This window comes from Gorilla gorilla, chromosome 10 (genome assembly GCF_029281585.2).
Source record: "Gorilla gorilla gorilla isolate KB3781 chromosome 10, NHGRI_mGorGor1-v2.1_pri, whole genome shotgun sequence".
NCBI lineage: Eukaryota > Metazoa > Chordata > Mammalia > Primates > Hominidae > Gorilla > Gorilla gorilla.
This window is the reverse complement of record NC_073234.2, coordinates 116065575-116557500: the sequence shown is the minus strand read 5'-3', so window position 1 is coordinate 116557500 and position 491926 is coordinate 116065575. Positions and strand designations below refer to the sequence as shown.

Here is a 491926-nt window from a genome sequence, read left to right as displayed (position 1 = left end):
AATTCTATGCTTAACCATTTTGGGAACTGCCAGACTATTTTCCAAAGCAGCTGCACCATTTTACATTCCTATCAGCAGTGTATGAGGGTTCCAATTTCTCCATATCCTGGACAACACTTATTATCTGTATATTTTATTATGGCCATTCTAATGCATGTGAAGTGGTATCTCATTGTGACTTTGATTTGCATTTCCCTGATGGCTAATGATATTGACCATCTTGTCATGTTTATTGGCCATTTGTATATCTTCTTTGGAGACATGTCTAATCAAATCCTTTGTGCATTTTTAAATTGGCTTATTTGTTTTTGTTAATTATTGAGTTGTAAGAGTTCTCAGAAGTCTTATGTTTATGACTTGCAATTAATATATTTAAGATATAATCCCCTTAGATACATAATTTGCAAGCCTTTTTTTCCCATTCTTTGGGTTGGAGAGGTTTTTTTAATTGAAGTTCTCTGAGTTACAGAGAAAAGTCACAGAAGTAAAATATAATGGGACTTTTGAAGTACAGAAATATAAAGCCTCCTATTCATCCATTTAAGTCGCAGTAGAAACATGACATTTTAGTAAATAAGACATACAAAATACAGTGCAATTTATAACAGGACCAGTTGTGGAAGTGGACAGAGAAAAAAAGGAAAGAGATGAGAGAGGTGGAAAGTTAAGAGGAGAGATAAATGCATAGTTCTGCCTTTTTGCTCAAACCAAGGATGGCATCATTATATGACACTGGGTGGAAGCCAGGATACCCAGGAAGAGCAAGACTGAAAATAAATGGTAGGAGAGATTCAAGGAATGCCTTGTTTTATATGCCTTTGGAGAGGCAAGGGTCTGGCCCAATGAGGTGGGAAGGGAGTCTACAAGGGAAATATCAACCAGAGAAGAGTGTGAGAGGGTTCAGAGGAAAGTATAGTGGTGGGATATTCGGAGCATTAACCAATGATCCAAAGTCTAGCCTCTTATGTTGACAATAATAAAACAGCTTGGATGGTAGGAGCTAGGTTTCCCAACCCTAAAGTGGAAATGGATTTCCTGTGCTGGGAAAGTTGGAGGGACCAGGTGAGCACCAATGTATTATCAAGTCTCTGAGGCCTATATCCCCACTGGTTCTTTGTGTCCTAACACCATATGCTGAGCTCTGGGATGGTGGCAGCAAACCACCATCGGTTTGTGGAATTTAAAAGCTGACAAAATCTGTTCCCCATCTTTTGGATAGAGCTTACAGTCACAAGACCCCAGGAAAGACACAGCTGAGTGGTGTTTCTAAGCAAACATAGGGCCTTGGAAAGTTAGAGAGACTTTACCATGTTTGGTGAGCATTAGAAGAAGAAATTGCTGCCTGAAGTATCCAGGGGAATAGGTCTTTAAACAGCCTCACAATTTTCCACCACCCATGGTAGTGGAAAAACAGTATAATGACTTTCAAGTTCCCAAGGGCAGCATGGAGGTAGGGAAGGAAACCTGCATGGCAGTAAAGCTCAATCAGGCTGAGACATGCTTAGGAAATCAAGAATCTGTGGTTGCAGAATAGAACATGAATATTATAAGCTGAGGCAATTTTAAAAAGGCGGATGGGGAGTGGTGATGAGAGGAAGAGATACTATTCTTTTATTCTCTTTTTATATCAAATAGTCAATCAATACTGTACCTAATGATTGATTTCAACCTTAATGCTCTTCCTAATTGTTTCCCTTCAAGTTAGACACCTGTGTTCACTGCCGTATTCTTAGCATCCAGAACAGAACTGGCTGGCTCAATAAATATTAATGAATGAACGAATCCATAGGATTCCCGCATCTTAGAGTTTTTGTCCACTTTTTAAAAAAAATTAATGTTGCAGGCTTGATTCCCTGGGAAGCAGACTCTAATAGGGAGGGTAGTGTGCTTAGCATTTATTTAGGATCAATGTCTATGGAAGAAAGAAGAAGGAAGCAGGTTTGGGTAGAGGTGGAGGTTGAGCTACAATGCAGGCTCAAGCAGAGTCTCCCCACAGAGAGCTCTGAAGTGAGGGAGCCTTTCACAGTTGTCCTAATATTGCCAGGCTTTCGTATTCATGCATCGATTAGTCATTGACATGGGCTGCCACAGAAAGGGGCAGGTCTCGGATCAGGTGACCCTCTGCAATGAAACAGTCTTGAGAAGCCTGACAGCTGGAGGGAGTCTACCAACAGCACTCCCAAAAGCTTGGGCAAGACATCTTTCATTGAAGAGGGACCTTGGCAGCATACCATGGTGTCCACCCCATGAAGCAACTATATCTTAGAAAACTTAAGTCCTTTGTCTTACACCTTGGATCCAAACTTAGTTTTGTCTGACTCCAGAGCCCATAATCAGAATAGAGTTTCTCTATTGTACATGTTGATGTAAACTCAGTCCTAAACTGGCGAGGGTGCTGGTTGGACTTGGGAAGAGTTATTCTCAGTGTTCTGGGTTAATGCAAAATGCAGGCCAAGGTGAAGGACCTTTGTGTGGCACTGACCCAATCCATCAAGATGAGTTCATGTCCTTTGTAGGGACACGGATAAAGCTGGAAACCATCATTCTGAGCAAACTATCACAAGGACAAAAAACCAAACACCGCATATTCTCACTCATAGGTGGGAATTGAACAATGAGAACACATGGACACAGGAAGGGGAACATCTCACACTGGGGCCTGTTGTGGGGTGGGGGGAGGGGGGAGGGATAGCATTTGGAGGTATACCTAATGTTAAACGACGAGTTACTGGGTGCAGCACACCAATATGGCACATGTATACATATGTAACTAACCTGCACGTTGTGCACATGTACCCTAAAACTTAAAGTATAATAAAACAAAACAAAACAAAAGAAACGCCCTATGCTCCACTCAGCTGGGAGGCCTGCACAGCAGTGATCTGTATTGAATGATATGATTAACTGATAATTGCTACTGTAACTAAGATTACAGTTTGACATTGCTGCCCACCTGCCTTTCTACCAGGGTGGTAGTTCACTAAAATATTATACAATCAGATAAAATGAATTAAACTCAGCTTGAATTGTAGAGTATATTAAAGTGATTCAAATTATGGCCATAAGATATTGATTAGATCGGTAGTTTGCAGAATGTGGACCCCACCCAATACAATCAACATCATCTAGGTACTTTATCAAAATTGAAATTTCCTGGTCCACCATGTACTTACTGAATCAGAAACGGTGGTGGTGGTAGGGCCCAGGTGATTCTAATGTATGGTAGAGTTTGAGGAATACTGGACTACATGAAAATTAGTAGGAAAAAATAAAAATTGGGTTTATAATTAGCAAATAAATGTTAAATAAATGATTCTTTTAAAAATGATTTGTAAAATGACTACTCAAGTCAAGAAATAGTACATTGCCAGCACCTTGGATGCCTGTTTATCCCTTCTCACTCACACCCCAAAGCAAACACTTCGTTTTATTTTATGCTTTTAATATCTAGGAATATATCCCTGAGTACAAGTTTTTGAAGTTTGTGTCAATAAAATAGTAATAAATATTAAAAAATGATTGAGGCCACACGCAGTGGCTCACACCTGTAATCCGAGCACTTTGGGAGGCAGAGGCGGGCATATCACCTGAGGTCAGGACTTCGAGACCAGCCTGGCCAACATGATGAAACCCCGTCTCTACTTAAAATACAAAAAAACTAGCCAGGCTTAGTGGCGGGTGCCTATACTCCCAGCTACTCGGGAGGCTGAGGCAAAAGAGTCGCTTGAACCTGGGAGGTGGAGCTTGCAGTGAGCCGAGATCAATCGCGCCACTGCACTCCAGCCTGGCCAACAAGAGCAAAACTCCATCTCACACACACACACACACACACACACACACACACACACACACACACAGATTGGACTATTTCCTTTACTTTGTTCATAGAACTTGTTTTGCATAACGGACCTCAGGCTATCCAAATGATCACAACTTCCTCATTAGGAAGGTCTGAATTAATGAAGGTTCAAGATTGCCTCCTTGGGGGCTAATGTGTATGCAAGCTGCGACCCACTGGTAACAGCTTTACTATTTACTCTTTCCTGCCAGGGGATTAGTGGAATCTAAATTGAACAGTTAAGTATTTAAAACCACTCATGTGGTTTTAACCACTAAAATGGTTGTTAAGTAAGTCTTCTTTTTTTGTTGAAAATATTATAAAATTGGTGTCTAAATGCTGACAGTCAATGGGCAGCTTGGGAAATTACTCAATGTCTGTTTTGGGAAAACAGTAACTGGCACTTACATATCACATGTGATCTGAGTAGCTTTAACTCCTTCTCTAGAGTAGAGGATTGTATGAAGTTGAGGTCCTACCCTTAATTCTTTCACGTTGAAATATATAGTTACAGGAAAGTGAGTTTAAATTGATTGCATGTTGCTGTCTCCCTTTTAGAGTCATTTATTTTAAGAAGCACTGAAAGGCCGGGCGCGGTGGCTCACGCCTGTAATCCCAGCACTTTGGGAGGCCAAGACGGGCGGATCAGGAGGTCAGGAGATCGAGATCATCCTGGCTAACACGGTGAAACCTCGTCTCTACTAAAAAATACAAAAAATTAGCCGGGCGTGGTGGCGGGCGCTTGTAGTCCCAGCTACTCGGGAGGCTGAGGCAGGAGAATGGCGTGAACCCGGGAGGCGGAGCTTGCAGTGAGCCGAAATTGCGCCACTGCACTCCAACCTGGGCGACAGAGCAAGACTCCGTCTCAAAAAAAAAAAAAACACTGAAAAAACTTGCGTAAAGGCATCACACTCTGTTGGGCAATGGGGGAGGGGAAGGTGGGTTTCTCGCCCTCTGTCGCCCTCTGTCACTGATATGGTTTGGCTGTGTCCCCACCCAAATCTCACCTTGAATTGTGATAATCCCCACGTGTCAAGGGCGGGGCCAGGTGGAGATAACTGAATCATGGGGGCGGTTTCCCCCATATTGTTCTCATGGTAGTGAATCAGTCTCACGAAATCTAACGGTTTTATAAAGGGCAGTTCCCCTGCACAAGCTCTCTTGCCTGTCATCATGTAAGATGTGACTTTGCTCCTCATTTGCCTTCTGCCATGATCGTGAGGCCTCCCCAGCCATGTGGACCTGTGAGTCAATTAAACCTCTTTCCTTTATAAATTACCCAGTCTTGGGTATGTCTTTATTGGCAGCATGAGAACAGACTAATAAGTCACTTACAAGCTACCTGGGGCTATAAGATGGATATGCATGTCCTAGGTGAGGAATACTGCACAGGGTAAAGAGTCTGAGTGAGTAGGGCAGATTGCACAATGTGAGGCTTTAGGGGATCCCAGGGACAAGACTTGGGAGACAAATTTGCAGAAAGGTTGGAGTTTTACAGTGATGCCACTGAATTATCAATGGAAGGATATGATTTCCTTCGTATAAGAAATCCGGAAAGTATATGGCATTTATAGACAGGTTTCCACTTAAAAAAATCAGGCAACATATTATTTTGCCAGTTTAAAAGTTAACCCTGCTTGCTCTTTGTTTTGTCTTGTTTTGTTTTGAGACAGAGTCTCGCTCTGTTGCCCATGCAGGAGTACAGTGGCACGATCTCGGCTCACTGCAATCTTCAACTCCTGGGTTCAAGTGATTCTCCTGACTCAGCCTCCCAAGTAGCTGGGACTACAGGTGCCTGCCACCACACCTGGCTAATTTTTGTATTTTTAGTAGAGGCAGGGTTTCACCATGTTGGCCAGGCCTGTCTCGAACTCCTGACCTCAAATCACCCACCCTGGCCTCCCAAAGTGCTGGGATTACAGGCATGAGCCACCATGCCCAGCCTGGTTGCTAACTATTTGGATAACTGTTTGGAATCATTACATTCCTGAGTGATTCAGACAACAGAGGTTTTTTTTAAAAAACTTACTTAAAAAAATTTATCTTAATAGTTTTTTTGGGCACAGGTGGTTTTTGGTTACATGGATAAGTTTGTTAATGGTGATTTCTAAGATTCTGGTGCACCTGTTACCCAGACAGCATATACTGTGCCCAATATGCAGTCTTTTATCACTCACCCTCCTTCCACCGTTTCCCCTGGAGTCCGCAAAGTCCATTTTATTATTCTTATATCTTTGCATCCTCATAGCTTAGCTCCCACTTATAAGAGAACATACGATATTTGGTTTTCCATTCCTGAGTTACTTCACTTACAATAATGGCCTCCAGCTCCAACCAAATTGCTGCAAAAGACGTTATTTTGTTCCTGTTTATGGCTAAGTAGTATTCCATGGTATATATACTACATTTTCTTTTTCTTTTTTTTTTTTTTTTTTGAGACAGAGTCTCGCTCTGTCGCCCAGGCTGGAGTGCAGCGGTGCGATCTCTGCTCACTGCAAGCTCCACCCCCTGGGTTCATGCCATTCTCCTGACTCAGCCTCCCTAGTAGCTGGGACTACAGGTGCCCACCACCACACCCAGCTAATTTTTTTGTATTTTTAGTAGAAACAGGGTTTCACCGTGTTAGCCAGGATGGTCTCGATCTCCTGACTTCGTGATCCACCCGCCTCAGCCTCCCAAAGTGCTGGGATTATAGGCGTGAGCCACCGTGCCTGGCTATATACTACATTTTCTTTATCCACTCCTTGGTTGATGGGCACTTATGTTGGTTCCATATTTTTGCAATTGTTAATTGCAGACAGCTGAGGTTTTAATGAAGATTATAGTGTTGAAGTAGGATATTTCTAATATTCTAGTCTTATGAGGACTTATAAAATTGGATAGATTATCAAATCCTCAAATTATGGCGTATTCATTATGGCTTATATTTAAATATTCCACCATCAAGACTGGGGAAAAAAGTTCATCAGAAACATACGCTGATATTTGGCTATATTGTTTGTTTTTGCATGCATTTATCCAATAAACATCTGATTTCTTGCATAGTCCCTCAGATATTCTCCTCACATTAAAGATTCCACTTATTCTGTGATTTCTCTTATTCTATGAGACAAAAATACAACAGAATTTCAGAAGAGCCAGCTGAAAATATTCCATGTGCATAAATTTATTTTAAATTTTATTGCATCACATTATACAAGCATTAATCATGGCTTCATATTGATGACTATTTAAATGTGAAAATTCATTCATGTCAGTTCTTTTTGGCTATTTACAAGTAAGGAATTTCTATGTACTTTATATATCTCTGTATTTGTATGTACATATGCAGGAATACGTGACTATACATATGTACACACAGAAATACATCTATGGCCATACACATAGCTATAGATATGTCATATATAATAATCTTCTCAGAAAGGTCTAAAATTAAAAAAAAAGGAAAGAAAAAGTTGTAAACAGGGTCTTGTCTGTGTTGTTGGTGACATGGAATTAGGACCATATGATGACATTCTAGGAATGTGTGTCCATGTGTCTGAATACCCTTTATAGCCCAGTGTCTGTAAAATTCACATGGGATAGAATGCAAAAAAGGTAGCAAACAGGCTGAAAAACAGGCCCAGTATACAAGTTCCCCTTGATTTTAAAAACTTGAGAATGTAACTGCCCATAATGTGCATGCTTGCTTGGTCAAGAATGGTCTATGGATAGATAGCAATTGTGCGCTGGACTGCAACGTGATTTCACAGCAGTGTGACTCCAACGCCAGTCCTCTACTGGATGCTGACCCTCCTGCGGCCGCCGGTATCTGCAACATGCACTGCGGTTGCATTTTTAGTCATTCACTTGAGTGTGCTTTTGCACAGCCAGAAGAAGTAAACAGAATTCAGGTCCTTGGCCTGGAAAGGGACTATTTTCTGGAAAGAGAAAAGAAGGCATAAAGATCTTATGCATACACAATTGCTTTAAAACATGAGGTGCAATGGTTTGTACTTACCATGCACCAAAGGCATTCAAAGAATTTGTAACCCCAAATGGAGTCAGGGATGGTATAAACATTTTTATGCTTGCTTTATGGGTGAACAGACTGAGTCAGAAGGGCAGTCTGAAGCAACATCACATCCTGCCAACTATCGGGGAAATAGAAACAGACAGGCAGATACTATGCTTTCAAGCAAAAATTAGAAATGGCCTTTTTGGGAAGAAAGCAGCCAGTAGTGGTGGAGCCAGAAAAAATTCTTCATCAGTTACTGGTCCTGCAGCCCAGGACAGCCCTGTTGCACCTTGGTCTCTGGCCGCTGAGGCTTTCAGGAAGAATTCTCTTTGCTAATGTCTGCCTCCCACCCACCTAGAAAGAAGGGGCATGTTTCCCTGGGGATATTAAAGAAAACAGCCCGGCTGGAGGAAAAGAGAGAGGACGCTTTGTTTCAGGGAACTCCTAGGCCAATTCATGAAGACCTTGACTGATAGGCCAGAGTCTGGCAAGAAGGCAGAGAAGTGTTGCAGAAGGTATGTGGGAGGGGAAGATCAAGCAAAATTTGCAACGATTAAAGTAAAAAACAAGCTTCTTTTGGATTGGGAAGCTTCTAAGGAGTTTATTTTGATCCCTGTTACTGCAACAATGGTAAGCTTTGCTTCAGGGAGTTTAAAGCACCCACTCAACCTCGGACTGGCCTCAGACGCTGAGCACACCTCTCACCTACATGGTCATGGCCACTCGTTGTGGTGTGCTTTTCCATTCTTCTTCCTCTCCTTTCGTTCCTTCTGGAGACGTTCCAGTTCTGCTTCATACATCATCTCCTGAATCAAGTACTTCTCTCTTCTCATTCGATCCCTTAGGTCTTTTGGGAGGTCTGGGATCAGATATGAAATGAGGTGCTTTATACAAAACACGAGGTGCTAAAAACACAGAGGAGAATGTAACAGCGTCAGGTCTACTGTGCATCCTGAATGAGGTTAGAGAGTTGGCTGAAGAAGGATGTGGACCCTCTGGGATATGTGGAGAGTGGAAAGCGGCCAGGGGAGGCGTGTGTAATGCAAGATGATAGGACAGGTGAGGCCTGAACTGGTCTGATGGCACCACCTAAGGAATAGAAAGAGGAGTCTGGAAGGAAGGTGGGAAAAGAATGGTCAGATAATTAATTCAAAGGAGAGCCAGAAGAATGTATTCTGTGGAGTCAGAAAACCCAGGTTGAAGCTGGTAGCTTTCACTGCTTAAGGGCTGTCTGTCTACCCGAGGATGAATTATTTAATTTATCTGAGCCTCATTCCACTCATCTATAAAGTGAGTATTGTGAGAATTATGAGAAAATGTTTAAAAATGCCTTGTAGACTGTCAAGTGCTTTACAAATCTTGGTTATAAGAATTATCAGTGGGCCTAGGGAAATGATCATTTCAGGAAGAAGCTTTTTTCTTTTTGGTAAACAGTCACAAATTCTTTACTTGAAATACTAATAGCTGGAATTCTAGAATCACTGTCACTTCCGCCCGTCTATATAATGGTGACCAATAAAGTACTAGATGACAATTTAAGGGCTATTACAATTCTAAAATATTAAATAGAGACTAAATCATGTTCAAATGATACTGCTAAGTATTGTTCATTTTATTTAAAACTTGATAAATTTGGTGATGCATGGATGGCACAAAATTAAGAAGCTTTTCTGCATAGTTCTCATATTTTCAAATAGTTAATAACAAAATAATAAAAGAAAATGGAAAATTCTATTTGAAAAGCCAAATAACTTAAGGCAACCTTTTAAAAAGTTTTGTCTGACAGATTTACAGCAGAATTCTACCAGAGGTACAATGAAGAGCTGATACCATTTCTATGGAAACTATTCCAAAAAATTAAAAAGGAGGGACTCCTACTTAACTCATTTATGAGGCCAGTGTCATCCTGATACCAAAACCTGGCAGAGAGACAACAACAACAAAAAAACTTCAGGCCAATATCCCTGATGAACACTGATGCAAAAAGCCTCAATACAATACTGGCAAACCAAATCCAGCAGCACATCAAAAAGCTTATCTACCATGATCAAGTTGGCTTCATCCCTGGGATAAAAAGTTGGTTCAACATATGCAAATCAGTAAACATCACATAAGCATAAGTAATTCATCACATAAGCAGAACTAAAGACAAAAACCACATGATTATCTCAATAGCTGCAGAAAAGGTCTTTTTTTTTTCTCTCTTTTTTTTTAATTATACTTTAAGTTTTAGGGTACATGTGCACATTGTGCAGGTTAGTTACATATGTATACATGTGCCATGCTGGTGCGCTGCACCCACTAACTCGTCATCTAGCATTAGGTATATCTCCCAATGCTATCCCTCCCCCCTCCCCCCATCCCACCACAGTCCCCAGAGTGTGATATTCCCCTTCCTGTGTCCATGTGATCTCATTGTTCAATTCCCACCTATGAGTGAGAATATGCGGTGTTTGGTTTTTTGTTCTTGCGATAGTTTACTGAGAATGATGATTTCCAATTTCAACCGTGTCCCTACAAAGGACATGAACTCATCATTTTTTATGGCTGCATAGTATTCCATGGTGTATATGTGCCACATTTTCTTAATGCAGTCTATCATTGTTGGACATTTGGGTTGGTTCCAAGTCTTTGCTATTGTGAATCATGCCGCAATAAACATACGTGTGCATGTGTCTTTATAGCAGCATGATTTATAGTGCTTTGGGTATATACTCAGTAATGGGATGGCTGGGTCAAATGGTATTTCCAGTTCTAGATCCCTGAGGAATCGCCACACTGACTTCCACAATGGTTGAACTAGTTTACAGTCCCACCAACAGTGTAAAAGTGTTCCTATTTCTCCACATCCTCTCCAGCACCTGTTGTTTCCTGACTTTTTAATGATTGCCATTCTAACTGGTGTGAGATGGTATCTCATAGTGGTTTTGATTTGCATTTCTCTGATGGCTAGTGATGATGAGCATTTTTTCATGTGTTTTTTGGCTGCATAAATGTCTTCTTTTGAGAAGGGTCTGTTCATGTCCTTTGCCCACTTTTTGATGGGGTTGTTTTTTTCTTGTAAATTTGTTTGAGTTCATTGTAGATTCTGGATATTAGCCCTTTGTCAGATGAGTAGGTTGCAAAAATTTTCTCCCATTTTGTAGGTTGCCTGTTCACTCTGATGGTAGTTTCTTTTGCTGTGCAGAAGCTCTTTAGTTTAATTAGCTCCCATTTGTCAATTTTGTCTTTTGTTGCCATTGCTTTTGGTGTTTTGGACATGAAGTCCTTGCCTGTGCCTATGTCCTGAATGGTAATGCCTAGGTTTTCTTCTAGGGTTTTTATGGTTTTAGGTCTAACGTTTAAGTCTTTAATCCATCTTGAATTGATTTTTGTATAAGGTGTAAGGAAGGGATCCAGTTTCAGCTTTCTACATATGGCTAGCCAGTTTTCCCAGCACCATTTATTAAATAGGGAATCCTTTCCCCATTGCTTGTTTTTCTCAGGTTTGTCAAAGATCAGATAGTTGTAGGTATGCGGCGTTATTTCTGAGGGCTCTGTTCTGTTCCATTGATCTATATCTCTGTTTTGGTACCAGTACCATGCTGTTTTGGTTACTGTAGCCTTGTAGTATAGTTTGAAGTCAGGTAGTGTGATGCCTCCAGCTTCGTTCTTTTGGCTTAGGATTGACTTGGTGATGCGGGCTCTTTTTTGGTTCTATATGAACTTTAAAGTAGTTTTTTCCAATTCTGTGAAGAAAGATATTGGTAGCTTGATGGGGATGGCATTGAATCTGTAAATTACCTTGGGCAGTATGGCCATTTTCATGATATTGATTCTTCCTACCCATGAGCATGGAATTTTCTTCCATTTGTTTGTATCCTCTTTTATTTCCTTGAGCAGTGCTTTGTAGTTCTTCTTGAAGAGGTCCTTCACATCCCTTGTAAGTTGGATTCCTAGGTATTTTATTCTCTTTGAAGCAATTGCGAATGGGAGTTCACTCATGATTTGGCTCTCTGTTTGTCTGTTGTTGGTGTATAAGAATGCTTGTGATTTTTGTACATTGATTTTGTATCCTGAGACTTTGCTGAAGTTGCTTATCAGCTTAAGGAGATTTTGGGCTGAGACATGGGGTTTTCTAGATATACAATCATGTCGTCTGCAAACAGGGACAATTTGACTTCCTCTTTTCCTAATTGAATACCCTTTATTTCCTTCTCCTGCCCAATTGCCCTGGCCAGAACTTCCAACACTATGTTGAATAGGAGTGGTGAGAGAGGGCATCCCTGTCTTGTGCCAGTTTTCAAAGGGAATGCTTCCAGTTTTTGCCCATTCAGTATGATATTGGCTGTGGGTTTGTCATAGATAGCTCTTATTATTTTGAAGTACGTCCCATCAATACCTAATTTATTGAGAGTTTTTAGCATGAAGGGTTGTTGAATTTTGTCAAAGGCTTTTTCTGCATCTATTGAGATAATCATGTGGTTTTTGTCTTTGGCTCTGTTTATATGCTGGATTACATTTATTGATTTGCGTATATTGAACCAGCCTTGCATCCCAGGGATGAAGCCCACTTGATCATGGTGGATAAGCTTTTTGATGTGCTGCTGGATTCGGTTTGCCAGTATTTTATTGAGGATTTTTGCATCAATGTTCATCAAGGATATTGGTCTAAAATTCTCTTTTTTGGTTGTGTCTCTGCCCGGCTTTGGTATCAGAATGATGCTGGCCTCATAAAATGAGTTAGGGAGGATTCCCTCTTTTTCTATTGATTGGAATAGTTTCAGAAGGAATGGTACCAGTTCCTCCTTGTACCTCTGGTAGAATTCGGCTGTGAATCCATCTGGTCCTGGACTCTTTTTGGTTGGTAAACTATTGATTATTGCCACAATTTCAGCTCCTGTTATTGGTCTATTCAGAGATTCAATTTCTTCCTGGTTTAGTCTTGGGAGAGTGTATGTGTTGAAGAATGTCTCCATTTCTTCTAGATTTTCTAGTTTATTTGCGTAGAGGTGTTTGTAGTATTCTCTGATGGTAGTTTGTATTTCTGTGGGATTGGTGGTGATATCCCCTTTATCATTTTTTATTGTGTCTATTTGATTCTTCTCTCTTTTTTTCTTTATTAGTCTTGCTAGCGGTCTATCAATTTTGTTGATCCTTTCAAAAAACCAGCTCCTGGATTCATTGATTTTTTGAAGGGTTTTTTGTGTCTCTATTTCCTTCAGTTCTGCTCTGATTTTAGTTATTTCTTGCCTTCTGCTAGCTTTTGAATGTGTTTGCTCTTGCTTTTCTAGTTCTTTTAATTGTGATGTTAGGGTGTCAATTTTGGATCTTTCCTGCTTTCTCTTGTGGGCATTTAGTGCTATAAATTTCCCTCTACACACTGCTTTGAATGCGTCCCAGAGATTCTGGTATGTTGTGTCTTTGTTCTCGTTGGTTTCAAAGAACATCTTTATTTCTGCCTTCATTTCATTATGTACCCAGTAGTCATTCAGGAGCAGGTTGTTCAGTTTCCATGTAGTTGAGCGGCTTTGAGTGAGATTCTTAATCCTGAGTTCTAGTTTGATTGCACTGTGGTCTGAGAGATAGTTTGTTATAACTTCTGTTGTTTTACATTTGCTGAGGAGAGCTTTACTTCCAATTATGTGGTCAATTTTGGAATAGGTGTGGTGTGGTGCTGAAAAAAATGTATATTCTGTTGATTTGGGGTGGAGAGTTCTGTAGATGTCTATTAGGTCCATTTGGTGCAGAGCTGAGTTCAATTCCTGAGTATCCTTGTTGACTTTCTGTCTCATTGATCTGTCTAATGTTGACAGTGGGGTGTTAAAGTCTCCCATTATTAATGTGTGGGAGTCTAAGTCTCTTTGTAGGTCACTCAGGACTTGCTTTATGAATCTGGGTGCTCCTGTATTGGGTGCATATATATTTAGGATAGTTAGCTCTTCTTGTTGAATTGATCCCTTTACCATTATGTAATGGCCTTCTTTGTCTCTTTTGATCTTTGTTGGTTTAAAGTCTATTTTATCAGAGACTAGGATTGCAACCCCTGCCTTTTTTTGTTTTCCATTTGCTTGGTAGATCTTCCTCCATCCTTTTATTTTGAGCCTATGTGTGTCTCTGCACGTGAGATGGGTTTCCTGAATACAGCACACTGATGGGTCTTGACTCTTTATCCAGTTTGCCAGTCTGTGTCTTTTAATTGGAGAATTTAGTCCATTTACATTTAAAGTTAATATTGTTATGTGTGAATTTGATCCTGTCATTATGATGTTAGCTGGTGATTTTGCTCGTTAGTTGATGCAGTTTCTTCCTAGTCTCGATGGTCTTTACATTTTGGCATGATTTTGCAGTGGCTGGTACCGGTTGTTCCTTTCCATGTTTAGTGCTTCCTTCAGGAGCTCTTTTAGGGCAGGCCTGGTGGTGACAAAATCTCTCAGCATTTGCTTGTCTGTAAAGTATTTTATTTCTCCTTCACTTATGAAGCTTAGTTTGGCTGGATATGAAATTCTGGGTTGAAAATTCTTTTCTTTAAGAATGTTGCATATTGGCCCCCACTGTCTTCTGGCTTGTAGGGTTTCTGCCGAGAGATCCGCTGTTAGTCTGATGGGCTTCCCTTTGAGGGTAACCCGACCTTTCTCTCTGGCTGCCCTTAACATTTTTTCCTTCATTTCAACTTTGGTGAATCTGACAATTATGTGTCTCGGAGTTGCTCTTCTCGAGGAGTATCTTTGTGGCATTCTCTGTATTTCCTGAATCTGAACGTTGGCCAGCCTTGCTAGATTGGGGAAGTTCTCCTGGATAATATCCTGCAGAGTGTTTTCCAACTTGGTTCCGTTCTCCCCATCACTTTCAGGTACACCAATCAGACGTAGATTTGGTCTTTTCACATAGTCCCATATTTCTTGGAGGCTTTGCTCATTTCTTTTTATTCTTTTTTCTCTAAACTTCCCTTCTCGCTTCATTTCATTCATTTCATCTTCCATCGCTGATACCCTTTCTTCCAGTTGATCGCATCGGCTCCTGAGGCTTCTGCATTCTTCACGTAATTCTCGAGCCTTGGTTTTCAGCTCCATCAGCTCCTTTAAGCACTTCTCTGTATTGGTTATTCTAGTTATACATTCTTCTAAATTTTTTTCAAAGTTTTCAACTTCTTTGCCTTTGGTTTGAATGTCCTCCCGTAGCTCAGAGTAATTTGATCATCTGAAGCCTTCTTCTCTCAGCTCGTCAAAGTCATTCTCCATCCAGCTTTGTTCTGTTGCTGGTGAGGAACTGCGTTCCTTTGGAGGAGGAGAGGCGCTCTGCGTTTTAGAGTTTCCAGTTTTTCTGTTCTGTTTTTTCCCCATCTTTGTTGTTTTATCTACTTTTGGTCTTTGATGATGGTGATGTACAGATGGGTTTTTGGTGTGGATGTCCTTTCTGTTTGTTAGTTTTCCTTCTAACAGACAGGACCCTCAGCTGCAGGTCTGTTGGAATACCCTGCTGTGTGAGGTGTCAGTGTGCCCCTGCTGGGGGGTGCCTCCCAGTTAGGCTGCTCGGGGGTCAGGGGTCAGGGACCCACTTGAGGAGGCAGTCTGCCGGTTCTTAGATCTCCAGCTGCGTGCTGGGAGAACCACTGCTCTCTTCAAAGCTGTCAGACAGGGACATTCAAGTCTGCAGAGGTTACTGCTGTCTTTTTGTTTGTCTGTGCCCTGCCCCCAGAGGTGGAGCCTACAGAGGCAGGCAGGCCTCCTTGAGCTGTGGTGTGCTCCACCCAGTTCGAGCTTCTGGGCTGCTTTGTTTACCTAAGCAAGCCTGGGCAATGGCGGGCGCCCCTCCCCCAGCCTCGCTGCTGCCTTGCAGTTTGATCTCAGACTGCTGTGCTAGCAATCAGCGAGATTCCGTGGGCATACGACCCTCCGAGCCAGGTGTGGGATATAGTCTCGTGGTGCGCCGTTTTTTAAGCAGGTCTGAAAAGCGCAATATTCAGGTGGGAGTGACCCGATTTTCCAGGTGCGTCCATCACCCCTTTCTTTGACTCGGAAAGGGAACTCCCTGACCCCTTGCGCTTCCCAGGTGAGGCAATGCCTCGCCCTGCTTCGGCTCGTGCATGGTGCGCGCACCCACTGGCCTGCGCCCACTGTCTGGCACTCCCTAGTGAGATGAACCCGGTACCTCAGATGGAAATGCAGAAATCACCCGTCTTCTGCGTCACTCACGCTGGGAGCTGTAGACCGGAGCTGTTCCTATTCGGCCATCTTGGCTCCTCCTTCAATGTGAGAAAAGGTCTTTGATAAGAATCCAACATCCCTTCATGTTAAAAACTCTCAATAAGCATTCCCCTTAAAAACCGGCACAAGACAAGGATGCCCTCTCTTACCACTCCTTTTCAACGCAGTATTGGAAGTTCTGGCCCAGGCAGTCAGGCAAGAGAAATAAATAAAGGGTATTCAAATAGGAAGAGAGGAAGTCAAATTATCTTTTTTTTTTGCAGATGACATGATCCTGTATCTAGAAAATCCCATCATCTTGGCCCAAAAGCTTCTTAAGCTGATAAGCAACTTCAGCAGAGTCTCAGGATACAAAATCAATGTGCAAAAATCATTAGTATTCCTAACCACTAACAACAGGCAAGCAGAGAGCCAAATCATGGATGAACTCCCATTCACAACTGCTGCAAAAGAACAAAATACCTAGGAATACAGCTAACAAGAAAAGTGAATGACCTCTTCAAGAACTACAGACCACTGCTCAAGGAAATCAGAAAGGACACAAGCAGATGGAAAAATGTTCCATGCTCATGGATAGAAAGAATCAATATTGTGAAAATGGCCATCTGCCCAAAGTAATTTATAGATTCAATGCTATTCCCATTAAACTACCATTGACACTCTTCACAGAATTAGAAGAAACTCTTCTAAAATTCATGTGGAACCAAAAAAGAGTCCAAATAGCCAAGACAAGACTAAGCAAAAAGAACAAAGCTGGAAGCATCACACTACCCAACTTCAAATTATACTAAAAGGCTACAGTAACCAAAACAGCATGGTACTAGTACAAAAACAGACACATAGACCAATGGAACAGATTAGAGATCTCAGACATAAGACCACACATCTACAACCATCTGATCTTTGAAAAACCTAACAAAGCAATCAGTGGGGGAAAGGATTCCCTACTTAATAAATGGTTCTGGGAGAACTGGCTAGCCATATGCAGAAAATCGAAACTGAACCCCTTCCTTACACCTTATATAAAAATTAACTCAAGATGGATTAAAGACTTAAATGTAAAGCCCCAAACTATAAAAATCCTAGAAGAAAATCTAGGCAATGCCATTCAGGATGTAGGCATGGGCAAAAATTTCATGATGAAAACACCAAAAGCAATTGCAACAAAAGAAAAAAATTGACAAATGGGATCTAATTAAATGAAAGCACTTCTGCACAGCACCAAAAAACTATCATCAGAGCAAACAGTAACCTATAGAATGGGAGAACATTTTTGTAATCTATCCATCTAACAAAGGTCTGATATCCAGAGTCTACAAGGAACTTAAACACATCTACAAGAAAATACCAAGCAACCCCATTAAAAAGTGGGCAAAAGACATAAACAGACACTCTTCAAAAGAAGACATTCATGCAGCCAACAAACATATGAAAAAAAGCTCAACATTATTGATAATTAAAGAATTGCAAATAAAAATCACAATGAGATACCATCTTACACCAGTCAGAATGTTGATTATTTAAAAGTCCAGAAACAACAGATGCTGGCCAGGTTTCAGAGAAAAAGGAACACTTTTACACTGTTGGTGGGAGTATAAATTAGTTCAACCATTGTGGAAGACAGTGTGGCAATTCCTCAGTGATTTACAAGCAGAAATACCATTTTACCCAGCAATTCTATAATTTGTATGGCAAAGGACACAAACAGATACCTCTCAAAAGAAGATATACAAGCAGCCAACAAGAATATGAAAAGATGCTCAGAATCTCTAAGGAGATTAGAGAAATGCAAATCAAAACCACAATGAAATATTATCTCATACCAGTCAGTATGGCTCTTATTAGAAAGGAATATAAATCATTCTATTATAAACATACATGCATGCATATGTTCATTGCAGCACTATTCACAATAGCAAAGGCATAGAATCAACCCAAATGCCCATCAATGATAGGCTGGATAAAAAAATGTGGTACATATACACCACGAAATACTATGCAACCATAAAAAGGGATGAGATAATGTCCTTTGCAGGGACATGGACAGAACTGGAAGCTGTTATCCTCAGCAAACTAACAAAGGAACAGAAAACCAAATACCACATGTTCTCACTTATAAGTGGGAGCTGAATGATGAGAACACATGGACTCGTGGTGGGAAAACAACACACAAAGGGGCCTGTTGGGGGTGGGGGTGGGGGAAGGGAGAGCATCAGAAAGAATAGCTAAGGGATGCTGAGCTTAATACCTGGGTGACGGGTTGATCTGTGCAGCAGATGACTGTGGCACACGTTTACCTATGTAACAAACCTGTATGTCCTGCACATGTACCCTGGAACTTAAAATAAAAAAAACCCCAAACAAACAACAAGAAGTTTTGTCTGAAAAATTTTAAGACAGTGATGGGTTAAAAATATCTTCTTTAAAGAGAGAGTATGCCATTGGTAAGATAATTTCCAGGGAAGAGCAGCTTAATATTTTCTTCTTTTGGTTCCCTGGACTGAAGGAAAAAGCAGTGATAGAATAGTCTTGAAGAGGTCTAGGAAACTTTAGATCCAAGCCGAGAGGCAACCTTGGCTTTTATTAATCTGGCTTTAATATATGTGACAAGAGATGAAATTTCCATTTATGACTAGAGTCATAGAAATGCAAACTATTTTTACAGCAATTTTCTTAAACCCTGAAAGAAAATAGATAATATATTTTTATTGACATATAATATAGATAATTGCTACACAGATTTTACTTTATAATTCCATTTTGAGTCTTAGCTAATAAATACTTACTTGGATGCTTGAATATAAATAATTCTGTGATGATACACAACCAGAAGTACCACTTGTAATACCCAGTCCCATTGGAAAATGCTTATGATCATGTTGGGAAATCCTGATAACTATTTGAAAATCATAAATTAACTATATGAATCAGTATATTTCAATATGTGTGGTAATGATGGCAATAATTGGAGACATTTAGAAAGAGTGAATCTCCAACTTGACAAAAACAAGCAATGGGGGAAGGATTCCTTGTTCAATAAATGGTGCTGAGATAACTGGCTATCCATATGCAGAAGAATGAAACTGGACTTCTACCTATCATCATAAACACAATTTAACTCAAGATGAATTAAAGACTTAAATGTAAGACCTCAACTATAAAAATGCTAGAAGAAAACCTAGGAAATACCCTTCTCAATACTGGCCTGGGCAAAGAATTTATGGTGAAGTCCTGAAAAGCAATTGCAACAAAAACAAAAATTGCTAAGTCAAATCTAATTAAAGAGCTTCTGCACAGCAAGGGAAACTGTCAAAGAAGTAAACAGACACCGTACAGAATGGGAGAAAATATTTGCAAACTATGCATCCAATAAAGGTCTAATACCCAGAATCTGTAAGGAACTTAAACAAATCAACATGTAAAAAACAACCCCATTAAAAAGTGGTCAAAGGACACAAACAGATACTTCTCAAAAGAAGATACAGAAGCAGACAACAATAATATGAAAAAATGCTCAGAATCTCTAAGGAGATTAGAGAAATGCAAATCAAAACCACAATGAGACACCATCTCACACCAGTCAGTACGGCTCTTATTAGAAAGTCAGGCCAAGTGCAGTGGCTGACGCCTGTAATCCCAGCACTTTGGGAGGCCAAGGCGGATGGATCATGAGGTCAGGTTAAGACCAGCCTGGCCAAGACAGTGAAACTCCGTCTCTACTAAAAATACAAAAATTAGCCAGGTGTGGTAGCGGGTGCCTGTAATCCCACCTACTCAGGAGGCTGAGGCAGAGAATTACTTGAACCCGGGAGGCAGAGGTTGCAGTGAGCTGAGATTGTGCCACTGCACTCCAGCCTGGGCGACAGAGTGAGAATCAGTCTTAAAAAAAAAAAAAAAAAAGAAAAAAAAGTAAACAAATTAACAGATGCTGGCGAGGCTGCAGAGAAAAGGGGACACCTGCACACTGTTGGTGGAAATGTAAATTAGTCCAACTACTGTGTAGTCTGGAGATTTCTCAAAGAACAAAGGGCTTAACTACCATTCAACCCAGCAATCCCATTTCTGGGTATATACTCAAAAGAAAATAAAGCATTCTACCAAAAAGACACATGTACTAATGTGTTAATCACAGGACTATTCACAATAGCAAAGACATGGAATCAACCTGGGTGCCCATCAATGGTGGACCAGATAGAGAAAATGTGGTATGTATACACCATGGAATACTATGTGGCCATAAAAAAGAATGAAATCATGTCCTTTGCAGCAACATGGATGTAGCTGGAGGCCATTATCTTAAGTGAAATAATGTAGAAACTGAAAACTAAACACTGCACGTTCTTATTGTACGTACTTAGAGTGGAAGCTAAACACTGGGTACACATGGACATAAAGATGAGAACAACAGACACTGGGGACTACTAGAGAGGGGAGAGGGGGAGGGGACAAGGGCTGAATAACTACCTATTGAATACTATGCTCGCTACCTGGGTGGTGGGTTCAGTCGCACCCCAAACCTCAACATCATGCAATGTAACTTTGTAACAAACTTGCACATGTACCCACTGTATCTAAAATAAAAGTTGAAAAAGAAAAAGAAAAAAAGAATGAATCTTACTGGGCTGATGTTTTCCAAATGTTTCCAAATTATGGTCCCAGAATGCCTATAGTCAGAATCATTACAGCGAGCTCATGAAAAACAAGCCACAGACATGGTATGTCAGAATATCTGGGAGTGAGGATGGAAAAACTGCATTTTTGCTAAAGTTTAAGAACTATGGCCCCAGAAAATTACATTTAGGAGCAACGAGTTCAGATTTGTCCATTAAAAACCAACTACGGACTTTCAAATATGTCTTGGAAAAATCAAATACTTCAATTAAGAAAAAAGATCAAAAAGAGGTTACATAATATGACACTACTACTTCTGGAAGTATAGATAATCACATTCAAAATCCCCATCACTTATTTTTATTCATTACTCCTACTGACTTCATTATATCAAAGGAAATAAAGAATTTGGCTGAGGAAACTTACCTCAAAGACAATGATAAAAGCTAATCGAGCAGCTAGGACATGCCAAAACTGCAGTGTGTAGCCATAGGGCACCAGTGAATGAGGCGGGTCACGGTAGTCCCGGTATCTATAAAGACACAGAAAAATGTTGCATTCAAACTATGATTTTTCTGATTCTCAAATCTCTTCCATTCTCATTATATAGTCCTCATTCAATAGGAGGGAAGTTTGAACAGTTTCTCTATACTAGATATCTGTTGTTTTGCTTGTCCAGGATTTTTCTTCTGATAAAATAATATCTCTTCTCTGGGGAATCATCTGTGTGGGTTGACTAGGACATCCCCCTCCACCTGCCTGATCTCAGCTCAAAAGATGAGCCAGACCTGATCAGTGACATCATCAAGATGTCTGCCAGAACTATCACTTAGTGAATGATCACTAAGTCCACAGAAGGCAAAAGCCTGGGACTCCTGGTGGCCTTGTATGGAGAGAGAGAGCCTGCTTGAGAAGGAAGTCAAGAAAGCAAAGCAGAGACAGCAGAGAGGCAGCATCCTGCTGACACTGCTTGAGGCCTGGGATCCGGCCATTACTGAAGCTCATATCACCCCTTGACTCTCCCAGTTAACTGAACATTTTTTTGTTGTTTAAGTCAGTTTACCCTGGATTTCTGCCACTTGCCACTAGAAGAGTCCTTCCTAATGTATCCTCCAGCTATCACTTTTGAGTCGGCATAAAATTCCACAAATGTTTGCCGAATACCTGTTGGGGGCCAGGCACTATTCAGAGAACTTTAATCCATGTGACTCCATTAAAGTAATACTTTAATAATACAACAAGCTCTCATAAATCCACTATGAAGCCCAAGAACTAAAACATTACCAGGAACTTACATCAATTGCTTCCCTTACCCTGAATTTCATTTTTATTTTTAACTTATATGTATATGCATTTGTCTGAATATTGTATTATTTAGTTTGTTTTTGAACTTTATAGAAAGGGTACTATACTATATGTAGTTTGCTGGGGCTTGCTTTTTTTACTATTATGTCACTAAGATTCATTCACATTATTGCATGTGGTTTATTTTTATTGCTGTATAATAGACTCTAGTGTGACTATATTATGGTTGTTTTATATAGTATATAAGTATACACTTACAGGCTGGTCATTCCTATATTTTCTTTTCTTTTATGTTGAGACAGAATCTCGCTCTGTCACCCAGGCTGGAGTGCAGTGGTGCGATCTTGGCTCACTGCAATCTCTGCCTCCCAGACTCAAGTGATACTCCTACCTCCCAAGTAGCTGGGACTACAGGTGTGCACAAAAATGCCTGGCTAATTTTTTTGTATTTTTGGTAGAGACAGGGTTTTACCATGTTGCCCAGGCTGGTCTCAAACTCTTGACCTTAAGCTATCTACTCACCTCAGCCTCCCAAAGTGCTGGGATTACAGGGTGAGCCACTGCACCTGGCCTCTATATTTTCTTTCACTTTCCCTAACCATGGAAAGCTTTGAAAAAGAAAGCTCCATCAATGATAGACCGGATTAAGAAAATGTGGCACAGATACACCATGGAATACTATGCAGCCATAAAAAAGGATGAGTTCATGTCCTTTGTAGGGACATGGATGAAGCTGGAAACCATCATTCTCAGCAAACTATCTCAAGGACAAAAAACCAAACACCGCATGTTCTCATTCATAGGTGGGAACTGAACAATGAGAACACTTGGACACAGGAAGGGGAACATCACACACCGGGGCCTGTCGTGGGGTGGGGGGAGGGGGGAGGGATAGCATTAGGAGATATACCTAATGTAAATGATGAGTTAATGGGTGCAACACACCAACATGGCACATGTATACATATGTAACAAACCTGCATGCTGTGCACATGTACTCTAGAACTTAAAGTATAAAAAGATAAATAAATAAAAAGAAAGCTCCAGTCCACTCACTTCAGCAAATTCCCTTTGGGTAAAAGTTGGCTGCAATGCTCTGTGTACCACTTCTTTCTGCCTTAGAATACCAAATATTCTTCCCAGGTGATTAATGTATTTGAGAAGGTGTTTTTAAATTTTTCTCTACAAGTTTAGATATTTTCAGCCCGCAAGCTGATCTGGGTGCCTCACCTACTATATGACTGAAAACAAACCTGAAAATATTATTTTACATGATTTTAATTAGAAATTTAAAAATGTTTTCTTTGGGGGACTTTTAAGAAAAATGCTAAACAAAACAATCATAATTTAACTTAATGGTGCCAGCATTAATACCTCCATTCACATTAATAATTTCTGGAATATACTTTTATGTTACTATGTGAGACAGGCAGGAAGAATTACGAGCCAGGAAGCAGAAGAGGAGAAAGACTCTGTATTTTTATCTTATTTTCAAATGATTACAAAGTTTTTAACTGCAAATAATAGTTGGCATTTTACTTTGAAGCATTTCATACTTAGGATCCTGTATATGTCTAACAATGCTTGCTAAATAATTTCATGTACGAAATGGTCTGGACAAGCAAGTGGAAAATCTACTGAAGAAAGTATCAATTGTTGCTTAATTGCTTGCTTCTCCACCAGACCCCAACAGAGAGCGACACTAGATTATATTCCAGCCAGTCTTTCTTCCCATCTTACTTGTTACTCCATGTGGGAAAGGAAATAAGCCATCTGATGAGATGTGACAGCCAATGAGACCTGGGAACTTGGCATGAGTGTTTAAAGGGGTGGAGGGTATGCTGTCACTGCACAGAAATGGGGAGCCCCTGGCTTCTCTCACCTTCACCTTCTGTAAGATGAGGGACTGAAGTGGATCATTACAAAAGTCCCTATGTCAAAGCATCTAGGACTCCATGGCTGTTCTTCCTTGTGGCTTTGATTACAGGGAGAACATAGAATGTCATGATGGGGAATCTCCAAAATTCTTTGTTTTGTTTTTGAGACAAGGTCTTGCTCCATAGTTGAATACAGTGGTGCTATCATAGCTCACTGCAGCCTTGACTGCCTGGACTTAAGTGATCCTCCCACCTTGGCCTCCTCAAGTGCTGGGATTACAGGTGTGAGCCCACAAAATTCTTATAACGTCAAAGTATTAAGAGAAAAAGGTGCCATCTGGACTCTTCAAGAACTGTGCACAAGTAATCTCATTGAGCTTTTAGTGAATGGTTTTATCATTTGTCAGATGAGATAATATTGCCTAACTTAGAAGGCTGATGTGACGATTAAATGGAGTAACAGTTTCTGGCACAGAGTAGGTGCTCAACAAATTCTCCTTCATGTATGTTTGTACAGATACACATCAAGAGGCACAGTTTAATTAATTTCCTTTTAGAGGGAGAGAAAGAAAGAGAGAATGAGCACATGTTGCAGAGGCTACTGTGGTGGAACCTGAAATGAACTGGGCCTCTTTCCACAGGCTTCTGAGTTGTTCAACATTTAGAAATGTGATGTGATATACTCTGGGCAAGAGAGAGAAGCAGAACAAAGACAAGTGCCCTCAACAGCTGTCACTCAACCTGCCTGGGGATTGTCTGTCCCTGAGTCCCTGGAGCAGGGGTATAACCTTCACTACTATATTTTTAGTTTTTCCCTTTAAGCCAGCAGTTCTCAATTCTGACTGCACCTGGTTTCTGAGTTCCACCCCCTGACATTCTGTTTTAATTGGTTTGGGTTGTATCCCGGGCAAGAGAAGGCTTGAAAATTCTTCATGTGCTTTTAATGCATTGTTGAGATTGACAGTCACTGCTTTAAACACACTCAGCCAGAAGGGGCCTTCGGAGTAAAACCTCCCCACGGTGGAGCCAGCCCAGCTCAGGCAGAGCCACGCTGGGTGCCACACTCACCTGCAGTACTTAAGAGGAGTCCCCGAGAACTCACTGCCATCAGATTCAGGCTCAGATCGGTTCTCAAAGTCAGAAATTTGAAATACAGACAAGCTGGCATTCACATAGCCAACCATGCACCTATAAGAGGAGGCACATTCTACCATTAGAACACTCATCACCTTCTCTGTATCCAGTTCCCTGAAGACCCTGCTTCCCAGACATCCCTGCAATTGTAAATGCCTTTAACTGGCCCTTCCTTGTCAACCAGGACTCAGGTTGGGATACGCTGGAAAGCCCTGGGCATGTTGAATCAGGAACAAGTTGCTTGTTTTGGTTCTCATCCTTTTTCTGCAGAATCATCATATAGAACAGCTCTACCCCAATTAATGTTTCGGTGAAATAGGTAAAAAGCAGCATTACATGATGGGCATAAATTGTATGTAAGCCACAGCTTCTTTTGTTGATGATACACATAAACACAGTTCCTCATTAATGGTTTCATATATATTTATAGATATTCTCAAAATGTTCCAAATATGATTGGTGTGCATATGATCCCCCCAACTCATATCCCATGCTACAGTCCTGTTAGACTATATTCCCTGAAAGCTTCTGATGTTTTCATGCCTCTGCCTGTTATCTTTTCTGTTAGAATTCCCTACCTCTTCCTTTACAAGTGGAAATAGTATTTATCCTTCAGCGGCCAACTGAAACACCACTCCTACTAGGAAGACAACCTAATCACTCCAGTCACGACATCTCACTCCTTTCCCTCTCTCTGTAGTGCCACCATACTTACTTACTTAGTTCACCATTACCAGATAGCTTGTACTAGAGTTGGCAGCATATATGTATGCCCTCTCCTTTGGACTGCAATTTTTTGGGAGCAGAGCAGGTATCTTAGGTATTTGTGTATCCTATGACTTAGGACAATCTTGTGCAGTGTAGGAATCCCATAAATACTGAATCGATCTGATTGGAGGAAACTAAAGTATGAGATTCTATTGATCATTCTAGATTGAATGGGTAGATAAAATCAAGATTTAATCATTCTGTCAATAATTCCATTCAAGAAAAAGCCCATTTTAAAAGTATCATAGCAAGTAGCACTCTTAGAAACATCTTTTCTCCAAGTCTCTAAACAGTTTTACATATTGAACATTGTGGTGAACACATGCACTTACTGAAATAACAATGTTTGGAACTTTGGGTGAAATTAGCACTTAGATACATCCTGTATACATTTTTCTTTAAATAGTGTTTTACATACAAAAGCTTGGGTTTTGGGGTCAAATCTTAGTTCTGCTGGTTTCTAGTCATGTAATATTGGCACGTTACATAACTTCTTACTTCTTCTTTTTTTTTTTTTTTTTTTCTGAGACAGGGCCTTCCTCTGTTGCTCATTGCTGGAGTGCAGTGGTGTGATCATGGCTCACTGCAGCTTTGACCTCCCAGGCTCAAACGATCCTTCCACCTCAGACTCCTGAATAGCTGGGACTACAGGCATGTGTCACCACACCCGATTTACGTAACTTCTTAAAGTGACAGAAGTTCCCACCTCATAGGGTCCTTGAGGGGATTATATTAAACAATGAATGTATAGCATGTGATAAGATCTTAGCCTATAAGTAAGATAAACATGAGTGGTGATTATTCATTTTATTTATTTCTTGCATCTAGCAGGGGGTCAATAAGTAATTACTGATTGAATGAATAAATCATGATCTTCAGATTCTCTTCATTAACAAGTCTGGCATGATTATTCCAAGCTGCTGAACACTAAACCAAAATGATGACATGAACACAGTTCTGAGAACACATGGGTTCTGCGTGTTATCGTGCTCAAGACAAATCACTGGCTTTATCATGGCCTTAAAAATTATCATGGCCTTAAAAAAAATGAACCAAGCTGAAGGACCCATCTGTCAAGTCACTCGTGGGTGAAAACAAATGGTCAGGGAGTGTGTAACATGCCTTAATCCAACTGGCAGCAGGACTCCCCTACTGAAAGGGTAATTTGGAATGATGTCTCCCTTACCTAGGAACTGTCTAGACCTGGACATGAAAATAAATTAGTGCCTTGAGGATGATTAGCTGTCACAGAGAGGGAGTAAGTTTTAGCAGAGTCTTTCTAGAGATCTGAGCTGTGGGAAGGGAAAGGTGTTCTGGGAACTGGTGAAAAAAAAAGGCCCAGCACTGAAATGGAATATTCATAACCCCTCCTGCACTCTTATCTCACAGACCAGCCCCGAGGCTTTATCAAGACTAACGCTACTGTCCATTGGTTGTTCTGCTCAAAAACTCCATTAAGAAAATTTAAATTTAAATAAAACACCTGTTTCACGGACCTAATGCATGTAATGACAGTCATAAATCCAAGTTGAAAATGTGTCTTTACAGGGTGGTTACTCCTGAGTGCAAAGCATTAAATGTGTACCTAGTACAGGAACACACAGTTATCAGCTGTGTACATCTTCCTTCCATATCATTTCCATAATGGGGGAAAAGATGGACGGACGGCTAGACGTTTCACTACTTCCTTTCACCTTTTGTAGACTGTTAGCTATTGTCAATATCAAATAGTGGAAGTTGTCATCAATTCAGGCAAGTGAGATTTATCACATTTTGCTGTATAAAATTCAGCTAGTGGCATGCAAGTGTCAACTCACTGACCCATTGTTATAGCAGGAAGGTCACAGGTAGTAGAGAGCCCATGTCTATCACTGGGTTTACCGGCAGGAATGCTATATACCCTCACTGTGACCCACCACCAGCTCTCAATGAGACAGAGGGAGATGAGGCTACACTGATGATCAGGGAGAATTGAGAAGTACCAAGAAAAAAGTAACAGACGAAGGGTTTCCTGTGAATATAAAGTCAGTTTTCTTAAAGGAATGGTAGATGGCCTCTGTAGGCACTTCCAAGAAAGATCCAGAAAATGTCTTCTACAGGGTAGTGCCATTTGGATTAGGATGCATATCTCTTCCATGTAACTTCTGAGAAGACCACACACTCATTTAAATGTGAGAATTCTACCGTAAAAGCCACTCACCACTTATTATTTTCAATCCTTTAATACATAAGAAAGGGATGAGCCAGCAATCACTGTACTACCCTAAAGGCTTATGACTTTCTATACCTTGACAATTCTGCTACTCTTATGAGTTCAATAATTTCTAAAGCATTTCTAAATTGGAAAAATAAAAAAAATCTGAAAAGTAATAGAGTGGCCAGTGAGGCAGAAAATAAGATTCATGAAGAAACATACATAAATTTAACTACTTGAAAACATGAAAAATGACTAATGGATTAGAAAACAAAAGGCAGATCTATAAATTGAAAGTGGCAGAAGGCTCCTAAGTCAAAGAGAAAGGTTAAAAAAGAAAGAAAGAAAAGAAAAGCTCCAAAGAGCCCAGTAAAATTGATATAAGGAGGCTATGAGATACACTTTAATCACTGTGGACATTGTCTTAAATCTAACAGGTTGTTAAAATTCTAAAGCTTTGATTCACTATCAATTGTGCATAAAGGTTCCCATTTTGTTTTTGGTTCCCCCTAAAACAAGGTAGATTTCACCATATTTGAATTTGGGAAAGAATTGAAACACCATTACGACGGAAAATCCAGGGGGTTTACTGTTAAGGGACAGCCTCAAGGGCTGTGAGGTGCGGGATGGAGAGTGAGTCGAGGCTCCACCTTCACATGGGCTCCCAGAGTTACTATGCCTTGTGATTCTGGACTTAACCTCTTTTAATCTCTTCCTGCTCCTCAAAGTGAAGATTATAATGCACATCCCACTCCCAGGGCTGTTTTGAGAATCAACTAAAAACACATGTGAAAGTGGTTTGAGTGAAGGTAAGCTTTTTCAGGCTAAGCCAAGCAGAGAATGTCAACGATAGTTGCAATTAGAAAGAAATGCCTGGGCAAAATAACATGTCTTTACATTTGTCTTAAAATGGGATGGTATGCTCACTAAAAGTTGCTAGATAATTAGTGTGTCATGGCCACATGCTTATAGTAGTCAAGAACTTTATAGAAGCCTGTTCAAATAACTGGATTGTGAGCTTTATGACATTCCTCAATCATCCACGCCTTAGCCCATTTATGTAGGATTCATAATGAATCGGGCCCAGGCCAGGTTTGCATGAGTTCAGTTGATTTGCTTCGGTGGCACTTAACTCCTTGGGGTCGATCAGCTACAATGGCTGTAGAGGATGAATCAATCTGGCTCAGGCTAGTAAACCAGGGCTGCTTGTATAAGTAGACAGCAGCCAATGTAGGGTGATTTCTGGGTTATTAAGAAGACCCTGTGATCCCCAAACACACCTCACTCTGACCTATAGACATCAAAATCCCATAATAAGAGTTTAATTATTTTGGCTTTAACCAAACAGGGATTTTTAAAGCATATTAAGACTTCTTGCCCTTTCTCCAAGGTACAGGAATGAAACTAGCGGATGTTATAATTTTGACTTATCTTTATCTGAACATATATAGCGTGCCCTGGCTTTGCAAACCATTGAGGCAATGCCATAGAATTGATCCTCCCAAGGAGTTTAGTCCACTCAACTTGCTTGGGGTAATATAGGCATTGGTCAGGTCAATACCCATGAAAAAGTCATTCACTTACTTATTCCACGAATACTTATTGAGGACCTACTGGGTACTCAGTACCTAGTTCCGTATTTCCTATGTAAGATCTACAGAGTCTACACATAATGACACAATGTAAATCAGATTGTAACTGTCCTTTTGCAAACTCATAAAATGATATAACTATATATACATCATATACTACTGTTTTGGTATACACATTAGCATATCACACATTTCTAAATTCATAGTGGGCAGAGGTCAGGGGTGGGGAAAATGATTAATTGCCACTCTTACATTGGATTCCATCTAAAACCTGTCTGACTTGTATGTCCTCCAACTCTTTGGTAGATGAGGACATGTTTTCTTTGGCTGACAGTGTTATTATTATTATTTATAATAAATCATAATTCCACCTCCCCTATCACAGGCCTCTCCTTCTGGGCATGTATTCCATATTCTCCAGTGCAGTCTTCTGTCTGAGTGTCCAACCTCAAAAAATGGCTAGGAAATAGAAACTGTATAGTGGTTTTATAGCAAACTTACTTTTGCCCAGCTTCTCCTTGGCCTGCACAAGGTCCATACTTATAAGCATACACCAAGCGAGGGATAAAGTCAGATGTTATCGCTATGACAAATGCATTTGTAATAACAGAGAGAATTCCAATGCCTTCAAGAATTCCATACCAAATTCCTATTCAAATAGAAGTGTTGTATTAGTTCCATACACAAAACAGAGGTGATAATTATGAAAAAATGGAATTAATTTTTAAAAGTCCTTTTCATGGGTCCTTTCTTCATCTTTCCAAATACTGACAGTTGCAACCAGGAGGAAAGATGTGTGCAAACAACTTGGCATTGAGGGAGTTTCTATGGGAGTGTCTATATGCTTGTGACTTAATAGGATCAGACATGAGGCAGAGAATTCTGGTTAATGATAAGGCACCAAAATACCATCTGATAGGATCAGCACACATAATGTCAAGCCCCACCAGACTGGGAGCTCCTTAAGGGTATGGATTTGGTCTCTTCTGTTCATCCTTGTGGGCCCTGCCAATGACACACTGACCCAGGGTAGGTGCTCACAGAATGTGTGCTTGTTTCATGTCGAGGTTAAAAGATGTCATTAACAATAACATCCACATGCAATTCTCTTCCACACGTATTGGCTGGGTGACTGCCTGCTCTGTGCTAAGCACTGAATGCAGAAATGAATAAAAGACAGTCTTTGATCTCAGGCAGCTCTCATGGGAGCTGCATCTGATTCAACTTAGCATCTCTAGTCAAAGACCAAAGTTCATCTCTGCCGTTAGAAAAACTGGATTATACTTCATGTAAATCAGGCAAACATTTAGGAAAGAACAAATCAAGGTTAAGCAAATGGAAGATCTATTTTAAAAAGGATATGTGATAATAAATCTAAATTTTAGATTCTAGAATCTTAAGGTAGAAATAATCAAATTGAGACTCTATTTAAGCACAAATTCTCTAGCACTGGAAATTATAAACTTCCAAATAGACAGCTTTACTTCTTGTCTAATATTATTTAAAACTAATATAATTATTCTTTGCAAAAATTAGGTGAATTACATTAAATGGAAAACATAATTAAAAATCTAAAGTTTGTGGCTTTTAAAATTTTATCCACCAGATGTTTAATATGTTTTTTAAAAACATACCCAAATCCAACTTACCTATGTCTTTGGCCCTTGAAGCTAAAGGTCTCCTCCACTGTGTGACAAATTTGTAAGCATCAAGTCGAATTTCAATTATGTTATTCAGTAAGGCCAGAAGTGGTGCTAGGGGAAAAGCTGCCACAAAGATAGTTGTGAATCCAAACTGAAGAACTAGAAAAGAAAAAAGGAAAAAGAACAGAGAGTATTGGTTTTCCATTACTATTTTCAAAGGGATCATAATCTGAATATGTTATTGTCTTAAGTCCCATTTTTCCCAATACACATGCACAGGGGATATCTCTTCCAGAAAGATGGCCAGGAGACTGGAAAAAGAGGCACTTCCTGGGCCTGGAAGCAATGGAATCCTGGGAGCTATGAGCACACCTAGGATCCAGATCTTGTTTCCTAAATATCATTCTCTAACCAAAGGAATCAGTGTTCCTTGGAGGACGGTTTGATTCCAGAGCTACGGTAGGGACAATACAAGAGAAGCCTGGGACATCTTGTGATGCCAGAAAGGAAGGAAATGCTCAAAAAATGATGGGGACATGCCAATAGGACACAGAACAAACTTGAAGGCACCCCTAATGGCCAAATCTAGAACAATTTGTACGAAACAATATTAATAATGAAAGCATGGGATTATGACCCAAAGACTAAGTATCTAAGTCCAGACTGATGTAAATATATACTTACATAAATAAGTGATTAAATAAATAAATGGGAGATAAGGGGTGGCTCTTCCTTATGGCAGAATTCTAATTAATCAACATAGGAGGAATGATGAAAATTAAAAAATCACCATTAGTCAAACATCACCATAATAATTTTTGTAGGCAAGAAATATCAAAGAATGCTAAAATTAGTAGGGGGAAGTGTATTGAAGAAACTAGGATATTTGTAGATTCTCAAAGTATCTCCTCACATAACTTTTACTAATTACAAAACAGAAACTTTTTAGCAGAGGAACCTGGAAAACATCTTTTTTGTTTGTTTGTTTTGTTTTTTGTTTTTTCTGAGACAGAGTCTAGCTCTGTCCCCCAGGCTGGAGTGTAGCGGCACGATCTCGGCTCACTGCAACCTCCACCTCCTGGGTTCAAGTGATTCTCCTGCCTCAGCCTCCTGAGTAGCTGGGATTACAGGCGCCCGCCATCACAACCAGCTAATTTTTGTATTTTTAGTAGAGACAGAGTTTCACTGTGTTGACCAGGCTGGTATCAAACTCCTGACCTTGTGATCCGCCTGCCTTGGCCTCCCAAAATGCTGGGATTACAAGTGTGAGTCACCGTGCCCAGCCGAAAACATAATTTTAACCAAGTGATCAAAGTAAATATCACCAGTAACAAGACATAATGATGTTACACACCCCGATATGATGCACTGAGGCGGGTATAACATCACTTAAGTGGTATTCTTGCCGAAAATGAATAACCCCAACCCAATTATGCAAACACACTAGACAAACCTGAATTGAAGGAGCTTCTCCAAAACTACTGACAAATACTCTGCAAATATGTCAAGATCATGAAAAACAAAGACAGACTGAGGAATTGTCATTGATTAAAAGAAACTAAGGAGACAACATATCTAAATGCAATGCTGGATCTTGGAAGTATTGTGAACAAGAAAAAAGTTATTACTGGGAAAATGCAAAATTCAAATAAGGTCTGTAGATTAGACAATAGCATTGTATTCTTAACTTTTCTTGTTTTAATAAATATGTAAGATGTTAACATTAGCAAAAGTAAGGTATAGAAACTACTCTTTTTGCAACTTTCAAAATAAAAATTTTTTTAAAAGGAGGTGGTTTCTGATGCAAAACAACCAGTCATCATAATGGAAAATAAAAAAAATAAAATTTACTGGGCATCACGGACAAAAAGTATTTGGCTGTTTGAATGACTATGTATATATACATATATGACTGTAAAAATAGTAAAAAGTATATTTACAAACTTTATTTTAGAAAGTAACAACAACAAAACAATGACTACATATATATAGCATTTTCTATGTAAAAACAGGCATTGTTCTAATTACTTCATATACACTAACTCATTTAATTTTCATGACAACCTTATGTGGTGGGTACTACTATTATCCTCATTTTACAGGTAAGGAAACCGACGCACAAAGAGGTCAGGTAACTTGCCCAAAACAAGTTAAGTAAGAAAGGACTCTAATCCCAGCGTTGTAGCTCCAGAGTTCTGCAGAGTCCATCTACCTCATCTTGGTTACACTGCCACCTCCAGGTGTCCCCTGTCTTTGGTCACATTCTCACTTAGTGCTTGTGCTAGGTGGTTCTTTACCCACCAATAGATGTGAGCGTTCCCTTCTGTTTCAACCTGGTTTTATTTTTCTCCTGCCTTCTCTTTTTCCTTGGTAAGTCCATCTACTCCCGTGACTTCATTATTATCTCTCTGATAAGGGTTCTCAATTCTCTATCGCTAACCCTGACTCTTTTCAGGGAATTTCCAGTTGTCTGTAATGCTACAGAAACAGCACTCCCCAAACCAATCTCTGAACCTCATCCTTGAACGTATTTATCCTTTATGTCCCTTCTCGTTTCCTCCCTTCAGAATCAACTTGCATAAAAACCAGGTCTCAGCTAGCTTAGCCTTCAGAACCATCAGCCCCCTAGTCCTGACAATTACTCTTCAAAAATGTCTCTCATTTCTCCCTCCTCTCCACTGTCCCCACTTGAGTTCAGACTCTGATTTTCTAACTGACTTTTTTGCCTCCAAACTTTCAGCTCCCTTCCCTATCATTCTGCTGTCAGTGTGCCTAAAATGTTGGTTCAACCCCATCACTCATCTCCCTACACAAAATGTTTCAGTAGGTTCTCACTGGCTGCAGAATAAATCCGAAACTTTTCACCATGCCATTCGAGGATCTCAATAAATTGACTCCAAGCAAACTTCCAAGCCTCATGTCCAAATACACCCCATACAGAAAACAGGTTTCCCAAACAATCCTCTACTCTGGCCACACTAGTCTTCTGATTTTATGGGGATACAGCATATATGCACTTAGTGTTGCTATGACTATTTTGATGAAGTAGTCATTCTACCTTCAAGAGTACTCAAATGTACCCTCTTGAGTCTTTCATAATTGTAATTAACTACTACCTCCTCTGTAGCCGCCACAACTCTGCTCACCACCATAAAACTTATTTGTCTTGATTTTACGGCGTTTTGCCTTTTTCTCCTTTTGCAGTGAGCTTCATGAAAGTAGAAACAGCAACTTCTTTATGTTTCTTTTTCCTACATACTCACTATAGGGGTTTTGTGTATGGGAAGGACTTGTCAGGTACCAAATAATGCTGGTTCAGTGACTGACATGTAATTACAATGAAGGCCAGAACACAAAGAAAACCTATCAGGTAGAAATAAAACTGACAGAGATAATTCTTACAATCACTAACAGTACTGGATGTTATGGACAGAAAAAGCAACTAGAGTTTAGTTCTTTCAGGTTGTATTTATAATGAAAATAACTGCAAGTTTAAAAAGAAAATGTGTTTAATTCACTGGTAGTTTTTGTTTATCTGACACCTAATGAGTTTCATTATCTAGTTAAATATTATGGCCTAAAACCAAACAAACCAATCATTTTTACACAGCACAAAGGTGACCCACATGATATTGGTCTTGAGGTGATTAATGCCCATTAACTGCTGCTTTTTTTTTTTTCAAGGGAAGAGACTTGTAGCATAGAGGTAGATTAATTTTTAAAAATTCTTTGGAAAAAAACTTTTAAATATTGGAAAGCATAAAGAATGATATAACAAACTTCCATATACCCATGGAAGAGTTAGTATTAACTCTTGGTAACATTTTGTCATACCTGCTTAATATCTTTTTATAAATAAAATAAATATTATATAGATAAAACTGAATTCTCCTCTATTTTTGCTCTTGAGTGGTTTCCTCTCCATAGAGACAATTGCTGACATGAGTTTTGCATGCATCCTTCCAGTTCATTTATATATATATATATATATATATACACACACAAACACATGAATATCCATATATCAATAAATTATACATAGTGCATATATCATGTAAATACTTTTTTTGTGCCTAAACTTTACATAATGATATCATTATTTACAATTTTTTTGCCCTGTTCATATCACATGATAATTTTGAGATATTATCTTGATCTATATAGACCTAGTTCAACTTTTAACTGTTTTATATTCTAATATATAAGTTTACCTCCTTTTAATTTACCCTTTCTCAGACATTACATCTTCAAATATCACTTTTTCTCATTCTTTATTCCTTTCTAGGACTTCTCTTACAAATATTTCAGCCTTTTTGGCTGTTTTGCATGTTTCTTATGTTTTCTGCTCTGTTTTTCTGTTCTTTTCTCTGGGCTTGTTTGGATTTTCTTTTTATTGACTTGTCTTCAAGTTCACTAATTTACTGTCTTACGCTAAGTCAATCTGCTCATTTTTCTTTTTCTTTTTTTTGAGACAGAGTTTTGCTCTTGTCGCCCAGGCTGGAGTGCAGTGGCATGATCTCAGCTCACAGCAGCCTCCACTTCCTCAGTTCAACTGATTCTTTGCCTCAGCCTCCAGAGCAGCTAGGATTACAGGCATGCACCACCAAGCTAATTTTTGTATTTTTAGTACAGACAGGATTTCGCCATGTTGGTCTCGAACTCCTGACCTCAGGTGATCCACCAACCTTGGCCTCCCAAAGTGCTGGGATTACAGGCGTGGGCCACTGTACCCAGCCTCGATCTGCTATTAAACATATCAAATGAGTTCTTAATTCCAGATTTATATTTTGCAATTCTAGAATTATTTTATAGATTTTAATTCTCTTTCAAAGTCTCAATTTTTCAATCATTTTTGTCAATATTTTCTTCTATTTTTATATGTAAATCGTAGCTATTTGAAAGTCTCTGTGTGCTAAACCCAATTTCTGAATCATCTTTGGGTCTCCTTTTTCCTCTTGATTATTAGTCACATTTTCTTGCCTTTCTGCATACCTAGTAATCTTTTTATTGTATGCCACACATGTAGAGGCTCTAGATCAAGGGTCAGCAAACTATGGCCTGTGGCCAAATTTGACCAACCATCTGATTTTCTTTTTTAACCATCTGTGAGCTAAGAATAGTTTTTACATTTTAAATGGCTATATTTTAAATGGCTGTAAAAGTGTCTACAAAATAGCCTTGATTTTGCCATTGGCTCAAAAAGCCAAAATTATTTACTATCTAGTTCTTTAGGAACAAATTTGTGATACTCTGCTTTCAGTGATGTTCTTTTCTACCATAAAGAAAGAATTCCTCCTGGTGATGTTAGGCAGATAAGAGAAATCACTTAAAGCTGGTCACAGATTAAGCTGGGCTAGTGCTGGCATAGAGTGTTTGTAAAGCTTACTCCACCTTTGATTTGTTCTTGTTCCTTTGCTGTGATTGAGAAACTGCTGGGTCCCTATCTCCTTAGCTCTGAGAGGCAATAAGAGGCTCACTTCTGCCCTTTGAAAGGTTTTAAGGTTAGCTCTTCAGCCTCCTGCCCATCACATCCTCAAAGTGTTGCATTATTCAATAATTACTTTACATAATGATAAAAACATCAATTCAACAGTAAGTCAGAATAATCCAACTTGTATGTATATAATAACCTAGTTTCAAAATACATAAAGCAAAAGTTGACAGAACTAAAAACAGAATAAGACAAATCCACAATCATACTTGGGGATTTCAAGTATGTAACTAGTAGATAAGAGGCACAATATTTAACAAGGACTTAGAAGATTTGAAAAACACAATTAACCAATCTTGCCTAATTGACATAAAAATGTAGACCATTATACCAAACAACTAACTGCAGAACATACTTGAAACATATATCAACATAGATGGTATAAAGGAGCATAAGGTAAATCTTTATATATATATACATATATGTATACACACACATATATACACATATATATACATATATACACATATATATACATATATACACATATACATATATATATACACATATACATATATATACACATATATATACATATATATACACATATATATATTATCAAAAGCCTGAAATAACATAGAGAATATACTCTGATAACAGTGTAATTAAATTAGAATCAACGACAGAGCAATATATCAAAACTCTTTAGATGTTTTGATACTAATGCATTCCTTCAAAATGCATAGTCGAAAATAAATTACAAGGGAAATGGAAAATGTTTTGCTAATAAAATCAATATATAAAAACTTGTGGGATACAGCCAAAGCAGTATTTATAGAGAACATTATAGCTCTGAATGCCTATATTAGAAAAAAAGAAAATCTGAAAATCAGCATCTTGAGATGCTGAGAAAAAAAGTGAAATTAAGCCCAAAGGAAGTAAAGGAAGGAAATAAAGATAAGAGCAGAAATGAATGAACCAAAAGGCAAATGTGTAGTAGAGAAAAATCAACAAAGACCAAAGTTAATTTTTCTTTTGAAAAGATTAATAAACCTCTAAGGTACTGTTTTAAAAAAGGGAGAAAAGCACAAACTATGAAATTATAAGTGAAAGAAAGGGCATCACTATACACCCTAGATACATAAAAAGTTAATAAGGAGATATATAAACAATTTTATGCTACTAAGTTTGAAAATTTAGATGAAATGAACAAGTTTCTTGAAAAAATACATGACTAAAACACAGCTTATGAAAACAGATGCTAGAAGAAACAAAAAAATGAAATAGTCCTATATCTATTAAGTAAAATAAATCTATAATTAAAGTTCTTCCTGTGAAGAAAATTTCAAGTCCTTCTACTTCATTGTAAATTCTTCCAAGTATGTAAGAAAGAAATAATAGTAATCTTATGTAAACTGCTTAAGAGAAAAATAATTACCCAATCATTTTAAAGGGCTATCATAAAAATGATACCCAAATCTAAATGAAACATTACAAGAAAGAAAAACTATACTATAATATCTTCCATGAATTTATATATAAATATCATAAGCAAAATATCAGCAAATTGAACTTAGTAATTAAAAAAATGCATCGTGACCCAAGTGGGCATTTTTTCCAAGTTTGCTAGGTTAGTTTAACAACTTTTTAACAGCAAAAAATAATCAATGAAATCCACCACATTAGTAAAAATTTTTAAAAATCACATAATCATTTCAATAGATTCAGAAAAATGACATGATATAATGTAATACTAGTCATGATAATAACTCTCAGCAACCTAGGGATATATGAAAACTTCTTTAAGGAAATAATAAAAAGTATGTACAAAACAATACAGCTAGCACCACACTTAATGGTAACATATTGAACACTTTCACCCTCAGGTCAGAAACAATGATGTCCAATATCATCAATTTTATCCAGCATTATATAAAAGGTCTTAGTGCATTTAGGCAAGAACAAAAAGATATATATATAATGACTAAAAAGGAAAATGTAAAGTTATCATTATATGTGGATGATACAATTATGTATATATGGTAGAAAATCTCAAAAAATATATAAGCAACTCTAATTGATATTAGATGCTAGCAAGTTTGCATAAGCAAACATACAAAACAACAATATTTCTATATATTAATATTAGTAACAAAACATTAGAAAATAAAACAATAAAAACATCATTTGCAGTTGCACAAAGATTCCTAAGGTGCCTAGAAACTAATCTAAATTTTACAAAACCTATATACTAAAATCTACAAAAGTATTGCTGAGAAAAATGTAAAAAGACATAAATAAATGCAAAGGTATACCATTTTCATGGACTGGGGAAACATCAAATATCTTCAAATTGATGTAGGAGTTCAATTTAATCCCAACTAATATTTCAGTAAGATTTTTATAGAAATTAGAAATCTGGTTCTAAAACTTATATGGCAACAATTTTGAAGAAGAATGAAGCTGAAATTTCTTTTCATTTAAACACACCATTAGAATGAGAAGTCAAGCCAACCACTGAGAAGTGATATTTAATTTTCAACATATATATCTGACAAATAATTGATATCCAGAATATATAAATAACAAATCACTAAGGAAAAGACAGATACCCACAAAAAAAACATGGGCTTGAATATAAATTCACAAGTTTATCCAAATAACTATAAGCATATGAAAAGGTGCTCAGCATTATTAGTTATCATAAAATTTCAAGTTAAAATCATGATGAGATACTGCTGCATACCAACCCAAATGGCTAAAATACGAACGCAAGTTTTAGTAAGTTTGTGGAATAACTGGAACTGTTCTACTATTAGCCAGAGTATAAACTGGCACAGCCCAGTTTTGAAGACTGTTTTCAAGTGTTTATTAAAGACAAACAAATGCATATCTATGGCCTCCTACCTCCACTTTTATGTAAATTCTTAATAAAAACATCTACGTATGTTAATCAAAATACATGTACAAAAATGCCATAAAGGTATTATTTATAAGAGCCTAAATTTGGAAACAACACAAGTGTCTATCAGCAGTAGAATGGATGGATAAATAATAGTACATTCTTTTTTTTTTGAGACGGAGTTTTGCTCTCTCTCCCAGGCTGGAGTGCAATGGTGCAATCTTGGCTCGCTGCAACCTCTGCCTCCTAGGTTCAGGCAATTCTCCTGCCTCAGCTTCCCAAGTAGCTGGGATTACACACGCCTGCCACTGCGCCCAGCTAATTTTTGTATCTTTCAGTACAGATGGGTTTCACCACATTGGCCAGGCTGGTCTTGAACTTGTGACCTCAGGTGATCCACCTGCCTTGGCCTCCCAAAGTGCTAGGATTACAGGTGTGAGCCACCACGCCTGGTCAATAATAGTACATTATTATTCAGGAGCCTAGAAGATCTGCAAACTCACAAAATAGCTCATCTTTTGGCTCACTGATGTCTTCACTTCTACAAGTGAATTTGCCTTTTTTTTTTTTTTCCTGACTCAAGCTTGGCAGAGGCTTTGCTTTTGTTAAAATGCAGTTACCTAGCATATTATTATTTAGAGTGCTCAGGAGTACATTTCATGATATGTGGAGGGTTGAGGGATTGATGGTGGTATGGGGGTCTGTGTGCTGTGTCAGGGCAGCAGGGGACAAAGTTGGGGCTCATCTGGGAGTGGAAATGCAAACAAAACAAAACAAACAAACAGAAAAACCCACATGACTAAGGAAAGATGAGGGTGGGTGTCAAAGACAAACTCCTGTTTCATAATTTGGCTCCTGGTCTACATTCTAGGAATACTATACAGCAATAAAATGAAGTTCTACTACCTGTAGCAAAATGGGAGAATGTTAGAAAGATGATGTTGAATGAAACAAGCCAACTACAAAGGGTATGTACTTTACAATTACATTTAAATGGAGAATAACAAAGGTAAAGTCAATCTATGGTGTTAGAAGTCAGGGAAGTGGTCAGAGAGGGTGTTATAAATGGAAGAGGGGACAAAGAAGTCTTCTTTGATATTGATATTCTATTTCTTGATCTAGCTCACTGGATAGCAACATTTTCTAGAAATAAAGAAGGCTTTGCAGACCAGCCACTTTCTGACACAACTACCCAACTCTACTGTTGCAGTGCCAAAGCAGCCACAAATAATATGTAAATAAATGGGAGTTGCTGTGTTCCAATAAAACTTTATTTACAAAAACAGGCAGTGGGCTGAATCTGACCTGCAGGCAATAGTTTGCCAACCTCTCATCTACATATATTTGGTTACATTTGTGTGTAAATTTGCAAAAACTCATTGGTCTCTACACTTATATACACTTTTTCACTATTATACTTCAGTGAATACATTTTAAAGTATATAACAAAGTGGGGAAGTTATTAAGAAAATAGCAAAAACAAAAGAACAGAAGTGAGCAGTTACAACTCATCAGTCTGCTTGTGATACTTCTGAGATTTGTTTTGTGTTGCAAAGATACTTCAGGATTTGGAGCACTACCAAATTCTAGCCACATAAAAGGTTCTTTTTAAGCACTCAATATACCAACATTATTGTTCATTGTCTTCTTTATGGGAGAAGAATCCATTAAGGATCTCAAAGTGGTTAGTTCTCTTAATGAATTCTATTTATTAAGTTTTATTTTTAATGTCCAAATTGATTTCTTCCCTAGGTTATATCATTCTGCCATTCTATAATTGAAACTCTAAAGACATAAGTAGATACTTAGAATATAAGCAATTTAAGAAACATTAAGCATCAATTCTACTATTCCTTTAAATTTCTAATTTGACCAGAAAGAACTGCTACCTTTAGAAGAAATGGATCTTGCCCAGCCCTTCCCTCATTTCCACTCCTATGTTAGAGCTTAAAATGAAAGGAAATATATACATATTCAATTTAATAATGAAAGAAAATATATTCATACTTAATTTATCTAAGATATTTTATTTGCCTTTCCCTCCAGAAGACAAAAAGAATAAGAGAATAATAATGATATAAGTAACATGTACCAAGTACATAGTGAGCTAGGATTGCTCTAAGTCATGTTCATGCATTAACTCATTTAATCCACACAAAGACTTTATGAAATGGTTCCTCTTATTATTATTCCCACTTTAGAGATGAGGAAACTGAGACAAAGAGAGATTAAGTAATTGCCCAAAGTTTCACAGTTAATAAATGATAGGGCTGGGATTTGAACCCAGATAATTTACTTCCAAAGCCCATGGTCTTAGATACGTGCTAAGAGAAATAGCTTTGGTTTGATTCCAGAGAAATCTGATTCCTTAAATGTAAGTGTAGCATAGTTTAAGCAGGACATGCCTTCCTCTCTGTTTGGCTTAGGAATCCCTACGCACTGAGGACCTTGATGATAATGGGTATATGTTTAGTTGAATATACCTGGAGATCTAAAATTTATAATTAATAAGATAAAGTAGAATATTTCCATACTCATTTCTAAGTATTCATCGAAGAGTCCATAGGCATTCATCGGCTGAAGGTTATAGTCCTTTTCCCATTGTGGGAAACTTATTTTCCTTTCAGGTCCATGTTCTTGTCGTACTTTTCTTCTAGTCCACCAATTCTGAATTAACCTGGGCAAAAAGATCAATTTCTTACAAAAAATGTAACTGATCATATGACTTAGGTAATAAGAAAAAGGAGAGTTTGAATACAGAAACAATAGTTTGAAAAATTCAGGACAGGCTATCAAAGAAATAAAGCCTCAGGTTAGGAAGAAAATAACAATGGAGTCTATACTTCAAGTATTTATATTTGCAAGTAAACAGAATGATTGATGAACTTGTTTTAATCATTCATGAAACTGTCTCATGTTTGGCATTGCCTATGAGGGTTGAATAGAGGACTGAGAATATCTATAAATGGATACCCCAGTACAAAGGCAACACCAAGATATCTTGAGGAATATCTGGCTTAAGTGGCTTGATTTAGGACCCTTGAGCAGTCTTGCTACATGGGTGCTGAGCTGTATACTCTGACATCAGGGGCCTAAAGATCTGCAAACCCACAAAATGCTTCCTCTCTTGGCACACAAACACCTGCAGTTCTACAACTGGACTTGTTTGCTTTTGGCATGAGCTCTCCACAGGGACTCTGACTCCCAGTAAAATGCACCCGGCGTTGGTAAGGTTAGCACAGGAACCCTTAGCAGTGTTCAGGAGTGCATTTTGTAATATGAGAAAGCATTGAGGAAATGACAGATTGGAGGCAGATCTGTGTTCTGTACAGGACAAGGAAAAAGTTGAAGGATATCCAGGAGTAGAAGGGCCAAAAAACAAAACACATGGGAAATAAAGCAAATAAAGGGATGAACATCAAAGACAAACTGCCTACTTTACAATTTTGCTCTATGTCCTTATTATCAGAAGATAAAATATAATTCTCTTGATGTCTATGACATTTTAATTGTGATTTATATCTTAAAGTAGAATACAACGCTGATAATTTTTGTTTAATGTTTTATTTTTAAAAAGTTTTATAGAAAACATCAAATACTTGGAACAAGATTTCTAAAAATAAATCTAAGAACAGAAAATTGCTGGCTTTGGTTCTGACAGAGAGCTAAGAAAAGATTTTCTGAAGTGAACCAAGTTCCCACTAATCGTTCTGGCTGAGTGGTCCTCTCTGAAACCTTGAGTTTTCTTTGTCTCTACAGAGACATTGAGCTGACATGGAAACCAATAGGTGTGGAATTAAAGCAGAATAGAAGCACTGTTGATTTATGTCCCCATGAAAACTTAACTGACCATAACTGAGCAAACACAGCAGAATTCAAGGTCATCCTTGCCAAGTTGATGCAAGGTTTTGCTCATTGTTGTCAACATCTTATCACCAGCCTTACCATGAGGATGGGAGAGTGGAGATGTAGTTAATGTGTCATACATAGCTAAGGACTTGCAATGCTGGAGCCCAAAAGGTCAGAGGTATTTAAAGTGGCTCACAAGCAAGTATCCAATATTTAGGGGCCTAAAGAGTCTCCTTAAAGAATATTCACGTTTGTTCATGTGAATTGTGCTAAATCTCCCAGAAGAGCCAATGTTTATGATTTTCATGGCTGCCTTTGGATGTCTAAATGTGAGCACTTAGTTCCAGGTGCACGCACTGGCTTAACTGCTGAGTCTGCATTGCTTATCTTACTTGCCACACCTAGAAAAGCCAATAATGAGCAATGCTGCCTCTCAATTATTGATACTAAGGTACTTACGGGTAGCCAAGTTCCATGAAATTATTCCAGGTCTGCTTTAGCACCATTATAATACCCATTTGCATACACAGATCAATAAGGCATCCACTAGGGTGGCACTGCAAGGTAAGCAAACACAGAAATTCCAGAATCAATGGAGAGGAAGAAAGGGTGTCTGGTTTATAATCTACACAAAGTTGCCCTAAGGCTGTTTAATGCAAGTCTGTCAGAAACAAGGAATGATGGGAGAATACAGACCTCTTCTAGTCTCCACCTGTTTATCAGCCTCAAGTAGGCACCTGGGTGTCCTGTAAATCTTCAACACACAGAGAAAAACAAGCCATTAGTGCTCTAGGTCCAAGCTTTCAGTGAATATTACATTTAGTTTAGCACATTCTCCAATGTGAATGACTGCTACTATAAGTAGTAGGTCTGGGGGAATTAGGAAACCATCCAGATCTGTCATAACCATAGCTTCTGGAATTCTCCAGGGCACATGTCTCTTCTGGACTTTCTGTCAGGCTGCCTAAAGCACAAGCCAGTTCCTGCTGCTTGCTGTGGACTTTCAACATTTTCTGCTGCATATCAGTTGCTCTGGCCTGTGTAAGCAGAAGTTTTACTCCTGGATTTAAACACATTTGATCTTTCTGAGTAATAGTCATGCTGTTAAAAAAATTATTGAACTATTTGCCTAGAGTTTTGTGCTGCTGGAATAGCTAGAAATGAAGGAGAGACTGCTGTGTTGATCTCACCAAAACCCTATACCTGGTCCTTCCCGGGTTCCCATCTCCTCTGAAATGCCTCCACATGTAAGGGAATTCATGCGACATTACCACTACCCAGGGAATCTTTCCCAAATCCTCATAACTGCTGGATTTAAAAGTTACCCAGCATCCTCTGTATCCCGTTTTTGCCCCCTTTCCTGTCAGGATGTCCTTCCCTTTTAAGTGAAGTCAGGAATCCAGGACATGCTACAGCCCCCTCCCCGTTGTACCACCTGCCGTCATAGGTGGGAAAGCCAGGGGCCTGATTCAGGTGCAGACAGAGGCCAGAAGTTTTCAATGCATCATTCACATGCACAAACTATTTTCCTCTGCTTATCTTAGCAACAAAAGGTGGACAGACAATTTTGAGTGGAGATGATTTCCCTGGGATGCCAGGTGGTTTTGAGATTTGGGAAGGGAAGGGAGGAGGATGCTCGTCCCTTTTTACACTTTGTATAAATCACCCTAAGGGAGGGCTTCTCTGTCCCCATGAGTCAGTGACTTCTAAGTGTTCTGTCCTCAGCTTGGGGAGGTGTGCAGGGGTCAGGTTCTTACCTTCCGAGGAAGAATGCGATGTAAAATGTGGAGCTGTTCAGATTGACAAACTGAAAAAGAAACATTTTCAGGGTGAAGCTGTTCTCCCACTCAGACTCTGTGCGAGGCTGTTCTGTGGACAAAAGGTGAGCAGAGTTTGAAAGGCTGAATCTCATCCCCTCTCAACTCCCTCTCTTTCCCTCCCCACACACACAGGGTGGGGACGCAGGAGTCCTGAGGAGGCTGCAGGAGACTCCAGTTTACCCACGGATGGCGTGTGGTGGAACAGACCACTCATAGGATCCTCAAGCTCACAGACCAGACCCAACAAGGGTCTCATGAGAAGTGGCTATGGAAGAATCTGAGAGAATTGAATACCTAGACTGTTCCACTCTTACAGGATACCCGGAGAGCCAGCAGCATAGACAGCCAGGCTGTCGAGGCCTCATTCCCAGTCGTGGCTCTCTGCAGTAGCCTTTTCTTTTCCTCTTAATCTATGCAGGCTTAGTTCCTCCCAGCTCCAAAGAGTTCCTTGGTCTCAACTTCTAGTTCTCATATTATACCAACCTACTGCTTAAGAGGGAGTCAAATGCCTATCATAGAATGCTAAGAGCATTTGACTCATTTGCTTTTACCCTTATCCCCCATTTTCCATTCTCATGGACAAATATCAAGGAGGTGGCATCATCTTTAGAGCTTTTAATTTGTATCACCATCTGTGTCTTATAATTTCCTGACCTCAGTCAGGGGCCAATCTCATCTCCATATATTTCAACCTCCATAAAGCAAATGCTCTCTGGACATAATGGTGTGAACCAAAACATGGATCCATTTGCCCTCAAGACCAAACCTCCAGCTAGAAATCTCATGTCGAATGAATTTATCCTTTCACAGGAGCTACATTCTATGAGCAAGCAATGTCTAAGGAAATGTATTTAATACAGTAGCATTTTGTCTGCTTCCATATTCCCTGAACTTCTAATTTCTCATTTAATACTTCACTTAATCAATTCATTTCCACAAATTATAACTCAAAATGCTTTTTGGGAGCATGTCTGAGAAGGGAAGGGAGAATGAAAGTAAATCTGATTTAAAATGGTTTAAAATGTCAGTTTTAGGACAAGGCCATACTGTTGTTGAGGGCCAAAAAGACACAGGATTCTTAAAGGGTTTCTTAAAGGGTTTCACTTCTGCTACTGAACTCCTGGTTACATGGAAAGGTCTCCTGGTCACCAGCTAGGTTCCCAGGTGTCCCCACCGTGGATGGACCAGGACTGTACCTCCAATGGCATTTCTGCTAGCCTGGATCAAGCTACCACAGGGTACATTGTCTACCAATGGGCAGTTATCTCTTCCATGGACATAAACCTATCTTTTTGGGCAAGAACTGGTGGTGATGGAAGATTTCAATGACATTAAAAGAGATAAGGTAAAGTGCCTAGCTCTGTATCCAGCTCATAGAAAGTTTCAGTAAATGCTATCTGTTGTCATAATGATGATTAAAAATAGGAACACTTTTGTGAGTTTTTTCTCCTCTGGACAAGCTTCTTATGGAATGCATTAAAGCAAGTTGTGGATGGGAGCATGTAATTTTCTCAAACTGCAGAGAGCACAATGACCAATACCTTGTTAATAAAATTGGGACAATTTCTTTATTTTGAAAATGTGATAAATGTACAAGTTATTACTGGTTACCAGATTGTTCTGGAGTGCAGTGGCATGATCATGACTCACTGCAGCCTTGACCTCCTGGGCTCAGGCAATCCTCCTGCCTCAGCCTCTGGAGTAGCTGGGACTACAGGTACACGCCACCATGCCTGGCTAATTTTTTAATTTTTTTGTAGAGACAGGGTCTTGTTATTTTATCCAGGCTGGTCTTGAACTCCTGGACTCAAGGAATCCTCCTGCCAAAGCTTCCCAAAGTGCTGGGATTACAGATGTGAGCCACCATGTCTGGCCTTCCAGTCTTCAAAGAAACTAACTTTGCTGTGAGTTTATATACCATAAAAACTTGATATATTTTTAATTAAACAAAAATTATAGGCAATAGCAAATGAACACTTTCCTAAATTATACTGGATACTTTACACAAATGTACTTTTGTAATGCTATTTTTTGTGCATGAAGAGAAAATCTACCTTAAATTACATTAGCTCATGACAGATAATGTTTGTGACAGATTTTAAAGCTTTATATAGAAAAATTACTAGACATATTTAAATTATTCTGTTGAAGGCAAAGAAAAAACTTGTTGCATGAATTTTAAAATAAAGGGACTATTTCTTTCCAGCAGTATTAGAGAAAGGAATCTTTGAAACATACTCTCTAGCCCACAGTACAGTTCTATGAAATAGAAAGGATTCCACTCACCTAAATTCGTCAGAAGCAGGGCAACTTTTTCATAGAGCTGTAAAATAAATTTCATGCATTTAATAAATGAACTGCACGTATTATAAAATCTATAATCACAAAGGAAATAGGGAGTCAAATCACAAGTCAAAATAATTTCATTAAGCATCCATTGCTCAACCAATGAAAACACTGTGTATAGAAATCTCAGACTCTTGGAGTCCATTGGTAATGGAGATTAGCGTAATTTTCAGGGCAAGAAAGAAATGTACAAGGTCCTATCTAACTATTTATAAAATCTCACTTCTTATTTTGGGGCAAATAATTTTATGGCAACAAGGCTAGCTGCTATTCATTACCAGCTTTCTAGGCAGTGCTGGGCAGTCATAATATTGCTGAACCTCTGCATCTTGAACGTAAAATCTCTAAGCCCGCTTCTGATGGTAAGATCCTGCAATCCTATTCTTTATGGACTGCTGTAAACTCTAGATTACAGCATTCAAAAGCACTGAAGTGATTAAACATTACTGGAAATTCCCAGAGCTTATGGTACTCCACTTTTCCATTGGTGGACCAGATGCCTCCTTAACTCACGCATCCTTAACTCACCCAGCCATCTGGTCAATAGATGGTTCTGAGGGTGGGGTATATGTATGCATGTGTGTATGTGTGTTTGTGTGTGCGTATGTGTACCAAGGAGCAGAGAGTATAGTCTAGGGTAAATCCAGCTCTAGGAGATTCCCCAGAGTGGGTATAACTGAAACATCAAGTGCTGTTTCTAAAACAAAAGACGGTAAGTGAAAATGAAAAGGAAAAGTAGTTTAATAGACTGGAACAATATGAAGATTAAGAACACATTTAGATTAAAGTAGTGAAAACACACTGGTTAAAATTGCCCAGGCTGGAATTACAGCTTGACCATCCAGCAAACTACAGGACTTGGGCAAGTTCCTTATCTCTTCTTCAGACCATCCTTTTCTTTATATGTGGGCAGGATGGGTATTGAACTTACTGACCTTCCTGTCCTGCTTAATCTTTGAATATCTGAGATTTCTGCTAATTACAGAAATAAACAACATAATCTGTATGTATGACTCCAAACTTTCAGCAACAACTATGGTTTGCTATATTAGGATATATTAATATGGCATAGGAACAAATCTTGTGTCTAGAAATCTCAGACTCTTGGAGTCCAGTGGTAATGGAGATTGGTGTCATTTTCCATAAGAAACCTTGTGACATAGGTTAGTCATACCCATTTGATCATAAAAATAAAATCCTAGTAAACAACAGATAAGAAAATATTACAATGTATTACGAAGGCACTGTAACATTACAATTATTTAATTATGTAATTATCAGGGAAAATTAATTTGACTGATGAGACAACCTTTCTCAAAAATACAATTCTTGATTAACTGGTTTATCTTTTATGTCTTTCACAATGATGTGTACGTGTCACAGTACCTCACTTTGCACACTTGTCTAAAAGGCCCTCGGAGCTGAGGATATGCCTTTGTTACATGGGTGTGAACACTGAAAACATTGTAATTTTTAAAAAAGGAATAACATAAGAGTCAACATATGAGTAATATTAACCTTGTGAAAAATAAGGTAAAACATATGGGGACACAGTAGGGATCCATGGCATCTGTGACTACTTCATATATATGTTGAAGGATATGGACTGTGAGACGTTGGACAGGATGCAGGAGGGAAGGGCACACACACAGAGGGACTCACAGCCGCTCAGAGATCTCCACATGAGTGGTTTCTGGAAAAAGGTCTGATTTCTCATTAGACGGTTGAGAGATAAACCACGGGAAGTTTGTTCTGCTAAGAGCAGTGGAAAATCTAAGTTTCCAAACTAGATGCTGCAAATTCTCATTGTGAATATCTGTAACCGGCAGAAAGCTTTCTGATCTTACAGATATGTCCAAAAGGAAGCTTTGTGTACTTCTACTTTTATCTTGCCAGGCTGATCAATAAATGTGGACTTGCTCTGATGCAAGCTATATTATCTGGTTTACTTTTTTTTTTTTTGGAAGATGAGATGTGTTTATAGTATAATTAAATATCTGATTCAGATTGGCATGGCTGGATAAAAAGGATGATAATAACTTTTTAGTCTATTCCTGGGATATAGCCTTTGTTGGCCTATTTGGCTTGCAACCACCATATTGGGATGTTTTTTGGTCACTAGTGAAGCAGAACAGAATTGAGACAATATGATCACGAACAAGAAATTCCATCCTATTCACTTCTATTCACTCTATCTTTGAAATATTTATTTTTCAAGACATGGAATAAAATGTAAACTACTAAGTGCCCCTTAACCAGCCATTAAGAGGCATAATATTTCATTAGGACCTAGAGGGCTTTTGTAAAATAGTATAAATTTTAAAGTAAATACTATATAAAAGTAAACACATGTCATCAAATCTATCAGAAACTTGGCATCTGATAAAGATCTGTTATTTTAGTTAGCACTGGACAAATCTAGCAAAAAGTCAGAAAAGGGATATGTGATTTATAATAATTATGTTATTAAAAAATCAGAGTCTTTAATCTAGCTCTCAAGGTTTTTATATTTAGTTGATAAAAATCATTAATAATTATGTCTAAATAATGATTACCTTTGGAAGAAAAGTATGGTCAATATGTTAAGTAGTTGAAAACAATAGACAGCTGTAAAAAAATCTATATTGGGTCATGATAATATCTCACATTGAGTAATTTCAGAAGCCACTGGAGAGTTTACTTCTGAACTGGTCAAAGCTATATTACAACCATTAGTCTGTCATCCCTTATGCTGATAGAAAGGACTTAAAAATTTTTTAAGATATTCTGATGAAACCATTCCAACTATATTACACATTTGGTTGCCCTCATAATGGTACCCACAAAACCTCAGGGGACAGGAGTGTAAATGTGTGTGTGGGGATGAGATATCATCACAGATAGCTGAGGAGAGTAAGGTAACTGGCCCCTGCACAAAGAGGTCCTGGCTGATGCTGCTTTTAGAGTTCTTATGTACATTTTTTCTTTTCTTTCCTTCTCTTTGCTATGGCTTGTCATTCCCTGTTCTCGTCAGTATTCTTGCATTAGCAACCTTATGTTATTCTAGTTTGATGTTGGCTGAAAATCAGAGTACCAAAGATGTTCATGTTATATCTAAAATAAATGAAAAACCACAAGGGCATCCCTAAGAATAATATGTGTTAGCTTTAGAGTGTGAACTCTACCTCATCCATGTTGGCTAGTCTAAAACGCTCTGGCAGACAAAAGATGTAAAATGCCTAGCAGCCTAGCTCCCAGCATATAGCAGGTGCTTTGTAACATCAGCAACTACGTACTTTTCCCACTCCCTATGCTCCCGTCTTCATTTTGAATTTGTTTACTTCCTCTTATCTAGGCTGTGTCTTGAAGTAGATATTGCTGGATCAATGATTTCCAGTTAAATGAAGTGTTTTACTCTGACAACACTGGCACCTGCTCGAAACATATGGGCAAGTGTGTATTTACAGATTCACTTCCTGTACATAGGCATTTCTTTCTTTCTTTCTTTCTTTTTTATTTTACTTTAAGTTCTAGGGTACATGTGCACAACGTGCAGGTTTGTTACATATATATACATGTGCCATGTTGGTGTGCTGCACCCGTTAACTCGTCATTTACATTAGATATATCTCCTAATGCTATCACTCCCCGCCTCACCCACACCCCCAGCAGGCCCTGGTGTGTGATGTTCCCCACCCTATATCCATGTGTTCTTATTGTTCAATTCCCACCTATGAGTGAGAACATGCGGTGCTTGGTTTTCTGTCCTTGCGATAATTTGCTCAGAATGATGGTTTCCAGCTTCATCCATGTCCCTATAAAGGACATGAACTCATCCTTTTTTACGGCTGCATAGTATCCCTTGATGTATATGTGCCACATTTTCTTAACGCAGTCTACCATTGATGGACATTTGGGTTGGTTCCAAGTCTTTGCTATTGTGAATAGTGCTGCAATAAACATATGTGTGCATGTGTCTTTATAGCAGCATGATTTATAATCCTTTGGGTATATGCCCAGTAATGGGATGGCTGGGTCAAATGGTATTTCTAGTTCTAGATCCTTGAGGAATTGCCACACTGTCTTCCACAATGGTTGAACTAGTTTACAGTCCTACCAACAGTGTAAAAGCTTTCCTATTTCTCCACCTCCTCTCCAGCACCTGTTGTTTCCTGACTTTTTAAGGATCGCCATTCTAACTGGTGTGAGATGGTATCTCATTGTGGTTTTGATTTGCATTTCTCTGATGGCCAGTGATGATGAGCATGTTTTCATGTGTCTGTTGGCTGCATAAATGTCTTCTTTTGAGAAGTGTCTGTTCATATCCTTTGCTCACTTTTTGATGGGGTTGTTTGTTTTTTTCTTGTAAATTTATTTAAGTTCTTTGTAGATTCTGGATATTAGCCCTTTGTCAGATGGGTAGATTGTAAAAATTTTCTCCCATTCTGTAGGTTGCCTGTTCACTCTGATGATAGTTTGTTTTGATGTGCAGAAGCTCTTCAGTTTAATTAGATACCATTTGTCAATTTTGGCTTTTGTTGCCATTGCTTTTGGTGTTTTAGTCAAGAAGCCTTTGTCCATGCCACACAGGCATTTATTTGTTAAGAAGATGTATAAATTAAATTTTAAGACATTGGAGGAAATAGATGATAACAATATAGTAGGCATTAATTCATTCCATCCTAATGGGATGCAAAACATTTCACCTATGGCTGTTTGGTTAATTTCACTAGGAATCACTCTCCACCTACAATGTGTATTCCACAGTTAACACTGAGACCGAGTCCTGGTGGGGGGTCAAAAGGGGGAGGTACAGGAAGTGCTAACCATCTACTTTCAATCTCCACTTGCTAAGCTGTCACACAAACATCACGTCAAAATGATCAGCAACTGCCCTTTTTTTTTTATTACTTCTGAGTCTTGAAACTTTTTTCCTAAAATAATAAAGATGTTTTATGTATTTTAATACTAATAATGAGCTACCTGTATTTAATTAGCTCATTGATTACTAGTTAACCTAGTGATCATAAATTATTTGTTATTGGGTAGGTTGAATTCTCTTAGGAATCACTCAAGTTTTATTGGTGATGGAACTCAGGATTGTTTAAAGAACTAGAAATGATAAGCTAAATAGATAAACCTGTATGGATAATAGTATTAAATTAGTTGGCCTTTGGAAAATCTTTTTTCAAAGATGTAAGCATTTCAGCATTATGGCCCAGATTTAAGACGCAGTATAAATAAGGATAGGAGAACTATAATTAATTGAACATCTACTCCATGCCTAACAACTGTCCTTGGCACTCTATGTACATTGTTTTACTTATTTACACTACAAACCTTTAAGGTCAGCTTTTAAAATTTTTTTAATTTTTTACAGGTCCTTGCTCTGTTACCCAGGCTAGGGTTCAGTGGTGCAATCATGACTCACTGCAGTCGTGAACTCCTAGGCTCAAGTGATCCCCCCATCTCAGCCTCCCAAGTAGCTGAGACTACAGGTGTGCCACCTGGCTAATTAAAAAAATTTTTTTTTTGTAGAGATGGGGTGCTGGGATTACAGGCATGAGCCACAGTGCCTGGCCATATTTTTATGTATAGGTTGACCTCAGCAGCTGACCATGTCAGGCACTACTTTTGTTCTACAAAAAATAGCAACAACAATTTACAGAGCATCTACTATGTGCCAGGCCCTGTTCCAGACACTAGGGAATAACAACAGTGAAAAACAAATAAACAAACAAAATAAAGAAAAGCTTCTGCCCTTATGGGCCTACATTCCAAAAGAAATGGCAGATAAACAAAATAAATAAGTAAAATATATAGCATATTAGATGGTGATAAATGCTATAGAAAAAACACAGGCAAGCAGATGGGAAATTGCCAGATAGCAGGAGTGGGCTGCAATTTAAAACAGAGTGACCAGGGAAGCATTTACTAGAGAAGTGACATTTGAACAAAGACTGGAAGGAGGTGAGGGACTAAGCGATGCAGACCCTGTGGGAGGAAAAGGCTCCAGGCAGAGAGAACAGCAAATAAAAAAAGTCCTGGGGTGAGAGCATCAAAAGGACAAGTGCGGCTGGAGCAGGTGAATCACAGTGAGTAAAAGAAAAGATGAGGTCAGAGATGTCACACAGACCAGATGAGCGAAAGCCCGTGAGGCCACTGTGTAGATGTGGCCTCGCAGGCTTTTACTGTGAGAGAGAGGAAAGCCACTACACCTTGTGAACACAGGAGCCATGTGAACTGACTTACATGTAAGAAGCTCTCTCTGGCTTCCATGTTGAGCCTAGATTGAAGGGAGCAATGTGAAAGCTGGGAGACCAGTTAGGAAGCTGCTGCAATAATCTCGGCAAGAGACACTGCAGACTTGGACCAGGGTGGGACTTCGGGATGTGCAGAAAGTGATCAAATTCTGGATACATTTAGACAGCCAGAGAAATAGACGAGTCCAGTAGAATGCCAAGACTTTTAGTCTGGGCAAGTACAATTAGGAAGGCTGTGGGAGGAGCTGATTCTGGAGGGAAGATGGGGAGTTGGGTTTGAAAGTGTTAGGTGGAAATGGTCAAGCAGGCAGTTTAACGTGTGAGTTTGGGGATTCAGGAAAGAAATCTGGGCTGAAATATGCTATCTGAAAAAGCCTGGAAATCAACAAAAGCAATATGTACCAGCTTGACGGTTTCCTTGCAGGGTTATATCAAGGAACGCTTTGGTTTTTGTTTGTTTTTGTGTTTTTTTTTTGAGACAGGGTCTCCCTCTGTCACCCAGGCTGAGTGCAGTGGCCCTGCCACTGCTCACTGAAGCCTTCACTTTCCTGAACCAAGTGACCTTCCCACCTCAGCCCCACAAAGCAGCTGGGACTACAGGGGCACACCACCATGACCAGCTAATTAATTTTTTTTTTTGTAGAGACAAGGTCCCACTATGTTACCTAGGCTGGTCTTGAACTCCTGGGCTCAAGCGATCCTCTGGCCTCAGCATCCCAAAATGCTGGTATTATAGGCATGAGCCCCTGTACCTAGCCAGGAATGCTTTGGATACTGTCTATCTTCCTATCATTGATAATCAAAAAGAAACAGGAACCAACATTGCAATGCTGTGTCACAGGTTCTGAGTGTTCTAAATTCTTTCTCTAAATTTACTTAAGGGGTGTACAATATAATCTTATTGGATAAATAAGGGAACTAATGTTCAGAGAGGTTATGTGCTTTGCCCAATCTTATACTGCAGAAAAGCCCGGAGTCTAGATTTGAATCAAGACTTTTAAGCACTCAGACCCAACTGCATCTTCATGCCAGGCACTTTGCTGCCAGGACATCAGTGCTATGTGAACGGCCCACCTCTCTGAGGCCAGATCCCCTTAGCAACAGAAGAAAACTGTCACTTGCAGCCCACACATTTTGATCCGTTTGGCTAGCCACTGCAGCTCACTTACCACGTTCAGCAACATAATGATACAAAAGTTGATGCACACAGCAGTCCCTGTGGTTGCAACCTGAGAGTTATTCCTGATTAACGCCCATTTAAAGGCAGCGAAAGTGCTGACAGTCACCACCCGGTAAATGACGATCCCGAACACGGCAGCAATCACCACGCAGATCTGGCAGGAAGACAAGAAACCCGGTGAACCTCTTGGTGGAATGTTACAGGAAGAGGATTCACATTCCTGGAACATCCTCTGATGGGAAAAGGAAGTAACACCATGGCAGTACTGCTCAAGAGATCACAATCAAATGCATACTTTTCATTGCGGTTAATACTTTCTCTTGCCTTTTTATTTTTTTTTTAATTAAAATAAAAGAACTACATGCTTGAAAGTTGAGAATCTGTGTAAGCTATGGGACAACACTTTTTAATGCAGAATATGCATTGAGCAGATGGACAAATATTCATATGGAAATCCTATCATGTCACTCTTCAGTTTAAAATTGTTTATTAGTTTCCTATTATTCTAGGATAAAAGCAAAACCTTTACGCAGCCTGCAAGACCCTCTCTCTAGCCCCTTTGGGCACCATTCTTCCTTCCCTCTGGGGTCCCCACAGCTTCTCTCATTACATCAAACGGGCTAAGCACCCTTAATCGTCAAGACTATTTCCTTTGCCTGTAATACCTACCCACCCAATCTCTTGCCGAACACACACACACACACACACACACACACACACACAGCCTAGTTAACACCTACTCATCCTTCCTCACTTCTCAGCTCAAACACCACTTCATAATAAAAGTTCTTCATGACTCCCAGACTATTTGTTTTTCGTGTTGTCATGTGGTAGCCATACCATATGGTTACATCTTTTTCAGGACACTACTTATAATTTCTAACAATCTGTTTGACTATTCTCAGGCTCCCCTACTAGAAAGTAAGCTCCATAAGGACAGGGAAGGAGTCTTTTTTGCTCACATGGTTTCTACAGCACCTTAGCATAATTACAGGTGCATAGTAAGTGCTCAGTTATTTGCTGTTGAGTGAACCAACTATGTGATAGGTACATATCTTGTTAATCTGATATTCACACAGACTGAAGCATGTTTCCCTGAAGATTTCATGGCATTTGAGAACAATACAGCATATCTTCTTTCTCTACGAAATGCAGTTGTCCCTCAGTATCCTCATGAGGGATTGGCCCAGAACCACCCCCCAACACCATGATACCAAAATCCACAGATGCTCAAGTCCATTCTATAAAATAGTATAGTATTTGCATATAACCTGTACACAACCTCCTATATACTTTAAATCATCTTTAGATTACTTATAATACCTGATACAATGTAAAAGTTATGTAAATAGTTATACTGTATTGTTTAGGAAATAATGACATGTAGCTGTACATGTTCAGTACAGCTACAACTAACCTTTTTTTAAAAAAAATTTCCATCTGTGGCTGGTTGAATTCATAAATGCAGAACCCACAGACACATAGGGCCGACTTTAATGCAAATCTGAGACTCCAAAAAGTTTTGTGACTTTCATTAGGTGATTACCTAATATTAACATGTCTTAGAGACCTTAACCCACTTAATTTTCAAAGGCTAGACCTTGAAGCCAGGCCTCAGGAAGGCCTCTGCTGATTTAGAGATTCCTTTCTTCACAAAAGTATTCCTGTTTTGCACATAATTTATTTTCTGCTTACTTTTAAGGGAGATATGTTCTAAAAGCTCAAGTACAAGTCCTAGCTTAGACTGGCCAAAATAACAATAAAATAAACAAAAACTTGTCCAGATCTTAATTGTAGTGCTGTTGATCAGGAGACAGGTAAAATCTATGCTGAAATTCAGACAAGGATGGCAATGAGGTAGGATGGACAGCTGGCTGGATTCAAAGTCAGAGGAGAGATTAGAGCCCTAGCTCAGCTATCACCCAGCAGTGTGACCTTGGGCAAGCTTGTCCTTTCCATAGCTCCAGCCTCCTGTGTTCCAAGTTCCCCATCCATAGAACAGGAAAAGCTTAATCTATGTCTATGGGTCTTTGTAAGAAACAATACAATAAATATGAATATGTACATAGAAGGCAAAGCATGACACAATTGCTTAAAAGCAGTATCTGTAGACAGGCATGGATTTGAATCTTGGTCTGAGCCAAGGAGTCTGGGTAAGCTGCCCAGCCCTTCATCTCCCCAGTTTCTTCACTGGAAAAAGGGAGTAGGCTGTCTGAATTTGCTATAGTCTTGTCCTTCCTACTCTAATGGTCTAGGCATATATTTATATACTCATCATTTGAAAAAAGGAAAGGAGGATCCTAATCGTCCTTTATTGTTCTAAAATGACATTTCAGAAACATCTGCATATGTTTTGTTCAGTAATTAACAGTGTTAAAGTTAATTACTAAGACTGCTTTTTAGGAAAAGCTAAAAAACTGAGGTCTGTTTTTCAAACTGACATGATCATTAGTGAGTCAGGAAATTAATTTTAGGAGGCTAATCTGTCATTAAAAATATACTATAATAAAACAAAATCAGAGCTTATGCATATTATAAAGGTGAGCACTGTTTTACTTACACTGTTTTATACATCTATTTGATTGGCATATTCGGGGTTATGACAGAGAATATATTTCTTACTGTATGGGCATGGTGAAAAGTTTGAAAAACACTACTGTAAATCCTGTCCCACATTTTTTACTCCTTTCAGCATCACATAGTAGAATATGGCAAGAGGAAAGAATATCAGATTAGAGGGTCTCAGCTCTTAGCTACCTACTGGCTGACCTTGGGCAAGCCCCATAACCTGTTGGAGTCTCAGTTGTTCTATCTGTAATATGGGGATAGCAATACCATCCCTGACCACCAGACGAAGTTACTGTGAGGAATAAATAACAAAGTGCAAAAATATTTTGTAGAACAATGCAAATGTCCAATATGATTACTGTTATCATGCTATAGGTTTGTATTTTATGAAACAAATATTTTTTTAAAAGTTTCAAACCATAAAAAATATTCCAGATGCAGAAACGATAAGTCTGCTGCATTTATCTGTAAATGCTTGATAAGGTTCTGGCTTTCCAGAAATTGGATTCATCCGCTCTTTCTTGGAATACTTGGCTTCAAACTGGGGTCGTATTTCTTCCTAAAGGACAAGCAGACACATTTTAATGCACTAAAGAGGTGCTCACACAATAAAAAAAGAAATATCATTTTACCCCACCATAAAACAGAGTCAACAGCTGCCACACTAATTAGTCAACCAATGAAGTGGGTTTGGGTGCCCAGGCTTAAATGTTTGAAAATTGGCCACTTGAAGAAAATCTAAAGAGTGAAGATCAAGATTTACTATCATCAAAAGCAAAGAAATTTGGACTAACAGTTACATTTATCTGTTATCTTATAAAACTATGCTTGAAAAAAAAACCACCCTGAGAATGTTATTTTAAAAGGGACAAGCTGTCCTGTCCTAATGGTTTGGAACAACTAATAAGCTTTTACTTTTATTACCAGAGAGTGATAAGAAACACCAGGACAAAGAAGGCTTCTCTACAGGAAAATGTTCAAAATCCATTTTGTAAGTTATAATGACAATATAATTCTTAGTTTTCTCCAGCAATTTTTTTTTTTGCATTTTTAGATTTAGTTCACTAAAAACATGGTGAATCTACTTTTTAATAAGTTCCAATAGGAGTCATTCATCTTTAGCCAATAGACTTTAGGTATATTCTTAATTCTTAATTGAAAACAAGGTAAGGACCTTTCAAAACCAGTTAAAATCAAGGTTCCTCCAATTCTAAATCAAACTGAGATTTTATTTCATTTAGCTGAGCCTCCTGAATGTGAAAAGCTTCTGACTAAAAACCAATTATGAGATTAGGAAAAGGCAATCAGCAAGATGGTACACTGATGTGGTTCCCGTTAATTAAGCATGCATTATGTTTGAGAGTGTTGGGAGAGGATGGCAAATGAGCAGAAACTCTGCTGAAATGGAGATTGAGTTAATCCAGGCAGAAATGGTCAAGATTCAGATGAAGGTACTGAAGAAAGCAAGGAACGAGCTGACAGAAGAGAGGTCATGGAGAGAGAGCCCAGTTTGGCAGCAGCCTGCCCATGTAGCATGAAGGATGGCCTTCACATGGCTCAGCCTGGCTCCTGCCACTGAATTAGCCCAAGGCTGGACTTCCCTCAGGGGTAGGTCATGGGTAAGATCAGCAGGAGATACATTAGGAGCAGGCTCTGTCTTTCACTTATTTTAGGCAGTTATACTTGAGGAGATAAACATAGCAGACCTAGAATCTTCTGCTTCTTTGGGAAACTTTCAATTTATTGGGCCATAAGTGTCATCAAGAGCCCTTGAGCTAGTCATCCGAGAAGTAAGGCCAATCATGGAGACAGGTCTGTGTTCCTGGATGTATCTGTCCATTTTCATACTGCTATGAAGAAATACCCAAGAATGGGTAAGTTATAAAGAAAAAGAGGGTTAATGGACTCACAGTTCCACATGGCTGGGGAGGCCTCACAGTCATGGTGGAAGGTGAAGGAGGAGCAAAGACACATCTTACATGGTGGCAGGCAAGAGAGACCATGTGCAGGGGATGTCCCCTTTATAAAACCATCAGATCTCACGAGACTTATTCACTATCATGAGAACAGCACAGGAAAAACGCACCCCCATGATTCAATTACCTCCCACCGGGTCCAACCCCCAACACATGGGGATTATGGGAGCTACAACTAAAGATGAGATTTGGGTGGGGACACAGCCAAACCATATCACTGGGTGTTATAGGCCAAATTGTGTCTTGCTTCCCCCAAAATCATCTGCTGAAGTCCTAACCCCCAGTACTGAATGTGACCATATGTGGAAACAGGTTTTTTTTATAGCGGTAATTAAGTTCAAATGAGGTCATTAGGGTGGACCCTACTCCAATATGACTGGTGTCTTTATAAGAAGAGGAAATTTGGACACAGAGACACCCAGGGGGAAGACGATGTGAAGACACAGGGAGAAGATGGCCATCTATAAGCCAAGAAGAGATGCCTAGAACAGATCCTTCCCTGATGGTTCTCAGAAAGAACCAACCCTGCTGACAACTTGGCTTGGACTTCTAGCCTCCAGAACTGTGAGCGTGTAAGTTTCTATTGTTGAAGCCACCCAGTCTGTGGTACTTTGTTATGGCAGCCCTGACAAACTCATGTGCGAGGTTGCCCCAGAAGGTCTGCAGTGAGTCTGGGTTTTTCTGCACAATAAGGTGGAAACCATGGGCTAGAAGTGAGGCATTTCCACAAGGAATCCCAAGCTGGGAATGGCTACGTATGTAGGCTCCTGTACAAAGGTATGCAGAGTGAGAGGACAATTCAGCACTCCACGCTTTTTATCAGGGGCTGGGAAGACAGAAGGCTCCACACTTATAAGGGATACATACGTTCCCCAGAAGGGTGCCCACATCAGGGGCCCACCACAAATGCCAACAATGATTGTAGACTGGTTTGGTCAAAGTTACTCAAATAGGGCCACACTTTACAGATAGAAGGGGAAAGTTTAGTCCCACTTCTTTTCATTAGAGATTTTTAAAGTCCAAAGGTGAAGTAAATTGCCCAAGGTGATTCCCAGGAAAGAACATTTTCCATCCCACTGGGAACTGTTCCCATGAACACGTGTAACCAGAAACAGTAGAATGGCACCACACAAAAGGAATTTCTGAATGCAGTCCGGCTGCTACCAATAGATGTCATAGTCAGCCTGGGAAGCTTCTTCAAACCTAGAATATATATGTATACACACACACACACACATATATATATATATGTATATATATTTTACTAGGTTCTAGGTATATATATACATATATATATGTTTGAAAATTGGCCACTTGAAGAAAATCTATCTATATATATGTATATGTGTATGTATATATATATAATATATATATATATCTCTAGAACCTAGAAAAATATATATATATACACATTATTTATTTGAGACAGGGTCTCACTCTGTCACTCAGGCTGGAGTGCAGTGGTGCAGTCTTGGCTCACTGCAACCTCCACCTTCTGGGTTCAAGCGATTCTTGTGCCTCAGCCTCCCAAGTAGCTGGGATCACAGCTGCGTGCCACCACACCCAGCTAATTTTTGTGTTTTTAGTAGTGATGGGGTTTCACCATATTGGCCAGGCTGGTCTCGAACTCCTGGCCTGAAGACACAGGGAGAAGATGGCCATCTATAAGCTATCCTCAAATCCTCCTCCTGGCCTGAAGTGGTACCCCTTCCTTGGCCTCCCAAAGTGCTGGGATTACAGGTGTGAGCAACCGCACCTGGCCTGGAGAATATTTATAAAAACATGAAAGAAAGCCTTATCAGGAGAACAAGGATTGCTGAAAATCTCAGTGTCATGTATCAAAACCTCCTGTTGTACACCTGAAGTACATTCAAAACCAAACCAAACCAAACCAAAAAACTACCCAAACATGTTCATGGGAGAAGGGGAACAGGCAGCCATCGAGGAGGCATAGTGTGAAGGAAACAAACAACAACAACAAAAATACCTCTCAGAATTACTTCCCCCACCAAGCCTACCACAGGGCTAAAATTCACATCGTTCATATTGCTGAAAGATTCTTTTTGATACATGAAAATATATACATGTGTTCCCTTCAAGGAAAACACATATTAATAGCCATGATCAAAAAAATATTACACATATGAGTAGTTTATCTGATTTACTGGCACGGCAAGGCTCTGAGGAAATGAGACTCAGGAGGGGTAAGAGATAATGAACGAGAGGGAGGAGAGTGGGGCTGAGGCCTGGACCAACTGTCAAGGGAAGCAGGGTCCAAGAGGGGACTGTGGTGACCACGCCCAGTGTGGGTACTTCAGACTTCCGACAGGAATAGGGGCAAGAAGAGAGTATTAGAACAAGACAGGTCAGGAGGAGAACAACGGACTGGCCTAGAAGACGCTAAGGGACAGTGGTGGGGCTGAGTCTGGCCCTCCTTCGCAGTTTTGTCTAGAGCTGGCCCTCCATTTAACCACGTCTCCCAAGGTGGCCGCTTCAGAGTGGATTGTCCCCAGCACGGGACACTTGATGTCATACTTCAGAGCCTGTGCACACCTGGGCACTGTCCTGGGTGCTGCTCACAGACACATTGCCTTTGGGTAATTCTCTTGGAAGGATTGCTTCCATGTACCTGGAGATGTCAAATGAATGCTCTTTTTCTGCTGAAGTTAGAGAAAAAAGGATGATTTTTAAGAAAATGGAAAAAAAAAAGCTACACCACCAATTCTTCTGGTGCCTCTACCTACAAGTGGAATTCTTCACTTAATCAAGGGATTTGATTCCCCTAAGGAATCAAAAATTAAAAAAATTGTCAGTCCATTTTTATACTGCTTGAAATTTTCTGAAAAGGCAATTTAAAATGCTTTATGAGTACACCTGACTTCCGTCACAGAACAGAGAGTGACAATTATGGGGGGGGGGGTCGTGTGGTTCTGGGTGATTTGCTTTTTACAACATTCTGAGGTAAATGATACAAACCTCCTCTTCTTCCCAGTCTATCAAATCCCAGTCATAAGCAATTACTGCTCGCCGTCTTTTCCAAAACTCCAGGAAAACTGTTGCTGGAACAAGCAGAGAAAGACAAAGACATTTTTGAATAAAAGTAAAACAAGGCTCTTAACTGTGTCACTGAATAATGAAGCCATTGCCAAGAATGACAGTTGTTAGTGTAAGCATCATCGAATATCAGAATTTCCAGCTGAACTTCATTTCACAAGGACTATTTTCTGAGAATTACTAAGCTTGTGTCAGACATAATGAAAAACGAGAGATTTCACTTAGAATTGAATTAAGCTGATTTACAAGTTGAGGCAGAACAGACTTATTAGAATGACAAATTCTTACATTCTGGGATGTCAGGATTCAGAAAACTGGGTTACCGACATCTATCTAATTGATACAGCATTTTTTTTTATTTTATTTTTTCTATTGCCTAAACATGGGTAAGCAAGCACTTATTTTTTAAAGTGAGAGGCAGGTAGGAGCAGAAAAGTCAAAATGAAACTTGGCAGTTCACATTTATTTGGTAGTGATTTCCTGTCCCTTCAAATCCTCTTCACAGCAAATACCTATGTAAAATATATTTTCCTGTTTTACTGGAAGGAGTCCTGTTGTTTCTCTTTTCTCCAAACCATTTCTTTGTTGCCACAATGAGGGTAAAAGTGGGTAAGTCTATTAAGAACTTTCTCCAGTAAGTGCGAGGTGGCTGGCCTCCCCATGCAGAGAAATCTGGGAGTTATCTTCATTCAGCCAAGGTAGTTTTCTACTTAATTCAATGAAAGCATATCAACTTAAATGAATTATTGAGCATTATGCAATAAAAGAGAAACAGAGAGAAAATAAGACACAAGACACACTCCTGCTGCCTTGGAAGGCAAAATGCAAATACAGGGGCACACACACACACACGCATACAGACACACACACACTCTCTCACTCACACTCTGAGAATGACTATAAGGATATAACAGACATACCCTAGGAGAGAGAATGGGTGGATATTTCTCTTTTGGGCCTTGTCATGCAGTTAGACTTACAGAAGGTAAAAATAAATATATATTAGGAATCCATTTCATGAAGGAAAGTAAATTATGTAAATGGCCATGTCAAAAAAATATAATTACTTTCTTCTTTTCTATTCTCCCTTGTTCACACATTACTTCCCCCTTAGTAGTATGCAGACACTGAAGACATATTCTTAAAATAAGTAGCTAGAAAGACAGTATAGAGTGATAGATAAGAGTTCTCGGGCATGTAGCCTAGACAGTCCTAAATTTGAAATCCAGATCAGATACAAGCTGTGCTACTGTTGGCAAATCAATTAACTTTTCTAAGCCTTAATTTCCGGATAAGCAAAAGAAGGAGGGTAATACGGGTCCACAATCCCGGATTATCTGCAATGCGAAAATTCAAAATGCTCTAAAAATTTTAAGTGTTTTTCCCCTAAGTTTGGCGGAAACTCATCTGGTGGTGAGCCCTGACCTGGACTGATGTGAGGCTACATATAACCTCTATTTATTCTTCTTAGTGAGACTTTTCATGTATTAAAAGCAGCTATACTAATGAATTTGAGTACATTAGTATGTATTCCCCAGGCCTCCTGGGGCATTTAATAATATATGGTATATTCAGTGCCTTCCTAAAATCTGAAAGATTCTGAGTAGTTACAGTTGTTAAGGAAGATACACCTAAAATAATCAAATGTCTTATTCTGGGAGATAGAAATTAAAACAAATATATGTGTTTATCTGTGTCAATGCTGAGCAGCTGTTTTCTACTGGAGTCCTTCCAGTGAGTCTTGCTGTCTCAGGAATCCCCGAGACCATCCCCAGGTTTGATTTACTAGGAAGATTCACAGGACACAGAATACAGTTGTACTGATGGCTAAGATTTATTACAGTGAAACACTATAAAGCAAAATCTGCAAAGGGAAAAGGTGCATGGAGCAAAGTAGGGAGGAAACAGGACAAGCTTCCAAGAGTCGTCTCCCAGTGAAGTCACACAGGATGTACTTAATTCCTCCGCAACGAGCTGTGACAACACATGTGAAATGCTGTTTGACAGGCAAGCTCGTTAGAAACTCAGTGCCCAGGGTTTTTTTGGGGGGCTGGTCACATAGGCACCAGCTGCTTAGCACGTACTAAAATTCCAGAGTTCCAGGGAGAAAGCATAAATTGTATTGTTGGCACATGTAGTTTATGCATCACGAGTTACCCTTAGCAGTCAGGGTGGTGGAAACTGTCTTGAAAGCCAAGTTCCCAGACACCAGCCAAGGGCCACCCTTGCAAGCAGGCCTTTCTAAAGCAGGCCTGCTGTGTTAACTCTTTTCTGCACGCTTGCCCTCTGCCTCACCAAACTGTCTTTGCACAGAGTCCCTGGGATATTTCCTTTATCAGGTCCTCTAGCCCCTCAAGCAAATGCCACTTTATAAAGACTTTCCCTCCTTGGTCTCTAGGGTCTCCCTGTTCTTGAAGAGACAAGTAGCCCAGCCCCTGAATATGTGGCTATTTTCCATAAAAATCAGGAAGGTACCTCCATGAGCACAAAGACACTTGATGGGGGACCATTCTGGGACAGCCTCAGGCCATAGGATTCACATCCAGTCTGTCTTACTGGCAGCTGCTGCTCTCACTACGCCCTACCAACCCTCTATGGTTCTCATCTGAGGGAACTGACTTCTAAGATGAGCCAGTGGCTGTCACAATTATTCCATCACCCTTCTTCAGTATTCCTGCTGAATCCTGCCTGGAGGAAACAGAGATTCTAACCATTAATTCCCTGTGTTAGTCTGTTCAGGCTGCTGTAACAAAATACCATAAACTGGGTAGCTTCTAAACAATAGAAATTTATTTCTTACTGGTCTGGAGACTGGGAAATCCAAGATCAAGGCACCAGCAGATTTGGTGTCTGGTAAGGGTCGCTTTCTGGTTCTTAGATGGCACCTGCCAGCTGTGCCCTTACATGGTGGGAGAGGTAGTTAGCTCTCTGGGGTCTCTTTTATAAGTACAATAATCCAACCATGATGGCTTTGCTCTCATGCCCTAATCACTTTCCAGAGGCCCCCCTTACTAATACCTTCACCTTAAAGAACAGGATTTCAACATATGAATTTGGGGGAACATAAATATTCACACTATAATATTCCCTTTTTTGGCTAATAATCCTCTCCTTTCTTCCATTATAGTACTCAAGAGGAAGAGAAGAAGAAATTAGCTGCTTGTGCAACTGCCATTCCCTTGTCTGTATGTTTGGGTGAAATGCCCATTCATTTGAGGAAGAAGAATCTGCCTCTATTTGTACCTATGAAACGTAGTCAAACCAAGACAGGTTGTCTCTTTTCAAGGCAAAGCTCCAATCCCTCATTATGCCATGGTTTAAACTCCCTCCTCTGAATACTCACAGCCTTGGGAGCCCCTGCACTTTCAGTGTGCCTAGTTATACACTGTCTTATGTCATGAGCTCACACTTTCTTGTCTCCTTCAAAGGTGGTTTATGCTATACATATTTTTGTTTTATATATATATATAAAGATATATATATCTTTGTTTTATATAGATATATATATCTTTGTTTTATACAAAGATATATATCTTTATGTTTTATACAAAGATATATATATCTTTGTGTTTTATATAAAGATATATATATCTTTGTTTTATATAAAGATGTGTGTGTGTGTGTGTGTGTGTGTGTGTGTGTGTATATATATTTCTCTTATACTACCTGGCACTATGATAAGCTTGATTAAAAAGTGTATTTCTTTTATGACTTTGTTCTCAAAAGACGAAATTCCTAAGAGTTTTGTCAAGTGTTTTTTTTTTTTTTTCTTTTGGCACATGGAACTCTTTCCACAAGAATTTTCTCAGCTAAAGCATCAGCATGTTTAGCCTTACTGCTGGCATTTTGAACTCCTTAGATTCCAATCTATCATTTTACATTGCTAATGATTTCTCTAAATCCAGATCCAACCAGGTGTCTTGGGAATCAGTGGAGCCACATCACCTATAGAATAAAATCTGTTAGCAGCTCACGATGCAAAGCTCATAAGCCCAACTCGCTCTGCCCTGACTTGCACCTCAGACTCCAGGCTAACTCACTAACACTTTCACACATGAGCTGTTTTATACTTTCTCAGTTTGCCCACACCATTTCCTTAGCGAGTAATGTTTTTCCCTATTTGGGTCCATCTGGTCAACTCCCACCCTCACTTTCAGGTTTAGCCCCACGTGTTCTGTAACTACGCCCCCTGAACCATCCCTGTGCACCCATGCTGAGTTGTGCACACAACTCTAGGTCAGCGCTAATCACACCATTCAGCACTGTAAAAACAAAACCAATAAAAACCCAAACCTGGATCATATCTATGACTAGTTTGTGGACTTCTGGAGAGCAGAGCTGTATCTTAGTTGTCTTTATACCTTCAGAGTCTAGCACAGCAACTGGCATGCAGAGAGGCTCCATAAATGCATAAATGAAATGCTGTCCTGAGAATGAAAGCAAATGTGGAAAACTATTCTTAATTTTCTAAATATTTTCATATGCTTATAAGAAATTAAGATATGAATTTGAAGAATATGCAGCTACATTTTCTGAATGCTTTACACACCAGGGCCTATTAAATAACTTAATAATAGTATCAACGTTTGAAGCTTATTATGCTTCTCTTTTGTCTTGCAATAAAAGTGTGATTCTGTTCTAACTATCACTCTCATTATTTGGTTGTATGGACCCTGTGGCAGAGACTACTGACTGTCCTCTAAGATTCTTTCTTTCTTTCCTCCACAATAAAATGATTGTTGCTGAGAATATGGTTGCCTACATATATTGTATTTTCCAGATACCCTTGCATTAGATGTGACCAAAGGATAGTTCTCAGCAGTGAAATATAAGCACAGGTGATATGATGTGTAGTACTTGCCTGTTGACTTCTTAAAACATTGCGGGGTGCTTTTTCCATATCTACTTTCCCCTTCTGGATGGGTAGAACCCAGGTGACCCAGTGAGACCGTGAAAGTGATGACAGGCTCTGGGGTTATGGGAAACAGCTCTTTTGTAGGAACATGAGTCCCTGAGTGACCATGTGGAGTGGAGCTGTCTGCCAGCCTGGAATGCTCACTTCATACTTATACATGTGATAGAAATTAATTTCTGTGTTTTTCAAAGCCACTGAATGATGTTAGGCCTTTGTGCTACAGCGATCTAACCTTATCTTAATGAACATAGGCATTTTACCTTAATGGAGATGAAGTCACCTGGTCACTGAGACATTGCATTGAAGGCATGAAGATGAAACAACCTGTCTACCATTTCCCTCACAGATCTTAGAAAAGGACACTCTCAAGCCACAACATCTGACACTCGATTAATTGTATTTACAAGACAGAGTTTTGCATGCTTTTTCTGCTCCATTTTCTACCTTCACCTCCACCATGTACCTACCTATCCACAAATAAAATCTACCCACAAATAAAAATAAAAACCTACCCACAAATAAAGTTCATCTGAGGTGTTAATAATGCCAATCCCAAATAGCAATCTTCTCACAACGTTAGTCGACATATTAGGAAAATCTGAGGATTCCACTCTCTAAGTAAAGGTAGGATCGGGGTAGTGTTCAGGCAGGTTAGTGTTCAGATACTGGGACACTCTTGGTTCAGAATCACAGACCGTTGAGAAGGGTGTCTCATAAGGCCCATCATAGACACAAAAGGGACAGGGCTGAATGTTCTTCAGGCCACACCCTATTATTTTCTTTTTATTATTATTATTATTATTATTATTATTATACTTTAAGTTCTAGGGTATATGTGCACAACGTGCAGATTTGTTACATATGTATACATGTGCCATGTTGGTTTGCTGCACCCATTAACTCGTCATTTACATTAGGTATTTCTCCTAATGCTATCCCTCTCCCTGCCCCCCACCCCACGACATGCCTTGGGGTGTGATGTTCCCTGCTCTGTGTCCAAGTGTTCTCACTGTTCAATACCCACTTATGAGTTAGAACATGCGGTGTTTGGTTTTCTGTCCTTGTGACAGTTTGCTGAGAATGACGGTTTCCAGCTTCATCCATGTCCTTGTAAAGGACATGAACTCATCCTTTTTTATGGCTGCATAGTATTCCATGGTGTATATGTGCCACATTTTCTTAATCCAGTCTATCATTTGGGTTGGTTCCAAGTCTTTGCTATTGTGAATAGTGCCGCAATAAACATGTGTGCATGTGTCTTTACAGTAGCATGATTTATAATCCTTTGGGTACATACCCAGTAATGGGATTGCTGGGTCAAATGGTATTTCTAGTTCTAGATCCTTGAGGAATTGCCACACTGTCTTCTACAATGGTTGAAATAGTTTACACTCCCATGAACAGTGTAAAAGCGTTCCTATTTCTCCACATCCTCTCCAGCATCTGTTGTTTCCTGACTTTTTAATGATCACCATTCTAACTGGTGCAAGATGATATCTCATTGTGGTTTTGATTTGCATTCCTCTGATGGCCAGTGATGATGAGCATTTCTTCATGTGTCTGTTGGCTGCATAAATGTCTTCTTTTGAGAGTGTCTATTCATATCCTTTGCCCACTTTTTGGTGTTTTTTTTTTCCCTTGTAAATTTGTTTAAATTCTTTGTAGATTCTGGATATTAGCCCTTTGTCAGATGGGTAGATTGCAAAAATTTTCTCCCATTCTGTAGGTTGCCTGTTCACTCTGATGTTAGTTTCTTTTGCTGTGCAGAAGCTCTTTAGTTTAATTAGATCCCATTTGTCAATTTTGGCTTTTGTTGCCATTGCTTTTGGTGTTTTAGTCATGAAGTCTTTTCCCATGCCTATGACCTGAATGATGTTGCCTAGGTTTTATTCTAGGGTTTTTATGGTATTTTCTTAAATAGAACGATTATTATCAATTTCAAATAAATTTGTGGCAGGCTGCTGTGCATTTACCAAAATGATTTCTTATCCTCCTAGGTATAGTTCGATTATATTGTTGCAGCCTTTATCTCAGATGTGTCCACAAACCAAGTTTAGGCTAATAGAAAGTAAGAAGTGATATATGTCATTTTTGGACAACGAGTTAAGAAGTAGGTATATCTTCCCTGTGCTCTCTTTATACTTTAGCTGAATGAAGAGAGAGAATGCTGAAGATCCAGAAGGGGATGCAGCCACAAGATGGAAGGAACTCATCCACCCATATGAAAGATCATAAGGAAAACCATCTGCCAACCAGGAACATCTGACTGGGCTCTATCAAACACCAGGTTGTGTTGTTTGTGTATTATAGCAGCTAACTTTACTCATCCTAACTAATATAGGGTTTTTCTGGAAAACATAGCAATGGTTAACATTCTGCAAATAGGGAGGAAAAAACACTGAGTTACTACAATTCATCACGTTACTAAGGCATTTAGACAGACTTATACAGTTAAAAACTCCCCTTTCAGATGCACAGCTTAGGTTCCAAGGAAGGGTTAAAATGCTGTACCTTTTTAATTTAATTTTTTTATTTTTAATTTTTGTGGGTACTTAGTAGGTGTATATATTTATGGGGTACATGAGATATTCTGCTACAGGCATGCAATGCATTATAATCACATCATGGAAAATCGAGTATCTATCCCCTCAAACATTTATCCTTTGTGTTACAAACAATCTAGTTATATTATTTTAGTTATTTTAAAAAGTACAATTAAATTATCATTGACTATAGTCCCCATGTTGTGCTGTCAAGTACTACATCTTATTCATTCTATTTCTTTTTGTACTCATTAACCATCCCCCCTCCTCTTCAGCCCTCCACCCCCAACCACACTATCTTTCCCAGCCTCTGGTAACCATCTTTCTATTCTCTACCTCCAAGAGTTCAATTGTTTTCACTTTTGGATCTCACAAATAAGTGAGAACAACATGTGAAGTTTGTCTTTCTGTGCCTGGCTTATGTCGCTTAACATAATGACTTCCAGTTCCCTCCATGTTGTTGTAAATGACAGGATGTCATTCTCTTTTTTTTTTTTTTAATGGCTGACTAGTACTTCATTGTGTATAAGTGCCACATTTTCTTTATTTACACATCTGCTGATGGACACTTAGGTTGCCTCCAAATCTTGGCTATTGTGAACAGTGCTAGAGCAAGCATAGGAGTGCAGATATCTCTTCAATATATTGATTTCCTTTCTTTTGAATATATACCTGATAATGAGATTGCTGGATCATACAGTAGCACTATTTTTGTTTGTGAGGAACCTTGAAACTTTTCTTCATAGTGGTTGTACTAATTTATATCCCCACCAACAGTGTAGAAATGTTCCCTCTTCTCCACATCCCTGCCAGAATTTGTTGTTGCCAGACTTTTGGATAAAAACCATTTTAACTGTGGAGAGATGATATCTCATTGTAGTTTTGAGTTGTATTCCTATGATGAGCAATGATATTGAGCACCTTTTCATATGCCTGTTGGCCACCTGTAGGTCTTCTTTTGAGAAATGTCTATTCAAATTTTTGGCTATTTTTAAACAGTATTATTAGGTCTTTTTCCTACAAAGTAGTTTGAGCTGCTTATATATTCTGGTTATTAATCCCTTTTCAGACGGATAGTTTACAAATATTTTCTTCCATTACTGTGGGTTCTGTGGGTTGTCTCTTCATGTTGTTTCCTTTGCTGTGTAGAAGCTTTTTAACTTGACGTGATCCCATTTGTCCATTTTTGCTTTGATTGACTGTTCTTGTAGGGTATTACTCAAGAAATCTCTGCCCAGTCTCATGTCTTGGAGAGTTCCTCAATGCTTTTTTTTAGTAGTTTCATAGTTCGAGGTTTTATATTCAAGTCTTTAATCCATTTTGATTTGAATTTTTGTATATGCAGAAAGATAAGGGTCTAGTTTTATGGATATCCAGCTTTCCTAGCACCATTTATTGAAAAGACTTTTCCCCAATGTATATTCTTGGCAACTTTGTCAAAAATGAGTTCACTGTAAGTGTGTGGATTTGTTTTGGGGCTCTCTATTCTATCCCATTGGTCTATATGTCTGTTTTTTATGCTAGTACTTGGCCTTTTTGGTTACTATAGATCTACAGTATAATTTGAGGTCAGGTAATGTGATTCCTCCAGTTTTGTTGTTTTTGCTCAGTATAACTTTGGCTATTCTGAGTCTTTTGTGATTCTGCATAAATTTTAGGATTATTTTTTCTATTTCTGTGAAGCACATAATTGGTATTTTTATAGGCATTGCATTGAATCTGTAGATTGCTTTGGGTAGTGTGGGCATCTTAACAATATTGCTTCTTCCAATCTATGAACATGGACTATTTTTCCATTTTTTGTGTCCTCTTCAATTTCTTTTTTTTAGTAGCGTGATTATTTTATTATATACTTTATAAAAAAACAAACGCCAAAGACGTACACCATTCCCTCTCCCCCCATCACCTCCCACAAACACTATGGAAGGAGCTCATACTTTTCCTAATGTAGATCTGGCCATCCTATAAAGTAGACCACATTATCAGTTTCCATATATACCTGTAGATACTTTTCTCCCCTCAAATATTTATATCTCAATTTAAAAAAAGGAGGTGCAAAGAGTACATAAAGACAAATGAGATTTTCTTGCTGTTGTTATAGTACAAACACCAGATGACTACCAGGGGAGTAACAGGGGGAAAAACAAAAACACAAACCTTACCTTCAGTGAGGAATGGAAGGTCTGTTACCTGCCTCAAGTTACTGAATCACCTGCTGTAACTGGCACCTCCCTGACATTCATGGGTTTGTAGGACATGGGCCAGATGATTGCTTCTACTTGTTTCCAGAAGGTATATGTCTCCTACATCCTTTCTTAGTAACTAAAGACATACTACAGGAGAACTCAGTATTTAGATTCTGCCCAGAGGTATTAAATGCACAAGGAAAAATTAGTTATGTCCAAGTAGCAAGCAATAATATTTTTAAACCAACATGGTTAAATGTTAAGATTTGTAGAAATCAAAATATTTATTCACATAATTTTAAACTAAAGTTGAAGACAATAAATCTTCCGCTGGTAATGATTTAAGTGCAAGTGATGCTTGGCTTTCTTTCACATTAATTTCTTTTCTTCATAGTGAAGGCATATCAGTTATTCTTGAACAAGTCAATACAGCTCTGCAAAAGGGAGACACTGTTCCTCGCAATGTTTTATTTCCAGTTCAGACATTTCAATTAGATTCTTTCTAAATGCTGCCACTTTCTTCCGTTTGAAATTTATCAGTTCTTCCTTTGCAGATTTGGAAAGCTATTCAAATTTCTGGCAGCACTCCTCCTAGTGTACCTTAGCCAACTTGACATATTTGCTCTTTAAACTGGGCCTTATCCAGAGCTTTGTTTGATTTTTCATAGTCAATGAGGGCTTTGGTGCATCTGTGTAAGAGATCCTTAGCAGCTTCTATGTTGAGCATGTAGTATCGGAGGAGCTCTGTTAGCTTTAAATCTTCATCTGATGAGATTCAACCCTCTACTTTCCTAAGTTTTTCAAATAGCTCAGCAACCTTCAATAGATACTTTTTGATGACTGTGGGCTCTTCTAAAGCCAGGCTATGTAAGCAGGCTGCAGTGTGAATATAGTCATCGGCAACATTTTTATGACATCTGGTCATTTTGCCAGCTTTCACACAAGAATCTTTGATCCTACTCTAATAGTTAATAAGGAAGTCATTCTCTTGCTCAAAGAAGTCATCTACCTCCTTAACTCCAGTAAAAAGGACTGCATCAGCACTTTCACCACACTTTTGAAGAAGCCACCAAACATCTCTCTAGTATTTTTCCACCTAACACTTAGATCCTGATCATATTCCAGGAAAACATGAAAGTTGCGATCTTTACTGAGAACAGGGTGAGAAGAAAGCCACTAAAGAAAGGCTTCATGGGAGGACACAGTCTTCTTAAAAACAGCGAGATACTCAGCTTCCAGTTCTTATTTCATCTTGGCAAATTCTTCTTTGGTCAAAGACCCTTTACCTTCTCCCAGTTTCTGCATCTTCTCTCAAGGACCATTGAGGTCAGCCTTCGTAGGAGCAGGCGGAATCTGCAGCAGAGGCAGGAACTCATGAGCCTCTTGTCCCAGAAGCGATGTTTTCTAGTTGGTGCCTCGTTCTACTCTTGCTGGTCCACAGGAGACAACCACTCCACTCCTATGGGGCTATTTAAAAGTCAACTCCTGTTTTTTCTTAACCTTCCTTATTTCTTCTGGCCATTTAAAAGGAGGTATCTTCCTGTATTCACTTTGATGGCAATCATTTGCCCAGTTTATCCATTACAGACAATCGTTCAGAGCACAACAGTGTCTATATTGCTTCAATGCTGGCCTAAAACTAGTACAACAAATGCTAAACACCAATGATTAGCCATCAAGATTATGAAGTCTCCAGTATTCCAAAGGATTTTTTTCCTAATCCCAAAGGATAATCAAGGACTCTGATTTTGAATGAACAGAACATATCTAAATATAAGCTTCAGTACTAATTTTGTTCAATTATTAAGAAATTGTCATTTGGACAGATTCTTCAGTCTGCATGGCAGGACAAAATGCATGGAAATCTCCTTTAAAGTCAGCTAAGCCTCTGTTCCTGCAGCCAAGAATTAACGATCAAGGGCTGAAAACTGCCTCCTTGAGCACTTTTTTGTTTTTGGGAGACAGAGTCTCACTCTGTCACCCAGGCTGGAGTGAAGTGGTGCAACCTCGGCTCACTGCAACTTCTACCTCCCAGGTTCAAGTGATTCTCATGCCTCAGCCTCCCCAGTAGCTGGGACTACAGGTATGTGCCACCACGCTCAGCTAATTTCTTATATTTTTAATAGAGACAAGGTCTCATCATGTTGCCTAGGCAGGTCTTGAAATCTTGAGCTCAGTAATCCATCCACCTCAGCTTCCCAAAGTGTTAGGATTACAGGCATGGCCTCCTTCAGCACTTTTGAGAAATCTTATCACATACTATTACCGATACTAATGTTTCCTAGAAATCAATTCTACTGACATTGGAAAGAACATACCAGAGAAAAACCAAACCTAAAAGTAAATAAGACTAAAGTCATTACACTGTTTATACCACTTTACAACATAAATAATGTAAGCCTGTATGCATTACCTCAAAGCAGTAACACTATTCCTTCACATATTTTCCACTTACCCAATAGTTAGCAAATACTCTAGTAGGTAGATGAAATCAAAATTTTCACAATCCATTATAAAAAGTGGATATAAGTCTCTTTAAACTAAATGAATAGCAAGGCAGAAAGAACTAGCTTATTTGATTTTCTAAAACACTCACAATAAGCCCAGCATGGTCTGTTCTTTCTTTCTTTTTTTTTTTTTTGTTATACTTTAAGTTCTAGGGTACATGAAGAGTGTCATGTAGTCACACAAAGTCCTCATGTTGCCTTGTAACAGAAAACTCTGGACTCTGAAATGTGGGCAGTGTGGTCTTTGTGTGCACTGTAAATTTGACCTTCTCTCTCTCACTGAGCGCATCAGGTATGTCAATCTGAAGTGAGGGATCAACATTCAGGTCCACAGATACAGATCTCAGCTTCCTGTGGTCCTCCTCCTGCTGCTGCAGCAACTCAGGAACTGTGGCCATGGCAACGCAGGACTCAAGCAAGTGCCACCTGACCTTGCTGTGCTCCAGGAGGAGGCCGCCGACCGCAGGGCCACGATGGGGACGCGAAGCCATGGATACTCTCCCAGCAGGGCATCTCTAGAAAAAGCCTCTTCCATTTCTTTCGTCAGTGTTCTATAGTTTTCATTGTGGAGATCTTTTGCTTCTTTGGTTAATTCCTAGTTCTTTGATTGTATTTGTAGCTATTGTAAATGCGATTACTTTCTTGATTTCTTTTTCAGATTGTTCACTGCTGGCATATAGAAATGCTACTGATTTTTGTATGTTGACTTTGTATCCTGCAACTTCACTGAATGTATCAGCTCTAATAGATTTTTGGTGGAGTCTAGGTTTTTTCCAAATATAAAATCATATCATCTGTAAACAAGGATAATTTGATGTCTTCCTTTCCAATTTGGGTGCCATTTATTTCTTTCTCATATTTGATTGCTCTAGCTAGGACTTCCAGTACTATGTTGAATAACAGTGGTGAAAGCAGACATCCTTATTATGTTCCAGATTTTAGAGGAAGTGTTTTCACTTTTCCCCACTCAGTATGATACTAGCTGTTGGTCTGTCATATGTGGCTTTTATTATGTTAAAGTATTCTCCTTCTATACCCAGTTTTTTGAGGGTTTTTATCATGAAGAAATGTTGAACTTTATCAAATGCTTTCTTTGTCATCAATTGAAATGATCATATGGTTTTCATCCTTCATTCTGTTGATATGATGTATCACACTGGTTGACTTGCATATGTTGAACCATCCTTGAATCTCTGGGATAAATCCCACCTGGTTATAATGAATGATCTTTTTAATGTATTGTTGAATTTTGATTGCCAATATTTTGTTGAGGATTTTTGATTCAATATTAATCAAAGATATTGGCCTGTAGTTTTCTTTTTTTGATGTGTCTTTGTCTGGTTTTGGTATCAGGGTAATACTGGACTCATAGAATGAGTTTGGAAATATTCCCTCCTCTTCCATTTTTTAGAACAGTTCAAGTAGGATTGCTATTAGATCTTCTTTGAATGTTTGGTAGAATTCAGCAGTGAAGCAATTGGGTCCTGGGCTTTTCTTTACTGAGAGACTTTTCATTATGGCTTCTATCTTGTTACTCATTATTGGTCTGTTCAGATTTTGGAATTCCTCATGGTTCAATCTTGGTAAGTTGTAGGAGTCTAAGAATTTGTGCATTTCTTCTAGATTTTCCAATTTATTGGCATATAGTTGCTCATAGTATCCTCTAATAATTATTTGAATTTCTGTGGTATCTGTTGTAATGTCTCCTTTTTCATATCTGATTTTATTTATTTGGATCTTCTCTCTTAATAATCAATGAAATTTAGATAACACTATAATTAACAACAGCAGAATATACACTAGTCCCCTTTTATCCACAGGTAATACATTCCAAGACCCTCAGTAGATGCCTGAAACCACAGATACTACTGAACCTTATATATATATTGCACAAATTTCTGTTTCCTTCTTCACAATTTCATGCATAGAAGATTCTTACCAACTTTAAGAATATATCTTACAGTTGTGTATCTTAGCAACTTCAGTGTAAGATTTTTTCTTTTCTTCTTTACTTATTAAGTTGAGAACTTTCACCTTTTCACTTAAACAAAGCACTTTACGGCTTCTGTTTGGCATACCCAAATTGCCAGCATCACTACTCCTGCACTTCGATGACGTAATTAAGTAAAATAAGGGTTACTTGAATACAAGTACTATGATAGAGTGGCAGTATCTGATAACCAAGATGGCTACGAAATGACTAATGGGCAGGTAGTGTGAACGGTGTGGATATGCCAAACAAGGAATGATTCACATCTCATGTGGGAGGGAGCAAGACAATGTGAGATTTCATCATGCTACTCAGATTTGTGCACAATTTAAAACTTATGAATTGTTTATTTCTGGAATTTTCCATTTAATACTTTTGGACCGTTGTTGATAGTGGGTCACTGAAACTGTGGAAAGCAAAACTGTGGAAAAAGGGGAACTACTAATCTTTTATTATTATTATTATTATACTTTAAGTTCTGGGATACATGTGCAGAATGTGCAGGTTTGTTACACAGGTATACATGTGCCATGGTGGTTTGTTGCACCCAATAACCCATCATGTACATTAGGCATTTCTCCTAATGCTATCCCTTCCCTAGCCTCCCACCCCTCAACAGTCCCTGGTGTGTGATGTTCCCCTCCGCGTGTCCATGTGGGGAACTACTAGTCTTTTCAAATGTGCTTGGAACATTTTCCAAGATATCATACTGTGGGTCATAAAATATTTCTCAGTAAATTTAAAAGAACTGAAACCACACAAACTATGTCCTTTGAATGAAGTTAGAAACTAACGGCAAGCGGAAATTTAGAAAATCTCCCAAGCATTTGGTAATTAAACAATACGCTTCTACATAGTAACTCACAGATCACAGAAGAACTCACAAAGGAAATCAGAAAATATTTTGGACTGATTAAAAATAAAAATACAATTTGGGGGATATAGCTAAGCAGTGCTTAGAGGAAATTTATATCATTAAACTCATATTTGAAAATGAGAAAGACCTCACATAAATAATTAGGCATTCACCTTAAGAAATTAGAAAAAGGAGCAATTAAATGCAAAGCAAGCATGAGGAACAAAATGAAAGATAACAGCAAAAATCAATGAAAAATGAAACATAAAAACAATAGAAAAACATCATTAAAACCAAAAGCTGGTTCTTTAAAAGATCAATAGAACTGATAAACTTTTAGACAGAATGAACAGGAAAAGAGAAGACATTAATTACCAATTTCAGGAATGACCAATATGATATCAAAACACATCCTATAGGAATTAGAAAGAAGATAAGAGAATATTATAAACAAATTTATGCCAATAAATTTACAAATTGACTCTTTCAAAGGCAAAAAAAAAAAAAAAAAAAAAAGATAACCTGGACAACCTTCCATCCATTAAAAGACTAAGATTGCATTAAAAGCCTTCCTGCAAAGAAAACTCCAGGCCCAGGTGGAATCACTGGTACAATTTACCAAACATTCGAGATGGAAATAACACCATTTCTACTTTCTAGAAGAAAGTACATTTCCTAATTCACTTTATGAGGCCAACATCACCTCAATAACAAAAAGATACTAGAAGTAAAAAGTTACAGGCCAATAACCCTCATGAAGATAGATGGAAAAATCCTGAAAGTATTTTAGCAAATCAAATATTGCAACACCCATAAAAGGTAATATATTATGATGAAGTGGGATCCTTGGAATGCAAGATCATCCTATTATTTCATAATGAATCAATTTAATTAATATATTGTCCAGCTTTTAAGAAACAAGATTGAGAACAGAAGATGGCCGAATAGGAACAGCTTCAGTCTGTGGGATCAATGCAAAAGGTGGGTGATTTCTGCATTTCCAACTGAAGTACCCAGCTCATCTCATTGGGACTGGTTAGACAGTGGGTACAGCCCACGGAGGGCAAGCCAAAGCAGGCTAGGGCACTGTCTCACCCAGGAAGCACAAGGGGTCGGGGGACCTCCCTCCCCTAGCCAAGAGAAGCCCTGAGGGACTGTGCTGTGAGGAATGGTGCACTCTGGCCCAGATACTATGCTTTTCCCATAGTCTTCATAACCTGCAGACCAGGAGATTCCCTCAGGTGCCTGTGCCACCAGGGCCCTGGGTTTCAAGCACAAAGCTGGGCAGCCTTTTGGGCAGACACCAAACTAGTTGTAGGAATTATTTTTCATACCCCAGTGGTGCCTGGAATGCCAGCAAGACAGAGCTGTTCACTCCCCTGGAAAGGGGGCTGAAGCCAGGGAGCCAAGCAGTCTAGCTCAACGGATCCCACCCCTACGGAGCCCAGCAAGCTAAGATCCACTGGCTTGAAATTCTTGCTGCCAGCATAGCAGTCTGAAGTTGATCTGGTATGCTCAAGCTTGGTGGGGGGAGGGATGTCCACCATTGCTGAGGCTTGAGTAGGTAATTTTCCCCTCACAGTGTAAACAAAGCCGCCAGGAAGTTAGAACTGGGTGGAGCCCACTGCAGCTTGGCAAAGCCACTATAGCCAGACTGCCTCTCTAGATTCCCCCTCCCTTGGGCAGGGCATCCCTGAAAGAAAGGCAGCAGCCCCAGTCAGGGGCTTATAGATAAAACTCCCACCTCTCTGGGACAGAGCACCTGGGGGAAGCAGTGGCTGTCGGGGCAGCTTCAGCAGACTTAAATGTTCCTGCCTGCCAGCTCTGAAGAGAGCAGCAGATCTCCCAGCACAGTGCTCGAGCTCTGCTAAGGGACAGACTACCTCCTCAAGTGGGTCCCTGATGCCCATGCTTCCTGACTGGGAGACACCTCCCAGCAGGGGTCGACAGACACCTCATACAGGAGAGCTCCAGCTGGCATTTGGGGGGTGCCCCTCTGGGGTCAAGCTTCCAGAGGAAAAAATAGGCAGCAATCTTTGCTGTTCTGCAGCCTCCACTGCTGATACCCAGGCAAACAGGGTCTGGAGTAGACCTCCAGCAAACTCCAGCAGACCTGCAGCAGAGCGGCCTGGCTGTTAGAAGGAAAACTAACAAACAGAAAGGAACAGCATCAACATCAACAAAAAGGATGTCCACTCAAAAACCCCAGGTGAAGATCACCAACATCAAAGACCAAAGGTAGATAAATCCACGAAGATGAGGAAAAACCAGCACAAAAAGGCTGAAAATTCCAAAAACCAGAATGCCTCTTCTCCTCCAAAGGATCGTAACTCCTTGCCAGCAAGGGAACAAAACTGGATGGAGAATGAGTTTGACGAATTGACAGAAGTAGGCTTTAGAAGGTGGGTAATAACAAACTCCTCCAAGCTAAAGGAGCATGTTCTAACCCAATGCAAGGAAGCTAAGAACCTTGAAAAAAGGTTAGAGGAATTGCTAACTAGAGTAAGCAGTTTAGAGGACATAAATGACCTGATGGAGCTGAAAAACACAGCATGAGAACTTTGTGAAGCATACACAAGTATCAATAGTCGAGTCGATCAAGCAGAAGAAAGGATATCAGAGACTGAAGATCAACTTAATGAAATAAAGTGTGAAGACAAGATTAGAGAAAAAAGAATGAAAAGGAACAAACAAAGCCTTCAAGAAATATGGGACTATGTGAAAAAACCAAACCTACATTTGATTGGTGTACCTGAAAGTGATGGGGAGAATGGAACCAAGTTGGAAAACACTCTGCAGGATATTATCCAGGAGAACTTCCCCAGCCTAGAAAGACAGGCCAACATTCAAATTCAGGAAATACAGAGAACACTACAAAGATACTCCTGAGAAGAGAACCCCAAGACACATAATTGTCAGATTCACCAAGGTTAAAATGAAAAAAAAAAGTATTAAGGGCAGCCAGAGAGAAAGGGTTGGGTTACCCACAAAGGGAAGCCCATCAGACTGACAGCAGATCTCTCTGCAGAAACCCTACAAGCCAGAAGAGAGTGGGGGCCAATATTCAACATTCTTAAAAAAAAGAATTTTCAACCCAGAATTTCATATCCAGCCAAACTAAGCTTCGTAAGTGTAGGAGAAATAAAATCCTTTACAGACAAGCAAATGCTGAGAGATTTTGTCACCACCAGGCTGGCCTTACAAGAGCTCCTGAAGGAAGCACTAAATATGGAAAGGAAAAACTGGGACCAGCCACTGCAAAAACATACCAAATTGTCAAGACTATTGACACTATGAAGAAACTACCTCAACTAACAGGCAAAACAACCAGCTAGCATCCTAATGATAGGATCAAATTCACACATAACAATATTAGCCTTAAATGTAAATGGGCTAAATGCCTCAATTAAAAGACACAGGTTGGCAAACTGGATAAAGAGTCAAGACCACCCATCTGTGTGCTATATTCAGGAGATCCATCTCCATGCAAAGACATATATGCGCTCAAAATAAAGGGATGGAGAATATTTACCAAGCAAATGGAAAGAAAAAAAAAGCAAGGATTGCAATCATAGTCTCTGATAACAGACCTAAACCAACAAAGGTCAAAAAAGACAGAGAAGCGCATTACATAATGGTAAAGGGATCAATGCAACAAGAAGAGCTAACTGTCCTAAATATATATGCACCCAATACAGGAGCACCCAGATTCATAAAGCAAGTTCTTAGAGACCTACAAAAAGACTTAGACTCCCACACAATAATAATGGGAGATTTAACACCCCACTGTCAATATTGGACAGATCAATGAGACACAAAATTAACAAAGATATTCAGAACTTGAACTCAGCTCTGGACCAAGCGGACCTAATAGACATCTACAGAACTCTCCACCGCAAATCAACAGAATATACATTCTTCTCAGCACTACATTGCACTTATTCTAAAATTGATCACATAATTGGAAGTAAAACACTCCTCAGCAAATGCAAAAGAACGGAAATCATAACAAACAGTCTTTCAGACCACAGTGCAATCAAATTAGAACTCAGGATTAAGAAACTCACTCAGAGCTGCACAACTACATGGAAACTGAACAACCTGCTCCTGAATGACTACTGGGTAAATAACGAAATTAAGGCAGAAATAAATAAGTTATTTGAAACTGATGAGAACAAAGGCACAACGTACCAGAATCTCTGGGAAACTGCGGAAGCAGTGTTTGGAGGGAAATTTATAGCACTAAATGCCCACAGGAGAAAGCGGGAAAGATCTATAATTGACATCATAACATCACAATTAAAAGAACTAGAGAAGCAAGAGAAAACACATTCAAAAGCTAGCAGAAGACAAGAAGGCTGACTAAGATCAGAGCAGAACTGAAGGAGACAGACATGAAAAACCCTTCAAAATATCAAAGAATCCAAGAATTGTTTTTTAAAAAAGATTAACAAAATACATAGACCGCTAGCCAGACTAATAAAGAAGACAAGAGAGAAGAATCAAATAGGCACAATAAAAATGATAAAGGGGATATAACCACTGATCCCACAGAAATACAATCTACCATCAGAGAATACTATAAACACTTCTACACAAATAAACTAGAAAATCTAGAAGAAATGGATAAATTCCTGGACACATACACCCTCCCAAGGCTAAACCAGGAAGAAGAAAAAGAAGAAGGAAGAAGTCGAACCCCTGAATAGCCCAATAACAAGTTCTGAAATTGAGGCAGTAATTAATAGCTTACCAACCAAACAAAGGCCAGGACCAGAAAGATTCACAGCTGAATTCTACCACAGGTAAAAAGAGGAGATGGTACCATTCCTTCTGAAACTATTCCAAACAATAGAAAATGAGGGACTTCTCCCTAACTCATTTTATGAGGCCAGATCATCCTGATACCAAAACCTAGCAGAGACACAACAAAAAAAGAAAATTTCAGACCAATATCCCTGATGAACATCTATGCGAAAATCCTCAGTGAAATACTGGAAAACTGAATCTAGCAGCACGTCAAAAAGCTTATCCACCACAATCAAGTCGGCTTCATCCTGGGATGCAAGGCTGGTTCAACATATGCAAATTAATAAACATAATCCATCACAAAAACAGAACCAATGACAAAAGCCACATGATTATCTCAATAGATACAGAAAAGGCCTTCGATAAAATTCAACACCGCTTCATGCTAAAAACTCTCAGTAAACTAGGTATTGATGGAATGTATCTCAATATAATAAGAGCTATTTATGACAAACCCACAGCCAATATCATACGAAGGGGCAAAAGCTGGAAGCATTCCCTTCAAAAACCAGCACAAAACAAGAATGCCCTCTCTCACCACTCCTATTCAACACAGTATTGAAAGTTCTGGTCAGGGCAATCAGGCAAGAGAAAGAAATAAAGGGTATTCAAATAGGAAGAGAGGAAGTCGAATTGTCTCTATTTGCAGATGACATGACTGTATATTTATAAAACCCCATCGTCTCAGCCCCAAATCTCCTTAAGCTGGTAAGCAACTTTAGCAAAATCTCAGGATACAAAATCAATGTGCAAAAATCACAAGCATTCTTATACACCAAGAACAGATAAACAGAGAGCCAAATCATGAATGAACTCCCATTCACAATTGCTACAAAGAGAATAAAATATCTAGGAATACAACTTACAAGGGATGTGAAGGGCCTCTTCAAGGAGAATTACAAACCACTGCTCAAGGAAATGAGAGAGGACACAAACAAATGGAAAAATATTCCATGCTTATGGATAGGAAGAATCAACATTATGAAAATGGCCATACTGTCCCAAGTAATTTATAGATTCAATGCTATCCACATCAAACTACCAATGACTTTCTTCACAGAATTAGAAAACACTACTTTAAATTTCATATGGAACCAAAAAAGAGCCCGTATAGCCAAGACAATCCTAAGCAAAAAGAACAAAGCTGGAGGCATCATGCTACCTGACTTCAAACTATACTACAAGGCTACAGTAACCAAAACAGCATGGTACTGGTACCAAAACAGACATATAGACCAATGGAACAGAACAGAGGCCTCAGAAATAACGCCACATTTCTACAACCATCTAATCTTTGATAAACCTGACAAAAACAGCAATGGGGAAAGGATTCCCTATTTAATAAATGGTGTTGGGAAAACTGGCTAGCCATATGCAGAAAATTGAAATTGGACCCCTTCCTTACACCTTATTCAAAAATTAACTCAAAATCGGTTAAAAAATTAAACGTAAAACCTAAAACCATAAAAATCCTAGAGGAAAACCTAGGCAATACCATTCAGGACATAGGCATGGGCAAAGACTTCATGATTACAACACCAAAACCAATTACAACAAAAGCCAAAATAGACAAATGGGATCTAATTAAACTAAAGAGGTTCTGCACAGCAATGGAAACTATCATCAGAGTGAACGGGCAACCTATAGAATGGGAGAAAAATTCTGCAATCTATCCATCTGACAAAGAGCTAATATCCAGAATCTACAAGCAACTTAAACAACTTTACAGGAAAACACAAACAACCCCATAAAAAGTGGGCAAAGGATATGAACAGCAACTTCTCAAAAGAAGACATTTACGCAGGCAACAAACATATGAAAAAAAGCTCATCATCACTGGTCATTAGAGAAATGCAAATCAAAACCACAATGAGATACCATCTCATGCCAGTTAGAATGACAATCATTAAAACGTCAGGAAACAACAGATGCTGGAGAGGATGTGGAGAAATAGGAACGCTTTTACACTAATTACACTTTTGGTGGGAGTGTAAATTAGTTCAATCATTGTGGAAACCAATGTGGTGACTCCTCAAGGATCTAGAACCAGAAATACCATTTGACCCAGCAATCCCATTACTGAGTATATACCCAAAGGATTATACATCATTATACTATAAAGACACATGCACACGTATATTTATTGTGGCACTATTCACAATAGCAAAGACTTCGAACCAACCCAAATGCCCATCAATGATAGACTGAATAAAGAAAATGTGGCACATACACACCATGGAATACTATGCAGCCATAAAAAAGAATGAGTTCATGTCCTTTGCAGGGACATGGATGAAGCTGGAAACCATCATTCTCAGCAAACTAACATAGGAAGAGAAAACCAAACACTGCATGTTCTCACTCATAAGTGGGAGTTGAACAATGAGAACACATGGACACAGGGCAGGGACCATCACACACTGGGGCCTGTTGGGGGATAGGGGGATCGGGGAGGGAAAGCACTAGGAGAAATACCTAATGTAGATGACGATTTGAAGGGTGCAGCAAACCACCACGGCACATGTATACCTATGTAAGAAACCTGCACGTTCCGCACATGTATCCCAGAACTTGAAGTATAAAAAAATAAAAGAAAGAAAGAAACAGGATTGTCTTAGTTAATACAGGAAAAGCTTTTGGCAAAATTCTATACCCATTCATGATTTTTAAAACCCTCAGTTCCTAATAATAGAAAGAACGTCCTTCAACTTGATAACAGACATATATGAAAACCTGTGGTTTCTATCATACTTAATGGTGAAAGACTAAACACATTCCCCTAAGACTGGGCATAAGGCAAGGATGTCTAGTACATAACTTGTATCCAGCATTATTCTGGAGGTCCTAACCAGTATATGGCAAGAAAAAGAAATAAAACTCATACAGATTAGGAAGAAAGAAAACTTATTTATTTTATAAATTTCTTAATCATCTATGTTGAAAATATTAAGGAATCTATAAAAAAGCTAGAAGCACTAATAACTGAGTTTAGTAAGTCACAAGATATATGGTCAATATAGAAAAGTTAATTGTATTTCTATGTAGTAGCAATGAGTAACTGGCAATTGAAATTACAGAAAAATACTATTTGTAAAAAACTCAAAAAATCCAATATATAGGCATAAATTTAACAAAATATCTGGAAGCCTTGTAAATTGAAAATAAGAAGACATTGCTTAGAGAAATTACAGAATACGTAAATAAACAAAAAGCTAAATGACACTCAATCTTTCCAAACTGATATTGATTCAACTTAATCCCAATCAAAATATCAACACTTTTTTTGAAGAAATTTAAGTGCTGATTCTACAATTTTTTTGGAAATGCAAAGAACCTAAAACAGCAAAACAATTTTTGAAAAGAAAAATATGATTTTAACAGTTATTATGCCATAATAATCAAGACAGTGGATTATTGCCATGTGTACACATACACATCAAACATAATAAAAATTCTGAAAACAGACCCATACATATATGGCCCATTGATTTCAACCAAAATGTACCAAGAAAATTCAAAAAGGAAAAGAACGATGTTTTTGACAAATGGTACTAGGAAAACTGGATATCTACATGGAAAGAAATAAATCTGCCCCTTACGTTATGCCATATACAAAAACCAACTTGAAATAAGTCATAAACCTAAACATATGAGCTAAAACGAAAAGCTTTTTAGAAGACAATATAGACGAAAATCTTAGAAACTTTAAGTTTGGCAAAGATTTCATAAATAAAACAAAAAATGAGTGCAGAAGAAAATTTAAATTAGACTATATAAAAAGAAAAAACTCTTGGTTTTCAAAAGGCACCATTAAAAAATAAAAATGCAAGACTCAAACAGGGAAAAATATTTGCAAACACATGTAAGATGAAGCATTTCTATCCAGAATATATAAAAGTACTCTTTTAACTTAAAAATAAGACAGACAACCCAATAACAAATGGGCAAATGATCTGAGCAAACACTTCACCAAGTAAGATGTGCAGATTGCAAATAAGCTCACGAAAAGATGTTCAACATCGCTACTCATTAGGGAAATGCAAATTAAAACTGCAATGGGATAATACTATATACCCATTAAAATGACTAAAATTATAAAGACTGACAATTCCAAGTGCTTGTGAGAATGTGGAACACCTGGAATTCTCATATCATGCTGATATTGACTACAAAACGATATGGCCACTTTGGGAAACAATTTCTTACAAAGTTAGGCATTCACTTATCACATGATCCAGCAATGCCACTTTTAATTATTCATCCAAGATGAATGGCTACAAAGGCTTTTATGAAAATGTACAAAAAAAAAAAAAAAACTAGAAGAGCCAATAGTTTCTAGGTTTATTTATAGTAGTTAAAAACCATACTGAACCCAAATATTCATTAACTGGTAAGTAGATGAACAAATTATGACATACCCAGGCTCTGGAATACTACTCTGTACTAAAAAGAAACCAGCTACTGACACATGCAACAGCATAAATGAATCTCAACAGCATTAACTGAAGTGAAAGTAGCCAGACACAAAATGCTATATATTGAATAATTTAATTTGCATGAAATTCTAGAACAGCTGAAACTACAGTGGTAAAAAGCAGGTTTCAGGTTGCCAAGGGACTGACTGCAGAGGCATGAGGAAACTTTTGAGAGGATAAAAATGTTCTCTTAGGCCGGGCACGGTGGCTCACGCCTGTAATCCCAGCACTTTGGGCGGCCGAGGCGGGGGGATCACAAGGTCAGGAGATCCAGACCATTCCGGCTAACACAGTGAAACCCCGTCTCTACTAAAAATACAAAAAAGTTAGCTGGGTGTGGTGGCGGGTGCCTGTAATCCCAGCTACTGGAGAGGCTGAGGCAGGAGAATGGCGTGAAGCCGGGAGGCGGAGCTTGCAATGAGCCGAGATTGTGCCACTGCACTCCAGCCTGGGGGACAGAGCGAGACTCCGTCTCAAAAAAAAAAAAAGTTCTCTTATATATCATCATTATGGTGATGCTTCCATGACTATATATATTTGACCTAATTTGTTGAATTGTTCACTTAAAGTTGCTGGATTTTATTGCACATAAATTATACTCAAAGTTGAAAAAAATCTTCCCACAATCCCACCACATAAAGCAAACCACCATTAATATTATAACATCATTTCTTTCTGTTTTCATTTACATTTAATATACTCAAAATCGTGTTTTACTTGTATACTTTATACCCTACTTTAAAAAAAATTTAAATACAAGCTTTGTATTATCACATGCTTTGAAAGAGCAATTTATAATAGCTGCTTATAATTTACCAAACTGTTCTTCTATTGTTGGACATTTACGTTGTTCACAAATTTTGCATATTATAAATAACTAAAGCTAGGAAAACATTTTACACATGTGGTTTTTATTCTGGAAATTGGATCTTTTCTGAAGCCAAGTTCTGCGTGATATTTTGACTGAGTACTAGAATGCCTTCTAAGGGGCCTGCCTGCCACCAGTTGGCCTCCACTTTCACCTCTCCCTGCACAGTTGCCAGAGTTATTTCCCAAATACAATTGATGATGTCCCTTCCTGGATTATAACTCCAGTTGGCTTTCTGTTGCTTACAGCATGAAGCCATGTTCTGTTGTAGCACAAGTGGCCTGTGATAAGTAGCTCTCAGCCTTCAACAGGTACTCTGCTATGGGTTGAACTGTGTCCCCTCAAAAAAGGTCCCAGTACCTCACAATGTGACCTTATTTGGAAGTAGGATCAGTGCACATGTAATTAGTTAAGATGGGGTCATAACTGGAGTAGGCTGGGCCCTTAATCCTATATGACCAGCGTCTTGAGAAGAAGATAGCCATGTGAAGACACAGAGACACGGGGCAAATGCCAGGTGAAGACAGAGGCAGAGATAGGAGTGTTGCATCTACAAACCAAGGAAGGCCAAGGACCATCAGCCATCACCAGAATCCAGGAGACTGGCATGGAACAGATCCTTCCCTCACAGCCCTCAGAATCCTGCTGACACCTTGATTTTGGACTTTGAGCCTCCAGAACTGTTATGCAATAAACTATTGTTTTAAGCTACCCAGTTTGTAGTACTATGTTACAGCAGTCCTAGGAAACTAATACATACTCAACCTCCCTATCACTCTGAACAGCCAATTCTTCCTTTTCAGAGCTTTACAAATACTCTTGTCACCTAAGAATGTTATCTACATCTCCTTCCAACCCCACTACTTTGCCTGGCAAAGCTAAGACTTCTTTCCAATATCTCTTCTTGGGTGAACCTTTTCTGCTTTTCCTTTTGCCTCAGGAAGTTGACTACATAAACCCTCACTGGCCTATTGTAAATTGGACTTGCCCTGTATTATAATTATCAATGCTTCTTTAATATACTGAGATTTTTGAAAGCAGAGATCACATCTAACTCATTTTTGTGTATGAGTTAATGAGATCTCAATTGACACACTTCACAGAAGATGCACAACATGGCGGACACACTTTGGAATGACTCTGGAGTGAAACAGACCAGATCTGGTTTAAAGTTTAGGCTCCACACCTTATCAGCTACTGGAATCCTGGGCAAGTTGCATAACCTCTCTGAGCCTCAGTATCCTTATCTATAAAATGAGGTTAGTAATTTCTTTCTAATGGGTGATGAGAAATTGATGAGGTATCCTATGTGAATGTGCATACAAACATGGTAGGGCTTTAGTAAATGTGTACCTTTTTCAACATACAATTAGCATTTTTTTGTTGAACATGTAGATAAGACTATAAAACATAAAGTTAGCATAAATATCTAGAAACAAAAGGCTGATTCTTGCAAAATTTATTTTTTTAAATGAGACATACTTCATTCACCAATTACTAACAGGATCACACTAAATAATTACCATCTTGTCATTTTGATTAAAGAGCTTTGTGGATCTTGCTTGGTGTGTTTACTGGGGATAACTTAACTTTTGGCAATCCTAGAAGTAAAAAATGAAAAACAAGGGGGAGAGAGAGAAAAAAAACAAACCAAACCAGAAACAGAACAGAGGGAAATAATCTGCTTCCCTGACAGGTCTCTGCCAACATCTAGTTCCCTGATGACTCATTTTTTTCCCTCGGGAGAGGAGTTATTTAGTCCATAATCATTCTGCCCCTTGGACCTTTCTGAACAAAAATGAGCATTGAGGAATGGGCCACACTGTAATTCCAGCCCAGACCCAGGCTCACAGCATACCTCAGGGATCCCGAGGGAGCCCCTGCACTCACACAAACGTGACCTGAACAAAGGTAGTAGAGTTCTGTCAGGATTCCTAACCCAATGCCAAGGCCCTCCCAGTTGCTACAAACTGGTTACAGATGGAGCCTTATTATTTTTTTCCGGTGAACACACAAAGCAAAGGTAACAAAATGAACACATCAGGCCCAGCCCTTCAGAAGTCTTGTAAACCACTTACATCTGTTCTCATCAGCTCCATATCTAGCAATTTCCTGAAAATAGAGTGCATTTGTTTTCTTTAATGCTGTAACTTGTCAATCATAAGAGATGATCCTGAGACCATTAAACTGAGCTCCATTAGAACTGACACATTTTTACAGAACATTACTGTCTCAAAGCAGGATAAATGAGGTTCAGGACAGGCATAGCAGTCCTTTATTTTAAGGTTCAGGTCTCTAAAACAGAAGGAAATGGTAACAAACAACACCTGATTCTAGCAGTAGAGCAGAGGAGCTCACACTGCCCAGTTTAACTCTTGGCTTTGCCACTTTCTAGCTACTGCTGCAGTTTCCTTATCTGTCATATGAGGATAAGAACAGTACCTTTTTAAAAGCTTGCTGGAGAGATTAAATGAGATGATACATGGGCAATGCTTAGGACTGCATTTAGTACATGGTAATCCCTCAGAAATGAATGCTATTAATATAACTGTTAATATTGTTGACTCTTTCAGATTTCTGCAAAAGGCATTATCTCTATCTACAAAGAAACACTTGGGGCAACTCATTCTTTTTCTCAAACTAGCACATTTCTGGGAATAATATGGGATTTAAGCAATAAGTTGTCATCTAAGACAAAGCAATTCAGAGAGTGAATTATTCCAGGCATGTCTTGCCTGGAATGGCCCTAAAATGTTCCTTTGTGCCCAAAGTTTATTATAAAACATCCATCAGAGTCTTACAAAGTATACTCCAAACCACAAGGGCTGTTAAATCTCCAATCCACCCACTTTCAACCTCAGAAACTTCTCAACTCCATGCTCCAGGCAGCCAGCACCAATCAGCTGAGGTTGGCAAGGGGATAAAACAAAACCTATTTGTCATCTATAACATAAAACACAACTTGCAAAGAGGGCATGCAATCCATTTTATAATGGAGGTAGTGGGGGAGAGTAATAACCTCTGCCTTATGAACAAATGTCATCATACCAAAATTTACTTCTATGTAGTCTCAGGAGGTAAACTGTGAGAAGAAACCATTATTTAATTCAAAGTATATTTGAAATTGGTGAAATATTGAAGTGGGTAACGAAGTTTTGTGTTTTAATTCTTCCAGGATACCACCAGGATACCACTCTTATATAGAAGCATTAACTCATTGCACAGTAAATTAGCAGCCCAAGGCAGAACTTCCAAATGACTATGCCAGGAATAATAATAATGCCCCTTTCAACCCTTGTGGCTTCTGAGGCTAGGGTGTTTGGGACAGCCCTATCCATGGCCATGAGGAAGCTCCTCCATGTACAGCAGCATGCTGTGTAAATATTTTCATTTTTATGTGTGCTATGACCTGAAAAGTTTAGGAAAAGAATACATTTAGGTTTACAATATACATTTAGTATTTAGGTTTACAGAATACTATATACATTAAGGTTTACAGAATACATTTAGTATTTATAATACTGGTTTAGGAAATGAATACATTTCCAAAGTCCCCTCATTTGTGACCATGGCAAAGCTTAAGCATTATATGGCTTATCCGAATCACGGTGTATGATACTAATAGAGTCTAGTAAAACTATATACGCATTCTTTATCTGAGAGCTCAGGCCTGTAATCAAAATTCTGGTAGGGTTAGTTTGTTTGCAAGGGATAGAGAAGCATTAAGGGTAGCATGAACAGTGAAAGCTTTTCACAAGGTCCACCAAGGGAGGCAGGAATCCTACAGGAAAAAATACATGGCCTATTCAGAGACAGGATATGGAAGCCCGAAGCTTGAGAGAGGCCTCAGCCACAAGAGAGTCTGGGTCTTCATCCTGACACTCCACTAATAACATGACTTGGCTATATTCTCTCTTTGCTTCTCTCTGGTTGTCTTACATTTTCTCCCAGTTGGCTTTTTCGCCCTCTAATTTTTCCACTAGTTCTTTGCTTCTATCTATTTCTAGGTTCTGATTCTCATAACTTCAGCCTCCTAATTCCTCCTGGTCCCTACTTCTACTCAATGGTCAATTTTAATCTTTCTTTTTTTCCCTCCCTCCTGCCCTCTGTATTTTTCAGTGTCCGTTCCTGCTGCTAACTCCCTATTTCCCTTTACATTTTCTAGTCCACATTCTGGAGAATAAGAATCTGGGTGGCCCTACCAGTTCTTGTCTGGGCAGAACCTCAGGCCTTTTGCCAGGCCACTCATCAACCTGTGGTTTGACTGATCTTGGTTCAAATGCTTACTGGCTGAGAGGGACTGGAGTCATGGGGTTCAAAACATGCCCCTTCAACAGAGCTGTGATGGGTGGGACAATTTTCCTTTGACAGTCTCTAGGTAGAAAAGACACAATATATCAAGAACAAGCTCCCTCAAGTGAACAAGGTTTTATGTTTCCACTTATCAAAAAAGACCTCTTAAATACATTCACTGTATCATAAATAAATACTTTTGGTAATTTCTTTTTCTTTCTTCTTCTCTTTTTCCTTCTTTCCTTCCATCCATCCATCCATCCATCCATCCACCTATCTATCCATTGACCCACCCATCCATCCAACAGAAACTTACTGATTCCATCTATCTCAAAAAAAAAATATGAGATCTCTGATAATCATAATGGTCCTCAAGGACCATAAATCTACTATGCAAGACAAGTTATGTGTGAAAATAATTTTAAGTGCCCTAAGAACAAAATGCCATGGAAATTCAAAGGAGAAAGACATCTTTTGGCTGGAGCAGATGACATTTCAGCTGGGGCCTGAAAGATGGGGAAGATTCCAACATTCATAGCAGACATAATGAACAAGATGAGCCTAAGTCTAAAGTTAGTAGAATTTTGTTACATCAAAATTCAGATTTTGGCAATTAAAGTTATAGGAGAAAAATATAATTGTAAAAAATTCAAACCAGACTAAAAATATATAGCATAAAGTTTGTCTCTCCTCGTTGTTCACTTACTCTTCCATGAATCTTCCTTTCCAAAGGTAACTGCCATTAACTGCTTTCCATGAATTTGTGAGATGTTTTTCTATGTCACTAAATTGAAGCTTTATAATTATTTGACTATTATATATTAGTTAACCCATTTTACAAAGAGGTAGGTTAAATAACTTGCCAAAAATCACACAGCCTAGTGTGTAAAGGGAGTTGAGATTTCAATCAAGTCCTGTTACTTCCAAATATTTGACTGTTTCCATCACACCTTGTGTGATGGGGCTGTTAGCTTGAAGTGATATCAAAAAGCTCAGTCAGTCCTGTGAATAGACCTTGTTTTTAGGGGTAATTTTGTACAGAGCTAGAAGAAAGCTAAAGGTGGGTACTCACACATTAGCCACTTACAATAGAAAGTCCTATATATACTGAGATGGTGTTTCAGTTCTCCCCTGACCTAAACTAAAGTTGTACCATAAGCTTTATTTCTGTGTCCAACAGAAAGTAAATTCTACTCTAATAACAGAGTGCTAATGACATTGTTGAAGGTTTAAGAGAAATCAGACATGTCTCTCTTCTACAATATCGTTAAAATAAACCCAATAAATTATTTACCAACTTTCTACTAATAGGAAAGCTAATTCCATTTACTCAAGCGTCTTTCTTTCACATCCAAAGTGAAACTTCTAAAGGAATATATCATAGGGCATATGAGGAAAACTCAAGTTTTATGGTTATAGAACACTTACCCCAGACTGCCATGAAAACAGCAAAGAAGACAGTGGCTCCATTGTCAAAAAGGTGGGTTACCTGTGAATAATAAGAATCAGTGCTGAGTTAATTTCTCATATATGATATTCCAATTCAAATTTTTTCAAGCTCTGTAAAAATAGCTGTGATTATATGATGAGTTTTACAGGCTTTGTTTTGGGTGGGGGGAATATTCCTTTTGAACCATAAATAAGAAAAGGCTTCCTCTAATTGCAAGGTAGTTCATATATAGAGGATACAATTTGTTCTCTTTATGTGGTTATCATCTAGTTGAACATTTATCAGCATCCCCAATAGTGCTACTAACAATTCCCTTTTGTGCACAACAAAACTCTTATACACATACACATGTGTATGGATATAGTTATATTTAGGACCAGGAAGGTATTGTTAGTGCTGCTTTAAAGGTTTTCAACTTCCCAAGCACTGTTTTTAATGCCTCATTTATTCACTTTGAAAACACGGCTATTTTGTTTATGCAGTTTTGAGCAAACATTTTCTGGGCTGCCCTCTGGATTTCAGCCTTATAAAAAAGAGCAGAACCATTAACTAAATCCAACTCTACCCTTATTAAAACCTTGGGTAATCACTATATTTACCTACTGCACATAACACAAAGACAGCCAGCAATACTTTATTGCTAGAATAATATATTCTATTGCAAACACCACAGAAGAAAGCAAAAATATCCATTTTTACTGCAAAACTGCCAAGCTCATTCCTGCCTCCAGTATAAATAATACCAATGTCCATGACAAATTGAAATGATGACTGATAGGTTCATAAAGAATAACCTTTTTTGGGGGTACTTTATAGCTACCTATAAAGTATACTTTATTGTTCCTTCGAGAATGCACCAAATATAAAGAGGTTTTTCATGTTATATCAGAACGTGAAGTATTTCAGATTATTCCAGAAGTTTCTCTTTCTTTGAATAGAGGAGAGATGGGCAGCACTCAAATACCTACTGTGAGACAAATGTCTGAAGCTTATCTATCTCATATGCCAGAGGGAATGTTAAGCTGTATATTGGGCACTCAGTATCAAACCAAGCTTGAAGGTTCTAGTGGTATTTGACTGGACTGTGCTCTCTATCAGAGTTTGTTGTTGTTTGTTTGTTTTTGAGATGGATTCTGACTCAAGTGCTGGGATTACAGGCATGAGCCACCGTGCCCAGCCTCTATCAGAGTATTTACTGAGAGTTGCTAGAAAATGTAGCTTGCACCATCAGTGTCCATTCTGGAATGGACTGCAGTTATCATTGTTTTGGCTACCCAGATCATCTGTCTTCCATTCTCCTTTCTCTAGGTAGCTCCTGCTGGTCCCAAGGGACACATGGCTCAAAATAGAACCAATCAGAATACTGCCCTGGGGCTGATACACAAACATTTGGAGACAGACAGCTTTCTGCTGCAGTTATCAATTTGACAATATATGAATTAGGAGGGGTAAGGTTATAGGGGCTCCGGTTCCCAATGAGATAGTCAGTTAGCTTAAGCTGATGACACCTTCTGCCAAAATCAGTCCTGGAGAAGCAAGGTAGTAGATTCCAGGAACTAACAAAACACAAAAACAAAAAACAAAGACCCTGAGAAACCTCAGGGGAGATGGGAGGTTATCTTGAACTGGTATGTGTGTGATGGTGGTGGTGTGTGGGGAGAGGTAGGTTGTAGATACCAGGCAGAGTGAGAGCACAGGTTAGAGAAATACATAAGCTCTACTCTAGCCTCTCTCCCTCAAATGGCCATTGGACAATTAGTTTCCCCTCCCTCAGAAATCAGCTAAGCAGGCCACACCACAGGTGCTGGTGTTCCTGGAGCAATATCAGGGAATGCTCAAAGTCCTGCTCTGTTAGACATGGGTGAAAAGCAGGTGCTACCTGGATAGCTGCCCTGGGGCATTCACTCCATAGTCCATCTCCTCTTAAACCCCAGCATTGGCAGATTACAATCAAGGGAAAGTGCCCAATTCTGCTTTGTTCTAAGCAGGTTTAAAAATGAAACTGACCAGAAAAGTCCTCTGATAGAGAAGTAGCACTCAGTCGTGCCTGGGGCATGCTGTCCTCTCTGTAACTCACCAGGACTGACAAACTTGGCCTTGGCCTCTGACCCTTACTCAAAGTGGCTGACACCTCCAGAGGACAAGTACACAACAGGCCAAAATAATGAAATATATGGGGAAGACAACAACCCCTCCCCTCCAAAGAAGATTCCCATAGACATAGTGTAGCAGCAGACCAGGAGTTTAAAATAAGCACAAAAATCCACTTAAGGAGACAAGGGAAGGAAAACGTAAGCCTGGAGCCAAGGCAGCTGGTAGCCGTCTTTTCTGTTGTACAGAGAACTAGTCTACAGAATGATCATGTGGGCAGGGACACCGGGGTCCCTGGAGGACCAGTTCCAGGCTGTGAGACCCTCATGATCCCACAGTGTGAGCCACCCCAGTATCTGTTCTGGCAAAATGTACCATTACGTCACTTTCTGCCTAAGCCAGTTGGAGTTGGGTTTCTGATTCTTGCAAACACAAGAGTCAAGGATACAGCATCCCTATCAGCAGAACAGCCACTGATTGGACTAGATCCCAGCTCCAATCTGATCTAATATTTCTGTGTATCCACAGTCCCATGAAATCACTCTGACATCTCTAATAAATATTTCTAAAGGAAACCCTGTATAACTCCAATTCTGTCATTCTAAGGCTTTTTATCTGTCATTTTACTAAGTTTCTAGGCAAGGCCAAATGTTAAATTCAGAATCTAAACATCTTGTGGCTCAGTAGGGCATAGTGGTAAAGAAGGCATGTTTTGCAATGCAATAAACCAAGGCCCAGCTACTTATTGCTGCATGACCATGCATGAGTAATTTTTACCTCTTTGAGTCTCTGAATAAAATGGAAATAATAACACCTATCCTGAAGTTGCTGTGAGAATTAGAAATAATCAATGTAGATTGTCTAGCTATTATTATAGCTGTAACTACTATAATTATTATTGTTCTAGGTCTTAAGTTAGGGAGAATAACTCCCAAAATAAGCCCCTATAAAATCTGAGCACTCATAAACTATTCATGATGATTCTTTAAAAGAATTATTAAGGATCTCCTAAAAAGAGAATTTTACTCAAGCATATCTTTCCACATTAAAAAAAAACTAGGCTTCTGCTTTTGGGGTTTCCCCAGAAGCAGAATTTTAAAACCTGAGTCATTCAGGCTTATATCTGACCTTTAAACAAAATTATATTACTGACAAAGCTCTTGATGCTCACCAAATCTCTATGTCCTAAAGTCACTCTGTTAAATTTATCCTTATCCACTCAGGTCTATCTGAGTGTTTCCTAAAGATAGGGCTCAGAGCATTTTGTGCTTTTTTTGTCCCTTGCAACATAAGAGCTCAAATCTTTCTAAAACCACAGCTCACTGCTGCAGTCTGGGCTCCTCCCACACAGACCGGCCACCTGCAGTACTAAAGACATTATAGATAGGCGGGATCCTGGGTTGCCTATCAAATGTTCCCTCGTTTAAAATGAACAAAACTCTGCAATGCCAAGAGAGTAATTAGATAGATCCAGGCTTCAGTGATTACAAAAGCTGGATAAAATCTGCCAATGCCATTTATATCTGAATCTGGGTAAGCCAAAAGGCAGTAGCTCTTGGAAAAGTCTTCACAAACCCAAACTTCAGCTATTGTTTTGTGTTAGGGACACCACCACCTAAGTATCAAAAAACTCTAGGAATGTGACGAATATGTCTAAGAAATAAAGTAAGACATATCACGAGAAAGAGGTATGCAATAACACATAATAGAAATAGTGGTGCCATGTATTTTTTTTTCTCATAGCACTTTCACATATATTCTCTTCTTTAGTCCTCACGTCATGCCAATAGGGTAGGACAGAGAGGACACATATTTCCTGTATTTTAGAGACAAGAAAGCTCAGAAGACTGAGCTTCTTTCTATGAAAAAAGAGTTTCTTAGAAAGGGGGCACATTTCAGGGCTAAAGAGGTAAGTGGCTGAGCTAGCCTTAAATGGAGGTCATTTTGACAAAAATGATGATGAAGAGGAGGCAAATGATGATAGCTGTCATTTACTGAGGTCTATTTACCAAGCACTATGCTCAGTATACACCTTAACTCCGTGTGAAACAAGCATCATGGTCTCCATTTTGCAGATGAGAAAACTGAGACTCAAAGAAGTTAAATATCTTATTCCCAGATAGAGAAATGGTAAACAGCAGAGTCAAAATTTGGACCTAACTTTCTCTGACTCCAGCACCATGCTCCTCACACTGTGCCATGCTGCAGCTCCATGGATGATGTCTAGAGCCATGCCTTCCAAATACATGGACAATTAACAAAGATATGGGAATTAGAATACTGAATGATGGAGATAAGTCTATCCTACAACATTCACTTGAAAATCAAAGACTGGAAATGACAGAATAGAGTTACCCACCATCCCTCAGGAAGGTGTATGTTAAATTCAATTCATCTAAAATGCTACAGTTTGAAATTACCTTGGCATATACACAGCTGTCTGACAGCCTCATGAATGGGCAGTATTTATCACACACAGGACACATGATGATATCTGTAGCTTGGCAGACTTCTTTACTGGAAAAGAGAACAGAAAGGACTGCTTTTTGATGACATGGAACATTTTTTTCTAACTTCACCAGAATGTTCAACTAGTAAATAAGATCCAGTAGGTTAAATGTTTGCCCTTAGAAGCATCTTAGCTTTATCTGTTATTAATGTAAACAAGTTCTTGCCCATTTAAATAATTTGGTAAACCTACTTATGAGGCTGTTCCTTATCTTCATGTATTAATAAGTTAAACTCAGGAAAATACATGAAGCCAAACATTGATTGTTATATCCCAAATTATAGAAATGTCCTTCACTTTTCAAAGGTCTGAAGCAATTTCATACTGAATTAAGGGAGTAAGAAGATATATAAAGATACTTATCTTGATCTCTATGTGTATGATAAGTTAAAACTAATATGGAAAACAAAACATAAATGACTAGAGATTCTAGCCCTATCCTGGGGGAAAACTATATTTAACTAACACATTAACAATTTCACCAGAAAGTAAAATGTTTTCGTAGGTGGGAGGCTTAATCACTCACTTTTATTTTTGCAATCACATTTAAAAGGCACATTTACAATTTAAGATCATTGTCCAGCCTTGCAACAAGATCTCTGTGAGTACCTTGACCTATATTCTGGTGAGACAACCAAGATAATGGTCATCGACACTGAACCGCTCCCAAGATACTAGCAAGCTGGTGAGATGTCTTTCTGGCTCAAGTTGTAAAAACACACAATTCATAAGAGAGAATTGTTAGTTCACTATTTTGCAGTATCAGCTGAGAAAAAAAGTGAAAAAGTAAAAAAAGAGAGCACTTATAGCCAGTGAATGAAGCTGGCTTGTTCTGTGGATATATAGTGGCTTGCATGTCTGAAAAGGTAACTTTTACTTGCATGGTATCTGAAGACCATGGCAGCAAGGACAATGGATGGAGAGGTCCTAGTGAACTTAAACTTTGAGTTTTTCCATGAGAGGGTAGGAAGTTTGAGTGAAAAGCTAAATGTCTCCACAATCTGTGAATACCCCCAAAGTGCAAACAGCCACCTCTAAGTACTAAACAAAGGCAAACTCATCCAAGAGCTCCCCGTACCTGACTTGGCTGTGATCCAGAGTGGTGACGCCATACAAAAAGACAAACAATCCAATGAAGGCAGCTGGGAAGAGCATGCCGGTGTACCAGCCCAACCAGGCAAAATATAACCCAATCTTCTCTCCAAAGTACCGCCTGTTAAAGACACAACGGCCTTGCAAATTACAGTGCAGTGTGTAAAGTTAAGCATTATGAAACTTCGTATAGTCATTTTACTTTGTAGCGGCCTTACGAGGTAAACTGCAAGCAAGGTAAGCCAAGATAATAGAACATCCAATCAAATCTAGGATCTGGGCTTACATTTCTTCTACTACTACTCTATAGCAGAACTAGAATTAGCCCTTTCATAAAATAACATGGTTGTATACAAGCTTATTCTGAGAAGACAGAATGGACGGGAAGGGGCCAGAGTGGGCAAAGGGAGACTAGGCACACAGCTGTCATAGTCCAGGTAACAAGTGAAGGCAGTGGAGATGCTGAGGTGGGGCCCGATTTGAGAGATACGGTGGAAGTAAAACCTATAGGATAGGAACTGTTTAAGAGATGACATTCCCTAGATGCTCCACAACTTTCATTCTACTCAAGGCTTGGTTGTGCTTTTCATCCCCCTTTATTTGCCCAACATAAATGCCACTGTTCTTCAGGGCTCAGCTCTCCAGAGACTTCCACAGGGGTGCTGCCACATCCGTTCTTTCCATTTTTCTGAATTACTGTAAAACTTATGGCCTCTGTCACACATTTTACCTAATTATGCATGGCCTTGTATTTTCTTTTCCCGATGTTTCAAGTATGTGGGGCCTGTGTTGCTGAGGAAAACTGAGTTTTTCAGAGCCAGAGACCATTTGGCGTCTGTTTGGCTTTGCCAATAGTACTTAGCACAGTACTAGATACACAATAGACAGTTAATTAATATGCATTGACTAACCAAAACTGCAAAATCTTAATCAAAATACTGTCATGAATGGGAAATGTGTTGCCTACAGCAATTATCTGTGATTTCTAATCAATGTAATCCTGTAACATGGCACTGAGGCTGGGAAGAGAATTTACTTTTGTTTTTCCCCCCACTGTTTATCATACACTGAGTCTGACCAAAGGAAAATGATCTTATCTCAGAAAATATTTTCCATTCACTCAGGTTATCTGGATTATTTGTTACCAACACAAGGAATGGATCACAATTCATCAATGCCCTTGGAACACTTGGTGATAAGGGCTCAAATACAAAGTGCATTGTCTTTTGTCTGTCCTCCCCTCTGGGCTCATTTTATTTTATGGCCCTGGTATTTAAGTGAAACAACACATCTAGCTAGTCTAGGAAATGAGACATGACTTTCTCTTTAATAAGGAATCCAGGAAATGTGGGTTGTTATTACCCAATCTTAATAACCAGCCTCTAAATAAATAATGAGATGTCAGAGAATAATGCTGCCAAGGCAGAAGGTTGGGCAGATATAGATGGTTAAAAAAAACACACACACATATATTTACACACATATACACCATGGGATACTATGCAGCCAAAAAAAGGATGAGTTCATGTCCTTTGCAGGGACATGGATGAAGCTGGAAACCATCATTCTCGGCAAACTATCATAAGATCAGAAAACCAAACACCACATGTTCTCACTCATAAGTGGGAGTTGAACAATGAGAACACATGGACACAGGGAGGGGAACATCACACACCAGGGCCTATGGGGGGTGGGGGGCTAGGGGAGGGATAACATTAGGAGAAATACCTAAAGTAGGTGACGGGTTGATGGGTGCAGCAAACCACCATGGCACATGTATACCTATGTAACAAAACTGCATGTTCTGCACATGTAACCCAGAACTTAAAGTATAATAATAATAAAAAAACATACATTTCCACTTCACAATTATCATAGGTTAAAAGCTGATATACTTTTTGATCTGCAGATTAAAACAATCTTTAAAGGTTATTAGTTTTGAATGAAAACTAAGCCTGAAATGTATTGGAATGACAGTACTCCATTTGTCCTATTTGCTAACAGTAGTAAATATTTCACTTTGTCAGTAATATATGTAAGCAGTGTTACCTTTGTACAAGATGGTTTGTCAATAAGACTCACATGGGTGACTCGCTTCTTACGAAGTCTTGTGACAGGCCTGGCTGATCTCACATGCCCATTCCTGGGCCCCTCTCTAAGACTCTTTTTGGGGGAAATTCCATCCTCATCAGAGGAATGGTAGGTTTACCAAGAACAGCTGATGTCCTCAGATGAGTTTCCCCCTTGTAAAGAAGCCAGATATGAGTGAGAGCTGTACACTTCAGGCTCTTTTTGCTTCATTGAGAGCTTGTCCCAGCTGACAGTCTGCCCTAATCATTCTGTGCAAGCTTTATATTTGCAGCTGATTAAAAACTCACCTTACAAGATCCAAAGGTTGGTATTTATACCACACGCCCCAGGAGGCCCAGCACTCATAGAGTAGATGTCGGTGGTTTTCTGCTCCATGGGTTCGAATGGAGTTTTTACTTCTGTAACTTCCCTGGGATAAAAACACCACTGCCAGTGAGGTAGTACTCACAAAAGTCACAAGGAAATGCTGATGGTAACGTAAGTGTCTTACAGCAGGTGTTGTGATAGGAGTGGTATGAGAAAGAAATGAATCCTCTCTATTAAAGGGCAGGCAGTTTGATGAGTTATTCTGGACATTGTCTTGCTACTGCTGATATCTAGTAAAATGCATGTGCTTGCTATAATCAGGAAGGTTTGAACTGAGTTCAAATTCAATTCTGCTGCTTTTCAGCTAGAAGATCCTGGACAAGTTCCCTAAATGCTCTGAGCTTTGGTTTCCTAATCCATAGTGGAACTAATATTTGTCCCATTTGGTTTCTTACGGGGTTTGAATGAATAAAGTGTCTGGCCCAGGGGCCATGCCCAAGACTTATTAGTTCTCTTCCCTACTTCTTTTTATTTATTTATTTATTTATTTTTTGAGACTGGGTTTCACTCTGTTGCCCAGGCTGGAGTGCAGTGGCGCAATCTCAGCTCACTGCAACCTCCGACTCCCAGGCTCAAGCGATCCACCCACCTCAGCCTCCCAAGTAGCTGGGACCATAGGCATGTGCCACCATGCATGGCTAACTTTTGTATTTTTTGTAGAGATGGGGTTTTGCCATATTGCCCAGGCTAGCCTCGAATTCCTAGACTCAAGCGATCTGTCCCCCTCGGCCTCCCAAAGTGCTGGGATTACAGGTGTGAGCCACTGTGCCTGGCCTCTCTTCCCACTTCTTTCAAGATAGGATAGTTGGTAAACAGCCATAGTTGTAACCTTGTCACAATGTTATTGACAAGAAAATTCTAGAATGTAAAAGCTGGAAGTCACTTCAGAATTCTTGTAATTCAAATTTAATTCAACCTCCTCATTGAAGAAGTGAGGAGACAAAGGGCCAGAGAGGTGCATGTTTTTCTGAGGTTAGTTTGTGGCAATGATAGTTTCACAAAGAGAAACGGTACTTTCTGGAGGCAAGCTAATTATTCATATTAAGCAGAGAAGCCGTTTCTTATTTATTTATTTATTTATTTTTGCTAGAGACAATGTCTCAATATGTTGCCCAGGCTGGTCTCAAACTCCTGAACTCAAGCAATACTTCCACCTTGGCCTCCCAAAGTGCTGGGGTTACAGGCCTGAGCCACCACACCTGATAAGAAGTCTTTTCTTAATGGAAAGAACACAGGGCTAGGAGAAAGAAACTCAGGTGAGTCTCAGATCAACCACCAACTCATTGTGTGACTTAAGGAGGTTTCACCTTTCTCTAAACCTCTATCTAAATCTTTAACGTGAAACAAGAGCAGCAGTATCTGACCTTCTGCCTTTTTGCCTCTGAGGTTAAATAATATAATCAAGTTAAACTGAGAGTAAAAAGTCAGAAAAGCAATGATGCAATGATTGCTGCTGCTATTACCAATTTGGAACTTCTCATAGAATACAGGGCTTTACTGAGATAGGAAAGTCATTGTGAAAGGCATGAGTCACTCTGTGGGGCTTTGTAGCTGCATCTCCTCAGACACCCCCATGCCCACCCACCCACTCCCCTGCACAGACGCTTCTGCCACTTACCGTCTCAGACACTGCCCATACCATGAGCTGGGGCTGAGAGCAGGGAGGATGCAGTTCTCACAAAACCCTTTTCTGGGCAATGCCAACTAACAATGACATGATGAAGCCACATGATGTTTTGGGGAACAGTATGTCTTTAGAGTTCAGAAACACCTGCGTATGGCTCTAGCAAACCTTTGTGTCAAAATGTTTGCTTCTGTCATAGTAAATGGAGCATTCCAAACACGTTTCCTGGCAGTCTAAACAGAGTTTCAGATGGCAGCTTCTGGTTTTCTTAATAAATAAGGTTCTGAAAATTCTACCTCATCTTTTGTACCCTCTTGGTGTTTAAATTTAAGAGAAGTACCACTGTAAGCCAAAAAAAAGTATGTTTTGGAAAGACTTGCCATTTACGGAGAGTTGGAACCATCTTCCAAAGTCTATTGACAAATTATTACCATTGTTTCCAACAGAAGGCTGTACTGAACATCAGCTAACAGTTGCTGCATATTGGCTACTTTGTGAGGTCCCAGAGGACAGAGGCTATGACATTTATCTTTGTATTCTCTGTGCCATAGTGACTACAGTAGGGGTGCAACACCATGAAAATGACAATAATCTCTCAATAATCATGAGGGATTATGTTCCTAAAAACCCAGGTGTAGGGGAATTCTGGATTAAATAATTCTGTGGAAAGTAGAGCTGGGGTAATCAGTTACACTTGCGAAAGTAATTTATATGATGGAGAGTATGTAGGAAATAGAGTCACAGTATTTATACATCTTAGGTGAACAATGATGAGTACAACATTAATTTTTATTTGTCACCCGTTGGTTACCAGAGACTTTTCAAGATGGCTTCCTCCCACTCTTTTAAGGAATAGCTATACATTTATTTGTTGCAAAGACTATATATTTCAAGATCATTCTTCTTGTGGATTTGGTGCCTCATGCAAATTGTCAATGCCTTTTTAATTTTATGACTTGAAGTCTCTAAGCCATTCCTATGAATTCATGCTGCATGACTATTGATTTAAGTATTCTCGCAATTACATAAAAAGATATATAGAAATAAATCTATGCTGAGGAAGAGATATAAAAATTGAAGTAGACCCTCCCTAATTACCCATTGAACAAATTAAATTCATTCTGAGTAAATGTCAACAAATTCAATTATTGACTATCTCTAGAAGCTGATTTTAGTAACAATTGAAAGAAAGATAAGGATTAAAGACAGCACAATACCTCATGCAGGGGAAACGCAGCTTCATAGGAGCCATTGGTAAGCAAACGATTCAGACCTAAAACAGCACATAAGTCCATTTGAATTAATACAGAGTTCGAATACTCACAATGTTCAAAACAAATGTAAGTGTGGTGCTTTTTGGAGGAAACAATCTAGGCTATCAACCCTCTTAGGGGCACCAAGAGTTAGAAAAAAAGCTCTGCTGCTGTGAAATTGGGATCAAGGGCTGGGAAATTCACTAAAAAAATTAAAGGATTTGACCGTCAAATAAGATTGAATATATTCGAAGTGTATAATGTGATGACTTGATATGCATATACATTATGTAATGATTACCACAATCACATTAACACATCTATCTCCACCCATGCTGTACATTAGATCCCCAGAACTCATTCATTTTATAAATGAAACTTTATACCCTTTGATCAACACCTCCCCATGTTCCCCATCCCCAGGGCCTGGCAACCACTATTCTACTCTGTTCCTAAGAGTTTGGCTTTTTAAGATTCTACATATAAGTGAGATCATGCAGTATTTGTCTTTCTGTGTCTGGTTTATTTCACCTAGCATGATGCCTTCCAAGTTCATCCATGTTGCAAATGGCAGGATTTTCTTCTTTTTTATGGTTGAACAATATTCCATTGTATATATGTACCACAATTCCTTTATCCATTCTTCCATCAGGGGACACTTGGCTTGTTTTCATATCTTGGCTATTGTAAATAATGCTGCAATGAACATGGACGTGCAGATATCTCTTCAAGATACTGATTTCAATTCCTTGGGATATGTACCCAAAAGCAGGATTGCTGTATCATACGGTAGTTCATTTTTTATTTTTTAAAGAACCTCTATATTGTTTTTCATCACAGCTGAACCAATTTACATTCCTACTAACTGCACAAGTGTTTCCTTTCCTCCACACACTTGCCAACACTTACCATTTTGATAAGAGCCATTCTAACGGGTGTGAGATGATACTTCACTGTGGTTTTGATTTGCATATCTCTGATGATTAGTGATATTGAGCACCTTTTCATATACCTGTTGGCCATTTCTGTGTTTTATATGGAAAAATGTCTATTCAGTTTCTCTGCCCATTTTAACTTTTAAAATTTTTTTCCTTCTAACTTTTATTTTAGGTTCAGGGAGTACACGTGCAGGTTTGTGACATGGGTAAATTGTGTGTTGGGGGATTTGGTGTAATTATTATGTCACCCAGGTAATGAGCATAGTACTGACAGGTAGTTTTCCAATCCTCATCCTCCTCTCACCCTCCACCCTCAAGTAGGCCCCAGTGTCTCCTGTTCCCCTCTTTGTCCATGTGTACTCAATGTTTAACTCCCACTTATAAGTGAGAACATGTGGTGTTTGGTTTTTCTATTACTGCATTAATTCACCTAGGATAATGGCCTTCAGCTCCCTGGAATTACACCAGGAGCTCTTCTATTTTCATTCAGAAGCTTCATTATGGACAAACCTAATACCTCTACATTGGACTAGTGATATGACTTTGGAAAAGTTCTCTTGTCCTCAGGACTCAATTTCCTCATCCATAAAATGGGAAGGGATGTGCAGATCTTTTTAAAAACAGCTTTATTGAGGTATAACAATCATACAATAGACAGCATAAGTTGTTTAATTAGATGTTTCGACATAAGTATATACTCATAAGACCATCAGTACAACTAAGAATCTAAACATATCCATTGCCTCCAAAGTTTTATCATGCCACGTTCTAATCTGCCACCCTTCCCTGTGCTATCTCCAGGGCAAACACTGATCTGCTTTCTGTCACTATCAATTAGTTTGAAATTTCCAGAGTTTTATATAAATGGAATCATATAACATTTACTCTTTTTCATCACTCAACATAATTTGAGATTCATTCATGTTGTTGCAAATTCCTTTCACTCAATATAATTTGAGATTCATTCATGTTGTTGCAAATTCCTTTCACTCAATATAATTTGAGATTCATTCATGTTGTTGCAAATATCAGTAGCTCATTTCTTTTTATTGCTGAGTAGTATTCCATCACATGTAATAATTTGTTTATCTATTCTCCTGATGATAGACATTTTGGTCCTTTATAGTTTGGGGGCTATTACAAATTAAGCTGTTATGAACATCCATATACAAAACTTTGCATCAATATATGCTTTAACTTTCTTAGCAAATACCTAGAGGTGATTCCACTAGATCATATAGTAGATGAACATTTAACTTTTTGAAAAACTGCCACACTGTTTTCTTAAGTGGTTGTACAATTTTACATTTCCATCAGCAGCATATGAGAGTTCAAGGTCCTCCACATGGTATGGTCAGTCTTTTAAATTTTAGCCACTCTCATGGGTGTGTTGTGATATCTCATCGTGTTTAATTCTCATTTTTTAATGAATAATATTTAAAATCATCTTGTGTGCTGTTTGCCATCTGTATATCTTCTCTTGTGAAATGTCTGTTCATATCTTATGCTCAATAAGATTTTTGAATTCACTGAGTTTCGAGTGTTCTTTATGTATTCTAGAGGCAAGATATAGATGTCCTTTACTAGCCATATTTTTTGAAAACTTTTTTCTCCTAATGTGTGGCTTCTCTTTTCATTCTCTTTTATTTATTTATGTATTTAAGCTTTGGGATACATGTGCAGATGTGCAGGTTTGTTACATAGGTATACGTGTGCCATGGTGGTTTGCTGCTCCTATTGACCTGTCCTCTAACTTCCATCCCCTCACCCCCCTACTCCCCAACAGGCCTCTTGTGTGTTGTTCCCATCCCTGTGTCCATAGGTTCTCATTGTTCAATTCCTGCTTATGAGTGAGGGCATGCAGTGTTTGTTTTTCTGTTCCTGTCTTAGTTTGCTGAGGATGATGGTATCCAGCTTCATACATGTCCCTGCATAGGACATAATCTCATTCCTTTTTATGGATACATAATATTCCATAGTGGATATGTACCACGTTTTCTTTATCCACTCTATCATTGATGGGCATTTGAATAGGTTCCACAACTTTGCTATTGTGAACAGTGCTGCAGTAAACATATGTGTGCATGTGTCTTTATAGTAGAATGCTTTATATTCCTTTAGGTATATACCCAGTAACGGGATTGCTGGGTCAAATGGTATTTCTGGTTCTAGATACTTGAGGAATCCCCACACTGTCTTCCACAATGGATGACGTAATTTACACTCCCAAGAACAGTGTAAAAGTGTTCCTATTTCTCCACAGCCTCACCAGCTTCTATTGTTTCTTGACTTTTAAATAATCGCCATTCTGACTGGCATTAGATGGTATCTCATTATGGTTTTGATTTGCATTTCTCTAATAATCAGTGATGTTGAGCTTTCTTCATATGTTTGTTGGCTGCATGTATGTCTTCTTTTGAGAAGTCTCTGTTTATATCCTTTGCCCACTTTTTCATGGGGTTGTTTTTTCTCTTGTAAATTTCTTTAAGTTGCTTGTAAATCCTGGATATTCGATTTCTGTCAGATGGCTAGATTGCAAAAATTCTCTCCCACTCAGTAGATTGTCTGTTCACTCTGATGATAGTTTCTTTTGCTGTGCAGAAGCTCTTTAGTTTAATTAGAACTCATTTGTCAATTCTGGCTTTTCTTGCAGTTGCTTTTGGCGTTTTTGTCATGAAGACTTTGCCCATGCCTATGTCCTGAATGGTATTGCCTAGGTTTTCTTCTAGGGTTTTTACGGTTTGGGGTTTTACATTTAAGTCTTTAATCCATCTTGAGTTAATTATTATTATTATTATTATTATTATTATTATACTTTAAGTTTTAGGGTACATGTGCACAATGTGCAGGTTAGTTACATATATATACATGTGACATGCTGGTGTGCTGCACCCACTAGCTCTTCATCCAGCATTAGGTGTATCTCCCAATGCTATCCCTCCCCACTCCCCCCACCCCACAACAGTCCCCAGAGTGTGATGTTCCCCTTCCTGTGTCCATGTGATCTCATTGTTCAATTCCCACCTATGAGTGAGAATATGCGGTGTTTGGTTTTTTGTTCTTGCGATAGTTGACTGAGAATGATGATTTCCAGTTTCATCCATGTCCCTACAAAGGACATGAACTCATCATTTTTTATGGCTGCATACTATTCCATGGTGTATATGTGCCACATTTTCTTAATCCAGTCTATCATTGTTGGACATTTGGGTTGGTTCCAAGTCTTTGCTATTGTGAATAGTGCCGCAATAAACATACGTGTGCATGTGTCTTTATAGCAGCATGATTTATAGTGCTTTGGGTATATACCAGTAATGGGATGGCTGGGTCTAATGGTATTTCTAGTTCTAGATCCCTGAGGAATCGCCACACTGACTTCCACAATGGTCGAACTAGTTTACAGTCCCACCAACAGTGTAAAAGTGTTCCTATTTCTCCACATCCTCTCCAGCACCTGTTGTTTCCTGACTTTTTAATGATTGCCATTCTAACTGGTGTGAGATGATATCTCATTGCAGTTTTGATTGGCATTTCTCTGATGGCCAGTGATGGTGAGCATTTTTTCATGTGTTTTTTGGCTGCATAAATGTCTTCTTTTGAGAAGTGTCTGTTCATGTCCTTCGCCCACTTTTTGATGGGGTTGTTTGTTTTTTCCTTGTAAATTTGTTTGAGTTCATTGTAGATTCTGGATATTAGCCCTTTGTCAGATGAGTAGGTTGCGAAAATTTTCTCCCACTTTGTGGGTTGCCTGTTCACTCTGATGGTAGTTTCTTTTGCTGTGCAGAAGCTCTTTAGTTTAATTAGATCCCATTTGTCAATTTTGGCTTTTGTTGCCATTGCTTTGAGTTAATTTTTGTATAAGACGTAAGCAAGCGGTCCAGTTTCAATTTTCTGCATATGGCTAGCCCATTTTCCCAGCACTATTTATTGAATAGGAGATCCTTTCCCCATTGCTTGTTTTTGTCAGGTTTGCTGAAGATCGGATGGTTGTAGATGTGTGGTGTTATTTCTGAGGTCTCTCTTCTGTTCCATCGGTCTATGTGTCTGTTTTGGTACCATTATCATGCTGTTTTGGTTACTGTAGACTTGTAGTATAGTTTGAAGTCAGGTAATGTGATGCCTCCAGCTTATTCTTTTTGGTTACAATTGTCTTGGCTATATGGGGTCTTCTTTGATTCCATATGAAATTTAAAGTAGCTTTTTCTAATTCTGTGAAGAATGTCAATGGTAGTTTGATGGGAATAGCATTGAATCTATAAATTACTTTGGGCAGTATGAACATTTTTACAATACTGATTTTTCCTGTCCATGAGGATGGAATGTTTTTCCATTTGTTTGTGTCCTCTCTGATTTCCTTGAGCAGTGGTTTGTAGTTATCCTTGAAGAAGTCTTTCACATCCCTTGTTAGCTGTATTCCTAGGCATTTTATTCTCTTTGTAGTGACTGTGAGTGGGAATTAATTCATGATTTGGCTCTCTGCTTGTCTATTGTTGATGTAAAGGAATGCCTGTGATTTTTTCACATTGATTTTGTATCCTGAGACTTTGCTGAAGTTGCTTGTCAGCTTAAGGAAATTTTTGGCTGAGATCATGGAGTTTTCTATATATACAATCATGTCATCTGCAAACAGAGAGAGTTTGACTTCTACTCTTCCTATTTGAATACGCTTTATTTCTTTCTCTTGCCTGATTGTCCTGGCCAGAACTTCCAATACTATGATGAGTAAGAGTGGTGAGAGAGGGCATCCTTGTCTTGTACTGGTTTTCAAAGGGAATGTTTCCAGCTTTTGCCCATTCAATATAATATTGGCTGTGGGTTTGTCATAAATAGTTTTTATTATTTTGAGATATGTTCAATCAACACCTAGTTTATTGAGAGTTTTTAGCATGAAGGGCTGTTGAATTTTATTGAAGGCCTTTTCTGCATCTATTGAGATAATCACGTGCTTTTTGTCTTTGGTTCTGTTTATGTGAGGGATTACATTTATTGATTTATGTATGTTGAACCAGCCTTGCAACCCAGGTGTGAAGCTGACTTGATCATGGTGGCTAAGCTTTTTGATGTGCTGCTGTATTCGGTTTGCCGGTATTTTATTGAGGATTTTCGCATCGATATTCATCAGGAATATTGGCCTGAAATTTTCTATTTTTTGTTGTGTCTCTGCTAGGTTTTGGTATCAGGATGATCTGGCCTCATAAAATGAGTTAGGGAGGAGTCCCTCTTTTTCTATTGTTTGGAATAGTTTCAGAAGGAATGGTACCAGCTTCTCTTTGTACCTCTGGTAGAATTCGGCTGTGAACCTGTCTGGTCCTGGGCTTTTTTTGGTGGGTAGGCTACTAATTACTGCCTCAATTTCAGAACTTGTTACTGGTCTATTCAGGGATTCAACTTCTTCCTGGTTGAGTCTTGGGAGAGTATCTGCGTCCAGGAATTTATCCATTTATTCTAGATTTTCTAGTTTATTTGCGTAGAGGTGTTAGTAGTTTGTATTTCTGTGAGGTCAGTGGTGATCTCCCCTTTATAATTTTTTATGGTATTCTTCTCTCTTTTCTTCTTTATTAGTCTAGCTAGTGGTATTTGTTGTGTTATTTTTTTCAAAAAAACAGTTCCTAGTTTTGGAGGGTTTTTGTGTCTCTATCTCCTTGAATTTTGCTCTGATCTTAGTTATTGCTTGTCTCCTGCTAGCTTTTGGATTAGTCTGCTCTTGCCTCTCTAGCTCTTTTAATTGTGATGTTAGTGTATCAGTTTGAGATCTTTCTAGCTTTCTGATGTGGGCAATTTAGTGCTATACATTTCCCTCTTAACACTGCTTTAGCTGTGTCCCAGAGATTCTGGTATGTTGTCTCTTTGTTCTCATTGGTTTCAAAGAACTTCTTTATTTCTGCCTTAATTTCATTATTTACCCAGGAGTCATTCAGGAGCGAGTTGTTCAATTTCCATGTAATTGTGTGGTTTTTAATAAGTTTCTTAATCCTGAGTTCTAATGTGATTGCACTGTAGTCTGAGAGACTGTTTGTTATGATTTCAGTTTTTTTGCATTTGCTGAGGAGTGTTTTACTTCCAATTATGTGGTCAATTTTAGAATAAGTGCCATGTAACACTGAGAATGTATATTCTATTGATTTGGGGTGAAGAGTTCTGTAGATGTCTATTAGGTCCACTTGATCCAGAGCTGAGTTCAAGTCCTGAATATCCTTGTTAATTTTCTGCCTTGTTGATCTGTCTAATATTGATGGTGGGGTGTTAAAGTCTCCCACTATTATTGTATGGGAGTCTAAGTCTCTTTGTAGGTCTCTAAGAACTTGTTTTATGAATTTGGGTGCTTCTGTATTGGTTGCATATAAATTTAGAATAGTTTTTTTTTTTTTTTTTTAAGACGGAGACTTGCTCTTTCACCAGGTTGGAGTTCAGTGGTGTGATCTAGGCTCACTGCAATCTCTGTCTCCCGGGCTCAAGCAATTCTCTTGCCTCAGCCTCCCGAGTAGCTGGGATTACAGGGACGTGCCACCATACCCAGCTAATTTTTGTATTTTTAGTAGAGATGGGGTTTCACCATGTTGGCCAGGATGGTCTTGATTTCCCGACCTCGTGATCCACCCGCCTCATCCTCCCAAAGTGCTGGGATTATAGGTTTGAGCCACCATGCCCAGCCAATAGTTAGTTCTTCTTGTTGAATTGTTCTCTTTATCATTATTTAATGACCTTCTTTGTCTTTTTTGATCTTCATTGGTTTAAAGTCTGTTTTGTCAGAGATGAGGTTTGCAAACCCTGCATTTTTTTTGCTTTCCATTTGCTTGGTAAATTTTCCTTCATCCTTTATTTTGAGCCTATGTGGGTCTTTGCACATGAGATGGGTCTCCTGAATACAGCACACCAATGGGTCTTTAGTCTTTATCCAATTTCCCATCTGTGTCTTTTAATTGGGGCATTTTGCCCATTTACATGTAAGGTTAGTATTGTTATGTGTGAATTCGATCCTGCCATCATGATGCTATCTGGTTATTTTGCATACTAGTTGATGCAGTTTCTTCATAGTGTCATTGGTCTTTATATTTTGGTGTATTTTTGCAGTGGCTAGTACCAGTTTTTCCTTTGCATATTTAGTGCTTCTTTCAGGTGTTCTTGCAAGGCCAGCATGGGGGTAACAAAATCCCTCAGCATTTGCTTGTCTGGAAAGGATTTTATTTCTCTTTCGCTTATGATGCTTAGTTTGGCTGGATATAAAATTCTGTGTTGAAAATTATTTTCTTTAAGAATGTTGAATACTGGCCCTCAATCTCTTCTGACTTGTAGAGTTTCTGCTGAGAGGTGCATTGTTAGTCTGATGGGCTTTTCTTTGCAGGTGACCTGACCTTCCTCTCTGGCTGCCCTTAACATTTTTTCCTTAATTTTGGCCTTGGACAATCTGATGATTATGTTTCTTGGGGTTGATCTTCTTGTGGAGTACTTTAGTAGTGTTCTCTGTATTTTCTGAATTTGCATATTGGCCTGTCTTCCTAGGTTAGGGAAATTCTCCTGGATAATATCCTGAAGTTTGTTTTCCAGTTTGTTTCCATTCTTCACGTCTGCTTCAGGTCCAATCAATTGTAGGTTTGGTCTTTTTATGAAGTCCCATATTTCTTGGAGGTTTTGTTTGTTCCTTTTTATTCTTTTTTCTCTAATCTTGTCTGCATGCCTTATTTCAGTGAGGTGGTCTTCAAACTCTGATATCCTTTCTTCCTCTTGGTCAATTCAGCTACTGATACTTGTGTATGCTTCACAAAGTTCTTGTGCTGTGTTTTTCGGCTCCATCAGGTCATTTATGTTCCTCTCTAAACTCTCTCTAGTTATCAGCTCCTGTAACCTTTTTTCAAGGTTCTTAGCTTCTTTGCATTGGGTTAGAACATGCTCCTAGAGCTCAGTGGAGTTTTTTGTTACCCATCTTCTGAAGCCTACTTATGTCAATTTGTCCATCTCATCCTTCACCCAGTTGTGCCCTTGCCAGAGAGTCATTGCAATTATTTGGAGAGGAAGAGAATCTCTGTCCTTTTGGGTTTTCAGCATTTTTTCATTGATTCTTTCTCATCTTTGTGAGTTTGTCTAGTTTCGATCTTTGAGGCTGCTGACCATTGGGTGGGGTTTTTGTGAGGACTTCTTTTGTTATTGATGCTGTTGTTGTTGCTTTCTGTTTGTTTTTCTTTCACTGGTCAGGTCCCTCCTCTGTAGGGCTGCTGTGGTTTGCTGGGGGTTCACTTTAGGCCCTATTTATCTGGTTTGCTCCCGCACCTGGAGATGTCACTCAAGCAGGCTGGAGAAAGCAAAGATGGGTGCCTGCTCCTTCTTCTGGGATCTCTAACCTGGAGGGGCTCCAACCTGATGCCAGTAGGATCACTCCTGTATAGGGTATCTGACAACCCCTGTTGGAAGGTCTTACCTATTTGGGTGACAAGGGAAACGGGACCCATTTAATGAAGCATTTTGACTGTCCCTTGGTGGAGGGAGTGTGCCTTGCTGGGGGGCAATCTGGGCTAAGTCTGCTGGTCTGCAGAGACTGCAGCCACTCCTCCCACTAGGGGCTCAGGCCCAGGGAGATCCAGGTTCTGTCCCTGAGCCTCTGGCTGGAGTTACTGGAGTTCCTGTAGGGAACCCACCATATAGGAAGTGAAGAAGGATATGTCAGTGCCTGAAGAGGCGCTCTTGTTGCAGTCTGCCACAGCCAGTATGTTGAGCTGTCGGGGACCAAGCCATCCAGCCTCCCTGGCTCCAGCAGGGGAAAAGCATGGCCTGGAGTTATAGAGATGGATGCCATCCTTTCCCCCACAGAGAGCTTAGTGTATTAGGCAGTTATGAGTCCCGGTGCTGGCTGCTGCCCCTCCCCCAAGGAGCTCAAATGGCTTAGGCAGCAGGCAGTAGCAGCTGTGGCACTGGTCACCCCTCCCCCCAGGAGCTCCGCAGGGTTAGGCAGATTCCAGCTGAGAGGTTGTTGAGAATCTGTGCAGCTCTGCGGTTGGCATTCTAGGTCCCAGTGGCGTGGGTTCCTGAGTGGGATCTTCTAATCCGTGGGTTGCACAGTTCCATGGAAAAAAGCACGGTTTCCCCCGCTGGGTACTACACTCACTCACTGCCTCCATTGGCTGGGGAGTGGGGGCTCCCCTGCCCCGTGTGGCTCTCAGATGGGTTGCCGCACCACACTGCTCTTCCTTCCTCTCTGTGGATCAAGTCTAGCCACCTAGTCAGTTCTGATGAGAAGATACCTTGGTTGCCAATGAAGGATTCACACACTAATGATGGTTCTTTTTGATGGGAGCCTCTGATCACTTCTGTTTCTAGTCAGCCATCTTGGCCCCACCCTTCTTTTCGTTCTCTTGAAAACGGGAAGTTTTAATTTTGAAGTCTAGGTTATCCATTTTTTTCTTCTTTTATGAATTATGCTTTTACTGTCATATTTAAGAAACCCTTGGTTAACCCAAGGTAACAAAGATTTTCTATTTTCTCCTAGAATTTTTATGGTTTTAAATTTTACACTTTGAACTATAATCCATTTGAGTTAACTTTTGTATATGAGTTTTCCTAAATTCATTTTTTTGCATATGGGTTTGAATTCAGTATCATATGTTGAAAAGTCAATTCTTTACCCACTGAATTGACTTTGACCCTTTGTCTCAAGTCAAAGACTTGACTTTTTGTTCTTTTTCAGAGTTGTTTTGGCTATTCTAGGTCCTTTCATTTCCCTGTGAATTTTTGAATTCATTTGTCAATTTTCACATATACACACACAAAACACCTTCTGGGAATTTGACTAGATTGTGCTGAATCTATAGATCAATTTGTTAAGACTGACGTCTTAACAATATTGAGTCTTCTGACTCATAAACATGGTATATGTCTCCATTTATTAGGTCTTCTTAAATTTATCTCAGCAATGTTTTGTAGTTTTCAGTGTACAATTCTTAAGTATCTTTTGTTTGATTTATCCTTAAGTATTTAATATTTCATATTTGGGGGCTAATTATAAGTGATTTGGTTTTTAAAATCTCAATTTCTCACTGTTTGTTGCAGATTGACAGAAATACAATTGAGTTTTTATATCAATCTCATTTTTTGCAACCTAGCTACATTCACCTATTAGTTCCTTTTTTTGGATTCCATTGTGAGTTTCTTTATAGGTGATCATGTCATCTGATAATTAGGACAGTTTTAATTCTTTTTATTTTATTGCACTGGATAGTAAAATGAATACAAGTGGTAAGTGCAGACATACCTGTCCCATTCATTATCTTGGGAGGAAAATATTCAGTCTTTTATCATTAAGTATAATTTTAACTATAAGCATTTCATAGATTTATGAGGTTGAGGAAGATAATTTCTATTAGTAGTTTGCTGAATTTTTATCTGTAATGGATGTTGAACTTTGTGAAATGCTTTTCCCATGCTCATAAATATGATCATATGGTTTTTCTTTTTTAGTTTGCTACTATGGTGAATTATATTGATTGATTTTCATATACTAAGCCAACCTTGTAGTCCAGGATAAATTCTACTTGGTCATGATGTATTACCCTTGTTATACATTGTTAAACTTTATTTGCTAAATTTTCTTTATGTTTGCAGGAGGAAAGACTTTTCTGAGTATTCTCCTTACTGCTCTGTGAATTATGAGGTGTTCCAGTCTTACTGGGAATTCTTTTGGATGGTTCTTTCTCTGGCTTTGGGTATTCTCCGGACATGTATGCACTGATCAGCACTTGCTGAATACTTGAGGGAGACCCTCTGCAGATCTTCAAGGTTCTAGCCCTGTGCAGTTCTCTGCTTTCTGGTACTTCCTTCTGTGAACTCTCGCTGCCTTCTGGTACTTCTTTCTGTGAACTCTCGCTGCCTTTGTTTCCCAACTCCTAGCAACAACTTCTCAACTTAGAGAGTCTTTCAGGTCCTGCCTACATTCTCACTTTTCATGGTGCTGTCTAGAAACTATGTCAAGGTGGTAAGATAGGGCCCAGCAGGGCTCATTTCATTTGTTTTCTGTCTCTCAGAGATCCTCGTTTTGGGTTGCCCAATATTCAGTGTCTTGAAAATAGTTGTTTCATACATTTTGTCTGTTTTTTCTTTTGTGATTGTTTCAGATGGGAGAGTAAATCTTGTGCCTGTTGCTCCATCTTGGCCAGAAGTGGAAGTTTAACATGTTGATCTTTAAAGCTCCTTTCAGATCAAGATTTCTGCTACTTCCTAAAATACACCTCAAAGGAGATGATCATAATTTCTCAAGTGGCTTGAGAGGAATGCTACCTATGCTTTAGATCCTTACCAGAATCTAGAGGTTTAGCCTAACTGGAAAATGGCACATGCACTGATTCACTTTTCATTGATGGAGGATCAATCAATATTTAGATGCTTTTAATCATAGTAACACATTAATATGTTTTAAGATGCTTCACATCAATACTAAATATCTAAGAAAAACATTTGAAATCCAAATATCACAAGGCTTTATAGTTTGTCTAGCACACCAGAGGCCCTCAATAAATACCTTTGTAATGAATTACTATGTAGAAAGCTTTGATTCCCTGGAGTCTCTATTGGGAATTCTACGTATCTCATCAATAACTTTCAAACATCCCAGATGTTAGAAAAAATAGGATTCATAAGGACCTAATAAGAGACTCGCATGATAACTTTTTTTTTTTTTTTTGAGACAGAGTCTCACTCTGTCGCCCAGGCTGGAATGCAGTGGTGCGATCTCGGCTCACTGCAACTTCTGCCTCCTGAGTTCAAGCAATTCTCGTGCCTCAGCTTCCCAAGTAGCTGGGATTACAGGTGAGTGCCACCATGCTCAGCTAATTTTTGTATTTTTAGTAGAGATGGAGTTTTACCACGTTGGTCAGGCTGATCTCGAACTCCTGACCTCAACTGATCCACCTGCCTTGGCCTCCCAAAGTGCTGGGATTATAGGCATGAGCCACCGTCCCTGGCCTCAGATGATAACTTTTATAAGTTTATCATAATTTATCAAAGTCCTGCAAAGTGAGAAAGTAGCCAATATTTGAAATCTTTTTCACTTTACTAATTTCTCCTCTAAGCACTAAATTCAAAAATACAAATCAATTTCAAGATTTATTGTATGCACCCACATTGTTAAATAAATCTTTGTTGAGCTATTAAATGGCTCTATTTTGAAAGAGGGTTTCACCAGGTTTGATTTTTACAGTTGAAATAAATTCAGAGTGAAGTTGAAAAATGTACATAGTGGCAGTTTACATTCCACTAAAATATCCTTATGAATCATGTCTACAAATCAGTATTTTCATGTTATTTCTAATCGATGTTGGCTCGTGCAAGATGCCACTTTCAGAAAGAGTTTCAGGCAGAAAATAATACTGGATAAACATCAGTTCTATCAAGAAATTAAAATTTCTTCTAACATATTATTTATTTACAAAACCAAAGATTATAATGAAATATTGAATCTACAGGCCATTAGTAGTTTTGCTCCATGTTTTTCAGCATAATGCTTGGTTGTGGCTTAATAATTTACTATCTGATTGGTTATTTCTAATTAGATATGATTCCAGTTCATCATTACCAATTTTCTTTTATTATTTTCTTTTTCTTTGTTGTGACAGACTCCTGTTCTGTTGCCCAGGCTGGAGAGCAGTGGTACAATCTCAGCTCACTGCCGCTTTGACCTCCCAGAAGTAATCCTCCCATCTCAGCCTCCTGATAGCTGGGACTATAGGTACTCACCACCATGCCTGGGTAACTTTTTGTATTTTTTGTAGAGATGGGGTTTCACCATTATGCTCAGGCTGGTTTCAGACTCTTGGGCTCAAGCAATCCTCCTGCCTCAGCCTCCCAAAGTTCTGAGATTCCAGGCGTGAGCCAACGTGCCTGGCCTATTACCAATTTTCAACACATGGAGGTCTTTGAATAGAAAACTCCTTATTTCATCAAATGAAAGAAACTTTTATAAAGACCCTTTCTGACTAGCAACAATACTACACTTCCGGTGCTTCTTCAGAACATTTAAAAATCACTGTCTCTGTCCTTCTTTTGCTTATAAAAGCATCCCACATTTTGAGACGCAAAATTAGGCACAATAATTTAAAAGCTTTTCAGTTCAGCACGCCTTTATTGAACTCCTACTATATGCCAGGCACTGTGCTAGGCAGTGATGATATAAAGATAAATAAGGCAGTTTATTTACAGTTAAGGATCTTATTATCCAGATGAGCAGCATTCAGCTGCAGATTCTTAATACACTAGTGTCTTATAAAGAGTCGTTTTGAGAGGCCGAGGTAGGCGGATCACAAGATCAGGAGTTTGAGATCAGCCTGGCCAACATAGTGAAACCCCGTCTCCACTAAAAATACAAAAAATTAGCCAGGCACAGTGGCGGGCACCTGTAATCCCAGTTACTCAGGAGGCTGAGGCAGGAGAATCACTTGAACCTGGGAGGCAGAGATTGCAGTGAGCTGAGATCTTGCCATTGCACTCCAGCCTGGGTGACAGTGCGAGACTCCGTCTCAAAAAAAAAAAAAAAAAAGAGTCATAAGTTGTACTGCAAATGATAATACCATTATTAGTGAAGATGCCATTTGGAGTTATTTGCATTTTATGAAGTGATTCAGAACAGCTACTGCAATAATAACTTCACTTTCACTCACTTGCTTTCTAGTATGTTTATGGTACAATGTTAACTGGAAAAAGTACGATAAAAAGGATGCATAGCACATCCTAAGTTTGTTTCTAAAAACCATATGAATGAATAAGAAATTAAGACAAAAAAGTAACTAAGGTAACATTTAAATTATTCAGTACGCAAATGTTATGAGTGGTTCTCTTTATGTGGTAGATTTTCATAATGTTATTGAATGTACTTCAAGACAACAAAAGAAGAGTTGTGTATGACTAACTATCAAATAGACTCCAAAAATAGTTGCCATAGGAATTCAGAAGAGGGAAGAATTCATTCAAGCTGGAATGGTCACAGAGGACTTTATTGAAGGAATGTGTTTCAAGGAAGGATGACTAATGCAGAGAAATGGGAATGTGTTTAACTAAAATGCATCAAAGTTAAGAAAGACCTAAATCAGGTTTGACTTCACCATACCCCCATACATTGACTCTCACAAAACATAATATTCCAGTTGTAATCAGATCTGGACTAGAAAGCTATCTATTTCTCCATGTTATATTTTAATTTATGCAGCTTGGGATCAAAGTAGGTTTTTTTGTTTTTTTTTGGCAGAGTCATTATGCTAGTGACTCACACCAAGCTTGCATTCAGCTCAACTCTCAAATCTGTTCCTCTTATGATGTTGAGCAACATTTCTCCCACACTGTACCAAGGTAGTTGTTTTGCTGAATTTGACTGTAAGACTTTACCTTAAAAATTATTTTTTTAATTTTTTACAGTGATATTAATGTAAAATTTTATGTACTTCCTTTTCTATTCGAACAAATGTAAATGAATAAAATAAGCATTTGAAAAATCTCAAATCTCATTAATAACCAAATGTATGTTTAAATAACATTTTCACTGAATTAGTAAATATTTTTTAAAAGATTGAAAGGAAAAGAAAATACACATTAGAAATGGTCAATGCAAAATTATTAAATGTCAGCTTGCTGGATTTGGCTGAGTGCCAGCTACTGAGTCTTATCATTTAATGCAACCTTCTAGCTTCACCCTACCCGAAAGCTTGATGAGCAGGTCATCTGGGCTATGCACCAGATATTAACTTATTTCCCCTCAGCTCCAAATGCACCTTCATTGCCTGCTTTGCAATAATGTAACTATTGTAACTATTTCTCCTTTGTCAGCTGATTCAATGTTAAGCTTTGCCAGCAGAAGACACTGGGAGGGACACTGGAGGAGGAAGGGGTTTCTCTTCCTGATACCAGTATGATATCTCAGCAGGCTTCTGCAGTACATACTTCTACAGTACCCAGCTCCTGCAGTGCGTGGTGGCTGGAAACACACGGTACTCCTCAAAGGCAGATTTTCAGTATCCCCTTGGGGGGCTTCACAGAGTAGTGCTGCTGATGTAGCAACTCCCAAAGAATGACTTCCTTGGAGCCACTCCAGGCAGCTTCCCCCAGTACTCCAGAGGGCAGATTTCTAGAGCCCCCAGCAAACTGCACTGCCATGGCTGTACCTCTTCCAGCAGGATCTGCAGCTTAGCATTGTAGCGAGGAGTCTTCTCAGGGGTGGTAGCTGCTCCTAACATCTGCTATTCCTGTATTCTTTAGAGTTATTCTTACCCTTGACTAGCCAACCCTCCATTACTCCAATCCCCTGTCACAGTTAATTATTTATATAAAACTTTCTCTGTTCAATTTACTTGTGCTTTTGTCTCCTGATTAGACCCTGACTGATATAGGTCATTATTAAAACTATTGATAAAAAACTTGCTGGAAAAAGAGATAAGAACAAAGCCACCCAACCCTTCCTGATATATAATAATCTGTTTAATAAGGCAGGAAATGTGTAATATAATATGGACACATTCTCATAAAAATGCCTAAAATATATATGGTAGAGGCTATTTAATGGAGGAGATGACTGGAGAAGTTGCTTATGTGGGACAGCTCATCTCCGTGCTTACAGCTCCCTCTGCATGGAACACCCTACCCCTCGATCTTCCCACACTGGTTCCCCAGCATTCAGGTCTCAGTTCAAATTTCAGCTTCTCAGTGAAGCTTGCCCTCATCATCAAATCTCAGCTTGAACTCACTCCCACCTTTTACCAGCCTATCTCTGTATCATCATCCAGTTTAATTTCTTCATGTTATTGTATTTACTTATTGGTTTATTGTCTGCTTTTAATTTCTTGAACACAAGCTCCAGATCAGAACTATGCATATCTCCCCAACATCTAGTTCAGTGCCTGGCACACAACATTTTCTAAAATGAGAGAATTTCTCCACGATCTCAGACAAATGAGACAACATGCTATTTAAAGAAGATATTTAAGGATGCGACGAAGATTTTACACTTGTGAATTATTCATCAAAGGATTAGTTAGGGGTTTCATAAGTGACAAGCATTGCTAGAATTGATACAAACTTAATAAAACCAAGGGAAGAAGTCTGTAATTCCCAAATGCCAAATGTAGTTTGTTATACTAACATACTACTTACCAATCTTGTTTTTTCCTTCTTCATATTTTATTCTTTGTAAAATGTGATGCACGATTCTACTTCTTGTGGCATTGTTGAAGAACGTTTCTTTGTTGTGTATGATGAAGCTGCACACATATATTAAAAATACAAGTTGAGAATTAATTGGAGGTGAAGGATCTCATTTTTGTTATAATTTGGTGTTGCTCAGATGCAGATGTCTTCAGTCAGTCATAGACAGGGTGTGTCTGGAACAGCCTGAGGGAGCCAGAGATCACACCAGGATAGTAGGCTCATAGGTATGAGTAGTTTTGGTTTTCAGCATCAACATCGTTCATGTCAGGAAGGAGCTGGAGCTAAACAAAGTTAAGAAACCTAAAAATAAACTAATAGCAAGTCTAGGTCTTGTATCTTGTTTTTTCTCAGTAAGCTCATTATATAAATTCAACTAAAAATTCATCTTGTTTTTCTCTCCTCTTCCCTTCTACCTCAGGCTCTCCCATGGCATAATCAATGGATTTTCAGAAATTTTAAGATATAAAACTGGCTTGGGTGGTGGATATAGGAGTTAGGTAATGAGCTGTGGTCTGGCTCACAGGTGAGGTGAGAGGCCAGTCTCTGGAAATCACCTCTGTCCTTACCTTTTCCATGTTCTTTCGTGAATAGGATCTTTCTTCTAAAGCACACACTTAAGATTGATTTGCCTCCCAGCAAGTGCCCTAGCCAGTCTCTACTTTGTCAAGGGTGCATGTGCAGGTATGTGTGTGTATGTGTGTGTGTGCACACACACACACATGACTTTCCAGTAGGTGCTTGTACCCTACTAAGAGGTTTTCTAGGTAGCAGATAGAGCTTCCAGGTTTACATAATCTAGCATGAAATGGCCATGTTTCCCCTTTTTACGAATGCAAAAAATGGTAGAATATTAGAGATACTGTATATGTAACTCCTTCATAAATTATAAAGTTTATCAACTCTGCAAACTTTCCTTGGGCACCTCCTATAAGCTGGACATCATGCAAAGGCATATAAATGTAGGCATTTTCCCCAACACTCAGCTCAGAAGTCACCTCCTCCAGCAAGTCTCCCCACCCCTCCAACTGCACTTCTGTCCCCCGAAGCATTCAGTTACTCCTTCCTTTGTGCTATTTCTTATTTTGCAAGCACATCAATTTACTGATCATTCCATATTGTCATTTTTTTTTCATTTGTTCATCAAATGTTTACTGAGGATACTCTTTTAAGGTACAAATTATACAGTGGTAAACAAAACAGATAAAATCCTTGTCCTTGAGAAGCTTACAGTATAGTGGGGAAGCAAGAGCATCAAGGAAATGAATGTGAGTGTATGCCAGAGAAAGGCAAGATGAACCTCCTTCTGCATGCCTTTCCTTCCATGTAAGACCATGAGCTCATTCAGGACAAAGGGCTGAATCATCACTTCTGTAGCCCAGGGATCCGGTGAGTGGCTGGTACACAGGTATGTGAGGGTCATGGTAATTTATGATGTGGAATTTGCTAAATGTTTTTCTTCAAGGAAATGAATTCTCAGGAGTTGTTCAAATAATGAGAGGAAGAGAAAAAATTGGCCTCGAGAAAGAGTAGTCCAAGCATGGCGTTTGGTTTGGAAACAGGGCTGGAAATGTGACTTTGGGATAACAGATAAAGGAAAGAAAGGCCAGGGAATATGGAGACAAAAAGTAAATCACGAGAACTGATTTACTGAAGTATTTTTCTCTCACTTTTACTTCTCTTGGATTCTCTTACTGAATACTGCTCTTGGAGAAAGGTAATTTGAGTTGGTGGATGAGCGATAAACGCTGTGTGGGTAAATGAGGATGCTGCAGCATTTATCTGACATTTATCTCTGAAAACATTTTATAGCATCAAAGAGGAAGAGGAGAAAACCAAGAGTCTCATTGAATGTGTTTCTTTGTATTTTATCTTCCTCTGCTTTTTCACCTGATTTGAGACAGGCCATTATATTTTAACACCAAGTAAAGATGTCATAAAGAAATAGACAATAAATAAAAAGCACATTTTGCCTCACAATTCTAGATGATAACTGAAAGCTGAGAAGCGCAACTATGCTTGACAAGAAAATTCAAGGCCAAAAGCCCATGTCCCTCCTCCATTAAATGGTTTTCTGCTTCCTTCCCTTTTTATAGCATCACATTACATTTTCTGAGCACATGTAAATGTTCTCTATAATAAGCACCACAGACAAGCTTCAAATTTTTGTTTTTCTTTTCCTTACATCTAGGCTGTACCTGGAGCCTGGAGGTGCTGTAGAGGAATACACACACAGGGCATGTGCCAGACACTATTCTAAACAGTCTCAATACATGAACTTATTCAATCCCTATTTCAACCCATAAGGGAAGTAGTACTTATTAGCCACATTTTACAGGTGAAGAATCAGAGAGGTTAAGTGATGCACCCAACGTCACTGAGCTAAAAAAGGGCTGAACCAGCATTTGAACTCAGGCAGTCTGGCTCCAAAGGCTACCTCTGTGGTGACTCTGTTTGCTCGCTTGCCTCTGTCTGCCAGCTACTTCCTGAGGCCTGGAGGCTGGGTCTCCTGGAGGTCAGCTGAGAGTCCCTCTGTCCAGATTGCTCTTGTTTCCAGGTTTTTATTCATTTGTTTCCAAATCTCAGCTCAGGCCATATCTTCCCCAGAGGCCCTGGCTTGACTTCCATGCCCTCACTCTGAAATGCAGTGTGGTGCTTGATATGGTTTAGCTGTGTCCCCACACTCTTCTTGAATCATAGTTCCCATAATCCCCATGTGTCATGGGAGGGACCTGGTGGGAGGTAATTGAATCATGGGGGTGAGTTTTTCCAGTGCTGTTCTCGTGATAGTGAGTAAGTCTCATGAGATCTGATGGTGTTATAAAGTGCAGTTCCCCTGCACATGATCTCTCCTGCCTGCCACCATGTAAGATGTGCCTTTGCTCCTCCTTCATCTTCCACCATGATTGCGAGGCCTCCTCAGCCATTTGGAACTGTGAGTCCATTAAACCTCCTTTCCTTTATAAATTACCCAGTCTTGGGTGTGTCTTTATTAGCAGTGTGAGAACAACTAATGTGATGCTATAAAGAGAGAAGGAAGCAAAGAACCACTGATGGAGGAGGAGGAGCGACTTTTAGCTCTGAGTATGCTCAACACTCTGATTTATCTCAATACTCTGCAGTCAGACAGACCTCAGCATATACTCCAGTAGTGCCACCTATGATGTGGTTTTAGGGCTATCCCTCAACTTTTCTGGGTCTTGGTTTCCTCATCTGTGAAATGGGGATAACACTGTAATCACCTTCACAGGGCTATTGTACAATTAAGTGAGATGACATGCAGTGCTGAGCCCACTGGCTGGCATTGAAGATGTTCTCAGAGTTAGCTGTCATCATTGCTATAGTTTCTATTACATTCCATGAAAGCTGTCCACCCACATGGCCCACTTCCTTGGGTGAGCTTCTTGAGGGCAGAAACCGGCCATGCTCATCTCTGTATTTCCAGCACAGGTAAAGGGCTTAGCACATGATAAACACTTAAAGTTGGATCAAATGAGCTGACCATCTGAAGAACACTAGCTAATGCTGGTGGCTGATATAGTTTGGATGTTTGTCCCCTCTAAATCTAATTTTGAAATGGAATCCCCAGTGTTAGAGGTGGGGTCTGGTGGGAGGTGTTTGGTTCGTGGGGGCGGATCTCTCATGAATGTCTTGGTGTTACTCCCATGGTAATGAGTGAGTCCTCACTCTGGTAGTTTATGTAAGAGCTGGTCGTTTAAAAGAGTGTGGCTCCCCACTTCCCCCCGCCCCACCTTGCCCTTGCTCCCACTCTTGCCATCTGACACGCTTGCTCTCTCTTCACCTTCTACCACAATTGGAAGCTTCCTAAGTCCTCACCAGGAGCAGATTCTGGTGCCATGCTTCCTGTACAGGTTTATATAACTGTGGCCAAAATAGACCTCGTTTCTTTATAAACTACCCAGATTCAGGTATTCCTTTATAGCAATGCAAATGACCTAACACAGGGGCTATGAAACTAAATCTCATCTCCTTATACCTTGGCCTCTGCTCTTGCTCTTGCCATCTCTTCTAGCTATCAGCTGAACTACTGCCTCCACACTGCATGTCTAAGGATCTTCCTGCAGGGTGTGGAGCACTTTCATTTTCTGGGTCATTCTTTCAAACTGGAGGATTATGAGAAGGAACAGTGATGATTCCCCATATCATGGTTCTCACAGTTAGCCACAGCTTTCTCCAAATGAAGTCTCTCTCTCTCTCTCTCATACACACACATATCCCCCATCCCCTCATGCACACAATGTAAGCTAAGCAACTCTGGCAAACATGAGACTTGGGGCTCAGTCTCTGACCAGGGCTTCACATTGGCTTGTAAACTCATATCCACTCCCATGCACTGCTGGGGGGATAGCAAAAATACAAACTCTTTAAGCGCCATTTGGTCAGGTCTATCAAAACTACGCATATATCTTCACTACATACCATCTAATCTAGGGATTTCTTTTTTTAGAAATGTATTCTACAAATATACTTACCCGTGTGCAAAGTGACAGATGTACAACAATGTGCATTATGGCATGGGTTATAATAGCAAAAGCCTGGAAATAACCTAAATTATTAATCAGTGGGGGATAGGATAAGAAAATTATGGTACAACTCTACAGTGGAATATTCTGTACCTGTAAATAGATTAAGGGCCCTTGGTGTAGATCTAAAAAAATCTCCAAAACAGGACAGGGAGAAAAGGTTCAAAACAGTCACACAGCTATTTGTGTCAGAGGAAAATGTGCACATATTAGGAAGTACATGCATATGAATATGTTGATAGGCATATTTGCTTGTGCATGCACAGAATGACTATGGGAGGACACATACACCTCGGGAAACATTGGTTGCCTCTAGGGAGAACTGGGTGGCTGGATAGACAGGAGAAAAACTTCATTGTACATACTTAGGAAATTTTTACCATGTGTAAGTACTATTACACATTTTTTAAAAAACTGCAATTTTTGGCTGGGTGCAGTAGCTGATGCCTGCAATCCCAGCACTTTGGGAGGCAAATGCAGGAGGACCGCTTGAAGCCAAAAGTTCAAGACCAGGGCAACATAGTGAGACCCCATCTCTACAAAAAAAAAAAAAAATTAGCTAGGTGTGGTGGTCTGAGCCTGTAGTCCCAGCTACTCAGGAGGCTGAGGCAGGGCAATCCCTTAGGCCCAGGAGTTAGAGGGTATAGTGAGCTATGAACACAACACTCCAGTCTGAGTGATAGAGTGAGATTCTGCCTCTTAAAAAACATTTGAAATATTTTTAAAAAGAAAACTTAAAGGAAAGCACATTTCTGTTCTAGGTTTGCTCTCACATTCCCCCTGAAATTCGGTGAAGAGGGGAATAAACTGCTGAATGGGTGTAGCATCAACTCTGTGATCAAGGCCTATATCCACACATCTCCTTATCCTGCTACTTTGACGGGCTAATGTAATTTGCCCAAAGTCACACAAACAGCAAGTGGCAAGGAGGAATTCAGAAACCATCTGTTTTGCTCCAAATTTTCTCCTGCGTTTGTGAAGGGAACTGTGAGGGGCCCAGGTCTGCCTGTGTGCATGTGTGTGAAGGGCTTTCTGCATATCTCCATCACACCCCATGAGGAAGACCTTGCTGGCCTGCTCACGAAGTAATGGGCAGAGCAGGGCCTGAACTTCCCACTGACTCTCCTCTAGGCTCGACCTTTATGCTTTCTAGGGTAGTGAGCAACCTCGTTTTCACCCGGGGTGGTGGAAGATTGAGGTCCCAATATTCGTTTTGCTAGGAAGGGAGAAATGAGAAATAAATACGCTGCGCAATCGGGTTTTAGTTACAGACCTCCTGGAGTTTATCTGCTCTGATTGATAGGTTCTTCCTGTGGCCAACTGTCCACAGTAGTGTTGTAAAATGCTGTGATATGCTGGGTCATTTAATAAGTAAATATTACGTTTGTTCTGTGCAAAGCAATATGTATTGAGGGTGTGTATATATGGGCATGGGCGTTGTATATTTATATATTTTGAGAGGGGAATGCAAAGGTGAAAAAAACCTAGTTTCTCTCCTCAGAGGAACCTACACCTTAATAGATAACATGAGAAACACACAAATATTCAAGGGTGTGAGCTGGGGAAAAGTGCTCATTAATGCTGGATCTAAAATCAGCTTATTACAAAATATGCTAATTTTAAAGCAGGTAACTTTCTTTTTTTCCTAAACTTTCCTCTTAGATCACAGCTTTTAGGATAAGACTACACTTTCTTCACAAATTAATATAACTGAAGGGAACATTAGATTAATCTAGACTCCAGCACTGTTTAATAGAAATTTCTGAGATCATGAAAATGTTCTTTATCTGTGCTATCCAATATGGTACTCATGTAACTATTGAGCACTTGAACTGTGACTAGTAAAACTAAGAAAGTGAATTTTAACTTAGTTTAATTTTAATTGATTAAAAATTAAATTTAAGTAGCTACATGTGGCTGGTGGATACTATATGAACAGCACAGATAAACAATTGCCTAAGTCATGGGTGACATTTTGAGGATGTGGCACACCCACTGCCTCCAGAATGGTATCTTAAAACCCTGCAGCTCCCCTTGATTACAATAAGCAGGAGAGCAGAGGAGGGGTGAGCAGTGCCCTACAGGACTATGTGTAGGTTGCCAGAAGACCTGGTTCAAGCCCTGCTCTTCCACTTTAGTTGTGTGCCCTTGGGTAATTCATTGAGTCTCTACTTGTCAGGAAATGAGGGTCCCCATGTCTTAGTTGCCCAAGGATAGGGTTAAATAGTCACAAAGTGAGACTATAAAGTATTGATGAGGCAAGTCATCAAGCCTTGCTGGTAAATGACTGAACTCCCACATTCAACTGCCTGTTTGACATCTCGCTTGATGTCTAAGAAAAAACTCAAACCAAATATTTCCAAAACAGAACTTTTGATCTGGACCCTTATAAAGGAAAAACCTGTTCTTCCCCTAGGCTTTTCCATCCTAAAAAAGGGCACTGCTGGGTCAAATGGTAGTTATGTTTTAAATGCTTGGAGAAATCACCAAACTGTTTTACACAATGGCTGAACTAATTTACATTCCCACCAGCAGTGTATGAGAGTTCCCTTTTCTCCAGATGTACCCTTGAACCTAAAATAAAAGTGGAAAAAAAAGGAACTGAAGTGCACCCAATTTCACAAGTCACAAACTGGAGATGCATCCTTGACCCTCTCTCTTATGCCCAACATCCAATCCATCAGGGTCTCTGGGCTCCTCTTCCCAAATAGTATCCTGAATCTGACCCTTTCTCACCCTCCTACTGCAAAGTTGTTTCTAGGACTACTACAATAGCTTCCTAACTGTACTATCTAATTTCACTCTCTCTTTTGTCCATCCTCTACACAGCAACCACAATGATTTTTTTTTTAAAATGAATAAGATCTTATCCTTTTCCACTTAAAACTCTTCAATGACTTCACCTTTCCACACAGTCCTTCATGGTTCCTGCCCATACCAATGACCTTATCTCCTCTCTTCCCTTTGCTCATTGTAAACAAGCAACATTGAATTTGTTTTCTGACCCTGAACAAACAAACCCAGAGTGTTACTGCCCAGGGCTTTTGATCATGCTTTTCTTAGATTCTTGCACAACTTGTTTCTTCCGAATATTTTGTTCTCAAATTAAATGTCACCTCTTCATCATCCTAGCTAAGATAGTCACTCTCCTGACCCAATAATCTCTCTTTCTCTCTCACTCTGTCACTCATTCTCTCTCCTCCATTACCCTGGTTTATTCTCTTATGTTTTACTCCCTAAAATTTTCAAAAATAGAGCTGGGATGAGGTGGGGATGTGTCTACATTTTTGTTGTCTACCCCTCTCCCTCTACAGACTGCAAGCTCTGTGAGGGTAGGGCTTGGTCTGTCTCATGCTCTACTCTAGGCCCCAAGTAAATAAGTAAATCATGTGATTCCCATAGAGAACCACTGGGTGTTCCAGAAACTGTCAGGTTATATTATAGATAAATTTTAACTTTTTTTCTAATTTGAAGATTCTCAAAATCAGTATCATTTTATAATGATGCTTTGTATGTGGTACTACTTTTGGGGAAATAAAGGCAAGGAAGATGGTTTTTCCATTTTTTTTTTTACATATATTATGGAATTTCTGAGGTGGGTCAAACAAACAAGTATTCTCAAAGGTATGAAAATCTGCATGGTTAAAAACTTCAGGAGGAAGGGGTAACTTTGTCAAGAAGCACTTAACTACCTACAGATGGTTTTGTACAATTATTTTAGAATTATAGTCACATTATTGACCTCTGTGAATCTAAAAATTTAAGGCATGTGGCAAAGTAGGAAACAGAAACAGATAACTAATCAAGGTAGGTTTTTTGACCCCGGAGTGAAGGAGCCTGAAGCATGTGACCAGCTGGGTTTCAGATTAATGTGAACGAGTGACTGCTACAGTCTTCCTGTTGTTCCCCATGTTGAATGGCAGTACCTATTGTAATTATTCTGCCTCTGTTCCATTACCATGTGTTGGAATTGTAGGGAGCAGGTAACTTGTCTTTTTCATTCACAGGTCTCTGGCTCACAAAGAGTGTACACCTGAGGAGTTGTAGCCAAGGGTTTTCATCCTCAACTCACCTGATGCAGAGCATGAGATCTAAGACTGTGAACCTGATGCAATATTGGGATGAGACCCATGGAGATCCTGGGATGGGAATGAGAATATTTTCTATATGGAAAAAATGTGAATAAGCTTCAGCCAGACAGCAGTCTGTGGTAGATTGCAAAAAAAAAAAAAAAAAGAAAAAAAGGCCATGATTCCTCCTATGTCTGTATATACACTCCTTTGGGATGTGAATTTCTTGCTCCTTCTATCAAGAGGTAGACTGAGCTGGATTTGTGAATGGCTTTAATCTACAGTATACAGCAGAAGTAATTTCCATGATTTTTTGGCATAGGTTCTGCAGCTTCCATTCTTTCCCACTTGGAATGCTGCCCCAAGGCTGCCAGGGTAAAGAAGCCCAAACGAGCCTCTTTGAAGATGAGCCATGTGGAGACAGAAATGCAGCCAAGAGCTGGCAGCATCCCCCAGCTATGTGAATGACAGAGACCATTTTGGACTGTCCAGCTCATTGAGCAAAGGGACAACTGCAGCCACATGTTGACTCCAGGTGAAAGCAGTGGAAGAACTTCCCAGCTGAATCTAGCGCAAATTGCTAAAACAAAAGAATAATAAGCAAATAAAATGTTTGTTGTTTTAAGTCAGTAAGTTTTGTAGTAGATTGTTATGTAGCAACAGATAACCAACATACCAGTCTTTTCTGATGTTTAAAGTTGTATTATTCCATAATATAATAAGGGAAGGTTAATGCCTTAAAAATAAATATTTCAGGAAACTTTCTTAATTAGACTTTTAAATAGGTATTTCTTTTTTAACAAGGAGAAGCAAAGGTGATACAGTTAACTGTCACTTATATTATGTCCTCAAATTAATGAAAATCTAAGTAGGAACAAAGCAACCAATTAATTTTTTATGTGACAAGGCCTATTTTGAGAGTTTTCTGGTTTTCTGGGACTTAGGCAACTGCAGCACAATATCTAACTTCTAATCTTGAGTAGATATTTTATGAGCAAAAAGATGAGAAGATTGTCAGGCCAAATATATAACATTGAAAGTTCTGACTATTTGGTAAAGATTTTAAACTTTCTTTTTTTAGATCAGGATGACAGGTTACTGAAATGTAAAGGATTGTGAGTCATTTTCCTTATTCAAATGGCCATTGCTAATTGTACTTCATGATATCATCTTCGTTATCTAAGTGTTAAATACAAATTAAGAAACATTTGCTCTTGAGCTTCCAAGTAAAGATGGAAAATTAAACATTTGCATACAATTTTTCTGTCTCTCTCAAAATCCCATGAAAATGATAGTAACATGCACAGTGGGTGTGTATGTTTAAATAACAGTAAGAACACTCAAAGAACAAAGATAGCACAAAACAACAGCATCAAAATGTTGGAATGTGCCAAGCAGACAGATCTATGTAATAATAGACTTAGAAAACCAGAAAAAACTGAATGCTAAACCAGTTCTGGGGAAAACCCAAGAACAATAATATTTATACTACGAAATCCCAGAAAATCTTAGAACTGGGGCACACAGTGACCTAAAGAAGTGGGGTGAAGGTCCAGAAAATAACTTGAAGAATTTTCCCAGAGCAAAAATATATAGATTATCAAAAAAAGAGGAAGATAAGGACATTAGAGGATCAGCCCAGGAAGTCCAATAACTGAAAAATAGGAATTCCAGAAAGACAAAAAAGGAATAAATCAGCTAAAACATTCAAGAATTATTCAAGAAAATTTTTCTGAACCGAAAGACAAGACTATACAGGTTCAAAGGGTTCACTGAGCATCCAGTAATATAAATAAACATAGAACCACATCAAGATACATTCCTATGATATTTTAGAACACTGAGGCCAAAGAGACAATTATATAAGGTTCCACAGAGGAGAAAGGTTACACACAGAGAATTAGGAATTGGAATGTTTTTGAAGTTCTCAGCAGGAATATTGAATATTAATTTTAGAAGTTAAAAGATCAAGAACTTAAAAATTGTGAGAAAAACAGATTTTGGTTTTATACAGAATTCTATACCTAGCCCAACTATCATAATGAGTGCAGTATAATGAACATATACTTCATTGCTTGGGCTGTCATAACAAAGTACCATACCCTGAGTGGCTCAAAAAACAGAAATTTGTTTTCTCACAGTTCTGGTGGCTGAAAGTCCAAGATCAAGCTGTCAGCAGAGTTTTTTCTTCTAAATTTTCTCTCCTTGACTTGTAGATAGCTGTTTTCTCTATATGTCTTCACATGATCTTCTCTGTGTGTATGTCTGTGTTTTAATTTTCTCTTATATAACAGCACCAGTCATAATGGATTAGGGCCCATCCTAATAACTTCATTTTAACATAATTACCTGTTTAAAGACCCTATCACCACATAAGGCCACATTCTGAGATATCGGGGGGTTAGGATATTAACATGTGAATTTTAGAAGGTCACAATTTGACCCATAACAGTATGCATGATCGCAAAAATAATATCATCCATGTAATCTTATTAGGAAGTCACTAGAGAATGCAAAATGAGGGTACAATAAAAAAAGTGTAAGAAATGATACACAGGAAACAGAAGATGCCACAAAAGTGAAAGACAAAGAGAATCCTAGGATATTGGTAAAGGAAGATACCAAGATGATAATTTATAACAGGAGTGGAAGGCAAGAGTTCGGATTGGAACTTGTCAGAAGGCTCCAGAGTAATTTTCTCAGGAAGATGAAATTGATTACGTATGATGCATCTGAACATCTTGAAATTCAGACAATTTAGGTAAACTCTGCCAAATAACTGGCAGAATGTAAGATGGAATTAGTAATATGTACATAGAAAATTTTGAAAATTAAAAATCAAGAGAATGAGTTACTCCAGTTCAAGCAAAAATAGCGCAAAAAAGGAAAATGATTCATATTGTACTATATGACCTAGCTCTGGGTAGCATTTGTATAGTCATTATGTAAATAGTGATCTACATTATGATAATGTAATTAAATTGTAATATAACTATGTTGAAAGGATAAGAATAGGTATCTACTGTAGTAAGAATTGTAGGGAAGAAACAAACAGCAAATTCTTATTCTCTATGGGGGAAGTAATAGATTCTGCTATAACTGAAAAACAGCAAAGTAATAATAAAATAGTTTATTTAGATATGAGGCATTAATTGCCAAAATAAACAAGTAAAAGAGTTGAAAGGGGCTGCTTCTTGGGAGGGGCAAATATAAAGGGTTGAAGCATGGGATTGCTGTTTTTCAAAACAAACCTTGTAGGGCTATTTAAAATGTATACATGACTAATTTTAATTTAATTTATAAGGTGGTAGGAAAGGAATGAAGGAAGGAACCCTTTGGAATAACATATTTGTCAAAGATAACTAACATTTTAAAAAATTGAATTATTTTCAAAAATAAAACATCCATGTTGAAATAAAGTCAGAATCTTCACAATGATTCTTATTGCTTTTAGGGCTCAGTATTTTATGCACTAGATTAGACTGACAAATACTGATGTTCCAGCTTGAAGGTAGACTTTTGAGGGAAGTTGCCTCATAGATAGAATTTACCTTTTGTGAGCCCAAGATATTGTAAACATGTGGGCAGCTCGCAATATTTTTTTTTAGAAATTCAAGCTGAGTGTGCTGGCACACACTTGTAGTCCTAGCTACCTGGGAGGCTGAGATGGGAGGACTGCTTGAGCCCAGGATTTCAAGGCTGCAGTAAGCTATGATCACGCAGCTGTGCTCCAGCCCGTGTGACAGAGCAAGACCTTATCTCCAAATGAAACAAAAACAAAACTCTGAGTTCTGGGTCACTCTTCCCCCCCCCCCCCCCCCCCCAAATAATATAGCTAGGTTATATCTTATTGGTTGGAATGACAACATCTTGAAGGAATACAATAATATCTACTTTGTTGGTTAAAGAAAAAACAAACCTGGGTTAGAATCTTGGTTCTACCAAGCACTAACTATTTGAATTTAGAAAAGTAACATCTCTAAGCCTTAGAATTCTTATCTTTCAAATGGGGACAACCATAACACCCACTTCAGGGGATGTTTGAGGATTAAGAGATACTGCATGCAGTGTGGTTACATACACATGATGCTCATAAATGGTAGTTTCATGATTTTTATTATCATCTATTTGTCACTTAAAAATTTTCATTTAAATGTTTTTGAGATGGAGTCTTACTCTGTCCCCCAGGCTGGAGGGCCGTGGTGCAATCTCAGCTCACTGCAACCTCTGCCTCTCGGGTTTAAGCAATTCTCCTGCTTCAGTCTCCCAAGTAGGTAGGCCTACAGGTGCATGCCATCACACCCAGCTAATTTTTGTATTTTTAGTAGAGACAGGGTTTCGCCACGTTGGCCAGGCTGCTCTCGAACTCTTGACCTCAAGTGATACACCCACCTCGGCCTCCTAAAGTGCTGGGATTACAGTCACGAACCATGGTGCCTGGCCCACTATTTGTCACTTTTTATAAGATTACTGACTCTCATGGTTCAAACAGGCCCCCAGTGTATAAGTTCCTGCCATTTTGAAATAAGATCTTGTGAACATCTTTTTCTTTTAATAAAATATGTTTAAACATACAAAAATGCACTGGTGAACGACATCAAACACCTATATACCCACTAACAAACTTAAGAATCAAAAGTTTGCAAATATAATTGAAGTTTTTCTGTGTCCTCCTTTTTAATTGTATTCCCCTCCCCTAGAGGTAACCACTATCAGGAATGTTTTATAATCCACAACATGCAGGTATTCCTAAAAATACAGTATTGCATATTTTAGAACTTTATAGAAATGGTATCATGCTATAATTACTCTTCTGCAAGTTGCTTTGCTTGCTCATCATTGAGGTTCATGATGTTCATACAAGGAGCTCTAGTCCATCATGTTCCCTGCTGCTCAGAAGTCTACTGTATGGGACACTACAGTTTACTGGCTCATTGTCTTGCTAGTGGATACTTAGTCTATTTATAAAGTTTTATTATTATAAACAATGCTCTAATGAACGTTCTGTAAAATGCACATGTCCAAGTGTTTTGAGGAAGTACCTACTTTAGGAAGAGCATTACTAGGACTAAGGGTGCATGTCCAATAGGACAGGTCTTAAGAAAGAAGCAATAGTCAAATTTTGGGGTCTTATTCACCCATGTGTCACAACATCCTAATAAGACAAAATGGTGAGGTGTGTATTTGACAGTAATGATGATTAGAATGCCAAAATTTGGGAATGATTAAAAAAATAAATCAGAATGGATTTAAGGTACCTTTACAATAGGATCATTTTACTCCCAGGTATTCTAACATGCTTTCTGCAGGAACAGGAAAACATGAGGGAGCATGTTGCATAAGTAAAGTATCACAGTAGAAAAAGGCTGGGGAATAGCCTTTTTCTTTTTATTTATTGGTTGCATCAATAAATATTTTAAAGAGTCAGTTATCTAACAAAAGGATATGCATTAATTGAGCCAGAGGTTGAAAACCTATTGATAAGACACAGTAGGCCAAACAGTACCTTTGACATTGGCTAGGTATACACAACCAAGAGAAATGGAGAGGTGGATAGCAATCTGGATAATTCTGGAAGAAGAGGAGGAGGCAGGAAGAGGAAATGATAGGGGAAAAGAAAGGAGAAAGGATGCTATAGAAAAGAGAAGAAAAAAGTAAGAGAAAAAAGTAATATCCTAGAATTGGGAAAACTTCCCACCAATCTTAAACTAGCTACCTTTAAGACTGGATCATGAAAATCAGCATTTATAGAATTCACATATACTAAAATTATCTATTTATATATAAGGTTCCACTAAAATTATCAACAAAAATAAAATACCTTTATCGAACATACACCATAAGCACTGATACACTGTGTTGTTAATTTTCACAATATTATATGGGTATTTTTTATTATTTCCAATTTACAGATGAAGAGGTTGAAGCTCAGAATCACATACCTTACAAGTTACAGAGCTGGGATTGGGCACCCAGGCCCTGTGTTTCCAACCAGAGCTTGAGTGAGCTCAACCATTAATCCTTAAGGTCAGAAAATGATTCATTCATCTTTGTCCAGCTCTACACAGTTCTTGCCACAGAACTGGTACTTGATGCAGACTCAACTGAAATAGACACTCAAAAATGAAAACAACACAATATTCAAATTTATTAGAGATTAGTTTTATTTGCTATTCAAAAGTGAGCCAGAATAAAGAGGAAATCATTTCTTTTAATCTATAAAACAAGTTTGGAAATGTTTCCTAATTAATCCTCAGACCAGAAAAATCCAATTTAGAATAAGCTAAGCTCTCAGCGTTCCACTAATTAGGGCACTACTATAATTCAGTCAATAGTAAGGTTTTGCTTGAATTACCTAGGCAATTGTCCCTGCATAAGTTTATTATTCAGTGACTCAACCATGGCTCCCTCCATCTTAGTCTGATCTTAGTCATGGGTCTCATTTTATGAGCTGAGTTGTTCCGAATGTTGACCAAATGGACAGATCCATCTCTGTCCCTGCTGTTCATTTATATTGCTGGGAGCAGCAAAGTCCTAGAAACTCTGCCAAGCATCTGCAAAATCCGGAAGTTGGTAAAATTTATCTTCCATGATCCCCCTGTTTTCATTGCTCTTTTTTGGCCCTCCACCATCTTTGTGGCATTCTCTATCTGCCCCTGCTACGGCCAAAATACCCTATCTGTATCTCTTGCTTCCTCTTCTTATTTTCAATAAACTATTCATAATGGGGTGTCAATAAAGAAGGACATTAAAATTTTCATCTTTCCAAGGGACATTTTTATTTTAATCGAGGATGACTTTAGCCAAAGGATTAAAGTTCAAATTGTAAAATTCCAGGTATTAGGGAGTGTGCTGTCTATTAAGTTATCTCTGATTTCCCCTTCCTTACTCTTTTCTATAATACAATGCCAGAATAGAGACTCTGCAAACTACATTTCTGCATTGCTGTCTGTCTCTCTGATATGCTCTGTCAGTACAGGGCATGAGAGGGAGACTGGAAGGGAGAACAGGTGAAAGGACCTTGGTCCTTCTTGTTTGCCTGCCTGTTCCTGTCAGCAATGATCCTCTGACCTCACAATGGCAGCTGGTTCCAGTTTCCAGCTGAAAAGCAACACTCCCCAAACTAGGCTCACTCCGTTGCCGCATATCCTTGAGGGCCCAGCACCACAAGGGCAGAATCTCCTCCCCAGGAGTCCGAGGCTCAGCTCCACAGGGCGTCTCTGAGCATCTTGGTTCCGATAACCCCAACCTCTTCATTTTGCTCCCCCAACTCTAGAGGCAGTAGCTGCTTCACTCCCTGCAGTTATCATCTGCTTGACTTCAGTGTTTCCTTTGCGACACTATAGTTCTTCACTTCCCCACAGTATCCCTTTTTTTTTTTTTAATAACTGCCAGGTTTCAGTTTTCCTGAATGGAACCTAAGTAGTATAGGGATCTAGAAAAAGAAACATTCTTTGGAGAGGAGACCTCCTTCTCTGAGAAACTACACACCACAGAAGCAGCCATCTACCTATCCTGCTTGGTAATCTGATAGGAATATCACCCAAGTATAAAGATAGATTTTTGATTTGGAATTTTCAAATATTCCAGTTTCAAGTGTGATTTCTACCCTACAGAGATCTCTCTTCTGCCCAGGTCTTTGTCAACTTGCATGGAAAATTCCTTTTCTAAAAATATGCTAGGTGTTCAGAACAAAACATTTACCATTTCTTTCTAATGAGAATATTCAGAAACTTCTCTTCTAGATATTTTGAAATATACAATACATGATTGTTAATTATAGTCATCCTACTATGCAATAAATCACCAGAACTTATTCCTCCTATATAAATATGTGCAATTACATGTAAATCATAAAAAAAAGTATGAGACACCATCTGAGCCCCGTAAGCTCACAGACTGATGTGCCATGCGAATGTGACAAAACAAAACAATATTAATACGAGGTATTCCTGAGCATACTGTCTTATTAGTCCCAATTTGCTGCTTTGAAAATATATCTCTACTCATTACCATGTTACTGACATTCTCCCTGCCTGGAGAAAGAGTATAATTCCCTACCACACTGATCCTATGCTTGGTCATAAGGCTTGTTTTGGCACACAGAGTGTGAGGAGATGTGATATATGCCACATCTGAGCAGAAATTTCAAAAGTCAATGTGTGGTTGTGCCATTACTTTTTCCCTCTGCTATGAGAATGCATGTCTTACAGACTGCTTCTTCAGTCCAGATCCCATGATAAAGGAATCATGTGAGGCAGAGTCTCAGTTGACCTGTTGCTAATATGTTATGTGAGCTATAAATAAACCTTTGTGCAGGCCACTGAGATTTGAGGGTTTGTTGTATCAGAACCTAGCAGAATCTGGCTGACACAGTCTCTAACCCAACAATGATAATCCTGTTATTTATGGCTTTGCCTGAAGCAGATGAGTGTTTTCTTTTTTCCTGATGGAGAAGCTGTGGCAATCCATATAATAAAGCGATAGGAGAGAGGGCTGAGGTTTGTGGGGAGGAGAGCAACATAGGAAGAGGAAAGAAAAACTGTATAGGCTAGGGCAGAGGAGGAATGCTTTTGTCAACAGTAGGAGGATGATGTTTGACTAAGGAAGGAGAGGAAAGGATGAAAATAAATGGATGCTGAGGATATGGTTTCCCTTTATGTCCTTTGAGAAACTTAGTCTGGAGCTCCCTTCTAATTACTTTTGTCTGCTGAATTGGGCTTTGTGTAGAACACAGTCATGAAAACAAGTAACTGTGATATAATAGTCAGTGCCATAATTAAAGCATTTACAGAGGCTAATGGGCCCAGAAGTCTAATGCTGTCTGCATGAGACATGAGACATAAGATGTTTCATAAAGAAGATGACACCTGAACTCGTTACTGAGGGAAGAACAGGATATTACCAAAGAGTGAGAGGAAAGAGAGCACACCTTGGGAAGAGGAAAAATAGTCATGGAATATTTAGGGTCACTTCCATTCCCATGCTGCAGGAGCACCAGCCCAAAAGGCTGGGGGGAGAAGGCAAGAAGCTAAAAAGGCAGTTTTGTGTGCCATGTGAAGAAATTTAAGCTTTATCCCAAAGGCCCTGGGGAATCATTAAAAGCTGTTAAGCAAGGAAGCAATGTTACTACACGTGGCACTACTGTGCATTATTCACTCCTGCAGGTGCACAGCCAAGGGCATGATGAAGAGTTGACCCTGTCCGTACTCTGCTTGCCAATCCATGCGCTATGAATATTCCTAGAGGAAGGATGTCCTCCTTCTAACTGTGCACAGGTACTGTAGGAACCAGTGCCAGCAGCCTTGCAAATGTCCTGTGACATGAGTGGGATAGACAGATTTGGGAGTGAGGAAAGACAGAGGTGAAGAGACTGTCGTAATTGTTCATCTAAGTGGCTGCTTCCACTAAGGCAATGGCAGTGAGGTTAGAAAGGAGGAGAAGGGCCAAAAGGATTTGGTGGTGATGGTGGGCAGCGAGGAAGATGGGAGCGTCAAGGTTGGTCAACACGCAGTGGTGAAATCACTCATCTAGAATGGGAAACACCAAACTGATGGTGTGGGTGTTGTATCAGGGGTGAGGAAAGTGGGAAGTGAGAAGAATCAGGTTTTTCCCCACAGACAAAGACATTTCTAAGACATGGTCTTGAATTAGTGGTTAATTGAATAAACTACCATCTTCACAGTTTACAGGTTTAACAACTCCTTCTCCCCAGTGCCACTCCTGGATGTGAGTCAGAAAGGCCCAGAAATGACCCTCCCCCAGCTGCTCAGCGTGTTTTCCTACTTTGACCAACTGTGCAACTCAGGTAGGTGACTTACTCCTCCATGTTCCATTTCTCTAAACGGAAATAACAATACCAGTAGCCTCCCAGGTAGCCCGGTGTCTAGTGGGCAGTCAATATATGTCAGGTTGTATTATGGAAGGAGCATGGGTTTGCAATGAGACAGATTTGGGTTCTAACTCCAAGTCTATTGTTACTGGGTAACCCTGGCTTAAAGTATTTAATGTTTCTGAGTTTCTGTGCCTCCTTCTGTAAAATTATGTTTCAGGGTTTTTGCAAGGGTCAAAAAAGATAATGTGGAGGGCGTGCAGGGCACAGCCTGGCACAGAATACTGACCAGTGGGGCACCAGAGTGTCTACCTGCCTGTGAAGCACTAGGTTTTCCTCACCTCTGCTCTTCCTTGTCTCCTCTCACCACTGTTGTTTCCTAAGACTTAATGCACAGTGTGACTACATACGTATACTACAGCAACAGATGGGATCCTAGTTCCCTTCCTTCCTCTTAGGTTAACCCCTCCTTATTTTACTGTACCTAAATTTGACAACTCTTTCCCTTTCCTATAGGTGTTTTAAATTGCCCTTTACCATTCTGATGAGGAAAATAGCCTCTTGACTATCGAACTTAACATACTGAAGTTAAAATTTTAAATAAAAATATACATGCACACATAAATATACATCAACATATTGTATATATTTTTCTATTATAGTACAATATGTGGCACATGATAGGCATTGAAAGTGTTTGTTAAATGAATGAACTGATAAGCAGAAAAACAAACTATGTATTTACAGATAGATAAATGTAATAAAATATTTCCAAGTGACTTATTCACAGATGTTCTCACAAATATTAAGATAACAGACCCAACTAACTACTGGGCCTCCAGATACCCAGAGGTATGCTTTTCCCACCTGATTAGGTGACCTCTTTGTCTCTTTAAAGTCATAAAATTATGTCCTACTTAAAAGGAGCTGTATGATCTTGTGAAGCACAAATCTCAAGATGCGTGGCTTTTTTCATTTTCATTTCAGTTTAAGACTTTCCAGAACATAGATATGTTTCCCCTGACTCTAAGGATCAATACAAACAACCTGAATATTGAGGATCCTAATGCCGAATAAGTAACTGCAATAAAACAAGTGTTCAGAGACTGCTTTAAGTCATTGAGGCACTAAAAGAACCTTAATCCTACGTAAATCAATCTTGGTACCTCTGCCTGAAGGATTCTCTAAAGATTTCAGATCGATGAAAACAATAAAAAAAACTCTCAGTTCTTTGAAACAAAAGTACAGTAAAAGGCACATGTTAGAAGAATCACTATCTTCTGATATCTATGCTGAGAGTTTAAACGCAAATAGTCATATGTTACTGACACACAAAATGTTAAATGGCAAAGTATCTGGAACACTGAGTAACATTTGGCTTAAAAGCAAAGCAATTCCAGTTCAGGTCAGTTATGAGCCTTTGCAAAATCAGTCTCTGTCACCTCAAACTTTCCCATTACACACCAACTGCAACTTTGCAGATTCTCCAAAGGATTCTCAGTATACTGCTGGTTTGTGGTAATAATGATAATGATAGCTATCATTTGTTGATTTGTTGAGTGCTTTCTATCTGCCAGGTACTGGACTAAGTCTTTTTTTTTTTTTTTTTTTTTTTTTAGATGGAGTCTCGCTCTGTTGCCCAGACTGGAGTGCAGTGGCATGATCTCGGCTCACTGCAACTTCTGCCTCCCAGGTCCAAGTGATTCTCCTGCCTCATCCTCCTGAGTAGCTGGGACTACAGTCTTGCACCACCACGTCTGGCTAAAGTTTTTTTTTTTTTTTTAGTAGAGAGGGGGTTTCACAATGTTGGTCAGGCTGGTCTCAAACTCCTGACTGCAAGCAATCTGCCTGCATTGGCCTTCCAAATTGCTGGGGTTACAGGTGTGAGCCATCGCGCCAGGCCCTAAGTCTTTTACATATGTCATTTCATTTAATGTCCCCAAATCCTATTGCCACCTTCCTCTCTCCCTCTCTCTCTTCTTTCCTTCTTTTTTCCCATCAAAACTTTCCTGTCCTCTGTCCCAACCCTTGGCACGTTTTGGATTGGCAAATTTGTACAGCTGTGATAGGCAATATTATGGCCCTCCAAAGATATCCACATCCTCATCCTCAGAATGTTAAGCAATATGGCAAAGAGGAATTAATGATGCAGATGGAATTAAAGTTGCTAATCAGCTGACCTTAAGACAGGGAGATTACCTGGATTATTCAGATAGGTACAATGTAATCACAAGGGTCCCTAAAAATGGAAGAGGAAAGCAAAAGAGTCAGAGAAGAAAAAGATGTGAAGACAGAAGCAAAGTCAGAGTGATGTGATGTGAGAAGGACTCAACTACCGTTGCTGGCTTTAAAGATAAAGGAAGAAGCCATGGGCTAAGGAATGTAGTAGCTTCCAGAAATTAGAAAAGGCAAAGAAATAGATTCTCCTCCAGAAAGGAGTGCAGCCTTGACATACCTTAATTAGCTCAGTGTCACCCATGTTGCACCCTAGGCTTCAGAATTGTAAGATGATAAATTTTGTTGTTTTAAACAATTAAGTCAGTGATAATTTGTTATAGCAGCCATAGAAAACTAACATGCAATGTTAAAAAGATAAGACTGGGGCCAGAATGCTTGGCCTTGAAATCCAGGCCCTACCTCTTACCAACTGTTTGACATTGGATAAGTTACTTAACCTTTCTGTGCCCCAGTTTCCTCCTCTGTAAAAATGGGGATAATGACGATACCTTACTCACCCGACTACATGAATTTATAACCGTGAAGTACTTGGAACCCACTAAGCACTATATGAATGTTAGCTATCATACTCCTATAATAAATTTCATATGGTTCTATTGAAATGACCTTTTCTGAAATTGAGTTTTGAGAGGGGCCTTCTGGAATGACTGACTCTAATATTGACAACCTGAGTTTTCATAGCTGGCTAGTGTGAGACAGCTTTCTGTGGGGTCAGATGTTTAGGTGACCATACAATCATGGCTGATGGGCAGCCTGTAGGCCTAGCTCTTGTGATAAGATATAAAATGACCAAAGGCTTTATGCATTGACGTATAGAGATGTGTACCCACTGGTTAGCTTCTATTGTTTCTCAAACATGGAACCATTTTCAACTAGAATGTGATGTTATTTGCTTTTTGATCAGTTTTCAACTTTAATTTTTAAAGAATATAGTTCAAACAACAAAGACAACTAGATTAGTTTGGGTGTTGTATTAGTCAGGGTTCTCTAGAGGGACAGAACTAATAGGATGGATAGATAGATAGATAGATAGATAGATAGATAGATAGATAGATACATACATACATAAAGGGGAGTTTATTAAGTATTAACTCACACGATCACAAGGTCCCACAATAGGCCACCTGCAAGCCGAGGAGCAAGGAAAGCCAGTCTGAGTCCCAAGACTTAAGAACTTGGAGTCTCACGTTCAAGGGCAGGAAGCATCCAGCACAGGAGGGAGATGTAGGCTAGGAGACTAGGCCAGTCTTGCCTCTTCACGTTTTTTCTGCCTGCTTTATGTTCACTGTCAGCTGATTTGGTGGTGCCCACCCAGATTAAGGGTGGGTCTGCCTTCCCCAGCCCACTGACTCAAATGTTAATCTATTTTGGCCTCACAGACACACCCAGGATCAACACTTTGCATCCTTCAATCCAATCAAGTTGACAGTCAGTATTAACCATCACAGGTATACTGCAGTATTTTGCTGGATACCTTGCCTAAACTCTCACAGAAAGTTATGGCCATGAGCAGTTAAGTCTTCAGAACCATGCTGATGGGACTACCAGCAACAGCCTTCAGAAAAGTCCTGCAAGGCACCTGTGATAAAGAGGTTACCAGGGATACTGTCCACCATATCACTATTTCATTGTCCACTCCAATGACCCTGTGCAAGAATTTTATTTCAGAGTCAAAAAGCAACCCATTACCTATGGTATTGGTTTTCCTCCTCTCTGACAATTAGAATCACATGAGTTACTACGTTTCTCCCTTCTGCTTGGCCCCTTTGGTGTAAAGGCCAATTTTCTAGTTTATTCGTCAACCATTATAGATACATAGGCCACTGAGGCCTGCAAATCTGAGCCTACTTTTTCCCTGAACTTGAATGCCTACTTTAACTTATATTCTCCTTGGTTCAGAATATTCATTCATATTTTTACCATTTTATTTCATGTCTGTTTAACGCATCTCGAATGCTTTAACAATAAATTCCAAAGGAAATCAGATGTCTTCACATGCACAGGCTTATCCCTAGGGTAAGGCAGTTGAAAATTTGTATTTAGGCTCCATTTATGTGGCACCTACAGGAGGTGGCAGCACTGTGGAGAAAAGACACTTTTTTTTTTTTTTTTTTTTTTTGAGACAGTCTTGCTCTGTCCCAGGCTGGGGTGCAGTGGTGGGATCTCGGCTCACTGCAACCTCCGCCTCCAGGGTTCAAGCTATTCTCCTACCTCAGCCTCCCGAGTAGCTGGGATTAAAGGCGCGCGTGACCACGCCTAGCTAATTTTTGTATTTTTAGTAGAGGCAGGGTTTCACCATGTTGGCCAGGCTGGTCTCAAACTGCTGACCTCGTGATCCGCCTGCCTCAGCCTCCCAAAGTGCTGGGATTACAGGCGTGAGCCACCACACCCAGCTGAAAAGACACTTCTTTCTGTTCACTCATCTAACAGTGACCAGAGCAACCATGAGCAAGTCACTCAGCCTCTCTGACCATCATCATTCTACCCTTACCCTCACAGACTTGTAATATACCTATGGTGTAACCCTGGAATGAAGGAGTTGTTTAGTAAACAGTGGTTGCTATCATTTTTATTGTTGCCATTGGTGCTACCACTGTTTGATTGGCTGATCACTACTGGCTTTAACTTGCTGCCTTTTCTGCTGAGAACAGTCAAAAGATAAGAAGACAATCAAAGGGATGTTACAGAGAATCTCAGAGAATCTCCCACTCACTGTCCCTCCAGCAACAATTTCCCATTCTTCTCCCTGCCCCACCGCCTTTTGAGACGGAGTTTCACTCTTGTCGCCCAGGCTGGAGTGCAGTGGCACAATCTCGGCTCACTGCAACCTCCGCCTCCCGGGTTCAAGTGATTCTCCTGCCTCAGCTTCCCGAGTAGCTGGGATTACAGGCATCCATCACCATGCCCAGCTAATTTTTTGTATTTTTAGTAGAGACAGGGTTTCACCATGTTGGCAGGCTGGTCTCAAACTCCTGACCTCAGCTGATCCACCTGCTATGGTCTCCCAAAGTGCTGGGATTACAGGCATGAGCCACTGCACCCAGCACCATTTTCCCATTCTTACAAACCCTCCATGACCCCAGCACCAACATTTCCATTGTTAGTGCTTTTTCTTAGGCACAAAGAGCTATGTCATTTTGTTATTCTCTAGACTTTTTTCTTATGCCCTAGCTCACAGCATAGAAGCAGAAAAAGGCGTGCAAGCAAATTTTGTGTCAGGTGGTCTTTTTATAATGCCCATTTTGTATACTACACGTCACACATAATTAAAAAGTGTGATGCATGAATTAAATATCTTAGTATCAGATGTGAATCCTGATAACAGAATTTAATGGCCGTAAAATGTTTGATAGAGAAGATAGATTATCAGTTAGCAGAACTAAAGCCAAAACTGAATCAAGTCAAGGGAAAGTTCAAGTTGGACATGGAAACCACAACTGACCATTGTGGTTGACCGCATTTTTCACTTCTCTTCTAAATATTCTACATTTTTTAGATGCTGCATCAAGATCAGAGAAGCTGGCTCCAGAGCCCTGGCTCTGTCCCCCAGCGGTAACAATGCCAATTCTGCCTTGCTCCTTTCCTGTTCTCTTTGGTCTCACAAACATTCCCTGGGTGCCCCTTGCTCCCAGGCACATAGCTCCTGCCCTCAGGTAGCTCACGGTCTAGTAGGAGATGAAAGTAGGAGTCTAAAGCCATGTGATTTTATTTCACATAAAATCTGTGCCTTTTAAAGGCAGACTTGATTTCAAGGGGTCTTTCAATAATATCTGTTTCATACATGCACAGTACATGAGTTAAAACATTTTGTGTACAACACAAAAGCTTTGCAAAGAAATGGGTCAATGCTGAGTTATATGTGGCATGTATTTTCATTATTGATTTTGAAAAGATAGAAACTTGAAAAAATATAAATACATCATGCTTCACACGGATGACTGCAGTTGCCAGAGCAGTCAGAATGACACTGTCAAAAGTTAAGTCAGACCACGTCATTCCTCTGTAAAAGCCCACAGGCCTTACAGGATCAGGCTCCCTCCCACGACTCTAACTCATCACTATTGTTGTTCTCCTTGGTATTTCTGTTCCAGCCACAAGGTCTTTGTTCTCTTCCCCAAACACAATCAGAGCTTCTCCTAGATTAGCGCCTTGGTTTTGTTTTCTGTTCCCCTCTTGGAACTCTCTCTGCCCTTCTCACCTCCTGCAAGATTTTTTCCAATCACACCTTCTGTAGGAGGCCTGCCTTGAAGAACTGAAACACTGTCTTTTGGAAATACAACCTGCACCCCCACCCCCATGCAGTCCTCCCCATTCCCCTCACCCCACCCTCTTTTTCTCTGTTCCCATAGCATTTATCCCCTTTTCACTTGCTTTTAAATTGACTTCAAAAAATGTTTACCTCAGCACACTAATAGTGACTTTTGAGGCTGGATAATTTTTTGTTGTGGGGAGCTGTTGGGTGCATTATAGGATGTTTAGCAGCATCCCTGGCCTCTACACATTAGACACTAGTCGCAATCTCCACTCCTAACTTGTGACAACCAAAAATTTTTCTAGATGTTGTCAAATTACCCCTCACTGACAACTGCTGGTTTATAATTTATTACCAGTTACACCCAGCTAAAATGTAAGCTCCAGGAGGGCAGGAATTTTTGCCTTTCTGTTTACTATTGATCTCCAAGCACCCAGAGCAACATCTGGTATGGAATACGTGGATGAGTGAATATATATTTAAATATATGTGCACGTAGCATAGCATAAATTTCATATTCTTCTCTTAAGAAGTGGTACTTAATTTAACCTCAATTTTTATGGGTGTTTACAAAAATAAAATAATGGTAATAATGAAAATACAGAAAATGCAGGGGAGAACATTTTTCTGTCTATATCTAGCACATTTTTCTGAAAGACAATTAGAATTGATCTATTTCCTGAAAGAATGTCCTGTATATCTATTATAAAAAGTAACATGACTCTTTTTGCATATTTCCTTTTTTCTGTCTACCAGCAGAAAACCTTTATTATGGGTATTGACCTTAGAAAGCAATTGCCTCAAGGGTGTCATCGCTAATGCCATTTTAAGAATGAAGGGCAATGATACTTAAGCAGGGCAACATTCACAGGCACAGAGGTGAAGAGAGATAAATTAATTCTTAAATGGACTTGGCTGTCATAGTCATTAGATTCAAATAGAGTTTAATTTATCACAGAGAATGGGTGGCCCTGCCTAAAGGGTGTCATGTGATGAAAGACAGTAGAACCATGGTTTTCAAGGCTGGAGGAAAGGGATGTGATTTTGTACCCATCCCACCACTACCACCAGGGGAAATTTGGCAGTGTCTGGAAACATTTTTGATTCTCTTACAACTAAAGGGTTGGGGAATGCTACTAGCATCTAGTGGCTAAAGATGCTGCTTACTATCCTACACTGCACAGGACTCTTCCCTACAACAAGGAGTTATTCAGCCCCAGTGCCATTAGTGCTGAGGCTGAGAAATCTCACAATAGAGCGTAATGCTTATGAGGGTGAGACCTAGAGCCTTCCTGTTCGAACCTGAATTCCTGCTCTATCACTCAGACAGACTGCGACTATTTATTCGGCAAATCTGCTTCTTTTTTTCTTCTGGGCACACAGGTAGACTAGTTATCCCAGCATTACTACATGACTAAGCTGTAGACTACGAAATGTGTGTGAAAGTGCTATATACCACTCTTAGGCCTGGCCCATAAAAATTTCCTAAAAAATCACTCATCTCTCTTTTTCCTTGTCTGTAAGGGATTTAGGGGATGGCAGAATAACAAGATAACAGTAGCCTAGGTACCTGAATGACTACATGAATCAGAGACGTATGCCTCCTTCCCCCAGAGTGACCCACACTAGATAGTGCTGTGAACAAGTAAACTTCTATGCTGTTCTACTGCTGATATTTGGGAGTTGTTTAGACAGGTAGCCTCGCCTAGGTGTACGACCTATAGCAGGTTCTTTGATCATTTTGTTCCTCACTTTTCTCATCCGTAAATTGGTGATAATAATAATACCTCAGCCCTCAAACTATTGTATTAAAGTTCTTAAATAGTGTCTGGCATACAATAAGAATTTTTCTACCTGTAGGCCCACCTTGGTAAGCTCATATAAAGTGACCAAGTAGCATTTGTATGTTGACTTGTACACCCACAGGTTTGCTTTCTTCCTCCTTAAATACAGATATATTTTCAAATGGAATGCTAGGCTATCTGTTTGTTTGCTTGTTTGTTTGTTTTGAGAGACAGGGTCTCGTTCTGTTGCCCAGGCTGGAGTATGGTGGCACAATCATAACTCACTGCAGCCTCAACCTCCTGGGCTCAAATGATCCTCCCAGCTCAACCTCCCAAGTAGCTGGGACTACAGGCGTGCACCACCACGCCCTGCTAGTTTTAAATTTTTGTAAAGATGGGTGTCACTCTGTTGCCTAGGCTGGTCTTGAATTCCTGAGCTCAAGTGATCCTCCCACCTCAGCCTCCCAAAGTGCTGGGATTACAGGGGTGAGACACTGTGACTGGCAGGTATTTGTTTTTTAATTGATTCTCAACTTTAATATTTTTGTACAGTGCAGTTAAAGAAGAAAGGTTTACAATTAGATTATTCTGTGCTGTCTTTCTGACTTCAATCCTCACTCCTTCATTTCGAAGACCAGCATTGTGTGCCAATTTTATGCTAGGTATTGTGTTAGGTATTGGAGATACAATCATGGGCAAAAACAGATATGGCCTATGGCTCCACAGAGTATACCATTTACCTAGAGAGACAGGCATTAATCATATGCTACTCAAATAATTATAGCATTTCAATTGTTAAAAAAATGTTATCTAGGAAACATTAACTACAACAGTATAGAACAGAGACCCAGTCTTTGGAAGGACTGGTGGGGAAGGAGAGGGTCAGGGGAGGCTTCCATAGCAGGAGTCTTTGGAGCTGAGTTCTGGAGGATGAATGACAGCATACTACGTGAAGAAGGAAAGAATCGGAAGAGAATTCCAGGAGAGGAAACAACGTATGCAAATGTCCTGGGGCAGAGTATATCCAAAGAGCTGAGAGAGGAGAGGCTGCATGTGTTTGGATCATAACAAATGAAGGGTGGAAGGCAAGAAAGGCAGATGAGGCTGGAGAGGGGATGGCAGTGCAGGTAGGCATTTAAGAGCTTGTAAGTCATAGTAATAATTTTGGTGTCTAAAGTTTTTAAAGAGAATGAAGTGACATGATTAGATGCACATTTTGAAGACACCATGCAGTATGCACCTGAGAGAATGGATTGGTGGCGACAAGAGTAAAATCTGGGAGACCTGTTATATTATTTCTGAATTTCAAGTGAAATACAGTGACAAAGTCTGAAGTATAAAGATATTTAGGATGTAAAATCATCAATCCGTGGAGATGTATAATTTGTAAGAAGCAGAGATAAGACAGGTGTCTAGAATAGCTTCCAGACTCCAGTTTCATCAACTGGACAAATATTAGTGCTGTTTACTGAGACAGGGAACAATGGAGGTAGGCTACATTTGAAAAGAAGGTATCTTGGATTTGGTTTGAGATGAGTGTGCAGTCAGCTGACTTCACATCACCTTTATTCTTTACTTATATGATTCTCCTACTTTTGTTTCTATCTATTCATTTATTTTTTCATTTAAAAAATCATTATTAAGCACTTACTATGGGATTCAAAAATCAGTGAGAAAGGCATAGTCTTTCAAGGAGTCTCTAGTCTTGGAGAAAGTAATTAAAATGGGTGGTAATATTGGTTAAGGAAAAGAAAAATATTACTAAAACATAGACGAGTACATCTCAGCCAGAATTGGGGGTGGAGGTTGGAAAATCTTGAAAGGTTTTTCAGTGGGAAATGTCTCTGATGAAACACTTATTAAACTTTCAATGTTTTTCTCTCTCTCTCTTTTTTTTTTTTTTTTACTATTTTCATGCCCTCCTCCCACCTCACCCCCTAACAAACACACTTACATTTCTATTATTAGCTTGTATTCCAAGAAAAACACAATATGAAACATTCTGGAAAACTAAGAAGTCACATGGGATTTTGGACTATATTTGGAAAGCCAGGAATATCATGCTATAATTCCCAGAGCTTATTAACCAGCTACTTCTGATTAATTTAAATCCATTAATGTCACTCTCAAAACATCCTTAGGGAATTCTTTTCTGATTGTACCCAACAATTGTTTCCAATTTGACAGCCAGCATTCTTCAAGTCATACTTTTACACACCCATCAGAGGGATGCTATCTATGTGACATGGCAATTTTCAAAGAGAAATAAATCCTCACCACTCATAATATTCAAGACACTTATTTAATTTTTCACCTCTTATTTACACGATAAAACTGCCTCTATTCTCTTGGTCCCACTGAGGTCTGGTTCTTTGGTTTGCTTCATTCCAGCTGTCCTCTGCTTTTTCTTCCTTGGTTCTCCTGTCTTGATATCTCATCTTCCATTGATCACTCTCTTTTTTCAAACAACACTAGGTCCTCCTCACAAACCTATGCTCTTACTCAGAGAAGGCTACTTGTGGTTCCTCAAAACACTCCATCCTATTTCACGCCTTCGTTCATTTATACACACGTTACTGTCTCCTCTTGGGATGCCTTTCGCCCCTTATCCACTTGGGCAAGTCTTATCCTTCAAGACCCATATCAAGCATTCTCTTGTGATCAATCCTCATCACTTACCAACCTCCCTCCAAATCTGGAGAATTGAGTATTCCCCCTCTGAAGTCACACCCATCATACTGTTTACAATTATTTAAAATAGTCTGCATCTTTACTACACCAGGGTCCAGACTGAGTATTGTTTATCTTTATATCCTCTGTACCCAGACAGTGCCTGGCAAGAAGTGAACACTAAATTAGTGACTATTGAATAAATCAATTATTTGACAAATTAATATCAAAGCATGTCAAAAGGGCTTCTCAAATATGTGAGAGAGTTGTCTGAATATCCCTAATCTAATCATCCCTCATTTATTATATATTTTTAAATACTTCCAAAAATATGATTCTCAGTTCTAGTCCCTAGAAATTCTATTGGGTATCCAAGGGCTTCTGACTTTAAGAATCACGCTGAGAAGTATTGCTCTAAAGCAAGAACACTGTAGAATATATACAGCATGAAGAGAGGAGGTGGGAAACCCTCCTCTTCCATACACCTATAACCCTTTGAAGTGAAACAAAATACCAGAGCACACATCACATACTTCACTAATTTATCCATCCATCTATCCACATATTCATTCATCATTTTTTTCTTCCATTTACCTATATCTCATATATCCTCCCTTTGAAGTGAAATAAAATCCCAGAGTGCATACCACTTACTTCATTTATTCCTCTATTCATTTATACACCTACACAACCACTCCTATACCCATCCATGTATCTATTCATCCATCTGTCCATCCATCCATCCATCCATCCATCCATCCATCCACCCATCCACCCATCCATCTGGTGACCTATCCATGTATATACCCAACCACCCATTCAGTGACCTATCCATATACACTATCCATCCATCTATCCATCCATCCATCCATCCATCCACCCATCCATCCGTATATCCATCCATCTATCCATCCATCCATCCATCTGGTGATGTATCCATGTATCCACTCATCCATCCAGTGACTTATCCATGTATCCATCCATCCATCCATCCATCCATCCATCCATCCATCCATCTATCCATCCATCCAGTGACCTATCCATGTATCCATCCATCCATCCATCCATCCATCCATCCATCCATCCACCCACCCACCCACCCAGCAACCTATCAATGTATCCATCCATCCATCATCCAAAATTTGTGATACCTTTCTGCACTGTGCTAGGAACTCTATCATAAACAGGTAGAAGCACAGGGAAAACCTGCCTGTAAACCAGACATCATTCCAGAAGAATTAGGGAAACAACTCGTTGTCTAAAAAACTTCCAAGATGAACAAGAGAGACATGGTAGGGGTTTAAATTAAGAATGGGAACGTATCAGCTTTTTTCTGTCTTTTTCTCTTAAGAAAACACCCTGATCTCTGAATTAACATTATGTCCCTTCCAGTTCCCACTTTCTCTTGAGGATCAAACTAAGATTTTGAGGCCAGTCTGCGAATTTCATGTTTGCTTCAATGACCCTTTCAAATGTTCACATACTGCAGCTGGGTTGGCTTCAATCTGACCTGTGGGGATCAGCTCGGCTATTTCAGAGGTGTACAGAGTTGCTTCCCCTGCATTAGACTGCTCTTACTATTACACATTTTTGATTCAGAACATCTATTCTTTGATTTTTCCTTTCCCCTATGCCCTGCAGAGCTCCACAGACTTTAATCGTTTTTCTGTTGCTGAAATATGTCCCCACCTGGCACTCCCTGCAACTTCTTGAAAACTGCCATTTGGCTTACCTTTGTTTTTTGTGTTTCTTTCTTTTTTTTTTTTTTTCTGAGACGAGTCTCACTCTGTCACCCAGGCTGGAGTGCAATGGCACAATCTTGGCTCACTGCAACCTCCGCCTCCCAGGTTCAAGTGATTCTCCTGCCTCAGCCTCCTGAGTAGCTGGGATTACAGGTGTGCAACACCATGCCCAGCTAATTTTTGTATTTTTAGTAGAGATGGGGTTTCACCATGTTGGCCAGGCTGGTCTCAAACTCTTGACCTCGTGATCTGCCTGCCTCTGCCTCCCAAAGTGCAGGTATTACAGATGTGAGCCACAGCACTCAGCCTGGTTTACTTTCTCACAAAATCAGCAACCTTTTTTTTTTTTTTAATCCATCACCCCTTTCTTCCCTCCAGGTAAGTCATTTTTATGGAGGCTGTCACTACTGCTGGAGCAAGAGGGCCTGGAATTCCTGATCTTGTTGCAAGGGAGGTGGGGCTGACCTGATCTCTGCCTCCACTGAGAGGCTGTGTTTCTCCTATTGTTTACAGTCTCCAGCACGCGGCAGGCTTTTCTGTCCTCCTGCCTGCCCTGCCCTGCATCCAGCCATCATTTCTTGTCATCTCAGAAGCTTCAGAGTAAATTCTCTTTCATTTTTGCAGTTCCTCACAGGCTCAGTGACTTAGCCAACTTGTGTTTCCTCCCCACATGTCAAAAGTGACAAATAACCATTCTGAGACAGACGGATGAGTCAGCAAGTGGGCTGCCGGGTGATGGAGCTTTTCCTAAGGCAACCCAGTGAATTGCTGAAGAAAGGGGAACTGAGAAGTGAACCAAGATAAAACAAAAACCAGAAAACAAAAAACCCTCTTTTCAATGGGAAAAGGTGTAGGCCACTCCTCCTGTCTGCTGGCTAGATGCAGATGAGCCTGCAGGGGGCTCCGTGCACAGGGAGTTGGCAGAGCAATGAGAATGACAGAGCCTGGGTCACTGCCTTTCTGTGGAGAAGATCATTTACCCAACACACACATGAGCAAGCATTGTATCATCTTAAGCCACTGAGTTGCAGGGATTGTTGGTTACAGCAGTTATCTTCCCCTGACTGAAATAAAAGGGATATGAACACTCACAAGACTTTTAGGGGAGAAGGGCACTATGCTGTTCCTTCCTCATGCCCAGGAATCAAAGGCGTGCAGGGTGAGGCTCTACCACAGCTGCACATCCTTAGTGAGACGGGGCTTTAACATGGAACACTCACTGATGGATCCTTTGCTGGCTGAAAGGGGCAGTGTAGCAGTCATTCTCCTCCAGGTCTGGCAGTGTCTCCTTGTCCAGCCTCATTGGCTTCTTAGGTAACCATCTCCGAAACCTGCTTATTTGTTTATCGATCCTGTGGTACATGGAAGGCAAGACCAAAGGGTACAGCATGTCAGCAATGCCCTGAAACACAGGAGGAAGGTCTCCGCAGAGCCACAACTATCATACCACACATTCCAGGCCCTCTCACTGCACTCAGGATATCCTTGTTTTATAGATGGAAAGAAGACAGCCAGAACTCTAGTGTTGTTTTGATTTCACCAAGTGGTCTCAATATTATTACTGTTTGTGAAATGGCAGCTGTGAGTTAGATGTCCACCCACATGACAATAATAAATGACCAAACAGTCCTAACAAGGCTGGAAAGCTCTGAAAAGGATTCCAACAGTCCCTTAAGCTAGCAGCAGAGACCTTAACTTACATTCTGTAGGTTCTAAAAAATTCATTTTGTGTTTGGAAAACATCTGAGGTCAGAGAAGAGCTCTAGCTGTAATTAACTTTGGGGAGGGGGTGCTGGCAGCACATCCTGGGAGTTGTGCACAGAGAGCTCCATACCATGATTTGTTTCCTGCCTCTCCCACCTCCCCTGAGCAGCCTCTCAGCAGGCAGCCGGATTTTTGGCTTTCACTGATCTCTTTTTAAGCTGGCTCCATGGTTCTCATGGTGCGTCGTGACACACATTTGTCACTCTAATGAAGCCAAGTCAATGAAAACAACAGTATCCTAACAGTGGTTTTCAGCTATAGTTTTCTCTCTGGCTATCTCCCTGGTCCCTCGGTTCCACTGACTTCTGCTGATGAAAACATCTGGCTTCTAAGTGAACAGTTCCCAGTCACTGTTCACAGAAAAACACCAGAAGGCGCAAAAACCACACCAAACTTTAAAATGATAGCACTACCTCAAGTGTCTATACTACTGGAAAAAATACCTTCTAAATTTATTAACTGAAAACACGTGGAATTTGGTCATGCTTTATTTTTTCCTAATTAAAATAATATATTTACATGGCAAAGTATTCTTTTCAGTGAATGTTATGGCTAATTTACTGTGTCAACTTGGCTAAGTTAAGGGATGTCCAGATAGCTGGTAAACATTATTTTGGGGTGTGTCTGTGAGGTTGTTTCCTGAAGAGATCAGTGTTTGAGTTTGTAGACTTAGTAAAGAAGTTGGCCCTCACCAACACAGGTGGGCACCATCTAATCCATTGAGGACCTGAATAGGACAAAAAAGTGGAGGCAGGGTGAATTTGCTGTCTGCTTGAGATGGAACATCCATCTTCTCCTGCCCTTGGACATTGGCCTTCCTAGTTCTCAGGCCTTTAGACTGGAAATGGGACTTACACCATCAGGTTTCCTAGGCCTCCTTCTTAAAAACTGCAGATTGTGGGACTTCTTGCCCTCCAGAATCTTATGAGCTAACCGTGCAAATCCTGGTCCAAGTCTGAAGGCCAGAGAACCAGGAGCACTGATGTCTAAGGGCAGAAGAAGAGAGATGTCCCAGCTCAAGCAGCAGCAAATTCACTATTCCTCCATCTTCTAGTTCCACTCAATGGGTTGGATGGCACCCACCTGCACTGGGGAGGATCAGCTTCTTTACTAAGTCTACTGATTTGAATGCTAATCTCTTCTGGAAACATTATCACAGATGCACCCCAAAATAATGTTTTACCAGCTATCTGGGCATCCTTTATCCCAGCCAGGTTGAACATATAAAATTAACCATCACAGTGAAACTCTCAGCTGAAGATAACATTATTTATATAACCAATCAATTCCAAACTAAAAAATAATGGTAAACTTCTCTTTCACTATCTCCTTTATTCTCAGCATTGTTCCAGCCTCACCATGATCCCAACTCTGCTTGGTGGTGGCTGTCCTTCTTCAGAACTCCCAAAGGGTCAAACTGAAAAGAATCTCACAGTGGCTCTAGGACCCTCCTCCCCAAGAGAACCCTCCGCCCCAAAAGAAATATACTTAAAATATAGTGAGATGATGGGCTTTAGAGAAGCAGCATGACACAGTGGTTGACAACATGAACTATGGGGCTGGAATGCCTAGATTCAAATCCTGGCTCTGTTAATAGTAACAGCAAAACCTTGGGCAAGTGATTTAACTTTGCTGAGCCTCAGTTTCCTTATCTATAAAATGGGTATGATAATGATACCCAATTCATAGAGTTGTGATGATGAACTTATTAATACATATATAAAGTCTTTAGAACTGTCTGGTATACAGGAAATGCTGGCTATTATTACTGTTTTTCTCTTTTTTCCAAAAATAAAAATATTGAGCAAGCAGCTTGCCGCTTAACATTTCTGTTTTTTGCTTTTTAATTCAAAGTTAATTGTGTTTCACCAGCATCTATCACTAGTCTATGCTCAATGATTTAGTCCTTATATGGACACATAAATTAGACTTCCTCAGCTAAGATGGTGGCCTTCCCCATGGCTCTTGGCTTTATTTCATTTGATTGCCTTAAAACTCATTCAAGAAAGAGGCCATTGGCCCAAAGGTTTTTTATTATAGAGCTTTTACCTCCCACACATCTCCAGTCTGCAGGACTAATCAGATCACACTTTGTAAAATTCACATTCCCACAGAATCTGGGCTCTGTGTGCAATGACCATGAATTGAATCCAGCTGGGTACAGTGCTCAGCATGGATAAAAACAAATAAAGCTGTACAAAAAAAAAATCAGGCGTAACTACTCTATAGGAGTGAAATGGCAGCTTTCAGCAGCCAGCCTGTGGCACCACAATTTAATTGAAATGTGGAGATGATGAAAAGAGAGTAGAACAGGGTAATTAAAATGATTAATTAATTGAAATATGTGAAAAAGAGGAAGCGAGAAGGAGGCAAGAGGATGCTGCTTGGCATGGTAAAAGGAAGCTGAGATTTGTAACTGGGGTGGCTCTCTTGCACCTCAGCTGTATGACCTTCCACAAGTTATTTACCCTTCAGAGCCTTCTTTTCCAAGGTTATAAAATAGAGGTAATAGTAACAATAATCATCATTATCATCATTATCATCTTACTGACCTTACAGAGTGGTTAGTGGGCTCATAAAACATGGTGAGTATGAAATGCTTTGGAGAAGCTGCCAGACAGATAGCAAGCATTATTAATAATTTCTTAAGGACCACACAGGACTAACATAAAAGTGATGGAAAGCAAAGGAACTGGGCTTTTTAAAAAACTGTGGTGGAAGAAACACATTCAAAAGAACATCTTAAAAATAAAATCCCCGTGATCTGCCTGCCTCGGCCTCCCAAGCAGGCGTGAGACCAGCCTGGCCAACATGGTGAAACCCCATCTCTACTAAAAATACAAATATTAGCCAGGCATGGTGGTGTGTACCTGTAATCCCAGCTACTTAGGAGGTTGAGGCAGGAGAATCACTTGAACCTGGGAGGTAGAGGTTGCAGTGAGCCGAGATCGCACCATTGTACTTCAGCCTGGGCGATAGAGTAAGACTCCGTGTCATAAATAAATAAATAAAATCCCCGAGACACCGGTTGGGCATGGGGGCTGGAGGTTGTGAACTGGCCTTCACTGAGGAGCCTGAGCAGAAGCAGGTGGACAAGGCATGTTGTCCAGGTTCCATTACACATGGCTGTGCATGCTGTGTGCACCTCACTACGACTAAACCAAACACTCAAACATGGTCAGCAGTTTGTGTCTTCCTCTGGTTACCAGAGTTGCCCCCACAAAGATGTACACACCAGAACCTGTGAATATGTTATGTTACATGGCAAAAGGGACTTTGGAGATGTAAGGAAGGTTACAGACCTTAAGATAGGGGGAGCATCCTGAATTACTCAGATGGGCTCAAGTTAACCACATGAGACCTTTAAAAGCAGAACTTTCTCTAGCAGGAGGGATGTGGCAGAAGGAGAATCAGAGAGATTCAAAGTTTGAGAAGCACTTGACCCACCATTGCTGGCTTTGAAGATGAAAAGAGCTAGGAGGCAAGGAATGCAGGCAGCCTCTAGAAGCTGAGGAAGACTTTCAGCCAATAAAGAAACGGAGATCTCAGTCCTATGATTACATGAACTGAATTGTGCCAGCAACCTAAATGAACCCAGAAGCAGATTTTCCCCAGAGCCTCCAGATAAAAGCCCAGGGTGACCAACACCTTGATTGCAACCTTGGGAAACCCTGAACAGACAAACCAGTTGAGCCTCCTCTCCCTGGACCTCTGACTTACAGAATTGTGAGCTAATATATTTGTGCTGTCTTATGCTGTTAAATTTGTCACAATGCGTTATGACAGCAATAGGAAATGAATACACCTCTTAAAACACCCTCGGTCTGATCCTCTCCTCAAGACCTGGCAACAGCTAGCCAGGCTCCCACTGTTAAGGCTGCCATTCCACATGCTGTTCTCACCTCCAAGTTAGGTGGCTCTGGGAACAAGAGTCTATCTCTCTGCGGCAGGATAATGAGTGAGTGCTCTCCTAGTCTGCTCTTCCACAAACACATTCCTGTCTCCAAACTTTGCCACACTCAGACTTCACTTAGGGCTCCCTTCAATCATGCAAGACAGAAGCACATAGTGCAAAAGCCACTAGGCTGGAAAGCATAAGACTCAAGTTGGACTCTTGATTCTGTGGTCATACATCAGTGTGGCCTGGGACAAGCCCTTTATCCTCACCTAACCTTAGTGCTCTCATCTCTAAAATGATGATCAGCCAGATATTCTTTAGATACTACAGGTTGTTGGTGATTTGGGTGATAATATCTTGATTATGTCACTTATGTGATTAATTCAAACTTGAATTAATGATAACCTTTAGTATACAATGTTAGATAACCTTTAGTATACAATGATGGACTTTGGAGTCAGCTGGAAGCTGATGATTCACATTCCAGTTTTATAGACCTTGCTGGGCAAGTAATTAAACCTCTATGAGCCAACAGAATCCATAGAACAAGGCAACGGTAAGGATTAAACATGATCATGGATATCAAGTGCTTACACAATGCCTTGGATGCACAAAGGGCTCGACTGAGTGATAGTTTCTAGGACGAAGAAAATTATGGTGACAATAATGATGAACTTCTAGATAGACTGCTCTTTTCCCAATAAAAGTTCAAAATCTGTGAATCTCCCTAGTAGATTGATGTCTGTGTTCCCACCTAATAAACATCCCTAAATAGTTAACCCTGAAATTTACTTAGCTATGTTAAAGTCTGGAAACCAACCAACCAGAAAGCACCCCATTTGTCTCTTCAGTATAGGAGTGGACTTTAGTATAGACTTTACTTAATGAAGCCTCCACCAATAGGGAATAGAAAAGAGAAAACATTGGCTTAATGATTTAGCATTGATTTTGGTTGGGTATGTTGTCACTTTGCTCCATTTTTGCTATTTACTGAGCAAAAGCCCTCTTACACACTACACAGGCAAATCAATAAAGGGAAAATGGATCAGACACTTGGGCATTTCTGGCCCTAACTTGTCAAGTTAATATCTGGACTACAAGGTGAGTTATTTTTATAGAAAGTTGTTCTGATGGCAAGCTCAGGTTTCCTTCATGCTGATTCATGATAGGTGAGATTCCGGGTACCTGGGAAGAGCTGACAATACAGTGTAAGCAAATGGGTACAGACTTGCCAGCTCTGCGATGGCTTCCCAAGTTTGGTCTTGGGAAGGTTCTATTTGATCTCTTTGACCCTCAGTTCCCTCAGCTCTAAAGGGGAGATAATCCTACCCAACTTAGGAGAGGTGATGATTAAGGAAAAGGCCACATATGTGCAAAGGATCTTGCTCCCAACATGCTAACCTGTCAGGAGACCTTTATAAACTGCCTACAATGTACAGAGTGCCAACCTGCATGCTGTGGGCATAGCCTGAGGAAGTAGAAGAAAGGTCATTTCCCTTGAGCCACTAATAACCCAGGAGGGAATGTACACTGATGATAACCTAATCAGACTGAATTAAATGAAGCAGGCCTACTTTGAAGACACCTACTTTTCCCCAGTAAAGAATATTATAATAATAGCATCATGTTTCTAACAGATTACATTATCAGCGATGATATGCCTAGAGGGAACCTACAGATGAGCTTTCTTTTCTTTTCTTTTTTCTTTTCTTTTCCCTTCCTTCCTCCCTCCCTCCCTTCCTTCCTTCCCTCCCTCCTTTTCTTTCTTTCAGTAGCACACAGCTCTACATTATAGTAAATGACACCCTCTTGGAATGATAATAGACAGCAGGAGGCATGGATTTGTTTTTCACTTTCTTAGAGCCAAGTCTCCGGATTTACAAGCCTCTACCTGGATAGGATTTAGAGATCTTAGAAAGCTAATGTTATTCTTTTAGGTCACAGGGGTACTATTTGGAGCATAGCCTAAATACCTTATAGAAGACTCCAAAGGCTTTGGAACATTTACATGTATTAGTTTTTTAAAACGAGGATGAAAATACACAAGCCATTTTGTCCTTTTGCCTGTATGCTCATCTGATAAGTTGTGACTGCATTGAATGTATAATGCAATACAGTCCAGCATTCACACTGTCAAGCCTCACCCAGGATCAAGTCAGGCAGAATGCATATGGGGGGTGGAGGGAAGGAGTAGTAATGAGACTCCACCTACAAGCCACCCATAATAATCAGATTTGTTATTTTGTAATCATACCTTCCACAGACTATATTTGCAATATTTTGTGAAGGCAAAAAGAAAGGGCAGCCGAAAGATGATAAATTCCTCCTTTTTATTGGATAGGCAATTTATGATGGCTATAAGCCTGTCCAAAGATAAGAAAGAAAGCAGCATTTAATAGACCAAGTACATGGATAAAAAGAGCATTAACTCCAAAAATCCATGTCTGAAATACATGAGTATGCTTTATGAGAGTCAAGTGATTTTTTAAAATAAAGATATTATGAAGAAGTGCTTTATTTCTCTGCCTGCTCAGAAACCTTAGAGATATTAATTCATTTATTCTTAGGGAATAGGTTTCAGAGATGCTTTCATGGATTAATAAAATTCAATATCACTTAAATAAATGAAACTCCAAGCTAACTTAAATATCAATATTTCATACGACAGGAATTTTAGGATATTGGAGGTCAGTGTTTCATTATTGATGTACTACTAGATGGCAAGTTGTATATGTGGCCTTCAATTTAGAATATCAGAGCTGGCTACAACGACAAAGACACTCTCCATCATCTAAATCAGTCTGTTCTGAAGTGAAATGAAGAGTTAAGGTAGATGCAACATTTTCTGACAACATGGATTTTAAATGTACACCATACACTGGGCTTTAGAAAGTCACACATCCCAGTGATATCAAAGACTTAATTCTATGTGGTATGCAATGAAGCCTATTTTGAGAGGCCATTCTGAATCAACTACCTTCGTTGGGATTTCTTTTTCCTTTAGCTTGGCCCAGAGTCTTCCAGTACCTTCCAATGCCTAAATTCTTCTGTAGTTGTGATGTGTGCGCTAGAAGTAGCATCAATGTTTCCAGCCCAAAGACTAGTGTTTTGTAAGCCATTCCTTCAGCTTTAGACAGAACGATTTCTTGGCCGGGCGTGGTGGCTCATGCCTGTAATCCCAGCACTTTGGGAGGCCGAGGCGGGAGGATCACGAGGTCAAGAGATCGAGACCATCCTGGGTAACACAGTGAAACCCTGCCTCTACTAAAAATACAAAAAAAAAAAAAAAAAACAGTTAGCTGGGCGTGGTGGCGGGCACCTGTAGTCCCAGCTACTCGGGAGGCTGAGGCAGGAGAATGGCGTGAACCCGGGAGGCGGAGCTTGCAGTGAGCCGAGATCGCGCCTCTGCACTCCAGCCTGGGTGACGCAGCGAGACTCCATCTCAAAAAAAATAAATAAAAGAAAGAAGAGTTTATTTCTCAAGCTCTTATTCACTCAAAGCCTCTCCTCTGCACACACGGAGAACATGTGATGGGTCACAAGGTCATAGTCTCCTCTGCCTTCCTCCTCTTGGCCCCTGTTTTAAATCCTGTCCCCTCTTTCTCCTTCCTCTACATGAAACTTATCAAAGTAGCAGTGAACCCTCATTGCCTCTGATTCATCCAGCCCTCATCCTTCCTCCACTGGCTGTAATTTGGTTTCCATTATCCTCCACTCTATAGTGATGGTTCTCAACATGTGGTCCAGGATCAGTAACATCAGCACAGGTATCACTTAGGATCTTGATGGAAGTGCAAATTATCGAGCCCCACCTCAGACCTACCAAATCAGACACACTGGGGATGCGCCCAGTGATCCGTGTTTTTAAAAGCCCTCCAGATGATCCTGACACATGTTTGAGAACCATCACTCCATGGAGACTGCTGTCACAGAGATTACTGAAACTTCTAAATATCCAAAATTGATTCTCATCTCTGATTGATCATCAGAAGCTGAAGCACAGCCCTCCTTGTGGAATCTCATTCTTGGTGCCTTTGACACCACCCTCTCTTCATTCTCCTTCTACTTCTCTAATTGTTCTTTTTCATTCTCCTCAGGTCTCCCCCATCCCATTAATGCACATTTTCAAAGGAACTGCCACAGGCGCTCTTCTCTTCACCCTTTACATCTCCTCCTGGGAAATTCCATACACTCTCCTCGCTAAGGTCATGCTGACTCCCACACTGGATTCTCTAGCATTACCACCCTCCTCAGCTGCTTTGCCATCAGTTCCAAAGGCCTTTAAGACACCAACACCTAAGAAATCTACTGTTGAGTTATAATACAGAATCAATTTTAAAAAGTCAACTTCCTCACCACACCTGTATCTCCTCTCGATTTCCAGTCTTCTTTTACCTCCAACAATATTTTCCCTAGCCCTTCCTCATTCTCCTCAACTCTGAATTTCCAAATAGCTGCTAAGTGCTAAGCCCTTTTGCCTATATTTCAGAATATTTCTCACATGCTTTGCCTTTTTGCTCTGTAGATTATTTTTTTATCCATCCAGGGGGCAGAACTCCAATCAAAGAGTGAAAGCTAAAGAGATAGAGATTATAGCTTATTTTAAGGAAGAACTTTGTAACAGTCACAGCTGCCCACAGATGGGCCAGGGAGTTTACTACCTCCAGAGATGTTCAAACATAGACTGGCTGACCAGAAAGCAGAAGTTTAAGTATCTGATGAATGGTTGGACTTGATGGCATTTAATATCCCATAAAACCTTGAGATTCTATAGTTCCTTTTATCACTGTTTTCTTTTAAGCCCTTATTGTCCATCCCACCCCCATTGTTTGAGCAAATGTTTTCATCCCAAGGCTGTGTCTGAAACTTTAGGCAGACCTGGTTTTTCTATGCTTCTTTTCTTCGTGATCTCCTTTCTCCCTACTCCAATCCTCATACACACATGTGGAGATTCATTTGTTCATTCACTCCATCTACTATGTGCTTGGTGCTGGAAATACAGAATTGAATGAGTCATCCTTGCCTTCAAATACCACCCAGGTAGAGAGCTAGACACCTACATCATAGATTACAGCACAGGGTGATGGGGCCATAGGATTCTAATGGAAAAGCAGAAAAGAGATCATTTGACCTGGGCAAAAGGCAAAAATGTGGACTGAGTTTTGAGGACTGAGTAGACCTCACCTTGGGGAACAATAAAGGAAAGGATCTTCCAGAAGGACCACTATACGCAAAAGCATATAAACCCACGTGAGCATAACGTATGTTTGGAAACGATGAGCTCAATATGGACGGAGCAAAGAGTGGTGGGAGGGAAGCGATGGGCGAGGACAGTTTATAAAGGGCTGTAATTAAGCTAATGCTTTTAACCTTATTATGATCACTCTATGGTAGCCACCAAGTGACAATAATCAGATTTGCTACTCCAGAGATGAATAGAAGAGAGTTTGGAAGGGGTCAGAAAGGAGGCAGGAAGATAAACTGATGTTTAGGCAAGAGGTGATGGGAGCTCAGCCTAAGTCAATGGCAGTGGGAATGAAAAGTAATATACAGACTTTTAGAAATATTCATCTGCACCTGCAGAATTTGAGAGACTGACTAGATGAGCAAGCAAAACATCCAAAATGACCCTTAGGTTTTTTTAATTTACATTTTTAGAGATGGGGCCTCACTATGTTGCCCAAGCTAGGCTTGAACGCCTTGACTCAAGTGATCCCACTGCCTCAGACTCCCAAGTATCTGGGACTACAGGTGTGTGCCACCACACCTGGACCCTTAGGTTTTAAATTAGGTGACTGTGTGGGAAGTAGAGCCAATGCCTGTATAGAGAATATAAATGGAGAAAATGACTACTTGGCAGATAAACTCAGAACAGTTAGTGGACTAGTTGCTAGAGGATAGAAGAAAGGAGAGACTTACAGATGGATAACAAATTCAGAAGCACAACAGAAAGAATAGAAGGATACCCTTCTGCAAAGACATAATTATTACATGTAATTATTATTACATGTATTTATTATTACATGTAATAAGTATTAATAGATACTATTTGTGCACATCAGCTACATACTAGGCACTAAACCTCACATAAACCATACAGGGGAGACGTTAATATCATTTTATAAATGTGAAAAACTCAGGCTCAGAGAAGTGAAGTAACCTGCCCAAAGTCATCCAGTGCCAACATAGGTTTTATGATCCCAATGTGCTCTGTTCCACTCATACTGACTTTGCTGACTTGGCAAGTCTGAACAAGAATAAGACTTCTCCCAACCCTACATTCTTTTTAGAATCTAGAATACTGAAACAGTATCATGTACAAACTTGATATTTCTACTTCGCCCTCAAAGTTGGGAGAAACCTCTCTTCACCTTGCTGTGTTTCCTTCAGGTTTTCTTTGATATTGGTTTTTGTTTTCCCGTCCCATAGTCAGTCAAATCCATATTTTAATGAGAAGATGGAGCTTGGCCTATCATACAGACCAATGGTTTCCAAAACATCGTCCCATGACCAGCAGCATTAGCTGCAGCTGGGAATCCATTAGAAGTGAAAATTCCCCATCCCCACTGCAGATCTACTGAACAAGACACTCTGGGGTTGAGGCCTAGAAATCTGTGCCTTTAACAAGGTGATTCTGATGCTGGCTGGAGTTTGAGAACTATTAATATAGGCTAAACTGTTATATCAGGATTGTACAGATGATTACAATGTGACAAGGTAGCAATCTAAATCATGGTGAATCCAAATGTCATGTCAACTGCTTAATGAAAGAACTGCCAATAAGCTTGCTCACAGGCAATTTTTGAGAAACGACATTTTCACTTCTTTGGAGGTCAGTTCTCACACTGTACTTCACTGAGCAAACATGCATTTGAGTAAACCCACCATAATGTACCAACTACTCTTTTATTTATCACTCAACATAGCATATAAACAGAGGGAACCTGAATTCTAAATTTCATAGAGTTGAACTAACTAGGATTTTCAGAGAAATTTACTAGTTTCCCAGTCTAACCATCAGCTCAGCTCAGCTCAGGGTGAATGAAAACATAAGATCAATTAAGATTTTGAAATTAGATTCTCCAATGATCACAACAGAATCAAATTAGAGGACATCATCATTGATGCATTCCCCTTCTCCCTAGCTCCTCAAAAAACAACAAGGAAAAACAAGCTTTCGGAGGATACAAAGTATAGTAAACGCAATCTTCATCTGGTGGAGTTTTTTTCTTTTTTTTGGCAGAAAAGAGGGTAGGAAGGGCACCTGAGTGAGGCTATACATCTGCATATATTAACAAAATATTACTAACATAGGAGGATCCCACTCATGAAGTCAAGTAGCCAGCAGCTAAGGATGACTATCTGCACTTCAAGCTTTCCAACTACATATAGTGGAGGGAGGAATTTTTGTAGGAAAAAATAGCATTGGCCAGGCGTGGTGGCTCACCCTGTAATCTCAGCACTTTGGGAGGCTGAGGTGGGCGGATCGCCTGAGGTCAGGAGTTCGAGACTAGCCTGGCCAACACGGTGAAACCCTCTCTCTACTAAAAATACAGAAATTAGCTGGGCGTGGTGGCAGATGCCTGTGATCCCAGCTACTCAAGAGGCTGAGGCAGGAGAATCGCTTGAACCCAGGAGGCGGAGGTTGCAGTTAGCGGAGATGGTGCCACTGCACTCCAGCCTGGGTGACAGAGCAAGACTCTGTCTCAGAAAAAAAAAAAAAAAAGAAAGAAAGAAAAAGAAAAAAGAAAAAGAAAGGGAAGGGAAGGGAAGGGAGAACATCTAGGCCAAAGATATTGGGATTTTTGATAATTTATCTAATAGAATGGGCTAAAAAGAGGGGGCGAGGGATGAAAGCCTGCACGTTGGGTACAGTATACGTTGCTCAGGTGATGGGTGCACCAAAATCTCAGAAATCACCACTAAATAACTTATCCATGTAACCAAAATCCACCTGTTTCCCCAAAACTATTGAAATTAAAAAAAAAAAAAAAGAATGGGCTAAAAAGCAATAGCCCCAGCACACTTGCAGATGAATGGCATCCCCCCAAGTGGGAAGAAGTCACTGGCAAGACGCGGAGAGGGACGTTTTCATCTTTTTTTCTCCTCAGGCTAATCAGACACAGCTGATTTTAAAATGTGCATGGCAGCCAACTTTCCCATGTGACACAGGCTCATCTTCCCCAGCTTATAGCTCCTTGTTATTGTTGGAGCACACGGGCCAACAGAAAGACAAACACTGTCAGGACAGAGCGTGCTACTAACCTGCTCATGAACTTGTAACGGCGGGGCAGGTAATAGATTTTTCTCCTGGAAGAACAGCAAAAATGAAGCCAGTCGAGAAGAAAACCCATCGTCAGTTACAGTTTGAACTAGCAAGGAAGGAAAGGAGATTGAAGATAGAAGCCTGTAAGAGGTGAAGAAGAAAAAACTAAAAAGAGATTAACAGTGAGAAATACAGTGGGAACACAGGGCATGCGTTTTTGAGTCATGAAATCTTATGAAACAGTTTCCATTGATATTTCTTCCTCTACCCATTACCATAATTTTTTTTTAATGGTTGCTCCTTGCCTACAAAGCATGTGCACTATGATAATTTGGAGTGACTGGTATTTGCACAGCTTCAGCTGAGGTCAGCTTTTTTCCCCAGGAAAATGCAAAGATGGATCAGAGGGCAACATACATAATTTAGTGGGCACGCTATTATATTAACTAATATTTATATAGTACTTTAAGTTTACACAGGACACTTCTCTCATGGTATAGACAGGAGTAATATAAATATAAATAAATATATATATATGTATTTCACAACCAGTATGGGAAGGACACTCACTTGTCAGCATCAACACCCAGCTGTACATAACCACACTGGGGCACACTGGCTAACCACTGGCCCTGGCTTTAGGTGAATTAAATAAGTAAAATCAAGGAATTCTGGAAACTATACAAAAATTGGACTTATTCTGTCAGATTGCTATATATCTATCTTTTAAAAATGTTAAAAATGAAGATTATTGGTGTAGTTTGAATGGAGAATACATGTATTAGACTCTTTATTAAAATGCAACCTCACTTTCCATATTTCAGGCTTCAACCGAAACTGAATGGAATAATAATGAAACAGGTGCTTTTTATGTATATCCTGAACTGTTACTGAACTCTCTGACTTCTGTAAATGGTAAGTTTATATACCACCAATTTTTTGGCGTATTTGTGAAAGCTTTAAAACACAGGCAAAACTATAGAGACAATAAAAAGATCAGTGGTTGCCAGAGGTACAGGTCAGGGGAGAAGGAAGGTGGTGAAACACAGGAGACTTTTAGGGCAGTGCAGCTATTTTGTATGATCCTGCAATGGTGGATACATGATATGCCTTTGTCAAAACCCACAGAACCACACACACATAGAGTCAACCCTAGAGTAAACTATGGACTTTAGTTAATAATAATTTATCAATATTGGTCCACCAACTTTAACAAATATATCATGCTAATGCAAAATGTTAATAATAAAGAAACTGTAGGCTGAGGGAGAAGGGGTATATTGGAACACTAGTATCTTCTCAATTTTCTATAAACCTAAAAATTTCTCTAAAAAGTAAGGTCTATTAGTTATAAAAAATATCCATGGACATATAGGTATTTAAGAAGCAGGTTTTACTGTAATTTCTCATAAGAAATCTATTCCTATATTTCCTTTTAAACATTATAGGGATAAAAATCCATAGAGACTAAACTTGGGATTCAGAAGTACAGAAAATTATGAATCTACAGAAAATTATGAATACAGGTAAGATTCTTTGCACATTTAAATTCAGCTAAAATGATGTTTGTACATTTTGTTGAAATGATGTAGTAGGAGAATTCCTCCTTTGGAAATGCATGTATCTCCTTAGACTAGAGTTATTTGTCTGAAACTGTGGACACAATAATAGCAAAAGTTTTTAATCCATCAGGTTACAACAAGTGAAGCCATGCTTAGTAGGTAAACCTACATCAATATTAATGAGGTCAATTAGTGTCACACATTAACAATATTTTCTTCTAAAATTGCCCTGCAGGAATTCCTATATCTAAAAAGAAGATAATTGTTCATGTTCATTTTCATTTCATTGCTTGGTTCACATTCTCTCAATGCTGCATTAAAAAAGTATTAATGCTGCTTGGAGGCAGCACATTTCTGCTATGTAGTAGGCATGCAGAAGTGTTATTCATGATGTGGCCAGGCCCTTCAGATATAAAATCCTTTGCAGGTAGTAACAGAATTGGCTTTGCATTAACATTGCTCAAGTTTCTATCATCTCCCTGGGTTCTTTGTTACAGAAGTGTGTTCTGGCAGAAGGTTTTATGAGATTTATTTATACTGGAGAGGGGTGTATAAATTTCTATCTAGACATATTTTGTAGGGTTTTCTTTCTTTCTCTTTTGGTTCTTAGGTATAATATGGTATTAATCCACATTAGACACTTATTATATCATTGATAAATATTTGGCTTTAACTATTATAGTATAAAAATTTTCAGTGTAATCTAAATTGACATTCCTTATCTCTCCCTAGTGGATATATATATGTATTCCTTTTTTTAATCCTTGGGTTCTCAGATTTTCTTTTTAACAGTTAAATACAAAAATAAATCATAAGATCAGAACTATATTTATTATCCATTTTGAGAATTTTGCCTCCAGGAAAACAGATGCTAGAAATCGCAGCCTCTATTTTGACCTGGTATTAGGACATACAGGCCAATGAACAAAGAAGGTAAGATGCACCAGGGAGATACATTACAAGCCTGTGAATGGAAATTGCCTTTCTCTAAATGAGTCCCTAACCCTTCTCTCTGTCTCTATAAATGTTCTTTGTCTCCACAACTTTCCACAGCTCATTAAGAGACAGACTGTAGAGTTGGTACCAATTTGCCTCATTTCTGTCACCTAATGTGGTCTTACTGGCAAATTGCAAACCAAAAGTACATTATTCTTTGAGTCCCCTCAGAACTGTCCTTGGGACTACATCCATCCATCTTTTTAGCAGATTCCATTACAAAAGACCCACATATCTTGGCATTTCTAATTTCAGGTTTAATATTTTATTTCTATATAGCAAATGCAGATCACTTTTCCATAATCCACAGGGAAAATAAAAATATTCATTGTGAAATGAAGGTAAATTAATCCTTTTAAATAACTAAAGAATACAAAGTATTTTCTATTCCCCTTGGAATAAATATCAATATTCGTGTTTGCAAAGTATTTATGACTTTTTAAAATGAAAAAAAAAGTGTTTTTTTGTGTGTTTTTTTTTAAAAAAGAAGATCACACTGTCATGAAATTTCTTGCACTTGTATCTACAGAAATACATTTTAATGTTTTTCTGGAAGGGACTAGTCAGTAAAGAACATGAAAACATGCCCCTGTGCAACTGCTGCCTGTGGTCTGGCTGTTCAAAGCAGCAGTACACAGGACTTCTAAAAACGGCACTTTGGAAATAAAAATGCCACTTGGAAAATGCTTCTTTATTACAGGCGCTGGAAATATCTACCTGCTAAGAACTAAATTAGCCAGAATTTTTCACAAAAAGCCATGAAATCATTATTGGCCATGAAGGCTTATTTGCATATCTTAAACATTTGAAAGATTCCCTCCTCTAATGGCCTTCCCATCTGCATTTCAGTTTTATTTGTTCTGAGAGAGGAGAACATTAGATTTACAGTGAAGCAGCAGAGAGAGTGGAATAAAATACATTTCCACCTACCTGAAAGGCATTCTTACATTCATTTGTTCTGCATATCTTCCAAGGACTTCCCATGGGGCATGCAACTTCACAAAGATAATGTCACTATTTATTAGAGAGGACTGAAACAGAAAAAAGAAACTAAATTGAAAAGTATATTCAAGGCTCCCACAGTTTAAGTTGAATTGGAACTTAGAACGCATGGACCTGGACAGAGTTTATGATTTGGGGCATTCCTCACCAATAGGCCAGACCCTTACAAGTGCAAGTATTCATTTAACAAACATCCCACTGTGTGTGTGGCACTCATGTCAGCTGGAGACCCAGCTGTAAACAAGGGAGGTATGAATAACATTTACATTCTACAAAAATGTTAAAGAAGATAGGCAAAAACAAGTTGAAAAGCAAGGATAGGCCAGGCGTGGTGGCTCATGCCTTTAATCCCAGCAGTTTGGGAGGCTGAGGCGGATCACCTGAGGTCAGGAGTTCGAGACCAGACTGGACAACATGGTGAAACCCCGTCTCTACTAAAAATACAAACATTAGCTAGGCATGGTGGCAGGTGGCTGTAACGCCAGGTACTGGGGAGGCTGAGGCGGGAGAATCGTTTGAACCCGAAAGGTGGAGGTTGCAGTGAGCTGAGATCACGCCACTGCACTCTAATCTGGGCAACAAGAGGGAGACTCTGTCGAAAGAAAGAAGGAAGGAAGGAAGGAAGGAGAGAGAGGGAGGGAGGGAGGAAGGGAGGGAGGGAAGACTCAGATAATATTAAGTGTTCTGAAGATAAAGTAATGACAGAAACAGTTATGGGAGGGGGCTACATACTCATCTGGACAAGGGGTCAAGGAAAGTCTCCTCTGTGGAAGTGACATGTGAGCTGAGACCTAAGGAGGAGAAGGCACCAGCTGGGGAAAGAGCATGGGATGAGCGCTCTGGGTGCAAAGGCCCTGAGCTGGGAAGCTTCCTGGTATGTTGAGGGAGAGAAAGGAGAGCAAAGGGCTAAGGCGTACTAAGGAGGGAAGAGTGGCATCAGAAGAGGCTGAGAAAGTGAGCAGAAGACAGGACGTGCAGCGGACTTTATTCTAGGAACACTGGGAAACCACTTTGATTTAGGTTGTCAAAGGTCACTGCGGCTGTTTCATAGAGAATAAATGATGAGGGAGAAGAAGGAATGTTCTCAGTCATCCAGGCAAAAGCAAAAGTTGGTGGTGGTGGAGATGAAGGGAGCCAAAAGATGTGAGATTGCAGTCTGGATGGGTGACTGGCAAAGCTTTTTGAAAGAGCTGTGTTCTTTGGACAAAGACCTTTGCCTCCTTCAGGGCTTTTTATCAACCCAGAACATAGGGAAGTAAAATTAGGACTTCACACCCCAGTAACCATCCAACAGATTTTGGTCTATGCCTCTGGACAAAAGGACATGAAAAACCAATTAGGAGATTTCTCTTTGGAAGTCACTTTCCACAAGGAGGGATCAGTTGTAGAAGGAAAGTGAGAAAATATGAGCCAAGCTAGTTTAAATTAGTAAAGTGGCCAATTACTTATCCCCGTCTTTCTCATATAGGATTGATATGGACTGCATGGCATTTAAGTTTTTATAGTTTAGGAATGTTGACAGATATGTTAGGACTTTGTGCTTTGTGGCTAGACTTTCCTTATACTAGTATTGTATAACAATCCTTTGTTGTTTCTTCTTCTTGTTTTTGCACAACTGACAAAAATAGAAGCTCAACTTTTTCCTCTAGCTGGGGTAAATTTGCACTCTGGGAAATTGTTTTCAAATTGCAGATGGATGTAAAGCTGTAATTCATTTATCATACTTTAATTCAGAGTCTTTTTGACCTGAATTATAAACATTCAAGGGTTATAAATACTCTACACAAATCAACTCATCAAGATATTATGAAAATCAAAATGGCATCAACTGCAGTGTTCTCAGAGACTGGTGTGACGCTGAATTTCCTAAGGGTAGGAAGGCCAGGGCCCATCAGTAGTGGGAGGCACTCTCTAATATTGGTCTAAAAAGTCTAACTTTCTGGCAGTTCAGGCTGAAATGAGGTTTTATCTTCTGGCTTGGGACAAGTAGTGCCCTGAGTATAACCCTCCTGAGAACAAGGAATATTTCTGTTATTCATAGTTGGATCTTTTGGGCCTAGCACAGTGCTTGGCATGGAGGGACCACACACGCAATATTTGTCTAATCCATGAACATGATTAGTGAAATGTGGGCCGTTAGACCTGGCCCAGGTGGATACTGTGATTCCTGTGAAGCAGGAAGTGACTGTCAATGAAGTGACTCTTAGAGTGAACACTGCAGGTTACTGCAAATGAGGTGCCTGTCCAGGGAGTGGAAAAACCAGTAACAACTGAAAATTTGATGGCCAATGCTTTGTCTCTTTGTAAACACTGTTTTCTTCTGTTGAGTAACCTATTACGGTCAGTCCTCCCGGCACAGCTGCTTAGATCAGAGCTAAGTAGTTAGGGGTATGTGAATGAGCTCACAGGCTGTGATGCCCATAGAGAACATACAGAAACATCACACACACACAGTCAGTCCTGCCCCATTTCACGCCTGTGGATGCAATGATGCCTTGGGGATCTGAAATGGTCTCACAGCTTTTCAGCTGAGCATTTGTTGGACTTCAGAAAAGATTGCTGCTTGCTTTTCAATACATAGTACAGTTTTCCAAGTTATAAAGCAGAAGAAAGACTGTATTTCCTAAAAATAGTTCTTTTTCTTTATATGAAGATATACTTCAGATCTGGGAAGGCTTTGTGGCTTCCTAAGTTGGAAATTTTAATCATGATAATGGGATTTCTTTAAATTCACTTAGCTTTCCTATAAAGTTCTATATTCACTCATCTTCCTATGAGAGAAAGAGTAAAATTGCGCAACACAGAAGACACTATATGGAAATGTGATAGAGTCACTGAATTAAACAAACGATTTAGAGCAGAATATAGTGCTTAGAGTATACTCTCTCCATAGATTTACTGTAATTGTTAGGTCTTACAGAAAATAAACAATCTAGTGGGAAAATAATCATTTGAAGACTTTTCATAAATGTATGTAAACATTAAAAATATATTAAAATATTCCACTCAGAGAACAATATAAATACCACATTTCTATATGGAGAAAAGCTAAGTTCATTATCTGAACACATACTGAATCAACTAAAATTCTGATGTGGGATCTCAACCATTTTATGCATAAAAGGATAGCTGTTTTGATTTATTCAGCCAGATAAAAATCACTTATTATTTAAATAATAACAATATTATTTATTTATTATTTATTTTTCATGTTTTGCAATTGTCAAAGCACATTCACATGTTACCCCATCTTATTCCCATATGAACCTTGTGAGAGTGGTTTTCCTTCAGTTTCTTAGAGGAGGAGAAAGAGAGGTGACAAGTGGCTCACCCACAGCCAAACTGAATGTTTACCCCAGACAGAGCTGATTCCATACCCTCACCTTTTAACTTCCTTTTGAATTATACCTGATAACTTCTGAAGTTTAAATAAATCCATGGCTTTGCAAATGCATTTAAGATGCATAGACTGAATTGTTGCTTTATCAGTTTATACAAATTCATCTTAAAAGAATTTCATATTTTAGAAAACAAAGCAACAAAAATAAAGAGGCTTTCCTTCGTAAAGCAAAATTAAGTTACTAATGAACTGAGATTTTATTTGGGGCTATTAAAGGTTTTTTGATTATCTTGAGAAAAAATATTACCTGAATTCTCTTGAATGGCGATGAATATCTATGAGTCCTCTGTGTGTGTGTGTGTGTGTGTGTGTGTGTCCTCTTTACATACTTAAGGGAAAATATAGTGTATGGGGCTTATTATTTATATTTAGTTTTTCAAGGAAGAACTGAGAAGGCATTACCTACTGCTTGTTACTGAATGCCTTCTGAACTTCAGCCCTGAGAAATAAATGAGAAACAGATGATTGCTAATTATATGGCCCATAAATCATTCTTTTCTCTACTGCCAAATGATTACACCGCTGTTTCTAGATAGGTCTTTCCTTATTATTAAGTATTCCTTGCCACATAAATCCAAGTGCACAAGAGCCAAAGTGAAAAGAAATGAAAATGATTTTTATGAAACATAGAGTTGTTTCATTAATATACTGCAATACAAATTCCTGGGAATAAAACCTTGGGGAGAGAAAAATTACCACTTAGAGAAGTTTGGGAAAATATTCTTAGAAAAATGACTGAGAAAATTAACGAGTATCATGGGAAATTACCTGGAGTAAAAAGAGATAAGATTCACACACAAAATTTTTTTTTTCTTTTGCTCAGCAAGAACATACTGAAAACCTTCTATTTAATAAATTTTGGTCCATGCCTTGGTATGTAACAGTCACGGTCATTGCAACAGTAAGGCAGGAGAAATGCCATGCCACTATCTAATCCAAGCAGTCCACCTCTCAAAGGAGTGTGTATGCATATATATATATATATATATATATATATATATATATATATATATGTGTGTGTGTGTGTGTGTGTGTGTGGTGTGTATATATACATGTGTGTATATATGTGTGTGTGTATATATATATATATACATGTGTATATATATGTGTGTGTGTATATATATATATACGTGTGTGTGTATATATATAGTATAAACACACACATCTCATGATTCCTGTTGCCATTTATTGAGAAGAGGAAATAGAGACAGACCAGGTTTGGGCATGGGGGATGGGGGTACAGAGGTAGATCATAAACTCAGTTTTGGAAAAGTTAAGTTTGACAGGCCCAGGAGAAGATGTCTTGTGGGTAGTTAGACAAATGAGTCTGGAGCTCAGGGTAGAAGTCTGGACCAGAGATACAAAGTAAGTGTGTCCAGGATAAACATGATATTTAAAGGGCTGGTAGAGGCCACTATGGGAGTATAGGTACAATGCCATGTGGGCATCTGTGCCTCCGAGGTTAGCAATTCGGACTGTGAGGTTGGACTTCACATATTTATATTCATTTATCTACCTCTTACCAGCCCTGTGATCTTGAACAAGCTATTTAACTTCTCTGTGCCACAGTTTGTTCAAACGTAAAATAGGAAATGATAGCAATACATATCTTATTGAATTGTATTAAATGGCATAATGCCGTTAAGGTGCTCATAGTAAATCTAAAAATATGCTTGTTATTATCTCCAAGAGGGGCCACATCATATTGGTGGTGTGGTGAAAAGAACACAGCACTCCTACTCACTCAAATTATAACCTGAGAAGGTAATAAATAAGAAACCAGTATTTTGGAAGGATTTATCAGTCTTTGATTACAAGCCCCAACCACCAGAAATCCTGAGATCCAAGCACCCAATTCCTGTCTTTTGTCCCTCAGTATCTTCAGGGTTTCCTGCAGGTTCGTCTATGACATTCATTCAATAACACCCAAAAATGTTCATTAAGTGGCTACTCTGTGTCAGGGGCTCTTCCAGGTGATGGATATACCACAGTAGATAGGATTTACAATCTAGAGTGGGAGACAGACATCAGACAACAAATAAGCATGATTTAAAATTATGAAAAGTATTTAAAAAGGAAAAGAATATAGTTCTGTGGGAGAAAAGAACTGGAGGCACCTGATTAAGATTTGCTGGTTGATCTGTGATTAGGTGACATTTAACCTGAAATCTGAAAGATGAGATGGTGTTAGGCATAGGAAGAGTCAAGTGAGAAGCATTCCAAGCAGAAGAAACAGCAAGAACAAAGGCCCAGAGATTGTTCCGGGAACTAAAAGGCTGGGGTGATTGAACATTGTAAAGTGTGAGGTGGAGAGAGTTACCTAAGATAGGATTAGAGAAGAGGGCTGGGAATGACCATGCCAGGCCAGGTACAATGTGGTAAGAAGTTTGGATTTATTTTCCAAGGCCAATAGGAAGCCACTAATGAGTTACAGGCAAGGATCACTTGTTTCCAAAAGTGTGTGCTGCATGTTTTGCAGAGAATGGTCCACAGGAAGCATAGGAGTGGGAAGTTCAATAAGAAAGTTATTCTAGTAGCCAGGTGAGACAAGATGGTGGTTAGAACCAGAACGAAAGGAGAAATAGACGGACTTGAGATCTAGTGGAGGTAGGTTTGAAAGAACTTGGGACTGAACAAATAAGGAGGGTGAAAAAACAATCCAGTGCCTAGAATGATGAAGAGGTTATTTGGCCTGGGGAACTGGACAGATGGTAGTACTCTTAACTGCAGTGAGGGGCTGGAGCTGTCCAGTTTGTCCCAAAGTTGTGTAGGTGACAATGCACCTGTAAATCATGGTGGTCTTTGCAGATAGCCATGAATCCCATTGTGTGAATTGTAACTTAGCATTCACTCACACATCCACTCATCTATTCTGCAAATCTTTACTGATGGCCTATGATGTTCCAGGGCCTGTCCTAGGTGCTGGGAATACAGCTGTGAACAAAACAGACCAGATCCCCGCTCTTGTGGAACTCAAGCTCTAATGGGGAGACAGACCCTCAATAAATAGACGTGTAATACTTCTGATGATGTGCTTTGAAGAAAAAGAGAGTAAGAAAATAGAAAGTAATGGTGGGAAGGAGATGCTATTTTAGATAGAGTGGTGTGGACAAGCCTTTTGATAAGGTTACATTTGAACAGAGACCTGAAGAAATTACTCAGGGAGGCTGTTCTATTACACAGGGAGAGAGCATTCCAGTCAGTGAGAAGAGTAGAAGACAAAGGCCCTGAGACATAAATATGCTTGATGTTTCAATTTACTGAGCATGAAGGATCAAATCAGGTTAGCCACTTGCATCTGCTCTGTATCCCCTTAGGTAACTATCTGGGCATCACTTTCTCATAACTATACTGTTAAGAGGACAAAGCAAAACTCTAAAATTCTGGGGCTAGGAGGAGATATTAATTTCTAATTGGAAACTCAGATAAGCCTCTTGGATTAAAAAAATCATAGTGAATGCAAATGAATAGTAATGGTAGAGACAGGACCAGCTACATAGTGCCACTACACGTTAGGTGGTGTTTTAAATCTTTTGCATACATTAAATCATTCAATTTTCACAGCAACCCCGGTATTATTATTACTCTAATTTATTGCAAATGAGGAACTAAAGCACAAAGAAGTCTGGTACCTTGGCTAAGTTTACTCAAGTAAAGAATGGAGCCTGGTTCTCATCAATGCAGTCTGGCTTCAGAACAGCTGTTTCACAAGAAGAAAGCTGAGAGGCTCACACTATATATTTGCTCATGAATTCAATTCCACTGTAATTGTATTTTTTGAAGGAATGCTTAATTATATATTACAGTCAATGCACAATGTATACAGTTGGCTTTAACATCCTAAAAATTAATGTAAGGCCAGTAGTAAGAGCAAATTTCAAGCTTGGTTCTGCCATCTGTGGGCACATTACTCAATTCATAAGCCTCAGTTTCTTCATTTGTAAAATGAGGAAAATAATATCTGCCTTGCAGCATCATTCTGAAGCTGTCATGGTTGTATAGTACTGGTTCAATAAGTGAGAATTTCTTTCTTCCACTCACAGGTACTGAATGCTTGGGGGACATTTGGGTAACCCCCAATAGCTGATACTAGAATTCCTTGATGTTTCTGGAATCTAGCCTGTGAAACTCATGGACAAATGTACATTCCTCGAGGGTTAAAGGGCTCCTTTAACTCCTTTCAGTGGGGCTATCATCTAGCCAACTGTGTAGCACTGGGCAAATGACTTGTACTTTTATGAGCTCCAGTTTTCTCTAAAAAATGAGGGCATGTGTCTCTAAAAAGAAATTTTTTGCATCTGTTATTCTTTTCCCTTAGGCACACATTGGAATTTGTGAGTGTAGTTTACAAATGCTCTTCAGCTGATTCGGATGCAATTTCCTCTCTGCAACACATACACACACACACACACACAGACACACACACACACACAGACACACACACACAGTGTCCTGTGGAGAGAAGCCTCTTGAAGTACTATATGTTCCTAAATGATTACAATATTCATTCCCTGAAAGTGACATTAGTAACAGCAACAAGAAATTGGTGTGTGTGAAATTGCCACTCCCTCCCCCTTAGTAGACCTTTAAGTGGAGGTCCCTAAGGACTTTATCCAGGCTCTAGTCTCATTCTACCTGTCCTCCCTGGATGATCTCATCCCTCGTAATGGCTTTAGATGTCACCTATTAGCTGATATCTCCAAGACTCATATCTTTGGCCCACACCTCTCTTCTGAGCTCCAGATCAGTGTAGCCAGTGGTCACTGTGGCACCTGGTACCTCGTGTCTCACTGGCAGATCAGACACATCAATGTCTATAATGGATCTCCTTCACTGGCAAAATTGCTCTTCTTCTCAGTGTCCCCAGACCAGGAAATGGCACAATCATCCTCTTAGTAGCTCAAGTCCAGGAGCCATCTTTAACTTCTTTTTTCCTTATGTCATATCCAACACATCACCAAGTCTTATTGATTCTACCTTTTAAACTTCTCTTTAATCTATCCACTTCTCTCCATCTCTACTGCCACCACCCTCCTTTAAGCAACCATCATCTCTCTTCTTGAATACTGCAACAGCCTCATGGCTGGGCTCCTTCCATTGCAGCGTGAATTGGGCCGAATGCATTAGATGAGTCCTTAAAAAAGAGCCTAGAGGTCAGAGAGATTCTCCTGCTCGTTTTGAAGAAATAAGCACTGTGTTGTGTGAGGGTCTCTGAGGGGTCTCTAGAAGCTGAGAACCGTATCTGGCTGAAGGCCAACAAGAAAATGAAGACCTCAGACATACAACCACAAGGTAAACTAAATTCTGCCAATAACTATGTGAGAGGACCTTGAGCTGCAGAAAAGAATGCAACCTGGCAGACACCCTGGGGTGGCCTTGGAGGGATCCTGATTAGAGGACACAGTTGAGCTGTACCCAGACTCCTGACCCACAGAGACTGTGGGAGCATAAACATAGGTTGCTTGAAGCCTTGAAGTTTGAAGTAATCTCTTCAGCCGCGATATAAAACTAATGCAGGTCATATTCCAGCTAATGAATACTCTAATTATAGATTTCATTGCTGTCTTTGTGAGACTGTACACTTCTCCACAGTTGTATTCCCAGCACCCAGCATGTTACTGAGCACATGGTCATTGAGAAGGAATGCTTCCTAAATGAATTTATGAACATCTTGCGATCGAGACTTTGAGTAGTTTTCTCACATTATTGATTACCTTGTTAAAACACTATTATCAGTCAGAAAAAAATTCATCCTCTTACCACAGAGGTTTCAATGTGGCTAAATTTATGAGAAACTAAAGTAAACTCTCCTCTAGGCCACAATTAGGAGATGTTCAGTGCTGAGGGGCTGAGCACAAATCTTCACACATTTCATTAGAGGTTCTCTATGTTGCCATAAAGTGAGTCCCCTGATGCAACATACTCTTTGTTCCTTTGTAGCAACCCTGGTGATCCCCATGTCAAGTCTGGAAGACTTACTTCATCAGGGTATCCAAGGAAAATCAATGTTTAGTGTAGCAGTCAGGATAGGCTAAGTTATGTTGCAGCAACTAATAACCCCCAAATATCAGTGACTTCAAACAGCAGAGCTGTACTGGCAGTACAGTAGGCATCTGGGGCCATTAAACACTTAAAATATAACTAGTTCAAATTGAGATGTGCTGACTGTGGAAAGTACACACCAGATTTTGAAGACTTAGCATATATACAAAAAAAGAATGTAAAATATCTCAATAATTCCTATGTTGATCATATGTTTAAATGATATCTTAGATCTATTGGATAAGCAAAACTATTATTAAATTCATCTGTTTATTTTTACCTTTTATATGTGGCTCCCGAATATTTTAAATTACATTATTTCTATCGGCTAGTGCCATGATAAAGGTTTATTTCTTGTTCATGCTACATGTCTACTGCAGGTCAGCTCGTTGCAGTGATTTAGTGGTTCATGCTGATGGGTCACTCTGCCAGAGCGAAGGCAGAGCTCAGAGGGCCTCATAAGGATACATAACACTTCTGTGCCTAGCCCATTAAACAGAAGTAGTCATATGGCTACATCTATCCACAAGACCACCGGAAGTGGGAGTATATCTGATACTGCTAATTAATACACACTGATATAGACAACCTTCTTCCATCACCTTCTTAGATCCATTATGAAAAGCAAATGTTTTATCTGCCTCACAACACAATGACTCACAAAATCATTCAGCAAACACCTAAAGATGATTTAACTACTGTGCACTGTGTTGCCTAGTGCATAGGCCCTAATTGGACCCTTGGGATACAAAGAAGGTTAAGACATAGTTCAAGATCTCAGGGAACTCAAAATTCAGCAAAGCAATGATGACCCTAATTATAAATAATGTAATTAGTATGAACAGAGGTTGGTCTACTATCTATTGGGAGAGAAAATACTCCCTTTGTAGGTAATCCCAGTACTAAATCTCTCCTTAGAAGTAAGCAATGTCAGTTCTGACCTATAAAATTCCAAACTTCCCTTCACTTCTTACAGACCATCATAATGTTTTCCCTACTCTTCTAGATGGTATATGAGATAAACTGAACTTGGGGACAACTTTATCATCACAGTATACTTTTTATTATCACAAAACATCAACCCACTGACAGCCATTCACAGCTATGACCCAATCAGTAACCCATGAATCGCTGTGCCCTTAGTACGCTGCAGAGATTAACAGCCATGAAATAAGCAAGACCCAGAAAAGACAGAAGAATTTGGTGTCTTCTGCTAGTGAGGAAGCAATTTAACTTTGGAAATACTTTCTTTTTTTACTATCAGTCTTTTTATTTTTTTTATTTTACTTTAAGTTCCAGGATACATGTGCAGAATGTGCAGGTTTGTTACACAGGTATACATGTGCACTTGGGAAGGGTTATGACATCCCTCCTCAGTCTGTTATATTTATGTCTTGGTGAAATGCTGATCAAAATTAGAGGATGTTACAGGGCACAGAGCAGTATAGTCTACCAAGTGTTTTTACCTAAAGGTTATACAAAACTGTCAATAAATGGGGCTCTTATGATTTTTAATAACAGAGAAATCTGACAGGTTATACCTCAACTGATATCACTTCCTCATTGGTATAATGCTGATATAACTACCCTCACCTACTTTATAGGGTGTGTGTATGTGTGTGCGTGTGTGTGAATATATATGTACATGTATATATAAAGTACATTTGAAAACATTTTCTGTGGGGGTCACTAGTGTGTCCCTGGCATCGGTTCTCCTCTCCTTCAGGCACAGGGAAATCTGAGCTCCTTGGCCCACTAGGGTAGGCAGGAGCCATATGATGAGCTCTAGCCATTGAGCTGTGAGCAGAGCCTTGAAGTGTGGTGTGTGATTTGCGTTTCCCTGCCCCAGAGGCAGGTGTCTGGATGCAGCTTCTGTTATCTGGGTCCCTGGTCGCAGCAAAGAGCATTCCTCCTCCTCCACTTCTGCCATCCTGAGATCAAAAAGTAAACCCTGCTGCCTGAAGCCTCTGAGATGACAAAGCCTCGAGTGACAGGCAGAAGCTATATAAAGCTATGGAACTGGACAAAAGTCACAGGAAGATGGAGATACAGAAGAAAAGGGGACCCAGGATCAAGTCTTAAAAGACTAATATTTGAAGATCAAACAGAAGAGAAGGTGAGCAAAGGGGATTGAGAAAGAGCCAATGAAGAAGGAAGCAATCCAGGAAAGCATGAGATGTCACCAAAGCCAAGAGAAGCATGTTTTTCTCAAGGAAGGAATGACTCACCGTGTGGAGGAAAGCCGCGGGTGAGGCCAGTAAGATAACAGGGACGGCATGACTGCTGGATTTGATCACAGGCCACCTTTATAAAAGGGGTTTCTGTGAAATGGTGAGGGAGAAAGCCCAAACTGAGAAGTTTGAAAACAGAATGGTAGGTGAGGAGATGGAGACAGGACACTAGACAAATCTTTCAAGAAGTTTTCTGTGAAGTGTAGAAGAGAAACAGAGTGGTCATTAGAGGAGAGTATAGGGGTCAAGAGATTTTTCATCTTGTGAGTTACGGGAGCATGTTTGTAACAACTGAGTAGAGAGGAAAAATGATGATGCAGGAGAGATAGAGGAAGACAATTACAGGAGCAAAGTCCTTGAGAAGGTGAGGTGAGAGGGGATTCAGCAAATAATAGGAGAGCTCCCGCGACAGCACACACAGTGGTGGTGGGAGGGAAGGTTGAGGGTGGGGAGTCACAGAAGATCCTGTCTGAGCATTTTCATTTTCTATCAGAGTATAGGCAAGGTTATCAGCAGAACTGTGTGTGTGTGTGTGGAGGGGGGTTGAGAGGGATGAGGGTGCAGAGAAAACAGGTGAGAAGGTTGATTGGGCAGAGAGAGGGCAGTGTGAAGTAACAGTGGGCCAACTCCCCCACCTATTGGAGATCTTGGTCAAACATCACCTTCAGTGAGCCCCCACCCAACACCCTATTTAAAATGACTATCCTTTTCCCTTAGTGCTCTCATACCCACACTCTGCTCTGGTTTTTCTTGTGCCATGTCATTTATCACCTTCTTTTTTGTTTTGTTTTTTTTTTTTTTTTTGAGACAGGTTCTCACTTATTGCCCAGGCTGGATCGCAGGGGTGCAATCTTGGCTCACTGCAGCCTCAACCTCCCAGTCTCAAGTAATCCTCCTGCCTCAGCCTCCCAAGTAGCTGGGACTACAGGCATGCACCAATACACCTGGCTAATTTTTTGTATTTTTTGTAGAGACAAGGTTTCACCATGTTGTCCAGGCTAGTCTTCAACTTGGGACTCAAGTAATCCTTCCACCTTGGCCTCCCAAAGTGCTGGGATTACAAACATGAGCCACTGCACCTGGCCCTCTACTTATCACCTTCTAACATACTGTATTATTTACTTATTTATTATGTTTATTGTTCACGGTCTCCCTCACTAGAATGTGAGTTTCACAAGGGTAGGGGCTCTCTGATTTGTTCACTGATGTATCCCAAGTGCCTTGAATTGTGCCAGGCACTATATGATTATTTAATGATTGAAATTTTAAAATTGGATCAATGAAAGAAAGAAGCAAAGAGAGAGAGCAAAATGGGAAAAGAGGGAGGAAGAAAGTTACTTGATTTTTATAGAGAGGACGAAGCAAAAGTACCAGGCTCACTGAGCATTCTCTGGTACCTGTGTGAGACTGTGGTCATGATGTAAAGTGAACCAGTCAGCATGTTTTTTCCAGCAACATTAAATCACTCAGGGGTGGGCATGAACAAGATGCAGTTTAACCAAGGTCGGGGCTTTGCCCGGCAAATAAGTCAAAGGAATAAAGGAGTGAGAGAATTCAGGTGCTTGTGAGTGGTCATGATGATGAACAACAGAATCAAAGCTAAGTAATGAGGGACATGAAATAATGATTTTAAAAAATGGTTGTGGCTGGGCATGATGGCTCACGCCTGTAATTCTATCACTTTGGGAGGCTGAAGTGGGCAGATCACCTGAGGCCAGGGGTTTGAGACCAGCCTGGCCAACATGGCGAAACCCCATCTCTACTAAAAAAAATATAAAAATTATATCTTAGTTTATTTTGTGTTGCCACAACAGAATACCCGAGATGGGGTAATTTATGAAGAAAAGATTATCATTTAGTTCATGGTTCTGCAGGCTGGAAAGTACAGGAAAGTAGCCGGGCTTGGCGGTGTACGCCTGTAATCCCAGCTACTCAGGAGGCTGAGGTGTGAGAATCGCTTGAACCTGGGAGGTGGAGTTTGCAGTGAGCTGAGATCGCGCCACTGCACTCCAGCCTGGGCAACAGAGCAGACTCTGTCAGAAGAAATAAAAATAATAAATTAAAAAATGGTTGGGATAATTCAACAGCAGGCTTATAATCACAGTCAATATACTCCCCAATGACATTTTTGGACAATTTAAACCCACTGGCCATGGTTTGGATATGGTTTGTTTGTCTCCACCAAAACTCATGTTGAAATGTCATCCCCAGTGTGGTACTGTGGAGAGGTGGGGCTTTGTGAGAGGTGTTTGGATCATGAGGGTGCTGCCTTTGTGGGTGGTTTGGTGCTTGGTCTCACTCTGGTGAGACTGCACCTGTTCCTGCAGGAATGGATTAGTCCCACAAAAGTAGGTTGTTATGAAGCCAGGACACCTCCCAGGTTTTGCCTCTCTTCGCATGTGTCTACTTCCACTTTGACCTTCTGCCATGATGTGATGAAGCACAAAAGCCCTCACCAGAGGCCCAGCAAGTGTTGGTGCTGTGCTTCCTGTATTTTCCAGCCTGCAGAACCATGAACTAAATGATAATATTTTCTTCATAAATTACCCCATCTCAGGTATTCTGTTGTGGCAACACAAAATAAACTAAGACATCATTCAAAGAAAGTTTCAGTTCCAAGTATTTAAGAGTTTATTTAGAACTCCCTTTCCCTAAAAAGAGTTAATTTTAAAAAGGCATTAAGGTACAGCTTTGCTATGTACAAATGGGACCAGAGAAAAAAAGGAAATGACAAACTAAAATTCAGTACTTAATTGATGGCTTAACTGTGTTCTGTCAACTAAGTAAAACATTATGTGACATAAGGAATCAAGACTAACAGTTTTTCACTCGACTGGAGTTTCTACAGATACGTGCAGTTGGGGGAGATCCCCTTGAACAATCGGAAGCAACAGCGAACAGCGAATGCCTCTAACAGGTTACCCTTTTATAACTATATGATGTTATCCATGAGTCACTGATAAAACACTAGATTTCAGAAGATTCTCATTAGAGCCTGAGAAACGAATCAAGGCAGCCTCAGATGAATGCCAAAGTGATTTACTGCTACACAATCCAAAAGAATATTCTGGCTGAAGAAAGGAACCTACAGACTGAGGAGGAAGAGAGTCCCCAAGAGGCGACATAATGCACTTCTGAAAGTCTAATGGGCACAAGGTCTCACCACATGTACTTTTCTTTCCTGCCTGCTGGACTGCTAAGGTCAAGGAAAATCATGTGTAGTATAGTTTCATTTTTCTGCCTGCTCTACTTCTGGTCTTCTAGAAAACTCTTTTTAATTTCAACATGTGCAGAAAACAGAGAGAAAGAAGAATGGAGCTGAAAAACAAAGTACTCTAGTGAGCAGTAACACTACCTTCTTGGAAGACCATCATGATCTTGGCTAAGTTTGTAGGTAATGGCTGGTACAGTTTGTTTAGTAAAATCCTTGGCCTGAAAGAAATTGGCATTGAGATGAGTCTTATTTAAATATAAGTACAGTGTGATGGATTTGGTTGTAAAGAGGCTAAATGATATTTGGTAGCAACATTTTGGAAAAAAATTACTATAAAATGCACATCTTTCTAGCTCTATCATTAAGGTCTAGAACAATTGTATCTGATGTCAATTATGTTCATGGGAAATTGCTAAGTGAGCATATATAATGTGAAAGTCAAGATGACATGATGAGCCAGGCACTGTGGACTAGGGAGAAATTTGTGCAGTCCTCATGGGATTCACACTCTGTCTGGGAAGCAGAGGTGCACAGAGGAGCCCTGAGGCCTCAATTCAAAGTCTATCATGCCATTGTTTATGTTGTTTCCCATCTGGAATGCCATGCCCTTCTACTTTCTGACTTGATGAATATCTAATCATCCTTTAAGTCCCAGGTCACCTCTCTTAACCTTCCTGAAATCTCTGCAGAGTATGAAATTCCCCAGGGCTTCCATAGAACTTTTCAAACTGTATTCTATCCGTTTCACATCTGCCTTCATTGCTAGTTAGTGAGCTCCTCAAATATGCTGAGCATATTGTGGCAGCTTGTATTTTCCAAAGATGGCCCCAACATTACTGTTCATCCCACACATCTTCTAGAACCTTATGACTCTCCATCAAGAGGTGGAATCTATGTCCCTTCCCCTTCATTCTGCCTCTCCCAGTGGAGTATAGCAGAATAAATGCTTCTAGGGCTAGGTCATAAAAGTTCACTTTTACCTTGTTCTCCTAGAACCCAGCCACGATGTCATGAGAAAGCCTAGGCAGCCTGTGAAGAGGCCCACAGCCCACAACCCTGACTGAGCTTTCAGCTGACAGCCAACACCAACATTCTAGCCATGTGAGTCAGCCACCTTAAAAGGGGGGTCCTCCAGACACTAGTAGTGCTGCTCCGACTGATGTCCTATGGAGCAGACGGAAGCTGTCCCTACCAAGTCCTGCTCAATTGCAGATTTGAGAGCAAAAAGAATGACTATTATTTTAACATACAAGTTTTGGAGTTGTTTGTTATACAACAATAGATAACTAGAACATTTATTTTTTTATTCTCCAGTGCCTGGCACAGTGCCTGGAACATAATAGACGCTCAATACACGTGTGCATGAGGATTGATACTCTCACTGCAGGGGCTGGACGCGACAAAGGGAACCTTCTTTAATTCCTCTGTGGGCAGTTATGGTGGAAGGAATTTTTAGCTTGTCTTTCCTTGTTTCTTTTCCCTCCCCTGCATCACAAACACAAGGACATTTCCATAGGCAGGCTTGTGGCTGCTGCTGACTATCCAATTAAATATTGGGTCCCAGTGAATTCTGCTATGCTTTGAAAAAAGACAGTTGCCTAATGTTAGCATCAGAACAAAGACGTGGGTTTCTGGGAGGAACTCTGACTGGGTGATTTACTCAGCCATGCCCATGTTAAAAAACAGAAATAGCTGCTCCTCCATCTCAAAGGCAGGTGTTAGATTTCAGACCTTACAACTTTTAAACCATCTGGGTATTACAGAGATGGGGCTAGCATAGCCTCAAATGAAGGGACAGGGAACAACCTGTTAGGAGGGCTGGTGGCTGCACTATATTGTTTGTTGTCACCTTAGCACCTCCTTCTGAGTCCTCTGCATTGCTGAGAAGCTGGGACCAGAACCTGGTTCTGGTTTCCCAGAATCCCCTTCTCCATAAAGTTCTGGGTTAAAGTGTACAATGATGGGTGCTCAGATGGAAGGCGGGAAAGGAGAGGCTGTTTCTCAGGCAGGTAGTTACAGGCAGATTTGAGGTTTGAAGCAGCTCCAGGTAAGTTTTGAGAATCACGTGCTGCAGAAGGGCATTAGTGAGATCCCAGTGGCTTCCACGCCGGCACCTGAGACCTGCTGCTGTGGTGCTTCAGGCTGAAGTGATGGGAGGTGGATTCCCTGACCTTCATGCCCAACCTTTTAAGCGGTCTTACAGTGCTGTAAAATTCTTTATTGAACACTTCATTCCTGGAGGACACAGAGTGGCTTTCCTGCACAACCCCTAATGAAAGAGGGGCTAGGCAATTATAAGTACTAGGGAAGAATTTTAAAGAAGAAACTTTGGGTTTCTGGGTAGGCAAAAGTGAAGAGGTAGCACCCAGAATGAGAGTTCAACTGATTAATGGAAAAGGACAAGTTAGGGAGGTGTTTGCGACTAGGTCGGGCCTCTCCAAAATCCCAACACTGCTCGTGCACTTGACTTTTTTCCCTGTTCCGTGCCCCATAAGAGTTCATTTAGATGCAAACACCAGAGTTTACCTCTATCCCACAGCCAAATCCAGCTATTCCCCCTGTTACCATGCCCCCCCATTCAGTTACTCCACTTACTCTTCCTACACCCATGCCAGCCCGCATAGGAATGCACAAAACAAAGGAAACCCAGCAGTGGGAAAATTCTGCAATGCTTTAGAGTTGGGTTTAGACATGCAAATTCCAATTTCTCTTTGTGCTTAGTTCACCCATTATCATAGAGATTTTTCTTGAACTCCTGAAATGAAATAGTGACTCCTTCCCAGTATTCCTGTATATTTCTCCACAATACCTATTACATCTGATATATTTATTTAATGCCTCCCTTCCTTCAATAGTAGTAGATATTCATCAGACATTTGATGAATGAGTGAATGAATTACTTCATCTGGAAATGGAGTTATTAGATACCACAGACTGCTCTTAAAATATGCCTAAGATACAATAGGAAGTGAGCTAAGCCAGGGCCCTTGCCTCAAGAGGCAGTGCTGCATCATCACTTTTGCAACTAAGGTATGTCAAGTTCAATTAATAATACTCAGCTTACACTTCATCTTTTTCAAATTTTTCACTTGTAAGGGTTATAAGCTGGAGATTGTAAATGGATTTACAGTTCTCCAGGCTGCTTCAAAGCTTTTAAATCTCTCCATGCCGTTAATGAATAATTAGTGTCATATTCATGATATATACTTTGCATAATTTTCAGCAATTTATCATAACATAGCAAAAACAGCAGGAGCAAAAATATCACAAAAAAAGGACTTCAATTCCTTTCATAAATATAATACAATGCCCACATGTGGCACATAATGATGATTATGCAAAACGTGCTTTATATCAGAGAAGTTAAATTTAGACTGCTGAGAAAATCTTTTAGATTAAATAAGTTTCTTTTTGTGGGATGACAACAGTTCATAAAATGACTTGAGTTTTTCAGCTGTGCCTTGTATAATGAGTATTTTTTTCCCTTAAAGTTGGTCTGTCTTGACTGAAGTAATATGCGTGAGTTATATGAAATACGTGTTGATTTGGAATAATCCTTTGAGTAAATCAAGATAACTTTGTACTGGTCATCTTGACCTGGCAACAGAAATGTTTTGATTAAACTTTGTCTACCTAAATAAGCAAAAGCAGTTGAGGCAATAATGAGGCCCTTAGATCTTTAAACCGGTCTCAGAAATTAGAGTAAGACTAAAGGAGGGAGGGAAAGGAGGGAGAACACCCTCTCTCAAACCATCATCAATTTGATAAAACTGCCCTAACAAGATGAACCAGTAAGAATACAGCCCTGATTCTACAGACTGATATGGGGCAGTGGTAGGTGGACTGAGTCCTGGTGATGAGGTGGGACTTATCGTTATATCTCTTGCCATCTACCAGGTCCCCTCAGCTTTCCCTAGACACACAAGGACTCTCAGCCCAAGAGGTGACAGGATTGAATGCTTGAGCTTCAGGAACAGGATGACCAGTGGTTGAAATCACTCCCTTCTTTATCAGTACCATCAATGCCAACAACAGCCATGCGTTAAAGCTGTCAATATGTCCAGACTCTTTCCTAAGTATATTGTAATTTATTAACTCATTTTATCCTCATAATAGCCCTTGAGATAGGAATTATCTGGCACTTAACAAACAAAGAAACTAAGGCACAGAGAGATTAAAAGCTTTACCCAGTTATTCACTTAGTAAGTGGTGAAGTAGTAAGTGGATCTAAATCCCAGCTGTCTGGCTTGAGAGCCAGTCTTCACATACTCTATTCTTCCCCTCAAATACATAGGCCTCTTTTCTGATTCAAGAGTCTGATGTTAAGAGTGCTGAAATAAGTTGGTTGAACACGGATAAAAGAATGGAAGCACTACCCCCTGGACACTACAACAAACCATATAATATTGGATTAAGGGTCAAACCCAGGGATTCTCAGCTAGGGATGATTCCTCCCTCCCCCCACACCAGGACATGTGACAATGCTTGGAGATATATTTGGTTGTCATTACTTGAAGGAGGTGCTACTGGCATCTAGCGGGTAGAGGCTAGAGATGCTGCCAAATATCCAGTAAAGCACAGAATAGCCCTCTACAACAAAGAATTATCCAGCCCTAAATGTCAATAGGGTCAATGTTGAAAAACCCTGGAGATGAATTGACTGTTGTTACCCAGACTCAGCTGTGAAAATCAGCTATCCACAATCTTTTGTAGCAAACTCAGGATTCCACAAGCTAAGCACTGTAATAAGTCTTTGGAATGCAAAAACCGGTAAGACAAAGTCTCTCTCTCAAAACAGAAGAGACATGTGTCCATGTGTTCTCATCGTTCAGCTCCCATTTATAAGTAAAAACATGCAGTATTTGGTTTTCTGTTCCTGCATTAGTTTGCTAAGGATAATGGCCTCCAGCTCCATCCATGTCCCTACAAAGAACACGATCTTGTTCTTTTTAATAGCTGCATAGTATTCTATGATGTGTAAGTACTATGTTTTCTTTATCCAACCTGCCATTGATGAGCATTTAGGTGGATTACATGTCTTTGCTATTGTAAACAGTGCTGCAGTGAACATACATGTGTATGTGTCTATATGGTAGAATGACTTATATTCCTTTGGGTATATACACAGTAATGGGATTGCTGGGTTGAATGGTAGTTCCGTTTTTAGCTCTTTGAAGAACCTCCACACTGCTTTCCACAGTGATTGAACCGACACTCCCACCAGCAGTGTCTAAACATTCCCTTTTCTCCACAACTTTGCCAACATCTGTTACTTTTTGACTTTTTAGTATTAATAATAGCCATTCTGACTGGTGTGAGATGGTATCTCATTGTGGTTTTAATTTACATTTCTCTAATGATTAGTGATATTGAGCTTTTAATATGCTTGTTGGCCACATGTATGTCTTCCCTCAAAGTGATTACACTAGCAACATGGAATCTTTACCTTTGAGAAATAGCATCCTAAAATTAGAAGAACAACTTGATGCTGTCTGAATACCACAGATTTGGCAGCATCTCTACTACTAACTCAATACCAGTGGTAATGTATGCTGATGGTACCCAGAATGACCCTCAGCCAAATGGACAGTGCCTACCTCTCACCACCTTCACAGACCTCAGCCAATGAATGACTGACGTGGGGGCCCGTGTCTGAAAAGTAGACCAGCTCTGTGCTGCACCTGCTGATTACCGAGTTCCCCTGTGGGATCAGGCTGAAGGTAGTGTCCAGCTGAGACCATGCTTTTGGCTTAGCTGTTCTCTTCTGCTCCTCTCATGCCCCTTTCTCCTGAGATTGCCCCACCCATCAACAACTTGAGGAAGAATTCTCACCTCAAGTTCTGCTTATGCTTTGGAAATCCAGCCTAAGACTCAAGTTAACAGAAAAGCCACCACAAGTGTGGACTGACATTGGTAGCTCCTGAAAGACACTCAAGGAATCGCCAGGGCTCTGAGGTTCAGAAGAAAATCTGCTTTCTTCCTTCTTTGGTTATGACTGTCCTAAATTCTCCTTTCTCGTCACCTTGAGACCCTTGGTAATACAAGTGTGTGACATATAAGAAGACTGAGTGGAGTAAAGTGGAGATTATTGGGTGGAGAAAAGTCTGATTTTTTCTTTTTTCTTTTTTTTCAGACCAGAAAGCCCTAGAGGACAGAAATCTGGGTAGTGCACATAGTCCTGACACTCATTTATTTGAGACACTCATCATCATGTTTTCAACTGTGAAGGAAGGGAGAATGTTGTCGTTCTTGTATCCTCGGAGTTCTGGATGCTGAGAGAGCATCTACAGCAACAAGCTGGATGTGGCTGCAGTATATAAATGAGGATGAAATTAGGGTAATTTGGGCAGGAAGTCTACAAGGGAACAGAGCCATCTGCATGAGATTAGTTCTTTAAGTGGGGAAATCTTTGTGAAGATTTCCTTTGAATGGGGGTAAAGAAACACTGGGATGGACAATCAAATACAGTTTTTGTTGTTGTTGTTACTATTGTTGTTTAGCTCTGAATTGATCTATAACTTTATACCCAGATGAATCTAAAACCAAATCCTCTCCAAGCAGATAAACATCTGAACCTTGATCATGCTAAACTTGTTACCAAATGTATTCCGAGTTCTTCCAAGAGCATTAAATTATAAATCTCATTAATGCATACACAGTAACAATATATGACCCACTGATGTTGCTATTCCTAATGGTTGCATTATAAAGAATTTGTAAACTGGATGAAAATTTTTCTTAAAGTTTACCTTGAAAACTATTCCAAAATAAAAATGTTAACACGTTGTATTTAGCCGTTATGATAACAGCAATGATGATAATAATGAAGTATACTAAATGCTTACCACGTAAAAGGCACAGACATAAGCACTCGATATAAATGATCTCACTTAATTAAAATAACCCATGAGATAAATCCCATTATTAGCCTCATTTTGCAGATAAGTTAACTTTTACAAGGGCACACAGCTTGTAATGGTAGAACCAAATGAACACTCAGAATGTGTGATCCCAGACTTTTAATCACTGTATTAATTATCTATTGTTGCATAATAAATTACTATAGGCTTGGAGGCTTACAACTACACATAATAATTATCTCACAGTTTCTAGAGGGTGGAAGTCAGGCACAGCTGAGCTGGGTTCTCTGCTTTAGGGTCTCACCAGGCTATGATGTAGGTCTTGCCTGGGGCTGTAGTCTCATCAGTGGCTCAACTGAAGAAAGACCTGCTTCCAGGATTCCCAGTTATTGGCAGAATTCATCTCCTTGTGGTTGTAGGACTAAGATCCCTGCTTGTTGCTGGACGTCAGCTGGATGCCAGCTCCTAGAGGCCACCCCACCTTTCTTTGCTAGGTGGCCCTCTTCATAGGCTGTCTCACAATATGGTAGCTTACTTCTTCAAAGCCAGCAAGGAGGGTCTCTCTAATGCCAGTCTGCTGAGATGAGATCTTATATACCATATAAGATAATCACAGGAGTGACATCCCATTAAATTTGTCATATTCTATGATAGCAAAAGCCATATTCTATTGGTTAAATATAAGCCACAGGTCCCACCTGAACTCAAGTGGAAGGGAAGGTGTGAAAAGGAAGCAGGCATCACAGACTTTAGAGTTTGTCCACCACAAGGACTAGCCAAGTAACACAGAATGCTATCATTCGCGGGCCATCTTCACAATTTTTGTCAAATTTGTAATACCACCTACAATATCTTAATTTTGTATATTTCTTTAAATAACTCACTTTTTAAAATAATCATTTTACAAAAAGCTTTTATATCAGTCATAAAGGGAAAACAAATATCACTTGCCATAAATAGAAGGTAGCTGAACAACTTACACTGGAAGTAAAACAATAATATGAAATTTAAAAGTAAAAATTAGGAAAAACAAAGATTGGCACTATATATAGGTCCACTTAATCTTCATCATTTACGATAAATGATATCACCTTCAGGATTAACAATGGAAACAGAGATCCATAAAAATCTGATAAATTGCCCATGACCACTCAGCTTGTAAGTGGTTATGTACCAAGATTCAAGTCTACGGCTACTAGAGGCATAAGAACCACAGTCTGGGCAGCACCCAACTTCATTATTCATCCCAATTTTCCTTGTTCCTTTACCTTTTCCTTTTCGTAACACTACTTGTCTTCCCAGCCTGTCTCCTAACTTTTTTTTTTTTTTTTTTTTTTTTGAGACGAAGTCTTGCTCTGTCGCCCAGACTGCAGTGCAGTGGCATGATCTCGGCTCAGCCTCCCGAGTAGCTGGGACTACAGGCGCCCGCCACCACGCCCGGCTAATTTTTTTTGTTGTATTTTTAGTAAAGACAGGGTTTCACCATGTTAGCCAGGATGGTCTCAATCTCCTGACCTCATGATCCGCCCGCCTTGGCCTCCCAAAGTGCTGGGATTATAGGCATGAGCCACCATGCCCTGCCTCTCCTAACTTCTTTAACCCTGAAATTCACCTTTAGATACCAGAAATCAACACAATATAAGGGCAAAGAGCAAGTATGCTTAGGTTTTAATACTGGCTTTATCTCTTACTACTTATGTTGTCTGGGGCAAGTTACCAATGGTCTCATCTGTTAAATGGAAATTATAATAGTAAGTGATTAATAAATGTGAGCATAAAAATTTTGATAATGTAATTTGTATCATATTACAGAGAAGTATCCAAGATATTCAACCTCGACTGTGCACCCACATGTGCTCACGCATGTGTGTGTGTGTTTACTGCAGCTGGATTTTTCACTCCTTCTGAGAGATGAGTGCAAACAGAAACAAACTACTTCCACAAATTGTACTGTTTGTGCATTTCAGTTTTTAAAGCGTACTACATTTTATCTCTTTTGGAAGCAATGTATTTGAGTGGGACTGAGAAGGTATGGGGTCTTAGACGCAAAGTGAAGGGTTGGCCTTACCAATGAGTATGGACAGGACACCCTTAGCACTGGGGAAAGGTGGCATTTATGGGCACAGAGGCAGATAGGTGAGTCCATGCAATGGGAGATACTTGTGGTCATTCTTTTCTTATTGCTTCAAGGACATTTCTCTAAAAATTCTTCCTCCACTCTTTCCCAACATCAATTTTCCATCTCAAATATATAGTTTGTATTAGCATAAAAACATGTATTTATTTCTCCCATCTAAAATAGAAAGAACTCTTTATTGACCAAACTTCATACTCCAGTTATCATTCTATTTCTCTACATTCCTTTACAGTGAAACATACTGAAAGAACTGTTTGTATTTGTTGTCTCTGTATTTTCTCTTCCCATTCTTTCTTGAAGACACTTTAATGAAGCTTTCACCCCTGACTTCTCCACTGAAACTTCTCTTGCCCAGACCACCCAAACCTGCCATATTGCTAAATCCAATGATTAACTTTCAGCCTTGATCATACACACCCCATCAGCAGCATTTGACACAGTTGATTCCTCCATCTCTCCTGAACCACACTCTCTAGATTTTCCTTCTAGCTCCTTGGTGACTCCTTCTTAGTCTCTTCTGCTGCCTCCTTTTTATCATCCAAATTGTAACACTAGTGTTCCCCATGGCTCAATCCTTGGACCTCTTCTCATTTTTATTTGCAGTTACTCCTTTGGAGATCTCATTCAAATGTGTATCTCTAGTCCAGATCTCTCCTTGAATCCCAGACTCTTCTATCTTACCCAACATCTCCATTGGGATATCTCAATCTTAACAAGTCTACAATTTGACCTACTCTTTTCCGCATCCCTGTAAGTGGCAACTGTCTTCTCCCAACTGCTTAGATAAATACCATGTGTCAGACAAATAGTCTGTGACTCTTCTTTTTTACACTGCCCATTCAATCTGTCTGCAATTCCCCTCAGTGCTACTTTCTACTCTTCTCATCTTCCTCTCTTCTAAGTGCTTGACCAAGCTACCATCATCTCTTTCCTGGATTCTTGCAACGAATCTCCTAATTATTCTCCCCACTTCTGCCCTTGCCACCTCCACCCCTCACAGTCTAATCTTACCAGGCACCCTGAATGCCCTTATTAAAACAGAAAACAGATCTTATATTTCTACTCAAATCTCTCCAGTGGCTTCCTATGTCACTCAGAGAAAAGCTAGCATCCCCCAGTGATCACTAAGGCTTCCACTGCCTTGTTGGTGTAATTTCTCACTATTCTTCACCTTGCTCAGTGAACTCCAGTCATACTGGCATCCTCACTGTTCCATGAACACACCAGGCATGCTCCATCCTGTGGAACTGTCCTCTTTGCACTTGCTATTCTCTTTCTGTGGAAAAGAGGCCCACTTTTGCTGACTTTTATAAAATTGCAAGCCCCTCTCAACACTTCCTGCTTTACTTTTTTCTCTTTAGCACTTACTGATATTTGTATATGTTGTACATATTTTTTGTTTAAGTTCCAACAAAGCAGGGATTTTTTTTTCTGTTTTATTTGTTGCTGCTGAGATCCTAGTCCTTAAAGCAATGCCTGGCATAGAGTGAGTGTGCAATAAATATTTTTTGAATGAAATAACCATCATCAAGATGATATGATTTACCTAATTATATTAGTTTTGTAAGGACTGTAATGATAAAGGTCTTCCCCAATGTTTCACATGATTCTGAAGCGGGAGGGTGCTCCATTAGTACAATTGCTACTCACACATTCCAAATAATTCAAAGTTAACTCATCCTCTTACTAGTTATACAAAAGAAAAGATAAATGTCTTATTGAGGACAATGATTTCAAAATAGGTACCCAAAGATCAATAATGGACATAGAATTAAAAATGAAAAAAATCAGAAATAGAAAATGTTAATTAGTAAATATGAGCTTACCTTTAAGAAGGGACTCACTTTAAGTGGATAGATACTAAGAAGTAAATCACCTGGACTTCAATGATATTTTGTTTGGGAACTTTGTTGTGAATTGCTTTCTCTGGGCTATTATGAAAGCTGAATTGCAGAATATTAAAGACCCAGGGTACCAAAGCAAGCACTTGTGTGTTGACTAACCAGCCTGGAGCAAAGGTTTTAAGAAAGATTAAACTTGACTATGTCCTCACTTTTATCATGAATTAAAGATTATCCTAGTTTTGTTTCTTGAAATTCAATGTTAAAGAGATAAGGATGTTAAACTGAACTAGAAAGCCTGTCTTTGTCTATTTGGAAACATAAGCATCTGTCTGTGAAACATGTTTTTCATAATTGTTAGACATCATGACAACAGCTAATTAAGAAGATACTAATAATTCATAAAATGTACATAGTGTCAAACGTTTCAGATATACAAGGGTCCCTGGGGTGTTTCTTCTTTTCCACCCTGAACTAAGTTCTTCATTTTATGTCCTATAAAAGGTTGAATTAACTCCTGGAAGCTGAAATCGCCATTAAAATGGACTTTCTGCTGTAGCTGCTTATAAAAAACTTGATTTAAATAAAAATACTTCCAACAGTTTCTAAATTTAATAATACAATGTAGATACTTCATATAAAAATTCTGCCACTTATTATGAGAATAAAGGATGAAGGTTTGTTTATTGTTCAGCCAAGGGATATTTTCTTTTAATTATTTATGGCAGGGAAAATTAATTTATTTATAAGAGAACCTGCAAAGGCCCTTTTCTTGCTGAGCTGACTGAGTCCACGAAGATGCAAAGCAGAGCTGGGAGGCTGCATTAGGGAGAAATTGCACCACTTATGCAAAGTCAGGGCAAGACTCGAGCCAGGCAGCGGGAGAGGTCACTTGTGAAGAAGGTTCCAGAAAGGGGAAGACCTAACTGTTTGTAGTGTCTAAAAGATTGTGGAGGAAAGGAGAAATATGGAAGGTGATGCCCAGAGAAGAACTTTTGGGGGAAAGTGGGGAGGGAGGAAATGCTTAGATAAGTTTTTATGATGTTTTGCCATATAGTGATAATTCCCTTTTTCCAATTGCTATTTTTTCCAGTACACATTAAAATAAATACCTGTTAAACTTTTTTTAAAATTCCAACAAACAAAACTATCTTGTATATAGACAAAATCGTACAAGCAGTCCATTCTTCACAGCATGCTCCACACTGTACTGTGCAGCACAACTGTACAACAGGCAGAATGATCCTCCTCAAATTCTGGTAGCTAAACACTGCAGTACAGGTGATGCTTTAGGATACACAACAGAACACTTTCCATCACTTTAATGTGCGCTATTTGGAAAAGCATTAGGCTTTTTGAGTTCTAACGAATAAATCATGAAATAACATTGAAAAGATCTATACAGAAGAAGCCCTAGGCCTGTAGAGAATACTTATGAAGCTTAAAATATAAATCTTGCATTAATTGAACAAAGCTATCTAGTTTTGATGGGAATCAGAATTTTGACAGAGTCAGAATGGGTCAGAGGGAGGACTTCCATTATTTTAGATTAAGTAGCAATTCAGATCTTTTATTTCTTCATATAAAAATTCTGCCACTTAGGAATGAGAATAAAAGAAGAAGGCATGATTAAGGAGAAAAATATGAATGTGCTATTAATGTTAAGAAAAAAATGCAATCGTCTTACTGAGACAATTTAGAACTTAAAGAGTAAGATTTATCAACTATACGCTCAGTTTGTATAGGAAAGATTTTCTGGAACTCCACAAAGGTGGAAGAAACAACATTTTTAATTCTCTTTGTTGTGCCAGGGAACCTCTAATTAAGATGGTCTTTGAGAAAGCTGGTTCTTCTTTCCTGAGAATAAGAACCTGTTTCCTTACAGCCACATTCATCTCACCATTTTTCCAATTCTCTTGGAGACATTCCAGAAAAATGCTGCTTCCATGTTATAAACATTCAAGAGCTGAGGTCAGCCTAACAGATCTGAAAAAAATCCCATTTATCTGAAGTGTCCCAAGATCAGATAACAAGTATATGCATATTATGCTTCTAATATTTGATACCTTGGCACAACTCGCAGGTTGTACGAACTGCAACTGTATCATACAAAGAAAAACCTGGATGTCTGACTTCAAAGATCTATCCCCTCAGCCTTGAGGAGCAGAATCAGAAGTAAACATCTTAAATTACCAATATGTTGTTCTTATTGACTATGAAAAGCTCCAGAAGCTTTGCACAATGTTTAGGAGAAGCCGAGAAGAGTTACATAATTCAGTTAATGGGCCAAGTTCTATAAATGTGCACAGTCTTCCTGGGAACACCATAAGCCCATCATGGATTACTATCAGAGGCCTGGCTGGCCTCTTGTACATTCCTTACTTAGTTCTTCCTTGAAGCTCCCCATGCAGAGAAGGAGGGAAGGGGAAGAACCAAACACTGGTAAGGCACTCTTGAGCTTGGGGACCTAAAAAAAATAGCCTGAATGTCTCTTAAAACTGGAATCTTTTTTGTAAGTTCCAGCTGCTTTTGGCCAAATTGGCCAGGCAGTCTCCTCTGGTGTACGAGGATGCCCAAGCTCATGATATTTCCTGAAATGTAAAAAGAGCCTCTAGAGAGAGTGACTGGATTTCACTCAAAGTTTTATTTAATCCATGCGAATAGAACCCTCCATTTACATATACAGAGAAACGGCAGACGTAGGAAGTTAGATAAAGAATCACACTTTGAAACAATCCATTTAATTGGAATAGAATATTTTGATTTTCATGGAATCATTTGGCATTAAAATTATCTCAAAAGCAAACTGTGCTGTCAAAGTCTAAATACTGGAACATTCCCCAAACTCTGAAGACTGGAAAACTCTGACCAAATCAAATGTTTGGTTAACATTAAGACTGCTTGCTTATTTCTTATTGCCTCTTCATATGAATAGATACGTATATATTTTTTTCTCATCCAAGCAAACTATTTACCTCTTTCTCCATTTGCAATCCTTCTGCTCTAATGTTTCTTTCAAATACTTCTCTCTTTTCAGTCTGGGGGCTGGATTTTCTGTACACAAGGATGTAGTCAATTCGACACTTTCCATCTCGAAAGTAAAGTCCATTTGATTTGTTTCTTTCTGGCACTGTCTGCACACAAAGAGAAAGGGACCAGTTTAAGTCATTCATCAAATTGAGGTTCAAGTGAGTAATGTTAAAGAACAATTAAAACTAAATAACTTTTTTCAGTTCGGGCACGGTGGCTCACGCCTGTAATCCCAACACTTTGAGAGGCCAAGGCGAGTGAATCACGAGGTCAGGAGTTCGAGACCAGCCTGGCCAATATGGTGAAACCTTGTCTCTACTAAAAATACAAAAATTAGCTGGGCATGGTGGCGTGTGCCTGTAGTTCCAGCTACTCTGGAGGCTGAGGCAGGGGAATTGCTTGAACCTGGGAGGTGGAGGTTGCAGTGAGCCAAGATCGCGCCACTGCACTCCAGCCTGGGCAACAGAGTGAGACTCCATCTCAAAATAATAATAATAATAACAATAATAATTTTTTTCATTGTGTTCAATTACATATTCATTAGCGAAAAATGTAATCAAGAGGAAACAAAATAAAAATTGGAAGAAGCATTGCGTTAAGTGCGCAAAATGTAAAACATCTAAAAATACCATGTGTAGCCAAGAATGTGATGCAACTAAGGATTTTCATATTCTGCAGGTGAGATGAGAGTGAAAATTGATATGCTCACTCTAGAAAACACATTAACATTATCTTGCAAAACTGAATATGTGTATAACATGTAAGCCTAGAGAAAAAATTCTTGATAAGGCAAGTAGGAGACATGTATATGAATATTCATAGCAACATTACTTATAATAGTAGAAAAATGTTTAAAGTTGGAGTCAACTCAAATGTCCATGAACAGACAATAAATAAATAAATTATAGACAGTTCATTCACTGGAATATTATACAGCAGTGAAAATGCATAAACTATAGTTGCATCTAACAATAAAAATGAATCTTAAAGACAACACTGATAAAAAAAAGCAAGTCTCAGAAGACTTCATACCACATGATACCATTTTTTACAAAGCATAAAATAAAGTATATCTAAATATAAGTTGTTAAGATTACGAATCTATGTGGTAAAACTGTCTTTAGAGCAAGAGAATAAAACACAATAAAATTTAGAAAGATGATACCTCTGGTAGGTAGAGGTATGGGATTGAAAGTAGCTTCAGTGGTTTTAGGAATATTCTAGTTCAGTGTTTCTCTTTTTTTTTTTACCCACAACAAGAAAAACATTTTACCTTTGTGTGCATACATGTAAACATACATATACAAAATATGAGACAAGTTTCACAAAACAATTGTTTACCCTTTCTATTTTCATACACTCCAATATTAATTTTCCAGTCCATTAAAAAACAACTGGAGTTAGTAATCTATAATTAGTTTGTCACTATAATTTGAAAAATAGCATTCTGGTTCATAAATCAGATGGTGGTTCCAGGTGTTCATTTTATTATTATACTTTGTAACTTACATAGAAGTTACAAATATTATTTTGCAGTAATATTAAAAAGTAAAGAACAAAAGGAGTGGATTGAATTTTCATCCAGGCTCTTCGGGCTTGCTGTACAACATTGAAAGAGATCATCAAGTATGGGCTCATTGGGCTGGAGCCAAATTTCTCAGCCTAATAGATTTCAAAATTGTGTCTATAAACCCAGCCAAGTGGATGGGTGGATTCTATCTTTTCCAACGGTAGTATGAAGAAGGTAAACATGCCAGACCTAAAGGGCCATTGCTAGAAACCACATTCTTGCACAAACCTTAATCGAAAAAAACATCCCAGCTGGGGAAATGGAATGACCATGTACCATGTCTTGATGTAGACATTTTTCAATTGATGACCAATCCTCACTATGTTTTGGCTTTTACATTAAGAGACACTCAGGAGTCTACCTGAATAAGCACTTTAGTTAACACTTATTTGCCAAGCAAGAAGGCTGTCCTGTGAATTCAGCATATTAGCATCTGCCTTCAAAAATGGCTTCAGCCAAGACATTAGGAGGGGTATTGGCTCCAAGCAGAACAATGAGCTGTGCCACCTTTGGCAAAGCCCTAATATTTCTGATACTGTTTCCTCATCTGTAAGTTACAGGGATGAGACAAGTTGCTGTCTGAGGTCCCTTTCAAAGTCCATTCTTTACGCCACATTATGGTTTCCAAAGTATCTGTGTAAACAGATAATAACAGAATGAGTTTTTTTTTTTAATGAAACAAACAGAAAAAAAAAAACAGAAAAAGAAACATGGATAGCTGCATATGGTGTTTGTGGGGTGAAGTCTGCAAAGCTTGGTAAGAGTAAACAATTTTCTCTGTTCCAGGTGTCATCCTTTCAGCAGTTAACTAGCTCTGGAATATAAAAAGCATTAGGAATATGCAATAAATAAATTACTCTGATTCAGTGTGCCTATTACCTGTACCCAGCGCATGTACAAAGGAAATATTAAACTCTATTGAGACACAACCTGAACAAAGGGGAATGCCTCCAAAAAAATACTAATTTTTCCAAAATGGCACACAAATAAATAGGTCTATTTACAGTTGCAATGAAGTTTCCAGATTACTGAGGCAAATGGAAACTCAGAGAGACTTCAGACAACACAATCAACTGAAGGCTGGTGCATTTTAGGTCACTATTCTACCCACTGGGGGATCTATACAAGGAAGCCCATCCCTGTAAAGTTTATTTTGTACCAGTGGGAGACACTCAAGAATGTAGACTATCTTAAAATGATGGACAGTTTAAAAAAATGATAGGTTTAAGAAAAACTGAAACTTTGTTTTGTGTGTAGGTAGATTTAGGATCCTTGAAATATGCTTAGACATGGGGGATGTCAAAGGAATATAAAATCTGTCCCTTGTTTTACAAGAGCCTACGGTTCAATGAGATTATGACTTTAAACAGTCCATTGGAACATGCTTCACAGGTTCCTGCCTGGATCACGAATTATATTTGTAAGAAATCATATACTCTTACCTCTCCCCTGGCTTCCAATCTGCTGGCATCATCTGAAGTACTAGTCAGGTTTCCAGGGTGAAGAAGAGAATCATCATCTTTGCAAGGACTGCCGACAGCTTCTAATTCATCAAAAAGAATATTGACATCCTTGGCCACTAGAACCAAAGTAAATAAATTATAAGGTGGGTAAAAATCTGGGATCTTGAAAGCAATGCTAAAAGAGAAAACATCTCCCTTTGGGTTCATATTTTCTCATCATTTCATTAACTCCTTGAGTGACAAGCATATTATTTCCTAAAAGAAAAGGATGTCAGACATAAAATATGTTTGACCAAACAGTGTATTCATTAGGCAAGATTAAGGAAAATAAAAAGCAAAGTACCTCCGTAATGTAAATATAATTTGTCTTTCATGATAGCAGGAGGTGTTATATTTGTTTCGCTTTCCTTCACATAGTTGTTTAGCATAAGGTACTTTGATTTAAGACTTCTAGGTTGGAAAAGGGTTGGAGATTACCTATACTTTTAAATTAAATTTAATTTTTTCATTTAAGTGTCGTATAGCTTGCCAAGTGAACCCATAAACGTGCCACTTGCACTGTTCAGTAAGAACTGCGATTTTTTCCTCCTTTGTTACTTCTCTAAGACAGAACAGAGAAAACCTAATGCAATAACAAAGCATGCACTTAGATTTTTGGCCTTTTTTCTTCCTCTTATCCTGAACTGAAATAATGAAGTGAGCCATTCAGAAGCTCTCTCAAAAGACTGTTGATGTTAATAACATGTCAATATATAAAGTGCTGTATATCACGGTTGTAGGTACAGGCTACCACGTTCAAATGCAGAGTGCCTTACAGCACGCCAGAAATTTAAGTTCATCACCAGCAGAGGAAAGATATGGGTTGAGTCCCTTCTGTTTTATCCACTTCAATTATGGGCCAGCATTGCAGTTCACTTTTTCTTTTGATGCTTTAAAAATGGCTGAGGGTTTATAACCTGTCAGAAGCCACTGCACAAAATAATTCATGAGGGACTGGGTTCTTCTTACCCAAGCACGTAATACAGTATTCATTCTTTCATTCAAAAACATTTTAGAGATGTGCACATTGTGTGTCAGGCATAGAGCTGTGTGATGATTGCACCTTGGTGAATAAAAGTGACCTGGCTTCCTGCCCTTGTGGCAATAACTGAAGAAAACAAAGACACGTAAATTTTGGTGAATTCTCTAATGAAAAGAGCAGAGTTTGGATATAGAGAGAATAGAGATGATCTACGTAGATGAGATGACCAGGTATAAAGCTATATCCAAGCATGTGATTTTAGGCAACACTTTTAGCTTTCCAAGTTTTTCATCTGTAAAATATAATGGGCATAGAAATAAAGTTAACGTTTATTGCTAACTGCGAGAGGGTGAATTATGACCCCCCAAAGGTGATCTGATTCCTAGAACGTGTTAATATCTTACCTTTTTATCACCGAAAGGATTTTATAGATGTGTGAAACAAAGGATCTTAAAATGGGGACATTGTCTTAGAGTATATAGGTAGGCCTGATGTAATTACAAGGGTCTTAAGAAGAGGGAGGCAAGAAGGCCAGAATCAGAGAGAAAGATTGGAAGATGCTATGCTGCTGGCTTTGAGGATACAGGATGCGGCCACGAGCCAAGAAACGCGGGTGGCTTTTAGAAGACAGAAAAGACAAAAAAGCAGATTCTCCCCTGGAGCCTCCAGAGAGGAGAGTCTTGATTTTGGGACTTCTGACCTCCAGAAGTATAAGATAATAAACATATTGTTTGAGGCCACTAAGCTTGTAGTCATTTGCTATAGCACCAAAAGGAAACTAAAACAATGTATTATAGGATTTTAGACCTATAAGACTACAGAGAAAAAAAACCATGGTCTTTTCATATAGCCAAGGGTTGTAGCACCTACACTGTGCCAGGTACTGTGCTAGGTGCTTATGGAGAGGAACTAACACTTTTTGAGGAAGAGTAATATGTCCAGTGTTTTGGGAGCTGTCAAGATCAAAGACAACTTCCCTGACCACTGGATGTAAAAAGATCTCCCTCCCATAACTGTTGTCCTCTCATTGTTCATTTCATTTCCAGCACTTAACACAATCCTTAATTATCTTATTTGTTCATTTATTTATTAGACTTGTTTATTGGATGTTTACCTTATTACAATGTAAGTTCCATAGGGCAAGGACCTTGTCTGTCTTGACTGATGTACAGAGGCTCTGGCACAGGTAAGCCTTCAACACATATTTGTTAAATGACAGAATGATGACCTGAAGATGGTTACAATGCAACAATATCTGAGAGCCCTTTTCCTCTAACATTCTATGGTTCTGGGACTTGGCATATGGTTTTCCTAACATGATTCTTATTCACAAGCCAGGATTCCATGGTTTCAAGTAATGTGATTAAATTTTCAAGCAGACAGTGATTAAATTAAATTTCAAGTCGATGTTGATGATATTTGAACAATAAGATAAAAGTATCGTTTAACCAAGTCAGAAGACCTGCTCGCTATTCTGAACTCTGCCACTTAGCTGTGTAAATATGTGCTTCTGTTTCCTCACTGGTGAGACAGGAATAGCAAACTTCTCTCTCAGGTGGCGAAGAGGATTACATCAATGTGCATATTAGCAGGGTGACTGACACATGGCAGACCCACAACAAATGCTGATTTGTCAATTCTAGCTGGACTCTGGGAGCTTAAAATGAGTATTTTGGTCTTATCAATATGAGAAGGCAGAAGAGATATTTACAAGTTGGAATGGTTGTTATGAGAAACGGTTTGGGATGGGGTGTGAGATAAAGGGGGAACAAGGACACTGAGGTTCATGTCTAGGTGACTGGCTCATACTAAGGAGAAACTCTTGATATATGTATGTATCCCCTTAGGCTTTTGCCAAGGATAGAAAATATCAGGTCATCTTCTATCAATATTACTTTCTGGCACTGGTACAATCAGTTCAACAATGCCCTCTATGTCCGTGGTTCTCAACTGGGACCAGTTTTGTCTCCCAGACCATATTTGACATTGTTTGGAGATATATTTATTGTCATTACTGGGGAGAGGGGGACAGTGAAAGTGGTATTCAGTGAGTAGAGGCCAGGGATGCCGCTAAACATCCTACAATGCACAGGACAGCCCCTACCACAGAGTGATCCAGCCTAGAATATTAATTGGTGCTGAAGTTGAGAATTCCTACTCTTCATTAAAAGCCCAAGGGATTTGATTCTAGAAGGAGCAGCTAACTTGGGAAAGGGAGAGAGCTCTTTCTTTCCCATCAGAATCACTGTCTGGAAGTCATGGGGCTGCTGCCACTTGAGCTCAGGGAAATCAGTCGGTCATGGCAATCTATTAGAGAATAGGTGATACTAAGCCAACCTTATCACTTGCCAGCCTCTCAGTATCTTCAGCAGAGATTAGAAAGTCTGCTGTGAGAGAATGTCCAGCTGAACCCATGGTCAGTAAGAAGACTGTAGACCATATAAACACTCCACAGGCATAAAAAGTATGTGCACTTCATCCATATTTCATCACTGTTTCTGATATTATCAGCTATAACTACAAGGTAAGTTTTAGAAACAAAATAAAATCTTTGATTCAAACTTACATTGATTCTCTAAGAAGAAAAAAGCAACTGTCAACTTCCAACACTAACCAATTTTTAAAAATAAATTTTAATCAATAAGTATTTATTCAGTGCCTACCACGGGCAGACACTGAGCTGAGCTAGGAACCGGGGCTGAAGTACTGGAGAGCCCAGGCACGGCCCTGCTCTCAGAGCTCATTGTCCAGTCAGAGTGGGAGTGAGGCCTTTCTATCCATGGGCACGAACATCACAAAGATGCTGTTCATCCAAACAGGGTCACTTGTGAATGAATCCCATCACCTTCCTTAGACTTCTTCTAAATAGAAAAATGTTTGATAATTATCTGCCTGGTAGAATATTGCTGTTAGGTTCATTAAATGAGAAAGAGAATCGAATACTCTGAGAAGTCCATTAAGAATGACAGGAAGGATGGGAGGCAAGGCTGGTTCAACATACGCAAAACAATAAACTTAATCCATTACATAAACAGAATCAATGACAAAAACCACATGATTATCTCAATAAATGCAGAAGAGGCCTTCAACAAAATTCAACAGCCCTTCATGCTAAAAACTCTCAATAAATTAGGTATTGATGGAATGTATCTCAAAATAATAAGAGCTATTTATGACAAACCCACAGCCAATATCATACTGAATGGGCAAAAACTGGAAGCATTCCCTTTGAAAACCAGCACAAGACAAGGATGCCCTCTCTCACCACTCCTATTCAACATTGTATTGGAAGTTCTGGCCAGGGCAATCAGGCAGCAGAAAGAAATAAAGGATATTCAATTAGGAAATGAGGAAGTCAAATTGTCCCTGTTTGCAGATGACATGACTGTATATTTAGAAAACCCCATCGTCTCAGCCCAAAATCTCCTTAAGCTGATAAGCAACTTCAGCAAAGCCTCAGGATACAAAATCAATGTGCAAAAATCACAAGCATTCCTATACACCATTAACAGACAAACAGAGAACCAAATCGTGAGTGAACTCCCATTCACAATTGCTACAAAGAGAATAAAATACCTAGGAATACAACTTACAAGGGATGTGAAGGATCTCTTCAAGGAGAACTACAAACCACTGCTCAATGAAGCAAAAGAGGACACAAACAAATGGAAGAATATTCCATGCTCATGGATAGGAAGAGTCAATATCATGAAAATGGCCATACTGCCCAAGGTAATTTATAGATTTAATGCCATCCCCATCAAGCTGCCAATGACTTTCTTCACAGAATTGGAAAAAACTACTTTAAAGTTCATATGGAACCAAAAAAGAGCCCACATTGCCAAGACAATCATAAGCAAAAAAAACAAAACTGGAGGCATCACGCTACCTGACTTCAAACTATACTACAAGTACCAAAACAGCATGGTACTGGTACCAAAACCAAAATATAGACCAACGGAACAGAACAGAGTCCTCAGAAATAACACCACACATCTACAACCATCTGATCTTTGACAAACCTGACAAAAACAAGAAACGCAGAAAGGATTCCCTATTTAATAAATGGTGCTGGGAAAACTGGCTAGCCATATGTAGAAAGCTGAAACTGGATCCCTTCCTTACACCTTATACAAAAATTAATTCAAGATGGATTAAAGACTGAAATGTTAGACCTAAAACCATAAAAACCCTAGAAGAAAACCTAGGCAATACTATTCAGGACAAAGGCATGGGCAAGGACTTCATGATTAAAACACCAAAAGCAATGGCAACAAAAACCAAAATTGACAAATGGGATCTAATTAAACTAAAGAGGTTCTGCACGGCAAAAGAAACTACCATCAGAGTGAACAGGAAACCTACAGAATGGGAGAAAAATTTTGCAATCTACCCATCTGACAAAGGGCTAATAACCAGAATCTACAAAGAATTCAAAGAAATTTACAAGAAAAAAACAACCCCATCAAAAAGTGGGCAAAGGATATGAACAGACACTTCTCAAAAGAAGACATCTAGGCAGCCAACAGACACATGAAAAAATGCTCATCATCACTGGTCATCAGAGAAATGCAAATCAAAACCACAATGAGATACCATCTCACGCCAGTTAGAATGGCAGGAAACAACAGATGCTGGAGAGGATGTGGAGAAAAAGGAATGCTTTTACATTGTTGGTGGGAGTGTAAATTAGTTCATCCATTGTGGAAGACAGTGTGGCAATTCCTTAAGGATCTAGAATTAGAAATACCATTCCAGCAATCCCATTACTGGGTATATACCCAAAGGATTATAAATCATGCTACTATAAAGACCCATGCTCATGTATGTTTATTGTGGCACTATTTGCAATAGCAAAAACTTGGAACCAACCCAAATGTCCATCAATGATAGACTGGATTAAGAAAATGTGGCACATACACACCACGGAATACTATGCAGCCATAAAAAAGGATGAGTTCACGTCCTTTGCAGGGACATGGATGAAGCTGGAAACCATCATTCTTGGCAAACTATCACAAGGACAGAGAGCCAAACACCGCATGTTCTCACTCATAGGTGGGAATTGAACAATGATATCACTTGGACACAGGACGGGGAACATCACACACCGGGGCCTGTTGTGGGATGGGGGGCTGTGGGAGGGATAGCATTAGGAGAAATACCTAATGTAAATGATGAGTCGATGGGTGCAACAAACCAACATGGCACATGTATACCTATGTATCAAACCTGCATGTTGTGCACATGTACCCTACAACTTAAAATATAATTTTAAAAAAATGCAAAAAAAAAGAATGACAAGAAGGAGAGAAAATGCAAAACTACCATGCAACTCAAGTAATAGATCTGCATTTCATTCAGACCCAGGAAGGGCTGTGTGAACAGAATTAGGCAGCACAGATTGGTCAGGGTAGGTGTATACCATGCATTTGGGAAGGCAAGGGAGATACTCAAATGATTCCCTATTGCAAAGATTAGAAGCTCAGCCTAAAAAACGACTTGGGAACAAAACAGCAAGGACTCACATATTATAACTGAACAACGAGGATCAAGGACCTTAAATTGCCTGGGAGAGGAAAAATCAGCTAAAGAGTCTGAGTAAAGCATCAAACTCAGAGATTTATGACAGCTGGCTCGGTTTACATCATCCCAGGATGGAGGCAGAGCAGAAAAGTCAGGAGAGGACCAGCAGGTAGGCAGATCATGGTGATCTTTACATGATGAAAAGGTGAATTTACTTTGGTAATACTAAATCTACTAATCAAATCAACTATTTGCAATTATTTCAATTATTCCTCCAGTGAAAATCATTTGAGATGTTAGCTATTGTTAATTCCCTATGGATAAGAGATCACAAATATATTTCAAGGACTCAAATAAATGAACAAACTAATTAATGAATTATTTTCTGCCATTTGTTCATTGAACAAAGATTTAGAGTTAAGTGCTGGACATGACATGAGTGGGAAGCCCTCACACTTCCAGGCAAGAGAACAAAGTTTGGGAATCAATGCTATAAAGGCAATGAAAAAAAAAAACAGCAAGTGTATTTTAGAAATAGCCTAGAAGACAGTAAGAAATACAATAAAAAAAATCAAAGACTTTGATTCATTGCTCTTTTCTTTACTTCTCTATTTTCCAAATGCAGCAAAATAACCCCACCTTGATATTACAGTATAGAAGTTTCAGATATATAAATTTCAGATGCAGAGAAAAGAAGGTGAAATTACAGGTCATTGAAGAAGACACAAGAGGGCTTTGCAGCATAATCCAAGTATCTATATTCATTCTCTAGAGCGCCAGTTCATTATACTATTTTTGTCCTAAGTTCCAAGTTATTGCATCTGATACTCAGAATTCTCAAGGGATTACATACTGACCTCAAAGTATCACTTAAAAAAAAAAAAACACCACCTCCGGGAATATTTTAGAATGCAAAAAAATGTTTATATCTCAATTTTAACACTTACCAGATTGTTTTATAATAAGTCCATCTCTGTGTCTTTAGACTAAGGTCCCTTTAAGGTGAAGAGCTACGGTAGCTCCAATTCGGCTTAAGGGCTACCAAGTAGGAGACACTCAATATGCATTTTAAGATAAATAAAAGCTAATTGTAGGATGATACCAATTTTCAGTTTTTTCTTATTCTGATTACCTTAGTAAGATGGCTTGAAAATGTCTACTTCTCTCTTAGAATCACAGAGATTAAACATGAAGTAAGTGGGAAAGGAGACAAAGATAGGAATTACAGTTTACTGACAGCCTGCTGTGTGTTAATGATTTTCAGGTCTATTTTCTCATTTCATTCTCAAAACAACCTACGAGACAAGTATTATTATAAAGAAGCCAGGTTCAGAAATGCTAAGTGTGGCCATGCAGCTAGTAAGTGACAAAGATGAATTTTCATTCAATTCAGACCCCAAATCCATACCATTTCTAGCTGGCTTTTGTTTTTGTGGGAAGCATTCTACTGTTCTTAAATCGTGTTTGGCTTTCAAGAATGGAAGTCATTTAACCACCAAGCAATTATCTTGTTGCCATTTCAACATTTATCTGAATAAAGCTAGACTTTACATCTGTAGCCTGACAGCTCTGACAACTTTCTAAAATTTAACAAATAGATCCATTATTGTCTTAAAAATTCACGGAAATACAAAGACACAATACAGCTTTGAACACCTTAGGCTGGGATTTTAAGAACTAAACACTATTTAGCATGTATATGACATGAGCAAGCCCAAGACTCTCTAGATGCTCATTACTCTTCAAATGCATCTTGACAGCATCCCTAAGGCAAAGGCTGCCTGGTTTACCAATAAGAAAAAAGGGGGTTTAAGTTTAAAAACTCAAAATAAATAAATAAAGCAATTAGAAAGGACATAATGCTTCCTTAGCTAATTTTACTCCCTTCTAATAGGCCAGCAGTTTTCAATCTCTGTTCTCTGGAACCCTACGGCCCTTTTGAGCCTTTTGAGGAGTTTCAGGGGCCATGGAGAAGACAAAGAGACAACTGAGTGCGCAAGGCTCACCTTCTGCCCCTACCTATACCAAACAACTCAGTTTCTGTTTTGTATATTGAAGTTATATGTTGATCATATATTGGGGAAAAATACATTTTACTGCTTTTACAAAAGTTTAGAAACGTCTGCTAGTGTGTTCTGGCAACAATTAAATGGTTGTGTTGACATCTCCCTAAAGAACCTGGGGTTCTAGTTATTACAGACATGACAGCAGGAACCTTCCTTCTGCCACAGAAAGTTATTGAGATTTAAAATATGCCTTTGCAAACAAACAAAAAGTCATGAGATTTAAAAAAATATTCATTTAAAACTAATTTCTGTATGGAACTGGCATAAAAACAGACACATAGATTAGTGGAACAGAAGAGAGAACCCAAAAACAAATCCATACATCTATAGTAAATTCATTTTTGACAATGGTGCCAAGAACATACATTGGAGAAAGGACAGTCTCTTCAATAAGTGATGCTGGGAAAACTGGATATCCATACACAGAAGAATGAAACTAGACCCCTATCTCTCACCATATACAAAAATCAAACCAAAATGGATTAAAGACTTAAATCTAAGGCCTCATACTGAGAAACTTCTAAAAGGAAACATTAGAGAAACTCTCCAGAACATTGGACTGGGCAAAAATTTCTTGAGTAATACCTCACAAGCACAGGCAACCAAAGCAAAAATGGACAAATGGGATCACATCAAGTTAAAAAGCTTCTGCGCAGGAAAGGAAACAATCAACAAAGCGAAGAGACAACCCACAGAATGGGAGAAAATATTTGCAAACTATCCATCTGAGAAGGGATTAATAACCAAAATATAGGAACCAACCCAAATGTCCAACAATGATAGACTGGATTAAGAAAATGTGGCACATATACACCATGGAATACTATGCAGCCATAAAAAATGATGAGTTCATGTCCTTTGTAGGGACATGGATGAAACTGGAAACCATCATTCTCAGTAAACTATCGCAAGAACAAAAAACCAAACACCGCATATTCTCACTCATAGGTGGGAATTGAACAATGAGATCACATGGACACAGGAAGGGGAATATCACACTCTGGGGACTGTTGTGGGGTGGGGGGAGGGGGGAGGGATAGCATTGGGAGATATACCTAATGCTAGATGACGAGTTAGTGGGTGCAGCACACCAGAATGGCACATGTATACATATGTAACTAACCTGCACAATGTGCACATGTACCCTAAAACTTAAAGTATAATAAAAAAAAAATTTAAAAAAATAAAAAAAAAAAAAAAAAAATAACCAAAATATATATGGAGCTCAAACAACTCTAGAGGAAAAACATCTAATAATCCAAATAAAAATAGGCAAGATGTCTGAATTAGACATTTCTCAGGAGACATAGAAATGGCAAACAGGCACATGAAAAGGTGCTCAACACCACTGATCATCAGAGAAATGCAAATAAAAACTACAATGAGAAATCTCATTGTAAAATGTTCAGATTTCATAATGAGATATAATTTCATTGTAAAATAAAGTTGGAAATCAGGGCTCACCTCAGTTAAAATGGCTTTTATCTAAAAGACAGGCAATAACAACTGCTGGCAAGGATGTAGAGAAGAGGGAACCCTCATACACTGCTGGTGGGAATGTAAATCAGTACAACCACTATGAAGGACAGTTTGGAGGTTCCTGAAAAAATTAAAAATAGAACTTCCATATGATCCAGCAATTCTGCTTAGGGGTATATACCCCAAAGAAAGGAAATTAGTATACTAGCTATCTGCACTCTCATGTTTACTGCAGCACTATTCACAATAGCCAAGATTTGGAAGGAACCTAAGTGTCCATCAACAGATGAACAGATAAAGAAAATGGTGGTACATATACACAATGCAGTACTATTCAGCTATAAAAATATGAGATTCTGTCATTTGCAACAATATGGATGGAACTGGAGGTCATTACGTTAAGTGAAATGAGCCAGGCACAGAAAGACAAACTTTGCATGTTCTTATTTGTGGGAATTAAAAACTAAAAACGATTGAACTAATGGAGATAGAGAGTAGAATGGTGGTTACCATATGCTGGGAAGAGTAGTAGAGCAGAAGGGAGGTGGGGATGGTTAATGGGTACAAAAATATAATTAGATAGAATGAATAAGATCTAGTATTTAATAGCACAACAGGGTAACTAGAGTCAATAATAACTTACTGTACATTTAAAACTAAAAGTATAATTGGATTGTTTGTAACACAAAGAAAGAATGGATGTTTGAGGTGGTGGATACCCCGTTTACACTGATGTGATTACTAAACATTATATGCCTGTATCAAAATATTTCATGTACCCCATAAATATATACACCTACTATGTACCCACCAAAATTAAAAATTAAAATAAAAAAAGATGTCATTGTCATCACCTGGCTCAATAATGGCAATGTTTATAAAACAGCACAGATGATGGTATTGTATGTAACCCCAGCACACCACAATGGGGTTGAGATTATTAACTTGTTTCTGATTTAGCGTATTTGCTAAGAAGAGCTTCTCTTACTACTACTTCATTGTAAAGAAAAGGTGAACACCTTGGTTACTTCTATAACAAGGCAAATAATGATGATGGCACTTCTTACAGCCCTGGGAATGACATTTAGAGAAGAACTGTGTGCCTAATTCAATCTTTGCTCATTCATTAGCCTTGGCGACCTTTCCATAACATAAAGTGAGGTCATTCATGCTCCGCATAAAAGAGCCTCCAAGTCTACTGACCACAATTTCACCTTCTTTGTAAAGAGCATGAGCTCTGGATTCAGACAGACCTGAGTTCAAATGCCAGCCCTTCCACTTATTAGCTATTAGATTGGGATATTTAACTTATTCAAGCTTTAATTTCTTTATCTTCTAAATATTTATCTTCTAAATATGGAAATACAATTTCCCAGACAGAATGAATGATTGAGGAATAAAGACAAAGGTGGCAGTCAACACTTATACACCCCTGACTGTGTACCAGGCACTATGTTAAAGGCTTTACATAGATGTACTATTACTATTTTCCTTTTACAGATGTGGAAATTAAGGCAAAGAGAGTTAAAGACTAAATAAAATAACATAGGTAAAAGGTCAGCCACTAAATTGCCAGACAAGATTATCTGCTCAATATATGCCAGCGCCCCCCCTCCCCGCTCACCCCCATACCCCATACCCTGCCATCTGCTCCTCTGAAATGGCATGACCATGCAGGTTAAAAATAAAATTGGAAATCAGGGCTAAAGAATTAGATTCAAAGTGACTCACTCGGTGTCACTGAGAAATGACTCAGTCTCCTCAGCCACAAAAGTATACACCACCCCTAATGTAGGCACAGCTATATGATTATGTAGACACACGTGCAAGCACAAACAGACTGCAGGATAACAATGATCCCACAATCCTTTTAACTCCTCAGATCTCATTGCAAACACTATCTTGTGCCCTCTTTCCTTCATCAGAACCTGATGGAATACAACACGATCACGTGTTTCAGGGTATGGATGCCATTCAAGAGTGTCCCTACGGTATATATCCAGATATGCTGGGAATCATGAAAGGAAAAACTAGGAGCAAAACAAGAGGGGTGGGCAACAAATGGTAGGGGGATGAATGGTCTCTAAAAAGGGCTGGACATTGAAAATAATTTAAAGCGAGAATGAAAAAGTACAGTATAACCTTTGAATGACATGCTTCACAGTAGCTAGCTAATGTAATAAATGCTCACATACATACACACACACATACACCTGATTCATGGACTGCAGAGCTTTAAGACATGATTCTCAATCAAGTTTCAGAAGGAAATATTTTAAAATGCTTACCTCTTAAAATGTTCGGATTTGAAAACTTTGGTGATTAAAAAAGCAGTGTTTTTCTTTTTGTTTGTTTATTTTTGTTTTAATAGATGCTACTGTACATAAGATTTGAGTAGGCACTCCACTCCTTAAACTATGGATGGGGGGTTTGAATCTTACTGGATGAACTCAAGAGTAGGAATTGCACTGTAATGTTGTTATCATTGCATCAAACTAAATCTATCTGCAAGTTCCCATTCCACCGGCTTCGTGGACAATTTAATTTCAGTTATTGCTGACACTCCCACTTTCCTGCCTCATGTATCCAGAACTGTGCAAAGGTCCTAGGAGTTTTGTAAAGAGCAGAACATTTAGAAAGAGCAGTCAGGTGTCCAAGACACGCTGGTTACTACTGAGCTGCCCACTTTTCAAGTCTCCAGTGATTCCACACGTTCACTCAATCACTAACAAATATTAGTAAGCACCTACCACACTCCATGCTCTGTTCAAGGCACTGGAGATAAAACAAAGAAACAGGAAGATGAGACTGCCCCCTTCCCAGAGACTCCTAAGTTCCTTTCTCAGGCCAGGAACTCTCTGTGTGACTGACAGTTCAGGTGGCTCCCCTGCAGTCTCCCAGGCATGCAACATAGCCATTCCCTCCCTTTCCATTCCCCCTACCAGAAGCCTGGCTCCCTCTACAGGGCATCTCTCTTGCAATTTCTTCTTCCATCCAAGCATCAGTCTTGGAAGCTCAGGCTTTCAAGAAAAAAAGGCAGGAACTTTAGGTAACACAAAACTCTGCTGAAACAAAGGAGTTCAAGGGACCTGGCTACCATCTTGGAATGGAGACTGAAGGGTGAGAATAGAGAGGAAGGGACAAATAACATCAACGAAAAGAAACACACTCACACACACACACACACAAACACACCCTTGTTATACTTTCACATGTAAATGCCTGTTCCTAAAAAGCAATCAAGTTGTTTTCCTACTGAACACCAAAACAAGACGTGATCTGAAAATGTTTTCATTTTTCCTGAATTAGACTTTGTACCAAACATTCACCACTGCCTTAAGGTATTATGCCTAGCACAGTACCTGACACATGACAGGCAAGATGGATGGATGGTTAAAATAACTCTTTTCTTTTTTGTAAGCTCTACATCTAATATGGAGGATCTGAAAAAGCACTTGAGTATGGCCAGCCACTCTGAGACATCTTTAGAAGAGATGAGGCTATACTTAGGGTATGCACACTAAAAGATAAAATACTGTAAATGTATTTTACAATGTAGAAGCATGGTGGCAAAATTCTTGCATCAAGATGTGAAAATATAATACAACTTTAAAAACACAAAGTAGTTCATTTTTCCTAATCATTTTTATTTAATTTAGTATTTAGCAGAACAAGGATGAACATACAATTAAATATTGACTCTATCACATAGTAACCATATATCCTTGGGGAGCTATATTCAGTTTTTTCACCTTTAAAATGGAGAAAATCTTATCTATTATTACTTAGGGTTAAGATTGAAAAGAGATACTTTGGGAAAACACCATCATGGCCGGCCTACCCCAGACACTCAAGAAATGTTTGAAATACACACATGTAAGCATGCGCATATGCACTTCTAGCTTGATCTTGAAGGTCTCATATATATATATGTGTGTGTGTGTATATATATGTATGTATATATGTATGTATGTATATGTATGTATACACACATATATACATGCATACATATATATATATATACCATATATAAATAGTCACAACATTTGAAGAAAAAAGTGAAAATTTTCCATCATCTTGATAATCTTAACAAAAAGGAGAGGAATTATACTGATGTTCAGAATTCTGTATTCTTTTTTTTTATTATACTTCAAGTTCTGGGGTACACGTGCAGAACGTGCAGGTTTGTTACATAGGTATACACGTGCCATGGTGGTTTGCTGCACCCATCAACCCGTCATCTACATTAGGTATTTCTCCTAATGCTATCCCTCCCCTAGCCCACCACCCCCCGACAGGACATGGATGACACTGGAAACCATCATTTTCAGCAAACTAACACAAGAACAGAAAACCAAACACCGCATGTTCTCACTTATAAGTGGGAGTTGAACAATGAGAACATATGGACACAGGGAGGGGAACATCACACACTGGGGCCAGTCGCAGAACTCCATATTCTTTACACACTTAACGATGGTCTCTCAAAGCTTTCCAGAAAGGATAATCTAAGCTACAGTCCCTTAAAGTACCAAGCTACCTATTTTTATGCTTGGAGATTTCCATGAACTGGCTAAAAATTTCGATCATATTTGGAACCTAAATAGAGACTGAATGGCCCAAAATCTTTCCTTCCAGAAATGACCCAGCCTGTGTGGGCAGCTTCTCAAATCTAATTAGCACAAAACTTGTTTGCAACAAGAAAATAAATTAGTTCCAAAGCAATAGAAAATGCATAAACTTATAAAGGGCTGGATTTGCACTTTAAAGTCAAGTAACATTTCCTTTTTCTTCTGTTAAGTACTCATAAATTTATACTCCTCTACCTGTTCATAGAAAGATCACCCTTCTAAACTACAGAACAGTTAACATCAGATACACACGTCTTTACTAAGATCTGGTAATAAAAACTACTATAAAAATAGTACCTTACTAACCTTTAGTTCATTTTGATGCAAGTTCATTTTAGCCCCCACTCCTTAAATTTAAGTTCACCTCTAGCACTTGCATGGAAGCCAACTTTTATCATTTATTGAAAAAAAATTTAAACTCTTTGAGCACTGTACAACCTATCATCTTTCAAATCAAGTGAAGTAATTACATAATTTTATAACTTTCCATGAAAAGTTATTTTCTCTCCAATGTCTAATAATCTGATTTTTATTCTCTTGTGGAAATTTTTTCTCTTTTACTCATTAATGTAATATAAAGGGATTGTTCAACGGAATAAATAGCTGATCCCCTTATATTCTCTGCTAAAAACATTTCTTTTAAAAGTAGCCTAATCTTCAGTTTCAGGATCCTTCACCTCAATGTGTTTAAATCCTGTACTGAGCATATTCATGAAGGAATTAAATGAAGGTACAAACAGCCATCATTGCCGTCTGGTCTCCATTATTATCATCTTCCCCCGTCATTTAATTTCTTCCACCCTCAGTTGTTCCACCTGTAAGGTGGAGGTAATAATTATCTCATAAGGTCAAGAGGACAGTATAATGATAAATGGGGATAACTAAAAAGCATAAAATTATTCATAAGAAAATTAACAAGAAAATGCAATGTCCCTAGGCATGGGCAAGGACTTCATGACTAAAATATCAAAAGCAATGGCAACAAACGCCAAAATTGACAAATGGGATCTAATTAAACTAAAGAGATTCTGCACAGCAAAAGAAACTACCATCAGAGTGAATAAGCAGCCTACAGAATGGGAGAAAATTTTCACAATCTACCCATCTGACAAAGGGCTAATATCCAGAATCTACAAAGAACTCAGATAAATTTACAAGAAAAAAACAAACAACCCCATCAAAAAGTGGGCAAAGGATATGAACAGACACTTCTCAAAAGAAGACATTTATACAGCCAACAGACACATGAAAAAATGCTCATCATCACTGGCCATCAGAGAAATGCAAATCAAAACCACCATGAGATACCATCTGACACCAGTTAGAATGGTGATCATTAAAAAGCCAAGAAACAACAGATGCTGGAGAGGATGTGAAGAAATAGGAATGCTTTTACACTGTTGGTGGGAGTGTAAATTAGTTCAACCATTGTGGGAAGACAGTGTAGTGATTCCTCAAGGATGTGGAATTAGAAAAACCATTTGACCCAGCAATCCCATTACTGAGCATATACCCAAAGGATTATAAATCATGCTACTATAAAGACACATGCACACGTATGTTTATTGCGGCACTATTCACAATAGCAAAGACTTGGAACCAACCCAAATGTCCATCAATGATAGACTGGATTAAAAAAATGTGGCACATATACACCATGGAATACTATGCAGCCATAAAAAAGGATGAGTTCATGTTCTTTGCAGGGGCATGGATGAAGCTGGAAACCATCATTCTCAGCAAACGATCACAAGGATAGAAAACCAAACACCGCATGTTCTCACTCATAGGTGGGAAATGAACAATGAGATGATTTGGACACAGGGCAGGGAACATCACACACCAGGGCCTGTCGTAGGGTGGGGGGCTGGGGGAGGGATAGCATTAGGAGACATATCTAATGTAAATGACGAGTTGATGGGTGCAGCAAACCAAAATGGCACATGTATACCTATGTATCAAACCTGTACGTTGTTCACACGTACCCTAGAACTTAAAGTATAATAATAAAAAAAGAAAAGAAAATGCAATGTCCCAAAACTAGAAGTAAGAAAAAATTGCAATGGTTGTTTATACAATGTTCTTCACATCAAAATCCCTCAAATCCAACATGAGATAAATTACTCGATATTAAAAGAGGAGGTTCATCATCTAGAATTAGAGCTCTGATAATGAAATACCAATGGTAATGACTTAGTATGAGACACCGCATCACCCATCCTCAATGCTAAATATTTAACTTGAGTAAATGTGTTGATTCTGATAAAATTCTGAGTGAAAGCTATAAAACAGAAATAAAATACTCGAAGAAGAGCAAACCTTGATTACTCAAAATGCTCAGAAAATGAGGGTTCACTTCTGGCATGCAGTCCATCATCAATGACTCCAGATACTCATTTTGGAGAAGAAGTTCCTGATTTCACCTTGCTCCACTAACATTTCCCTCTTATTACTTCCATTTGAGCGGAGGAATTGTATTTTGTTTTCTTAAAGGTTTTTCTTTATGATTAATCAAGAAATCTAAAAATTTACAATACTCCGAGGTTTACTAAATATTATTACATGAAATACAATATACAGAATTGATCATTCTGCTATAGCTTTTTCAAAAATTCCACTATTATGCGATTTAATCTCACAAATTAAATCTCTTTCACTATCTCTTCTAGTTTCAAAATTATTTTGCACAGTATCTCTTTCAAGACATCATTTTGTTAATATTTTTTAAAGCTTGACATCTAAGGTTTCTAGTTTATTACCCCTCCCAAGTATTATAATAGTTTCTTCTCTCACGGCGAATTTAAAATTTGAGTGAAACTTACTTTCTTGTATTGCATTAAGAATCTCTGAAAAGTCCACATCACTCTTTGGCCCGTCAGGTAGTATTTGCATATCCAGCTGGTAGCCTTGCAAATCCACACCTCCTTCTAGAGAAATGAAAGATATTCATGGAGTTTGCACTGGTTATCAGAGAGTCTGTCATTAGGGTCCCAAGGAGAAGCTATGTCAAAATCCAAAGTGAATGGCTAGCTGGTTTGCCAATGATCCTCCTTCTTAGACAAAGGACTTTAAAAAAAAAAAAAAAGGAACATATACAAGCCATTTTCATTTTATGGGACCAAAAAGGTTCACTTGTATTTCCAATGCAAAATAAGGCAACTACTTTTTTACAAGGAAACACACTTCATAGTATTTACTGATAATTCCCTACGTAAAAAATATAACATAGCCTCTACCTAAGGATATTTAAAATTATTTTCAGCTTCCACATGGATTAAATGTGACATTAACACAAACACTTTATGATATCATCTTCTTCTTATAATAATTCATTCTTAAGGATGGATTTAATGTTCTTGAGATTACGGAAACAAGGTACTAATACTTAGGTCCCTCATAATTAGACCTCCCCGATTCATCATTTATTTTTCAACTGTATCCGAATTTGAAAATTTATTCTATGAAGTAATTAAGCCTCTTATTCTAGGTTTGTCTGATGTATTTTTGGCATGTTCTAAAGAAAGAAAGTTTTTATGCTGCTCCATACACCTATAGAACATTTAAGGAAGTCAAAGAAACCAAGGTATCAAAAAGTAGCTTTATCACGAACAATAAACCTTCCAAACCTTCTAAAAGCTTCTTAAAGTAATCAGTAAGAACGTCTCCGATTTGAGGAGTCTGCCAGGGCTAAAAAGCCAATGCTAAAATAAACAGCCTGATGCATAAAATGGAACATGCCCTAGCTTCCAGTATTTTGTAGAAATTTTGTAGAAATCTCATAAGCTTAGGAGGTATACTCAGCCTTATACAAAATTTCGGTTACGTTCCTAAAGCTCAAGAATAAGATAACTCACAGCCTCACAGGAACGCTTATTCTAGGAGTAAAACACCTGAAGGTAACTTAATATTCTATTATATTTAATAGAAAATAAGCCTTGGGAGGGCAGGGACTTTGTCTGCATGCTATAACCCAAGCACTTAGAACAGGAGCTGGCATGAAGTAGATTCTCAACAAAGTAGATTCTCAGGCTGAATGAATGAATGAGGCTATGCAGTAATTATAAAACCAAAACAATAGAGCTAAGAGCAAAGCTACAAGCTCAGATTCTGGAGTCAGAGAGACCAACGTTGAAATTCTTATTAGATAATGCTGAACCTCTCTAAATTTTAGTTTCCTCCTTTGTGAAATAGGGATGACGATAACAGACTCACAGAGCAGCCACTAAGATTAAATGAGATAATGCACAAAAACCTTAGTTGTCATGTAGTCAGCACTCAATAAATAGCAGCTACAGGTATTACTATGATCATCCATAATAATTTATTAAAGCAACACTGGCATTTATATAGAGACAGACTAGGTATTGAACAATGTGAATAACGAAAAGGAAGTCCTAAGTCCTTTCCTTGAGACCCCAGGTATGCATTTCGGTCACTGTCAAGAACTGCTGTTTAACATTCCAGCCACAGCAGTGAACTTTTCAGATGCACTAATGCAGCTGCCTCACTGCAAAGTCTGAAGCTACTTATGAGAGTTTCTTAGACAGGACAGATAAAGACGCCTTCCTGCTGGTCCAGAATTAAAATGGGTTATTTGCTTTTTTCTTCCATGGCCAGTTACTTCTAATGGGTAAAGAAAAGTTCTGATGCTTTTCAATCTCAACTAAGGCTAGTCAGCTTTGTTCTATTTGATGGCCAAAGACCTCATAATTACAACGACAAGAAAAATAACAAGAATATTCAATATCAGCCTGGCTCTGGGCTATGTACTTTATGATATCATTTAGGCTTTAATCTTGAAAAGAAGGTGCGATGCAATGGAGTAATTTGCCCAAAGTCACACAGCTACTGAGGTGTAAATATGTAATCACAATCCGTGCTCTTCACTAGTCTAAAATCACCCATATCCAAGCAGTCACAAACACAGGCTATTGGAGATAAGAGAACTGGATTTGCCAAACAAATCCAACATAACCCAGTAAAATGATCCTGTGTTCTAATACTTCACATCAAGACAAAACACATTACATAAGCTAAAAAACAAGTGACTTCCTAAATAGACTAATAAATAGAAGCCCAATTTATTTATTTGTTATTTGTCATAAGCAGGGGCTCATAAACTCAGGTAGAAGTAGCTATGACTACTAGGTAACTAGAATTTTTAATAACAAAGATTCCAAAAACCTTTAATAATGTTTTTAAATGTGAGAGGGCAGTATAGAAGTAAAGACACAAAAGAAGCACCATAAAGGAACCATACAGGCCATTAAATTCTGTCTTCAAAGAATATTTAATGATGTGGGAAAATGCTCATTTATAATGAAAAGGTGAGGAAAACCAATACAAGAATATAGATAGATAGATAGATACATACATACATACATACATACATACATACATACATATATACATACACACACAGAGACATGTCCCAAGTACAGTCATGTCTCACTTAAGGATGGGATACTTTCTGAGAAATGCATTGGTAGATATCATCATTGTGCAAAGATCATAGAGTGTACTTACACAAACGTAGCTGGTATAGCCTACCACACACCTAGGTTACATGGTGCAGCCTATTGCTCCTAAGCTACAAACCTGTACAGCATGTTACTGTACTGAATACTGTAGTAACTGTAATACAATGGTATTTGAATACCTAAACACAGAAAGGGTACAGTAAAAATAGAGTATAAAAGATAAAAAATGGTCTCTCTGTATAGGGCATTTACCGTGAATGGAGCTTGCAGGAATGAAAGTTGCTCTGAATGAGTCATTGAGTGGTGAGTGAATGTGAAGGCCTAAAATACTATTGCACATTGGTAGACTTTATAAACACTGTACACTTATGCTACCTTAAATTTATTTAAAAATGTTTCTTTCTTCAATAATAAATTTATCTTATGGTAAGTTTTTACTTTGTAACCTTTTAGATTTTTTTTAACTTTTGACTGTTTTGTGATAACACTAAGCCTAAAACACAAACACATTTTATAGCTCCACAAAAATATTTTCTTTCTTTATATCCATATTCTATAAGCATTTTTCTATGTTTTAAATTTAAAAACTTTTTTTGTTAAAAATGAGGATACAAACACACACATTAGCCTAGGCCTATACAAGGTCAGGATTATCAATGTCACTTATTCCACTGGAAGGTCTTAGGGGCAATAACATGAATGGAGCTCTCACCTCCCATGATACAAATGCTCTCTTCTGGAATACCTCCTAAAAGACCTGCCTGAGGCTATCTTAAAGTTAACTTTTTTTTTAATCAGTAAAAGGAGTATACTTTAAAACAACAATAAAAGGTAGAGTATATAAGCCAGTAACATAGTAGTTTATTATCATTGTCAAGTATTATACACTTTAAATAACTGTATTGGCTATATTTTCATACAACTGGCAGCACAGTAGGTTTGTTTACACCGGCATCACCACAAACACGTGAGTAATGTATTGCACTATGACATTACAACACCTGCAACATCACTAGGCGATAGGAATTTTTCAGCTCCATTATAATCTTAATGGGACCACCATGGTTTATGTGGTCCATCACTGATGAAAAAGTCATCATGCGGTGCATGACTGCATATTAAAAAACATACCCATTTATATGACTAGAAAAATATAACAGGAAGGAAATACTCAAAATAGGTACAGAAGTTATCCCTCAGCTGTGAAATGATGGGTAGATTTTGTTTTATACTTTATCTTTTTATGTTTTTCACAATAAGAATAAAAATATTTTTTTGAGAGAAAGTCTCACTTTGCCACCTAGGCTGGAGTGCAGTGGTGCAAACACAGCTTACTGCAACCTCAACCTCCTAGGCTCAAGCAATTCTCCCACCTCACCTCCCAAGTAGCCAAGGGCTACAGGTGCGCACGACCATGCCTGGCTAATTTGTGTATTTTGTATAGAGAAAGGGTATTTCCATGTTTCACAGGCTGATTTTAAACTCTTGACCACAAGTGATCTGCCTGCCTCAGCCTTCCAAAGTGCTGGGATTATAGGCGTGAGCCATTGCAACTGCCCTTAGCATAAAACATTTTTATAACTTTAAAGAATGTAAAAATTCAAGAGTGGGATTGCAGAGATTAATAATTATTTGGAGTTCAGGATTTAAGACTGAAAACAAAGACTGCAGATATTAAACCATAGATGTGAAATATCCAATTTAATATAACAGATTTTCTAAATTCATGTAATTTTTAAAAATGTATAAACCAAATAGCTTCAAAATGCAACATTCTCTTCATGCTAAACATTATGATCACAATAGAGTCCCCCAAATATAAGATATTTTTCTGTCTCTGCTCTAGAAGAAATACAGAATACTCTTTCATAGAGTATAATGTAATGGTCTGGAACTTCTGACAATAAGCCGTTCATTAAGTCTAACACTACAAAGGAGAGGGAGCTGTAAAACAAGGACTTTTGTAAGCTTTCCTAAATGGAGAGTGATCAGCGTACCAATGAATCTTCAAAGATGACAATCTCCACCTTTAACTTATAGTGCCCAAGTGAAAGAGACTAAATGACTTCAATGTAAAAAATGTACTATGTCTACTTCGTACTACTGATTTTATTTATTTATTGTTATTCATATAGCTTTTTGTTATAATTTCTAAAAACCTAAGAATCTGAGTTCTTTGCCATAGCCACAGATATCTTGGCCTTTGGGTCAGAACACAAAGATTTGAAAAACTAGGCAAGATGGTAAAGATACTATAGATTCAAACTGAAGATTCTTTAAAATACAGCCCCACTGGGCATCAGTAATTAACATGCAATTAAGTACAATCCTAAGGAAACTAAACAAATAAATTAAAGAGGGAAGCTAAGAAGATCCCTAAATACGTGGAAACACATTGAACAATTAAAAAAAATCAAGAATAGCTACAAAATCCATGTGATCTCTATTTTGTCTTTAAGTTTCCCCACATTTTATGGACAGAAGTTATACTCAACACTTAATTGTGATTCTGTAACTTTGGTAACAGCATTTACATTTAATAAAAAGTCTTTAGCTGGACAAGCAATATTTTAAAAATTCATTCTGTACCTAGCTTACAGCTAGGTTTTTTTTTTTTTTAGACAGTCACACTCTGTCACCCAGACTGTAGTTCAATGATGCAATCGCAGCTCACTGCAGCCTCAACTTCCAGGGCATCAAAGCACTTTTATACAAGAGAAACAACAACAAAAAAGGAGTTTCAAACATAAGTTTCTTGATTAGCAAATATGTCAATGCCTTCCCATCCCATCTTTGTCCATAGAAATCCCTTCTTGCTTTCAAGGCCCACCTAGAATTCTCTGCTTCAGGAAGCATTTCTTGATCCTGATAAGTAAAAACCATTTTTCTATCCACTGAACTCACATAGCTCTTTATATTTTGTCTTTTCTATAGTATATGTTTTCTATGAAAAATGAGTCAGAGTACCTAGCACAGTATGAAGCAGACAAAGAAAATGTTTAAGTTCCTAGTTTTTCCATATCTAGATTTCTTCCTCATTGCTAGCACCTTCAACTAGACAGTAACACATTGAAGCCTGGGATCAAACTGTATCCCCCCTTTTATCTCCTATAAAACCTAGAACAAGGCCTTGAACATATTAGTCGCTCAGTTAATGCTCTTTCACTGCAATTTCACATTATGAATAACAATAATGAATATAAACTAAGAAGATGCTCCGATTTTTTTTTAGTCTACAATTTAAAGCATCTTGATAGGTTATCAGTAGATTACTGTGAAAGACATATTATAGATCATAATGTTTTGTTTTTCAGTAAAATCTTGTTAAATTTTATCAAATAATAAACAAAATATCAAAGTACCAAAGGGCTTACAACAAAAATCAATAGCTACCCTTTTTGCAATCCCTGTCCTCTTCCTCAGTGGAAAAAGGACTTTTAAGAGTCTCTGTTGGATCCTTCTATGTGTGTGTCCCATTGTTTCATGATTTTCCAATTTTATATGCTATATATGGTTTTTCTGCTGTGACACGTGACAATGTAAGTTACATTACCACCACTCTCCACTTGCCCTCCACTCACTCACCAAATCACTATTCTTAGTAATTTCATCAGATTGCCTTAGTTACTTTAAATAAATCACTTAAAATTCCTTTCCTTGTTCAATCAATTATAGACATATGTCATATGTGTAAATTAACACAAGTGATTGAAAAAGGAGATACTGGCACTAAACTAACCTGGATTTGAATGCTACTTTTATGTGACCTTGACTCATTAAATAATAATAAGCCTTATCTTTCTCTTTGAAAAAATGGGAAACTAAAATTTTTTGGAGGCTGTAGTATAAATTATAGACATTATACATAAATAATTTGGCCCATCATGTTAGATCTAGGTGCTTCACTACAAATTTTATATAATATTCATTCTCTGCAAAATGAGGGCCTACTCCAGGTTTGGGGCCTAGGCTAAGTAAAAACAATTCCACTTTAAAAATCTTGTAACCTGGGACTTGGAATAGGTACTTCGTATTGAAACGAAAATAAAGGAAAGCCTGACAAATCAGCTCTTACCCTCCCCATGTCACAGAAAAGACAGGGAGTGTGTAAAACAGACTTAAGAGGACAAATGATATTTTCTATGATAGCCTCATAATAACTGTTGCTAGAGCTGAGCTTGTGTCTACATTCTATTTATATTCTACAAATATTTTTATTTGGTAGTTCCTGTCCTGAGAGGTATACTTAATACAAATTCTCAAACACAGCATTTTTTATAGAATAGGTAGCAGTGATATTTCAAAACTTGAGCTACATATCTAAAATAAATCCTCACATGTAATATTTTTGGACTTAAGAGGCACCAAAGACCCCATTTTCTAAACTGGGAGTTTTGTATTGAACTCCCCATAGGTGAATTCTGTGTTCCTACGACAGTACTGAGATGGAGAATGGTGTTAAGAAAGAAGGGAGGGCTGGGTGTGGTGGCTCACACCTGTAACCCCAGAGCTGCAGGAGGCTGAGCCAGGAGGACTGCTTGAGACCAGAAGTTCAAGACCTACCTGAGCAATATAGCAAGACCTCCATCTCTAAAAAAATATATAAAATAAAATTAGCTGGGCATATTGGTGCATACCTGTAATCCCGTCTACTTGGGAGACTAAAGCGGAAGGATCACTTAAGCCCAGGAGTTTGAGGCTGAAGTGAGCTATGATCATGCCACTGCACTCCAGCCTGGACAACAGAGTCCTTGTATCTTAAAAAAAATAAAAATAAAAATAAAAAAGAAGGGAGGGAGGTCCATTCTGTCTTTACAGACTTTCCTGGCATCAGCCAGTGTTCAAGAAAAGTCTTTGAAGAAGAGAGAAAGGAAATGAATTCAGCTCTTCTGGAGAATATGAAATTGGAAACCATAGATTTACATGTAGGAAATGCTACTGGTTCTGAAAAAAAAAGTTCCATCTTGTTTTTTTAACATTATTTGTAGTACTTACCAAAATCCTTTTTTTGTGTGTGGCATAAACTAAAAAAGCTTCACAATAGAAGATGCTTCATACGTGTAAAAAATATTCATGTCATTTTATTAGTATTGTGTAAAACCATAAATCTTATGATGTTGTAAGTTCATTCTTTTACAGAAGAAAGCTTGGCTCATATTAGCAGGAATAAACATACTGATTCACCCACACTAGTCACTATAAGGCTAAAGCTATTCCCTCAAATGATTAATGCTGAGTAGTCCTAATGGCCAAGTTCTTTACTGGGTCCTGATGGGAGAACCACATTTGGCTAACAGCAGGCAGATATTTCTCAGGTCTAAAATGGAAATAATAATTCTACTGCATCGGCCAGTAATGGCTCTCCTTCAGCAGAATTGCTTCTATGTTTTCCAGGATTGGTAAGATCATGATCTCCTAAGTTATAATGCATCCCTGCACTAAAAGTTCCCTAGAGGGCCTGGAAGTCAGAATTGCAAAGCTTCAAATAGCAAGAAGGATTTGTGAATCACATAGGCAGAATTCTGTGGTATCTTCCAATCTAGATGCTGAGGTCTGTTGTGATGACAAGGACTCTTGCAGATGAGGAGAAGAGACAAACTCAGGATTAGGAGGCGTTACAGAACAGAAACTGTGCAATTTTCAGCCTCACTAAATGTTGTTTACCCTTTTGTCTTGAATAAGTCTTTATACATGAAGGGCTTGAGATAAATGTGAGAAGGAATATTGCCCTTGCGAAATGACAATCCTCAAAAAAGCTAGGACTCTGCCCCTCTTGTGCATCGGCCTGTCAGCTCAAACTCAGACAATCAAGCAAAATAAAAGCTCACTATTAACTGACTATCCACCATGGCTAAGGGCTTAGACTTTTAAATCTCAGCTCCACTAGTTATAGTTGTATAATCCTGAGCTAAATGGTTAAAGCATCCCGCCCTATCTTCAGCGGATACATTCCAAGACCCCCAGTGGATATCTGAAACTGTGGATAGTACTGAACCCTATATATGTGCTTTTTTTCCTATACATACATACCTATGATAAAACTTAATTTCTAAATTAGGAACAATAAGAGATTGATAACAATAACTAATAACAAAATAGAACAATAATGATGGAGCAATTTCTCTCTGTCTTTCTCTCAGAATTCTTATTGTAACTGAAACGATGAAAAACAAAGCTATGGATAAGGGGCGCATTGCTGTACTTAAATCTCTTCAAGCTTCTAAAATATAAAATTATTTTAAATAGCCTCAGGCAGAAGAAGCAGTTTTAAATTCCACAAAATGCAATGCTCTTTTCCAGAAATTAACCATTTGCTTTTCTTTGTGGCTGCCTTTTTATGGCTCTTCTTCATTCACTTTCTGTGCTCAAAAGGTTGTAAAATGATTTTTCAGAAAATTCCCTCTAAATGCATCCTATAGATCAAAATGTGTGTGTATATGTCCCTCAGTAAAATGAAAAGTAAATGCAAATAAGAGAAGAATGTGGTATGTATTTTTAGAAAAAAAATAATGTTGTTACTCAGCAAATGATAGCAAGGAACACAGATACCAATGCCCACATTTGCCAAGGACCAAAATAGCTTGTTTTGCTAAGCACCCCCACCTATTGACTAAACTCACATCACACATCTAAAAAAACCCACTTAAAGAGGAAGAGATTCAAATGAAGGATAATTACAGTGTTATTTCTAAACCACAGCACTAACTGTTCTGAAAGGCACCACATTCACCTTCAATGCAATGAGAAATAAAACAGAAGTCCAAAGTAGCCCTTGTCGCTTTTTCCATACAATTTTATCTTCCAGCCACCCCAAAAATCCATTCACAAATAGGAAGACTGATTATCTCATCCACGCTTCAGTTCTGTTCAAGAGAACAGCCAGGTTCCTTAGATCCTATAAGCAAACCTCAGCCACACTTCTCAATAAAGTGTCTATTTTCAGAAAAGGGGATAGAAAGCCCCCAAAATTTCACTCTTAACTAATGCTCATCTTCAAGAAAAAAAGTTGACACCGTGGAAAAAACACCCATAATAAGTTTTTTTTTTTGTTTTTTTTTTTTTTTGAGACAGAGTCTCGCTCTGTCACCCAGGCTGGAGTGCAGTGGCACAATCTCAGCTCACTGCCACCTCTGTCTCCCGGATTCAAGCGATTCTCCTGCTTCAGCTTTTTTTTTTTCTTTTTCTTTTCTTTTTTTTTTTGACAGAATCTTGCTCTGTTACCTGGGCTGGAGTGCAGTGGCATGATCTTGGCTCACTGCAACCTCTACCTCCCAGGTTCAGGCGATTCTCCTGCCTCAGCCTCCCTAGTAGCTGGGATCACAAGCCTGCACTACAATGTCTGGTTAATTTATGTATTTTTAGTAGAGACGGGTTTCACCATGTTGGCCAGGCTGGTCTCGAACTCCTGACCTCAGGTGATCTGCCCACTTCAGCCTCCCAAAGTGCTAGGATTACGTATATGAGCCACCGCACCTGGCCACATAAGAAATTAAATACCTGGGTTTTAGTTGGGGTCTGTCAATTGCTAATTTTGTACTTTTGAGCTAGTAACTTCACTTCCTATGCCATAGTAAAATAGGCATAATTCCACCTCACAGACTGCTATGAGGACTAAATGAAATGCAGGAGAAAAATCTGTGAAAGCCCTTTGGAAACAACAGAATATCAAGTAAATGTAGGGTTGCAGTATTATGATCGTTATTCTAAAGATTGGTCATATATTTATCTTTTCCTTATTTTTGTTTCCCTAAAGCATAAGTTTATCCTGACTCTTGGCAGAACTAGGAACAAGTCTTTCTTGACTGTCCTTCTTCTTTTAAAAGTCTCTCCTTAATAGTCCTCTCCTCTCCCTCTCCCCACATCTTCTGGTACTGCTCTTTAAAGGGAGAAACAGGAGACAGTCTGTTCCCTAATTTGAGACCAGGCCTTGACATTGGTTCCAGAAAGAAATCTTTGAAACTCAGGGAAATAGGAATGAATTTTATTATATCAGAACCCAAAAAAGGGAGGATGAAAAACAAAAGTCCAGAGCATAGTAGACCAGAAAGAGAAGCTACAAAGTGGACATCACTTACACTGAAGGAAATAATAAACTTTGAAGACGATTACACAAGCAATCAACAGAACCTAACTGGTCCCTTCTTTAGTATGGTTTTCTTACGCTAAGGTTTGAGCTACTGCAGGGCTTTGAATTTAAATTTTCTAAGGCTTTTTTATGATAATTTGCTAGAAATGTTTCTGCCAAGTTGTGTGAAGAAGAAAGTAATAGCACATTAAATAAGAGAATAAGAACACCTGAGCTAGAATCTTGCCTTCACCATTTACTGGCTGTATAACCTTAGGCAAGGTACTTACCCTTCTTCATGCCTTAGTTTCCCCACCCATCAAATAAGGAAAATAGCATGAGAATATTATGGGAATTAAATGAGATAATGAATGAAAACAGTTGAACAGTTTTTGAGGTTGGGAATATGGTAGAGGGCTTAATATATTGTAGCTATAATTTTATTATTATCAAACTATGCATTTAATGCCTAAGTATACAGACAGTACTAATCATTCTAGCTGTTTGGAAACAAGAAAATCCTAATGTTTCTCTCCTGGAAAATCAATTATGTCCTAGCATTTAAATACTAGATAGATTCTTAGGGAACAATAATCATGCATAAATGTGGAAAGGGCCATAAGTTTTAAAAAGTGAGATAAAAGAACCTGTATTAGAAATTACTTGGGAATAACACATATCGGCAAAACATTATTTTACAAATTCTAAATGAGACTAAAGGACATATTCTGTGATTAATGACACTTCTCTAGGATTGTATGATGGGTCTAACAGATAAGGAAAAAGCAATAGAAGAAGTATTCTAGATTTCAGGAAGCTTCCAATTCTATTTTATATGGCATAGTCATTAGCTGGGATAATTTGATCTATATCCACTAAGCTTTATAGTTTCAAACTCAAAAAAATCAAAATCAGTGCTTCAGTTTACTATGCTCTTGAGTCTTAAATTATAGTCCCAAACCTAGTACCATTTACCACTTATATTTTTGGTCCATAAAGGAAGCAGAAAATAATATTCATTAATTATGAGTGTCTAAAGGATAAGGTCAAAATGAAATTGATAAACAGGAGAAAGAATTGAAACAATCAGAAGGAAAGAGAAACCATACAAATACAAGATGAAGATGAATGGCTTCTGTATTTATACAGCATAATGAGAGACCATCTTATTGGTATTCAGCACAAGTTAACTGGGAAACTGCTAAATGAAGTGGTAACTGAGATAACAAGGATTCTGGGGCATAGGTACTTTCAGGGTTCTGAATTTTGCTTACCATGTTGGTGACAAGAAAAATGATTTCTTTATTTATCAACCATTTATTATTGAACACCAAGTATGTGCCAAAAATCAAACTGGACATTCTACACAAATTATTTAATTGCCATAACAAGGCTATGTAGGATTGCCAGACATAATACATTACAATACAGAATGTCCTGCTAAATCTGAATTTCAAACGATATAATTTTTTATTATGTGTGTCGTATGCAATATTTAGGACATACTTTCAAAAATACTTGTTTATCTGAAATTTAAATTTAATTGGGAACACTGTATTTAATTTGGCAGCCCTAATACTATAAGGTAGGTATTAATTTCCTCATTTTACTGATGTAGAAACTAAGATTCAGAGAAATTAAGTAATTTGTCTAAGGCTGTAATAGCCATCAGGTGACACATCTAGCTTTTAAACACCTAATGATAAAGCTTGCTTTCAGAACCAGTGTAATGCACCGTTCCTATCATTATGCTCTTTCCTGCATCTGAATGGTCATACCTCTTCCTTCTGTTGAAATCCTAGTTGACCTTCAAAGTCAAATTGGTATACCATATGTGTTTTGAGTCTTTCTAAATTCTCTTCAGCATAATAAGGTTATGCTGCCATAACCTTATTTATTTCTGTGTTCCAGCCCTTAATACAGTTTGACTTCTATCATAGCAGCTTAAGCACATGTCCCTGTAGTGGGCATTCTTCCACATAAAGTTGTTTCCTAACATCACCTCTATTTCCTTTTCGGGAAGTCCCTCTCCCTCGCTGTGTGTAGTCAAGGTGGCAGAAGAAATCAAGGAGTCCTACCCTCCCACTATGAAGGCTGAAGGGAGAGGTCTTCTGTCCTATCATTTGTCTCAGCACTGTCTGTCCAACCAAGGGAAAGGTGCATAGCCAATAGAACTGTCCTCCTAAATCTTCAAAACGTGAGCCAAACGATGCAAAACTAGAAAAACCGGTAAGAATTCAATCATTCCAGATAGTCAAATAGAAGATATTCTAGGGCCGGGCGCGGTGGCTCACGCCTGTAATCCCAGCCCTTTGGGAGGCCGAGGCGGGCGGATCACGAGGTCAGGAGATCGAGACCATCCTGGCTAACACGGTGAAACCCCGTCTCTACTAAAAATACAAAAAATTAGCCGGGCGTGGTAGTGGGCGCCTGTAGTCCCAGCTACTCGGGAGGCTGAGGCAGGAGAATGGCGTTAACCCGGGAGGTGGAGCTTGCAGTGAGCCGAGATCGCGCCACTGCACTCCAGCCTGGGCGACAAAGCAAGACTCCGTCTCAAAAAAAAAAAAAAAAAAGAAGATATTCTATTCTAATCAAATAGCTATTCTTGATTTCTCTATTCCTTTTCCAAGGCTGGCTCTTTAGGTTTTCCATCCACATTCTTCAAATTTAAATTCCTTCTTTGTTTGGATTAAATGATTAGTTTCTCTTGTTGGTAACAAAGAACCCTGACTGATTGTCTCTCTTGGACATGACTGAGTGCCTTAAGACCCATGTTTAATAGAGTTCTGCACCATTTCAAAATACTCCAAGGAGGGCAACTTCCCACTAAATCCTTGTTAGTAAATAGTAGGCCCTCATAAATGTTTGTAAACTCAAAGGGGGATAAACATACTGAAATTGTTCAGGCAGATGGAACAGAAAATCTACAAGACTCCCAAATTCTCTCTTTTTGTTCTTAGTAACCAATCCGAGTGGGCCTTAGAGAACACTTCGGGAACAGGGATTATTAACTTTGTAAAAAATAGATGGATGACTTAATAGGCCTCAATATGACTAAATTGTCCAAGCTGCTACTAAGATCTATGACTCACTGCACATAAGAAACTCAGTTTGAGAGCTCTTCCATAATCTCCCAACAGAGAACTATGATGCATTTGTGCAAGTACACTAAAAATAAAGAGAATGGAACTGAAATCATATTCTACCTTGCCAGAATAATATGTTTTAAAAATACTTTTTTTAAATAAGAAGTTTCTAATTGTAACTTAATATATTTTTTTCTTAATTATAATTCTAGGCTAGAGGATTGGCTTTATTTATATTTTCAACCAATACTCGACATACGTAGGGTTTAAGGATCTATGATAAAATGATGGGTAGATAAGTAAAGTGATGTTTTTTTGTTTTGTTTTGTTTTTGTTTTTTTGAGATGGAGTTTTGCTCGTTGCCCAGGCTGCAGTGCAGTGGCGCGATCTTGGCACACCGCAACCTCCGCCTCCCGAGTTCAAGTGATTCTCCTGCCTCAGCCTCCTGAGTAGCTGGGATTACAGGCATGCACCACCACGTACGGCTAATTTTGTATTTTTAGTAGAGAGAGGGTTTCTCCATGTTGGTCAGGCTGGTCTTGAACTCCTGACCTCAGCTGATCCACCCGCCTCAGCCTCCCAAAGTGCTGGGATTACAGGCGTGAGCCACTGTTCCCGTCCAAGTGATGTGTTTTTAAGGTGAGGGAAGAGACTTGAAATATTAACTCACAATGTGGGCTGAATTAGCCCATGCTGATAAAACACCATTAGGAATATCTTAGTAACATTCATTTAATTGTATTATAGTAATATCAACACAGGATATCAATTAAAGGAAAGGACAGACTGAATCTACACTGCCTGCATTTGACTTTAATGGAATACTCAATTCTGGGCACTACATTTTCAAAGAGATAGCAATGAAACAAGAATGTCTCTAAGAGTGGAGAGGGTACAATGGTAAAGAAGTTGAGTATCATGTCATTCAAGGAAGCACTGCAGACACTAGGAAATGTTTCACCTGGAAAATAGCTAGGGATGAGTTTCTTAAACAACTGAAGGATTGTCATATGAAAGAAGAGTTAAGATTTACGCCATATAACTTCAGAATGCTAACCTAGACAGATTTTGACAAACAACATAAAATCATTTATTAAGAACCTACTAGGGACAATGCATGATGTTAGGAGTGACGGAAGATACAAAGATGAATTGAGGAGAGTTCCTGCCTTCTGGGAGAACTATAAGACCATAGAAACAGATGGACTTTGATAAGGCTTCTAAGTTCTGTGGAAGCATGGGGAAGTAGGGGAATAATTCCGACTATAAGATCTAGAAAGCTTCTTGGAGGAAGCAGAATTTGAGTTACATTTTGAGGAATGAGAAGGGCTAGTAGACATTTATTAGGGGAAGGGATATTCCAAGATGAGAGAGGAGCTTGAGCAATGGCAAAGAAATGGAAGAGTAAAAGCCTGCTTGAGAAATACTAAAAAGCCTGTGGATGCCTGAAGCTGAATAACATGGATAATGACAGTGTAAAATGAGATAAGCCTGGAAAAGTAGGGAGAGGCTAAATTGGAGAGGGCTTGAAAAGGTGGGCTCACAAGGCTGCACTTTCTTCTGGATAGCCATAACAATTTTAAGAAGAGGAGGGCTGATGCTAATTATCCTCTCTGGAGGAGAACCTTGGTGTCTGAGAGAACCACTGAAGACAATTGTCCAACATCTAAAACCTTCCACTGGGCTCTCCAGAATTCTCTGAATGTCATCAATCTCTTCTCAGATTGCCCCATTCACCTTCTTGCTCTAAGGAAAACCCGGATCTTCCCAGTGGTCATGCTTCCCTGTGGTTCTTTCACTTAGAACTGTTTTTCTCCAAAAGCCCTGGCACCAACGCATCTGAAAGAGGAGTAGATACCTTTCTTGAGTCTCAAATCCACCTTCAGACCATTCTTCTTCCCTCTTCCCCAAACACCTTCAGCCTTGAATCTCAAGTTGTTATACTACATCATCTTCTACACTTTATCTTTGTACTCTCCTGCTACCTGCCAGATCATGCTCCCTTATTTCTCAATAAAGTTAATGCCTGGCTTATCATTCTTCCCAAAACTCAATTCTTGACTCAATCATTTTCACATCTTGGCCTCTCAGTCCCCAGGAATTTTTTCATTCAATGATCTTGCCTTCTACCCTTTATAGTCCCTTATTTTGTACCTTGGCCTAAACCTTGTCATTACCAGTAACAGCATCTTGTGTTGATATTACTATAATAAAATTAAATAAATGTTAAGATATGTGCCACAATATTAGTGCCACACATTCCATTCTCTTACCACCTCTCTTATCCTTCCAGATCCTCCTTCTATTACCCTAACCCCCACACTTTTTTGAACCCTCTGGGAATTTCAACCGATTGATCTTACCAACTTTTCACTGTACCTCCTTCCCTTGATGTCTTGTACCCTCTTTACCAAATCACAAAATGAATCACTATCATCACTCCCTTCCATGCACCTTTGATTCCCTTTCTCTCTTTCCTACTTCCTTTGCAAAACCACACTGCTGTTCAAATCCAACTCACCACCAACTGTATGTCTTTACTCATGTAGCTACACAAAATTAAAAACTACACAATGATCATAACTAGTCCTACTTTAGTTTCATGACTATGAATCTCAAATCCCTTTTAATGTGAGTTGGCAAACATATTTCCCCTCTCCATATCTTTCTTTCTCTCTCTCTTTCTCCCTGTGGCTCCATTCTCATTCTCAGAGATGACCTTGCTTCTCACATTAAAGATAAAGCTGACAACATAGGAAAAGAACTTATTAGACCCTCAGCACACCTGCCAATATCTACATACGCCTCCTTCCCACCAGTTATCACAGATAAACTATCCATGGTCCTATTGTGCATAGCTCTCATCCTCTCACTGATGCCCACATCACAAATTCTCCCCTCTCTTGAACACCATAAATTATCTGCTGGAGAGCTGCTATTTTTAAAAGAAACTCTTGACCTTACTTCTCCTCCAGCTGCTGCCCTATTTCTTCACTACACTTCATAGCAAAACTGCTCAAAAAAGTTGCCTATATTCAGAGCATCTAATTTATATCCTCTCATCTCCCTTAAATCCACTTCAATCAGGGTTTCATCCCCACCACTCCACTAAAACGGCTCTTATCAAAATCACCATTGACCTCCACTTTACTAAAATCGACTAATTCTCAGTCCTCATCTTATTTGACTTTCAATAACATTTAGCCTAGAAAACCATTCTTCTCTTCTTGATAAACTTTTGTAATTTCTGAGATGTGGCACTTCTGGGTTTTCTCCATCTTTGCTGGTGGTTCTTTCTTGGCCTTCTTTGCTCGTGGTTTATGTCCTCTTTGACCCTTTATTATTGGAGTGTCCCAGATCTCAGTCCTTGATGCTCTCCCTTCTCCATTTATACTTCTTCCCTTGGTCATCTCTTTCAATCTCATTTCTTTAAATAGCACTTATATGTCAACAACTATTAGTTTTATATCTCTTTCACAGACCAATCATCTTTCAAACACCAGACATGGAGGTCAAACTACCACCCACAAGATCTTGCCAGCTCTCAATATTATCACATCTATAATCAAACTTCTGAACTCAGCCCCACCTTTGCCCTCAAACCCACCAAATCTGCTTCTCTTGCAGCCTTCTCCATCTCAGCTGATTTCACTCAGGCCAAAAAACTTTTCAGTCATCCTTTGCTCTTCTTTCTCTTTTATCCTACATCCAATCCATTAGGATATTTTGTTGGCCCAGCTTTAAAATATATCCAGACTCTAAATTCTCACCATCACTTCTGCCGTTCCTTGTCAGAGCTACCATCATTTCTCCAGTGGATCATTCTGGAGGCCTCCTATCTGACCTTTCTCCTTTTATCCTCTCCTCCTATAATCTATTCTTCCCATAGTCTATATTACATCCTGTTAAAATATAAATCAAATTATGGAATTCTTCTGCTCAAAACCCTGTAAGAGCTTCCTTACAATGGCCTATAAGGTCCTGCCCGATCTAGTCCCTACAACCTCACTGAGATGATTCCCCACCTCACTCACTCCACTCCAAGTTGAGGAGCCTCCATACTATTCTTCAAATTGCCAGACCCACTCTTACCCTACAACCTGTCCACTAACTGTCCCTCTGCTGGAATGAAGTTGCTCAGACATCCACATGGCTGTCTCAGAAACTTCTCGTCAGTGATTACACATCTTCATGACTCAGCCTACCCTGATCACCATGTTTAATATTGCAACATGCTACCCTCTTCCCCTACTTTTTCTTTTATCCATAATACTTATCCTTTCCCTAAACACTATATATTATATATAGCTTACATATAACTATAATATAGATTACACAGTTGGTCTCTTTAATATATTTATTTATTATCTCTTGCAGCTACTATGTAAACTCCCCAAGGGCAGGGACTTTTGTCTGCTTTGTTTACTGATGTATATCAGGTACTTGTTGAAAGAAAGGCAGGCAGAAAAATTCAGAAGCTATTGTAGTAGTCTAAAACACAGCTAATGAAGGTTTTGTTCAGTCCTACCCTACAAATATTTATTGGGAGTACAAAGATAAATAATCCAGAATCCCTGCCCTTAAAGACCTTTCAGTGGACAGATAGACAAGTAATTTCAAGATGTTCAAAGATAACAGAGCAAAACCAGGGCATCCTGGGAAGAAAGAACAGCAGGAGCAAAGGTTGGGAGGCATGAAACAGCATCACATATTTAGAGAAGTGAAAGCACATTGATATACTCAGATGTGATGGTCTATTTGATGAGCCAACTTGGCCAGGCTACAGTCTCCAGTTATTCAATGAACACTAATCTAGTGCTGCAATGAAGGTGTTTTGTAGATGCAATTAAAGTTCATAGTCAGTTGACTTTATGTAAAGGAGATTCTCCTTGATAATCTAGGTCAGTTGAAAAGCCTTAAAAGCAGAGCTGAAGCTTTTAAGAGCTGTGCCCAAGAGTTCCAGCCTGCCCTTGCAGATAGCCTGACCTATGAATTCAGACTTGCCTAGCCATCTCCCACAATGAAAGCCAATTCTTTGTAATTAGTCTCTAGTACATACTTTCTACTGGTTTTGCTTTTCTGAGTGAACCTTGATTGATGCACTATAGTAATAAAGCTTAAGGAAGAAGAGGGCAAAAAATGAAGGGTGAAAGCAGTAGGGGCCAGATCACAAAAGGCATTTGTTTTTAACATGCTAAGAAGTTTGAACTGGACCCTGTAATTGGTAGAACAAGCACAGTAACTGATTAGGGGTACAGATGAATCATTCTGGATTTGGTACGTACTGGGAAAGGAGGCAAGAGGAGGAAAGAGATGCTGGAGTGGGAGAAACCAGGAAAGTTACATGCGAGAGAAATAAGAGAAAGAACCCTAAGATTGTCATGGAAGCCAAGGAAACAGTGTTTGGGAAACAAGTGGGTTGTCCACCTTGGTCTGGTGCATCAGGAAAGTCTGGCAAGCATCCACTACATTGTGATAAAAGGAGGTCACTGAGGGCCCCAAAAACAGCCAGAATGGAATGGAGGAGCTAGAAACCAGATTGTGTTGGTTGCTCTCGACAGAACAGAGCAATCAAAAGTAAATTATTATTTTCAGAAGTTTGGCTTGGAAGGGAGGAGGAAAAAGTGGAAGAAGAGGGAAAAGGGTACAGTGTTAAATGATCAGAATGGTAGAAGCTTGAGCCTTTTCATAGACTGAAGGTAAACAGCTAGCCGTGTGGAAGGGTGAAAGAGATGAAAACAAGAAGACACATTCTCCTGAGGAAGCTTCAGAAGAGGTGAGAGGTGAGCATGGCTAAAGGACATGGGTAAGAGCTTGGTCAAAGACAGTGGGAGGCCCCTCATCTTCTGAAAACTGGAGGAAAGTAGGGAATGATGCGTAAAGAGCAACACATTTAAAGAAAGAGGATAAGGGACCTCCAGTAATTCATGCCCAACGGCCCTGGTGTTTCTTGATGGGTTAGGAAACAAGGTTACATGCTAAGAGAGAGAAGATGGTGAGACATGAGTAGAGATGGAGGCTGGCTTCAGTAGCAGCTATGTGGTCATCCACTAGGACATTACAGAGAGGAATCAGGATTGGGTGAGAGTTATTCTAAATGACTTATGAATTCTTTCACAATTTGATGTTTCTATAAAGTCACTTTGCAGGAACATTGCCTTGGTCACTGATATTTCCTTGAACCCAAAACAATGCCTAGCATGTAGCTGGCACTCAATACATATTTGTTCAATGAATGAATGAATACTTAAATGAGCTTTTCCCCCAAATAAGCACATAAGATGTTTTTACTTCATTTAATGTAGAATCATTTTAATATTTTAAAGAGATCACAGATGCTTCCCAGAAGACTTAAAACAATATAATATAATGACTCCAGTCTTCTCTCCTGATCTCAGGAGGATGTGGGCAAGCCAACACAGATAACCTAGGTTTCAAAGTGGGTGTTTTTTGGCTTGAATTTTTTTCCTGACCAATCTTAGAGCAAATTATCAGGAAAATGACCAAATCTCTATTTTGTTTTATTATATAATGAGCTTTCCCAAACTGAGCAAGAGTTTATGCACTCTGATTTTCATTTAGATTCTACCACTGTGCACACAGCCTCAACCTTCTCTGAACCACCAAGCTCTCTCCCCTCTTATTTGTCTTGGTGATATTTACCATTGACTGAGGAGAGCAGAAGGGGAAATAAAACAAGACTCCTAACAAAAGCAAGCTTAGCTGAAAGTATGGCATATTTACACAATAAAAATATAACGCAGACTGTGGTCAGGTTGCTACTGAAATGGGTCCCCGTTGAACTTCCCCATGCATCACCTGGGTGGAAGACTTTGGTTTTTCCATTAGTGATTCCAGAAGAGCTTGCCTCCATTTTTATTGACCTTCTGCCTGGTGGGAGTGAGGAATGCCTGACCACAGGCAGGCGACGACGTGATGCTGGGCGGCTTGCCACACTTCGCCGTTGATGGATTTGCAAACGCTTTTCAGCCCCATGAATAGATAAACTTAAACCTGGAATGAGAAATGGCACCATTAGACTGAAGAAGTCACTTCAGAATGGCTAAAAGGCTGTTACGCTCTCATATGAAGTCCAGAGAACAGAAGCAACCATGTTTCAAATTCTTAAGGTATGCATCACTCAAAAGCAGACATCCTTAGTTACCAAGACAAGACTTTTATGAATCAGGATCCAATCAGTCAAACCTGAAAATTCTCATAAAAATTCCTTCCAAAATGCTGGGAAAATGTGCACATATTTGACATGCTGTTGCCAAAGCAGTAGGGCTTAGGAACTACTGTTGGGGTATCTGGAATTTCAATAAAAATCAACAACTTTCTCCACAAGATTCACAGATAGGCCAAAGTTGTTGGCTAAACTCACATTTACACTCTTGATAACCTTAGAATTATATGCATCTTGAGAACTATTTTATTTGGAAATATTTCAAACATACCAAAAGCAAAACGAATAGTATAATGAACTCCATGTGCTCATCAACCAGTGTCAACAAATATCAAGATTTTTCCAATTTTTTTTTCATCGATCCCACTCCCTTTGTTGTTGATTTGCTTTTTAGATGCTGGAGTATTTAAAGCAAATTCCAGACATCATGTCAATCTCCTCAAAAGTAGTATTGATTACATCAGCTTATATAGATTACATCATTAATATGGACTCCATCTACTGATGCGTATCAACTGTATAAAGAAAGGCTGAGTTCAATGTGTATTTTTTTAAAACACTCATTGATCACCATTGGAGGTTCCTAAGATACCAATTCGTTACTCAGAAGATTAATAAAGGGAATAAAGCAAGCATTTATCCTGCCTTTCCTAGCCATTTTTTATTAGTTGATGAGGGAAAATTCTTCACTACAGAAGAATTCTTGCTAAGAAACACCGATAAGAAAGAGAATTAAAAATTATTTTGGATTTTTTGGTTTTCTGTCCCTGTGATAGTTTGCTGAGAATGATGGTTTCCAGCTTCATCCATGTCCCTATAAAGGACATGAACTCATCCTTTTTATGGCTGCATAGTATTCCGTGGTGTATATGCGCCACATTTTCTTAATCCAGTCTATCATTGACGGACAGAAAAAACCAAACACTGCATGTTCTCACTCATAGGTGGGAACTGAACAATGAGAACACTTGGACACAGGAAGGGGAACATCACACACTGGGGCCTGTCATGGGGTAGGGGGAGGGGGGAGGGATAGCATTAGGAGATACCTAATGTAAATGACGAGTTAATGAGTGCAGCACACCAACATGGCACATGTATACATATGTAACAAACCTGCACGTTGTGCACATGTACCCTAGAACTCAAAGTATAATAAAAATAAATAAATAAATAAGTAAATAAAAAGAGAAAGAAGGAGGGAGGGTGGGAGAGGGAGAGAGAGAGAAGGAAGTAGGGAGAAAAGAAAGGAGGGAAGGAGAGAAAGAGAGAGAGAGAAAGGCTGGAAGTAGGCTGGATGTTACTATTCCTGACACCTGTAATATTAGTATTTCTGGGCTTGAAATTCTTTTTTATGCAAATCCTTCCTTCTTTCTGAGTGAGAACTGTACTTTTTAATAAAAATTGTGTAACTGTAAGGATTACATTAGATAGTACATGTGAAACATTCAGAAAAGTAGCCGCAGGTATGTCTTAAGTATTGGAATCAGAGTGTGTAGGTTTGAATCATAACCTCTTCCTTTACTGGCCAGGTATTTCTAGGCAAGTTCATTAGCCTCTGAGTCTCAGGTTTCTTTATATGTAAATGGGATATAAAACAGTATCTACCTTATAATGTTGTTGTATGCATAAAATGGATATTGAACATAAAAAAATGGAATGTAAAAAAAATTATTTTAAAGCTACAATAAGAAGTCTACTAAAAACCCAGAAACAGGGAAAATAACAAGTCTGCTAAGAGGTAAACTGCAAAATCACCAATCATAGGTCATGTCAAAGGTAAGAAGGGTCACCTTAAATTTTCCCAGGGGAAAAAGAGGATATGACCTGGGCCAATTTGTAAACTCTAGCAAATCTTAAGGAAGGATGACTCAAATCAGATTAGGGCTTGTTAAGCCAGGAAAACATTAAAACAAACTGTAACAAATATAGGCAGCACTCATCTAAGAAACAGACTAAGTTCAAGAATTCCAGTTGCACCGCCAGACAGTCCTGACATATGGTTTTACTCTCCTTTATCCATTTAACTGCCCTCATTCCAACAGTGCTCACCAGATAACCTATGGATTAGGATTGGGCTTCCAGTACAGGAAGAGAGTTTTCACACTAGTGTTCCTGTCTACCTGGCAGCTAGGGTTCTCAGTGTGAGTTAACAGATGGACATCCTGGGCTTTCACACATCTACCTCCACATGAATTGCTTGGTATGAGTCTGCCCCCAAGATGTTGTTTCTAAGCCCACAATGCTGTGAGCCTAAGCCTTGGTCTCAGGAGATTCACCCAGGTTAGGACTGTCAGGCTGGGTGGCCCCTTGGGAGACAGGCTGGCAGGCTGCCCCCAGGCACTCTGATGCTCAGGTGCCTAGGCAAGTATAAGCCTTCTACTCCCAGAGGTCTCTCTCTATAAGTAGGACAGACACCACAGCATCAACCACACATGCATCATCCACATCATGGTGGAGTGGTTTTCTTCCACTCCACCATGCTCTGTGCCACTGGTGCATGTTCCCTGTTTCCATGGAGGTACAAACTGAACCATCTGTAGACCCATCAAGACTCCAGAAGAATGCAAACAGCTTTGTGGATGACAGATGAAGGGAAGGGGAGAGACATTTTAAGTCAACATCAGATGATACATGCACTCTTAGTCTGCAAATATGAAATAGACTGCTCTCCTGAAAAAATTTCTTCTTTTCCTTTTTGCAGAGGCTTATTGGGCTGAGGGGAACAGGATTCTGACTCAGCACAGCACTTTTAGCTTTTATATAACTTTTCTGAAGGAAGCACAAAATGACGTAAATGAGAATAGAAATTGTATCATGGAAATAAATGGCATGTTTTTTAAATATATAACTTGAAATTATGTTTTTAAAATATAATAATGTAGATCATAGCAAAAAATGTTAAAAATAAAAAATAATTCAAGAATATTACCAGGAGAAGATACGTATGAGGAAAGTGGGTATGTTACATGGAAATTTGGAAGGAATCTTTAATGCCTGAGAAAAATCCATGTTCTTCCTCTAGGAATTAAGGGTCCTCAAAGTACAGATAAAGGGCCTAGCCTAAAAGAGCTCTCCTCACACAAGGGCTAAGTCAATGGGAGAAAGAGAGATTTGTAAATAAATAGCTAGTATGCAAGATAGAAAATATACTCTGGGCATTTGAAAATGCTAACATTTATAGAACATTCTGAAGTCACATCTTTAGAAATGAATTGTCAGCCAATAAATTACATCATCCAATTTGTTCTTAGTCTAAAAAAAAAATTGTTGACACTATCTATTAAATGTCAGGCACCACACTCGATATTGATCATTATCCCATTAATGTATCTTCACAACCATAAGAGCCTGAGAATTGGTATCTATGTTTTACAAATGGGAAATCTGAGGCTCAAGAAGTTACTTGACCAAGGTCACACAACAAAGTGATTAACTGATATTTTAACCTTGCCTTTTTCCACTATACCATGCAGTCTAATGGATTCAATACCAATATAAACACTCATTGTTTTAAGCCTGCAGTGGTTCTGAATAGTAACTTAACAGAAAGCTATCCTGGGTGGGGGATAGATTGGAAGCCCAGAATGTTGAGAGTCCTTTGGCCTAAGCTCTTAAAGAACCATCTGTTTCTCCCCTCTCCCATGCTTGGCCCATGGCATCATCCAGGCTGAAATGTCCTCCTGATTCTTGATCAGCTGTCAAAGACCTTAGTAAGAACTATCTAGAGCTGTACCTTACCCTTGACACATTTCAGTTCCTCTGACCCACTCCAGTCTCTAGTCTTGCAGTTAGCCCTTATCATGTAATGCCCTTGAACTCTCATTCATCTGCCAGTACATGGATGGTCCATTTCTCAAACGTTCAAGAGTCTCTAATGACAAAGGTCATATTGTGCAGTTTTCGGATTCCTTCTTCATCTCTGAACAAAGTACTTTCCATAGGGCAGTTGTGAGGCGATGATCCCCCTTCAGTCCCTTTTCCCTCTGCACTTGGCACGCTACATGGTGCAGACATCTTGGGCACAGATGGCACAGTGCCAAAAGCCAGTCAAGGAAATAACACTGAGCATGCTTCACTGTGCAGCAAATTTTTCATTTAGTGCTTCCTGTTTTATTGTATCCTCACTGTCTTTCCTAGGCTCCCTGAGGTCAGAAACTTAGCTGCCTCCCTCAGCCTCATCAGATAGCCTCCTCTCCAACCCAGCTGAGAAGATGGGGTCCAGGTGATGTAAAGTTCCTAATCTTCCTCCTTTCAACCTCAAATAATCATTACAAAAATACCTTTTCCTCTTGAGACACACTGTCTACCTTACTTGATAAAAGACCCAAAGTCAGAACCTTGGGAAACACACACCTTGGGGGATAAAGTGAGGTTAGTACAAAGTAGTGGCTAAAATGTGGATGCTGTAGCCAGAATTCTGGGCTCAAATCTTGGCCACACCATTTACTACCTATGTTACTTAATGCATTTATTTAAATTTTTGCCTCCGTTTTTTCACCTGTAAAATGGGGTAACAATAATTCATACCTGATAGGGTTTTGTGAGAATTGAGTTTATATCTGCAGAGTGCTTATGGCAATGTCCAGCATAATGGGTGCTCAGTACAAGTTAGCTGCCATCATTAGCTTCTATTATATCAATGATTCTCCTCAATCTTCATTTTTACCCATTAGGCTCTAGCGTTTATACCATTGCCTCTGCTCATCTGTTTTTAAACTCTTGCTTTGGCTTTTGTTTTCATGACACTTAAGCTTCTTGCTACCTCCCCTTACTTTTTTAAACTCTTTCTGTTCCTGTTCCCAAAGGTGGGTATATTAGTTCCCAAAGCCCAATTTAACAAATTACAGGTGAAAAAACTGAGGCAAAAATTTAAATAAATGCATTAAGTAGCATAGGTAGCAAATGGTGTGGCCAAGATTTGAGCCCAGAATTCTGGAAGATTTCCAGTCCTTGCCTCCTTCAGCTTCTCATGGGCGCCAGCATTCCTTGGTGTTCCTCGCCTTGTGACAACATCACTCCAATCTCTATCTCTGTGATTATATCACCTTCTCAGTGTTTGTGCCTAATCTCCCTCTGCCTCTCTCTTATAAGGACGCTGGTTGTGACATTTAGGGATCACCTGGATAATTGAGGATAATCTCCCTATCTCAAGATCCCTAACTAAATCACATATGCAAAGGCTCTTTTCAAACAAGGTAACACTTTCAGGTTCTGGGAATTAGAATGTGGACAGATATTTGGGAGCCATTATCAGCCCACCACAGTGGGAATTTTCCAAAGTTTTGATTTTGGCCTTTTCTTCTCTCCATCCTGTCCATCCTTGGGGATGTTATGCACTCCATATCTCCACCTGTACTCTCTGTGTGATCAGCTCCCCATGTCATGCCTCCCACTTTACTCTGTCTCCTAAACATCAAGCCTATGTTTCCTGCTTGGTCTGAGTTTTCTCTCGAGACACTTGATGAGTATATGGGAACACAATAAATGACTAATATTTTAATAAATAAAAATCAAAGGCCAGGCACAGTGGCTCACGCCTATAATCGCAGCACTTTGGGAGGCCAAGGCGGGTGGATCATCTGAGGTCAGGAGTTTGAGACCAGCCTGGCCAACATGGTGAAACCCCATCTCTGCTAAAAATACAAAAAGTAGCTGGGCATGGTGGTGGGTGCCTGTCATCCCAACTACTCGGGAGACTGAGACAGGAGAATCGCTTGAACCCAAGAGGCGGAGGTTTCAGTGAGCTGAGATAGCACCACTGCACTCCAGCCTGGGCAACAAAGAGCAAAACTCTGTCTCAAAAAAAAAAAAAAAAAATCAAAGCTCAGATTTTCTTTAAGGCTCTCAAATATTTTCTTTACTCCTCAAAAATCCTACCGAAAAAGTGAAAATTTTCTGAATAACATAAAATTCTTAGGTGTTCTTTCTCTCTGGCCCACTTCCAAGGTGCACTATTTCTGGCTTCACTGCACAGTTAGCAGTGTGCCTATGTAAAATGATTTGCTTTCATCCAAATGTCATTTCTGTGATTCAGAAGGACTCTATGCCACAGGAACATTTGTCGTTCTGTCAATGTTTTACAACTCACAGCAATGCTGTCTATGTGTTGCATTACTCTTCTTGTCATTTCTTAGGTAAATTACTTTTCAAAACACTGAAAAACTATGTTTTGAATGTCACCATCACACACAAAACATAAGACTCATCTATTCTTAATTTAAAAAAAAAACCTGTAGAAGGGAATATTTATTTCTAGTTTCCTCTTTAACTGCAAAGTGGAGGGTAAATCCAGTGCTTCACCTTCCTGGAACATTGACCAGAAGGAAGGTGGGAACTCTCTTGGTTACTCTCAGGTCTGAATTTACTTTTCCAAACTTTCTGGAGCTTTTCTAATATCCTCTCTTATTTGACTCAAAGGACACTTGACAAAATGTTTATAAAATAGACTGATACCCTCCCACATCCGAGGGAGGAAAAAGCTCAAACACATAGGTATACATGCGGAAGAGGAAGCACCTCATGTGTCATTAGCTTAGGTATGTTCCCATGAGAGGGGGCAGAATTTGTGCTATCTTAGTTAAGTGAGCTCAGGTGGACCCACAGAAAACAGGTTTGGAGGGGCTTTGAGCATCAGAGTTGGTGGGTAACTGAACGTAGGTGCATTTCTGAGAGTGGTATGAGTTCTAACCCACGTAGGACCGCCCCCGCTCCCCCCCACCGCCGAACCCAGAGACCTGAAGATAGGTTGTTGCTTAGTCTCAATAGGGCTGATGAGAGGATTTGCTACTGCGCAACCATCCTCCATCACACCAGGTCCTTGGCCCTGTCATGCCTCCTTTTATTTCTCTTCTCACTTAGTGTCAGGCTACTTGACAGATTAGCATCAGCATGTCACAAAAATCTGGCAGTACCAACACATCAAAGCCAGGAAGAACTTTCTGCCACGGTGCTGTCCTTTGTAATTCTGTTACAATTATGTCTAAAGCCACGTTAATCGAGCGTTTAAGCGCATTGAAAAGAAACCAACATGCTAAGGACTAGATATAATATTTTCTAGATCTAACCTTTGGCTCAATATCTATATGAAGAATTTATAGATCAGAAAGGTTAAGAGCCTGTAAGAATGTTTGACCAGCGTTACTTAAATTCAAATAAAGTGCTGCAGTCACATTATTGGTGCTTTCTCTCCTTCAAATCCTCCTTTAGATTCTTTACAGGCTTTTTGTAACTTATTTCTTTCCTGTTGCTGAGGCTGAGTGAGAATCTCCCTTTTAATCCCCCTGCGACCAAATTCTATCAGGACTTCATTTCAGGAAACCACAGTGGCAGAGTAGATTATTGCCCCTGATTCGTAATTCATAACTTCTCTCTGCCATGTGACTTGTTAGTACTTCCCAATAGAGAGAGAAGGTATATTCCTTGCTCCATTGGTTTTGGACTTGGCCACCATGACTTGCTTTAGCCAAAGGGATGTTAGCAAACAGATGAAAGCAGAAATGTGCTTGTGTGGTTTAGGCTTGGTCTCTTTTGCTTCTGCTATTATCATAAAAAGCACATGTCCCGACTAGCCATGGGTCCCAGAAGGAGACACTAAGAACAAACTCAAACCTGATCTGCAACCTGGACCAAGCCTTACTCAAACCAGCCAATATCAGGCAAACAACCGCTGCCTGAAAAAACCCTGAACAAAAAGACAAATGTTTCTGGGTGTGAACCACTGAGATTTGGGTTTGTTGGTTCATAGAAAAAACTTGATGAACACAGCTCCAATAATGGTCTCCATAAGGTGAAAATGAAACAGTGCTGGTGCTTACAGTTTGGTCCTAAGTAGTGAGCTCATGAAAAAAAAAAAAATCCTCCTTCTTGCCTGAAATGCTCTCTTTCATAGCCCTAATCCAATATATTCTCCTAAGATCAGCTCATTCACCACCCTTCTGAAGAAACCCCATTATTCCCAACCCCTAACTCTACCAAGCATCCCCAGAACCCTCAGCTCACATGTCCCTCCCCTGCACTCTGTTAGCACCTGGTGCATAACTACACCAAGACCTACCCACCTGCACTGTAATTGTCTATATATATGTCCCCTGAATGCGGGGCCAGGACTGTGTCTTATTTCATGCCTATCACAATGCCTAGCTCACAGTAGACATTAATGTAAATAGTTCTAGAAAGAAACGGAGGGTGCCAGGGGTGGCAGGGAGCCGGCAGGACAGGTATCAAACAAAGTACAGACAACCCTCCTTATCTGCAGGTCCCATGTCTGTGGAATAAACCAACCTCGGATAGAAAATATTCAGAAAAAAAAAAAACTACAATTAAAACAATAATAAAGGAAAATAAATTTTAAAATACAGTATAACAACTATTTACATATCATTTACATTGTACTGGGTATTATAAGTAATCTAGAGATTATTTAAAGTATATGGAAGGATGCACATAGGTAATATGTAAATACTTTGCCATTTCATGTAAGGGACTTGAACATTTTGGTATCTGGGGAAGGGAGGGAGGTGGTTATCCAGGAACTAATCTTTCTAGGGATACCTAAGGAAGACTACAGGTAACTAAACTCAAATATTCTCAAATGCCAGACTTCTGTTACGTTGATTTTGTCTGGAGAGTGTTCAGTCCCTGGGAGATTAGCTAAGACCTTGGAAGACGGGGTGAGTAAGGGGAAGTGGTCATTGAAGACAACCTTGAATAGCTTAGCCTTCCCACTCTCCTTTCCTCAACCCTACTAGCCCATCTACAGTGAAAACAACCTGAGATTTTTTTTTTCATTCATAAAGAGTGATTTAAAACTCTTTAAATGTTGTAGTATATAGCCAAAGGAGACGAAAGTAGTATGTCCAACAGCTATCAGTACTCCTGTGGTCACTGCAACTTTAGACACAATAGCCAAAACACAGCCATAATATGGAATCTAAGTATCTATCAATGGAAAAATTGACAAAGAAAATGTGTGGTGGATATATTCAAAGACATTCTATTCACCCTTAAAAAGAAAAACAAGGAAAATCCTGTCATTTGCAATAATATGGATGAACCTGGAGGACATTAAGTAAAATAAGCCAGGCACAGGAAGACAAACTCCCCATGATCTCAGTTATTTGTGGAATTTTGAACTCATAAGTAGCAGAGAGTAGAATGGCGGTTACCAAAAGCTGGGGGGTGGAGCTCAGTTGTGGAGATGTTGGTCAAAGGATACAAAATTTCATTTAGACAGGAGAAATAAGTTCTGGGGATCTATTATACAAAATAGTGGGTATACTTAATAATAATGTACTGTATTCTTAAAAATCACTAACAGAGTAATTTTAAGCATTCTCACCATAAAAATTGACAAGTATGTGATATAACATATGTATTAATTGCATTGATTTAGCTATCCCACAATGTATACACATTTCAAAACTTTATGTTATAAATGATAAACATATACAATTTTTATTTGTTAATTGAAAATAAGCACATAAATAAAATATTAAAATAAAAATAAATCTTAAAAAATAAAGTAGATGTCATTGGGTAATTAATTGCAAATTAAAACAACAATGAGATACCACTCCCCATCTATTAGAATAGTGAAAATCAAAAACACCAACAACATCAAATGATGGCAAGAATACAGTGCGACAGGAACCTTCATTCACTGCTGGTGGAAATACAAAATGGTATGGCCACTTTGGAAGACAGTTTGGCAGTTTCTCACAAAACTCAACTTACTCTCGCCATACAATCCAGCAATCATGCTCCTTGGTATTTACCCAAGTGAGATGAAAACTTATGTTCCCACAGAAACCTGCGCATGAATGTTTACAGCAGTTTTATTCATAATTGCCAAAACTTGGGAACAACCAAGATGTCCTTCAGTAGGTAAATTGACAAATAAACTGTGATACATTCAGACAATGGAATATTATTAAGCATTAAAACAAAACGAACTGTCAAGCCATGAAAAGACATGTGGGAACCTTAACTGTCCATTTACTTACCTTAAATGTTCAAGAACCATTACTAAGCGAAAGAAGCCAGTCTGAAAAGGCTACATATTACATAGTTCCAACTACATGGCATTCTAGAAAAGGCAAAACTATGGAGACAGTAAAAAGATCAGTGGTTGCCACGAGGAAAGAAGAAAGGAGGGAGAAATAGGCAGAGCACAAGGGATTTTTAGGGTAATAAAACTACTCTGTTTAATGCTATAATGGTGCATACACATTGTAATAAATTTGTCAAAACCCACAGAATGTACAACACCAAGAGTGAACGCTAATACACACTATGGACTCTGGGTGATGATGTGTCAATGTAGGTTCATCAATTGTAATAATTGTACCACTCTGGTGTGGGAAGGTCATAATAGAGGAGGCTATGCACATGTAGGGGCAGGAGATACACAAGGAATGTCTGTATTTTGCAGTCAGTTTTGCTGTGAACCTAAAACTGCTCTAAAAAATACAGGCTATTAAAAAAGATGCTATTCACTGCTGGTAACATAAGAAAATGGGGGCTCTCAGACATGGCTATCTCACCATTCGCAATCAGATCATTTGACAAAACTAAAAATTTCATACCCATATAAGGTTTCTCTCACAGATATTTAATATATTTCAAATTGCCACTAAATGTTATTTCTTACTACTTAAAAATAGGATCATCTCTTTGGACCCAATAATTCTACTTCTAGGAAGTTATCTCAAGAAAATGATAAGACATACTAACAGTTACGTAAGAAAATGTTCCATTCAAAATTTTTATTAAATAGGGAAGCAACAGAGAGATGGACTTTTGTGTTGAATGGATATTCGTGCATATTCTGGGTCTATCTTGTAGTAGCTGTGGAACTTCTGATGAGTTATGATTGAGTTACTACGTGAGCTTCAATTTCCTCTTTTACAAAATGGGAGTTTAAATTCATACTTCAAATATTCATAATAAGGGCTAAAAAAAGTATATGTTTTCACACAGCATGGTGCCTGACATACTCAATAAATAGCATGGTGCCTGACATACTCAATAAATAGTACTTAGTATCATAATTATAATTAATACTGACATAACTATAATAATTATGATTATAGTAATATTAGAAACTAGAAAAATAACTGTTAATAGGGCAATAGTTAAATATATTATGGTCCACTGATAGGTTAGAATGCCATCTAGCAAACATGTTGGTGAAAAATGGATTTATGATATGAAAAATTCATTTATTCTTCAAATTAATTTATTCTTCCATTTATTTATTCAGTCAGTCCTTATTGATTGTCTTTCTCATTTGAACACTGATTTATGAGGATATAGAACATTAAGTGTTGAACTAGTTTACGTCCCACCAACAGTGTAAAAGTGTTCCTATTTCTCCACATCCTCTCCAGCACCTGTTGTTTCCTGACTTTTTAATGATTGCCATTCTAACTGGTGTGAGATGGTATCTCATTGTGGTTTTGATTTGCATTTCTCTGATGGCCAGTGATGATGAGCATTTTTTCATGTGTCTGTTGGCTGCATAAATGTCTTCTTTTGAGAAGTGTCTGCTCATATCCTTTGCCCACTATTTGATGGGGTTGTTTGTTTTTTTCTTGTAAATTTGTTTGAGTTCATTGTAGATTCTGGATATTAGCCCTTTGTCAGATGAGTAGTAAACTAGTTCAACCATTGTGGAAGTCAGTGTGGCGATTCCTCAGGGATCTAGAACTAGAAATACCATTTGACCCAGCCATCCCATTACTGGGTATATACCCAAAGGACTATAAATCATGCTGCTATAAAGACACATGCACACGTATGTTTATTGCGGCATTATTCACAATAGCAAAGACTTGGAACCAACCCAAATGTCCAACAATGATAGACTGGATTAAGAAAATGTGGCGCATATACACCATGGAATACTATGCAGCCATAAAAAATGATGAGTTCACGTCCTTTGTAGGGACATGGATGAAACTGGAAATCATCATTCTCAGTAAACTATCGCAAGGACAAAAAACCAAACACCGCATGTTCTCACTCATAGATGGGAATTGAACAATGAGAACACATGGACACAGGAAGGGGACCATCACACTCTGGGGACTGTTGTGGGGTGGGGGGAGGGGGGAGGGATAGCATTAGGAGATATACCTAATGCTAAATGACGAGTTAATGGGTGCAGCACACCAGCATGGCACATGCATACATATGTAACAAACCTGCACATTGTGCACATGTACCCTAAAACTTGAAGTATAATAATAATAATAATAAAAATAAGAGACTACCTATAAAAAGAAAAAAAAAAGAACATTAAGTGTTAAGGCTGAAAGGGACGAATTTCCAAGGTGTTCATTTCCCCCAGTCTGGGCCTCGTTTTCCTCATTTGTAAACTGAAAGGCTGGAGATGGTCCCTGTGCTGGTGACGTTTTGTGGGCCTCCACCTACTTCAAATCCATTCTCCACCTGTTCTGTGTCCTGGGAAGGTGACTCCTTCATCACCTGGGCTCCCTCACAGGCCTCCAGTTGGCCTCAGCCAATGGAGGCACAAGAAGGAGCTAAAGGTTGGGAGGAAAAACAGGCTGAGTTACTTCTTCCCTGCTCCCTTCCTGTGTCAATACTTGTGAAGGCCCTAGCCATTTGGAAAGCCCTCTGCAAGGTCTACTCCTATTGAGTAGCCCCTTTCCCAGGGCTCCTGCTCTTGCGTGGCTCCAATATTGCCCTTGCCTCTTGAGGCATATTTTATAAAGGCTCCTCACCCTTGCTAGACCCTGGGTGCTTCACCATCTCTTGTCAATTTCCATAACCCAGCCACTCCTTTGTAACATCTTTATTAAAATCTGTTTGTTTATTGGAATTCTGATTCCTAACTGAACCCTCACTGTGAGAGTCTTGAAAATCCACCCCTTTCCATTTTAACACTTAATGTTTCTACATCCTATAAATCAACTGGAACATACTGAAAACCTCCTTGTAAGGTTCTCAAATACATCACATTTGCTACCGTTTACCTTTATTTCCCAAGATTTTCTCATTTTGTGTCAATTTGGGTCATCTTTTTTTCCCTCCCTGCTCTGAATGCCAATCTAAATCCTGAATTTCTCACTTTGTCTCGCCCTGTGATACTTAATTTATCTTAAACCTTTACATTCTCACTCAGGGAAATACTTAGGAAGCAGATATTTATTTCCTGTCACCTCACAAAAGTTTAAGGGTTTTCCTTGTGTTCTGTGGACTTAGGCACAATGTAGCCCACCCTTGACCTCCCACAGCTAGACATAAACTCTATATCATCACAACAGGAAATTCTCCCAAGTGATATTTAAGGATGTGAACTAGATAGAAGTAGGCAATTGTAAGTTTATAGTTTAAAAGTAATACCTTGGGGAAAAGGTTCTTTCTGACATCTTCAATTATTTATTGAATTATTCATTTAATAAATATTTGTCAAGAGCTTTCTCTGTGCCAAACACTGAGGATTCAGAAATTAAAAGACAGAGTCCTTGCACTCATGAGCTCACTGTCTGACAGAGGCATTCCCCAGTACTAAAGCAGCAAAGGCAAGGACAGCTAATGCACTTCGCAGGAGGACATGACATCAATGACTTTCCTGGGTTTTAGAAAGAAAAAAAAAAAAAGAAAGAAACCCAAGGTCATTTGGTTTCTCCTTTAGGAGCAAGAGAGGAATCTCTGGTTTTCCTAAAACAAATTTAACTATTTGGCATTTTTCATAAGAGAGTAGCATGGTCAAATATTATCATACCCTAGGCAGTCAACAAAAATAGCTGAGTAGGAACTAGATATCTACCTCACATGGTGAAACCTATGCATAATGAAAAAGTATACTCTGCAATCCTAAATTTCAGTGGGCCACTTATTAAATGAGATCACCAAGTGAGCTGCTTAAATGGCTTAGGAATATTATTTCTTAAGATCCTTGGACTCAATTTTGCAGCTTATCTTGGCAGTCAAAAAAGTGCTTCTCGAAGTGAAACATGAAATGGTTTACTACCAGAAACATAAAATGATAAGCACTAACCCCCTAAAGGGAACACTGCTTTATATAAGATTTTGGTCACTTAGCCAAGTGAGCAAAATGTAGTTTAAAAAAATTTTTTACAGGCAATCTATTGTCCCCAACAACTACTAAGCCCTACCCCTGCTAGGCCCAAGGATAGAAACGAGGATGAAAAAGGCAGAATCTATGTCTACAAGAGGAGATCATTCTTGCCAGGAAAAAAGTTGTGCAGAAGTGACTCTAACAGAAGGAGACGTCAAAGATGCACAAGGTAGACTATGTAATCTCTGAGGGGAGAAAGGGGTCAGCATGTTTTTTTCTGTAAAGAGCCAGAGCATAATTTATTTTGGGCTTTGTGGGCCATATGGTCTCTGTTGCAGCTACTCAACTCTGCTATTGTAGACCCAAAAGCAGCCACAGACAATACATAAACGAATGAGTGTGACTGAGTTCTAATAAAACTTATAAAACTAAGCAATAGGCTGGATTTGGCCTGTGGGCTGTAGTTTGCTGACCTCTGACTTACAGGGTTCAGGGAAAGGCTACCAGGGAAAGCTTCACAAAGAGAGTGGTGGGTATTGTCACTAAGCCTCATTGCTGGGTAGATTTCTCATAGGCAGAGATGGAGGAGAAGAGCACACCCCCCATGGTGAGGTTCAGGTATGAAAGAACAAGGCTCATTCATGAAAGGAAAAGATGTCCTGTTTCAAGCATGTTTAAGATGCGTGAGCAGTAGCTGGTTGTTGAGACTGAAAGCAACAATCTTCACAACATACTTTTGTATGAATTTTTTAAATTTTTAGGGAATTCCTGAAGAAAACTCACTTATATGCTACACTGGATGTAGTCTCCATGCTAAGACAGCGGGGAATCACTTAAGATGCGGGAGCAAGGTGGAAGGGAGGGGCGGGTCTGGGGGTGGGGGTTGCATAATCAGAGCAAAGGTTTAAGAATACTGTTCTACTTCAACTGGGGCAACAAATCAGGGTAACGGTCATAGAAGCCTGGATCAGAGCAGTGGAAGTGGGGACACAAATAGATTAAAAGATAGTTTGAAAGTAGATTCTTTAGTATTTGATAACTTTTTTGATGTTTAGTGGTAAATGAGAGGGAAAGAATAAAAATTGACTTCGGATCTAAAGACAGTAATAGAAATAAGAACACGGATGGAATATTTCGGTAGGCAAGATGTTAAGTTCAGCTTTGTGGCTCCCCTGGGACATCCAAACAAAAATGTTCACCTAGTACTGCCAGAAATAAAGGTATAGAGCTTGGAAATGCGTCCAGCTGGAGTTCTTTGCCTAGGGATGAATGCTAAAGCTTTGAGAGAGGCTGCAACTTCCGAAGAAAATACAAGAAATCACAGATAAAATCTTGAGGGCATTTCTACCAGCAACCAAAAGGAGAGTAACCAAGTTCACAGCAACAATGGTTAGCACGTATTCATGGTTTACTATGTCTCAGGCATTGTTCTAAGAGTCATGAATATATTAATTCATGGAATTACCACATCAATCATATGTAGTCCAGGCACATTCTTTATCCTCCTTTTACAGATGAGAAAATTGAGTTACAGAGATATTGCATAACTTACCAAAGGTCATGTTTATGAGGCACAGCCTAGCTTTGAACCCAGGCAGCCTGGCCAGCAATACTGCTCTCAGCAGAAGAAGGTCCACTGGACTGCATGCTAAAGGAAGGTCCGAGAAATTGAGAACTGAGAAGAACAAGGTTTAAAGTGGACTGAGACAAAAATGGGTGTCAGGACACAAGAAGCTGAAACATAAGAAGATGGGCTGGTAAACAGAGGAAGCGCCGACAGTGAATCCAATACACTGAATGTCGGTTGTGTGGTAGACAGAGTGATGGCTCTGCTAAAATGCCCAACTCTTCATCTCTGGAACCTGTGAATATGTCACCTTACATGGGACTAACAGGGACTTTGCAGATTTGATTAAGGACTTTGAAATGGAGGGGTTATCCTGGGATATCCAAAAGGAAGGGGGGCAATCTAATCACATAAGACCTCAAAAACAGAGAACCTTTGGTGGCTTGGATCAGAGAGACATTATGTTGCTGGCTTCAAACATGAAAGAGGGACCATGAGTCTAGGGATGTGGCAGCCCTAGGAGCTGGAAAAGGCACCGAGGCTGGGTATGGTGGCTCATGCCTGTAATCCCAGTATTCTGGGAGGCCAAGGCGGGCGGATCACCTGAGGTCAGGAGTTCAAGATCAGCCTGGACAACATGGTGAAACCCCACCTCTACTACAAATATTAAAATTAGCTGGGCATGGTTGCACATGCCTGTAATCCCAGCTACTCGGGGGGCTGAGGCGGGAGAATTGCTTGAATGCGGGAGGCAGAGATTACAGTGAGCTGAGATCGCACCGCTGCACTTCAGCCTGGGTGATAGAGCGAGATTCCATCCCAAAAAACAAAGGCCATAAAACAGATTCTCCCCTAGAGTCTCCAGAAAGACAGAAGGAACACAGCCCAGCTAATACCTTGATTTTGGCCCAGTGAGACCTGCACCAGACATCTAACTCACGGAAATGTAAGATAAATTGGTGACATTTTAAGGCACTGAGTGTGTGGTAATTTGTTACAGAAGCAATAAAAAACTAATACAGGTCCCCAACTCTCCTTAATCTAATCAGTATTCTCAAAAATGCCCCTGGTCCATCAGCTTAACCCAGGTTACAGCCACTGATAGGCCTTCCCCAAAGTCAGCACAGCCTCCAAGGCAGTGGTCATGGGGGGCCCTGTGGAGGAGGGAGACTGTGAAGCTGGCCCTGTCTGAATTTCCTTAATCGATATTTAATTTCCTTAACTGACCATAGGACAAATGTTAATTCAGAGAAGCCTAAAAATTTATCAAAACTTCACAATGCAAGCCACTAATTATTTACTGACTACAGTTCTATGCTAACAATGGTGCAATTAGATCTTTAGCCATATAATGTGCCTCTAGACAGTTGGTTTAACAAATGTTTGAAAAACAGAAACAACATGACATTAAATTGCATGAACTTTGAAATGTAACTTTTTAATTAAATCTACAATGATTAATTCATAGAACCCATATATGTTATTTATGTGATTTGAGTTATAAAGCTGATCTTGACTAATTTCAGCAGTGACTTAATTATATTTCTGATATGGTTAATAATTAATGAAAATCCCTCTAGAGGACAACCGTTGTATTTTAAGGCCCATTTGAAATGCCTTAAAATATTTAAAAATTGTGTTCCATTTTCCCCATTTAAAATAATTTACCCCCTACTTATTTAGCAAAAGGATTTGAGATAGCTCAAAACAAGGCACATATCCACGTTTTCATTCTATATGATCTTTTTTAAAAGTTGTTTTGCCAACATTGCTTCCTACTGCTGAAAGTCTGTCCTTAAAGTCAAATTTCAATATATTGAGTCAAGTAGCAGATAGTAATGTGAATAGTGTAAGCCTACACTATCACATTTTGCCAGTACCTAATTTAGTAAATGTGGAACAGCAAGATCAGGTCTCATTAAAAATGAGGAGGGAAGGAAAAAATAAACATGTCATTACTATTGCTTTTATGTACCTACAAGAGGCCACTTATCCCAAAACTCATTGGCATTAAATACTTAATCAGTAGGCTATCTCTCTCTTAGATTAGAGGTCAGTAAGAAATGGCTCCTGGGCCATCTGGCCTACCATCTGTTTTTGTAAATAAAGTTTTATTGAAACACAGATACATTTGTTTACTATCATCTATGGCTGCTTTTGCACTTTAACAGAGTTAAACAGTCATGACAGAGACCTTATGGCCCTTAAGGCTGAAAATATTTACTATCTGATCTTTAAAGAAGTTCTCCTACTTCACTCTTAGATCAATAGGTGCTAAGGTATTTGGAAAACATTGCTCAGATATTGGAGCTACTGAAGTAAACTCTCTCTCAAATGTTTTACGGACTGTATTTGTTGTTTGAAATTTTAGAGCTTACTGGCCTGAAATTCATAGACTTTTGTACTTATCTCCTCTTGTTTTATTTTACAAGACATGGCAAAATACTTGTGTAGCAGCTTGGCTTTTCCATAAATGAATGTGGTAGTTAGGGGCACAATAGGGAATCAACAAAGAGCATAAACAGAGCTCCAGCTGGTTGCGGTGGCTCACACCTGTAATCCCAGCAATTTGGGAGGCCAAGACAGACAGATCACCTGAGGTCAGGAGTTCAAGACCAGCCTGGCCAACATGGAGAAACCTCGTCTCTACTAAAAAATACAAAAATTAGCCGGGCACAGTGGCGGGTGCCTGTAATCCTAGCTACTCAGGAGGCTGAGGAAGGGAGAACTGCTTGAACCCGGGAGGCAGAGGTTGCAGAGAGCCAAGATCATGCCACTGCACTCCAGCCTGGGGAACAGAGAGAGACTCTGTCTCAAAAACAAACAAACAAAAAAACAAAAAACAAACAAACAAAAAAAACAGAGTTCCAGAAGACTGCCAAAGGCTCACATCATCTAGTGGGTGGAGCTATAATCATCTTACATCATTCATGGACACAAAACTGAACTGGATGTAGAGTAATAATAGCTCATACTGAGATATCATCGTTAAAAATATGAACTCAGGAGCCAGACTGCAAGAGTTCAAGTCCTGCCTCCACTACTACCAACTATGTGTTTTTAATTAACCTCTAGAGGTCTCAGTTTTCTTATCTACGAAATAGAGATGATGATATCATCTACCTCATAGGATAGAACAGATTTGGGCATATAGCAAAGGCCATAAAAGATGCTGGTTATTCACAATTATGTATTAACAGTGTTATTATTGAGAAACGTTAATGGTTCAGAGTGTAGGCTCTGAAATTGGCCTATGTAGCTCGACAAGTATTCTGGTTCCACCCCGTTCAAGTTGTGTGACTTGGGACAAGTACGTAACTTGATCTAATTATGAGATTAATAGTAACATTTACCCCACAGGGTTGGTTTGAAGATTCCATGAGTTAATACATTTACTAATGCCTAGCACAGAGTATCAATAAGTAACTCAATAAACATTAGATATTTTTAATATTATCTGTATTGGTATTATTATCATTAACATTTTTGTTATTGTGCATCAGGCCTGATGCTCCACACTATGAGGTCAGTATTCCTATCAATACCACTTTAAGAATAAAGCAATTTAGGCACAGGATGGTTAAGTAACTGGTTCCATGCATTGAATTCTTAAGTGATGGAACTGAAATCTGAGCCTTTCTAAAGGCAGAATTAGGAGACCTTTGGGCCTGTATCATAAGAGAAGCAAATTTCTTCAAGGAAAACAGGCTGATTAAGAAACAGTGTTATGTATTAAATAACAGTTTCCATGACAACTGCTTTTCTCTCTTTTACACAATTGTGTTTGATTATAAAAACTCTACAAGTAGAGAATGTTAAGAGTTGGGAGAAAGCTCACTGATCGTCTACTCCAACACCCTCATTTTCCAGATGAGGAAACTGAGGTTGAGAGCAGTGCAATGACTGGCTCAAGATCACACAACAATTTCAGCAGCAGAGTAAAAACTAAACTCAGATCTGGCCTCAACCAGATACCATCACAATCCATGGCTAAGGCTTAATGGAAGAACCTAAATGAAAATCCTGTTACATTACGGTTTATTTGTTATCCAATAGTGGAGAATTTGAGAAGCAAATGCTTGGAGCATATTCTTTTTTTTTTTTTTCCTAAAGATAAAAACAGTTTTATTATAATGTTAATGTTAAAATTCAGAATATGAATATGCATTTGTATTATAATATAAAGGAATGGGTTTTTTTTCTTCTTCCATTTCTTCCTGCCTTTCTTCTTTTTTTATTTTATTTTATTATTATTATACTTTAAGTTTTAGGGTACATGTGCACAATGTGCAGGTTTGTTACATATGTATACATGTGCCATGTTGGTGTGCTGCACCCATTAACTCGTCATTTAGCATTAGGTATATCTCCTAATGCTATCCCTCCCCCCTCCCCCCACCCCACAACAGTCCCTGGTGTCCCTGGTGTGTGATGTTCCCCTTCCTGTGTCCATGTAGGGACATGGATGAAACTGGAAACCATCATTCTCAGCAAACTATCGCAAGGACAAAAAACCAAACACCGCACGTTCTCACTCATAGGTGGGAATTGAGCTTGGAGCATATTCTATAAATAAACTCTAAAGGAGAGGCATCTATGTTCAAAAAATCTGGCCCCTTCTAAGAGTACACTAGATGAAAATATGCATTGTTGTGGGGATACAAAGAGGGGGATTTTAGAGCCAATGGTCCATGCATAGATATCTTCAAAGATCAGACAGACTAAATACTCTCATAGCGCAAAGACCTGGCTAAAAGTTACATTCGCCATATAGACATCTTTTACTGAGGTCTTGCATATGGGCAACAACAGTGAGGACCTAGTGGCAGTAACCTTAACTTGCCCTCCTCACATAATCAAATCATCAGGAAGACAATGATCAAGCCATTAAAAAACATATGAAAGGCAGAAGCAGTGATTCATGCTGCTGTTTGGATTTAAAGTGAGAATGAAGTTCTAATCCTTGTGATTGTATTATTGTATAAATTAACTTTGGAGCATTACGACACTATATTTTCTGCGTTGTAATATAATATAGTGATTAAGAACAGATTCTGGAGCCAGACCCTCTGAGTTAAAGTCTGGACTTGCTCGGTGACCTTGAATGAGGCACCTCTATGCTTCAATCTCTTCATCTGTCAAATGAGGATAAAGACAATATCTACCTTATAAGTTATTATGAAGATGAAATGCTTAGAAAGGCACCTGTCTCTAACAAATCCTCAATAAAGATTAGCCACTGCTATTACTACCACTGCTATTACTGAGACATGACCTATAGAATTTAACTTCAGCCTTCTAGAAAAGCTCAGATACCAGTCAGTATTTCCTGTTTTGAGATGTTCTTCAAACTCTGACCACTAATAACCTCCCAGAATCATCCCTGTTTCTCAATTCTGTCCATACCTCCTTCCCCTATGTTACCCACTTCTTCCTATAGCCATGCTAAACTACCCCTACAACGTGTACTGTGCTATATCACAGCTCCAAGAACATGTGTGTGCCATCTTCTCTAACTGGAGTGTGCTCTCCTCAAACCCTGGTCCACTTTAACAAATCCCATTCCTCTATCAATAGCTCAACCCTCATCATCCTAGAGTGTCTTCCCCAACTCCCGAGCAGATGAGGTTCTCCTCCCTGTGAACTTCAGTGAAATTTTACATACTTCTATTATAACCTGTATCCCATTACTTTGTAATTGCCTATACAAATAAAACTACTCCTCTGGAATGTGTTCTTTCATTAATATAAACCAAGTTTCTGACACTTAGAAGGCATTCAATAAATTCCTGTGGAAGGATGACAAAAAAGGGTGATTGGAGGAGCCAATTAACAGTTGTTGGATGCCCACCATGTCCCTATCATTTTGCCTCATGCTAGGAATACAAGATAAACTAGAAGTGGTTGCTGCCTTCATTTTTGCTGGTTGGAAAAAACGTCTGTGTATCTTTCTCTGAAGAATAAATAGAATACTTCACTTTTAATTCATCTAGTATTTATTAAGCATTTACAATGCACTGGGCTAGGTGCTGAAATAGATGCAAAAGAGGAAGATCTGCTCTCAACCCTGAGGGTCTCCCAATTTTACAGAGAAACAACAATTAGATTTACAAATTCTAATCCAATCCCTAATCCCCAAATGAAACTGGAGCCAATAGTTATCCAAAGTCATCTTCTCCATTAGTGGAAGTTGAATCTAACCTATAGGTCTCCACACTGCTTAATTTCTTGTTCCTTTACCTAGAACATGATTTCCACTTGGAGAGAAATTATATAAAATAAAAAAGCTAAATTGAGTGCATAATAATACACCTAATATTCACACCACAAACATGTTCCAATGGCTTGCTTCACTGTCAGAAACTTTAATAGTGCTAGCAATTTTAGAAAGTGAGATTCATGGTAATAAATTCAAACACATTGATATCAAGCAAGCTCCTTTTCCCCACTGTGGGTCCATTCCTTTATTCATTTAACACTCTTTCTTGTAATAGGTACCCCAATATAGAGATAAAAGACAAACATCTCCCCTCCAGGGGCATAAAATCCTGCCTCATTTGTGTTACAGAAATAAAACACCTTCCCAGTGGTTGGTTACTTGAGATGCACTAACTCAGGTACCATATAGACCTTTTTGAGATCTGAAGGCTTAGAAATAAATATTGACTGGTGAATCAGAACATGCATCATTGAGAAGGTAAAATTTAAGATTCACCAGTGGTTAATTCGCCATGTTTAAAGAATTCTCTTTGCTTTTTGAAAGCAAATAATATAGGAAAAGGAAATACCCCTTTCATTTAAAAAAATACATTTCAACAGAATAAAATAACTTCCAGCCAGAAAACAGCATGCCTTAGGGAGATTATTCTAGTATTGCCAGTAGACAATCATGCCAACTTGTATTCATTCCAATAGCTTCAGGAAAAAGTTATATACAGTATATTTTTATGGGTAGAGGAAGACTCAACTCAGTTAAGGGTCCTGCCTTCACTCAAAGTTGCTGAGATTCTGATTCAGTGGATGGGGACTAATTTTTAAATATTAACATCATTGGATATTTACACATGAGTGGGGCCCTCATTTAGTATCTCAGTGAGTGTTGATATTTTCACCAAGAGGTGTCATCAGGTACTTGAGGACAAATGGATAGAGAAGGCAAAGAGAATTAACACCTATTAAATGCCCACCCTGTGTTGGACACAACATTGTGCATATACTATCTCACTGAATTCCCTGGACTATAATTCTTAGGAGGACAAGATTCAGTTTCATCAATATCTCCTCGTATCTTCCTTACTGCTTGGCATACCATAGGTGCTCAGTTAATGCTGAACAGATTCTTACAACCATGCTGCAAGTCACATGGCCAGCAGGCAGGAGAGATGGTGATCAAACTCAGTGATACTTTTTCTATCCCATGAGTATATCTTCAATGCACAACATTGCTTTGTGATTCCCAAGGCTGGGATTTGGTAACTAGCTGAGATACCCTTTTTAGATAATGCTAGCAGGAAGAAAAAAAGTTGAGATACAAATTACAGTATTGCTTATTCACCTGCTTGCCACTAGGGGAAGGGACAGAAGTTTGCAGAATCTACACTTTTGATTCCCTGATATTAAGAACAGCTCTGAAATATGACATACTGCTTAAGAGCTTGGAGTCGAGGGTCAGAGAAGATTTATGAGCAAACTCTGTCCATTACTAGCAAGTTACTTTCTTCTCTGAACCCTAGTCCCTTCACCTGTAAAATAAGAGCCATAACAGAACCAATCATGTCTAAACTCAACTATCCCTCTACTCTGTACTTGCACCTGAGCAGCTGAAAGATGCTGGAGAAAAAAACATCACTCGACGATGTTGACAGCAAATGGATATTCACAAAATCTCAAATGGCAACTCAGCACAGGATTGCCCAGCAATCTTACCATCTTCTAGTAAATTAACCTTTCAGTTCTCTGAAGTTACTCTTACCAAACTCATGACTCCTCCCACCACCTCAGCTGCTGACCTCACCTCATATTCCATTAAGAAAAAAAAAAGCACGTGGTCTAGAACCAACCCCAAATTGCCAACCTTCTGGAACCCATAGACTCTGCTTTCTCTGTTTCTTAAAAATTAAGGTATATTTGGAAAATAAAAATTATATATATTTATGCTATAAAATGTGATGATTTGATATATATATAATATCATATATTATAGAATGATTAAATCAAGCTAATTAGTATATCCAGCACCTCATACACTTATCTTTTTTGTGATTAGAACATTTAAAATCTAATCTCTTGGCAATTTTCAAATATACCATATATTATCATTAACTATAGTCATCATGCTGTACAATAGATCTCCAGAACTTAGCCTTCCTGTCTCACCAAAACTTTGTGCCCGTTGAACAACAGCTCTCCTTTATCCGTCCCCTACCCTCAGCCCCTGGCAATCATCATTCTACTCTCTGCTTCTATGAGTTTTATTTTTTAATATTCCACATATAAGTGAGATCATGCAGTATTTGTCTTTCAGTACTTGGCTTATTTCATTTAGCATAATATCTTCCAGGTTCATCCATTTTGTCACAAATGACAAAATTTCTTACTTTTTTAGATCCCGAACAACCAAGGCAATCTTGCGCAAAAAGAACAAAGCTAGAAGCATCACATTATTTGATTTCAAAACATATTACAAAGCTAAAGTAATCAAAATAGTATGGTACTGGCATAAAAACAGGCACATCAACCAATGGAAGAGAATAGAAAATCCAGTGATAAACCCATGCATTTACGGTCAACTGATTTCCAACAAAGGTTCCAAGAACATATGTGGAGAAAGGACAGTCTCTTCAATACATGGTCTTGAGAAATCTGCCTTCTCTGCTTTTGAAATGGAATCACATGTCTACTCTTACAGCCAACTCCTCCACGTCATCCATGTCCTTGACTTATGTACTTTCCCTGTAATTCTTCCCTTTCTCCACTGCATCATCAGTTTCTCCCTCTCTCCTGAATCCCTCACATCAGCAGACAAACATTTTTAATTTCTCTCACTTTTCAAAAACATGCTTTGACTCAGCACAACCTTCCAGCTATCATCCCATTTCCCTGCTCCCTGCAGGGGGAAACTGTGGCCATAGGCAGCTCTCCTCTTTTCAGCTCATTCCAACAGGCTTTTTATCCTCCCCCACTCCACCCTCGGACATGGCTCTTGTCGACGTCACTAGCAATTCCATTTTGATAATTCCCACGGTTTTGTTTTTTTTGGTTTTTTTGTCTTTACGTTCCTTGATCTCTCACAATCTCTTTCTTCTCAAAAGGTTTTCTTTTCCTTGCCTTCAGAACCCCACACTTTTACAAGTTTCCACTGCCTCAAAAAGAATTCCTCCCAGGACAAGCTACATAATTTGTAGGGCCTGGCGAAAAAGAAAAATACGGAGCACTTACTAAATAATTTATTAAAAATTTCAAGACTGCAACAGTAAGCCATTACATCAAGTATGGGACCTTTCCATGTAGGAGAGCCCTGTGGGACTGCATGGGTTGCCCACTCATGAAGCTGGCTCTGGTTGTACTTTGTTTAAAAATTAACATTTGTTTATTCAACTGACTCTTTGGCATCTCCACTAGGATGTCTAAGAGGTATTTCAAACTTGACATGGCCAGAGCAAACTGTTAAGTTATCCCCACCCCCCAACCCACAAAATGACCTCTCTACCTCAGTGCTCCGATTTCAATAAATGGCATCCTTTATCCTCCCAGTTGCTCATGCCCAAAATCTGAAAGTCATTCTTGAATCCTCTGTTGCTCTTATATCCCAGATTCAGTCCATCAGCAAATCCTACTGGCTTTACCTTTAAAATATATCAGTAATCTGATCAACTTTTTACCACGTCTACTGTCTCCACTCTGGCTCAATGTCTCTGACACATTACAGGAGAACAATAAATATCTGTCAATAGGAAATTGGGTGAATGAGGTTGTTGTGAAAATTTTGAAGCTGTTTAGGGGCAGTTATAGATAATGTGATTAATTTTTAAAAGTTTATCATCATTGTGGTTAGTTATTCACCAAACCCAATTCCTTCTTTTCCTCTGGACACACAGCTAGACGACATTTCTAGGCTCCCTTGTAGTATGTGTCTGAGTTCTGGTCAGAAGTGATGTATGCTGCCCTGGCTCATAGAATATTCCTGCGTGAAATCACCTACCCTTTCTCTTCATGGCTTCCTGTCTGGATGGTGTACCCCGGGTTTCACTTTTAAACAACCAGATCTCACGAGAACTCACTCACTATCACAAGAACAGTAAGGGGAAAATCCACCCCCATGATCCAATCACCTCCCACCAGGTCCCTCCTCCAACACTGAGGATTACAATTCGACATGAAGTGGGCAGGCACAAAACCCAAACCACATATTCCACCTCCGGCCCCTCCCAAATCTCATGTCCTTCTCACACTGCAAAATACAATCATCCCTTCTCAACAGTTCCTCAAAGTCTTAACTCATTTCATCATTAATTCAAAACTCCATGGTCCAAAGTCTCATCTGAGACAAGGCAAGTCCCTTCTGCCTAGGAGCCTGTAAAATCAAAAACAAGTTAGTTACTTTCAAGATACAATGAGGGTACAGGCATTGGGGAAATACACCCAATCAAAAGGAGAAATCAGCCAAAACTAAGGGGCTACAAGACCCATACAAGTTCGAAACCAAGCAGGGCAGCTTAAAACTCCTGGCTGGGTGTGGTGGCTCACGCATGGAATCCCAGAACTTTGGGAGGCTGAGGCGGGCAGATGACTTGAGGCCAGGAGTTTGAGACCAGCCTGACCAACATGTCAAAATGCTGTCTCTACCAAAAATACGAAAATTAGCCAGGTAGGTTGGTGCATACCTGTAATTCCATCTACTTGGGAGGTTGAGGCAGGAGCATCACTTGAACCCAGGAGGTAGAGGTTGCAGTGAGCCAAGATCATGCCACTGCATTCCAGCCTGGGCAGCAGAGTGAGACTCTGTCTCAAAAAAATAAAAATAAAAAATAAAAAAACTTAAAACTCCAAAATAATCTCCTTTGACTTCATGTCTCATATCCAGGCCACCTGATGCAAGGGCTAGGCTCCCAAGGCCTTAGGCAGATCTGCCCCTGTGGCTATACAGGGATCAGCTCCCATGGCTGCTACCAAGGATTGGTATAGATTGCCTGCAGCTTTTCCAGGCACATGGTACAAGTTGCCAGTGGATCTACCATTCTGGGTTCCAGAGGACAGTGGCCCTCTTCTCACAGCTCCACAAGGCAGTGCCCCAGTGAAGGACTCTGTGTGGGGGACTCCAACCTCACATTTTCCCTCCACACTGCCCTAGTAGAGGTTCTCCATGAGGGCTCCACCCCTGCAGCAGACTGCTGGCTGGACATCCAGCCATTTCCATACATCCTCTGAAATCTAGGCGGAGGTTCCCAAGCCTCAACTCTTGCCCTCTGTGCACACGAAGGCTTAACACCATGTGGAAGCTGCCAAGGCTTATGGCTGGCACCTTCTGTAGCAGTGGCCTGAGATGTATCTAGGGCCCTTTTAGCCACAGCTGGAGCTGGAGCAGCTAGGACCCAGGGAGCAGTGTCCTGAGGTAGTGCAGGTCAGCGGGGCCCTGGGCCCAGTCCGCAAAACCACTCTTCCCTCCTAGGCCTCTGACCCTATGATGGGAGGAGCTGCTCTGAAATGCCTTTGAGGCATTTTCCCCATTGTCTTGGCTATTAACATTCAGCTCCTTTTCACTTATGCAAATTTCTGCAGCCAGCTAGAATTCTTCCCCAGAAAATGGATTTTTCTTCTCTACCACATAGCTGGGCTGGCATATTTTCAAAATTTTTACACCCTACTTCCCTTTTAAATATAAGTTCCAGTACCAGATCATTTCTTGGCTCACAAATATAAATATAGGCTGCTAGAAGCAGCCACACCACATCTTCAATGTTTTGCTGCTTAGACATTTCTTTCACCAGAAACCCTAAATCATCACTCTTACATTCAAAGTTCCACAGATCTCTAGGGCAGGGGCATGATACCTCCAACCTCTTTCCTAGTGTATAACAAAAGTGATCTTTGCTCCAGTTCCCAATAAGTTCCTCATTTCCATCTGAGACCTCCTCAGCCTGGACCTCATTGACCATATTGCTATCAGCATTTTGGTTACAACAACTTAACAAGTTTCTAGGAAATTCCAAACTTTCCCCCAATTGTCTTCTTCTGAGCCCTCCATACTCTTCCAACTTCCGCCCATTATCCAGTTCCAAAGTCACTTTCACATTTTCAGGTATCTTTGTAGAAATGCCCACTCCCAGTACCAATTTGCTGTATTAGTCTATTCTCACATTGCTATAAAGAACTAACTGAGACTAGGTAATTTATAAAGAAAAAAGGTTTAATTGACTCACAATTCCACAGGTTGTACAGGAAGCATGGCTGGGGAGGCCTCAAGAAACTTAAAACCATGGCAGAAGGCAAAAGGGAAGCAGGCATGGTCTTACGTGGCCAAAGAAGGAGGAAGAAAGACAAGAGGGAGGTGCTGCACACTTTTAAACAACCAGATCTCGTGAGAATTCATTATCACAAGAACAGCAAGGAGGAAATCCGCCCCCATGATCAAATCACCTCCCACTAGGCCCCTCGTCCAACACTGGGATTACAATTCTACATGAGATTTGGACAGGGACATACATCCAAACCACATCAGGATAGAATATACTTTACTTCCCATGGGAACCTCAGGAAAACATTGGATTATGATGTGATAATTACTTTCAATGACTTGTAGAAGTTATACAACTAAGTACTTTTCACATGGCCAACATGTCCCATTTTTACAAAATTATAGCTGCTCAAATATAAAGTAAAAAGCAGGTCGTTTTTGTGGCTTTTTCCTAGCATCATACAAATGAACAAGGCTCTTACTGTAACATGTCAATTTACTGAAGCTAAAGGAGAAGATAATTGTACTTGCATTTGTTTTCAATGACTTGCTTAGCTGAAAACGTATGTTAATTCCATAGTTAATCATCATAATCACTTAGCTTCATAAAATGAAATGCAACTGGCTACCTAGACACATAAATATATGTTCCTGACCACACTTGGTATATGAGAATTGGTCAGAAAATAAAGCTGATCTTGAGATCACATTTTCACTCTCCCTGGGGGCTGGTGGGCATCTTTCAACTCCCCTGTCCCACTCAATCTCCTTCTGTTTCCACTCTGACTATGACAGGATCTATCATGTTGTGATGCAATTGTTTTATGTCTGTCTGTCTTAGGAAAGGGAAGCTGAAGGGAAAGGTGGGCACAAAGTCTTAGTCTTCTTGGATTCTCAAAGCTTCATTCAGAGCTTGCCATTTAGTAAGGTATTCAATAAATGTTGAATGAATGAATGAATGAATAATATTGAGAAAGTTAATCCAAGGCCATTTGGCTACTAATACTAAGACTAGGAAAACAGCATCATCGATACATCATAAATTCAGTAATTTGAGTTATTAGTGGCAATCATATATAAATGCAATGGCATACCAGGTAAGACTGCTACTCAAAATTTATTCAGTGGCCATGATACACCAAGCAGCCCTTTTTTATAAACTAAATGTTTATGACCCTCCAAAATTCATATGTTGAAAGTTTAATCCTCAATGTGATGATATTAGGAGGTAGGACCTTTGGGAGGTGATTAGGTCATGAGTGCAGAGCCCCCACCCCAAACCAAGAATGGAATTAGTGCTCTTATAAAAGAGACTCCAGAGAGCTCCCTCATCCTTTGCACCATGTGAGAATGCATTGAGAAGATGGCTATGTATGAACCAGGAAGCTGGCCCTCACAAGACACCAAATCTGTCAGTGCTTGGATATTGGACCTCCCAGCCTCCAAAACTGCAAGAGATAAATTTCTGTTGTTTGTAAGCCACCCAATCAGAGTGTATGCAGAATGGTGAATAATTAACAGTCCTTGCTGTCAGGGCATTCAGTCTACAGAAGGAAAAAGACTTGTAAAAAGACACATTACAAACCACCAGGTGTTCAGTGCTATAACAGAAGGGCATATAAAGTGCATTGGGGCACAGCTCTAAGAACAGCTGATTGCCTTTAGCGGTCTTAAAAATCACTGTGCAGAGAAGCTGACTTTCATGCTGTAAACTGCAGGGTGCCAACAAGTTTGGCACAAAGTGGGGTGGGGGGTTCTTACCAAACAATATCTCATTTATCTTATACAGAGTTTGATTAAAGAAACTGCTATCTATTTTGGAATATGGCCTAGAAAGCTTCATAGGCACACTGAATTATGTAATACCTCTTTGTCTCATCTTGTCCTTCTTTCAGTAAAACAGACATGATAAATGACCTTCTTTCTTTGAGGAACAGCTCATCAAAGATTTAAGGTGATATGAAAACTCAGTAATCACAAAGTGATGAATGCAGACAGACCATCAAGAACAGCCCTAGTAAAAGGATTTCCAAGGGACAATTAATATTTGGAAATAGTGATGTTAAGAGGTGTAAGTGACACCTATTAGATGAGGTTTTTTGTCATCTCCTACCACTAGGTAGGAATAACGAAATGAAGGCAGAGAATAAGTATATCTATTCTCCAGATAAATAAGGACACATCTCAATAATACCTGAAAAAATATCATTGTGAAGAAGAAGACTTCTTTAAAACCAATAAGCCTATACTATTAACTTATGGAATCCTATATAATTATACATTTGGAACTCTAATGTGACTTCAAAAATAAATAAGAAAATAGTTCCTGCCTTGAACAGCTCCTGCATATAGAAGCCTAGATATTGATTTCCTGGACTATAGATCACCCTGCCATACTACAAAAGTTTATTTATTGTCCTCCAGTCCATAAAAAGAGTTTGCAAGACCCAATTAAAATTTAAATGAAAGCAATCATCAGATAAAAGTGACCCACAGGATAAGGGATTAAAATAAATTATACTGTGATGGTATTTGAAAGTAAGAAAATAGAGAATCAGGATGGTTTTCTTAAAAAAAAATCCTGCAAATATATGGAATGACAAACCGTCATGTTTCAAGGGCTATGATGTAAAAAAAAAAATAATGAAAACTTAAAATAAATCCTCACCAAATTAATTTAGTTTTGAATAGACAACCAATGCTGCTTAACTGAATTCCATCAGCTGTAGAATATGATAAGGATAACTAAAGAAAGGGATGTAATTATTTTGCAGACTTTTAAAAATAGGAGTCATATGATGCTATGGGGTTTTAAATAAGGTTTACCTTTGAAATAGAATTTGCTGCATAACTGCACAAAATATTAGAGGAAAATGTCAAAAGTGATGACTGTATTGCTTAACTTAGGATCCCAGCTTCTTTCCAGCAACCCTTTCCACAGTTATGCCTGTCTCCAAATCCCAGTAACTGCTCCCCCTCATCACTGGGTTAGGCCTCTATAACCCTTCATGAATTTTTCCTCAACTATCCCAATTTGAGCATTCTGTTTTCTATTGAGATCCTGAAGTGGGATTTCAGGATTAGATTGATCATGTTGTTGAGAAACACAGGTAGAACCACTTTGCCAGGAAAAAACAGAAAACAAATAATCCAGGACAAGTGGTGACATCAGTTACTCAAGTTGTCTCTAGCAGTGGCAGGAGATGAAATGCAGGTGGAAGGGGAGATGCTGGGAGGTCAGTGGCAGAGGCACTTAATTGCTATGGTAACAGCAGTGACTATAAAGACTGTTGAGTCTCTTGGTTTCTTCTCACAGCCTTAGAAGGTGTACAAAAGGAAAATGAGAAACTGAAATCTCTGAATGTACAATTGAGAGCATGCATAGAAAAAATCAGAAAGTCCCTGTAGCTATTCAGATGGTATAACTGCAGCAACCCCTCATTTTCCAGAGTCCCACGGCAGATATGGCTGAGGACAAAACTCAGAGCCTAACAAAAGTTGCAGAGCTGCAGCACCAAGTACATGATCAGCTCATACCAGGGGTCTCATATCAAGGGAATGTGACCCTGATAACTGGATTGCGATCATTTGGGCAGACACAGACAAATATGAAAACTTCGAACCCACAAAATCTTCTTGCCCATGGGGACAGATTTGTCCTCCCTGTCTAAGAAGAACAGCTTTTCCATGCATAATAACCTGCTGGTCATTCCCTCAGGACTCATTCCTATCACCTCTCACTGCCTCTTGATCTAAGACTCAGGTCCAAGCACAGCTCAGAGGGAGAAATATGAGACAGCCTACATCCCTTACATAAGAAATCTTTCATAAGATTTATAGAACCTCACACCAGTCTATATTGGCAGGAGCCAGGAGAGAAGGTATGAGTTTCGAAAGGCATTGGATCAATGAGGACAAAACATAAGGCTTGATCTCATTAAATTCACTCATGGGATATACTCACCCGGGATTTAGGATTCAGTGTTTTAGGTTGAGTACCAGGGAGTGGCATCAGTAATCTACCTAACTGGACAATTAAAGCCTGGACTCAAGGGTAGCCTGTGTTTATGTGGTTCAACTGAACTTCTGTGGCATCCTGTGGAGAAGGGGGTTGGCAAACTACAGCCTGTGGGCCACATCTGGCCTGCTGTCTGTTTCTGTATGGCCTGAAAGGTAAGAATGGTTTTTACAATTTTTAAATGTTAAACAAACAAACAAAACTATCAGCCTTTGGCAAGAATACCTGTTGAATTTTGCCTCTTGGCTCACAAAGCCTAAAATATTTATGATCTGGTCCTGACCTGATCCCTGCTGGAGAGGAAGAAATCTGAAGTCTCAGAAATGGGAGTGGTGAAGCGGACCTAGGATGAGCAACAGCCATTCTCTAACCACAACTCCCACAAAGGGGAGGAGGAGTACTCTTGGAAAGCTTGTGGTGGCTGCCCTGGGTGTGGTGGCTTTCTTCTGCAGCCTGGAAAATGGGATGGGGGTGGCTGAAATGGAATCAGTGTCTTTGTTATCAATGGAGATAAAGGAACCCAAGAGTGAGGGAAACCAACTGGTTGGCGGCATTTAACTATCAGAAATAAGGTAAATGAAACAAACCACAGGGATGAGTGGTAATCAAAATCTTATTCCACAGGGATCTGTGGTGGTGACTAAATAATCTCAGAAATAGAAACAGAAATAGATGGACCACCTACTAAGGTGCTACTTGGCATATAGAAGAGACAAAATTCTACTCTCGTGGGCTGGGACCTAATGCAGTCACCATAGTAAGGATTTTAGCCTCTCACCAAGTTCCACTGACCTAGAGCCTCTCAATAGAGAAAGTGGCTGGGTGTCTTTGAGAGGGACCCAACAATGCTGCCTCAGGTGCATGCTGTGACTCACCCTTCGAGCCTCCCAAACAGCATCCTATGGCTGTTTCCAGGGTGACTGTGCACTGAAGAAAGAAAGGCTCAGGCTTTCCCCAGGTTAGTTGTGGGTCTAGACTTAAGTTGCTCTCTGAAATATTGCTATGGTACACCATTTAAATGGGAGGCTTGTGGAGACAGGTGACAGAGTTTTGGCCTGAGTCCATCTCAGAGTGGGTCCAACGGCACCAGAGATCCATCCTGATGTTATTTCCCCAGTACCATATTGTATAGTAGAAGCAGATATATTTATCAACTGGCAAAACACTACATCGGTTTACTGATTCATTGCATGAGGGCAATGAAAGAGTGCAAAACGACACTCCTAAAACTGCCCCTCCCTGTAGAATAAACTAAGAACAAAGCCACACACCTGGAGGAATTGCAGAGCTTGGTGCTACTATCCAGGACTCAAAGAATGTAGGCATAATTCCTATCTTATCTTCACTTAATTCAGCAACAGTCAGACAGATGTGTGCTGGTTAATTTTATGTGTCAACCTGACTGGGCCATGGGGTGTCCATATATTTGGTTAAACGTCATTCTGAGTGTGTGTGTGTGTGTGTGTGTGTGTGAGAGAGACAGAGACAGAGTTTTTCTGGATGAGACTAACATTGGAATGGGTAGACCGAGTAAAGCAGTTTGTCCTCTACAGGCCTTATTTAACCCACTGAAACACTGAATAGACCAAAGGGACTGAATAATGAAGAACTAACTCTCTACACCTGACTGTCTTTGAGCTGGGGCATCAGTTTTCTCCTGCCTTTGGACTCAGACTCAGGCTAGACCTTATTCCATTGGCTCGCCTACTGCTCAGGCCTTTGGACATGAACTGAAAATACACCACTGGTGGCTCTCCTGGGTCTCCAGTTTGCTTAATGCTCATCTGGGCAATATACTGATTCTGGTTCTCTGGAGAACCTTGACTGATACAAGATGGTCTGAAGACATGAAGACCATTAAGCAAGAGTCATAAACTGAACCAAGTGATATTGCCAATCACAACTATGGCTCCAGAAGTGATATTTGTATTGCAGCAATCAACACAGAGTGTGGTGCCTGGTATGTAGCTACTGACCAGACTAATGTACTCATGCCCTCACCTCCCACCTCCAGCCCCATCAGTAAAGAAAATCGGGGTCCATTTGCTTACTGTGGATAACAGTACACCTTTACTGTATCAGGCCTCTCTGTCTTGTTAGTGTCTAGAGCAAAGGCTCAATTACAGTGGGAGCTAGGAGAGGAGACAACTTCTACGAAGTTGGGCTGCTGTCCCACAGAATTTAGTATATGCATTCAAAAAGCATTTTACATAAACAGTATTTTGTATAACGTATCTCCTCCTCAGCCAGAATGCACAGGACCAGGAACAAGGAGAGGTATCAGTGTTCTTATCCTAACTCTAACCCTAATCACTAACTATCTACTTACAGAATTTTTGCTTCTCATCTCTATGACCTTGAGCTTGACCACATGACCTTGGAAGTCCTCATGTTTAATGTAGAAATGCTTCTATCAGGAAACACAGCCACAATTCCATTAAGTTGGAAGCAAAGACAGCCCCTAGGTAGTTTGGATTCATCATACTACTGAACTAACACAGAGAAAAGGACTTACAGAGTAAGCCCAACTACCAGGGAGCAGCTGGGTTGCTGATACAACATTGAGGACCATGCTTGGAACCAAATAACACTGAAGCTATCCAAAAAGGTGGGGGCGGGGGTGGCACTGAGATTCTGCAGAACGAAGGTTTGGGTCACCGCCATCCAGCCACATCCAGCTGAGGAGCTGGAGAAGGTAAGGGGAACGTGGAGTCATGGTGAGAGTAGATGCCTTATGCTTCAGAATCAAGAACTGCAGGTGCTATGCCTTCCATTATTCCTTTATTCCCCTGCCACTGGTTTGAAGAGGCAGTATGATTAAAGTAAAATTATCCAACATAGAGCCATAGCGATGAGACTTCCTGTGTCCTCTGTGAAGGGAACAGGAACTTTTCACTTAAAGATAAGCACATATACTGAGAGGACAAAGAGATGGACTCTTCTGGATAACATCCACTTCCCCTCCGTATCTTCTCTCCTCTCTTGTCAACCCTGCCCTCCACTCTAGAGGCTGACTGGAATGGACTCTGTCAATGGGCTCCCCTGCCGTGTGGCTTCTGCCAATGAAAGACACTTGTAGAAGACAGGAAAGCTAAGGGAGAGAGATGTCAGAGTATTACTACCCCAGTGGCTTTCCTATGAAATCATCCACAGCTGGCTGTGTCTCCCCACCAAGTCTGGTAGCTCTGGCAATGGCTATCTCCTCCCCCAACCTTTTTCAGACCTGGGGGAGATAAACAGAGCTTCATTTACTAGTCCCACAGCGCTGTAATGTCCCTGTGCTTTTCTTACACGATACCCACACTTTTGCAAATAGTCCCTTTATTACACTCTTCTTGAATTATCCTAATTTGAGTGTTCCATCTGTTCCCTGCTGAGACCCGGATTTATACAGCATCAACAGGGTAAAATAAAATGCAAATTTTTTTTCCTGACTTTTTAATGATCACCATTCTAACTGGCATGAGATGATATCTCATTGTGGTTTTGATTTGCATTTCTCTAATGACCAGTGATGACGAGCTTTTTTTCATATGTTTGTTGGCCGCATAAATGTCCTTTTGAGATGTGTCTGTTCATATCCTTCGCCCACTTTTTGATGGGGTTGTTTTTTTCTCATAAATTTGTTTAAGTTTCTTGTAGATTATGGATATTAGCCCTTTGTCAGATGGATAGATTGCAAAAATTTTCTTCCATTCTGTAGGTTGCCTGCTCACTCTGATGATAGTTTCTTTAGCTGTGCAGAAGTTCTTTGGTTTAATTAGATCCCATTTGTCAATTTTGGCTTTTGTTGTCATTGCTTTTCGGAGAAATATAAACACTTTTACACTGTTGGCAGGAGTGTAAATTAGTTCGACCATTGTGGAAGACAGTGTGGCAATTCCTCAAGGATCTAGAATCAGAAATACCATCTGACCCAGCAATCCCATTACTGGGTATGTACCTAAAGGATTATAAATCATTCCACTATAAAGACACATGCACACATATGTTTATTGCAGCACTATTCACGATAGCAAAGACTTGGAACTAACCCAAATGCCCATCAATGATAGCCTGGATAAAGAAAATGTGGCACATATACACCATGGATGAAGCTGGAAACCATTCTCAGCAAACTAACACAGGAACAGAAAACCAAACACTGCATGTTCTCACTCATAAGTGGGAGTTGAACAATGAGGACACATGGACACAAGGAGGGGAACATCACACACTGGGGCCTGTCAGGGTGTCGGGGGTTAGGGGAGGGATAGCATTAGGAGAAATACCTAATGTAGATGACGGGTTGATGGGTGCAGCAAACCACCATGGCACATGTGTATCTATGTAACAAACCTGCACGTTCTGCACATGTATCTCAGAACTTAAAGTATAATAAAAAATGCCAATTTTGTGAGGAATTATTTTTTGCTTTACTGAACGCACACAATATGAAAGCTCCTTGAGGCAAAAGCAGGGCTTATGATGAAAGGTGTCTGTGTGTGGGTGTGTGAGTGAGAGGCTGAAGAGGGGATTCCTGCTGAGAATCCTAAGAAAGGAAGAGGAAGCTATAGTGGCAATCAATGCGGGGGTGAGAACTTCACATCTATGTACCTGATTTACCAAGTGGGAACACTTTTAGGACAGAATTCTGGATAGGAATCAGAAATAACTGCTTGTAGTACATGGATGTAGCTTGAATATCCCGTATCTATCTCCTCTTTTTCTGCTAAAGCAATCTTAATTTTTCTTGGGGGCCTGCCTTCCCTCCTCTACTTCCATGTAATTCATGTAAAATGGACCTACCCCATACCCAGCTCCAAATGGGGGCAAGTGACCCAAGCCTGTCAGAATTAGAATATTGACTTTCAAAGGCCAATTAGAATATTGCATTCCTGTGGCCACTGTGATTGGTTCAAATACGGGCATATGACATTGTTAGAGTCATATTTTGGGACTTTTGCTGCAGTGACCTGGAGAAAGGCATTTGGATGGCTGGAGTCACTGTCAGTCATCTTGCAACTAAAAGTGGACAGCCTGCTGTAGAAGGAAGCCAACCCAGAGGAAAACAGATGGAAAACAGATTGGAATAATTTGGAGGAGCTCTGATGACACTGTTCGAGCTCCCTGGATCAAACCGTGCCTGAAGGAATTTTCTTTTGCTCAAGGCACTTTGAGTAACAGATCTTATCATCAGTGATATATCAAGACAAGGCAGTGAGATCAGTCCACTGTGGGTATAGGCATTACAGGGTACTTTATAAAGAATTTGAAAACAATAATAAAACCCATCATGAATCACTCTGCTTTTTATTATTACCATTTCTGGCAATTTTAAACCTTATCAAAATAATTCTGTCCCAAAAATCTTTTTAATGGGCAAAGTTTTAAGTAATTGCTGCAATTATTGTTAAGTTTTAATAATATAATGCATGTATATTTGTACATAATGAATATATAATACATAATATACTAAGTTAGCCCTTTTACTTATCTATAAATAAACTTTATTCTAATTGTAAATTAATTCTGAGACCTCTCAACTATATAGTCAGCTTCCAGATATAAGTGAACTCAGCCGAAAGCCTTCATTTCAAGAGTAAGATTGTTACAGAAACTCAAAAGAGGTAGACTCAACTCAGCCTAGGGGAGTTAGGAGAGGCTTCCTAGTTAGAGTTAACACTTGAGCTGAGTATTGAAAGTCAATGCCTTCATTTCATGTCTGAATTATTATCTAACAGATGTCTAACTGGTCACCCTTTTTCTGTTCTGGTGACCAGTTCTTACCATATCAGCCAGATCCTCTTAAGGCACCCTCTGCTCAAAAACTCACAACAGCTTCCCACTTTACTCAGGCTAAAGACTAAAATACACTGACCAAAAAGCCCTACAAGATCTGTATAATCCACTTCAGCCCACCCTGCTCTGATCCCCAATTACTCTGGCCTGCTTCCTCTTCTTTGAAGTTGCCAAGCATGCTCCTGCCTCAGCTCCTGCTGTCCCCTCTGTTGGGAACCTTTCTAGCTCCTCTTCACCCCACGTGCTCATGGCTTTCTTCATCACTTCCTTAAGGTTTCAGCTCTGTTTACCTAACACCTTATCAGTTAGGCTTTTCCTGTCCTGAAATGATTAGTAACACTGTCCCACCCTACTTCCACAAACATAATACCTCTTCCCTCTTTATTATTCAGTGTAGCACTTACAGCTGCCTGACTTACCGTATACAGTCATGCACTGCATGACGTTTCAGTCAATGATGGACAACATATATGATGGTGATCCCATGAGATTATACCGAAGTGGAAAATTCCTATTACCTAGTGATGTCATAGCCATTATAATGTCATAGGGCAATGCATTACTCATATGTTTGCAGTGATACTGATGTGAACAAACCTACTGTGCTGTCAGTTGCATAAAAGTGTAGCACATACAATTATGTCCAGTATATAATACTTAATAATGATAATAAAGGTCAGGCACAGTGGCTCACGCCTGTAATCCCAGCACTTTGGGAGGCTGAGGTGGGCAAATCACCTGAGGTCAGGAGTTTGAGACCAGCCCGGTCAACATGGCAAAATCCCATCTCTACTAAAAATACAAAAATTAGCTGGGCATGGTGGCAGGCGCCTGTAATCCCAGCTACTTAGGAGGCTGAGGCAAGAGAATCACTTGAACCTGGGAGGCGGAGATTGCAGTGAGCCGAGATTGCACCACTGCACTCCAGCCTGGGCAACAAAGCAAAATCCATCTCAAATAATAATAATAAGGATAATAAAAAACTATGTTACTGGTTTATGTATTTACTGTACTACACTTTTTATTGTTATTTTAGAGTATACTCCTTCTATTTATTTAAAAATTTAACTGGGTGCAGTGGCACATGCCTATAGTTCCAGCTGCTACTCCAGAGGCTGAGGTGAGAGGATCGCTTGAGCCCAGGTGTTTGAGGTCAGCTTGGGCAACATAATGAGACCCCCTGTCTTTAAAAGAATACAAATTTAAAACTTAAAATTAAATTAAATTTAAAAGTTAACTAGAAAGCAGCTTCAGGCAGGTCCTTCAAGAAGTATTCCAGAAGGCATTGTTATCATGGATGACAGCTCCATGCATGTTATTGCCCCTGAAGACCTTCCAGTGGGACAAGATATGGAGATGGAAGACAGTGATACTAATGTTTCTGACCCTGTGTAGGCCTATGCTAATGTGTGAGTTTGTATCTTAGTTCTTAACAAAGAAAGTTTAAAGAATAAAAATTCAAAATAGAAAAAAACTTATAGAATAAGAATGTAATGAAAGGAAATACTTTTGTACACCTGTGCAATGTGTGTTTAAGTGAAAATTATTACAAAAGAGTCAAAAACATTTTTTAAATAAGTTTATACAGCAAAAAGAGTAAGCTAAGGTTAATTTAACAGTGAAAAAACAAAAAAATTTAACCTTAGTGTAGACAAAATGTAGAATGTTTATAAAGTCTACAGTAGTATATGGTAATGTCTTAGGCCTTCATATTCATTTATTACTCACAAACTGATTCATCAAGAGCAATTTCCAGTTCCGCAAGCTTCATTCATGGTAAATGTCCTATACAAGTGTACCATTTTTTATCTTTTATACTGTATTCTTACTGTACCTTTTCTATGTTTAGATATGTTTAGATACACAAATACTTATCGCTGTGTTACAATTGCCTACACTATTCAGTACAGTAACATGCTGTACAGGTTTGCAGCCTAGGAGCAACAGACCATATCACATACCCAAGGTGCATAGTAGGCTATACCATCTAGGTTTAAGTACACACTGTTGAGAGGTGAAGCCAGCTGGACATCCTGGTCGAATGGGGACTTGGAGAACTTTCCTGTCTTACAAGAGGTTTGTAAAATGCACCAATCAGTGCTCTGTAGCTAGCTAGAGGTTTGTAAAATGGGCCAATCGATGCTCTGTAAAATCAACCGATCAGTGCTCTCTAAAACTGACCAATCAGCAGGACATGGGTGGGGATAAATAAGGGAATAAAAGCTGGCCACCCAAGCCAGCAGCGGCAACTCGCTCGGGTCCCCTTCCATGCTGTGGAAGCTTTGTTCTTTCGCTCTTCACAATAAATCTTGCTGTTGCTCACTCTTTGGGTCTGTGCCATCTTTAAGAGCTGTAACACTCACTGCGAAGGTCCGCGGCTCCATTCTTGAAGTCAGCAAGAACACAAATGCACCAGAAGGAACGAACTCTGGACACGCTGTGATAGTCATACAATGATAAAATCACTTAACAATGCATTTCTCAGAAAATATTCTCATCGTTAAGTGATGCATGACTGTATTTACTTTTTTATTTATCATCTGTCTCTTCCAATGAAATAGAAGTTCCAGGAAAGCTGTACTCACAAGGCTTTGAACAATGCCTGGTATAGAGGAGGCTCTTAAGAAATATTTGAGAATGAATTAATGAACCTGGGGAATTGCATTTTGGGTAATGGAGAAACTGCTTAGACAGGACAGAGACATAGGAAAGTAAGCTCCATTTAGAGAATCTAAATTTAGGAAGGAGGAAGTAGGCAAGCAGGGACCTGATGACAACAACCTTGTGTACATGTATGTTCCCAGATGCCTGAAATCCTTCCTGGGAAGAAACAGATAAAATAGGAGCTGGCAGGGGCCAAGGAGTAAGGTGGAGCTTTCACTGGACCAAGGAGAGCACACAAAGCAGCTACACTGATAATTTCCCAACACCTCACAATAACATGTATTAGGCAGTTTTAAAACCAAATTTAACTCTTCACAATCCCTGGTGAGATAATCAACTTTGAATTAATAACTATACACTGGCCAAGCTTTAGCATCAGAATTTCCCCCTAATTATAATGTCCAGTGGAAAGGTGGTCACGATGCAAGCTCAGCATCAAACTCCAAACCAGTTTACGTGCAAATGTATCATCCCTCCTGCCAAAGTTGAAATAATGGTACTTCCTTAAGTAAGGCTTTGAAGGCCCTGGTGGCAGGAAAAAATACGACTTGAGGGTCCACATTAAACTGCTTCTTTGTGCCTGAAAAATTAGCCCAGTAGCTACCAAGGGGATGAAATGTTGAAAATGCACTTTGTACAATTATTTGTGATTGTACAAAGAGAATTTCCAATGCTAATTAATTTTATGATAGGTGATGAATGAATTTTAATGACAGGTGCTGAATATTTGGTACAGATATTAACAACATTAATATCTGTACAAATATTTATTCAGTACCACTCATGTGCCAGGCAGTTTTAAGTCCTCTTCACTAATCTAATAGTATTAAGTACCCACTAAATGCCACACCTAGTGCCAGGTACCAGGATTAAAAAAGAACGAGACCTTATCTCTGCCCTCACGGAGGCTCTGAAGCAGTGGCAGATCTATTATATAACACAAAACTATTGTGCGATAGGTTAGATGCTACTATATGGATGCAAACAAAATACATTCTTTTTGAGTGAATGCTTTAAAAACACTTTAAATGTTTGTCTTCTATTATCTTTGATCCATGTATCGGAGGAATTATGATTTGAATCTCTTAACTACATGAGATTATACATGCTAAAACTGTTTCAGTGTATTAGTCAGGACAGACTAGATTCTGCCACCATAACATTACTCCCCAAATCTCAGTGACTTAAAACAACAAAGGCTTCTTTCTTGCCCATGTTACCTGGCCATTATGAGTCAGCTGGTATGGGGAGGGTGCTCTGTTCACACTGTCACTTAAAGACTCAAGTTGATAGAGCAACTACTGTCAAAAATAAGACATCAAAATATGCTCTTAAAGCCATTGGCTTTTAAAGCTTCTTCTCAGAAGTGACACCTGTCACTGCCACTCACATTTAACTGGCTAAAACAAGTCAAGTCATATGGCCATATCCGAGTTCAGTGGAGTGCAGAAGAGCCTGGACCGAACTATACTAGCACGGAACGATACTGTACTATAGCCCAAAAAAGGAATGGAGCCATATACTTGTGAACGGCCTGAAAGACTACCACAAGATGTAACAGAAATGGTAATGTGAAAGTGCCATTCTCTGATTTGTTTATTATGTTACTTTTTTGCCCTGAGACTTGACTTCCTCAAGCATTCCTCTTCTTCTCTGGCAGATAAAAATCCAGATACATAATGACTTCTTTTGTGAAAACCTAGTACGTGGCACTTCCCTGCTCCTATTTGGCAACTGTGGGAATCTTGCTTCCAATATATGTTTGAGTCACTCCTGTTGGGAGTAATTAGAAAATGAGGGAACTGGGGGTGGAAACAGAAAAAGGAAGCAGGGCAGATGGTAGAGTGGTTTTGCAATGAAGCTACTGGCAAGAAATAGGAAGCTGAGGGAAAATGGACCCCAAATCCTACTATGCCACTTCATATCTGTAAAAAGACAGAAAGCTAAATCTTATGAGAATTCTAAGTCACACAGGCATTAAATTTTTGAGTGGAGAACCAGGCAAAGAAAATAAAAACAAAAGCTCTTTTACATCAAAATATCTTTAAAAAGCAAAAGAAATCGAGAAGGATTTTTTTAAATTGAGGGAACTTAAAGTTTCTAAGAAGCAAAGGATACTAAGTAGAAATTAATTATACAATCCACACCCATATACATATAGATATTGCCAATCTTCTCTATTTGGTATGAGGCCTACAGTTTTATCTTAGACAGTCATGAGCCTCATAATGACGGACCACATATATGATGGCGGTCCCATAAAATTATAATATCATATTTTTACTGTACATTTTCTAGGTTTAGACACAAAAATACCACTGTGTTAAAGTTTTTTACAGTATTCAATACAGTAACATGTACAGGTTTACAGCCTAGGAGCAACAGGCCATACCATGTACCCTAGCTATGTAGTGGGCTACACTAGCTAAGCTTGTATAAGTGCAGTCTTTCATGTACCCACGGTGATGAAATCAGCTAACAATGCATTTCTCAGACATATCACCATCATTAAGCAATACATGACTGTATTATTTATACAGGCTTTTATCACCTTCATTTAAGAAATCGCTCTTCCCAACTCATGAAGTCCTCAATATCAAATTCTCCTATCACCAGTGATAGAAATTATGTTTTCATACATATATCTCTGCTGAGGAATTAAATAGTCACATTTCATTTTCTTTTCTGGTTCTAGTGGTTTGATTTCAAATGAGGTTTGAATATTATCAATATTCAAATATTATCTTTGGTGGTTTGGTTTTGTCTTCTCACATTAACGTATTTAGTAAGAAAATTCTTTCAGAAGAAAAACAGTGATGTAGGTTATTTTATAATTTTGGTTTGAGGAGGCTGTAGTTCTATTACAAATTCAGAGGGCTTCAGAGGCAATCCAATTTCTTTCTTTCATCCCACATCCTGCCACTCCTCAAACACAGCGGATATAGAGGACTCAACTTCTTATTTTACATGGATAATTTAATGATGTCATTGTTTGACAGCTGAACCCAGAAAATCTCAAAGTGGCATCACACTTGTCTGCGTATCAGCTTCATGGGGAGGCAATATGGCCTGGAGTTTATAAATGAGAGCTTTGGAGTTGGCATGCCTCAGGGTTTGCATTGGAGTTAGTGACCTTGTGCAAGTAATTACGTGCTCTGTGTCTTTGTTTCCTTGAGTAGGGATTATGGTAAGGATTAAGTCAGATCACGAATGTAAAGCATTTAACATCCTACATGGAAAACAGTGAGTACTCCATAAATATCAGTTGCTATTATTATCACCTAATGTTGTAATTATTCTGTACTAATGAGGTATACCATCCAAAAAAATATCTGATTCTGCTTTGTCTGTTGTACATTTGAGATTGTCCACTTAAGAAGGTTTTCTGAACATTATTAAATGCATTCTGTGTATGTTCAAGCTTCTTAGCAATGAAGAGGAACCACTGAAAACTGGATAATGTGCATGGCCTCTGGCAGTGACCTCCAAATGTCCCTGGATGTCCTCTCAGGCATTTCAGGAACATTTGAGTCTCCATACGCCCCATGATGGTTTTTCCACTGCCACATGACACCACACTGCACTGCTTCTGCTGAAACAAAACCACTACCATCTTAAATCTTGATGAACTCACTAACTAGAGAAGAAAGAAGTCTACCAGAGAATCATATTTTGCTCTTCTCTCCCTCACATCCTTACTCCCACATCCAGTCAATCAGAAAGTCCTGCCAAGTTTCCCTCTTAAATATTTTAAGATCCTCAGCAGCCCTAAAAAAATCAAGCCCATACTACTTACCATAGCGAACACCATCTAGCCCTGCTTTTATATCCTGCCACTCTCTGCCTCACATGTGATGCTTCCACAATGCGAAGCTGCTCTGATTCCCACATCCACCATGCTGATTCCTACCCCGTGCCTTTGCTCAGCCTGAAACTCCCTTCCCTCACCATGGGTGAGGTATACCTGGCAAGCTTCTTCCTATCCATCCTTTATGATTTAGTAGAGCCACCATCTTCCACTCTTCATCCTTCTTGCCAAGCTGAAATCGCTTCCCCTCTTCTGTGTTCTCAAAATACCCTTTACTCATTTCTATCATTGTCTTATCCTGCCATTTTACAAATATTGATTTGTTTTTCCCCCAGCTGGCTACAGAAGTTGACCCTATACTGTATTTACTTTCTATCCTCCAAGCACTTACTACTGAGTTACAAACAGATGCTAAACAAATTTTTCTTGAAAAAGGGAGTAAGTGTGCCTTCAGATACACTCCTAGTGTAAACTTGGAAAATTTTCTTAATTTCTGTAGAAATTGTTTTCATCTATAAAATAGGAGACTGGTGGGTTCTGCCAACCATGAATCTACCATGGTTGAATCTACCATTCAAGCTACCATGAATCTACAGTGCATGTTTTTCTCAAACCAGCATTTGCAATTAGTGGCAGAAATGAAAATTCTGGCTGATTATAACCAAAATCCTTCGGCAAAGTACTTCAAGTCTCCTACGAGCTCCTTTCTCTCACCCATTGTTCCAGCCACACCACCGATTTCAATAGTTTCCAAATGCACTGTAGACTTTTTCATACCTCTGGCTGTTTGTCCGTTAAGTTCTCTCAGCCTGGAATATTATCCAGCTTCCCTTTGTACAGGGAAACTCCACCCCTTCCTCTATCCCTGAAATACAAGTTCTTCTATAAAATTCCTTCTTTGATTAGATTTTGACTGTACCACTTGCTCCATTTATCCTAATATTATAAAAGTTGATAGTATATCTATATCCTTGATTTCACTGTAAATTCCTTGAAACTTGAAGCAGGTCCTATTTGTCACTATGCCACTCAAAATGCACAGAACTTCCCACACAGTAGGTATTAAATTTATGTCGGTATGTGAATTTATTCCTAATGTCACTGTAAAATGAGAAAAGCCATTCAAAGGTCAAATTGGCAATGCATGGTTAAGAATTTTTAATTTAACATCCTCTCTTCTGAGATTTTAGCCACAGAAAATAATGCAAACACTACAAATGCAAAAATATTCTGGGGAAATTTGTATAAACAAGGGAAAACAGAAAACAAACTCTGTAAGTATGATAGAGTACACCAATTCAAGAGGCTATCACAGAGCCATTAAAATGGTAATTTGAAGATTACAAAGAAATACGGGCAAAATGTAAACCAGAAGAGAGTTATAACACAAAATTAAATATATGGCATGATTGTAACAACAGCACCCTATGAATAAAGATTTGAAGGATATCTAGAGAATAAAAATAGATCATTTTGTCTCAATATGGGATTATGGGGAAATTTTTCTATTTTTTATAAGCCTCTGATGTTAGCATAAAGTTGTTTTAGTAACTAATAAAAAGCTAAAGGCAGAAAGTAGAAGTTATTGACAATAAAACAAATAAAGGGGAGAAAAAAGGATATGATGAACCAAAATGACATTACTAACACATTTAAATGATGCATGCAAATACAACAAAGAAAGCATTACAAAGCCAAACTTGAAACTAAGAAATGGAATGCCCCAGCTATAGAAACAAAGAAGGCATTTGATTCCTGACCAAGAGGCAGGAATTGATACACTTCAAATGGACTTTAGATTTAGACTTTAGAACGCAGGGGTTTGGGCCATAAAGCGTATGAGGAGAGAAAAAAAAATGAACTTGGGACCACATGAGGTGAAAGCTAGCATTCAGTCTCCCTACACGAAGCCACAGACCTCAAAATGCCACCCAGTCCAGGAGAAGCCAGGACACATGGAATCCCCTCCTCAAAACTGTACATACAAACAACAACTATCAAAACTCCTGCAGAAGAGGAACTCACAAAGAAAAGCTATGAAACACAAAAGGAAATGGAACATGATGAGGAAGATTAAGCAGATAAAAATAGACAATAATTTGTATCCCCGCAACTGAAGAAAGGAAAATCTAAAATGGACTATTAGATAAATACAGTGAATGAGTAGAAAGGACTAGGTTATAACTCTGTGGGAATAAAAGGTTGCTTTGAAAAGGAACAAAAAAGACACCAACTAAAGAGGGAGGTAATAAGGGAGGTGATACACCTGGGAAAATCATGCAGAACGCAGCATGGAGAAATGAAGAAATAAAAAATATGAAAGATTCATTAAGAAACATGAGGCATAGAATACTCAATGCTGTGTATACATAAATTCTAAAAATAAAAGAGGAGAGAATAAGGGAGAGAATATTCAAAGTAATGGTTGAAAACTTTCCATAACAGAAGGAAAACACGGGTCTCTAGCATTTCTAAACATACCACAGCTAACACAACAAGTAAAACTGCACTCTTCCAAAGAAAAGAGGAAACAGCTAAAGCAAACAGAGGAAACAATTATTGACAAGGAAACCATAATTACATTGACAGACTTCTCTCATCAGCTACAGAAGATGACAGAAAGCGATGAAAAAATATCTCCTAAGGAAATCCAAAAAGATTATCTTCTAAGAACTAAGAAAAAATAACTATCACTTTAGAATTCTATACTTAGCAACACTATATTCATGAATGAAGCAAAATAAAGATATTTTTCAGAAAATAAGACAGAGAGATTTTATCACTCATAGAACTGTCCATAAAAGATGCTCCTTCTTAGAAGCCAGACAGAATCCGGAAGGAACATGGAAAATGCAAAAACAATAATACATAAATAAACTGGTTGTCATGTTGGTAAGTCTACCTAGAACTACTGACTGGCTACAAAAACAACAACAAAATAGTAATAATGGTTTATTTGGGGATTATCAGAAAGCAAGTATAAGTAAAATACTGAACAATTGTAATATTATATATAAGAATGGGAAGATTGTAGTTAAATGGTATTTAGATCCTTGCGTTATTTGGGAAGAGGACAGAGATACTACCTTTAGCCTTTGATAAATATACACGTAAAACATTTATGCATACTTCAGTCAACATTGGAAGTTAATAGGTCAAGGAAGTATGCTGTAATTTCTAAAGTAAAGGTAAATGAAAGACTTTATAGGTTCTGAACTAACAGGAAAAAATGGGGAAGAACCTGCTACATTTTGGATAGCAAAAGTTATTTAAAAACTATGGTAACTAAGAGAGAGTGGTATAGGTGCAGTGACTGACAAATAGACCAACAGAACAGAAGCAAAAGCTCAAAAAGAAACCAATGCATATGAAAACATTCAAATTAGGGCAAAGGTAATATTACTAAGTAATTGTAGAGGACAGTCTTTTTAATAAATATGAAGGTAAAAACAAACCTCTAGAACATTATATTAGAAAATATCTTCATGAAGTTGGAGTAAGGAAATATTTCTTAAACAGGACATACAATGTACTAACAATAAAAGAATGGTAAATTACATAATATTAAAAACTTCTGTTCACGAAATAAATTATTAAGAGAGCTTTGAAAAGGCAAGCTACTTATTAGGAGATGTTTGCCATGCATATTCCAGACAAATGGCTTGTATCTAGAAAATATAAACAGCTTCTTCATATTTATATAAAAAGATAATTAAGTAGAAAAATGGTCAAGAGACTTGAACAGGCAGCTCATCAAAGGGGAAATTCAAATGGTTAGAAAGTTGTACAAAGGTCCTCTACTTCATTAGTTATCAGAGAAATGCAAAGCAAACCCTCAATAAGATACACTTACATACACACCACATGAATGATTAAATTGTTCCCAGGAAGGTTATACCTCTGGCACCATAAAACATTCCCATTTTACCTATTCTTGCTAACTTTGAGTGTTATCAATTTATTTAAATTGCCAACATGATGGACAAAGTGGTAACTGACTGTTTTAGTTTGCATTTTGGAATATTACAGATTTTGTAATTTTTATGTATATTGACTAGGACATTTATATTTGTATATTTTTATTTTGAGACTCATCTATATCCATTTTTCTACAGGCTATCCATTATCACAAACACTGTTAGTTCCATCTTCCTTAGTAAGAAGGTATAGCTGGTATTCAAGGCAGCAACGTGCCCACGAGGAATAGTGGTATGACCCAGTTCTGGCCATGAAGTAATCAGAAGCCTACTACTGAGGATCCAGGAAAATGGTTTGTTTCCTAGTGAAAAGACAGTTTCAGCTGTCTTCTGACCTTCTCCTTCCTCCTGCCTGGGATGCAGAATGTGGTGTCTGGAGGAAAGCATCAATCTTGTCAACATGAGGATGATAGCCACATACATGTTTAGGACAGTAGAAGAAGCCTGTATCCTGGAGGCCTTCCTTGAGCTGCTGAACTAGTCCTGAATTGTCTTCCTCCAGGTTTCCTGTGATGTGAGAAAAATAAAGCCCCACTGGATTCAACCTCTGCAGTAGGGTTTGTCACATACATCTGAACGCAACTGAACTGCTACATCCATCTCTTTCTTATTTATTTGAAATATGTTTTTAATAGATTAGGTATAGATTTTAGCAAGTTTATAAGCAAGAAAGCACAAATTTCAAAAGGAAGGAGGGTATACATAGGATCCCTGTGCCTGGACATTTTCTTTTAGATATCTATGCTTTCTCAAGCAGCTAAAGTAATCCTTTTTAAAAGTAAGTCATGTCAGGTCACTCCCCTATTTAAGTCTTTGCAATGATTCCTGTGTCATTAAGAGTAAAAACCCAAGTGCCCAAAATGGTTTATGAGAGGCTAGAATGCTCCTGCCCCCGGCCTATTCTGAAATTCAGGCCTCATTTCCACCTGCTCTCTCCCAAGCACTCATTCTGCTCCCCCAACACAGGCCTTCCTGATAGCCCTTGAGCTGAGCATACTCCCACTAAGGACCTTTACATTTGCTGATCCCTCTGCTTGAAGCATCAGGTACATTGGCTTGTCTCCCTCCCCTCCCCCCACAGGTCTCTGGTCAGGTGCATCTGGTAAGCGATGCCTTCCTTCACAGCTCACACTTCACATACCCCCTACTTGATTCACTTTGCTTCTCTGCATTTCCCACCACCTGATACATTATAGAATTACTCCTTTAAGAACTTATCCTTTAATGAAATTATTTTTAAAATAGAAGAAAATATGGATGAATATTTGTCATCACTTTGAATATAGAAAGGATTTCCCAACACAAAAGCAAAGAAAGAATTCACAAAGTAAAAGATTAGTAGACTTCATATAAATAAATTCTTAAATTTACCCAGTCTGAGAAAATTAAAAGGCAAAAAAGCTGGAATTGCCTGGAGAAAATATCTGTGACCATTGAAATATAGTTTATATAGAAAGAACATTAAAATCTCTGGGAAAAAGCAGCAAGTCTCCTAAAGACAGAAATACAAAAGGATAGGCAAGGATAGATATTTAACAAAAAGGGAAAGAAAAATGAGTAACAAACTTTTAAAATACTCTACTTCACTAATAATAATGTTTAAAATGTAAACAAGAAGATATAATTGTGCATGTTTTTAAAAAATGGGGGACAATGTTAAAAGAATACATGATATGGACAACTTCATAAATTGATGATGGAGGTATAAATTAGAGTCTTACTCTGGAAGCATCTTGGCATTTTTGTATCTAGAGTTTAAAAAATATTGATACCCTTTAATCTGGTATTTCCACTTGCAATATGCATAGCAAGATAGTCATAGACTAACATTCACAGAAAAGTTATTAGCTGCAGCACATTTTAAAAGAGCTAAAAATAGAAACACAAATATCCCACAATATGAGAATGGTTAAATATGTTATGTTATATGCATAATATAGAATATTAATATCTCATTAAAATCATTTAAAATAATTTTTAACAACCTGAAAAAATATGTAATTTTCATATAGTTGAAAATTCAGGATGCTACATACATTGCACAGTATAAGTATTTAAGAATGTGAAGAAATCTATATAATCAAGATCAAAGAAAACATACCAAATATCAATAATTTCTGCATTCATATGATAAAGGCAGAAACATTTTCTTTCCTTTTCAAAATATAGTTCTGAATTTCCTAAATTTTTATCAACAATTTTAAAAATCCCGGAAAAAAATGACTCTTACTTAAAATAAAAGCACATTTAAAGTGTGGTGTTCATGATCCTAGGTTCTGCCAGTCTCAATAGAATGATTAATATTCATTGTTCATAATAAGTATTTCAGGTAAAATGTATGCCTGAGAAAATTTTCTGATGCCAGAAAAGTTACCTAAGAAAAAAATTTACATCCTCAAGACAGAAATGCAAACCAAAATAAAGAAAATGATGGTGAACCTGGCTCTAGCACTATGTGAAATTCTATCAGAAAGTGCAGCCTGTTATGATCCTTCATCAAAATGGAAAGCATAGGAGGAATGACTCTCCTCATTGGGCATGACCAGTAGGTGTACAAGGAAGAACCATGTCCTCCCAGACCTTCTTTTAATTATTTCAGTCAACTGTCAACTTTGCTGTTACTTCCTATGATTTCCAAATTCCTGACTCTAATCATATATAAGTCCCCTTTCCAAGGATCAATGGCAGAAATACTGATAAAACTCCAATGAGAAAATGTTTACATTTTATTATTTTATTTATTAACTAAATATCCCTAAATAAACGATTAATTTAATAGATAAACACTAACATTCTGAAAATTCAGCCTCAATGGTTGCTTCAGGTAGCTGAGGTAGCTTCAGAGCTCCAGGTACCCTCAAATACTTTCAACTCATTTCAACCAAATGTACACATTACAGAATACATTGCACGGTCTGAAAGACCATCTGCTTGATGGCCCGAGCCCACAAGGTCCCAGATATTTGAGGCTGGTGGTGACAATTAACAGAACAATTGATCCCGAGCCCACAAGGTCCCAGGTATTTGAGGTTGGTGGTGACAATTAACAGAACAATTGATCCCGAGCCCACAAGGTCCCAGGTATTTGAGGTTGGTGGTGACAATTAACAGAACAATTGATATAATCCCCATTTTGGCAGTTTGGTAATATTACAAAGCACACATTCAATGACCTAGAAAATATAGCTCTAAAAATTTTCCTACATATACATGTGCATGCGCAAAATGACATGGGTGAAAAAATAAATTCACAGATACGGAATTTAAAACGGTCACCTAAAAATCCATCAATAATGGACTAGTAAAATGAATTGGAATATATCCATAGAGTGGAATACTTTGAAACTATGAAAGAGATAAAAAGAATCTCCTTGTGTACTCACTCATTTATATAGATGTTTGCCAATAAGACAAACCAGTAAGTAAAAAAGCAAACAGACAGCCTGCAGCCTATGTTACCATTCGTCTTGTGAAAGGTATAAAACTAAAACGTTGACTGCCTCTGGGTTGGAGAAATTGGTGGCTGAGAAATGACGCAGGAAGGAGACTCTTTCTTCCCTGTATACTATTTTATCTTTAGAATTTGTAACATACGATGGTATTACCTATATGAAAATAAAATAAAACACTTGAAAATACATACAGAACAATTTAACTGTATGTTTCTCTGTTTTTCTATTAATATTCCCAATCTCAATTACTGTTTATGGCCCAGGTTCTTTTCTATTCTAGTAAAATACATGTCTATTGTAATAGGCAAATGTTTTCCAGCTCAGAACATTAACTACTGCAGGATCTTTTACCCAAAGGACAGGATTCTTTTATTTTCAATATCAGTTATTAATTTACACGTTTAACTATGATTTGTTAAAAGTGCTCTCCACATGCTAACACGTGCACGTGGCCTACAAAGTGGAAAAGATGCAGGTCTTATTTAAAGGAACTCATAATACAGTAGGAAAGACAGAAAATTGAGCAAGCAACTTATTCCATTCATAACTATCTATTTATTCCCACTATGTGCAGGACATATCAATACAGTGTGATAAGTAGGAAAAGAAAGGGAAAAGATAAGGCACCAGGAGAGCCCAGACAAGCCCAGCTCTATCAGAGTAGGTGAGAGAAGTCCAAAAGACAACAGGAATTACCCAGGACATGGAGGGGGCAAGACATGTTCCACCATGTCCAAAAGTTAAGAAAATCCATTGAGCAATCAGTAACCTACAGGTAGTTAGCATGGCTCAGTAGAAGAGTGTGAGGGGGTCATGTGCAGAAAAGAAGCTGGAGCAATGGACCAGGAGAAGTCAGACCACAAAGGACCATGCTCAAGGTTTGGAATTTTAGCCCAAAGACACCAAAGACTCACAAAGGGTTTCAAGCATTTGGGATTCCCAAACAGTAGTTTCCAAACTTGGTTATACATCAGTATCATCAAAAGAGTTTGATTTTCAGTCCCACCCTAAACTTACTGAATAAGAATTTTAGGGCATGGGTCCCAGAATCTGCACTTTTTTTAAAAGTTTGCCTGGTGATTCTGATAGTAAACCAACTATAGGATCTAGGTATCTAGGATCTCTGATATATATACCTCAAGGCTCAAAATACCCTCTTAGTGACAGAAATGAAACAAGGAAAAGTCTCTGCTCCTCCCTCCCAATGCAATTGCTGAGTATAGAAGAAAGTTGGTTTTATTGGGCTATCCCAACACCACAGACAGAGAAAGCAAAAGGCAGGAACAATGGGATAAATCAAGGCTAGTACTCTGAAGGGGAACATTTATAAGTCCTAATCTACAGGAAGAAAAAGAAAAAAACAAATGAAATCTCAGTTGACATAGGTACAAAAATTTCTTCTTACTTTGATTATTTTCAGTCATTATAAGACACCAAAGCAGAGAGTACAATTTAACATTACATTTAGCTCAGCCACATATTTGGAGTTTACGACTCATATTTGGCATCCATAGCCATACAGCACATACAATCTCAACTGGCCTAAAATGGGAAGTTTTTCACCACCTGAGGCAAAATGAGAAGTGGCTATTTGCTTCCTGTACCAAGATAACTTGATGCTTACTAAAGACTGGGGAGAGCTTCACATTCACAACTCTTTAATGCTTTAATGCACCACAGTAAACATTCATCTCTATTTTGGGTTTGTCTTCCCTATAAAAATTCATCTTGGCTCATGCCTGTAATCCCAGCACTTTGGGAGGCCGAGGCAGGCGGATCATGAGGTCAGGAGATCGAGACCATCCTGGCTAACACGGTGAAACCCCGTCTCTACTAAAAATACAAAAAATTAGCCGGGCGTGGTGGTGGGCGCCTGTAGTCCCAGCTACTCGGGAGGCTGAGTTAGGAGAACGGCGTGAACCCGGGAGGCGGAGCTTGCAGTGAGCCGAGATCACGCCACTGCACTCCAGCCTGGGTGACAGAGTGAGACTCCATCTCAAAAAAAAAAAAAAAAAATTATCTTGGCCACCATTTGAGGTGTTTTGCAAGAGATAATTACACAGTAATTCTGACATGAAAACAAAAGAAAGAAATAAGGAAAACCAAACTACCATACAAAGATACACTTTAAACATTTAACAGCCTTCAATATAGATGAGTCACATACTAAATAGAAATACCACCCACAGTTCCACCTGATCTGCACAGCGTTTCCTTCCAAAAAAGCGAGTGTATGTTTATTAAATGTATTCACTCACTCATTCAATGGGTATTTACTGGGCATCCACTCTGTGGCAGACACTGTGATAAGTACAATGAAGCGGTGAATAAGGCAATCTTCTCCCTGCCCTCACTTCACATACTGGTAAAAACAAACATTAGACAAAGCACAATAAGGACATGGGGTAAAGTGCTGTGAATGGAGGCCCAGGATACTAAGGGAACACACCACTGGGACCTAATCTGGTCTGGGGGTTATGCAGAGCTTCCCCTGAAGATTTTGCAAAAGTTGCGATTTCAAAAATTAAGTAGAAGTTGGGGGCGGGGGGTGTGGAAGGAAAGAAGAGGAGGAAGAATAAGTGTATGTATAGATTGGGAGGCAGGGTAGGAAGGGAATAAGATAGACATGGAGGAACAGCATTAGAAAATGTATAGAAACAAGATAAAACATGGTGTGCTTTAAAAACTGAGAAAATCATTATGGGTTGGCAAAGAAGGAAAAGGAAAACATAGACAGTATATAAAGAAAGGTGGCAGGAGAGATAGCCAGGGGATACATATGCACAGTATCGAATTAATCTGGAACACTCCCCTGAATTAAGCAGAGATGAGTACTTTTGTCCCAATTTATAATTAGCTTCTAGAGCATAAAAATTAAGTGCCTTGGCCAAGGTCACCAAGTCAGAGCAAAGTCAGCTGTCTGCGGCACTAGATCCATTTGTCTAATGGTTCCAACAGATACTCAAATTCAGGATATTGCTTTAGTCCCAAATTACATAAAATTGAATTTTCTGATGTTTTAATAGATATTAGCACCAGCAAAATATTTGTTGTTGATAACATCAAATTATTGAGTGATATTTTATTAAGTTTTTCAAAATGTTACCATTGGGGGAAACTGTACACAAGTTCTTTCTGTGTTATTTCTTATAACTTTATATGAATCAATAATTATCCAAATAATTTGTTGAAAAATGGAATTACTGGTTTACCCAAAAACTAACAGTAAGAAGACAAGAGAGGAAAGGATGATTTTTATATACTAGGATGATCTTCATGTTTTTCAGCTTACTACTAATTCATTCAAGGTTTTGGGACACTACAGATTTAACACTGATCAAGGGATTTCTATGTGCTAGACACCTTGCTAGTTAATTTGCAATCTCATATATGCCTCATAACTACAAGATCAATGTCTTATAATTTCATTTTATGGATTAGAAAATAAACACAGAGCAGCTAAATAATTCACCCAGAGTTTCAAGGGTATGGGTGGCAGAGGCAGAACTCAAACCCAGGTCTGTGTTACTCCAAAGCTCTGGTTCCTAGGTTGAAAGCCAGGTCCTAGGTTCTTTCCTTCCATGGGTCATTCACTCCCTTTAGGCATCCATTTCCTCTACTCAATGAAACTAAACCAGATGAGCTCTGATTTCATTTCAAGTTCTAAACGTTTGCTAACTTACAATGAACTGGTAAAGTAAATGCTATATATGCTATCTAAAAACAACATTATGATAAAATATGTTACTTTTTTTCATTTATTCCCCCTTTCCTTAGTTTAGATAGCTATTAGGGTGAACTATAGAGTAATTGTGCTCTTTCTTAATTCTGAGAAACTCCATGTAGACAATATATTTATATGCTTATGTAGCCATGTATCACATAGATACAGACATATGTACCATATAGACAATAAAAAGACTCTATGGCAAACATCTTAAGCTATAAAAATATAAGCAAATTTATTGGCTCATGTTACTAAAATGTACAAGGACAGGCAAGTTTCAGTCATGGATGGATGCTCAAACAACGTCCTCTTGGGAGGAACAAAAGAGGAAGAGAGATTGTCCTAAGCTAAAAAGAGGTCAGAGATCTTAACCTCAAGCCATTCCTACCTTTTAAACCCCAGAGTAATTACTATATGCCAGCCAGTCCTCTCCCAAATCAACTTTTCTTTCAGGTGCCATCTCAGAAATGTCTAATATTTCTGTGATGACTCATATCCCCTCCAGGTTCCGCCCATTCACAGCTTCTTTGAAAAACTATGTGCACTCACCATCTCCATCTGCTTCCTCACGTCCCATTCACTCTCTCACTCCCTGTAATCTTTTCTCCACCCACCTACACCCCACTCAAAACACTTTTGCTTACAGCACAATGACTTCCATCTGGCCACTACGATGGGCCTTTCCTGCTCTCCGGTTCTTAATCTCCCAGTAGAACTTCACATGGTGGACAACTTTCAGAACTTCTAAAAGCTCTTCTCTTGGATTTAGCAATAAAATATCTGCCTGGTTTTCCCAACTCCTCTGCTGTTCCTTTTCAATCTTCAACATCCTCTTTCTCTACCCACTAATTAATTTCTCCAGGGCTTTGTCCTGGGTCCTCTTTTCTTCTCTCTCCACGTTCTTCCTTGTTGAGCTCCCCTATTCCCATAGTATTAATATTATGAACATGCTAATGCTCCCCAATTTCCCTCTTGCTTTGACTATCCCTCCGGCTGACTATTTTATACCTCCACGTGGATGCCTCATAGCCTTTTAAAGCCCTGACTTTAATTTTTCATTCCTCACTCTCTATATCTATCCTCTCCAAAAAGCCAGCTCCTCTACCTTTCTAATTTCAACAAAGGGTTCCACCCTCCACCAGACAGGCAGGTCAGAAACATCCCTCTACCTTACCACCCCACAGAGCTGTGTCTGTTGGGAGTTCCTGTCACTTCAGAACCCAAAATAAATCTTGACTGTAGTCACTCTTCTCCATCCCCACTTCCCCAACTCTCATCCAATTCACCACCCTTTTTCTCCTGGAACAGACTCTTAACTGGCATCCTCACATCCAGTCAGATTTATTTCCAATACATTATCCTAAGAACACAGGGGAATTGCTGTGAGATGAAATCCAGAACATATTACTCTCCTGCTTGCAACCTCTAAATGGCTTCTCAATCCACACTGGATAGAATATAAAATCCAGTTTCCCCTCAGAGAATGCTCCCCAGATCTGAAACTTATCATCATTCTTGTCTCTAAGTATCTCATTTCCTCCCTCTTTGCACTACCCATTCCATTGGCCTGTTCTCTTTTCTTCACAGGCCTTAGCACTATCTGAAATTATCTTTCTGGCTTATTCTCTTACTTAAATCTAATCCCCTCCTGTACAGTGTACACTCCATGAAGGCAGGCACCTTGCATTTACCTCTGTAATTCTAATGCCCAGAACAGTACCTGATATACAGTGGATACTCAATAAATAACTGCTGAATGAATGAATGAAGCACAGACATCTTTGACATGCATCCTCTTGACTTTAGATGAAAGGAATGGAAGTAAACAGGAAGTTTATTTTTAGCTCAGCTTCTATCGGAAGAGAATTATCTAATAACTCCAACACTCTTTCATCCTGGTCAGTTTTTCAACATGAACAACTCACTGTATATTTCAAATTGAAGTCCGAACTCCCACAATCACTCTCAGATTATTCCATTCCACTCTATCAGCATGGGATAATTATTTATTCTAAAATGACTGGTTGAGCCATTCCTCTCTCCTTATTCAAAAGCCTAACCAACTTAAAAGTGACTTTGTATGTATCTGAAGGAGTAGTAATCATTCCTAACAATAACAGGATTTTATGTGGTCATGTCGTTGTCTACCTGTCTTCTAAATTACAGGATAATTTTACAGAGCACTTTTAAAGGGTGCTTGTTTGATATTGGTAAGGCCCTTTATTCTGCTGAACATCTTGATGAATGTTTGAATATGTAAGTTTGGGGCGAGAAGTTGAGGACCGTTAAATTGCTGTATAAAAAGACATTGAAGCTCTCAGGAACAGAAGGTGTGAAGGATATTTTCTGAATATAGATTAGAAATATTTTTACAGAGTTACAATATTATAGTTAGGGGAATGTCGACAGTCCAGATACTTGTTTAGTGAATCTATTCATTCTTGACTTAGCTTGACAATAATTTCTTATCTCAGAATCATGATATTGATGCTGATAATGATTATGGTAACCGCTAGCAATTATTGAGGACTAAAAATATACCAAGCACACTCCTAAAGCACTTGGTGTGCACTATTTCAGTCTTCATAACAGTTTGCCTACAGCCAACCCAGAGAATAAGCGGTGGTGTTGGACTTGAACCCAGATTTTCCCATGGTCTCAACTGCTATGCTATAAAAGAAGATTAACAGCTCCTCTATCATAATTCTAACAAGAAGAAGTCACTGGAAGGTGATGCTGGTGTGACAGAAATTTTGGAGGAAATCAATTATGTCATCCTGGAGTTTGTGAAAGAGAAAGGATGAATTAAGACACAAATTTAGAACATACCATGGTTTGAAAGTTTGTGTCCCCTCCAAAAGTCTTGTTGAAACTTAATCCTCCGTGCAACAGTATTAAGAGGTGGGGCCTTTAGGAGGTGGTTAAGCCATGGGGGCTCTACCCTTATGGATGGAATTCGTGCCTTATAAAAGGGCTAAAGGGATCGAGGTAGGCCCCTTTACCCTTCCACCTTCTACCATGTAAGGACAAAACAAAAAGGCACCATTTTGGAAGCAGAGAACAGCCCTCACCAGACACTGAATCTGCTCATATCTTGATCTTGAACTTCTGAGCCTTGAGAACTGGGAGAAACAAATTTCTATTATCTTTACATCACCCAGTCTAAGGTATTTTGTTATAGCAGTGCACATGAACTAAGACAGGATCTTAATAAAAGTGTTCATTAAAATTAGAAGTAAACTAAGCATGATGTTAGGCTCAGAAGTTCTAAATAGGAACCTACCTACCTCAGAAAGGAATGAGCCTCTAAAAAACATTTCAAACAGGCACACACACACACACACACATACACATATACACACTTGCAAACAGCTGTGGAGGGGAGATAAAAGAGCAGGCTTTCAGAGAAAATAATGTGGTCACAGAGGAAACTTTCTGAGGGGTTCAGGCTTCAAAACAACCACATAAAAGATGGAAGGAGAATCATATAACAAAGAATGAAATATAAGAGTAGCACTGACCTATATGAAGAATGTCAGAAAAGTTCAACTAAAGCCAGGAATGAGCTGGAGCCTGTGAAAAATGCCAAAGATGACAAAAAGGTTAGGCCGCAAAAACAAAAAGAAAAGATACTCAGAGCCAGAAAATGAATAAAGAATATTATTGTCCTCGGCTTTCAGTTGGGGGGGGGTGGATATTTACCAGTAGTTTGGCATTTGTCAGAAGCTACACAGAGAATTTGGCTGAGACATGTGCCAGTGTTGGGCCCACCAATCTTGCTGACTTGCTATCAGGAAGATTCCAGATCCCCAAAGAGGCAATGTACCTCTCTTAAAACACAAGTCCAAAAATGTCATAGAAGATGCATCCAACTTCTGCATTGTCGTCTACAAAGAGCAAACAGCAAAAGTACATTAAGTATTGTTAAGAAGTACCTGGAGCTAACAGAAGAAAATGAGTTCATCCTTCAGGCCCTGATCAATTATATCCTACATTTCTGAAAGGCTAGCATGTCTTGTAAAATCAAACAATGATTTTAAACTAATATGAAAGCTAGCAGTCCAAATTTGTCCTCAGGACTTTGACACTTGCTGTTCCCTCTGCCTGGACTACGGTTCACCCTGGATCTTCCTATGCTCCCTCACTTTATTTAGGACTGTCAAATGTCCACCACCTCAGCCTTCCTGACCATTCTGTTTTGGTAGCTTGCAACCCCCTATTCATTATTCTATATCTCCTCACCCAGCTTCATCTTTCTTTGTAGCATTTACCACTACCTAAGAGATGTTTCTGCTTATTTATTTGTTGCCTTCTTACCCATTAGAATACGAGCTCTGTGGGATATAGACTTTGTCTTATTCACTACCTTATCTACCGTACCAGGTACTCAATGAATACTTGTTGAATGAATGAACAAATGAATGAATATGTACATGAGTAGGGAGACCTGGGTCAGTTATAATTTTGGGGGATGTCATGACAATATCAAATGATGACAAGATTTGTATGAGCCAATAAAAATAGGTGGTAGCATTTTTTTAAATGTCATTTTAGGCTTTAGTAGTATGACAGTGGTATCTCAGGGATACATTAGAATTTCCCAAGTGTATTTACCATCATAATATCCATCTTTGAGCTCTTCTCCCCTCATTTCTGGTTCAGTAACTATATGATGAGGCACAGGCATCTTTTTTTTAAAGCTGTTCCCAATGCTCACCTCCTATTAAGACTCACACTGGCTAGAGAAAAATAGGTGGTCATTTCGTTGGATTTTGTCAACCAACGTTCCAGGCATGCCTAAAAGATCCTGATGAGGGCTGGTGACCTAACTCAAAAACAACATGATCTGGTAGTTTTTCGGGTGATTTATGGTGCATTTAGAGAAGGCTAGCCAAAGACAAATGCAGGAAATAATTAACATTCCATAGCCTAATAGATGCCTTTGGCCAATTCACAGGTAAGAAAGCTGACCTCTGACTCTAGTAAATGTCTTTACCTCTGTCACATCAGGGATCTTTGAGGGGGTCTCTATGTTACTACAGTCTGGAAAAGAGATATGTTTGGCTGGAAAACAAATAACAACTCATGATTGCTGCCTTCACATGTCTGAGGGACTGTGACTCAGAAAATGGGATATAGGTTTATTTTGTTCCTAATTCCAACCTCTGAAACAATTCAATATGAACAGGAGAAGTAAAAATAAAAGAGCACTGAACAAGGACTCACCCAATCTAGGTTCCATCCCTCCTCTGACATTTACTACTAACTGCTATGACCCAAACAAGTCATTTACTCGCTCTGTGCCTCAGTTTCCCCAACCGTAAAGTGGCACAATGCCTGCCCTTCCTGCTTCACACTGCCTTCAATAAAGAAAGTCCTCTGAAAATCGTAAAGTTATATATAGATGGTAGGATTACTACCAAGTTACAGGATCAAGATTTAATTTGTAATTAAGAACTTTCAACACTTACAAGAACCAATCTAGTAGTGCAAGTTGTTTCAAACTGGGCAAGTTCAAACTGGGACAGAAAGACACGGATTGTTAATTGCGCTGAAGTCATTCCTCCTTGAGAAGGAAAGAGAACGGGTAACTAATGTTTTCTAAGCCAGTGTTCCCTTTATTGTTATTATTATTATTATTTTTGGTTTAAGGACTTCTTTTTCATGTCAGAAAATTTCACTGAACACACCACTCATATATATGTATGAGAGAGGAGGTGGGGAAAAGGCCACAGCCTCAGCAGCACCTGATTAGAAAAATTCAAAATAACCAGAAGTACCGATGTACTAGCTGATGCAGTCAAATAATTTCCATTTCTCCAGCACTATAGGACTCATGTCCATATGAAGACGGGCAGTGTGATTATGTGTGTAAGACATTACTCAGACTTCTAGGAAGGCAATACACTTTTTAGATTAGTGCACATTTTAAAATAATGCATTCATTGTTGCAGACAGTGAAGCCCAGACACAGAATTCTTATTTTTTGCCACACTAAATTAACTAGTGGGCAGCATCCAAGTCCAGTCAGCCTTCACAAATGAAATAAGGTTCTGTCTAAAGGAAAAAAAAATCTTTAAAATGTTCACTTCTCTTAACTCCAGCAAGCAAATTTCAAACAAGCAGTGGGTCCTGGATATTTTACCTTATTTATTTGAAAATGCCACTGATTGTAAGATACCCCATTGCCATATGTACTGCGAATGAAAAAAAGGCCAATTAAACTATGAAAGAATACTTTACCACTTAAAATTTTTTTATCCTTATTAAAATGTGCTTTTAAACTTGCCCAGATTGTTTTTTGTAATATATATTCTTGTACCTACATTACAAAGAAATAAACTGGTTAAGGTATCCCTAAACTTTCTTTACTTGCAATTGGAATCTACTAAATAAATTGTGACTTGGTGTTTTCAGTTTCTGTGCTTCTCCACACAAAATCATTCTCTCTGCCATCAAGAGGGAGGTACTACAGCATCTCCTCAAAGAGAGATCACATATTATCTCCGAGATTTTCTTCTGAGCCACTGGCCCCCATTCTGCAAGTTCTGGTACAAATCCACAATCAAAAGCAATGATATCACAATTACGGCCTGGCCAGCAGAAGTATAAGATGCATCCCAAAGACAGAATGATGTACATCTTGAAAACAACACAGTATAAAATTCTTAGGAGAGTCAATTCAGAAAAAAAAAATAGTTTTCTAACTAATAATGAAAATAGGCTTATCTTCCTAAGTACCTCATTGGTGATGTCCTCAGTCTTCTAATCCTCAAGGCAAGATAGGGAACCTGCTTTTAGTCTCCCTTCTGTTTCATCTAACTATACTGCCCATTGGACTTGCTCCTTGCTTCTCAGTCCTCCATCCATATCTTCCTTCAGGCTTTAACCCATCTCAAACACTTGATAATTACAGTTTTCTAACTGCCCTTCCTACCTGCAGTCTCTCTGCAATCCAACATATTAGGATTAATGACCTTCAAATACCTCTTTCATCATTAATTCCTAGTTCAAGCATTCCCACCTGCCCCATTTTTCCCATGGCTAAAACATCGAACTCCTTTGAAGGCCCATAAAATCTGACCTCACTTTATTTATGAAACTTTATTTCCCACCTTCCTCTCCACACATCTGACCTGATGCTTGGGCCAGTCTCCTTATCTTTTGTTTTTACCATATGTATTCCCAACAGCACATTTTTGATCAAGCTACCTTCTCCTCCACCTATCCAGTTGTAATCTCTTTCCCTTGACAAAGTCTTTTCTGACTTTTCCAGGCCCTGTGGACTTCTTATTCTATATTCCTGCTATGCTGATAGTGAGTATATTTTGGTTTTAGACTGAATGTGCACTCTTATTCTTTTTCCCTATGAGATTGTCAGCTTAGAATCATCAAAAACCAAACAAACCTTGAGGCTCAGTCAACTCCTGCCAAGGTGGCACCCCATACCCCCATTCAGTTTTCGTCCATGCTCTTTACAGTCTTTTGCAAGAGTTACCACCTGCTGCTATATCTTTTTTGAGACGGAGTCTCACTCTGTCATCCAGGCTGGAGTGTAATGAAGCGATCTCGGCTCACTGCAACCTCCACCTCCTGGATTCATGCTGCTGTATCTTCTCACCTTCACCACCACCAACCTCAGCCATGTGCATCTTAAATTCATACTCAGTAATCACAAGGATCAGCAAGTCCACTATGCCCCCTACCATGGCCACCAACAGGCCCTATAGGGGCCTGTGGAATATTGAATAGTCAAGGCTCACTCATGCTGAGCAGGCTAAGCTGGTCTGTTAAAAAGGAAGGGGCAGTTACAAGAAGAAAGGGGGCTTTCTGAGAAATAGAACCACTTAACCATGGCATCTATGATGTTTGTATCAGACAACCTCATGCTGACTTGAAAATCTAAAGAAAAATAATCTGTTGAAGCTCTACCTTTATGTGACTTTGACCACTCAAACCTTTATTTGACCACTCAAACCTTTATTGCCCTGACTTTGGGTATGAGCCAGCTTTTTTTCTTTTTTAGAGACAAGGTCTCCCTCAGCCACCCAGACTGGAGTGCAGTGGTCCAATCATAGCTCACTGAAATCTTGAACTCCCAGGGAGAGAGCACTTTTTTATTTAATTTGTTTTAACAGAAGTGGTCTCACTATGTTGCCCAGGGTGGTCTCAAATTCCTGGGCTCAAGCAATCCTCCTGCCTCGGCCTCCCAACGTGCTGGGATTACAGGTGTGAACCACTGCACCCAGTCGAGAGAGCAATTTTGATAAGACATCTCCCAAACAGTTGTTAGACTATTTAAAAGATACGATAGCAGATAGGGAGTGTAAACTCTGAAGCAAGACTGTTGAAGTCCTAAACCCATTGCTTATTAGCTGTGTGACCTTGGACAACTGACTTTAAAGCCTCTGCATCTTGGTTTCCTTATCTGTCAAACGAAAATGATATTATAACAGTACTATTTATCTCATATGGTTGTTGTGGGATTAAATGAAAAATTCTTAGAGCTGTGCCCAGTACAGAGTAGGTGCTCAATAGGTATTAGCTACTACTATCATTGTCATCATCATCATTTTTATTAACAATAAAAGCATTTCATTTATTGTTATTTATCTTTTACTATAAAGGCATCTACTGGCAGGCCTGTTCCAAACACAAGGCAAAGCCTGGCTTCTCTGATATCATTTCTTCAACCTACCCATTAAAATATTGCTTTTCTCTAATGTCTTGTCATCAGCCTTCCTCTTTCAATGTAAATTCTCTCCTTTGGGGATGTTATCAAGCCAGCTTCCCTTGTGAGTTCTAGACCTGCAGTCAAAGTTAAGACTCTTACTGTATTCTGATGTCTTCACCTGGATGGTTCATCCACAGGAACCTGGAATATCACATATCTCTCCTGGCTCCTCACTACCTATGGGGCAAATGCAAATCCCTCAGCCCAGCATTCTTGTATGCATCTCTTCAAGTGCCATCATTTTCAAACTCCTAGACCTTGGGTCATCCTGTTCCCTTCACCTAGAATCCCTTTTCCTTTTCCTCCATTTGAAGAAAAACTCCCTTGGAAGCATTGCCTATGACCTCATGAGAAGACCTCCTCTTTCCTGTAGGTTCTCAAAGCACTCCCAGATATTCTATATCACAGTCCGTATCACACCATATGATAGTTTGTGGCTTCTCTCCTGTTCAGAAAGAGCTTAAAGACACAGGAAGGGGAACATCACACACCAGGGCCTGTTGTGGGGTGGGGGGGGGGGGGGGAGGGATAGCATTAGGAGATATACCTAATGTAAATGACGAGTTAATGGGTGCAGCACACCAACATGGCACATGTATACATATGTAACAAACCTGCACGTTGTGCACATGTACCCTAGAACTTACAGTATAATAAAAATATATATATATAAGACTTCATATTTTATTCATTTTTGTATGCTTAATGCCTAGTACAGTGGCAGACACATATTTTTCAAATAGATTAATAAGCTTCTGAGCCCAGGCAAACTTTTACTAGATTTTCTAAATCCCTAACAGATCAACATTTTCACCCACAGGGACTCCAAAAACTTATTGATAAATGAAACATAAAGGAAAGGAAGTAAAACGTATATGCAAAGACTACTGACTCTAAGATTACTAATAAATATTAGTTTAGCAGTTCAGCACACAGAATATTATAAGAAATGAATTTGCATTTTTCCCTGGCATTGTCATATTTTCTACCCAATGAATAGGGCCTTCAGGCACTGGTCCTGCTGTCACTAATTGAAATGTGTTTTCCTGATATTCAGCTTGTGTTGCTTTGTTGATTCATGTAGCACCTTGCTTAATTAAATAATGTAAGTGCTTGGTTACATAAGGGTACCAAATTTCCACTTCACAATTCAAGAAGTCATCATGGAAGGAGCCACTCAGTATTAGATAATACTAGATGGCAGTAGCAGTTGCAATAGAAAAATCCAAATTATCAGCCTCACTGATATCTGTCTACAGCTGCTATACAATGGTGTGGTTCTATTTTACATTTTGGTGTTCCTTGAGTGCCCTGCAGAGAAAAAGTATAAAGACAAGCACAAAACCGTCCACATGGGGAAAAAACAGCACAAATAAGCCAGTAAATCAAACCCCTAAGTTGCAGTAAAATAATCAACTACCTTGATGTTGCAGATCATGCATCTAATATAGACATTATGCTTACCTCTCAAAAAACTTTTATAGTAGTTTATGTGGTCAATACTTTACAACATCAAAGCAATGATGCCAAGGACAGAAAAAGTACCGAGTAGAAAGAAGACTGCAGAGATTCAACTCTTGGCTCTTCAACCGTCTGTGGCTTTCCTATTTTCCTTAATCTCTTTCCCTAAGCCTCCTCTGTCTGTGATTAAGGAAAATCCTGCTCCTTCTCACACATTATGCCCATTGTATCTGTAATTCAACCACTCAAAATGAATTCAAAAATATATACAAAAGGTATTTGCCAGGCACTCTACAAGCCACCCAGGATGCAAAATGAATAAGATACATCACTCCCTCAAAGAGCTCACAGACAAGTAGAGATCTAACCAGGCCCATCCTCCTGCCTGGGTGCAGTTAGCATGCACCCTCTGCCTAATTTTGGTGCTTGCTGAAATGTACTGAAGTACGTCCTTTCACAACTGTGCCTCCTCTTAGACCACAAGGCCATTGGAAGCAGAGGCCACATCTTGTTCATGTGTCGCATCTATGGTAGTCTGGTTCCCTCCTACATTTCTGATCTCATCTCCCACTACTTTCCCTTCTCCTTCATTCCACTCCAGCTGCAACGACCTCTAGGCTGGTCCTTAACGTGCCAGGGGAACACATGCACCTGTGTTGGCACTTGCCATTCCCTTTGCCTTGATCACTCTTCCCTCATGTATCTGCATTGCTAGCTTCCTCACATCCATCAGTTTTTGTTCAAATGTCCCCTCCTTAGTTAGTGAGACCTTCTCCAATTACTTTTTAAAACTTCAAGTCATATACCATAGCATTTCCTATTGCCCTGCCATGTCATCTTTTCCTCCATCACACATCACTAATACAAGCTGCATTTTTCTCATCTTGCTCATTGTCTGCCTCACCTTGCCACCAAAATACAAGCTCCAGAAAGACAGGAATGTTTATGTATACACTGCTATATACACGGCACCTCAGATAAATGTTGCTACATGTATATTAAAGGGTTAATAAATATGTCATGAATATGCAAACTTTAGGAACTCCAAAACCTAGCATAATTACAATCTATGCTCTTCAGGAAATGAAAATTTCCAGAGTTTGAAGGGTAAAAATGGTAGGGAACGTTTTGGTGGTCTGGTCACTGCAATTCAGTTTCTCCTTCCTAACAGCACCCAGACTTCCTTTCAGGGACTTCTCTGTCTCCTGCTGTGTGAAGTATTTGGTGATAATAAGTTCAGGTGCCTGGCCTCCTACTAGGGCAGTCGAAAGGGCAGATCCTTCCACTAACTGCCCTGGTGTAGCTGGGCTGAGCCCATCACACAGTCTCTTCTTATTTGCACCCTAAGCAATTGCCACAACAGTGGAAGAAGCAGTCGGAGCTCATTCACCTCGGTGTGGTGGCTTGCTCAACAACTGCTCCTGTTATGAGACTGTTCACCAGATTCCTCGTCTCTCACCCATGTGATACCTCTTTGCTTCCCATCCATTCCCAGGCTTGGTTCTCTAGACTGGTGAATCGAGTGAGCTACCTTAGCCCTCCCAAAAGGTCCTCTCTTTACCCATGTCAGCCAAATCCTTCCTATTGCTTGTATCCAAAAACTCCAATGATACAACATGAAAAAGAAAATAATAAATCAGAGTATTTATTAAGGGACAAATACGTTTCCTTATTTGGCTAGAGAAGAATGCAAGTCCCATGGGGTCCATGTAAGAGAAGTGATCAGATCTAGTCTTTGAATAATGAACAGGATCATCTGGATGGGTGGGGAAGGATGAGGCTCTGAGACAAGGAAAAAAGAAACAATACTTTAAAATCTCCTACTATGAGCCAGACACTCTGCTAGACACCTTCCTCAAGAACCCACAACTAGTAAGACAAAGGTGGAGCTTAGATTTGAGACAAGATCAAAGTGTGGTTTCAAGGGAGTGTAAGCAAGACTGAGATAGAAGATCAAACGACTAATAGAAGAACCTCTTAATTGGAGGGGTGGTGAATAAAACTTGAGATTAATTATGAGGTAGTAAATGGTAGAACATCTAAATTTAAATCTTCAGGCTATGACTATTCATCCTGACTATGACTCAGGAATGGAAGTGAGGCTAGAAACATGAATTGGGTAAGAAACACAAATTTGAATATAAATTAGTGAATCAGTGCTCTAAAATAGTAAGCTAATCTATTTATGAATGTGAATGACAATATGTTCCATTTGTATATTACTCTTTTCATACAATGTTTATCTTGAGCTGCATCAAACCCTAATGATTACATCAGGTGTTAGAATGGGGGTATTAAACTAAGAAGTAATTATTCTTTTGCTTTTCAGTTTCTAATTACTTTTTGAAAAGACAGATTGGAGGCCATAAGTTACATTTTTTCATTTTCATTACCCTCTCCAGTTCCTGAATAGTTTTTCAAACTGTGTGCATCCTCTCTCCCAGTCCCTTCCATATGGAAGTTCTAGTGTTCACAAATACGTTGCGAAAATAAGCTACAGAGCATTTTAAATATGCTTATTTTACTTGGTCAGAAGTGTAAGTCTCAGGCAATCTGTCTGCTAGAAAGCATAAAAACCAATTCCTTACACAGGAGTTGAAATATTAACTGAGTATAAGCGTTTAAAGTGTTAGCAGAAAATAAACAATATATTAGAGGTGGAGAAAGTGGCTCTGGGAAAGAAACTAATGATTGAAACCATGTTTTCTTCACTTTCTCTTTATTTAAGATGGTATCCTTAAGACCATATGTAGCTCAAAATGGTGAGTTCCTTTCCATTGTGTTCAGATAAAATTGGTTCCACAGATCTTGAGAGGAAAGTGATTTTGACATGGCAGGTGGCCAGCCGAAATCATTAAGCAGCAGGTCTGAACAAATACATAAGCAAAAGCACAGCAAAGAAAAGAACTATTAGCTGACTATTCCTCAACTAAAGTAGATGCTCCCTCCCAACATCAGCAACATAAAATAATATTTCCCTAAGCAGATACTTTACACGTTTCCGAGAAACCAGAATGACTCCTGAGGTGATGGGTAAAAACTAGCAAATGTCATCGGTTCTAGGTGGATTGGGGTGTTGGGTTATTTAAGGAAACACACGTTCACTTACTGCTAATTCTCTTTAACATGCATTTTCACAGAAACTATTGTTTTGCTTTTTCGTCAACTCACCCTAACACCTGCCAATACCCATCCTTTAGCAGAGACAGTTTTAGTCATGGGTTTTACAGAAAGGATTCCTGTATAGAACAAAAAATAATTTAGGACCTTAAAGGGCCTCTCAGGTACCTTGAAATATAAGACTACATAAATATTCTTAAAAAGTCATCTGCGTTCTTTCATGACAGGTAGACTCTTCCAGAGTGATCTTCAAAGCTTACACAGAGGATTGGGGGGTGGGGAACGAGCTTCCCTGTCTTCATAAGCCTTCATTCTGGAGGCTGTGCTGCATAAACATGTGTATATCTGAAACTGGTGGATCTCAGTTCAAACCCTGGCTCTGACACCAGAACAGATTTAAGGATTGTTAACTTACAAATGGAATCATTTGCAATATGGGAATAAAGATGGTACCAGCCTGCTACATTTATACTTCTCAATAAATATTAACAACCAATATTTTCATTAAAATGCAAGTGGCATGCTTCAGGAAAAAAATCAGAAGAGTCTGGAATTTTAGAAATCATCTAGTCCCACTCTATCACTCTACTAATAAAGAAGTCACAGCCCAGAAAAGCGAAATGGCTTGTTCAAAGGGTCACAGCTAAGTGGCTGGGTGGCAGGGCTAGCCATGCAAAACCCATGTTTTCTGACACTCAGGACACTGGCCCTTCCACCTTATCACAACCTAATGAAGCTAGAACCACAAGTTTATTTTAATACATTTTATGTAATAAATACATATTAAACATCTCCTACAGTCAAAGTTTCATACACTCTTTTCCTCTCCATCAGCCTTGTGTTACCACACTGAGGAGCCCAGTGCCCTCCCCAAATTGTTTTCTTTCTCCCTATCCCCATCCCAACAAGCTAATTATTTTTCCACAGGTGGAAGTGATTGACTATAGACCCTACACGGGACTTGTTATATAATAGGAACACAAGAAATACTCATTGAGTGACTTCACTCATGAAATAACCTGTTCAAAAACAGAAAATCAAAAGGAATTAACCTGGAATTGTAGCAAATGTCTATAGGAAAACTGATAGAGAAAACTTTTGGACGGGGGAGGGGTCCTCTCCAGGTACTTCTTAAATGCACAGTACGCAAGTGTCAACATACTCATGAGGCCCATGCAAGACACGTGCCACCAGGAATAGCAACTAAACTAAATGTCGACTGTGGAGTGTCTGCAACAACCTCAAAGAAAAGTCATCCAGTACAGCCTGACAATTTTAAATGTCACAGCATTTTCTATCAAGTACTTTTATCAATAACCACAGGATCTTTATACAGTTTTAAATATCAGTTCAAAATGGCATATTTAGCCACGTTACAAGGCATTATAAAAGGTACACATATGTTAAACTCTTAGTGAGGCAGAAATAGATTTTTACGCTAGTCACTGAGGAATGGGTCTAGCTTACTTTCCAAAAGAGACAGATTTCTATATAATATTTATAAGAGCTTATGGTATACTCATTAAAAGTGAAAAAATTAACTTAAAATCCACACTTTTGTGCTCAAAGTGGATACTTCAGCTAAAAGTGAGCTCACAGTACAGTCACTGATAAACTCAAGTCAAATTAACCATTTCTTATAAATATGCTAGAGTAATGAAATAAAATGTAAGAAACATTATCTCAGCAGCTGGATCACAATGATGGCAGGAAAAGTATCTGGTATGAAATCCCTGTCTGAGCAGGAAGGATGACATAAGAGCCAACAGAGAGTGGCTGGATGGCCCATGTGATGTCCATTATTACCCAAGAAGCAGTCCCGGGGCAGTTCATCTGCTGTAAGAGCAGAGGGCTGATGGTCTGTGATGACAGAACCTACACTTTGGGCTTACCCAAAGTAAAGAGAAAGGCATGTCGGGATAAGGTAAAATAATCTGTCTAGGTCCTACTCAACGAATACACTGGAACACTCAAGTAGAAAAATAAAATGGACTCCCGAGCACTGCCTAATTCTCAAAGCGCATTAAACATCATTCATCTTCTCAGGCAAATGTAGAATCATCCTCTGTTTAATCCCCTATTTTCCCATCTCACAGACCTCTTACTGCTGCCATTTAGAAAAGAAAGAAGAGAAAGATGGCTTTCCTACAGCATCTCGGGCCCCTTAAATATTCTCCCTTTAACAGCAAACTGTGTTGCTTCAGGAATGTGGTTTGACAAGTGAAAGCAGCAGCCAGAAATGTGGCAATGAGAAACCATCTCCCATTTGGAGAACACTTGAGAGCTCATAAACTGCTTTCATGTATATTCTTTCACTTAAGCATCAATACAATGATATGCAACAGGCATAATGCCTATAGTCCTACTCTTTATATGTCTAAGAGCTGTATCTCACACAGATTAACAGACTTGTTCAAGATCACACAATTATTGAGTAGAAGAGCCACGATTTCAATGCAATTCTGTCACCACTCCACCACAATGCTGGTTCTTACACAAACTGTGAACACATGACCTCTGAGAGCCATAAAAATATGCTGGAGGAACAATGATTTTACATGAATGATATTAACGTCACTGAAAGCTATGGCACCCACTTCACAAAGAATTAGGTCTTGGCATTTATCAAGGCAAAGAAAGAATTTCATATAAGGTTTTGTGTGCAGCTCACTATATTTTAATTGATTTTGCCCATGCTATTACAATCAGGCATAATACTACATACATTTCAAGGAAATATTAAGGGATTACCTTGTACTGATTTCTTCCTTGACATCCACCCAGAAGTAACAAAAATATCTTATTCATAAAGCAAAACGTTAACTTTAACTTACACTTTAAAAATTCTAACGACAGAATTCCTACTAGTGATTTACATACACATTGTACTATGTTAAGGGAGGAAAAAGTCCAGTTCAAATTCTTCCACTAGGACTGAGATCTGAGATCATCTAACAGCTAGGTTAAAAATATTGACATGAAAGTGGAAAGGAATTAACTTCTATAGAGCAACTATTGCATGCCATTCTTTGTGCTGATGGTTATTAAATATGTATATACATATTTCCCAGGAATCTTCACAATAACTTTATGGGATAGAAGTTATTAAACTCATTTAATGATAAGAAAACTGAGGATTGAGAGTTAAAAAGTAATTTCTCTGAAGTTACCCACCTAATAAGCAGCAGAGTTTAGTTTCAAACCAAGGTCTATTCACACCAAAGAACATGATTTTAACTCCTTTATGTGATAACATATGTCGATTCAGCTTTTCCATCTACTAATTTATTTAAAGAAACCAAGATACATGTTTTTCCCACATGAATCTCTAACAGCAAAGCACACTATAAGGGTATTTCATCCTAAGATCAAAGTTTAAATTAAGATTTTTTTTTTTAAAGACAGAGTCTCACTCTGTTGCCCAGACTGGAGTGCAAGTGGCACAATCTCGACTCACTGCAACCTCCACCTCCTGGGTTTAAGTGATTCTCATGCCTCAGCTTCCCAAGTAGCTGGAATTACAGGCACATGCCACCATGCCCAGCTAAATTTTTTGTATTTTTAGTAGAGATGGGGTTTCACCATGTTGGCCAAGCTGGTCTCAAACTCCTGACCTCAAGTGATCCACCAGCCTCCCAAAGCTAAATTAAGGATTTGATAAGCTATATGAAGTTGGAGAGAAGAAGAATGTTATTCGTATAAGTATTTCTATCTCCACCTTCCACCCTTTGCTTTTATCTGATTCCTGCTTACCTCCTGGCAATGGATACTGGTATCCTCATCGCCTTTACAATCAATCACGTGTAAAAGATATAAAGAATAAGGTGGCACCGCATGGGCTGTTATTTTCCTAAAGTGGCATGAAACTAAAAACTTGAAAAGATAGGGACTCATACGTGTAAATACTAGTCATTTTGAAAATCATTTTTCTTAAAATCTTTTTCCAACACCCACAGACAGAATCACTGAAAAGACTTTTACGCTTTTTAGCAAAGTGAAGAAATGCTAACGGATGGGGAAAGCACTAGCAGGGACCCAGGGCCTTGACTCTCCCCACATGAGTCACTGCCACTTGGAAAATAGGAATGAGGTTTCCATGATTAAACACAGCTCCTAAAAGCAAGAACCCAGATGCCTCCAAAATACCCCTCTCCAATTGGGGAATGTGCTGAAAAAAGGAGGAATGGAGGAAATATTAAATAAATGTTAGTTTTACACAAAAGGCTAAAAAGAATACAAATAATGAAATGGTCTGAAGGTAGGTAGACCAGACTTCTTGCCAAGCCCAATGAGACAGTGGACCCTACTCTGAATATGAGTGTCTAGCATCCCCTAGTGGCTGGTGCACATTAATCAAAAAAAATTTTTTTAACAGGAGTATGTATCACAACCTTGTTTCTGGAACTAAGACTCTAGATATAACTTACCCCTACCCATTTGAAATGGTGTGAAGGGACACCCATCGTAGCCCCACACCACTGAAAACCTTAAGCTTCCCCCCAACATTTATATGTTAGAAGTGGGGGTGAATAATGAAGGCCAGAAGTGTAGCATCAGGGGATCTCATGTGAGCTTTTTCCTGGGGACCCCAACAGCTCTAGAGCTTCAGCTAAAGGCCTCTGCATCTGCAATGGCTGGACTTCTTACCCATTTTAGCACCTCCAAATACAGAATCCTAACCATAAATCAAGCAATGCTAAAAACGCTTTTATTATCTAAAATAATAATCTGATAAATGATTATAATCTAATATGTATATTTATATCATCAAATATTGACATTTATTTCCGCTAAAATCATTCATCTGTTAACATAATTCCATTCATTTAGTCAGCTGACAAATATTTATTGAGCTCCTACTATGCAGGCATTATTCTAGGCATAGCAGTAGACAAAACAGAAAAAATTCCTACTTTCGTTGAGCCAACATCTTAGAGGGATAAAAAAACAACAAAGATACGTTTAATTTAAAATATAAGCTGTTATGGGGGGGGTATTTCTTTCTTTTTAACAAGTTTAATTTTAACAGGAAAAATATCAATGAAAAAGATATTTTAAAATAAAAACCTGAAGAAAGTAAGGACATTAGCTATGCATATAATGATGGAAGATCTTTATTGGCACAAGGAATCGTCAGTACAAAGGTCTTAAAGCAAAAACATAATTGGATGTGTTCAAGGATCATCAAAAGGGCCTGTGTGGCTGAAATAGGGTACATGAGGAAGAGTCAAGAAGGCCAGATGATGTAAGAGCCATTACAAGGACTTTGTCTTTTACTATCTGACTAAAGCAGAAAGCCATCAGAGGATTTTCAGCAAGGGAGTAATAGGACCTGACATGTTTTACAAGACTACTCTGGTTACTAATAGAGAACAGGCTTTAAAAGTGGGCCTGGGGAAGTAGAAGGACATAAGTAGGATGGCCAGTTAGAAGTCCATTACAGGGAGAGATGATGGGGGCTCACACAAGGATGGTCACAGTGAGGTGGTGAAAACTGGTCGGATTCTGAATATATTTTAAAGGCAGACCTGACAGATGTGGGATGTGAAAAAAAGAGTGGAGTCAAGGATTATAAGAAGATTTCAGCCTCAGTAACAAAGGATGTAGTTGCCATTGACGGAGATGGAAGAGACTGCAGGAGGAACTGGTTTGGAGAAAAATAAAAGCTCAGTTTTAGCCAGGTTAAGTTTGGAGAAATCCACTGAGATCTCATACTTAGAAACTACAATAACTAGAAATGTTACTAATAAATTCACAAGTTGCATTTACAATTCAAGCACAGTGTAAGATAAAGGAACAGGGCATTGCCGTTGGGAGGAGGAAACCATCCCTAGAATCTCCCAAACACCAGGCCCTAGCAAGCAACACTGGTCCCAAACACCAGGCCCTAGCAAGCAACGCTGGTCCAGTACCATGGACAGCACCCAACACGCTGGTATGGACCAAATACAAAAAGAAAAACACAGACAGTGTTAGAAATAATACATCCATGAATATGGTTAGTGAAACTCAATGCATCAATATTAATGGATACCACTGGGCTTTTTGTAGACATTTTATTAGCTGCATCCATCAAATCACTATTATATCACATCAAAAGAATAAGCTTAGTGAATCTTTTTCTGTGAGCAATGACCATTTTCCATATCTTTTTTTCTCAATTCCATCTTCAAACATATTTATTTATCTGTCTTTAAACACAATTTCAGAAAATCTGCTTTCTGAATGTTTCCGTCTTTCATAATTTTTCATATTTCAATTTTTCACTCTGTTACACTGCCTTTGCTTATAAATATTGCTCCTTTCCCACTAATCTACGTTCATTATAAAATACCACATCAACCACAAAAGAGCTGAGAAAAGTGCAACTAACTTGCCCGTAATAAGAGCTTGGCTGAGTTATAAATAATTACATTTCTCTGGCTAATGATTTGATTGGTTCATATTCCTCAGTGATGTGCATTCCCAAGCCAGCTGATTTTGGCAACAGCTTCTATAATAAAGTAATTTTGTGCAATTTAAACTTGTTATTTAAAAATTAATAGCTAACATATTATACATAATAACACTTAAATGCTCCATGGAAACATCAGAAAATGTCCAGTCAATAGGTTGCGCATAATTGAAAACCCAAAATCACATAATTCCCTTTGTAAAAGCTGAAGATATATGCAGGAATAGTTTTAATCATTTACCAAAATGTTATTAGTGTTAATTATGTGTAAATATGTTAATGTCCATAATTAAGTGTTCCAAATTTTCACACCAAGCTGGGATGCTAGTTACTGAAGACTAACTCAAGGTCTAACTTGGTCCAGAAGGGGCCATCATATGTGAGGCCTGGACATCTTCCTAGTTCTTCTTACTACGGAATCAGTTATGTCTTATCTATCACAAAATGTCTGTTCTGCTCCTTAGACATTTGTGTCTAGTTAATTATATGACATGAGGCAGTGTGGTGCCATTTTGGATGTTGAAAAAGTTTAAATTCCAGATTTTCCTTTTTACTGAGCATCACGTAATGTTTCTTAGTCTCACCTTACATATCAAGAAATGAAATAATTTATATTTCCGAGTAGCTGAAGGACCAAATGAAATCATGTACATAGAGAATCTAGCACAGCGAGGCCCAGAGCAGTCCCTCAATAAATATTAGCTCTCCAGATAGTTAAGGGATTCAGTATTTGTTTGTTTTCCTAAATGTTTGACTTCAAGTAGATTGTGAAACTGATTATTAATTTCCCTTCCTAAACCAATAGCAGCTACTATCAGATTCCTTAAGTAAAAGAGTCGGAATAAAAATGTAGACAGTTGGGATATATAGCTTCCTATGTTACTAATTGATACCAGTGAAGTTATTTTGATGATACCACGGTAAAAAGATAATTTATGATAAGAAATAAACAGGAGAAAACACACCATTTTATAACAAAAAGTTTCAATGCCATATTGTTTTTCAACAGAAATCTATGCACAATTTGCATGAAATACTTTTGCCCTTCTAGATATTAAAAGTCCTTTTGAAAACAAATATCAATTAAGTTAAAAAATAAAACCAGCACACTCAATTTCAACATTTTTAATATAGCTCCTTTGTCACTGAGTCCTCTTAATCTGCCAATACTCAAATTAAAACAAAATATATGGCATGGGGGTTTCTATGACAACTTAAATTTTCCGGTCTGTGAAGCCATTTCCTCTGCGAAGTAAACATTCAGAGCTTTGTGTACTTCATTGATAAGATCTTCCCCACTGGCTGCCAATGTTGCTTTATGCATCACACATTTGGGTGTTTTGGAGAAAATCTGATTTCATCCCCATCTGTGACAAACTGGCATTATTCAGAGTCACATTTCTGTAGAATACAACACTCTCGCTAAACCAGCTAATGTGACACTGTACCCTGAGTCCGGAAGTCATCTTAAGTCCATTTGAGGAAAACTGATATTTAGAAAATCTGTGTATCTACAAATTTAAACTAAATAGAATGTTTGGCTAAAGTTTTTTTGTTTGTTTTTAATTTGCAATGCTGTCTTTTTATTGCTTGTTCAAGTTCCTAGTGGAATTTCAGAATCTTGGAATCTTTAAAATCTTTGTTCATTCTTTTACTCATTCAACAAACATTTATTGATCTCTTACTCTGCAGTACAGGGTTCTTCTCTTTGAAAATGAGAAGTGTGAGACTTGGAGGATGAGTCACATGACTGACTGACAGTACAGTCAGGTCAAGCACCAGATCTTCCTGCTTCTAATCCAGTACTCTTGTCTCCAGCGGTCTCCTGATAGAGCCTCAAAAGCTCCAAGTTGCACAAAACAAACTCAGGAATCTCCTAGGCTTAATTTTTATGTCAGTGTTATTTTTCTATTATTCATCTGCCCACTCAGATCCAGAAAAATGCTCAAGCAACATTAGAAGGGATTATCTTTTAATGGCACTTTTTATAAATAAGATTTGTAGCATTTTTACTCCTATTGGCTGACTGGTTACTGTATGAAAAATCTAATTATCTTTGCTATATGTGAACTATTCTAATACAGTATGTGTTTTTGTGAACTGTAATTGCCTACCCATTTCATCAAATACACATTGTGCATAGATAATAGTTCCTTCTCCAAATAGATTTTATTGCAGTGGCTACCTACAGAGTCATCACAAACTACAAGACATAGGTTTTTCAGATTTAATAATTATTTGAAGATTGTGGTTTGTAGTTCCAATCCAAGTGCCCAATGGGGGGAAAAACATGATAGGACATTTATGAAAAAAATAGATTTACTGGCTTATACAAATACTAGTTTTAAAATTGTTTAATATAAAATTGTTTTAAAACATCTGGCTTGTGATTTTAGTCTAAGGAAAGACTGTAAACCTTTTGCAATTTCCCGGATTTCTATCTTTAGTGTAAAAGTGATAGATAGATAGAAGCAATATATGTCCCAACTCGCTTGTATGCAAAAACAAAGCAAGAGGGAAAATGAAAGGTATGAAAAAGGAGAAGAAAATTTAGCATTTAAATGACAAAAAGGGGTGGCCTTCCACCTGTAAGTGAAATAACAGATATTTTACCAATCCTTTTCTTTCTTGTGATAATACACTTATTATTTCTTGTGATAATCCTTTTCTTCCTGAATTTGGCACAGATTTGAGCTGGCTTGCCTTAGAATTTGCCATATATATAAGTAAATGAATTTTAAACTATAAAAAAAAGTCATTTGGCTTCCATTTCCTCATAAAGTACGGTGAAAGGTGGTATTTTTATGCCTGCAATAAATGGAATATTTACATAACACAGGGAGAAAGTGGCAAAGATGACATTGAACCTAAGTACAGTTGCAGCATAAAACAACTTTTGTGGTGTTATTCATTATCTGTAAATATCTGATTTTTTTTTCAGAAATACACACTTGAATGAAAAGGTTGAGGTTACATTTCTTTAGTGTATATGTTGTTTTAAAGCAAATAATGCAGAAAGAGAAGGAAAAGAAAATATTACGCAAAGCAAAATATAGCAAACGGTGAGATCTGAAAAGAAATAACAAAACAAATGGAAATATATCAAATTTTGCAACGTCAAGGAAGAGAAACATGAGAAACCTAAAGTTACCACAAAGGAAGTACGAGTAAGACAAGAGCCCCAAAGATAAGGGGAACATCTAATACAATTTTTATTGATTCCTACTGGAAGGTCAAGTTTCTTCTACCATCTTCCCCTCCTCACCTCACCTTATCAAGTAATAAGCCATGGCTGATCAGATTTAAGACTTACTTTTGTTCTCCTCCCAGTGGTTAAGGTAATGCCCAGTTACCATTCTCTCTTTTCCATCCTCTTTACCTATTGTTTTGGATTTCTTTGGAAACAATTTGCCTCCTGCCTTTCTGTCTCACCCTGTGTGTGTGTGTATGTGCGTGTGTATGTACAGCTTTCTCTCTTCCACCATCTTTCTCACACTCTGTGGCCAGGTCCAGGAGCTGCTGTCTCCCTTAAGAAGACCTGAACAGGGTGACTGCTAAGTCTTAAAACAAATGGTCTCCGTCACTTGTACACTGGAGCTCTTGATTTTCTTCGAATTGTAGTTAGACTCGAGTTGGGACTTTGGGGAAAGAAGTGAAGAAAAACCTTCTACCTGCTGACTGGTCAAGGAAATCCAGCTTTGTTGAGTTGTTCTCCACATGATCCAGCCTAGGTGACTGTGGCTCAGCAGCACAGAGGAAGCACAGGCCTTTGCTGATAACAAAGGGTCACTTTATTTGCCTTGTTTAGGTTTTGGTTAAGCTGCTCAAAAGATCCACATCTCTTGAGCTGTTTCTTGTTATTTTTATTTTATTTTAATTCGTTCTGTTCTGTCCATAGAGTAAAGTAAGATTCTATTTGGTGAGTGTGGTCAGGATGGGAGCTGTGGACCAAAACACTAAAGATGCCCAAAACTGTTTTTCCATCAAGCAAAGGACTGGGCATTGATGGGGATGTGGAGGAAGTGAGCACTTTCATATAGTGTCTTTGGGGAGGGGCAATTTGAGAATATCCATCAAAATTTAAAATATGCCTAACTATGGAATGATCAGTTCCATTTCTAAGTGTTAATACTACGGCAATGTCAGCCTACATACTGTAAGATATATGTACAAAAATGTTCATTAACTTGCTGTTTATAACTGTAAAACATTGGCAATAACCTTATGTTTATCAATAATGGAAGGCTTACCTAAATTATGGCATGTTGCATCTGTGGTCTCGAGTACCACACTGCTGCTATGAAGAATGAGGTGGACCTATATATCCTGACACGTAACACTCTTCAAGACAAATTCATTGAGAACAATGAATTCTCAATCCGGAAAATCATATATATTATGATAAACTTATATTTTTTTAACCTCACATATGTGACTCTGTCTTCATCTCTATTCTTTCTCTGTCTCTATGATTACCTGAAAGCATATTCTCCAAGGCTGGTATTGGGAGAGCAGAAAAATGAACTGAGTCATTTTATTTTTATTCTTCCATTCCAAATCGATTTTTTAATAATAACCATATATTGCTTTTATAGTTTAAGAAATTAAGTACTATTCTGGGCATACCTGTTTAAAAACTTCTGTCTAACAAATAGCACTAGGAGAAAGGCAAGGCCTTCCTCATTGCTCCAGCCACTGATATCTACCATCCCAAATGAAGCTCCTCCATCACAGTTGTTTTATTAGTTCCTGAAAATTTACTACTAAGTTTTGATTACCATTTGGTGGCATATTAGGGTACCATATGGCAACTGACTAGACACGACTACACTGTGTAAGCCATTTCTATAAATAAAGCCAGTGAAAATTACCTCCAGGGCATCAACAGATGAATTCGTGAGCCAATCCAAAATATAGGAATGTCCCTTTAGTTCCGACAACCATCAGCAGTTTCATTCAAAAGTGTGCTGGCCGTGGCATAGCCAAACAGAGTGTGCAAGGGAAATCAGTTCCAACAACTAGCTATAATGCTGACCAATAAAAATAAGATACAAGAAATGATGCCCAGCTGAGCACAGTGCAAATCACCGGACTTTGCATCGTTAATGAGAAAGTCCACCCAGCACAATCAGGGTCAGGATGACAAAGCAGAAGGAAGAGCAGCATCCATCACTTTATCATTTTCCTCATCAGCACATGAAAAAATGATTAACACTGCAACCCAGCATTGCAAACCCAGGATGAACAGGCCTTCAGGAGACACTTTGGGGTGAAACCCACTGGTGGAGGTAGTTCAGAATCTCAACTGCTGGCTTACATTTTGCCTATGCACTCGTTTTGTTTTGAGGGAGGAAATATTAACTGACATAGCAGTAGAGAAAGAACTGCGCAAGTACTACTGACAGCTCTAAAACACTCAATTTATTTTATCACGGGGAGTTAGAGATAAGCTTGCCGACTTACATTTTTCTCAATTCTGAGGCATGCATTTGGCTTTCCTTGAGACAGTAATGCCACAAATACATTTCAACACAGAGTTTTTAAAAATGTTTTGTAATCATTCCCTGCTTGTGCTCTGTCAATTCTCATGCTACATAATAATCAGGTAGGGAAAGAAGGGCATTTTTTTTTTTTTTTTTTGAGAAACCGACTTTCTTGCTGGGGTGAATGGGGTAAGAATAAAACCAGGAGAATCATAAATTAACTGTTTGAAAGAGTTTATTTGGTAATAAAATGGAGTAAGATTTTAATAGGCTGAAGAATGAATGGATTCCAACAATGTGGTAGGCTGAGGTCAGGTGGGAGGGCCCCCCCTTCTGCTCTAAACATCTAGAAATGTTAGATGAAAAGTAGCCACACAACCACGAAAACCATAAACGCCAAACTAAACTGGAAGGAAGGGGAAGAGAAGCAGAAAAAAGGGAAATAGAGGGAGGAAGGAACCCAAAGACAGAGCTTATAATATGCAGAAAGGTCAAGGGCAGAGAGTTTACTTAGAGACTCTACATGCCAGATACCAGGGATCAAAAGACAAATAAGACACGGCCCCACCAACTAAGGAACTTGATTTGGGCTTCAACTTGGGCACCATTCATGGTGATTCAAGTGTGCATGGAGTTGGAGTAAGCAAAACAGAGAAGGAGAAATAGGGAGAGGAAACAAGACAAGAAGAGGAACTTACTCAGTTTCTCCTTCTACAGCCACCTCAAGTCTCGCATGCTTTCATCACAGTTTTTAAAAAAAAATTTTGTCAACAAATTAAAAACTCAGAAAAAATGTGATTGGTATCTATGCTGTTACTTTTGAAACCTGTTCTCAGGTTCTTTAAGTCAAACTTTATTTCATAAAAAAGTATAGAGCAGCGAACCTATCATCACTAATTACCACCAAGAATTTTAAAATATACATTTCCTCCAAAATAATTTAGAATTATACTAGCAGTGATGCTTGTTTTGAACTGGTCTCAAGTCATAAAATTGAGCACACTAAAATATCATTTTTATACCACTGGTGAATCTTACTTTAAATCATAGGGATATACATATATAAATCCCAAAGTTGCTATTAGCTGAAATATAGTTTTCAACTGAATTACAGTATTTAAGCTCTCCAACATTACATAGCTTTTCCCCTTTCCTATCTATATTGCTGGTACCTATCTACCTGACAGCATTGGTAAACTGTCCCTTTACTGAAAGAATAAATATTTTAATCTACTGTGGGTTTTCTACAGTTATATTTAACTTACATTTGGGAATGCTGAATTAGAAAAAGTACAGAGTAGTAAATTTTGGCTATATTTATTCTTCTCTGTTTATGTTATATAAGACATTGAAAATTACTATTGCATCATTTAAAGACCTACTAGACAACAAAATTCATCTAATGTCATTACTCAGGTTATTTAAAATAGAAATATATATATACACACATACATATATATATACACATATATATATGATCAGCCTAAGTTTGAGAATGATAGATACATAGGGAAGAGGAAGAGACCATCATAAATTAGCTAGCCCAAGGATCCTCAGTTTTAGCACTACAAAAATTTTGAACTGATAACTCTTTCTTGTTAGGACCTGTCCTGTGTATTGCAGGATCTTAGCAGTAGTGCTGGCCTCTAGCCACTAAATATCAGGAACACTCCCCAGATTATGACAATCAAAAATATCTCCAGATATTGTCAAATGTTCTCTGGGAAGCAAAATCATGATTTGTTGAGAACTACCAGCCTGTAGATTTGGAAGCTGAATCCAGAAAGGTTTAGCGATTTATTCAATGTCACAAACCTAGAGTAAGGCATCCCTGGGCATAGAGCTAAATGATCTGAATCTTAGACTGTTCTCTCAACAGTGCCTATTTCCCCCATTAAACATTCTATTATTATTTGTTTTAATTATTTATCTAGTTTATAATGATGAAGCTCAGAGCTGACTGCTAAAGTATTATTATTGACACTATTTAATATCAGGAGCTATTCTAAGCAGCACTGTAACTATCTGATTTAGTGAATAAAGTTGAAGGGTAATGGGCTGAAACCAGCACAAAAAGGGGGCTCTGTTACTTGACCTCAACTTAGCCAACAATCTCCATTCCCTTTATTAAACATAAAGACTGATACCCACAGCTCACCAAGCCTCATAGCTTAAGTTGTCTAATCTTTAGAACAATGGTCCATTTCCCTTCACTTTTTTTAAATTATAGTGTTTAACAAGAATTACTTGTGCTCATTTCCAAAACTTTTTATGTCATTCATACTTATTATTGTAACTATATAATTTTAATTAAGTACCATGTAAACCAATGAAATGTAAATGTAAAAAGAAAGTTGGTGTTTCTATTTTTAAAATAAGCTAAAAGTTTAGGAAACACTTTATAAGGCTGAGTCATACATTCAATAATAAGTAATAATAATAATAAGGGAAATCATGAAATCTTTAATGAAATGATTCATTAAAGTTAGATGAATTCTGCACTAGGATTGTCTTCACAAGTGTCTATGTCCTTATAGGTAATGAATTCCAGGCATGCTTATGCAAAAAAGAAAATGTAAAACAAAAAAATTAATGAATTATTACTTGAAGTAAAACCCTTAGCCCCCACCAAAATATTAGCAAATTAATTTTTGTTTTAGGTTAAAATAAATTGTTCAAGAAATGCATGTATCACATTGTTTTAACTATTCCCTCATTTAACCATCTTTTTCCACTGACCAACGAAATTAGTCCTAAGCATTTAGGATAAGAGGGCTTCTAACTGTATACCTGGCAATGTTAAGAAAGTTCACAGTATGAAAATCAATGACCAGTTTAGCAGACATAAACATGGAATCCAACAACTGAACAATAGTTTCTTTCTGTCACTCATGGCTATAAAGTTTTCCCATCCTTTGGTAAGGAGACTCGGTAATTATATTACAGTAAAACCCACATTTTACATATATTTTTTTTTAGATAAATGGCTAAGTTGGCTGTTTAGTAAACCTGCATATAGCTTCATTAGAATACTGCTTTGAATCTCCTCAATTATTTTCTTTTCAATATCTCAAATCATACCCAAACCCAAGAAGACCTAACTAGGCTCTAACTAGGCTAAGCCTAGGCAGGGATTACCCTAGGTTGTGTCTGCTGGAAACCAGTTATATTATTAATATACCATAGATACAGCTAGAATATAAAATACATGCATGCCTGTTTTAACCTTACCAAATAGGCAAGTTTTACAAGTATACCCCAGAGCCAGATAATCAAGCATTTTTTAATCTTTTAATATATATGTTGAAAGATCTACATAGCATATACTTAAGGAATTATATAAATGCCTAATCATATTGCTCATTGAATTTTATATCTTCCCACATTCCTACAAAATAATGACCCAAAGGCAAATTGGTATTTCAAATCTCTACATTCAAGGAAACTGTTCCTAAGTCATTCCCCACAAGATAAATATCTGAGTTTTTTAAATATCTGAAATCAGATGTTCTAATCTCTATTTTTTAAAAAAATAAAATTTACTCAACAACTGAATTTAGAGGGCTAAGAACTCTGGACATATACCAAAGAAAGAGAAAACAATTCTCAATTATAAGAAACTTACAATTGAAAAGTTTAGAAAAGTGAACAGTATTGTAAAAATATACACATCAAAACTTGAAAATAAGTGCAGAAACTTCCTTGCAATGTTCACAGAAGATAAATTATGGTATAACAATCACAGTACAATGTGCTAGAATCCAAACCATCCACCTTTACAAATAGCCTTATTTATCAACACCTTCTCCTTTCTCCTTTATAAACAGTTGAAGTCCTATTGACTCTAATTTCTACTATTTCTTAAAATCCACTCACTTCTAACTGTACTGCCACTAACTTATTCTAGTCTAATCTAGTGTCTAGTTTACCTCATTTCCAGAATGAATTATTCCCACTGCCTCCTAAATGAGGCATCTATATCCACTCCTTGCCTCTTCCTTAAATATTTCATACTCCTTCCTACCACAGGGCCTTTGTAATATGCTGTTCCCACTATCTGAAATATTCTTTGACCCATTCTCAACTGATAATGGACCACTCATCTTTCAGATCTTTCATCAGAGAATCATTCCCTCCAATTAAATTATGCTTCCACAGTTATTCTCTCATGCCATTTGCCTGTAACTCATAACAGTGATCATAATTTGTAATTATATATTACTCATGTGTCTGTTTCATGCATCTATCCCACTGAACTCTAGACTCCATAAGGACAGAGATTGTACCATACGAGTTCACTACAGTCATTTTAAATAAATTAATGAATTAATGAAATAATACTATGCCATGCATCCAGTACTACGATAGTTATATATTTTAAATGCTTCGGGAACACAATTTAAAAAATTAAAGAACACAATTAAGAATAAATAAGAGTTGAGTTTAAGAGGTTTTAAAAATTAACTTCATTCTCTTTAAAAGTTTATCAAACTTCACTCCATAGATCCTACCTGATAATCTACAAGATCTGTTTCTGTACAAAAGTTGCATAAATGGATAAAAGTATTATTGCTTACTGCAATATTTAAATATGCCAAATTTTTAAGTTATTTATAGTTTTGTGATGGCAAATACTCAATTTTGTCCTCAAAAGACTTTCATGTTGGCTGGAAAAATACACATGCATAAATTCACACACACAAACACACACACACACATATATGTAAAGTTATTTGCTAAATAAAAAATATTATTTATTAACAATAGTATCTAAAATAATATTATTTGAAGGCTGGTAAATCTGAATTGTATTCTAGAGAAAATCAGAATTACCATTTATATACAATCATTTTCACACACTTTCAAAGTATATGAAAACAGGCTTGTACAAATTTATCACCTACGTAATCCAAATAAGCAAGTAAATGGCAGTATAGTAAATGAAATACCATGGATTTTGCAAAATATTGAATGTTATATGTTACACGCTTATGGTACCTAACAATGACTTTTAGATCTCTAGCTAGATCATAGATGTTGTCTATATAGAATATTCATATTTATCTACTCATCAATCAGTGTTAAATATCAAAAATACTTTGAAAGGCAAGTTCCAGGACTTGTCAAAGTCAATGATTATATCATTACGACAAATACTGGCCATGACAACTCTGAAAGCTCAGAAAAATAAAGTAACTTGCTGAGGGTCAGGGAGAGATTTAAATTCAGGTTTATCAGATTTAAAGACTATACAATAATGTCTCCCAGATGGTCAAATGGCAAATGGGTCATTTTTCTGTCTAATCTCTAAGCACTACATTCTTACGTATCCAGAATAGTTAGGTAACTGATAACCATTCCCCCCACCATCACTTATGCACTTGCTCATGCCCTCTCTCTCTCTGTTTCTCCCCCATTCCCTCCAGGCATCCCTCTTGAGTGCATTCCAAAGTTAAAATGATCCCAGAGCATCCACCTGATCCATGATAAAATCTCACACATCTTCGTCCCACCAACTTGCAGCCATCTCCCTGCAGCCCCCTCTCCCACTTTGTTCTTAGCGGCAGCTCTCATCACAGCCTTCCACAGGTTCAGGTGAACCTCATGTCCCCAAACTCCCATCAGGGCATAATGTCAAGTTCAATAAGGATTCCTCTCACTTGGTTTGAAGTGAAGATGGAGTACCCTTCTCCCACCCCCACATTCACCAGGGCCCCAACATCAACCTCATACATATTATGGAGCAGACAATAACTAACTCCCATACAATGTTTTGTATGTTCTAAATGGGTAACTGATATGGGGGAACCTAATCTAGTATTCTTGGCCATTGGGATCTTAGCCAAAACTGAGATAGACAGAGTCCTTCCTTAACATCTGGTTACATTTATATCAATAAAAACATATGAGGACCAGAAGAACATCAGAGTGGTTTTTTAAAAATAAAAATAGAAGATGCTAGCACTCATGCTTCCATAAATGATAAAATTCTGGCCCTGCCCCTCTTGTTTTCCTCCATCCTTACTGCTCTCTACGCATGTTGTCATATGAACTTGTAGCCCCTTAAATATTAGAAAAACGTAGGAACATTCACGTAAATGGGCATGATAAATCGTATTGGGGTGACAAAAATGTTCTAAAACTGATTTATGATGATGACTTCACGACTTGGTAAACTTACTATAACTTATTGAATTCTATACTTGAAATGAGTGAATTATATGATATGTAAATTATATCTCAATAATTTTTTTAAAGTTTGCCTTTACATAAGGCACCACAAAAAAATTCCTGGAAACTACAGAGTATATAGTATACTGTTTTCGAGAATTAAAGATCTTCCTATTTGGTAGAGGAATCATGGATGCAATCTGTTAGGCTTATATTAAAGTAAATATAAAGTAGTGGTAAGAACAGGGAGGGGAGTTATAGCTAGAGGCTGACCTAACACTTGAGGTCGATGCAAGAGCTAGAGGACTGATTGAGAGCCATATTACATGCAGTAGATGAGTGGTCTTCAAACATGTTTGCTCACGCATGGCCCAAAGATTCAAAACAAAACAAAACAAAAAGCTATGTATCCCCTTCTGAAGATCTGCCCCAACTCAGTGAAGTTTTAAGTTGACTTCATCATAAGCTTATAGGATTACAAAGAATATAATTTATGGCATACATAAACATTGAGGTTTTAAAACACAACTGTCATATCCCACATTCAACCATTTTTAAGATATCTGACCAAGCTCAAGCTCCTTTTTATCAGTTGGAAAATTTACATCGCTAGTTTTTCTCCTTTAACTCATATCCAGCCCACTTCCCCACAGAGTTTTATCCCAATGTAGCATATGTTTATATTGGAAAGTCTTTTATTGTTCACACTACCATACTTCTCTGCAAAGAAATATTTCCAATTGCTGCTCTGTTTGGTGCCCAGGCTGTTTTTACACCCCTGCACAATGCACTATAGTAAGATCTGAGATGGATAAGAAGGATGCCTTGCTTTGCTAAAATGGAAAAAGAGGGATTGTAAACGGGAAGGTGAGAAATGAGACTGAGCGTACAATCCAGACTCTGGGAATTCATTCCCTTCAAACCTTCTGTACTTTGCTAAGTGTTTGGGTTCCCTGCCCCAAAAGGACCTATTTAAAGCCCTTGGAGAGGATCACCCATTTGTCTGAGCAATAACGTGGGTCCAAACAATTTTCTATGCATAATCCTGGCTGAGCTGCTTGGTTCTCCCATGCTTCCCTTGGAAATAAGGAGGGCAACCTGCTATTCAGGTAAATGTCTTTGCTAGGCAAGTCAGCTTCCTCATATGGATGCTAATACCAGCTTTCATTTGACACTGCTAGGACGCCAGGTCTCTCCTTAACTAGCTACACAGAATAGTAGCTACACTGTAGGCCCTTATTTGCTGGAGAGTAGTGCCACTTCAAGTTCAATGTTAAAAAACAATTTTCAAAGCTTTATTTGAGATAAACAATACACAGGAAAGGTTGCTTAAAGACAAGTAGTCCACCCACTTTTCAGATCCCTGGGTCAAACTGACCAGCAGAGAACTGATTCCTAAACAGAACCTTGCCGATTGCTTTTATAAAATTTTGCCTTGAGGCAATGCTATTAACACAAAATTGTCTTATGAGAATCAGCCTTGCAAAGTTTGATGATTTTCATAACAAAACACGATGTACTCTTCATGGGGACTCCTGGGAGAAATTCTTATCTGATGTTGGTGCTAAGAGTATGGTTAAAATCAACCTGAGCAAATGGTTTATCTTTACCCCCATAAGCCTGTTCTTTTCCCTCTGGCTGATTGAAAGCTTAAAGCCTTTAAAGGTGGCCTCTGTATCTTACATGTAAGTCATTCTGACATGCAATTTAATTGTATTCCTGCTTTCATTTTGTTCCCACCTCTTCTTTACTTCTGATCTACTTTGACTTCATATTATTATGTATGTATACACATTATTATGTATGAATAAGGTAATATATATATACATAAATACAAACATATTGGAGTTTTATCCTATAATCTCATGCTGCTTCTACATCCAGAAAGGCAACAGAGCTACTTCCCTATAAAATATTACCTGTTTTGTAAAGCTTGGAGTTATGAATATGCTGAAGACTGTCACATAAAATCAAGTGGCCAAGAACACAAGGCACAATCATCAGGGTCTCTAAAGCAATTCAAACCTAAACTAGGTATAGGATTACTTAATCAACAGAACAACAACAAAGCAATAACAAGAAAATGCAAAACCCAGTTCTAGATTTCAATCGACAACCATGTTTTGAGCTCCTACTTTATGCCAGATGCTGAGCTAAGTGTTAATAATTAAAAGGAAAATAAGAACGATTCATGATTCAAAGTGCCTACTACAGTCTGTGGGGGAGAGGAGAGGAATTACGTGTGTGTGTGTGTACACATATATGTGTGTGTATGTGTATATGTGAGTAGGTATGTGCATATGTGTACACACATGTGGTATATCATTCACACTATGACATAAGTCTGTATAAGGTTATACAAAACAGGGGCCAGTGAGTGCTAACTATGGGGGCAAGAGAAGAAAAGCTTTATATCAACTACCATGGTTTAGGGGAGTCTATCTTATCCATCACTCTGGCTACAATAATAACTGAAGAGTTATTCAACTTTGTGACTCATGATGACAACAGCAGGTAAAATTAAGAAAGAATGAACCCACCTAATTACAATGAGGACTGTGCATGGTTTACTGTACAGTTAACTAAAGAATAATAATCTGCATCAAACTAGAACCTTTGGTCAGGTATGGCCAAGAGAACAGTGGCCACTCTCATTCAGTTCTGATTTCATCTCACACTGTGGAAATGTATCCAGTCCACAATGACTGGCGCAGACTGTGGGTATGGTTTCCAACATCAATTTTGCAGGGGAACTCTGAATCCTTATAAGCAGCCCAAAATCCTTCAAAAGTCAGGGTCTGACAAAAGGGGCACCTGGCTGGGAGCCATAAAAAACTTTTACAAATGTGAGTTTCATTATATAACATCACCTGATTTACAAAAATATACTTATTTGAAACTGATAGCACTGCATCACTCAAGAATATCTTCCAAAGATAAGGGAACTAGCCTGACTCAAGTCTCCAGAACATCTTATAACCCTTTGCTAATGGAAAAAAAGTATCTAGGCTTTAGAAAGCCCTTTCTCTTGATTTTAGCTAAAAGCAATTGGATATGTGAGGTAATTTATAATTTTCAGCCATATTTAATTCATTGACCCCACATTCCCAAGATCTATGATCTGTGAGTCCGTTTCTGTGACCGCCCAAATTATTCCTCTCCCATGTCAGTCCAAAAAGGATGTCAATTTCTTGTATTATCAGGGCTTTGATTACTATTTCCTGAAAATTCTCAGGCTCCGAAATTGCTTAAAGCTAAATTTAGATGTGGCTTCTATAAATTTTATTGCTCAAGAGTAGACACCATTTACGTACTTCTGATTGACCCTATTTAATACATCCTCCCAGAGGCGATTTCAGGAATTCTCTATTTAGTCATGTCACACAATCCAGTGTGGCTCATAAGTATACAAATAATAAAAGTTTAGCCTGCAAGAGTTCATGATGGTGTACTCATCATATTGACCTACTGACCATATGGACTGCTCTTGCTAAAGTGACCCTCCCTGGCTATACTTCCCTCATCTCCCTTTAAAATATTGTATGTCTACAGTTAGCAGTTATCTAATCTACACTTAGCAGTTATCTAATCTACACTTGCCCATTTTACTTCCTATGCACACTTTCCTGTATCCTTCTAGTACCAGGTTCAAGACAGATCCATAGTTCTACCACCTCTCACCACCTCCAGAATCACTATCCTGGTCCATCAACACCTCCCTTTCTGGACCTCTGCACCAGCCTTGTAACTGACCTACTTACACCCTGACTCCCTCTATTCTCCACACAGCAGCAGGTGACATCCTTTTAAAGGCTGCCAGTCAAATCATGCTACTGCTGTATGCAAAATAATGCCCTAGCTCCCCATCTCATTCTGGATAAAATTTAAATACTTAAGCCACCTCCTCCACCACTCTGCTCTAGCCCTTTTGGCCTCCTCATTATTCCTTAATCATGCCAAGCACAGTTCCTTCTCAGGGCCTCTGCACTGGCTGTTCTCTCTGCTTGGACACCATTTCTCTTTTGGATACCATTTCCCTGTGCTTGGACACCATTTCCCTGGCTCATACCCTCCCTCCCTCCCCAGCTCATGTCCTGATCAAACATCACCTTGCCCAGAGGACTATCCTGATCAGCATACTCCTAACCACATTCCCTTTCCCTTTCATCCTGCTGCATTCTGCTTCATCATATACCACTGCTTAACATATCAACTTACATATCACCTTATCAGGCTCTTCCCATTTGAATGGGATGTCTTTGGGAGCAGGGAGCATATCTGTCTGGCACACTGCTGCATGCCTAGCATCCAGCACAGAGCCTAGCATACAGGTGATTCTAATAAATAATTGTTGAATGAATAAATCTTCCATAGGGGCTCTCTGTCATTCCTAATGTCACTGTCCTAGTTTAAGAGAAAACAGTCTCTAACTGGGCCCACTGTTATCATCTCCATACTTGTATTCCTGATTTTATGCCCATACCCTTCTAATTTGCTCTCCATATGGCTACCAGAGTTATGTAGTCTACAATCTGACCTTTTCTTGCTCACAATTTGCTCCAGTGCCTACAGAATATAGCACAACCTCTTGTGCATGTCATATAAAGCCTTTGAGATCTGGCAGCTGCCTACTGGCTAAGCCTAATCTCCTAAGCCCCACAGACTGAATAACTTGTAACTGATTCATGCCCCAGTGCCTTTGCACTTGCTAGTTTCTCTGTCTGAAGAAGCCTCCCCTGATCTGCCCACCTGGCAGCAACTCATCCAAATGGTCTCAGTTCAGATGCTGGTTGCTCAGTAAAGCCTTCTTTGATTGCCCCAGGACAGCTCATTGAGGCTCTCCCACTCCACGTTCCAACTCTGCCTTGCACATATTTTCATGAAAGCACATTACCCTTTTTTTTTTTTTTTTTTTTTGAGACAGAATCTTGCTCTGTCGCCCAGGTTGGAGTGCAGTGGGGCGATCTCTGCTGACTGCAATATCAGCCTCCTGGGTTCAAGCAATTCTCCTCCCTCAGCCTCCAGAGCAGCTGGGATTACAGGCGCATGCCACCACATCTGGCTAATTCTTGTATTTTTAGTAGAGATGGGGTTTTGCCATGTTGGCCAGGCGGGTCTGGAACTCCTGGCCTCAAGTGATCCAGATCCACCCGCCTTGTCCTCCCAGAGTGTAAAGCACATTACCTTATATTATTATAATTCTTTGTTTTCATCATTTCATTCCATCTCTGAGTAAACAGCAAATCTTTCAATGAAAGGGATCATGTCTTATTAGTCTTCATATTTCTAACATTTGGTCTATAGTAAGTGTTCATTAAGTGCTTACTGAGCTAATTAATTAATAGTCAAATGAATTAATATAAGACAATGATATGGAACACTTTGCAAAAGAATCTCAGCAATTGGTGCTTTGAATTTGTGGGTGTGAAAAACACTTACTAAATTCAATTGCAAATTTAAAACAAATACATTTTTATAGTTAGATCAACAATTCGAAATATAGGGTCAGAAGAGATAAAAGAAAAAATGAATCAATTACATTTACTTATGAAAAGTTTCAATATTTTTCCCCAGGTAATCTATTTTACGGTGTCAAAGAAACACTTCCATTCCTTTTTCACTCCTCAATACCTCTGGAAATACGTGAAGACTAAACAAATACTTATAAACCATGTCAAATAATGTTTTAAAAAATACGTGCCAAGATATATAGGAAGAATATCCTAAAACATTAACTAAGGAGATTCATAAAAGAAGATCTGAATAAATGGGAACATATACCCTGTGTGAGCACAGGTTGGGTCAGTATCATAAAAAATTCTCCCAAATTTTTGCAAACTATACATCTGGCAAGGGTCTATATCTAGCTTCTGTAAGAAACTTAAACAAATTACAAGTAAAACACCCCCATTAAAAAGTGGGCAAAGGGCATGAACAGACACTTTTCAAAAGATATACATGTGGCAACAATATGAAAAAAAGTTCAACATCATTGATCATTAGATAAATGCAAATCAAATGAGACACCATTTCACACCAGTCAGAATGGCTATTATTAAGAAGTCAAAAAATAAAGGATGCTGGTGAGGTTGTGGAGAAAAAGGAATGCTTATACACTGTTGATGAGAGTGTAAATTAGTTCAGACATTATGGAAGTCAGTGTGGCGATTCCTCAAAGACCTAAAGACAGAAATACCATTCAACCCAGCAATCCTATTACTGGGTATATACCCAGAGGAATATAAATCATTCTACCATAAAGATACGTGCATGTGAATGTTCACTGCATCACTATTCACAATAGTAAAGATACGAAATCAACCTAAATGCTTATCAATGACAGACTGGCTAAAGAAAATGTGGTACATATATACCGTGGAATATTATGCAGCCATAAAAGGGAACAAGATCATGTCCTTTGCAGGGACATGGATGGACATGGATGGACATGGATGGAGCTGGAAGCCATTATCCTCAGCAAACTAATGCAGGAACAGAAAACCAAACATCATGTGTTCTCACTTACAAGTGGGAGCTGAATGATGAAAACTCATGGACACACTATGAGGAACAACACACACTGGGGCCTGTCAGGGGCGGAGGGAAAGCATCAGGAAGAATAGCTAATGAATGCTGGGCTTAATACCCAGGTGATAGGTTGATCTGTGTCACAAACCACCCTGGCACACGTTTACCTATGCAACAAACCCACACTTGTACCCCTGAACTTAAAAGTTAAAAAACACTCTCCCTAGATTAAGCTATAAATTTAATTTAACCCTTTCTCCAAAACATGATTGTTTTTTCGAATGAGACAATTTCTAAAGTTTATTCAGAAAAATAAACATGTAGGAAGGTCAAAAAAAAATCCTGGAACAAAAGAGTAATAGGGGTGAGGCTAGCCATATCATATATTAAAATTCATAAAACTAGAGTGATTAACACAGTGTGGAACTGCAACAAACTGGAAGTCAAGAAAATGGAGCAGACTCTCCAAAAATAGTTCTAACTACATAAGGGGATTTCATAGATGATGATACCCTTCCATGTCACCCCTGCCTTGGCCCAAGTAAAAATCATCTTTCTCAAGAGTCACCAGCTAGCCAGCAAGGAAAAGACACATCGTGCATGAAATGTTTGGAGAGAACTAGGTAGTTGTTGGGGGAAAATAAAATGGAATTTCTATTTCATTACTAATCCAAAATAATTATGAATCAAATAAGTATGATTTTATTTACATAAAAATACAAAAGGAAATTGTAGAAGCATGAGTTTTCAGAGTGGGTTAGGCTTTTCTGATTATTACACAAAACCCAGAAAATACAAAAGAAATATGTGACAACTTTATATAAAAATTTATTATGCCTCAAATACCATAAACAATATCAAAGACAAATAACAAAATAAGCAGAAACACTTGGTAAAAAAATCATAAGGAAATGTGAATTTTTCTAGTATATAAAGAGCTCCTGGACGGGCGCAGTGGCTTACACCTGTAATCCCAGCACTTTGGGAGGCCAAGGCGGGCAGATAAGAGGTCAGCAGTTCGAGACCAGCCTGACCAACATGGTGAAACCCCGTCTCTACTAAAAATACAAAAATTAGCTGGGCATGGTGGTGGGCACCTGTAATCTCAGCTGCTCAGGAGGCTGAGGCAGGAGAATTGCTTGAACCCAGGAGGCAGAGGTTGCAGTGAGCCGAGATCACGCCAAGGCACTCCAGCCTGGGTGACAGAGCGAGACTCTGTCTCATAAAAACAAAAACAAAAACAAAAACAAAAAAAAACTCCTAAAAATCAAAATCAAAACTCAATATTTGAAAGTGGGCCTGCAAAGGGCATGAACAAAGAGTTAGCTCATAGAAGAAGAAAATACAAAGTAAACACATGAAAAGATGCTCAAATTAAACTATAAGATGCTACTTTTCACCCAGCAGATTAGCAAAGATCAAAATGTTTGCTAGTGGGCATAGGTGTGAGGAAACAGGCATTCTCATTCATTGCTGATGGGAGCGTAAACTGGCGCACTTCTGTTAATGGTGATTCAGTAAGAGCCATCAGAATTTTTAAACTGGCATACCCTGTGAACCAGGCATTCCACTTTTAGAATTCTTTCCTACAAACTTACTGGCACCTAATTATTCTTCCTTAGCCTCCTGCCCCTGTTTATACAAATCACACTCTCCTGGCTATTCCCTCCAGGGAACTGCAAGCTGTAGCCTGTCTACACTAAACACCACCTAAGGAGCCTTCATCCCTAAACCCTCCCGAATGGCAACAGAGAAAAAGAACATTGATCATATTTGCTGTTAGGTTGCTCCTTTTCTCATCCACTCTACTTTTCTTTTTTCCTGCCACAACATCACTTACTGTGACTAGAGGGACCTTGTGGCCACATGGTCCTCCAATTCCACTGTTTAGGTTCTATGATACAGACTTAAAATCTAAGTAAATTCCAAACTATAATAACTATCTAAGAGACTGAATAAAAAAAAAGTGAGATCCCTCCAAAAAGATTTACCCTAAAATCATTAATCACAAACAGGAAGAAGAAAGTGATTGCTACAAAGAGAATAAAATACCTAGGAATAGAGCTAGCAAGGGAAGTGAAGGACCACTTCAAGGAGAACTACAAGCCACTGCTCAAGGAAATAAGAGAGGACACAAACAAATGGATAGGAATAATCAATGTTCATGCTCATGGATAGGAAGAACAAGTATCATGAAAATGGCAATACTTCCCAAAGTAATTTACAGATTCAATACTATTACCATTAAACTACCATTGACATTCTTCACAAAATTAGAAAAAACTATTTTTTAAATTCATACAGAACCAAAAAAGAACCCAGATAGCCAAGACAATCCTAAGCAAAAAGAATAAAGCTGGAGACATCACACTACCGGACTTCAAACTATACTACAAGGCTACAGTAACCAAAACAGCATGGTACTGGTACAAAAACAGACACACAGACCAATGGAACAGAATAGAGAACTCAGAAATAAGACCACACCCCTACAACCATCTGATCTTTGAAAAAACCTGACAAACACTAGCAATGGGGAAAGAATGTCCTATTTAATAAATGGTGCTGGGAGAACTGGCTAGCCATATGCATAAAATAGAAATGGACTCCTTCTTTACATCTTACACAAAAATTAACTCAAGATAGGTTAAAGACTTAAATGCAAAACCCAACTATAAAAACCCTAGAAGAAAACCTAGGCAATACCATTCAGGACACAGGCATGGGCAAAGACTTCACATGAAAATGCCAACAGCAATTGTAATGAAAGCAAAAACGGACAAATGGGATCTAATTAAACTAAATAACTTCTGAGGAGCAAAAGAAACTATCATCAGAGCAAATAGACAACCTACAGAATGGGAGAAAATTTTTTCAATCTATCCATCTGACAAAGGTCTGATCTCCAGAGTCTACAAGGAACTTAAACAAATTTACAAGAAAAAGAAACAAACCACTCCATTAAAAACTGGGCAAAGGACATGAACAGATACTTCTCAAAAGAAGACATACATGTGGCCAACAAACATGAAAAAAACTCAGCATCGCTGATCATTAGATAAATGCAAATCAAAACCACAATGAAATACCATCTCACGCCAGTCAGAAGGGTGATTACTAAAAAGTCAAGAAACGACAGATGCTGTCAAAGTTGTGGAGAAAATGGACTGCTTTTACATTGTTGGTGGGAGTGTAAATTACTTCAGCCATTGCAGAAGACAGTGTAGCAATTCCTCAGAGACCTAGAACCAGAAATACCATTTGACCCACCAATCCCATTACTGGGTATATACCCAAAGAAATATAAATCATTTTATTATAAAGATACATGCATGCATTTGTTCACTGCAGCACTGTTCACAATAGCAAAGACATGGAACCAACCTAAATGACCATCAAAGATAGACTGGCTAAAGGAAATGTCGTATATATATACCATGGAATGCTATGCAGCCATAAAAAGGAACAAGATCATGTCCTTCTCAAGGACATGAATGGAGCTGGAAGCCATTATCCTCAGCAAACTAACACAGAAACAGAAAACCAAACACCATGTGTTCTCACTTATAAGTGGGAGCTCAATGATGAGAAAACATGGACACACTGTGGGGAACAACACACACTGGGGCCTGTCAGTGTGAGCAGGGAAAGTATCAGGAAGAATAGCTAATGGATGCTGGGCTTAATACCCAGGTGGTGGGTTGATCTGGGCAGCAAACCACCCTGGCACACGTTTACCTTTGTAACAAACCTGCACATCCTGCACATTACCGCAGAACTTAAAAGTTGAAGAAAAAAAAAAAAAAAGCTCTGCTAAGGGGAAAAATACATATATACATGTGAGAACTTCTCTAAACCACTAACACCAGAGAGACAAGTAATGGTAATAACAGGTTAACAATTGTTAGATAATGCAATCATCTTGCAGGCACTGTGCTAAGGGCTCTCCATGGACTATTTCATTTATCACTCATAACAACTCTGAGGTAGGGGTTATTAGTTAATCTCATTTTTATAATTGAGGACAATGATGCACAAGGAGACCAGCTCACTTGCCCAAGGTCCAAAGGTGAGTAAGTGGCAGAGTAAGGATGGGTACAATGTCTGCCCCAGAGCCCAGGCACTCCACCGCTAGGAGACATTTTCCTTTAAATCCTAATTATTTTAGAAGCAAGGTAGAAAGTATTGACTAAAGGCTTGCTTGCAGTAAAATGGAACATTGATGCTGAATTAAAGATCCCACAAAATGTAGGATGGGAATGTTGGGAAATCCCTAAATATTGTTTTTTATCTCGAGGCACCATTTCCACTAACCAGCTCACTCAGATGTTCTATATTGGGCAGAATTTGTTCTTGTAAATGTTGTTTATTCACTGACATTTATCTCACTGGTTTTATCCTCCCTACCTCCCTTCCTCCCAAAGAGAAATTCCTTGCTCAATTTTTGCATGTTCACTTTCTAATTCACTCCCGTCTCTTCTCTGAATGAGCTCTGCTCATGGGTGATCCCACCATTTCTCTGCTCCCGGGGTTGGAGTTCCCTATACTCCAAGCTCTCATCCTCTCAGAACACCCCAAACTGCTCCTCTCAGAGTCAAGTGAGGGACAGATCCATTTCCACCCCATGTTCCTCTAAATTCTGACAACTTTAGTCTTGAGAAAAATACTAATGGGCTTTGATGTCCGTAGTACTTTTCTTTAAATCAATTCAAGAAGTAAATGCTTCATTATAACTTTTGTTCACAGTACTCCAATTATTTCAAAAGCTGCTTTTATCTAGGAGGAAAAAAACCCTCAAGATGGTGGTTTATCATAGAATTGTCAGAAAGTGAATATAAAAATAGGCAGCTAAAAACAATGAGTGGAGAGAAGAAAATAACCTAACCATAATGCATAAGTTAAATAACTTTAAAGAGAACTAAATGTGAAGATAATAGCAGCCAAAGCATTCTTCATTTTTTTTCCCTCCATAGCACTGATCACCATCTGACTTGCTTCGTATTTGCTAATGTGTTTGTCTGTCTCCCCCTCCCACTCTGACCAGAATGTTAGCTCCATGAAGGCAGGAAGTTGACTGTTTTGTCCACTGCTGTTTCTTGCCCCTGAAACATAGTACATGCTCGATAAGTACTTGTGGAGTGAGCAAATGAATGAATAAATGAATGAATGAATGCAGCTTCTTTTCTACCACATCATCTCTCACTCCACAAGCAAAATTTATTTGCTTTCATGCTCTGGTCAAGATATCTAGAGATCTTCCTCCAAATTCTTCAATCTTTTTAGATTAATTTCAAGGTGGAGAGTCATCTGGTCAGATCTAATTATGAGATGCAGAAAACCTACCAACTTACCATTCCCTAAGAATATGTTCACTCATTCTTTTAGGAAAAAGAAAGGAGGGACAAGGCAAGCAGAAATCATATTTTGATGATGAATTGAATCTATCACAGACAGAATTTTCCAAGCCACTTTTTCACCTACATGAAACAAACTTACACACGCGTATCTCACTGGTTCATAAAACAACTGTATTCCTTGTAAATAGCACAAAGTTAATTGTCAAATAAAAAAATAACTAAATTTTTACAGTAGAAATACAGCACCAAAGACCCAGGGGGTTTTCCACACCCTGGACAGTTTGTTAACAGGCACCTCAGTGATCTCAATGCTAAATTCCCTTCAGGTCTAAACTGATTGATTTAAGTTAGACTTCCTGGCTTCACTTCCTTGTGATGACTTTGAATGGCAAAGTGTACCCTCAAGGGCAAAAGGGATGGGTGAGAAAAAAACGTGTTACGCAGTTATGTACTGCACAACTGCTCTCTTTCCCTGCAGAATACAGACTTGATTTAATTAAACCTGAGGAGAGATTCCAAACAAATTTCCATTTGGCATTTTCCAGACCCTATTAACTATCCTCCAACTTTCAAAAATAATAAACAGCATTTAGAGTTCCTGATACCATTCCCGTCTCCCCACACAACGTTCCTCATCTTTCCTTGCATTTTCCACCTTCCCTCCACCCCACCCCCAGCCCCTGTTCCATCAAAGTCACCTGATTGCTGGCATGACCATCATAACTTTAAGTTCCTTCTCAAGCCAGCCCCTCTGTCTAGAATGCCCTTTCTACCCCCTGCCTTATCTGCAAGTATACAGCTGACTACAGTCTCTGTTTATAGCAGTCAGCCTCATTACCATTCATTGACACATGGGACAAACCCTCACTAGTTTGTGGCTTTCTGGAGGACAGGAATTGTGCTTTCTAAAAAAAAAAAAACAAACTTTCATTCCTTGGTACTTAATGCAATGCTTTGCTTATAGAAGGCACTTAATAAATTTTCACTGTTTACTTTGCTGAAACTCATTTGAAAGCAGAAACATTTCCTGGGGTTTTGAATAGAATTTCTAATGAACTACATCAGGATGTCTGCCAATCTCTTTATCCTTCTCAGTATAATTCATAGTCACATCGGTTTGAAAAATTAAACTCTCCACATAGAGCAGAAGCTGCCAATGACAGCACCATAGGTTTTAGATGGTGATTCCCATCTGTTTGTTCAAGGATTACTGGTTATCTGCTCTACAGCAGTCACTAAACCAAGATTTGAGGTACAGAACATATAGTCCCTGCCCTCAAGAAACAAAAAGTCTGTTTGAGAGAGAGAGAGAGAGAGAGAGAGAGACAAGTAGACAAACAGTCTGTAAGGTCGTGAGGGATACAGAACAACAGAGATAGTATACCTAGCTCAGCTCTGGGCAAAAGAAGTCAATAAGGATGGCAAGTGTCAAAACACTTCCAAGGGAGATTACATCAAATTTGCTTTGAAAGTTTAGTCTGAAGAGAGAAGAGGAAATAGCATGTGCAAAGGCACTGAGGCAAGTGAGAGCACTGTAAATTTCTGAGTATTGCAAATGGTTTTGGTACTCCTAGAGCATTCCATGGAACTTCAGAACCAGACATAGAACAAGGAAGCAAGGGCTGTACACTGTTATGGGCCTGATATGCAAGGCAAAGGAGTGTGGTATTTAATCTGTGATTTGTTCCATGGACACTGTGCTATCCAGGCTGTCAGTTTAAGATTCTAGGAAACAGGTAAGTTTTATCAAAGACATGAATTGTCATTTCATGAATCACAACAATAGTGCAAATAAGTTTAGCTAATTTGTCTCTTCTGTTCAGTCAGGTCACAAAATCAGAAGCTAAAAATAATATCTTCGAAAATTGGAAGATATATGTCACCACGACAGCAAAGGTGCCCTTCTACGAAAAGTATTTCTCAATGGAATAACCACAGGGAAAAAAAATCTGCCCAAGCAAACTATTTTTCAACCAGATTCTTTGAGAAATTGTGAATCAGTAAATAGAACACTGGCTGACAATGAAAAGACAACCAACTCCATGAAGTATAAGTAGACTCTGAACTCCTCAAGAGGAGTGGATGTGTCTGGCTGTCTCACCACTAGATCTCTGCTGCTTGGCAGTAGGGTGGACACAATAGGTGCTCAGTAAGTAACAGGTAAATGAGTGAATGGTGAAGGAATTAATTCACAAACATCACCCCCTCTATACAGAAATCAATGATCATTTAAATAGTTTAAGCAAAGGGGAAAAACTATGCATAGTTTTTGTAAAATTCTTTAAATGTTTATAGGAAAAGCAGAATTTCAACATAAAAATGCATTTCCACACAAGCATAAACAAATTACCATAAACATTTGCTTGATATGACTCACTCTGACTGGTACAGCCACGTAATCTGCATGAAATGAACCCAGAAATAATGGACACCAGTGAGACAGATGCCACAAAGCAGATTTGTGAACAATGAATGGCACAGTGTCAGCTGTGTATCATGGAAGGGGCCCCACACTGGGAATGGAGCAGGGTTCTGAGTAAATGAATGCACCTTACACTAAAGTCATCCTGCCCAGGTGCTATGTGAGTCTCCAGCCTTAGGGAAGTCATATCACTTCCTTAACTTCTGTGGAATGAGAGGATTAGGTAAATTGCTCCTTAAGGTTCCTTTTGGTTTTTTTTGAGACGGAGTCTTGCTCTGTTGCCAGGCTGGAGTGCAATGGCGCAATCTTGGCTCACTGCAACCTCCGCCTCCTGGGTTCAAGTGATTCTCTTACCTCAGCCTCCTGAGTAGCTGGGATTACAGGCACGCCCCACCATGCCCAGCTAATTTTTGTATTTTTCGTAAGATGGAGTTTCACCATGTTGGCCAGGATGGTCTCGATCTCTTGACCTCATGATCTGCCCACCTCGGCCTCCCAAAGTGCTGGGATTTACAGGCATGAGCCACCGCCCCTGGCCAAGGTCCTTTTTGACAATCACAAGAGACTTTCCAAAATGTGCCAGGATAAACAGATAGTCATCATAATCATATACATATTCGCCCTGTTCATGAAGGGTACCATGATCACACTTTTCTGAGTAACACTGATGCTCATGTCACTGTCACAGTTCTGGGGGCTTTGCAGGGTCAAAGGAAGTTACAGCCTACTCCCTCCAGGAATGTCTAATATGGGTCAATTGTCTTAGAAATAATCGTTCATCTAGTAGCAAATAGAAGTGAATTAATACTTCACAATTTTTAATGGCTGGGTTACAGTCCTCTGGGATTATCTGGTCCAAGCTTCATGTAGCAGATCCAGAATTTGAGTCACACAGCCAGTTAGTGGTGGGGGCTGAACTGGAATCCAAGGGGCTTGAAGATATCTCTCTGTGACTGGCTGTGGTCTCTGATGGTCTCCAGACACTCATTCCCTCTCTGACACTCACAGGAGGTCCCCTGTGGGGGACCAACAGGAAAGATGTAAGTAACTGAATTCCTACTGTATTACATTATGTCTGCTTTCTATAAGAATGGCTGCTGGCTCACACACACCAAAAGGTCAGTCAGCAGATGCCTAATTAAGGGTTAAAGATTTCTATTAGAGAAAAAGCCCACAAAACCTGTCATTATGTGTTTTTACATTTCTTCGCTCTTCAGACTTAAGAGCAAACAGCCTGACTGGAGAATTAAATGCTAAACATAGGAAGAATGTTCCCCTTTCGTCTTGCATTATTTTGGGGCTGTGATTTGGTTCTCCTCCAAAATTCTGCCATCTCCCTCCAACTCCTAAGAAGTATAACTTGCAACATAAACATTTATGACAGTCTGGATAGATTATTATGCTACTGAGGACATGTTTTTTTTCCCTGCAAAACTGATCTAGTAACGACAGTCCTAAATGAATTTAGTAAGGAGGCACAGATCAAAAATACAGTATTCAACACAGCTCATGAAGCATTTCTCCTATTTTATACAATCTGCCTGAGTTGCCAATTGAATTGCAAGTTCCTTTCCAAGTAGATTACCAGAGCTGGTGCTAGAAGTAGTTCTGAATCTCTGCTGAAGAACAGTCTTCCCTCTAAGAAGCCTCATGTGGGAGTCGCACATAACTCTTTGTACTCTGTAAAAGGGGCTCAAAGAGATGGTAAAAGGGATTATATTGGCTAAATAATATTGGGAAAAGCAACATAAAAATTCAGCCAACATTCTAATGATATGGTTCACTCAGTTACCAAAGAAAAGCTGTATCACATAATCAAACGATTTTACTTTATAACACCCATAAACTCCCCCTCTTAACACAAAGACCTTTTAGACAGTAAACATATCAAGGTTTGAGGGCAGTCCAACCTAGACAGATCCAGAATGTCATTAATTAAAATGCAAAATGAATTCTATTTCTGGTCCTGGTAATCAACTATGGAAAACAGTTTCGATGATAAGAATGCCTGCAGAAGTATGAGGTTATATATATACTAACAGAAACAATTTCTTCCCTCAGTTACATGATTATGGTTTCAACATTTGGAGTTTGGTTACTAAAAGAAAAGCTGTAATCAACTCTTCATTAATTGTTGTACATTTTTCACTGAGTTTGTCTGTGTACATGTAGGCATGTTCACATATATAAAATGGCAAAAGTCAAGAAGAGAGAAAGCAGAAGGCAAGAGGACTTTAAAATGGAGACTTGGTTTATAATTTAAGCTGCAAGTTTCAAATTAAACCACCACCAAAAGAAACAGTGAAAGCACAGTTTTGATGATAGTTGTAATTAAAGAGTGTAAAAAAAAAAAAAAGAATAACTGCATCAACTGCATCTACACCAATCTAGGTGTTTCCAGACCCATTTTAAATAACTTCAATTTGCTAAGTCTGCAAGCAAAATCAGTTGCAAGGCATAGCAGCAAAATAAATACACACAAAATGTTGCAGTGACTTCATCACACCAAGAGGCTACAGGCTCCGCTCAGCACAGCTTTTATCAATTTTTCCTGCAGTAGTTTTCTATGCTGCTTTGAGAGACCCTGCAAAGGAATTAACATGACACCATGCTGTGAGACAAGGAAATGCTGAAGAATGCACTCTCCCAATTCAAAGAAATTCTTAAAGGCATTATCTGGAAGTGGGGTCTAGGAAGTGGGGAAATCCTTACCAAAAAAAAAAGAGCCAGTTAAAGCAATATCTGAGGAATTTTCCTTCTGTTCTCTAAATGGGCATGCTACAACAATTGTTTTAAGTATATACAATTGACACAGTACAAACAACAGTACATTTGTGTACACGCTTGTATATGTGTATATATATATATACACACACACATATATATAAACAATTGCACATATATATACAATTCTGATTGCATAGGTAAACAATCTGTTTAGCAAAATAAAGGAAACCTAAATCATGTTTTTTCTCAAGGCTAAAGTTGCTACTAATTAAAATGAAATATGTTCTAAATGATTCTGAAATTGCCTGCAGTGAGAAATACTGAGTCTATTTCCATGACACCCAAGCTGATTCTAACACTTTCCATCTTAATGAGTATCCTCAGTTGAGTTACCAGGCGCTATATAACATCCTTTCAATTAGAAAAAGAGAAAAAAAGATTAAGCAAAGTAAGAACACACCATTAAGGATGAAAGTAAACAGCTAAACATTAAAGAATTAAAGAGGAAGCAGAGCAGTCTGACAGTCAAATTACAATATAGTATTGCCGCGAACCACAATCGAGTGTAGGGAAGAGTGGATATTAGAACAGCTAAGCCAAGCAATGCTGATAATATTTTAAAAATTGTTTTGAATTTTTTTTTTTGCTGTTAACCTCTGTGCTGGTTTTACTCTTGAACAGGGCTAACATGTAAACATCTACAAATTCTTGTTTTTTATTTAAACGTATGCTTTTACAAATGCAAGGAACCCTTCACTGAAATAAAAAACAAACAAAAACAGAACAACAAACGCATCTACTTTGGACCCAGAGAAGAGGGTAAAGGCATATGTCTGATGTCATCACCACTATTTTAAGAAAAATCCACATGAACAGGGGACATAAAAGTAGTGAAAATGAGCAAGACAGTTAGGGAACTTTACATTCCAAACTCCCAAAGAGCAGGAGGAGAGACTGGAAATTTCACCCCACATTCTCTCCCCTCACTCATCACAAAAAATCACATTGTATTAGTTCAGTACCTTATGAATCAGAGACACAGCACCTTATGAATCAGAGACTGAATTACATTTGGCAAGAACCCTCTCTAGAGTGAAATGGACCAGAATGGAAAAACCTACACAAATAAGATAACCCACCTCCGGTCCAAGACTTGAAAATAACTAAATAGAATTACAACTGCGAAGCTATTCTTTGGAATGATGCTTTGACCAAAATAGTTCGACACACCTGCTACCAAAAAAAAAAAAAAAATCCCTGTTAAGAGAGACTCCTGCAATAAACAGGAGTGAAACTACTAAAATGTTCTTGGTTTCCTTTGGGTGTCAAGAAGCTGCCAGTAATAGACTTGAAGTTGTGATGCTCTTTGCAGCAAACCTCAGGAGACCAGGTGAAAAATTAGAGCACTATTGTAAGAGTAATGCCCCTGGAATAAACAATCTGCCACATCCATAGTCTTCGTCAGAAACCTGCTTATGTTCTCCTAGAAAAGTCTAACCATTCTAATAACCTCAAAGTATTTTATCTCCTAGCAGGAGGACAAAACTATGTTGTCAACTCAAAAATGTTCCTGTCATCACTGCCCTACCACTCTCTGAAGAGCCTGCAAAATATGGTTTGCAGAACTGGGTACCCTGAGACTCAGAAGGGAAAGAAGCAATGAGGTCATGCAGTCTACTCCGTCTGCCAGCTCAGGATTCCTCCTGCTGAGAATGTTCCTGCCCAAGTTGTAAACCCCACAAGATATAGGGTCATCCCAGACCCACACGGGCAGGTGCAGAAAACACAGCTGCCCACAGCAGACTCAACATAACTCACACGTGTGTGCTCATCTTTACCCAGAAAGATGGAAGAGTTTGCTATGTGGGCAGGTCACCCCCAGCCCTTCTGATCCTGAGTGAGTGCCCCTGGCACACTGAGGATTCATCCTGCCCAAATTTGTCAGTCATCCTCCACAGATTCCCTGCACGCTGCTGCAGTTTACCATCGTGAACACATTTCCCCGGCTGCTGCTTCAAGGACAAAGACAGAGCACTTATATTCGTATCACAGCAGAAGAGCTCACGTTTATGGAAAAAAGATAAAAAGACAAACACTCCAGGCAAATGACCCCTGGCATTTTTGAAGCTGGATCATCCCAGACAAGATCCATGAAAACAGAGGAAATGCAGAAGGAAGGTCACTAAGCTTAGCTGGGAAGAGGGGTAACGAACGGTTCAGTTCACTGCAGCAACAGAGCAGCTCATTCAATGTAAGCACTTACCATAAAAATAGAAAGAGTCAACAGAAGGAGAAGGGATCCTTCCTCAGTGCCTTGGTGTCTTCGGCAGAAAGAAATCCACTGTGAACCTCCAGGCTCCAGTCGGAAGGAGGCCAGCAAAGTGATGACAGGCAATAAAACCACCACACACAAGTCCTTTTCAGCCTCCCCTTGGGCCGTATGCAGTTGTTTGTGCTGTAAAAACCCTGAGAAGTCTGGAACAGGACTCTCCCGAGAGCGAGCCGGAGTGAAAGCAGCCTGGTGGATTTCACCACCGTCTCAGAGCATCACGCCCAGGACTGGTCCTCCCCCTCCCCAGGTGCAGGGGAGGCATGGTCGGGGGAGGGTGGGCACTAGGCTGGGCTAGGAAAGGCGAGAAGAGGGATGAAAAGGAGTCTCTTTAGAGTGGAAGGAACTGCCGGAGAGAACATCAGTATTCCATATCAGTTATTGCCAGCGACCAATCAGCCCAGCCAGGGGGCCGTGTCAGTGTGACAAGAGAGCAGTAGATGACAGCCAGTTCTGAGAGCGGCAGGACAACCCCCTGCCTGGAAAAGAAATTTGGGAGGATTGGCAACTCATCCTCTCCACTGCTGCTGTTAATGTTTGCTTGTATTTAACAAAGATCTAAAGCCCCATAGTTACACTAGCCATGCAGGAAGTTTTTGAGGCATCCCACAGCATCTCTGCAAGAAGCCAGACTTGAAGTCCCCTAAATGATGTCTGACGGCATGTCACAGTCCAGACAGCCCTACTGATGTGCCTTCAAGGGGTCATCATGAGTACAGTAACGGTGCTTTGGACCTAAGCTTCTTTATGCCCAAAGTGCAGGATAAGATGACCAGTGACCCAGCTTTCTATTTCAGAAGTGAAAAATTTAAGACAGAGAAGGGTCAAAGGTCTCTCCAGGAATTTGACTGTCAATCTTCACTAGTTTTCTTGTATAATATAGGTATAGAAATATTGTTAGAGGTGAGCTTCTGAAGATAGTTAACGTGTCCCTTTTAGAGCTCTTAAATCACCTATAAGACAAAATATGTGTTTGGGATAAACAATAACAATTCATAAGCACACTGAAAATTGAGAAATTCTGACTTACACTAACAGAAGGAGCAAAGGAGCAAATCTCTTGGTGATAAATGAAGGATGCGTGGAGGACTCTAAACTTTTCCTACTTCCCTTTTCCCCTATTCTAATATTGAACTTATAAACTTTGTCCATATATATTAATTAATTTGTATTTGGTTGTGATGATTACATTATATAGGGATGTAGTTTCTGAAGTTAAATGCCAGTTTAATTGGACTCAACAGTAAAACTTCAGAACTTTTTGTAAGATAGGGAGATTGTCTTGGGCCACCTTTTTATCACTGCAGAAAAGATAACTCCCTTTAGTCAGTCAAGAGTTAACAGGAATATACAAATGCCCTCGGGTTTTGTTTTCTGTTTTTTTGTGGGGTTTTTTTTTCCAGGTGACTTACATGATGTAGAGTTTTTAATTTTAGTTGTCTGTTTTTACCTAGAAGTTGGAATACCATTTGCACATTTTGCTGTGATCTCTACCCGTAGGCAAGCTGACTTTGGGGAGCCTGAATACCACAGCTTAAAAGGAAGGGCTGGGCTCCAAGGAAGCAGATAACTCAGCACCAAAATGAGTCACAGCAGAAGGCCATAAAAAATGTTCCACATCAAAGATGAACATAATAAAGTGAAATTTTTTAAACGAAGAAGAAAGGATAGTTTGCCAGGGAAGTCCTTGTAAATTATATAAGGAAAACCTGGGAGACTTCGATTCTCAAATGCTGTTTTGTTATTCTCCTCAGTTCAACTCAAATCAGCAAACATTTGAAGAACATCAATTATGCATCAGGGCTACAGAGATGAGTCCTTGCCTTCAAGAAGTTTACAGTCTCATGGACAAATTTAAATCTTCTTCTTGAAATTTCAACACTATGATTCTTGCCAAGACAGAAAATGTTCTACTATTTTAATGTTCTTCAGATTAAACCAATCCATGAGGCTGGACTTTAGCCTCAAAGCTCTGAATTAGCCTAGTTAGATGTTTGTCATAACTGAAGCCATTCAGGAAATATAAATGCACAAATAATTTTTGAAATCTAATTAATATATGAGAAGGTTCTTTAACTGAATGTTTGTTTTTATCTGTATTAACGGCTTCTGACACCGTAAAAGCATGGGCAGCATATCAAGAATATACTTAATAAGGGAATATTATTTAAAGCTCCTAAATGAATTGAGATTAATACTGTTGATGAAATGGGTTCATACCTTGAATACACAGCATTATAATGATGCATGAAATGGAAAATACTGCAGAAATACAAATTATCTAGTGGATTAAGTAACTGCACATCTATATGACAATTGATCAATAAAAATAGGTATTCCAGTCATTAACTCAAACGCCATTAATTTTTAAAGTTTGGTCTCTTTATTCCTCTCTACTAAAAAAATGACAGAAAATGCCTCCCATTTCAGATAGCAACATTAATTTTTGTAATGTACAGATTGTTTATACAAGTCAATTAAACTTGGGATGATATCAGCGATTATGTCTTGTTCACTGGTGTAGAACTGGTGTAGTACTTAACATATAATAGGTTCTCAATCAGTATTTGTTGGATCGATGGCCATTGGAATGGCCAAAAGAATCTGGCTAAAATTCTACAACAGCACGATTTAATGCCTTTTTCCTGACTACAAGATAAACGGAATTATGTACCTGTATCTGCCACTTATTTAAAAAGAAATAAGATAGCTTTTTCAGGAACTTTGTTTCACAGAAGCTTGTTGACAGAGCTTTCTAAAGGCTAAAAGACAAGGATTCTTCAAGCTCAGTCTTTCAACACCAGGGTAGACACAGTTCATGGGAAGTGGGTTCTGTGTTCTGTAACTAGCCTAAGGAGAAAAAGTGAAAATATGCCTATTTTCCAGACCACCAAGAGGGTAGGTGGCCACATAATTCCATTTTTGACATCAGAATATTTTAACGGAGGTATGAGAATTGGGACTTTTAAATAACTTTCTGCCAATTAATGGTTTTGAAAACTAAGTTATAATCTGCATAAGGAAAAGTCTGTGTCTCTTCCATCTAACTTCTGAAAGCCAGTGTCTAAAATAACTAAACCCCACCATGTGCCAGAGTTGACTCCAATGGCTCCACCTATCTTTCCAGGCCTTTCCAGCACCCATAGTGTAAGTACTATGTACACTGGGGCACCTGGGGCTCAGGGAGGCTGAAAACCCTCACCCAAGTGGCAAAGACAATGTAGGAACAACTGGAACAGCCTCAGAGCTTCCTTTTATATGGAGACACTGATTTGAACATAGGAGGGGGTCCCCCAAGAATGCTTTTAGACTAAATGTATGAGACAATAGGGGACCCTTCCCACCATGTTACATGAATTTGGATGAGGTGGGAATGACACAAGTCCAAGTTGAAGCCGAAACTTCTTTTACCTCAGAGATTAAATGTAAATCTTTTATGTAACAAAAAATAAATTCCTAATGCTTATAAATTAAAGAGAAAATAATTTGTATTTGTTGATTTTTGTTTCTCAACTCTGACCCTATAATTACCATTTTTTTTTTTTTTTTTTTTTTTTTTTTTTGGAGACAGAGTCTTGCTCTGCCATCCAGCCTGGAGTGCAGTGGTGCGATCTTGCCTCACTGCAACCTCTGCCTCCCGGGTTTAAGCAATTCTCCTGCCTCAGCCTTCCGAGTAACTGGGACCACAGGTGCATGCCACCATACCCAGTGGGACCACAGCTGCACGCCACCACACCCGGCTAATTTTCTGTATTGTAGTAGAGACAGGGTTTCACCGTGTTGCCCAGGCTAGTCTTGAACTCCTGAGCTCAGGCAATCCGCCTGCCTCAGCCTCCCAAAGTGCTAGGATTACAGGCATGAACCACCACACCCAGCCTTGAATTACATTTTAAGGCCAAGAGGAATAGTCCTTACTTACTAGAATAATACTATAGAGGGAAAGAATATTCTAGAAAAGTATGGGACTGACACACACATTAAAGTATGGTCCCTCACTAAATTCTAAAGTCCTAATTATCCTTCAGCATTCAGCAGGAGACCTGAAATGGAGAGAGGATAGGTTGAACTGCTAATGTTTCCCTATCAGAGGTCACTGGCTGCTAATAATTTCCCCAAAGTGCTTAGTAGGCGGGTTTGCAAATAGCAACAACCACTCCAAATAGTAGGTATCTGCAGCACATAAATATAATGAGAGCATCCAAGTCTTCAAAAATTTGTTTGCACAGTCAGCATTCCTTAGCCTGAAGAATCCTATGGGATCATCAAAATCAAATCATACAGAAAGAATCCATAAGATCACAGACCTATAATTTTTTTCTTTTTTTTTTCTGAAGATAGAAAAATAAATCAGTGGCTGACTTAAATAGTCAGGGAGAATTAGGTTGAGTCTGGTGAAGCCAAAATAAGAAGTATGTGTGTGTGCACCAATGTTTGAAAATTAGCGTGTGCATTTAAAATCCAACTGAGTGTCTCCACATCCAATCAGTACTTAAGTCTTACCAATGTTACCTCTATACTTCTTCTCAACACAGAATTAGGGGCTGCAACCAATTCTTTCTTTTAAACTATTATAATGGTTTATAAACTCTCCTTGGTTCCAATCTGACCTACCTTAGCCATTAGAATTTTCTTTCTAAAATACAACAAATATAATCATGCCATCCCCTTGCTAACAGGTCTGGGATGATCAGGCCAAATACACCCACTTCTGCACCTGACATTCAAAGCCCTCTGCAACCTGACTTCAGTCTACATTTCCAGCATAATTTCCCACCATTACTTCCTATATATCTCATGCCCTGGTTACACCTGTTGCTATTCCCCATAGACACTGTATTCTTCTATTGCCATAATCCTTTTTTCCTAGAATAGCCTTCCTGCTTCTCTCCCTGGAGAATCCCTCCCCACCACTATCAATCATCCTTCAAGGCCCAGTTCAATGCCATCTTCACGGTGAGGCCATCCTCAAATTCCCCCAAATGACTTACTTAATCGCTTCTTCCTCTGTGTTTCCATAGTGTTTTTTCTCGTCTTTTTATCAAATACAAATAGCAGATAACACTGTGCTAAATTAGTACCTTTTAACCTATTTCAGTGGGACCCTTTGATATTTCCAGTGTCTGACACACAATAGGAGCTCAATAAGTACACAAAGAATGAATCCATCTTTCATGCCTCTTCCTTACAGTCCAAAGCACTTTGAAGAAAGGACAAATTTGTTTTCTAGGAATTCATGCGTACAAGCTTATGAACCATATATATCTCCTCCTTCAACCAGGAGTTTCTATGGTTTAAGTAAAGAGCACTGAATTAGAATCACAACAGCCATGTCCCAGCTCAGTGCCCTGTGTCACCTCAGGCAATCTCTTAACTTAAATGAGAAGCATAAAACTTGTCCTGCTTATCTTTGAGAACTTTTCTGAGCTACATATGAGGTGCTGTATGATAAAGAACTTTACAAACTATAAAAGCATATGGTAGTAGGCATAGTTATTGTCACCGTTGTCATCATTGCTTTATAATTGTTATTGTTGCTAATATACCAAAAAAGCCATTGCAAATTTTGTTAAGATAGGTATTCGATGCAAGCAGCCTAGGAGGCCAGTGACTCAGCACTTATGTCATTCCAAGTGCCTTGCTTCAGTCCTGCTGGTCTGCAGTTAGGATGAGGTGGAAAGAGTGGAGTGGGAAGGCCTTGACTCTGCCTCACTCTGTTACTTCCTAACTATGTAGACCTGGTGTCTGAGACCCAGTTCCCTCATCTAGGAAATGAGAATAACAATGCCTACCTGACTATGTAGCATGAGATGGGGTATATATATTTATATATGGTATGCATACATCCATTATATTTATGAGCCTCTAATAAGCATTCCATGAGTGGTGGGAAGAAGGTAGCCATTTCTCCCCAGCTGTATCACATCTACAAGCCCTAATCACTGTCCTCCTGTTTCTTGAACTCACCAAGATCATTCCCATCCCAGGGTCTGCATATCTGTTTCTTTTGCTTGGAACCCCTTTTCCTTAGATCCTGGAATGGCTTCTTATCAGAAATGCTTCCCTGACTCCCCACCTCAATCATTTTCCAGCTCGTTACTCTCTTTTTTTCTCATTACATTTATCTCTATCTGTAACCACTGTATTTGATTGCTTGTTTAATGTCTATCCTCTACACTATCATGTATGCTCCACTCAGGCAAGGACTGTTTCTTCTGTGCTCCTCACTGAACCCTCAGGGCCTAAAAAGTGTCCAGAACATAATACACACTCAATATACACTCAAGATGGATTTCTTGAATATTTACAGCGTGACCAATGTTTATGCAACTGTTCCCATGTTCTCTACATCTGTACAAAATTCCAACTATCTCTGACTCTTGAGTAGGAATGAAATCAAGGAGATCACTTAGGATGGAGCTCAGGTTAGTACAACAACGTTCAAGTTTATATAGATACATAATAACGTGTAACACCCATTAACAAAGATTAAAATGCTATCCAGTGACAGGAAAACCTACAAATAATATGCCAACTCTTGCACCCTACAGAAACAGGAATGACCAAGAATGGCAAGCTGATCCTCACCTCTATAACTGGAACTAAGGTACTGAGAAAAAACGTTAAATTACATTTATTTAATAAGTCAGGAAGTTCAATAGATCCCATTTCACATTTTTCTTCTCTTATTTTATGTTAAAATCGATCTGGTCCAAGTCTATCCTGGGAAGACTTGATCCCTGAATTATCAACTAGCACAAATGACTTCAGGGAGCCCAGAAATCTAGGCAACTTTTCTTTCCTCCCAGGGAGCTGTCTCAAAGGTGAGATACACAAAATCCTCCCAAGCCTGACCACATCATCCCTCTTTTCTCATTGGCCTAGCCTTAGAGGAGGCCTAATAAATAAATAACCATGGTAATCAGGGATAAAGTATGAAGGTTATTTTCTAACGGTCATTTCAATTAGAGCATTTTCAATTAGCAACAGCATGTCAATCTACCAAATAGGCATATGAATGTATTTGTCATCAGCAGGAAACAGCTAGCTTTGTTTTTTAAAGGAATAAATGCCCTAGACCCAATACCAAATGCAAGCTTTTTTTCCTCCAAGCTTGCACTTCCTCTGACTTTCCATTTTTCCATGTAAATGCATCGCTATCTACTCTGTGGCCCAAAGAAAATGACATTTATCAAACTCCTACATGGATGACTGTTTTGGCCACATTACAGGGCAGCTAGAAATCTCAGTGCCATCCTCACTTTAACCCATTTGTCCATATCACCTCCTGAACATTTCTTTCTTCTTTCTATCCTCACTGCGCTGTCTTTGCCCCAGTCTAGCTATTAATTTTCCCCAGAGCTAATGTCATAGTCTCAGAAGCAGCCTCCCTGCCTTGAGCCTCACTCTGGCCAACCCCAAGGATTTTTAAATGAAGATGCCATCGTGCCTTCTCCAACAGAAAACTCTCCTCTGCGTCTTACTGTGTGCAGGATGAGACCTGTCACAAGGCCCATGACTGCTCTCCTACCTTTCTTCTTGCCATCATTCCCCACTTGCATCCTCTCATTCACTTACATCCTCATACTCAGAGTTGCAAAACTCACCAAGCTGTTGAAAACTTCAGGGTCCTGGCACAGGCTTTTTCCAATGCTTGGACTTTCTTTTCCCTGCCCTCCTCCTGTGAATCCTTATTTATTCTCCAAGGACCACCCAAGCATCTTTCTCCTCTTTAAAGCATTCCTTGACAGTTCATCCGCATGTCCCCAGTGGAGTAACCCATCTCCAAGTTTTGGCACCGATCACACAGTAGCATAACTGTCTTACTATGTGTTTCCTTCAGAGAAGTCCCCATCCTGAGTTTTATTCATCTTTGTATCCCAAGAGATAAACTCTCTCTGGAGACATTCAAATACATGATTATAAAAAGACTGGATGTCTCTGTGTGTCTGGCTCTCTTACTAGACTATATGTTTCCTCAGGGATGGGAGAGTGTTTTTACCTATCTTTCTAACCTCTCAGCTTATTGTGATGCCTGGTACATATGGATCCTCAGTGTATATCTGTAGAATTATTTAGAGTATGACTGGCTAAAAAGAAAAAATTCTTCAGTACAAAGAATTTTAAAAATCCCTCTGAACTGATTTCTAATTAGCTCATTTATTAAAATTTAAATCTAAAACATCTCCTTCTCCTTAAGATTATAAAACACCACAGGCATTAATTTATTCCACAAAGATTCATCCTCTGAAATCCTTGGCTTTTAATGCTAACCCAAGTAATTGAGGCACCTTGGGGATAGTAAAGCATTCCAAACACACTTTCTAGTTGGAATTGCCTGGCAGAGAAATAGGTATTGATTCTTCCAGGCAGAAGGGGCTTGATGGAGAGATTTCACCAGCATTCAAATTTGGAGGGAAAAAAACCCTGTCTTCCTGAGCACAAAATTTCAGTGTAGAGACTGGGGCTATCCCAATGGGCTGCTGATGTTCCTTGGTGGCCCAGTGCCCTGCCCCAATGCAGAGGTACCATTCCAAGAACAGGTGTGGCTTGAAGAAGTAGGGCAAGACTGGGGCTTACAAGGGACCCTTCACACCAGCTTGAGGATTATTTAACTCCCCCCCACCTTTTCCTACCTCACAGGAAGTTAGCTATAGTGCATCCAAAGAAGTGGAATAAATTAAATGCCTCTGCTCGTAACTGCAATAACCATCAGCGCCTAAAGAACTACACTCCCCTTGGTCGGGTTAAATTTAAACAAACAAGAAAGCCCACTTAGGCAATTGCAGGGACCCAGCCTGCTTTCCCCATTCCTTCAGTGTTGCTGATCCATAAGCAGAAAATTAAGAATGAACTCTAATATCAGTGCTACAGGAGTGATTAGCTAGTGTGCCATTGCTATAGAATTTCCCCTCATTTCTCTGCAACCAGTTTCAAGTTCTATTACTTAAGCTGAGAGGAGAAAGCAGAATGAGCATTTTAAAGGACTGTGACATGCTCATATTTTGGTAAAATAAAACTAGGCCATCCACTGAACATTCTACACCTTTATAGGGATGAATTTTTCCTTTTATAAATTTTTAAGAAGTCCTTTGAACCTCCTAAATCTGCATTGCTGGAAGGAATGCAAAATGGTACAGCCACTTTGGAAGATACTAGCAGTTTCTTACAAAACTAAACATACTCTTACCTTACAATCCAGCAATCATACTCCTTGGTATTTTCCCAAACGAGCTGAAAACTTATGTCCACGTAAAAACCTGCACATGAATGTCTATAGCTGCTTTATTCATAATTGCCAAAACTTGGAAGCAACCAAGATGTCCTTCTGTAGAGGAATGAAAAATAAAACTGTGGTATATCCAGACAATGGAATATTATTCAGCACTAAAATAAAATGAGCTATCAAGCTATGAAGAACATGAGGGAATCTTAAATGCATATTACTAAGTGTAAGAAGCCAATCTGAGAAGGCTACATATGATATAATTCCAATTCTATGACAGTCTAGAAAAGGCAAAACTAGGAAAACAGTAAAAATATCAATGGTTGCCAAGGTGGAAGGAGGAAGGAGGGATGAACAGGCAGAGCACAGGAGATTTTTAGGGCAGTGAAACTACTCTGCATGAAACCATGATGGTGGATGCATGTCTTTATAAATTTGTCCAAACCCATAGAATATACCATACCAAGAGTGAGCCCTAAGGTAAACTATGGACTTTGGGTGATAATAATGTGTCCATGTAAGTTCATTGGTTGTAACAAATATACTAATCTTGTGGGGGATGTTGTTAGTTGGGGGAGCTATGCATATGTGGGAGGCAGAGAGTGTGTGGGAAATCTCTGTACATTCGTCTCAACTATGCTGTAAACCTAGAAAATAAAGTCTATTTAAATACAACAAACCTGAATTTCCCTGAAGACTAGGTAGCCTTTTTACTAATTTAAGTTGTCTTACGAAGTAGATACCTCTAGAAAACAAAGGGCTTTGTTTAAAAAGAGAAAGAGAGAGAGAGAATAGAAGAAGAAAGAAAAGATGAAAAAAAATAGTGAGAGGATTCCCTACACCCCACATAAAACAAAGTCAAGTTCTAAGGAATCCACTGGGGCAAGCACACAGACAAACGGCATAGCCCTGCTTTTACAGCACTGAATCCAAACATGAATGTTAGGGGAATGGAATATTCCTATAATACACTTACCCTGGTCAAGGCCTAACAAACCAGAACACTGGGAACATACTGTGAATTCCACTGAAAAAGTAAAAGGAAACCTATAAACAAGAATTCTTCCTTTTTCCTTTGGAGGATCCTCCCATTTTAGATTTATTTTGTATTTCTGTCTAGGGCTAAAACAGGAACTATGTTAGCAGAGGAGAAAAACTGCATGTGGGGTTCTACGCAAGAGTAAAAACAAGAGAGAATCAGCTACAAAAGATTTAACTACATCTGTAAATTATTGACTCTCAACTGCAATTACAACAATATGAGAGAGGAAAATGAATATCCTTAGAAGAGAACTGCAGTTGCTTTGCCTGGAGAAAAGGAGAAGGAAATACTGAATAAACCCCAAGGTAAGGGTAGAGGAAGAGTACCATATCAATGAAGGAAACAGTCGCTGTGTTCCAAAAGGGGACAAGGGGTGTTCCAGGGGTGGTTAGAAGATCCCTACAAGAGGGAAGATTTGGTTGGGACTTAGAGAAAGAGTAGGAGGATTCTGGCAGGTAGAAGAAGTTGGTACAGGCCAGGAAGGGCATTCCTACTAACATTATGGCCAGAAGGTAAGAGAGAATTGGGTCAGGAGTGGATTCCTTTGTTCATTAATGCATTCAACAAGTATCTGTTTAGCAACTGCTAGTGACAGAAACAGATGGCGCAAGACAAGGGGTTAAGCAAAATACAACAGTGAAAAACCACACACGGCTTTGAATATTAGATTGCATTTGCCGTAGGCAGCAGACAGCCTGGCTAGATGGAGGCCATGGAGTGTGTTCTTCCACACTACACTCCATGGCCTCCACTAATTAGGTTAGGTCCCACTAATTAGTTGCCCTTACCTGAGATTTGGAAGGTGGAAATGAGAGGGAGACCATCTTCCTGATCTTTATGGACAGTTTTCTACTTTGACAAGTAAGATCACAGAGATGTGAGGTTTTTCTGCAGCAACACCCAGGGTACATCACCATTCTGAAGTGAAGAAAGGCAGTTGTGGGCTAGTAATATCATTGCCTTCCCGATCCAAGAACAGCAGATAAAGCTGGAAGTTCCAGACCTCTAGACTTGCAGATCCTTGGCACATGGTTCTTGTGCCTGCTCATCTAGCCACCCTTTGATTTTATAAACCTACACCCCACATTAAATCCTTTCCTGATTAAATACTTAGAGTGCCTTCTCTTTCCTATACTGAATCCTGACTGGTATAACCAATAAGGATTTTTAACAAGGGAAATAAATGATCAGATTTGTGCTTCAGGAAGTGATCTTGACAGCTTCTTAGAAAACAAATTGGAAAGGAGATGGATTGACGAGAGACAGATTTGGGAAGGTCTTACGCACGTCCAGCCAAAACAAGGTACCTGGAATACTTGGATTGAATGAAATAGTTATGGTGGGAATGAAAAAGAAGGATGGAAACAAGATATTTCATAAATTGAAAGTAAGATCTATTGAAAATGGGGTGGGTAGGAATAGGAGAAGAAATGTAAAGTTGGCCATTACCTCATCCCAACTCTGCTGGGGATCCTCTGAAGTGCCCCCACTGCAGTCTGTCCTCCTACCATCAGCACCCACCACACTTCCTCAATCAGATCGCCTTTGTCATACTCCTCATTGTACCATAGGTGCAAAGCACACTGGATGGCCCATAACAGAGTGCTCAAGACACAGTGGTTGGGTAGATAGAAGAGAGAAGGAAGGAAGGAAGGGAGGAAGAAGCCTCCAACCTCGGAGCCACTGTGAGGATTCAGATTCTGTTAACAATGAAAGTAATCACAGGCTGAGTATTGCTTGAATTACGTTGAGTTTTGGATTAATGAAGCATCCAAGTGAAGAAAATTAGCACCTGGTAGAAATATGTATCTGGAAGTTGGGAAATATGTGAGCTTGATACAAATTTTGGAGTTAATATACAGAATGAAAGCTGACTGCTTCGTGGGAAAGAGAAAGCCTCAGTACACTTTGGATAATACCCTTAGTATTACAAACTACAAAGGGAAGGAAGTCTATAAAATATCAGTTACCATATCTACACAGTGATTGTTCTTTTAATCCTTACAGCAACTTACAAGTGAGGTATTATTATCCCCATGTTCCAGATAAGGAAACTGAAGCTGGGCAAAGTTCAGCATTGCCCAAGGTCACACAACTGGTGACGAAAAAGCAGAGATTCAACCGTATGTCTGCCTGACTCTAAAACCTATGCTCTTCATTATGCCTCCATGAAAAAAAGAAGGTAGAGAAAGTGACTAAGGACTGGCAGAGGGGAAAGAAGAGAAGCAGATAAATGCAATGATGCAGAAGCCAAATAAGTAGACCCAAAATAATGAGAGCAGACTAGGAAATGCCAAGAGGAATCCATGGTTTTTAACCATAATCAGGTGACCTTAGATTGGGCCAAGTAGGAAGGAAGTACAGAAGTAAAACGTAAGGAGAGAAAGAATAGGTTCTTTCTATGGGCCACATTCAAAAACTTGTATGGTCATTGGAAGGATAGAGATTAGATGATTGTAAGAGGGAGAAACAAAGTCAGGCATGAGTTTCTTTAACATCCGAAAGATGTGAGATGCATATGGGTCACAGAAATAGTGAAGAGTGGAGATCAGAGATGTAGGAAGTAAAGGCAATGAATAAGAAAGGTCCCCAGGAGATACTGAGAAGGGATGACCCAGCTTTTGAGAAAGGAGAGAAGACAGACTAATGATAAGATTAAGTTGTGGTCCTGAATCTGATGTCCGCAAAGGAAGTGATGAAAAGCTGATGAACAGTTTCCAGATTGCCAATGAGACTCACAAAAATTATGTATTTGCCTCTGATCAAGCTGCACACAAACAGAAATCAGTAATTTCCTTTTGACTGGAATTATATCAACCCATTTGTAGTACTGATTATCTCATGCTGATAAGAAGCTCTGATAGACAGTTGAATTTGTCTTTGGTTAACCAGAAGAAAGTGATCACAAATTAAACAACATTAATTAAATGCTGTCTTTTTTATTATTCTTCAAAACATGCATCCATGGCAGGGGATAATGAAAGGAGCCCTATGTAGCAAAACAGTTATTAACTGTCATTAGAACTAAAGGCCATTTCTCCAGAGCTATAGAAATATGCAATACAGTAAGACATTATTTAAATGTTGTGGCCAAAAAACAGAAACAGAATACAATCAAGCAGTAACTATATTAATTAAATCCAATCTAGCAGGGAAGCAAGCTGGGTGGATGATTACAGACTTAAATCAGACTAGACAAGGTATAACCAGAATCCAAAGCAGGGGGACTATAAGACCATTCTATGGGCACACGCATATATGGAAACCTCACTGGTACAGCATGTAAGGAAGAGGGGTCTATGCATTGCTCGTAGTTGTAAGAAAAATCTGCCTGGATACCTGAAGCCTCTAACCTCAAGAACCAGCAAAACAGCTCTGTGGTTGATAGTGGAAATGCTCCCACTGCAGTGAGTAAATATCTACCGAGCCAGGGAGCGCTCCAATACTGTTATAAATAAAATCTTTCTTATCAATATTTTAATGTTTGATATTAAAAGTGTTTATAATATTTAAGAGAGTTTGGCACATTAGAGCATCTAATAAATGAGCATTGTGACTCTAATGTAAATTGAGTGATTGAGTAGCTGAGACTTGTGAGTTCAAGTTAAAAGCTATGACAGAATTTTGCTAAATTTGTTACAAAATCAGAATGTTTAAGAGAATCTAAGTTTCACTGTGTTCATATATTTAATTTATTAGATTTATGAGAATTAGATTTTGTTTGCTAGGCAGGCAAATGAAGTTTAAAAGACAGAATATTAAAATTATTAATGCCTTAAAATAATTAGGATAATTTTATTAAATAAATGAAGCCAAACAATGACCAACAGATTCCTTGTGACTATTAACACCTAAAAATTTAAAATTGTGGCTGGGCACAGAGGCTCACACCCATAATCCCAGCGTTTTGGGAGGCCAAGGTGAGAGGATTGCTTGAAGCCAGGAGTTCAAGACCAGCCTGGGCAACATAGAGATGAGGTAGGAAATCAGCAGTACTTGTGTTCCGACCCTCAGTCAGGACTCTATTGATCAAAACAGGATGTAGCAAAGAAATGGGCCAAAACCAGGATGGCAACAGAGGCAACCTCTAGTTGCCCTCATTGCTCATTATACACTAATTATAATGTATTTAAGACATTCCCACCAGTGCCATGACAGTTTACAAATGCCAAGGCAATGACCCAGAAGTTACCTTATACAGTTCTGGGAGCTACCTAATCCTTTCCCAGACCAGAAAGTTCATGAATAACCTGTCCCTTAATTAGCATATGATTAAAAGTAGGTATAAATACAGCTAGCCAGCAATCCAAAAGTGCTATTGGCTGCTACTCTGTCTATGAGATAGCCCTGCTCTGTCTGTGGAGCAGCCATTTTGCTGCACCCCGTTGCTCTAATGAACTTGCTTTCTTTCACTGTCAGCTTGCTCTTGAATTCTTTCCTGAGTGAAGCTAAGAAACCTCCTGAGCTAAGCCTCAATTTGGGGGTTTTCCTGCATTAGTGAGACCTCATCTGTCTAAGAAATTTTAAAATTAGCTAGGCGTGGTATCATGCTTCTGCTACTCGGGGGAGGCTAAGGCAGGAGGATTGCATTAGTCCAGGATTTCGAGGCTGCAGTGAGCTATGATTGTGTCACTGCACTCCAGCCTGGATGACAGGGCAATACCCTGTCTTAAAAAAAACAAATTGAAAATTGGAAAATAAAGTTTGTAAGTTAAAAGCTTTAAGAAAAACTAGGTTTTTCAATTTGTAACATTAATGAAATAAATATTAATTTTTTAATGGCTGGGAAATACAAAGTATTTTTGGAGCATGAAAGCCCTATCAAGGATACCAAACAATTCGCAATGACATTGATCACTGATATAAAGGGGCAATATCTACAGCCTACATGGCAAGCACCTACTATGTGCCACCAACTGGGGGTACAAAGATGAATGGGACAGCATGGTGGAGATGACAGAACAGACAAGCAATGGCAACTACGTGTCTGAGAAAAATACTTTAAAGGAGGAAAGGCTAGCATGTTTGGGGAGTTTGGCATACCAACCTACATATGAGGGGTAGAGAAGGTTCTCCTGGAGAGAGCCACACAGTGTGACTGGGGAGCCACCTACAACAGTGGCTGGCAATGGTGTCAATTGAGGCAAACAGATTATTTATAAAGAGATAAAAGAGGTGGTTTTAAGGGCTCAATAATAGAGGTCTGAAACAGCTGCCATGGTAGAATCAATAAGAATAAAAAAGAAATTGCCAAGAAGCAAAGCTGCATCTCATGCTTCTGAGGTTGTCTCCACCTACACAGTTCCTTCGCTGGCTGCAAGCTCATTGTTATGCCAATAGCAGCATTCGGCTGAATGCCCAGTATGAACCAGGAAGAATCTGGAATCAAACTAAAAGAAGCTGGAATCAATGTACTACAGAGGGGAGCTTCAGGTTGTCACTAAAGAGATTTCATAAACTCTGTGACTATGAAACCCCAGTGGCACTTTAGAGAGGCATAGTCCTGTGTTCTCAATCCTGTCTACACTTCAAAAAATACTAAGCCCCACCTCAGATCTACTGCATCACACTCTCTGGGGGTTGGAGGCCCAGGAATATATGCATATGTGCATTTGTTTTGCTATGGGTTTTTTTTGGTTTTGTTTTTTATTTTTATTTTTATTTTTTTTTGGTCATAGTAGTAGTAATACATGCTCACTGTTAAACAAAAATCTCAAACACAAGTATATAAAGGAGAAAGAGAAATCTCCCTTCTTCACCCTGCCTAATACCCCAAAGGTATATATTCTACAACAGATATGAGTGTGTTAGTGAAGCTTCCCAACTAATGGATATATAAATTGGTATGTGATAAAAATAACTTTAATACGATGCTAATGGTAGAATCTACGTGGCGGGTGTTCACTGCAAAATTCTCTCAACATTTCTGTGCGTTTTAAAACTTTATAATAAAATATTGGGAAATCTCCAACTGATTAGGATACATAGCTGTGCTGACAACCACTGGTCTAAGCCGTAACCCGAATTTACAAATGAGAGAACTTTGGGCAAGAGAGGTAACATTAACTGTCCCAAAGCAAAGGTGGAGATCCCAGGAACCCAGATCTTTGGATCTTCTGTCTAGTGTTCTTTCTACCACCCCATACAACCTCCAGCAGCAAGAGACAGCCCTAAACCAGATCTGGAAAGGAGGCTTATGGGAGGTGTCTTTGCTGGACTTTATCTGACTGGGATTCTTATGTTTTGCATCTTCCTGGTAGCAGAATGCAACACTAAATGTTCTGGAACTAGGCTGCCATAATATTTAGTTTTTATATAGCTAATTAAATTATACTTGTCTACCTTACTACCTCACATTGCCTTCAAGAACCTTAAGATCCCAGAAAAAATTCAAGCATACATTCACCTCCACTTGTCACAAAAGGTATTTAAGTCCACTGAAACTCTTTCTATGGCAAAGAGAAAGGAAAAAGATGTTTCAAAAATTTTAAGCATTATCGGCCAGGCGCAGTGGCTTACGCCTGTAATCCCAGCACTTTGGGAGGCCGAGGCGGGCGGATCACGAGGTCAGGAGATCGAGACCATCCTGGCTAACACGGTGAAACCCCGTCTCTACTAAAAATACAAAAAATTAGCCGGGCATGGTGGCAGGCGCCTGTAGTCCCAGCTACTCGGGAGGCTGAGGCAGGAGAATGGCGTGAACCCGGGAGGCAAAGCTTGCAGTGAGCCGAGATCACGCCACTGCACTCCAGCCTGGGTGACAGAGAGAGACTCCGTCGTAAAAAAAAAAAAAAATTGTAAGCATTATCTTCTAAAGACAAGAAAGAGTACCAAGACCATTTAGCTTGTGAGAGACTCTCACAATGTGATAAGTAAGAACATTCCTGAACAAAGTGAATATTAAGACAGCAAATCACAATTGTTGAATAGAAAATACTAATATGAGTAAAAGGTTGTAAAATAGTCTTTATAAATGCTAAAATTTATTTTGTGAGAGTGGAAAGATGAAGATTAAATTTATAAATCTGAATTCCAAGAAATAATATTACAAAATAATGGCACTATTTATTGCCAAATTTTATATACAACTTTTTCCTTTTCCCATATAAAACTTAGAAAAAGAGTTTTAACTAATGGAATCTATAAAAGAACCCGAGCTTAGGCAAACTGAATCTTCGGGCTGTGTCTCCCAGCCAAGGGGAGTTTCTAAGGGCTGCTTCCTTCTCATGGCTTTTTACTCTACCCAGCAGCAAACAGATTAAAAAATAAAAAGGCACAGAAATCAGGATACCTGGGCTGGGCATGGTGGCTCATGCCTGTAATCCCAGCACTCTGGGAGGCCAAGGCAGGCAGATCACCTGAGGTCCGGAGCTCGAGACCAGCCTGGCCCACATGGCAAAACCCCATCTCTACTAGGAAAAAAAAAAAAAAAAAAAAAAAAGACACAAAAATTAGCTGGGCGTGGTGGTGTATACCTGTAATCCCAGCTACTTGGGAGGCTGAGGCACAAGAATTGCTTGAACCCAGGAGGCTGAGGTTGCAGTGAGTCGAGATCATGCCACTGCACTCCAGCCTGGGTGACAAAGCGAGACTCTGTCTCAAAAAAAAAAAAAAAAAAAAAAAATCAGGATATCTGGTTTCTAGTCCTGGCTCTGTCACTAAATTGCTTTTCTTCATCTTCCTTAGCTGTAAAAATTAAGACTAAATTGTCTTTAGGGTGCCTTATAACTCCAAAACTGGATTGAATACCCATTGTGCCACCTAAATGACATTTGGTAAGCAATGTCCCTAAAGAGTCACTATAAATACCACTACCTGCATATTTCCTCATATTCTGTCACTCTTGCACATCATCCTCTCATCCCCAGCCAGTCATCCAAAGTTAATCTACAAGGAAAAATTACTCCCAATGCAAAAGAGCAGGAAGTCTTTGTAAAAGGTATTCACTTTTCCTCTTGTTGGCTTAGTATCTACAAAATATTTTAAGGCAAAAGGTCAACTGACCAGCAGGTGGGCCCTAAAGGTGAAGGAGATTTAAACAAGAAAAATCTTAATTAAATTAATCCTTAGACTAGCTTTTAAAGGCTACCATTATTTTTATGGCAAATTCAAGCAGCCTCTTCACATTAAAAGTTACTCTTGCTCAAACAATGGTCCACAAAAGAGATCTCAACAGATTCTAGCAATTATACTAGAGCCCTTGCCCCTGTATCCCCCAGTGAAAGGTCTAAAAACAAGAGTAAACTGAAATGCAACTCTCTCATCTTAGGCAGATGGGGCCCTGGGTCATTTCTGATGCTGAATCACTGGGGTGGTTATGAACCAAACCATTAACTTATCCAAGCTCTGGGGTCGGTCTGGAGAGCTACAAAGAGCCTTCGCGAGGTGGTTCTGAGAGCCTCAGCTCCAGCAAGCACTCCAGTCACTGCCCAGATCAGGCTGGGGAACCTGGGCATCCAGGACATAGGACAAGCCCAGAGCAAGCATGAAGCCAGACTGCCTGGCCTGGAGTCCTGGGTCTCCTCATTCCTGGCTATGAAAACTGTACAGGTTACTTTACCTCTCAGTGCTTCCATTTCCCCTCCTGTATAGTGGGGATAATAACATTGCTACCTTATAGGGCTTTCTGAAGATTAAAGAAACAAATTCATGAATGAACAGTGCTTGGCATATAGTAAGCACTCACTAAGTATTAACTATTATCATCATTCAGCCTGTTAGCTTTTTTTCTCAGTGCTGCCTATATTCATCAATTGGTAAGAAAAATCAGTGGCCACAGTACACATTAGTACAGACTGCAAATTAAAAAAAAGAAATCATAGGTACTTAAAAACACAACAGCTGGGGGAAAGCCACTAGGTTTTTTTTTTTTCTTAAAAAACAAACATACAAATAAAAAGCTCTTATCTCCAAGAACTCATAATGGTAGTAAGAAAAAAAATTCTGGACTAGGTGTTAGTGGCATCATTTCTAGCCTTGGAGTGGCTGCTAACAAGCACATGAATGCCGTGCTCTTATTTCTCATCCTTTTACTACATTCCAGGCTACACATTAAGACTTTGTATAGGTATTATTTCATTTAATACTTCAAACAACATAATGGTAAAGATCCATATCATTTTCATTATTCAGGTGAGATACTTGAGATTCTGAGAGACAGACATATTCCCAAGGTCACACAATTATAAAGCAGTAGATCTACGAATCCAGCCCAGATCTGTTTGATAACACTGTTCCCCAACCACTTGTCCCACTATCAGGTATCGTTTATATTCTGCTTTAATAAAGAATGCAAAGCAACTAATAAAAAAAGAAAATATGCATTCACACCCATGGATTGGTTTTCTCTTAGACGAGAGGGTCTCAGTTTGGGTCTATGGTCTCCTTCTGACATCAAACTCTGTGAGTCTATGCTCTACATGTCATTTTTAACGAATGTATTTTCAAGGAGGTACACTTCTAGCAATCTCCTTTGGGGATGAAAAAATAATTTTCTGTATGTTTGAAAGACTGCTATTTTAGTGTGCTCAGTTTTTCACTCGGACGGCCCCAAACAAGCATTCTTTAAATGCAAATTTGAAAAGCAAGATGTTTTTATATATAATTATTTTTCAGTTGGGGAGGGAAGATTTAAGGAGGCAGTGTAATCAGGCTTTGAATGGTGTATCTCTTTCTCAGATTACAATTCTCTCTTTGCCTCAAAGAAGTACAACAAAAGGTACTTCCTTATGAGCATTAGAGATCTTTAGACTGAAATACGGTTTGCATAAGAAATTACACTTGATTCTTAAAAAATGAACTTTATACAATCATTTGTCTTCAAATGCATTTCCCCTGTAGGCAGTTATTTCCTACTTTTCATATTCATTTACAAGATTGTCCAAGAAAACAAAATCGGTTTTGCTATAGGGAAGGTGAATGATGATTATAGAAAAGAATTAAAGCCAAAAGTTTCTGTGTTCATAGTAGAAAACACGTGGACAGTGGCCACCTCGTTTTTGTTTGTCTTTGACTAAGCATCATTTCTTGTGTCTGTGTGTGTTCACGTGTGTGCAAGTGCATTCGCATATGTTGTGGGGGAAGGGTAACTGTGCAAATGCACTTTCCAAATGTCAACTAAAGAATGATGTGTGCTGTACTCTATTTCCTTCTAGGTCTTTTCATCTACTTGGATGTTTAACCTCTACTCACTAAGGAATAAGTTAATCAAAAAACTCAATCTGTTTCAGGTGTTGCCTTCTCCAGGGATATAATCTCAAGATGTTGATCTCTTTTTCTATTCAATTAGTTACACCCCATGACCTAAAAAAATATTGGGTTGCTCCAGTCTTCTAGCTATAAAATGTTGTTGATGCAATTCAGCAGACCCTTAAGGAGGTCAAGATTTAGAGATAATTTGCTTTGGGTTTAGTTTCTGGCTATTCTTAAGATTTCATTAAAATAGACCATAGAGTTTAATATTTTTGAATGTTATAATTATTTAACTTCCTTTTCTCAACCAGAGATTCACTAGACTTGTTTTACTGAGAGGGTAAAACCACATAGGATACACAGACGGTTATATTTTTTTCAAGACAGACTTTAGAACAGGAGTTGGCAAATTTTTATATAAGAGGACTTGGCAAACTTTTTATATAAAAAGGCCAGACAGTAAATATTTCCTTTGCAGGTCATTTGACCTCTGATGCAACTACTCAACTCTGCCATTGTAGCATGAAAGTAGCCATAGACAATATGAAAATAAATGAGCATGGTTACGTTCCAATAAAGTTTTATTTACGAAACCAGGAAGTGGGCCATATTTAGCACACAGGTAATAGTTTTCCAACCCTTTCTAGATCATATCAAGGGGCTGAATTTCTAAAGGGCTGAACTTCAACCTGGCATCACAATAGAGGTCATTTTAAAATTTACTTGGTTGCTACGTAATCATTCATTATAGTGTACATTTATGTTTTATGCACTTGTCTGCATATATGTTATATTTCACAATAAAGTTGGGTTTTTTAAAGCAAAGAACCAAGGGATCCAGGGAAGCTGGTTGGTCAAGACTTAAAGGCAGTTCCCTCTGTATACTAAAGGGAACTTTTCTGGATAGGTCAGAGATTTTCCCAGAGATTGAGAAATGTTGGAGTTGGAAGAAACTTATGTAGTACAAGATCCTTCCCAATGTAGGAATTCCTCTTGCAACATTCCTGGCAGGTGTTCAGTTAACCACTGAGGGAATGTGCCTAAATGTGGGGTGTGGGGGAAAGGATAACGCAAAATTGACTCTCTTTAATTATTTCATTCAATAAATATTCTTGTGCAATGAACAGGTTCAATCTGTAATGCCTGGCTCTCTGAGAACACAAATATCTAGGACACTCTGAGTCCCTTATGGAGCTTGTAGTCTAATTGAAGAAATAAGACAGAACATAAACCCTAAGGTGATGGTATTTGAAGGCAAGGCATTTGGAGATGGGGCTCAGCCTTCATGACTGGCATTAGTGCCTTTATCAAAGAGGCCCCAGTTTCCTTGTCCCATCTACCATGTGAGGACACCCTGAAAATTACCATCTATGAATGAGGAAGCAGGCATTCACCAGACACTTAATCTGCTGGTACCTTGATCATGGACTTCTCAGCCTCTAAAACTGTGAGAAGTAAATAAATTTCTACTGTTCATAAGCTGGTCAGTTTATGATATTTTGTTATAGTAGCCCAAATGGGCTAAGACCACCTCAAATTTAGGAGACTGGATACCCCTAACAGGAGAGAAAGAAGAGGATAGAATTGGGGACAGGAAACAGGAGACTTCAAAGGCAACATTCACGTTCTTTTGTTTAAACTGGATAGTGCATATACAAGTGTTTGAGGTCGTGTGATTTTTTTACATCTTCGTTACACATCATAAATAATTTCTATCTACTCAATAATTAATGAAAACCCATTTTTAAAAAGAATTCAAGGGGGTTGGGAGGTTTCTTCTGACCAGGAAGAATGAAAGGCTGAAGGTCACCATGGCAATATGATTTTTCCTTTGTATCTACTTAATCGGTTGGTAGTAGTTTACTGATGAGCTGCCTTGGGATCTGCAGCTGCGTCAGGCTCCGAAAGAAAAATTTTGCAATCAATTAGCAGCATCTGCCCTGGTCACAGATTTCAGGAAGTATCAGGACTCCCTGAGGATTTGACATCCCGGGGTTGAGGTTTTCCTGCCCCATGCTCACTCCACTATGCCACATGGACTCCCTGGGAATCACATGTCGTCTGTGTTGGGTTTTGAAGGACAAGCAGAGATTTGGCGGTGAGGGGATGTAATGTGCCAGGCAGAGGAGTAGAAGCAGTAGAGGCATTTAAAGAAAAGAGGTAGGGAAACCAGGGCCTATGTGTTTTTCTATAATTTGAATCCACACTAAATGCCCTTTCGATCTTCTAAACTCATCAACAAATACATATTGCATAACTCATACAAGCACATGGTCATTCCTTCACATATCTGAAGACAGCTGTAGAGCTACAGTCCTGTGTCATGCTTCCTCAACTAGTACCAACCTGAATGTTCTCATGGTGGTAATAATAGTGGCCTTGAGTTCACCACCTACTATATCTATGACAGGCCCTACTAAATGTTCTTTAATTGCTGACATACCTGCTTAGCCCTGATATAGTCCAGCTCAGTTCTGGTCCTCCAGGAAAAGAGTCAGTTTCACACTGAAGGTCTTGAGGAGTCTGGCTCCTACCAAAATCCTATGTGTGATTTTTCATGTGTGATCATAGGCAACGACAAAGGCTTTGCCTAGAAGAACTCACAGGGAATGCTGCCCTCCCCACACCAGACTTGGTGCACAAATGATGTATGGCAGTCTCTGCAGGGAGCTGCAGTCAAGGACTCAGGCCCTCCTGCCTGACCACACTCACGTATACCTGCATTCCTAGCCTAGGCATCTTCATGCAGAAGCCTATTTATCTATGGCCATTGGTCACCCAGGCCTTCCTCAGGTCCTTCTAACAAGACCTCCTTATCAGGGGTAGGGAAAACTTTGAAGATGCTTTTCTCCATTCTGACTCAGTACTCAGTAGCTTTTCACTCCTATCCCTTCCCCTCTCCCTTCTCCTAGGCCCTGGGTCCATAAAACTGCAGACGTCTTTTATTCAGGGTTCCATCAGCAGTGAGATAGCCCTCATGTCTACACTGATACACCTGACCCTGGACAAGTATACCAGTCCATGGGGGAAAATGGAACTGGGGTGGGGGGTGGTGCTTTCTCTAGCTTAGCTGCTTGCTTGCACTATTGCAGTAAGTAGTTAAAGCCTTGACTGTTGCTTTCATTTTGGCTTGTTAACTTAATCAGCTACCCTGACACCTGACAGCTCAGCTATCTCCAGCTCAGTTAAGATCATGACAGATCCGTCTGGTCTATGCAAGAGTCAGTAGAGTTGGTTCTGCCTGTTATTTCCATGGTCTAGCTTTCCTGTCCACCCACTGATCTGACCCTAGATGAGCTCTGATGAACAGGTCTGCCATGGCCCCCATCAAACCCTTCTTTCCTGCCCATACCTGCCTGCAGCAGGTCGGTTCACTGGCCAAAAATTGGTAGTTCCAATTTAACCCGTTCCTCTTCAATATGACAGTGATATGAAGAGTATTTGATCATATTTTTAAATAACTTAGATTTGGCTCTAAAATGTGTATTTTTAAAGACCGGCATATTCAATGATACAAGAATTCTCAGTAACTTAAACCAATAGGTTAAATTTGGATTCTCGATGCCCACCAACTCCACTAATTTACCTTCCATTTTTCCATCCTTTCATCTTTCCAACTGTGTTCTAAGTGCTAAACACTGTGCTATTTCTAAGAGGTATAAAACAGAGTCCCTGCCCCTTTATAAGAAGGGATCCTACAATCAAACTAGATACAGATAAGTAATGCCAAAAAAAAAAAATCAAGCCAAGGCCTCTTCCACTCTGTTAATTCTGAAATCTATGGATCTCCAGGGCCTTTTTATATCTGCATCATCAATTCTACCAGAAACAGGGGGTTAAATATTAGCTCGCAGGTCCCAGCTACAAGTCCTCCTTCTCACCTCCTTCAATGCAAGAGCTGTTTGTGGCCCTTACTTTCACCTAAGGAAAGAGAAAACAAGGAAACTAGCAGAAACTATTCTCTTTAGTTTGACTCTATCTTGGTTTCTATAACCTTTTCCCATTGAACTTTTATGTTTTCAGCTATTCTGTCCTTCATACTTCCAAAAAGGCTATGGATGGTTTAGGATAAGATAGCCAATATAGCTACTAAGATAGAAACAGAAAATCAAAACCCATGTAATGGGAGGAAGAAGAAAGAATCTGAAATCTTAGGCCAGTAATTTTCAAACTTTAGTGTCTAAGAATAAACAGTGTTCTGTCTAAAATGCAGGTTTTCAGGCCCATAATATAAAAATTCTACATCAGTACATCGGGGGTAAGAATCCGAGTCCACATGAACAAGCACTCCAGGTGATTCTGATGGCAGTAGTCTAAGGACAGCCTTCTAAGAAACACTGACACTGGCTAAAATATTCTATAATTGAAAGTTGAGTTTTGAGTGTCCTGGTAGCCAAAGCAAAAAGAGAAAACACAGTGTTACATAGCTATTGCAATATTTAACCAGAGACAAACATTTTTATAAATTCTAAAAGTAATATAATGTGTTTTATTGCTGTCTGCATAATGAACAATCTCTATGCTGAATTGGAATCAATACATGGTAACTCCTAAAACTTTAGAAAATTTGGCTAAGAAAAAAATTATGTGAACGTATATCAAATAGTACTCAATAAAATTCAGTTTCTTTTACTACTGGAAATATGTGTTAAGCAAATATCTTACAACCAACTATTATAATTTTGCCTCTGGCTCCTAGGCTTCCATAAGAGATGGCTTGTGGTAAGTGTTTTAAGTTCAAGCAACTTAATGCAGCTCTACCATACAGCTATGGGGTGGGAGAAGGAGAGGTCATATTAGATATAATGAGTGAAAATATATCATTCTAGAATGCATCTGCACTTAACTATGTCCAAAGAACTGACTTAATTATTTCCTAGGAATAATCTATAATCCAGATGACCTGCCCTTCTATAATAACCCTTTACCTTGTACATCCTTTTTAAGCATCACAACAACGCTATGCAAATTTATAACAGCCTCATTTCACAAATAGAAAAACTAGGATCAGAGTCTATGGGACAAGCCCACGGACAACAACTGGTAAGGGCAGAGGCAAGACTGAAACCCCAGGGTATCCTCTTTCCACCCCAGTGGGATGCCTACACTATAAACTCTCCTTGTTAGATCATAACACCAAAGTAACAATTACATTTCTATTACCTTCATGATATCCTATTTACCTTTCTGCATTATTTATTAAGAGTTCGGATCAATTTCAGGAGCCAGCTAGATCACTAGCATCTTTCCTTTATATTAAAATTACAAATGCATACCTCTCAGGATATTCTTTCATCCTTGATGAGGAAAGTGAGGATGAATAATTTTGTAATTAAATGAATATAATCCAAAAAATGATTTCAAAAATCTTCCTGTGACAAAATATGGATTTTTAGCCTGAAAAATGATTGTGTGAATAGGTTTTTTTAAAATAGGTTTTTTGTCATTGTATTTTGGTTGTTTCCTGGTTTCAACAGAGAAGCTACTTGACACATTGTAAATAGCTACCTGAACAGATGGTTTTTCACATGTTAGATGCTATCACAGGCACAGAGATTCATGACATGACATTTTTAATATCTGCTAATTACTTGAATCTAAGAGAGTCAACATGTCTTTCAGATTTTTATAAAAACAGAATTGTGATGCCAAACTTAATTCTACACCCACACTCCCTGAAAGGTCTAACTGTGATATGAACTCACTATGGGAAATATAAAAATTCAGGAAAATTATACCATTTTAAGTTTCACAAAAATATCAAATTTTCTGTTGTTCAGAAATACTAGTAAAACCATTAACATAAAAGTATGGCATTTACGACTCAAAGCCATAATAAACCAAGTAAAGCAATTAAATTCAACAAATACACTGAAGAATTACTATGTAGGGGCACTGTGCAAGACACTGAAAATAGAGAAATAAGCAAAAGTTCTTGACCCAGAGGCACTCAGAAACCAAATAAAGAGCCAAATATGTTGGCATATAAATTTAAATACAGTATGGTAGAATGATGTTCATCAGATGGCAGAATAGGACACTCCAGTGCTGGTCCCCCCAAAGAAACATCAATTTAAACAATTATTCACACATAAAAATACCTTCACAAGAGCCAAGGAATCCAGGTGAGAGATTATAGCATCTGGGTGTAGCACAGAAAGAAGATACATTGAGAAAGAGTAAGAAGGACAGTTTCACATTATCCATGTCATCCCTCTCCCAAGCCCAGCCAGCACAGTGTGGAGATACCCTCTGAATGGTGGAAGAAAAAGGAAGTGGGCACCCAACTTGGTTACGGACCCTAGCACCAGTGAAACCTGGCACCAGGCCAGCCCCTATGGCCCCAGGATCCAAGCTTGTTTTCATGAACTCATGCCCCAGGCCTGTGCCAGTGCCAAACCAGCTCCAGAGCCCTAGGCTTCAGGCCAACTCCCTCAACCCCAGGCTTCAGACCTGCCCCAGTGCCAGGTCAGCCCCCATGGCCCAAGGGACCAGGGCGGCACCCACAGAGACAGGCTGACTGATGAAGCCCCACGTTCCACTAGATCCAGGGTCCAGGCTTGACCCACTAGCTCCCCACTCAGCTTCCAGTACTGCTCCCTCAGAACTAGTTTCTAGTCCATCACCCATGGACCCAGCCTCCATGTGAGGTGGGGAAAGTGTAAAGTTTTTGTACGTGGTCAAAGTAAAGTTGTTATCAGCTTAAAATACACTTTTATAACTGTAGTGGCTTCCCTTCTCCATGGCTTTGCTTTCCGAAGTTTCAGTAATCCATGGTCTAATATGGTCCAAAATTATTAAATGAAAAATTCCAGAAGTAAACAATTCATAGGTTTTAAATTGCATGCCATTCTGAATGTATGATAAAATCTTGTGCTGTTACACTTTGTCACACCTGGGAAAATGAATCATCCCTTTATCCAGTATATTCATACTACTGTATACACCACCTGCCCATTAGTCATTTAGTAGCTGTCTAAATTATCAGATTAACCATCATGGTATCACAGTGCTTGTGTTCAGGTAACCCTTATTTGACTTAATAATGGCCCCAAAATACAAGAATGAGATGCTAGCAATTTGCATATGCCAAACAGAAGCCATAAAGTACTTCCTTTAAAGGAAAAGATGAAAAAATATTTTGTGTATCTACTACACACATGAAAAAAGGAATCAAAGTATACCACTAAAAAATCAAAAATCAAATTGCAAAGAAACACAGTTAAGAGAGGAAGAATGGAACAAAGAAACTACAAAACAGTCAGAAAACAATTACAAAATGGCAGTAGTAAGTCCTTACCTATCAATAATTACTTTAAGTGTAAATGGATTAAATTCTTCAATAAAAAGACATACAGTGGCTGAATAAATTTAAAAAGAAAAAAATATACCTATATGCTGCCTACAAGAGACTCACTTTAGCTTTAAGGACACACATAAGCTGAAAGTATAAAAATGGAAAAAGATATTCCATACAAATGGTAACCAAAAGAGAACAGGAGTGTTCAGAATATAGACTAAATCACAAACTGTCACAAGAGACAAATAAGATGATTATATGATGATAAAGAGGTCAATTCATCAAGAAGGTACAACAACTGTAAATATATATGTACCCAGTGCTTAGCACCTAAATATATAAAGCAATAGTAACAGAAATGAAGGGTGAAATAGAAACACAACACTAGTAGAAGACTTCAACACCCCATTTTTAATAATAAACAGTTTATTCTGCCAGAAAATCAATAAGAAAAGAGCAAACTTGAACAACGCTATAGATCAAATAGACTTCCATCCCACAGCAGCAGAATTCTTTTAGGTGCACATGGAACATTCTTCAGGATAGATCACATATTAGGCCATAAAATAAGTCTTAAAAAATTTAAAAATATTGAAATCATAACTAGTATCTTTTATACCACAATAGTATAAAAATAGAAATCAATAATGAGATGAAATTTGAAAAATTCACAAATATGGGGAAAGTAAACAACACACTCCTGAAAACCAATGGGTCAAAGAAGAAATCAAAAGGGAAATATAAAAATATCTTGAGACAAATGTAAATGGAAACACAACATACCAAAACTCATAGGATGCAGCAAAGGAGTTCTAAGAGGGATGTTTATAGCAATAAATGCCTACATTAAGAAAGAAGTGAAAGATCTCAAATAAAGAAGCTAACTTTATACCTCAAGGAACTAGAAAAAGAAGACTAAACTAAGCCCAAAGTCAGCAAAAGGACAGAACTAAGATCAAAGCATAAAGAAATAAGAGCACAGACAACAGAATACTATATAGCTTTAAAAAGGAAAGGAATTCTATCATTTGCAACAACCTGGATGAACCTGGAGGACAGAATGCTAGGTAAAATAAGCCAAGCACAAAAAGGCAAATACTGCATGATCTTACTTATATGTAGAATATTTACAAAGTCAATCTCATAGAAACAGGGAGTAAAATGGTGACTACCAGAGACTGGGGATAGGGTAAAGGGAGATATTAGTCAAAGGGTACAAAATTTCAATTAGATAGGATGAATAAATTTTGGAGATTTATTATATAGCATGGTGACCGGAGTTAATAAAAACACACTGTATATTTCAAAACTGCTAAAATAGACTTGAAATGTTCTCACCACAAAAAAAAACTAGTTGAGGTGAATAATATATCTATTAGCTTGATTTAATCCTTCTACAATGTATTCATATATCAAAACATCACATTGTACCCCATAAATATACATAATTATTATTTATAAAATCTAATTAATTAAATTTAAAAATAGAAAAGATCAATCTAAGAACTTTTTTTTTTTGAAAATATAAACAAAGGCCAGGCGTGGTAGCTCACATCTGAATTCCTAGCATTCTGGGAGGCTAAGGCGGAAAGATCGCTTGAGCCCAGGAGTTCAAAGCCAGCCTGGCAAGACCTTGTCTCTACAAAAAACAAAATTAAAAATATTAGCCAGGCATAGTAGCCTATGTCTATGGTCCCAGCTACTCAGGAGGCTGCAGTGGGAGGATTGTTTAAGCCTGGAAGGCTGAGGCTGCATGAGCTATTGATCATGCCACTGCACTCCAACCTGGGTGACAGAGTAGAACCCTGTCTCAAAAAAAAAAAAAAAAGAAAAGAAAAAGAAAATATAAACAGAACTGACAAATCATTAGCTAGGCTTGGAAAACAAGAGAATACTCAAATAGAATTATAAATGAATGAGAAAGTATCAGGACCGAGACCACAGAAATACAAAGGGTCATAAGAGAGTACAGATAATCATACACCAATAATCTAACAGAAATAAGTTCCCAGAAACATACAAACTATCAAGACTGAATCATGAAGAAATAGAATCTCGGAACAGAAGGATAACAAGAAAGGAGATTGAATCAGCAATCAAAACCTTCCAACAAATAAAAGCCCAGGAGCTGATGTCTCCACTGGTAAAGTCTACCAAACATTTAAAGGATTAAAACCAATCCCTCTTAAACTCTTTCAAAAAAATTGAAGAAGAAACAATTCCAAACTCATTTTATGAGGCCAGCATTACCCTAATACCAAAGCCAGATGAGGACACTACAAGAAAAGAATATTGCAGGCCAATATTCCTGATGAATGCACATGCAAAAATCTCAACAAAATATCAGCACAATGAATTAAACAGAACATTTAAAGGGTTATACACCATGATCAAGTCAGCCTCTAAGGAGACCTAATATACTTAACTGCAGGCTGCATTTAAACTGTGGGAAAAGTCTCCTAACAGCCATGGACAGCTAAGGTAATTACCAGGTGACCATTTTTGTTTATATGCTTCCTTGGAGCATCATTTAATCAAACATGTGCTGATTGTGTATAAAGTAAAAACAAATACCGTTGCTCACACTCTTATTGGAGAATGCAAGAGGTAACTTCAGCAACCATTGCTTATTATATGTGTTAATGGTATTGCTTGCTTGATTATACTGTTATTGTTGCTATTAGAGTTTGCAAGGAGAAAGTGTTCTGAGAAGGATAACTAAAGTGAGTAAAAATGTCATATTGCTTTATTTACTTATAAAAAGAAATGTCCTGAGATGAAATAAACATTTAGCAAACTCTTGAGTTTTCTTAGAACTCTGAGGCATAAACACATTACTGATGTCCTGACGGCAGAGCAAAGTAAGCTTCTTGTGGAGGGAGTCAGGATCTTGACCTGGGTTCCTAGATAGTTAAGTTCCAGTTCCAGAACTGCTTTGTCAGAGAATCTTAGGCAAATCTAAGTAGTTCATCTCCAATAATGCCATATTGCACTGTAGATTAGCTGCCTTTGAGAACCATTTTTATGATAGAAGCTGAATGTTATTAATGTAATGAAATTGCATTTAAAAATGACAATAGCAGAAGATATTCAAGCTCTTATTTGCAGAATGCCTAGATACACACTACTTGAGACCTTGTGGAATTGTAGCAATGGAAAAATATGAGTCTTGACATAGTGCTCACCCAAGTACTACATCCTGCTATTCTCTACCCCAACAGGAAACAAAGGCAAGAATCAAATCCTAAAGGGACTTGAGATATATAACAGTTGGTCTTTGATTTAAAAATTAAAAAAAAAAAAAGTGGTTCCTAGGCCTTTTGTTTAAAACCCAGAAAACAAGCTCTCCATGTGACTATGGGAGTAAGTATATTCACCTTATAGTGCCAGGACATCATAACACAAAACCCAACATGTCCTCAATAAAGAAGGATTGATGGATGAATGGGAGAAATGGGGTTATAAGTGGTGGCAAAATTCAACGTCAATTCATGAAAGCCCACATGACCCGAAATAAAACACCCAAGCCTATGTGAACTGAAAAGGGAGCAGTATACCAGACACCAGCAGCTCCTGCAGCAGGACTGGGGGAGATAAGGAGGCTCTGGCAAGAGCTGCCCATTTGAAAGTCAGCCATTTGTAAACAGGTGACTGTGGATGGAGAAGGGGAATGATGTGTAAGGAGCTGGAGAGCTGGGCTAGCACAGCAAGGGCTAGTCAAAAGCACTAGAGATTCTGCTTACCTGAGTATCAAATACCCTCTGGAGTACTTGATCTTTAGTGTGAATTATCTGTGTCCATTTAACCTTTTTGCTTGGTGGAAATATGCCTACTTTGTTTCTGTTATGGCTCAACTGCTTCAAAATAAGAAAAAATCTGTTACTCAAATCTGTTGCAGGGGCAGTACCCACTGGCTCCTGGGGTGATAGTGCTGCCAGGCCTGTGGGTTTCTGTTCAGTGGGTACAGACCCTTGTGGCCATATGGAGTCCAGAGAAACTAGGCTCCAATGCTGACACTGAGCAAAAATTACACAAGACAAACTCCCTGCCAGTATAGTATGCCATATCCAGAATTCTAAAGGCCAGCCAAGCAGGCATGGTTTTTGAAGACCCCTATGACTATAACCAGACAACGCTGGTTCAAATCCCTGCTCACCCATTTACTAGGTTCCATGTCTTGGGCAAATTATTTAATCTCACTGACTTAGATTTCTCATCTGTAAAATGAAACCAATATCTCATCTAGTACTTCAAAAGGCTGTTCTGAAGACTCAGTGGAATAAATGATTCATTCAACAAACACCCACTAGGCGCCTACTATGTCCTGGGCACTATTTTAGTGCTGAGGACTCAGCAGTGAACTAAACAGGAAGAACTCCCTGCCCACATGGAAACTGCATTCTAGTGGATTAATGCATGTCCACAGACGAGGCATGGCACAGAGTGTGTGTTCAGGACATGTCAATATTAGAACTTCTTCTTTTTCTAAGGCCTGATCCAGAGAGAAATTGAGCAGGTTCTGGAAGGGCCTGAGACCTCCACCAGCCAAGCAGAGAGCCCACTTGCACTTTCCTTTGACTACCGTATCATCTAGTGTTGAAGATGTGCACTTGTCCCCAGGGAAGTAAGCACTTGTTCTCATGTCTGTGGGTTTTCATGTGGAGAACTTTTCAGAATAACTGATCCTTCTGGTCACCTGCCCTTGCCAGGGGAGCCTTGCTTTTCAACTGGGAAAAGGTAATCTAGTCAAAAGTCAAAAGCACTAGAGATTCTGGTCTCCTTTCTTCCCTCTCCACTGGGACCAGCACATATCAGTGGTTGTTCTATTGGCTCAAATTGTGCCTGAGGTGGCTAGTTCTGGGGCCTGGATGGAAAGCGCAGAGGGAAGCATTATCCAATTTGGGCCACATTCTCCCAACAGCTCTATCAGGAAAAAAGGTGGTATTTTCACCTCCATATGCTGAGCATCTGCACCTGCCTCTCAACTGTTCCAAACTCTGGTGGGTTAGTTACTGGGTCCTGAAAATCCCAGCATTTAGAATCATCTGGAAAGCCTCCAGCACCTTATAAAAATGACTTTTGAAGAGTAAGAAATGGAAGCAGGATATGCTCACAATTAAGGGAACTTTGTAAGGTTTCGACTACTTTTGTTACAGCCCCTTTCCCCCTAGTGATTAATAATAAAGCCTCTGTGTGCTCAGTGAAGGAGAGGCAAGTACACTGGAGGGTAGGAGAGGTCATAGCTTCTTCCACTATGAGCTCTGGAAAGGAAAAACCCAGAAGCAGAGAAAGAAGGGAAGCTTTGGAGCCGTGGGTACAGGTGGGTGGGGAGAGATTCAGAGAACAGCTGAGAAACTAGGACCTAGGTAGGGAAAGAAGACTAGAATTGTGCAGAAAAGTCAACATAACAGGCCTGAGATTGCTTTCCTTAGGAAGTCTTGCTTGCAGGGTTGGCACATGACTGGCATCTAAGAACTTAGATTTCAGAAGGCTTTTCTCAAATCTCTAACTGATAAGAGTGGCTCACTGTGCCTAAACAGTTTGTGCAGGCAATGTGGTTTATGTTGAACACCCACTTTCCTGGGATTTTTGCACATGCTAAGCAGAGGTACCTACATGGCCAATAAAATCCCTGGGTGCTAAATCTTTAAGGAGCTTCACTGGAAGACACTTCACACATGTTGTCACAATTCATGCTGAAGGAATTAAGCTCATCCTGTGTGATTCCACTCTGGGAAAACTTTTAAAAGTTTGTTCCTGATTTCCTCCAGAATTTGCCCCATCCACCTTTTCTGGAAACTTGGCTGATTTTGTTTTGTATTCTTTTGTTATGATAAATCTTAGCTGTGAGTATCTGCTGAGCCTTGTGAGTCTTCCTAGCAAATCACGAAATCTGGAAGTGGTCTTGGGGACCCCTAATGCTAAGGATTCACTGGAAATCACCCCAAGAGATGAGACATAGGCCTGGGGCTTAAGCAGCCAAAACTTCTTCATGCCTTCTAGACAGATGCCTTCCTTCCTCCCCCATTGAGGATCTAGGGAGAATTGGGGTTTTGCTTGGAGTGGGGGAAATACACAGTTAGGAGTTGGAAAAAAAGAAAAGGAGGGATGGAGCAAAAGGCACCACAAAGATAGGCTTTGCCGTTAATGGCTAGAGGCATTAAGGAAGTCCCCGGTAGCCAAAGGGGCAAGAGAAAGAACTCTCCCAGAGAAAGAAGGGAGAAAGTTAAGATACACAGGATGAGAAGCAGGAGAGTGCCTACTTCAAACTTAACCTGAGTCTCTCTTTACCCAGAAAGGACCATGTTCCACCTTGATGAGTTTCTCCACCTTGACTTCGCTATCCAAACAAGCCCAAAAGGTACAGATGGCAAGGAGAAGATGGGCAAGCCAGCTTGAGTATTTGGCATTTCTCACCTCTTGGGCTGGCCCATGATGATGTATAGAAATCTTCCTCCAAGACTGCAGAACAGAAGAGGAGCTGCAAACTGACATGGGTGTAACCAAAAGGAAGTTCTGAGTGACAAAGTGATATCTACCAGAACGTTTTACAAGACTAGAGGGGAAGGGCCTGAAATGAGACTCCACAGCATAAAGCATTTATATCCACAGATTTGTAAGAGATGCATAGAATTTTAAAACAGGAAAAGTCTTAGGGATTGACTCAATACTCCTCATTTTAGAGAAGAGGAAAGATCAGAGAGGTTGGACACTCAGTCTAAATCACACAGCCAGCACTCCTGACCAGCGCCCTCTTCACCTCTCACTGAGAGAGAAAGGAGCTTCAATTTGAGGAGAAACACATGATGGAGTCAAATAGGTATCAGCTGTTAGACTTTGGGGGAGGTTACTCACCATCTCTGCTTTCTATTTTCTTGGCTGTCAAACAAGGATAATGACTCCGAACAGAGAGGGCTGCTGTCAGTGAAAGCTCATGGAAAACACAGAAGGCAATACATAGTAGGTATTCAATGAATATTAGCCCCCAAAATCTCTCCTAAATGTCACTCCAAATGACCTTCTTTAAAGCCTGCTGAAGTCCAGTGTTCCTTCGGGATCAAGACTGTGTCACACAAGAATAGAGGCAATGAAGTAAGACTGTAAAGAAATGCATGGGAATGGCAAACTCCAAAGTCAGAACAACAGTTACCTCTGACAGGGAGGAGAGGGGTACATGGGAGCCTCAAAGCTATCAGCCATGTCTGATGTCTGCAGGTGAGTGCTGCGTATGTGTGTTCTTATCATATTGTTTTTATGCCCTTTCACATGTCTGAAATATTTCATAAAATGTTTACATAAATAAAAAGAAACAAATGTTTGACAAAGTAGCACATGAGACTATAAAGTCTTTATATGGGGGGAAGAAGAAAGGAAAACCTTGGGAGCATGGGAAACTACCCCAGCGGCGGAGGCCCAGAGAACGGGTTAGCAATAGACACTGGGTGTTCCATGGGGAAACGGGCTCAAAATGGTACATCACAACCTTGACCTCTAGCACAGTTTCACCTGGCCCTCCTAAGAAATGTGCTAAGAAACTGAAAAAGTAGTTCATATTTACACTTCCTTTCAAGCTTTAGGCTTGGCATGTAGGTACCTTCTGTCCAGGGAATGTAGGAAGCAGCATAACTCCCGTTTAGCAGGCATGTGGGAGGGTTCTTGGGTCTTACCAAGTTAGCTCAATCACACTGACCACATAACCCTAGAAGCTAAGCTGTGCCCAGTCCCTCTTGATATCCCTGAAGACGTGGGAAAGAGAAGAACGAGGAGAAAGAAATGACTGAGCCAAGATAAGAATTCATCATTGACTTGCTTTCTCCTGATTCTAGTCTCAGCCACGAAGATAAGAAAGCTCCAATTTTTCAGTCTGTTCTTAGTTGAACAAAAATATATATACTTCATCAGGCATGTAGTAGGTGCTAAATAAATACACGAAAGGAAAGCAACATTCTCACCACACAAAAACACCCACATATTGAGAGACTAATATTATGCAGCAGAAAGCATGTAAGATTTGGCATCCAAAAACTTGAGTTAGAGTCCATGGTCCAATGTGTCTCTGTGTAAAACACCTACCATCTCTAGGTTTCCATATCCTCAAATGAGGATACTAATACCAAGTGTGGTGGGTTAAATAGTGCCTCCCAAAATATAGGCCCATCTGGACCCTCAGAAAGTGACTTTATTTTTAACAAGGGTCTTTGCACATATAGTTAAGATTAAGGATCTCGAGCATCCGGAATTAGGATGGATTTTAAGTCCAATGACAGGTGTTTGTATAAGAGACAGAAAAAGGGAAGACAGACACAAAGAGAAGGCCATGTGTAGACAGAGGTAGAAACTTGAGTAATGTTGTCACAAACCAAAGAATTCCAGGAGTCACCAGAAGCTGGAACAGGAAAGAAAGGATTCTCCCTCAGAATCTTCAGAGAGAGCAGAGCCTGTTGACATTTTTATTTCAAACTTCTGGCCTTCAGAACTGTGAAGGAATAGATTTCTGTTGTTTTAGGTCATCCAGCTTGTGGTCCTCTGTTGTGGCAGTCCTAAGAAATTAATATAACTCCTTTACAGGGTCAATATGAACAACAAACAGGATCATGTGTGGGAAAGCACACTGTCAATTCTTTAGAGTGATATAAGTGTCAGCTGTCATTATGGGATCACAACATTTAAGAGAATAACAAGTCCTCTCAGGAACCAAATCCCAGACTTGCACCTAAGGATACATCCCCAGCAATTCTCTCCAGAGAGGACAGAATGCTGGTGACTAGCACTAAGGTTATGCCTCCCCTTGCCTTGCTGGCTCCAGACTGCCTCACTCCACTTGCATTTGTGCCTTTGAGGAAGATTGGAGTGTCATCTGGTGCAGAAAGAAGGTGCCCATCTGCTCCCAGGCACCAGTCACATGGCAAGCATTACACACCAAGGCCACCATCTGCACTAACAACTCACATCCAAGTACAGTTCAATGTCAGCCTTACTCTAATTCTGAATGAGCCAAGACCACGGGCAGGTGACTCTGGGGCCAAAATCTTTCCATGAGCAGTGCAATTCTGAATCAGAGCATTGCAGTTAGACAAGCTGGAGGCTGAAGAAGGAAGAACCTGTCACATGGCCCTCAATTGCCAGTCTCTGATCCAAAGAGCCTGTTTAGGACATTTCTGGGTATGGTGTGATCCTCATGATCTTTTCTGCCTTTTCTTTTTAAAGGAAGTTTTGAGTGTTGAATTTTATTTCTTTATATTAAAATCCAGTCCTTGAAGGAGTGAACAATACATACAAATTGATCATAGCAGATGGGCGAAAAGAGTAAAATAGACATAGATGGATGAAGACCCACAGAGGAGGAAAAACTCCTACAGAAACCATAAAAGCAAAGGAATCCAAGAGAAAGGTGAGACAATTGCCCTTGATAAATTTAACGGCACTTCAGACTTTACAATATGCTTGTGTGAAAGTTGGTACTGTTCCCATTTTATAAAGAAGAACAAAGAACAGTGGGCAGGTTGGCAGTCTGTGTTCAGAGACTGGACATCCACTTATCAGGAACTAATGGAGCAAGTGGACTCAGTGGCCTTCAAAGGTTTTTTCCAATATTGAAATTCACTCTCCTTGAATGCAAAGTCAGCAGTGGCTCCACCCTCCATAAAGTCAAGTTCATGGTATACGGTATCCAAGGCCTTCACAATCAGGCCCACCTTTGTAGTTACGAGAGAGAAAGAAGAGTATGTAGGAGTAATCGAAGATAATATTGGGCAGAGGCCCAATCATGAAGCATTACAGAGAATAAACTTTGTTCTCTAGACAACACAACTGGGAACCACTAAAAAGTTTTACAAAAGGAAGTGACATACCAGATTTGCGCTTTAGAGAGATCAAGTCGACAGCCGTATGGAAAATGAGAGGGACTCCAAGGAAGACAAGTGACAAAGTAATGGTCCAGTCAAAGGTGACAAGGCTTTGAACCAAGGCAGGGAGATTGGGGATAGAAGGAGATAGACTCGACAGGCTTACCACCTGGATGTGAGGAGCAGGGCAGAGGACAGCCTATGATTCTGTCTTGGGCAACTGGGTACATTCACCAATTTTTATCTGTCCCTTCTGGAAAATGCAGAAGGGACAGATTTTAAAAACTGTCAGACTAACAGTTCCACATTTTCCAGAAGGGACAGATAAAAAAAAACTGAGGCAACAGGATGATTTTTGGCTAATCTGAGTCAGAGTGCCTGAAGGACATCCCAGATGGAAATGTCTAGAAGGAAGTCAGAGAAGTTCAGGTTGGAGGTCTGAGACAAAAGTACAGAATACAGATTGCAGCTGAAACAGGGGTAGTGGTGGACAAGACCAGGAAAAGCAGACAGAGCAAGAAAGAAGAGCCAAGGACAAGCATTTGAGACACACTGACATTTAAGTGACATGAAGAAGGATTAGGCAAGGAAAAGGAGAAGTAGAACAGAGAAGTGGGACAGAACCCACGTCTGAAGAGCTTCAAGGAGGAGCTCTCCCAAGAGCTGAAATATCCACCAAAGAGTCAGAGAAAACAAGTGAAAAAAACAAGTTGAGGTCGGGCGCGGTGGCTCATGCCTGTAATCCCAGCACTTTGGGAGGCCAAGGTGGGTGCATCATAAGGTCAGGAGTTCGAGGCCAGCCTGGCCAACATAGAGAAACCCCATCTCTACTAAAAATATAAAAATTAGCCAGACATGGTGGTGGGCACCTGTAGTCTCAGCTACTCAGGCGGCTGAGGCAGGAGAATCACTTGAATCTGGGAGGCAGAGGTTGCAGTGAGCCGAGATCATACCACTGCACTCCAGCCTGGGCAACAGAGCAAGACTACACCTCAAAAATAAAAATAAATAATGTTCTATACATACATTTAAAATGGTATCTTCAATTTCTTCCTGAATCTTCACTAATCTGCTTATTATGTAGGAAGGCTCCAAAGTAAAGTGGCATTTCAGGACACACAATATTGAAATATTGGCCCTTTTAAAGCTTTCAAAAACATTTTAACAGCCCTTACTATGTTGTAATTCGACACCAGCAGTATAGATGGATAATATAAAGCATTTAAAAGCACTTCAATATAACTTTTAAAATTTTGTAATTGCATTTTAATTAATAAGAAAAATGTATCTGACACTTGAAAAAATAATAAAGGTAATTAAAATAATGACACGTGAAGACTCCCTGACTTGAGATTAAAGAAGGAAAACTACTTTATTTCTCCAAGTGATAACTATTCAGAATCTCTTTGCAAACTATGTCATCCTAAGACCCAAAGATCCTCTAACAAAACAGTAGAAGACTTGTCTTCTGTCACGTTCCCCCTAGCACAGAGAAAGTGGTTAAATGTTAAGGTTTCAAGGGACTTTGGATAGCAAAGGGAGAGGAGAGAGCATCAGCTGCACTGTTAGCAAACTTGAAAACAGGTGAAAGCTAAGTGAGTGCTCAAACTGCCAAGAAAACAAATATTTGGGTTAAGCAGGTGCAAGCAAACTAGGAAGAAATTTGTTATTAGCTAAGACAATTAATGGTAATTAGATGAAGATAATACAAAATGATCGTAATCAAAGTACAGGCATAGTGATCATTACAGCATTTTAAATTAAGGATTAGGGACACAGCATTAGCTTCAGGATAGAACCTAGACTTAAATAATCAAGTCATTTAATTCAATAAATATTGATCAACTATTATGCATCAAACACAAGGCTAGAGGGATCCAAATTCAAATCAGACATTTTCCCTGCATAGTGCTCACCATCTGGCAAGGCAGAGATACACACTCAACTATGATTCATGGCGGCTAATCGTCTGAATAAGGTGCTATGGGATCACACAGGAAGAAGCATGGGGTATGAGGAAGCCCTTGAGGAGGAATCGGCATCTGAACCAGACTTTGGATTTCACCAAGCAAGAAAGAAGGGAAACAAGGCACTCCAGGTGAGGGATGAGCATAAGCAAAAATGTTAACAGTACACCAGGAAGAGCTAGAATGCAGGATGCTTGAGAGCAACAGAGCTAAAAAGATAGGCCAGGTTAGACCATGAGGGGCATGAACCCCACACTATGAAATGTGGACTCAAACTACAGGTTGCCAGAGATCATTGATGGGTTTTGCAGGTATAGAAGGACACACATTTATTGTATTGTGATAAAATGCACATAACATCAAATTTACCATTAGTGACATTCAGTACATTCATAATGTGCAACCATCATCACTACCCAGTTCCAAAACATTTTCATCACCACAAAAGGAAACCCTGTACACATTAAGCAGTCATTCCTCATTCTCCCCTCCCCTGGCAACCACAAATCTGCTTTCTGTCTCTATGGATTTGACTACTCTATTTCATATAAATGGAATCATACAAGATGTGGTATTTTGTGCCTGGCTTATTTCACTTAGCACTATGTTTTCAAGGTTCATCCATGTTGTAGCATGTATCAGTACTTAATTCCTTCTATAGCTGAATAATATACCACTGTATGAATATATTATACCACATTTTGTTTATCCATTCATCCGTGGATGGACATTTGGGCTGTTTTTACCTTTTGGCTATTGTGACTAGTGCTGCTATGAACATTTGTTACAAATGTTTGTTTGAATACCTGTTTTCAGTTCTTTTGGATATATACCCAGAGTGGAATAGTTGGGTCATATGGTAATTCTATGTTTTACTTACTGAGGACCACCAAGTCCATGATGGTTTATAAGCCAAGGAATCACAGATTCAGATCAGTGTTTTAGACAATGACAACACGTGGTGGGGGTGGGGGTTGGAATAGACTGGGAAAAGAGTGAAGATAGGAAGGCCAGCCAGGAAACTACTACCCCTGCCCCGGCAAGAAAGTAGAAAGACTTGATCCATGGCAATGACCACAGGACTAAAGAAAAGAGCATAGACTTGAGGGACATTTGTGAGGCAGAATGAGCAAGAATTGATGAGCAATTAGATGTGGGAAGGGTGGAAGAGAACACTGTGTTCATAGGTGCACATTATATTGTGAGTTATGTGTTCACAGTTCACCTCCTTTGCTAGATACTGAGCTTCTAAAAGAGAGAGTCATGTCTTAGTCACCCTCACATCCCCAGTTCTTAGCATAGAACCTGGCCCAGTAAATGAACAAAGAACAATTTCAGTGTCTGGTTGAATAATGGTGCCAGCCATTACTCACAAGAGCAAAAGAACTGAGGGATGATGACTGCAAATGAGTGGTTGGTTAAAGATGACTCTTTGCTCTGTGTTTCAGAAGCAGGATGGATGATGACGCAGCTTGTTGAAACAGGGAACACAGAAGTGGCTTGGACAGGTGCTTGTGGGAACATGTGGGAACACATCCAATAGACAACCAGAAATTCAGAGCTAAATATTAGGGGAAAAGTCGGAACAAAAGGCTATTTTTGACATGTACTGTACTATTGATAGCTTTACGCATTAAAATCTCTCATTTAGATATCTAATTTCATGAATCAACTAAAACTACTATAGTATAATGCTATAAGTCTTTTCCTAGGAAGAACTGAAAAATGAGAGTAAAAAATACAGTGTGGGTTATGGCTTAATATAAATTTTGCCTGTAGCTAGGGTGCAGGTAGGCCCAGGCACATCTCAGATATTGGCAAAGCAGGCTGCCTGCAAGTGTCTGCCTTCCTAAAGTGATGTACACTGAGGAAGAGAGGGCCTTTATAGGCAACTTCAGGTTGGAATAGGTAAAAGGAGGACAATCTACCCACGGTATGAGGAGGACAGCATGATGTCTCTTTCAGATAAATATTCCTGGCCCAGCCCAAAGGACTCAAATCTGAGCCCACTTGAAAAAAAAATGGCCTCTTTGGGGTGAAAGAGATCATGTACGTGAGATAGAGAGGCTGTGATAGATTGTGTCTTTGGCCCCAATTATTCACAGTTCCCTAATTCCACAGCCTTTCATCATGTGGCTTAGCAGTGTTGTTCCACTGAGAATAAGACATTCTGCCCCATCTTTAATTTTGGGCTCATCCATGTGGCATGGCTTTGGCTGATGAACTATTAGCAAATACGCTGCCATCAGAAGCTTGGAGTGCTTGCATGATTGGACTGGCCCCTTCTCTGGCACTTCCACCACTGTCATGAGAATGTGCCAGGAAGCACATTCCTGTGCCTACTGGAAGAGGAGAGACTTACGGAGCACAGCTGAGTCATCCCAATTGCTCCCATTGAGGACAACCTAGATCAGCCAAGAGCCAGCCAACTCCAAGATACTGAGTGAGCCCAGCCAAGATCAGCAGAGCTCTGGCCAAGTCCCAGCTGATTCTAGATAAATGAGTGAATGCTTAATCCTGTATGCCACTGAGGTTTTGGGGTTGCTTGTTATTCAGTATTATCATAGTAATGGTTAATGGATATAGATCCTTTGCCGCAGTTCTTCACTGACTCCAGAGATGTCAGAACTGCAGGGAATACAGAGCCCTTTTGAGGGATCACATCTTTGCCAACTCTGGGAGACAGTCTCATTGCCATAGGCACCATAGATGTTTTGAAATGAACATTAATAATCAGTCTCAAAGAGAAATAATTTCCTTGTACGACAGACCTCACACACACACACACATTAAAAAAAAATTGCGTGACCCCTATAAGGTTTCCAAAGGATTTCAGGTATTATATTATCTAAATCAATCTTGTTCAAATTATGAGTTGCAATTCCTTCGTAAGCAGTGACATCTGTTTAATGGATCTTGACTTGTACTTTTTGGGGAACAGAATGGAATGGAATGAAAAATATCAGAGTATGTAACAAATAATAAGAATTATTTCCTTAAATTTTTTTTCAGGTTTGTGTGTGTGTAAGAGGGAGAGGGAGGAAGGAAGGGATGGAGAAGTAGTAGTAGTAGTAGGTCACAATACATAAATATTTCTTACTTTAGGTATTGTTCAAAAATGTTGAAAGCCATAGGCTAAAAGAAGGTAACTACATAGCATTTTACTATTAACTAAACCTCAGCATCGAAGCCCAGCACAGGAAATATGAGAAGGAGACAGTTAAGAGAAGGGAGAGAAGGAATCCATGGGCTAGAATAATTAATAGGAAAAGTAGCTTTCGCTAACATCTTAGGATTTGAAACACACTTTGCCTATTTTATCTCATTTGAGTCTTATAACTGCACCATTTTACAGATGAAGAAATTGAGGCTCAAAGAAGTTAAGTCTTTAGTGTGAAGGTAACATGATAAGTCACAAAGCTGAGAAGACAAGCCAGGTCTTTGTCTCCTATTCCACATTCCAACTATATCTTCACCAGCTCCAACACATCCTTGAGATCTCTCTCAAATTACTACCACATCCTCAGTCTTTCCCCATCTTCAAAATCCAAATTAAATGCCCTCTTTATACACCCCCTAATAGTGTCCTTTGCCTTCACTGAGCTAATGAAATTTCCTTATTTGGGTGATTATTTCATATCTCTCTCTTCTACTAGCCTATCCCACTGTCATTCCATAAGAAAGGAGCCTTGTCTGCTCGGGTCACTCCAGCACCTAATGTAGTACTGGGCACAAAGTAGGCACTCAATAAATAGCTGCTGAATAAATGAATATGAGTTACACGACCTGGGACAAGGAAAGTGAGCCAACTCTTCCATTCTCCAATTACAACCACAAATCAGTTGTATCCTTATTTGCCTGAAAAAGACAAAAACTGCACAGTTTCCAAAATATATACCCACATAACCAGGAGGAATAGTGACCAGAGGGTGTTTCCCAATCTGTTAGGTGCCTCTTTGCTGGAGAGAACTACAAACTGAACCAGAATCCAGATACTCAGCAGTTCCTGGGGGTTGGAAAACCTGCTCAGATTCTGGGCCTTTTTCTTAGGTCGGCAGAGATTTTCCATGCTTGCGGTCGAATTGAGAATTCCACCATGCTGTCCCACTTGCTTTCCCGCATAGATCTTTCTAAACACTTCACTTCCATCAGCTGATGTCATGGATGCTGTGGGCCCCATGGTACACCCCCAGCTGCTGATGGCTCTCGGCTGAATCTTTCTTGGGAAACTGCCCGCAAAGAGAATTCCCCAGGGTCACATTCGTTCCTCGTGGCAGCTTGCATCCAGGCAATGATGGCAGGTTACAATAGCTTTGCTGTGGGACAATGTTGAAGGACTGTCCCAGATCCAGGTATCCCTCTGTGAGGGCTGAGGCCATGTTTGTGCATCGTCACAGCTCATATCTTCCCTCTGCCTGGTTATGCTTCCCTCCATCTACCACACACACACACCATACACACGGATCCCAACTGCTCTCCCCAGGAAACTTCTTGCATGCACATCTCTGGCTCAAAATCTATTTCCCAGAGAACCAGAACTAAGACAGCTAAGCTCCCTCTTGAGTCAGTACCATGGTTGCTGGGATTTTCATTTGGTTTTTAATATCAAAACAATGTCTGTGGAAACGTTAGGACACTTATATATCACAGACAAATAATATTCCTGTAACAGGGCATAAGCAGACTTCCCACTTATAACTGGTGGTAAAGAAAATGTTCTTTATGGAGTGTTGTTTTGGGAACTCAGAGGAGTGTTTTGATAAAAACAGTATTGCCAAGAATCTTTAAGAAGAGGATTATTCCTATCCTTCAAAGCATCTGCCTGTTAGTGACCACAAATTATTTGGTATAATATTTTTTGTTACCTGTGTCTTGTACTGAATCCCAAGCTCCATGACTGACAGCATGGGCATCACTTGGAAGCTTGTTAGAAATGCAGAATCTAGGCCAGGTGTGGGGGCTCACGCATGTAATCCTAGCACTTTAAGAAGCCGAGGCAGGTGGATAACTTGAGGTCAGGAGTTCAGGACTAGCCTGGCCAACATGACGAAACCCTGTCTCTACTAAAAATACAAAAAATAAAAATTAGCCAGGTGTGTTGGTGCATGCCTGTTATTCCAGCTACTTGGGATGCTGAGGCACAAGTGCTTGAATCCAGGAGGCAGAAGTTGCAGTGAGCCAAGATCATGCCACTGCACTACAGCCTGGATGATGGAGTGAGACTGTCTAAAAAAAAAGAAAGAAAGAAAAAAGAAAAAAAAAAAAGAAATGCAGAATCTCACCACCCCTTGCCCAGACCTACTGGATGAGGATCTGCAGTTTAACAAGAAGTCCACTGGGCTTATATTGACACTAAAGTTTGAGAATCACTGGCCTAAACTATGAAGCTTCAGTATCATATTTTAACCTTATTGAAAATATACGGGACATCCATTCAGTCATATATCACATCCCATTAATTACGAAGTGCTATTGAAGCTATCTCTAAAATGTCCCTCGCATTATCCCTTTTGGACGATATTGTTAAATCCAAACTCAGGCTCTCTTAGCTCTTGTGGACCACACTTTGAGTAGCAAGAGTTTAGATGACTAGAAGAATGGATGACTTTATTGGAGCATCTTAAAGCCATCTGATTTTATGGCTGAAATATATAATTATTTGCAAATCAGATTCAACACAGCTTTAATTCAAGTTCTTCAGTCTCTTATATTAGAAATCCCCAAGTAACTTCATAGCTACATCATTAAACTGACTTTGTCTTCATCATTTGCCACCAATCATTCCCTGATTCATTGGTGTTTTCAGTCTTCTAAAACTAAATAACCAGCACACATGGAGAAAGAATGAACAGGACTCTGCTGGAATCGATAATTAAACAACAAGAAACGTTCTTGAATTCTGAAAAGAACAATATAGGCAAGTTTAGGATAATAGGACATTTGAAGAAAGCTCAGCAATGTATTTCTCTTAGCCAATGCTCTTGTCAAAATGAACATTTCCAATGATCCTCTTAGTTCTAAAGTCCAGGAGGTTCCCAACTTAGTTTTTCACAGAGAAGTAGTATACATGGAGGTTAAAATTCTGGGCTTGCTCACAAATGTCCATTAACACATGGAATGCACCATGGAAGACCAGAGTAACAGCCCCAGAGAATCCAGCCACCCTGTGCGGCAATACCTCTATTGATAACACATTCAGCACTCAACTTCAATGTGAAGGAGACATTTACCCCCAGCTCCTCTGGAATCAGCCTTTGCACACTGTCCTGCTGCTTGGAACACTGGTCCCTCACCTGAATAGCCTCAACTCAAATTTGCCTTCCCTTCCACTGTGACATCTTCTACCCAGCCAGCATCTTAGGAAACCACAAATCACCTTCCAAAAAGCATAAAAATGCCCTACTTCTTACAATATCCTAACTTAAGTAAGTTAACCCTCATATTCACACTCCATCTAAACCAAACCAGAAAATTTATTCCATAACATATGATTAAAATCTAAATACCCCTTCAGGGCTATTTTGACAAAAGGGAAATTTTTAAAAGCAGAAAGGGAAGTAGGAAGATGACATCCCATTTTTTTAAAATCATATACAATGCTCAATTAAAATCAGAAAAGGCAAGAGAAAAAGTAGAAAAAAAAAGAAATGGTGAACAAATGTAATAATAGAAAATGGTTACAAACATGGCAGATACTAATCCAACTATGCCAATCATCACTTTACTTGTGAATGGTCTAACGACATCAATTAAAAGAAATTGTCAGAATGGATAAGAACACTAGACCCAACTCTATGTTCTCTAGAAGAAACCCACTTTAAATATAATGGTTTAGAGACTTTCTAATTTATATTGCCCTGGTCTTTGTAGAGGGTAGCTGGTCTTCCATTACTCTGTGCCACAGATTTAGCTGAACTAACACTCTAGCAGAAAGGCTCAGGCTGGCTGGGCACATGGTGTGCAAGCAGGGACAGGTCAAGGAGTGTCTCTCGGCTTCTCTACAAGGGAGCACACGAGTCTCCTGGTGAGGTCCAATTACTCTGCATCTCGTGGTCACATCAGTTGTTCAGGTTGCAGGGTCACTGTTTGCGGCACTCTATCTCTGAAATCAAACCTCTGTTTCCTTTGGCATCAGTTCTGAAAGTATCTGGTCACAATTTGTTATAAGACATTGGATTCATGCTATCAAACGGGCACCTCTTCTAAGGTATTCTATACCCCAGGCAAATTCCTAGCAACATAACATTGGGCACCTAAGTTTTCAGAGCTTGCATATATGGAGTACCAGTAAGCTCGGTAACGTCACCAGGAAAGGTGAGTGAACATCTTCCCCCTCAAGACAAGACACCGTGCTCTGCTCAGACCTTAGGTGCACAGGGAAAAGCTAGACTCCTGGGAAGTGATCTGGAACAGAAGATAGTCATTTCTCAACTCCTTTCCTGATGAGGAACATATTTGTAAAGTCCATAAGGAATGTTTGGAATTCATTAGTATTGTTTGCTTGTTTGCTTTTAAGACAGAGTTATGCTCTTGTCACCCAGGCTGGAGTGCAGTGGCGCAATCTCGAATCACTGCAACCTTCACCTCCCGGGTTCAAGTGATTCTCCTGCCTCAGCCTCCCAGGTAGCTGGGACTACAGGCACATGCCACCACACCCAGCTAATTTTTGTATTTTTAGTAGAGACAGGGTTTCACCATCTTGGCCAAGCTGATCTCGAACTCCTGACCTTGTGATCCACCCACCTTGGCCTCCCAAAGTACTGGGATTACAGGCGTGAGCCACCGCACCCGGCCTAGTGTTCTTTTTTAGAAACACAATCCCACCAGAAGACCACTAAAGGGAAGATGGTGAGGCCAGAGAAGGAGGGCACAAGGCAAAGGGAAGAGTTCTCAATGATTCCTGCTTACGGAAATGCAGGGAGATTACCAATGGTCTTGAACACATACAGACGAGATTTGATTCATGACATAATTTCACAGAGAGGTGGGGTGTAGGGAAGCAGGCAGGGCAAGTGTCAAAGGTGTTACCTGTAGTCTTAAGGGGGAAAAAAACTTCCTCTTTGGAAAAAAATTCCCCCCATGTTTTTGATTAGAGTATGGTTGGCAAAAGGCCCTTGCTAAAACAGGATCAAATGCATTAAAACCCATGAACCCATTATCAATGATTAGGATACCAGACTTCTGCCACTAAGCAGAGCTTCAGAGAACAGGATCAGACTTTGGTGTAAGTCAGTGGTTCTCAACTGGGGGTGATTTCGCCTGCAAGCATACATTTGGCAATGTCTGAAAACTTTTTTCAGCTATCACAACTGACGTCTGTTGGGTGCAGGCCAGGGATGCTGCTAAACATCCTACAATGCACAAAACAACCCCCACAGCTAAGAATTATTCAGCCCAAAATGTCCACGGCACCAAGGTTGAGAAACTGGTATTAGCAAAAAAGAAAGGCCTAGGTGCAGCATGAGATACAATTTAGGGAGAGTTAAAGAACACAGAAACCTGAGAAAGGGGAAATCAAAGGTGCTAATCATACTTCACCAAGCACAGCCCTAGGAGAGAAACGAGAGCCCTGGGAATGCCCTAAAGGAGGGGACCCATTGCAAGGACAAGGTACTACACACAGGACAAGAAACTCCCAGGGAGGAAAGAGGGTTAAGAATTGACAATGAACATGGGACAATGAGTTAGGGACCACGTCTTGTGCAAGTAGGATGTTCAGCAGTATCCCTGGTGTCCACCCACTAGATGCCTGTGATACCTCCTGCCAAGTTGTGTCAACCAAAAATATCTGCAGACATTGCCAAATGTCCCCTGTGAAACAATATCATCCCTGCTTGAAAAATCATTCTTCTAAGTGGGATCTTTTGAATTTTTATATACATATTTTTCTTATTATTTCATCATTTCTTCTAGAGTCAAGATCATTCTTTTTTTTTTTTTTAATAACAGAGTCTCACTCTGTTGCTCAGGCTGGAGTGCAGCGGCACCATCTCAGCTCACTGCAGCCTCCGCCTGCCGGGTTCAAGCAATTCTTATGCCTCAACTTCCCAAAGAGCTAGGATTACAGGTGCATGACACCACGCCCGGCTAATTTTTGTATTTTAGTAGAGATGGGGTTTCACCATGTTGACCAGGCTGGTCTTGAACTCCTGACCTCAGGTGATCTGCCTGCCTCAGCCTCCCAAAATGCTAGGATTACAGGCGTGAGCCACCATGCCCAGCCAAGACCCTTCTTTTCTAAACTAGGTTGTTTAGTCATTCTTTCAGGAGGTGTGCATAGAATACATTTTTCCCAGTCTTTTTCCAAATAATTTCTTATGCTGACCTCCCTCTCCAGTGATCACTTAGCTGTATCTGGAATTCTGAATTGACCTTCGTTTCCTTCAGCACTTTGAAGATATCAAGCTGCTGTTTTCCAGCCTCTATCATTACTACTTGAAAGTCTATCCACAATTTGTTTCTCACTTGCAGGCAATGTGTCTTTTCTCTCAGGTTATTTCTAAGACGTTTCTGATTTTTGCTGACTCACCATATATTCACATATGGATATATTTTTATTTATTCTACTTGGCACTCATCATGTTTCTTACATCAAAGAATTTGTGTCTCCTCATCAATTCTGGGGAAACTTCCAGTCATTGCCTTTTTAAATATTCCTCATATATATACATTCTATTATCTTAAAGCAGGACAGAATTTCTATTAAATGGATGTTGAGCTTTTTCATTCTGCTTTCTATATTTCAACCTTCTCCTTCTTGTTTTTATATCTCATATATCTCTGTACTGATAATGGGATAATTTCTTCAGCTCTATCTTCCAGGCCTAGTTCTCTCTTCAACTGTGTCTAATATGCAGTTTCAATGGTCATAGAAAACATACTTCTTACATGCCAAGCTCTGCACTGAGCAAACAAGTACATGATCAAAACATTAATTCCTAACTCAAGAACTTTAGTTACATCTATTATGGTAGCCATATGAAAAACCTGTATTGGAGTACAATAAGAGCAAAATTAAATCTGTGCGTAAGAATTGCCAGTGGAAACAGAAACAATAACAAAATATGCTGAGGCAAAAAGGGAAAGAATTCACAAACTCTTAATTGAGTTTGAAGAATAAGAACATTCTAGGAGGAGAATGTAAGGAAAGGTATCAAAGTAGATGGCACAGATGTGCAAAATCATGAGCTTTTAGGGAACAGTAAAGAATCAAGTGTAAGTACTATGCTGACACATCTGTACAGAGCGGTGAGAGATGCTGGAGAGTCAGTTAAAATTAGTTAGGAAGGCCCTTATGTACCTGTACCCTGTATGAAGTGTTTAGACTTTATTCTATTGTCAATGGAGAAGCAACAGAGATTTTCAAGTGGAGGGCAGGAGGAGGTGGAAAAAGAGGAAGAAAAGGTGGGAGAGGGAGGGAGGGAGAAAGAGCAGAAGAGAGAAGGGGAGAGAGAGGAAGGGAGAGACAGAAAGTGAGGGGGAGTGAGGGAAAGGAGGGAGAGAGATGAATTGGGAAAGCTAAACTATGGTCATGGAAGAATTAAGATTCAGGAAGACTTATAACAAGACTGCTAGCAGCACTAGTCTAAGGAGAGATAGTGAGAGCTTGAGCAGAAATAATGTCAGTAGGGATGGAGACGAAGCTTTGAAGTAGCAATATTTCTAAAATAGACATAATTAATAAGTTAGCCAGCTGGCTGTGTAGGCTGATGGCCAGCAGAAGGTTAAGCATGAGGGGGTTAACCCAAAACACTGGATTAGGACTGTGGATGATGCAATTAATTGAATGTTTGTGTCTCTCCAAAATTCATATGTTGGAATCCTAATTCCAGCGTGATGGCATTTGAAGGTAGGGACTTTGGGAGGTGATTAGGTTATGAGGGTGGAGCCCTCATAAATGGGATTAGTGCCCTTATAAAAAGAAGCCAGGGGGCCAACTCGCTCTCATTCTATCCTGTGAGGGTACAGTGAGAAGACCAGCCAGCTGGAAACCATGAAGACAGCCCTCACCAGATGCCAAATCGGTCAGTGCCCTAATCTTGGACTTCCTAGCCTCTTTTTTTTTCTTTTCTGTGAGAAATAAACGTTTGTTGTTTAAGCCACCCAGTTGTATATTTGCTATGGCAGTCCAACTAACACAATGAGACCATGCCAGCATTAAATAGAATAATAAATTCAACTTTGAGAGCTACCAGAAGGAAGTTCCATTCGGGATATATAAGTTTTGATAGTATGGGATATATCCGGGTTGAAAGTTCCAGTAGGCACTTATAAATACACATGTAAAACTTGTCAGAGAAATCAGACATGAAAATATGGCGTTGGGGGCATCAGTATGCAGCTGGGGATTGGATAGAAAGGAAGGGAGTGATTGAGGATCAGCTGGGGATATAGGAATGACTAGAAAGAGAAGTTGTGAGGCGGAGGTGGTAGTGGTGATGGAAGTTACAAATCTTGGTTATCAAAAATTGCATGTTAACATGGACACACAGAAGTGAACAACAGACACCAAGGCCTACTTAAGAGTGGAGGTTGGGAGGAGAGTGAGGATTAAAAAACTACCTATGAGGTACTATGCTCACTACCTGGGTGATTAAATAATTTGTATAACAAACCCAAGCGAAATGCAATTTGGCCATGTAGCAAACCTGCACGTGTACTCCCAAACCTAAAATAAAAATGGGAAGGAAATAAAGTGACAATAGTTTTACTCTTTTTCTATGACACTTACTAAGCAAGAAGGAGTTATTTCCATTTTAATTTTTAAAATACTTTTCATGCCTTATTTTTGTCCTCAAAATATTTCTTGATTTAACCAGAATTCTTATAGTATATCCCAAAGTCCAGTATCTAGTAGCAACTTTTTGAAGTGTAAAGTTTCTAATTACTTTTCTCTTAAACCAAAGCTTATAAATTATTTGTAATGAATTTAATATCAATTAAATACTATCATCATTTACTTTTTTAAAAATTGTGTGTCAAACCTACTAAAAGTATCTGAGATAGAGATCATTTCCAAGCTTTCCTCCTATGGTTGTCTCAAATTTATCTTCTTTTAATTGAAGAAATAATTTAATAATATATTCTGCATTCAATGTATTTGTACTAATATTTTAGATATATATTTTAAAATATTTTAATACTATTAGCATTTCAATATATTAATTAAATAATTTAAAACAAAAACATATGTGATCACGTCTTGTGAAATCATCTAACTTAACACCACACTGAATCAGAATGCTTGCCTTACTTGTCTGCCTCCTCCACTAGACTCTGAGCTCCTGAGATAGAGGTGATGCCTTACTTAATTTTCTCTCCCAAGGACTTATCACAATACATAACATGGAGTGGTAACTTAGCGTATATTGGATGGATGAATGGGTGAGTGGATGGATGGATAGATGGATGGACCAAGCTGGACACTGGAAACAGTTTTTCTGGGACCACTATGCAGTTTCACAAGTTGTTCACTGCACAAGGTGACAAGCAGGGTTAAGTAAAGTCTAATACAAGAGAATCTACTATAGAAGTTAGTCACACAATGAAGGGAGAGAATGATGGAATAGGATGGTGACAATAGCGAACACAGCTAAATAAAACGAGAGCTCAAGAAGCTCTAGTCATTTAGTTAGTGTTCTGCTATTAAGCAATCTTTCTAGGACTGCAGAATGGTGGGATTTATAAAATGGAAAAATGATTTTATAATGTGTTTGGGAAATTCTTAAACATAAGAAAATTCTCACAATCCATGAATAATTGTATAGTCATATTGTGCTTAAAACTTGTCAGCTCCTCTATATCAGTCCAAAAGTTTATAGAGAAGAGAGATAGCTTAGAATTGTGAAGGGATGTCTGGCAAAGTCTGGAATTTGTAGGGTATCCTAGTATAGCTGAACTGACTTATCTCACCTCAGAGTTTTCTTCTAACTAGCAACAGAAGCAAAAAATTAAGTATAAATGAGTAATAAAACTGTATTTTTAAAACAAAATGAAATTAACTTTATTCTTTAAAACACAAATAAAAAGAAAGGAAACTATAAGCTTTCACACAAAAATACATATTAAAATCAACAATTTGTTCTAAAAAAATCAAATAAATGTAATAATTGGCCTACACATCGCCATTGTCGAGACTTAGAAAAACTATACCAGCATCTATAACTTTCTATGATAAAATGATTATCACATGCTTGTGTAGTATATATTTGGATGTCCAGGCTTACTTTGTTAGGATACTAATAGTAAGAATAATAATAAGCAGTTGCTTGGAACAAATCAATATTTTATTGCTAATGGAAAGTTCCCAGGAATGAAGAGAATTATAGGCTTTTGTTTGTGAAAACCTCCAAGTTAAACATAGAAACCTTTATCCAAAAATCAGATTGACTCTGAGTATAGTGCTCTATGGAGGAGAAAAAAAGTCAACTAAGGGAACCATGATAAAATGTTAATCTGGCAGCTGCCATTTCACACCCCTCTTTGCCAAAAAATGCCATAAGCTTTCAGCTACCCTGGGCAAAGGAGGTACTTTATATATTAACTTCTGATTTTATTAAACTAAAGCAAGAAGAGTCAGCTTTCCTTCACAATAAAAGCAAAACCCAGAAAATTTTAAACTTACTGTACAGAAACATTTTCAAGTCCCAGATAGTGATTTGTTTCCGCTGTCAAACTGACCTTCAACAAGGACAGTCAGAAAGATGATTACTTTTGCCATGTGCAGAGCTGATGGTATGCAAATGTTCCCCAGTGCTCTTCATTACCAATCCCTGATATTTCAATTCAGCCATTTGACTAAAGAGCCTTTGGAGGGGGTCCTCCAGGTATGTTTGTGAACCGCAGGAATCAAAATCCCAGGAAGGAAAAGTCTGCCAAATGCAGATTGCTGAAGCTCACCCTGTGCCATGGACACAGCATCCCCTGGGGTAAGACCCAGGAATCTTCATTTTTAACAAGTGCAGTGCTGATTCTTAACCTTTAGTGAAGTCTGCAATCTACTGCTTTAAAGATTAGTTTTGATAATCTGGAACTTCTGCAACCTCAGCATCTCACCTCTAGGTGGCAGCATCTATAAATTGTTGAGTGTCGTGGTATCCCACCATTCAAAGATTTATTTCCAGAACCAGAATTACACATTGGATTTGGCTGACTAAACCATTACCTCTAAGTGCTGTATCTATAGAAGGAAAACATGGCAGGATAGATTTTGCATAATTTAAACCTCCAACTCAGATTTTAGAAATAAAAACAATTAACTGGCCATCCTTGCATGGCCATTTCTGCAGCTATTTCCAGTGTGACATAAGCGATAAATTTTAAGGCAGGATGTTGTAAGCATTCTTCTTGCCCTGACTGTTTAACTCATGACTTCCAAGGATCACATAGATCAGCAGTCAGCAAACATTTTCTATAAAGGGCCAGATAATAAATATTTCAGTGTTTGCAAGAGTACAATTACTCAACTCTGCCACTGTTATGTGAAAACAGCCATAGACAATACAGAAATGAATCAGTGTGGCTGTGTCCCAGGAAAACCTTATATATAAATACTGAAATGTGAATTTTATGTAACTTTCATGTGTATCAAAATATTGTTTAAAAACTTTTTTTCCAACCATTTAAAAATGTAAAAACTATTCTTAGTTCTCGGGCTGTACAAAAACAGGTAGCCAGCCAGATTTGGCAGTAGTTTGCAGACCCCTGAAATAGATCAATTTGGTGGAGCAACATGAATTGGTATTAACTACAGTATTCAAAGATGACTTTTTGATGACTTTTTTGAATACACGAGTTTAGTCCAAGATAGATATCTTGTCACTAAATAGAGCATTCAATAAATTAAAGCCATATGACATATCTTGAAATTCTGATTCAGAGTTCATTTCTAGATAACATTTTACCAAACAGAACTAGCACTTAGGTCAAATATTTCTATACACATTCAACCTTCCTTCTGGTATAGCAAAGCTATTAAAGGCCAGTGAGAGCTGGGCATGGTGGTGTGCGTGCCTGTAGTCCCAGCTACTCAGGAGGCTGAGGTGAGAGGGATTGCTTGAGGCCAGGAGTTCGATACCAGCCTGGACAACAAAGTGAGACCCCATCTCATTAAAAAGAAAAGCCAGTATGAACATAGAGGTATTGTTGGGGTCCATCACATCACACAAGCAGAAATACAAATGCAATTTATTCAGCAGGCAAATGCATGAAGGAATCTTATACACACCCAGTCCTGAATCTCCAACAGGAAGCCAACACTTACCTGTTGTGTCTTGACTCAGGGTTTCCTGGCTGCTACTGCTGTAAGAAGGCACTGGAGTGATAGACAGTGAGGCTGGACAGGACAAAGGTGTGGCCTGGTCAGTCTTGCGGGTGAAGGATCGGTGGTACACAGGGATGCCTGCATCTTTGGAGACGAAGAGAGGCAGATCTGATGGGAGGGTTGGTCTGCCTTGTACGTATGGATTTTTCCAGTGGGTAAGCCCAATTGCCACAGGCCCCGCAACGTCATAACCTGGTGAGATAAACATATTAGGTGAGTGGCAGCAATCAAAGCCATATAGTGTGCTTATTTTCATACTTCCCCAAAATCTTAGCTGTTAGTCAAACCAAATACCATTTGAGCTAAGAATGCATGTTCATAATAAACAGGCAGGCATCATCCCTCTTGATGGCTCTTGTTCACTTAATCAACTTATGTTTATTAAGCGCATGCTAAGTGCCCACTCTGCCTTCAAGGAACTCAGAGTCCAATCAATAAAGGAAATAAGACCTGTGTTCATAATAAAAAAAATTACTTAAGGCCTACTATAAGATAGAAACTGTGGAACTGATCTAGAATCCTCACAGCAATTGTACAAGGGGACTATCACAATTTCAGTTTTACAGATGAGAAAACTGGATCTCAACCTGGCCTACATCAAGTTCCAGAGGCAGAACTTCAGTGCAGATTTGACTCCAAAATCTATGTTCTTTCCCATAAACTACAACTAACTACAGTACAAAGCAAGATGAAAAAAACCATTTTAAAGTAGATCAGAAACTGCTCCTCAGGAGTTCGGGGGAGGGAGGCTTTCTAGGGATAGGGTCTGAGACATGGGGAAGGTAACAGGAATTTGGATGAACCTGAGGAATATTATGCTAAGTGAAATAACAGAAAATAAGTTTATGATCTCACTTATACACAAAATTTTTACATACATAAACTTTTATATATATAAATTATAAGGATTAATTTACATTAAATTATAAAGATTTTATATATATACAAATTATATATATATAAAGATTTAGATATATATAAAGATTTAGATATATATATAAAGATTTAGAGATATATATATAAAGATTTAGATATATATAAACAAAGAGTGGACCGGTGATTACCAGGAGCAAGGAGGATCAGAAGACGTAGGTAAAAAAGTACCAAGTTGTAATTAAGTTACGTAATATGAATAAGTCTAGAGACTTAATATACAGCATGAGAACTAGAGTTAATAACTTCATATTGTGTGAACTGGAAATTTGCTAACAGTAGATTTTAGGTGCTCTTACCACACACATGTTAAAAAAGGTAACTGTGATATGATGGTCATGTCAAGTTGCTTGACTGTAGTAATCATTTCACTATGTATACCAAGACATTATGTTGTGCACCTTGAATATATGCGGTTAAATATATAAATATATAGTATCTGATTCATCATAAACACTTAATAAATAAATATATGTTCTTTTTCCAAAAAAATAAAAAGTCTCTAAGGAACTTTGGACTCTCTAAGATTTCAGGTTTTAGCATTTCTTATATAAAATTACAGCTAATTTATAGCATATACTTAATTTTGAAAAAATATAGTTCACACAGGTCTTTTTTGTTTAGGAAATTTCTACATCATTTACTCTGAAAATGGAGTTCATTAGCAAATATTTTAATCCGCATTATTGATATAAATGAGCTATGACAAGATCTGCATAATTATGATGGACTATAAATAGATGAGTCTCAATTTAAAAGCAACAATGAAGCCACAGTATTTTGAAGAGACAACCATCCAAGAGAACAGCTGATACCCAAGGGGCAAAGAATAGAAATGTCACATTGGCAGCATTGATAGCCTGCTCATCCTCCCTCACCCACCATCATGTCCCCTCTTGGGGAGGGAGGCAGGAACAGGGGTCTCAATTCCCACTGAACCCAAAATTGTGAAGAAAGAGATAGAAAGAACACCCCAAATTGTAAGCTGTCTTGAGAAAAAATAATGTTAACTATGTGGTTCTTAAATCTCTCATACATGGCTAAAATGGGAATTTATCTAGAAAATAAGGAGCTAATCGAGCATCTCATGGATAAATAGAATAGTTTTAGAAGGAGTCTTTCTTCCGTTCCCTGGATTTTTTGACCCCCCTGCTTTGGACAAGACATAGGTTCATCTAGGAACCACATTACTAGGAAATCCACACATATGCTATTTTCCTAAATGGAACACCCTCACAAATGTGACACTTCTGTGTGAGATGACTATTCTGTAAGAGAAGGACTGAAGTACAAGAAATGAAAGAAAACAAAGGAGATTTTAGAAAACACCTCTTGGATGATCCATAGATCTGTCCTCCCTCTAGTGCTTTGAGTCTAAGTTTGTAAAGTATTTTTGTTCTTACTATAAATATTGCAAAAGTGCTTTGCACTGGACAGACTGTGAGCAGTGGATATTGTCCATTGCCTATGCAGAATCATTCCCCTCCTCCCTCCCAACAGAGCCACAACTTCATTTGGGAATCTGTCCCACCCCACACAGCCTTGTGACCCAGGACACAAGGCTCCTTCCCATCCTCATCCCTGTCCAAAAGCCTCAGGTGGGCCTGATAGGGCTAAAGACAATGCCATCTCCCTTGTCAATGATTGGCTCAAGGATGGGGTCTTGGGACGCAGCCCTGCCCAGTGAGATAGGAGGAGTCTGTCAAGGAGCTGCAGGGGAAAGTTTCTCAGCTCCTAGAGCAATGGCCGGAGGAGGGCACCAAAACTTCTTTCCCTGTGATCATTGTCAGGTCTGAGTGCAGTTCCTGAAACCCTGCAGCCATGTGGCTGCCACCATGAAGATAAATTGAGAGAGGAAGGCACAGGGGAGAAGGCCTTTCACAATGTCACTGAGCAGCCTAATCAACCCATCCTAAGGACAGGCCTGCCTCTGGTGTTCCTGTTATGTGAAATAATAAATTTCCTATCGTTTCGGGCAATTTGAGCCAGGGAACTGAAGCAGTATTCAAGAGCCTTCTGGTTACGCCGGCACCTTCTGGGAAGATTAAGCATCTGTCATACCCACCTCCCCTTCAGAGGTTAGTTTTCTAGGGCTGCTGTGACAAAGTACCACAAACTGGGTGGCTTAAAACAACAGAAATTTATTCTCTCATGGTTCTGGGGGCTGCGAGTCCAAAATAAGGTGTCAGCAGGGCTGTGCTATCTCTGAAGGCTCTAGAGGAGAATCTGTTCCATGCCTCTCTCCAGGCTTCTGGTGTTGCCAGAAATCCCAGGGTATTCCTTGGCTTGGAGATGCATCACTCATATCTCTGCCTCTGCCATCACACAGCTCTCCCTGTATGGTCTCTGTGTCTCTTCCCTTCTTATAAGGACACTAGTCACATTGGAGTAGGGCCCACCCTAGTCCAGATGACCTCATCTTAACTTAACTACACCTGCAAAGACCCTATTTCCAAATACAGTCACAATCACAGGTACTGGGGATTCGAACTTCAAAGTATCTTTTTGGGGGATACATTTCAACCCAACACCCTGACATGGTAGCTAAAGCTGACTGGACCAGGGAAGGCCACTTGGCCCAAGTCTGCAAGACGTCAGGTAACAAGAGTGTCATCCAATACGAGCCCAATGACCTGGGCTCAAATTGCAGCTCTTACTCTCATATGTCCTTAGGCAATTCTTTACCCTCTCAGGGACTCCATCTCCTCATTTATAAAATGGGGGAAAATATCACTGTTTACCTCAGGATCTTTTTGAGGATTAAATGAGTAAATACAGAAAAAGTAGTTAGAACACAGTGCTTGGCAAAAAGAAAGCTCCCCAAAAGTGTTTGTTAGCTACTGAATCATCCTCACACTATCTACCCCTCCATTTTCATTGAAAAAAAGCACCTTAAAAGAGAAGTCTCTACTCACAGCCCTCCCCTCCCTATTCAGAGCTCTGCAACGTGGCTCCCATCCCACCACCCACTCACGTGGCTCTCACGATGTCACCAAGGCAGACTTTAATTTTCAACCTCCTCAGTCTGTCCTAGAAATTCTCTGGGCTTTCCAAGAAAGGTGCCTGCTTGGTTCTCCTACCTCTGTCATTATTTCTACCCTCACCGTGCTTCCCCCAAAGATTGTTCCTTGGTCCTCCACACACACACAAAACGTACTAATTCTCACTCTTATTATCTCATCTTCTTCCAAAGATTTGACTGAACTCTCTGTGCAGATAGTGCCAATATCTTCATCTCCTGAACATGTTCTCCATATTTCTAATTTTCTGTGAGGCATTCTGACGTGAGAAGTCTCACAAGCACATCAAATCAACACATCTAACCTATCACCATCACATCCTCCCTCTTCCTGACTTCCACATTCCTGGGAACAGCTCAGACTCTGTCACCCTGATGCAAAATCTCAGGGAACACTTACTATCCCCATATCCAGCCAATGACTAGTCCTGCCAGCAATTCCATCCCTCTCCCCCGAGACCTGCCTCTTCATCCCACCTCCCTAGTTGATTTCTGTCTCATGTCAAGACCACAGTCACAGCTACTAACTCTGTTACAACACCAGATTCTCCCATAGGAACTCCATCCTGTTCACCACCATAATAATCTTCTCTCATCCATATATTTGTCTTGTCATCCCCCTACTGTGAACCCTAAATGTCCTCCTACTACTTAGCTAATGTTTAATGTCTCACTAATGTCTCTGGGAATGGCATTTTAGGTTGCTCAGTGTTTTCAAACCAGGGTCTGTGAGCTCGCCACGAGAATTTTTAAACTGTCTTTGTTTCTCATTTAAAAGTTAATCATTTAAAAATTAATACAAGCATATTCTGAACCAAGTCCTGCCACTTGATTTTAATGCCTGGGTTTACTTTTGTGTTTCTATCAGGTTTGGCACCAATTGGTACAATGAATGAGAAAAGGGGAGAGATGGATATGCCGAGGTACATTCATGGCAAATGAAGATTCAATAACCGCACATCAGTGAGCATTAACATTGATTTCACAGGGGGTTGAACTCAGAAAGGTGGCAGCAATGCAGAGTCATCATGATGTACCTAGCAGTAAAACTGTACTGCACTCAAAGAACCAACATCACTGCAGCCAGTACCCCACTGCATTACAAGCAGTGACTGCATTTCAGCAAAATAACAACATACATCATATTCAATTAGTGTGGTAAATTTGTATTTTTATTTGGGTTACTGAATTTTAAATCTCATCTGCAAAATCAATTTTAATGGCTATTTGGAATGCAAGGTGTCTATATATAGTTCTATGTTTGAACATACTTAAGTAACCTCATAATAAAAATAATTTAAATCCATTTTAGAGGTTCATCATTAATGCTTTGCATAGGCATCCACATTGCTGGAGTTCGAGAAGCCATGGCATAGTGTTTAAGAGTATAGGATTTAGTGTCAAACAGACCTAGAATGAAATCTTGGGTAATTAATTTCTAGCTGGGTGGCAAAGCGCAAGTTTCCTCATCTGTAAAATGGAGAAATAACAGTAACTTGCTCATAGAGTTCTGATTAAGTAAAATAATGTATGCAGGGAGTCAAGAGCAGCTGGCAGGCAATAAGTGCAAAATAAGCATAAGCTGTAGCTATTACCTTCACTTTTCTTTTCTGATCTCTAAGTCACTGCCCAACATTCTAGAATCAAGAAAGTTTTGAAAGGAAATGGAAAGGAGAAGAAGGATTCAACCAAAAGAAAAATGGCACGGCTCACTCTTCTACTTTCGACCAAAGTAACCAGTGTTTAAGGTTGAGTGAGCATAACAAGGAGAAAGTCTCACTTTGATTTTCAGCATCACTCTAACACTTGCTTAGCATGTTCTCCAAACAGCAAAGAGTAGACTTTTACCATGCATTTTCAATTTGCACTTATTTCTTTTAAAAATAGATTAATATAAATCTTTAAAAAGTAATTCGATTGTACTATCAAGTGCATAATAGTACAGGTGCTACAAAAACGAAAGGGTTAAAGCAAATGATGAAGATCTGGGAACAAGAGATGACTTCTTATCTCCCTGGACATTTCCTCCATCTAATTCCATGCAAAAGCAGTAAAAATCCACAAGAGGGCGATCCAGAAAGGTGAGTCCACAAGCAATTGCTCTGATTCTGAAAATAAATGCCTATGCATTTACATTTTCTTCCCTCTCCTCCCCAGCCGCCCCCTTGACCTCCAGCTTTTCCAGGCAATAATATTTTTTAAAAAAAATCAAAATGACACTAGTGCTCACCTATGGTGATCTGGCTGACACAACTGTAGTAGCTGCCCGTTGTTGCAGAGGAAAGGTTATAACTTCCGCTGCTCACATCTTTGTCTGTTAAGAAAATAAAAGACAAGAAGGTTAATTATAACTTAATAGACACCATGACCACAATGGAAATATATGACTGGTGGTAAATAAACCAGCTCTCCTTGTCTATGACACAGGTAGTCTCATACTCATTCATTGGTTCACCCATCAACGTTTAGGGAGAGCCAGGTGCCAGACCCTGGGATGGGCACTTAGAACATATCAATAAACAACCCAGACAGCTACACACAGGCAATTGCAGTTTCATGTCATCATTATTACAATGGGAGAGTGAAGAGTGCTTGGGCAGTTGGGGGCAGGGAGTTAGACAGGAGAGAGGGTGCCTGACCCAGACTATAGACTAAAGAGTATCAGGTAAGGTTTATTGGAGGAAATTTAACATCCTAATGAAAACCTAAAAGGTGAGTACTATCTGACTGGGCAAAAAGTGGATGAATTGAGGGAAACGATGCAGGCAGGGGAGCTATCATCCCCATCCTCCATCCTCTGGAGGCTGAGAGGCCACAGGCAGCTTCGTGGGTTAGCAGCTGAATGCAGTAAGGGAAGGAGAGATGAGCAGCAGCCAGGTTGCAAAGGGTCTTGTAAACCAAGTTAACAAGTTTGGCTTCTGCCTAGAAAGCAGGATCCTATTTTTGTTTTAGGAAGATCACTTTGTGGCAGTTTCCAGGATAGATTGGAGGACACTGAGATGAGAGTAGAAGGACTTATTTGCGAGGCTGCTGCAGTATTCTGACGAGAAATAGTGGTGGTCAAACCATGGGAGGAGTGGCAGTGGAGACAGAGAGGGGTAGATGCAATGCCCTCAAAAGCTAAAAGTGCAGCACAGGCATCAATTTCCTTATTACCATGAACAGAAAATGTTCTAGGCAGAGGGGGGCAAAAGAAATCAAAGCCTCACAGGTGCACTGCATATCAGCATTTTCACCCACAACATTTCATGCACGAGGTAGGTGCCACCCTTACATCTCTGATGGAAAGGCTGAGAATCCAGGTGGCTGAGTGCCATGCCCAAGGTCACACTGACAGCATGTGGCAGAAGAGAGCTCAAATCTATATCAGGAGTATTTGAAATTGTTTATGAAACATTGCAGGAACACGAAATTTAAAAACTCCTAGAAGATAACATAGGAAAAACATCTAGATGGCAGTGATGTTTTAGATATAACGCCAAAGACAAGATCCATGAAAAAAATAATGCATACACTGGATTAAAAACTGCTACTCTATGAAAGATAATACAAACAGAATGAGAAGACAGGGCACAGACTGGGAGAAAATATTTGTAAAACACATATCTGATAAAGGGTTGTTATATAAAGTACACAAAGAACTCTTAAAACAACAATAAGAAAACAAATAAGCTGACTTAAAAAAATGGGCCAATCACTTTTACAGACACATCACCAAAGATGATACAGATGGCAGATACACACATGAAAAGATGCTCCACATCAGACACCAGAGAAATGCAAATTAAAACAAACATAAAATACCACTACACATTTATTAGAATGGCCAAAATCTGGAACACTGACAAGACCAAATGCTGGCAACAGGACCTCTATTGCTGGTGAGAATATAAAATGGTACAGCCATTCTAGAAGACAGTTTGGCAATTTATTACAAAACTAAACATACTCTTACCATATCATCCAGCAATCACACCCCTTGGTATTTGGTATTTACCCAAAGAAGCTGAAAACTTACGCCCATCCAAAAACCTACATACAGATGTTTATAGCAGCTTTATTCATAATTGCTATAACTTGGAAGTAACCAAGATGTCCTTCCGTAGAGGAATGGAAAATAAAACTGTGGCATATCCTAGCAGCTTTATTCATAGTTTCCATAACTTGGAAGCAACCAAGATGACCTTCCATAGAGGAATGGAAAATAAAACTGTGGTATATCCAGACAATGGAATATTATTCAACACTAAAATGAAATGAGCTATCAAGTCATGAAAAGACATGGAGGAACCTTAAATGCATAATACTAAGTTAAAGAAACCAATCTGAAAAGGCCAAATTCTTTATGATTCCAACTATGTGACATTCTGGAAAAGGCAAAACTATGGAGACAATAAAAAGATTAGTGGTTGCCAGGGGTCAGAGTGGAGGGAAGGAATAAACAGGAACACCACATAGGATTATTAGGGCAATGAAATTAGTCTGTATGATACCACAATGGTGGATACAAGTCATTATTAAATTACCCAAACCCATAGGATATACAACAACCAAGAGTGAGCCCTAATATAAACTATGGATTTTGGGTGATTATGATGTGTTGATGTAGGTTCATCAATTGTAAAAAATGCACCACTCCAGTGGGAGATATTGATAACAGGGGAGTATATGTGGGGACAGGAGGGTTTGGGAACTCTTCTGTAACTTCCTTTTAATTTTGTCATGAACCTAAAACTGCTGTAAAAAAATTAACTCTTAACATAGGGTATAAGTGATTTTAAAATATTATAATAAATATATGTTGTCTAATATAAGCCACTACAGGTTAGAAGAGTTATATTAAATAGTCGCAACACTGGTCTAAAGGCAACATTTGAACATTATGTGACAATAAGAAAATTCTGATCCATAATGGTGGAAAGTATAGGTCTGAGGGGAAGAAATAATTATTAGGATTTAGTCAAATGCATGCAAAGAGAAAAGATGCCTAGAAACATATCAATTCAGACTTTAATGGGAACACAATGTGGATTGACAGAGAAGATGGCTTTGTAGGTGAATGTTCTTAGGAGGAAAGAACAGCAGGTACCTGGACAGAGAAGCCAGGAAATAGGAGTCATCTTTAAGGGGTTTTCTATAGGTGCCCTTGGTTTGAAAGCAGTTGGGAAGTATTGACAAAAGCAGGTGGCAAGCCAGAGGACAGAGAAACAGTGGTGGCTCTCAGAGGCCAGTGCGCATTCACAAACAGAAAGGTAAATGCTAGGAAATATTTTTAAAACTATTTTTAATATGGGAAAACTAATTCTAGCAAGTGTATGTGGCCAACTCTTTCCCTAAGAAACATCTCCAAACTATCTCCAATCTCTAGAATGCTTCCTGAACAGCTAGCCACACCTCCAATAATAGCATTGGGCATGCAAGATTACACTGGTTTACACACCTCCTCAACCATGAGCTTGTCCAGGGAAGACCCACATGTTATCCAATTTGCAATTTCCAGAGTTTAGTGCTGTGGCTGGCATAAGGTAAATGCTCAATGAATGTTCGTTGGTTTTAAAAAAGGAAGGAACAAAATTAAAGAAGGAACAAAAAAATAATTAATTCTCCTTCCTATTAATTTGAGAGAGGTTGCTGTGATCAAAGAGAAAGCACTGGGATGAGAGTGCTAAGTTGGAAGCCCAGCTTTGCTACACATAACCTCTTTGAACACGGCCAAGCTGTTTAATTTCCTTAAGTACTGATTCCTCCACCTGCAAATGGTAACAATAGTGCTTATCTCACTTTTGGGGGGCAGGGGAGGAGGTACGGTTTAAAAAAATAAATCAGCTACATGAAATCCATAGTTAGCAAATAATTCTGTATATATTTGTGGAATTTGCTGAATCAATAAAATTCAGATTTAAAACATATCAAACTAAGTACTCTAAAGTTGTCATTCCTCATTCTTTTTAAACCCTTCTCTAGGGATCTATCCTTATAAGATTTTGGAAGGAAGAAGACTTTCACAGGACAGGTCAATGGCACCAAAAAATGTAAACAATCAGAGAGAGAGAGAGAGAGATTTATAAGCACAGAAATGACTATGAATGGGGAGGAGAAAAGGAATGAAGAAGAAAAAGTATAATGAGAAATTAGTAATCAACAAAGAAGCAGAATGCTTGAAATAGGAAATGAATGCCTAGGAAAAGGCTACGAACAGCAAAACTATGGCAATTTGAATCAAGCCTGAATGGTAAAACGAGGGCAACAATTTTGGTGGCAGTATTTTGAAAAGACTCCAAGAGCAAAAGTACAAAGAGCCGTGGCAATTGCAAGTGCAAAGTGATGACCTGAAGGAAGGTGTTCTTACCTACTGGAATTAAAACAAAAAGGCTAGATTTTACAGAAGAGCCTGAATATCCATTTAATCCTTTAAGAACCACCTAGAGTTAAATGACAAAATCATGTAACTAGTGGGAAAACTTGAGACTATGAATGAGATTAATGAACATTGTGGTTTCTAGAGTCAGTATCCAGATTAAACAGTCTATTCCAACCCCTGGACACATTATTTCCTCTCTATGTGGCTTTGTTTCCTCATATGTAAAATGGGAATAATAAAGGCCCCTATATTATAACATTATATGAGCATTCAATTATTTAATACATGAGAAAGTCTTTATATAACAGGACCTACCACATAGAACATGTTTAATTAGTGTTACCTTTTTTTTTTTTTTTTTGAGACAGAGTTTTGCCCTTGCTTTTATTGCCCAGGCTGGAGTGCAATTGTGTGATCTCAGCTCACTGCAACCTCCAGCTATATTTTTATTTCATACTTATAAGAAACAGGATATCCATAAGATGGAATCCCAGATAGCAAAGAAAATTAAAGTGAAGCTACACAAAATATTATGAATGAGTCTCACAAGCAAAATATGGAATGAAAGGAGCAAACTGAAAATAATATCTGTGAATCCACTTATAAAAATTTCAACAAACACAACTAAATTATATTGTTTATTAATGCATAATGGATGGTAAAACTATAAAGAAAAGCAACAAAATAATTAGCACAAAAGTCAGCGTGGTGGTTCCACTGACGGGGAAGAAGTGAGTTTGCGTTATGAAAGAGTATGGGGCAGGGGTGGGTTCGGGGATGCTGGAAGTGTTCTGTTTCTTAACCGAGGTGGCGGCTACATGGCATTCATTTTATAATTATATATTACATTACACATTTTTCTTCCTCACTTGTCTACATGTATATTATAGTTCACTATAACTTTTTTAAAGAAATAGAGAAGTGCGGAAATTATGGCAGGGCAAACCTAGAATACAAATTCTGTAAAAGTACCTAGGAAAAAGAAAAGGTGGTGGAATTAGACACCATCAGTTACTGAGCACTCACTCTTTGTCAGGCACTATGCTGAACATTTATTATTTCACTTATACCCATTATTTAAGCTTCAAAACAACTCTTTTAAGGTATAACTCTATTATGCAGATGAGGAATTAGGGGCTCAAAAAATTAAAGAACTTGCCCAGAGTCACACTCACAGGAAGTCACAAAGCTGGAATCAGAATCCAGGTTTGTCTTACACTAGAAAAGCAATTGAGAGCAGAGGCAAAGACAGGAGGAGGACAGATTAATATCACAAGTTGGGTTAGGCAGGTTCCTCCTGTATCTGGTGTTACATCTTTGACAGTCAGGTATCTGATGTGCTAAGCATTGAGGCTCCATACAGAACAAGATCTACTGTTTTCAGAGGACTGCTTAGCAAAAAAGTGTGGACAAAACACACATTTTATTTATCTCAAATTATTTGGGGGCGTGCTCATAAACAATACAATCTTATAACAAAAGAAAATAAAGCCCATCTCAACAATTAAACTATCTTACCTTTCATCCTAACCGCCACGAAAAAGAAAGCACAGTGCCTATTTATGTCTTTCCACTGAATGTGGAATTCTTGTAAATATGTGGGCAACTCTACTGTCAATATAAAATAATAATTTTCATGTCTAATATAGGAGGGTTTAAAAAAAGAATAAAAGTAAAATACTAAATAATAATAGAATACAAGCCAGGAGCTGGGTGCTCAAAGTATTGTTTGGAGGAGAGGTTAACATATTAAATTTAGAGTTAGTTAAACAAAATATAATGAACAGGTGTAGAATTTGTTAAGATTGAAGTAAAAGTACAAGGGCAATTATTAAAACAGCAGAAATAGACTACATTTCCAAACCAGTTAGTTGTGTTCAAAGGGGTAGGGATGGGGTAGGGTGGTGAGGAACAGTGGGAGAAGGAATATAACAAAAAAGTTCAACTTTGATAAAGGAAATAAATGAGGGGGGAAATCATAGGAAAAATACAGAGAAAGAACAAAGTAAAATGGTTAAAAATAATTTCAAATATAGTAGTAATAACAATACATGTTAATGGTCTAAATTTGCTATTTAAGAGACTATGAGATGGATTTCTAAAAACAACAACAAAAAAAAACTAAATGCTGTTTGTAAGAGAAACATCTAAAACCTAAGGACACAAATGTTGAAAGCAAAATATTTATAAAGAGGCAGCAAGCAGATACTAACCAAAATAAAGCCAGGGTACCTATATTACTTTTAGGAAAAAGGCTTTAAGACAAAAAGCATTATTAAGGATAAAGGTGGTGAGTAATAATGATGAAAGGTTCAGAGTTCAATTATCCAAGAAGGTATAAACAAACGTTAAATCTATATGGCCAGAATAAAATAATCTGAAACCTATGAAGCAAAAATTAACAGAACTACAGGGAGTAACAGACAAACCTACCATGAGAAGAATGATTTTAACATACTTAATAACTGATTGCTTGGGCAAGAAAAATTTTAGTAAAAACACTGAAAATTTGAACAGTACAATTAATCTCAATTTAATGGACAGTTATTGAATGCTTCATCTGACAGTCAGGGAATATATATTCTTCTTAAGCCCATGGTGAAGTATTATAAAACTTGACCATACTTTAGACCATAAAGCAAATCTCAACAATTAAAAAATAAATCAATATCATTACAGGCCATGTTTTTCAACCCTAATCTGTGATGATAAAAATCAGAGTAGAAGTCCTTTTTAGGGAATGGCGGGGGAGGGGGGGGGGTTACCGGGGCAACTATCAAATATTATTATCTGCACTTTTCTGTGTGTGTGTATAAATTACCAATTTTTTTCAAAGTTTTTTTAATGTTGCACTACTGGCCAAACAAAACAGAGAATATAAGCATATTTCTATCAAGCAAAACACAACCAAAAATGTCTAAATTAAAAGAATAGAATTCCAAGTCTAGTTCCTTTAACCAGGGCCACTTTATACAGTTCACATGCATAAGTCATGGTAGCATTCACTATATAAGCACCAACTACTGTTCTCTACCACCCTGCTCCTCCGAGTGCAGTCTCTTGAACAGCAGCAGCTGCACCACCTGAGAGTCCATTAGAAATGCAGAATTCCAGGCTCCCCCGAAGCTACTAAATCAGTATTTTCATTTTCACAAGATATCCAAATGATTTGCAGTCTCATTAAACTGAGCAGCACTGATCTACAGCTTAACTTTAAGGCCCATAAGCAAAACTCTCAAGGCCTTAGGAATCAACCAAAGACTTTTTTGACCTGTATGATCTGCCCTGCGCTGGGAATGGGAGAATTACGAGTGTAATCAGGAAGGGAGAAACACAAGAAATAGATTAGTTCACAATATTCATAGACTGAGGCTGAGAAGAGAAATGGCATGCATCGTGTGATTCAAAGAGCTTCTTTTTAAGAAAGACCTGCCCCAAGGCAGAAGGGTCTTAAAAATAAAAAGAAAGGACATATTTTTTCACTGAAGTTTAACACAGATACAATAAAATGCCCAAATCCCAAGTGCACAACTCAGCGAAAATTATCACAAAATGAACACATCACGTAACTACCATGAGGAGAAGTCCATCTCCAAGTAATTTCAGGTGAGAGGACATTACTTGAGAGAATTACCTGACAATCATAATAGGAAATGCTGAGTGGCTTTCACATCACGAGGTAAATGGCAAGTTAGACTGGCAGCCAAACCCAGGCTGGGTTCTGAGGGGTGACCGCTCAGATTGCTAGAAATACAAGAATGATGGGCTCCTTCCCTTTCTTTTCTATTGAGGTAATGGTACCTGGAGGGTTAAGTCATTTGCTCTTCATCACACAACTAGAAAGTGGGAGAACCAGAACTGATATCCTGACATGAGTCTAGCCCAAGAAGTAAGTAGCATTTACTGAAGCAATTGTTTTAAGTTATTCATCTTCATGTCATCCATTTCACTCTGATTTGGGGAAATTTCACTAATTCTTATAATCGCTTGATTATTGTTTATAAACTATGAAGCTCCAAAGTCCTTATTTTAGGCATAGGCCAGGTTGACAGTTAAGATAGCAATTTCTGGCCGGGCACTGTGGCTCATGCCTATAATCCCAGCACTTTGGGGGCCGAGGCGGGTGGATCACAAGGTCAGGAGATTGAGACCATCCTGGCTAACACGGTGAAACCCCGTCTCTACCAAAAATACAAAAAATTAGCCGGGCATGGTGGTGGGCGCCTGTAGTCCCAGCTACTCGGGAGGCTGAGGCAGGAGAATGGCGTGAACCCTGAAGGCGGAGCTTGCAGTGAGCAGAGATCGCGCCACTGCACTCCAGCCTGGGTGACAGAGTGAGACTCCGTCTCAAAAAAAAAAAAAAAAAAGATACCAATTTCCCTGACAAAGACACAGGGACTAGAAGCTGAGGTAAAGCCTTCTCCTGGAATCCACAATCCACAAAGGCTGAGCAAACAAACATCTCACTCACAAGAAAGTAAGGAGAAATTTTACAAAGAAAAGGTTTTCATTAAACCTTTCAAAACATATTACAAGCCTGCTTATATACAGGGACAGATGAAAGCCAAGAACTTACCAAACAGAAGAATCATGCGTAACTACTGACTCTGCAAAAATATTCACCATCTGATTCCTTTAATAACTACCTACACTGGCGCACTAGAAATACCATTTAATTTACAAAATATATGTTTATTGTATAGAGTGAGTTGTAACTACTTACTGCATCTGATTTTTTAAAAAGCAATCTAAATTGTTTATAAAAGGTTCTAAAGAACCGACTAGTAAGAAAAAAATGTAGTTCACTTGTGTATGTACATGTATACATGTGGGTATTCCTCAGAAATATCAATGTGTTGATTTAGTCCATGTTTGCTGTGTAAGTTAATATTCAAGACCTATTCTTTCCTCCTAGCTGGGTAATCTCTATCTCCTCACCTAACCTCCCTGGGCCTGGACTTTCTTTTTGTTGTGACTGAAATTCATCCATTCAAAAAACATATAGTAGACACAGGCTGGTCCCAGGTGGAAAGTGGTGGCTTGGGAGGTCTCTCCCTAAGGTGCTGAAAAATCATTCAGAGGACATAAAGTGTGTTTCCACTGGAAAGAGCTTTTCCTATGCAAACAGATCTCTTTGTTACTATTATAAAACAAAGACAGTATTGCTGTTTTCATAACGTTTTTACATTTATTATGTGCCACTTCACTAGAAGACAGGCAGGAGAGATACTAGTTGAAGTAGTAATAGCTCTAGTAGTATTCTCCTCTGCAACCTGCATCAGACCTGAGTGAGACCCAGACTCCCAGAGGGCAAAGCCATCTTTTACTCATCTTGCATCCTCAAACCCTGCTCTCGGCCTAATGCATAGAAGGCATAAGAAATGTTTGCCAAAGCCTCCCGTAAGCTTTCAAATACTTGAATCACCTTTCCTGCATTTTAAATACTGTGTCTGGTGCTCATTATCCCGGCTTCCCTTTGAGTCCACTTCTAGCAGCAGGCACTGTGACAAAAACCCTTTCATGAACCCTAATTAGAGAAAAGCCTTTCCTTTCCTACTTACACCTACTTGATTCACTGTTGAAAATCTTATATTCTGTTTTCATTATCTTCAGGAGGTAAAGATTCATGCCTTATTATTACATCATAAGATCCATGAAACAGGCAAGGTTTTTTTTGTTTTTTTGTTTGTTTTTTGTTTGTTTTTGTTTTGCTTCCTGAACCTACAACAGTGCCTGACACACAGTAAGCACTCACAAAGCCTATTTTAAATTGTTTGTTCTAGAAACTTCCTTGGGAGCTGTGGACTGTGTGTCTAGGGCTACATTCTAGTAGAAAAATCCACATTGTTACTTATTGTGAGCTGAATGTGTCCTCCCAAAATTCATATGTTAAGGCCCTCACTAACCCCCAGTGTGATAGTATTTGGGGATGGGGCATTTGGGACATAATTGGGTTTAGATTTTAGATGTTTGAAAGCACTCTAAATTGTTTATAAAAGGTTCTAGAGAACTGACTAGTAAGAAAAAAACGTAGTTTACTTGTGTATGTACATGTATACATGAGTGTGTTCCTCAGAAATATCAATGTGTTGATTTAGTCCACACTTCCCGTGTATTTTATAGGTTTACGAAAAAAGTTAATATTCGAGACCTATTCTTTCCTCCTAGCTGGGTAATCTCTATCTCCTCTATCTTCTTGTTCATGAGGATGGGCCCCTGGTGATGGGATTAGTTCCCTTATAAGAGACAGAGATCCCACTCTGTCCCTGAGCATACACCAAGGAAAGGCCACGTGAGCATCCAGCAAGAAGGTGACTATCTACAAGCCAGGAAACAGGCCCTCACCATACATTAAATCTGCCACCACCTCCATCAGGGACTTCCAGCCTCCAGAACTATGAGAAACAAATATCTGTTGTTTAAGCCACCCAGACTTTGGCATTTTGTTATATAGCAGCCCAGAGCAGACTATGACACTGTTACAAAAAAACATAACATTTTAAAGGAAAGAATTAAAATGCTGCTTCTCAGAATCAAAAAAAAATTTTAATTTAATTTTACCCCACAAAGAAATTTACAAAATATGAAGTGCTGAAGGTCAAAAAATAATCTGTACATGCTTTGCTGCAGCTTCTTAATCAAAAGGATCCTAATCAATGTTGACCATGAGTGTCTTGGTTGCATAATAACAAGCATGTCAGGTGGTGTAGGGAAAAAACAAGAGAAGTCATTAAACAGCTCCTTGGATTTATCTAGTAGGTAAAGCATAAGTCCCAGCCAGCTAGCATGTACCTGATCTCACCATGTAGTCTGGATGCTTTTATTCTTTTGCTTGTTTGTATTTTCTGAAGGGTAAAAGTTATTATGCTTATTATTTGCAATAGGAAAAAGGAGTTTTTAAAACTTCCACATGGTGTACTGCCCCCTACTATACTCCATTCACTCCCTCAGTCACACACCCAAGCACTGGTCACCTACTATGTGCCAGGCACTGTGCAAGGCACAAGGAACACAAAGATAAAATAGCTGGTCCTTGTCATCTGAGTTTTACAACCCACAGAGGGGATTACTCACCGCAATACAAAATTAGAACCTGCTATGGAAAGGGCTTACCCTAAGAAGTCCCAGAGGAAGCACCAAGTCAGATAGAGAATGTCAAGGGGAAAAGAGAGGGGGCCTTGTAAAGAAGGAGGGAGTTGTTCAGAGCATGCATCAAGGTCCAGAAACCTGAAAAGGCCTCAAACAACCTCCCGCCCAGAGGGTAGGATGCTAGGGTCAAAGGCAACAAGAGAGAAGGGCAGGAAGTTCAATTTTTAGCCCTACACAGAGAAGAGCCACTGAAGAATTTTAAACAAGGAACAACAGGATCAGATTTGCAAGTGTAATTCAAATGAGCCAGGACTAGAAGCAGAGGAACCAGTTGGGAGGCCACTGCTGCAGCCAAAGCGGGCAATGATGGTGGCCTGGACTAGCATAAGAGCAGAGGGCAGGGCAAGGAGAAAGCAAAGCTGAAAGATGTTAAGTAAAAAGGACCAACAGGACTTGGTGATTGAGAGTATACTGGCTAGGAGCAGGAGTTGATAATAATACCTAATGCTTACTGAGTACTACATACTGCTCCTGCGCACTTGACAGTACTATTGCATTTTAACTTCTTAGTGACCTCATTTTACAGATGAGAAAACTGAGACACAGAAGGTGAATTAATTTGCTCAAGGTCAGGCCAGGCGTGGTGGCTCACACCTGTAATTCCAGCAGGGATTTGAGAGGCCAAGGCAGGAGGATCGCCTAGGAAAGACCAGCCTTGGAAACATATCAAGACCCTGTCTCTACTTAAAAAAAAAAAAAAAAAAATTAAAAGTTAGCCTGGCATGGTGACCCACACCTGTGGTCCCAGCTACTATGGAGGCTGATGAAAGAAGATCGCTTGAGCCAGGGAGGTAGAGGCTGCAATGAGCCAGGATCATGCCACTGCACTCCAGCCTGGGCAACAGAGTGAGACATTGTCTCAAAAAAACAAACAAACCAAACAAACAAACAAAAATTTACTCAAGGTCACTGTTAGTATGTGCTGGTAAGGGAGGACTCCACAATGACTTCCAGGATTCCAGGGTGACTGGGTAGCGCATGCTGGCCCCTTTCAACCTCTAGCCACTCTGTTTCAGATGTCATGTTCCACCTACCAGCACCATGCTACTAGCGGCTGCCTTCACACCCCTGACATTTCTCCCCTTCATCTTCGTTCATGTTGCTGTTGCTCCCTGGAATGACCTCCTTCTCCCAGTTGGCCTTCTCCCAATCTCCTCCTCCAGGAAACTGTTTTGGCCCATGCCTTACCCTACCCAGCCCTTCCCTACAACACTGCATTATAATTCTCCATTTAGGAGTCTGTCTCCTCCAGCTGACTCTGCCATCTGTCACAGAAATAGCAGGAGATCTTATTCATTCTAGTAACCCTGGGTTAAGGCTAGAGCCTGGAACATAGTTAGAGCTCAGTAGTTGGAGATACTCTACAGGAAACAAGGACAGGAGAGGAAGATGGGGGTTGTTTTGGACACACTGAGTTTGTGATGCTAACACAAAGAGAGAAGAGCATACAGATAGTCTGGCAGCTAACTATACAAGCATAGCACATGCAAGAAAGAAGTTCTAACTGGTGATTTCTATGTGGGAGTCACCTGAATAAAGATGAAGTCATGGGAGGGGAAATGATGTCCTAGGCTCTCATGTCTTCTCACCCCATTTGATTCCCACATTCCACAGTTAGGCTTAGCTCTCATTACACTCCCTAAATAAGTTCCTTAACCTATCTGTGCCTCAACTTCTTCAAATGAATATAGGGCTGACTTTGGATCAATGTCTTAAAAGTTGCTGTGAAGATTAACTGAGCTAATTCACATAAAGTGCCATTATTGTTATCTTCATGTCCAGGCACACCCCACACTTCTACTTACAACTCTGAAAACTTTCTTGCTCCAGTTTACAGGTCTCCCACTACGAGACTGACTCTGCACATGGGGTCATTGTTTAGCATCTGGGAGGTATCTAACCAATGTCATCCAAATGGTTGAGAGTCAAATTATTTAAAAGGTTGAGAGAACCCAGGCAAACATCAGCATTAGCAGAAGGCGTCCACACATACACAAAAAATCAAGAGGTAGGAGGAAAATGAGGGGAGAGGAGTTACATAACAACACCGGCTCAGACTGCACTGTCTTCCTGTCTTCTGCTTGCTCTCTCTGCTCTAGCCACAATGACCTTCTAGCTAGCCTTGAACATGACAAGCTCATTCCTGACTCAGGGCCTTTGCACTTACTGTTCACATTGCCAAGAATCCTCTTTCCCCATGTAATGGAAAGCCTCATTCCTTTTCTTCATTTAGTTCTCTGCTCAAGTATCTCCTCAGAGAGGGCTTCCCTATCTGAAACAGCCATCACTGTGCTCTATCAGCTCTTTCAGCTCCTTATTAAGCCTCGTCAGGGCTGACAGGTCCAGGCCAGGCCTGTGAGTCTAACCACAACGCCCTTCCTGGTTCAGGTGGGGACACAGCCTCTGTGCCTTCCTTTGCATGGCCAAGAACAATTAAAGTCCCAGTCATTTCTCTCTAAAAAATACTTGTCTCCCATCCTTAGTCTCATGCGCATGGTTATTTAATGAGTTAAAGTGGTTAAGAACCTAAACCATTTAAAGGACAAGAAAATAAATGTCAGTGGTGAGTATAAAGAAGGGTTGAGGCCTTAAAAACCCAGAACTGTAAAAATAACATCATTCATTGAACATATTTTTACTGGTGGTGATTACAGTTATTGATTACCCTAATCTCATTTCTCATTTCTAGAATGTGAGTCTAGATGGTGGCCTGAAAGTAAAAATTCATACTAAAATGCGGAAAGAGCAAGCTCAAAATACAAAAAGAGCAGGATCAAAATGCAGAAAGAACAGGATCAGAAATGCATATTAGAAGGGAAGCTAATGAGGATTACTAGAGGCTGCTGCTAATGAAATGCCTACATAAGCCAAATTTCTCTCTCATCTTGTGAACCTAAAACACATGGTCTACAGTGTAACTGTTCATTCTCTTGGCAGCCCCTGTGCTAAAGATAAGAATAAAGCATTTATTAAATCAGTCAATTAAATACAAAATTTGAACCCTATAAATTCCAGGCAAAAAGTTTAGATCATCCCCCATCATGATGCCTAAACCCAAATCCAACAGAATTGGCAGGGGACATTTTTTACAAGGAATTCAATTGTCAAAGAGAAGATTTACAGAGGGTTCCAGGGCTGGGCCAAGCTCTCATCAGATAATGATCTCAATAGTATCCAGTGGGTGAAGAATGTATTAAATGTGCTCAATGTTTTTCTCCTTAACTTGTTCACTAGGTTGAAAACCCTGATGGACTGATTTATTCTGTCATGGTTTAGCTCACACTGCTACAGATCTAAGAATTAATGTGGATTTTGTGGCCAAGTATATGCATCATTTTAGGGATGGATGCAGGAGGAGAATGTGTCAAGCAGAAATTCTAATTGATATTTTTATTGAAATATGCTTCAGTTCTCTTTAAGGGTCTAATGAGAAACCTGTGCAATTCTTAATCACCAAAAACAAAGATCTGCCACCTTTTTCCTTTAATTACTGAAATATACTTCTTTTCAAAATGATTTCACTTATTCTGACTTCATTTTCTCCACCTGGGTGCTCAATTAAGCTTTTAAAGCTTCTAGAAATGTACAGAACTGATCATTATGTAAACCTATTACTGACAGTATCCATGGGGCAGCATACAAAATCTAAAATGATGTAAAAAAAAGAAGTTAGATCCCTCTGATAGGAAAAGGTGTAAAAATAGGTGTTTTGCCAATGAATACGCCTAAAATGCCATCAGCATATTGAATTATCCCCAGATGGCAACCCAGGAACCACAATGTTGAGTGTTAAATGTGCGTGCAGGTAAGAACAACTTAAATCCCAGCAAAAATGTTCTGAGCACGGGGGAAGGGGGTTGGAGGAAAGAAAAAATAGGCCACCAGACTGAAATTTGTAATCTGCTCACAATTTGTTACTGGTTCCCAGGCATCAATTGCAAACCCTCTGAGCCGCCTGAATGATCATTTTAAACAATTTAAATCCAGAGAAAGAGACTGACCCTGTTAACCTTGGTAAAATGAGCAGGGGACATCACTGGCCTAGAGAATGAAGATTCCACACCAAAGAATAGCAATTTCCGTCCCACCCATCCCAGGCTTTGAGATGTCCCTGCAGAACATTCCCCATCAACTGCTCACAGCCTTCCCCTTTAAAATGCCAAATCTAGATCTTATCGCAACAACTGACTGCAAGCAAGAGGAAGGGAGGGAGGTCTACTTGAGTTTCTGCTTCCTATAACCAAGTCTCAGCAGTATTTCTGATAAAGGGCTAAAGAGAATTGCTTTATCCACACAAGCAAGAACGTTGATAAGAAGCCTTGCTGGCTTCCCCAGCGCGCTAGGATTTCTAGCTGAGCCTGAAACCTTCACACAGTGATTTTGTTTTCCTTCAGAACCATGCAATACCACACATGTATATATGTATATGTCTATTCATATATATTTATTTAACAAAACAATGGGCAGGGGAACGATGAATGCCTTCCTTTTTCATAAACTTTTATTTCCAAACTGATTTCTTTTTTTGCATTAAAAACATGTTACAGTGCATATTATTTTAACTCCACAGCATCTGTCAGAGAGATGTTCTCATCTCTCATTTACAGACGGAGAAATGCAGAGGCTGAAAAGTTTAAATAACTTGCCCAAGGTCAGTCAGGGACAGATAAGCGCTGGCTGAACGCACATCTCCCAACTCCAAGCCTCACCCCGCTAGAGGAGGACTTAACACCCGCGTCCCTTCCCCTGAGTGGTCGGAAGCGAGGGGAATGTTTCTGGAGTCCCGAAGCTCCCAGATCCTCCCAAATTTTGAGGCGTTTTTCCCGCAGACACCCGGTTCCCGGGTTACCCGCGGCCCGAAACCCCGCGGAACATCAGCCCCTCAGGAGCGGCGCGCACGGCCGCCGGCTCCCTCCCTTCCAGACCCCTCCGCAGAGGCGAACCCCGAAGTTTCCCCGGGTGTTTCGACGGCTCCCTGGGCCCCTCCCTTCCGCCCCGCCGCCCCAGGAACCCGCGACGGCCCCAGTTACCGTATGCGGTGAGGGAGGCCATCCTGGCCCGCGTCCTGCCCAGACTGGCCAGGGCGTCGGCTAGAGCGGCCCCCTGCGCGCTGCGCCCCTGGACGGCCCGGCCCGGCGAGTGCATGCGCTTGGCTCCAGCGGCGCCCGGGCGCTCCGCGACTGAGCACGCCCAGTCAGCGCGCCGCGCTCGCCCCTAGAGCTGCCGGCGCGCGAGGGCCCCCGGCCGGGCTGCGCTGCGAGAGCGGCGGGAGAGAGGGCGTAGACCGGCAGCCGCGCTCCGGGTCCCCGCGGGGATTGAACCAGCCGCGGAGGACGCGCGGCCGGGAGAGGGGAGGGGCGAAGCTGGAGGTGGGAGGTGCCCGGCAGAGGCGCGCCGCGGATTTGGCCCAGCGCCGTCGGCGTCGGGCGGGATCCCCGGTGGGTTCACGCCAAACGGGGTGGCAGGGATGTCGTGGCAAGGGTCGGGGAGTCCCAGGCGCGCCACAGCCTCCCGGGACGGTCTCCTTTCCTAGGGAAGTTCCACTGGAGAGCGCGCCGGGGGACACATGGGGTGGGTCTGGCCGCCCGTGGGCGCGATTCCCAGCCCAGGGGATAGTCTGGAGAAGGCTTTGCCTGTGAGACCGAAGCACAGGGGAGAGTAGCAACCTTCTCCTGCGCACTTCTATTAGTGAAGTCGGTGACTACTAAGTACCGAACTCTGACCCCAACAGTTCAGACCTGTCCCAGTACATCATCTTATCATCTCTATTTGTGCTTCTGTCTCACCACGAGGCGCTCACCGGTGTCCTATTCCTGCCCAGCGTCTGATGAGGGCGCGAGCTCACACAAGGTTGAGTGATGGAATGTCCGAGCTGGTCTCAGCCCGCCTTCCCTATTGTGCTGGGTCTCCGTCTAGAATCATCTGGCTGAGGAGAGGGAAAGGAGTGGGAGAGCGAGAACGAGACCCGATAAGTCGGTGGCACCCATTGCGGGATGAAGCAGGGGAAAGAGGAAGGCCGCCCAACGCCTCCTCGGGTCAGGTGCAACCCCGACCCCGTCCCTTGCCGCGAGGCTTTGCCATTCCCAAGTGTAAAGTTGAGACCACACCAAAAGGAAGGCCCAGAGGCCTCCTGGCTCGGGGTCGAAGGTCGTGATCACCAGGCCTTGTAAAACGCCCGCGCGGGAGGAATTGGGGGGCGATGGTGTCAAGGCATTAACTGCATTTGGGGTTGCGCCTACTCGGGTGGAGGCACCGAGGGCAAATAAATCTGGCGGAGACAAAACCCGGCGTTTGTTTGGGAAGCTTCCCGCGCTCTCCAGCTCTCCAGCCGTCAGAGTTGGGCGCTTCCAACCTCCGCGTCCGCCTGCCTTCCCACCCTTCGGTGAGGGCAGCCAGGCGGCGGCGGGTGACCGGTGGACGAGGATCTAGGATGTAGTGTCGGGGCCCACACTTACCCATGTGAGCGCAAGGCTGAGACTGCGGCCGGCCCGAGGAGCCAGCCCCTAAGGAGGGCCAGGTCTGCCCAGGATAGTGGGAGCGTGGGATCTGGTCCTTTATTGGCCCTCGGTGAGCCAGCCAGCAGCCGGGTGACCCTTGGTTAAGAGACCGTCTCTAAGGTTCCATTTCCCCATCCGTAAAATGGAGCTAAGCATTGCAGCTGTGCTCACCTCGCAGGGCGGTTGCTGGGATCTGGTGGGACAGGGACACTATCAGAACTGAGGCTCTGTCTTGGTGGCTGCTCCCTGCCTTGACCTTGCCCCTTGAGGGCCCCACTGGCCTCTCCCGCAGGTTTTTTCAACCTCACACTCTACCCAGCCCCAGGCTGAAATTGCAACCGCCCACCCTTGAGCCTAAAGTGACTGGGAAACCTGCTCTCAGCTCCTGCTCTCACCTAGCCTGGGGGCCGATGCAGGCCACGCTTGCCTTCCCCAAGCGCTCCAAGCCTCCCCTAGACCTGGGCAGCGCCTCTGTTCTCCCTTAACCATCCCCACACCTCAGCAGCCCTGTCTGGGCACTCGTCTTAAAGTCTGTTCCACCTCTTGTGCCCCTTCCTAAGCCTGGAGATGCTTCCCCAGTCTCCTCTATGCCCGCGCTGGGCCCCAAGGCCGTTTGTAACTTATCTTCTGACATCCAGCTCTTTCTCCTCCATTTACCATCGCTGCCGCTCAGATGGAGTCATGAGGAAAGGCCATCATAATGAGTTACGAATTGCACTTTAATTCTTCTTGGCAGTTCTTTCTAATTAGCAGGAACCAAAAAGTAGCATTTAATTAATTAACCTCTCTTAAGGCGACCTGAACTTGTCCCCACGTAACACCATTACAAGTCCTTGAGATATTCAGTGCCACAGTAGAATTAAGACTGAGGGGACCTGCCTGTAGTCCCAGCTACTCGGGAGGCTGAGGCAGGAGAATGGCATCAACCCGGGAGGCGGAGCTTGCAGTGAGCCAAGATCGCCCCACTGCACTCCAGCCTGGGCAACAGAGCGAGACTCCGTCTCAAAATAAATAAATAAATAAAAGACCGAGGGGACCTGGCCTCTTTGGGAGGAATTGACGGACAAATAAACCTCCTGCCTTCATGGGTTTAAGAGCCTTCCAGTTGTTCTCAGCATCTGTGTTGTCAGGTGGTAATGAGATCTTTAAGCCGCTACCTGTGTCCTGGTCTGCAGTGGGAAGGGGTGGTCTCCACCTACCTCACATTCTTGAGGGGGACAAAGGTTAAGGAAGAATTATGACACCAGTGATGAAATACAGGATGTTACAGAAACTCCAGGAGGAACAAGTGGTTCTGTCTTAGCAGGATTCACACACGACTTAACTAAGGCAGTGACATTTGAAAGATGAGGTCCAGGATTTGTGATTTTGCCAATAAAATTTCATAAAGACAAGCTTGTCATTCAAATTTCCTTATGTTTTATTCATTCTCCATGTTTTCAGGAGTAAAATATGAACTGCCACAACTTTGATGAAAGCTGTGTTCTATATCTTTCCAAGAAAACACTTTTTTTCAGATGATAGATTGAGAGAAACTAGTTCTTCTTCCCTTTTCAGCATGTTCTGAACTTAAACTGACTTTTATTAACTGCCTTAAACATTGCATTGTATTGATGGTAGAAGAGGCTGACTCTCTGCAGTTAACATTTTTAATAATTCATTTCAATTTTGTGGCTTAGTAACTATTCTGCAAATACTCATTTTTAAATATATCTGAAAAGTATTTTAGTTTCCAATTGCCCACAATCAACTTGATGTAGAATTTGATCCATTATTGAAAGTTTACTTAAACATTTTAAAATATTGCTGCTGTTGGACTCTATATTCCCATAAGTTTTAATATCTTTATTATAACACTTATCACGTCATACTGTAATTTATTTATTTATCCATTTATTTCCCCCTCCCCTGGAAAGCAAGAACCATGTCTTATATTTCAGGCTATCCCAACACCTAGCACAGTACTTAGCCCACCTTGGGTACTCTATAAAATACTAATTGAATGAAGCAATGTATGGGAGGAAAAAAATATTTGATTATAGGGGTTAGGAAGGGATCATTGCTTAGGAAGCCTGAATTGGGGTGAGTTTTATTCTGTAGAATAAAAGCATCTTCCTCACTAAGGGAAGACTATTGCATGGAAATCATTTTACAAAACACTTTGGCTGGGGCCAGAGACTATGTCAGAATTGCAATGTCTACTCTGACAAAACATCAAAAAAGGGGTTCTTATCCTGAAAACTCTTACCCTGATCCATGAAACTCTCCCTGAACTAGAGGGTTGGGGAGAGGGCCCATGAATGGGCTTCCTGAGGTTCATAAGTCACCTGAAAATTACATTTGAAATAGGTATATATATGCAGATATATATACATCTATCAAAACATCTATATATACACACCTATTTTGGTTTTCTCAAGTGCATCAGGGCCAGCCAGTTGGAACAAACTGCAGAAGAAGTAAACATGAACAGCAAGTTCTTACCTCAAGGAAGAGAACGGATTATTCTGGCTTCCTGGTCTCCATTTCTCAAGTTTTGTGAAAATCTCTCTTCAATTTACAACAGAAAACACTTTTACCTGTAAGATGGGTTTGGAGACTGATTCATGAATTCTGTCCTTGTACGAAAAGCCTTTTGTAATGATAATTATACTCATGACAATTTGACCCAATTTAAAATTGAATATATATATATATAATTTTTTTTCTGAGAAGAGGATTCATAGTGTGAAGACTAGTTTCTGTGACACAGACCATGGGATTCCCAGATATCTGATTAAACATTATTTCTGAGTGCATCTTTAAGGGTGTTTCCAGCAGAGATAAGCATTTGAATTGGCAGACTGAGTAAAGTAGGTGGCCTTCTCCAATGTGGGTAGGCATCATCCCATCTGTTGAGGGCCTCATACAACAAAAAGACAGAGGAAGATTGAATTCTCCCCACCCCCCCCCACCGACTGTTGAGCTGGGACATGGATCTTTTCCTGAAGCCCTCAATGCTCCTGGTGCTCAGGACTTCAGACTTTTACTGGAATCTGTAACATTGGCCCGGTGGCTCTCAGGCCCTCGAACTACACTGGCTTTCCTGGGTCTTCAGCTTGCAGATGGCAGATCATGGAACTTCTTGGCCTCCATAATCACATGAGCCAATATATTATAATAAATCTCTTTGTGTGAGATTTTGTGTGTGTGCATGTATATGTATCCAGCATCCATTAGCTATATACATACATATATGTATATAGCTATATATACATATATACATGCACACACAAAAAATATATATACATATATACATATACATGCACACACGAACTCTCACACAGAGATTTATTATATACATGTGCACACACAAAATCTCACACAAAGAGATTTATTATATATGTGTATATATACACATGCATATCCCACTGGCTGTGTTATATATATAAATATTCTATTAGTGCTGTTTCTCTGGAAAACTTAGACTAATATACATAGCTTTCAGCAGATTTTTAGTAGTAAGCCTGACCCAATAGAGATAAAAAATATAATGAGATAGCAAGTATTTTGCATCTGAAATGCACCAGTAAGGAAAACTAATTATAATGATGGAGTATTATAGCTAAATATTATATCCTTTTGTCATAACAATAATAGCCCCCTTGGATCCATGCTATAATTTGCTATATCTGAAGAAAAAGATAAAATAAAATTACAACCTTTGCTTTTTAAAATCCCAAAGTTAAATGCATTTAAATTATATGAAGCAGTTAGCCCCTCTCAGTTAGAGTTCTCAAAATGGAAATGTCCTAAAATCCTCAATTAAACTATTGCTCTATTAAAAAAAAATAAGATGTCAAAGAAGCAGATACAACAAGTTTATATTTTGAGACTTTAAGTGTTTTTGTAACATATTCTTATCAAATTTCCCAGATTTATAACAATGAAAGTAGCTACAGTTTATTGTGTACAATATAAAACTTAGAAGTCATATATATATATGCTTTCATTACACACCTATTTCATAAACACACACACTAATGAAATTAACACTATTGTTACCAATATTGGCAGACATGAAAACTGAGGGATAGCATGGTTAATTAACGACTAGTAATGGATAGATCCAGGATTTGTAACTGGACTCCATGGCCCATGTTTCCTAGTCTTGTTGAGTATATATAAACCAACTGACTGTTTTGCCTTCTAAATCTTCCTTTTATTTAAAATATCAGTTTAGACAATTTTCTCTAAAAATGAAGAGGTAGGCCAGGCCTATTGCCTCACACTTGTAATCACAGCACTTTGGGAGGCCGAGGTGGGCAGATCACCTGAGGTCAGGAGTTCAAGACCAGCCTGACCAACATGATGAAACCCCGTCTCTACTAAAAATACAAAAATTAGCTGGGCATGGTGGCAGGCACCTGTAATCCCAGCTACTCAGGAGGTTGAGGCAGGAGAATTGCTTGAACCCAGGAGGCAGAGGTTGCAGTGAGCCAATACCATGCCACTGCACTTCAGCCTGGGCGACAGAGCGAGACTTTGTCTCAGAAAAAAAAAAAAAAGAGATAAATTGTACTGAAAGCAAGTAAGGTGCACTGGTAAAGAAAAGGCTAAATAGCCAGGCACGGTGGCTCATGCTTGTAATCCCAGCACTTTGGGAGGCCGAGGCGGGTGGATCATGAGGTCAGGAGATTGAGACCATCCTGGCTAACACAGTGAAACCACATCTCTACTAAAAAAAAATACAAAAAATTAGCCAGGCATGGTGGTGGGCGCCTGTAATACCAGCTACTCAGGAGGCTGAGGTAGGAGAATGGCGTGAACCTGAGAGGCAGAGCTTGCAGTGAGCCAAGACTGTGCCACTGCACTCCAGACTGGGTGACAGAGCAAGACTCCATCTCAAAAAAAAAAAAAAAAAGAAAGAAAGAAAAGGCTAAATAAGATATTCCCAAGTACATCAGGGTCAACCAATTGGAACAAACTGCAGAAGAAGTAAACATGAACAGCAAGGTCTTACCTCAAGGAAGAGAACAGATTATTCTGGCTTCTTGGTCTCCATTTCTCAAGTGTCATGAAAATCTCTCTTCAATTTACAACAAAAAACACTTTTACCTGTGAGATAGCTTTGGAGACTAACTCATGAATTCTGTCCTTGTATGAAAATCCTTTTGTAACACTGATTGTACTCATGACAATTTAACCAAATTTAAAATGGAATTTTTTTTCCTTCAACTTTTATCTTAAGTTCGGGAGTACATGTGCAGGATGTGCAGGTTTGTAACATAGGTAAACATGTGCCATGGTGGTTTGCTGCACAGATCAACCCATCACCTAGGTGTTAAGCCCAGCATCCATTAGCTATTATTCCTGATGCTCTCCCTCCCCCTCCCCCACCAACAGGCCCCAGTGTGTGTTGTTCCCCACCATGTGTCCATGTGTTCTCATCATTCAGCTCCCAAGCAGTGTTTGGTTTTCTGTCCCTGTGTTAGTTTGCTGATGATAATGGCTTCCAACTCCATCCATGTCCCTGCAAAGGACATGATCTCATTCCTTTTTATGGCTGCACGGTATTCCATGGTGTATATGTACCACATTTTCTCCATCCAGTCTATCGTGAAGAGGCATTTAGGTTGATTCCACATCTTTGCTATTGTGAATAGTGTTGCAATGAACACACGAGTGCGTGTATCTTTATAATAGAATGATGTATATTCCTTTGGGTATATAACCAGTAATGGGATTGCTGGGTTAAATGGTATTTCAACAGATGCTGGTGAGGTTGCGGAGAAAAAGGAACGCTTTTACACAGTTGGCAGGAGTGTAAATTAGTTCAACCATTGTGGAAGACAGTGCGGCAATTCCTCAAAGACCTAAAATAGAATTTAAAATAGATAAAGTAGAATTTGCTTTTGAGGAACATGCCCTGCATTGAGTCTCATGCATTAATATGGAGAAAATTTGTTATAAGATCCAATCTTATTTACCATATTAAATGTGCTTTATTGTATTATGTTTTATAAACAATGTATGTTTTTTTCCTGAAAACAGACACTTATATCTCATCCTCAAATTCTGGGTGTTGCAATGGCAAATGTCATCTTGAATTCCCATGTGTTGTGGGAGAAACCCAGTGGGAGGTAATTGAATCATGGGGGGGATGTCTTTCCCTGCTGTTCTTGTGATAGTGAATTAATCTCACAAGATCTGATGTTTTTATAAAGAGGAGTTCCCCTGCACAAGTTCTCTCCCTTTTTGCCGGATGCCATCCATGTGAGACGTGACTTGCTCCTCCTTGCCTTCTGCCATGATTATGAGGCCTCCCCAGCCATGTGGAACTGTAAGTTCATTAAACCTCTTTCTTTTGTAAATTGCCCAGTCTTGGGTATGTCTTTATCAGCAGTGTGAAAATGGACTAATACAATACCTCTAAATAGCTTTTGAGTCATGGAACAAATACAAAAAAATAGAAAATATTTTGAACACAATAAAAATTTTAAAAACATCATTATCAAAATGTGTATGGTGTAGCTAAATCAGCACTTGGAGGGAAATTTATAGGTTCCATTACTTATATTAGAAAATAAGAAAGATCTCAAATCAATGCTCTAAGTTTCCACCCTAAGATACCACAAAAATAAGAATAAATTAAACCCATAGCAAGTAAAAGACAGGAAACAATAAAGATAACAGTAGAAACCAAAGAAATAGAAACTACAAAAGCAAAAAAGACAATCAATAAAACCAAAACTGATTTCTTGGAAAAGATTAATACAGCTGAAAATATGTAGCTAAACTGATCAAGAAGAAATGGAAGAAGACAATTACCAATATTAGGAATGAAAGAGGAACATTATTATACACCTTACAGACATTAAAAGGATAATTAAGGGAACATTATGATAAGTTCATACCAATAAATTTGACAACATAAATGAAATGGACAAATTCCTTCCGAGACACAAATTACTAAAACTGAACAAAAATTAATTCTATTTTTATATATCAACAATAATTTTTTAAAGTTCCATTTGTAATAACATAAATACTTAAAAATGCATTTAATGAAAGTTGTGTCAAGTATGTATTCTTAAAACTAGAAAACATTGCTGAAAGAAACTAAAGAAGGCTTAAATGGAAGGATAGACTATGGGTAGACTCAGTATTGTTGAGATGTCACTTATCCCCAAATTGAATTGTAGATTTATGTAATCCACCATTACATATGAAAATCCAGCAGGCCTTTTTGTAGAAATTAACATGCTAATCCTAAAATGTATATAGAAATGCAAAGGACCCAGAATAACCAAAACAATTTTACAAGACAAAAACCCATCTTGGAAGATTTACACTACCTGATTGAAGATGCTAAAACTACAGAATCAAGAGTGTGGTATTGGCATAAGCTTAGATATATAGATCAATGGGACATAATAGAATATCCAGAAATAGGCCCACACTTATACATTCAATTGATTTTCAGCAAAGATGGCAAGGCAATTCAACTGGGAAGGGATTGTCTTGTCAATAAGTGTTGCTGGAACAGTTGGACACCCGTATGAAGAAAGAAAGAATGAAAGAACAGAAGGAAAGAAAGTAAGGAGGGAAGAAGGGAGGAAGAGAGGAAGGGAGGAAGGGAGGAAGGAAGGAAGGGAGGAAGGGAGGAAGGGAGGAAGGAAGGAAGGGAGGAAGGGAGGAAGGGAGGAAGGAAGGAAGGAAGGGAGGAAGGGAGGAGGGAGGGAAGGCAAGCAGGCCTTACCTTTATACATACCATATACAAAATTTAATTTGAAATGAATCACAGCCTTAAATGTAAGACCAAAAACCATAACATCTCTGGTAAACAACGTAGGAGAAAATCTTTCTGATCTTGGGGTTCGTAAAAATTTCTAAAATTAAATATAAAAATTATGAACCATATAAGATATAGATAAATTAGACTTTATCAAAATTATAAAATTTGCTATTCAAAAGACACTATTTAGGAAATGAAAAACCAAACCCCAGACTGCAAGAAAGTAAATATTCGTAACACTTATATCTACTGAGGACTTGTATATATAAAGAATTGTCACAACTCAATAACAAGGCAAATAACTCCCTACTCCTCACCAAATGGGCAAAATATTTGAACAGACTTTTTCCAAAAGAAAATTGCAAATGGTCAATAAGTACATGAAAAGATGCTCAGCTTCTTCCTAGCTCTTCCCTGATGCCTACAATATTCAGCATTGGACTCAATTCTGGGGTCTAAAGACAGTGTTTTTCAAGTCTCCCTATTCATTTTAAGCATTTGAGAAGTACTCCTTGAGTACCTACTTACAGGCACATTAAACTATCACAAAATTAGTATGTTTTAAAGAGAGCTAGAGAAAGTGTAAAAGGAGAACTACCAGAGCATGGTTGTAACTGGTAGCACTCTCTTGCTGGCAAGTGTATCAGTTAGCTTTTGCTGTATAACAGCCTCAAATCTTACTGATTTAAAACAGCAATCATTTATTTGTCTCATGATACTGCTGGGATGTATTCCTGGTGTGAACAAGGTTTGGCTGATCTCTACTGGGCTTTTTCATGTATCTGTGGACAATTAGTGAATTGGCTGGAGCTGACTATTCCAGGATGGGCCATCTGGAACAATTCTCCTTTGCTCCATTTTATCTCGCATTATCCAGCAAGGTGACCTGGGCTTCTTCACATGGCAGCAGTGATGAGGGGTCCAAAGAGTGTCAAGAGGGAACAAGCCCCACTGTGCACATACTTTTCAAGACCCTTCTGTGTCATGTTGTGGGCACCTCTTTGTCCAAAACAAATCATATAAATAGGTCCAGAATCTGAGTGGAAAGACCCTCAAAATTATACAGCAAGTGGATATGAATACATGGAGGGGAAAACCTAGTGGCTATTTTTGAAATCTACCACTACAAGTAACACATCCCAGATCAACCCAGGTTAAGTAAAAGGATAAATTATGGTTCGGGTTATTGAAAATTCCAGGGATCCACCAGTGGCTAAATCCAGGGTCTCAAATACTATCAGCAGAACTCATCTCATTCTCACCACTGCTGGGCTCTCCTTCTGCACTGGCAGCACTCCTGGAAGGCGCTCACTTTGGTCATATGCTGACCTTCAGCAGATGTGGATTTTTCATCCTATTCTCTCAGCAACCTTAACAGAGAAAAAGAAGTGGGTTTTCCCCCCTTTCCAGTGCAAGTCCTAAGACTGAGTCTTCCTGGACCAACTTAACTAATGTACCCATCCCTGAACCTACCTCTGTGACTGGTAAAATAGAATAAATTGATTGTTAAGGCCTTCGTTATATGCCTGTCCTTAGTGGTTGAAGGATGGGAGAAATCCCCTATAAATCATATGGACTGAGATAAGAAGAGGTGAATTCCCCAAGAAGGAGCACTGGATCCTGAACTATCAAAACAATGGATGTCCTGGGCTATAAAAATGTCCTGGCAAAGAAGATACTGTTGATGTGATAAGACGATTGGTAAGATGCTACTGTCACTGCTGTTGTTAACCTCTTATCACTCACTGCTAGTCATCATGAATTTGCTTTTGGCCAGGCAGTAAGCACTTTATGAACCTTGTGTCATATGACTCTGGATCAAGAAAAGCCAAATTTGGATCTGAAGTATGCTTCATCGTGGACTCTGAGTGTGAAGTGGTGGTGAAATGGAGTTATTGGATTGTCTCCTTGGGGAAGGCAAAAATGGATTCTGTCTGCAGGAAAGAGAGCACATTGAAGAGTGATGAGGAAAGCAGACGGGAGTAGGTATTAGTGCCGTTTACCAGCACATCCATTCTGGACACACAGGAGCATTGCATTGTTCCAGCTTGTTGAAGTTAGGCATTTCCATGGAGCTGTTTATTCGTTTAAGAAAAATGTAAGCACTTCTGAGTCACATGATATGTGTCACTACTTAGTTGCCATGGTGATCACACAAGAACATGTTAATACGCAGGTGCCATGAAATTAAATGTTGAGCCCTGGGGAGTCACCCAGACTCACAGCTCACTTTCCACGAGTGACACATGGACTTGTATTACAGAGGCCACTGAAATTTTTGTTACTGCAGTGTATTTGTTACTGCAGTGTAATCAAGCCTAACTGACCATTATGCCCTAAATCATACTATAAGGCAAATGTATTTACTTCAGTTTTATAGGTGAAGAAACTGCAGCATAGAAAATGTAAACAAGCTGAATAGAGTCCCATATCTAGCAAGGGGCAGACCTAGGATTCAAATCGGTGTCTGTCTAATTCTCAAGTCCATGCATTGAAACTGTTTGCCTCCCACCCTCAGAAAAGAAAGAGGGAAGGAGGGAAGGAAGAGAGGAAGGGAAGAAGTTAGGATATAAAAAAAGAAAATAAAAGTTATAAATAAGGGCAATATTTTAAAATAGCTCATCTCCTCAACCTATCCTCAAGCAAATATACACAAAATATAAAAGGGAGGCTTTTTAGATTAATGTATTTGTAGTTCACTTATATGATCTGGACATCCATTTTTAGCGGGAGAACTCATTGGGGTAAGGATAAGAAAGCTTAACTTCGAGTTCTGATTATGTGACCATCTCTGTGTCCTTAGTTGTATCACTTAACTCTTCTGGTTATAATATGTATTTACATATATTTTAAAGCTAAAGACATACCAGGTCTATTCATAATAGATAAATGATCAAAATGCCTCTCATAGCTGCCTCTTCTGGCTTTTTCTTCTACTTTTCTGCCCTCCCTGACCTCATTCCCATTTTCAAACTGGCCTATAAATTGACTGCTCTCACCAAATGCATCAGTTGTGACTGGAACATAGTTGTATTTGTCCCAAGATTTAGGAAGGTGCTAGTATGTTCCAGGCACATTCATCACTGTATATCTGTGCATAGATCCATCTTGAATGGTCATTAGGGTTGAAACAAATAAACACTTATAAATGTATCTTAAATAGTATGAAGTTTTCTTTTTCACTTTTCTGTAGTTTCAAATTTTCCATAAAGAACATAACCTGAAATTTTCACTAACTTTTTAAAAGGAAAGGATAAAGCCTAAACAATTTAAAGATTTGAAGTAAAGGTATGAGGGAAGGGGGAAATTATATAATATAAATGTATGATACTAGACAAATAGTTCTATTCATTTTAACCATGATAAGCACATAATTAATTTTTAGTAGTATTTTAAAAATATAAATGAAATGAAAGCTACAGATTTAAACTGTAATTTCTGACAAAGGTAGTTAAATACCATACATGTGAGAAAAAGCTCAGACAGATACTCACTCAACTTCCACAATCTTATCTTGTTCTGAAGATGGATTTTTTTTGCAGAATCAGGGTCCAAAAGTTCATGTTGCAGGCATCTTCATAAGAAACTCCTGAGGCATGGCCTATTTTATATTGCACACCTCAGGACTATAAGATCTATTTATATTTTGAGTAAGCTCCTGATATAATTTTAATCTTTTTTAAAACTTTGTGAATTTGAGGACAATAAATTTCAGTGAATTACAACTGCCTTTCAAACAGATTCCAGCATGTACTTTCCCCTAAATATAACCCATTGTGTCAGAGAAATCAGAGAATTTAATAAGAATCTCTGTTATATTCTGTAATTCTATAATTGCAGGTAAATCATATTGCCAGGACATTGTTATACCAAAAATTTCTTCATGACTAAAAATATGATTTCTAAGTTTTACCACAAATATTTCTCAGTATAGCGGAAACTTAGAGCATTGTGGACATCTCTTGTAAGTTTGTTGTGATGCATTATAATTGCCAATACATTTACTACAGCATTCCTTACTCCTGTCATTCTTCCCATAATGAAAAAGAAAGTGGATCCAAGTCATAAACATGAGTTACATTCCTAGGCTTGCCTCTGAGAACAGACAGTGTTGGTTGCCTTCCCAATATATTTTCTCTACTTTTCTTTACTAACAGAATACTGTCTGTGTCCAGGAGAGGAAGGTGCCCAGCTAAACACATAATTTCTCAGCTTCCTTTGCAGCTAGGTGGGGGCCACATGGCACAGTTCAATCCAGTGCTCAGGATCTGCTAGTTCTGCCTTTCCCTTTCTCCTTTCTCCTCCTTCTCAACTTGACTTTGGATATGATCATTGGAATTCCTGTAGCCATTCTGGGACAGTGAAAGAAAGGCCAAAACAATCTCTGGGACATAAAGGACACTATTAAGCTGATAAACCAACATAAGCAACCGTCTGTTTGCTGACTTCATTTTATATGAGAGAAATAAGCTCTTGTGTTAGCCACTGAAGGCATGGGACTTTATTGCCTTAAGCTAACAATGGTCCTAACGGTTACCCTTCCTCAGTCCCATCTTTTTGTGCAATCAGGTAGATAGTGTAGCTTTTCCTTAATCCATGATAGAAACCAAGAATGGGGATTCCTGACACATTAATTAAAACAGCTGCCCTTGCACCTGTCCCACTAATGAGGTACCCCATGAGACTTACTGTCAACTGTAAAATCAGTGCTCCAATAAATAATTTCTATGATTCCAAAAACTGCTCTACCCCAAAACCTCAAACCCCTAAATCTGCCTGAAATAGTCATCTATTTGAGATGGGGTTGTGTAAATAATAGATTTCTTCTATTCTTCGTGTTGCTAATATGACCCTAGTCTGAGAATTAAGGACAAATTGGTTGTGAAAGGATATTACGCAGGGGAGACACACTAGGGACAAGATTATTCTCGACAAATAAATGAAAGCTCAGTTGGTTACAAAGGTCTACGCTCAAAGAAGCAGGCATATATTAAACATAGGATGCAATTTTTATAGAAAGACAAACCATAAAATTTAGAAAAAGGAGAAATACTATCTCCCTTCCTGATAATGTAAGAGTCAAGGACATGAAATAGACTATAAACAATCTTTTGGTCAGAACCAAAGATGAATACACAAGATGAAAGTAAGAATGACTAATGATAGCTGGCGCGGTGGCTCACACCTGTAATCCCAGCACTTTGGGGGACTAAGGCAGGCAGATCATCTGAGGGCAGGAGTTTGAGACCAGCCTGACCAACATACCAAAAACCTGTCTCTACTAAAAATACAAAAATTAGCTGAGTGTGGTGGCATGCGCCTGTAATACCAGCTACTCTGGAGGCTAAGGCAGGAGAATTGCTTGAGCCCAGGAGGCAGAGGTTGCAGTGAGCCGAGATAGCACCACTGCACTCCAGGCTGGATGACAGAGTAAGACCCCATCTCAAAAAAAAAAAAAAAAAAAAAAGAGTAATGATAATAATTCCAATGAACTTCCGTTTAGCACTTGCTCTGAGCCAGGCTAAGTACTTTACATTCATTTTTCTCATTTAACCTTCACGATTACCCTATAAAGAAGTCATTATGGACTGGGCACGGTGGCTCACGCCTGTAATCCCAGCACTTCAGGAGGCCGAGGCGGGTGGATCACAAAGTCAGGAGTTCGAGACCAGCCTGACCAACATGGTGAAACCCCGTGTCTACTAAAAATACAAAAATTAGCTGGGCATGGTGGTGCCTGTCTGTAATTCCAGCGACTCCGGAGACTGAGGCAAGAGAATCACTTGAACCCAGGAGGAGGAGGTTGCAGTGAGCCAAGATCGTGCCACTACACTCCAGCCTGGGCAACAAAGCGAGACTTCGACTCAAAACAAACAAACAAACAAACAAACAAACAAACAAACAAAAGAAGTCTATGGCCAGGCACAGTTGCTCACGCCTGTAATCCCAGCACTTTGGGAGGCCGACGTGGGCGGATCACCTGAGGTCAGGAGTTCAAGACCAGCCTGACCAACAGAGAGAAACCCCGTCTCTACTAAAAATACAAAATTAGCCGGACGTGGTGGCGCATGCCTGTAATCCCAGCTACTCGGGAGGCTGAGGCAGGAAAATCGCTTGAACCCAGGAGGCGGAGGTTGTGGAGAGCCGAGATCACATTGCACGCCGAGATCACATTGCACTCCAGCCTGGGCAACAGGAGCAAAACTCTGTCTCAAAAAAAAAAAAAAAAAAAAAAAAAAAAGTCATTATTAGTGTCTCCATTTTTTAGATGATGAAACAAAGGCTTGAAGAGGTTATGTTATGTTCAATGTGGCTGGCATGTGCAGCAAGAAGTAGCGTAAGGACTCAAACCCACATCCATCTGATGGCAGAGCCCAGGCTCTGAGCACTATTCTGCAACTACTGATCTGTACTGCCTCTCCTGTGGATCAAAGGATGCCAGACCTAAGAGACCCTGAGTAAGCATCTACTCCAGTGGCTCCCAATATTTTCAAGCATGAAGACTCTTAGCAACAATTCTTATAAAATTCACCAGTTGAACACATACGTAATAATACAAGTAGCTATAAATTAAACAAGGATCTGAAACGACTGCACTATATTTATAAACCATGTTCATTGGGAAAGTAGCAGTTCATATAAATATGAGACCTAGGATTCATAGAAAGCTAGAATAAAGAGTGTCTTTTGGACACTGCTTGTTGAACATGGGAAATTTCTGAACCCTTGGAAATATTTTCTCAACCTCCCTGAGATGGACTTGGAGTCAGTTCTGGTTCTCTAATCAGCAGAAGCCAAGCTATGATTAGAAGCTCAAGAGATTTATTGAGAGACATTTCTGTGCAGGATAAATTAGGTGGGGACAGGAGTAGGCTGGGAGAGCTTTCAGATCACAACATATGTCCAATACCAGGGAAAGAGAGAGGGAAGGCAGGATTGGGTAGCAAGAGCCTCAGCCTGGAGCACAGTTCTGAGAAGGCCTTGGCTGTTGATGAGGAGTCCTCCAGCCAAAACTGCTCATTAGAGGAATTGCATTGAGTCAACACCAGGACCCCTGCCATGCCCAGTCACTGGCTAGGAGCAGCCTGGTGTAAGTGTGGCCTCAGGTTGACAGGGCCAATAGCTGGGAGCTGTCAGTCAACCATGCTCCCTACAGGAGGTTAGGAGATGGAGTGGCACGTTTCCAAGGCAGCCACAGATTAGGAATCGTGGATATAGTCCAATACCCCCATCTTACAGATGAAGAAAATAAGGCCCAATTATGTTAAGTCACATAATCGAGATGAGAATTTACCTGCTCCAATTCTCATGTTAGCAAGTACTTAAAGACTTTAGGGTTAAATTCACCTGCAAAATGCGAGACCTTGGGCAAGTTATTTCATTTCTCTTAGCCTCATTGTGCTCCTAATATTAGAATGATAATAGCATCTAACTCATAATACTGTTATGAGTCTTAAAAGAGAAAATACATGTAAAAATGATTAGCACAGTACCTGGAACATACTTATTACTCAACAACTGGTAGCGATTATTATTTCCAATGCAATATTTTTTCTAGTTTTTCCTGCTAGATATAGATTAACTGAAGATGAAGAGAGCATCTTATCATGTCCTTCTACTTCCTACCCAATGTGTCCTCTGCATTTTTTTATTGAAAAGCAATCCAATTCCATGGGAATTATTCCTAAATTACTCCCCATGTTTGCAAAAATCTTTAATGTTTCAGAAAAGTATCAATATTCCAATTATTATAACTCAAATGTCCTCTGTGCTCAGAAGAGACAACTGTATTACAAATAAACAATTTCATTTTAGGAATACTTATTCAACAAGTACAGACTGTCCCCAACTTAAATGATATTCCACTTATGATTATTTTCCATTTAGGATGGGTCTATCAGGATGTAATCTCATCATAAGTTGAGAAGCATCATATTTAGAGTTGAAACATTTTGTGCTTTCAATATTAATTCAGTTGTTTTACGAGAATAAAAACAAGCCTCTGGTGTTTAAAATCCACCTCAATGCCTTAAAATATTTACTTAAGTGAAAGAGAACAAATCAATGCTGCACCACCAAGGTCAAGGAGGAACGTCCATATTCTTGGAGAGTCACTGCTGCTCCCAAGAGCTCATCTCTGGCCTTTCACTGAGCTTCCTGAAAGGCAAAGGGAAGCCAGTAGAGCTTGAGCTGGGCTGTCTCTGGAGGTACTGTGTGATAATCAGAAAGGAGAGTTTTATTAAAGACTATGAGCTCTTGGTTCCAGGGAGGGCATGATTTTTCTCTTTGGCTTGAAGACCTCCTTTACTCTCGACCTTAAAAAATAATAATAATGATAATGGAGAAGTGAATGTTAGGGGTGCTGGAGGGATAAGGGACATCTGTACTTTCTGCTTAATTTTTCTGCAAACCTAAAACTCAAAACTGCTCTAAAAAGTAAAATTCATTAATTAAAAGATAAATCTAAGTGAAATAAGTCAGACACAAAGGGCCACATGTATAATTCCATTTATATGAAATGCCCAGAATAAGTAAATCTATTGAGACAGAAAGTGGAGAGTGTTGGCAGGGAATGACTGCTAATATGGAGTGTCTTCAGGGATGATGGAAATGTTCTGGAATTAGATAATGGTGATGTTTGCACAATTTTCTGACTGTACTAAAAATCACTGAATTGTACACTTTGAATGGGTGGATTTTGTATTATGCAAATTATATTTCAATAATAAAAAAACAGTGCACTAGGTATAATGAAGATGATATATTTTTTACATTTAATCAGGAGACAACAGAATATAGAAGAATGGAGTACAGAGGGAAGGAACCCAGCAAAGGTATTTTTCCCTCCTGCCTCAGGGCTTTGTCCACCACCCTCTGAAGAGCTGCCCTGATGCCAGCTGCTGAACCAGCTCTCAACTCTCTTCCCCTTTCCTAGTTTCTGTGGTTGTGTGTTGAAAGGGGCTGTGGTCTGCTGATGTAAATAGCTTTTTCTGTGTGCTCTCATTTCTCCTGCTCTCAATTTATCTGCTAACTACATTTGCCCATTATTTCTTGACTTCTCTTTGCCTGACTTTGTGAACTTTCATTCTAAGCATGAGCATCTTAGTATGCAGCAAAGACTTTACCTCTAGTTTTCTTTTTTGTTGTTGTTGTTTGTTTTGTTTTGTTTTGTGAGAGGGTCTCACTCTGTAGTCCAGGCTGGAGTGCAATAGTGCTATCTCGGCTCACTGTCACCTCCGCCTCCTGGGTTCAAGCAATTCTCCTGCCTCAGCCTCCTGAGTAGCTTGGATTACAGGCGCTCGCCACCACGCCTGGCTAATTTTTGTGTATTTTTAGTAGAGATGGGGTTTCACGATGTTGGCCAGGCTGGTCTCAAATTTCTGACCTCAAGTTATCTGCCTGCCTAGGCCTCCCAGAGTGCTAGGATTACAGGTGTGAGCCACCTTGTCCCACCTACTTGTAATTTTCAACACTATTCTATAGAAATGCTGATACCCTGAATGCTTGATTACCTGTAGTCAGTGCTTACCTTTTGGTATCCATGTTTAGTCTTTTCTGACTTCTGCTTTAGTCAAGGGAGTGCCCCAGAGGGTAGCTCTTTTGCATTCATCATGAGAAATCCTGAGTCATCCATTCCCCTCCATTTCCAACCCTGTGTGCATTTTTAACATGATTTCTAAGGATACCTCTAAGCCTAATAGAGACTCGATACTCTTTGTTCCTGCCAATGAGCGACAGTGGTTTGTGGAGTAGAGATGCGTGTACTCTGTCACCTTACTTCTTTGAGAAGGTGATTTTCAGATCAATAGGGAAGCTGGTAAGCTATTTTTCTCTGTTTGCTTGGCTAACTTCATTTGTGGACAAAGCACATTCATCTTTTACTTTTTACTTCAGAAAATCATGCTGACAGAGGGCCAATCTGATTCCTTGCAGAGCAGTTCATCCCATCTGAAGAAAATGGTCTTGATTTCCCAAATAAAGACCCCTCTTGCATTTGGTGGTTTGGTTTACTAAATGGAAGTTTCTTAGCAGGGAACCACTTAAGGAAAATTGCTGGGCTTAGCAACCGTTACAGAAACTGGGGAGAGTTCAAGTTACATTCTGGATAAAAAGAAAAAGAAAAGCAAAGATTAAAAAGCAAACAAACATAGAACTAGCTAAGTGAACAGACCCATCAGACTATAATATTTCCACATGTCATTCCTACTCTGCCAGCCCCCATCTTCATCCCAATATTCCTTCTAGGCAAAGTGTAGACAGAAAGCAGTTCAAGCTTTATGTGACAACTTTGGACTTCTTAGAATGTTTATTAAATGCTTCTAAAGATGGTACAAGCTCCTCTCAGCCAGTATGGATAATATTCTACCTGAAACATTCTGTTCAAGGTTTCTAACAGCATCTGACAAGACACTTCATGTGTATAATTGCAGGTACTCCCGTATTTTCCAGATTAATACGACTGTCTTTCAAACTGTTCCATTTCAACAGTAATGTCCTTATTCTTCCTGAGCCTTTCAAGATCTGTTAGGATCAAATAAGATGACTTGTGAAAGTCTTTTGTAAATGCCAAAGTTATAAAGAGAATTTGGTGATTTTTGGTATATGCATTAAAAATCTACCCGATGTAAAAGATAAGAGCAGGCAGGTCACACAAAAAGATACACAAATGGCCTTTAAATATGTAAATAATGCTCTGTTTTGCTCATAATAAAAGAAATGCAAATTAAAATAACACTGAGATGCCATCTCTCAATTATCCAGTTGGCCAAAAAAGTCAAAAGTTTGACAATGCACTCTGTGGCAAGGCTATGGAAAAAAAAATATTCTCACATGTTACTGGTGGGAGAGCAAAGGAATACAACCATATGGACAGGAATTTGGCATTTTCTAGCAAAATTATGTATACATTAAGCCTTTGACCCTACGATCTCACTGCTAGAAATTTACCTTAAAAATATACCTTCACAAATACAAAAAAAAGTATAAGTTATTCACTACATTATTTGTAACAAAAAAATTTTAGCAACAACTCAAATGCTCATCCACAGGGTGTGAACAAATTATGGTTCCTCTATACAATGGAGCACTATACAGCTATGAAAAAGAATGAGGGAAATCTCCATGAATGATAGGGAGTAGCAGGCAGCCAAGTGAGAAAAAGCAAAGTGCAAAAGAGTGTTCAGAATATGTTATTTTGGGTAAGAAAGATAGGGAAATAAATACAAATTTGTAAATATTTCCTTATTTTTGCATAAAGAAGGTCAGGGAGGATAAATTAAAAACTAGGTCAGGCACAGTGGCTCATTCCTGTAATCCCAGCACTTTGGGAGGCTGAGGTGTGAGGATCTCTTGAGTCCAGAAGTTTGAGATCAGCCTAGGCAATGGTGAGACCTTGTCTCTATATATTCACCATGCCCGGTGAATATATATAAATATTTTTTCATTATTTAAATATTATATATAAATATATTATCATATATTTAAATATTACACATATATATATTCGCCAAGCATGGTGGTGTGCACCTGTAGTCCCAGCAACTTGGGAGCCTGAGGTAGGAGGATCCCTTGAGCCCAGGAAGTTGAGGCTGCAATAAGCTGTGATTGCACCACTGCACTCCAGCCTGGGTGACAGAATGAGACCCTGTTTCAAAAAAATAATAAAAATAAAAATAAACTAATGAATATAGCTGTCAAGAGGAGGTTGGTGGATGGGATATAGGGAAAAGAGATACAAGTAAGGCTTCCCTGATTAGAACTAATTTATGTTTTTAACTTTTAAGCCATATAAAATTTTATATATTCAAAATATAAAATTAAATAAAAATAAAGATAAAAGAAAATCTTGACACTAAAGAAAGTACTCTTACTTTGTACCTGATAGATAACACAGTCACACAGTAAAATGAGTTAATTCAAATAACTTGTAAATACCATTTAGTATGATATATATAACGTATATCCTTAATAGAATACATCTTCATCTGTTTTTTTTTTCTTTTTTTTTTGGAGACACAATCTCGCTCTGTTGCCGAGGTGGGAGTGCAATGGCACAATCTTGGCTCACCGCAACCTCCGCCTCCCAGATTCAAGAGATTCTTCTGCCTCAGCCTCCCAAGTAGCTGGAACTACAGGTGCACACTGCAATGCCCGGCTAATTTTTTGTATTTTAGTAGAGACGGGGTTTCACCATGTTGCCCTGGCTGGTCTCAAACTCCTGAGCTCAGGCAATCTGTCCGCCTCGGCCTCCCAAAGTGCTAGAATTACAGGCATGAGCCACCGCTCCCAGCCTAGAATATATCTTAAAACCGAAAGAATTGAAAAGAAATCTTGAACTTTACTTAATAGGTTTATTGATAGCAGTATTATTGGTTATTGTATTCTGAAACTATTCTGTGTTTATTGTAAGATAGTATAAACAAGTAAATATATTAATGTTGGAGTATTTTCACTGTGGAGTAAGGAAAATGCATATGTGTATGAAATAGCGGAATTGAGGTTTTAAATTGTTTTCTTATTTTTATTTATATTTTTTTTATTTTTATTTTTATTTATTTATTTATTTATTTATTTTGAGATGGAGTCTCGCTCTGTCACCCAGGCTGGAGTGCAGTGGCGCGATCTCAGCTCACTGCAAGCTCTGCCTCCCGGGTTCATGCCATTCTCCTGCCTCAGCCTCCCAAGTAGCTGGGACTACAAGCACCTGCCACCAAGCCCGGCTAATTTTTTGAATTTTTAGTAGAGACGGGGTTTCACCGTGTTAGCCAGGATGGTCTCAATCTCATGACCTCATGATCTGCCTGCCTCGGCCACCCAAAGTGCTGGGATTACAGGCGTGAGCCGCCGCGCCCGGCCTTAAATTGTTTTTTATTTGAATTGATGAATCATTAGGAACTCATCATTTAATTGTTTCTGTAGCTCTGTCTATAAAATGTCCCAGAAGCAATCATACTTCAGTAGCAAGTAGTACACCTTGCACTCAGTTCTTTGGTTCTAAATTCCATTTCCCACTCAAAGAAACCAGGGGTTCTTAGATTATTAGTTTCTTGGCTGGCTCTAGGTCTGGGACAGGGAAAGTAAAAGGTGATATTGAGATATCTTGTGTCAAACATCAAGGAAATATTCATAGATTAATGGAGCTATGTCAAAAGGACAAAGAAACATTGACTTTGAAAAAAAAAAAGGTGAGTCCATAGTGATACTCCAAAAAGAAGAGAGAGAGGAAGTTCTTTTTTATGAAGAATGCCAGCAAATAAAGCAAACAAAGAAAGCAAGGAAGGAATATAACAGAGAGAGAAAGGAAGGAAGAGAGTAAGCAATGAAGAGAGGAAGGAAGGAAGGAAGGAAGGAGAAAATGATAGAGAAAGAAAGAATGAAGGAAGAAAGGAAAAGAAAAGGAGAGAAAAGGAAAAGAAAGAGAGGAAGAAAGAGGAGAGGAGAGGAGAGGGGAGGGGAGGGGAGGGGAGGGGAGGAAAAGAAAATAAAAGAAAAAGGGCAAGCAGGCCAGGCCCAGTGGCTCATGCCTGTAATCCCAGCACTTTGGGAGGCTAAGGCTGAAGTATCATTTGAACCCAGGAGTTTGAGACCAGCCTGGGAAACATGGTGAGATCCTGTCTCTACAAAATATTAAAAAATTAGCTGGACACAGTGGCTCATGCCTATAATCCCAGCACTTTAATAGGTGAGGTGGGTGGATCACTTGAGCCCAGAAGTTCATGACCCACCTGGGGAAGATGATGAAACTCCAACTCTACAAAAAAAAAAAAAATTAGTTGGGTGTGGTGGCACGTGCCTGTAGTGCCTGTAGTCCCAGCTACTTGAGGGGCTGAGGCAGGAGAATTGCTTGAGCCCAGGAGATTGAGGTTGCAGTGAGCCAGGTTCACAGCATTGCACTCCAGCCTGGGCAACAAAGACCCTGTCTCAAAACAAAAACAAAAGAAAGAAAAGAAAGAAAGAAAGAGCAGAAGAGGGAAGGAAGGGAAACAGAGATAAATTTTAAAAAAATAAGAAATTATTATTTGTCCACCTTTAATATAGTCATCAATTAAGGCAAGTATCCTCCATAGATGTTAAAACCATTGGAAGAAAGATGTTAAGAAACAAGATATCTGCAAATTCTCAAAGTATCATCTCACAGATTACTTATTACAAAGGGAAAGTAACCTTAACAATGAAGAGATCTGTGGTCATCATGTTAACAAACTGCATCAGCAGTAGTGCAACAACCTGACATCACATGCCTCCTGATGTGATGCAATAAAACATCACTTATGGTGTATTCCAGACAAAATTCTGGAGGCAGAATCTAATTATGAGAAACAACATGACAAATCCAGAATGTGGGACATTCTACAAGACAACTGGCCCAGACTCTTTCAAAATGTCAATGTAATGAGGGAAAAAGTAGTTTTTTTCTGATGTGAAACAGACCAAAGACACATAATAAGGAAATGCAATGTGTAAACGTTGATTGGATCCTGGGTTAAAAATAAAAAAATTTCAAAAAAAGGGCTGGGAGCGGTGGCTCACGCCCTGTAATCCCAGCACTTTGGGAGGCTGAGGTGGGTGAATCACAAGGTCAGGAGTTCGAGACCAGCCTGACCAACATGGTGAAACCCTGTCTCTACTAAAAATACAAAAAATTAGCCAGGCGTGGTGGCGCATGCCTGTAATCCCAGCTACTTGGGAGGCTGAGGCAGGAGAATCCCTTGAATCCGGGAGGTGGAGGTTGCAGTGAGCTGAAATCACGCCTGTGTACTCCAGCCTGGGTGACAGAGCGAGACTCCACCTCAAAAAAAAAAAAAAAAAAAGAAAAAGAAAGAAAGAAAAAGAAATGAATGCATGAATAACAGATATTCTTAGGCAAAAATGGGGAAATTTAAATACAGATTACATATTGGAATATATTTGAGAATTGTTCATTTTCTACTACTACTGTGACAGTAGTACTGCAAATGTAGGAGAATGTCCTTTTTCTTAGGAAATGCATGTTCAATTGAGTGAAATGTCATAACATCTACAACTTATTTTCATATGATTTAGAAAATATCTATCTATCTGCCAAGAACATAAATTGGGGAAAGGACAGTCTCTTCAATAAATGGTGCTGGGAAAACTGGATATCCATATGCAAGAGAATGAAACTAGACTCCTATCTCTCACCATATACAAAAATCAAATCAAAATGGATTAAAGACTTAAATCTAAGACCGCAAACAATGAAACTACTACAAGAAAACATTGTAGAAATTCTCCAGGACGCTGGACTAGGCAAAAATTTATTGAATAATACCCCACAAGCACAGGCAACTGTATTAGGCCATTCTTGCATTTCTGTGAAGAAATACCTGAGACAGGGTAGTTTACAAAAAAAGAGGTTTAATTGGCTCATGATTCTGCAGGCTGTACAGGAAGCATAGGACTGGCATCTGCTTCTAGGGAGGCCTCAGGAAGCTTCCAACCATGGCAGAAAGCAAAGTGGGAGCAGGCACTTCACATGGAAAAAATGAGCAAGAAACAGAAGGGGTGGATGGGGAGGTGCCATACACTTGTAAATGACCAGATCTGGCAAGAACTCGCTATCACCAAGGACAGCACCAAGCCATGAGGAATCTGCCTCCATGATCCAAACATCTCCCACCAGGCCTCAGCTCCAGCACTGGGGATTACAATTCAACATGAGATTTGGGTGGTGTTTTAGTTTGTTCTCACATTGCTATAAAGAACTACCTGAGACTGGGTAACTTATTTTAAAAAGAGGTTTAATTGATTCATAATTCCACAGGCTATACAGGAAGCACAGCTGGGACGGAGGCCTCAAGAAACTTACAATTATGGCAGAAGGTGAAGTGGAAGCAGGTAAGTCTTACATGGCCAGCAGGAGGAAAAGAGAGAGAGAAGTGGGGGGTGCTACACACTTTCATACATCCAGACCTTGTGAGAACTCTATCTTGAGAACAGCATGGGGGAAGTCTGCCCAGATGATTCAGTCACCTCCCACCAAGCCCCTCCTCCAACACTGGCAATGCAATTTGGATGGGAACACAGAGACAAACCATATCAGGTGTGGACAAATTTCCAAACTATATCAGTAACCAAAAAAAAACAATGGACAAATGGAATCAAATCAAGTTAAAAAGCTTCTGCACAGCAAAGGAAACAACCAACAAAGTGAAGAGACAACCCAAAGGATGTGAGAAAATATTTTCAAAGTACCTATCTGACAAGAGATTCATAACTAGAATGTGTAAGGAGCTCAAATAATTCTATAGAAAAACAATCTAAGAATTTGATTAAAAATGGGAAAAAGACCTGAATAGACATATCTCAAAAGAAGGCATACAAATGGCAAATGGGTGTACGAAAAGGTGATCAACATAATTGATCATCAGAGAAATGCAAATCAAAACTACAATGAGGTATTATCTTATCCCAGTTAAAATGGCTTTTATCCAAAAGACAGGTAATAACAAATGCTGGTGAGGATGTGAAGAAGAGGGAACCCTCATACACCATTGGTGGGAATGTAAGTTAGTATAACCACTGTGGAGAACAGTTTGGAGGTTCCTTAAAAAACTAAAAATTGAGCTACCATTTGATCCAACAATCCCACTGCTGGGTATATACCAAAAGAAAGCAAATTAGTACCTCAAAAAGATATCTGCACTTCTATGTCTATTGCAGCACTATTTACAATAGCCAAGATTTGGAAGCAACCTAAGTGTCCATCAGCAGATGAACAGATAAAGAAAATATGGGTCATATACACAATGGAGTAATATTCAGCCATAAAAAGAATGAGATCCAGTCATTTGCAACAACATGGATGGAACTGACGATCATTATGTTAAATGAAATAAGCCAGGCACAGAAAACAAACTTCACATGTTCTCACTTATTTGTGGGAGCTAAAAATCAAACCAATTGAACTCATGGAGATAGAGAGTGGAAGGATGGTTACCAGAGGCTGGGAAAGGTAGTAGGAAGGTGCGGGGTGGGGGAAGTGGTAACGGTTAATGGGTACAAAAACTAGAAAGAACAAATAAGGCCTAGTACTTGCTAGCAAAACACAGGGACTATAGTCAACAATAATTTAATCATACACTTAAAAATAGAGTATAAATGGATCATTTGTAACACAAGGCAAATGCTTGAAGGGATGGACAACAATTTTCCATCATGTGATTATTTGAATATATACACTTACTATGTACCCACAAAAATTAGAAATAAAAAATTTTAATAATTAATTCTACATTTTAAATAACTAAGAGTATAAATGGATTGTTTGTAACACAAATGATAAACACTTGACATGATGAATACCCCATTTACCCTGATATGATTATTACACATCGTATTACACATCAATATTTTGCCTATATCAAAATATCTCATGTAAGCCATAAATGTATACACCTATTATGTACCCACAAAAATTTTTTTAAAAAGAAAATACCCATCGATCTGTTTAGAGAAATGGCACAAATGTGGCAAAATGCTGACAATTGGTGAATTTAATGTTTACTACTTATTTTCATGTGATTTAGAAAATATTTATCTGTATAGAGTAAGAGTGCAAGTGTGCCAGTATGCTAATTGGTGAATTTAGATAAAGGATATGTGGGTGCTCAACTTTTCTGTAGTTTGAAGTATTTCAAAATAAAATGTTAGCAAGTTAAAAAATCCTGCCTGCTACAGAATCCATACCCTCACAGTCTAAGTTCACAAAAGGAAAGCGGATCCTCTTTAAATGCAGAAATACTTCTCATCTAAGGCAGTGGTTAAATGCTTGAGCTTTGGAGTTGAATCCAGGCTGGAGATCTATGCAAGTTACTCATACTCCCTAAGCTTCCATTTCCTCAACTATAAAATGAGGTTAATAATAGTACCTACCTCAAGGGATTGTCATGTGGATTAGTGAGATTATCCACATCAGGTGTGTAACCTGATTTCCAGCATATAGTCACCACTCACATATACTGGCTCTGATTTTCAGAGTGTGATGTTTTGGCATGGTCTTGCATTTGCATGGGGGAAATAGATGACAGCAGTGCTTCTCAAACTTGGGTTACATACGAATCACCTGGAATTCATCTTGCTAAAATGCAGATTCTGATTCCACAGGTCTGGGGTGGGGCCCAAGACTCTGCATTTCCAACATGTTCCCAGATGATGTCTAAGCTGCTGATCCATGGACACACTTTCAGTGGCCAGGAATTAGAGGAGTTTCTTGCTCCATTGCTGTTCTCTAATTTATCCTTAAGCACATTATATACCTTCTCTGCTAAAAATGACTCTCTCCTATCTACATATTGATTTTTTGGATTCACTGATTTCATATATTTTTACTAATAAAATTCGTTTTGGTAGTTTCTCATTAACACTTAAATATTTTTCCATGAAATGCCTTAGACCCAGATTAGAAATATTAGTTTTGGCTGGGCGCGGTGGCTCACACCTGTAATCCCAGCACTTTGGGAGGCCGAGGTGGGTGGATCACGAGGTCAGGAGATCAAGACCATCCTGGCTAACACGGTGAAACTACATCTCTACTAAAAATACAAAAAAATTAGCCGGGCGTGGTGGAGGCACCTGTGGTCCCAGCTAATTGGGAGGCTGAGGCAGGAGAATGGCGTGAACCTGGGAGGTGGAGTTTCCAGTGAGTCAAGATTGCACTACTGCCCTCCAGCCTGGGTGACAGAGCAAGACTCCGTCTCAAAAAAAAAAAAGAAAGAAATATTAGTTTCAACACTACCCATTTATCCATTTACCTATTTTCCAAAGTTTTCTCTCAACAGTACAGAATTTAAAAAATAATAATAATGATAAATGATAAGAAGATCATGTTGAGAGAATATGGAAGAAAAGATGTCGCGTCCACATTTCCAAGTGTAAGTTGCCAGTGGGGGCAGGATGACAAAAGAAGGGCATAGTTTGAAGTCAAATGCTTAAAATTTCCAAAAGATAGGGACAATTTCAGCAGATCTTAATATTCAGGTGGTGATGGGGGTTGGGGGTGTCACAGAGTCCATTTAGAATCTAATAGGCCCACTACCCAGAAAACTGAACACAGTGACATGATCCACTCAAGCTAGGAGTTTATGAACCCTTAGAAGCTTGTCCGTGAACTAAGAGGTGAATATTACACCTTCATCCCCCAATACTTGCATGTAAGACATCTACAGCTCTGCCCTTGGAGCAGCACGGTGCTACTACAGGGAAAAAACAAAAGAATCTCCACAGAGTGTGTGTTTTGCAAACAAATTCGAAGAAAAGCGAGCTGGATCAAAAACACTAGGACCTTGGAACTGATTCTCTTAGGGAGCAGAGACATGTGAAGGAGAGCAGAAAGCAAGGTAAAAATGTCCTTCTTACATAATGCAGACAGACGGGATTAGGCCTCAGGTGAGATCAAATTCTGGGCTGGGGCTGATGGTCCTATATTGCTAACGTGGAGAACCTTGACTCTCATCCTCTCACAGCGTCCTCCAGATTGAGAATCTGTATTCAACAAATCTGAAGAGCTTCTTTAGCTCAAGAATGTTTGTAGTCAACAAGATGACTCATTGAGAGAAACTGAACCTAATATGTCAGGAGAATTATTTATAGTTCTGGCACATACCCACCATCCGCACTTTACAAAGGAGGCACAGTGGGTTCCATTAAGAGTTTCTACCCTTCTTCCTAAGGATGTGGTTAAGAGAGCTTTCTCAAGGCAGGTTTTGTCCATATTCTCATCTGTGCATCCCACATTGCCCTGGTCACCACAGACCCCTTTTTAAAGGTCTTAATTGTTCCTCCAGCACTTGCTCAAATTACAGCTCTCATTGAATTGGGTCTTTATCCATTGATTCCCGTAGGAAGTACTGAGTTCCTTAAACGTGCCTGTAAAGTGTTGACCGTGGATTTGTGACAACAGCACTTTCTCTTTATGCTCCAGCCCTAATTCTCTTGGCAAAATGGTATTTCCTCAGCTCCAGTGATGGCATTCTCTGCATTTTGTCAGCAGGAGGAGCATTTTAAACTCTCTTTGGCCAGAAGAGTTATTTGCTACTTGTGGTCTCTCCAAAAATGGATTGCCCATTAAAAAGGAACAGGAAAGTGATGGCACTTCCTATGTAGCTCCATTAAGTTTCCTCAGAAGCCATTGGTCAAGCTGTTACTCTTTAATCACTTCATGACCAACATCATGTGGGTGCACTAGGTGTTCTGCTAGCTCTGACATGGTGTCATCCTAGGTGGAGCCAAATCCATAAAATCTGAGTGATAGGAAAGACAGTCCGAGACATCCTGAAGCTTGCCTGGAATGTCTCTTAGGCTCAGCCAAGTATATTTCACAGGTGTCCTGGAGCTAGCTCATATAATCTCACAAGAAGAGATTGCTAAATTTTCAGGAGTTTTGCAAGCCTATTGCTGAATTGTTGGTTGCTTAAAATCAGCCTGGTGGAAATATTACATTGAGGAAATCGGCAAACACTAAAATTCAGAGCTTTTCCTCCCAACCCCTGCCAGCTAAATATTCACCAGCATACTATTATTAGTAATGGGATCTTAGTGCACTATAGCGTGGTGATTACACACATGATTTTACAGGTTGATTTGAACTAAAGCCCTAGCTGTATGCTTATTATATTACTCAATTTTAGTTTCCAAAAGTAAAAGTGATATTAAAAAAATAAACTTTACCAGTCATATTAAATTAGAGAAAAAATTCCTATTACTGGATAACTGATTTCCCATTCCTCATGTTTCCATTTGTGGAACTTCCATTATGGTAGAACTCAGAGATTTTCTGTGATTCCCAAAGAAGAAGGAGTGACTTACATGATTGATGAATTTAGAAGAGCTCAGCATGGGCAACTGCCATCCCAGCACATGGCATCATACCTCATGGCCCAAGATAGTTGCTTGAGCATCCCTGTCATGTATACAGGACAACCAGCAGGAAGGAGGAAGGCACAAAGAAGTGCATGCCACTTTTCTTTAAGTACACTTCCCAAACATTACACATGACACTTGTGTTTCTAATCCATTGGCCAGAACTTAAGCATATGGCCACTCAAACTGAAAGGGAAGCTGGAAATGTTTTTATTCCAGCGAGCCACATACCCAACTAAAAACTGGAATTTCTTTTAATATCAAAGAAATGCATTGAATAATGGAAAATGGGGGAAATTAATAATCTCTGCCACATCATGTAAATATTAGACACAGAGCTTTGCTCATAGTAAGCTTTCAGTGACTATCACCCATAGTTATTTTCTTATCAAAAGCATCCAAGTTACTCTGTACCTATATGCCTATAATTATATGGAATGTTCAAAGCCAAAATCTTCCTTTGACTAAAGATTTTTGTTACTATTTTCTAGAGCCTGGTGTTTAAAATTCAAACACCCCTTAGAAGGGCCAATACACTGAAAAAGAGAAGTGTTTAATGTATTAGCATTTCATATGGTTTGGCTATGTCCCCACCCAAATCTCATCTTGAATTATAGTTCCCATAACCCCCATGTGTCATGGGAGGGACCTGGTGAGAGGTAATTGAATCATGGGGTGGTTACCCCTTTGCTGTTCTTGTGATAGTGAGTGAGTTCTCATGAGATCTGATCGTTTTATAAGGTGTTTTCTCCCTTTTTGTGGCACTTCTGTCTCCTGCCGCCATGTGAAGAAGGACATATTTGCTTCCCCTTCCACCAGGATTGTAAGTTTCCTGAGGCCTCCCCAGACGTGCAGAACTGTGAATCAATGAAACCTCTTTCCTTTATAAATTACCCAGTCTCAGGCAATTCTTGATATCAGCATGGGAACAGATTAGTACAGTAAACTGATACTGCAGAGAATGTGGTGCTATTATGAGGATACCTGAAAATGTGGAAGCAGCTTTGGAACTGGGTAACAGACAGAGGTTGGAACAGTTTGGAGGGCTCAGAAGAAGACAGAAAAAATGTGAAAAATTTTGGAACTTCCTAGAGACTTGGAGGTCTCAGAAGACAGAAAGATGTGGTAAAGTTTGGAACTTCCTAGAGACTTGTTGAATGGCTTTGATCAAATTGCTGATAGTGATATGGACAGTGAAGTCCAGGCTGATGTGGTCTCAGATGGAGATGAGGAACTTGCAGGGAACTGGAATAAAGGTTATTCTTGCTTTAGCAAAGAGACTGGCAGCATTTTGCCCCTGCCCTAGAGATCTGTGGAACTTTGAACTTGAGATAATTTAGGGTATCCGGTGGAAGAAATTTCTAAGTGGAAAAGTGTTGAAGAGGAAGCAGAGCATAAAGGTTTGGGAAATTCACAGCCTGACAACGCAATAAAAAAGAAACCCATTTTCTGGGAAGAAATTCAAGCCTGCTGCAGAAATTTGCATAAGTAACAAGGAGTCAAATGTTAATCACCAAGACAATGGGGAAAATGTCCCCAGGGCATGTCAGAGACCTTGGCAGCAGCCCCTCCCATCACAGGCCAGGAGGCCTAGAAGGGAAAAATGGGTTTCGTGGCCAGCCCCAGGGCCCCCCTGCTCTGTGCAGCCTCAGGACATGGTGCCCTGCATCTAAGCTGCTTCGGATTCAGCCATAGCTAAAAGGGGCCAAGGTACAGCTCAGGGTGTAAACCCCAAATCCCTGGCAGCTCCCATGTGGTGTTGAGCCTGCAGGTAGACAGAAGTCAAGAACTGAGGTTTGGGAACCTCCACCCAGATTTCAGAGGATGTATGGAAATGCCTGGATGTCCAGGCAGAAGTGTGCCACAGGGGTGGAGCCCTCATGGAGAACCTCTGCTAGGGCAGTGAGGAAGGGAAATGTGGGGTTTGAGCCCAAACACAGAGTCCTCACTGGGACACTGCCTAATGGAGCTGTGAGAAGAGAGCCACCATCCTCCAGACCCCACAATGGTAGACTCACGGACAGTTTGCACTTGGAAAAGTCACAAACACTCAATGTCGGCCTGTGAAAGCAACCAGGAGGAGAGCTGTGCCCTGCCAAGCCATAGGGGTGGAGATGCCCAAGGCTGTGGGAGCCCATCTCTTGCATCAGCTTGACCTGGATGTGAGACATGGAGTCAAAGGGGATCATTTTGGAACTTTAAGGTTTAATGACTGCCCTATTGGATTTCAGACTTGCAAAACTTTGTTTTGGCCAATTTCTCCCACTTGGAATGTGTGCATTTACCCAATGTCTGTACCCCCGTTGTATCTAGAAAGTAACTAAACTTGCTTTTGATGTTACAGGTTCATAGACAGGAGAGACTCAAAGGCAAAGTCTCAGCTGAGGCAGAGGACTTGGACTTTTGGGTTAATGCTGGAATGAGTTAAGACTTTGGGGAACTGGTTGAAAGGCATGATTGTATTTTGAAATTTGAGGACATGAGAATTTGGAGGGGCTGGGGTGGAATGATATGGTTTGGCTATGTCCCCACCCAAATCTCATCTTGAATTGTAGTTTCCATAATCCCCACATGTCGTGGGAGGAACCCAGTGGGAGATAATTGAATCATGGGGGTGGTTACTCCCATGCTGTTCTCATGATAGTGAATTAGTTCTCATGTGATCTGATGGTTTTATAAGGGCTTTTCCCCCTTTGCTCACCACTTCTTTCTCCTGCTGCCATGTGAAGAAGTATGTGCTTGCTTCCCCTTCCACCATGATTGTAAGTTTCCTGAGGTCTCCTCAACCATGCTGAACTGTGAGTAAATTAAACCTCTTTCCTTTATAAATTACTCGGTCTCAGGCAGTTCTTTATAGCAGTGTGAGAACAAACTAATTACCCTTGTGTGTAAAAGTCTCCATAGGAAGCAGGGAAGGAACGTAGGCATTTTAATCAAAGTGGGAGATTAGAGTTGTGGACTTGGGGTAGACATTGTCCAAAGCATGCATTCATAGAGGGTGAAGGGGAGGGATGAGAGTACCTGGGAAGGCAAAGACGACAGAGGCTGGATATTGAAAGGGGCAAGTACATGCTAATTAAAAACTCCTAATTTCTTAGTTTGCATAAAGCTGGCCCTGAACTTTTAAATAAAACAGAATCTGGACCTTTGCTTTCTATTCTATAAAATGAGGTTTTCCCTTATTTTCTTCTCCTTTTATTTGGCTAAGACATGATTTAAAAGCCTTTCTTGACTTAGCCTCCACCATCCTAGACTGTATCTTTTACTGAAGGGAAGGCTTGCCATGTGCTACCTGTGTGAACTTGAGCAAATGGTAAAACTCTCTGTGCCTCTTTTCCTGGATGAAAATGGAGGTAACAATAGTATCTAGGTCATAAAGTTGTTGTGAGGATTAAATGAGTGAATACATGCAAAGCACTTGAAACAGCGCCTGGCACATAGTAAGTGCACATGGATTTTGTTGTTATTAGGATTAATTCTGGCCCATATCACACGGTACCATACTTTTCTAAAGGTAGAGATTTTTATCTCTTATAAACAGAATGGTGTCAAAATGATAGGTGTAATCATCCTAATATTTTCTCCTAGGAGGTTATGAAGGTTAATCCCATAAATTCCATCATCATCAATATGACATAAATGCATTAAGTATGGCTTGGAAAGTTCCTGGGATTATCTAAGTTCATTTCAGGTTCTATAGCATTCTACTACGTCCTTATGTAGAGAAAGGAATGACTTATCCTTCTGCTAATTCAACAAGCACTTTGCTAGGTACTAAAGAGATATTGAAGAACAGGACATGCTCCTTCCTTAAGAACCTCACAATTTTGTGGGAGAGAAGACACCCAGTATAGTGAAAATAGTGCTGATTATTGTTTATAACATCTATCTCTCTATATCTATCTCTATCTATCTCTCATCCATCTATCTATCTCACAGTGAGGAAGGGTATATTTAACAGAATGCTCCCTATTGCAAATGATTGAAATCCAACTTAGACTCGTTTAAAGGAAATGGAGAATTTATTGGCTCATTCATTGATTCAAAAAGAAACAGCTGAGCTATCTCCAGGTAAACTTTTCAAGAATTTCAAAGCTGGATCCACATCTTTAGAAACCTGCCTCTCTTTCTCTCTCCCTCTTTGCTCTGCTTTCTTCTGTGTTGGTTTTTTCTGATAGGTTCTCTGCATGTGGACCAAAGGTGACCACTAGATTGGTCTGCTGGTCTACCAACCTCATCTGAAATGGTGAGATCCTTTCTCAGCAGCTGTAGTAAATGTCCTGGAGCTGCTCTTCATTGCTCTGGATGAGTCTTGGGTCCATCCCTGAGCCACACACTGGGACTCTGAACTGGGACTTTAAAATCAAGCACCCACCTTGTGAAGCTGGAGGCAGGATCAGTCTCACCCAAAACTTATGAACTAAAAGTGGGATACGTGATTTCATCGATGAAAAGTAGAGCACTATTACCAAAAGAAGGGCAATTAAACACTGGAAAGGCAAAAACAAAAAAAGTCCACAACTGTAGATCAGCTCATCAGTCCTAGGGGATGAAGTGGGGAATGGGGTTTCAAGGAAGACCCTATGGAGGAGTTGATATTTGGAATAAGTTTTGAAGGGCATTTGGAATTCAGCTGACAGATCAGAGAATTCAAGCAAAGGGAATAACCTGAATAAAGACCACAAGCTGTAAGAACATGTGGCTTATTTAAAGAAATTTGTAGGGTTAGGATATGATTTGTGGAGAAAACAGGCAATGATACAGGGAAGATGAGCAAGTATGAAGCCAGCATGAACCGAGTATGAAGACCTTTTTGTGCCCAGATGAAGATAATGAGGGCACACGTCTTCAAACCTGATGGAGATTTTTCCATATTATTTCATTCATATTTCAATAAAAGAAATTAACACAAAAAAGTTGAAGACATGAATTGTGATTTATTTATCTTTGCATATTCATTGCCTAGCACAAGGGCCTGATAAATGTTTATGGATTTGAAGTTGAAATGTAAGTTTGTGTAAATGTATGTAAATTTGTGTTGAACATACCCACATGGCATAGTGCCTGGTACATTTTAAGTGCTCGAGAAATGTTAGCTATTATATCTTAGTGGTCATTAAGTCAATTTTTGATAATGCATATTTATCTTTTATTATGCCTCAAACTTCAGCTAATTCATGTTACTTAATCTCAGAAAATTAGAGCAAGACTTTGTAATGTATTTAATTCAAAAACATTATTTTGCAATTTGTATCCAAATCAGCAGACCCAAAAAAAAAAAAGCTTAATACTACTGCCTGATGACTTGCAAAATAAAATATATAAATTAAATTGTATTTTGAAACTCTAAGAGAAAAATGGCTTATAAAAATCACACAGGAAGTGGATCTTTAAGCTTGGTGAGGATTATTTTTCATTTGAGTAAGACCGAGGTCAGTTCATTCTTCCATGAGTTTCTCAGTTAATTAATTTTATGCTCTTGCTGGCCTACTCTTTTCACTTTCCTAGAACCCCTAGGACTATATGAAATAACAGATAATCATGCTAACCACTCCTCTTGGATTATTATTCTATATTATTTTATATAAATATTGTTATTATCATAAGCACATGGTTATGAAACTAAACTTTAACTTACAGAAAACATGGAGCCAGGAAATGGCACGTAGAAACTGGAATGCCATTCCTAGTGGGAATCCCCATCTGCCTGTGGCTTGAAACCTCATGTCCAAAGCCTTAATATAATAGAAAAAAGAGGGGAGAAACCACATATTGTTTATTCAACAAATGTTTAGCAAGCACCTCCTGTGTGTCAGGAATGATTCTCGAAACTGCAGTTACAGAATCTCTGCCTGGAGACAAGGCAGAGAAGCAGGTAGGAAGTGGAGGGACTGGGCCGTCAGGAAAGGGATCTCTTGGGAAGGTGAAATTGAAGAAAGACCAGAAGGAGATAAGGGAGCAGTTTTGCTGACATCAGAGGGGAGACTACTCCAGAAATGGGAACAGCAAGTGCAAAAGTCCTGAGGCCCTTATGTACCTGGTAGGATAGGGGATGACAAGGAAACCAGTGAGTCTCGGGCAGGATGGACAAAAGGGATTAAGTAGGAGATTAAGTCAGAAGGTGGCAGACTGCATGGTCCCTGAAGGCAGCTGGGAAGATCCATCATTCTTTTTCTTTGCAGAATGCCCTGTCTCCTCTGTGTGCCACTGTTTTCTCCTTCCCTTGCCTTTTCCTTACTCAGCAGCCATTTTTCTTTCTCTTTCTCAATACCATTTATTACTTTTAACTGCCCAGAATCCCATCTGCTGTAGAAGCAGCAAGGTGATTTGGTTTTGGGAAAAGTATCTCCTCTGTTGTTTGTGTCCATCTAAGTTCTCCTCCTTCCTGCATTGCAGCTCAGCCAATCAGATTATCTCTGTCCCTGGAATGAGACTCACCAGGATGGAGAAGGATCGAAGCTGAATCAACATGACTATAGAACCCTGAAAAGATTGCGTGTTTGTTTCTGCTCCCTGGTTCTGCAAAGCTGCTGTGGTTTCTGTTCTTTCTGGGACTTGCCTGTCCAACTTTTCTCTCAATTTCATAATCTGACAAAGGCCTTCCAGTAAATTCGTTTTTAACTTAACAGAGAGCCCCTAACATTGTAAATCCACCTGGGGCCCTCTTCCTGTCATGACTTATATCATATGGTGTCCCCATTAATGCTAGTCCATAGACTCGTGGGAACATGTCCTTGCACAACTATAATAAATTTTTCATTATAACCTTAATTTTCAGTCTGAAGAAATTGCTAGAGTTATGTATTGGGTTGTCAGGATAGTTTTTGTTTTAAATTTTAAAGCAAAGTAACTATTTTTTTCTATGATTTGACACATTAGGAAAAAGTTGATCACTACTACAAGGGATGGAATAAAGAAAAAAATAAATTACTAAACAGAAGGAAAGAATTAGAACGTCATGATGAAGTACACAGGTTCTGGAATCAGGCAGTTTGCATCTGCAGCTCAGCTCTGCCACCTGGTAGCTATACAGTCTTAGGCAAAGACTTATCTTAGTTTGGTCAGCATCTAGAAGCAGATGCTGACATGAGGATTCTACTGCAATAGAAGGTCCATTATCAAGAACCTTGTTATGTGGACCACTGAAGCGTAATCCTACTAGGAACCTCCAGAAGCCAGTGTGGAAAATGGATCTCAGTACTCTCTCACCCAAGTAGCAAGGGAGCTGGGGTATCTATACACCAACTCCCGTTAGTCATTTGCTAAAGTCTGCTGAGGTATGTGCCAGGGTGGGAAGTGGGCATTAATTTCCCAGCACTTCTAGCCTGCTCTGGTGGCCAGGGAAGGCCTTTAGGCAGAGAGACACAGATCCTGGAAGCAGGAAGTCAGCCAGTGTCCCGTTGAAATGGGGAGGCCCTGAGGGACTTGGGAGAGGCACTGACAGTATCCACTATACTACTTAGCTCTGAAAGCATCAGTTTCCCCATTTTGTAAAATGGGAATAATAACAGCACCAAACGGGGTAGTTATGAAGATTAAATGAGACACATGCACTGCATAGCACAAAGTTCAGTAAATATGAGCATTATGAAAGACACAAAAAGAGAAGCATGTAGAAAGCCCTGGAGGGGTGAGTAGGGAGAAGTGGGAGGTGGTGAGTTGGAAAAAAAAATAACTTTCTTTTGAGACAGGGTCTCACTCTGTCCCCCAGGCTGGACTGCAGTGGTGCAATCACAGCTCACAGCAGCCTCAACCTCCTGGGCTCAAGTGATCCTCTCACCTCAGCCTCCGAGTAGCTGGGACTACAGGTGGGCCACCATGCCCAGCTAATTTTGTTTTTTTGTTGTTGTTGTCTTTTTTTATGTTTTTTTAAGAGACAGGGTCTTGCTATGTTGCCCAGGCTGGTCTTGAACTCCGGGCCTCAAGTGATCCTCCTGCCTCCGCCTTCCAAACTGCTGGGATTACAGACATGAGTCACCACACCCGGCCAGAAAAAAAGAAAAATAACTTTTATGAGTTAAAAATACAAAACAGTCCTCAAGAAAGGAGAAATGCCCTTCATCACATTCCAGCAGCAAACAGCCTGCCTATAAACAACTTAAGCAAAGCAATTTTTTTTTTTTTTTTTGAGACAGAGTCTCTGTCACCTAGGCTGGAGTGCAGTGGCGCAATCTCGGCTTGCTGCAAGCTCCGCCTCCCGGGTTCACACCATTCTCCTGCCTCAGCCTCCCGAGTAGTTGCGACTACAGGTGCCCCGCCACCACGCCCAGCTAAGCAACTATTTTTTTTACTATGGAGTCAGGAAGAAGGTTTGAGCAGCAAAATTCTCCATGCCCTGAAGGTTGGTAAATACAGTGGGAGGAAAGGGGAGAGAAGAGAAAGGACTGCTTTCCTGAACTGTTTGTTGCTCTTCCTTGCTGTCTCTACTAATGAGGAGGATAATCAGCTCTTTCAATACAGCAACCTCACAGGCTTCTGACGTTTCTAAAGATGAGGGAAGGGAATTTGGGTCATAAGGCATTAGTTCTATTTTAAATAAAAGAAATGAAATGAAAGCTCTTTTATTAATTTTAAATTAATTTATTTTGTTAATTTACTTTTGATGGGCCTGAGCTCTGATTTCTTTTGTTTCCAACAAACTCTGCAGCTCATACCTCCTCAGTAGGTCTTACATCTGCTCCCTCCTTAATTCAGATCCTCCTCGCTCCTGGCATAGACGCTTCATTCAACGTTTATCCACTTCACGAATATTTATTGCAGACCTCCATTGTACCAGCTGCTGTTCTCGGCACTGAGGGTCATCCCCAACAAAGTCCCTGCTCTGATGGAGTTTACACCCAAGAACGTTGTGGGTGTGGGTGTGGGTGGGAGTGGGAGAGAGGGCTGGACGGGGAGAGGAGAAGATAGATGATAGACAATTCACTATGCGTGACTCAGGAGGTGTCAAGCGCTAGAGAGCAAACCGGGGGCGCTCAGCAGTGTGAAGGTGGGTCTCACCTTTGAGAAAGAAGGTTCTCTGATAGGGAGACATTTGAGACCTGAAGGAAGTGAGGGAGGCAATCGTGCAGGTACCTGGAGAAGAGTATTACAGGCAGAGGGAAATGGCAAGCACAAAAGCCCAGGGCAGGAAAGCGACTGGTGTATTTGAAGCTCAAGAGGAAAGCCTGCGCAGCTGGAGCAGAGAGAGCAAGCGGGAGCCTGGAGGCAGCTGAAGATGACCACGGAGAGGCCGAGGTGAACGTCTGGGGCAGAGAGGGAAGGGCAGAGGGCAGACCAGGAGCAACTTGTAAAGATGTGGCGCTTTTACTGCACATGAGATAGGAAGTCAGGAGCATGATAACCAGCAGAAGAGTGACGTGATCTGACTTTTACACCTTAGCAGGATCCCCCTGGCTGTTTTGAGAACAGACTGACAGGAAGCAAAGGTGGAAGCAGGAAGCCCAGGTAGGGATGCTCTTACTATAATTCAGGCGAGTGATGATGTGGTTTGCACCAGGGTGGAAATGGTGGAGGTGGTAGGAACCAGATGTGTTCTGGATCTATTTTGAACATACATCCAACAGAATTTGCTGATGAATTGTCTCTGGGGTGTATGAGAATTGACAGGAATCAAGAATGACTTAATGTGGCCGGGCGCAGTGGCTCACGCCTGTAATCCCAGCACTTTGGGAGGCCGAGGTGGGCAGATCACGAGGTCAGGAGATCGAGACCATCCTGGCTAACACGGTGAAACTCCGTCTCTACTAAAAATACAAAAAATTAGCCGAGTGTGGTGGCTGGTGCCTGTAGTTCCAGTTACTGGGGAGGCTGAGGCAGGAGAATGGCATGAACCCGGGAGGCGGAGCTTGCAGTGAGCCGAGATCTCACCACTGCACTCCAGCCTGGGCAACAGAGGAAGACTCCATCTCAAAAAAAAAAAAAAAAGAATGACTTAATGTATTCAATAAAATGATGCATACCAAATGTCAGGCACTGTCCCAGACACAGTGAATGAAACAAACAAAAATCCTGCCCTCACGAACTTTCTCTGTAGTGGGGAAAACGGAACACACATAAATAACAAATTTTAAGTATGCTGGGTGGCGGTAAGTGCTAAGAAAAAAAACACAGCAAGGATAAGATTAGGAAACATCACAGGTAGGGGTTGTGATTATAAAGAGGTTTCAAAAAAGCCCTCACCAAGGAGGTAGGATTGAAGTAAAGACCTGAAGGAGGTGAAGGGGTGAACCACATAGCTATCCTGGGGAACACCATTTCCAGCAGAGAGAACAGCATGTGCAAAGGTCCTGAGGTTTTAAACACATTGACTTTGAGATATCAATTAGACATCAAAATGGAGCTGTCATGTGGGTAATTGTTGACATACAGTCTGGAGTTCAGGGGAGATCACTGAGACAATCTCCAAAGTAGTCCTCTTGGCATTGGGCCCACCCTACTCCAGGTAGTTGTGAGCAACTATCAAAGTTTCCCTGGGACTGATGGGTTTGCCAGGATACAGAACTTTCAGGGCTAAAACCAAGACAGTCCTGGGTAAGCCAGAGAGTTGGTCATGCTAATTGCAGGTAGTCCTCCATCCTGCTGCCAGAGAGGTGCTTCTCAAATGTAATCCTAAAAAACAATGGCTCCTGAAAATCTTTGAGTTGTTTCTTCTAGCATGCAGGATAAAAGTCAACATTCTGAAGAGCTCAGTGCAAATATCTCTTCCTATTCTGGCTCCAGCATCTCTCCTGCCCCTCCCTCACTGCACCATCCCTTTCCCGCTGCCCCTGCCAGCCAGCATACCTTTCTCAACAACCATCCAGCTCTCTGGCATTCGTGCTTCCTGAATGCATGGTGTACTAGTTTGTTCCCTGCTAATAAAGACATACCTGAGACTGGGTAATTTATAAAGGAAAGAAGTTTAGTTGACTCACAGTTCCACAAGGCTGGGGAGGCCTCAGGAAACTTACAATCATGGTGGAAGAGGAAGCAAACACGTCCTTCACAAGGCAGCCACAAGAAGTGCCAAGCAAAAGGGGGGAAAGCCCTTTATGAAACCATCAGATCTCGTGAGAACTCACTCACCATCATGAAAACAGCATGAGGGTGAGCACCCTCATGATTCCATTACCTCCCACTGGGTCCCTCCCATAACATGTGGGGATTGTGAGAACTACAATTCAAGATGAGATTTGGGTGGGGACACAGCCAACCCATATCACATGGGGACGTTTTAAACCACCCCAACCCCGGGCTTCTCATAGCCTAATCTCTTTGCCCACCCTTCCCCTGGCCTTCCACTTCTGTGTGTAGTAAAAATTCTTCTCTTGCTTAAATCTCATTTTGAACACACCTCCTGGAAGCCTTCTAGCTCCATGACCAGGGTACTCTTTCTGTCCTTATGAGGGCTGAATCCCGGCTTGGTGGATCCAGAAGCTTGTACAATTTGGGGGCAGCTTTAAGAAAAATAATAAGTTACAAATTTAGGTATAAAATGAGTACTTATTTAGAAGGGACACATGTAAATGAGGAGTCCTGAGGCGGAAGAATGACAGTAAATTGGCCTCTGATCCTACCTTTTCCATTCCATGCAGTAATTGTAAGTTTCTGGAGATTAAAAGACATGAGGTGACCCACTTGTGTGAAATGGCCAGGTAGGCCTCCTGGCCAGAGTAAGTGCTTAATAAATATTTCTTTCTCCTCTTTTCCCACCATGGGGTTCTGCCTGCCTTTCATCAGTCACATCCTCCTAAGGCTGGGCAACAAGCCAGGAAATGATGCTGTTTTCTATGAATACAGGAACTGATTTAGCTCAGCTGTCTTACATTTCAGAATCAAGATCCATGTTTTAGCTGAAATATTTTCCCTGCCACGGATGAGTTAAGATGACTTAATTGATCCTTTGACCCTCATATTTTGTCAGCAGGTCAGAATGTATGTCTCTAATGTGACACTGTGTATTTGAACTGAGTCCAGAGTCTGTAAATAAGGATGGGAGAGTGCTGTTTCTGCTATTTAAGCAAATCAATGTTATTGTTTTAAAGGGACCAACTTCCTTCCTTGTAAATCTAAGTATATAATAAATTAATAATTCATCTTCCCTGAAATAGTTATCATAGGCATTCTGCTGTCTGAGAAAAACAAGTTGTCTAAGAATTGGATGCTTGTGGGTAACACCACCACCATCAATCACAGCGACTCTGTCTGTTGCTTTCAGTCATTTGTCTAATGCCCACAACAGCCTTGGGAGGTGGTAGAGTGTCTCCATTTTAAATGTGAAGAAACACAGAAGATATCAAATAACTTATGCAAGGTTACAGAACCAGTAAGTTCTAGAGGCAGTATTTTTTTTTTTTTTTTTGAGTTGGAGTCTCACTCTGTCACCCAGGCTGGAATGCAGTGGGCACGATCTCGGCTCACTGCCACCTCCACCTCCTGGGTTCAAGCAATTCTCCTGCCTCAGCCTCCCAAGTAGCTGGGATTACAGGTGTATACCACCACACCCGGCTAATTTTTTTATTTTTATTTTTAGTAGAGATGGGGTTTCACTACATTGGCCAGGCTGGTCTCGAACTCCTGACCTCAAATGATTCACCTGCCTCGGCCTCCCAAAGTGCTGGAATTACAGACGTAAGCCACTGCGCCCAACCTAGAGACAGCATTCTAACTTGTCTCTTGTGGGCATGCCACCACTCTCTCTGTAGGGGAAACATTACAGTCTGCAGTGTCGGCTCTTACCAAGGACAGCAACCCCTTGAACTTCCTTCTAGATGAACCATTCTGCTTCTTTGTATTGCCTGGATAAAGCCCAATTCTCTGTGCCACTTCAGAAGCCAACAATCCCAACCAGTCCCTGGCCTCACAGGCTGAGGCATGTGTTTGGACCAATAAAGATCTTCAGATGATGCCCCTGTGCCCTCAGCTTTTGAGTTTACCTAGCTCACCTTGGTGCTTGTTAAATGTTGTTGAAGTGGCTGTAACGTTCCGTCACTGCTTTTTTATTGGATAGAAATCGCCTGCTAATGATGATGGATGATGGTTAAAGCTACATGGACTGACTTACATGCCAAGGATGTGCTAAGAGCTTTACAAATTTTCGTTTAATTCTTGCAACAACCCTATGAGCTAAATATTAATGTCCTCATTTTTATTTAACTGAAATACCTAAGGACTAAAAAGGTACAGGAAGAAAACTAGTTTTAGATCACCTAGGTAACTACTAACCAGAAGAGCTAGGATACACACCAGGATTTAGCCAATCCACAGTACAATGCTGCCCTTAGCCACTGTGCTATTTCTAGTGGAAGAAGGGTCAGTATTATTCATTAAGTAGCATAAACCCTAGCCAGATTTAGGAGATACATTTATTTCTAGGCAAAGAGTATCTATCTATCTATCTGTCTGTCTGTCTGTCTGTCTGTCTGTCTATCTATCTATCTATTCATTCATTGACACAGACTGTCCCTTTTTTCTGGAATGTTATACTGCTCTCTCTTTATTTATGGAGCTAACCTCCTTATCATCCATCAAGTCTCATTTTTAAGTTTCACCTCCTAGCCTGACCTAGTGTCTTATCTCTGCACCCTCATGGTACACTGCCTATCCTAGCCAGGGGTGGCTCTATGTTTTGTGGGCCTGATGCATGAAGTACAGTCATTGAGAATGACTTAAAGGGTAAGCAAAGGTAGAAACTCAGGGTAACTAGAACTTAACATGCATTTCCTCTTCAGGTTTTGGTTTTTCTGAAATGCTCGATGAAGCATCATCACAGCCCTATATTGCTTTGTGCTTAATCCAAGTATTTGGGTTTTATTTCTCCAGGATATGATACCATCTCACCTTGGTAGATAGATCAAAGTTCAAACAATTTAAAACTCTAATTGCTGTAATTCAGATTTGAGTTGCTGAGCTTTATATTCAGCACCCCCAAAAGTTGTATCCCCAATAGAAAAGTGGGAGCAAACAGTGCTGACGCAACCTGAGGCTCTAATTGCCAGCACCTGCCATTATAGTTTCAGTGGTCAGCTTAATTTGCAATGTGTAATTGTTCGAGCTATTTTTGCTTATACAGACTTTGTTGAAATCAGGTCATGACAAATATTGTACTGTATTAACCCATACTAAAACTTAGAGATGCTTTCTTCTTGCACACAATAACAGGAACTCAGCAAGATCTTATCAGCCACATCTTACCTGTAAGAGAACTGAAGCTGAGAGGTATGATCTCCTAAGGCCACACAAGCTAGTGAAAAGCAGAACAAACCAGGCTGATTACAAAGTGAGTGTCTTTTGTAGTGTGCCACCCCAGAATCAAATCAGAAAAAAAACCCGAATCTTATGGCTTCAGCAATCACATTAGAGATTTACATTTCTGTGTACAAATTAGTCTTACTAGAGTAGAATACATTTAACACGGACAATAAGTATAATCAATATTTCTGCACGTGGTATTTCTAAAAAGCCTGCATTGGAGCTACCTGGGTATTATTGCCTCCCATTTACTTCACTTTGTTGCCAATCATGGAATTGACCTGCTATTGATACAAGTGAGCAGATGAATACCTTGAAACCTTTTGTGAATTTAGGTGTGGTCATTCCTCTTGTTAATATTTCAGCTCAAACCAGAATCTTTGCTTACAAACCCCAAGACATTTCTAAAGTTAACTCTAGATTCTTGGTCCTCAGTGGGAATTGAAGTATAGCTAAGAGTTGACCTTCAAAGTCCCTTTATGATTCCTGGATGCTGGTCGAGGGCACCATGGCATTAAACCAGGCTTCCTCCAAATTCTCCTTCTCTGTCAATTAAGTGAAACAGCCCTGTGTCATTTCTCATTTCCCCTCTTCTGTGGCACAAGCCGTTTATCATCTGAATAAGTGGACTTGAAATTACAGATGGCACCTATGCCCCCTTTCTCCCTCTACCCCAGGGCACACTTCTTGGGAGTAAAACAGCAACAATGGGCTTACATTGACAGTAGGAAGACATATTTCCTTTACATCTCTCCCACCATGCCCTCATTGCTACATGGTCATGAGTCCATCTTAACATTTCTCCCAATTATTTCTGGAAAATCGGGGTTGGGGAGCTCATGGGCTCACCAGTTCAAGCTCCTATGCTATCATCTGATAGCCACCATGGAGGTCTTTGGGGAGGTCTCAGGCTCACCAAGCTGCACCAGCACAGTACTCCCGCTGGTGTCCACCAGAGGGCACTGGCTCCCATGGAGGCTATGGGTCCCACCAGAGCTGCACCCAGGGCCCTCCCTGTGGCCCACCACTGCGGCCACCTCCCTACTGTACCCTCTAGAGTCCCACCCTGCAGCTGCTCTGTTAGGAGGAGGAAAGGTTCTTTCTGTGCCTTTTAGCCCCCGCCCCACACCAAGTGTAGCCCAAAGGAAAGCTGACTTGTGTTCAGATACTCACAGATGTGACATGTGTGAGAGCAGCTGTTAGTTTTTACTCGTAGCGCCTCCTCTAGGCTTCGGATGGGAGTGCCTGGGAGCTGGGCTGCACTATATGCAAACCACTCCTCCTGCCTGGACATTGTTGTTGGACTGAATTGTGTGCCTTGATCTCTGTCCTTAGGATGAACTCTTCCAGGAGAATCTAATAGCTCTTTAAGCAAAGAGACTCCTGCTAGGCCCACCCACCAGTCCCTGCCCTATGCAAGTGAATCCTAGCAGGGGAAGAGATTACTCTGCAACTAAGACCCTTGGAATTGCAGTACAGTGAAATCACCTGCTTCCAGCCCTCAACTCCAAAACATCTAGGATGATTGACCTCCACAAAGCAAGCCCAGCACTTTCTCCCGACTTGAGGCAGATTTTTCAGGCATGAGAGGTCACAGCTGCACCCTCACTCCCATTCCAACCCCACCAAGGAGTTGGCAGAAAGTCCAGGCCAGCTGAAAACCCAGCCGTGGGATAGCCTGCTCCAGCCAGCAACTGTGTGTCACCTCCACTGATCTCCTGGGCCTGAGCAAGTCAGGATATATGTCAGCTCCCACCTGGGGTGGCTACTTCTTAATGGCGCTGAGGTCCTTAGAGCAGGAGCCAAGAAAAATGCAGCAATTGTGAGACTCTGCAATTCTGGAATCTCTGTTAAATGCTTGAGTTGTGAAGGTGTAAACATAAACCTCATTATCTCTTTTCTGGGAATTTTGCTTTTCCAAAAGAGTATTTGCCACTAGCCCCTTTGACAGCGGCAAACATAAGGATATTGTGGGTTCTGACAGAACAAATTTCCTTCTGGAAATAGTTGCAGAAAGAGGACAAAGGAGGTCAAAATGAGTGCAAGTGGGTAGCAAAAACTCAACATACCAACCCCAGTGTTGTTCCCTGCCACCTCCTCCCCCTGCTTGCACTTCAGCTTGGGTTGGGAATGCCTGCTGCCAAAAGCGCCAGTGCAGTTAAATGCTGCTTAGCCTCACCAGTGGCTTCTCTCTCACTTGGAGAAATAATAACTAGTCAAATGCTGAAGATCCTCCAGGCATATTAATGATCTGTTCATGTTGTTTATAGGACAAATGGAATGACTATAACCAAGATGCTGACAGTGAGTGATGATTACTCGCTGACAAAGCACTATTCTCAGTAAAAACTGGTTTTCATCCGGGGAGACTGAGGGAAAATTCAAGGGCGCAAAGCAAAAGACAGAAGCCTGGCAGATTTTTGTACCTGTTTCTAACATTCATGGATTCCCTAGCATGCTCCAGGCACTGTGAAGTGGTTACTTAGTTATCTCCTTAATCTACACAACAGGTACCTCTGAAGTGAGTACTGTGATCCTTACTTATAGCCAAAGAACCCTGGTAACTTATCTAGGCTTCCACAATGGCAAAGAAAAATATCCCTAAGGGATTCTGACCAAGTCCTTAAATCATTAGCACCATTGGTCAAGACTCAGTTGCAAGAGACAGAAACCCAGCTCGACGTATGCACCATCTAATAACTTCAGGCATGGCTAGATCCATGGATCTAACCATGTCACATGCACTAACTCCATCTCTCCTCATTGATCTTTTTATCTCAGTTTGCCACAGCTTCATTCTGTGTGTGTCGTAAACTTTATTCTCTTCTGCAGCAGAGCTTCTCCTTATACAATCGGGAAGCTGAACACAAATAGTTCCAGCCAATATTATCATTTATCTCATGATCCCAGAGGAAGAGAGAGCCTTTCTTTTTCAGAATCCATGTGTAATCTCTCAGGGGAGATGCTGGCTCCATTCAGGTCACATTGCATCTATCCTTAAACCAGTCACCACAGTGGGGAGTTGAGTCCCGTGACTGACAGCCCACCGAGATCACATGAAGAGCGAATCGGTGTCTCTGTGAAAGGAAGGTTACTGGACAAAACCCAGATGCCTATTAGAAGCAATTTAATGGAACTAATTGGGACTTAACTTAGATGGAGTCCCTTATGAACTTGGGTCTGCCAGTTTTCATGGGATTAATTTCTTTTTGTTTTACAATCTCTCATGTGTGGGATATACTTGTTAAAATGGGATCAGAAGAACACACCAGGAAGCCCCAACCAGGTTTGTGTGTGTATTAGAATTAATTTTAAAGTGAGCGGCTAGTAGTTTTCTTTCTAGAATAAAACTGGCCTGGACACTCCAAAAATGGTCATTTCATAAAAGGAAAAAAAAATAACGCTGAGGAACCACACCAGATTAAGGAGACTCAAGAATCATGACAACTAAATACAGTCTGTGATCTTTTTTATTAGATCCTGGATTTAAAACTGTGTATTAAAGTGGCATTATTGTGACAATTTTTCAATCTTAGTATCTCTAGGTTAGATAATGATATTTCATTAATGTCACATTTCCTGAGTGAGACTGTGGTTATATGGAAGAATGTCCTTGTTATTAAGGGGCACATGCTGCAGTATTGACGGATGAAGAGTCAATTATGCAACTAACTCTCAAATGGCTCAGAAAAAGATATATACACACAGATATAAGGAGAGAAAAAATAGAAACTATAGCAAAATATTAAGAATTGATGAATCCAGGTGAAAGGTATATGGGTGTTCATTATAACACTGTACTATTCTTGTAACACTTCTCTAGATTTCAAATTTTTCTAAATACAACATTGACGAGAAAAGAAAAAATTAAGGTACAGCCTCATAACAATCTAAAATTTAACTCCCCCACCCATAACACAGAAAGTAAAGTCCAAAAAATTCAATCGTGTAAATGTGAGGTCATTTAGTGCCAGGCTAATTACGTAACTGAGGATTTAACAGCCAGGGTTGTAGGAGTCCAAACTGTCTGGGTCCACTGCTGTTGGCGCCACCTGGTGGCAGTAATCCGCTGAAGGCTGGGGATTTGTTCTGGGTCCTATTGGTAGTGATGCCAGGAATCTGCAGGTAGTAGCACCCCTTTCCTCAATCAGATCCAGGAGCTTGCCCAGGAGTATTCCGACAACAAGGAAACCCACCCTCTTGTTTCCTGCTTTCCAAGAAGGGTTGCAGGTCGTGGGCAGGGGTCGAGGTGAAACACTCTGGGTCTAGTCCACGTGGGAAGCACTGGCATCCAGCACCTGCTGCGATAGCAGGCGGCGGGCTCTGCCACTCTGCCTGCAACAAAGTCCCTGGCTATGGAAACCTAATGACCACTAGTTCAATGACGAAGTGCTTGGAAGAGTTTGATGCAGTTGCCTGTATCAAATCATGGCTGAGAGGGGAACATCACTTTGTCAGTGCAGCAAGGTCAGAAGAAAGATCACACTACTAATTTCTAAAAGTCAACAAACAGTTGAGAGACTATTAAAATTATTGGATACATTGTTTGCACTCCAACTTACATCATTTAAAGCAGTTTTATTACAGAATAAAAGGGAATGTATTTTAAATTTTTATTTATACTTTTTTATAGAATTTTTTCTTTTTCTGTTTTTTTGTTTGTTTGAGATGTAGTCTCACTCTGTCGCCCAGGCTGGAGTGCAGCAGCATGATCTTGACTAACTGCAACCTCCAGCTCCTGGATTCAAGCAATTCTCCTGCTTCAGCCTCCTGAGTAGCGAGTAGCTGGGACTACAGGCACACACCACCACGCCTGGCTAATTTTTGTATTTTTTTCTAGTAGAGATGGGGTTTCACCATGTTGGCCAGAGTGGTATTGAACTCCTGACCTCAGGTGATCTGCCTGCCCTCAGCCTCCCAAAGTGGTGGCCATAGATTAATTTTAATTTCAATACATCACACCTGACTCATAGATTAATTTCAATTACCATATTGTTTTAAAATATTTTAATATCACCTGTGCACGAAGGTATGTTTTATTTTTGTTTTTGTTTGAGATAGGGTCTTGCTCTGTCGCCCAGGCTGGAGTGCAATGGCACGATCTCACTGCAACATCCGCCTCCCAGGTTCAAAGGATTCTCGTGCCTCAGCCTCCTGAGTAGCTGGGACTACAGGCGTGCACCACCATGCCTGGCTAATTTTTTGTATTTTTAGTAGAGACGGGGTTTCATCATTTGGCTAGGCTGGTCTAAAACTCCTGACCTCAAGTGATCTGCCGGCCCTGGCCTCCCAAAGTGCTCGTATTACAGGCATGAGCCACTAAGCCCAGCCAAATATGTTTTGAATACCAACCTGTACACACACCACTATATATACATACATACATATATACACATATATACATACATGTATAAACACCAAAAGTTATTCTAGCCTGTTTTCTGAATGGAAAATTGGTCATACGGTACCACTTTTAGGTGTCCTTTCCCTACTGTTTTATTCTTTTTTAAATCTTATTAATCCAGATAGTGTTTATGGTATGATTTATTTAACAGTACCATCTGCGTATGGTATGACTTACGACTTATATCTTGCCTATTTTAAGAAAAGATTTGAGGTGGTTTATGATACTCAATCATATATAAATCAAGGCAATAGGGCCGGGTGTGGTGGCTCACGCCTGTAATCCAGCACTTTGGGAGGCCAAGGTGGGTGGATCACGAGGTCAAGAGTTCGAGACCAGCCTGGCCAATATGGTGAAGCCCTGTCTCTACTAAAAACACAAAAATTAGCCGGGCGTGGTGGCGCTCGTGTTTAGTCCCAGCCACTCGGGAGGCTGAGGCAGAAGAATTGCTTGAACCCGGGAGGCAGAGGTTAATCGCCTGAACCCGGGAGGTGGAGGTTGCAGTGAGCCGAGATCTTGCCACTGCACTCCAGCCTGGGTGAGACTCTGTCTCAAAAAAATAAATAAATAAATAAAACAAGGCAATGAAAAAAGATTAAGATGAAAAACCATAAAAGAGGGGTGAACATGAGGTAAGCTAAACAGTCACAATTTTAGCTTTAAATTTCAGGTGGAAACAAAATGAGCTCTTGCTTCTAGACTCTCACCTCCAAAGGACAGCCAGAGTTTATTCTGGCTAGAAGGACACCCAGGAGAGCAGGACAATTGGAGCCAAGGAGTCTCTCAGTAGCAGCATCTGGTGACACCAGAACCAGAGAGTGGCTTCATGAAGACCAAGAGACCAAGAGGCCAAAACTCCATAGGCCATGAATGGCTCTCAGAATGGGTTGGCCAAGCCCAGGGCCAAAGGCAGGAACTGCACCACTAAGGACACAAGCAAGGAGCAGCAGTGGGGGTCAGGAAAGAGCATTCCTGAGTGACAGCTGTGGGCAGCAGCTGGAACTGCAGGGCCGGCCTTGAGGTGGAAAGGAAAACAGGGCTTCAAGGACCAGAGATACAGAGGACACTGATATAACTCTGCATCATTAAAGAAATCTGTGTTTATCTTTCATCGAAGGGCATGGTAACACGGCAACGATGAATTTTGTAAATGATACAGAAACATTCTTCTCATGAATGCTTCTCCTTGACAAAAGATAGGACACATAGTAAAAAAAATAAAAATTTAAATTAAAAGGCTGAATAAGAGCTAAATGAATTTTGTGCAAATCAGTAGCATTTCTACATACCACTGAGAAGCAATTAGGAAATATAATGAGAAGGAGATTCCAGCTGCAGCAGCAAGAAAAAGATAAAGTAGCGAAGTACCTGGGAGTAATTTTTTACAAGAAATATGCATGACCTCTATAAAGAAAACCCAAAACTTTACTGAGAGAGTTAAAATTGAGCTCCATTAATCAATCCTTTGATTAATGGGAGGGCATGCCAGACTGGAAAACTTAAGAAACGTCTTAAGATGTCAGTTCTTCACAAACTCACTTATGGATTAATGGCTCCCAAATGAAATGCCAATGGGGGAAAAAAGAAAAGGAAAATGTTTTAAAGTTTACATGAACAAAGATGAATAGCAATTAACTTTAAAAAGTCAGTATATGTGTTCTTGGTAGGGTGGACAAATGATGGTGAAGAGTTCCACATTGTAGAAAATTCCAAAGCAATAACTGAAATAGTCTTCCAAGAACAGAGATCACAGTAGGGTCTATAAGAGATATAGACTGGATTATATATAATAATTTCATGTCTATTTTTTCAAAAAGGCACCACGAAATAATGTGGAAGAGAAGAATAATTCAATCAATGGTGTTAGAATACTTGGTTAGATATTTGGCAGAAAAGTCATTATGTCACACATTCATCCCAATGCATTTCAAGTGGATGAAGACTTTATATTTAAAAATCAAACCCTAAAAGAACAACAGAAAATAAAATAAATATTTGTCAAATTTCTAGGGGCAGCGTAACTTTTCAAACTTGGGAGTAATTGAAGAAGTCGTAAGAGTTAAGAGATTTCACTGCACACAATTTAAAACACCTTCATATAAAAATACATAACCAAACAAAAGATAGGCCAGGCATGGTGGCTCACGCCTGTAATCCCAGCACTTTCGGAGGCCAAGGTGGGAGGGTCGCTTGAGCTCAGCAGTTCAAGACTAGCCTGGACAACATGGAGAAACCCCGTCTCTACAAAAAATACAAAAGTCAGTGGGGCATGATGCCCTGTACTCCCAGTTAGTTAGTCAGGAGACTGAGGTAGGAGGATCACATAAACCCAGGAGGTTGAGGCTGCAATGAGCTGTGATGGCACTACAGTCCAGCCTAGGTGACAGAGCGAGACTCTGTCTCAAAATAAACAAACAAACAAAACACACACACACACACACACACACAAGATAGACTGGGAAATATATACTCAACAAGGGCAAAGGCAAGGATTAATATATTTTACCTTTATGTAATAACGAGTATGCCAATTAGCAAAAGGACCACTAAGACGGGTAGGAATAAAAATGAGCAAAGGACATGAATAGAACTTGTCAGCCACAGTAGTCATCAAGGAAATGAGAATAAAAAGAACAACAAAATAGCATGTTTTATTTCTTAGTTAAATATGTATATTTTACTACACAGAGACTACCCAGAGTTGAAGAAGGGGAGAGGTACTAGGAAAGACAAGTTCTTAACCCTACCAGTGGCATTGGAAATCAAGAAAAGACATTCAAGGCTGGGCATGGAGGCTCACTCTTACAATCCCAGCACTTTGGGAGGCCGAGGCAGGCAGATCACTTGAGGCCAGGAGTTTGAGACCCACCTGGCCAACATGGTGAAATCCTGTCTCTACTGAAAAAAAAAAAAAAAATACAAAAATTAGCTGGGCAGCTGGGCGCGGTGGCTCACGCCTGTAATCCCAGCACTTTGGGAGGCTGAGGCGGGCGGATAACCTGAGGTCAGGAGTTCAAGACCAGCCTGGCCAACATGGTGAAAAATACAAAAATACTAAAAATACAAAAATTAGCCAGATGCGGTGGTGCGCGCCTGTAATCCCAGCTACTCGGGAGGCTGAGGCAGGAGAATCGCTTGAACCTGGGAGGTGGAGGTTGCAGTGACCCGAGATCGCAACACTGCACTCCGGCCTGGGTGAGAAAACGAGACTCCATCTCAAAAAATAATAATAATAATAAGCTGGGCATGGTGGCACATGCCTATAATCCTAGCTGCTCTGGAGGCTGAGGCACTGAGGTTGCAATCAGCCAAGATCACACCACTACACTCCAGCCTGGGCAAGAGTGAGACCCTGTCTCAAAAAAAACAAAAACAAAAACAAAAAAACAAAGAAAGAGAGAGACAGAGAGAGCAAGAGACAGAGAAAAGAAAAAGAAAGAAGGAAGAAAGAAAGAAAGAAGGAAGGAAGGAAAGAGAAAAGACGTTTAATAGCAGTTAGTGATATTTACCAAGAACTATAAAAACATTCTTTAACATTGACCAGTAATCCTAATAAAATTAAGGTATTTCTGACAAATAGAAATATTTTTAGATTAGTTGCACTAAAGGATTCTTTTGTTTGCAGCCAAAAAGACATGCTTTAAAGTTGACCTGCAAACTTTTAACATCCCTGTTGCTGAAAGTATTTTTCCCTCCAGGACACCATCTTTCTTCTGCCTATGAATGCATTTGTGGATGATTATAAGCCTGATGATAAAGTAGACTAACTGGTAAATCTCAGGGTGGCTTAGAGTTCTTTCTTCTCTTAATAACGTGACCAGTCTTTCATCTAATAAGTATTTTTTGAGCACAATCTGTATGCATACCACTGGAAGAGGTACATAGATTTGTAAGATACAACTCCTGCCTCCAGAAAGCTTAGACCTTGGTAGAAGAGTTTATATGTCATGTTTTGGAGCATCCAAGCAAAAATCCAAAGTAGAAAACAAAAGTCACTCTTTGAAGTACCAGATGCATTGTGACATTTCTATTTTGAAATAGGTACTGTATGTACATCACACCATCTTCCATGCAAGTTTCTAGAATGAGATATATTGCTAGTCTCAAGTTACTTCATTAGTAGATGAAAAAAGTGACAGAAACTCAGTAGAGATTCTTTGCAAATAAGCATCCCCAAGGTGAACATCCTTGTCACAGGCTCAGACACAGTAAGCAAGGGATAAACCATTAACCACACACATCGACAGTTCTAGGGGAGAAGCAGGAGAGCTGGAAAGATCCAGAAAGATAGCAAGCTGATTCTCTACCTCCGGGATTCATTATATGGTAGCTATTCTGACCTGAACAAGAGTGAGTCTGGCATACTAACATTTGAACCAACCATCCCCAAGATCTAGGATCTGCAGATACACCTTCCTGGGATCTCTAGCCCTGGTGCAAAACGAAGGGTCTGACTACAAAATCTTTATTCTCAGTTGAGAAATTTGTTAAACTTTTTTCTTCCATGAGGAACCACACTCTCTTTTCACGTGTGTGTTTGTGTAGGTTTTTATGTATAAAGTCTGGCATAAAGTAAGCACAAAAAAAAAATTTGGAAAGAGTTAATCCAGGCAGCTGCATCTTAAGATGCTTTTTTTTTTTTTTTTTTTTTTGAGACAGAGTCTTGCTCTGTTGCCTAGGCTGGAGTGCCGTGGCATGATCTCGGCTCACTGCAAGCTACGCCTCCTGGGTTCATGCCATTCTTCCACCTCAGCCTCCTGAGTTAGCTGGGACTACAGGTGCCCGGCTCATTTTGTTTTTGTATTTTTAGTAGAGACAGGGTTTCATCGTGTTAGCCAGGATGGTCTCGATCTCCTGATCTCATGACCCACCCACCTTGTCCTCCCAAAGTGCTGGGATTATAGGCGTGAGCCACCGTGCCCGGTCAAGATGCTTTCTTAAGGAAAGAAGCTCATGTCTAAGATTATTCCATAGAAACTGGTTTTTCCCCAGAACTTGTGCTTCATCTTAGCTTTCATTTATGATCCTATTTCTTTTTTCTTTTTTTTTTTTTTTCTTGAGACAGTCTTGCTCTGTCACCCAGGCTGTAGTGCAGTGGTGCGATCTCGGCTAACTGCAACCTCTGCCTCCTGGGTTCAAGCAATTCTCCTGCTTCAGCCTCCCAAGTAGCTGGGATTACAGGTGTGTGCCACCACACCTGGCTAATTTTTTTGTATTTTTAGTAGAGACAGGTTTCACCATGTTGATCAGGCTGGTCGTGAACTCCTGACCTCGTGATTCGCCCACCTCGGCCTCCCAAAGTGCTGAGATTACAGGCGTGAGCCACTGCATCCGGCCTTATGATGCTGTTTCTTACAACTACTGCATACTTGGTTTATATGGATTTTATTTTTCTCCTAGAGACCTAAGCAGTGAATAGAGGTTAATTTGTTATCTAGTCCATTGATTTTTCTCCTAAGAAAATGGGTTTCTTTTTCAGCATTTTCATCTATTAATTGCTACTTATACCATAAGTGGCTTCTCCAAGCTAACTTATGTTAATGTCTGTGGACCCAGAAAATCTGAGACAGGTGCTAGTTAATTTAGAAAGTTTATTTTGCCACGGTTGAGGACATGCACCCGCCACACAGCCTCCAGAAGTCCTGACGACATGTGCCTAAGGAGTTTGGGGCACAGCTTGGTTTTGTACATTTTACGGAGACCTGAGATATCAATCAGTATATGTAAGAAGTACATTGGTTCGGTCTGGAAAGGTGGGACAACTCAAAGCAAAGGCAGGAAACGTGGAGGAAGCTAGGAGGTGGCTTCCAGGTCACAGGTAGGTGAGAGACAAACCCTTGCATTCTTTTGAGTTTCTGATTAGCCTTTCCAAAGGAGGCAATCAGACGTGCATTTATCTCAGTGAGCAGAGGGAAAACTTTGAATGGGAGGCAGGTGCCCTAAGCAGTTCCCAGCTTGAATTCTCTCTTTAGCTTAGTGATATGGGCCCAAGATATTTTCCTTTCCCATGTCTAACATATTTTCTGAGTCATGTAACATTTCCTGTGGTTATTGTCATATCTGGCCATGATTGTTTGAACTCATACTTCATTCTTATTTCTAAACTCTCTAGAGTATTGCAGATATGTAGGAGGTCTCCAAGGGAACCCCCAATGAATAGGACCCTTCTCTGTCCAGGTTCTGAGCAATTTGGGAAATAACCTAATGACTAAAGATAGAAAACAAAGTAACAACGTTATTCATTACAGAAGCTAGGTGGAAGGGCAAAGGTTAGGGTACTAACCGAATGAGCCTGCTGACAAGATTAGGAGATTTAAGCACCAAATTCCAGGCAGAAATGAATCCAAAAAGCTGTCCTATCCCCTCACCTTTTAGAACTGAAGAGCAGAGTAGAATTTCTCTCTGGTCAGACAATCTCCTTCCATAAGAGAAAAAAGTGTGAAACTCTTCTCAAATTTACCAATCAAGGAAGTTACTACCTCCCTGGGGTGGGCTGAGAAAAGGGAAAGGAGCCGGGAGTTAAATTGACTGAGTGTTCTTCATAGGAAAGAGACATCATGAGATGGGAAGAAGGGTTCCCCACGAATAAGATGCACATCAAGAAGCAGTAACAAGAAAGGGAAAGAGAAAGGAACTGGAAATCAAAATATTTGTCACTCGTCCTGATTCCGCCATATTTTCTGGCTATGAGGACTTGAGCAAATAATATCTCCCTGAGCCTCAGTTTTCTCATCCGTAAAATGGAGATAATAATATCTCTTCTTGACCATCAAGAATAATACAAGATAATAATTTTTGTATTATTATTAATTCATTAATTCTTGTATTAATAATAATACAAGAATAATACAAGGCTGCATTATTTCACTACAGGGTGACATGAAATAATATGGCCTAAAAAACTGTTGAACATGAGGACATGATATTAGCAAATGGAAACTTACACAAATCCTCAATGAAAATCATAAGATAACGAGTTTGATCCTTTAGTGGATGGTTTCTTCCTCTCAGCTTCCAAACAGAGCATAGCTATTTTTAGTCTTGCTTCCTAAAATGCTCCTATTTTTTTTCAGCCGCCTTCAGTACAGTTCTCAATACAGCTGTAAGGTGACCAGAGATTCCCCGAGGACTTCCTGGACATTTCCGTCTTAGGCCCTACATTTTGGTCCCTGGATTGTGTATTCTGCTTGCCCACAGCCATGGTACAGATGAAAGCTCTGAACTGGTTTGTCTAAGGAAGGAGATGCCTAGCTCCTTGGAGGCTTGTTCCAGCTGACCCTAACAATAGCTTGATTCTTCCTAGTTGATAGTGAGGAGCTCGGAGGCAAACCTGTTCCTCCTCTGAGGTCCCTGTCTCCATGAGTAGCAGCAGCAGCCACCTCTCAGTTGCTAAGCTAGAAACCTGGGCTTCATCGCTGGCTCCTCCAGCACCCTCCACATCCCACACAGTTATTTATTGAAACTTTCTATGAGTTAGGTGATTTTAAAAATGTTATACAGATCTTGTCTTTCTTAATCATTAATACGACCCCATGAAGTAGGTCCTATTTTTATTTCCAGTTTACAGTTGAGGAAGCAAATGCCCAGAGAGGTTAAGTAACTTGCCCAAGTCCGACAGCTATGGTTTTATTGGCATTCGAACTTCCACATTCTATCATTGTCAAGTATTGTATATTTTATCTCCCAACTGTTTTGAAGTCTTCTGCCAACTCTTCACTCCTACAATCTTTGTTGACTTGCATCCCTCATCGTCTCTCCTCCAAACTGTTGCAGCATCTAACTGAAATGCCCATCCCTCTTTTCTTGGACTCTGCCTACCCTCTTCAAACACATTTTCCCTGCTTCTGCTCACCCCACATCTTCCACATACCCTGAGTATTTTCAATTCCCGCAATACAATACAATTTCAACTCCCGGAATACAATACAAGTGTCAAGTGTCCATGTCTTTGAATGTGGTTTTCCACTTTCCCTAAACTTTCCATTTAGCAAACTCCTACTCAATCTTCAGGACCCAGTTCAAGTGTCTTCTACTATACAAAGACTTCCCAGCCATCACAAGCACAGTTGATCAGTCCCTTCTTTGTGTCTTAAAAGTGTTCGTGTGTGTCTTAAAAGTGTTTGTGTGTTTGAATATCTGTTTACCTCTTTGTGTTCAAAACTCACACGATCTCCATGATGACAAAGAGAATAACTATTGCATTTATTAGATGCCTACAATGTGCCAGGAAGTCTGCTAGGCAATTTATAGTCTTCATTTCTGCTCTTTACAACCACCTTGCATGGACTATCCTAATACTTACATTTTACAGATGAAAACACTAGGGCCTGCTGGTCTTTGTATAACTATACTTAGTACAGTTCCATGCAGAGGCATTGAATAAATGTTTGTTGAATTTAAAAAAAAACAAGTGAGTGATTTCATAATTCACAATTAATTATCTTCAGAGAAACAATGCATTTAAATACATCTCATCCAACCAAAGAAACTCAAGTTTAGATAAAAATGTCCTAGAGCTATAATCTATATGTGAATTTTTTTCATTGTGTCCTATTTAACTTTATCCAAACATATTTGATATATTTTTTCTGCTTTATTTTTTCTTTCAGACTTTTATTTTTTTAATCAAATAAGCTAATTTCCAGTCACACTGAAGAAGTAAGAGCACATGGAACTTTTTTTCCAACCCAGATACATCAAAATAATAGCTTATATACTTTTGCATTTAAAAATCTATAATCATGATTTTAAAAAGAGTCCTCCAAGTAATAAAAGAGGACTGAGGCCACAAGCTTACCAATTCATGAGTTGATCCAAATCCATGAAAGGGATCCAACAAACCCAACAAATAGGACATTTTATAGCCAAAGAAATAGAAATACAGCAATCCCCAAAGGACTTTGAACTATGTTTAAAATCTTGAAAGAGATAAAAGAGAGAATATCCAACAATGGTGGTTATAATGGAGAACAATGAGTTATAAAAAGGTACCAATAAAAAAAAATCCTGGAAAGTCTGAATGCAATTGACTGGATTCAGTTAAAGAAAGCATTAATGATTGAAAGTCGGGGCATCACCGAAAACAGCCAGAGACATAAAGTGGCAGAAAATATGAAAGTGAAGTTTAGAGACATGAAAGACAGATTGTTATAATCTGACCTGAGTCTTCAGGGTAAAAAGGTATATCAAGTGCCATGCAGGACAACTTTTTAAAAATTTTCCATTCTAAGCACCTTGTAGAAGCACAATAACCAGAACATTAAGAAGAATGAGAAAATCCTTAAAAGCCACCAGAGAGAAACTACAGTGAGTGACAATCAGAATGATGGAAAATTTCTAATCAGTAAAAGTGGATGCCAGAACAAATAGAGTGATATCGATGCCTCAGGAAAGCAATATTCAATCTAGAATTCTATATCCAACTGAGACAACATTTAGCTTACTTGAATTTTGTATCATGTGATGAGATTTCCTATTCACAAAGGTAAGCATAATTTTTGTAAAGTGAGGACGAAATGGACATCTTCATGCAAAGACTTACTTAGTTTATTATCCAAAGATCTTCTCCCACAGAATTACTAAAGGAGGAGAAATAAATCCTTGAAAAAGGGGAGGATACAATTACTGACTAAAAAATAGAAATAATTATGGGCTGCAAAAAAATAGGAATAATTATTTTTCCTTATTTAAAGACAAGAGGGACCTGACATTCTAGATAATAATAATATGAAAAGATGGTGGTGGGTGGGGTTGAAAGAGAAGACAAGCATGCTAAGTTCCTTGTTTCTTTTAAGAGTTGCATTTTGTATGTGTACTAACATTTTTAATGTAACCATCAAAATGATAGAAATGGAAAGTTTGCAAACTGTTGAAAAGAAAAAGGAGAAAGAAGAAAACAGAAGGCAAAAAAAGAGAAAAAAGAAGCAAAAGACACAATAGAAACAGAGCAATTGGCAGATAGTTCAAATACATCAGTAATCACAATAAATGTAGATGGGTTAAATTCACATAATAAAAAAGACTTATAGGTGGGGTTAAACAAGCAAAATAGATAGTTGTATGACACACCCAAGTGGAATCATTCCATTTCCTCTGAGCTGAATGTGCAATGTGCATGTGTGTGTGTTGTGGGGGAGGAGGGGCACTAATCTGGTTCACATGCTCCTTTGTAAAAGATTTCGGTGATGCTTAAAAGTTTCGTGGACTTAGTAGCACAATTTTAACCTTTGCATTTGTTCTTTTACAAGTTGTAATTCAATTAATTTTTGTCATTGAAAGTTCTTCATCTGAGAAGTGCAGAATGTTGAATATGAAGCAGATCATGGTGACTATTCAAGAGGATGATATCTATGAGAGTGACTGACAGACAGTCCCAAAATATCGGCTGGTTTATACACTGCATGAGTAATAGGTCAGCATTACCAGTTTATTCTAGATGCAGCCAATAAAATCCCAAGGAAGGAAAATTTCACATATCATTAATTATTCATTTGACAATTTTAGTCAGGAGATCTTCATTCTTTCCTGGGGCCTGTATAAATCAATTGTAACAAACTGTGCAATTATCATTCTTGCAACTGATTGCTTGTGGCAGATTTAAATTCCATTTTGCAAGAGAGCCAGAAAAACTCTTCTTTGCTTCCTAAGCTCAAAAGCCAGAAAGCAGCTGAAAGATGGTCACTGCTTTGTTCTTGAATGGAGCTAATTACAGAGTTGTCTGCTGCAGGATGGGCACTCTGCAGTCAGTGTGTAAATAGGGACAATTAGAGCTCATTTTAAGCAGACATGGCTTCCAAAAAAAGAAACAGAGCTTCAGACTTTAATTAGTCTCATAGGAATCGTTACATTAAACAGAACCTGACCATTTTTTTTCACAATTCAGTTCAACGAACATGACAATTCTCTGTCACAAAAATGTTCTAATTTTAATATTTCTACAGATGGTTGGGTAAGAATGTGAAGCTCATTCCTCCTGTCTTTCCTTACTAGATTTATTTTAATCCTATATCACAGTTTAAAATAATTTGCATGGTATTGAAATATGTATGCAATATATTTTGTTCCTATACTTTAGAATTACTGTTTTTAATTTTTAAAAATTTTACCAATCAACCATATTAGGCTCAGCATATTTCCCAAGCATCACACTCAATGTTTTAGAAGCATTTTCTTACTTGGTCCTCATATCTGCCTTATAAGGAGTGCTATCCTCATGTTATAGTTGAGGACATTGAGGTGTGGTTATTTTCCCAAGATCGCAGAGTTAGTGAGTGGTAAAATCATGATGTAAAGTATTTTCAGGGCCCTGGCTCCGGAGCACTCCCCTTCCTGCCAGCAGAATGTGAAGGCAGTGTCAAGCAGACCCTGCCCTCAGGGAACTCGGCTAAGAGAGACAAGAGACATTTACAAGTAGTTCAGGAAACTACTGTATGAATGTTGGCTCTGAGTGCCTAGTGTGTGTGTGTGTCTGTGTGTATGTGTCTGTGTGTGTGTGTGTGTATTTCCAGAAGCTCTGCAATCGTTGTACAGGTGAAAGGACTGGGAGGGGATGGTGGTGAGAGTGGAGGGAGAAATACTCAAAGAAACATCTCAGATGAGGTGGCTCTTGCTCTTGGCAGTTTTAAGGTTATGGTCAAAGATGAAATGATTGCCCTTTCTCCATAACCTGTTAAGTTCATGGATAAATAACTTTTTTGAGATACACTTTTTTTTCTAATTCATTTTTACTCTATTGGATCTGTGTTCCCAATCGGAATGCATTGAATTGTCTCACTCACATACTCATAATCCAGCTTAAGAAATAGAACATTACAAATTCAGCTGAATTATACCCAGTATAACTTTGTCCAATCCCATTTCCTTCACTTCCTCAAGAAGTAACCACCATTCTAGGCTTAGTGTTTATCTTTTTCAGGTAAGGTGACCAACTGTCCTGGTTTGTCTGGGACTGAGGAGTTTCCCGAGATACAGGACTTTCTGAGCTAAAACAGGGAAAGTCCTAGGCAAACCGGGATGGTTAGTCACCCTATCAGGCATATTTTTTACTTTTATTACAAATATATCAAGCCACAAATAACATATTGTATTATTTTCTATGTTTACACTTTGCAGAAATAGGATCTTGCTGAATTATCATTCTATAACTTGTTTTTCATTCAATATATTTATGAGATTGAGTTATGTGAATAATTATAGCTCGAGTTTATTTATTTTCACTTCCAGAAGATTCCATTGTTTGGATACAATCATAATTTACTTATCCCTTTTGCTATTGATGGGACATTTCGGTTGTTTTCTAGCTGTTCATTTTAAACAGTGCTGTAATTAGCATGATTGTACATGTCTCCATGTGCACATATCTGAGAGTTTCTCTATGTAGGACTGAAATTGCTGGATTGTCTTATACACACATCTTCACCTTTACTAAATAACTGAGAAAGCTCTCCAAAATTAGAAAGCATCTAATTTTCCTTCCCACTAGCCATGTTTGAAGGTTGCTGTTGCTACCCATCTTCATCAAGTTTTGGTATTATCAGACTTTTAAAATGTTGAAATCTAAAGGACATAAAATTCTTGTTTTCTTTTTAACAAAAATGTACTGGTTATATTGTTCCCTACTGATTTTTAATGTGTGTGAAAATGTAAACATTCACCAGAATTTGATTCTGTAGGACAATGATTTTGTTCTCACTGTGAACTTTTTGAGGATGAACTCCAAATCTAATTATTTTTTTGAATACCCGGAAGCTATCACAATGCTTGTCACATAGCATTCACTCAGTACATGCTTGTTGACTCAATGCATGATCAGATTCACTAAGTGTTTTATTCTTGATAGTGTTTTCTTTGTTAAATTTTTATAAAGGACTTCATAGTCATTCATTCATTCATTCATTCAACAAATGTTTGTCAAATACCTACTATCTTCCAAGCACTATTCTTAGTGTGTGAATATAGTAGAGGACAAAATAGACAAAAATTCTTTGCCTGGAGAAGCTTATTATAGTCTAGTATTATGTACTTAGCTCCAAGCTACAATAGATGAGGATACAGTGGAGCAGGTAGGCATGAAGTGGTCAGAAGGCTGCATGAAGGCAATGAGGTTTAAACTAGTCTTGGAGGTTGGTGCACTTAGGATACCTAGCAAGAAGATAGCAAGGGCACTGAGATGAAAGAGGATAGAATGTTTGTTTAACAGTGAGAACAGGAGTGTTCAGATGAGTAGGGGATTTTAAAACTCAATGAAGATCTTTCAAAGGAAGTTCAGAAATTCACATTTGTGGTGTAAGAAACACTCAAAATTGGCCAGGTGCGATGGCTCACGCCTGTAATCCCAGCACTTTGAGAGGCTGAGGAGGGTGGATGACGAGGACAGGAGATCAAGACCATCCTGGGTAACATGGTGAAACCCTGTCTCTACTAAAAATACAAAAATTAGCTGGGTGTGGTGGCGGGCACCTGTAGTCCCAGCTACTCAGGAGGCTGAGGCAGGAGAATAGCTTGAACCAGGGATGGGGAGGTTGCAGTAAGCTGAGATTGTGCCATTGCACTGCAGCCTGGATGACAGAGCGAGACTCCATCTCGGAAAAAAAAAAAAACAAAAAAACACTCAAAATTTTGGAGTGAAGATGCTACATGGCAAAAGATATGTTCGAAGAAGATAGACCTGGTTGTGGCCTGCATAATGTGTTTAGTATGAAAAGTCTGGAGTCTGGAGGTCAAATAGAGGCTGCTGCAAACAGACAGAAGTGTGATAGCCTCCTAGACTCCTCCCTCATACACACACCCCCACCCACCCCCACCCAGAGAATGGCCAACTTACATTGATCTTAGTTCCTGGAGTCTCAGTGCTTGTAGATGGTTTCTTAAAGGGCGCACCCATTCATGTCATTCCTCTGTTTCACATTCATCAACCACCTCCATATGCCTCCCACTAAACCCAAACTCCATCACGTGGCCCACAAGGCTACCCATGACTTGGCTTTGACCACTGTTCCCACACCTCCAAAGCACCACATTCTAAACTGTGAATGCTGTTTCCCATTTCCATGTCTCAGCATCCTGTCACTCCTTCAACTTAAAATGTATTTCTTCAAATGTCCAGAAGCTCCTTCTCTTCTTTCGAGGTCCAGCTATTGCATTCGCTTCTTGGAAAAGCCTTGCCTGGGCACTCAGAGAGATCACCGCTCATTCCCAAAGCACACTTTCATGCACTCATCACATTGTGTTTGCAGCTGTGCTGACTATAAGTCTGTCTTCCCTGCTAAAGAATGAGGTTTTTCACAGCACAATCTGCACCAAACCACAGGTGTAGATGCCACTTCCATTAGAGTGTAAGCTCCATGAGGGGTCAACCCATCTTTATTTTGTTCACCATTAGACATAGCTGAACACATATAGGCAATTAATAAATCTTTGTTGAATTTATGGAAGATAGCAGGTGCTAAATAAATGTTTAATAAATAAATAAATAAATAAATAAATAAATGGGTTATATAAGTTTTAGGTTATGGGGGAGGTTGGACTAAATTTTTCAACTACCTAGGGATACATGCATGTGAACTCGCTGCTTGTTGATTCAAAATGATGAAGTTAGCCATCTGCAGATGTCCAGTTTATATAATATATAGTGTTCCTTTTTGATATGCCTACTGTATGATTCCAAATCAGGCATTCTACATCTGTATTGTAGAAGATGTGAATGATATACTTGTGATTAAGTGGCAAGTATTATCAGTTTGTGATTTTTAAAATAGAAGCATCAAGGGGCTTAATAACTAGTCAGTCTTACCCCAAGAAACATGCAAAAATCTCCCAGTTTACTGCCCTCACCCAGAGACATTTTCTGTCTTTGTGGTCACTTCTTTTTTTGTGCACATTCCATCAATATTATTTGCAAGTCAGGCCATTTAACTTCAGACAAAGCCAACCAGAGAATATAACCTTGAGATTTAAAACCACACAAAGAGTACAAAGTGAACAACCTTTCAACGTACTTTCTGTACGCCTCAGATCTCTGTACGCCTCAGATCTCTTTTCAGACAAAAGGTCATGACATGGGGCGCTCACCTGCACTTCAAAAGACAAGAGAAATATTAGAAAAGCCCAACAAATGGTTCATGTTGCCATCCTCTAAAACTCCAGCACAGTCCCCAGCTCATAGTAGGTTTTCACTTGAAGGAATAAAGGAATGTTCATTCCTGATTTCTGTTATCAGTATCCAGGATGGCAACCATACAAAAATTAGGAAACAAATCAACTCTTTATGGTATTGTAATTTTTGCTCTTTAGAATTATTTCATTTTGTATCTTGATTTTATTTGAGGTGAGTCCAAGTATTTTTTTTCCTGTTTCTGACATTTTTATAGCTATAACTTACCTTAACTTTTCCTTTTCTTTTGGTAACTTTCCTTTTGCATCCTGAATGAAAACCAAACTCCAGCCCAGTCCTCTAGGCTTTATGCAACATGTACTCCTATTTGCCACTGTTCTTCTGTAAGCACCTTAACACTGCGGCCCAAATAAATTCTCTGCTACTTCCATACACCTTCCAGACTTTCCCAGCTGGCCTTGGCTCACTCAGATGCCTCAGACTGAAATGCACTTTTATGCCTCCTTGCTGCGTGGAGGGGCAGGATTCAAAGCCCCAGCTATGGGTTCAAGGCCAGGCTCCACCACTTACTGTTGTGGGACTTTGAGAAAGGTATTTATGCTGGTGGTTGCTTGTTTGCCCTCATACCCACTCCTTTCGTTCCCCTGATCTGCTCTGCTCTGAGCCGTGCAGCTGCATGTCCCAGACTGCAGGGTCAGCCAGTGGAAGGCACCAGTGAGCCGCTGGAGGAGAGGAAAAGGGAAAAGTGACAGCGTGTTCCTTCTGCTGTCATTACTGTGGCATCCTTGGCCCCAGCTGCCCCAGACAGGCCTTTTGTGGTTTCAGCTTCCTCAAATGGAACGAAAGGGAGAGAATCCTGAGGATCTGGGGTAAGTCCACATCCAGCTATGCCTCAAGCAGTAGGATGTACTCTCTGCAAGCAAGGCTCATTGATGTGAGCCAATGCATTATCTTTTTAAACGTAAGCCATTTGTCTTGGGTTTTCCTATCATTTGCAACAAATGAATCTTTATTAATTTAACTCCTCAAGTAAGTAAATTTTCACACATCGAGGAGGTAAGAGTATTCTTAAATCAGTAAAATGCAGGATAGAAAGTGCTACTTGGTATAGGAGAGATGTGGAATTTCAGAAGAGGGAGGGTGACTTCCATCGTAACCTGTAGGGGACAGAGCCAAGGCATGTGGCCTTCATTCAGATTGGAATGGGAAACCAAGGAAGTTTTTGAGCAGTGGAGTGTCAGGATTCAACTTGAGCTATGTAAGGTCAGTTGGGTGGGGTCTGCAGAGCTACTCCACTGCACAACTCCAGGGGGCGCCATTCCCCTAGAATACATTGTGAATGGTGCTTCCTAGAGTTGTACAGTGTGCAGCCTTGAACCATTTAGAAAAGTTGAAAGTGTGGTCAGAGGGCTATTAGGAAGCTATTGTCTTCCAGGAGAGAGGTGAGGCCATGAACGTGGGCAGTAACAGAGAAGGGGATGGATTTGAGACACATTCTAAAATAGTTTGAGTTTCAATGTTGGGAGAGGAGAGGAGTTAACAGAAATAGGAGAGCCAGGAGGAAATGTAGATTTGGTAGAGATGGAAATTCCTTTTTAGATAGATTTGAAGACTGATGGCTGTTGACAATGGAATTGGGGCTCAGGGAAATAGAGCTGAAAATAAAGATTTGGAAATTATTCACACAGAAATGGTACTGGAAACCACAGTTTGGAAGAAATACCAAGAGAGGATATCTATTAGGAGAGAAGAGGGCTAAGAGATAGTTCTTAGGAAACAGATACATGGAAAGGGCAGAGGAGGAAGAAAAGTCAGAAAACAGGAGTGAGGGATCACAGAATCATGAGAAGAATCGGAAAAACTATGGCGGGAGGAGCAAGAAAGGAGTTTCAAAGAGAAGAGGTTGACTGTTCCCATTCTCCCTTCTCCCTGCCATGGTAATCAATTGCCAAAGCATTTGTCAGGACAAAGTTTCCATCAGCCTGGGTCTCTGAGCAACTACGATGAGCAGAGCCCCAGGTGACCCTGATGGACATCTAGCATGAGCCAGACATAACCTTTATTGCCCAAGGCACAAAGATGGTTTATTGTTTCTGCAACAAAGCCTAGCCCAGCCTGACCAATACATGGCAGTAACTTGGGCGTGAGGGAGCAGGGAGAAAAAGAAGAAAGAAAGCAATTGAAGACTTCAGCATGTTTTTAGGACTGAGGAAAAGCTGGGAAAAGAGACAAATTGAAGATGTGAGAGAGGGTATATTTGGTTGGTCTTGCTCTGGGAAAGGCAAAGTGCTGTGTGTATCCCTGTGTACATGGGCATGCCACAAACCAGGCACCCTGGGGACATGGCCAACACACCTGAGTCATTTGTGACCAGCATCACCAGCATATTTTTCTGCCCAGTGGCATCACTTCTAGAGAAAGCTAAATAGCTCATTATCAAGTATTTGTTTGAGATGACTTATTAGAGTCAGACCTTCCTCAAAAAGCAGAGTAATGGAAAAAGTTTCTCAATGTCTCAGTTTCCTCATCCATAAAATGGGGATTATAACAATAGAATCTTATAGAATGGTAAAAATTAAATCAGTTACTATATGCAAAGCACTCAGCACAGTGTCTGGCACAAAGTAGGTTCTAATTAAGTGCAATCTCAGAACCCCTTCAGGGTTTAGAAAGAAGCTCTAAATATGGGGGTAAAATCTGCGAATGGCTTCTTTTTCCAATTATTTAAACAAGGAAGAATTGCAAGGAAAAGCAAAGTCCTGCTCTACTAGGAAGCAAATGGGCATGGTAAGTGGTGAATATATTTAACATCTCTACCAGCTTCAAAGCTTGGGGGTTAAATAAAAATCATCTTTAGGGTTAAATAAAAATCATCTTTAACTTATACAGTTGTGCCCCATCATCTAACAG

At 39.5% G+C, this 491926-nt stretch overlaps 1 protein-coding gene, 1 long non-coding RNA gene and 1 pseudogene across 7 annotated transcripts; 1 reads left to right on the top strand and 2 right to left on the bottom strand.

The window, feature by feature from the left end:
- Positions 1-6976: 6976 nt before the first annotated feature.
- ANO4 (anoctamin 4) lies at positions 6977-424417 on the bottom strand. Of its 6 annotated transcripts, none has more exons than XM_055358773.1 (30): positions 424148-424417; positions 407838-407921; positions 401596-401847; positions 240118-240312; positions 219490-219594; positions 201924-202060; positions 198857-199015; positions 170085-170185; positions 166596-166640; positions 153889-154020; positions 121486-121592; positions 104396-104451; positions 101476-101597; positions 99084-99218; positions 97917-98013; positions 93384-93444; positions 62436-62518; positions 57902-58042; positions 54905-55069; positions 47434-47470; positions 45085-45196; positions 44024-44081; positions 43787-43884; positions 42013-42155; positions 31152-31304; positions 30004-30151; positions 24883-25002; positions 21059-21164; positions 8541-8740; positions 6977-7758 (listed from the first exon to the last, which is right to left on the bottom strand). In XM_055358773.1, the coding sequence occupies exons 1-29, from the start codon at positions 424260-424262 to the stop codon at positions 8549-8551; spliced, it is 3459 nt and encodes a 1152-aa protein (XP_055214748.1). In that variant the 5' UTR covers positions 424263-424417; the 3' UTR covers positions 6977-7758; positions 8541-8548. The 6 variants fall into 6 exon arrangements, with proteins under 6 accessions (XP_055214748.1, XP_055214746.1, XP_055214749.1 ...); XM_055358771.1 differs by having other exon boundaries at positions 8545-8740; XM_055358774.1 differs by lacking the exon at positions 166596-166640.
- On the bottom strand, positions 72410-75225 carry LOC109029253 (sorting nexin-5-like; annotated as a pseudogene).
- Positions 158255-191523, top strand: LOC109029254 (uncharacterized). The gene is made up of 5 exons (XR_002008330.2): positions 158255-158390; positions 167421-167511; positions 168045-168122; positions 186037-186144; positions 191177-191523. It is a non-coding gene; the product is annotated as an uncharacterized lncRNA (long non-coding RNA).
- Positions 424418-491926: the final 67509 nt, after the last annotated feature.

What these genes read in the sequence shown, in the direction of transcription:
- ANO4 (XM_055358773.1), bottom strand. Translation starts at nt 424,262, where the DNA reads ATGCACTCGCCGGGCCGGGCCGTCCAGGGGCGCAGCGCGCAGGGGGCC. An exon ending in AACCAAAGTCTTCCACCCAG is followed by an intron (nt 219,595 to 240,117) that starts GTGATGCATGGG and finishes TCATTTCTCTAG; the next exon opens with AAGGAGGTGTGGATTTGCAA. An exon ending in TTCATGGAACTTGGCTACCC is followed by an intron (nt 42,156 to 43,786) that starts GTAAGTACCTTA and finishes CTTTTTGCCCAG; the next exon opens with GTTAATTCAGAATTGGTGGA.